General features: G+C 45.4%; 2 protein-coding genes and 2 long non-coding RNA genes across 5 annotated transcripts; 2 read left to right on the top strand and 2 right to left on the bottom strand.

Annotated features, from left to right (window-relative positions):
* Positions 1-41,315: 41,315 nt before the first annotated feature.
* TBX2 (T-box transcription factor 2) lies at positions 41,316-87,267 on the bottom strand. Of its 2 annotated transcripts, XM_033171483.1 has the most exons (8): positions 87,257-87,267; positions 73,407-73,909; positions 70,728-70,995; positions 61,488-61,634; positions 56,438-56,514; positions 55,333-55,502; positions 50,703-51,331; positions 41,316-43,035 (listed from the first exon to the last, which is right to left on the bottom strand). In XM_033171483.1, exons 2-8 carry the CDS (start codon positions 73,769-73,771, stop codon positions 42,589-42,591), a joined length of 2,103 nt encoding a protein of 700 aa, XP_033027374.1. In that variant the 5' UTR covers positions 73,772-73,909; positions 87,257-87,267; the 3' UTR covers positions 41,316-42,588. The 2 variants fall into 2 exon arrangements, with proteins under 2 accessions (XP_033027374.1, XP_033027373.1); XM_033171482.1 differs by lacking the exon at positions 87,257-87,267 and having other exon boundaries at positions 73,407-74,299.
* Positions 87,268-112,513: 25,246 nt separating this feature from the next.
* Positions 112,514-567,757, bottom strand: BCAS3 (BCAS3 microtubule associated cell migration factor). Its single transcript, XM_033171393.1, is given in 27 exon segments — positions 112,514-113,447; positions 135,146-135,313; positions 328,250-328,347; positions 330,873-331,069; positions 334,437-334,537; positions 355,558-355,658; positions 359,946-360,111; positions 362,006-362,130; positions 373,652-373,696; positions 386,171-386,321; positions 423,955-424,219; positions 444,146-444,279; positions 468,391-468,484; positions 484,982-485,152; positions 492,558-492,641; positions 494,604-494,680; positions 508,050-508,126; positions 509,929-510,036; positions 539,777-539,792; positions 539,795-539,848; positions 548,799-548,880; positions 559,140-559,246; positions 560,425-560,500; positions 562,113-562,167; positions 564,310-564,397; positions 566,428-566,531; positions 567,741-567,757. Coding segments are annotated over 27 exon segments (2,895 nt in total). The 5' UTR covers positions 567,743-567,757; the 3' UTR covers positions 112,514-113,298.
* On the top strand, positions 114,433-116,481 carry LOC117059669. Its single transcript, XR_004427940.1, has 2 exons — positions 114,433-114,621; positions 116,334-116,481. It is a non-coding gene; the product is annotated as an uncharacterized LOC117059669 (long non-coding RNA).
* LOC117059670 lies at positions 378,486-380,991 on the top strand. The gene is made up of 3 exons (XR_004427941.1): positions 378,486-378,548; positions 380,519-380,546; positions 380,747-380,991. It is a non-coding gene; the product is annotated as an uncharacterized LOC117059670 (long non-coding RNA).
* Positions 567,758-573,291: the final 5,534 nt, after the last annotated feature.

Genomic DNA, 573,291 nt, shown 5'->3' with positions numbered 1-573,291 from the left:
CAGCGCTAACTGGGAAGGGAGCCACATTGCTTATGAGCATCAGAGGGTTTTACACACACAAACACAATCACTCACTCACTCAAAAGACGCTGGGTTGTTTGGAGGTGTGTGTGCGTTTTACACAGAATACTATCTAAGTCAGCATTCAGCTGCAAGCTTCAGGTGACATTTTTCTGACAGAAAACCCAATAAAACTGGTAATGGGAAAACCAAGAATATGGCGGGTGGGGGGGAGTTGGTTTCATAAGACAAAGCCATTTAACAAATAGGCCTCTGTGTTTTATCATACACAATCCCTTAGTTTAACTCTGAACCGCTCTCTTTTCAATTTTAAGATCAGAGGATTTGTTGGATGGGCAAGAATATATGTCACAAATAATGTAATAGCCCTAAAAGAAGAGCTATTTTGCAAGCTTGTACACACACACACACACACACACACACACATATTAGCTCATCGCTGCTGACCAGGCCAGGAATCGGCTTAGTCTTAAAAATAGGTTTGTTTGTATGTAGCAATGCTTGAGGAATTCAATATTTGAAAATACAGCAATGCAAAACCAGTTTTTGCAGTTTTCAAAGTGATGCAGTTCTGTTCCTGGCCTATTTAGAGGGAAAATATGTAGGAATGTATATTATGCTTCCTTACTCATGTTAGTGAGCATAGATCAGAACACATTCCTTTGCAGCAAATAGGAAGCCGTTAATTAGCTGGTTTCAGCCTTTTAATGAAACATTCCAGGGTGCCTTGGTGCATTTGTAGATTATATTGAAGAGAAGACAGACCCACCAAGTATCCCTATTTTCCAGGGACAGTCCTGGATTTACAGAAGCTGTCCTGGTTTCTGATCTGATCCAGGGATTTTTCTCTTCTCATGAGGTGGCCAAAGTATTGGAGCCTCAACTTCAGGATCTGTCCTTCCAGTGAGCACTCAGGGCTGATTTCCTTCAGAATGGATAGGTTTGATCTTCTTGCAGTCCATGGGACTCTCAAGAGTCTCCTCCAGCACCATAATTCAAAAGCATCAATTCTTCGGCGATCAGCCATCTTTATGGTCCAGCTCTCACTTTCATACATCACTACTGGGAAAACCATAGCTTTAATTATATGGACCTTTGTCGGCAAGGTGATGTCTCTGCTTTTTAAGATTGCATAGTTACTTATCTCCTTAGTTTCCTGGGTTGTATAACTCAATACCCTCCAACATTTCTCCAATGAAAATAGGGATGTCCTAAGGGAAAGCGGGACATTTTAGAAGCAGGCGTCTTCTAATTTCGTGACTGCTGTCACCATCTGCAGTGATCATGGAACCCAAGAAAGTAAAATCTCTTACTGCCTCCATTTCTTCCCCTTCTATTTGCCAGGAGGTGATGGGACCAGTGGCCATGATCTTAGTTTTTTTATGTTGAGCTTCAGACCATATTTTGTGCTCTCCTCTTTCACCCTCATTAAAAGGTTCTTTAATTCCTCCTCACTTTCTGCCATCAAGGTTGTGTCATCAGCATATCTGAGGTTGTTGATATTTCTTCCGGCAATCTTAATTCCGGTTTGGGATTCATCCAGTCCAGCCTTTCACATGATGAATTCTGCATATAAGTTAAATAAGCAGGGAGACAATATATGGGAGTTGTAGTCCAAAACAAATAGAGGGCACCAGGTTGAGGAAAGCCTTGGTTATTAACAGTTCGGGAAACACTGATTTAGAACTTAAAAAAAAAATGCAAAGCAGCATAGGAGAGACTAGTTGACACTTTCAAGATGCCTTTAAGCTGCATTTTCAGCTCTAGCAAAGGAAACTGTTTTTCTGAGGTGGGGGTGGGGAAGGAAATGCATGAAATGTCTGTGTAGCTTGAATTTTGTATTCCTCATAATTAACATCATTCCGTCTGATTAGTTGCCAACAAGCTGCTGCTGCAGCAGCTGCTTAATTTCCCAGATCTTTATGGTGACCCTGGCAAGAACATGTGGGATCAGGTGTTCCCCCTAATTGGGAGCGATCTTTTGCTGAATTTAGTCAAACACTCTTTGACATTTCACCCTGTTGGGGTCTTGTAAAAGTAAACTCCTGTTAACTTCACTGGGAGGAGATCTGGGAGATATGGAAGAAGTTTTAGGGAAACTTTTTTGTGCTGATAAGGATGTAGAGAGAGCTGCTTTGAGGGTGGCACTCGATGTTAAGGAGAGATGTGAAGGTGGTGTCATGTGGCTAGCTTTTTCCCCCTCCTCCAAATAACGCCTCATTCAGGAGTGCAGAACCTTAGACCTGGGGACCAAGTGTGAACAGATAAAAGTGAACTTGCCTAATTTGGACTTTCTGAATACAACACGCTAACTGAAACTCGACCATCCATTGAAAAGTCCACTTCTCCAAATATGTCATAGGATCATAGGGGAGTTGGAAGAGACATATTTTTCCTGTTTCTAAAATACTAGTATGACGTGAAAGCCAAAACAAGATCCTAAAGTTGAGGCTCCAATACTTTGGCCACCTCATGAGAAGAGAAGACTCCCTGGAAAAGACCCTGATGTTGGCAAAGATGGAGGGCACAAGGAGAAGGGGACGACAAAGGATGAGATGGTTGGACAGCGTTCTCGAAGCTACCAACATGAGTCTGACCAAACTGCGGGAGGCAATGGAAGACAGGAGTGCCTGGCATGCTCTGGTCCATGAGGTCACGAAGAGTTGGACACGACTAAACGACCAAACAACAACAACACAACTCCCATAATCTCTGACCATTGGCTATGCTGGCTGGATTGAGGGGAACTGGAGTCCAACAATATCTGGAGGGAACCAATCGGGATGGCTTTTTTTTTTTGCATGTGTCTGCCCGTCTCTTATGTTCCCTTTCTGCATTGATCTGCAGATTATTAATCATAATTCCTTAGTTGTTAAGGTGAACACTCCAACACTGCACTGGCATAGAACTCCTATATTTGCTGGTTTCTTCAACCAATGCATGTCCTCTTCCTTTCGGCCTCAGCTGGTATCCCCGGTGAATGTCAGCTGCAGACACTCTTACTATGTGGCTTATTTACCTTTGGAAAGGAGGCCCAACAGCCTGATGACAGGTTCAGGAACACCTTGAAGCAGTTGTGGCAACTCCCCACCAAAGCAGGAGCTTCCCATTTCGCTTCACACGTCATGATTTCTACACCTCACCTTGTACCTTTTCAATTTAATTCCCCAAAGCCCCAGTTGTACATATTCAGCTGCCTTGTGCCAGACCCCAACATGCACACACACATGCACACACACTCCACTAAATACAGAAGAAACTCTGTCACAATTCTGTGGCATTCCCCAACATCTGTCACAGGTAGGGATGGGGGAGAAATTTGACTCAAAACCTACCAAATTCGCATTTTCCAACATAATATGCAACTCAAAACTCAGCCGTCCTTCAAAATTCACATATCTCCAAATTTCGCAATGTGCTTCTCCAATCAAGTAACGTGCACAAAAATGTATATACTAGGGCAAAGTGTGCATAAAAATGCACGTATTTGTGCAAAAACATAAATGCGTTTTATTAGGGAAAATTTCATACAAAAATGTGTTTTACAGTCGTACCTCGTGTTACGAACGCTGCGGGTTGCGTTCGTCATGGGATATGAACACGCCAAACCTGGAAGTACCGGAACGGAGTACCTCCGGGTTTGGCAGTTCGCGCATGCGCAGACGCGTCAAATGACATCACGCGCATGTGCAGAAGCGCCGAATCACGTCGCACAATTGTATCCCCAAAGTCTGCCACCAGAGAAACAGGATAGCTCACTCCACCTTGTAGTAGGGTCATCCCTGGCTAGAGATCCTATGCTAGAGCTTTTAAGTATATATATATATATATATTTATCTCAATCACACAGGGTGAGTTGTTATTTTTCCTCTATAATGTACTGCCTTCAGGTGAAAAAAAAAGTAAGGCTTATGTTTTTCCTATTAGCACACAAGTGCTTTCCCCAGCCAGTTTGTAGCCAAACCAGATGCACAGTACCTTATTTTTTAATCTTGGAGAATCCTCAGGATACAATGTAAAAGAAATCCATAATGTTCCATAAGCTGCAGGCTCGAACCTGATAAAACAACTTCAGACCCTCTCGCCCCACCCAACATTTGCTACTGGAAATCTACTGCTACAGCTGAAAACAATGCTTTAAAAATACTAGCTATTCTCTCTTCAGTTAGCAACTCAATGCAGAGCTTCTTACAAGGAGCAGAATTAATTTTGGAATGCAGGTGTTGACCATCCAAAAGGGCAAAGGTGCATGCTAGGGATGAGGCAATCTGCCAATTTAGATTTCTCATTTATAAAAGCTTAAACTCAGCTTCTCCACATTTCCATATCAGTTTGCAATTATTATTTTTAATTTAAAATCCTCAGTAAAAGTCACCAGTATTTTACTATTAAACTTTCCTAATATATGCATATTTGCATGCGATTTCTGCAAACACATGTTTTTGCAAAGCAGCTTCCCCGAATATACACTTTTTTGTATGTCATTTTCACAAACATATGCCTTGTGCACGTTACTTGGCTGGAGAATTGCATTGCAAAATTCAGATAATTACAAATTTCTAATGTTTTGGTTTGTGTGTTGCTTTGGAAAGCGTGAACTAGGTGGGTTCCCCTTTAAATGCAAACTGAATCAAATTTTGCCCCCATCCCTTATCCAAATTCAGTGTCTGGAAGAGGGACTTCCGACCATGATGCCAACTACAACTGGTTGGCACAGCTGTTTTTGGTGTGTCATGAGAAGGCACCAAATTGATAGCTATCTAATATATTATTTCTGGATTTTATTTTATTTACTGTGGAAGCATGGGAAGAGGTTGCTTGTAGGCTTTTCTGCTTCGGGCACCAAAATATTTGGGCAGACTTTGGGTCCTATGCACCTTCTCTCGTGGAAAACTCTGTCTGTGTCTGTCCTTTTGCTGCTCTGCACAAGGCACAAAAATATCTCAGGCCTTCTCTACCGCACTCTTTCTGTGCTGCAGTATAGGAAAAGCTTCGGGTGCATTAAAACATACATAAAATACAGGCACCAACTGGCTCAAAGTAAGCCAGTGAACTTCATAGCTGAGTGGAGATTTGGACCCAAGTCTTCCTGGTTCTAGTCCAAACACCTTAACCAATACGTTGTCACATAAGACAAGCCTGTTGGATCAGGTCACTGGCCCATCTGGTTCCAGTATCCTGTCCACCCTGATGTCTATGGGAAGCCAGCAAGATGGACATGGGAGCAGTAGCACTCTGTCCACTTGAAGTTCCCCGCAACTGGTATTCAGGAGCACAATACCTCTGACATTGGAGGTAGAACATAGGCATTGTGGCTAGTAGCTGTTCATAGCCTCATCCTCCATGAATGTGTCTAATCCTCTTTTAAAGCCAAGTTGGTGGCGAACACTGCCTCTTGTGGGTGCAAGTTCCATAATTTAATTGCATGTCCTAGCTACCATCTCCCAGCATAAGGTTACGGAAGTGTTGTTGGTTGCCCATAGCTGGGGCAAAGTGTGTGTGTGTGTGTGTGTGTGTGTGATAGCATTAAAAACTATTTCAGTACACATGCCTGCGTATGATATGTAGTTTTTTACTCTGGGGGAGGGGGAGGGGGAGGTCTGCAAAGTGAAATACAGTGGTGCCCCGCTAGACGAAAATAATTCGTCCCGCGAAAATTTTCGTCTAGCGGGGTTTTCGTCTTGCGGAGCGGCAATGGGAGCCGCGCTCCGCAAAAACGGAAAAAAAAAAGACGAAATTTTTTCGTCTTGCGAGGCAGCCCCATAGACTTTTTCGTCTAGCGGGGCAGCCTCCCGCTAGACGAATGCTTTCGTCTAGCGAGTTTTTCGTCTAGCGAAGCATTCGTCTAGCGGGGTACCACTGTACAGGCAGCAGCCACAAAGGACACTTACATTTATCCAGGCTGTGGAGTCATCGATGGGAATCTCTTCCACCATTTTCATCCTTCCAGTGGTAGAGCAGCTAAATTAGTAAGAAAAATAGGATTCTTTAAAAAAAAAAGTGGGTATCTTTTTATCAGTTAAAATTCTATTTAATTTTATTAATTAATTTAGAATCCTCTCAAAGGAGCCCACAATGCAGCAAACAAACCAGTAAAGTAATACAATTAAAAATAAAACAAAAACACATTTAAAAACCATTAAGAATATCTCAAGCCAAACAAGACCGTTTTAAAATAGACACACACACACCCCAGGTAATAATTTAAAAGTAGCCAGACACAGCTGGTAAGGTAAAATGCTCTTGTCAACCCCGGCCTCCATTTAAATTGTATCTGCTCTCATCTCTTTTCAGAGTATGGCCTCACCTTAGTTACTTAACTCAGCCCCTCAGAGCAGGTGAGGTTCTCTGCTTTCTATCACTTAAGTACTTTTGATGCTAAGAGCCACACACCTGTTGACATTTTGCATCTTCTGCAATTACCCACATCTACTTCACTTCATCTGGTAGGGGCCTTGCACACCTTCAGGCCATACCTTAAGGCAGGTAGGTTATAAGAAATCTTTTTTTCAGCCTGGGCAAGCTTTTTCCCAGAGGCAACTGCGGGCAAATGTGGATTTTGACTTTTTAAGGAAGGTTAGATCCTTCACACATCCTTTTCTATCCTCCATCCATGCAAGCAGGGAGAGTTATCAGAGTTCAAGGTCACATTCCAGCCAGGCAAAAACAATCAAGGAGGGTGAGGCATATGGCTGGGGAGGATGTGCAGTCTAAGGAAGAGACCCTAAGGCCACATTTCAGGCCTGCGGTCCTGCCTTAAGGACAGAGCAACACCTCCACCTGTAAAATGGCTTCAGGCCGCCTGTGCTACTGTTAAGCAGTACTGGGCTTGTTATAAAGCGGCAGCAAATTGTTAGCTGCTGAATTAAAAGTTCTGCTTGTTTGTTTTTAATTGCCAGTACAGAGGAGAGGTTCGTATCGGACATTCTGCCTCAGGTGCCAAAATAACCTCACCAGCCTGGGTCACTAGGCCTCTTAACCAATGGTATGTGCACACTGTGTTTGCTTTACTGCCTCAGGCAGCAAAATGTATTGAGATCAGCCCTGACTCGTGCGACGAACCTCCCTGCCAACTACCCCTCTGTTACCAAGTGTATTACTTCTGAGGTGTTCAGGGTCACTTTTTTCCATACAGCCCACCTCAATCCTTGAGGTCCGTCTGTGAGGATAATCCCCCTTTTATTATAACTAGGGATGACTTGGTAACGGGGTTCTCTTGTCCAGCTGTTGTGGCCTGTTTTATATGTATATATATTGCTCTGGGCTCCTGGGTTGGGAATACCTCTCAGCTCTATCAGTTCTGGGGCTCTCTCTCTCATTAGATTCCCCCCGCTGCGTCAGTCATCTAAACCCTTTTAGTAACTGTGTAGCCTTACTGAGGTTTCTGCCCTTTTGCCCCTCCTGAGGGAAACTCCAAGACACAAACTATCACCCTGCCAGTTAGTTTTGCCTTTTCCCTGAGTTCCCCTCCTCATGAGCATCCATATATCGCTGGACCAAATAAATGCCTCTTTTCTCTTGGCTCAACAGAAAAAAACAAGACTTTATTTATTTCAGAACATCGTGCTTCACGTATTTCAATATTTCATCAGCTTAGTTACATCAAAAATATCAACTCTTTTAGTATAACTGACTAATCTTCATCCTATCCTATCCTATCCTATCCTAACCACCACTCTCCTGGCCCCACACCCCTCTTCTTCCAGTCACCACTCACCCCCCCCTCTTCTCCAACTGCCAAAAGGCCGGCCCCGCCCCCAAAGGATGAACTGTCCGTCACACACGAAGGTGGCTTAACTCTTTCGGCGCTGGGCTGTCATACCTCCTCCATCTTAGGGCAATCCGTCACAACTCGTTTCATAGTTCCTCTTTTTTTTACTCTTTCCCTTAGAGACACTGGGAATTGCAGTCTGTCGAGAAATAAGGACGCTTGAAGGAAATTTATTAGACCCTCAGAAACTACAGTATTTTGACCAGGCCTTAGGCCAAGCTTCCTCAAACTTGGCCCTCCATATGTTTTTGGCTTACAACTCCCATGATCCCTAGCTAGCAGGACGAGTGGTCAGGGAGGATGGGAATTGTAGTCTCAAAACATCTGGCGGGCCGAGTTTGAGGAAGCCTGCCCTAGGCCAAGGGTAACCAATACTGTGCCTTTTGGATGTTGCGGACTACAACTCCCATAATTCCTTACCATTGGCCATGCTGGCTAAGGGTGATGGGCCTCATCCGCACCATACATTTAAAGCTGTATCATACCAGTTTGGCTTCCCCCAAAGAATCCTGGGAAGTGTAGTTTGTTAAAGGCGGGGAACCAGCTCCCCACCAAATGTTGCTGGACTACTGCTGCCATCATCTCTGACCATTAGCCATCCTTGTTGGGGTTGATGGGAGTTGTAGTCCTGAAACATTGAGAAGACCACTGGTTCTCCACCCATGGTATAACAATTTTATGACAATGTAGAGTTCAGTTTTTTATTTGTTAATCTGAGGTAACTTCCTCCCAAGCACCGGGGCTAGCAGACATAGGGACTATCTCATTTTATCCTCACAATGACCCTGTGAGGTAGAATAATAAAATTGTAGAGGTGGAAGGGACCAAGGGTCATCTAGTCCAACCCCCTGCGATGCAGGAATCTCAACTAAAACATCCATCAGATGGCCATCCAACTTCTGCTTAAAAACCTCCAATGAATGAAGGTCCACCACCTCCTGAAGGAGGTTAGGTAAGACATATATTGGCTGGCCTGAGGTCATCCACTGAGTTTCACAGAGACTTGAACCCAGGTTCCCCAAGGCCCAATACTCTAGGCGTTTTATCAGGCTGGCTCTTTTCTTTGGCCCTGAACATATTAGTGTTCAATGGCCAAGTATCTGATCCATCATAGCTGCCACTTAACAGGGAGATATTTATAGAGCTGTGCTTCAGGACATGAAATGGGAACACGTCATGCACAATGCATATGGAATAAATTTAACCAAAATCAAATTTTGATTAAATGTAATAAATATGATGGATTTGACTATGGATGCCCTTTTAGATGGCCTGTTCAAGGGGGTGGGGTGGGGGTATTTGAAGAAAGGTTGTCGTGTTGATCCAAAAACATACGTTTTGATTATCGCAGTAAATTCCAATTTCAGAGAATCCTGCAGGCAACTGGATTAATATTTTTGTACATGTCTTCAAAAGTTTCAGGGAGTGGGGTGGTGAAAGATACTCGGAGTCGAGTGTGAATTTCATGCTCTTTATTCAGCTCATAGTAGTCAGGAATGCAGTTCCCCCAAAACGTTTGCTTTATATACACTATTTACACAATGGGCCCCACGTGATTGGCTAATTCCGGGATACTCCTGTATGCCAATCAGAGTGTGGATTCACTTCCACCTGGAGCTGGATTGGGTGGCTCCTGCAGACCAATCAGACTGCTGCAATCTCAATCCTATTGTTCTGGGACCAGTCAGACTGCTGCAATCTCAATCCTATTGTTCTGGGACCAGTCAGACTGCTGCAATCTCAATCCTATTGTTCTAGGACCAATCAGACTGCTGCAGTTTGGATCCTATTCAGCTCAGTACATAACACCCCTCCCCTCTAAGTTCCAGTCCTGCCTGGGAGGTTGCATCCATAGTCCTCAAGGTACGCTGGCCGCCTACGTGTGCGTTGCGGCCTGGGCTGCTCCCTGGTCAGGGGTTCTGGTTCTGGCTCGTGTTCCGAGGCTGCTGGTTGTGATGGGGCTGTTTGGTCTGGCGCAACCAGCTCGCTCTGTCGTGGCTCTGGTTCCGGTGCCCTTTCGGCCTCACGGGTCCTCTCAGTATTTACTGATTCTGCCTCCCCTGCCGGCCGCTCCTGCTCTACAGGTCTCAATGCCTCACTGTTCCCTTGGGACTCCTCTGACCTGTCCTCCTCCTGGTTTTCTCCTGGGAATCGTCGCCGTAGCTGGTCGCAGTGGCGGCGCCAGCATTGCCCCCCCTCTGTTAGCACCTCGTATGACACGGGGCCCGTCACCCTGGTGACTGTGGCGGGTACCCATGCTGGGCCTGCCCCAAAATTCTTTGCGTACACTGGATCCTGGGCCACAAAGGTCCGGGGGTTCCTGCCTTCACCCACCACTACCTCATCCTGAGCTCTGTCGGGGTGGAGGCGGTCCAGTCTGATTGCGAGGCGCCGGCCCATTAGTAGTTCAGCGGGGCTCCGGCCAGTCGTTGAGCTGGGGGTGCTGTGCTGTGCTAGAAGGAATGTGGCAAGGCGGTACTCCCAGTCCCCTTGCGTCATGCGGCGTAGGGTGTCCTTGGTGGTCCGCACCATGCGCTCTGCTTGGCCATTGGTGGCAGGGTGGAATGGTGCTGAGCGGATGTGGCGGATGGCATTCTGCGCTGTGAAGGTCTGGAATTCTTCTGACGTAAATGCGGTTCCGTTGTCTGAGACGAGAGTGTCAGGGAGTCCATGGGTTGCAAACAGCCTGCGTAGTACCCGGATGGCTGCGGACGTAGAAGTGGATGGTACCAGTGCGACTTCCAGCCATTTGGTGTAGGAGTCCACCACTATGAAGAATGTTTTCCCCTGGAAGGGGCCAGCAAAGTCCATGTGCAGGCGTGACCATGGTGCTCGGGCGGACTCCCAGGACTGCACTGGGGACCTTGGGGGATCTGGGCGGGATTCTTGGCAGGCCTGGCAGTGTTTGACCCAGGTCTCTATCTCTCCGTCAATCCCTGGCCACCATACATAACTCCTGGCGAGGGCCTTCATTCTCACTACCCCTGGGTGTGTCTCGTGTAGGGCTGCAAGGACCCTTTTGTGAAGGGGCTCAGGAACAACGACCCTGCTTCCCCATAACAGGCACCCCTTGTGGGCCGACAGTTCATGTTTACGGGTTGTGTAGCCAGCGAATTCTGGCCCGGGGCTGCTGCTGGGCCATCCCCTCCACACCCAGTCCAGGACCCGGGAGATGACCCTATCCTTCTTGGAATGGTGTGCAACTTCTTGTACCTGAATAGGGCGGTCGGGAAGCAGCTCCAGGCTCATAACCTCTTGTGCGGGTGCTGGGTCGGGGCCTGTTTCTGGTAGTGGTAGCCTGCTGAGGGCGTCTGCGTGGCCCATCGCTTTCCCCGGGCGATGGATCAGTGCATACTGGTAGCCGGCAAGGAAAATTGACCACCTGAGGACGCGAGGAGACAGCACTTGGGGGGTCTGCTTTTCAGGGGCAAACAAACCAAGCAACGGCTTGTGATCAGTCACCACGGTAAAGGGCCGCCCGTACAAGAAATCATGGAATTTTTTTACTCCCTTCACGATTGCCAGACCTTCCTTGTCGATTTGCGAGTAGTTCCGCTCGGCTGCGGTGAGTGTCTGGGAAAAGTATGCCACTGGCACCTCTCTACCATCTGGGAGTTGGTGTCCAAGGACAGCGCCGATGCCGTAGGGTGAGGCGTCGCATGCTAGCACCACCGGCAGCCTCTCGTCGAAGTGTGCCAAGACCGAGTTTGAGACGAGCAAGTCCTTGACTGCCTGGAATGCGGCCTCCTGGCGCTGGCCCCACACCCAAGGGGCCCGCTTGTCCAGGAGTCTGTGTAGGGGCTCTGCTACTGCTGCCTTATGGGGAAGGAAGGCATGGTAAAAGTTCAATAGCCCCAAGAAGGCCTGAAGTTCAGTCTTGCCCTTGGGCGCTGGGGCATCACAAATGGCCCGTACCTTGTCCCCAGTCGGGTGGACCCCTTCTGCATCCACCATAAATCCCAGAAAGTCCACCTGAGGCACTCCTAGTAGACACTTTTCCCGCTTCACCTTGAGACCCGCCGTCTGGAAACGGTGCAGAACGGTGCGAAGGCGGTCCTCAAACTCCTCTGCTGTGGGCCCGGCAATCAACACATCATCGAAGAAAGGGGTGACGCCAGGAATCCCTTTAAGCAGCGAGTCCATTAGATTCTGGAATATGCCTGGTGCCACGCTGACACCGAATTGCAGCCGCTTTACCTTGAATGCTCCCCTGTGCGTCACAATCGTCTGTGCCTCTGCTGTGGCTTCATCTACTGGCAGCTGTTGATAGGCTTGGGCCAAGTCCAGCTTGCCAAAAAATTTTGACCCAGCCAGGGTGGCGAGGACATGGCTGACCACTGGCACTGGGTATGCATGGGCCATGAGGGCCTTGTTTATGGTACATTTGTAGTCTGCGCAGATGCGGACCGAACCATTAGGCTTGACGGGTGTGACGATCGGGGTTTCCCAGGTGGCATTAGGCACAGGCTCCAGCACTCCTTGCTCCACAAGCCGGTCCAATTCCTCGTCTATACGGGGTTTCAGGGCGAACGGGACCCGGCGGGCCTTGAGCCTGACAGGTCGTACTGCGGGGTCCAGCTGTAGGGCAATGGGGGGCCCGTATACTGTCCCAATTTCCCATCGAAAACTGCCGGAAATTCCTTGCATATGGCGTCCACATCCACTTGTAAGCTAGTGCGGTTCACCCCGGTGACGGCTAGCCCCAGTGGTCCAAACCATGCCAATCCCAGTAAGCTAACGTAGGAGCCCTTGACCACGAGCAAGTCCAGTTGCCGCGTCCGCCCTCGATATTGCACCCTGAAGGTCCCCACCCCCATTGTGGGGACCTTACGTTTCTGGAAGTCCCGGAGGGTGAATGGGGCCGGCCTGAGTTTGGGACCCCCACTAGGGCACAGTTTCCTTAAAGTCCGTGCCGAGATTATGGATAGGGTTGAACCTGTGTCCAGCTCCATGCGGCATGGGGCCCCCTCTATCTGTACCTCTACATAAATTTTCTCTATGTTGGGGTGGGGCAACTGGTATACCTGGTAGTCCGTGGTCTCCGTCGAGTTGCCTTGGTGCGTTGGGCCCCGGGACCTGGGGCTCTTGAGGTGGTCATCTGATGCCTGGCGTCGGATGGGCCGAGCCCGACACACCCGGGCGATGTGGCCTGATTTTCTGCACTGCCTGCACTTAGCATTGCGGAAACGGCAGGTCCTCCTCTCGTGATTCTCCCCGCAGCTTGCGCAGTTCCCTCCTTCTGGTCGAGGCAGCTGTGGTGTGTGCACGGCTTGAGTGCGCTGCTGTACTCTGTGCACCTCCTCCCTGTCTGATCCTGAATCGTCGATGAGGTCCTCCTGGTGGACCCTTGGTTGGGACGGCACGCTCGGCCGTGCCTCTTGCATCGACCTCTCGGCGGCTTCTGTTGCCAGGGCCTCCTCCAGAGCGACCTGGAACGTTAGGTCCTTCTTGGCATAGAGGCGTCGTTGCAGCTTCTCGTCCCTCAGGCCACCGACGAGGCGGTCACGCAGCATGTTCTCCAACTCTGAGAAGTTGCAGAACCGAGCGGCTTGGCGGAGGGAGGTCACAAACCCCGTTATGGTTTCCCCCGGGGCTTGCCGCTTTGCATAGAAGGCATTTCGACGAGCCACCACCGAGGGCTGTGGCGAGAAGTGCCCCTTCAGCTGTTCCACTATTGTTTTGTAAGGAACGGTAGCGACATCATCAGGCGCAAGGAGAGCCCGGGCGATTTCGAATGTCTCCTCTCCGCAGACGCTGAAGAATATCGCCCTCTTCTTGGCATCGTTGGTGACCCCTTTAGCTTCTAGAAGAAAGGTGAAACGGGTGGCGTATCCTTCCCAGTCTCCTGATGCTGGGTTGAACGGCGAGAAGCTGCTGTCCGTTGCCATCTTGAGTTCCTTGGGACCCGGAGCTGAAGCCTGGATACACGGTGCGAGGCAGCTGTGCGGCAGGTGGCGTTGCTGCGGTGCTGTGTGTGGCAGTCAGCTCAGCGGGATCCCATCCTCGTCGCCAGTGAAAGATACTCGGAGTCGAGTGTGAATTTCATGCTCTTTATTCAGCTCATAGTAGTCAGGAATGCAGTTCCCCCAAAACGTTTGCTTTATATACACTATTTACACAATGGGCCCCACGTGATTGGCTAATTCCGGGATACTCCTGTATGCCAATCAGAGTGTGGATTCACTTCCACCTGGAGCTGGATTGGGTGGCTCCTGCAGACCAATCAGACTGCTGCAATCTCAATCCTATTGTTCTGGGACCAGTCAGACTGCTGCAATCTCAATCCTATTGTTCTGGGACCAGTCAGACTGCTGCAATCTCAATCCTATTGTTCTAGGACCAATCAGACTGCTGCAGTTTGGATCCTATTCAGCTCAGTACATAACAGGTGGGGTGGGGTGGGGAGAGTTAACCCCTTAGCAACATTTAAGTGGCAACCTCAAGCACACTTAGTAGGAAGTAAGTCCCATTGAACACAGCGGGATTTGCTTCCAAGTAAATGTATATATTTATTTACAGCAGGGGCAGGGTACCTCAGCTTCTGGGCCAAATGCAGGCCTCCTGGCCTCTGTACCTCCCCCCACAGGACTCTCACCTAGGACATCCCCCTCGCCAGCCCTACTCTATGCCTTCCTTGAGAGCTTTTGCCTGGCTGGAATGCGTCCTAGAATCGAAATAATGTTTGTGTGTGTGTGTTTGGTTTGTGCGCCTGGAATGCTGCGTCTTGTACAAAAGCATAAGTTATAACACAGCACTTGGCCCCGCCCCCAACATCGCTGCGGATAGGCGCATTTGAACAGGGGGTTTGGTGGGAACCCCCCAACGTTCCATGGCGCCGGGAAAGCAGGCCACCTCCTGGTAAGTCTCTGCGAGCATCAGGGGTGCTGAACGCCAGGGCCGCAAATGGCGCCCACCATTGCAAAAGGGGTGGTGAGCGCTTATGACTGTGTCACGAAATGATGCATATCTAAAACGTGTTTCACCAGCATGAAAAGCTTGGAAAGCTGGTCAGCAGCGCTGCCCATACAAATGTGAATTGGGGCGCATTATCTGTTTCAGAGAATAACCATGTGGGGTTCTCCTGTTGTTTTTTTAATGGAAAAGTTATAAATTCAAAAGAAGGAAATGCTGCTTAAAAAAATAAAAACGATGGATAGTGTGGAAAGGTTGGTTAGCAAGATATACTTTGCTCCTTTTCTCAGGGTCCTTCACAAAGATCTGCTTTGGCTGTGGGTTCACAATAGGAAAAAGGAAAAAGCCTAGTGGAGAGAAAACTTTTTAAGTTGCTGCTACCTATCTGCACAAAGCCCTCACCAGTGATGTCTCTCTCTATATATGTATTACTAGTGTGCTGCCAAAGCTTCCTGCATCCATTATTGGTTGTTCTTTTGTTCTGGTTTTATGGTATAATGTGTTTATATTTCTGTTTCATGTGTGTAAGTTGCTTGGAGTCGTCCTTTGGATAACAAGCAACTCGCAAGTCTAATTAACTACCACCATTACAACAACAATTTGGAGGCAGGGTGCTTCTGAATACCAGTTGTTGGAAGCCACTGGAAGGGATCATGCTATTTTGCTCAAGTCTTGCTTGTGGTCTTCCCATCAACTGACAATTTTGTGAGAACAGGATGGATCAGATTGGCCTCTAGCATGATTCTTCAGGACTCCTCTTATGTTCATTGTTTGGCTTCACTATATGCTCACCCAAACATGTGCCCCAGAGATTATATATCCCTGTGTGTGTGTGTGTGTGTGTGTGTGTGTGTATGTGTGTGTGTGTGTGTGTGTGTGTATATATATATAATGGTTTCCAGATCTTTCTCCACTACATAGTAGCCAATGAGAAAAATAATATTTTAAAAAATATTGGCCATAAACCAAAGAAGAAGAAGAAAGAATTTATGTGCCCAATATATGGTATACTTTTAACATGGTTGCCTGTTGGTATATTTTATAAGACATTTCAGAGTTTGCCAGATATACATGTTCATTTCACAGTATGCCCTGGTGGAATTTCATTCCCACCCCCCACCCCGCAAAAAAACCCAACTTCCAACAGTGTAGGTATCTGATTTAAAAGGATGCCATAAAATGTTGTTCAAATATTTAGATGTAAAGGATATAGTTATTATTTTTAAACTTATTTCAATCATACAGATTTCAGGCTGCTTCACATTTAAAATCAGAACAAGCCCAAAATAAAATCGCAGTGACTTCCTCACTTGAAACAAAAAACCAAGCATTGATGGAGGGTGAGCAAGTGGTCACTGGTGCTAAGAGGGGCTTTTTCGTGGATGGGTATAGCAGCCATGAGAACCAATAAACTTCTGCAACCACCAGGAGATTTTTAATCATGTAGAGAATCATGTGTTAAATGATCCTAAGTTCAAAGTCTTGCTCACTGTTCCCTAGATGGAAGGTGCATGTAGCAGCTAGAAGAATGGGTGGCGGCGCTACAGTCACTCAGAGGCTTCTGCCCATGCAGATCCCCCCCATCCCCTCCAAACTGCACATGGAGCTACTTTATAGATTCAACAGTGTTAAATGGAAAACCTTTTCCTGGACTGTGCCATTCCAGGATGCAGGTGGAATGTTGTATCGTGTCTGAATGCTCCCCCATGGGGAGCACAAAATAACTCTTTTCATGAAGCAAAATCCTATGTGAAGAAGTTGAGGTTGTATGCATCCTTTAATTTTACATGCTAGTTTTCTATCTAGATTTCTCTCCTCACCCCTGCCCCCAAGATGAGTAGCCCAACATGCAAGCCTGAAATGGTTTGACCAGATGAAAACAGCAGCAGCAGCAGCAGCAGCAACAGCAATAGCAATTGTTTAGCTATAAACCAAAACAAAGATAACAGATATTCAGAAATGATCAACAAATCTGTTGCTTAATTTCCTAGCTGCCAATGCAAAAAGAGAAACATGTAAGCTGGCATAGTTTTCCTTGCCTAACAGTAAAAAACACACAAACAAATTTACTTGGTATAACAAAATTCTTCCTGTGGCTAAACTCAGAAAGATGTTCTTCACGGAGATCTGAAAGTGTGTTGCTCACTGTTCCCTAGATGGAAGGTGCTTGTAGCAGCTAGAAGAATGGGTGGTGCTACAGTCACTCAGAGGCTTTACAACTTTAGGCTGAATTGCAGCAATTGGGAATTTAGCAGTGCATACGTCTAAAGGTACATTAAAGGTAAAGGGACCCTGCCCGTTAGGTCCAGTCACAGACAACTCCGGGGTTGTGGCGCTCATCTCGCTTTACTGGCTGAGGGAGCCGGCGTTTGTCCGCAGACAGCTTCCGGGTCATGTGGCCAGCATGACTAAGCCGCTTCTGGCGAACCAGAGCACCGCACAGAAACGGAGCGGTACCTATTTATCTACTTGCACTTTGACATGCTTTCGAACCGCTAGGTTGGCAGGAGCAGGGACCGAGCAATGGGAACTCACCCCATCGTGGGGATTCGAACCACCGACCACATCACTTGATGCTGCAGCATATATACAGTGGTGGAATGTGGGGATTGTGACCAGAGGTCTCTAAGACCATAACTGTACAGGTTGTCCAGGGGGTATCTATTTAAATTACAGCCATCCTTTCTAAAATTGCATCTACAGATAAGCATACACATGCTAGGAATGCAAATCTGTATCCTCTTTGGGGTTTTTTTTTGGGGGGGGGTGATGCCTTTCCATTTTTCACAATATCCATATGGTCGCCCCAGTCAGGCCCCAATATCTATCAGTGCAATCCTAGGTATGTTGACTCCCATGATGGCAAGAGATGATTGCTCTTAGATAAAGGTTGCAGCCTTGATTTAATAAATGCTTAAATGAACTTTAGGACGGGGGCGGGGAACATGTTTTTCTTCCAGCCAGAGGGCCACATTCCTTCACAGGCAACCTTTCAGGGGCCACTTGCCAAAGTTGGGCAGGGCTAGAGACAAAAGTGATATGATGTTTACCTTTCACAGTAGGCAATATCCCAAGTGAGCAAAAGTCAGAGGTTTATACATCACATCACATCACATACACCTCTCTACATCCAGGCAAGCAAGAGGCGTTGCCACAACTGAAGGACACATACCAGCCAGGCAAAGCCACTAGAGAAAGGCACAAAGGAGCAGTGAGCGGAGTGGCCTGGGATGAGTTACAAGGGCCGGATGGAGAGGCCTGGAGGGCCACATTCATCCTGCAGGCCTGAGGTTCCTCACCAGGAACAAATGCATTTTCTCTCTACTACAGAATCGTAGCAGAGAATTTAAGATCATAAAAAAATCCTTAATCTTTTCAGCCTCATAGATATTTCATTTTGCTAAGAGTTTTCTTTCTACCTAGTTCTGACTGTATAAACACTGCAGAAGAATGTTTACAGAGATTATATACATTGTAAAGTGAGTTGAATTTATCAGAACACGGTTTGTTGAAATAATTTGGTTTAATATAGAACCCACTTTAAACTGCTCAATAAGGGGTGGAGGGCCTTTTTTAAAAAAAAACGGTCTATTTTATGACCATTATTATTATTATTATTATTATTATTATTATTTGAAGTTATATACCGCCCCATACCCAGAGGTCTCAGGGCGGTTCACAGAAGAAAATCAAAATATAAAACCACAAAATACATAAACAAATTAAAAACAACCCCATAACGCCCCCCCCCCCAAAAGCACATTTTAAAAGGGCATAGGATGTCAATCAAATCAAATGGCTTCTTATGGACAAGGTTGCAGTCTATATCAATGAACCACATTAACAGTGGATGTCTACTGAGAAGACAAACCCAGGCTACTTCCAGACTGTCACTATTTTGTGGGTGGGATCCAGCTGCAAACCTAGAAATTCAGGTTGTGCAATGAAATCTTATTTAATTATTTTCCACCCTTGAACCACAGCCCTTCTCTAACAGGATCCTTCTTTGTGACTTTCCAGTTTAGGAATGCTGATATATGCTGAAAGCACACAATCTTTTAAAGTCATTTTCCTCACCCTCCTCCTCCTCCTCCTCTTCCTCCTCCAGTTACCTGCCAAGACAGAACAGAGCCCTGTTTCCCATAGAACAAGGGATGCTGTCATCAACACCTTCAGCTGCTGAAGATTCATAGCAGCCATGTGCACTGCCAAAGGTGTTAGTGATGGCACCCACTGCTTGGAGGAAGAGGGACACACAATCCAGAACACAGGTGCTGGCAGGAACTCTTCTTCCCACCACCACCACCCGACCAATAGTTCGACTTCAGAAAGAAACACTAGCAGATTTAGTTATCAGACAGTAGCAGTAACAACAGGCAACTGGGAGATGAGTCTCCCCCAAACTACTCCAAAATTTAGATGCTTTATCCACCATCTTCCCCATTAGCTGGTCCCTCTGACCAGCATTTGGACTTCAGAAAGAAATGTTGGCAGATTCAGTTATTTTCTGGATGCACTGGAAGTTAACAGCCACAACAAACAGCTGGGAAAATGAGGCTCTACCTCATCCAACCCATCTCCAGTTTCAAATACTTCAACCACCATCTTCCCACCAGCTGCTGGGAATAACAGTCCTTTTTGTCCCCCCTGAAGAATATCTGGGCTCCAGAAATAAAAATTGGCAGATCTGATTATAACATGGATAGATCAGAAGACAAGAGGCACCTGAGGAAACAAGGCTCCATCTCCTTCAATCCACTCCCACTTTTAGATCTCTCATTTCCCATCTTTTCATCGCCTGCAACCTGATCTTTTAAAGTGGAGATGCCATGGATTGAACATGGGGCCTTCTGCTTGCAAAACACTGCCCTCTGCCTCGTAATCCATTGTCCACCTCACCCAGTAATGTCTACTCTGACTGAAGGAACGTCTGCACACCCATCATTCAGCCTGGACACTGAGGTCCAGTGCCGAGGGCCTTCTGGTGGTTCCCTCATTGTGAGAAGTGTGGTTACAGGAAACCAGTCAGAGCGCCTTCTCGGTAATGATGCCCGCCCTGTGGAAAGCCCTCCCATCAGAAGTCAAGGAAATAAACAACTATCTGACTTTTAGAAGACATATGAAGGCAGCCCTGTATAGGGAAGTTTTTAATGTTTGATGTTTTACTGTGGATTTATAATTCATTGGAATCCGCCAAGAGTGGCTGGCGCAACCCAGTCAGATGGGCAGCATACACATCATCATCATTATTGAAGCTCTCCATGATCTCAGATAAGGAAAGGATTTTTACATCAACTGCATTCTGATCCTCTTACCTAGAAATGCTAAGTACTTCTATGTTGTTGTGGTCCCAGGAGAAAACCATTTGTTGAGGAAAGTGTTGACTTCTTCCTCTTTCCCTTCTCCTTTGCACTGGTAGGACGATAGGCTGGGAGCCCAACAGCAGATGGCGCCAGAGATAATGACAGGTGACGCCAACTATTTCTAGTTCTGTCCCCAGACTCCTTCCTCCTGAGTTCTACAAGGGCAACAACGAGACTAAGGAGGAGGAAAATGACAGCCAGTGCTGCCTCCAGGACTGGTCGTTAAGTAAGAAGACAGGCAGATGAAGGCTGGCTGAGGGCAGGCTGTGCTTGGTGGGGCAGTGTGCAATTTCCCCTAATAGACCACCATCCAATGTTGAGCTGTTTTTGCAGTGAGGTTCTCACCTCAGTGTTTTTCCCCCTATATGCTTTCCGAATCTGCTGGTGCTTTTCACTTGTGCATTAAAAGTGGCAGTGAGTGGAGAGCGGATGGACACAGGAAGCTCCCTTAAGACTGAGTCAGACCATTGGTCCATCTAACTCAATATCATCTATACTAACTGGCAGCCAGATTTCAGACAGGGAGACTTTTCCCAGCCCTACCTGGTGATGCTGTTAGGGATTGAACCTGGGACCTTCTACATGCAAAGCAGATGCTCCACCACTGAGCTACGGCCCTTCACATGAAGGTCTGGAAGACAGAGAGCTCCCAGAGCTCAGGGTTTTGGTCTGAGACTGAGGATCTTGTGGACCACCTTTGACCATTCTGAGTGCAAGAAGAAAGGGGGTGGGGAGCCAGACTAGCAGGAGATGAGTGAAAGGGTGAATACTGCTCCCCCCACTCACGCCTGCATAAGCTTCTTCTGTGATTCTCTGCCAGAAGAACACAATTCTCTTGGGGAAGTAACATCCTCAAGTTCCTGCTTTTCCACATCAGATCCTGCTGTTTACGTGGTGCTTTGGTCCATGAAAAGCAACAAGACAGCAGGAGGTTTTTCCACCTGAGATGCCAGAAGTGAGGTCTGTTTCTGGACTTTTCCTACCCCCTGCCTGCCTCAAAATATCCTCTTAACATCTGTTTCCTTGATTTATTTGCATTTATTTATCAAAATATTAGCACCCAAGCTTTTCCCGTTCAGAAACCCGAGGTAGCAAACAAACTGCTAATGAAAAAATGCAAAATATTGAAACAGTAAGCATATCAGGAGTACAAACAGGCAAATAAATGTGACAATGAACGTTCATCCTGGTATGATTTCAGGTTTTCATACACCTTTCGGTTAGTCATCTGTTCATCCCACACATAAGTGGGATGCTGGATCAGGCCAGAGAGCAGCAAGAGACAGCGGGCAGAGCAATTTAAGGAAAGCAGGAAGTTTTAAGCAGCTACGGTTAATAGACACAGAGGTGAGAAGGTCACAAGTATAGTGAGAAATAAGGGCCAAAGAGTAGGGAGCTGAGAATCAGAGCCTTAAAAGGGCAGAAAACCCATGTTGGGTCTGGGAAAAGGGGTGCATGCTTGAAAACTTCACCTTGGCCAGAGGCATTCCCAGAAATCCTGCAGATAAATTGGTTGAAAATGCTGGCCAGATTTTCATGCATTTGCCGATTTAATTAATTGGAGGGGGTGGAGATGGACTCTTCCCCACATCCCCTGTTAAAAACACTGCATAAACCTTCACAAGAAGTTTCCAGAAAGAAAAAGGGGGAAAGGTTACCCAAAGCAATCAGAGCTGCGGTGCCAAGGAGTCTGCAGCCGACCCTGCGCCAAACTCACTCGCTTGCTCGAGCCTTTTGGGAAGGAGAAACAGACATATATATATGTATGTGTGTGTGTGTGTCTAATCTAGAAAGGGTTTGCAGTTGATCTGCCCCCATTTGCAGATAGCACGGGCAGAGGAGGAGGATGAGGAGGACTGCTAGGCTCCAGAGAAGCTGTGGGGAGACATTTGGTGGTGGCAGTGGCTATGGTGGATGGCAGGAAAGGTTCGGAGAATAAGGCCTCTCTCCATCTCTCTCCAAATTTTGCTGCAAAGCTTAAAGCCAGAATGCGACCATCTGCCTGCGCACTGTGGTCAGAGGAGCCAGGACTTTGTGTTTTTTATTTATTTTATTTATGATACGCATTCCTTTATTTACTTATTTAAGAGATCAGCCTCTTCAAACAAACCCCTAAGCAGCATTTCCATGAATGTAAATAAATAAAACACCACTCAAACTGTTCAAATAACACATACAAATAACCAGTGCTTTTTTCTGGGGGGGGGGGGACACACACACACAGGGGTACGCATACCCATAAACATTTTGTGAATCTATGTTTGGCCTCATTGAGGGGTAGCATTTCAATATGAGTAGGAAAATGAGAGTACCCCTAAATATTTTTTTTGGGGGGGAAGCACTACTAATAACACAATGAAAACAAATCAGAGTATTTTGGTACCTCCAGATATGGGACAGTGCTTTAATGGAAAAATTACCAAGATATACCCAAACCCTAATGCAATCCGAAAATGAAGGAAAACTTTTCTAAAGTTTGGCATCTGTTAATTGAATATCCTACAGTAAAGAAACATGATTGACAGCTGCTTCTCTTCTCATTGATTCCTTGGGGGAGGGTGAATATTATTGGCTAATATGCTTATGAAGGACAATTGCCTGCAAGTATAATGCTGCTATTGAAACAAAGCAAAAATACAAAACAAAACAAAACGCTGAGCTCTCAATGTCATCTCCATCCTTTGTTAATCCTCCTTCTTCCTTCCCACCCACCGCTTGTTTCTGTCTCGTTTTGCTGTCAACATTTGATTGTATGCTGCTAGGGGACTGTGACCTATATTTGCTTATGTTGATCCATGAAACGCCACCTAAATCAAAAATGATAATTGGAGCCTGCTGGACAATGACTTCCATCACCCCTGACCATTGCGCATTCTGGGTGAAGCTGATGGGAGTTGGAGTCTGACAACATTGGGAGTACACCCGTCCATCTTTTACCAAAATGCAGCAAGTATTCTGCAGCAGCTGCAGACCCTTAAAATTATGTACGTCCAGCTGAACTTGTACCTTCACCCCAAGGTGAGAATCTGACAAGAGCTGGCCTTACCATTAGTCTGCCTGACTCAATTGTCAGATTTCGGGGCTGCCATAAACAGACAGCAAAACTGCCCATTATTAGGATATTTTTACTGTCATAGAGGAAGACTGCTACTTTTGGATTTTCTGTCTTAGGCTGTTTCTCTACTGCCCTGCCTCGATTCTAACTTTTAAATACAGGATTTAAGCCACTCAGGATTAAAGTATGAGCCTGACAGCAAAAAAAAAACACTTGCTTTGCTAAAGCATTTTGTCGGTGGTGATGTTGGCGATGCTAATTTGCCGGACAACGGCGAGATGCTAAGGAGTGAAACTAAGAGTAACATGATGGAGATTGCGGGAGAAGGACACACTCCCCCTAGTGGTGGGATCACCAACATTCCCATCAGAAATTATATAAATATATATGGGTGATTTGCTTTTATGCAGCAGGGCAGGCGTATTTCTGCAAAGCTGAGGCTGTAAAATTCAGAGTGCTGGGTGTCAAGAGCTGGCAGGAAGGGCAAGGTCCTGGCTTGTGGGCATCTGGCTGGCCACTGTTGGCAACGGAGTCCTGGCGTAGGTGGCCCTGAGTTCAGATCCAGCCAAGGCAATCCACACTGTGGCTGCTGTAAGACTGTCACTTTATTTGAAGTGTGTTCAGTTAGATATTGGAAATTTATAATTTGTGCAGTTATAAAGTGCGTTGCCTCTCCAGTATAACAAATCAACTTCTTCTTTTTTTAAAGGAAATTGACGGGACAATGCACTAAAAAGTGTGGGATGGTGATCAATTGATGTGAAGGTGTATAACCTCTGCAAACAAATCAGGGTGAATGTTCCTTGCTGCATGCCCTCCCCTGAAATAAATCAGAACAAATGCTCAACAAAGGGCAAGCATCACTCAAGCACCATGGTAGCAAATTGGGTTAAATGCACAAATAAACAGTTTGGAGCTGCAGGGGGGGAAACCCCTAAACAAATCATACCTACAGGATGCTTTCAAAATATTGAAGGTTGGTGTAATGCATTTCTTCTGTTTATGGGATGTCCTGATTTAATATGGAAGGCAGTGTTCATAAGAAGATAAAAAATTGCTTCGCAGCATCAAACAGGAACACAGGAAGCTGTGAATAAATAATAATAATAGTAATAATAATAATAATAATAATAATAATAATAATAATAATAATAATTTCATTTATTAATTGCTTCCTAGGAAGCATTTTCAAGTGATTTACAATATTATATTTATCACTGATTTATTAATCGCTTTCTAAACCAGCATCTCGGGTAGATTTACATATAATGTTATTAGTCGTTAAAAACATGTCATATATAAAATAGTGACATCTTTATGAAAACAATTTAAAACAACTGCATGTGAAACACTTAAAAACAACATCTCTAAATATAGAAAGAAGTTCTAAACAACAGCATACTTGAACCATTTCAGATGCAGGAGAGAGTGAGAGGCAGAGAAAATAAGACAGAATAGTATTTATGGGCTTCCAGACCAGTCACAGCAGTTCTTGCACTGGATGCTTTCTTTTTTTAAAAAAAAGGAGGGTGGGGGTGGGGGAGAGACTATACTACTGCAAAAAGAAAAAAAGACTGGACTACTGCAATGTGCACTATGTGGGCCTTTTGCTTGATCTGGAGCCTACAGTTAATGCAGAATGCTGCAGCTGAATTGCTAGCAGGTGTGAGACTCTGCCAGCATACAACACCTGTACTGCGGAGACATGCTGTGGTTGCTGTTTTGCTGCCAGGCCAAGTTCAAAGTGTTTCTGTGAGTTTCTATTAACAACTTGAGACCAGGTTTACCTGTGAAACCACCTTGCCCCATATATGTCCACTCGACTGCTTCGATCTGCAGAACTATCACTGTTTCAGGTGTCACCTGTCAGGGAGGCACTTTCATGGTACTCTTTCCAGCACCTGCTAAAAGCATTTTCGTTTAGACAAGCCTGTCCAGAGATGCAGAATGTTTACATGTGTTTTAATCTCTGTTTATTGCCAATTTTTATTATTGTTTAAATGCTTTTAAGTGTTTTTTTAAACTGATAATTTTATTGCTTTACTCTTCTTGCAACCCATTTCGAGGCTTTGTTTTGTTTTGTTTTGTTTGTTTTGTGTGTTTTTTACAATAAAATGAAATAAATAAATTCACCCAGCATTCCAGCAGCACACAGTCCTACTCACAGGTAATTCCCATTGAGCTCAATTGAGCTTTGCTTATTTCCAGGAGACTGGGCATAGGATTGCAGCCTAACTGCATGGGCTATTAGGTGGTTAAAGTGCGCTCCGTGCTCCAAAAGAGCACCCTTGTTCCCTTAAGAGTTTACATAAATCCGGAGCGATACAATAGCACTGTAATTTGCTAACCTGTTTTCAACGGGAGGTTCTGTCAATCTGGATTTTGACATTGGGCGACATCTGGTGGCAGGATGCAGAATTACCTGACCATTGCTACCCTCTGTCCTTTGAGATTCCAAAAGGCACGACAGAGTTTTAAAACGCCTGCACAGAAAGGTTATTAAACAAGAAGCAAAACTCAGCCTTTGAAGACTGAAACGCCAAGCTTTAATGTTGTTAGCAAAAAAATAAATAAATCCTTTTTGCTATCAGCCATTTAAAAACAAACGGGATTGCAGAAATTAAAACTTCATTTAGAGAGCCGCCAAACACATTCTCGCTACCACACTGAGAAAGGAGCAAGTGTGTCTTTATACAGAAGGATCAGCAGCAAAGTTTGCTAAATAAAACAAAACAGAAAGTTTATAATCAGAATAATGGGATCTGGTTTTTATTTGCCTAGTTCTACTAGGAATGGGGGTGGGGTGTTGTGTAACCAAATCTTCTTTTCCCCAGCCAGGAGAGGATAGATTTGAAATTTGGGAGACCGTGACTTGGAGATCTTAGCATTTCTGTTCCTTGTCTTTCCACCACTGCCCCCATTAACCCTCTTGCACGCCTGGAAGCTTCACCCTGGTTCCCTAGGAGACATTTGACAGTACAGTGGTACCTCTGGTTACGTACCGGTACTTAATTTGTTCCGGAGGTCCGTTCTTAACCTGAAACTGTTCTTAACCTGAAGCATCACTTTAGTTAATGTGACCTCCCACTGCTGCTGCGCCGCCAGAGCACTTTTTCTGTTCTTATCCTGGAGCAAAGTTCTTAACCTGAAGCGTTATTTCTGGGTCAGCGGAATATGTAACCTGAAGCGTATGTAACCTGAAAGTACCACTGTACATCATAATAAAGCTTGAACGCAGAGGCATTTTCCTACCCACTCCATTCCACACAAAGAAGCCAACCATTCTGACAGTTGCATCTTACTTTTTCGGATCACAAAAAGCTGCTTTACGCTGACTCAGACCATCTGTCCATCTCCTTCAGTGTTGCCAACACTGATTGGCAGCTGCCCCCCGCCCCAGCTTTTGGACAGAGGACGTTCTCAAATCTGCCAGGAGATGCTGGGGGATCAAACCTGGGACCTTCTGCATGCAAAGCAACTGCTCAACCTCTGAGCTATGGCGCTATCAACACTGGCTTAAGGGATACAGGTTAGGTGGCACAGCATGCAGCTCTTCCCTCTGACACCTTGGCAGGAGAAGCCACAGACCCACATTTTTATCATTTGTTTGTTTGTTTAATTTCTATACCACCCTTCATCCGAAGAGCGCAGGGCGGTTTGCAATACAAGAACACAAAATACATAACAAACAGTAACACACATAGAGAGAGAGACACATTTAAAGGCTGTAGATTGTTTAATCAGCCAAAGGCCTGGGTGAAAAGAAATGTTTTTTGCCTGACACCAAAAAATATGCAATGAAGGCAACAGGCAAGCCGGGGGGGGGGGTAATAATTTTGAAGTAATATTACAAATAATTGTTTTAAAAGGACCCCCCTCCAAAAATTAGCCCAGCGTCAAAAATTACCCAAGTGCGCCACCTAAAGGTGGGCCTCCTCATCAGTCCTGATGTCTCCAGGGGGTGGGAACATTAGATTATTTCTAGAGCCCCAATCCTAACAAAGGCCTTATGACTCATTGTTTTCACTTTACTATTTTTGTAAGCCTGACAAAATCTAGGTTAAGAGGACTGATTGGGGTACCCTTATATTCCACCTTGACCACCAAGATCCACTGATGGGGCATTTCTGGGGGTTCCCCACACCCTGGAAGTTTGGTTGGCCTTTGGAGTGGCAAGTTCTAAAAGGGTTCCCCCAACCCCCAGTTGGCAGGATGTCTCTAAAAAAACTATTTTTTTAGACAGGCCTTTACAGTATGATTTTTTTCTCTTACGTTTCACAAAAGATTTAAAGGTATTGTATCCTTAACCTACAAGCTTTTTCTGTAAACATAATGCTAGGAGATTGTGTATGTGTGTCTGTGGGTTTCTTTAAATTTCCTTGGAAATGTCAATAAATAATGTAATGCAAAGGATTTTTTTTTTATTTAAAAAAATCTAGATGTTTCTGACCGTTTTCTGTGGTCATGCATTCATTCTATTTAGATGAATTTTACGAACAACAGATAGAAAATCAAATCAATAATCTACACTGAATTCTGAATCATTGAATCACTAGCACGGAAGACAGCAAGAAACCACTCTTCCCCCACTTTCATGACAGAGATATCATTCTTCCAGCACAATCTTCCTGGATTAAGGCTGACTTAATCCTGTGGGCTATGCCTATCCTTCAGATCACTTGTGAGTAGTCCTCATAACTATCTGCATTTTTTGGCCTGTTCACTAGGGCTACAAACGCAGTGACTATTATTGGTCTAAAGTAGGGGTAGGGGGAACACTTTTCATACTGGGGGCTGCGTACCATTATGGTCAACCTTCCAGGGGCTGCAATGCCATTGGCGGGTGGGACCACATGCAAAAGTAGGTATGGCTACATGCAAAAGTGGGTGGAGCAATGGAGAGCAGACTACCTTCCAGCCATGGAAAATTCAGATTTCAAAGCAACACCCCCATCTCTCCATCCAGGAAGCAAAGGCATTATCACAATATCACAGTTCACTGAGGAACTCCAGTTAAGCAAAAGTATTCAAGGAGGATGCAAAGCAGGGATGCTGAAGAGACATGGCCTGGAGAGGGAAGAGTCCCAACTCCAAGACCTTGGTTACAGTTTCTCCTGCTTAAACAGCATCTGTAGTCAATGCCGTCACCACTGAGAGACAACTGTGACCAAAGTGTTGTACAAATCGATGAAATAAACAAAAACTAATAAGGAACCGTCTGTCAAACTGGTATCCGGCTGTTCCAAATGTTTTCTGTACACAAGAATGAATACCCTTCTCCATATTTTGGTAAAGGGTGTTCATATATGATGCTGTGGTTTGATTATTTATATGGGGTTGCATCGAACTAAGCCATACTAAGAGTAGACCAGCTGAAATCAAGAGGCCTAGGTTAGTCAGGTCCATTCATTTCCATGGGTCTGTTCTGAGTACCGGTAGGTGTGCCACTGGATACAAGCCCAAATATTTATTGCCACTTTGGACATGGCCCACCTTGGAAAAGCAGCATACAGCTAAATTAAAAATGTGGTTAAGGCTATGTGCACACTGTACATTGAAAGTGCATGGCTTCCCCCAAAGGATGTGGGGAACTGTAGTTTGTTAAAGGTGTTGGGAATATAGTTCTGGGAAAGGTAAGCTATGATTCCTGTGATTATACGCAGCCACTAAATATGAAAAAAGAAGTGTTTTTTAAGGACAATTTTAAAAATAAAGCACGTTGCAATGGGAGAACTTTGGAGTCCTGGGGGGAAATGGTGGAGTGTGAAATAATATTATACTTCCTCAACCTTCCGTTACATCAGGAACTGTTTATAAATTAGATGAGCTCTGACAGTATCGTCAAGCAGATAAAGAAGAAACTCTCATTTCCAGAGACTCAGTTAAGATATGAATATAGTCAAATGTTCCTGACAAGAGGAAGCATTTCATGGAACAGTTTGTTGTTGTTGTTGCTGTTTAGTCGTTTAGTCGTGTCCGACTCTTCGTGACCCCATGGACCAGAGCACGCCAGGCACTCCTGTCTTCCACTGACTCCCGCAATTTGGTCAGACTCATGTTGGTAGCTTTGAGAACACTGTCCAACCAATGGAACAGTTACACACCTTATTTTTCACCTTATGAGGCCATGGAAAAGAATTACGATCTGGACATGTTCAGAAGAAGAAGAAGAAACCCCAACAAATTAATGTATGTGCTTTTTAAAGCACTTTTAAAAGCAACTTTTAAAACAACATTTGTACTGGGTCTCTTGGCTCTTCCCCACCTTACTGCCAGCATGCAGCTGTGATAATGGGGATCACTTTGCCAGCGGGTATTTTGGGTGTTGTGCAGTCACAGGAGTTAGGCACATAGGAAGCTGCCTTATACCAAGTTGGTCTGTTTGGCTCAGTATTATCTACACTGACTAGCAGCAGAATTTCAGGCAGTCCTACTTGAATTTCAGGCAGTCCTACTTGGCGTGCTCTGGTGCATGGGGTCACGAAGAGTCGGACACGACTGAACGACTGAACAACAACAACTTGAAGATAAGCAGGGACTGAACCTTCTGTGTGCAAAGCAGATGTTCTACAACTGAGCAAAGGAACAAAGGAAGTTGAGCCAGAAGGGAAGGTCTATCTTCTACCATTAGAGAAGGGGTGGGAAACCTCAGGCCCAGGGGCCCAAATACAGCTATCCAGGTGTCTTATTTTTGACCCACAGAATTCCCCTCAAGGCACACCTTTAAGTGCCTTTGCACCTTGAATGCTTTTGCACGACCAGAATATGTCTTTGAGTTATGATGGTGCTTCTAGCTCGCCTGGATGGAGAATAAAGAGGGTTTTGCAAGTGTGTGTATAAACTAGCCCAGGGACTACAACCCATCATCCCTAGCTAGCAGAACCGGTGCTCAGGGATGAAGGGAATTTCGGTCCAAAAACAGCTGGAGACCCAAGTTTGGGAAACCCTGAACTAGCCTGTTGTGCAAAAGAATAGAATGTACGTTTGTTACTCTGCCTAGTTTTCCTCTAGTCGTGCCCACTGCTAACAAGTGCTCCGTGGAAAGTTGCGCCTCAGACTGAAAAGGTCCCCAACACCTGCATTGCAGGCTCCATGCAGACACTGTGCCAAGTTGCAGCTAAAGGGGGATGTCTAAATTGCAAAGAAATGGTTTTGACTGTTGCTCAATTTGTGGAGACCACTGTGCTATAGAAACAGGAGTTGTAAGCACATGGAAGGGCAAAAGCGGGAGAATAACTCCACACCACAGTTTCCTGGTGCATTTGGAAATTCAAGCAATGCTTTGGGTTTTCAACCATGGTTAGCGCAGTCTCTTAATAGTGAGGCACCGTGTATATAAAAGGCAAAAACAAAGGCAGCTGTACTGGTCCATCAGAAAACACTCCTAAATCCACAGTGACTTGATATACAGTGGTACCTCTGGTTACGTACTTAATTTGTTCTGGAGGTCCATTCTTAACCTGAAACTGTTCTTAACCTGAAGAAAGAAAGAAAGCTGTATGTTATTTTCATAAAAATGTGCATTTCATGCACTTTCCCCTAATGTATGCATTTTTGCACAAATATTTGGTCAGGAAACAGCACTGCAAAATTCAGAGTAGTGCAAATTTCAAAGGATATCTGCATTTCAGTTTGCATATCGTTTTGGGAAATGTGAACTGGGTTCAAATTCCTATCCAACCATGAAGATTGTCAATTGGTGCTCTCCCTTGCCTAGCCTACCTCCCAGGGCTGTTGGGAAGATAAAAGTAGGGCAATCCTCACACATGCCACACTGAGCTTCTTGGAGGAAGGACACAAATGTTATTGATGGATAATAATAATAATAATAATAATAATAATAATAATAATAATAATAATAATAATAATAATTTATTTATACCCCGCCCATCTGGCCAGGTCTCCCCAGGCACTCTGGGCAGCCTCCAACAAATACTAAAATACAATGCAAAGTCACAAATTAAAAACTTCCCTAAACAGGGCTGCCTTCAGGTATTTTCTGAATGACAGGTAGTTGTTTATCTCTCTGACCCCTGATGGGAGGGCGTTCCACAGGGCGGGCGCCACTACCGAGAAGGCCCTCTGTCTGGTTCCCCTTTTGAAGGCACCCCCTTTTGTCAGCTCTTCTGAAATCAATTCCCAGTCACTTGAAGCAGCCATCAGTCACTCATCCTCTAATGAGTGCCTTTTTTAAAAAAGAAGAGCACAGCAAAAAGAGACCTTGAAGTGTCTTAACCTCCATGACCTTATTAATAACTTGTGAAGAGCTTGGTGCAACTGCTTTAATTATACAGCTGACAGCAATGGGAGGAGATGAAAAGGAAAACATACACAGGTCCTGCAAAACTAATATAGTCAATGCTTGGACCTCACAGACTAACAAGGTAATTCTAAGCAGGTTTACTCATAAGTAAGTCCAATGGGACTTACTCTGTACTAGGTATTATTATCACTATTAATATTGGTGCTTGATAGACACAACACAAGAGAAAAAGGACTAGGGAGGGAAGAGGAAAGCAAGCATCAGAGCAGTTTCTTCTTCACTGGACGATGGATGGGATCAAGTCTGATCTCCCCTTGGAGACCATGGTAGCCAGAATTATTCAGTTCATCAAAACACTTAGGATGTTTATGCATCCTAGAAAGGCTAAACGTGATAGACACATAGTCGAAGCCTGAAATGGAAGCCTCATCATAAAGGCTGGAAATAATTCAAGGGAACTCTGATGCCACCCTGAAAGCTGAGTTTTATTTATTACCCCTACTCCTTGCCTTTCCATGAAAAAAGGCCCCACAGCAATGAAATCTGCACTAGGAGCAAAGGAAGCTGCCCTGATTACACCACTGAGTCCACCTAGCTCAGTATTGTCAACACTGACTGGCAGCAGCTCTCCAGGAGGAAAGGGACTTGTGGAATTTTTTCTGCCTCAGGTACTAAAATAGCTTGGGGACAGCGCGCCTTGAATTGCAAGGAAGGAGGGGGCACCATTGCTTCGCCCCCAGCAGCAAAACATCTCAGCCAGGGTTGCTTTAAAAATATTTCTCAATAAAATTAATCAGTGCACAGATAGGCCTGTGCAGACACACACAGATACAGACATTGTCCGTCCACCCCAGATAGATGACCTCAGACAAAGGCTGGCTCTCCTTGAGTGTGCAATTGCTGTTAATTGGGAGATAACAGAAGGGGACAATGGCGCTCTAGGGCGAACTGGGGGCGGGGAGGGGGAGAAAATAAGTTAAGACAAACACAAGCAGGGCTCTTCTAATTGGGAGCCGCGCCTGATGGATCAACCCGCTTTCTCTTTGTCCAAGAGCCAGGAGGGGCCTCATATTGAGGAAGAAGGCGTCAGACACTGACTCCTGGACAAAGGACTGTCTGCTGCCAGCAAAGCCAGGCGTCCATCTCTCTCCCCACCCCCTTGCGCCCCCCCAAGCCTTTCTCACCCAAATCTCAGAAAATTATTAACCCCTTTCTGGGAGGCTGAAGGATATTCCCGGCTCATTGGGACAGGGCAGTAAAATCAGCAAGATGTTTGATGAACCAAATTTGCAAGGACGTCAGAAGAGACCTGCTGGTGGACCAGCAGGAAACCCCCGAACAAGACTTGAGAGCAACAACAACTCTCCCTTTTTAAGAAAGCCAAAACTGTTTTACCGACAACCTACATATTTGGTTCTGCTTGTGCCTTTGGACAAATAGGTTTGACAGGGTGTTGTTGTTTTCTAAAGATTTGTTTCTATTTTATTGAATTTTTAAAGTTGGTTTTTTTTTAATCCACCAAACCCGTTTATCAGACAGAAAAATAGGGTGATGTTTTCCTCTTACAATAGCTGGTTGCAACATCTGCCTAGATCATTTTCCAGCCTATGTAATTCCCAGGCAAATTGTCTTCAGGGATATTCAATGCCCTTCCTCTGTATGTTATATATATATATAAACCATCTTGCTCTCCCTCCAAGGAGCTCAAGGCGGTACACATCAATTCATTAAATGTATAGCCTGCCCTTCCTCTCAAAGGAGCCCAGGGCAGCAAACACACGGGGGAAAAAATCTATTAAAAAAAACCTGTTCCAATACAGAGGCAGACTGAGAAAGATGTCTCCTTAAAAGCTGTGTTGGAAGAGGAAGGTCTTCAGGAGGAGCCAAAAAGGCAACCGAGATGGTGCCTGACTGATATTTAACATGGTTGCCCACCTGCACTAAAATAATAATAATAATAATAATAATAATAATAATAATAATAATAATAATACCCCACCCATCTGGCTCAGTTTCCCCAGCCACTCTGGGCGGCTTCCAGCAGAATATTAAAATACAATAGTCTATTAAACATTAAAAGCTTCCCTAAATAGGGACAACCCTGTGAGGTAGATTCGGCTGAGAGTTTGTGACCGGCTCACGGTCATCCGATGAGCTTCATGGCTGAGTGGGGATTTAAGAGCCTGACCTGAGTGCAATAGCCTCTTCCCTACCTGTGATAGCCATCTTTAGATATTTGAAGGTCTGTCACATGGAAGATGGAGCAAGCTTATTTTCTCCTACTGCAGAGGGTAGGAGCCTCAAACCGATGGGCCTGATGGGAAATTGTAGGCCCATATACCAAAGGGGCCCCCTTTGCCTCTACCGGGGGACTCGTAGTAGGTCCCTCAGTTGGCCACTGGGCCTGCCTGGCTCCCCTGTGTCTTCTGGCCTGAGGGCCTGAAGTTATCCACCTCTGTATTAGACATAGATTGTTTTATACTTTTTTTTTAATATTAACACTTCGTGACTGAGTGGGGATTTGACATAAGAACAGCCCTGTTTCTGGAATTTTCTACACATTCCCTAAACGCCACCTTGACCATCATAGTGCAGGGAGGGTTCTGAGGGCAGTAAGTGAGGGACAACTTGGCTGTGTGTGTGGAGAGCCAGTGTGGTGTAGTGGTTAAGAGCAGTAGACTCGTAATCTGGGGAACCAGGTTCGTGTCTCCACTCCTCCATATGCAGCTGCTGGGTGACCTTGGGCTAGTCACACTTCTCTGAAGTCTCTCAGCCCCACTCACCTCACAAAGTGTTTGTTGTGGGGGAGGAAGGGAAAGGAGAATGTTAGCCGCTTTGAGACTCCTTCAGGTAGTGAAAAGCGGGATATCAAATCCAAACTCTTCTTCTTCTTCTCTCTCTCTGTGTGTCCTCAAAGCATATGGGGAGGAAGGATAGATATTGGGAGATCTGTTAAGCATTCAGCCCCTGTGTCATCGTCCCCCCACCCTGTGCTGTGCAGGCTGGCAGGTGTGCCTTCAGCTCTGTTGCAGCAGAAAAATCTCACACGCCCGTTTGGTTAAGCAGCTGAGATCAAGCTGTGCCGGGAGACGCCGTCCGCTTCAAGCTTCAGCTCGCATGCTTGAGTTCACATGGTTTCACCAGAATCGGTCTTGCACAGCATTTCTGCCCTGCAAGATTCCCACTGCATAGGTGAATTGCCCAAGCCTCAACAGCCACTGCCATTTCCCATTACTTCATTGCAGGGGGTCAGGCTGGATGACCCTTAGGGTCCCTCCGGACTCTACAGTTCTATGATTGATCAAGATCATGCGAAAGGCACACTCCATTCTTACAAGGAATGGGCAAGCATTAATTTCACTTCATTTCTTATTTAGTCTTTTAAGTTCCATTTGCCACATTTGTGATCTTTCTTAAAGCAACTCCTCAGGAGGATTAATCAACATTTCACTGTTGTATGTCATTTTCAGCAACGCATGCATCTTTGCACACAGTATTCGGCCACAGTATTGGATCACAAAATGCTGAGAAGTGCACATTGTTTCGGGAGGTGCGGAATACGTAGGCCCATATTAAAAGGAGAACCTTGAACTCCCAATTCTTACACCGCCAAATGGTGAACCATATTCAACCTGAGGGCCACATTCCCTTCTGGATGACCTTCTGGGGTCCACATGCCAATGGTGTGGAGAGGGCAGAACTGAATGGTTGTTATCAGAGGAACATGCAATTTCCCACCCCAGAAAGAACCAACCAAAATAAAATGGGGGCCACAGATAGCTCTCGATAGAGCATGAAATTTTTAACCTCTGGGTTCAAGTCACACGTTGGGCAAAAGATTCCAGCATTGCTGTGGGTTGGTCTAGATGACCCTCATGGTCCCTTCCAACTGTGCAGTTCTGATTCTGTGAAAAGCCAGAGGCTTCCAACCCATATTTCTCTCCATCTTCCATCTAGGCCAAGCACAAGGTATTGCCAGAGTTCAAGGGCTCATTCCAGCCAGACAAAAGCAATGGAGAAGGAGGGGCAGCGGCACCAGGGGAACTCCCTGGGACTTTCCCAAGGGCCAGATAGAACTGCTTGAGGGACAGCATTTTGCCCCTTTGACTTGGGTGGCCTCCCTCCTGATTTACAAGGGAGGTTGTGCAGATTTCAACTAGATATCGCATTGTAAGTGCTTTAACACATGAAAGCATTGTATAAATGTTAAGGACTGTTCGTTTTTATTTATTTCCCCCTTGACTGGTCTAGATTCTCACAAAGCTTTCATAGGCTGCATGCACACCATCCATTTAAAGCAAATGACTTTCTTCTAAGAATCCTGGGAACTGTAGTTGTCCCTCTCCCAAAGGCACAATTCCCAGCACCCTTAACAAACTACAGTTCCCGGGGTTTATTATTTGGGTGTGTGGGAATGTGCTTTAAAATGATGCACTTGAAATGTTCAGTGGTCTGTATGTCACCATCGTTACAACACTAATTAGGCTTTGTCAGCAGAGGGCGCCCTGTTCATAAGGAGCCAGCCCCCCTGGCTTTTTCCTCTCCTCTTTCCCAAGACAAACAATTTGACTAATAAATCTTCCAGAGAATGAGGAAAGGGTAATTGGTGAAGAAAAGGGGTTGTTTATGTCATCCTTTATTGCTTTACCATAAAGCGATGTAGCTGAACTTAAAGCAGAGAGAGAGAGAGAGAGCAAGAAGAGGCGAAAGTTCAACTCCTATCCTTTGTGGAGGGCTCAACTGCAAAGAGGAAGAAAATAGAATTTTCCGTTTCAGATGGGTTTTTTTTGTAGGGGACTGGAGGTGTGGTGGGAGCAGAGAAGGTCACATTCAGGGGTGGAAGATGGGGAGGCAAGACCCACAGTAAGGAAAAAATGATTCTGCTTCTGGGATGGAGCACTTGAGGTTTAATAGCCTCTAAAAAACAAAAGAAAAGTGGATTTTAGGAGCATCTATGGCAGCTTTGTAAGCCTAAAACACACTGGCCTCTTTATTGTTCCTTTGCAAGTGGGGCTCCCTGTCAGTGTGGATCAGCTGATTGGCACTGACAGGGAACTCCGCTGAAACTGGTTGCGCAAGGAACTCCAAACAGAGTTGATCTCCCCTCTGCAGAGGAAACAGTTTGGATTCAAACCACTTCCTCCAAAACTTATCAGCCTCTTTGGTGGCAGGTGCTCCCTGAGCCAGTCAGCTGATTGGCACTGAAAACGCATCTTTAAAGGAATCACCAATCAGCTAATTGGCAGCTACAGCAACCTCTGTTTATTGAACTGGATCGCTTGATGTCATTATGACGTCAGGGTGATTGGCGGGTGAGTGGTCCCACCCACCTGTCTGCGTTGGCCCGTGGGAGGGGCTGGGAATTAGGGATTCTCAAAATGACTGGATCTTTGGCTATGTCTGACTTATATGTATATGTGTGAAGCTCTGACAGTATGTGTTGGCTTCCAAAGACCCACAACCCAACATGGGGACCACTGACAAAACAGAATTAGGGGTCATTAGGAAGAATTGCGTCTGGGCAGTTTTGTCCAGCTGGGCAGGCAATTTTGGAAGGCAACTGAGCACACACCTCTTGGAGTGTGAGAAGAGGAGGATTCCATTAACCATATTTAATTCCAGAGTTTATTGAACAGAGTGCGTAAGGCAACTACCCTTGTGCGGTCGTGAAATTTGGAACTGCTTTTCAAACAAAGATTGGATTCCTTTTCTGATTCTGCTGATCTCTCTGTGGTTTATCTACCTCCCAAGTCTTTCCCCAGATCTTCAGGAGCCCATCGCAATGGAAAGAATAACCCTGCTGCTTGAGATTTAAAACTTCTCAGGAAGTTTCCCTTTGGTGGGAGCGCTATGGTTTGTTTTAGCAACCGAAAACTGTCCCTAGGTAAAGCCAGAAAAGCTTCGCCTGTTAAATCTCAGCCTGTTGTGCTGCCATAAAAGGCCCAGAAACAAGTCCTGTGACAGCAACAAGAAAGCAGTTTTGTTGTTCTTTAGAGCAGAATGGATTGAGTATGCTCAGTGAGCTTGGAATGGGAATGGAATGACCTCAGAGAGGACACGGAATGGAAAGGAATGGAGCAGCACTCCACATGCTGCAACATTTTGTTGCAGGCCCTACATGTTTGCCTCTGTGGCCTAATCAGGCAGAGAAGTCCTTAATCATTTCTGTGTTGATGCTCTACAGCAACCGTTACAATAAAGTGGAGGGGTAGTACTGTCCCATATTGCAGATAGAAACAGACTGCAGCTATAGTCAAAAGTGAGTTTATGGTAAGATCTGAACCAGAGACTTCTTAACTCACCACTCACACATCTGTAGCTCTGTCCTAGGCATGTTTACACTCAAGTAAGCCCCACATGCTCTGAATTGACCGGGATGGGGGGGGTGAGGAAGGGCACATAGGACTGCAGCCTTAGTCGCTGCGCAACCCCAGCTCCCATCGGCTGGGGAAATATGTACACATCTTGTTCCAGGGAGCCTGTGAGAGATAAATCCTAGAAAGTTCATCAAGCCAAAAAAACCAATAAAAAGCTTCCTTTCTGCAAGGATGGGAAGCATATTTTGCAAACATAATTAAGGCGAAAGATCATGTTCAAAGGGAAACAGTTTATGTTGGCAATCAGAATCAAAAGGAAAAGGAACAGAAGATTTTATGGATTGTGAGAGCCAAGTTGTTGTTGTTTTGTTTTGTTTAATTACAGCAAAACGGTACAATGTCGTCCCCCCCAACCTTCCCCCACCCTGTGCCTTACCCCATCTTGCCTGAGAGCATTTCTGTTGCTGTCGCTTTAAATCAATCTGCATGACCCCCCCCCCTTTTCCATTTATATCTCTGTAATGCGAAGCGGATGTCGATGTGAATTGAAGCATTTTAATCTTTCCTGATCAAAATGAAATGCAGACCTGCTGGGATTTATAACAGACTTTCTACACATTCCCTAATTGAAAATAATAACAAACATATTATTATTATTATTATTATTATTATTATTATTATTATTATGTATGGTCCTGACTGAAGCAAGAGGGAAAAAGAAACAGTAAGGGAAAGGGGGAGGGAGATTCCTAGTTTTGAAAGAAAAGAAGCAAAGTCTTTATATTTGAAAATTTATCATGGTTTCTCATCAGTTATTTAAAAAAGAAGAAGCCCAAATTGAGACCAAATGACTCAGAGTAAAAAGCTGTGTACACACCATACATTTAAAGCACTTACCCCCTGAGGAATCCTGGGAATGTTTGTTAAGGGTGCTGGGAACTGTAGCTCTTTGAGGGCGGAGGGGCATACTACAGTTCCCAAATTTCTTTGGTGGGGCAGGGTGTGTGTGTTTAAATGTGCGGCGTATTTGCTACCAAATATGCAAATTGTGGTTGAGGCGGACTGTGGGGTGTGTAAAATAGCTGAAAACAGTTTGAGAGTGGATTGGGTGGTGATACCATTAAAATTTCTCACAATGCCCTATCATAACCTATTGCAGGAGAAATGATTTGCATCGTACATTTAAAGCACTGCTATGCCACTTTAACAGCCATGGCTTCCAACATAGAATCCTGGGAATTGTGGTTTTTCAAGGGTGCTGACTGAGAGAACCCCTCTCCTCTTCACAGAGGGCAAGGCCACATGCTATAGCTAAACCACACCTGATGCACATGACTCGCCCCAAGGAATCCTGGGAACCCTCACAGAGCTACACTTTCCAAACACCCTTAACAAACCACATTTCCCAGGATTCTTTGGGAACTGTAACTGTGGGTTGTTCAGAGTGGCCTCAGCAAATGTTATATCCCGAGAGAAGAGTTCGTAGCAGCAACCCTAACTAACAAGGCACCCTGGAGCAGGGGTAGCCAAGGCAGGGCCTTCCATATGTTTTGGACTCCCACCATTCCTAACCATGCTGGCTGAAGCCAATGGGGGTGCCACGTTGGCAGCCCTGCCCCGGAACAAAGGGACTGGAATATTACGGGCGACAACATCCACAATCTCAATCATATTAGATGGCCCAGAGAGGAAAGACGGGCGCGTCCATTAAGGTGAACTAGGCAATTGCCTAGGGCGCCAAAATGGAGGGGGCGCTGGCCAGGCTTGGGCGGAGGGGCTAGCAGCAGCTTCTCTGCTGTAGCAGAGAGGTGCTGCTTGCCCCCTACACCACCCCCCGGCTCCCACTAAAGCAGGCTTTGGCGGGGGCGGGGTGGGCGAGCAGCAGCTTCTCCTCTACAGCGGAGAAACTACTGCTTGCCTCTCCATCACCCCCACCTATCGCTAAAGCAGGCTTTGGCAGGGGACAGGTGGTGGGGGGCACCAGAAAGTGGTCTGCCTAGGGCGCAAGAAACCCTAGCACCGATCCTGAAGACGGGAAAGCCTAGCCCATGGGTGGGAATCATCAGGGCCTGGGGGCCAAAAGCAGCCCACCTCTGGCCCTTGGGACTCCCCCTAGCCATACTCACCACTCAAAGGGTGTCCTTGCCTGCTTCAGATGTGCCCTTGAGCTTTGATGAGACTTTCCGGGATAGAAAGTAGCCTACCTCAGGCCTAGCAGCTCCATGGGCAGAGGATGCTTTAGATGTGGATCTGGTTGATGGCAGGGCTGGCCCTGTCATTGGACAGCAAATCCTGAGGGGCAAGGAGCGGCTGTGAATTGTTGGAGGGCAGCGTTGCGTGTGCCACACACACACAGCTTCTCCTGTACCCAGATGGGGTGGAAGGTGGTGTTCTTCTGCCGGTGTTAAGATTCAAACAGTCAGCCCATCTGGCTTCTGCACATGGAATTAGGTGGGGTGCCATCTTGACTTTTGCCTCAGGCAGGAAAATGCCTCAGGCTGACCCCAATCACAGGGGGCACTGAAATTGTGCCGTGAGAGCAGAATGCTTGACTAAATAGACCGGGGAGAGCCACCTTTCTCCTTCCTCGCTCATAATACTGGCATTCAGGGGTCATCCAATAAAATTTGATGGGCAGTTGTCCGTGGTTGTTGGTGCCCAATGAGTCTGGTGGGGCAGAAGACAGGGAGGCCCAATGGTAGGGAGCACCATTTTAGAAATATTCCACTCTGCCATTTTAGGACTGTCTTCCAAGGAGACATATACTGGCTTGCGATGCCTTTAATGTACGGAGGGTTTTTTTTGCTGCAGGTCTGGAGGTTATAAATTGAATTATAGAACATCCCAGGATGAATTTTTTTTATACCAAATAAAATAATTCTATATCGTACAAAGTGAAGGCGAAAGAAAGGCTTTCTCCACAAAAGGCAGATTTAATTTGTGGATGGTGTGATCATGAGATGTGGTTGGCCAATGGTCTAACCCCCCTGCCTCCACTTTTTTTTAAGCCAATGTCTCTCTGGGGAACCTGTTGCCCAGCAGCCGCTGCAGGACTACAACTCCTATAATTCCCCTGCCCATGGGCTGCACTTCCTGGGGCTGATGGGAGTTGGAGTCCCAAGGGCTTCCAACTCTTTCATCGAGGATAAGCCTATTGATGGCTACTAGTTGTGATGGCTGTGTGGAACCTCCAGTTTCAGAGGAAGTACCGGTATATCAATGAGTGCCAATTGCCCAGGCAGACAATGATGGGAAAGTGCTGAGGCCTTCAAGCCTAGCTTTTGCCTCCTATACCTGAAGGCACCTGGTTAGCCACCAAGAGAAATGGGACATTCTCTTGGTGGACCATTTGCCTGGTCCAGATTTTGTCTAGATTCTCTGTGTGAAGAATAAAGAGAGAAAGAGAGAGCAGAGAAATTCAGGGGAGGGGTTTGTTCTTTGAATATTTTTTATTGAAAGATGTGAGAGAACTCATCAAAAAAAATTGAACAGATATACCCGAATAACCAGCACTTTTCTAATCATGTCATTTAAAAAAAAATTAAAACAATATATAGCACACTGTCCATGTGATATTTTAAATTTTAGTATAGTTTTAAAGGTTTGTGTGTGTTTTTCCTTTTTTGTTGTTCTGGAGTGAAAAATAAAAACCTGAGGTTTATTCCTGCATTTTTTTCAATACCCCACGCTCCAAAAGAGATTCCCCCTGCCCCATTCATTCAACATTAAAATTTCATTTTCAATGGTTATATACTGGGAGGGGACGCTGTTCCCTGTAGAGTCCCTGTAAAAAGGATTTAATTCCCCCCCCCCATGTCTTCAGAGCAGTACTGATGGCACGATTGTCTTTCAACAGGCAGGGTAAGCCGTTTTGTTTTTTTTAGACACAAAAGTCAAAAAGAAAACCCAATGTTTTCTTCCATTCACAAAGAGCTAAATAGGTCTTCATTTACAATATGTATGCTCACGTAAAATGAAAAAAAACAAAACAATGAAATGTGACGAGTTAAACTCTAATTATGTACACTCCAATGTACAACTCTGAATAAATTAATACCAATTTTTGCATATTTTGGGATTCGTATAGCTTATTTACACAAATTACCATTTATTCCATAAATATTATGTTTCTTTTAATTTTTTTCTGGTACACAGGTTGAGTTCAAGAAAAAAGAAAGAAAGAAAGTCAATCACACTGACTGTACCAGTTTCTAAAGATCACTGTGGATGATTTTTGATGGCTTCCCAAGAAAGGTGGGTAGCTGGATGTCAACTTTCAAAAGTCTGCTGTCCTCTTTATGCACTGCGCCCCAAATGAATGTCCAGTGTTCAGTCGGCCAGAGTTTGTAGATTTAAGAGGAAAGGAAATCCCCCCATTGTTCCTGCTTGAAAACAATGTCCGCATTTCAGAAATTCCATCCTTATAGGTAGAAAGTAGCAAAATGCCTTTTCCAACAGTGCTGATTTTTTTATTTATTAAAAAAAAGCTATAGGAGTAGGTGGCCTGAATCATATCCTTCCATGACCATAGCTCTCTCTATATATCCTGCTGCAACAGCCAGAACCAGGAGACAAGTGTGCATTTAGGGGCAGATGTGGCTGTGGGGACTGACCTCCAGAACCCAAGTCAGCACCAAAATTCTCCCATACTTCTTACCAACGGGTGATGCTCAAATGATGTAGTGTCCCTCCTTCCTCCCCTGTTCCATCTGGGTGCCTCTGTAGTGCATCACACCTGGGCTCCCTCATCCTCATCCTCACTCTCCCTTATCTTAAATCCCCCCTCCTCCTTTTCTTAAAATAAATATTTATACTGTGCTGTACACACCTTTTTCCCCAGCATCTCCTGATCCCTTTTGGAGGGGCTGCCTCTCCTAAGGGTTAAGTCACTTGGGGGATTCCCTTCCGGGAGAGACTTCCCTCTGGGTGTCTAGACCACTGACCAGTCTCTGGATGTTCTGGAGCTCATTGATGGAATCCTTTAAGGAGCCTTTAGGGGACAACGAGGCCCGTTGGCTGCTGGGTTTGTGAACGGGTAGATCCGAGAGCGGACTGGATTCCCTGCTGCTTCCGGGCTTTGAACCTTCGGAGCTGGCATTCAAGCTGGTAGGCAGGCCAGTGGTTAGGAGGTTGGTGCTTGGTGGGATGGTGACCGGGATCTGGTAGGGGCTGAAACGCAGGCGAGGACGGGCGCTGCTCAGAAAGGGGTTCCGGGATAACGAGCTGGCAGTGGCGGCACTGGTCACTGGCATGGCAGATGCTGCGGCAGCTGCAGCCGCCATGTAAGTGTATGGGTAAGGGAAGAGTCCACCAAAAGTAGGCACCGGGATTCCCTGGGAACAAGGAAAGACAAAAAGGAGGTTATGGAATTTCACAGCTCAGCAAAACTACTGGTTACAGAGTTGAACAAGCAAAGGAATCGTGTTAAAATACAGCAAACAGATTTGGCTCCACATAGGCATGCTCACATCTTAGCATGTTATCTATTGCCCTCTTGTTGTTAAAATTCATACCCTTCCATTTTGGACTCACAGCTGTCCATGGAGGCTCAGGTCAATTCTGTGTCCAGGGCAGCGGTCTACCAGCTCTATCTGGTATGCAGGCTAAGACCCTACCTGCCCACGGACTGTCTCGCCAGAGTGGTGCAAGCTCTGGTTATCTCCTGCTTGGATTACTGTAATGCGCTCTACGTGGGGCTACCTTTGAAGGTCACCCAGAAACTACAACTAATCCAGAATGTGGCAGCTAGACTGGTGACTGGCAGCAGCCGCCGAGACCACATAACACTGGTCTTGAAAGACCTACATTGGCTCCCAGTACATTTCCAAGCACAATTCAAAGTGTTGGTGCTGACCTCTAAAGCCCTAAACAGCCTTGGCCCAGTATACCTGAAGGAGCGCCTCCACCCCCGTCGCTCAGCCCGGACACTGAGGTCCAGCTGCAAGGAGGGCCTTCTGGTGGTTCCCTCACTACGAGAAGTGAGGTTACAGGGAATCAGGAAGAGGGCCTTCTCGGTAGTGGCGCCCGCCCTGTGGAAAGCCCTCCCACCAGAGGTCAAGGAAGTAAACAACTGATTTTTAGAAGACATCTGAAGGCAGCCCTGTTCAGGGAAGTTTTTAATGTTTGAAGTTTTATTCTGTTTTTAGTGTTCTGTTGGGAGCCACCCAGAGTGGCTGGGGAAACCCAGTCAGATGGGTGGCATATAAATTATTATTATTATTATTATTATTATTATTATTATTATTATTATTAAGATGGACAAATCAGTCAATTTCTGTTTTACCTATCGCCAAGGGCTTGGAGGGCCCTGAAAAGTTCTACACAGTTTGCTGAGATTTTATCTTAGGGACAGCAAATACAGACACACAGGACTCCCTCTTCATATTGCAACATGGAAGTCCTAATTGTCTTAAGAACTTTTCCAACTTAATATTAAGTCTGTCTTGGATATACTGTGCTGTTTTTTTGTACTTCTGTTCATTGCTTATTATGTTTAATGTTCTGTTGTTTTTATATTGCCCACGCAGAGTTTGCCGCATGTTTGGCATGTCCAGCCTTATTTCTCTACTGCGGTCAACTTTTAATTTGCAAGCTCTTTGGGGCAGGGAATTGTATCTTCCTTCCTTCCTTCCTTCCTTCCTTCCTTCCTTCCTTCCTTCCTATGCTGCTCTGGATAACAAATAAAAGGGGCTATGCAACTGGTGAACAAGCACAGGCTTACAGTACAGACTAGTCCAAAGCAGCGAATGGGGCTCTGCCCCCCACCCCCAAAGCTCATTCTGTCTTCCACCAGTCTTACCCTGCCTCCCTCATTCCTTATAACCATTCCAGGAGGATGTCCTGCCTGTCACCTCCCTCCTCCTTTGTGTTGTCCTTGTAGAAGCCAGCAGGGAGAAGGATTCTGAGGAAACTAGAATTACCGTAGTTGCCTCTGGAACAGATGAACACAGCTGTTCCTGGAGTGAACATTTTGAATAATTTGAATGATTTTTATATATGCATAAATGGCAGGTAGAGAATCGGAAGCCCTTATTTCTCTCTCCTAGCTCTCTTTTTATTTTTAATGATTTCTAGCTTTTGTCTTCTTCTGCTAATTCGACCTATACTCGTGTTTTGATTTGTTTCTTGGTGTCCTCTACTGTGTGTTAATGAGGATACACACAGGAAGGTGATGGATGGAGGATGGAGGACCCCGTGTGAGGGGCAGGGAAGATCTCCCAGGGTGGGAGGCTGGGAGAAAAAAAGAGACACTCCCAGTTGAGAGCTGGGAGGGTTCACCAACGTTTGTGGGTGGCAAGGGTTAAGATGTGCCTCCAATAGAGGGTTCCCCACTTTTCTTCCTTTCTTTTTTCAACTTGTTCTTTTTGTTTTCTGTCTGTCTTCCTTTCTATTTTTCATGTTTCTAGATTCAGGTAGGTAGCTGTGTTGGTCTGACGCAGTCGAAATATATTTAAAAAATTGTCCAGTAGCACCTTAGAGACCAAATAAGTTTGTTCTTGGTATAAGCTTTCATGTGTTTGTCTTGTTCTCTCCTTTCTTTTCTATTTTCATTCAGCTCAATTTGGCTTTTATTGTATAGTATGTCGAAAAAATTCAATATTTTTTTAATTTTTTTAAAGAATTAATTGTCTCTGCCTGTGATTGGCTCTGACCTCACCTATCATTGGCTCTGGCTCCGCCTCCTGTTGGGCTCTGGGAAAGAAAGCTTGCATCAAGCTGAACAGACAAGACTAGAAACATGATGGGTCTAGCTTGGGTTCTCCGCCGCCCCACCCACCTTTGGTCTAAATGACGTTGTACCACTTCCCTTCTGCCCCATCCAGGAAAATCTCCTGCCTAGATACTAAAGGCTGCTTAAATGCACTTTGAGTTGCAGTGATTCTGTATGTAATTAAAAGCACAACTAGATCCGCCAGCAGATAAAGCAGGCTTAAAAATTTTATGCAGAAAGGATGAATAAATAAATGCCTTGATTAACCAACTAATATCGAAAAAGAGGTTTTAAAAAACAACAAGGAACTTGCTTTGGAAAGATAAAGTCAGGCCAACAGTATTGTCTACACTGGCTGGCAGCATCTCTCCAGGGTTTCAGGGAGGGAGTCTCTCCCCCTCCCCGACCTATCCAGAAATGCATGGGGATTGTACCTGGGACCTTCTGCATGCAGAACGGATGCTCTACTGCTGAGCTAAAGTTCTTTCTGTAAGTCCAGGTGAGAATGACTGAATCTGTAAAATCCAGTTCCTCTCAGTCTTCTCATTTTTTTCAGATTACCCCATTCAGAGTGCATTGAAAATCAACAACACGTCTGCATGAAGTTGTTGTGAGTGTTCCGCCTAAGAGATGCATTTCTGCTATTATTGATATATGTAGTTTCGAGAGTAATTCCCCTATTTCCATGCACTTTCCCATATATACCCCGCATGCATGCAATGCATATTTGTTTGGCTGGTAAAAAAACATTGCCAACTATCCTTAATTCGTGCTTCCTAATTGAACTGCAGCCGATCTTCAAAATCTGCCAAATTCTCTAAAGGCTTGCAACGTAGTTCAATGGCCGCAACAAAATTTCACACACCTTTTTTGTGTGAATTTCACCTAATTTGTGTGCCCAATGTGCACATTCGTGCAAGTTATTTCCTCTAATATGAATGTATTTTTGTACATTATCTTCACTAATAGAAGCATTTTGTCAGTTGGCAGTTTACAAAAAAGTAGAACAATAAAATCATCAATAAGAGGAATTAACAATAATTTAAAACTTTCCCCCCCAAAATATTGAAAATTCTCATCAGCTTTCTGCATCATTCCTGTTTTTAGTGGGTGCTGAAAACAGTGCAGTAAAGAAGCCTGCCTGATATCAGCAGGCAAGGAGTTCAACGTAAGCAGTTTATAATTTTTTTCCTATATAAATAAATACAATTTTAAGATGGGTTCTGCAAGGTTCAGTCTGTTCACAGGTTAGGAGGGAATACATCTGAGTTATCTCAGGTTGGTTCCAATCTGATTCTGTAATACAGAAATATAATGGCCCTTCTTTATAACATTTAGTGAACTCTTTTATTGATTAAATTGTTAAATGAGCTTTCAGCCAGTTGGTTTTATCTAAATAAATTTGCACACTAACCACAATAGGTCCTTTTTATCTTGGATAAAATCTACTGGCTGAAAGCTCATTTAACAATCCTTTAAATCAGTTGACGGCTCTGTTGTTGCTGTTTTTAGGATATGCATAGGGGGAATCCACACGTGCAGTTCGGAAATCAAATTCTCACAATGGGGCACCCTCCAGCATATAAACAGCAGGCATGTCAGAACAGATTGCATGTTTTCAAGTGGGACCTGCAACAAAAATGATAGTGTGGAGTGCACTTTTTCAGTGTTCTACTCAGCCAGCCATGCCCTCCTGTACCGCACTCCATTCCGCCTTCCCCCCCAGCTTTCCAGTGCCCCCACCAACACTCAGTCTGCATTCTGTGGCTGCTGACCATGCTCAGTCCTCATTGGGTTCAACCACCATTATTTCCTCCCTCCCCCCAATATTTTTGTAATTCTGCAAACCTTGAGGCTTCCCTGTGCCTGCTGGTGTGTGTTTGTGTGTGTGTGTGTGTGTTTCCACTCTGACTCTATATGCAACGGCACTCACAACCCGAACATTGGAAATAGAAGGAATAGTATCCCGGTAGCCATTCTGGATACTAAACTAGCACAAGCAAACAAGACAAAACTAAACGAAAGGAACCAATGGTCTGCCTTATACTTCCACTTCCTGTCCTCCTAAAGATGAGCACAATTGCTACCTTTTTCGGAACTGCGGTCAAAATCCCCAGTAATCTAAGCATGCCAGTGCTGTTAGACCAGAGGTGGGGGAACTGTTCCAGCCCAGGGCCCACCTTCCTTTGGGGCAGTCTTCTGAGGGCCACAGGAGTCAACAGTTTGAATTTTACCTTTGTACAGTAGGAAACTATCTGCACACGGACGCACATTCACACACCCGATCTCTCTATCCTTTGGCCCCACTAGCAAGAGGCACGATCCGAGTTCAAGGACACGTTTCAGTCAGGCAAAAACACCTCAGGGTGCAAAGCAGGGTCAGTGAGAGGGTGTGGCTTGGGGAAGGAGGAGTGGCTTAGAGAGAGAGGGTGTGGCCTAGGGAGAGTCCTGAGGGCCAGGCAGAGTAGCCTGGAGGGCTGAATTTGCTCCCCAGGCCTGAGTTTGTGCACCCTTGAGTCAGACCACCAGGTTCTGAAAAATGGGGTGTGAAGGAAGCCAAGGTGGGTCTCCTGTTTTCTTTTCTGTTTAATTATTATGTAGAGAGAGGGTGGGGCAGGGCAGATAAGAGTACGAATGGTGGCAGTGAACGGTGGCGAGAATATAAGAGGAGAATGAGAGAGAAGCGGAAATAAATACTCATATTGCAAAAATAAACTAAAAATTAACTGTGCCACGTCTAGAGGCTAAATATGGGTTCTAGATCTGAGTTGGCTGAAGATGGCAGATCGAAGACCAATAGGATCAACCTTGACCGCAGCTGAGAATGGCAAAGGCCCCAGATATGCACATCAGCCTTCAGCCCTTGCAAGCCAACAAAAGTAACATGACTAACGCGGCGCCTAGTTAGAACTCTGGCATGCGCCCCCACAAGATGCCGTGGTGACCACCAGCTTGGAGGAATTCCTGGAGGAGAAGCCTGTTGATGGCTACCAGCCATGATGGCTATGGGCTGCCTCCAATCTCAGATGCCTCTGAAGACCGGCTGCTGGGAAATCAAAGTAGGGGGAGCCACTGCGTTGCTCAGTGAGGTTCCTGGAAGAGGCATCTGGTTGGCCACTGTGAGAAAGAGATGCTTGACGGGTCCTCCTTTGGCCTGACCCAACTGCAGAGCTTATGTTCTTAGCCCTGCCTGTCTGCACGTTGCTGGGATAAGTAGTCTTTTGCGGCACATAAAAAAACCCCAACAACTCGTCATCTTCTAGTTTACAAAAGGTCCCCTGACTACAGCTAGCAGAAAAATCTATATGCCACAGGTGACCAGGTGCAGAGCAGGCAATAAGCCAGAATTATTGAATCACACCCCAGTGCTGGCAGGTTCACCTTCTGGTGAAAGCCTTATACCCTCTCGTGTTTTAACACTGCAGTGTAATATATCCAGTAGTGCAAATGGGCCACTGCTCCACCAATCGCAAGCTGACCTCAGCCCGCCCTCTCCTGCCTGTTACCAATCAGGGAGCAGGTCTTGCCTGTAATTGGCTCTGGCTTCATCTGCTGGCCATCTTCCTGCCTTCTACCCCAGCAGTCTCAACAGAGCGGCACCACCCAGTCCAGATTCAATTAAATGCATTCTGGACACACACAAAAAACCCTTCCGATTTTCAAATCAAACCCAAACGGATAGATAAAACACCTTTTAGTTAGAGACACAGGGCACTTATTTCCTAAAACGTCTGTCTTCTTCTCGTAAGCAAAGAGCATTACAAAAGCAAGTACACCCTCCCTGCCCAACACACAGCCTTGTTTTAGCTCCTGTCGGGGGGGGGGGGAAGCCATAGTTCAGTGACAGTGCTTGTGCTTTGCATGCAGAAGCTCTCAGGTTCAAGCCCTGGCAGCACCTCCAGATAGGGCTTTGAATGTCCCTTGCCTGAAACCCTGGAAAAAGGCAACGGAACCAAATGAAAATTAAATGGAATGGGGATGAACGTTAGGAAGAATTTCCTGACCCGCTGCAGTGGCTGGTGCCCATTGGAACAGGTGGGGCAGAACGCAAGGAGTCAACACAGTAGGTGGAGCCAGAGCAAATGAAGGGTGTGGCCAACTTAATTATAGTTTTGTCTCCATCCACCACCCGGCTGAGTTCTACAGGAGGCAAAAAGGAGGGAGATGTCAGGCAGGGTCACCTCCTGGTCTGGCTGTAAATAAGAAAGCACGCAAGTGGGGGCCAGTGAAAGGCAAGTTGAGGTTGGTGTGGCAGTTCCCCCTTTGCCCTAAAGGACCAGTTTCCACAGCTGACTCCAGTAAAAGCTCATGGAACAGACCGCCTTGGAATTCCTGTATCAGCATGCGGGTTGGACGAAATGACCTATTAGGTCCCTCCTGCAAGTCTAAAGCTCCTTGAAAGGCAGGTTGGGCCCAGCGATATGCAGGCACCTGGGATCCTAGGTCACACTTATGGGGCCCAACAGGCTAGTCTAAAGTCAAGTCTGAGGTTAGGATATTTCTGCAACGTGCAGGGACTTCCTCGGTAGGTCAGTTGATGTGGAAAGGGTTCTTTGAGGTGGAAAGGCAACTGAACTAGCTAAATCAAAGTGCCTGGACCAAACTCTCAAAAGCTATCATAGCACCATGTGTACAGTCCCCAGGTGCAAAATATGACAGTGTGGCAGCAAGGATGACACAGAGAAAGCTCATTTGCCTACATATACTCATTCATTCCTATGCACCTTAAGAAGAGCCCTGCTTGATCAGGCCAAAGGCCCCTCTGGTCCAGCATCCTGCCAAGGGCCTTTACAACCACTGCATACAGTCATTCATTATACCCATTTTCCAGATGCAGGAGTGAATACCGAGTCAGGAGGGCTGGCAAAGGGCCGGATTTGAACTACAGAGACTTCCCTGGTTCACAAACTGAGCCTCGGTGCAGCCTGTCCTTGTGCTTGTTTACTCAGAAGTAAACCCGTTGCTTGAGTTCAAAGGATTGCAGCCTTCACACTTAGCCATGCTGCCCAAGGAAAAGACTCCAGGAACATAGGAACCTGCCTTATAGCGGGTGGGGCTGTTTGGCCATCCAGTCCAGCACTGCCTTCTCTGACTGGCAGTGACTCTCCAGTCTTTCCCATCACCTGCTACCTGGTTGCCACAGCAGCTGACAGTGCGGAGTGAACCTGGGGCCTCCTATAGGCAAAGCACATTGATCTACTTGGGTACCCGGCTGCCCAGGTTATTACACCTCAGCACCGTTAGCCATTTCCCCCTCCCAAAACAGCTCCCTGCACCTTGCCACCTTACCTGAGAAGCCAACATGTGCTGGGAGAGGTGGAAAGGGAAGGGGGTGGCCGTGCCAGCCGCCCCTTGCGTGGCAGAAAGACCTCCGTTCTCCAGGCTCCCTCCGCCTGCCACCGACGCGAGCAAGTGCCCCATGCCCATGGCAGAGAAGGCCCCGGGAGCCATGGCAAATTGTCCTGGGTGGATGAAGAAGGGCTGGCCGGCGCTCAAGGGGTTGAAGAACTGCTGGCCGTGGAGCCCCGAGAGCGCCAAGCTTTGCAGGTGCCCGGCGCTCAGGTGTGGAGGGCTGTCCGTCTGCACCATCAGCGGGGCAAATGACTCCTTGCTGCCCCCCAGGGTGGCGCAATCTGGAGCCTCTTTCTTGGATCCTTCCTGCTGCTGCGGCTGTTGAGACGGCTGGGCTGGCTCTTTCCTGCGCCCCTCCACCTTGTCTTTCTCCAAGCCCAGGGGGCTGAAAATGCCCCCTTCGGCACTCTCTTTGGAGAGATCGCTAGCTTTGCCGGCTCTCTCTTTACTCCGCTCTTCGCCGCCTTGCAAGCGGGGGCTGCTATGGGGGCTGCAGTTCCCAGGGTCAGGGCTTGTTCTCTTCCCTTCGGGGAGCTTCTCTAGCTCTTGGTCGCTGCCCTTGTCTTCTGGAAAAGGAGAGGGGAAACAAAATTAAAGAAGAAGAAGAAGAAGAGTTTGGATTTGATACCCTGCTTTTCACTACCCGACGGAGTCTCAAAGCGGCTAACATTCTCCTTTCCCTTCCTCCCCCACAACAAACACTCTGTGAGGTGAGTGGGGCTGAGAGACTTCAGAGAAGTGTGACTAGCCCAAGGTCACCCAGCAGCTGCATGTGGAGGAACGGAGACACGAACCCGGTTCCCCAGATTATGAGTCTACCGCTCTTAACCACTACACCACACTGGCTCTTGTGTTGTTGGGTTTGTTTGTTTTTAATACTTTTGGTTGCTTCCAAGATTCAATCACATGCAGGATCAGGCCAATGGCCCACCTAGACCAGAATCCTGTTCTCACAGTGGCCACCTCCAGGAAACCACCAAGCATGACCTGTGTACATCCACGCTCTCCCCCACTGCAGTTTCCAGCAGCTGATATTATTCAGAAGCAATGCTACTTCTGACAATGGAGGCACAACATAGTCATCAGGGCTAGTAGCCAAAGAGAGTATCTACCTCTAGGAACCAGCATAATCCTTTTTTATAGCCATCCTAGTTAGTGGCCATCACTGCCTCCTGTGGGAGGGAGTTCTGTGGTTTAACTCTGCACTGCATGAAGAAGGACTTTATTTTATCTGTCCAGAATCTTCCAACATTCAGCTAAATTGGATTTCCATGATTTCAAATGTTGAGAGAGAGAAACCTTTCTCTATCCACTTTCCCCATGCCATATATAATTTTATAACTACTGTCATGTCACCTCTTGCTCGGCTTTTCTCCAAACTAAAAAAGTCCCCAGCTTTCTAACGTCAAATCTGGACGCTTGCACACTTGGAGGGTCTGACACAGTAAACCTCCTCCCCAAAAAGATCGGGCTTTTACTTTTGCAAGAAGGAAAGTGATGGGGAGGGGGAATGCACTGGAAAGTGTGTGACGAATGCAACGTTATATCTAACCTCCCTGCGAACAAATCAGAATGAACCCTCATTAAATATCAGGCATTGTCTAATTTCCCTGCAAACAAATCAATATGGGTACTCCATAAACGGGGTCATCTCGAAGTTCCCTTTGTTTATGCTTTGTCTAACAGAAGTGCACATTATCCAAATCTCTAGCAAGGGGATGTTGTTGTTGTATTCAGAGAAGTAAGAAACCGCTTACAATGGAATAAATCAGGGGTTGGGGAACTTCCACCCTGTGGGTCAAATATGGCCCCCAGACCCCCTCTTTGGTCCAACTCCACAACCTGAGTGAGACAGGGCTGCATTTGACACCCAGAGGTTCCCCATCCTTGGAGCATAGGATGACAGCCCAAGTCAGTTTAAAATGGAATGGACTGTAAGAGACAGAGACCTCACAACACATAAGGGGAAGCCATATTGAGATGGGCATTCCTATTTGTTTATTCGATTCTTTTTTAGATAGCCACTATTCTGCTATGGTCTGTGGACTGACGCAACAAACGCTCTTCCGCTCTGTAATAAAAGATCAACTAGCAGCGCAGCTGATTGACCTTCCAATTTGAGGCCGCTGCAGGAGACTGCAAAACAAAACAAAACAAAAACAAAAAAACCCTCAAAGGAGAGGAGAAATATATACTATACAGGTGAAGAGGGAAATGAAGTGTGCTTAGAGCAGCCGCCAGGGGGCGATAGAGAACAGGGTCATTCGCTCCAGCCACTGACCATTCTCGCCAGCAATGAGATGCGGAGAAGTTATATATATGTGGCCGTTTCAATCACGTCGACACCTGGAGAGATCCACTTATCGTGCAACGTGAAAAAAGGAGAGGGGAAGGGTTTCTTACTCCACTTTATTTAAAATCCATAATTCTGCACAGTTATAAACAAACAGTGAAGGGGCGCCTTCCCCTCGCCCTCTTTCCTTCCCCCAACTGGAAGCGAAATTCGATCTGTTTTGATGGGGGAAATTGCCCTTGTTGAAATGGGTAATTGGAAGAAAAATAAGATGTCAGAAGGGTCGTATCTGTTCCTGGGAGTGGAGAGTAAGATGCGCTGAAGAGGGAAAATATATAAAAACACCCTGTATCTGTTTATGGAACTGGAAATAAACCGACCCACCAGATTCAAGGGTGCTAATCCCGAACCTAAATGATGTTTACTCGGAAAGTGCGTTGATATCCGTGAAAAATACTTCTAAATATGCATGTTTCTTATGCAGGCAACACAGGAAATTACTTCTTATTCGTCGTTGAGATCAGGCTGCAAATCCGTAACAAAAAAAGATTTATCTGAATCTTGAAGTCTGAGGCAGCAAAACCCTAAATTTACTTCCCTGAACGCATGCCCCAAGTTAACTCTGCGGGAGTTACTTCTGAGTAGACACGTAAAGGATTGCGTTGTTGAGTCTCTTGCCTTTTAAATCCAGTGGGTTCTATTTTGCAAATTTGATTTACAGGTTGTAAAAAGGTGGGCGGCGGGGGCGGGATTGCAAGCTAAATCACTAAAAATGTAACGATGTTTTTCTTCTTTTCTTCCTCTCCCCTTTGAAAGCTCTCCAATTTTCTTTCTAAGCTAATATTTTTATTGGCTGGGAGTGAGGAAAGAGTTGAGTTGATGAGAAGCCCATCGAAGCAGACTCTTTCTTTCGACAGAAATAAAACCCAAAAATAAAAATAAAACCACTCTGGTTCTTAAGTTCAGCGCAGCAATCTTGATAAGAAACTCCTCACCTGAGGGTTTATATCTTAGATTAGATTGGATAGGAAGGGGCATGACAATGCCATACTCTGTTCAAACGAGGTTTACCCCCAGGGAAGTGTATTTGTGCTACCCTTTGGGTGGGTTTTCATGGAATGAATCCCCACAACATTCAGCTGGGTTTTTATTGGATCACAGACCGAACCTTAACTGCAGTTCTGGATGCAAAGATCTGATTCAATAGAAAGCACCTTCCTGTGTTCCTAAATTATTAAAGAATCATAGGATTGTAGGGTTGGAAGGGACCCCCAAGGGTCATCTAGTCCAACCCCCTGCAATGCAGGAATCTCACCAAATCCTACATAGGTTTCAAGGGTTTAGCCCCAGGGAATGTTATTTCAGGTACCTATCCCACATTGCAATTCTAAGCACACTTTCCTGAGGTGTAGTAAACCAGAGCCACTGGTTTGCATCCAGCTAAAAATGAATCCTGTCCATTCATTTCAATGGGTCTCCTCTGAGCATGGCTGACGCTAGACAAGGTAGTACCACCCATGATTTTCAAGGCCTTGACATGGCTTGGTGCTGAATGAACGCATACCCACACACGTGCTGGTTAAAATGATGCATCGCTCAGTGTGATCTGAACCCCCAGATCTGTTGCTGATTAAAAGAAAAATCATTTGATCATTTGGATCTCAAGTACAAGAAGGTAAAATAGCTGCCCTCTAACCCCGCTCAGCAATGTGGGAATGATATTCACACTGGCAAGTCTCACAAGCCTGTTGTAAAAAGATGTGTTAAGCGCTTTGAACTAGCTCCGAGTTCTTGATGAAGGGGGAAAATATTAATTTTGTTGCTAATCAATAGATACAACCGCATGGACACAAGGGCACGCCTTCCAGTCCTGCACTTGTTTACTCAGAAGTAATCTCCGTCGCATCCAACCTGGAGAAAAATGTAGTACTTTGAAAGGCCAGGAGCTCTTTATGTGGGATCATTTGGGGGAAGTGGGGAAGCCCCATTGAAGTCAGCAGGATTTACTTCTGAGAAAATCATGCCTAGGATCAGCCTGCAGAAAGCAACAACAGTCTTTTGTAGTTCCAGAAGGGGGAAAAAGCCCCGACAAAGTTCAACAGGACCACACCACACATTTAAAGCACATTGCTCCCCCCCCAAAAAGAACAATCATGGGAACTGTAGTTTTCCCCTAGCAGAGCAACAGCTCCTAGCACCCTGAGCAAACTATTGTTCCCACTCAAGTTTTTTTTTTGTTTTTTTTTTTAAGAAAGATATTCAGAAACTTCTTACCTCTGCTGTTCCGGTGGAGCCTCAGGGGACTGGGAGTTGTGCCCAAGGGGGAGTGGAGTGACTCCCGGACTGGGGCCGGTTCACACGAAGACGCATCCGATTCGCCCCCATCCCGGTCTGCTTTGCACTGATCTTCGTACATCCGCAAAGAGGGGAGAGTGAGCTGTTTCCTTTCAGTGACAAAAAGCAGGCTTTAGTCTTAAGTTTGAAACAGATGGTCAGCGAGGTAGGTGCCCAGAGCCTCCTCTGTCTCTGCCTTTTCAGTTTGGAGAGGAACAACCGGAGAAAAGGATCATTGGCTATTCACTGGTAACTGCAGATATATACAACACACACACACACCTGTAACCAAACCTAAACCCATGGAACTGAGACAGCCACATATTTCTTCCCCTGTTTAACGCTGCCTCCGCTTTCCCTGGGTCACGTTTTAGATTATTACAGAGACCTGGGCTCTGAGAAGTGCCAGGAATGCCGATGGCACTAATAGTATTACTGTAATAATATTTTTTAAACACACACACACACACACACACACACACACATTTTTGCACCATCAACGCCCCTATGTTTATTAATGGTTGTTTCTGTTAACTGGACTATCAGTATAATAATGAGCATGCTGATGGTGCAGTTTTTATTAGGGTGGTTATTAATAATATTCTGATTATTATTGTGGCTTTGATAAATTATTATTTAATAACAGTAGTAGCAACAACAACAGTAATTGACAAATGGGCACGCTGGTGGAACAACACATTAAATGCTACTGCTGCTATTAATAACTTATCATGTAAACATTTGTAGGTTAAGGTGCAGGTCACGATCCCACAGGTGTTTGCTTGGAAGCAAGTCCAGTGTGCTTAGTGGGGCTGCTTTCCAGTAAGGGCTTTTCAGTCTGCAGCTGCAAAAGGCAGGCCAACCTGTTGCCCTGCAGAAGTTGCAGCCAGTGAATGGTTTTATGGGTGTTCCAAAACATCTGCAGGTCAACACCTAAGAGGAGATTTGGAGGCATGAGGATGAGGAGGAGGAGGAGGAAAGAAAAGGGGTGGGTGGGATGCTTTTTTAAAAAAAATCCCCAGACTTGATTAATATTCATACATACCTTTTTTCTCTCCTGCCATTCCCGGTATCTCGAAATCCTTTCGCAAAGGGGTTGTTATCGATTTTCAGTTGGGTGATCTGAAAAATTAAAGGAAAACCTCTTTTAATTCAAGCATGGCACCTGATGGACACTCTTCCCTTCCCAACCAAAGCTGTGTCACTTCAGCTCCTGGAAATTCCCTGAACACCCTGCTCTCCGCGGTGCTCCGTGCTCGACACCCATTCTTAATACAGTACACTTTATATAGCACCCACCCTCTCCGTTTGGGGGAAGAAAATTTGGAAGTCGAATTTTAAAAACAATAACCAAAAGCACTCGAACGATTCCTCCAGATATTAGCAATTTAAAATCACTTGGAATAAATCGGGATGGGAGGGAGAGAGGGGAGGGGAAATGGAAAACATCACCATATCCTTTGTGCCAGAACTCCCATCTTGTTCCTTTACTAAAAAGCCCGCCCCGTAAAATTCAGTGGGGTATACTTCCAAGTAACCGCTTGCATGCCGTGGCAGCTTCATAGCGCAATGCTAGCCAAGCTCCCGCAGAAGTAAATAGGGACACTTGGAGGGTCTGAAAGTCACGCTACTCCAGAGTAGCCATGGATAGGAAAATCGGAGGGGGGGGGAGGTCCAGCTGTCCTTGGACTACAACTTCCATCATCCATAGCCAGTGGATGATGGGAGTTGTAGTCCAGCATCTGGAGGGACTCAAGTCCCTCTCCCTGATTTTGGATAATCAGTTTTTAGTTGTGTCTGCACCCCCCCCCCCAAAAAAACCAAAACCACATACACACACATTCCCCTTTTCCAATTCAACCCAGAAAGCGTTTCATCTGCTCACTTTTATAGATCAGCTCCGAATCCCCTCCGGTTTAAAACACACCGCAGGCTTTATTAAAAACGATGTTGAGGTTTTGCCTGAATTATTCATCGGGGTTTAATGATAGGAAGCTGCTCGGCTCCCCGGCCCCAGTTTCTCACGGCCCCCAAGAGGGAAGGTGGCGACGAAAACACGGCCAGGCTGTTTAAACGCTATTCTTATCTGGTCTCAGGGAAAGGAGCGCACGCCAGGAGGTTTTTTTTTTTTTATGGGCTCTGGCGACTGGCTACAGGAGACCCCTCAATTATTCATGGCTTGGTAATATGTCCCGCAGATACCGCATTTTAAAAATGGATGCGCAATTTTCTTGTATTTTCCCCTCCCGATACACACACAGACATCTCTCACTCTTTCCACCGTTTCACAGGAGAATATTGTTTACATTTTTATATATTAGCCTGCTGATTACTTTTAGATCCCTACACACACACACACATCCCAAAAATGGCCGGATCAGACACCCATGACCCATTTATTTATCCATTATTTGCTTGCTTGCTTTATTTATCCATGCATCCGTCCTCTAATTTTTATTACTATTTATTTAATTTATTAGTTACCTTTTTGCCATAGCAACTCAAAGCAACTTACAATATTTTTAGCAAAAAAAACACATCCATACAGAACACACAAACACACACACACCCCATCCCACCCGTGCCAAAGGCTGTAGATATTTAAAAGCCAAAGTCCTGGTTAAAAAGGAACATTTTACCCCCGGTAACTAAAGATATGCAATGAGGGCACCAGGGAAGCTTCCCGGGGAGAGAATTTCATAAGCAGAGAGCCACCACTGAAAAGGCCACAGAAGTATTAGTACAAAAAAAAATGTTCTCAAGTCCAGGAATGGGGAACATTTGCAGATTCTGGTGGAGTCCAGTTCCCATCAGGCCCTGCTGCCAGCATGACCAATGGTCAGGGGGTGATGGGAGCTGGAGCCCACAAACATCTGGAATGCCACTGGTTCCACATCCTGTGGGGGCACATGATATTTGAATCTAGAGTCTGGGAATTATCTCTATGCACCCCTCACTTTTCCTCAGAGGAAAGGCGCTCCAGCCCCATGTTCCATTTGCATTGATCTGTTTCTCCCCCTTTCTCCAGCCTGACTGTCTGCACTCTTCCAAAGTGCTCCTTAGATTTATATGCAAGTTACAGAGAAGGAGTCTCAGCCAGGACACCAACCAGAAATCCACCTTTCTAGGACTCAGGGAAGGTCTCAGAACATCATCCAGCAACTTTCCTCTGTCCTGAAATTAAGCCCTATCCATTTCGATTGGAATTTACTTTAAGGTTACGGACGCGGGTGGCGCTGTGGGTTAAACCACAGAGCCTAGGGCTTGCTAATCAGAAGGTTGGCGGTTCAAATCCCCGCGATGGGGTGAGCTCCCATTGCTCGGTCCATGCTCCTGCCCACCTAGCAGTTCAAAAGCACGTCAAAGTGTAAGTAGATAAATAGGTACCACTCCGGCGGGAAGGTAAACGGTGTTTCCGTGCACTGCTCTGGTTTGCCAGAAGCAGTCATGCTGGCCACGTGACCCGGAAGCTGTACACCGGCTCCCTCGGCCAATAATGTGAGATGAGCGCCGCAACCCCAGAGTTGGACACGACTGGATCTAATGGTCAGGGGTCCCTTTACCTTTACCTTACTCATGTAAAAACACCAAGCAGGCCCCACAAATAACCCAGAGATGCATTTTAAATAAAATGACACATTCTACTCATGCAAAAAGACGCTGATTCCCGGACCATCCGTGGGCCGGATTTAGAAGGCGATTGGGCCGGATCTGGCCCCCAGGCCTTAGTTTGCCTACCCATGGTTTAACCCTTAGCTGCGCATGCTAACATAACCTGACCCCTTCCCACTGTTTAAGTTTATGTGGTGGGGTTTTTTCTTTTCACGCAGACCATTGGCAGAGACATCATCCCTGCAGTGAGGTAAATGTTGTGAGGTAGGTGAGGAACTACCGGTACATGCAAACCTCAGGGTGGTTTTGAAACAGATCAATGAAGATTTCAGACTTCCAACAATTGGGAGGGGGGAACAACTACTTCCCCGCTCCCAGCCTAAATTATATCCCTAAAATGAATGGAAAGGGTTGTGGGTCAGCGGTAGGTTCATTCCTCAATGGCATCTCCAGGTAAGGCTGCGAGATGCTTCCTGCTTGAAATCCTGGAAAGCCATTGCCAGTCACTGAGCTACAGGGTCCAATGGTTTGATGATTCACTATAAGGCAGCTCCCATGTTCCTAGGTGGGAGAGAGCTGCCTGAGGAATTAACCAGGAACACATAATTGTATGGGAGGACCATTAGCTCTAGTACATAAAACAAATGTCCTTGGCTCATAATTATATAACTTCCAAGCGCTTTCCTTTCTCAACCAGGCTCTGGACGGTGGATCTCAGGGTTGTAATAAAAACGCAAAGTAGATCCCGCAAGCCTGACATCTGCTATACCTCTAAACATCAAATGCTAGGCGTTTTTTATTTCTCCGCCCCCCCCTCTCTCTCACACACACACACACACACACACACACACACACACATATACAGCTGGTCCCACCCACTGCCTTGCAGGATTAATTGACAGCCAGCGCAGAGCACCCTGGTGGGCCTGTTTGCCTCGTAAAGTTTATGGCAAAGTTCGTAATCGATTAACGATTACTCAAAAGCAGGCCCCCATCGAGGAGAGCGACCTGAGGCAAAATAACAGGCCTAGGCTCTCTCCAGCAAGGGGCTGAGCTGGGACGTTGGGGGGGGGGGAAGCAGCTGTATCTCGTGACAAGAACTGGTGTCCTTGCCTCCATTCCGAATAAAGACATCAAAACCAGTTAAGCAGAAATGGGCCCGTTTGCTTGTTCCCAGCTAGGGCCCTGGCTCAGTGATGGAGCATCTGCTTTTCATGCAGAAAGCCTCTTCCTCTGGCATCTCCAGGTAGGCCAGGACTTGCCCCCCCCCCCATCTGAAACTGTGGAGATGGTACTTAGAAAAATGAACCAGTGCTCTGACTCAGTTTAAGGGACATTCCTAAATCTAGTTTCTGCAATTCGGTTTTGGAACTGCAGTTTGAGAAGCTGACTGAGGAACTGAAGAGGCTTCAGAAGAGACTGCAGAGAGAGAGAGTCTCACCCCCCCTCCCTCCACATTAAGACACACACACCCCAACATACAAGTAGGGTAACATGCAATACTTAGCAGCAAAGCCTACACATTTTCCTGCGAGGAAACCTTGAGGAACACAATTGAAGCTTCTTCCCAAGTAAATGCAGGTGGCATCAGATTGTATACATCCACCCTGTCATCAGATCCTATGTATGTTTACTCAGGAGTATTTCCCACTGGTTGCAATGGGGCCTCCGCTTTGGATGGGTGGCGAGAAAGGTGGAATGTCACCATCAGAGTAATGTGTCGCTATGTAATTCTTTTGAATTAAAAAATGGGATCTATCAAGGAACGCATGGAAGAGATAGGGAGTTGCAACATTTCCTCCTTTGTTTTGGACCACAGTTATTCCCTCCGCCCCCACCCTGCAAAAAAAATAAAAAAAATATGCAATCCTAAAATCTTATTAGCCACTTAATGAATTAGTGCAATGTTTCAAACACAGAATCATAGAATTGTAGAGTTGGAAGGTATAAAGAAGGAAGAAATTAACTTATGGAAAGAGGGGGGATTTATCTTTATAATACATGTGAATTTGAACTGTAAGCTCCTAGAGGGCAGAGAGCTGTCTTCTTCTTCTTTTTAAGCTTGTGCATCTACTGAATAATTGAATGCATCAATGGAGTTTTAAACCTAGCCTTTTCTCTGGGGAAATGTGACTGACATATGTGATTCTTCCGTCCCTGCCCCACATGTGTTATTGTCCCTGTGTGGTAGACTTTGAGGCGGATAGAAATTGCTCCAAGTTCACTCAGCTCGCTAGCTATGAAGCTAAGAGGAAATTTAATCCATGCTCTCCAGCTTCAGATCATGAAGCAATAACTGGAGCACCATAAATTGCAAGGGTCCGAATGGAGTTTGTAAGGTGGTGCGGGGATAGGAACATATTGTGAATTATTTTGACTTTAAAAGAATGGGAGGGGGGATGAATTAATGGAAGGCAAGTCTATTCAGAATGCTAGCAAAATAAAACCTCCAGGTGTAATGGCAGTCTATCTGTGTCTCTTACCTTGTCGTTTTGATAAGCAGTCACTGCTATGAAGTCTGTTTCGGGAAACACGTAAGTTCGAAAAGTGCTGTAGGGTAACTTGAGAATGTCATTGGCCCGAACTATATGGAATCTCGGTTGATATTTATGCATCGAATTAAGGATGGTCTATATTTCAGAGAAAGGCAGGGGGGAGAGAGAGAAGAGGCGGTTAAAATCCAGGCAACAAACAAAACAAATATATTTGGCAAATTCACTCTTTTTTAAATATATATAGTAGGGTTTTTTAAAAAAATAAATCACCCTTTTCCTCTTCCCAGTTGATACATATAAATACATATATTTATATAGAAAGTCATAGTTGGAGGCAAGTTAAAAGGGTGGTGGTAATGGAGAGGGTGGGCAGGTTGCAGTCCCATAACAAAGGAGGGGGGGAAGCTGCCTTGGTCCACCTAGCTCAGTATTGTCCATACTGACAGGCAGCAGCTGTCCAGAGTTTCAGGCAGGAAACTCTCCCATCCCTATCTGGGGAGGCTGATAGTTGAACCCAAGAACTTCTACATGCAATGCATATGCTCTAGCATTTAGCCAAGGCCTTCACTCTGGAACCCCCAGCTTGAAAAATGAAACCTGCATTCTGAGCCCAGTAAGGCCTATTGAACTCAAGGCTTCCCTTCTGTGTAAACTCTCATAGGCTCAGGCAAGCAATCCCAGTGAAACAAAAAGCATGAATTAGGTTACTCAGATTTTAGCCTATACCATAATCTTATCCTGGAATTTCGTTGGTTTTTTTTCTGCAGGAGGTGGGGAGGTATAACAACAACACTGTAGCAACAACAACAACAATTCACAGAAAGGCTTAAGATTTTGACTGCTGGTGCACTTTAAAACAAAGGTGCCTAAGGTTCAGGTGAAAGAACTGATAATATTTTAAAAGACAAAGTATGTTTTGTATATGCTATTTTACACTTTGTGGGTTTATATATGCTTCATACTTTGGGAAGTTGCTATGGCCGGATGCAAGACAAAAGAGCAAAGGTGTTGAATGTAATGGGTCTTCATAAACATAAAATATATTTCTGTGCATTTGATCCAGACATAAATATTCCAGGCTTCTGCAGCATTTACACCCAAAGCGAAGGCTGCAATCCTATTCACAGTTACCTGGGAATATGCCCCTCTGAACTCAATGGGGCTTACTTCTGAGTAAACATTTATGACTGCGGTATAAAAGTGTGCTGACTCTCAAACCTGTTCAAGTTTGTATATATATGTGTGTGTGTTTTGCTAAACGTCCAGCAAAAGAGACATAATTCTCTGCAACACTATTCCACAGCTATCCATTTTTAAATAGAGTTTGATACCAGATGAAACACACACACACACAACTGTAAGGCAAATTTGTTCCCCCCCCCCAAAAAAGGCCAATTCAGTTGCTTGACAAATAGATAATATTATTGGAAGGAAATATAGGTTATTTTAGCAGGACATTCAAAGGGAGTCAGTTGGGTTTGTCTTTTGTCCACACACACAAATGTTCAGCAGTCCCACAAATAAAACAAAGGGAAAAAATAAAAAAAGAAAGTTGTTTTTCTTTCGGCACTAATAATGGTAACGATAATAAAAAAGGGCAGGCAAACTAACGAAGGAAACCCTTTGAAGCCCCATTTAATTCAATGGGAGAATTTTAAGCACAAACCTCATACTGACCCCATGAAACTCAATAATGGGACATAGAAATGTTTTGCTATCCCTGGATCGTGTCCGAAGGGAGGAGGTATTCAAAGAGCAAGTGCCAAGCATGTCCATTTTTCCTGACACCCCCAGCATCTGGGTGGTATACATATTTACTCGGAAGTAAGTCCCAGGAAACTAAACAAAATAAAATAACTTAAGAGTGTATTCCTACATACGTTTGACAACTTCAGCTCCATTGTATTCGGTGGCCTAACTCCCATGGCAGTGAGCATAGGGTGCTGTCTTTACTCCTGAGTAAACTGAGTAAATTGCCTCTCTAGTTTTAAACGAAGTTTACTTCCAGGTAAGGGTGTAACTCTTTCAGCAGTTTCAAAGGAGTAGATCCTATTTTGCTCTTTGAACAGCTAGATTGCTACTAACACAACTAATTGCTACTGTAGTTTATAATGTCCGTTAATTCCAATGGGTCTACTCTGAGAATGACTAACGTTGGCTACAACCTTTGGTTAGGAACCTACTTAACGATGACAGGTGACTAACCCCACACACCTCAAACGTATTGCCAAAGGTACTGCCATAAATATCCTCCCCTTTTCAATTCATTTAAACTCGGAAAAAGTTTGGAAATCCGACAGGAAATTCTATAATTTTCATAAACAAATTCATCTGGAATTATCTGGGCAGATTTCGTGACTGGGTTGCAGCTGAAATGAGTCGCTTCACTTGGAAATCACAAACCATTACCTTGGATTCCGAGTAATTGACTTCCCCAGGACACGTTTCTCCACTCGGTTGTGTGTGTGAAGGGGAACGGATCGAACTCTAACGATCCTTTTCGCCCATGGATTGGTTGTGGTGGTGGGGGCTGAGAAGCAAGTACGTTGACGCATTCAACAGGTACATTTACACTCTCCTACTGTATACACTCCATAAGGCACATCCCTATTCCCAGAAGATCCTGGGAATTGTAGTTCACCGCACACACAGCTACCATTCCCAGCACCCTTAACAAACTACAGCTCCCAAATTTCTTTGGCGGTGTGCCTTTAGATGTGCGGTGTGTGCGCGGCAGCATAACCGTGTGGATTTTTTCTTCTCTTTTCTTTTTCTACAAAAATACTATTTTCAACACTCTTACTTGGGAGTAAGCTCCATTTTACACATTGGGGCTTACTTCCGAATAAACCACATGGGTTGCCAAATAGCGAAGAGCCTCATAATCGAATATTTGGGGTGGACTTCAAAACTAATAGACGATATATATACTATACACACACACACACACACACACACACACAGTATATGGAAAAACCATTAAGAGAAATTCAGCCAGTCTCAAGTAATTACCGTCCAAATTACATTGACCAGGTCGCTTTATATCAATTGCTCCTTCCTCGGCGTCCATATATTAAAATATTTAACGACAAGGGGAAATAGGAATTCTTGGAAGGATTATAGACTCATCCCAATTCCTAAGCACGTTTCAGATGCCCCATTTATCCGATAAGGGAATGCGCTCCCCTTTTGGGCTTTCCAATAGGATTACACAGAAGGAAGACCCCGCTGTCGTGAGGGCAGCTTCTGCCTCCGCTAGAACGTGCTTTTACTTGGAAGTAAACGCCGTTGATTAGGCTGGACCTATTTCCAAACGATCTCTACCATCCAAGGGCCCAAGGCACATTTAATTTACATCCGCGGGACTTAATTCGGAGGATAGAATCGCGCTGTTCGAGTGTCTGAGGCTGAAGATGCCCAACTCCCCGATCCAAACAACAGCAAATCATCTCTCAAGGGGGTAGGATACTGCCGTCAATGGGACCAAAGCGCTTTGTCGGGAAGGAAGCAGCCCAGGCTAGCTCGAGGGACACGCTCCGCGCAAAAGGCGCAAGCCCACGTAGGGCATGTTTCCTCGGAAGTAAGTGTGCCCCAGGAGTCCAGCAGAAACCCTTTTGAAACCCGAGAAGACCCCAGGAGAGAGTGGGAGACCGCTTAGGGCGGTTCTATCGAATTCATTGGGGCTTGCTCCCAGGGAGCAGGCGTTAGGATAGCAGCCTACAAACTGTGTAGCGTAGCCTGTGGCTACAACCCTGGACCCACTTCCTTGGAAGTAAGCGCCGTTGGAGCTCCCACAGTGGGACTTACTCCCCAGCAGGCAGGGAACCGCACAGAGTTGCGGTTTGCCCTTGAAATTAATGGAGACTTCCTTGTCTTCGACGTTGTGTCTGGAACCCCCTAATCACACGTACACATGTTCAGGATCGGAAGGGACGGATGCCACTTCCATGTGCATCCTTACTCGGAAGTAAGCCCTGATGAATTCGTCGTGGCTTATTCCCCCACCCCCACCTCCACCCCAAAAAGTCAGGTTATACAGTACAGTAACCGTCGCCTGAAAACGGCCAGTTCACCAGCGCGGGATGGAGAAGGTTGATAATTCGGATTAAATGCTGTGCGGAACGAACTTTAAACGAACCCGTCTATTCCTTGGAGGAATGATAATGGCATGCAGCTTTCTTACATGAAGATACTCTCTCTCTCTCTCTCTCACACACACACACACGTATTTTGACTGATACAGTACTTAAAATGGGGACGCCAGTTATTCGCTTGATCTGAGCTCTCCTCATTGGAGGCGTCTCTTGCAAATGGGATTATTTTATTTTATTTTTAATTCTCTGACCCCCCCCCCACTCCCAGTCTGGAGTTCTGGCGTTGGGATTGATTTACCTGGCCTTATAATGTTCTCCAGACAGCACTTATAACCCCAGCCAAGCGCAAGACAACTCGGGAATCAATCCTGCTGAGAGAATTGGGGTTTGTTTTTTTGTTTCGTTTTTGTTTTGTTTGTTTCTGGGTAAGCGGGATGGGGATTTGGTGGAGGGTCCGAATTCCAAACAGCACAAATCCGGGGATCAAATTGGAGGTACCTGAGGGCCAATTCGACCTGATCCAGAAGCCGGTGATCCGGGAGAGTTGGGATTCCTGCGGAATCTAAGCAGCTATATCCATAAGGCTTATAGGACTTTACAGAGTTAGGCACCCTTAACTCCACTCATTCTGGGGACACTAATAGTTAGGCACCTCTAAAACCCACTGCTTTTGGGGGCACTGTTCGAGGAGTCTTTATATCTTAGCAGCTCACAGACTCCTAGGCAAGCCAGCCCCCGTGCGTTCAGTGCGTTTACTCCCAGGTAAGCGTGCACAGGACGGCGCCCTAAATAAACTGCTTACATGGTATTATATACTAAGCTATAATAAGGGGAAATCTGCCCCCTCCTTTAAGCATCCTAAACACGTTAGCCATAAATCCTAGTTGGTGTTCGTGTTTTTTTGGGAGGGTGTGTGTGTATGTCCCACCTCCTTCCACGTTAAGTGTGGGCTTGCAAACCTTACTTGGAAGTAAATCCCTCCACAACCGAAGCCGGTGGGATCGGATTCACTCCCCAGAATCAAAGCTGTTGGAAGCAAGGTGTGTGAATGTGCTGCAACGGATATAAGTAAAAACCCTTTTAAAAAAAAATTTATAGGAAGTCTCACTGTGTCTTACTCCTGAGTAAATATGCACGGCGTTGCTTCCCAAGGGGACGATGCTGGAGAGTGCGCAGCTCCCTTATTTGGGTCTGAGTCAGTTTAAATTAACCGCCCCCCCCCCGCGCCAGTAAACACCCACAGGACTGGATTGCGATCCTAGACATTATCAACTTGAAAGCGAATTCAACAAGAGGAAACTGGATTAGCGTCCGAACAAAAATAGAATCCAGGATCCATCGGTTCGTTTATTTTTTAATCGTCATCATCATTATTATTAAGAGAGGAATTATTATGCTAGTGGAACTTGTGGTCTTTCCTTTACATTTTAGAGCTGGCGTCGTGAACATTTAGGTTTCAATATTAAAAGCAGAATTGTGCTTGAAATTAAATAATTTCTAACCTCCCCCTTCCTCTTAAAAAGTAGCTGGGTGTCCGCCCCCACATTAAAACAAAGATACTTGACTGGGCTTAGTTATTTAAGATATTTCTGCCCATTCTTAGTTTCCACCAATGGACCTTTTTTTTTTTACTTAAGAAAGACCCCTCCGTGTCCTTCTCCCACCCCCCCCCCACAAAGTACCAATAATATTTGGGCACAATTCAGCCTCACAGAAGCACCTTAAAACCTGCAGTCCTACTAGGCGCAGTTGCCTGGGAGTCGTGCCCATTTTAATCAGCGGTCTTTCCTTCTGAGTAAGCCCACCTAGGCTCGGTCTGCGCACCCCATTAATTTCGCGGGGAGGGGCACGGAAAAAGAGAGGTCTTAAACATGGGCTTAAAACTTTCTCGCTGATGAAGTTAACCCCTGGGCTTTAACACATACAAACGTTTCACCTTGGTTAAATCGGGACCTTCTCTCTCTCTCTCTGGGCTGGGCAGGGCTCAAGGTCTTTTTTCTGCACTTAAAGGTGAAATTGACCACCTCTGCAAATCATTATATTTGTTACTTAAAAACAAAAACTTTCCCTTTCGTGCCTGCTAAGCGCGCCTCTCCCCCGCCCCCTTTGTTTAATGCAAAAGAGCGCAACTTCTTGGATTCCGCAATGCTGGATCGCAACGCTACACAAAACTGCAGCGCGCTATTTCAATATGCGATGGTGGGGTGGTTGCGTTTATATTTAACAGGCGTGTGCCAGCAAATCATTGAGAAACACACACACACAAACAAACAAAACTAGATCCTCAAATTCTGCTGCGGAAATGGGGTGACCTACAGGTAAGACTACTGCGAAATAAATAGAAGGCACACGATCTATCAACAACTATCATTAAATATATAAAGCACCGCGCTCATTTGGACTGTGGGTTCTGAATTGCTCCTGTAGGAACCATGGCAGCGTACTAAAATTGTGCCAAGATTATGGGGGGCGAACACAATCACATCAGTACAAGTTAAGCTCGCCTTTTTAAGACATCCTGGTGTTTAGCAAGGGATATTTAAGAAGGCGCTGAGTTCTCCAAACCTAGAAAGGCATTGAAAGTGCGTGTGTATAACGCAGAGAGAGACTAGATCCCATTGAAGGCTTGGGGGGGGGGGGGAGTGTGCGGAGGAAACTTTTTTTTTTAAGGCAGCAGAATTGTTTCTGGATCCCACACCGCACGTATACGCAACATCGTGTAGGCCTACATTATTGATTATAGCGTTTGTTTTCATTGGGGGAGAACAGCGCAGCCCCGCGTACCTCAAAGGACAAACCCGACTGCTTCCCTAAGGCTCCATTGAAGACCAGGGCAGTTACTTCCGAATAAATAGGGAAAGGAATCGAACTAGCCTGTTGATCCCCTATTTTCCGGATCCTGGAGGAGAACGAACTAGTCTGTTCATCTAAGAACACACCTGTAAAAACTAAACATGCCTCCCCCACACCACAAAAAACCCCTTCTAAGTAACCTCTTAATTTGACTTTAAAGAAAGGTCATTCATCACCCAGCAAATGACCACAAGATTTATTGAAATAATCCCTGCATTTCTTCTTTTCTGTTCCCTCCACGCACACGCCAAAGTTAAGGGATCTAAATTTTATATACAACACTCAAACACACACACACAACCATATAGATATATATTAAATTACGATTATCTCCTTTACGCTTTTTGCAAAACTATGGAGAAGTGATGAAAAGTACTATATTCTGCTCAACGGGGGGGGGGGGTAATTACTGGCGTACATTTTAGAGTAATCCAGGATCAAACCCTATTTTCCAGTTTTGAAAAGATCTGCTGGAATCCATTCACACACGCGAGCTCATACACCCCAAGCATTTTTAAGTAAAAGGGGTTTCTTCAGCCCCTTCTGCCAATTTTAAGGCAAATAAAAGAAGCGGAGTTTGAATTGCCTTTAAAAATAAATGTGATTATTTTATAGGATAAAAATATCTCCTGTTAATTCACTTTAGCTGTCTTGCAAAAAAAAAAAAAAAGACTTTATAGGTTTTAATGAATTAACAAGCAAACCAGCCCCTGAGGTGAAAAAATGATCAGAAATGTTAATGGTAGCTCATAGCATAATCCTATGCGTGCCTACTCAGAAGTAAACCCCGATGAATTAAATGAGATTTACCCCCATGAATTATTGCCTCGGCCTTCGCTGAACTGAAGGCACTAACTGACCACTCACCCTGGAAGAAATGTTGCTTATGCAAGTGATTGTTTTCTTCAGGCTTACCTGGGAGTAAGCTCCACTGAATATACCAGAATTCCTTCCCAGTAAACCGACCTACCACTGCACTGTTAGAAAGCAAGCGCAGATCTCCCCTCCCGACGTTACTCGTGTTTACTCTAAATTAAGCCCGGTTGATCTCAGTTAAGCTTACTTCCCTGGCAAATTTGGATAGGATTGCAACGTTGACGGGAGGTCCCGATGGGAAGGCGAGCGGGGAAATCAATGGGATTTCCTTCCCGAGTTAACATCTCTCTTTGCATACAAGATGCGGCTGTAAATCCGCAATGCTATGATGCGCATTTAAGTCCGCATTGCAATCGAGGAGAATTTACTTTCAAGTCAACCGTGCACAAGCGTGTAGGATACGCTCTCCAGCGAGGATTTTCCGCCCGTTATCCCACCCCACCCCTGACCCCAGAAGGAGAGAACCTCTGGCAGGGGTGTGGGTTGTTACGAATTTTAAACTCCTGATAAGGAGGTATGATTTATTAGCTATGGGTAATAGAGGCCCCCTTCATTAGCATCAGGTGTGTGTGGGGGGGGAAGCACCCTACAGATATATATCGGATAAATTTATTTAAAAGTGTACGGTCTTTCAGGTTAGAGGTTGCAAGTTCTTAAGATGGGGACCAAGAGCATACATTCACACACACACAGGAGATATTGTACGAATTATATATGGAACAACACTATTATATGTGTTATATACGGGAATATTTCTACGAAGTTTACTAAATACAGACTCCAAAAGGAGAGCTTTAACGAGGAGGTTTGCAAAAGGGAGTTGTAAACAGGAGCTCAGGCATTTCGGATTGAGGACTACTCACTTTAATGCGGATCTAAAGAGCCACAAATGTACAGCGCCTGGCGCCCCAGAAAACCCCAATCTCAAAGAGTAAGGGTAATATCTGCCTGTTGCGGGCGGGGTGAGGGGAGAAACTGTGCTGATCAACGGCAGCCCCATAGCGCCAGTTCTTGCGGTGGTATACTCAGGAGTAAAGCCCCCAACTCCACCGTTTCAACCAGGACTTGAACTCTTTAATAAATCCTGCGCTCCAGATCGCAGCTTTTCTTTCTTAAAAAAAAAGGGTACGGTATGCCTGCCTGATCTCTCTTTCTCTCTCCACTCCCCCCCACAAAAAACTCCAGTTCCCAGCGGAGAGATTATCTGAAGATAGAGACACGTGTCAACTGTGTGACAGGAGCCGGGCATCCCCGAGGCACAGAGGAGGTGGCAGGCAGGCTGGGCGGATTTTTCAAAGCCTTGGAAATTAAATGAAAGAAAAACAGCACCTCCTCACCCCCCCCACCCCCCCACCCAGCTTTTTACCCCACAGAAAGAAGGAAAGGGGGCACGGGAGGGACTTACGAAGCCGTGCTTATCCGAGATGTTGTTGGTGAGCTTGAGTTTGTGGAAGGCGACGGGCTTGGCCATCCACTGCTCGCCGGTGGCGGGGCTGTCCGGGTGGATATACATGCGTTTGGGCATCTCCGGGTCCGCTTTCCCGGCCACCATCCAGCGCGAGTTGTGGAACTTGTAGCGACAGTCGTCGGCCGCCACGATATCCATTAACAAAATGTACTTCGCTTTCTTGTCCAAGCCGCTGACGCGAACTTTGAAAGGGGGGAACATTCGCCTGAATCAACACCAGGAAATAAATAAAAAAAAAAAGGAAAAACAAGGTTTTAAAGGAAACGATCTTTCCACCCACCTCTTCGCAAAGACAAGAATTCTGCTCGGAAACATTGCAATCTATTTAAAACGCACGTGCCCGTTATTAAACATGATGGATCTCCGGTTTAAACACTGTGAAACGCTGGTTTCTATTTCAAGAGATGGCCTTATGTTTTTGTTTCGAATTGCGTCCCTTTCTTTTTTCGAAAGAGAGAAGCAGCACGGCAATCTAAGGCTTTGTTTTGAAGACAAGCTGGACTTTAAGGTACAGGGCTTCCTCGGCGGGCGATTTCCACGCATGCTTACTCAGAAGTAAGTGCCACTCTGTCCCGTGCAGCAGGTTTTCCAAAGAGGCTGCAGAGATTGCGGTCTTTTGCGCCTATGAACCCAGAGCACAGTTCAAGGGGGAAAGGTTCAGTCGCGCACCGTGGGAATGGTCTCCGAGTAAACATGCACTGGACGCGCCGCAAGTCCAACTGGACTGAAACTCTTCCTCAGACGCGGGGGGGGGCCCCTAAACGCGTTTACTCGAGAGTAAAGCCGGTTTTGTGCAAGGAAAGTCTTTACCAGGTTGCAGTTTAAAATGCAGGCCCAGGGCACATCCTTTGAAATTAGGCCACCTTTTCAGGGCCAGGGTTCTAAGAAAACAAATAAAGACACCCCCCCCCGAAAATAATTCCCCAATCCAAATTCTGCTTCTATAAAAAGGTGTGCATTTCGAGGAGGGAGGGGTTTGAAAGAAAGGAAGCTTCCCCCCCAAAAAAATACACCCCTGTCTTTCCTTCTGCATTCGAAAGCCCATCCATTACTCTGAAATTCTAAATCCCATCCATTTCGCTGGGATTTACTTCAAGGTAAGGGTGAATGGGATTTACAGAGTGCATAGGACAGACTTTTTTTATTTTAGGAGCAGATTAATAAGAAAACGATTCCTTGTTCCGGATTAAAAATCCAGGTTCAAAAGGAAGTTGAAATCCGGATTGTCAGGGGCAGGGAAGCCGAATGACCTAGTTGTGCGCCTGCACTGCACGGCAGATCTTTTCTCTCTCTCTCTTTAAAAAATGTGGTGCAAATTCTACATGTAGAATGGGGGTGAGGGGTCGTGTCGAAGCCCCTTGTTTTACCATTCCAAATTTTCCTTGGCCTAACCTGAAAAGAGACAAAACGCAAACCTCAAACTTCTCTTAATAGACCGAGGCATTGCTGGCAAAGGGAGGGGGAGAGAATAGATAAAACAACAGGAAACCCCCTCCCTGGAAGTTCGAGAAATTCGTCCGCTCATTACATTTGGGGTGGGGAGGGCAGGGGGCCCAGCGAGGATGGAGGGCTTCCCTGCAGGCAACATGAGATGGAAAATGAAAAGAAATTTAGCAGATCCAAACCGCAGTACCCAAATTTTCAGGAATCTGGGTGGAAAGAGGAGCGTTTCAAATCCATTTCCAAACCTCCAAAAATCATTCCTCCTTCATTCAGCAGCGTGTTTTGCTCGTAAGGAAGACCCTCAGTTTTGAAGCGGGGGTGGGTGGGGGGGGGCTTTCTGGCATCAGTTATGCCTCTTTGGCCTGATCCTAATGCCCGTTTTACCCTCTGAAGTCAAGTCAACCGTGTTCACTGGGGCTTACTCCTATGTAAAGCGTGCCCTACGGTTGCAATCTGCACTCCTGGGCTCCTTTAGGATATTTTAATGTAAAGTGTAACTATGCAGCTTTAAAAAATACATACATACATACATATGAACTTTAAAAATAAAATCAAAGTATTAGCTAATATCACACAACTCGGTGGTGTTTCGAGGATATTAGCCAGATACATTTAACCCGGAAACAATTTTTTTTTAAATCGTGTAAACAAATATAATATGGAATTATAGGGTTTAAATAATTAACCATGAATTGGGGAGGTGGGGGGAAGAGACCTAGTTTCAGCGTGGAAAAGACGACTTCCACACAAACGCGCGCGCACACACCGCAAGAACCCCTTACTAAAAATCAGATATATCTGCTTAGCATTTAAACACACTAACCCAACCTTGAACGCATTGGCTTGGGAATAAAACCCAATGATTGCAGGAAAACTTTACTTCCAGTTTATGTTGCTTTGGCTGGAAAGGGGTTTGGGGGTAGGAAGGCGTTTTAAGAGAGATGACAAATACATTTAAATTAAAGTCATAGGTGGGGGAGCATACCGTGAGAAACAACACCGAAGGTTGATTCCTTCCCCCACCGAGCAAAAATCAGTGCTTAACAATGCCCCTATCATGCAAAACATGAATTATTATCCTGCTATCATGCAAAAAATGTGAATTATTATCATTATCAATTATTACTTTTGCTATTCCTAATTGCAACGTGGTTGGCGCCCTCAACTGCTCACCTTCCAGATTTGGTGATCACCATCTCGGTCCCTAGTTTGTGAAACTGATCCCAGAGATCTTTTGCTTCCAGGGTCACTTTGGGGTCGTCCTCGACCTCCTCCTCGGGCTCCAGGCTTTTGAGCGACCTCAGATGGGCGGCTTGGTGGTGGTGTCCCAGCGCCGAGACGTGCAAACTGGCCTCAGCGGCTCCGGCCAGGCTAGGATCCTGCAAAGGTTTCGTCAGGGCGGCCGGAGGCAGAGCCAAAGCCGGGAAGAAGGAGGGTTGAGCGGCCGCTAGGAAGGCTGACATAGGGAAGTCGGACGGCCTGGGCGCGTGGAAAGGGTGGTAAGCCATCGCAGTCCCCGGGAAGGCTGGATCTCTCATCAGTATATCCACAAATCCGGGAGGAAAGCCCGATCCCTCCAGCAAGGGAGGGGTTGGGAGTTGATGGGGGGGGGAGAAGAAGAGGCGCCTGCTTTGCTTGTCAATTTCAATCCCCCCCACCCCGTACACACACACACACAACCAAGCACACCTCCCCCCCTGCGAGCTCAGGCAGGAGAGCTAGTAAATTTCAACCCGTTTTCTGTTCGCGGTTCTCAGAAGCGCCCCCGGGCTGGTGGATTTCAGCCCACCTCAACTCTGGCAAAACTGCCTTCGGGTTCCCGTGCAGGGGGCCAGGAACTGGGGAGAAGGGAGGAAAGCCCGAGCAGAGCTGGGGGATAGCCCACACAAACAGGCGCACACAGACTCACATACAAACACCACACTACCAAACAGTCCCGGTGATTTGAGTTCTTCTGGACGTCTCCGAGGGGCCGGTAAGTCCTTATATGTTTTTCCTCTTGCAGGCAGGAGGGAGGGCGAAACAGAGCCCCTTCTCCACGATCAATTTGGAGGGGCCCCCACACACAAAAAAGTGCGAGTCTTGACGCCTTAAAAAAAAAATCAAGTCCTTAAAATAAAAATTTTAAAGAACAGCTCAAGATGATCTTGCAAACAGGAAAGGTTTGGGGAGGGGGAGTCGGCGGAGAAGCGCGTCCCCCTCCCTCCCAGTCCTACAAGAACTCCTGACCCCCCTCCCCGAGAGAGGGAGAGAAAGCCAAGCTGGATCTGGCGGCCGTGGGGTGGGGAGGGGAGGGGGATCTTGCCGCCGGCCCCCCTTTTCTTCTCTGGCGCTCGCTCGCGCTCTCTCTTTCCCCCCTCGCAGTTTGCGAGCGGCCAGCAGCCGGGGGAGCTTCCTTCTTTCCTTCCTTCGCCTTTCCGACCCAAAGCGAAACCAACCCCCGCCCCCTCTTCTCCGGTCGCTCAAGGATCGCGAGGCTCCGGAGTTGGATCGACGCCGGAATCCGAGCCGGGAGCCAGGCGCTTCATAGCTCCGAAGGAGAGCGAGCCCCAGGGCAGACTGGCTTGCGTCTCTTCTGGATCCCTCTGTTTTAAAAAATAAAGGAGCAGAAAGCGCTGGGACGATCTCTCGCGCGCCCTTCCTTGCTCGGATTCCTCCACCTCTTCTCTCTCCTCCTCCTCCTCCTCCTCTCTCTCTCTCTTTCCTCCTCTTTCTCCCTCCCTCCCTCCTCTTCTTCCTTCCTTCCTCCCCACCCCCCTCGCTCCGCTCCGCGCGTTTCCACCTCTCGGGCCAACCCTTAATGAGCCGAGCCCCCCTTGATTGTGGATTTTACGCGGTTCAGACCAATTGTGGATGTCCATAGGCGTGGTTTTGACAGGTCCGGCCAAGATCTGGGGTGAGAGAGGGAGCTGGGAAGGGGTGGGGGTAGAGAGAAGGAGGGAATAGAAAGGGGTTTGTGATGGGCGGGTGGAGAGAAAGAGAGAAGAGGGAGGAGAAACAGAAGAAGAGAGGAAGAGAGGAACGGGGGGGGGGGGTGAAAGGTGTCGGAGGCATCACCCGAAAGAAAACATGTCAACAGAATAAAATATTAACCAATGACAGAGGCAAGGCCTCGGGAGCCCTCCCCTCTCCAGGCCCAGCTCCTAGCTGATGGGGAAGAAGGGGGAGAGGGAGTGGGGACGTTCCCCCAGCGCTGGAACTGTTGGCAGAGGCGCCCGGAGTGAGTCTGGCCAGGCAGCCAGGAGAGAAGGCGCCCCACGGAATGCGCCAGCGCGCAAGCGACCAGGGCGCAGGCCGGGCGAGGGATGGAGATCAGAGAGAGGGCGGAGGCCTGCGGAACAGGATCGGGATGGGGGGCACTACCCTGGTTCTCCAGAAAGCCCTTGAATCCACCCACAGAGAGGATCTATCACCTAGTGGAAAAGGAAGCGGCAGGAACCATTCCTAGGACCGGAGAGACGCCGGCAACGAGCCATCTTTGCTCGGACTCGGTTTTTTCCCCCTCGGGTTGTGGGGATGAGTGTTTGGCCTTGAACAGGTGCTTGGAAAGGGTCCCTCTCCCCAGAGCACACACACACCCCACTCGAACGCTAGTGCAGGTGTCTCTTTCCACACGTGTTTTTTCTCTCTCTCTCTCCCCCCCCCCCACTTTATTCTCAGGGAAAGTTTTAGAAATTTCATCCCTTCACACAGGCTTCGGGACTTTGGAGCTACTCCCGAGGAGACCCGCTGTAAGTTTATTGGGCCTTGGTGCCTAAAAGGCTTACGAGCAAAAGCCGGTGGGTGTCACATGTCTAAAGACTGGCGAATCCTCTGCACGTGAGAACTCTGTTAGCTTGTTCGGAGGCCTACCTGCGTGTTTTTTCTGCGGGTGTACATAATGGATGCTTCCCAGCACAACACCACATACGAATTAGCATTTATTATTTGTTGAAACCAGTACAGCATGGTGTGGCTTTTCTGCATAGCACAAGCGACCGACAGGTCACTGCCCCGATGAACTTACAATAAACATTTTAAGGAGCTCAAATATGCTAACCTATTCCACGTCTATTCTGCATCTATAGTGCGGCATTCTTGGGGAAAGCTTCCCCTAGAATCGCACTGTTCTGGGAGCAGTTTACTTCCGAGAAAACGCAATTCAGGTGTTAGTAAATGTCACAGCTCCGTCGCGAAAGAAACTGGCGAAGAAATTCCGCTTTAGGCTGAAATCCACTTGGATTTGGGTGTAAATCCCCTTGGATGTAAATCCCCTTGGAGTGCAACGTGTTAGTCCTACAGAGAGTAGACCAATTGCAAAACAAGGCATAAATTTTATCTGGTCTACACAGAGTATATAACCCGATAGAATTTATTTCTGAGTAGACCATGCATGGACGCGTTCTGTGGATCGGGCCACTCTCTGGGGACAATCCTGGGCTTCGGGAAGACCCAGTTTATCACGCTTACCCTGGGGTAAATCGCACTGAGCGCAAGGTGACTTACTTCTGAGTAAATATCGTTGAAGGCAGCAGGCTTACACCTTCGGTTAGCTGACTAGGTGCGAGCCTGTTTCAGATGTTCACTTCTCAAGTGGTCTAGGGCCAGAACTGTTCCCCTTTCCCGCCCGCCCCCTACAAAGAGGAATATTTTGAGGGGGGGTGAACAAGGACACCGTGAATATAATTATTCCATTTAATCCATCAAAGGGCTGCTCCTTTCCTTTTTTTCCTTTCCTGCCCCCCAAATTATAGTTTCTTATGACATCCATTACTTTTCCAAAACCCCGAGCTGGATGTTCCACTCCCCACCCCCCGATTTAATTTCAGGGAGGAAGGAGGGAGGGGGAGAGAGAGCCAGAGAGAGGGAGGGAAAGAAACCCTTTGAAGAGATTCGGGTAGGGCCCACCCAGAGAACGGAGAAAGGGCCATGCGCTCCCCCCGCTCCAGCGAATCCGGGCAGCGGCTGCCTGGACCACGAGCTGATTTCGCGGCTTCCCAATCTTTGGAGTAGGGGTGGGGCGCCCAGATAACGCGGGGGAGGCATAGGGGGGGGGGTCTGAGAAAAATGGAAGCAAGCCGGTGCGCATCGCCGCTTTAAGACTTCGCTTCCTAGCCCAGTCTCGGCCTCCGGGACCGTGCGGAGATGGAAAGATTCAGCCCGGGCAATGGAAGTAATAGCGGAGCGAATTGGATCCTCTGCAAAACGCGGCCAAAGCAGCCTCGGGTGAGTAGCGAGCAGCGGGGGCGCGCGTTCAGAGATTACCTCGGGGTAGGTTTCGAGGGAGCGCCGATCCGTAGTATTTTTTTTTTAAGCTTTTGGGGAAAGGTCGCTGAGGCGAGGAGGGTGCCAAAAGCGTGGAACACTTTTTGTGCGCGTATGAACGCAGCCGCGGTTCACACCGGATGTATTATTAATTATTAAATCATTCTTACTATTCTGCAAGTCCGATACTGTTAATACTCCCATCCCTACAACCTAAAGATTTTGAACTAGATGGTCTCCAACAGCGCATTCGTGCGATCTCTACTCAGAAGTAAGTCCGATTGGACCCCACTGGAACTTGCTCCCAGCTGCAATCCTATATTAAGCTCACCTGGAAGCAAGCCTCCTCGAGCTCAGCGGGACTTACTTCTGAGCAGACCTGTAGGATTGCGCTCTGAATGAACAGCTCCCATTTTTAGTCGGGGCCTTTATTGTTTTTAAAAATGGGTTTGTACATCCCAGACTCCCACGCTTAACTTTTTGCTGGATCGCAGCCCTGGAAATACTGTAGCGGTTCTCCCCACCTCACCTCCCCTCAATCCCCTGGGCTGACATCCACAAACCACTTGTCTATCCCTAAAAACCAATGCTACCCACACCGTCCTCAGGAACACAACTTTGCCGTCCGGTTCTCCGCATCTTTATTAGGAATAAAGTCCCACTTCGCTTGCATAGAGCTTACTACTCCCAAGTGAGCGTGCGTAAGGATCGCAGCCCTGACTTCTTGATAGCCACATCAGCTCCTCAGCATATCCCATAATACAGGCGCGGGAGGGGGTTAGATGGTCCCCCCCACCCATTTAACAGCACCCAACGAATTGTCACCGGCGCCCGCCCACTTGCATGTAATGAGTGAAGTTGGCTGGCGAACTTCCCCTCTTCAATTGCGCCCCAAAAACTGGTTCCAAATGAGAAATGGATATCAATGAAATTAGTTTTGGCTCTCTCATCTCTAGCCCCCTTGTTCCATTTTCAATTGATCGGCGTTATTTGCCCACCGCCTTTCCTGGTCTTTTTTTCCGGAGGGAGAGAATTTACTTAGGGGGTTGGAGAAAATAGAGCCGAGAGGGGGATCGCTTGCAAGGGCTACTTTGTTTGAAAATGGATTTTTTGGGGGTGGGGGGAGAGGCGCACCTCTTTCTCTCTCGCCACCTCCTCAAGATCCGCCACCCACCCACCCTGTCCCAGCCAAATCTTCCCACTCCACAGATAGTTGACAAGGAGAGCTGTCTGTCTGGCTGTGTGTCTACTTTCAGATTCCCCCCCCCCCGATTGAGCCGGGGGTGGGAGAGAGTTGGGTCAAGAGCCTCTTGGCGCCAGGAGTTTGAAGTGTCCACAATTAAAAAGCGACAAGACAAAGAAGTTTTTTTAAAAAAAACATAAATAAATAGAGAGAAGCATTTATGCCCCCCCAAATTCTGGGAAGTTATTCCCCCCTCCTTTTCTCCCTTCAAGTGGGAGAGGACCTATAAGCCCGCGATGGGAGCAGGAGCCGCGCCTTGCCCAGGCTGCGGAATCATGTGCTCGCCTGACCCCTAGATGGCCGCATCTAATCAGCTTCTGAGAGACTCAGCAAGGCCAGCTAGTCTTTCGCAGCTCCTCGGCGGCGCGGAGAGAAGGGGGAGGGGAGCGACTCCGCATAGACACGCACAGGTCCGCCAGCCCATTTCCCCAACTGGGGCAGCATCCCTACTGGGCGGGTCGAGATCTATGGAGCAACAGGCGCCTTAGGTCACCTCTCCATCATTCACGCAAAACACGCGACTTTTCTCAAAGAATCCAGAGCACGGCACAGAGCTACAGTACCCAGTACACGACTTAACAAACTACAGTTCCCAGCTCTTCTTAACAAGCGAGAGCAAAGTCCCAAGATTCTTTTGGGGGAGAGGGAGCCACGCGCCGCACGTGTGTGGCGCCGCGTGGCCTTAGCTCTCGCCCCGAGAAGCTTACAGTTAACGCTGAGCATTTTGGAGGGAATAAACTGGAGGGGTGGTGGTGGAAGGAATTAATAATAAATAGGATGCGGATAATGAATATGAACAAAAAATGAAAACGACAGCGGAAAGGGGGGGAAGTGAAAAGGCATTGGCCCCACCCACCCAGCAGACACAACCCTTAATTCACAACAGATAGATGGGGGGGGGGGAGGCGCGCTGTTTGCAGCAGCCAGGTAACCCCACCTTTTTTCTTTTTTTCTTCCCTTTTCTTTTTTGAGCGCCTAATATCCAGTTTGAGTCTGATGAGGCTACAATCCTAACCACACTTACTGGGGAGTAAGCCTCATTGAACTGAACAGGGCTTTCTCTGAAATAGACACGCATAGGATTGTTCTGTGACGAACTCTTTGCCTCCCCCCTCCCCCCCCCGCCCGCCAGTAAACATTTCCGTTTACAATGCCTTTGACTTAGTTGCTCCAGTGCAGAGGCTTCCTGAGCCCCGGGATCTGTTTGAAAAAGCCAGACTTCATCCCCACAAGATGTTGAGCACCGAGGCAGCGGGTTTCTCTGGACATGGACAGAGTGCATTTAAAGAACATATTCTATGCGTGTGTTTTTGAGATGGTCTGTCACACACATTCTCTCGTCTTCTCCGCAGCCCACAAGAAAAATCATAGGGAACCGCCTAATACCGAGTCAAACCATTGATCTATCGAGCTCCACATTGCCAACACTGACTGGCAGCAGCTCTCTAGGGCTTCGAGCAGAGGGGGCATTCCCTCTCCTATCGGGAGATGCCTGGGATCGAACCTGGGACCTCCTGCAGGCAAAGCAGCTTCTCTGTCCCTGACCTACAACCTTTCCTTTCCGGAGAGCAGAGAGAAATCTATATAGACGGGGTGAATGTAGGCCTACTAGTCAGAACAGGGTCCAGACTGTGCTTCTGCATATTTTTCATCCTCTCATTTCCCCCTTCCATATTATCCTGTCACTAATCCATAACAACCACCCTGCAAAGTAGGGCATCATTACTACCCTGTTGCTGATGGAGTGAGACAGGGAAGGGCCACCTTTTGCCAAAAGCCAAATCAGAAGCCAGATTTGACCCCTGGTGGGCTGTGGGGGGGCTGTGGGGTGGGGGCTCACTACCTCAAAGCTGATTCAGTCACTGTTTGGTAAAATTCAGATTCTGCAAGGGGCTTATGACAGCCAGGTAAAGGTGTTCGATTTAAGGCTCTGCTCCTCCAGCCCAGTTACCAAGCAAGGGTGGGCAGACGCCAAAGTGGCCGGGGCTCCTACACCTTTAGTAGCAAGCAAGCTGCAGCTGCCGAAAGTCCATTTTCTACCCAGCTATTGAAGGTGCAGGAGTCCCTGCCTCTTTGGCCTCTGCCCGCCACCCTTGCTGATATTCCTGCTCCCTCTTCCTGGATTAGACCCCATCACTCCCGACTTCCTTCTCAGCTCTCTTGCTCCCAATAGTGCAGAACAGGAGGTGGGCCTCAGCTATAAAGGAAGAAAAAAATACTCTTCCCAAAAATACCAAGCGACGGTCCATGATAGCAACAGGCAAACTGATATTATTTTTAATAATAATAATTAGTGCTATGGAATGATTTGAGGAAAGGAAGTGCAAAAAGGGAGTCGTTTTAAAACTGGGGGGCAAGGTTGATGTTGTTTTTAGTGGTAGCGATGGCACCTGCTTGGCTCAAGGTAGCCCTTGGTTCGAAAATGATAGATCCCAATATTCCCCCACCCGCGCGCATTTTAAACCCACTTGTAAACAAGCGACCGATTACGTGGCTTTTTGCAACGCGATTTCTGGCTTTGCTGTCTATGGGCGGGGAAGAGAAGGGCATTTTTGAGCGAGATGTTACGTCTTGTTATCTTTCTGTTTTGTTTTCACCAAAGAGAGGAGGAGGAGGAGTCCCTTATTAAACGTGGACAAAGTCAACCAGCTGCTAGAGAGGCATCAGATCCTGGAGGGGCCAGACACCCCTTCCAAAATACACCCCTTTCTTACAATTTTATCCCCGTTCTAGGCTGTTACGGAGAAAGTGAGAACCTACAAACCAACCCGATTCTAGCTTCGCTTCCCCGGAAATTAGCGCCACAGCACAGAGGTCAGGGGTTCCTATCCGCAAGGAAAGCGCGCTCAGGATCACAGCCTTTAAAAAGAGGGGGGGGGGACTGCTTTTGCCCATAATTCATTTTTAACTTTCAGGAAAGGGTTTGTCGGGTGCTGGTGAGAAATAAAGAAGATACAGACTCGGTACCTGTTCGTGCTCAAAGCATGTACCTGCGACACGATCCCAGCCAAACAAACAACTCTAATAAATACCTCACTGGTTTCAACAGCAGAACTGGACACGCTGACTTGCTTCTTTTGCCCGGCGAAACCCATGGGTGTTAGCGGCTATTTTGGGGCAGGATCTTGCACTTAGGATGATATCCTTCCCAGTCATTATTGGCCGGAAGTAGATCCCACCGGTCTCTTTCCCCACCCTCCACCACGCAAATGGGGCTTGCTTAACTGAGCAGAGGATCGCGGTGGGGGAGGGGGGGCGAGGGAATCCCACCAAACTCTATGGAAAGCGCAGGCGGCAGACCAACTACAGAAAATGTTCTCAGTGGGTTATGAAAGAAAAATGAAGCAATTTAGACAACAGCAGCCATATATATATAAATATACATCTCCCAAGGATGCTAAACTTGGTTTCGAAACCCAAGCAGGGAGAATCACCTGCAACCATGTCAAACATGAAAGGAACTGAATTATATAATGCATCTGCATTCTACTTCATTTCATCCTTGAACTGAAAGGGGTGGGGAGGTGGACGTAGAAGAGGAAAATTGGACCCCTGATCTGATATCATTTGCAGTTTAAGCTCACCAGTGGAAGTTTGAATCAACATCTACGCCTTTACGCTCCATGGATATAAAGGAACCCAAAAGTTCACTTTCCACGTCTTAAAATAATTTGATATTCTTCCCCCCACCCCCGATTATTTTTTTCAAATATAGAAATAAGCTGCTTTTTCTCTCTTTAGTGATTGGTATACAAAATTAAATGTTATGCTCCATGTTTTTGGAACGTTCATGCTTCCCCTGATATTACATTACACACACACACCTCTTACAAATACATAAACACATATATATACCCCCTTCGTGTTTGTGTGTGTGTGTGTGTGTGTGTGTAGATATAAACAAACGGAAATCTAACATGCCCAATCTAATCGGCCCAGGAATTGTATTCTCTTGCTGCAGGTTAAGCTTGCAATCCAATACTGTACCCACTTGCCTGAGGGTAAGCCCCATTGAACTCAGTGAGGCTTGCTTTGAGTAGACCCGTAGAGGAGTGCAATCTTCGTGCGTGTATATGCTTTGGAGCTGATTACCCCCCCTTCCCCGGACTTATTGAATTTTAAACAAGCATTTTGTTATGCGTAGAATATATACAGATTTATTTGTAGATTCCTCGTATCCCGCACGTACATCTGCGTGCGTGTGCACGACGGACACAACGCACACAATGTTTAAATACGAGGTGGGGGCTTATCTGGAAACGAAGGTAGAGAGTTTTGCTTTAAGCCTCAGGTCGATTCCGGTTATGAGGGCAGTGGGATGGAGTTTAAATGGGGGGAAGTTCTGGAGACTTGGATCTCTCCCCCCCCCCCAACATCCCCCAGCGAATATACAAAGTTCAGTTTCCAGCCATTTTCTATATTAAGCTTCCCTTAATCCCCCAACAAGCTGGAACATCCCACTCTGCCCCCCCCCCTTTTCCCAAGTGCATTTTGATCTAATAATTTCCTTGCTATTCCTTTTTCTCTCTCTCCCCTTCTGCAACCTTCTGGGACTGGTTATCTTTTAAATAACTTATCTTGTCGACTTCCTTCCCCGATCCCTCTCCACCCCCCACCCCCCGCCGCAATTCTCCTAGTGAAGACCGAAAAAGAGAAAGGGGGGTGGGGAGAAAATTGGCACAGATTTATTTCCACTTGTTTCGCTTATGCCTTTAACCCCTGTATTTTCCAGGCGGGATAAGTGCTGCGAGGGGGTGGGGGGACACTCTTCCCATCGGGAAGCTGAGATCCCAATTCCCCCCCCCCCAAAAAAAGGTTTGCAATGGATTTCTCAGTCCTCTTTCACAGTGAATAATAATTACATTCAGATAATACATCCAGGCTGAAAATCAAGGCCACTCTACATCTGTGTGAGTGAGGGAGGGAGTGAAAAACACGGTAGGAAAAGAGGGAAAGATAAATACAGTATTACAGATGGGAAATCCCGCTTGGGTTTCAAAACAAAATTTAGCATCCTTGGAGACAGGTCATAATCACACCTTTATAGCAGCCTAACATCGTTTCCGGGTTTTGTTCTGTTTTAATTGTGTAGGAATAAACAGAAGCAGCTAAGGGTGTGTAATTCAAGGGAGAAGGAGCGATCGCGGGGGGAATGGAAACACACGCCAATATTCCCTTCGCAATGAGAAGAAAATGAACGTGAAGACCCGTGTGCGTGTAATTATGAGTAGGAAAGAAATCCGCGGGAAAGAAATCCGCGGGTGGATGAATGAGGGAGAGAGGTGTTTTTTAATATATTTTTTATCATTCTTTCAAAGGAAGAGATGGGGAGCGGTGTGAAATGGGTCCCTAAAACGTTACGAAAAGAGATGCGTAACAAGCAAAACGAAGATTTATTATTATTTTCCCACAGACAATTAAAAAAGCTGCTTGAACTTTGGGAGAAAGCTGCTCTGGCTAAACATCTGCCCACCCCCCCAGCAGGTCCCTGTCCCCCCCCGTTTTCTCCCCCCTCGCCCCCACCATGCGCCCCCTTTCATCTCGACCCATCTCCTCTCTCCATCCGTCGTCTATTTTTAGCCACGCAGACTCCGGCCCTGGCGCCAGGCCGTTTAAGACCTGTCAAAGTCCTTCATATTTCCCTCATGTCACATGGCGGACCTTCCCGGGCCCCCCTCCTAGTCTGCCCCTCCTTATCCCCCCCCCCAATTTCTGCCTGCAACTACACACACACACACACACGCAGGCAGGCAGCCATTGGGGACCTTGGAGCTCTTGCAAAAGGGTTGCCGGGTCCTCAATTTGCTCTTCTCCGCGGCTCCCTCGTCTCTCTGACCTCAGCCAGCGGGACTGCTGGTATTCTGTCCGGGCCACTTAGCCAAATTGCGGGTGATTGATGAAAATAACATTTCTCACAAGAATCAATGCCCCTCCCTGCCTCCTAACCCACCCCGGCCCCCCTTCTCCAGGCACCATAGGAAATGAATGGAAAATTGTCCCCAGGAACATATCAAACGGGAAAGCAAAATATCGCCAGACCTCCAAGTTAACACAACCACAAAACTCTAGGCTGAGGGGCGGCGGGCGGGTGTAGTTCGAGGAGGATCATAGGGACCAGCGCCTTGCTGCTTAAGTTGTTCATTGGAGTTTTTGAAACGCCTTTGCATCTGGCGCAACCTTCTGCCTATCGCGATCCTCTGCATGTTTCCTCGAGGGTAAGCCTCGCTGAGTTCAGCTGGGCTTATTCCCGGGGAAAGCTGCAGCCCTAACCCCACCTGCCCAGCTGAAGATAATAGGACCGGCCTTTGGAGGAGACATTATTATTAGGATGGCGCTCCCAGCGCGCATTGGATTGTCACCGAGCCAGGCAGAGTTGCCTGCTTTTAATCAGAAATAAGTCCTACCGCGTTCAAGGCGCTTGCCCTTCCTGTTAGGGTTTCAGAATAAACAGTTAAACAAGATCTCAATGCGTTACCTTACACACTGGACCCCTTCATGGATCACTGCCTTGTCGTGGCGAAGGGGCTTGAATAACTCAGGGAAGCTATGGACAGGTCATAGTGGAGAGGAACCGGCAAGCCACTCCAGTATCCCTGCCAAGAAAACTCCATGGACAAAGACAACAGGCATATAAAAGTTATGACGCTGGAAGATGAACCCCCCTCAGACACTGGGAGAGGAGGGCGTTGCAAAACTACCCCAACCCCCTCCGGTTCCCAGTCTAGTTTGTCATAATACTTTTTTTTAAAAAAAGTTGTTTATTATATGTATATTCTCAATGCTAACGTGTGTATTTTAAGGAAAGGGTCAAATTTTGCTCTAAGGAAAAGGCAGTGTCTTGTTTCGAAAAATAAAATGTTTTTTTTTAAATGACAATTGATATTATTCTGGCTATGTGGTTTCACTCGCCCTTCGTTCCTCCCCAACAATAAAAGTCCCCCCCACGCGCGAACACAGCTCTCCACTTGACCCCACGCAAATCTGCAAAGTCCAGAAAAAGGAGCACCCTTCTGACATTAAAAGTGCGCCAGGAGCATCAGGGGAGGGGGCTGGGACATAAAGTCTACAGGAGACAGGAATCGCAAAATGTACACGCTGGTTGTTTTTTTTTGGGGGGGGGGGGTTTCTCGCGAGGAAACCCCGCTGAGTTTCCATAGGAATAATTTCCAGGTATGCTACACGAATTTAAATGGGATAAACAGAAGCACGTGGCCAGCCGTGGATTGGGTAGTGGGCAATCGCTTTCATCGATCGTCGACAGACACAAGAACACGAGCAAAAAATGAAAAATGTAACATTCAAAAAGGTGTGTTCCACCTTGGTAGAATTTGGAGAATCTGCGAGGGAGGTCTTGAGATAAGACATACACATACACACATACAAGCAGAATACACGTTCCAAGCCCAGGAACTGACACCTCCCTACAAACTGGACCGGAAAACGATGGGGGGGGGAGGAGATTCGGACATCAGTGCCCCCAATATTATAACCGAGTCGCAGTCTGTTGGTTTTAACTGCATTTTTTGTAAATATAGAAAATTAAAAAAATGCAGATTTAGATCCGGGAGGATATTCAGATCAGTTAGGAAAAGTTAGCTGTGTTCTTTTGTGTTTTTAATGTGGCGTCCCACCCACAAAACCTTGGATTTCTAATCAGCCCGCTGCATACAAGGTTATCAACGTTGAAGGCACAATCCATCACCTTATTAAGAAATGCAGGTTTTTTTGGGGGGGAGGCGGGATATTTTGGGAGAGGATTCAGAGGTCATGTACAATATTAAGAACCGCCCCCCAAAAAAGTACTGGTGATACGTTTAATTTTTTTATATACCTAAAGATCATCAGAGCAGGATGGAGGAGTAACCCTTTACTGTCTGGATGAGAAAGGTGGGTGGTCTCCCTAAATAGCACCCCTAAACCGTGCTGCTGAGTCTCCCCTTTTCCTCTCTCACTCAGTCCTACCTTAAAAGAAGAAGAAACTCTTGTCTAAATTATGCTGTCCGCAAAACAGACCAACCTAATTTCATGCCCCTTTCGGCCAGCCCCAGAACCTCCCCCTACCCCTTCCCCTTTCTCCACAGCAAGGGCTTGTTCTCACCAAATCCTGGGAGCCAGGTTCAAAATTCTGTGAAGCCTCTGAGCTTGCCTAGAGTATGTTTTTTCCCTACGTCACTGCTGAATTGTCCCCCAGGCCAGAGGCTCGGCCCCGGAGCGATTCCATCCTAAATGGATCCCTTTGTCAGGCAAATCTGAAAGTCTGCATCAAACACCATCAGCTGCTCGAACAAGTCTGGCTTCCTAATTTTTTAAAAAGGGGCGCGGGGGTTACGCGGAAACAAGGCCGATTGGTTTCAGAAAGTACACGGATTTATAAATCAGTTATGCAAGGTAATGGAATCTAATTCTTCAACGCTATCAGGCACAATTGCAACATTATACGAGTACACGCACGCAAACATTATTATCTATTACACACATGCAGACACACTAATATCAGTCATGTATATGTGCAGTAAATATTTGTGTTAATGTGCAGACACACACACACACAAATATTTCTGGTTTCAAAGGATCTGTGGGAGGAAGCAGCACAGCGTGGAGAGATTTCAAAGGATAAGGAAAATTCATAATATCTGCCTGGCGTCTGCTCTCCGCCTTTCAAGTTATACTCTGGACTCCCAATAGATAATGCATTTATCAATGAATTTTACAAGGCAATAAACAAACGGAGGGAGAAGCCACGAAAGAGCTTACATATATCTATTAGCAAAAGTATTTAAAATATAATAAACAGAGCGAGGAACAGCCAAGGCGATCTACGCCCCTTGTAAGTTTATGGTCGCTTATCGAAGTCCTTTATAAGGGAATAAGCAAAACAAGGACGGGAAAGAGTGGGGTCTCTGCCCCGATAAGCTTGCAATATCTTTTTCTCCCAGTGGGAGAGCCAATAAAGAGCGTGACCAAAGGTTATATAGGGAATGCATATTAGAGAGTGCATTCACACGTACTTTGCTCCTCTCTCAAACAAATGAAATGAAGATTAAATCCAGAGAGAGAGAGAGAAGGAGGTTGTTGGCTGCTTGGGAATAAAGATTCAAAACCAGGGAAAGACAGAATTGTTTTAAAATGGGGAGAAGGGCACTGGGTACTTTCAAGGGTTAGGATATTTCAAAGCCGCCCATCATCGCTTTACTCGATAATAATAATAATTATTATTATTTTGGAGATTCGGTTTTTTTTTTAATCCAGGTGTGCGTGTGTGCCTCACCTCAAACTGGATTTAGTTCTCTCTGGTTTCTATTTTGCAGGAGGGGAGGCGGTCGGCCCGCCGGTGCTGTAGAAGTTGCACCCCCTCATCCACCAGGGAACCGGTTTAGTCTCGTGTTCCTACCCCACCCCCACAAAGGACCTTGTTAGAGGAGTTTAACAGGAACCTCGAAATGGGTAAGGAAATCCGGATCTGTTCTGCGAATTCGATATTATTCCCTTCGGAATCGTTGCTGTTATGAAGGATGGCAGAGATTTCATGTTGTTTTGCAGGCCGATCCTAAGCACGTTTCCTCCTCCGGAGTCGATCCTAAGTATGTTTCCTCCGGAGTCGGTCTCTCCACCGAAATCAATGGGCCTTACTTTCCAGAAGGGGCGGCTGGAGAATCACAGCGCCAAGTCTGCGCTCCTGAAACGCCCCTTCCCGGGGGTTTGCCCCCCCCCCACTGAAAGTTGCTGCCTTTGCAGCACGTTAAAGAAGAGCGGAGAGATCCTTAATAGTGCAAAACGCCCAGTTTTTCAATAGCATTAGGGGAGTAAAGAGAGAGAGACTTGTTTCTCTTAGTCGTTGCAAACTCCACGTGCCCATATCCTTCTCCTGTAATTCCGCCTTCCCCGACTGGTGTGAAACTGGGGGGCGGGACGCCGTCCTAGGAGAGGTGGGGGGGGGGAAGAGGGGGGGGGAAAAAAAGACATGGATTCGAAACCACCCAAGACTCAAGAAACCCCAGAGACAGGTGAAAAGAAGTTTACACGAGATCCAGATTGGGTTTTCTCAACCCCCTCTCCAAATTTACTGCCGCAGAAAAGCGAGGAAGGTGGGAAATGCTCGTGGATTCAGAACAAGGAAGAGGGTCTTCTCATCTCCCCTCGCAAAGGAAGCGAAGGAGGAGAAGGGGCGCAGCGTGCAGCCAGGCTGTGTCTCGGATCAACAGGTGTAGGAGCGTTTCTGATCGCGGCCAGGCAAGCAAAACAGCGCGATAAAATTGACAATATGTTTGTTTTCCTAACGAAGATCAAGACTTGGGAGCGACTTCAGTCAAGTTTCGGATTATTATTTTACCGTCCCTTGTTTTGGGGGAAAGGTCCTGGGTGGGAGCTTCATTTTACCCTGGAATCTTAAACCTATTAACTCGGATATCACGTTGATTCCCGGGAGAGACATGTAGCCCCTATCCTGTACGCAAATTTATTGGAAGTAGCACCTGCCGAATTCAGTGGGACCTACTCCGGAGTAAGAATGTGTATTCAGTTCGCAGCTTTACTCTTAGGCGGCTGCGATATTCACCTGAAAGTAAATCCCATTCCCATTGAACGCAGCGGGGCTTCTTTACCGAGAAGACGTGGGTCAAATGGTTAGGCTCCAAACCCATACGCGCTTATTTACTCGAAAGTAAACCCGGTTCATCTTGTTTCCTAGTCCAAGATGCAAAAATAGGACTAGGCTGTTTGCAGAATGAATTATATCGGAGTGAGTGGGTGCGTTATATGATAATAATACTCTTGACTAGTTTTTTTAATTTAAGAGTTTCTAGTTCCTGCAGATAGTTCGAGAAATTCGAGGCTTATATTACTCTCTCAGCGGGGGAAAATTAAATATATGGAAAGGCATTGCTTTTTGAAGAAATGATTTGGGAAAATATAAAAGGGTTCAAGAATATATAAATCAGTTTGTAAACACGAAAAGGGCTTCTGTGCCTGGAAAATTTGGCATCCCTATCTCAGTGCAACCCTGAACGTGCATACTCAGAAGTAAGCCCTGCTGTGTTTTTAGGCCTCACTTAGGACTCTGGTCCGACTGAACACAGAGAGTCTTTCTAGCGGTGAAGTGCAGCGCCTATAAATGTGTCTACTCAAAAGTAAATCCTTCTGACTTTTCTGTGACTTCATCCCAGGTGTGTGCATATGAGTTTTCTAGTTTTCCTGCCAGCCAGGTAAGTGGAGTTAAGGGTTGGCAGCATCGAAGCCTCCCTCTGGGTCCATTCACACGCATAGCTGCCGCTCATCAGGTATATGAGGAACTAGTAAACTCATGTGCATCAAAGGTGCACAGACAGCAGCTTAAGACCACGGACATTTGCACGTGTGAATCTCACTCACCCTTAAGGCGTTTCAAACGTGCCTTGCAGCCTGGAAGAGAGAATAAGCATGTCAGAACAACTGTGGCTAAGGCTATTATTATTATTATTATTATTATTATTATTATTAATCATCATCATCAAATAAAATTGTAAGCGAGACACACAGAAGGACAGACCGCTCTCCCTATCTACAGCTACAGGGGATTTGTCCCGGCTCACTTAGCGAGTGGTGTTGGCAGAGAAGCGGGCTGTTGAGCCCCCGTCCGGTATCTGTAGAAATAATATGTTCACGCTTCTCAGATCTATGTGGATCGGTCGATGTGCCCTGCGGCCATCTGAGATGAACAGGTCACGTGGGGTGGGGCGCTCCCTTATGGCACCCCAGAGGCGGAAAACAGTCCCAAAGTAGTTTCTCTTGGAGCCGACTGTCTTAATTGTCAATGGGTGCCCTTGGACTAGTCACAGTCTGCCACCCTAACCTTACCTCACAAGGTTGTTGTGGAGAGGAGGAAAGTCGTGTTCGTCACCTTGAGCTCTTTGGAGGAAGAGTGGGGTAGAAATGTAGGCTTCCGTCATACACTTAAAAAAAAAAAAAGTATTTTCCAGAGTGTTTTCAGATGCATTTGTAATCCTACTGTTTTATGCTATGATGATGACGACGAGGCCCATTCAAGCAAAGTTCTCCAGGCGGATCACCTAAATAACAGGCGGAACTAAGAGCCCAAAATAAATAAATAAACAAACAATTTCCTGACTTTTAGCATATATGTTTTGCATTTTACTTTTAATGTAGACTTTAATTGTTCTGTCCTTCTTTTGTAAACAGCCCCGGGAATATGAATGAAAGGTGTGTGGTTTTTTTAAACCCTCCATACTTCTGAATAAACAAGTGAAACACGTGCATTGACGATGCTGTATAAATAAAGGATTATTGATTGCAGAACAAATAGTCTGGGCATTCCCCTCCCTTTAAAGACCCTCAAATAAACGCTGGAATTTGGGTGGGGGGAAACGGACACCAACAACTCTGAAATTATTTCAAGACATCAGGATGATGGGCACATCAGAACCACACCGACTGGGAACACCACCTTGTCTACTCAGAAGGAAGCCCACATGAATTCAATGGTGCTTACTCGCAGGTAAGTGGGGTTATCTGGGAGTCAGTCCCACTGAATTCCAGTAGGTAGGACTAAGTTCTGCATAGACAGGGGTGGGGAAAGCCTTCTCATTCTCTCCCCCCCCCCCATGTGGATGAACTCCAATTCCCATCAGCCCCAATGGCCAAGGATTATGGGAGTTGTAGTTTTGCATCATCTGGCGGGTCACAGGTTCTCGCATGCCTGGTTCCGTAGATACTTTTTGCAGGAGGTTGGACTAGGCGACCCTCGTGGTCCTTTCTAACTTTACAATTCTATGATTCTATGAAAGGAGCTGGGAAGCAGACACAGGCCCCATCTGCATGGGATATTTAAAGCGGCATGATATGCTTTGAAGCAGCCAGGGCTCCCCCAGAATGCTGCGAACTATAGTTTGTTAAGGGTGCTGAGAGTTGTTAGGAGACTCCTGTTCCTCTCAACCAGCTACAATTCCCAGAGTGCTTTATCAGTCAATCCCTCTTCTCAGCGAACTGTAGCTCTGTATCTTGGACACATGGGTCTCCTAACAACTCCCAATGGCAGGATATTGCTTTGAAGGTCTACTGCAGATGGGGTCAGAAGAGCATCTAGGCTCATTTGGGGCCACAAGTGGCAAAACACTTCGGGGTCGAGGCAAAGTAAATAAACCGCAAGATTTCAGGGTGGTCATTGCGCAAGTAAGTGGCTTGTGGACACGAATGACTAAAACAAGATGAAGAAAAGAAAGCAGACGTTTTTAGCTATGCGCACCGAGAATTATAAGCGTCAATTACATTTAATGGGAGGGGCCTGACATACTTTCTAAAAAACACAACCCCTCCCTCCACAACACACACGTAAAAATAGCCTGTAGTTATATTTACCACGTTGGGAAAATATTCCAAGAGTCAGCAGGGAGGGGGAGGGAAGAGGAAGAAGAGTTAAAATAAGGGGGGGCAGATGAAAGAGAAAGGGAGAGTTTAAACAAGAGTTCAAATAATTAAGGCTCCGATCTCGGACAGAATCGCTTGGATTTAATGGGGCTTCCGAGGAAATATGCGCATCGTTTTGCGCAAAAGGCTTGCGGCATAAAAAGCTTAATCCGACGGGCATGTGAGTTTACTTCTACGCCAGTTCGTTCTCCAGTGCGTGAAGGCTGCTCGAGCCAGCCTTTAGGGAGATTTTCTCTCCTCCTCGTTTCAATTTCCCAAGTTTCTCACTCTCTTTCCCCTCCCTCCCACCTTTTAAAGACTGTTTAGATTTCTTTTCGTCTTTAAAAGAAAAATATTTCCAGTAATCCAACTTTCTGGAAAATAACAACACGCCAAGAAAAAGAGACGGGTCCTACATCCCCCCACCAACTTCCCCTGAAGTTTATCCAGAGTTTAACAACTTTATAAACACATTTCCCCTGATTGTCAAGGGAAAATTGCATGTAAACCTCATAGGGAAACTTGGAGATAAACGTCCCCTGCCCGCGTCCTTTCCAATCTCCTTTAGCAGCCAAGTTGCTGGAGCTGTCATTCTGAGTTGGGAGGCGGCCCTGGTTGGAGACTCTATTCGGTGACCTCCTTGGGGCAGAGAGCTAATTTCGCAAGGCGGCGAGAACTTGAGCCGCGAAGAGGCCTGTGTCTCTCCCTCTTTGATGGGAGCTCGCTGCCTTTTATGAATTGGTGGCACACAGTTCTAAGGTGTGTGAAATAAATACTGATTGCATTTATTATTAATTTATTTAGGCAGGAAACAGTCATCAGCACACTTTTTACAGTCCTGTCCTATGCGCATTTACGCAGCGCCACTGACTTTAATGGCGCTTACTGCCAATCAAGTGTGCACAGGATTGTAGCTTTAGAGTTGCTTCAGACTTAAAAGTTCTGCTTACAGGAGACCCCCTTGAAATGTAATGGACGCGACGAACTTGGGATCCATTCATTCCAGTGGGTTTGCTCCCTGAGTAAAGCTTAGTTGGATAGAACCCATATATTTTAAATGAAACATGCACACACCACTCCATGAAATGTCCTACTTAGAGCAGACCCATTGAAAACAATGGGCACGATGACCTTGGACTCATTAAAACACCCACTGGAGCGGGAGGATTTACGCATGCGCGCAACATCCCATTGAAATAAACCGGATTCCAAAAGTGTTAAAAGGCGCGCGGTGGGGGGGGGGCAGGGAGTGTCGTGGCCCAAATGTGGCTGATAAAAAGCTTTTCAAGCGCTTCCATTTTTTCCACAATGATCCTCCCAAGAACCCTTTAAGGGAGGCCAGTTTGATAATCGACACAAAGGGGAGCCTGATGATGTGTGATGTATTTAAACATTTATTGCAAATTTGAATGCCTTTTTGGTCCTAGAGAAGAGGGGAGATAAACACCTTTGCCTCTCATATATTGTACAATAGAACCTCTCGCCTTCTGTTGTAAAGGTGATTGGAAGCTTCCTCGGGGCGGAAATCTTATTTCTGTTTGCTCACCTCTAGCGCAGCCCTGCTCCTCCAACCGTCAGGACTTGTAATAACGCCAAAACACATGGAGCAGATACCGTAAGGAGTATGATTTCGCTGTCTTTACAATGTATAGTATTCCTTTAACGGTTATGTACACCGCCGTACGGGACACGTGTTAAAAGGCGGCATAACACGAAGGCAAAATAATGATTTTAATAGGATAATAACCGGAGGAAGATGGGGAAAATAAAGCACTGCCTGCTCGTGGGGGTCTATTTTTTTAAAACAACAACAACAACAACAACAACAACAACCAAGAAAGCATAGGAAACGAACAGGGGGAAAGGGTGGGTCAAAGATTTATATGATTTTTGCAGTCTGTCCGCAATGAATATTGAAGCTCAGAAGGTCCTCCCAGCAACAAGATAGAAATAAATCAGTTTCTGGGCACTTTTGCGCCAGAACCTAGAATACATTTAAAGCACCCTCCGACCAAAGAATGCTGGGAACTGTAGTTTGTTATGGGCGCTGGGAATTGTAGCTGGGGGGAAACTACAGTTCCCAGGATTATTTGGCTGGCTGTAAATGTATTTTAAATGTATGTCATGTACGCAACCTGTCCCTAGAGTTGAGAAGATACCCAATCTGTGTGAATTTTTAACGCTTGTGTGTTTTAGACACCCACGTGCCTGTGAGCATTTCACACACAATCGGGAATCGTCGCCGCTTCTCTTCCTCTCTCCATCCCCTTGATCTCTGAAGTGGAGTTTACACAGAGTCGAATAAATGGCTTGATTTCCTGTTACAATTAGAATAATTCTGAAATTTAAACTTTTTTTTTTTAAATGTGACTCCTTCCTTTGGTTATCCAGGCTGGGTCTGGACTCCCCAGCTTTCAGATCGCGGAGGAGAAGAAGACACCCCCTCTTCAGTAAAGAATGCCTATCTTGGCACTTAGGAGGAGATAAATTAATTAATTCTTTAAAAAACAAAAAAGACCCCCGGCCCCAAGTATGAACTGTTCGTTCCAACTGTTTTCACGGCTCTTGGACAAGTGAAAGTATTAAAAAAAAAATACTCAGGGAGTACCATACCTTCGTTTCCACAGGCTTATCTTACAACTTGGCAAAGTCGTATCTCAGCTCAAAAATAGGAGTCCTTAATTCGAAGGAGAGCTCGACTGACTTATTTATGTTCAGCTTTTCTTCTTCTTTAAAATCAGGCTTTAGAACTGAGATTTTTAAAAGCACGAATTATATCCCTAAGTGTAAGTGACAGAACTGGGGATTCGGACTCTTGTTTTCCGCTTCCTGGTCCATGCCACGCTAGTCCTCAGTAACTTCCTATCTTAGGCTGTTTTCGATTGCTTTAGTCCCGTCTTCTCTTCCGCCCGCTACGTAAACATATTTTACTCCTCCGCCTGTCCCCGCCCCCCACCATCGTTCTTCTACGGAGTTCCCCCAATGAATGTCTCCCGCTCCTGGTTAACGACATTTACTCCCAGCCCCATTCCACCTCACCTCTTCAATTCCCTAGTAGTTCATTTCTCCTTTTCTCAAACGGTGCATTTTAGATTGGCAGCACTTTGGGGCAGGGATCTATTTTTTGAATTATTAGGGTGGCTTTCTTAGGGTACCTGTCTCAGGGCACCCACCTATAACAGCAGGACTCTCTTTCCTTTCAGGTCTTTAAGCAGAGGTTCAATATCCATCTATCATGAATTGCAGAAGGTTGGACTGGATGACCCTTAGGGGTCCCAACCAGCTCCACAATTCTATGATTCTAGGTTATATTCCAGCTGTGCAAAAGTCAGAGGTTTCTATAAACAAATATACATAGACACCTCTTCACCCTCCTTCTAGGCATCCTCTTGGTTTGACAAAAGCACTTAAGGAGGGTGTGGCTTGTGAAAGTGGCCTGGAAAGTGTTCCAAGGGCCAGACAGAGAGGCATTTGGCCCCTGGTCATTAGGGATGGGGTAGAATATTGTTCAAGTTCGCATTTAGAGGTGAAAGCACCTAATTTCCAAAACAATATGGGACCTGAAACGCAACCACCTTTTGAAATTCACAAATCTTCTGAATTTTGCAATGCAGATCTCCAGCCAAATAACGTGGACACAAATGCATATGGTAAGGGGACAGTGTTCACAAAAATGCAGATGCTGAATAAGCATTTTAAAATTGCATTATATTTGCGCTGCGAAAATGTGTATATTAGGCAAAACCGCACACAGAAATTTGCACCGAAATTCTGACTGATGAATTTTCTTTAAGGGCTTTTAAAAAGTCAAATGTGGTATGGTGGTTGCCATGCTGGGAGACCAGGGTTCAAATCCCCACTCAGCCAAAAAGCTCACTGCCTGACCTACCTTCAGAGGGTTGTTGTGGGGAGTAAATGAGGAAGTGGCATGGAAAAGTCGGGATATAAATGCGACAAATGAAAAGGTAAATAAAAATCACCACGTGTAGAGGTGAATTGAAGAGTGCCAAAAGAAGAAATGGAGATGACCCAAAATCGATGGATTTGCCTTTCCCCAGCCGGAAGGGTCAATCTGGGCCCAGAAGAGCCTCCTTCCCATTGTACTGCCCTAGTTATATTTCCAGTGCCGGCTCTCCTTGTGACAGAATTCCTTCTCCTGGTGCTTCAAAGTGTGCCACACTTTACAGGGGTGGCCCTCAAGTACACAGGGCCAAACTGAGGCCTTCTTGCCTCTTCATCCCTATCTTGGAGTCTGAAGTGGAGGCAAGTGTTGGCCGGGCCTTGTGTTGGCCTTCTGACCAGGGGTGAATTTCGCACTCCACCAAGATTCCTTGGCTGCCATCCTTCGGTGCTCTTACATGGCTGGTCAAGTATCAGAGAGGCCCCTTCATGAGGAGCCGGGGGGGGGGGAAGGGACCTGATAGCGGGGAGCCCCTTGACACTGAGAAGCTGACATCTTGAATAGTCAAGAGAATGTGGCAGAGGAGACGCAGATGAAGTGAACTTGAGAGGGAGGCCTCACAGCTAGCGCTCTGATGCCTACAAAGGGAAGAGAGATAGCCATGGTCTCCAAGAGTCAACTTTGGGTCAGAGGTCCAGAATCGCACTCAGCAGACACCCCCCACCAGAGACACTCCCCCCAGCACTAGTCTTAAGCAGCAGAGTTGGTTTATCACATTTTGAAGTAATACCAGAGGTGGATTTAAGGGAGCTTGAGGTCGCACTGGGCATGGAGCCTCGGCGTGCCTCAACTGTGATGTGGAACGGAAGGTGGGAGGTGCTGCTGAAATTTCAGAGACTCCCAAGTTCTGCCACCAGTAATACCCTTAAGCATCTGAAAAGAATCCTCTCCCCAACAAGGCCATTACATAGGAACAGAGGGAGATGGTTTCAAGTGAGTCAGACCATTTGTCGAGCTCAGCATTGTCTACACTGGCCGGCAGCAGCTATCCAGGGTTTCAGACAGGGAGCATTCCTGGTCTTACCTAGAGATGCTGGGGATTGAATTTGGACCCTTCTGCATGCAAGGCAGATGCTCGGCCACTGAGATAAGACTGGGATGGGGCCTCTAGCGCATTTGCTGCTGTTTAGCATGCAAAGTAGGGCCTCCCTTCTCCTGGGAGAAGATTGGCACCTGATGCACACAGATGGCTAAATGCAGACGAGCCAAACTTTTTGCAAAGCACGGGTGGTTACGATGAGCCGCGCTGGGCCTGTCTTGAGGCATCCAACTCCAAACTTGGCCTGCTGTATCAAAAGCGCTGAGAGGTCCGCGGGCGACTCTCCAAGCCGCTTGCAGGGGAAATGTGTTTGAAACGGAGCCTAGAAGCCAGCCGCCTTTGCTTTCCACTCTCCCTCTGCATGTGTGTGTCATCGCAGAGAAATCTTGAAGCCACCCACCAGTAGTCAAGCGAAGGAGTGGATGCCGCATCTGGACCAGGTTTGCAGGCCAAACCTAGGCATGAATCAAGGAGATCAAAGGAAGGCCCTCAGCTGCATTTACAAAAACACCAAGCTCACCCCAGAGTCCGGAAAGTACATGTGTTCACAGCCTCCAACTCCATATCTGAGTGTTCCAGGAAACACACACACACACACACACACACCAGCAAACACAAAGACATTTCAGTTCACAGAGGAGAGATCAGGTAGAATAATCAGTTTTCCCTCCCCACCCCATGCTACAGTTACATGGCATAGGTGAAGTAGGCTGCCTGGGTGGCATCTGGTTATGCATCACCCAAAAGGAGGACATTTATTTTAGTTTATTTATTTAGAGCATTTGTACCCCATTCTTCAGCCACAAAGGCTCATAGAGTCGCTCACATACAATAAATTAAAAGAAGGCAGTCCCTGCCCAGAGGCTTACAATATATATATATTTAAAAAACAACACAGCACACAAGGGAAAAGGGAAAGGGAGGGAAGAGGAAATGCATCACTAAAAAAAGAAGGCACAAATGATGTGCATGAAATGTGTGCATGCTAATCTATATGTATAGATCAGGGGTAGGGAATCTCAAGCCCGGGGATAAAATGTGATTCTCCAAACCTCTCCATCCAGCTCTCAGGACTCTCGCCACCACACCACCCCTCCTTCCCATTACCATTCCTGCTAGAAATACAGTGCAGCTCACCATAGTAAGGAAGACTGTTATGGTGTTCACACATTATGTTAAACGAGTGTACAATCTGTGTATACAGATAGATGAGCTGCACAAACTTGCAACCCTTCACATGGAATATTCAACAAATGTACAGTCAACGCTCCTGGGCACACAACAGCTGAGTCTGCACAAATCAACATGTGTGCACTCTTTCTCATAAATGCTTGTACATGTGTGGAAACAGCTTGTACTTGTGTTCAGTGTAACAGGTGAACATGCCTTATGACCTGTGTGTGCCCATGATCTTCCCCATGATACAAATGAAAAATTTAAAACTATTTAACACAGGCTTCCTCAACCTCGGCCCTCCAGATGTTTTTGGCCTACAACTCCCATGATCCCTAGCTAGCAGGACCAGTGGTCAGGGATGATGGGAACAAAACATCTGGCGGGCCGAGGTTGAGGAAGCCTGATTTAACACTACCCATTTTTATGCCAGTTAGCAGCAACAACACTACTACTAATTTACATTTAAAGGTAAAAGTAAAGGGACCCCTGACTATTAGGTCCAGTCGCGGACGACTCTGGGGTTGCGGCGCTCACCTCGCTTTATTGGCTGAGGGAGTCGGCGTACAACTTCCGGGTCATGTGGCCAGCATGACTAAGCCGGTTCTGGCGAACCAGAGCAGTGCACAGAAATGCCCTTTACCTTCCCGCCAGAGCAGTACCTATTTATCTACTTGCACTTTGACGTGCTTTTGAACTGCTAGGTTGGCAGGAGCGGGGACCGAATAACGGGAGCTCACCCCATCACGGGGATTCAAACCACCGACTTTCTGATCAGCAAGCCCTAGGCTCTGTTGTTTAACCCATAGCGCCACCCGTGTCCTAGCATTTACCTGGCAACAATCCCCTATTGACAATACTGTAACTGCCTAGGAATTAAAAAAATAACAGCTCTAACCAGAATGCTTACCATATTTTATTTTCAGTATCAATTTAAAACTGCTCACATTAAAAACCACTACTCAGCACTTACTACTAGTAGTATTAGTACTACTACTACTTAACATTAAATTTTCCACCAAATCTTTATTCAAAGTTTTCTCTAACCTCCATGCATGCAGTCTAGGAGCCCCATCCTTGACCTGCTCTCATTATGAAGAAGGCTATTATTGCGATCTTCAGGGTAGGGTGGCGGTGGAGGAGGAAGGGAGGGGCCTTAGCCCTTGCAAATCTCTTGAGTATTGGACATACATGTACGAGGAGCATTTTGTCTCCTTGATAAGCTTCTCCAGAGGAGTCTGAAGAGCCTTCCGGAGCTAGGGTTATCATGCACCTTCAGGCCAAGAGCAGGCTAATCAAAGGAGGAGGAATTGCAATCTCATGCCTTTGTAATCAGTGGACCTCTGATAGACAAGTGCGGAGCGGTGGAGGATGCTATTATCCATTGAATCATAGCTGGGGCAGGACCGATAAGGCCACTCAACAGCCCTTTGCCAATGACCCCTTTGTTCTCATCAAAGGCCACAGGGCTCTCCCTATCTTCCAGTTGCCAGAGAGCTTCATTCCCAAAGCTTCATTCCCTGTCATTCATTCATTCCCTGTCAGTCATACACTGGGCGCCAGCGCCCAGCAAGCTTGTCAGCAAATTTGGGCGCTTTCGGTGAATGTCAGGAGTGGCCAACTCTTTCTCCTTTCATAAGGTTCCTCGGGGGCCACCAACCCCCTGAAACAAAGCCAAACGGTGCAATATTAAGAGATTTCTATTCAATGATGTTGCTTAAAACGTAGAATTGCGATGATGTGGATTAGTCACAGCAGGAGTATTGTCTTGTTATGAATCTATCTTATGTTTCTTATATTTGACTTCATTTTGTTGGGATTTGTAAACGGCTCAGCTTTTTGAAGCAATGAAATACAAAGCGGTCTGCAAAACAAACCTTGCACTGGCTCCCTTGGGAACAAGCCCCTCTGTGTTATATCAGTGGGGCTTCCCAATGGGACCTCTGGACTGGATTCATATGGGCCTCATGTGGCCTGCCAGTACTCAGTGTTATGTTGCAAATACAGTGTCTATACGATTTCAGCTCTTCGTGTAATCAGCTCTGGGTAGCGATTCAGCATGCTAGCAAGGATATGTTAGGAGTCAAGTCTAACAAGAACAATCTCCTTTATCGGAGTAGGAACTTGACTGACTGGAGGGAAAGGGCGAGCTCCTTTTATACTCTCAGGAACAGGAGTTGGGGAAAGGATACATTTAGATTTTGGCGGGACCCAATCAGAGTAAGGATCCAAATTGTGCCAACAAGTTACCGTAACCAATAGCAACTGTCACTGCACCCGTTTGAATCATCCTGGAGCAGGAAAGGTAGTTACAGAACTAGCAGTGAAACTCATGTATACATATTAAACCAATACATAACACTCAGGATCATGGGTTGGGAAGCAGGTGGTTGTTTGGTTGCTCATATACACTCGCACGTTACAGCCATAGATCCATCAAATCTGCACATATAGATTAAAAGGCTATTGACTGCCCTCAGCGATGACCATGGTTGGGCTCGAGGGAGAAGCAGCAGCTCTAGAAGCCTGGTATATTTATTTCAGACCCTTGCAGCCCACCTTGAAGGTTGCAGTTTCAACCCTTAGTATCTCCAGGTAGGACTAGGAAAAGGACTGTCTTAAACCATGGAAAGAGCTGCTGCCAGTCAGGGTAGACAGTACTGAGCTAGATGGATGAGGAGCAGTTCCCAAAGGAGAAAAACGTTTTATTTCATTATTTACCCCCACAAAATTCATATAACACTTGATAGAAATTAAACCCCAAGAGAGTTTACAAAAGCAACATTATTGCTTAGACAAGCTGCTGAGGAAACTGGGGTAATTTTAGTCTGGTTTTAGTGTTTTAACTTTTAAAGTGTTTTAAAGTATGGTTGTTATTGATTTCACTGTTTTATATTTTGTAATCTACTTCAAGGTGTGTGTGTGTGTGTGTGTGTGTGTGTGTGTGTGTGTGTGTGTGTGTGAACTACTGTATCAAGTTGTGTATACAATTTTATGAAAGGAATAAATAGGCAGGAAAATGTCAAGCAAGGCCAGAGGGCCTTTGCTCTCTCATTAATCCTCTGCTGCCCTACTGTTGCCTCATGAGCAGTATCCAATCAGAGGAGCTCCTTAAGAGTTTGGGTGGCAGTTCTGTCCAGTCAGGTGCATTGTGCCTTCCATTTCATTTGCCTCGACCAATGAGAGGCTCACTTTCATTCTGTTGGGTGGTGGTGGTGGGTTTGGGGCCTACCTTTTATTTTTCAGCGGTCAAGCTCAGTAGCAGCCAGGCTTCTTCTTAGTCTTTTCAGTGAGTGGAAGTTAGAGAGAATATTATACTGCTAGGTGTTGTTTAGTATTCTGCTAAAATAAAGGGTGGGGGGTGAGGTCTGGAAGCAGAAGGTATGAAAAGTGCTAGACTTGCATTATGTCCTTCCTGGATTGTTATATAAATAGATAGATAAATAAATAAATAGATAGATCGCTAGAGATATTATATATTATTCTTTAGTCATTTACTAGCAGCCTCATACCTGGTGCTGCTTGGGAATTTAAAAAAATAATAATTCAGTGTGGTTTTGAAATTGGTGGTTAAAATCAGTGCATTTCCTATTTATTATTATTTTTTATTGAACCATATTAAATCTCAAGTACATAATGCAATTGCACCAAGTAACTAAACCCACACATGACGGAACGGCCTGTAATATGCATATGTTAATATTTTGCCACGTAGGAAAGCTATCGGTGCAGTTTCAGAGGTAGAGATTCAAAATGACACCCAATTGTATCCAAACATAGATGAAAATCTGCTCCTTGATCTCAAGAACCAACATACAGAATTTGGTTAAGACCAGCACAAAAGGTTTGTGGGGTTATTTTTTTTTTTGGGGGGGGTTGTTGAGGTTTTTTTTTTTTTAGTTTTGCCCAAAATTGTTGAGTTTTTGAGCTGTTTTTAATGAGCATCACCAAAATCTACACTACCAACATGGGCTGCCCTACGTTCAGATTTTCATGGACGTTCCAGTGATTTTCGGGAAGTTCCTGACGTATGGCAACCCTACTAGCACAATTTTGAAAGGTTCAGCCCACCATCTTGATTCCAAATAGGCTCCTGCCTCTCTGCCGCCTCAGAACAACCATTCTTGCACAGCTCATATTCCCTTCTACTATGATGTGTCCCCACCTGCAGATTTACCCCCTGTTATTGTCAGCATTTAATGTCTGAACTTTCCTCTTCAAGCAGTTGTGATGCTTGTGAACATCCTGTGCCACTGCTGCAGCTAAGGCCAATGGAGGGATTTGCGGGGAGGGGGGGAAGCAGCTTGCTTGTGGCAATGAGCTGCTTTTGAGGAGTGCCTGAGTGGGATTTTCGACCCTCTCAATAATTCTGGGCTGTGATTTTCTGCAAGGAAAAAAAATGGATTAACAAGATTTTTGCAAACAGCTTTGGCTAAAAATCTACCAGTGGAATAATAAAAATAAAAATCTCTCGCACACATTCAGGCCATGTGTGTGAGTTGTTTCCTCTCTCTCCCAAGTATAAAGTATTTTTAGCCACCGAGCCATTTGGGGACTTTCTGGATCGATGGCCTGATTTACAACTAAATCTGCCGGTTATTACGGGGATTAGTTTGCCCAGTGCGTAGATTAGTCAGAGTGTGAAATTGCACACACATTAAGCCTGTCTCAGCCTATGGGAGGTGTCAAAGGGAGTTTGATCCTTGGCTGGGTTAGTGTTTGTGTGTGTGCGTGTGAGTATCAGAGGGAGGGGGAATTTTGATGCAGTAATCGGTGTTACTGGATGAACCTCGGAAGAGAGGAAGCTGCCTTATACTGAGTCAGACAATTGGTTTATCTAGCTCTGCATTATTTAAACCAGGTGTGGGGAACACTATTTCTGCCCAAGGGCCATGTTCCCTTTTAGGCTACCTCCTGAGGGCCACATGCCAGTAGTGGGTGGGGACAGAGGCAAAAGTGGGTGGATCAATGAATGCAAATTTTAATCTTTGTATGGTAAGAACATAAGAAGAGCCTGTCGGATCAGGCCAGGGGCCCATCTAGTCCGTTATCCTGCTCTCACACTGGCCATTACTATTGTACTATTACTATTATTTATTAAATTTGTATACTGCCCTTCATTCAAAGATCTCAGGGTGGTTCACAGCATACAAATGTAAAACCATAAAGTACACAGTGAGAACAAGAACAAACCAAACCAATAACCATGCTCCCACAAACACATTTAACATACTGTTAATCAGCCAAAGGCCTGGTTAAAAAGGGAAACTTCTTTTCCTGACACCCAAGGTTGTATAATGAAGGTGCCAGATAAACCTACCTGGGGAGAGCATTCCACAAGTGGGGAGCCACTACAGAAAAGGCCCGTTCTTGTGTTGCCACCCTCCAGAAGTCTCGTGGAGGAGGTACATGAAGAAGGGCCTCCGATGATAAGTGCAACATTTGGGTTGTCTTATATTCTAAGTTGGTGATCATTACTGCCTTCTGTGGGAGCGAGTTCCAAAGTTTAACCATGCACTGTGCTTTCATTTATGTGTCCTGAATCCTCCATCATTCAGCCTCATTCAATGCCCACAAGTTCTAGTGTTATGAGAGAGGGAGAAAAACTTTGTCCACTTCTCCAGACTAATTTCTACACACACTCACACAGCCCCCTTATCCATATGTGCAAGGGACATCAGAGTTCAAGGACACATTCAGGCAAAAACATTTAGGGTGCAAAACCAAGCCAGTGAGAGGTGGCCTGAGGTGAGTTCGAAAGACGAGACAGAGAATGTGGTGTGCGAGATGCTGTGTGGTTTTTAATCGTATTCTTGTGACTTTTTCATTGTATTCTATTGTATGGCAATTTCCATGCCATAGAATTTAAATCGTAATGTGATAAAATACAATCAAAGAAATATAAGAGGCAATAAAAATAGAATTAAAACCAATATACATATTTAATGTGATAGATGCACCCTCTCCCCTGTCTTCAGTCACAAATCCACAGACCACCTGAATGAAGCTTGCAGGCCTGATCTACATGATACTGTCATTCTGTAATTCTCCAAGCAGTGTGCTAGTGGGATTTTGCATGAGCAAACAAACAAACAAACAAACAGCATTTCTCAAATAACCATTGAAATCTGAAGAAGTGTGCATGCACACGAAAGCTCATACCAGGAACAAACTCAGTTGGTCTCTAAGGTGCTACTAGAAAGAATTTTCGATTTTGCATTGAAAAAGGAGGTTGCCTGGTGTATCACTGCATCTGTATTAAGGGTTTAAAACACTTGGAGTGAGAAACACCAGTGCTGGTGATGTCATCAGTTGAGGACAGGCCCTGTCCCTTTCTCCCAGTAGGCACTGCACTTATGTGTGTGTGTGTGGGGGTGGATTTTGGGCCTACCTTAGGAGACCTTGCAAGATGAGAAGCCACTCATTGTGCAAATTAGCACCCAGGCAAGATCCTCTGCAGGGGTGGCCCACCCATAAGGCGAGGTGAAGTCATTTGCCTGAGGCAGCAGATCCAACCCCTTCGCTGCCCCCCCAGTTGCACCTCTGCCAGCCCTGCATTGGGCATCTCACCATCACCATAGTGCCATTGCCATTGCGCCCTCACTGCTGCCGTTGTGTTGTAGCTGAGGGTGCAGTTGAGCTGGTGGGGCTGGTAGCAGTGCGGGTGAAACAGCAGGAGTCAGGCGAGGGCATGGATCTGTCTGGGTGCGGCATTGTGGGGGTGGGGGCACATCTAAACGTTTTGCCTACAGCGGCAAAATGTCCTGGGCTGGCCTTGATCCTCCGGGTCCAAATGCCCCACCATTTCTTCCCCAATTCCTTCTCCTCCCTTTCACCAAATAGCAGACTGTACTATAGTTGTGGGGTGGGAGCCCCCGTCAGATTTATGTTGATAAAATAAACTGGTAAGTCAGTTCGTTTGTTTATTCATTTATATGCCACCTTTCCTCCAAGGAACTGAAGTCGGTACATGTAGTTACTTCCCTCCTGTATTAGTCACACAACAATCCTGTGAGGTGAGTTAGGTTAAGAGACATAAACAGACTCAAGGTCACCCAGATTAGTTTCATGGCTGAGTAGGGATTTGAACCCTGGTTTCCCAGGTCCTCTAACCACTGTACCACACTGTACGATACTCTAACCACTGTACCACACTGACTTAGTGTGTGCTCCCCCCCCCCAACTCAGTGCTTGATTCTGCTTTTCTGTTCTCAGGACTTGGCGCGTCTAGGGGCTTTAGATAGTTCACACATGGGAGAGACCATCTTCTTCCATATCCTGTTGGCTTCCCCCCTCGCGCTCCTAAGATATTGTAAAAATCCTCTGTTTCCGCCAGTTAAGCTCGGATCACCTCGCCCTTAATGTTTCACAGCTGCTAAGTTTGTCTTTTAAGAGGAAACATTTGGACATATACAGTCCTGATGAGGCGAGGGGAACCAATATCACCTCATGGTGAATGCAGAAAAAGGTTGTTCTTCGATCTGGCCAGAAACATGGTAGAATTTCAGCAGCTCCTGGCCTGGTTAAAAAAAAAGGAGGGCTGTGTGTGCAAAGATCCAAACTTTAGGCCTGGCTTTACCGTTAGGCAGAGTGAAGCAGTCGCCTCTGACAGCTGATCAATAACAAGCTGATTTTACGCTTGTTATTGATTGTCCCCCCCCCCCCGGTTGATTCTGGTGCTTTAATGCGTCTATAATTACTATGAAATGTAGGTGGGTGGTGACAATATCAGAAAATAATCTAACTGCTTAAACTATCAAACAAACAAATGGCAAATGTGGTTCAATGAAAGTAAGTGTAAAATGATGCACACCGGGGCAAAACAATCGTAATTTTGCAGATAAGTTTATGGAGTAAGAACTGGTGGTGACTAACCAGCAGCAGTGGATGGATTTGTTAATTTTGCTTCCCTCACTTTCTCATTTTTACACTCTTAAATTAAGTTCTCCACATTTACAAGCAATCTGCATTTAAAAAAATCTAATGAAAATTCATCAGCATTTCACTGCAAATTTCTCCTAAAGACCATCTCTCCCGTTATAAATCAATCTGGACCCTGTGATCATCATCTGAGGCCTTCTTTTGCCCCATCCCCTAGAGGTCTGGAGGGTGGCAACACAAGAATGGGCCTTTCCTGCAGTGGCTCCCTATCTGTGGAATGCTCTCCCCAGGGAGGCTCTCCTGAAGCCTTCTATTACATATGTTAAGGCATCAGGCAAAAACATTTCTCTATAAACAGGCCTTTGGCTGATTAAATGTGTTTGTGGGAGGGAAGGGTTATTGGTTATGTTGTGAACTGCCCTGTGATCTTTGGATGAAGGGCAGTATACAACTTAATTAAATAAATACAATGCTAAATAATTTTTTATATGCAGTTCTGACTAATGAGCCCATCTTTGGAAACAATTTCCCCATATATAATGCATTTTTATATGCTATATTCACTTAGATAAGAAGTTGTGTGCATACTTTCCTAAATATATACATATTTGTAGACATAGGTTGGGGATCTGAATTTGGATAATTTGAACTTGCAAAATTCGGATAAATGTGAATTTTGAAGGGTGGCTGTTCACATATTGTTTTGGAAGGTGTGTATTTGATAGATTCGGCTACCTACCCGAAAGAGGAATGTCATCCATAGGCACCGAAAACAAAACAGAGACAGCACCTGTCTAATATTCAAGGGGAAAATTCAAGACAGAGCAAATTAAGGTCCATTATGAGTGATAAGTCAGGCAATGTGCTTTGAAACTTGTAAATAAACCAATCAGGTTGTTTTGCAAGTATAAAACTTGGGCATCTCAAAGCAGGATTTCCCCCTCTGTAGTGCTTTTTAAAACTTTAATATATCTTTTTGTCTTACAGAGGGAACCATTTAAAAGTCTCTTACCTTGTGGAATTCACTTCTGAGAGATACATGGCTTGTTCCATCAATCCAGGTATTTCATAATGTTTCTAAAAACTTGCCTGTGTTACCCTGCTTTTAATGGCATTTTAACATAAGTTATGCAAAGTCATGTCTTATCAAAGAAAACTGCCTTATACTGAGTCAGACTGTTGGCCTATCTAGCTCAGTATTGTCTGCACTGAATGGCAGCAGCTCCCCAGGGTTTCAGACGGGATTCTCTCCCAGCTCTACCAGGAGATATTGGGGATTGAATCTGGGACCTTCTGCAAGCAAAGCAGATGCTCTACCTATATTTCCCCTAAAAAGCAATTATTTATGTCCTCTTGGTTCTGGATGAATGGTGGGACCACAGAAAGCTGCCTCATACTGAGCCAATCCACCTAGCTCAGGATGGCTTAACACTGACTGGCAGCGGCTCTCCAGGGTTTCAGCCAGGAGTCTCTCCCAGCCGTACCTGGAGATGCTGGGGATAGAGACAGACTTTCTGCAAGCAAAGCAGATGCTCTACCACTGAGCTACACATCTTACCTGTTGATTTAATATGGTTGGCTTTTTCTTTTGCATTTTAGCATAACGCTTTGCCCTGCCTTGGTTATCATTGTTGATTGAAGGATGGCATAAAAATATTTTAAGTAATTACTACTACAAAAGCGACCCCCCTGCCCTCCCCCTCCAATTGCCCTCTGAAGTGGTGCAGGTTGCTTGACCGCCTCATTCTACTGCAGGCATGCATCAGATCCTTTCCAGGATGTCCCACATGCCATGAATTTGAACTTCAGGTTGCCTTTGCAAAGCAACCTTTCTTTGCCACCTTCTCTCTCTCTCTCTCTCTCTCTCTCTCTCTCTCTCTCTCTCTCTCTCTCTCTCTCTCTCTCTCTCTCTCTCCCCAAGTGAATGATCCCCCTCCGTCCCCCCCAGCGCTGCCACCCAAAATGATTTAAGGGCAGTACATGGGTGTGTTTATTACAGAAACCAGGGAAAGGGTAGCAAAGCCGTATTTCACGTTCGCTCAGGAAATGTGAGCCCAGCTTTATTAGAAAGCTCCCGCTTTATCCCAAAGAATGATCTACAGCCAAGCCCAGGTTAAATGAGACAATTTAGTGTTTGAACTCCGTAGGGGGGCGGCTAGTCGCTACAACTTGGAAAAGGGTTTTTAAAAGCCTGCGTTCGCAGAAGGTCTTTCAGGGGTTTCTTGCGTGAGGCTGAACGTTCACAGTCGAGGGGATGTCTGTTTCATTGTGGGGCAGTGGTTAAAGTGCTGGGCTAGGATTGGGAAGATCCGGGTTCAAATCACCACTCATTGGGTGGCCTTGGGCCAATCACTCTTCCCCTTTGTGTTGCTCAGCCTAACCTTCCTCACACGGTTGTCGAGAACAAATATTTTTTAATTTTCATTTATATAAATTCTCACCTATTAATATTTTGCATGCACCCCTCTCTGTACTGCTTTTGAAGCCAGTGGTCAGGGACGATGGGATTTGGAGTCCAACAAAGTTTGAAGGGGCACCACTGGCTACCCACTAGGTAGGAATGTAGAAAGCGGCCTTATTATACTCAGTCCTCATGGTTCCAAATCAAGGGCTGATTTAAACAGGCACATAGAAATCATAGAATTGTAGAGTTGGAAGGGACCCGGAGGGTCATCTGGGTCTAACCCCCTGCAATGTAGGAATATGCAGTGGTCCCATACAGGGATTGAACCTGCAACATTTGCATCACCAGCACCATGTTCCAACCAATTGAGATAGAGAACACAAACATAGGAAGCTGCCTTTTACTGAGTCAGACCATTGGTGCACTTAGCCCAGTGTTGTCTTCACTGAGTGGCAGCTGCACTTCAGCTCTACCTGTGCTGCTGCCACGGATTGAACCTGGGACCTTTTGCATGCAAGGCAGGTGTCCTGCCACCCTTTGACATCTCGTCAGGAGAAGAATTTTTCCCAGCTCCACAAACTGAGATAAAAGAATCACTGTGGGGATTTATCCCAGGACCTTCTGAAGGCAGAGGGTGTGCTCTGCCGCAGTGCTATGGCCCCATGACATGCTGTGAACCTCTCCCCGACCCCAAATTGCACAGTGTTTTCTCCTCAGACAGAAGATGCTCAGGTATTGTCGTATTCTATAAATTTTCCCTTTCTGACAACAGCAAAAGTCTTGGTTCAAAGGGGCACTTAAAAAAAGAAGCGGGAATTTCCCTGTGGCTGCGTGGTGATGATTCTTTAAAACAGAGAGAGAGGGAGAGAGATTTAATGCTTGCCAGCCCTTGCATACTTTCCCCAAAGCTGCTTCTGAGAATTTAGAACAATTTAGATCGAACTGAGGGCGATGACGGGAGTTTTGCCTGCCTTGGATACAAGAACTTTGTCCCCGGAGGGTGCTGTCTGGAGCGGGAGCGGAGGAGGAGGAAGTGTCGGGTTTTGACAATCCCTCCTGTATGTGTTAATCTGGATTGTGATTGAACTTTTGGAACTGACCTTGGCATGAACTGTGTTAAAAAATCCGTGCTGGAGTGGACTGGCTTAACCTCGCTGGTCCCACTTGCTCACGAGGTCCGCGGCCTTGCTTGGTTCAATCCATTCCCTGACATATATTTGGAGGAAATGCAAGGGATTGTAAAAAAAAAAGGTAGGTAGGTCTGCTGTGTGACACACAAATGACAACATAGGGCCAAGCCCAAAGATTATTGCTTTTGGCTTGAATTACTTTTGGGGGTGTGTGAAATATCGCAGGAGTGAAAACAGGGACGAAAAATTGCCTTTCTGTCCTCCTAACCCTACCCTTTCTCTCTCTGCAGCCACCAGATGCATTACAGCAGCACCACTAAGCCTGGTGGTGACCATTTTCCCCCTTCCCCAACTATCCCCTCTGTGCCATTGGGCAGAAAGGGGAGGCAAATGAAAATTTCTTTCTCTGCATTCTCTTGTCATTCTTTGCAATTTTGGAGAGGGAAGGAACCTGGGATAGCCCTATCAGCAGGGCATGACATTCATAATCAGAATCGTGGATTCGACCCTTGCATCGGGCAAAAAAATCCTGCATTGGGGGTTGGACTAGATGGACCCCCCAGTCTCTTCCAACTCTACAGTTCTGCAGTTCTATGCTTCTAAGTCAGGGGTGGGGAACCTCAGCCATGGGTTCTGACTGTGGCCCTCTGGTTCTCTCTGGACCTCTGCCTTCTCCCCAGGTCGCACTGCTCACCAGCCTGCTTTGTATCCTCCTTGGGTGTTTTTGCCTGGCTGAAACGTCTCCTTGAATTCTGATAATGCCTCTTGCATGTCTGGATGTAGGATAGAGTAGGGTGTGTCTAGAAACTAGGTGGCATTTACATTTGTTGTGCCACTCATTTTTGCCTTTGTCCACCTCTAGCATGTGGCACTTGGGAGGTTGCCCAGAAGAAAATGTGGTCCTTGGGTTGATAATAGTTCCTCACCTGGCCTGAGTGGCTAGGCAGTAGCTGTGAGGAGGAGAAGGCCAAAGGCCTCTGGAGGAGCTCAGCAGTGTCCCCATCCTGCACTATGACTAATGATAGGGGCCCGATAATGCCAACAGTGATGCTCATATATTTATGAATCACTGGTGACGGGGACGCTTCCTGACTGGAAAGACCAGGTATTCATGCAGATATACAAGAAACCCAACATCATCTGATGGCCAAGTTAATCCTACTCCTTCTGCAGCTGTATCAGGAACAACTCATTTATCCAGCCACATGCAGAGCCAGGGCTGAATTACCCCCAGATACTCAGCAGAGGCTTTTAAAAAAAGAGGCAAAGACAGAGCAGGGCAGCATCCAGCGCGGTGGAATCCAGATCTCTCTTCTATGGGTGGTGAGTTCTTTCAGCTCTGGGGAGTCTACGCAATTCTTTTGTGTGTGTTGCATGAAGTGTTCTCTCACCACATGTTGTTTGGGAGTGGCTGTTGCCCATTTTAGTGGGAGCCATTCCTGGAGAAAATATGCAGAGATTAAAGAGACTCTGAGAATTTCCCGTTTATTTGCATGGTTGCAATTTTGAAAGAAAAAGAAAGAGATTGGGGAGACAACAATTTTTTTGGAAACCCAGTATTTTAGTGGTTTCTTGTGTAGATGCATAGACAATTCTTTTTCTCACCATCTGGGACATGCTAAGCCTACAGTGCTGAGCCAAAGAGCAAAATTTATTTATTTATTTATTTAAGTTTTCTTTTATTTTCTGCCTCATTTTTTTGGTCCATATAATTTTTGTTGTTTGCCATTCCCTTTTCCCCTAGCAACCAGGATACATCATTCCTGGGGTGGGTTCACCTGAGATGCCATAGAAGTTACTCTCTGCGGATACCACTACTGTACATAGTAAATGTGTATGGATGTTAAAGAACCCCCCCCCCCCCAAAAAAGGCAAATGAAAAACATGAAAACTTTGCAAAGAGGCTTAGGCTCAGGCACTCATTAAGAATTCACTGTATAGTTAACTTAGAGTGCAATGGTACTACTCAGAAGTAAATCTCTTTGTGTTTAATGGGGCTTACCTCCAGGTATGCGGGTACAGGTATGTGGGCACCTGGCTATTGGCCACTTGCGAACAGGTGAAGATGCCTGGGTGCCAGGATGGTGCCTGACGTCTCCACCATCTGGAGTTGCGTGCCTGGGGATCCTTGGATCTTGGCTGTTTTCACACACTAGCAAAACATCTTGTAGAATTCTATCCATTTTATTTTATCTGCACAATCAGAATGAACGATTCTGGCCCCAAAATGGCAACTAGGCATTCCTGTTTTAGTGACTGTAAACCTGGTGCCTAGCTTATATATCTGAGTTTCTAACACTGGGCAGTTGGCCGTGACCAGGGTTGCTGTACCACAGGTGGTACAGAGCTGGAAGCGGAAGGGCTGTAACTGTGGGACAGAGCATCTGCCTTGCATGTAGAAGTTCCCAGGTTCAATCCCTGGCAGCCTCTCCAGGGAGGGCTGGGAAAGGCTTCCTGCCTGAAATTCCGGCGAGCTGCTGCTAGTCAGTGTGGATAGTGTTGGGCTAGATGCACCAATGATCTGACTCTGTATAAAGCAACTTTATAGATTCTTTGTACCCCACAGCCTCCACCAACACCACCGAAATGACCTCAGCACAAAAATATAAACAAGATCCTTTCATCACAGAGATTTATTTAAGATCACATGCATTTTTGGATAAGATAGGAGTTCCAAGGAATAATGTTATAATAGTTCAATGAGAAGGATTTCCCACTGGAGTTAATCAGATGAAGTACGTTTCTAAAATACATGGAATCATCAGAGATCATCCTTCCCAAGGACAAAAGAAAAGAGAAGATACTTCCTTTGCTTGTAATACTCCTGGTATCAATTTAAAATCTTGCCGGGGAGGAGGGATGAAGAAACAAGATCAGTATTGCAAAGAAAGCAGTGTCCCCTTTGGAGCTCATCCTCCAATATGTCCCCTTCCAGTAATCAATCTGTCACTGTTTCATACATTTGCAAAGTGTTGCATGCTGACAGCCTCAATTTATATGGGCCTCATTCTTCAGAATTACGACGCCATTTCCCAAATAGGGGTAGCAGCTTTAATTGTTACAAAATGAAGGCTAGCAGTGAATTCAGGTTTAGAGACGCAAGTCTCCTTTTGCCAAGGGTAGGTAACCCTGTGGCTCTCTGGACATTGCTGGACTACAACTCCCATCATCCCTGATCACTGATTGCGCTGGCTGGGGCAGATGGAAGTCCTGCAACAGCTGCTGGGCCACAGATGTTTCCCTCATCTGAGGTTTACGGATGATGCGCGGAGTGGGGAAGCAGATTATGGTTACAAGAACATAAAAGTTGCTTAAAATACTTATTTGAAACAGCCATTTCCCTGTACTAGAAAAGCCATTAGGATTAAAAGAGGAGAGTCTCGTTTATATATTGCACGATGCAGCAAATCAGAAATTTGTTCATACAGTTCTGGAAGTGCAGAAAGCAGATGTGGTGTTGGTTAGGGTGACAAGAACCACCCAGCATCGGAGCCAGCCACTGGGGTGAACGCACATCAAGAGTTTATTCAGCGCATCATGTCGTTGGCCTTCAGGATTATTGTTATTTTGCTTCAGGAACGCCGGGAGTTGCTTACGGGAAGCCTGTTGGGAAGAGGCTCAATGGCTGGCTCTCGTTGGTCGGGAGAGGCGACCGGTATCCGTCGAAGGTGCGTGGAATGCTTCCGCTGGTGGAGCCTGAGCTATTGCTGAGCGTCTCGATGCTTCCTTCTCGCTGTAGCTCTGTAGTGGGGAGAGAAAAGGCGGCACCACTCTGGTCAGTGCTTCAGGTAAAAAAAAAAAAAAAGAGGACAGATATTAGAAGGCCATGGAGGGGCTTACGAGGGTGTGTTGGGCTTGGTTTACATTCACCTGTCTGGGGTACAAGGTAGGTTTGTGTGTGGTGTCTCCCCCCCCCCATTTTAGGAGATATGAATAACTTCAAACACTCCCCCCCAGCCACCTCTCATGGCCAGTCCAGGTTTATTTATACATCCGTTACATTTATATTCCTTCAAGGAGTTCAAGTGTGCATGGTTCTCCCTTCTCTGTTTTATTCCTACAAAAGCCGAAGAGGCCAGAAACCATCTTGGCTGTGAGTCCTAGGAGATCTGCTCCCTACCTTGCAGGCCTTTTCCACCTGGCGTGGGAGGGTGGGGCCCGGACTGACTCCAGCTACAAAAGGTGAGGTTGCTGATCAGACTCTTAGGTCGTGGTGTTTGGGTTTCTTTGTTGAGCGCTGCTGGATTTTTGTATTTTTATTTTAGATTTTGTTGTGATTTAGGTGGGAATTGTTCAGTTTGGTTTTGTATTTTTTAATGATTCATTTATCGATTTTGACTACTTTTGCTGTGTTATGTATTTGTTTCATGTTGTAAGCCGCCCTGAGCATGGTTTGAACTTTGGAAAGGCAGCACACAGATAAAATTACACATGCGTGTATGTATATCCTTATTCTCCCATGAGTTCAGGGATTGCAAAACTGCAGTGTAGCTCTGCAATGAGTAGCATATTCCACACTAATGCTGGTCTTATCCTGTCTGATTTGGCTCCTTTTATCTCCCCTTCGCGCACAGCTGGCTCTGGTTATACATCTCGCGTCACTCCACGGGTCGCCGTCAGCAGGGAGACGGAATGTGGGCAACAGCTCCGCCCAAACATTGCTTTTTTGGCTTCTGAACTCCTTACAAGGTTCCCTGTCTCTTCCTTTAAAGAAACCCCCCCCCCCAACAACCTAGTATTGATTTTCATGCCAATGTTGCATTTCTTCTTTTTTCTTTTTTAACAGAAAGAAGAAAAAAGCAGGGTTGGGAACAGGGAAGCACATGTTAATATTTGCTGAATCCTGCTTGTCTGTGAAGATGGATGAGTGACCTGCTTGCCAAAGCAGAGAGAAGCTCTTTGGGGTGAGGAAGAGGTGACCTGAGGGGCAGCAGAAGCTGGTCCATTAGGCCAAATGGGGCAGTGCCCCTTCAACCTCAGCCTGCCCTCAGCCAGCCCCTTCTTCCTGCCTTCTTTCTTACAACCAGCCCAGGGGATGGCACTGGCTGAAACTTCCCTTAGTCTTGGTTTTGCCCTTCTATGGAGGAGGATGGGGACAAAGCTATATCTAGTTGGCTCCGCCTGCCACCAGCACTTCCTTCCCCTATCTTTGGCTCCACCTACTGTTGGCCTGCCAGTCTCCTGCCTTACCAGTCCTAAAGGGCACCAGCTGCCACTGCTAAAGGGCAGAAATGTTAGGATAAATTTCAGGGTATGAAGCAGTAGCTCAGTAGCAGAGCTTCAGCCCTCTTCCTTAAGATGACGCATGGAAAGCCCCAAGTTCATCCCTGGCGTTTCCAGGTTGGGATCAGAAAGGCTCTGGTCTGAAATCACAGAGGTCATAGAATTAGATGAGGACATCTGGTCCAACCCACTCATTGCAAGAACCTTGCAATGACAGCCTGCCTGCAGGGTGGCCCTTGAACCGTTGCTTCATCCCTCCAGAGGACAGTACACCACCTCCTGAGGCAGCCTGCTTTGCTGTCAAACTGCTTTCATTGGTAGGAAGTTTCTCTTAATGCACAGGTAGCGTTGGATTATAAGTCCCATGAGTCCCAGCCAGCATAGTAATTGGAAAGGGATGATGGGAGCCGTGGTCCAAATATTTACCCAAAGACTGCTTCTCTGCCATTTCCAGTCACAACTTCTAGTTTTGCCCTCTGGGGCAAGAAAGAGCCATTTTTCTCCATCTGCTGTGTGGCAGCCCTTTGGATATTTGGAGCCTGCTGCTGTGTTTCCCCTTGTCTTTCTCTACGCCAGGCTAAATAGGTCCACCTCTTCCAACCATTTTTCTTTTTGGTTTTGAGGACCCCCCCCCCCCATTCTCCTGGTTCCTCCTCCTTTGGGCACATTCACCAGTGCACTTGTTAAACTGTGCTGCCCAGAATGGGCATGGGACTCCTGATCCACCCACCCTAGCACTGAAGGTGCCAACAGTGCCCCACCTACATGTCATGGCTGGAGCACCTGTAACCCCCCAGACATTGTTGGACATTGATTCCCACTGGCCCTAGACAGCATGGCCAATGGTCAGGCTCTCACAGGATGTTGTGATGGCCACCAACTTGGATAGCTTTGAAAAAGTAGGTTAGACATATTCATGGTGGATAAGACTATCAGTGTTTGCTAGCCATTATGGCTGTATACTACCTCCAGTGTCAGAGGCGATACCGGTTGCTGGGAATCACAAGGGGGAGGGTTGCTATTGTGTTCCGGTTCTCCTTGAGGGCTTCCCATTGGGGCACTTGGTTGGCCACTGTGAGAACAAGATGGTGGACTAGATGGGCCTTTGGCCTGATCCAGCTGCAGGCTATGTTCCAATGATAGTCCAGCAACATCTGGAGGGCAGCAGGTTCTCCGCCAGTAATCCAGGAAGCTCACAAGTTGTGATAGCCGCCATCTGCTGAGAACCCTCAGAAGCAGCTTCCCATCTTTCTGCCCTCCTTAATCCAGCATTGTGTGTCAGGCAGTCTCTTGCATTGAGGATCCCTCCACTTTTGCCCTGGCTAAGTACCCTTTGCCTTTCCTGTTCAACAGCTGGTGTGCATGCCTCTCCATCAACCTCTTTTGACCTGCTTCCTCCCACAGTTCTGTAGATGACAAGCTTAATTCCCCGCCCCCAGTAAATATTTTTGGCACAGGCAGATCAATACCAAGAGCTCTTAGTAACTGCCACGGGACACCCGACCAAAGCAAGAAAGCGTGAAAAAGAGACATTCAGAGAGAGAGAGAGAGAACAACCATCCCACCTCCACTTTCAAGGTGAGAATGATTGTGAACCGCAGCTCCAGTACAGTGGAAGCCTCATCACCCCAAGAGCAACTAGTTAAGCAGTTGGCGCAGCAGAAGTTTGACATGCTTGAAACTCAGAGTTGAACCAAATATTGGGGGGGGGGGACACAAGTGACAGTCAAGGAGGCAGGAAGTTAAATATTCTGAGCAGGAGGTTAAAGAAAGCTAAGTGCAAATATATATGGGTGAAGAGTTCCCGCAAGAAATTTTCCCCAGTCAAAATTCATTGCACCTGACTCTAAATTCTCACCAGGTGAAATCAGCTGACAAATCACAATGGACTGCCCTACCACATAATGAGATGGGAATGAGGCAGTAGAGTCCCAGGGCAGCAGACAGAAGGGTTGCTTTCCCTCCTGGGGAACATTCTGGGGGCCACTTGCGAGTAATTGGTGGGGCCTGAGGCAAAAGTGGCTGGATCCGTAACTGTGACATTTATTTTTCACAGCTGGCTACATTCCAGCCATGCTAAAGCCAGAGGTTTTACATCCTACCGTGCTGTCCTCCTTTCAAGAACAGGAGAGGCCAGTGCCAATCACCATGCGCCTATCACCTGCCTTACACTGCAGCCCTGAACATATCCCAAAAGTTGGACTACCAGAAGCCCATAGGACCCTCAGAACCAGAAAGAGACGGGGGAGGAGAGAGAGCGGTTGAAGAGATTGGGAACATCCACCTGGAGTCGTTTGGGTATAGCGGAACTTGCCTGCATCGCCTCTCTGGAAATTATTGAAGTGGATGGCGATACTTACCTTACTTTGACGGGGATCTTTTGACTTCGTGGATGGAAGAGAGCACTGGATGGGGCTGGATGTTTGCGTTTTTGTTTTAAAAAAACAGGAATTACCTTCTCAACCTTACAGGTGGTCTTGCTACTTTTGGGCTGAGGTGTTTGGGAGTGGTTGCATTTGGATGCGGCGGTGGTTGCAGTGCCTGTTCTGTGGATAAACAGAGTGCTGTGTTCATTTGGAGGGGGGGGGACCATGACATTTTTTCTAAAGAAACCCCAAAGCAGTAAAGAATCAAAACTGGATGTTTAAAGAAAGTGAAGCTTGCCGCAAGTTTGGAGATTTGGTTATTTGTCATTAAGGAGTGGGACTTGGAGTACTGAGTTTGCTCTGTGATAAATAAATATTTGCAGCCCTAATAAGAGCTGGTGTGGTATAGCGGTGTGTCAGACTAGTCCAGGGGTGACCAACCTTTTTGGATTAATGGGTGCATTTTGAATTTTGAGGAAGTGCCGAGGATGCCGCTCGCAAAATGGTTGCCACAGAGAGCATGGCATAGCACAAAATTAGAAAGACAACAATCCCTGACAACCTTATGCTTATCATGGAAGGTCAGCTATGCCTGTTGGTCCTGATTACAGAGTCGTACACACAAATGCAGTTGCCGTCAAATAACAGGGAGCATTCCTCAGTGCCAGGGAAAATGTACAAGGTATACCATTCTCATTTTACAAAAATTGCTTAACTTTTTTTTTTAAAATGAAAGCTCAGAGTCTGGGGCATCTGGGTTGGTAACCCAGCCTACAGAGACTGGTGTTCAAATTCTCACTCGACTGTTGGAGCTCCCTGGGCGACATTGGGCTAGTCACTGTCTCTCAGTTTGACCTACCTCCAAGGTTGTTGTAAGGAAAAAATGGGCAGTGTGGGAGCACCAGGTATACCAGCTTGAGTAAGCACCTTAGAAGAAAGATGGGCTATAACAGTAGCAACAACAACATTTTAGGCATTTATATACCCTTTTCAAAGCACTTCATCTAGGCTAGCGGTGGGGAAGCTTTTTCAGCTTGAGGGTCACATTCCTTTCTGGGCAGCTACCCAGAGTTCCCATGACTTGGTGGATGGGGCCAGGTGCAAAAGTGGGTGGAGCGATGAGTAAATTTTACAGCGGGTTAGTTTCTACGCATGTTCCTCTCTCTCGACCCTCCACCCAGGCAAGCAAGAGGCATTAATAGAGTTAAAATACACATCTCAGCCAGGCAAAGTAGCACAGAGAAGGTGCAGGAGGGCTAGTGAGGGATGTGGCTTGAAGAGATGGTGTGGGGTATGGGGAGAGTCTCGAGGGCCAGACAGAAAGGCTTGGAGGACCACGTTTGGTTTCTGGACCTGAAGCTCATTGGTGGTGTTGAGGGGACCAGGTTGGGAAACATTGGTAGAAAATACCTAGTTAGCTGGAAGAAGGTAGAAAATACCTAGTTAGTCTGACATGGCATAAGGCCAGGGATGAGGGACTTGTGGCTCTCCAGATGTTCCCAGACTCCATTCTCAATGGTCACGGATTATCATTATTTTTCCAATTTATATGATGACAGTTGCAGTCCAGCAAAATCCGTAGGGCCAGAAGTCCTGCATCCCTGTACTAAGCCAACCCCTGTGTCCTTACATTAGTCTTCCTGGGTAAGCAGAGAAAAAACCTTAATTTGGCAGCTGGGACAAAGTCTGAGAACAGCTGGATATAACGAATTTTCATTCGCCTTTGCTTTTAGGATCTTCTTGGAACATGGAGTTGCCATCAGTCATTATCTTTTGTATGACTGAGACCCAGAGCCATCAAAGGACTCCACAGAAATCTTAAAAGGAAAGAAGGTCCCGGCCGGCTTTGCTTAAACCTGAAACCATTTTTATATGGGACATTAATCTGGGGCCTGCTCAGAAACTCTATGTAGTCCTCCATTGCCTGGAACACTCATAAATTGTTCTGCCTCTCCCCACTTTTTCTCTCCCCCCTTTCCGTCTTTCTCTCTCTCTTTCTCTCTCAACTGTGGAATCTGCTCTCTGGTGTATTAGCCCTCCTAATGGTTTTTCCTTTCTCTCGCTTTCCCTGACAGAAGGAATTGCTGAGCAGAAGATTCAAGAAATATCCTACTTGGGAACGAAGAGGGAGGATACTGGGGGGTGGGGAGAAAGGGACTTGATCCAAAAGCTGTTCTGTCCCTCTCTGTGCCGCCCACCCTGCCAGGGTTGCACCATTCCCTGCAGAGACGCAGGGTGTACGAAATGATACAATGACAGTCGGGGCTGATGTGTTGGTGGCGGGGGAAGCAGAGTGGCGGCAGGCACAACTTTGGATCCCAGGATTCTCCTTCCTCCTCTCCACCTGTCACGATGCATTAGGCTCAAGCGTGCCCGGCTTGCCGAAGGAGTGACCCCAGACTGAATGGGAGAGCGCTGGTGGAAAGAACTAATTGTAGCCTCGTTTTCACACGTCAGTCACTTTTCACAGCGCTGGGTTTTCTGAAGCTCGACTAATGTTCCTCCCCCCTTCAAATCCCTGTGCTGGATTACGCTGAGATGCACCCTGACGATGGCGTTTCTAAAAGGAACAAGACCTCCAATGGTGGCAGGAGTGGGGACAATGGGAAGTGGCGCCTGCTGGCCTGGTGAGCTTATCCACCCGTCCACCCTGCTCTTCCTAGAAGTTCAGGCACCGTTCAGGTCATTGATTTGAGTCCTATACTGCCCTATGCACAAGCCCTAGGGTGGCTTACGACTAAATCAGATAAGATTAAAAGAATACATGTGTCAACCCCCCCCCTTAAATTAACAACACAACTCATAACAAACCACCAAACTGCAATTTACTCATCTAACTAAGCCATTTGTCCAATTGGGTTTCCTGCAAATTCCAGCTGAAAAGTGTGTCTTAACCAGCCACCTTAAACTATGAAGAGGTGGGGCCAGGCATACCTCAGTAGGGAGTGAGTTTCACAGGCAAGGAACCACCACTGGAAAGTCCCTTCCTTGGAGCCCTAAACCATGCTTGCTTCAGTGTAAGGACAGCCAAGAGGGCCCCATCTCTCAATGCACTGACAGGTTGATATGAGATTATGGGAGGAAAGGTTCAGGGGAATCTTTAAGGAAATCCATCACTCTCTGTTTTCTACCCCTCCCCTTGATTTTAGACAAATTATGTCCCTCCTATAGCCTTCTAAAACATTAACTGAGGAAGCCAAGGCACCATCTGACCTCTCTCTTACTCAGCTCAGAGTAGACTAAATTGATTCATCCTCACAGCAGCTATAAACAGAATACTTTGTTAAGCCCATCCACAAAGACTAGAAACTTTAATTTTTCTCTCCTCCTGAAACAAGAGATGAGACTCTTGCAGAACACCAAAGGCTGCACCCAATGTCAAATCCTTCATTGGTTTGTCCACGTGGGCACAATCACATAATTATGGGATGCACAAAAGCCCACATGAATACTGAAGCAAGGAGCAGGTTTGTCACCAAATTTTGGCTAACTTGTATCTCAATACAACATTTAAAAAACATTTTGCACACCACCGAGTATCAGTGCTCCGTTAAGATAAATGAGCCATGTATGGAGAGGCAAGGAAGCCATACAGTTTGACAGATATCCAAATAGACCACAACAGGGATTTCAGATGAGAGAGTTTTCCACCCAACCCCCTTCCTTTGACAAAAATAGATTTAGTTTAGGATTTATTTATTTTTTAAAGGCTTTTGTGGTTTCCCCCCCTTCTTTTTGTTAAAGAGCACTGATGATTTGGTCTGTCAAAGCTTTAGTCTTCAGCCCTTTGGAACTTCTCCAAGTTTGACTCGGCACAATTTCTGGAAGGTTAAAAGTACACTAGATAAAGGAGCAAGTGTTTTAGAGAAACAATTCCCTCCACAATAGGCACGATAATCCCATTTATGTCGCTGTGTGCTTTGGGGGAAAGGGAGTTGTTTCCTGCTTCCCGGCGTTTACATCGCACATTTCTTTGCACAACCAGCAGAACCCTTTAACTTGGGCAACATCAGACCTGGAGGAAAATGCAGCCCACTATGTGGCCCTCAAGACCCTCCCTGGACCCCATCCTGGCCCTGCTCTGTGCCCTCCTTGAGAGTTTCTGCCTGATGGCCTGAGTTCTTGGATTGGGATCAGGCCTGGTGTTTGCATGGCTGGAATGTAACCTGTACAAAGTACGACTCACACTGGTTGCTCTGGCCACTTTTGCTACTGACCTGTCCCCCCCCCCCCACCTACATGTTACCCTTGAGTCAGCCACTGGGCTGACAAAGGTTCCCCACCCCCTGCCCTGCAGACCTAAACCAAAAATGGGGGAATCTGTGGCCCTTCAACTCCCATAACCCCTAGGCAGCACATCCCATGGGTGCAGTGGCCCAACTACCTCTCAGGACCACAAGTTTGCCATCCCTGCCCATAACAGTTGGGAAGCAGGGCCTCTCGAGGACTATTTCCTCTTTTAAGATATCCAGTCTGCTTTGAGACCCTTCTTGTGATTCTGCTGCTGAAAGATGTTGGGAATAAGAAAAGATCCTTTCAATGGGAGTGTTATGGAACAGTCCCGTCCCCCCCCGGGGTGTGTGTTTCCCCCATACCTCATTGCCTGCTTTTAAGCAACTACTTATTTCAGCTTCTCTTGGCATTAAGTGATGTATATGTACGCACACATACCTGTGCCAGTATATCAATGCAAGAAATAAATAACAATGAAAAGTTAAGTAAGATTATTGTTAATAATTTATAAATTAGTTCTGGGCAAGACTTGATCACTTGTGATCCTTTGAAAACTCCACTGCTGCCAACCTAAAAAAGTGTTCTGGCAAGCAGAAGTACGTTATAGAAACATCAGATGGAGCCCCGCTGGATCCGGCCAAAGGCCTATCTAGTCCAGTATCCTGTTCTCCCCGTGGCCAATCAGATGCTTATGGAAATCTCACAAGCAGGACCTGAACACGAGCACACCCCAGCATGTGACTCCCAGCATCTGGCATTCGGAGGCATACTGCCTCCTACGGTGTCTTTACTGCTGTGTCAACCCAACTGTCTAGGGAAAACGGGAGAAAAGCTGGCTCATAAGTACAAAGTTCCTAAATCAGGCAATTACATCATGGTCTGAGCTTCATTTGACCGATATGCTGACTAAGGGATTTCAGACACACTTTAACCTCAGAATTTTAGCAACTCCTTTCATGTGTAAGACCTGGTCTTCCTCTCCTCCCACCCTTTTCCAATTTTGAGGTTATTTGTGTTTCTGGATCCTTTAACGAGCGTCTAGTTTTAGCAAGTAAGACATGGAGAGTAAGTTACCTACTGGAAAATGCTAATGGGAGCAGAAGCCCAACGATGACACCATCAGCCTGACCGAGGGGTAAACCTCCAGGACTGGACCATTTCAGGCTGTGTGTGGCAAAGAATGTCATGTTTTTATAGCATCAGGGAAGGGAACCTCAGGTCCGGGTGCTGAGAGTGACTCCCTTCCCTGGCCTCACTATCTTGCCCAGGACAAGCCAAGTGTATGAAGGAATGTGGTCCGTGGGCTGTAAAGCCTTTCCCCATTTTATAAGCTTTACCACTTAAAAAAAATCCCTTACATGTAGCATGTGCTGCCTGGATGCCTGACCATATCTCAGACTCTCATCCCACAGAGTAGAGGAGATGAGTCAGCAGCTTAGGTCCAGCTAGCTTTATGTGAGGCTCCTCGGGAGGAGGAGGAAGTGTATGGAAGCACCTGCCTGGATCAGGGCCTGGTAGACAGCCAGGAAGGGAATGGAGCCCTAAACTCCCAATATAAACTCTTTGCCCAAGCTACTTCACTGCTGAAGCAATAACTCTCTGTCCCAAGCTCCAGCCTGCCTGAAGTGGGTTGGGTTGGGGGGGGGTGACATGCTTGCCTGATGTTTCAAATATCCATCTGACACCCATCAAAAGGCCGTAGTCACTTGACGCTCTGCAACCCCTTGAGGACACTGCCAGTCAAACAGCTGAACCACAGACCGTAACATACTCGCAAGCTGTGAAAAAACTGACCTTATGAGAAGCTTTGAGGAGTTAATGAAAAACCATGAACATTCCTTTCTCCGCATCCCATGTTTGAGCAATTAGATTCATTTTGAGAGCTGCCCAGGATCACAGAGCTGAGTTAACATCAGCAACCATTAAAAACAGCCTCCTTTGCAAACAGCACCCCCCCACCCTGTAATTGATTTCCAAAGAAAAGAATGGGAACAAATTTGGATTGCCTCCCTGCGCACTGTCCAGTGTGGTGTTCTCCGACTGATATCATCTAGGAAATGTGACAGGCGAAGGGCTGTAGCTTAGAGGCGGAACATCTGCTTTGCATGCATGAAGTCCCAGGTTCAATCCCCAGCATTTCCGGGTAGGGCTGGGAATATCCCTTGTTTGAAACCCCAGAGAGGCACTGTAGACACTAGCGATCTTAAAATGAGCTGAAATGCCCTCATCCCCACACATTCAGGACTTGCAAAGGCACTCACAAAAGTCAGCAGATATCATAGAGGGCCTTCAGGTCACACAATCTGCATACCCACTAAAACCCACACAATCTGCATACTCACTAAAACCTCCCGCCCTGAATCATGGTTACATAGCTACAATTCCCAGTACCCTTACAAACTACAGTTCTCAAGATTCTTTGAGGTGGTGGAGGAACATGTGCTTTTAATGTATGCTGGGGATGCAACCAGCCAGGATGCTAGAAGGGAACGTTATCATGCCTGTTATACCAGAAGAGGCAGGAAATGCCTGACCTTACCCAGTCACAATTAAGTCCAGTGCCTCCTAGTGACTAAGCTGTAGAATGGCACCATCCACACACACTTTTGCTCAGCCCTAAGTTTGTTTGTATTGGTTGGAAGGAAGAAATGCTTCTGTAAGGCACGGAGAGGGGAATACACATACACAGAACCCAACTCTAGATGCCTCACATCTCTTGGCCTGCAAATTTTCAGTGAAGTCAAGCTATGCTGAGCCACTGCTAACTCCCCGCAGAACGAAAGTGCTTAGAAAGCCATTATATGCAATAACTGTTAAATGATGAGACACTGTTTACTCAGATCGTCAGATAAATTCTTACTTGCAGGAGGTTGGCCTGGGTGTCCCAAGAGTCATCTGGTTTTTATTTGCAATGTAAAATGTAATTAGCAGCAGTAACACAAGCAGAAGAATCCAATAAAAGGGGGCTTTGCTCTTAACAGGTCCAAGAGTGACCATTTCTTCCCATATATGTTAATGAGGAAAAGTATTATTTTTTCATATACTCTTCCACCTGCATGCAAAGGAGAGAGGACAAAAGTTTTCAAAAATGGTAACATGACCTCTTTTGACTTGAGGTAAACACACACAAACCTCCAGAGAATCCTGGTAAGAATAAAATCTCAGCAAATCTGAGGAGCCCTGGCTAAGACACCAACTATGATGTCATTTTTGTTCCAAAGCAAAAACTAAGAATGAGCCTCCCCATCCATTGGTGGGAACATAGCAGTTGGGTTTTTTTTGGTGGCGGCCCCAAAATTCACATAGGAACATTGGAAGCTGACTTATGCAGAAATAGACTCCTGGTCCACGAAGGTCAGTATTGCTTACACTGACTGGCAGCAGCTATCTTGGATTTCAGACAGAGGCACATTCCCAGTCCTACCGGGAGATGTGCGGAATTGAAGTTGGGGCATCTATATGCAAGAGAGATGCTCTGCTGCTGACACCTCCCTGGACACCTCCTTGCTACTTGCTCCAAAGCAGTCTGACCCCTGTGAAGAAAGGTTACAACATTCAGAGCCGCCAACTTGGATGGCTTCAAAAGAGCACTAGATGAATGCATGGAGGACTGAACTATCGGTGGCTATTAGGTATGATGGCTATGTTCCCCCTCCATTGCTGGAGGCAATATGCCTCTGAATAGCAGTTGCTGAAAATTGTAAGTGGGGAGAGTACAGTTGTGCTCAGGTCCTGCTCATGGGTTTCCCATTGGGGCATCTGTGAGACCAGGATGCTGGGCTAGAAGGGGTTTGGGCCTGATCCAACAGGGCTGTTATAGTCAGTGCTGGCAGTGGACAGACGGTCCCTTCATTCTGATTCAATCCAATTTCATCTCTATGCTTTCCAATCTGTTCCCTTCCTCAAAGAGGCACGGCAAATCTAGAAATGGGATTCCACTCAGCTTTTATCGTCCATATCGATCCCTCTCCCGCCTTCTGGAGAGTGCATTGCTCTTGCCTCAGGTTATGTGGGTGTGTTATGTGTGCCAGCAAGAGAAGGGTTAAGGAAATGTTTATCACAAGGCTGGCTTCAGAGTTGAAAGTAATGTGATCAGTAATGAATTTTGTGTTACATTAGGTTGTATAAATGGACAGACAAGCGCAGACACCAAGTGGCCAGGAGTCAGGGCTAATTTAATGAGGCTAAAATAGAGACAGCACCAATTAGACGCCGGGCCAGCTCAGTGCTCCTGCAGGGACTGCAAATGAATAGGTACAAATCAAATTACTGACTAATAGAAGCAGTACAAGAGAGGGCAGTCAATGCTAAATGCATTAGGGTCTTGTGACCTCTCTGCTCTGAACAACAGAATCCCAAATTTGACTTTAAAAATAAAATAAAAAGGGGGGTTGGGGAGGGTGGAGAGAGAAAGAATAATAATAATCAAAGAAACTCTTGTTTGCTTAAAAACACACACGCCAAGAGCATTGGTTGCAAAATGCTGGGAAATATTTAAACGTCCGCCATTTTGCGTAAGCAAGGAGTGTTTTCCCTGGGGAGAGAAACATTTTTAAAGACTCCATCGTAGTTGGGTGTTCCTTTCCACAATCACTGGGTAGTTCTATAGAAAGGGTGTCTGGGATTCCTGGGCACAGGAGAGTGAATGCCACAAGTTGCACTCAAGGATGTACAGGGCTTGGCTACCACAAATGCTTGGAAAATAGATTCCTGTGAATGTTGCAGAAGCAGACAGTGATGGGCTGGAAGACGCCCAGCACAGGAGAATGGGCTGCGCCAGAAAGCAACTGTGCAGGAGCAAGCTAAGGAAGGATTATGCAGCCCAACACCTTACTGTTTGTTTGTTTTTTAATGATGGCTTCAGTGGATGTGATTTGAAGTGTACCTCCCCTTAACCATGGAAGGAAAGTGGCAGAGATGGGGGAGAAATTTTTTTAGTTTACATTTTCACATGAATCCATGTAATTCCTGAAAAAAATGTACAAACCTAACGTGGCTATTCCGTGCCCAGGAGTTAGGTGGGCAACCCAGTTTTGCTGTCTGGGAACACGGGTGGATTCCAACCCGTCACCAAGGACCCAACTGGCTTCTGTAACAACGAATGTTCATGCCCACCTTAGGCTGCTATAGCTGTTCCTGGATCAGAATAGCCTGATCCCAGGGCCTTCTTAGTGGTGGTTCCCTGTTTGCAGAATGCCCTCTTTGGTGAGGCGCATCTCCCTCCCTCATTATTAACATTCACATTTCCCTTCAGGTATTGCAGTCCTGAGCCAATTCAGGTTCCATAGCTCAAAACCACCACTTTGAATTGAGCCTGTAAACTACAGCTAGTGCATCCAGGCCAGGATGGGTAATTGGCAGCTAGTGCATCCAGGCCAGGATGGGTGTCATAGGCTCAAACCGTCTTGCCCCGGCCAGCAACCTGGCTGCTGAATTCTGCACTAGCTGAAGTTTCCGAACCAGTGTTTTTCAACCTTTTTTGGGCAAAGGCACACTTGTTTCATGAAAAAAATCACGAGGCACACCACCATTAGAAAATGTTAAAAAATTTAACTCTGTGCCTATATTGACTATAATATAAAGTAATTCTCTTGAATAGGAATCAAATAAACAATTTTTCCCACGGCACACCAGGCAACATCTCACGGCACACTAGTGTGCCGCGGAACAGTGGTTGAAAAACACTGTTCCGAACCGTCTTCAGATGCAGCTCTACGTACAACGCATTGCAGCAATCTAACCACGAGTTTGTTTAAAATGTTATTGTTGTTTTTTAAATTTGTGTACTGGTTTGCCATTTTGCTATTTACTGCCCTGGGCTCCTTTGGGAAGAAGTGGCAGGAGAGAAATCTCATGAATAAATAAATGAATAGATATCCTTCCTGCATCTCTCTGAATTTTGCAAGGCGCGTCTCCAAGTTAAAAAAAAAAGTGCACGGAAAGCATATATTAATGGACAGTGCAATGCTCAACTTGTCAGCTAAGAAACAATGGGGCTTAATTACAGGTGGGTGGGTATTAGGATGGCAGCCTAAGACTATGTATGACTGTTCCTTGGAGAAGGACTGCGGTGCAGTAGTTGAGCATCTTCTGTGCATGCAGAAAGTCCCAGGTTCAATTCCTGGCATCCCCAGGTTCTGTTGAAACCCCGAAGAGTCGCTGGTAGTCAGTTTAGACAACACTGAGCTACATGGACCAATGGGCCTGAATCTGCACATGGCTGCTCTTACATTAAATCAGACCTTAATTCAGAACCATGAGAAACCATAATCCATCTACTCTCAGCAGCCAGAAACATCGTGGCCAGACACTGGAAAGACCTGTTAGGAGTAAACACGGACCAATGGTACCAAGTAGTATGGGAAACAGCCCTACTAGAAAAACTAACCAGTAACCTGAGACTGACACGGGGACAAACAGAAGAAGACACCTTCACCCCGGTATGGTTCCCCTTCATCACACCCACAGCCCAACAAGACAATGACAAAAATCTACCGACAGCATACAAATCAATATGGCTAACCTGATCCAAAACACCCACCTACCCCACTCACACAGGAAACTAAAGATCACCACAGCCAACCAAAAATGAATAATCGCACCCTACGCTAATCCCGACCTCTCTCACTGCCAAAGAAACACAAGCGAACAACAGAGAACCTACACAATCAATGCTGACACCAAACCCTGCATATATTAAGTTCTGAGCAAGATGGACCAGGGTCTGACAGTATAAGACAGCTGCCTCTGTTCCTATAGAAGTCCATTCCATCCTGATTCCAGAGTGGTCAATTAAAATTTCTGTATTTCTGTATTTCAGTATTTTAGTATTTTAGTATAGACACACTTTTTTAAAGCAAAGCAGATATTTAAATATGTATGCTATCCTAAAGCACACATTTCAAAATGTATTTTATCTGAACATCTGCATTTTCAAATGTGTTTTGGTGCACTTTTCAAGCTGAGACCTGTAGCACAAAATGCTGCGAAGTGCAAGATCAGAAGGAGAATTTTGCACCAGCAGGTGCAGATCGGGTAGGTTTGCTTCAAGATGCAGAGCCAACGAAGCTTTCCTCCATCCCTGCCTCTTAATCTATAGTTGGATCAACTTCCCCTCTGGAAATATTTTTAGCGCCACTGTTGTCGTCTCCGGGCCAAGCTTAAAATGCAGACGGGGTTCTGGCGAGGTCCAGCTCCCTTGCTCAAAAGCGTGTGCATGTTTAACCTTCGGCGGAAGTTTGGGAGAGGAAATGGCTCATTGAGCTGCCTACATTGGGAGCAAGCCGCCGTTCCTCCCCCACCAAGGAGGCTTAAAAATGGCCCGTAGCCAAGATTCCAGAGATTTGGAAGTCATTCCAGAGCAACAACAAAAACAAAAAAAGTAAAAATATTCAGTTGTTGGCAATGGTACTGTAGCGAGAAGTGACCGGTTTCCTTTCGGAAAGCTTACAGGGAGTCGTATTAAATACACGCTTCCTCACCTCGGTGCTGCAAAGGGACAAATAAAATGCGAAGCCAGTCCCTCCCCCCCTTTACTGTCTTGTATAAAAAAGCTCTCTAATGGACTTTGCAGGATGAAAATAGTTTAGAGCTGGATGGTGGCAGGTACATGCATTCCTGCACTTCCAAGACGTAAAAGCAGACATGGGGACGTGATGGAATGGGAGGGAGATGAAACATGGGGCTACGGCAACCTCCAAACGAATGCCAAAAGCCCATTCGGAGGAATAAGATGCTGACAGAGCAAAGCCAAAGTTAAAGACATTCAAAATACAGGCATCTGGACGCTGTAATTCCCAAGCTGTATGCCAGAGCACATGTGTCTGCCACAAGACATGCATCTGTAGAGTAAGAACAGCCTCTTGTCATCCATCTTAGAGAGGGTGCCTGCTGCCTCTCTGGATTTCATGCTCTCCCCGGATCAATCACTCCCCCTGTCAAGATGCCCCCCTGCATGATCCACTGCTCTGGCTCTGCACACTTCCCATCATGCTCTGCTGGGGGCAGGCAATACCAAAAGAAAAGGGAGACCCAGAGCAGAATTGTCTGCCCATTGCGTCTCTGCACAAAGTCATGGCTCCAACCAAATCAGGGACATCCGGATCTTGGAAATGCATAAATCAAATGCTGCCAGAATTAAACCGCAGATGTGCCACTGGAAACAAAGCTGTAACATGGAGCAGGAAACCATTTTGGCAAACGAAAAGGACTTTGCCTGGCACTGCAATGACATCCGAGTCAGTGCCAGGTAAGATTTTTCGGGAAGGGCATTTTGCCCTTAATGGGGAGGATGGCTGCAAAAAATCAGCAGAATCTCTAAAACTGGCAGAGGGGAGCAGTCCCAGCTCTGGGACACCCTCTATGAGCCCCCATCCATGGGTGAGTCTCCACATCTCCACCACTGTCTCCAGCTCTTCCTCCTCTTTGATGAGGACATGGGTGGTGCTGTGGTCTAAACCACTGAGCCTCTTGGGCTTGCCGAGCGGAAGGTGGGCAGTTCGAATCCCCGCAACGGAGTGAGCTCTCGTTGCTCTGTCCCAGCTCCTGCCAACGTAGCAGTTCGAAAGCACGCCAGTGCAAGTAGATAAATAGCTACTACTGCGGCGGGAAGGTAAATGGTGTTTCTGTGAGCTCTGGGACTCGTCACGGTCTTCCGTTGCATCAGAAGCGGTTTAGTCATGCTGGCCACATGACCTGGAAAGCTGTCTGTGGACAAAGGCCGGCTCCCTCAGCCTGAAAGCGAGATGAGCACCACAACCCAAGAGTCGCCTTTGACTGGACTTTACCGTCCAGGGGTCCTTTACCTTTACCTCTTTGATGCCACCTGCTTGCTTGCCCAGTGAAGAGTCAGTGAGTAAGCAGACAGTGGCATCTCCTCCTCCTCCTCCTCTGCCCCACTACTGTTGTCTTTGTCAGAGGCAGGAGAACAACCAAGTAGGTGGCAATGGGGAGGAGCAGCTGGTCCCCTGTGGGCGTGTGAGCCCCTGGCAGATGCCTAATCACATCAACCCTTGATGCCAACCCTGTGGAGAGGGAAGCTAAGAGAAGGGGCAGAGAAATCCTTCTATTTTCACCCCCTTTGAGTTTCTCACATGCTCAATCCTATGGGATTGGTCTGTCCCATTTCCACGGTAATCAACAACAACAAAATTCCCAGAAAAAAAACTGCATGAAAATTCACATTTAGATAAGTAGCCTTGATCAGATTTTCTCTGAAAATGTGCATTTCATTTTAATATCAAAACATGCATTGGAATGAACATTTTGACATGTCTGCTGAGGATAGAAGTGCGCCAGAACACCCAAGTTCCAATTCCTGCTCTATCCCTAGCTGAAAAAATCCACATTTGTAGAATGTAGGCATTCTAGGCAGCTCAATACAAAAGTATCTGCGTTTGGACTGGGTTTTCATTTCCATCTCGGAGCTGAAAAATAAACGCCACTGTCTGCACATACTTCTGTTGGGGCTGTATCTCTTGGACGACAGTTTATGAAGGACGGACTTGGATTCAGATAGACACAAAGCTGTCCGGATTGTTAGATTATGGGGCCAAAGGCCATTTCCCCGAGAACAGCCAAACTGTACGACTGGCTCTATTGCTGAAGCCGCATAGAAAATAGATTCCTCTTTTCTCTTCTTTTTCTGCTATTCTGACCAGGTTCCTTTTCCGCTTGCTGTCTGATAGCTATTTCTGTCAAGTCAGAGAAAGCTTCAAGTGGAAAAGAACCTTTTGGTCATTGAGGTAAATACCCCAGCCAGCTCTTCCTGCATGCCTTTAAGCAATTTTTAGCAGATGGCTCCAAGCTGATTTTTTTATGCTGACTAGTGTAACTATCTCTTACAGAAACCTTTGAAAAACACCCCCCCCCCATCCTATCTTTCCAAGTATAGGAAAACCCTTATTTTATTTTTAAATTGAAAGGCAGGTCTGTTCAACCAAGCAAAATCTTTTTTGCTTGATTAATTGCCAGTCTTTGAACTGTTTAATTCACCGATGACCAACTTCAAAGTAAAAACCTTTGCCAAAGGCCCATCTAGTCCAGCATCCTTTTATCACAGTGACCAGCCAGCTGCTGGTGGGAATCCTGCAAGCAGGACCTGAGTGCAAGAGCATTTGCAATTCCCAGCAGCTGCCATTCAGTGCTGGGAGAACAGAGGAACGACGGACGAAAGGGCCTGCTGATGAGGACAAGAACAGAAGAAGAAGAGCCTGATGGATTAAACCGGGGGAATGTAGTTCAGCATCCTATTCTCACAGTGGCTAACCACTGTTAACACACATCCTCTCCCCTTGTAGACACAGGGGAGAACACGCATACTTCAGAGGAGGGCTGGGGAGCCTGCGGCCCTCCAGATGTTGTTGGACTCCCGCTTCCATCTGCCCTAACATGGCATGGTCAATGGCCAGGGATGATGGGAGTTGCAGTCCACCAACATCTTCTGTTAAAGCAAATTCCCTGCTAACCCATCTTCATTTTTACGTGCCGACAGAGAAGAGAAGCCAACCAAACAGAAAGCCAGTGTGGGTTCTGTGTTGCATCTAATGTTTATCATGGTGCGGGAGGAATTGTTATTATTTAATCACACTCCTCTTTTAGTTGTTGCTCCTTTCCTTTGGAGGAGACAACAATGGAAGCATAAGAGTGCCTTGGGGGACGGGGAGGCACAGAAGCAAGCAAGTAGGCAAGGTATCTTGGCTGCGAAGCAACATCAACACCCTGCTACCCTAAACCAGCTTCTCCTGAGATAATTTTCTGTCACTTTCTGAGAAGAGTTAAAATTGAGCCATGCCGTTAGAGAGCTGTGATCCATGGTACAGTCCAAGGTGGCTTTAGGCAAAGAGCAACCTAATTGTCCATTAGTAGCTACTGTCTCCCGCCCATTGCCAATTGACCACCAAGGCTCTGTTTTTCTCACACAGCAGCACGCCTCTCGCTCAGAGTTAAAAACAGCACATTCCAGGAGTTAAAACACTTATTCCAGACAATATAAGAAAACCAGTTGTGGGGAGAAATTTATGGCGCTTCTCGACAGAGACTTCACTGCTGGTATCATTTAGTCCAGCTGACTGGGTGGAAAAGCATTAGAGAAAGTGAAGACTAAGCAAAAAATAATAATAATGTTTTTAAATAAAAGAGAGACAAATGGCTGTTTCAGCCAAACGCTTTCAACAACAGAGTAAATATTAGGGGGGTGGGGTGGGTGAGGAGAACGGGGATGGGTTTCAAAAGCAGCCAGCAATATTCTGTCTGAGATATAGCAGAAAGGGGCAGCCATTCATCTTGACCTCTGCTTGCTCTTCAGTTTATGGCTTGGCAAGGTTTTAATGAGAAGTTCAAGCGGCTGTTTTGGTCCACAGGAGCATTGTTCAGGGGTGGCCCAGAGGGCCTGAGCCCCAGGGCTCATGCACCCTGATCCCCCGCACCCCAGCAGTCTGATTCAGTGTAAGACAGCTTGCTATGGTCCTCCCTCAGTGCTAACATTGTGTGCTAGTCTTTGCTAAATCATCCCTTTGGAACCTCAGGCCCCAAACTCAGCAAAAGGCTGAGGAGCGGAGTTGCACCAGACCTAACACGTGGTGCTTTTGGGACTGCTTCAAACTTCCTTGAACAAGGAGGGCTAGAAACTTGGCTTTTCTAGAACAGCAAACAGCAAGATTCTTCAGTTTTCGTTTTCTATGCTATATTATATATCCCCACACTGTTAGGCACAGATACCTGGAACACACTCTCTGACCCGATCATTTTTCTTTCTCTGAGGCACAAGCAAGAGGGTACACAACGCAACCTTTCTCCCCTCTGAAAAACTCCCACCAGGCCCTGTTCTAATGCTGGTGTTGATATTGAGTTGTTACTCACAGTCCAAATGGGATCTTCCTTGTGGGGAAAGAGGGAATTTGCTTAACACCAATCCCAGCCGCCCAAAGCGCCTGCAATTTGCAAGCATTCCAGCCTCCCGACGGCCTCTCGAGCCGAAGCCTAATCCCTGGAAGTGCCATTCCATTTATGTTAATGGGCCCTTTAATTTATCACAATAATGGACTGTGATGAAGATGGATTAATTTGGATTATGGGAGCCAGCACTCTGTCGAAGGCAGATAATTATACACCCAGAACCTCATCTGCACATTTGCTGTTGATCAGCACAGATGCCACGCGAGAGGAAGCGAGGCACGTTCCTGTGGGGCATGGAATGGGGTGCAGTGTGTGTGTGTGTGTGGAGACTGGACGTTTTTAAGGTGGGTTGTCACAAGCCCCAAATCTGCAAATGTCCCAAGACACAAACATTTGTTTTCATGTTGCCACGGCAGACACAAACCCCAGAGGGAGGTGGGCTGCCATCATGCGACCGGGAGGGTTCAGAGGCCCCAAATAGTTTGAAGTCAGAAGGGAAGGGAGAGTCCATTTGGGTGGGGTGAAGGGGGTGGGCAGAAAGACCACCAGCAATTTTCTCAAAGGAATTCTGGGAGTGCGGCTATCCGGAGGCCCTTTTGGAAATGTTAGCAATATTGGGAATGTAATGTACACCACAATGGCTCACAATGAAAGGATCAGTTAGCTTCTGCACCATCTTTCTGAAACTTGGGTGTCCTCCAGATCCCAACTCCCGTCAGACCTTCCTCTACTGTCAGAGGCAGGACCAGTTGCTGGGGGTTGCAAATGGGGATAGCTGCTGTTGCTGTGCTCAGTTTCCCGTTGGGGCATCTGGTTGGCCACTGGATGCTGGACTAGCAGGGCCATTGGCCTGATCCAACAGGACTCTAATGCTACCAGCCCCCGCCAGCAAGACCAAGGGTCAGAGACGATGGATGCTGCAGCCCAGCTACATCTGGACGGCCACAGGTTGCCTTTCCCCTCTCTAACCTGGAGTCATTTCAGGCCACAGAGTGTGCTGGGGGAAGCAACAGGCAGCTGGGATGGGCACAGTCAAGCCAGGTGTTTGAAGCAGATCTGAAACCTCCCTTGGTCTGGAGAACCACATGGCTCAAGAGGCCTGTTATATAGTTTCAAGACCTTCTATCCTCCCTCTGTTGGAAAGGTACAATTCTGCCACTGCCAGGGCCCCATCTGCACTACACATCTAAAGCGGGATCATAACCAGTTCAAGCAGTTATGGCTTAACCCCCCAAAGAATTCTAGGAGCTAAAGTCTGTTAAGGGTGCTGAGAGTTGTTAGGAGACTTATCCATCCCTCTCCAAGCTTACAATTTCTGGAGAGGTTTAACAACCAACCCCTCTTCCTAGGGAACTCTGGCAATGGTAGCTCTGCAAGGGGAATTGGGGCCTCTTCTCAACTCCCAGCACCCTTAACAAATGACAGTTCCTAGGATTCTTTGAGGCAAGTCTTGATTGTTTAAAGTGGTGTGATACTGCTTTAAATGTATAGTGCAGATGGGCCCCGGGTTTTGTGTGTTAGATTGTCAACCTCCCCCACCCTCTACAAATGCTTCAGCTATATCTAAGTGCTACCCCAATATGTTAAGGATCTGCTTGGGGGGTGGGGTTGTCCTCGAGGGAGCAAGGCAATGGGGGGTGGATGAACATTATAAGTTAGTTAAAGAAAATCACCATTGGGTGAGAGACGAATGTGATCTCTGATCACATCTCTTCTTTGTACCTGTTCCAGATCCCACTATGTCCCGACCGGGCGACTCAGACATGGCGTCAGCCAGCCGTTCCCGGAGGCCTTCGTCGGTTTGTTCCATGGAAGACAGGTGGCGGAGGCCAAAGCTCTCGGGCCAACTCCCGCAGACTTCCAGGAGGGTCATGCTCCGGTCAAAGGCACCTTCAGGAGAAACGACGGGGCGAAAGTTAGTTTATACGTTATTTCCCCACCATTTCGCTTATAGCAGCTTCACTTCAGGAGAGCATCAGACGTCAAAAAGAAAACCCAAGGTGAGAAAATATACAACAATATAGTATTATATATATTACATTTCACAGCAGTACTGTATTATGTAACAAAAGATCAGAGGGAAAAGAATCACACTATGGGTTGTATTCACTGTTAGCCCTGCTCAGAGCAGACCCACTTAAATTAATGGATCTAAGTTTGGTGTGCCCATTAATTTCAATGGGTTGACCCCGAGTAAAACTTACATTCGATACAGCCCAGATAAATTAATGAGCACGAGTAACTTCTGTCCATTAGTTTTAATTGGCCTTATACGATTAGGTTAGATACTGGTAAGGAACAAAAGGATTAAGACATATTGACCAAAAGCTTTCTGAGAGAAGTAAGTCCTATTGAATTCAGTGAGGCTCACTCCTAGATAAGTGGACACAAAATTGCAGCCCGAAATAATATAGTATTGGGGGCTGGCAGACCTGTCCTCAGTGAAGTTGGTGCCACTTCCAATAAGGCCCTGTTCAATAAGGCCTGGTTTTCATTGGGCAACAGCACCTGGATCAGGGCCTCAAGATGTGAATTCTGGAGACCAATTGACATTTAATTTTAAAAATCATATCCAAGTTCATATCTAGAAGGTCTTTTTTCCACAAGGAACAGGATGGATATTTTATTTTTTCAAGCACGCAGAAAATGTTAACACCCGGCACTCACAGGGCATGACCAGCCCATGCATCATCCAGGCACCACACATTCTTTTAAAACAGAACTCCTAAATTCTTTCTACAACAAGCAAATAGACCGATCATCAACATCCAGGGTGTGATCCAGGTTTGAGGGGATCATCGGCAAGGAATGCAGCCATCTATATCAGTGTGCCAATGCAGCCACCATTTTAAATTTCCCACCCCAGAGTGATGATGTAGCTTCACTCTGGAGCATTCAATGGTGCCCTTCACTGCCATTTTGATTTTCTATTATACCCTGGAACAATGGTTTATCAGGCATTCTAGGGAATTGTGGGAATTTTCAAATGGTTGGCAGCTCCAGACCCAGCTACATGCCACAGGGAGGGCTGGTATCAATGGCGACCCCTCTTGAGCGGCCTGGAAATACTGGGTGCTGACACCATTCCTACCAGCATCCATCGGCTCCAAAATAACAAGTGAAAGGAACCCGAGAGATAAATGGGCACACGCAGCGAAGACGATGGAGCGAAAACCTCTACGCTCTCCAGAAAGGCAACTTAAAAATAATTCCCTTAACTTGCAGTTGTTTCCTAATTCAAAAATAGGACATGACGTTTGACTAAATGCAAAGATTAGATTGTGGACCCCCAGATCACTTCAAAGTACAAATTAAAATTATTCGAGTCTATTATATAGCAGCTCCGCCGCGAAGGCTTACTTTAAATCATTCCCCCGCTTGGAATGAGATTACTGTCTGGGGGCTTTGACGCTCGATCTGCATGCCATTTCACTCAACAATTAGGTAACTGAATATGGAACGTTTAGCGGGCCTGGCTTTTGCCAGCCTGCAGAGGTCGGGTGTGGGTGGGTGGGTGGGTGGGGGGCGCGGAGGGAAGGAGGAAAATGCCAGCGTTTCTCTCGAAGTTGAAAGTGCACAAAACACATCCCCTGGTTATCAGGCTTCTGGTGCTTCCCTTTGATCAGCCGTCAGAAACTATCTGCACTCCTGCGGCAACTGGGCAGCTTCACAGCTCACTCCCGGCCTCTGACAGGTAGTAATAGAAAGGGCGAGAGACCAGGCCCTGCGGCAGGCGTCCCTTCCTCTGATAACGTCCAAAGTACTGGGTGATAACCGGTGGTAAACACTCAGGCCGGCCAGCTAATCCGTGCATCAGCAAAGAGGAGAGATAATATGAAAAGCTAATGGCTTGGAGAAAATAAATAAATACGAAGGGTGAGGGGGGGTGAGAGTGTCTGGCGTTTTAAGGGGAACCCCAAATCTAGTCAACGTCACTTGCCATTTTGATGTCACTTCCTGGAACTTATATGCTGCTATCATTGCTTACATGGGCTTTTCGCTCTGCAAAATCCTTTTCGATTCAGCTTCATGCCACAGCTCAGCAGGAGAGAACAATGCTTTGGGTACAGGAGGTGCCAGGCTCAATCCCTGGCACCTCCTATTAAAAGGATCAGGTATCCGAAGGGTGGGAAAGAGCTCCGCTCTGTGACCTCTCCCTCGGCCAGAGGGAACAGTTCTTAGGGAAAGGGACAAGCAGTCTGGCCTGATATAAGGCAGCTTCCTGAGTTCATCTGTGATGTACAGTCCACTGGCAGATGGTGCCCGTTGGGATTGGTGGGTTGGATGGCGAGGAGGCCAATGGTAGGCAGAGCCACAGCCAATGAAAGGCGGAGCCTACTCCTCCCTGTTGAGTTCTACAAGGGGCAACGCTGAGACCAAGGAGGAGGAAGGTCACAGCCAGGGCATTTCCCTGGGCCAGTTGGAAGTAAAGCAGGAAGCTGGGTGGGGAGCAGTGGTCACTGAGGTTGCTGGGGCAGTCCCTCATTTGCCCTAGTGGAACAGCCCCCACTGGTGGAGCTGGTGTGGCACAGTGGGCGATGTGTCCAAATAGGATCTAGATTCAAATCCGCACTCAGCCACAAAGTTCACAGGGTGATCTTGGGCCAGTTGTTTTCCCTACCACAAATGTTGGCTGTTTATTGAGCATTCGTTTTCACTGGTTACACAGCATGTGCTGTGAAGTCAAATGCTCTTCCTCACTTCCCAGAACATCTTCCTGTCACTTTCCATATTGCAGAAAGTTTGCTATTTTGGGGGGGTGGGGGTGGCAGGGAGGTTTTTTTTTTTTTTTTTTTTTTTTTGCATAAGTGCACCAAATCCAATTCAATTGTGCAACTTGAATTTGCTGTTGTGTGGCTGAACCCCAGCTGGATCTGGAAGGACCCCTACCCTTTGCCTTCTTTCCTGTGTCAGCACTTTGGGGGGACCTGAAGAATGTTCTCAAATGCTTAATCAGTTGTCTTTTTCTCCAGGCTCCCAAAGATTCTGCTTCACCCTCCCCTTTTCAGGTAGACAACGACGGGAGATCAAGACTTTTTATCACATTTCAGAAAGTGGGAAACCCAAACACCCTGGTCCTCTTTTTAAGCAGGCCTATGAATAACAGTGGCAATCGCTTTTGATGCTCTGCCAAGGCGGCTGTGCAGGCACCCAAATAAATAAAAAAAAACTTCAGAGGGAGGGAGAGAGAGAGAGAGAGAGAGAGAGAGAGAGAGAGAGAGAGACTGACTCTAGTTCCATAGATGCTTGAGTGAGAGCCGAGGAGACAAGAGTAGCGCTGCCTCCCCAATCAAGCCCAGAGACCTGCCAAGAGCTCTTAGCGGGCAACTTGTGAGGTGTGAGCATTAATGTAGAATGCTGCTTTCAGGGATTAACGGTGCCAAAAAACCTCTGCTCAGGACGCTTCGTTTTGATCTTCTCCTCCCTTTTCACCCTGCAATGGCATTCCACCTACGTGTCTGGTAGTAAATCTCACGCCAGCACCATTAAGCTAGGATCGCACGTGGGCCAATAATCCCCATTTGCCAGGGAGGGCAGCCCCCGTTTTCTGATACAAGTCCTGGGTGGATACAAATTTGGGGTTGTAGCCAACTAAACTCTACTTGGAGTAAAGCCTAAGTTGGTCTTGCCCGTGAATTTCAATTTGTTGACTTGGAGCCTGACTCGCACGGGATATAATCATTTCTTTTTTTAGGGGGAGAACTGGGGAATGCCATCAAAAATTATCTCCACAGTATTAGTATTCTCAGCCTTCTTCCATACCCACTTTCTGATGCACCTTGGCTCTACTGCACAGGCACAGAAATGAGTAAGCGTGAACACTAATGACCACTTTTTCATTATTTAAGCCTAAACTGTATTTCACCGACATAGGAAAAAGTCCATCAGTGGAGGCTGTTCTGTTAGGGCAAATGGGGCACTGCCCCCACCAATCTCCATCTGGCCTCATCCAGCTCCTGCCTGCCTGCCTATCTACTTACATCCAGCCCAAGGAGTGGTGCAGCGTCTCAGCTTCCTCTTCTCCTCAGTCTCAGTGTTGCCCCTCATAGAACTCAGCAGGGAGGAGGATGGTGACAAAACCAGAATCTGTTGGCTTCACCTTTCATTGGCTCTACCTACCGTTGGGCACCAGACACCACTGGCATCTACTCGAGGGCTAAGGGCCCCCTCATGCGAGGAGAAAGTAGCAAACTATTTAGCCAAGACATAACTGTATATGTAACCCCCCCCCCCCCCGCGCTTACTGGTTTCACTGGACTCTGACAACCTTTTGCCTTGGCACTCCCTGGCGTTGGAATTGCGTTATGGATTAAGGTGATCAGCTTCACCCGGTCTCCAGACAGCCATTAATCCCTACCTGGTTTAATCTTTCATCATTCCTGACACCGAGTTACCAAGCCCAGCTAGGAGCGACACATGCCGTGTGAAGCAGACGGCAGAACTCTGAGCATCCTCCCATTAGGGATATGTGCAGACTGTCACCTCTAAATTCGGCATCAACAGTAACCCAAGTGTTGCGATGCCTACAACACTGGCTTCATCCTGCATAGCTTAGTCTGCTACTCTTGCTGTTCTGCATAGTTTATTCTGGTTTCATTCGTCAGCCGGGGTGGGTGGGGAGGAGGATAAAGTGCTATGCAGTGGGCACTAGACTGGGGCTTCTGGGTCATGGGAAATCTTACTCAATGACCCCCCTTCTCATAGCTTTTGAGACTTTGGGCACCATCCACACAAGAGTTAAGCCTTCTTTGTCAGCCACAAGGCCTAGAAACATAAGAGTTCCCTTTCCTTTTTAAAAATGGAAGCTGAGATCGTCAGGCCTGCATTTACTCTGAGGAAAGAAGGCTTCTGAAACTTCTCCACGTGCATTAAAAGCACGTGTTCGAAACTCGGGGGCCACATTCCCATCTGAGCGGCATTCTGGGAGCCACATGCCAGTGGTGGGAGGGGCCAGAGGCAAAAGTGGGTGGAGCAAATAGCAAACTGTACGCTTTGCGTAGTAGGCTAGTTTCTACACCCACCCTCTCACACACCCTTCTCTGAAGCATGTTCGGAGTTTAAGGACACATTCTAGCCACCCATAAACACTTGAGGGAAGGAATGAGGCAGGGGGTAAGCTTGGGGGAGGGAATGTGACCTGGGGAGAGTTCAAAGGGTCGGAGAGAGGGCTGAAGAGCCACATTTGGTCCCTGGGCCTGGGCCCGTTTCTTAAAGCCTTCTTTCTCAGCCACAAGGACTAGAAACTTGGGTTGTTGTTTTAAAAAATTGAAACGGGGATCCTAGTTTATTGTGAGGAGAGAAAATAGGGAGGAAAGAAGCATGTAGCTGTCACCAGAAAGCACCACCGGCTTCCTTCCCATCACCTCTCCACACCTAGAGCAGAGAAGTGAGCATACTGATGGCATGGCTGCCTTCTCCCTGAGAATGAGGCCAAGGGCCAATGGAGCAGTTTGCACTGCACTGAGCCAGCTTCGTTCTCTCCACCGCATGGCTCATATCCTTCCAGAAGGCCAGCCGTGTCAGTCAGCTTCGGCGAAAAATAACAAAGGGTCTTGCAGCACCTTTTAAAGACTAACAAACTCGTGAGGGCCTACATAGTTTCTTTCTAATTTATCTGCGATATGTGACAACCCTCAGGAACAATTCGCCCCTTTGTATGTTTTTAATAAATCAAGGCTTAAAGTGCAAAAGATAAGCTTTGGAAAACAGTGGCAGAAATATCTACCGCAGGAGTTAAGTCTATATAACTGTCAGCTTTTCTCATTCCCTGGCTAGGGTGCTCACTTTGCGGGATTGCTTGGAGCCGAACTATAAATAGCAAGATGCTCACTGGTCCTGTATGCCAACAGAGCGCTAATTGCTGTGTAACACGGTGACAGAGCAAGCAGAGGGAAGGGCAGGCTGCCATCTTTTGGAACGTCCATCGACGTTGGCTAAGACTGTGGATGAGCAGAGTGCATAGCAAGATGCCTTTCACCAGCTCAGACCACGAGGAGCACAAAGGTAGATGAAGCTGCCTTCTCCATCTAGCTAAGAATTGTCTAACACTGACTGGCAAGTGGCTCTCTGGGGTTTCGGGAAGGGGGATAGTACCAGCCTCTGATTGCCAGTTGTTGGGGGGTCACAGGTGGGGGGCAGTTGCTCCTGCGCTCAGATCCTGCTCGCATGGACTTTGGGTTGGACACGGTTGACATGGGGATGTTGGATTTGATAGGTCACTGGCCTGATCCAGCTGCTGGTCTCTTCCTTTGTGGCCACTTGAGCATCACCAAAGAAAGGGGAGAAAGAGGACAAAGACTCGCAAGGAAGCTTGCACATGCCAATCTGTATGTATAGATGCAAGTTTAGAAATAATGACCATGATCGAAAGAGAAAGGCAATTCCTCTCAGGATTATGCGGAAAGCTGGGACTCGGTGGCCTGTGTGTGCCTGCTCAACCCAGGTGCTCACTGCAGATGGGTAATTTTAACACACACACACACACACACACACACACACACACAGAGCTCTGTATTTTATCTTGGACCACCCTCTATAAAGAAGGGCACATGGATTTCAAAATGACTGGTTTTGTTCAGATGCATGGGGGGGGGGGTCAATTTAATAGACACATTCAGTACTTCTTTTTCTAAAAAAAATGTTCAGGAGAACTCTCATTTTCGGGGAAAATAAATATAGTAAATGGACAAAATGTTTAAGGGTATGTGTACCCCCAGAAAAAAAGCACTGGATGCATTGAAACCCATCCAACAATTCCGGGACTTCCGGCGGCGACGCAATCGCTGGGTGGTCGAAGGCTGCTTCGGGTCCGAAGCGCCTTGTCCATCCCGGGGGTTAGGAGCCGCGCTACCGCAGCGCGCGGCTCCGGTTGGGGTGCGGGAAGAGCGTCCCGCACCCTGGGCTCCCCGGCTGCGCCCGCGGAGGCTCCGAACCCTTCCCTTGCCCCCCCTGTAAAGGGGGAGTGGGGGTGAAGGGACAACGGAGCCGGGCTTACGGGGATATGCCCCAACCGGGATGCAAATGCGGCGGCAAAGCCCGCGGTGAGCGTCTAAGTTCTACCTGTGAAGAATGGAGCTAAAGGAACCCGGTGGTCGTGAGTAAATAATCTTGGCAGAAATCGTGTTTTTGGAACGATCCGGGGGGAAGGAGAAAGGCAGCCTGCCTCCCTCCCTTCGAGCCTAAGAAATTAACCAATTTGAGGGATTGCTGCCACAGAACTGGTTACAAAGTATTTAAAATCGATACATGAGACTGGCAAACTTTTTTCTTGGGAAGCTAACTAGCGGAAAATATCTCCATTTAAAGTTGCGGTGTTTGCGCTCCAGCTTAGGAAAATGGCGACGAACAAAGAGACAGGAGAAGAAATATGATACCCACTTCCTCCTCCTCTGCCAGTATGTTGGGTTTCGTCCTTGAACTGGTATTGAACTCTGGACTAACAGATGAACAAAGGCTCACTGCCCTGAATGTGGAACTACTTTGTAGAAAAGTCAAAGTCTTGTGTGGGGGTCTGAAATGGAACCAACTGCCCACAGAGGAGGCTTACAAAACTTTTGACACTTTGGAAGAAAGTCTTGCCAAAGAGCTGAGAGGGTGGATGGAAAGATGGAAAGAAATGAGTGAGCTACTTCGGAGAAGAAATTCGCTTTTTGGGGGTGGCAGCCCCAAGGCGATGTCAAGATTTGCTATATCCAGTCCCCGAGGTGTGAGCTCGGGGGCCAGGGACAGAGAATTAAGGTATTTACAAGAAGAAAAGGAATGTTACAAAGAACCGGAGAAGCTGAGAGAGGAAGAGATGGATACCTCGGAGCTCGTGGCAAGGAGAGTTTTGGACTGTGCCTGGATCTGTGGACGTTTGGAGAGGGAAGCTGCATGGAAGTTCAGTGCTGATGCCATCAGGAGAAGAAGAATGGACAGAGGGGGTGTGGGGTGAAGTATTAAGTAAAATCTAAAGCAATCTGTTATGGTATTTTGAAATCGGAGGGTGAACACTGTCAACAATAGTTTGTTTTATTATTTGTTTGAACATGAAAGGAGATATTTCAAGTTTTTATGTTATTAGCAGCAGTTTAAAGGATAGAAGAGATAGATTTGATGAGGATGATTTGTGAGGATTTATGAGGATGTAGTATAAATAAAGTCAATTTAAGTGGTTTAAGTTTATAGATTAAGACGATTAAGATTAAGATGAAGATTAAGATGAATGTTTTACTTTACATATATAATTAAGTTTAATTTTTTAAATGAAGAGGTTAAAAAGTAGATTATGGATATAAACTCGAAGGTGAAAAGGCAGGGGAAGTCAACTGTCAAGATTGGAAAAAGAATTTTTTTTTTTTTTTTTGAGATGTCTAATTAAGAAGAAAAATCATGGCAATTTTTGTATTAGATGTGTAATTGTATTTGTTTTGTATGTGTATAAATGTAGGTGTGGTTAAGGTTGTATGTTGTTATAAGTAAAAATGTCAATAAATTCTTATAAAAAAAAAAAAGAAACCCATCCAACAATTCCAACTTCTTTACAGGCGTGGGGGCTCTAGAATGAATGAAGCAAAAGTATTAGATACAAAAAAGGGGGGAAACCAACCCACACCCTTGCTCAGACATCTGCAAAGTTACCCCTTTACAATCACCGCCTGCTCTGTGTTAATGGCTCTCTTGATTGCCTAATTTATTTGCAGCTTTCAAACGGGAAAATACTTGTCATTTTTCTTTCCTCTGTTCTGGAAATCCTCCCTTTTTTGTACTTTTTTTTTTTTTTTTTTACAAAATAGTTTCCTGGGATGTGATATGAATAAGCAACTCTCCCGCCTCCCCCCCACCCCTCCGACGTTTCCTTAATCCCGGCCGATCTTTTGAAGTATGAAACCCCCAGTCGACGCGGACGATGTTTTCATTAATCAAAGTAGATGTTTCCAAAGCCATCAGCTTTATCACGACTGGGTTTCATATGTGAAACCCAATATACACACAGATCTGCACAGCTTGTCCTTTTGGATTATTCCTGACCTTTTATTCTCCTTTCTGGAGGATCTGCACTTCCTCAGCACGAGGCCCAGCCCACCTCACTGAAAGCCTCAGCCAAGGAGGCCCAGACAAAAAAGTCTGTTCTAGTCTGGGCAAAGGTAATAGAAGAGATATATATACAGTATATGGAAACAAAAGAATGTGCCATTGGTTGAAAAGCTGCCTTTGTTACAGCAGCTGCTCCCAGCTGTTGATAGGATTGCCAGCTACAGATTTCTAATATGGACAAGGTGGTCATCTCTGGAAAGCTGGAGAAGAACCCAGAAGCCCAGGGTGGAGCAACAGCAGAATGAAGCCATGACATGTGGAGTCAGAGATGAGCCCAGCAGATTCTGATCTACTACCTTTTCAGATCCCAGCACCAGAGAGGCCTGTCCAGCTGTGAGTTGGGCCTGAAGTTTTAGAGTCATCATCTGGGAGAAGGAGGGCCGACCCTTCAAGTGCGTCTACTTTCCAGGGACAGTCCCAGATTTATAGAAGCCATCCCGGTTTCTGACTTGATCCTGGAATGTCCCACTTTTCCTTAGGATGTCCCTATTTTCATCAGACAAGTGTTGGAGGGTATGGAGATATGTGACCCCTGAGCCAAGGAGATAAGTAACTATACAATCTTTAGAAGACATCTGAAGGCAGCCCTGTATAGGGAAGTTTTCAAAATGTTTATGCTTTTAGATATGTTGGAAGCTGCCAAGAGAATTCACCTGTCAAATGGACAGGGTGTAAATAATAAAATTATTGTAATTATTATGGAATAGGATGTCCCTATTTTTATCAGAGAAATGTTGGGAGGGTATGGGAGTATGATCTCAAGAGTGAGGGTTGAGGTGCTACATTCCTTTTATTTCATTAAAACCCCAATGCCCAGCAACCAGATCCATTTGCAAAATGATGGCTTGAGGGTGGGTGGAACCAATTACCTACCACACTCTTTGAGCCACACAGTAGGATGCAAATCGACATAAGAGTGACTATAGACCAGGCAGCCTCCTACCATTGCTTCTTCTTTTTTGAGTTTTTTTTAATTCACTACTAGTATTTTTAACAAGGAAACTGAGAGATCAGTAACTGCTACCACACTGGCTGCAGAGAGAATTTCTTTTTCTAGCAATGTTGCTTTCTATCGCCAAACTTTGGGGAGCCAGAAATGCTTGCTGGATTACTGCAAACCATGAGGAGGTCTACCTATGAATCCACATCTGTCTTGCCCAGCTCTCCTGAAACACACTGGGAATTCTCCTGTGGCAGCAGATTTCACAGGAAGATCAGCAGCGGCCGGTAGGGACAGGTGAATTCGTCAATTCTGGCTTCTCTCAGTTTCTCAGTGGTCCAATCTTACATTCAGTTTCCCACATCTCCATATAAGTTGGCAATTCCCCTCGCCCCTACAAAAAAGATTCTCATGAAAACTCACCAGTGTTTGAGTATGAATTTTCCATATACACACATTTTTGTAGACAATTTCCTCTACTAAAAACTGCTTGGAGGTTTTTTTGTTTTTGCAATCAAGTGGTATATAAATTTTATGAAATAAAATAAAGCATTTTTGCAAAGCAATTTTTCCTAATATAACACTTTTTGGTATGTTTTTTTTTTTACTAAGATGTGCATTTTTTATGCACACGCTACAACCAAATGTGCATTTTTGCACAGTTACTTGGCTGGATAACTGCACTGCAGAATCTGGAGACAGGTGAATTTCAAAGGATGGCAGAGTTTTGGTTCACGGTTTGTTTTGGAAAGTGCGAATTAGGTTTGTGAACTGAATCGAACTTTTCTCTCTCTCTGCTTCCCCTACTCCTTCTGCACCCCTCTCTCTCCTTCCTCTTCTCCCTCTTTCTGCACCCCTTTCTCCCCCTCTCTCTTTTTCCTCGAACCCTTTCCCCTTTCTCTTCTCCCTTACCTAGCAGGCTGCCAGAGCTCTGAACTGACTGCATACAGAAGGCTTCCCTCCCTCGTCCTCCCTTCTCTCCATCCATTTCAGCTCCCCACTCCTGCCCTCTTTTCCTCTCTCTGGGGTCCACTTTCACGAAGGGCTGCATGCATGCAGCTGAAGGTTCCACACCCCTAACAAAGCAGACGAATCCTTAGCAGCCTTGGGGAAAGCCACTGTTTCTCAACCCACTCTACCTCACAGGGTTGTCGCGATGCTAAAAACACTGCTCCCCCCAGCAACCCAGAAGCAGGGTGGGATACAGATGTCACAAGCACAACCAATCTGTGTATGTAACTGAATAACTGTGATCTGAACTGAAGCCTGAGCATTTGAGCCCTGGTTTTTATAACAAGTAATTTCTGACCTCACCGAAAAGTCTGGGACGCATAAGTTGTATCTTACCAACATCACACCACTAAGAATCAGGAAATGCTGATTTTTGTCAGAAGCAATTGAAAAAACACACAGCTTCGCTTCGCTTAAGAAAACAGCCGGGTTTATCGGGGACATTATCAACCCCTGTGGTGTGTTGCATGCGCACAGATGATTGTATACAAAAGGATGCATTATGCTTTTAGAAAGGAATCCGATTTACCCACAAGTAAAAGAGAAGCGGGGGGTGGGTTGGGGAGGCAATCCGACATTTCATCCTTGATGTGGGGCTTGTGTTTGTTTGGAGCAAATAATGTTTTTGATTACACTCTGAGACCCACGGATGGGTTTGCATAATTCTTGAGAGTAAGTGGTGGAGCCTTCAGCCAAGGAGTTTAACATTTCAGTTGCGCTTCTGTTGAGTTCACGAAACATCGGGGGTTCCCAGAAAAAAACACACACGCCTAAACTGCAAAAAAGGAGTTTCACTTGCAGAAAGAAGATAACACAGGTAAATATGAGGGGCTACGATGCAGTCATATTGGGAGCTGGTCAACAGGAGGTAATATGACCTTCAGGAGAATCATGTGACTGAGCCAGCTGACCTATGGATGGCTAACATGGGCAGATTTTGTGCACAGTCAGGGAGCAGGGTTAGATACAGGTGGGAAAATGATGACATTCCTATGTCAAAATTGTCCCAGGCTATAAAGGAGGCCCCAGTCCGACTGTAGGGCTTAGGGTAGCTTTGAGAGAGATGTAACCATCAGAACTCTGCTGTCTTTGCCATGCAGCTGCCTAAGAATAAAGCAAGGAAATTGGAAATCTCAGACAGGAGTGGAAGGAAAATGAGGAACCCACTGCACTGTTAGAATTGGGGACAAGATCCCAGTTCAACATTGGAGCATGACCAGTGGGTTGATTTCAATACATGAAAATCTCCATTCCTATTTTATTGCATGGTGAAGAAGAACATAAGAACAGCTTGGCTGCTGGATCAGGCCAACGACCCATCCAGTCCGGCATCTTTTCTCAAAGCGGCCGCCCAGATGCCCGTGGGAAACCAGCAAGCAGGACCCTCCTGTGGTTCCCAGCAACTGGTATTCAGAAGTATTTACTACCCCTGACTGTGGATAGTCATTGATAGTCCCCATTAATCTATTTCAGTCGTTTTCAATCTGCACCCAGAAAATGCTGGAGATTCATCCATGGAAAGGGTTCTAATGGTGGAATAAGCATGGAAGGACAGTTTACCAAACACAACCCATATCCCCCCTGAAATGCACAGCTATTGGTGGGGGGGGGGGAGACACTGCATGTGTTCAACCCACAATGAGAGCACATGGGCCTGGGCTGTACCCCATACCTTGGCTTACAGGTTCAAGGAGTCCCTGGGGGATGAATTTTCCAGGGAATCTGATGTCACTGATGTCCATACCAAGGAATCAGGTCACCAGAATGTTAAAGCTTTCAAGGCACCAGAGAGGGGAGGGCATAGTCTGAAATTGTAATCTGACCTGTCAGAGGATAAATGGAACTTGCTTTGTAAACGGAGTCAAGCATTGTTAGCCAGACACATTTGGATCTTGTTAATTATTGATTTTGGCAACAACACTAATCCTAAAATGGTCAGGCCAAACACAGAGAATACCTTGGCAGATACACTGACCTGAAGAATCCTCAAGGAACTTTGAAAACTGCTCCTGCATCTAAAACATTTGAAAGCAACAACAACTGCTTATGCTCGCATCCTGTGGCAATGAATTCCACAGGTTAATTACATACCCTGCAAAAAGCAGTTTTGTTTAGTGCGGCTGCCTTCAGATAGCTTGGGGGGAGAGACACTCTCCCTCTCTCAAGCCAGACCTACTTCAATGCTTGCAGAGAGCTTTGCAGGCCAAATGGAAGCAGGGAGGAAATGAGTTCTAAAACGTTCATTAGACAAGGGAGTTCAGGACACCACAGACGATGCAGGCACTCAAGGCGACACAGACGGAACAAAACAAGGCCAGGATATCCCTGTTAGTTCACAGAGAGACCTTCTTTTCCTATAGACTTCGGCCTAATTGAGGCAATGGCGCAGCCCGCTTGCTGGATTCAGTCAAAGGGCATAAACAAACCCCAGCTGGTCTTGAGCCAGAGGACCAGCCAGCTCCTCGGCATCTCGAAGTTTCTCCTCTGAATGCATTTGAGAGGTTTTGCCCTTGTCACTTATATTATTCATCAGCCATCTGGTGGCTGTATAAGGCAGCGTGGCATCGCAAGGTGAGATGATGGAGTGAAAAAATGATTACAGGCGGCACGTCCTGGCCTCGGGCTTTCAGTCACTTAACTCATCCCATTCTCATCTGCGGGAGAGACCGGACTCAAAAGGGCAGGAGAGTTTACCCTTCTGTGAGCCTGGTTCTTTCTTGCGTGCGCTGGGGAAATTGGGAGATCAGCAGCAAACGCAAAGGAGGAGGTGGAGAGGGAGCTTCTCACAGGCATTTAGAAGAAGACTATGGAGCATGTGTTTCTTTATACTTTCTTACACAAGTATTCTTTGGATGAATGGGAAGCTGTTTTATGCCAAGTCAGACCTTTGGTCTATCTATGTCAGGGCTCACCCACACTTCCCCCTGGAAAACTCGCAGGTTACCGCTGAATCGGAGCAAACACCAATTGGGAATGATGTTTGCTTTGATTCAGCACTAAAGAGCAGGGTTTTTTTGAGGGGTGGGGGAAGTGATGGGGCAAAGGCAAAACTGCTTAGTCATATGCTTTCTAGGCATAAGCGTGGATGAGTATTGTCTATACTAGCAGCAGCCCTCAGGTGGGGAGTTTTCTCCCATAGCCTTGCATCAAGATGCTAGGGATTGAACCAGGCAGCTTCTGCACGCAAAGCACATGTTCTGCTACTGAGCTATGGCTCTTCAAGAGGAGACGGGCAGTGATGGCACGGGCGGTGCTCTCTTGAGGGGTGCCAGCCAGGCAGCCTCCACTGTATTTGTCCACAATGCATTCTGGGAAATTGCAGTGGTGGCCTCCTGGCGCCCGGAGGGGGCCTGGGGCAGCTGTGTCAGCAAGAGGTGGTCCTTGGGAACAACACCTGCTGACGCCAGCCCAAACCTGATCTCACAATTATATGCTATGACTATGAAAGAAATCAATTGCTGAGTTGATTAAAATCTACACACAGACATGCCGTCCAGCTTTTCTCCAATGAAAATAGGGACACCCCATTCAACAACAGCAACAATTTTATTATTATTGGAAGGCAGCTTCCAACATATATAAAAACATATAAAACAGCAAACATTTAAAAGCTTCCCTATACAGGGCTGCCTTGAAATGTCTTCTAAAGCTGTATAGTTACTTATCTCCTTGGCTCAGAGGTCACATAACTCCATACCCTCCAACACTTCTCTGATGAAAATAGGGACATCCTAAGGAAAAGTGGGACATTCCAGGATCAAGTCAGAAACCAGGATGGCTTCTTTAAATCTGGAACTGACTGGAAAATAGGGACACTTGGAGGGTCTGCACAGGTACATACGAGCAAAGGCTTTTTCTCAGCCGGAACTCACTGGAACTCCTCAGGCGAGAGCCATTGCCATTATAAGAGAACAAGGGAGACATCTTTTTCTAGAAAAATAGCTCTGCATACGAGAAAAGGCGTATTTCATTTTTGTTTTTGTTAAAGATGACATATTGTTGCAGCAAGCATCATTTCAGAAGAGGCACCCCCAGCTCTGTTCAAAAGGGAAAGGGAAAGCAACTCTTTTGGGAGGGGTTCCTGGCACTGAGGGCAGCGAGGGAAAAAGAAAAAGCTGTTTAAGGGAGCAGGGGAACTATGGGCATCTGGGTCCAAGTTCCTGGAATGGCAGACAGAAATGGTGAAGGGGCAGAGTCACTTAAGAAGGCAGGAGGTTTATGGATACCTGGAACAAAATTCCTGACATATAGGGCAGTGAGGGAGAAAAGACCGAATCGCTTAAAGAAGCAGGGAATCTATGCAGGGAGGGGGTCTGTGATGAAATTCCTGGTACAGAAGGCAGGAGGAATGGGTAGAGTCACCGTAAGTGAGTAGGAGAGGGCTGAGGTCAGTATGGCTCACTGGAAGTTGATATAGTGAAACTGCTAAAATACCATTATATACATAAAGGTAAAGGTAAAGGGACCCCTGACCATCAGGTCCAGTCGTGTCCGACTCTGGGGTTGCGGCGCTCATCTCGCTCTATAGGCCGAGGGAGCCGGCGTTTGTCCGCAAACAGCTTCCGGGTCATGTGGCCAGCATGACAAAGCCGCTTCTGGCTAACCAGAGCAGCGCACGGAAACACCGTTTACCTTCCCGCTGGAGCGGTCCCTATTTATCTACTTGCACTTTGACGTGCTTTCGAACTGCTAGGTGGGCAGGAGCTAGGACCGATCAACAGGAGCTCACCCCGTCGCAGGGATTCGAACTGCCGACCTTCTGATCGGCAAGCCCTAGACTCTGTGGTTTAACCCACAGCGCCACCTGGGTCCCATTATATATATATATATATATATATATATATATATATATATATATATATATATATATATATATATATATATATATATATATAAAATATAGGGTGTGGGTAGATATTCAAATTTCAATTCACTGTTTTAACTAACCCAAGCGGGGACATTTTGTCGTGTTAGCAGATCTGGAGATAAAAATAAGAGTAAGATCCTTTTTTGGATTTAAAGGAGACGGACTATGGAGACTTAAAGGAGAAGAGAAGTACAGCACCAGGTGGGACGTCATCCAACCTCTTTGGGCCTGTAGGCACATCTGCAAAGTGGAGGAACTGTTATGGGCATCCCACCCCATGCAGCTAAGCACACAATGCAACTGACTCTATTGGCTGCAATTGGGGATGGGGAAGGGGGAGGAGAGAAATGTGCAATCATAAGGTCTAGAAACGTGTGTGTGTGTGTGTGTGTGTGTGTGTCTATATCCCCAGGAAGCTGAACTCGGTGCCCGGTCTTGGGCTTGGGATGGAGGTGCTTTCTCCCAGGGCAGTTAAAAGCTCAACCTTTGGAATGCGCCCTTTGCGCCACGCATGCTCATTAATTTTTACCCTGACTCATTTCTGCAGAAACCTGCAGCAAGTCCGGCTTGCTGTCTGTGAACAAAACCAGAGACATCTGCAAATCGGATCTGCATTTCCCCCCTCCTTTAAATGATTAAAAAACTTGAAGAAACACTTCCATATGGATGAATCCAACCCTGACAGGTCAGTGCAAAGATACTTCAAACACAATAGAAGCGGAAGTGATTTAAAAAAATAAAAAATAAAAAAATAAAAGATCAGCTCATCCAATCCCCCACCCCACCCCCACCATCCCCAAACAACTGACATAGAATCCATCTATTTATCTATCTGTCTCCCTCAGTTGCTTTACACAGTTAAGAAAACTATTCAACAGAGTAATGAGTTTTTAATCAGCTCATTTTGCTTATTATATAGCAAAGAGTTGGAGGCATCTTGGGCCTTTTGCCAAAATGACTGCAAATAAGTCCTTTTCTTTCTTCCACCAGAAGTAAACTCACTGGGAGGAAAAATGAGTTTGCTTCTTCAACTTAAAATATTTCCAAGCACAAAGTATTGCTCTTTCGCCACAAAGAAAGCCCCAACCACTCCAATCTGGGGATGGGGAAGAAATGCAATTCAGTTCGCATCTAAAAGTGAGTTTATCTAATTTGCACTTTCTGAAACAATGGTGAACCAGAACACGTTCGTTCTTCTAAATCTGCACTTCTCCAAATAATACAAGGAATCCAGCCAAGTAATGTGTATAAAAATGCATACACTGGGGGGAAAGTGTGCATAAGAATGCATATACTAGTGAAAATAACACACACCACTGAATAATAGGAGAAATTGCTTTGGGAAAATGTGTATATTTGGCAAAATAGCATCAAAAATGTATATACTGAGAGAAATCTGCACTAAAATGCTGACAAGGAAGGTTTATTATTGTTATTGCAAACTGATATGGAAATGAGAACTGATCTTAAGATTGGAAAAATGAGAAATGGTGAGAAACTGAAAGGGACAGATCTACCCATCCCTACCCCAGCTGAAATCAGTCTATTTTCTTCTTGGTGTTGGTTTTGCATGCCTTAATTTTTAAGTCTGTCCCATTCTATTTCCACTTCAGCCTGCAGTGTGTGTGTGTGTGTGTTTGCATACACATCATTCTGACATATACATTTCTGTGTGCATTTCATCCTACAATGCTCATTTCTGTACACATTTTAACCTGAAATAGGCTTTCTGTTATGTTATTTGAGTTGAGAACCATATTGAAAATTTAGCAGAGATGTGAAAAACGAAGAATTAAGCTGCTTTCTCATTCGCATATTAGGTAGTGGGCTGGGAAGTACAAATTAGATGGTCTGCTCAAAAACAAAATCCTTGAGACTCCCTCTTCCAAGCTAATACTAAACACACACAAACACACACACAAAACCCACCCTCCTCCAATCTACCCCTCTGCTGAAAATTAGAACTATTTGGAGTTCTGGCCTCTTCCATTTTGCCTGCCCCCCATGGCACTTGAACCAAAGACTCGGGGGTGGGGGGTGGGAATTGGGTAAACACCCAAGAGTCAAAGCTAAGCATTTGGGGCCTTGCTGTTGCTCCTTTATGAGGGAAACTCTGGTCTGGAGACACCGCCACAGAGATAAAGACATACACAGGTAGCACTCTCTGCCCTTAATCCTCCTGCACACAGAGCTTGGCGTCTGGTAGGACAATGGATGGAGACAGGAGAGTGTCTCAAGAAGCATTATCCGGACACTGATGGGGAGACAAGGGCATTAACGATGGCGTCATTGGTGAGACGTTTACACAGCAGACAGGTCGGTAAGCACTACTTCTTGTGGGCCAGAGAAAGGGATTCTGTAGATGGTCTCGAGAGAGATGAGCTTGCATAGTTCCAGATCCAAAAGAAGGTGATCCTGGCAGGTTTTCAGTGCTGGTCAAAAATCCACTTTTTTTGTTTTTTTGCCCCTGGGCTATGGGTTACTCGTGGAAATAGGCATGCCTGCTCCACTAGATCCACATTTTAAAGAGGTATATGCTTTGAGAACATCAGGGCATGAGACTAGATGGCTCATCTAGTGCAGCATCCTGTTCTCATAGCAGGCCAACCAGATGCCCCAATGGGAAGGGTTTCAGGCTGGCGATTTCCCCAGCCCTACCTGGAGACGCCAAGGACTGAACCTGGGACCTTTTGCATGCAAAGCGGATCTCTACCACTAAACTATGGTGCTATATCCTACATCCTCTGTTCAACCTGGGAGGAGAGCGGTGTGTGGATTAAGATACATTGCAATGACATTGCAGCTGACATGTGTGAGGAACTGACGTGCTGCTCAAACCAGGAACTGCTGGATCCCAACTCAGGAGGCCATTGATGGAAAAGCGTGAATGCCCCAGTAGTCTAAGAGCGCAAGAAGAGTCCAGATAGATCAGATCAGAGGCCTATCTAGTCTCAGCCACCCTATCTGGTCCAGGGCCCTCCCTGTTGGTCCAGCACCAAACTGCAGCCTCCCAAACGCCACCAGTCTGTGGTAGAGCCTATGCTTTTTGTGCAGAAGTGAAAATCCTTGGCCTAATCAGATTCTTGGCCTGGATCAGAGGGGAGATGATGGAGCAGACCTCTCTCTTGACAGTCTGAAGATCACAAATAGCCTGATATGAAGTAGCTTCCCATGTGTTTCCAAACAGGTGTTTACTCTGTGAGAACATCAAGCGCTTTTGAACACAGATTGAAACAACCAAATTAAAAAGAAGCAGCCCAAAGTAAATTGCAATTGATAGTACAGGAGCCGGGTGACCCAAATTCTGTACCAAAGAGAGAGCAAGAAGGATCCAGAGGCTTACATACCTTTTGAAAACACACTTATTCTTATCCTTAAATTATTCTGCAGTTTTTGCCACTCTGAAAATTTTAATCTGACATTCCCAGCCATTGAAAATCTCATTGAGCACACATGCATACACAAGCCCTGCCTTCTGAGCTTTCAGCAGATGTACAGTGGTGCCCCGCTAGACGAATGCCTCGCTAGACGAAAAACTCGCTAGACGAAAGGCATTCGCTAGCAGAAGGCTGTCTCGCAAGACAAATTTGTCAATGGGCTTACCTTGCAAGACGAAAAAATTGCCAATCCCCCCCCCCGTCAAACTGCTCTTCCCCCGTTGGTGCTTCGCAAGATGAAATTTTCGCTATACGACAGCACTCGCAGAACAAATTAATTTCGTCTTGCGAGGCACCACTGTATCTAGGAACTTCGTAGTGAAAATGAGGACCAATATGGAAGCAGGATTCAATGCCTGTTGTGCCATTCTGCGTTTTCTTTTTCTTCCTTCCCCTACGGTATATGGATGGTTTCGTCGGCATTTGCGACTTGTTCTTAGAAAAGTTGCCAGCTATAGTCAAACACCCAGGAACATGGGACCCAACTTGTTTGGAAAGTTGAGTTTCTCCAACTGGCTGCTTGTTTTGATACAGTAGAAGAAGCTGAGAGGGCTAATAACGTAGCAATTAAATGGGGAATGGAGGAGGGCTGCCTGCTTGGAGCTGAAGTACCAAGAAAGAGGTGCAGGGGGGGAAAAAGCTAAAAGAAGGAAAGCTTAATGGTATTTGCAGTGGAAATTAAAACTTTAGGAGAAACTTGGAGCGAATGGTAATGTATGCAATGACATCTGGGACTGTAATCAGGGGTGGGGGTGGGGAACTTGCTTTCAAGAACTGCCAAACCAAACAGGCAAATAGCAAATCCACTTTACAGATCATCAATCTGGTGGGGCATTTGCCAAGGTAAATAGTACAAGGCAAAAGTTTGCTTTGCAAACTAGAGAAGCCGTGAGTTTTGCAAGCAGGCCCTCTTCCAGGAGAGCCAGGCTGAGGGAGGGCCCGCCTCTATGGTCTGAACGTGCTAAACATTCAGTAGGGTGAGATTAAAAAGAAAACAAAGCACACACAGACGGGATGGGCGAATCCGTCAATTTTATTCTTTCTGTTTCTCCGCAAGTTACGTTCTTCACATTTCCCCATTGGTTTGGGTTTTTTTTTAAAGTCCTCATGAAAATTCATAAGCATGATGGTGCGAATTCCCTCGAATATAAGCATTTTTGCAAAGCGACTTCCCTTGGCTATGATGCATTTTCCCCACATTAATTCCAGTTACCCATGCACACTTTAACCTAGCAGATGCATTTTAATCCACATTGCTTGGAGAACTCCACTGCAAAATTCAGAGAAATGCAAATTTTGAAGAACGGCTGTCCTTCAGTTCACAGCTTGGTTCTCACGTACCATGAGAAAACAGCTACTTCCAAAGGGCTTGTGCTTGGAGAATGAGGCTGGCCACAGTGCATGAGACGCTACCCTCCGATTCTCACCTGAAGATGGGCTATTCTGCAGCATCTCTTCAACAGGTTTGCTTTGAGCCTTCAGTAGCTCCCCCAGTGGATAGAAACTCTGCAGAGTCATCGGCTCTTTGGGGAGTCTCGCTGTTGGATCTCTGTATGAGTCCCGCTCTGGGATCGTCTCCTATCAATCCATTGTGCCTGGATAATTTAATCGTGATGTGGGATGTGGGACAAAGTCTGGGGTGTTCTTCAACTTTGGGTCACCAGATGTTCTCAGCATGGAATCACAGACTTGTGTAGTTGGAAGGAACCACGAGGGTCATCTAGTCCGACCCCCTGCAATGCAGGAATATTTTGCCTAACGTGGGGCTCAAACCCACAACTCTGAGTTTAAGAGTCTCATGCTCTACTTGGCTAAGTTGGGTGGAGATGATGGGAGTTGTAGTCAATGCTTTTTTCGGGGGGGGGGGGAATGCAGGCCTAAACATTTTGTGAATAAGTTTGGCCTCTTTGGGGGCAGTGTTTCAATAGGAGTAGGAAAATGAGAGTACCCCTAAACATTTTTTTAAAGAAAAAAAGCACTGGTTGTAGTCCAACAACATCTGGTGACCTCCAGGTTGAAGAACACAGAAGCAGGGGATGGGGATCTCAAATCTTTGAGATCCTGGAGAGCTGCTGCCAGTCACTGCAGGCGATATTGGGCTAGCTGGCCAACAGCTCAGTTTGGTGTAAGGTGGATTATTCCTATGTTCCAATGGTGTCTGTGTGCTAGGTACAAGATGCATATTTCCCCTCCTACTTGGAGTCCTGACATGTTAAGAATGACAACATTATCCAAGTAATCACCACCACCACGTTGTTGTTGTTGTTGTTGTTGTTGTTGTTGTTGTTGTTGTTGTTATATTAAAAAAGATCCCTCAAATTTTCCCTCCAAGGCAAAAGAGGGACATTGATTTGGCTGGGGCAAGAGGCCAAAAAATGAGGAGCAACCCTGAAAAAAATAGGAACAACTGGAGCTTGGTGATGAAGCATGTCATATAAAACATGCATGTAATGTGTTTATATACACACACACTTGTATGAAACTCTCTCTCTCTCTCTCTAGTTCACACACACACACACACACACACACACACACACTATTCTTAGTGTTCATAATTCATTTTAGGTTTGCAACCCTGAAAGTGGACACTGAGACAGGCAAGCACGGATGGGCACACAAGCACACATTAACGCAAAATGTATTCCAAACCTACGCATAACATTTCATGAAGCTGTTAAACCTAGAACTCGGGTGCAGGGAGGGGCGGCGGAGGGGGAAAAAAAACCCGAGTAGGAAACAATTCCGCTTTTATTTTCCGACGAGATAAAATCTGGCTCCATCTCCCATATTTTTACATTTTAGGGAAGAGGATATAAAACATCAAACAGTCACTCCCCCCCCCCCCACTTCACTCTCTCTTTCATTACGAATGCAAGAAAAAAATATAATTTACGACGGCTGCAGAACATTTATTTGAGAACGTAGGGCCTTTGTGTTCTGCATGCGATTTATAGGGGCTGTAAAAGGAAGAAGTGAAAGAGCCGAAGCCATAACATGTGTGTTTATGAATAATAATCTTAAATGCGTTTGGTTAAAACAAATTCCGACTTCAGAGGTTCTCATTCCCCAATTGATTGGAGGAAAGGCCCTCGAACGCAACCCCAGATTGAGTTTAAATTACTCTCAGGCTTCATCTGAAGCTCAGGGGAGAAAGTGGAGGGTGCGCGAGGCAGCCCAGCTGACATGTTCCATTTATCAAGGAGCGTGCAGAATATTACTGCTATTGTTTATATCACATAATCATTATTAATTGCATTTAGCAGGCTTTTTTTTTTTAAGAACAGAGACAGGGGAATCTCAGGCCTGACTCTCCGAAATGTGGCCCTCCAGGCCTCTCGTTCTGGCCCTTGGGATTCTCCTTAGGCCACTCCCCCTTCCCAGACCATGCCTCTCACTGGCTGTGCTCCATGCCCTCCTCAAGTGCTTTTGCTTGGATGGAATGTGTCCCTGAACTGTGCTTGTGCCTTTTGAATGCCTGGATGGAGACTTGTGTGCAGAAGCCCCTATTTTTTGCATGGCTGCAATGCACCCCTTCTGCTTAAAGAAGAGTTATACCTCTATTGTTCCACCCACTTTTGCTTCTGGCCCCGCCCACCACAGGCACGCAGCCCCCAGAAGGTCTCCCACAATGTAGAACGTGGCCCTTGGGCTAAAAGGTGCTCCACCCCTACTTTGCAAACACCACATTATTTTGTTGCAGAACTTACAACAGTCTGGCAAGGTAGGCTTGTGCAATTAACGTTTGGAACAACAGGACACTAGGATTGATGGGCCGTTGGCCTGATCTGTGGCAGAGCTCTTCTGGTATTACGTAGACTCTGTTAACATTACTACGCACCATGGCTGCGTTCTACTACTACTACTACTACTACTACTACTATTATTATTATCCCATCTGACCGGGTTGCCCCAGCCACTCTGAGTGGCTTCCAGCATATAAAAAACACAATAAAACATTAAATATTTAAAACTTATACAGGGCTGCCTTCAGATGTCTTCTAAAGGTTGTATTGTTACTTATCTCCTGGCTGTCCGATGGGAAGGCGTTCCACAGGGTGGGTGCCACTACTGAGAAGGCTCTCTGCCTGGCAGAGTGCTTCTGAATACCAGTTTCTGGGAACCACAAGTATGAAGTTCTTCTTGGGGCATCTGCTGGCCATGCGAGAATAGGATGCTGGACTAGATGGGCCAGCAGCCACACACTTGCTACGTTCTCCACACTGGAGACCTGCAAGTGGAACCCCCTGTTGAAATCCATGGGGATACTGAGGTCTTGGTTAGAGTCCTGAGGAGCAAAGGTATGGACTAGATGGCACTTTGGGTCCCTTCCAATGATATGATTCGATGAGTTTGATAGAGAGGCCTCCAGAAAGCCAGAAGTGCCTCCTCCCCGCGGTTTAGAGGCATCAAAATGACAAAACATAAATACACCAGCGGAATCCAGGGAGGCTATGTTTTCCCTAAAAGCAGGGGCATAGGAAGGGTGTGGCGGGTGCAGTCCACCCCAGGTGTCATGCCTGAGGGGGTGACAAGATGGCACACCGCAGGGGTGGCACTTACCACGGGGCCTGGCATGCAGTGTGCCTGAGCCATGCGTGTCTCCTGGGAGTGACGCGTGGCTCGGGGCCCCACACTGCCTGAAATGGCAGTGTGGGGCTTGTGTCCGCCAGGCGGACTCCGTGAGCAGCTCGCCACGATGCCCCACTGAGCAGATCACCGCCGTGCCCCCCCTGGGTGGATCACCGCTGTTCCCTGTGGGCAGATCGCCACTGTGCCCCCCTGGGCGGATCGCTGCCATGCCTCCATGGGCAGATCGCCCCACCCCCGCCGCACTGGGTGCTGGAGCAGCTATCTATACCCCTACCTAAAAGTAGACCATTAGTCAAAGAAGATGTAAGCCATCCAGGCACACACATGGGATGTAGCCAATGCTAGTCCTACTCAGAGTAGGCCCACTGATGGTAATGGACATGCTTAATTTAGGTTCATTCATTTTCGTGGGTCTGCTGTATGTAGAACTGAGTTGGATTCAACCCACGGGGACAGACACTGCTTTAAACACTCTCTCTGTAAAAATAATACCGGGCTTCATTTCCCACCTCAAGCGGGGACCCCCAAAGTTAGAAGACTTGTCCAATGCTGCCACTGAGTGAGAGGCCGGCCATTCCCCCGCCTTCCAACTTCTGCGCTGCTGGACACCATCCAACAATGCTCAACCACACACACAAAAATGCCCTAACGGGGCACTTGACACCGTTACGGACCCCAGTAATTTGATCATTGTCACATTGTTCCACATTTACGAATCTCTCCCCCTTCTCCCTGGAACTCGGTTATTCGTCCTCCGACTTGGATAATCAGACCATCATGAGGCCTGGGAACAATTTAGGGCTGTATTTTACAGCGTTGTTCCCCATGGGCATTGGGGAGAGAGAGAGGAAAAAACACCTATATCGTGTGTGTGTGTGAGGGTTGGGGGGAGAACCTTTCTGTGCAAAGAATTTTTAAAATAAGTCTGTGGCTGAAGAATTCAACTAATTGAGGGTCAACCTCCATCTGGGAAGAGATATCTTGCCTGTTTAAAACATGTGATTAGTTTCAACGGAATATGGTATTCATCACTAAAACCGATTGGGACCCACGCTGGAGAAGACTTTGGCTGCAAAGATGCCCAGAATAATCTATGTGTGAGAACTGCGGATTCTGGGAAAGCTTCATTTGTGTACCCATGCTAATTTCTTTTTGGGAAGAAAAACTGGTTGCAATTCTATGCATGCTTACTGGGAAGGAACAGAATCCAACGGGGGGAATGAACATAAGAAGCAGCCTTATATACCGAGTCAAAACATGGGTTCAACCAGATCAGTGGCGCTGGTCGTGATTGGCAGGAATCCTCTAGGGTTTCAAAGCTTCCTTCACCTCTACCTGGAAATTCCGAGGGTTGAACCTGAGACCCGTTTGCAAAGAGGGATGGAGCTGCTCTTGTCAATTTTGCTTTTTCCAGTTTTCCGTTTTTCCAATCTTAACTTCAGTTTTCCGCATTTCTGAAGCAATTTATTTTTTCTTTTTGAAAACCATTGTGAAAGTTCAATAGCATTTTAAGGTCAATTTCTGCTGATAAATACATTATTGTATGCAGCTTTGACTCCTGCCAACTTAGCAGTTCAAAAGCACGTCAAAGTGCAAGTAGATAAATAGGTACCGCTGTGGCGGGAAGGTAAATGGTGTTTCCGTGCGCTGCTCTGGTTTGCCAGAAGCAACTTAGTCATGCTGGCCACATGACCCGGAAGCTGTACACCGGCTCCCTCGGCCAATAAAGTGAGATGAGTGCCGCAACCCCAAAGTCGTCCGCAACTGGACCTAATGGTCAGGGGTCCCTTTACCCTCTACCATGCAGCTTTGAGTAACGTACACACTCCTGTAAGCAATTGCCCCTACACAAAAAGCCTTTATGTATGATACTTCAGCTAAAGTATTAATTTTTCAGGCACACTTTCCCCCTGATATACACATTTCTGTAAAATTGTTGGAGAACTGCATTGCACAGTTCGAAGATGTGAAAATTCTGAAGGACAGCTTATTTTGGCTCTTTCACTTTGATTCTGATTTGATTTTAGGATGTATTTTAATTGATTGCTTGATTTTATGGTAATATTTTATATATTTGATGTTAGCCGCCCTGAGCCCGGTTTTGGCCAGGGAGGGTGAGGTATAAATAAAAATTGTTGTTGTTGTTGTTGTTGTTATTTTGTTCTGAAAAGTACAATTAGGTAGGTTTGTCTTTAAATGTGAACCAAATCAGATTTGTCCCCATCTCTATATGCAACCCACACCCCTGTGCTCTACAAATGGGCTCTGAGTCTTTTCTGGCAGAGAATCAAATCTCCACACACAACAGCCCCAGTCCTGAGTACCACTTCTCTCCCCAGCCATTACTTCTAAAAAAAGTAAAGATGATAATGAAATGAAGAATTAGTATCATTTTATTTTTTTTGGAGCATGCCTCCCATTTCCATTCAGTTTTTTTTTTTAATGCATCCAACAAAGTTCTAGTTAGAGTAGACTCACTGGCTAACATTCACGGAGGAAAGGGATACTGAAGGCTACCAGCGATGATAGCTATTTTCTGCAGGCTCTTTGTATGTTCTCATGTTCATACGTTCACTGAAGGCAAGCCATGGTTCCTCTGCTTTCAACTTTGGCTTGGTAGGGTCATTTCGCATTGTAATATGAAAAGAAGTAACTCCATGGCTTGGCGTGATCAAGGAACTGCTGTTGGCCAAATAAGACAAAAAAAGGGAAGTGCAAGACCCCTTGGCGAGTTGTTGTCCTTCTGACTGGAGGGTCAGGACATGCCACCAACTCCAGTCTCACACGTTTTAGTGAATTACCACAAACACATGGTCAAAATGGCCTTGATGAGATCAAACAACAGAGTCCCATTAACGGCACATGTAGGAACAGAATCCGGGTGTAGTTTTCAAAAAATAAAAAATAAAAAAGGAAGAGAAAAAAGAGTCCATGCATTCAATTAGCAAGATACAGAACTTTTGTTCTTCATTGTTGTTGTTTAAAAAATCGCATACACAGAAAACAGCAAAATAAGAATCAGCCGCTGTCCCCTTTTGGACCTCCAGATGTGTTTCATTTCAAGCTTTGTGCCTGGATACGCCAACCTTCTTGAAGTTGAAAGAGCAGAATTGGCTGAAGACAATTACCTAAGAAATGCCTTCTAAACAAATACAGGCAACCAATCTGCTTGCTGCAGTATGGTGGCCACAACCCTCCGAGCCACTCCGAGCCCCCTTATTAGTTGGCAAGGTGTCCAATTAACAAATCACCCCCAAAGAGGAAGCATTTTGCTAAAAAGAGTGAGAGGGCAAAAGAAAATGTGGATTTGCACGGAATTTGCATGTGCTTACTTATTTGTATATATGCACATTTAGAAATATTGGGTTGTATCCAACTAAATGGGACACAGAGTAAACCAACTGGGCCTTAGTTAGCCATGCCCATTAATGTCCAAGGGTCTGCTCCGAGTATAGATTGCACTGGCCATAATTTAAATATAAGAGCAATATATCTCACGCTAGTGGAAGAAGACAGTGATCAGGAGATGAGCTTGAATGGCTTGAGAAGAGGATTAGACAAATTCATGGGAGCGACAGCTATCAGTGGCTACTAGCCAGGATGTCTATGTCCCTCCACTGTTGGAGGCAGTAGAGTCGTACCTGGGAAGTCGAACGGAATCCGTTCTGGAAGTCGGTTCGACTTCCAAAACGTTTGGAAACCAAAGCATGGCTTCTGATTGGCTGCAGGAGCTCCTGCAGCCAATTGGAAGTTGCGGAAGCCCCGTCGGACGTTTGGGTTCCAAAGAACGTTCGCAAAGCAGAACACTCACTTCTGGATTTGTGGCGTTCGGGAGCCAAAACGTCCAAGTACCAAGGCGTTTGGGATCCAAGGTATGACTGTATGTCTCTGAATGCCAGTTGCTGGAAAATGCAGGAGAGAGAGTGCATCACAGATAACTCAGTTCTGCCTCCCCTAACATAAAGCCTGCCCCCTCAAAAATAAATCCTAGCTACGCTCATGGGCCACACTGTAGCAGGGGTCCCTTCCATAAGAGAGTCGAAGCAATCTAGTTCAGGTTTTCAAAACACATCTGTTTTTCTGTATCTACTCAATGCTTCTTATATTGCCTGAGGTTCTACTGTTTTTATTTTTCTCTACTATAGTTTGGTCCTTAAAAGCATCCAATAAATAACAGGAATGAATGATGGCTGCGTTAGAAGGCACATGATTTGCATGTGGAAGGTCCAAGGTGCAACTATGTTTAAAAAATAATAATCAAATAGTAGGTGACAGTAAAGAAACTTCTCTGTCTGAAACCCTGGAGATCCAGCACTAATCAAAGTCAACCAGAGGTTAGCAGGTATCAGAGACAGTCACTAACTTGAATGGCTTTAAGGAGATCTAGGTAGATATTGCTGAACTCCCATGAGCCCCAGTCTGCAGGGCCAAGGACCATTGCTGGGAGCTGTAGTTCACTAACATCAGGAGGGACACAGGTCCTCCCCATCCTTGCTATATGGGGAAATGAACAGTAGGCAGGTGTCCTCAGCTTGGAAAAAGCCAGGCACATAGGTGGCTCCTACTACTGGCAATGCAAGACATTCTGATGTGACTATTCTCACATTACAAAGAATAAGCCTTTTTTTAAAAAGTGAATGATTGCTTCCTGTAATTCATTCATCCCAGGCACCTTTGTAATTAGCAAAAGGATCAAGCTTTGTGATTAGCAAAAGCGACAGTGGGGAGTACTCTTAAGCAAAGATCATATACTGGGCAGGGCTTCTGCTTTCCTGTCCACGCCCCGGGGCTTCCTGTGGGCACCCAGTTGGCCACTGTGAGAAGAGGATGCCGGACTAGATGGACCTTTGGCATGATGTGTCAGGGCTTCTTACGCTCCTGCGAGTCCTCCCAGCTCTTCTCACTCTTGGGTGATCTCTGCCCCGCCATGCAGATGACGGGAGGCCGTCCAATCATGCAGCCGACCTCCCCAGCTGCTCCCCTCTGCGATGCCTTTCGCCCAGGCTGCCAAGCGAGAACACCGCTTGCTGCCAAGTGTAACGTGGACACCTGCCCACACAGGATTCGTCAGAAACCACCAAATCCCTTCCAACAGGCCACCAAAGAGCTGTCAGATGGTAACATCCTTTGGCGTTGGTTTTGGGCTGGATGCAAACCAATGACCTCAAGGGGTGAACGCGTTCCCTCCTTCTCTCTCCATCTCTCATGCATGCTCTACTTTGTGCTCCCTTCAGCCATATGTGCTACATCAAGTAGCTTCTTTTATCTTGGCAAAAAACAGATGAAGAGACGGTTCGGATTGCTAAATAAATACATTAATATTTGCCTACCCCCCACCCGACATTGTCAGCTTTCATATCCAAGCTCCGCTCTGCTCCCTGGTGTGGCCAAGACAGAGCGGCTTCCCTTTGCCTCGCAGCCCAGTTGGCTTGATGTGAGCCTGTTCAGGCAGCAACCACGAGATACCCAAAGGGATGTCGTGTGCTGCTTGTATTAAGAGTGTAGAATATTCAGCGCAGGGATTTGCTGTCCAAAGAGTGGACAATTTTTATAGACAGTTGCTTCTGCAATTGGCTTCCATCCTAGCAACTGCATTCCTCGTGTGCTCCTTGGCCGCATTGCTCAGTTGTTCCAAAAATAAAACAGAAACTTCCTCTATCCCATCCAAAGTTCTGGCGGAATGAGGATTAAAGGACTAACACACCGGTCTTAAGCGGCTCAAGAGAACAAAGGGGTTGAGGCCAGATAAAAGAGTTTGTGCCAAACAACTCTTTCAAGGTAGCAACAGGACACTTGGAGGCGGGGACATACAATGCAACAGTCAGCATGGACCATGTATTTGCCTGGGGAAAGGGACATAGGTCAGTGGAAGAGCATTTGCATTGCACGCAGAAGGTCTCAGGTTCAATCATTGGCATCTCCAGATAGGGATGAGAACATCTCCTCCCTGAAATCTTGAAAAGTCACTGCCAGTCAGCATAGACAATTCTAAGTTGGATGGACCAACAGTCTGAATCGGTCACCCAGGTTGAATTCCAACACACTATGTGGGGTGATTTCCCATCTCAAGCTGAAAAAGCTTGGAGGCTGCCTTTCCTCAGAAGACCTTCTGAGGTCCACATGCAGGTGATGTCCAGAGGGGAAAACTGGGTGGAGCCTGAAGCGAAAGTGGGTGGAGTTAGGAATGTGGGTCTCACCTCTTTATAGAAGTCTACATTTCAGCCACACAAGAGCCAGAGGTTTCTACACACACACGTGTGTGTGTGTGCGCCCGCACGCACACAAACACACAGCTCTCTATCTCCATCTTCCAAGCAAGCAAGTAGCATTATCAAAATTCAAGAACCTATTCGAACCAGACAAAAGAAATCAAGGAGGGTGTGACCTGGGGATAGTTCTGAGGGCCTGTCAGGGAGGCCTGGAGGGGGCCAGGGATTTCCCTCCCTATCTCCATCTTTTTTACACAGTCCTTTAGACTGGAAAAGCCCTCCCAAGATGATTCTAGGTGCATAAAGTGAAATGTCTGTGCGACTGCGTTTTCACATTCCTCTCCATTATCATCCTCAGCATATGTGTCCCCAGTTCTCTCCCACCTTCTTTTAAAAATTAAACGTTCCCTGATAATTATCCTTCTTGATTGCATCCTGTGAGATCCTTCCATGTTCCAGTAATTAACAGCAAGTGTTTCCTACGCGTTTTTCAAAGTCCTTGCAAAGCAGCTCTTCAGCTGTTAGTGCTAGGCAAATGAGCTAACTGAATAAAGAGATTACAAGTCATCATTTAACAAAGCTCACATCAGGGACTTGTACCCTTTTAAAGGTGTCAGAGGAGTAACAACCTCCTCCAGCGTGGATGAAACATTAGCCTTCTTTCCCTCCCTGCTTCCCCTCTCTAGAACAGGTAAAGCCTGGAAAGGAGAGCTGGATGCTTTGCAACCCTGTCCAATCAATGGCACCTGGTGCCATTTATTTACTAGTAGCCTTGTGCCCCAAATTGCTCTGGAACACCAAGAATATGGGACAAAATCAGTGCAGTTTTGAAATCAGTGGTTAAGATCAGTGAAACTTTGATATAGTACCCAACTGCATCTATGCACAGGTGGAAGCCTGCTCCTTGGTTTCAGGAACCAACATGCAAAGCTGGTTTAGGATCTCTTAAGATATGCACAACAAACACACAACTTCCCAAAATGTACATTTAGAATTATTATAACCCACTTTTATGTCCTAGTGACCTCTAAGCATAAAAGTGCACATCGATAACAATTAAATCAACACAATATCATTAAAATACTATCGGACCATAAATTGGAACCTATAGCAATTTCATTCCCTTTTACAACAAGGCCCAGTGGGAGAAACAACAGCACCGAATCAGGCACCGAAGGCTTTTGAGAACAGATGAGTCTCTTCAGAAACCAGCAAAAACCCATTACCGTTCTGGCTATTCATGCATCCAAGGGGGATGAAGTCCATCATGGGGGTGCCGCCACAAAAGAGGCCCTCACCGCAGAAGCAACACTCATTAAGCAGCAACCAGCAGTGCCCCCTTTGCCAATCTCAGAGTCAGGGAAAGCAGGGAAAGAAGGCAGAGATGAAGCTTGAAGGCCATTTCTTAAGACTATATAGAGAGAAAGGAAGTTGAAAGACTGGTTTGTTAACTTTTATCAATGGCTACTAGCCATAACACCCTTGTTCTCCTTCTATCATCAGAGGGCTACTGCTGGAAGGGAGAGCACTATTGCACTTAGTTCCTCCTTGCAGACTTTCTTGGGGGGTATCCGGCTGGCCAATGCGAGAACAGGATGCTGGACTAGCAGGGCTCTTCTTATGTACTCATTTAGGTATTACAGTTATAGGTAAAGGTAAAGGACCCCTGGAAGTTAAGTCCAGTCAAATGCGACTATGGAGTTGCAGCGCTCATCTCGCTTTCAGGTTAAGGGAGCCGGTGTTTGTCCACAGACAGCATTCTGGGTCATGTGGCCAGCATGACTAAACCCCTTCTGGTGTAATGGAACACTGTGACAGAAACCAGAGTGCACAGACACACCGTTTACCTCCCTGCCACAGCAGTACCTATTTATCTACTTGCACTGGCGTGCTTTCGAACTGCTAGGTTGGCGGGAGCTGGGACAGAGCAACGGGAGCTCACTCCATTACAGGGATTCGAACTGCCGATCTTCTGCTCGGCAAGCCCAAGAGGCTCAGTGGCTCAGACCACAGCACCACCCGTGTCCAGTTATTACAGTTATATACCATCTTGAAAAAAAGTTACAGTGATGTAGATTGTTCTCCTTCTCCCCATTTTATCCTCATAATAACTCTCTGAGTTAGGTTAGGCTGAGTGGCGGTGACTGGCTCAAGGTCACTCAGTGAGAGCTTTGTGGATGAGCGGTGATTTGAATCCTGGCTTGCCAGGTCTTAGTCCAACACTCTATACCCACTGCACCACCCTGACTCTCTACACCTTCTCTGGCCCGATGAGAAGCCTGTGCTCCTGAAGGAATCAAGGAGCAGATGCCCTACGTTCTGAACATTTCAGGATCCTGGAAACTGCCAAACAGAGCCAGGCTGCACAAACTCTCTCTCACTGCCTCTTGCCTACTTGAGTGTGCCAGGCCAAGCAAAACTAAACCAAACCCAATAACAACCAGTGGCTGTGTTGGGGCAGTGAGCCCTTTGCCAGTCTCGAGCTTTGGAAACGTGCCAATCCTCTAGATTTGGCCACAGCCAGTACTGCAACACTGGCATGCTCTCTTGAGCAAAACAGATTCTGCACATAATGGGCCATCTTGTTGCTTGTTGGGATGGCTCCCCCCCCATGTCATTGATTTCCCAATAAATCTGTTTCCCCTGCCTGCCTGCGGATTCCTATTGCCTTGGGCTCATCTTGGGATCTTCCTGCTGGGTCCTGGCATGCTCTAGAAGGGATAGGATAGACAGAGAAGGCGTAGCACCTTTGTCCAGAAACCGCATGTCAGAGCTGGCTCCTGTACAGCTGAGGGTAGAGATTTCTTTCTTTGGAGGGGGGGGGGGGAATCAGATTCAGTTCACATTTAAAGGCGGACCTTCACACTTTTCTCAGGGGAAACAATACGGAAATAGAAACGAAGTCATCCTTCAAAGTGTTCACTTCTCTAAATTTTCCAGCTCAGTCCTCCAGCTGGAGAGACTGGAGAAGCGCTGCAAAAATGTGTAACACTGGGGAAAATTGCATGCCAAGAAGTGTATACTAGGATATATTTGCACTAAAACACTAATGGATTTTCATAAAGACAAAAGGCAATAATCCACAAACTGCTGTGAGAATGCGGAGAACGTAAGACTTGAGAAAATGAGAAGCTGTGAGAAAGCAAAATGGGCAGACTTGCCTGTCTGGAGCTGAGTGAGCGGGTGGAAAGGGCTGAAGCAAAGGCGGAGGGCAAATAAAGCAAAGGGAGTTTGGTGGCCAAGGAGAGGAAGCCTGCTGCCAGCAATCCTTCCGAAATGGAGCAGGAGAGCTGTGTCTTTAAGAGCCGTAATCATTTATCAACTACTTAAAAAAAAAAAGCAGTGACTTTTCAGCCTGCTGCTCAAATTTGTTCAATTAGACACGGCCCCACAGGGTGTTATCAAGTGTGAAATGCGTCTGCCAAGGCCTTGGAATTAAGCAGCACAGGCAGGCTGTTTCTTTTTCAGGCCTACAGGTTACTAGGCAAATAAATAAATTAATATAATAAATAAATTAAAATTAAACCTGCCTTCTTTCCCAGGATGAGAAGAGGAGGAAATGGAGAATTCCCAGTTTTAAAACCCTGTATCAGTCTTTTAAAGCACAGCTGGGTTCAACTGGATGGAAAGTGTTAAAGCCTTTTTATTTATTTTTTTGATGCCTGTGAGTTACAAGGCAACAAAATAAAATAAAAATAAAACCCTTCTTCTTCCCAAGGAAGAGAAATAAACCAGGAGAATTTGAACGAATCCTGACTTAAAACCCTTTTAAAGGATTGCTAGCTTCAACTAGGTAAAGGGTGCTAGGTGGGGGTCCCCCCCCCCCAGGCCTACAAATTACTAGGGAATATAAAAAATCTGCCTCCTTTCCCACAACAAGAAGTACAGTATGATGAAGGGCAGAAATTCTGATTTAAAACCCGGGATCAGCCTTTTAATGGCTTGCCAGTTTCACCTTAGTAGTAAAAGGGCATTAGCCCTCTTTAAAATGTTTTTAAGCCTAAGGGGTTACGAGGCAAACCAAACAAATAAAAATAAAATAAAACCCGCACTCTGACAAGAAGTAGAGCAAGAGGAAGAGGAGGAATCCTGATTTAAAACCCCGGATCAGCCTTTTAAAGGATTGCCGGTTTCAGCGAGGTAAAGGGTGTTAGCCGGCGCTGCACTTCGCACCTTGAGTTGTCCTGTCTCACACCACTGACCCTTTTGTGGCGCCATAATTCTCAAGAAGAAGCTTGGATGATCCGTCTAAGAGCTTTACGTATGCCATCTGAGGTCAGGTGCCAAATGCAATGTAAATTAGGAGCTAAGAGCCTTGGTTGCTAAACAGCTGCTAGGCGCCTCAATTAGAAAGACAAGTCAGATTAGGAGTAATTAAGGGACCCACATACAAAACACACACAACAAAAATTGCTCGGGGTGGGCAGGGAGTTAATACCCAAAGGGCGGCCAGCTCATCTTGTTTCTGTCCAGCAGAACACCCCTGCGGCACGTCGAAGAGAGCAACAAACGTCCCTGGAAAATTCCAGAGGAGTGGGTGTTGGGGTTCTGTAGCAGGAAGACGTCTGAAAGATCCAGTGTAATGCAGACTGAGTACTGACTGAACTAGAACGAGGATTCAGAGCCTTTGGTATTGTATTGGATGTTTTATTGGAGGAAACAAGGGCAACAGGAACAAAGGAAGCTGCCTACTTCCAAAGTCAGGCCATCGATCCGTCTCTAGCTCAATGCTTCCAACACTGAACGGCAGCAGCACTCCGAGGTTTCAGGAAAGGGACATTCTCAGTCCAACCCAAAGTTTGGAGATGCCGGGGATTGAAGCTGGGATCTGCTGCACACAAAGCAGATGTCCTGTCACTGAGTTACAGCCTTTTCCCTACGCATCAACTGTTGTTACGAACAATATTTAAGTTGTCAAGGTATAGAAGCAGAAAGCTGACCAGAAATCCAGGAGTTCCTGTGTGCCACAATCACATGTAGTTTGGAAGATGGGCTGTGTGTGTGTGTGTGTGTGTGTGTGTGTGTGTCCCACATGCACAACAGAACTGCTGTTTTTAGTATGTAAGATACAACAGAGATATGGCAGGCATCCTTGCTTTGATTTGAGTTGACTTAATATTTCCGCAAAGGTTGGGCTCAAAGCGTCTCACAATAATCACAAAAGCATTTTTAAAAAGCAACAAACCTTACAAGCACTATCCTATCAAACACAATAACGTACAAATAAAGCAAACAACAAAACATTCATCAGAATGATTTTGACTTTTAGGTATCTCCCAAACGCTGGTTAGGCCTACGCAGTTATGTAAAATGTCCCTTAAGCAGCTGGTCATTTTAGCGATGGCTTCGTATTGCTTATACATCTTTCTATGTTCTTGTGCACTGCCCCAATGTTTCTCAAGATGGTAGTTTATAAATACTTCTATAAAAAAATAAGTAAGATCGTCCCCTTCTCTCCCTTTAACTATTACTGGTTTTAAAGTGGACCAAGCCTTCTGCTCAACAAACCTGCTTCTTCCCAAAATCAGACTTTTTTTTTTTTTTTTTTTACAAACAAATGGATTCTCAGTAAATAGCTAACTGCCCTTCCTTCCTTCCTTCCTTCCTTCCTTCCTTCCTTCCTTCCTTCCTTCCTTCCTTCCTTCCTTCCCCCTCTGCCCCTGTTGCTTGTGCAAAATCTCCTCTTTCTGTTTCTCTAATTCTCCTCTCCTTTTGAACTGTTCATAGTTCTTTTTGCTTTTGCTTTTTTGACTGCATGTCTGTCTCAACTTGTGGGTTTGATTGGGGTTTGGGGTACATTTTGAGCACACATTACATGCTTCTATAAATAAAAATACTGACCATCATGCCAGTAACAGGTATCCCTAGGTTCAGGTTTGTGGCAAAATGTGCTACTGTCCACTGTAGCTTTCCTTCAAAACTCCTGAGAAGATCCCACAGCTTCTCTGGACAGCTAATTTGACTGCTGCCCAACTGCACAAAACAGCCTTCTCAGACATTTAAAAAGGAAAAAAAAACACTACGGGGAGATCTGAAGTTCCTTATTCAAGGATAACTGTTCCCTGCATCCTCGTCCATCGAAATATTGTTGCCGGTGATGGAAAACACCTACCCTCACAGCGGTTTGGTGACCTTCCCATCAGAAACCAAGCTGGATGTCTAGGAACATCTACCAGATGGAGACATAAATCATCTCTAACTATCTTTGGGTCCCCTCCCTTCCCCTCTGCTTCCCCCATCCCCATTCTGGCAGGAAAAGGAAATTCATTCCCCAAGAGCAAGGAGGGAGGGAATCCCAGGATGTTTACACTTTGACACCACTGCTCATTCCAAGAGTTGACAGTTTTACCAATCATGAGAAGCAGGTTTGGGGCAGTTGACTAAGTGATCCCGAGTGAGGCGGCTGATGTTAATTGTAGCCTCACACTGTCCCGCAAAAACAAGGCTCCCTTGGCAATTGCTGCTAATAGTCCTAATTGGAGACAGTGCCTTGCGCTCTCCAATGTGGCGGTAGCACACAGAGGACAAACACACTTTCTTTTGCAATTTAGGTCACGAGCTACATTCAGCAGGCCTCCTTATGACAAACAAACCTGTTTCGCCCAGCGTGATGAGCCGGAGCACAGTACAATGGACAATGGATGCCAAGCGTCAAACTCAACAAGGATATATTGTACATAATAATGCATTAATATTTTTGCCATTCTTTTGTCTTATTTTTTTTTATAAAAAAAATAAAAAAAAATCCAGAAGCTGCAGCAGATAGTTATGGAATAGCCGGCCACGTTATCCTATGCAGTAAATCCACCTTGATCTGCAGATGATGTCTTAGAGGGTGAAAAAGATTAATAAGGAATCACTCTAGTGGCTTTGGAAGAGCTAAGGATCTTAACCCATTTAACCTCCCCTAAAACACACAATCAGCTCACAAGTTGTTGGAGGAAACTCATTTCCAAGACTCCGAGCGACACTTTTTAGGTCAGATTCGCAAAGCACATTAGGGACAAAGATCTGTTACTTTAGATTTTGAGACTAAGACGTCCCCAAGGCCCGGAGGGGAAAACCCTCTTGGCCCATTTAAGCAAAAGCAAAGCGTGCAATATAGAGAGAGCTATATGGATACTTATTTATTTAAAAAAAGAAATTTAATCTTAATGCATGCATTCTGCCACCAAATCTGAATGAAATCTTCATAGCTTATGTTCTTATTGAAAAGAGAGATGGGAGGGGAGGGAAATACTCAAAGCAAATGTCCATTTAGACCCACCCTAAAAAACAAAAAACAAAATGTGTTTATAGCAGCCTGGGCACAATAAGCAGCAATGTGATCCTTTGCACAATAGACCTGATTGGGATGGGGGGGGAGGGAAGTGACACACAGCTGGGCATATGGAGACATCAATTCCCTGCTCCACCCGCAAAAAAACATTGGCAGGTTTATAACAGTGGCAGATTTCTCCACATGCAGAGGAGGGTGTCTACAGACAAGGTCTAGTGCTTGGATACTTATGTTAATATATAAAAAACTACACCACCTGCTAAGTGAGCGAGTGTTTATAAGGTCGAAACAAAATAGAAAATTCTTTCCAGTAGCACCTTAGAGACCAACTGAGTTTGTTCTTGGTATGAGCTTTTGTGTGCATGCACACGAAAGCTCATACCAAGAACAAACACAGTTGGTCTCTAAGGTGCTACTGAAAAGAATTTTCTATTTTGTTTCGACTATGGCAGACCCACCCACCTGTAACTGTTACCCACCTGTAACTGTTTATAAGATCTCACTCAAGGCTGGCTCCAGCTTTGAGGGGAAACTGCCTCTTGTAGGCTCCCCTTACACACCAGGGGCGCCTTCCTATGTGGACACTGGAGGTTGCTCCATGAGCGCAAATGGAGCCCCACCAATGTGGACTACCCTCAGCCCCCCAATGCTTCCTTTGTTGTTGTTGTTGTTCAGTCGTTCAGTTGTGTCCGACTCTTCGTGACCCCATGGACCAGAGCATGCCAGGCACGCCTATCCTTCACTGCCTCTTGCAGTTTGGCCAAACTCATGTTAGTAGCTTCGAGAACACTGTCCAACCATCTCATCCTCTGTCGTCCCCTTCTCCTTGTGCCCTCCATCTTTCCCAGCATCAGGGTCTTTCTTACATCCAGTCTAAAGGATGTAAACCTCCTCCTCCTCCTCCTCCTCCTCCTCCTCCTCCTCCTCCTCCTCCTCCTCCGTCTCAGTGCTGCCCCTTGTAGAACTCTGCAGGGCCGAGGATGGGGCAAAACTAGAGTTATGCCACATTCACACAATACATTTGAAGCCCTGAGATACCACCTTAAACAGTCATGGCTACTACCTCCCTCCCAAAAATTCCATTTGTTAAAGGTGGTTTGTTAAAGGTGCTGAGAGTTGTTAGCAGAGCTCATTCCCCCCCCCCCCCCCGAGCTACAATTCCCACCTCTGTAGAAACGGCTGCACACAGTTTTTGCAACCACAACATACACCCTTAACATGCAGATTTCGGATTAAGAGGTTGCCTGGATCAGGACCAAAGAACTTGTGGTTCTCCAGATATCAGTGTACTGCAACAACTCCCATCGTCCAGCATCACTGACTGTGTTGGCTGGGGGGAACATCTGGTGGGCATCATATTCACCATCCCTGTTTTAAAACCTGAACTAAATACAGACTCGTCCATTTTGGCTTTTTTTTTTTTTTTGTCAAAAAGGATGTTTCAGCTCATGGTGTGTGGGAGGACCAAAAAAAGGAGAGAGAGAAAGAGATTGCTTTACTCAATGTCAAAAAATGACAAGTCATCAAAATTTGTGGCTGATTAGAGGGAAGAACCGTCTCAGGCCACAAGATAAATGCCACAAGACAGATGGTGTGCCATTTTTTATACTTTTTAAGAAAAGTAACAAATCGCATGTTACCTTCTAATAACAAAAGGCCCCTGTGATATATCACACAAATTTAGAACCGTATGATCAATACTCCTGACATGTTATTTGATTATGATTCTCAGTCGCAGAGACAATATGAAAAAGTGGTGTCAATGCTCTGGCCTTGGAATACATAAATAGATTTAATTATTCTTTATACTGATCCCAGAAGAACGGTAATGTATCCTCCACGCACACATGCACACACAAATACAGGAAAGTGGGCCGCAATTGTAAGGTTGCCATAACAAGGGGAGGGTCACATATCTAATTTTTGTTATCCCCTAGGAAGGCCAAGTTCAAATGGTCAGGACATGCCTTTGATCTCTTCTGTGCTCGTTGCGGGAGCAGGTGCCAAAACGACGAGAATGAAAAATACCTCCGGAGGGGCAGGGGAGCAATGCGGTCCTTTAGAGTTGACAAGACCCATAACCCTTTTGCAAGATGGCTGACTAAGGAGGCTGGGATGTGGACAACATGTAAGACAAAAGCAAGGATTTCTTCACAGGGCACGCAGCTAACGTATGGAATTCACCCCCAGCAAGGTGTAGTGATGGGCACCAGTTTGGATGCCTTTAAAACAGAATTAGAAAAATTCAAGGAGCGGAAGGCTATAAATGGCTATTAGCCATGATAAATATGATCTGCCTCTGGTGTTGGAAACAATAGGTCTCTGAATAGGGAGAGCCATGTTGGCCTCAGATTCTGCTTATGGACTTCCTGTAGGCATCTGTTTGGCCACTGTGAGAACAGGATGCTGGATTAGGCGGGCCCATGGTCTAATCCTGCAGCCAGGCTCTTCCGATGTTCTTAAAGGAACATACTAGTTGTGACTATTTGTCCATCTGTTCTGGGAGTGGCTCTTCAGGGTCTTTCTATCAACTGCTACCTCAGATGTGGGGAACCTTTGGGCCTCCAGATATTGCTGAGCTACAACTCCCATCATCTCTGGCCATTGGCCATGCTTGCTGGGGCCAATGGGAGTTGTAGTTCAGCAACATCTGGAGGGCCTGGGGGTACTTGATTCATTGAACTGGAGATGCTGGGGACTGAATCTAGCTGTGTACAGTAGGTTACTTTCTATGCACAGTCACAAGTCCCTTTCTATCCTCTGCCATCCAGACAAGCAAAAGGCATGATCAGGGCTCAGGTACATATTCCAGCCAGACAAAAGTAAAATAAAAATAAAAAGAAATTTGTGGAATGAATCAGAGCCAGCGAGGTGTGTGGCCTGGCAAGAGTCACAATGGCCGGACAGATAGGCCCAGAGGGTCACATTTGTCCCCTGGACCTGAGCTTGCCCACCCTGGGTGTAAAGTGCAGTCTGGGTCTCTGCAGCATTTGCAACATAACCCGAATTCCTCATCTATTTAAAATGTTGCACCTGGAATACACATTTCTGCTGTTTTAAGTGTTCCGGACGACGTTATTAACGACAGAAACCCTTTGGTGCTGCAGGCCGGGTCGTAGAACGGGGCTGGCCCACGGACAGCCGTTATTATCATGCAGACAGGAAAGAATGCACAGCCTGCTTTGCGGGCCAAAAGAAACTGCAGTTAACATTTAACATCAGGGAACCGACTTCAAAAGAAAGAAAAAAAACAGCTGGATTCAAATTATGGCAAGGCGAAAACTGCTAACATTAGCACAAGACTTGCAGGTGGTCGTGCTCGGCTAGAAACCGCACACCCACTATCCCGGGCTCTGTTCTTACGGCAGCGCCTGATGTTCAGTGGCCGTTCCATGGAACGCTTGCGGCAGACTCCATGAGCCTGGTGGATGCACACGCTAGTGCCTGGAGAGAGACCTGTCAGCCAATGATTGTGTAAAGTAGGATACTACAGCACCCAGCATAGGAGCCAGTGAGAAAGCTGTAGTAACTCATGTTAGGCTAAACCTTCTCATTCAATTTTGTGGGTGGGGGTACATGGAACAGAGGGTGTGGAATGGTTCCCCCTCTTTAATGTTTTGGGGGAGCTGGAGGTCAGTTTTGAATTCCAAAAGGGTGGGTGAGGATATATGACAAAACTCAGTGGTGCTTTCCAGTTAAGGCCCATCATACCGAAGGCCAGCCAAGTTATTTTGGCAACAGAGGCGGGGGGGGGGGGACCCCACAAGCAGGGATTTGTTCAATCCTTCATTGGCTGTAAAAACACAGTAATAATAAATTAAAACAACTAACTGCCTGCTCCCCTTTCATGGACCACAATCAGATGCCTGAGGCAGCTACCTCATTCTGCCTAATGGAAGAGCCAGGCCCTGAGTTCCAGGAACTCTGTATTTCTTCCTTATCTTTTAATACTCAGGACATCGTAAAGATGGAGTGGGGAAATGTTCCTTGTTTTAAGGAGTGGCCTGATGTGTGTTTGGGTATAATAAATTGACTGGATGCTAAGGGAAGAGAAGGGTCCTATACAATTTTGTTATTTGTATTGCAATACCCCTTCCAAATTAAGGAAGACATATAGACCAGCCAATTCTCCTTGTTGGCCCTGTGGTGACATGAATTCCAACTTTAAGGATGTCTGGAGGATCAATCCTCAATTTTTTATATATTTTTTAAAATTTGGATGGGTGGGAAAATTATTAAAGTTCATATTTCAGTTCATACATTTAAATTATTATTATACCCTTTAACAGACATGGCTTCCTGCAAAAAAACCTAGGAAGTGTTGTTTGTTAAGGGTGCTGAGAGTTGTTAGGCAATCACTCACAGAGCTATAATTCCAGAATATTTTGAACAAGCAGGCAGATTACGGCATAGTCCAATTGCCAGATAACGCCAGCTTGGAGATGGTTTGATTCATGTAAAGTGCTTCAAGAGGCTTGTCATCTGAGGCCCTTCTCTATGTCCCCCCTCCCAGAGAAGTTCAGAGGGTGGCAACAAGAGAACGGGCTTTTTCTGTGGTGGCTCCTCGATTGTGGAACGCTCTCCCCAGAGAGACTTACCTGGCACCATCATTACATGCCCTTAGACACCAAGCAAAAACATTCCTCTATGTTTATCAAAACATTAAGTAATCTATGGCCTGTAAAAGTGTGGGGGAGAGGCCTGTTATTATTATGACTGTTTTATTATTAGGCTGTCTTGTCAAGAATGCTTTTTACTATGTTTTCATTACATTTTTATCATTGATGTTTTGTGTTTCTAATGTTGCACACCATCCTGAGATCTTTTGAAAAAGGGCGGTATATAAATTGAACAATTGGAATAATAATAATAATAATAATAATAATAATAATAATAATAATAATAATAATAGATCAATGAATTCAAGGACAACATTACGTTCAATAATAAGAGGCTGCTTGCTTCCCCTTGATGGGAAGGCCCCTGGCCAGTCAAGGCAATTTTGCAATCTGCCATCCCAAAGCAAGTTACCTGAGCTTCCCACCACCTGCCCTGTAAGCATACAACTAGCCATAATCCAACAGCTGGCACCCGATTAGAGAACGGCAACCTTTCGACACACAGCCCAGGAGGTCACCGAGATGCAAACACCCAACAGGCATGTGTCAAGTATCGCTGCCTGGCCTCATCAGTTTCTCTCCCCCCCCCACCCCACTACTTGCACAAATGCCCTCCTGCTGCCTCGAGGAAAACGGCCGAGTCCCATCCATCAGAGTCCACTTAAGGGGCTCACTGTTAAATGCGTAAAACTATTAAAGGCATGAAAATCCGCTGTGCCAAATGACAAAATATAAGGGACCGTTTAAACTGTTAATTGAATAAACCTCTTAAAGCCGAGCAAACGTTCCACGTACCGCGGGGAAACACAAGGGCGTTTTAACACATTGCCACCATCTGAGCGGGTGTTTCCATTACAACCAATCGGAACGATACGGCCAGTTCCGAAGGGTTCGGCAAGGCCAGGATTGTCTTTCTGACCTGGAGATGTTAAGCAACAAATTGGCTTCTCTGACGCAACACTGGGATTATTCTAATGTCTTTGCCTTCAAATGCCTTTAACACACAACCACTGCATTCTCAGTGTATGTGGGAAGGGAGCTTGTCTCCATGGTGGTGCTTAGGGGTGCTGAGGAGACTTGCTCTTCACTGGTGGGTGGAAATAAGAACATGGTTCTTTTGGGAAAATCCAGCTTAGAGCAAGCAGATCTGGGTCCACAGGGCCAGGCTGAGGGTTCAGCCCCAGAGAAGCAAGTGAGGTGCCAGGAGTTGGTTGGTGCTGCTACTTACTGCAGCAAGTTTCTTAAGCTGGTATGGTTTTATATACCTATGTGAGCTGGGATAGGGCTGGCTAAGTCGGTTGACAGGATTGCCTGTTGAAGTCAGGTGACAATTTCTGCCACCTAAGTGCAGCTAGGTCTGAAAGGTGGTGCAGAGTGCTGGGGGCCCTGGAGGTCTGGGGGCTCAAGTTCCAGACAGCCCACTGGATGCTTTTAGGGGTCCAATCTGGCCCCCCAAAGTATTTTCCTCTGGTACCACCCTACTGCATGATAACCAAGGATAACAAACAAATAAATCTGCATAGTGATGCCCCGAGGTTTGTTTCCTGGTCACAGTGAAGTGTGGGATGAAGTGTGAACCAAGAATGTAATGGAACGAGGAAGGTAGGATCCCAAACACTGAATGAAACATTATCAAGCCCCCCGTCTATTTCTGTGTATGTGCGGGGGGAGAGAGAGAAATAAAGGTAGGGGCTCTTAGCCCCTCTCCCAGTCGTGGTTGATGCTGTCTGGGCCCAGTGGGGTAGAAGGCAGCGAAACGAACAGTAGATGAAACCAGAGCCAATGAGAGATGAAGCTAACAAACATTCATTTTGTCCCCATTCCTGCTGAGTTCTACAAAGGTAATGTTGAGATGAAGGAGGAAGCTGGTAGGAAGCGCTACCCTCTGGCTGTCAAGTAAGAAGGCAGATGGTGGCAGGGGGAGGGGATGACTGGCTGAGGGCAGAATGAGTTTGGTGGGGCAGTGCCCCATATGCCCAATGGACTAGCCTCCACTGTGCCTGATTCATAGGGGGGTGCACAATTTCGGGGCACAGGGGAGGGAACAGCTCCAGCCGACTGGCGTGAAAGAGTACTTGAAAAGCATTTGCCTTCGCCCAAAAATGCAAGAGACGGGAGATGGCTTTGCTCTGACCCCCAACAAGTGTGATCCAAGCTTTCAACAGTTCGGAGGTTTGGCCCAGCCTTAGTGAAAACACCAGGAGAAAATGTTCCCTTGGGATACCAAAATTGGACAACATGAATGTCAATCTCAAGAAAGCATTGACTGAAGAAAACATGCATCCATTTGACATTCAAAGGAATCTACAGATGTATGCCAACAGGCCAGGACACAAAGTATATTAATTTGCCCCCCACCCCCTGAAATTTCAAACATCTAGTAACTCGCAATCCCCTAATGTTTTCCCTTGGCCTAGACTGGCTCTCCACCAAGATTACAAGCTATTCTTTCGGTCTCGCGGCTTATCCTTGTGCAAAACCCAGACTAAACAAAAAAACAGTTGCTCCGGGTACAATTATCCCCAAACGGTGGAGCAAAAGTAGAGATGATTGATGAAAAACAACTGTGATTTTTTGCCACTGAGAGACCTTCTCTGCTGCACCACAGGGTTCCAAATACGTCTAACCTGCATGTTTTTGTTTTTTTTAATTACCCCCATCCCTGCCAAACCTGGAATCTGACTTCCAAGCAGAAGAAGGAGACAGTTCAAAGCAGCTGAGTCTTGTAACAGAGAAATGGATGTTTCTGTTTGATAAAAAGTGGAAGACCTTTTCAAAATAAAAAAATTACGACTGCTACAAATGTATTTGCAAAATGCCTGTTGCTCTGGCTGCTTCTAGGCTGCTGCTATTTTGTGGGTGTGAGTCACCCATATATCAACAAATCCAGGTAGCACAATTAAAAGTGAATTTGTGCCGCGGTGCAATAAACTCAATTTCCAAAGCAGGGGGAAGACATTTTTGTGGTACGAAGCATGATGGGGAAATTGCACAGGAAAGTATGGGGCAACAGCAGCATTGGATGGCGACATACAACTTTCACGCAAGCAAATCAGAACAGATGCTCAGTAAACAGTAACATTGTATAACCTCGGTGCAAATTTTGTGAAAGCAAATCGTAGCGGACGCTCAATACACATGTCATCTGCAAGAGCCTTGTAGAAGTTAGAGAGTTGCAGGAACACTTTGGACGGTATGAACATTGCACTGATAAATGCATTGCACTTTATCTCACCCTTCCTCTGTGGAGCTCAGGGGTGTCACGCATTGCAACCCCTTCATTTTATCCTCACAGACAGCCTGCGAGGTGGGTTTGCACTGAGAGATGGGGGCATGGCCCACAACCAGCCAGTGAACATCATGGCTGCTGGGACCCAAAGTGGAGCTTGTGCACCAACTGCTGCTTGTGGTGAACCAGCAGAGCAAGGATTTGTAGCCCCTTTCTGCGCAGGGACCTTTCCCCTGGCCTTTAGCCCATAGTCAGGAGGGTTTCTGATATATTTGTGGCCTCCTTCTTGCTTTCCTTTTAGCCAGTTGTGTTGTGTTAGACTTGCCTCCACAATGGCGTTCGTATTATTTTGCATAAGTTATTTGGACCACTTCAGGTGAACAAAGACACTGAAAATGTAGTAACAACAAAAAGGAGGGGAACTAGTGAGGGGCAGTGTTTCGGAAGGAGTGTGGTCTGAGGAAAAGGGACATGGGCTGGGAAGGGTCCTGAGGGCCAGACATGGACCCGAGGTTCCTCACCCCTGGTAGGTGTTGTAAGAAACCTACAGCTTTTGAATGCTGCTCAGTAACGCAATTGTTTTTTTGTTTTTGTTTTACCTCCCCTAACCCAAGGAGCGGTCAAATCCACAGGGCAGGGCAGGTTTGCCTGTGTCATGCCAAGCTGCAGCTCCTGAGATGCTACAGGCCAATTCCACCCACGAGGTGGGGGCAGATAGGTTAATTGCCAGCTTTCCCAGCGTCTGATCTCTGCACCGGTCTTTCTATGTAGTATTTTACTGTCGGGGTCACTCCTGGGCTGAGTGCAATTGCAAACCTTGTGGGCAGTGCTGCCAAATGTCTTTCCTGGGCGCTGAAGGTTTATTGGGGGGGCTGTCAAGGAGGTGAAACAAAAAAGTGGGGTGGTGGAGGAAGGCAGGACGGACATGCGGCAACCAAGAGGGGTTAGAGGTGTCAATTAGCAGTCCCCTGCACTGTGTGGAAGGTCACAGGACTTTACATCATTTTCTGTGTCCACGCGAACAAGCAGACTGCACAGCAACAAGTCAAATGCTTTCCTTCAAATTCAGTGGGGAAGGAAAGTACCCGTGTTCCGAAAATTCAGGTCCAGAGGATGAGCAAAGCCAGGGGAAGTGGGTGTGGGTGCTGAATTGCTAAGACTGCAAGATGTGATCCTTTAAGAGTTCACATTTCGGTGGGGTCACCTCTGCTCCCCTGCTCTGACCATGAGCCCCAAACAGGGCTTGCAAAAAGGACGAAACATTCTCACATTTTCACAACATTTTGAAATTTGGGTAACATAATCTGGAAGATTATATATATAGAGGTCTAAAGGTGCTCTTGCTTCAGCAATGAAACCAGCCTGGGAGCTTAGATAGGAGCTGGCCAGCTAATTATAGGTGGTTCTTACGGCAATGTCAGTAAGGTTTCCACTCTGGGAACCTTCCACTCTCTTAAGAAGAGGAAATGTTAACAGGAGATGGTCTGCCAGTGTGCCGTAGAGGTTAGAGTGCTAGACTACGACTGCGAGACCAGAGTTCAAATCCCTGGGTAACCTTGTCTCCAAGCCTAATCTATTTTGCCAGGTTGTTGTGAAGATAAAATGGAGAGCAGAGAGAACTATGTACACTACCTTAAGCTCCTTCAAGTAAAGGTGGGGTATAAATGTAGCAAACAAATAAATATTAGATAGCCAGAGTGGGAACACCACTGATGCTACCACGGAGGCCACCATCACTGAAGGGATGGTGACCCCTTCCATGGCAATGTCGACACCAGGGGATGTTATTCACTGCAATGCCAGTGCTGTTTCCATTCAGGGGAGTCTGGCCAGCTTGTTGGGTAAGAGGAACCGGGGAAGCCATGTGGATTTCCCCGAGCAATTCCTTCATTCGCAGTGAGAATGCATGTTACTGGGCCCACTGACAGTTCGGGATGAGCATGGTTTTCTACAATGTCACGAAGACAGCAGTTGCTCAATACAAAGAGAGCCTCTTGGCGCCCTTGGCTCCGGCTTCTGCCAGCCCTGACTCCTCCATGCCACTCTGTGCTGTCAGTTTCGATCCACGCCCTGGCAGAAGTGAGCTGGGTGGGGAGGTCAGTCTGGGTTTTCCCCAAAACTTGTGACAGTTTGGGCATGAATCAAGAGGGAGGACTGGCTGCAAAAGTTCTCTCTCTCTCTCTCTCTCTCTCTCTCTCTCTCTCTCTCTCTCTCTCACACACACACACACACACACACTCTGCTATGCAAAGATACCCTGTTTGGAGCGGGCAGGACTTCTGTTCTGACCTGTGGTCCTCTTGTGACCTCTCCTATTTTTCAAGATCTTATGTCCAGTTTGGCTCTCCCAACCCCAGCATCCCATGTCAGCAAACAGTGGTTACTGCTAGGATATCATGGCCATCCATCAAATTACCTGATATGGAACTGCTGATGCCTGTTGTCAGTTCAAAAGTACTAACATATATTGCCACACTGGGGCAACGCCCACCTAGATCAGGTCACAACCCCAGTTTAATGCCATGAAAATGGCTGGACGAATCTCTCTGCCTCTCTGCACACACCACACACAAACAGATCTGTTCCAACAGCAACCCAATTTCACAATGTCAATCAACTCAGGGATAGAGGAAGCTATCTTATGCCAAGCCAGACCATTGGTCTACCTAACTCTATATTGTCAACACCGACTGGCGGTGGCTGTGCAGAGTTTCAGACAGGAGTCTCTCTGCCTGGAGATGCCGGGAATTGAACTTGGGGACCTTCTGCATGCACATCAATTGCTACTAATAAAGATGGCAATGTTCAATGTGCTGGAGTGCCCATGGGTTCCACAGTTCTAGGCTCTGCCTGTAAATGCATCAGGCCTTACCCCTTAAAACAAAGTGTCTCAGCATCTGAGCCTCCAGGGATTCAGCTGCTCTGCCTATGACAAGTGAAGTCCAGTTGATTAGGTGAATGGGACACTGCCCCACCAAGCTCAACCAGCTCCCACTTGCCTGCTATCTTACTTACAACCAGTCCTGGGATGTGTGTGTGGCACTGCCTGTCAACTTCCTTCTCTTCAATCTCAGTGTTGCCCTTGTAAACTCTCTTCAGCAGGGGAGCAAAGCAAAAGTTGATTGGCTCAGCCAATCATGGACTCTGGCTCCACCCACTTTGGGGCTCCCTTCCTTCTCCCCTGACAAGTCTCGATGGGGCCAACCAGCCACCATTGTCTAGTGATCCTCACCCCACACTGAAGCTCACCCTAGGGAGGTGTAACCAAAACAAACATCTATTCTTCCTTCGCCTCCATCTTTCTCCCTTTGTTCCACTGCCTCTTCTCGGTCAAATTTTGAGACTGCGTGTTCTTCAGGGCAGGACCTACCTCTTGGTTTGCTTTGCACTGAACACGTATCCTCCTGAAAATGGATTATTTCAGAGACGGCCCTAGTTCTGCTCGATGTGAAACGCAGAGCACACACAAGCCATGTTTGCAATATCAAACCCAGCTTTCAGCTTTACTCCTTCAAAGCTTCCCCTGCCTTTCTTTCACTTTTCAAAGCGAAAGGCAGAGGTGGCCATCACTGACAAACCTGGCTCTATGTTCGAAGCTGGGAACACTTGCAATTCACTGCTGGAGTTCTCCCCTCAAACCCCAGCCCTGACCCTTTTTGCCTTTTTCTTTTTTGGAATGCTTGAATTTCTTAATTACATGTTTCCAATTTATCATCATCTGAAAGGCAAAGAATGGGCGTTTCGAAAGCTGACACATGTAACGCAAGCAGCATATTTCAAGGAAACTTCTTGACTTCTCCAACTCCCCCTCCCAACACCACACACCCCCAGCGTACCTCTCACACTTCTGAGTAATAGGCGGCCGAGAATGAATGGCTGGGAGACACATCATGAGCAGGGCCGAATCCACATGCGTAGAAGGTTTCAGTTTATAACCATTTAGTTGCCGACTCATCAGCTCAGCCATTCATCACAACCAAAAGGAAGTAAAATAAAATAAAAAATCTTAGTAGCTTCAACGACCAAGCTTGCAAAATACTTGCACGGAGCCGATGTTCCTTGTTGTCCCCATTTTCCAGGGACAGGAGCCATGTTACATTTCCTGACCTTATTTTGCCACCGAAGGAAACAAGCCTAGAGAATATGTTCTCTGACCAATCAAACAGATGCAAAACACTAAATGAAGTCATGGTACTAAATGAACGTCATGCGTTTTTGAAAGGCTTAAAAGCTTTACAAAGAGCAAGTCTATGGCCTACAGAGTTTAACCAATGTTCTTTTGTGAATTGGCAACCCTGAAAAATAGAAACCGAAGAGTAAACACTCTCTATAATATCACATGAATGTATTCAAAAATATCCAGCTGTGCTGACTTGGTATCTCGGAGATATCATTAAACAGTCTTCATCTCCAAGACGCCAAGGTTTTTGGCAATCGTTGCTATGGTGTAGTCAGCATTTGAAAGATGTATCCAGTTAGCACAGCTCAATATTTTACAATAACTTTATTATTTCATTTTATTTTATCTATTTATTGCATTTAGATTCCACCTTTTCCTCTGAGGAGCTCTAGGTGGTCTACCTGGTTTCCGCTTTCCTCATTTAACCTCCACAACCACCCCATGAGGTAAGTTAGCCATGAGGGCAGCGACTGGCCCAAGGACACCCTGCGAGCTGTGTGGCGATTTGAATCCTGGTCTCCCACATCCTAACCACTATACCACACTGTCTCATTCATGTGGATATTATACACAGTAGCTGCTTTTCAGTGTTGTGAGGTCACAAGAAGTGACTGACTTTGTAGCTGGAAGACACTGCTCCATCAGGAGTTCACAAGCATTTGCTGGATCCTGCCAGTAGATTTCTTGCATCAGAAAGGAGTTGGGGAAGATGGCCTTTGATGTCCTTCCCAACTCTTACAATCTCTGATTAAGCCCACCTAGCATTCTGACAGCTGAGCAAGATTTGAAGTGGGAAGTTTTTAAAGATCACACTTCACACTCTCAGCCTTGACTTCACATCAGCTCAGACTCCTAGAGAGAGACCTGCAACTTGGGTTGATGGTTTTGTCAGTCTTATTGAGAGGCACAAGGCAGATTTATGGTTGCTTGAGGCTGATAAGCCTCGCCAAGAACTGGCACGGCCTGAATCGCGTGCTGATGCTTGTTAGAGTTTCCATCCGGACCACAAATGCTCCATTGTGACTCATTTGCCTTAAGACAGAGAGTGACAAGGAAAGGAAGGAAGGAAGGAAGGAAGGAAGGAAGGAAGGAAGGAAAGAAAGAAAGAAGGGCCCTTTGAAAGACAAATTTACTCCCTGGACAGCAAATGAGGATATTTTGAGCTTTTAGATTGATAATGTGACAGGAAGAAAAAGCATGTAAAAATTTCCTGGGGAAGAAAAAAGTTGCCTGACCTAGAACTGGAAGTTAACAAGGCTTGGAGACCCAAGACCACGATGGAACACATATTTCAAAGGGACCCTTGTGGATTAAATCCTTTTATTTTGGACTAATAATGGATTTAATTTACGGCACATTTGTGTAAAAGATGACCTGAGACTGATCAACAGAAAGGGCAGTGTTATCCACTGGCTAATGTCAAGAACTTGTCCACTAACCACCAACAGAAACCCTGTGGTCAGTGATGGCATTAAGTGATGGCAGAAGCAGCTACATCCATGACCTTTTGGCTGTGGTTCCTTGGTACACTGGTGGAGATCTATCTCAAGAGATTGTTGTGAAGAAATAAGTGCTGTCAGCACTCTTTACACTGAGACCTACTGCTGAAGATCTGGTTGGTCAAAATATATTATGAGGGAATTTGTCTCTCTTGACTCTTTACCTTATGCCTTCTCTTAACATGCAGCTCCTGCTACAGCTAGGTTCTATGTGAGGCCCTTCCAATAATCTTCCCACTTGTTTCCCCATCATCTCAGCTCTCTGCCTCCTGGACTGTTTCCCTTAAAGGACATGATAGAAGTGTATACAATTATGGATGGTATAGAGAAAGTGGACAGTGAAAAGATTTTCTACCTCTCTTTTAATGGAACGATTTCTATTCCTGATTCAGATTTCTAGCTCAGATTTCTAGCTCATTCTTACCCAGAGGCACAGATGAACTATAATATTCATTTTATTTATTTATTTCTCAATAAACCGTGCAACATTATATAACTCACCCTGTGCCTCTGGGTCCAGATGGGCTGGAAATCTAAATGATGCCAACAGAAATCATTTTATTTACCCATATTCTTGTCTGAGCTGCTGTGACATCACAGCAGTGTCCATGGCCCGCCTTAATTGATGAAGAGTATAAGCCAGTGGTGCAATTAGATTGTGGGAAGATGGAAAGGAATGGTTTCAGCAAGTAGAGGACTGGAGAACAAGGGGTTGCTGAGGGGAGAGAGATAAGGACACAGAAAGGCACCTGCTGGATCGGGCCAAAGGCCTGTCTAGGCCAGCACTCTGTTCTCATGGAGGCCAGCCAGATGCCTATGGGAAGTCCGCAAGTAAGACCTGAGCAGAACAGCACTCTCTCTCTACTTGTGATTCTCAGCAACTAAAATTCAGTGGCATACTGCCTTGAATAGTGGAAGTAAAACATAGTTGTCGCAGCTAGTAAGCGTAGCCTCCATGAATTGGTCTAATCCTCTTCTGAAGCCACCCAAGTTGATGCCCATCACTACCTCTTATGGTAGCAAATTATGTAGTTCAACCATGTGCTGTGTGAATATGTACTTTCTTTTGTCTCTCCGGGACATGCACCTTCATAGGATGGCTCCGAATTTCAGCAACCCCTCCCCCATATTACTTTGACCTCCTGAAGTTAGTGCTATGTTGAAATGCCGCCCTTTCCTTTCATTGTCCCATTAATAGGTGGTGAAATGAAAGGAAGGGAGAGGCATTCTGGCAATTTGTGGAGAGGATACAATTGAGGGGTTGGTGGGTGCAAAATTTACTGACACCACCCGAAGTGCCTCCAGGTAGCCATTCCCTCCCCCCAAAGCCCCTTGGAACGATGCTATGTTGTTACACCATGTTGTTCCCAGGAGGTTTTGGAAAAGAAAAATGGTGGCCACAAGCTAGCAATCATTGGAAGACTGGTGGCAGTTGGTTTATGCACTTCGACTCCACTCCAATCCCCGGCCCTGCCATTTTTCGGGGGGGGTGTGTGTGGCTTCCCAAAGCCCCAGAAATCTTAGCCAAGTTAAGCTTTATCTGGAATGAACTTCTGTCCTGCAGATGCAGTGAAACGGTAGATGGGAACGGCACATTAAATCACTTTCCTCAGTTCCCCAATATAGGAGACTTTTTAGAAAGTTCATAAAAAGCACAATAAATAGAACACGTCGTTTTTTTCCTGAAGGTAGCAGGAAAAACACCCCTACACCCATATACCACAGAATTGTAAATAATGCACTATAATAAAGAAGGTTACAGGTTTTGTTATTAAAGTTGTTCATTGTATAAATCTGTTTAATAAGCATAGCAGAAATCACTGATCGAAAACAGACCGCTGACGGCGTTATACATCAGTGCACTGGGCACATTCCTCTCCTGCCAAATAATACGTCTCAGGAATAACAGTTCAGAAACTGAGTGCTGTTTCATCATTCAAAGGGCAGCCAACAGCCTGAAGAGGCGGGGGGAGAACACCTTTGAAGATGACACGACTTCAGCAGGCTGTGACGGCACAAGAAATCTCGCCTGGATGAACCTTCCTCAAGGTTGCTTCATTGGAAGCAGTCTCAGTAATTACTCCCATCCCTCCCTGAGTCACCACCAGACTTGATGAGTGTCCACGTAACACTCTTGATTTAGAAGCCTGATTTCCCAATTCCATGTTGGTAGTTTTTGGAACATTCCGCTGCCTGTTTCCTCTTTGGATATTCATGCGCAAAGTATGCTGGAACTCCGCTGCGCCACAATGACCACGCAAAGTTAGGAAACAGCCTTGAGGTCAGTGCAATGTGTGTGCTGCAGGTTGCTCTTCCGATGCTGTGGTTTCGGCAGGGCATTCGCGGAGTGTTCCATAGTCAAGCAAAGAAGTGACCAGAGTAGAAGGGAGGGAAGACCTCTCCTCCAGTCTCCATACAGAAGCCAATGGGACAAGCAACATAATCTTAAAGGTAAAGATAAAGGTACCCCTGACTGTTAGGTCCAGTCGCAGATGACTCTGAGGTTGCGGCGCTCATCTCGCTCTATAGGCCGAGGGAGCCGGTGTTTGCCCGCAGACAGCTTCCGGGTCATGTGGCCAGCATGATTAAGCCACTTCTGGCAAACCAGAGCAGCGCACAGAAACGTCATTTACCTTCCCGCTGGAGCAGTACCTATTTATCTAATTGCACTTTGACATGCTTTCAAACTGCTAGGTTGGCAGGACCTGGGACTGAGCAACGGGAGCTCACCCCGTTGCGGGGATTCGAACCGCCGACCATCTGATCGGCAAGCCCTAGGCTGTGTGGTTTACACCACAGCGCCACCCACGTCCCACAGAATCTTAGGTGGTCTATAGAACACAGTGTTGGCAACCTTTTTGGCCCAAGGGCCACATTTCCTCATCTAGTCCAACTGCTTGCAATGCAAGAATCACAGCTAAATAATTTCTGACAGATGGCCGCCCAACCACTGTCAAAAAAACCTCCAATGAAGGAGAGCCCACCACCTTCTGAGGCTGCATTAATTTCAACTGTTTTGCTCTGAGTAGAACTTTGTTGGATACCACCCAATAAGTCGTTGTTTTATGTGTACTGATTTGACAGTTTCGATTTTGATATTAAAAAAACAAAATTTTGTATGTTTTGAAACTTAATTGTAAGTCTCTTAAAGAGTGCCTTTTGTTAGGTGATTAACACAAACAAATGACTGATTAATTTATTAGATCCCCATCACCATCACACAAAAGGCTCTCAAAGGCGGACTGATGACATGAGGTCCAAATGTCGGGTGAAGCCTTCTGCCTTTCAAAAGGTCGGTAATAGAGTAAGCGTGCATTCTTTTGTTATCAGCTGAAAATAAGTATCAGCCAAGAGGTTTACTGCCCTGTGCGCCAGACGAACGTGCACTTTCCAAAGTGCCCCATCAAGTGGCTGACCCCCTTTCCAAGGAATGCTGTCCGAAGGCAAGTGGAGCCCACCGTACTTGACTCAACAGCCTGCAGAAAGAACCTTGACTCAAAGCAGCCCTCCCCTGGTGGGACGTGGAGAGCACGGCGGCAGTAGCAGCGAGCAACAAGCGCACCGGCTGTAAGTAAACACAAAGAGCTGCCGACGTGTCAGATATATGAGTGTTTTCTTTATCAGCCGGTGTTTGCCTACAAGGGAGCCGCCGCCACAACCCTCCCCACCTGGTCCAAGCTTCATCTTATGGCTCCTGACGATGCATATCTGGCCTGATTTGATTATGTAAATGCAATGGATTCCCCCACCCCACCCACTGCTACCCAAATGGAGTCACTGATCCGTCTTGCCTGGAAAACCGTGGTGTGAAAAGAGTTGACATCAAAGAGACGGGGAGGCAGGAAGAAAATGGGAGGATTTGAAAAATAAAAACACACAAACTCCCACTGGTAAAAATTAAGGCGGTATCAAGGGCCTGTTAGTGGGGACACATGGGTGAGAAATAGGATCGTGTGCACCCTAGGCGAGAGAGAGGGGTGGCTTGAGTGATAGTTTTTTGTTTCCTGCTGCAGGATTGATTGGCGTTCCTAACATAAATAATTACAAGAAGATGAACATCAGAAGAGTATGGCTCCTGGATCAGGCCAAAGGCCCATCTAGTCCAGCATCCTGTTCTCACAATAGCCAACCAGATGCCCCAATGGGAAACTGGCAAGCAGGAATTGCACAAAACGCCCACTCTCCCCGCCTGTGGTTTCCAGTGAAGCATACCTGCCTCCCCTTTACGTAACAAGGGAGAAAGGTACAGAATGAATGGAATCCTTCTCCCTCCCATTCTGAGCATGTGAGAAAGTTACAGAAAGGTTTTTGGCTAACCCCTTCCCACCCACCCGAAAGATCAGATTGTGCCAATTTGGCCGTGCTGCAACTGTCATGCAAAACACACATCTAATCATTTGATAGTAGCAGGTTGTTATGAGAATTGTGTCTGTGGGGAAAGGATCTATTTTATTAAATTTATTATTCTGTTACCACAAATTACTGGTATCCCTGAGAAGAAGAAGAGGAGGAGGAGGAGGAGGAGTAGCTTGGATTTGATATCCTGCTTTATCACTACCCGAAGGAGTCTCAAAGCGGCTAACATTCTCCTTTCCCTTCCTCCCCCACAACAAACACTCTGTGAGGTGAGTGGGGCTGAGAGACTTCAGAGAAGTGTGATTAGCCCAAGGTCACCCAGCAGCTGCATGTGGAGGAGCGGAGAGGCGAACCCAGTTCACCAGATTACAAGTCTACCACTCTTAACCACCACACCACACTTGCTCTCTAGGAGGTAGCCCTTCTAGGAGAAGGAAAACTGATCCTAAACCTCCACTGCCTTGCAGGATCACTTTAGAAGAAGATAAGGATAAGAAGTAAACCTTACACAGACCCAGAGTAGAGTCCCTAAGGTGGCTGGATGGCACCTTGTATGCCTCCTTCTGGCAACTCCTGCAGCCAAGCTGGTGCCAAATGTATTGGTCTGCTTTCCTTTGGGCCACATTAGTGAGGCCAAGATCATCATCTAGGCATCCCAGAACTTCCACATACATTGCCCAGTCTTGCACTATTCAGAGGTCACTTTGGTGCTGCTAAAACAATGTGCGAGGCAGTAGTTATGAGTTACCAGTCTCTGCAGCTGCAGCAGGCACTGTGATTCTCCAGCGTTTTGACTTCACCCTCAGAGGTGCACTCCATTGTCTCTTGAGACAGATGGATGCCAACAATAATCTCAACGCCATGTTATACTTGCAACAACCCTGCCAGGTAGATTAGACTACTGCCTACTTCAAGGTTACTTGGTGGCTGCGCAGGGATTTGAATCTGGATCTCCTTGTCCTAATCTGACATTCAAGAACTACAAACATCAGGCTGGCTTTCTGTAATAATCAGTGTAATACCGCCAGGCTGAATGACACAATTTTTGCCACCGCACCTGGTATAGTGAATAATTTACCCTTCATGCTGCAAACAGCTCTGCTTCCGAAGCCTCGACTTCACACCAAAGCTGACAAGGACAGCTAGAGGCAAACATCAAACTCGACTAGAGCACAAACAACACACGTAAGTTGCAGGTTAGACTTCAGAATGAGGGCATTTCACCACACACACCCCTTCCATTTTATGGGATTTCTGCACTCGATCAAGGTCAAAACTCTATTAAAAATACCCTGTAGGTCCTCAATCTTGTAAAATGAACTGGTAATACATTTGTCAAGTTAATCTGTGGATTGCCTTCTCACATAAGAACCAGCTGTTGTGTTCCGGAAGACAGGCGGCGTTTACCTCTAGGGACGAGAACGCCAAGATCAGTGGGAAAGAAGGAGGGCAAGGTGCGGTCCTGCTGCCTGCACATTCTGCCAAATCATTTGCTCCCATCTAGCCCACACAACAGTTCAGGTGGTGAAATTGTTCCTGGAAAAGGAGGGGGGGGGAGGCCTGCGCTGCTGATGAAGCGACACTAGCTTCACTCCGCAGGTGGGAAGCAGGCAGAGGCTGGGCAGAGGGACACCAAAATAACCCCTAAGACTGGCATAAGGGTGTTACGGATTGTTCTGACAATATAGTTTTGAAAGCTGCCTTGCAAATTCCCTCTAACAGTGAAGTCAGTTGATTAGTGCCAATCTGGGGTGGATCCATCTGTCAATATTATGCAAACAATAATAATTTTGCTTTTTCTCTGTTTCTCCTTTTTTGTCGGCCTTAAATCCAGTTGCCCTTATTACTGCTTCAGTTCACGGTGGTTGTTTTTAAAAGACCTCATGAAAATATACCATCGTATGTGCACACACATATTTTTGCATGTTGTTTTCACTAAAACACACATATTTGGAAGAGGCTCCCCCCAATATAATGCATTTGTGTGTGGTTTTCACTAATAACTGTATTTTTACACACACTTCCCCGCAATATACACACTTTTGCACACATGATTTGGATGGAGAAGGGCACTGCAAGATTCAGAGATGCACAAGCTATGACGGGCAGCTGTGTCCCAGTTCACACATTGAACCGGGAAGGGTGAATTAGGCAGGTTCATACCAAAATGCAAACTGAATTGAATTTCTTCCCATTCCTAGTGGTGAGAGCTATGCAGCCGAAAAAGAAGCTGCTGAGAAACAACAGGGGGCATCAGGCTCCTTGGGGGCACCCCCCAAAAAATTTGAGGAGAGAGTACAAAATATCCCCCAAACTACCCAATGAGGATGGAGCAATACCAAGTGTGTGTTTAAGTGGGGGCAGAAAACCAGGATGGCAAGTGTGTGGAAATGGAACCTGGCAAAAAAGCATGTCTAGTTGGCTAGGATCCTGAACAGAAGTGCCCCATTTAATACATGCATTATCAAATAAATTTCTGACATGTGGCCCCTTTTAGAGAAACAGCTATGACCTAAGAGGCAAGTGTCTGCAGAGCTGACTTTGAGTTGTGGCCAGGCTTGGGAAAGGCTGGTTACTACTCTGTGCAGGCTCCCAAATCTCATCAGAAATAATGTTTGTTTTAATCTCAGTTTGTAGTGAGTTCCTACAAAAGTAGCTGAAGATGATATACTTCTCAGGGCAACATTTTGTTGTGGTGGTTGCCTGTTAAATGCCTTCACCAAACAAGCAAACAAATAACGGGATCCTTTCCCACAGGGTTGCCATTTGGAATAGTAAGGAAGCAGGAGAAAAGAAGCAAGCGGAAGTTTCATAATCAGACCGATCGCCGTAAGTTTATTTAAAAAGAGAGAGAGAGAGAGAGAGAGGAAGAAAGGAGGTGCCAAAGAGTGACTGGGGGTAAGGATTTGAGTTGCCTTGTAGGTTAAAGAGCTTGAACATGTTGGGAGAAAGAGACAGGGAGAAAACACTTTGCCAGCGGTGTGTTAAGAGTGATAAGTGGAGAGGGCAGAGGTTGCAGTAATTAAGGGGAACAATGGCCTAGGAAAGCATTTCAGCGCATAGCAAGCAGCGTGTCAGTCCATAAAAAGAAACCATTTCTATGCTCCATGCGCACTATACAAACTCCAAGGCACATCGTCAAGGCAGGGCAGGAACGTCAATTGTTTGTAAATTTGCATCTGTACAAATAAATTAGTGCAGACAAATGCTATGCAAAGAAATGGCTTCCTTTGACCTTTTTTGGTGACATCTAAGTGGCTGCCCTTCTTAACTTGTGGGTGGAATCATAATGGAAGCTAGTGTAGCAGCTGCAAAGCTGTCTGAACTAAGACATCATCATAAATTTGGACATCGTGATGAACTATGGCTTATTGTGATGGGAATGAACCAAGCCTCCTAGGCACGTCCCTCTCCTGTCCTCTTCTCAGGCATGGCCATGTAGAGGAGTCTGGAAACTTTTGCTTCTGGTTTCAAGTAACCACAGTTTAGCATTACGTCTCAATCTGAATTGCAGTTAAAGGTAACTATGGTTTGTCAAAACAAACCAGCTTCATGAACCATGATGAGAAGCTGACTTATTTCAAGCAAACCATAGTTTGTCAGGTTCAAATGACATGACAAACTATCATTAGTGAAAGCTTCCAAGCTTCTCTTTTCAGCTTTGCGAGAGGAGGTGAAAATAACTCAGTTCGGAAGGAGGCTAAGCTCATCCATGTCTTCTGCCATGACCCTGGGATTGGAGTCTCTTCTTCATGGAATGAGACTGAGTCAGAGGGGAGAATGCACACAGGGCTGTATCCATAGACATGACCACAAGATGAGCCAATGGTGCCTGTGCCCCTCCAGACCAAGGATGTCACATTGCCATCCTCTGACTCAGAAGACTTCATTGTGGAAGCCCCAGTCTACCTTGCCCTGTTAAAGAAAAAGATTGCTAGATGGGGCTGGGCCACTTTAACTGAAGAAGTACCAGTACGTTGCATTGAAGGCAGAATCTTTTCTGTGGTTGCTCCCTATTTGTGAAATGTTCTAACCAGGGATACTCACCTGGAGCCCTTGTTACACATCTTTAGGTGCCAGGCAAAAACATCCCTCTTCTCCCAAGACCTTTGGCTAATGAAATACTTTTTGGCCTTTTAAACTCTGTGCATGTGAGGGATATTGGATTTGTTTTGTTTTATTCCTATGGTATGCATTTTTGTGTTTTTACATTGTAGACAGCTCTGTGATGTTCAAATGAAGAGCAGTATAGAAATTTAATAAACAATAATACGAAATGTATACCTTTTGTGCTTTCTGCAATTTCCATTTATAATAATAATAATTGGGACAGACCTGCTGCTCCTATATAAGGCTCATTTCTAAGGCTGAATGATGCTGAAGCAACCAGAGGTTTGCCCTCTTACTGTGTGGACGGAGCCCTGCAGGTATCAGCACTTGCCATGTAGCATCTTCCTGATGCCTCACTGCAGCCTTAGAATGTTTCCAGTCCCTACAATTCATAACTACGTGCCATTCACCTGCCACTATCAATCTTTTCTCAAGGAGCCCCATGCCCCTTCCAAGATTTTCTAGCTGCACTGAAAACGACCAAATCATGCCAGGAGCTCCACTTTAGAGAAAGCCAGATGCTATCATGGCCTGGTCTAACAGAATGACGAGGCCCTAAAGAAAACCCACCATGATCCCAACAGTATGATCAGGCTAGTAATCCCAACAAGATAATCACAGATGTTGTGACCTACTTAAAAATGAGTTCATTTTCCAGATATCCTGTTTCAGCCAGCTTATTAGGATATTACCCATTGGAAGGTTTAAAGGCAAATCAAGGTTCCGGCTTACTCCTCCAGGATGTAGGTTTCCCTTTGCCACGGCAGTCATGCCTATATTGTGTGAAATTGGTATATAATCCTTAAAAGCATCTTGTTTGGGGGGATGACAGACACTGCCCTTGTGTTCCAGCACGTCCCTCTTCCCGCTTGAAATCCAACAAATGGCAAACAATGAGAAAGTAGCATTCCGTACCACACAACAGAGGATAACAAAAGCTTTAAAAAGAAAATGGGAAATAAAAATGTGGATTTCATTGAAAGAAGAGAGTCCTACATGGTCTGTCGTGAACTGAAGAGGGCAAACTAAAAACAAGCCTAGGCAAACAGAGGGTAGAAGGACACAGAAGATGTTCAGTGCTCTAATAATGCCATCCATCTTTATATTATTATTATTATTATTATTATTATTATTAGCAGCAGCAGTTGTAGTAGTACTATTAGTTTGCATCCAATGTTAGTGCTGCAGACATAAGTTCATTACTTTTAAAGGGTTTATTGAGTAGGACTTTTTTTTGGAAACAACATATTAGTAATATTCAATAACGATTGAATATTTAATTATTATTGATTATTATTGATTATTATTAATGATAAGATTTCTTTGCTACTAAATTTACAAAACTGTACACGACTTGGATGCACAATGAAAAAACAGCCATCATGAAGGAGAGAAACAACAACATGGAAAGGGAGGTGGGAAGTTGACAAAAAATAAGATAAAAGACGAAATTGCGTTTTGACTGTATACGTTCAAAATGTTGAAACTTAATAAAATATAACTTGGGAGGAGCAGCTGTCATGTTTAACAACAAAACAAGAAAAACTCAGGGGATTTCAGCTATGGTTCTTGGTGGCAGTGCCAACTCCAATTTCTGGAAGGCCAGTGCCTTGATACCCACTGCGGATGCATTCTCAAAGTGGGTCCTTCCTGTTCCTCACTTCTGTTCCTGCTGCTCACGCCTCTGAGACAAATCTGTACCATCGCCCAGGGTGCAAGTGTGAGACAAGGCTCTCCTCATCCTGGTCAGGGAACAGCAAGGTGGAGCAGCAGAATCAAGAGCCACAGGAATGGACAGAGGGCCCTCGGAAGAGTTGGCCTTGGCAGCTGCCCATGGATCCCTATCCCTGATGCTGGGCCCTGCAGAGAGGATGTGTCTATTGTTGGTCTAATCATGTTGGTGATATGGAACCTCCATGTACAAAGACCTCCGAATGCCAGTTGCAGGAGAGGGTTGTTGCCTCCATGACCCATTTTTGAACTTCCCAGAGGCATCTGACTGATCAACATAGGAAATGGGAAGCTAGACTAGATAGGCCTTTCCACATGATGCAGCAGAACCTTCTCATATCCTCCACTCTGACAGTACTGGATCAGTCCAAAAGAGACCCATCTAGTTCAGGATCCTGCTTCCCATAGTAGCCAGTCAAATGCAACACTCTTTTCCTGTCCTGATGAGCTGGCTGCTAATGGAATGGGATGCCAGCCCTCTTTTTAAACTCCCCCCCAACCTGCCCTTTTCTTCCAAACCACAGCCCAGCTCGGAAACGCATCCGGCCCTGTTTTTCAAATTCAGCACAGTCCTTTCGCTCCGATGACTATTTTAGGGAGTTTATTCCAGAACAGCACACCTCCGACCATCAAAAACATTCCTCTGCTCTCTGGTCTAAATGTAGAAATTAGATTGAGAAGATAGCAAACATGCATCCCTGCCAAGTCGTCCCCCGCCTTCCATTTTGATGGGAGACATGTGCGTTACCAAACCTTTGCTCTGTTTCCACGCCCCCCCAAAAGGCAGGATATTCCCCGGATTGCAAAAAAGTAGAAATGGCTGGTGCCAAAGGGTCAGCATTTTCCAAAATGAGTTGACACCAGCTGCAGCGTATTACTTGGGGGGAACTTTTCCGCTTGGATCTTAAATGGGTTTTGAAGCCCGGCTGTCAACTGCCTCCGTATCACCCTGTTCTAATATGATTGAACCGCCTGTTCCTTTTATGGACTTGTTCTCTCCTAATAAAACAGTAACGGCAGGTCTCAGAGGCTGTTTCAGGACCACTGGCTATAATCTTACGATAACCTTCTGCCTCCCTTCTCTCCCCTTCCCCAAACCGCTCCCCCCCCACCCCCGAGCTGACATACATGTGAAACGTTAATCACTCCATATTTAATCTTAAAACACTTGCGCAGGCAAGCTTCAGAACAGTTGCCCTAATTTCCACCCCTCACCCAAGAGTCTCATTTCACCTCCCAGTTATTTTAAGAGTTCAGAAACTTTCAAAATGGCCCGTTTTCTTGAACGGACACACACACAAATAAAACCAGGCAAACACCCACAGAGGGTGATGCCTCCAAGCTGTTCCTCAGACCCCAAATAAGCAGAAAAGCTGTTCCTACTCAGATTTTGGATGCACTCCACGATGGGGGGGGGGGGGGAAACACCCCAAACCCAACGATGTCCATCTTTTCCCTTGGTAAAGGAGCCAATGCCCACATTTTTTTAGGTGTGAACTATTTCCAAGCTTCAGAACACACATGAAATGCGGGGCTTGAACTGGGGCTGGGAACTGAGGGGGAAACACAGAGCTTCAAGAAAGACAAAGGAAAGGTCTTTTTTCACAGGCATAAGAAATCTGAAATAATGTGAGTTTATCATTAAAAGTCCTTTGGGGCCAAAGCTATGTTCACCTTTCTCTCCTGCAAACATTTGAACAGAGTCCATCAAGGGAAGACGATAAAATCCTGGATTTTTCATTAGGTTACATTTTTAAAGTCTTGAAGAAGAAGAAGAAAATACACCGCTGAAGGGAAAGTCCAACCTGAATCTTAACAGCACTTGTTCTTAGGATTTGGTGCAGGGGTTTTTTGTTTCCTTTTTTTGTTTTTGCTGATATAATTTTTATTAAATCTCCAGAAATATTCCAAAACATTTATTGGAGTTTTTTTTTTAAAAAAAATTAAAAATAGGCAACCTTACAACGAAATCCCACTGCTTAAAATGGTCACACAACACTTGAGTATTAAACCAAAAACCACATGAAGATGAAGACAGCAGTGGCTGGTGCCCAATGGAACTGGGGGGTTGGCACTTATGTGGTGGGCATGCAAAATAGTTAGAGAGTATTGGGAAATGATATACAATGAGATAAAAAAATGTTTTAAAAAACTCCCCCCCCCCAAAAAAAAACCCCAGAGGCATTCCTTTTGGGAATGGTACAGGCAGAAGTACCCAGATTTTTGAATGCCACTATTGCAGTCGGATTTTGATGTCGCAGAAGTGGAGGTCCCTAACAAGGAAGATTGGCAACTAAAAATGATAGAATATGCAGAACTAGCAGGTTTAACTAGCAGAATTAGAGAACAAGAGGATCAAGTATATAAAGAGATACGGAAAAATTTTGTGGAGTATTTGGAAAATAACTGTAAATATGGGGAAACGTTAGACGGATTAAGGTAAATTCAACAGTATAACATATAAAATAAAGGCATAATAAAAGGAAAAGAGAATTAAATGGATATATAAGGACATGCAGAAATGATGGGGAACTCAAAAGATAAACAAGGAAGGGGAAGAAGGGAAGTCGTAAATGATTGTTTTATTAGAAAGTAAGATATGAATGAGGGAAATGTTGATTTCAATGTGAATGTGGTTCTGGAAACTGTAATAATGAAAAATACAAATAAAATTTATATTAAAAAAATAAAATTAAAAAGGAACTGGGAGGCCAGAAGGCAGAGACCAAAAGTAGGTGGAGCCAGCGTCAATGGTGGGTGGGGCCCTACCCTCCTCCTCGCAGCTGATTTCTACAAGGGCAACACCGACACCGATGCCACCGTCATAATTTTTCCTGGATCAGTGCTAGAAGCATAAACTGAGCCGCAAATGAGATGATTCCCCCCACCCCTCAAAAGGCAATAGTGGGTTAGAAAGAGGGATCATGGCATATGTTCCCAGCCCACTTTCATCACTGATCAAACAGGTCCAGCAAGTTTTGTATAATTTCAAAAACCTGCAAACACTATTTAACCATTGCCAACAGCAGGACAAAAGAATATGTGTGCACGTTAAGGGGGGGGGGGCATTCCCAAGCTAAAAAAAAATCAGCCTGCATGGGATGATTGGAAAAAACGAAATAAAACCAAACCTTTACAATCCGTATATTTGGTTTGTTTTCCGAAATGGCGCAAAAAATGTTACCTACTCCCCGAACGGTTATTAGTCTCCGTAATGTAACCTAAGAGATACTTTCTAAATCCTTTTAGGCCTCCTCCCCATTTACTGGAAAGATCATCATTTTCTTTTCTGTTCTTCTTTTTTTTTGTATTCTCATTCCCCCACCCCAAGTGGATTTAATAAAGAAAAGGAGTGCTGTTAAAGTAATACGTGAGGCTTTGACGTTAAGCAGTACAGGCCTGCCGACTTGGAGGAACAGGGACTCTAATCTCCAGTGATTTATGGAGGGCTCTTCCTTCATCTAGGCACTCGGGGAGGGCCAGAAAGTTTAGAGACAGGCTGGCGTCCCCCTTTACTCCAAAGCACCAACTCCTGCTGGCCGCTTCGCGTGCTAACATTTTTGTTAACTACTTCGTCGCTGGCTTGGCTGTTTGGAAAAGCTGCGCCTGCCCTTTTCGAGATGTGCGGCTCTTAGCTCCGGAGCGATGTCTGTGGGAGGAAATAGTTGCCCCGGCCATTGGAAAATGTACACACAGGGGAGAAGGTAGTGACAGGGAGAAAAGAAAGGCCCAAAAGAGGAGGGACAGGAGAAGAGTTATGTTTGTGTGTGTGTGTAAGTTCAGGAGCAGTGCAAAAGGGTTCACATACTGCTCAGGTTTCTAATCAAAAGAGGCATTTTCATAAGGCACTTCCATTCAGACACACATTTGAAGTTAAGGAGAGCTTGGCTGCGGGATCAGGCCAAAGTCTCAACTAGCCCAGCAGCCTGTTCTTACAGTGGCCAACAGCACACTCCCCACTTGGGGTTCCCAGCAGCAAACCTTCAGAGGCATGTTGTTGTTGTTGTTGTTGTTGTTGTTGTTGTTGTTGTTGTTGTTGTTGTTGTTGTTGTTGTTGTTGTTGTTGTTGTTATTCATTAAAATTCTATACTGCCCTTCATCCGAGGACCACATTTAACAATATAAAAACACAAAAATACATACCATACTAACAAACAACACCCCTCCCCCCAATTTAAAAGGCCAAATATGGTTTAATTAGCCAAAGGCCTGGGAGAAGATTTTGCCTGGCGCCTGAAGTTATGTAACAAAGGCGACAGGGCGAAGCTTCCTGGGGAGAGCATTCCACAAACAGGGAGCCACTGCAGAAAAGGCCCATTCTCGTGTTGACACCCTCTGGACCTCTCATGGCACACAAAGAAGGACCTCAAGTGACGGTCATAGGGTCTGGGTCGATTCATATGAGGAGAGGCAGTCCTTGAGGTATTGTGGTCCTGAGCCATTTGAGGTTTTATAGGTCAGAACCAGCACTTTGAATTGGGCTCGGAAACTAATTGACACCCAGTGCATTTGGGCCAGGGTTGGGGAAATATGCTCAGGCTGTCTTGCCTCGGTGACCAAGCTGGCTGCCAAATTCTGCACCAGTTGGAGATTCCAAACTGTCTTCAGAGGCAGCCCCATGTATAACATGTTGCAGTAATCTAACCTAGAGGTTACCATAGCATAGATGACAGAAGTTAGGCTATCCCTGTCCAGACAGGGGTGCAGCTGGGCCACCAGCCGAAGCTGATGGAAGGCACTCTGTGCCACCGAGGTCACCTGAGCCTCAAGTGACAGCAATGGATCCAGAAGTACCTCCAAGCTGTGTGTCTGCTCCTTCAGAGGGAGTGTAACCCCATCCAGAACTAGGGACTAGGGAACCACCAACTAACATTGCTTCAGTCTTACCTGGATTGAGCTTCAGTTTATTGGCTCTCATCCAGTCCATTGCTGGGGCAAGACACTGGTCCAGCACATCCACTGCCACACAGGCAGAGGTAAAGGAGAAGCAGTTGTGTGTCCTCAGCAGAATGCTAAAAACACACTCCAGAACTCCAGATGGCCCCCAAAATAGTGGTTTTATGTACATGCTAAACAGCATGAGGGATAAAATCGAACTCTGAGGAACATGCACTGAAGGTGCCAAAGAGCACTCGCCAAGCATCACTCTCTGCAAACAACCATCCAAGTAGGACCGGAACCACCACAACGAACCCACCCCTAACTCAGACAACCACTCCAGAAGGATACCATGGTTGATGGTATTGAAAGCTGCTGAGAGCTCAAAGGGAATTAACAATTCCCCCGTCTCTAAAATCAACTGACAGGTTGCCATCAGAAACCATGCTGTTGCTGAAGAGAATTTGGGCACGGAATGAATGGCACCTTTGTGGGGGCATCTCTGCTCTCAAAACGTGCTACGTTTCACCAAACAGTGCCTGAAATTTGCCACTTTGGATGTGATCTTCAGGCCAACCAGTGCTGGCTCCTGGATTTTGGGTGGTGTTGTGCATACTCACTCCAAATCTGGAAGAGGCATAGCATTCTGTCTTCTGGGCAATGGTGGCTGGTGCCCATTGGAAATGCTCAGGCAGAAGGCAGGGAGGTCAACAGTAGGTGGAGCGAGAACTAATGACCCGCAGAGCCAACTCATTCTAGTTTTGTCCCCATCCTCCTTCCTACTGAGTTCTCCAAGGGCGAAACTGAGACTAAGGAGGAGGAAGCCAATAGGCACTGCCACTCCTTAGACTGGTTGTAATTAAGAGGACAGACAAGGGAGGACTGAGGTCGGTGAGGTAGTGCGTCACCAGTCCCAATGGAGTGACGTCCACTTCTTCTAGACTCCCCTGTGCAAAGTGGGAAATGGGAGCACTTTGCAGTGGGTCCTCTGCTGGTCTCGGGGGCTCTGGCAAATGCCCAACTGTGCTGTGCTCTGCAATCCCACTCACAAATGAGCCAGTCTAGGGAAGCATCCTGCAATGACCACGAGAAAGCAGCTGTCATCCCCATTAGTGGTGAGATGTGATGTGGGAGCCAATCAAAGGCTTAGAATGCCCTGTATGTGTGGACTGGAAGGATCGGAAGTGCTGAAACAGCACACCCGACCTCCTAAATTACAGCTGTTTATACTACCCGAAGTTTGAGCCTTGCTATTATCTTGTGGGCAAAGCAACCATCAATCCGGCGTCCAGCGTCCCCCCCAACCACTTCACTTTCCCTCCTCCTCCTTTGAACCAGGCATATAAACCTTCATGGGGGAGAAATCCAAGTTGCATTTTGACAACCACATGCAAAGCCGGCCAGCCACCCAACGCACCATGAATCCGCTTGGATTTCAGCAGCAAGATTTTCAAAGTTGAAGATAAAAGAGATTAAGATCTCGGGAAGGAAAGGGGAAGGAGGGGGGGGGGAAATAGAGCGTTTCCCTTGCCAGCATCCACATTGGCCAAGCAAACCAATATTTATACTTGGTGGGAGAGTGTCAAAAGGGAAGTGAGGAAGTGTAGTGTATGCTCAATTCTCATCTAGTCGCTCTGGAGAAAGAGACGGCCAAACCCACGGCTCGTGGTTACCTGCCATGCTCGGTTGTTACACAACAGGGATGGAGGGATAGGCCTGAACGTCTCCTAGCCATTGTGGCACCAGGGCCTCAGTGTACAATTAGGAACATATTTTGCAATCCAGACCACAATAAATGTGCCGTCCGCCTCTACACAAACATACCCCGGGGGTGGAGAGTAAACATTTACACACAAGCATCTGACACGCGGGCAAGACACTTGGCAACATGTGTGTCGCAATTTGCAAAGTGTCACTCTTCAAAGCCTGCGGTGATCGGAAACATACGGGGCCTTTTGCTAGGGCTTTGCCCGAGGCTCCCCACGGTGGTCAAAAACAGAATCCGTGGCACGACCAACCAATCACTTTCAACCTTTGTTATGACAGCGGATGGAGAGACTGGATCCCTCACAGATGCCTCTCTTTCCCCCAAATGCCAAAACACAATCAGCTTTGCAGATAAAATGTAAAAGCTGCTTCCTAGCATTCTGTCATACTCTAGTGTGACCAAGAGCAGAACTCATAAAGGTGTGTGTGTGTGTGTGATGTGGGACAGCTATGCAGAGTGGAATGGGCTTGCTCACTACTCTCATACGCAAGTAGTGCCGTTCACTGCTATGGGGGGAAATGTCAAAGTTTGGCTGAATGTTTTCAGTGAAGAAGGGGTGCAGCTCAGTGACAGAGCATCTGCCTTTGCCAAATTTCCATCGAGGTGAGGTTGAAAAGATTGGCCCACAGTTCCCTTTGTAAGGAAAAGAAAACATTTTGTCAAGGTGTAAGAAGACGAGGAGCTCCGTACATTAAAGCTACACCTCTTGCTTAGCGATTTTACAGGGAAACTGTCTGCAACAGAGAAGCAGACCTACAATACTCTCCCTGATCTCGTGTTTCCCGTGACGGCAAAGCCCTTACTGCTCAAGGAGAGCTAGCTTTATCACTGCCCCTGAAAACTCAAGTTTGTAAATCAAATTGCATCTCAGCCCCCCCCCCCAAACTGCCTGGAGAACAGAACGGGCACCACGTGAATGCCCCTCCCTGATGGCGAGCAGCAGAACTGAGTTGTGTGACCCCCCCCCCCAGTCTGGTCAGGCCGACTCGGCCCATCAGCCCCCTTACATTGTGAAAGGAACGCATGGGGTGAAGTTGCTTCGCCCTGCCAATTACCTGGTGATCCTCTAAAGGATGTGGCAGGGCCAAGCATCTTTGTCCCGGTGTGTCCTTTTGAGGATCGCCATAGAATTTTGAGGCCCCCGGCTCCCTTCTTGAAAATATGGGGGGCTGGCCCCCACAGCCCCTCACAGATGGTACCAGTGATGTTGGAGCACATGACCTTCCAGAGACTGACCACTTGCTGTTGGGTACAGGCAAATTTGAACCATTTCATTTCCCCTAATTTCCCACTGTTTCCTCCACAGTTCCACATCTGCCTGTGAATTTTTTTAAAAAAGTCCTAATGAAAATCCATCAGCATTTCAGTGTGAAATTCTCCTAAAATACTCTTTTTCTGCAAGGCAACCCCCCCCCCCCCAATATAGTGTATTTTTGTCAGGTTATTTTCACTATATATGCTCTTTTGTGAATGCTTTATCCCAGTATGTGCATTTTTGTACACATTGTTTGTCTGGAGAACTGCCCTGCAAAATTTGGAGAAGTGCAAATTACACCATCTTGATTTGCATGTTGTTCCACAAAGTGCAAATGAGTAAAGTTCACCTTTAAATGCTGAATCAAATTACTCTGCCACCTTTGCTAGCTGCCTTGGGAAGGCGAAGAAACCCCTCCACATGTTGCTTTTAAAAGAAGTGGGTACGGCTAGTCCTCATGAGATATAGCTGCCTCCCCCAAGCTGGTGCCATCCTGACGTTTTGGGGTACACCCCCCACAAGGGATGGCTGGGATACAGGATCGCAATCCGGAAAGCAGCCCATAAAAGCTAAATGCCTACCAGAAAGTCTCTGACTCACCATTGGGAACGGGAAGAATAATACATATTTCTGCAGAAGGAATAGTGTGCCAAAACTACGGGAAAAGTTATTTTTCTTCACCTCCGTAAAATATATTTCCTCATGTTATATTTAGCGAGTCAAGTTCCCTCCAGGGATTAAAGGCCCCCTGTGCCTAAGAAAACTTAGCCATGAAGTTTCCTAGGAAAATGTTGTTTTAGCACAGCACATCTGATAGCTGATCACGCCATTAAATTGGAACATAATGTTGTGTTTATTGATTCAATTAATCTCCCCACAACCCACAGGGCTGCCTAAGAAACCCAATGGTGGAGAAGAGGGAAGCCTAAGGTTGGGTGAGGCGGAGACAGACAGGAAGATTCACGTCTCGTTGATGCAGCTCAATACTTCAAGGAGGTAGCTGTATTGGCACTTGGGCACCCTCCCGAAGACCTCATGCGAGGGGTGGGTGGGGTCAGAGGCCACATTTGGCCCCCATGCCTGACACTACCCATTTCTCCCACAGGGACTGCATTGGAGAACAGCAGCAATTTCCCCACCTGAGCTAGCTATCTCTGCCTTTGGGACACCAACAGTTACGACACCAATCACCACCAACACCTCAGACCTTTCTACATGCCCCCAAACTGACTTATCCTAAGAAAGAAGCACTTTTGAAGATGGAAGAGGAGGGTCATGAATGAATATGAAGATGCAGAGCAGGGAGCAACCATTACAGCTACCCAGTGAAGGAGGGACCATTGCTCAGTGGGTGGAGTATATGCTTTGCCTGCAGAAGGTCCCAGGTTTGATCCCGGTCAGCATCTCCAGGAAGGACTGGGAATGTCCCCTGCTGGAAACGCTGGAGAGATGCTTCCAGTCAGAGTAGATGGACCAGTGGCCTGAAACAGCATAAGGCAGCTCTGTATTCTTATCTCAGACATGGACTAAAGTCTGAGGGAGGGTTGTAACTCAGTGGCAGAGCATCGGCTTCGCATGCAGAAGGTTCCAGGTTCAATGCCTGGCATCTCTAGTTAAAAAAGGATTGGGAGGCGTCGATGGGAAAGGTGCTTTTCTGCCTGAGGGCCTGAAGAGCTGCTGCCAGTCAGAGCAGACATCACTGGTCTTGATGGAAAATGAATCTGGCACGTTATGCAGCAGCTTCCCATGTTCCTGCATGGCGGACATTTTAATGCATGTTCATAAAATGGAGGGATTAAAAACGAATTTGCGGAATAGAGCAAAGTCCAGTTTCCCGTCTTTTCTTAAATGAAAGTAATAACAGAAGAGTAATGAGGCTGGGGAGCAGATGTGAATGAGAAAAAGCAAATGAGCAAAAGAAGCTGACACAATCTGGACTTGGAATGACCAGATATTTTTGTGTGTGTGTGTGTGTGTGTGTGTGTGTGTGTGTAAAATTATTTACAAGCTGTTTTGAGTTCTGAGTTGACCACAAAAGGGGGGGAGTTGACTTATATAGGGGCAGGCCCAGAGTCTTGCTGCAGATACTAACCAGAACACTTTGCTCCTTCTTATAGTGTCCGCACACCCTCTCCCCCACTGTAAGAACACCCAATTTGATGCATCGTGGAATGCATCCTTGCAAGATGCTCTTCCTCGCTTTCATTTCAGGGGTTGCAGAGGACCCATTTCTTTCTTTCTTTTTAACGTCTTCACTCCTGTTTTCCTTTCTTCCGTCATCTCTCATTTTGGGGGGGGGGTGATGGGGGAAGAAAATGGCCTAAATTCTACCCCTCCTCCAGAAGAGTCCAGATGGGCTTGGTTTGTATAGCGAAAGGACTACGGCCAAAAGCTTAGTCCTTCAGGGGTGGAGGACCCCTTTAAGACCAAGGGCCACATTCCTCTCTGGGCAACATTCTGGGGGCTGTCTGTCAATGGTGGGAGAGGCCCGAGGAAAAAGTGGGTGGAGCAATGAAGGTCAAGTTTCCCTTTGCACAGAAGCCTGGCATTACACAAACACCCCTCTCCCCTCCTTTCAGGCGAGAGCAAGATGTATTATCAGAGTTCAAGGACACATTCCAGCCAGGCAAAAACACTGGTGTGGAAAGGGGAGAGTCTAGAGGCCTGGGGGGCTAGATTCAGCCTAAGTTCCCCCACCTATATTGTACATGGTGTAAGGAAAGGCACACCACTAGGCTGGCAACTGTCTTCAACCTAGCTGGTCCTACTGAGGTTTACTTACACGGTTCTCCCATGACCAGCCCATTCTATCCTCACACCTGCTCTGTGAGGTAGAAGCTACAATATCTGGACTGGTTTAACTCTCAATTCCTCTTCACTGGGAACTCTGGGAATCATGGCTCCACGAAGGGAATAGGGTCCTTCTAACAACTCCCACAACCCTTAAGAACATACGAAGAGCCTGCTGGATCAGGCCAATGGCCCACCTAGTCCAGCATCCTGTTCTCACAGTGGCCAGCCAGATGCCTCAATGGGAAATCCACAAGCAGGATTTGAGCAGAAGAGCAGCATTCCCCTCTTGTGGTTTCCAGCAACCCCTAAGAAACTACCACTCCCAGAATTCTTTTATGACTGCTTAAAGTGGTATGGTGTGAATGTGGCCTTGTTTTAGTGCCCTGAGAGGAGGTGAAACCTGTTGAGAGGTATAAGGCAGGTGGTGACAGCAGAAATTATTTTTAATGGCTGGTGGCTGCCATGTTCTCCACCTCCCAGAAGCCTCCTGTGAGCAAGGTTACATTAGGGGGCAGTGTATGACACCCCTTGCTGGCAGCCCAGCACATCTCTGGCCTAATCTCCACAACACACCACGGGGGCCCCTTGTAAATTCAGATGTATGGGAAGGATACGGCCGTCGTTTAAATGACTAAAGTGTTGGGGCAATCCAGGTTACTGGCTTCCCAAAATGGGTCCTGTGAGAAAAATTGACTGGGCGGCAAAGTCGCCATACAAATTGCCTCTGAAGCGGCTTTCGGAATGAACCCCTCAGAGTTCAGCCAACATCTAATTTTAACCGTGAGTTCCAGGAGGGAGAAAAGAAGGGGTGGGGGAGAAGAAAGCTGGTGGGAAGATTGCAGAGTTCCTTGAAGCTCTGACCTACAACAGGAAAAGAGCTGTCAGCCTCCTTGTCTCTCGCCGGGAGTCCCGGGGGAGGGAACAAGGGCAGAATGTTTTGTAACACGTTCCCACTGTATTTGTGTGTGTGTGTGTATGTATATTTGCGGGTGGGTGGGGGTATGGCAAAAATGTGATGCTTACTCATACATCTGCTGAGACCACTCGGGTCTGTCCGAAACCAAAGGCCACAGCAAAGCAAAGCTGAGGTCTACCTAAAATTTCTCCCAGGCGCCTTCTCTTCCGCCTGCACCGATGTAGAAATATGTGTGGGTCTGACCGGGCACATTCCCATAATTGGTGTGGTGCAGTCCAGGGGGATCTCTGGGGGAGCGGGTGGGCAGGCTCTTGATGCAAATCTGCACATCATTTTGTATAAGCTAATTTATACAGATTGGTGTCTCTAGGAAATAAAGAAGTTTTGCAGTGTATCCAGCTGGCCTGTAAATGAGGTTTGTTTTGAAAAGGAGGAATGGGGTGGCAAATCCGGGACTTCTGTTTGAGCCTCTTGAGCCATCCACCCTAACAATGTGTCTGATGTAGCAGGCAGAAGGGTTGAACTTGAGACTCGGGTTCAAATCCCCATTCAAGCTGCAAGCTTCCTGGGTGACTTGCAACCAGTTGTTCTCTCTTTTTTCCTAGGCCCAACCTACAAAAAGTTGTTGGAAATTGTGTGTGTGTGTGTAAGGAGGAGGAATACAAGATTTCACTGAATATTCTGTCATTTTAAGATTCACTTTGGCACTTGCACATTTGACACAGTTTAAGAGATACCTGGTGGGGTGATGGTGGAGGATACTCACTGTGCCAAATATTCATGTTGTTTTGATGCTGCTTGGGGTCCTCTTTCTCCTGTCCCCCAGTCCTGAGCCTCATCCACCTGCACTGCTGTTATATCTGCTTGGTGGTGTCAACCTATATGGTTTTGCTTGTGAGTGTCCATGATGTAAGATCATTGGCTCCCAGTATGTTTCCGAGCACAATTCAAAGTGCTGGTGCTGAGCTTTAAAGCCCTAAACAGCCCTGGCCCAGTATACCTGAAGAAGCGTCTCCACCCCCATCATTCAGCCCGGACACTGAGGTCCAGCTCCAAGGAGGGCCTTCTGGCGGTTCCCTCACTGTGAGAAGTGAGGTTACAGGGAACCAGGCAGAGGGCCTTCTCGGTGGTGGCGCCTGGCCTGTGGAAAGCCCTCCCATCAGATGTCAAGGAAATAAACAACTATCTGACTTTTAGAAGACATCTGAAGGCAGCTCTGTTTAGGGAAGTTTTTAATGTTTGAAGTTTTATTCTGTTTTTAATATTCTGTTGGGAGCCGCCCAGAGTGGCTGAGGAAACCAGATGGGCAGGGTATGAATGAATGAATGAATGAATGAATAAATAAATAAAACTAGATGGGATGGTCACACAGCCAATAGGACTAAAGATCAGTGTGGACATATGAGGTAATGGGCTGAGAAAGCAAGGATGAATGAAGAAGGAAGAAGACCGTCTAAACAACAAGAGCCAACAACCCCAGCTACTCCTTCTCCCTGGAATAGTCACATGGGCAGTGACACCCAATAAGAGAATAGACTGAATTAGCTTAGCAAGAGTGATGACATTACTAATGGCACGTGAAGGTCACTGAGTGAGAGCAAGTAAGGGCAATCAAACAATAAGCAAGGAGTGTGGAAGTATTTTTTTAAAAAGAGGGTATTTTCCCCCAACACTGTTGAAAATGTTTACAAAATCCAACTAACTCAGAGCAATTTTGGGCGGGGTGTTTTGAGCTGATAGGAGCTGGAGTCCAACACCTAGAGGGTTGACCGGTCGCACCAACTCATAATTGTATTGCTAAACTTATTTATGCTAAGCATGTAAGCAATTCTAACTGGTGCACATGCTTGCTGGAGATCCTGGGCTGTACAGGCTCAGTATACGAGCATCTGTTTTGCATACAAAAGGTGACAGGTTCAATCTCCAGCATCTCCAGGTAGATTTGGGAGAGACTCCTGTCTGAAATCCTAGCGAGCTGCTGCCAGTTAGTGTAGGCAATACTGAGCTAGATGGAGCAATGGTCTGACTCCGTATAAGGCAGCTTCCTATGTTCCCAAGAGTTATTATTTCACTCTGGGGAACGACCACAACACAGATGGTTACATGTTCTCAAACTTTCAACTCTCTCCATCCCGTCCCTCACAACATCCCTTTTAGCAACGAATGAAAAAATCAAGAAAATAAATCCTCAAAGGATCCTTCTAAGACAGACGTAAAACTGTTTTTAAGACCCTGAGAGTTTTCAAGTACCCTATCTTCACTCCCACAGATCCTAAAGTGCGACATTTGTGAGCAATGAATGTTGAGGAATCTGGTGTTTGTGAACAATTAAGCGTTTCTGGGCTAAGACCAGAAACTCAGCTTTTAATCAAAGTCTCGATTTTTCGGGGGTGGGGAATGTCTCAAGGAGCTAAAATCTGGTCAGCAACATCTGCTAGTTTAGCGTAGAAATAATAATAACCAAGATGTATATAGTCTAGGGAGAGGAGAATGTGCTAACACTGCAACAACACTTGGCTGGATTTTCAAAGCTTTCAAAAGGTTTAATGAGTTACTGTCTGAAGGCAGGAAACAACTTAAGACCCTTGTTCATCTGTTATCTCTCTTTCTCTCTTACACACACACACACACACGTTGAAACCAGACACTCTAGCAATTTAATTTAAGCATTTCTAAATTCCAAATCAGGAAGTCCCCAGCTCGATTGCTTCTGTAATGAAGTACCTAGACAGCTAGCCTCTACCCTCACAACTGCAACATGTGAATAATATTCGTCAAGCTCAGAGGGCTGTGGTAAATATTGCAAAGTATTCCATGTGAAACACTTGAAACACACTGGTTATCAGGGATGGGGGAGAATTTCAATTCAGGTAGCATTTAAAGATGAGCCTACCTAATTTCGCACTTTCTGAAGGAATTCTCAAACCGAAACACAGCCACTCATATTCATGGGCACTTCTCTGAATTTTGCAATGCAGTTCTCCAGTCAAGTAATGTGTACAAAAAGCATATATTAGGGGCAAGTGTGCACGAAAATGCATATATTTGTTAAACCAGCAGGCAAAAATGCTAAGTTGTGGAGTTCCCTCCCCACGGAGGCACATCTGGCTTCTTCGCTATCCAGCTTTTGGTGAATGCTGAAGATGCACCTCTTTGTCATGGCCTTTGACCCCTGAGACGTGCATTTTTAGGATCCACCCTATTCCTTTGAATGTAATCGGTTTTAACTGTTTTTAATTCCGAATTCTGAAATCATTGTAACCTGCCCTGAGTTCTGGTGGTGAAGGGCTGGTAATACTGCTACTGCTACTAGCTGCTTTGCAGAGATTCATACATTAGGCAAAACTGCATACAAAAATGTGTATTTAGGAAAATTTCACACTAAAAGGAGGGCTCAGCATGCTCAGTAGATGTGGGCTGACTGGGTGGGATGGGAAATGGCAGAAAACAGGGGCAAGGACGAGAAATTGAATAGAATTATCCTGGAAGTGGGTCTGGTTGGATGAGTGGAACCCTGAAAAAAGCAGTGAAGGTCTCTCAGCGGACCTTTATTCCAGTGAAGGTCCCTCATTTGTCATTTGTATTTTGATGCAAGAGGTCACTGGATAATGGATACCCCCACCATTTCTTGGTAGAAAGCATTTTAGTTAAAAGTAAAAAAAAGAGAGCACCCCTTAATATTGTAACTACTAATTGATGGGAATAAATAAAATGCATAAATATCAATTTGAGCAGGCGCTCAATCAAATGTCACCAAGCAAACAAATGAAACCGAGTCTGGGCATAGCAGCCTTTTTTGAAATTATCAATAATGTCTGTTATTGATACGGATCATCATTCACATGGTGCAATGTGGTTTATATATTATGATTAAATAGGCCGGCAAACTCATCTTTTATTGTTAAAAACACAAAATTATTTAAGTGGATGAGGTCATGGGGGTTGACTCAAACTAGGCTGTTCTATGCAGGCGATGAAAAACAAGCCTGGGGCCTGAATGCATCCCTCCGGGACTCTCTGTGTAGCTTTTGGTACTCCCCTCAAGCCACTCCCATTCCCCAGGCCACACCCCTCTCCTCAAGCCACACCCATCACCAGCCCTTTTCTATGCCATCCTCATGTGCTTTTGCCTGGCTGGAATCTGCCTTTGAACTCTGATAATGGCTTTTGCATGCCTGGACGGAGGACTGGTGTGTGTGTGTGTGTGTGTGTGAAACTCTCACCTTTGTGTGGCTGGAATGTATGAAGGTAAGAGTCACACCAATTGCTACATCCACGTTTGTCTCAGACTCTTCCCACATTGGCATGTGACCTCTCCTGAAAAGTCACTAGCAGTTCCATGCGAATTTCATTTAATGAATATGCATTTTTGATTAGTGTACACATTTTTACAAGCAACCGCCCCGAAGACATTTTTGCATGCCATTTTCACTATTTTATTCATTTTTAGGAACAATTTTTCCTAACAGTAGGGCTGCCATACGTCTGGGTTTCCCCGGACACATCCACAAAATGTCTGGGGAAACCCAGACGTATGGCAAGTAGGGAGATTTTTTTTTTTTAAATGCTTTAAAAAGCACCCAAAGCCCCAAAACTTTGAAAAAGAAAGATTTCAACAACTTTGTCAGGATTTTCATTTTTGGGAAGATGGCAACCCTACCTAACAGATGCATTTTTGTAAATATTGTTTGTTTGGAGAACTGTACCGCAAAATTCAGGTATGTGCGAATTCTGAAGGTCAGATCTCATATTGTTTCGAAAAAATTTAAACTGGATGGATTGGCTTTTAAATGTGGACTGAATCAAATTACTCACACCCACCCACCTTCCCAGTGCTGGCCAAACTGAACCCCCCCCCCACACACTCACAAAGGCAACCCTAGAAAAATCTTGCTTTACCATTCAGAGAACAAGTCACATCTTCATCCATTGCCTGCCCTCTCCCACACCATGGTGCCACCAGAAGTTCATCACCTCACACTGCAAATTCTGTCCTGGGTGTCATTGTGTAACTTATGGGGAGACAATAGGAAACTGGCTCCAACCTGAACCTCCATTTTGTTCTTGGCTCCTCCCGCTCACCCCACTATTTTGCACCTGGGTCCCGGCTGCTGGACCTCAGGGTTTCTAAGTACGCAAAGCAGACCTCAGAAGTCTTCCCACCTGCTCTGTACCATGGATCCCTTTGTGTTTCCTGAAAATGGCTCTGTTCCGGTCTGCAGGGTGGTGGTGGGAAGTTGCTGCTCAACGTGCCCTAAAAGACTAAACTAATGTTTCATTCCCAGGCCATTCCTCCTGCTTCTTTATAAATCTATTTATTCATTTCTGGTACTTCTTTTTCTTTTTCTTTAAATGTTCCCTCTGCTCTGGAATGCTTTCTTTCTTTTCTCTCCCTCTCTGGCGCTCCGGGTTATGTGAAAAAATCTATGCCAAGCTGGTCCGTAGGCGTGGCAGAGCCGATCTGGTTTGCGCGTGACATGTTCTTTGACGTACTGTGTGGTCAAGGAGCTGGGGGCTGAGGGGGGGGGTTGGTAATCTGAACGTCGGCCAAGCCTTGCACTTCAGTTTCCTGACCTGGCAAGCATTCAGAGAGACCCCACTAAGTGCTATTTCCTAAATACACTCTCTTTTCATAACAATCTTACCACATTTTGCTTTACTTTTTATTTTATTTTTTACAAGCACTCTTTTTTTAAAAGAGAGAGAAAGAGAAACCGGACTCCTTCGAGGCAGCCTCGCATTTGGAAGTCATCAGAAACCCCGGACTCTAAACAAAAAACATTATTAATGCGTTGTAATCTGCCCTCGACGTTCCAGATGAAAAGGAGAAGGGGAAAGAAATGGTTTATAGTTCTGGAGTTATAAGGTTTTAATTGCCTTTTTAAGAGCGCAGAAACTTTTGAGTGCTCCCTGTTATAAAAGAGCAGTATCTGTTTCTTGATAACTGGCAAATGATCTCAACTATTTTTATGAGGTTCTCTCCACCACCACCCATCCCCAGTTTGGCCTTCCTGGTCCTCCCCCCGCCAACCCCTCCCTTAACTCACTGGCTTTTTCATCCCCTCTTTCCTTCAAGTGTCACCCCCATAAAGGCACCGTTCAGATCATTTCTGATATAAAACTGGAAGGGAGCTTTGGCTGAAGAGAAACTTCATTACAAACAACTCCTTTACAATCTCCACCTCGCTATAAAACACTTGATTCCAGAAAATGAGTTCTATAAATAAGGGCAGCGGTTGGGGCGGGGGGAGTAGGGAATGACAGCTTCTTGCAAGAGGATCATATACATCTGGCTAAAATAACTGTGCTCCTTTAAGTAACCGGATTTCTAAATATTATTCCTTTGTGTCTACTGCGTTTCAGCGATGGGAAGGGCTTCCCCTAGCCACACCCCTCTGAAAACAAAACAGAAATCCTTTCATAACTTAATCAGGAGTAAGAAAGTAAATTTGGATTGCAGGTAAAGTTGATTTTAAGGCACACTCATTGCCTGAAAAGATTTTAAAAGAAACCAAAGTGTAATGAAATCTGCCTCCATCTCTTTCTCCTCCTAAGCCTGAAATAGAGTTGGAAGACCTAGTCTGAATAAAGTTTATTTGCCTAAACCAGGGGTCTCCAACATAGTGCCTTCAGCACTCCCCTGGGTGCCCACTAAGCCCCCTTCCCCCTTTAAATTCAGGGGGATTTGGCTTTGTGGGGGAGGATTGCTAATTGGGGAGCGCTGTGTTTTATGTTGGTATGTTGATAGTGGCTATCTTTTTGAAGCATCACCCTTCTAGTCCCCCATGAAATGGGCATTATGTGAACCCCACAGGAGTTTCAGATTTCCAAATGTGCCCCCAGCTGAAAAAAAAAAAGAGTTTTGGTGAACCCAGACCTAAACTGATCCAGTCAAAATGAAGAGAGGGGTAGTTGCTTTTTTGTGCTTTAATCAACAATCATATAAAATGGGGTGGAGGGAGGGATCTCAGGTCTGGGGGCCAATTGCAGCCTGCCAGGCTCCTTTATTTGCCCCACTCAAATAGCCGCTCAGCTCTGACAGTACGGAGCAGCAGAGATGCACCGCCATCCAATCCGTTTCACAACCCCATCTTGTGGGAAGAGGAGTAGGGGTACCATTTCTGCAATTTTCTGGATGTGGTGGTAGTGCTGAACTTACGTCGTGGTAAAAAGGTAGAGGTAGCAACAGGAAGAGCAATCCTTGCAGACGCTGCCACGAGGATTGTAACTACCTCCCCCCTTCTTGTGATTTGAATTTGTTTTGTTTTTAATGTTGTATTTTAAATTGTTTAAAACTTTGGGATCTTAGGATAAAGAGTGGGTAATTAATAGTAATAATAGCAACGATGCAGCTGCCAGAAAGAAAACATTAAAGGTAATTCTGCACCCCCTTTAAGCCCTGAAACCGTATTTGGTTTGGGATGAGAGCTCAATATCCCAAGTGGTTTGCACAACTTTAGACCATACTGGACCTTTGTGGGTTTGTGCACCAGGTCTTCTAAGTAGCTAACAGCACCCCTGTCCACAACTGACAAGTGTTTGATTGGTGGAAATAAAAGGGCCTTTTCAGTTTTAAAATCTGGATTGTGGAAGAACCTCCTGAGGGAGTTGTATTTGTCCCGTCCCATTCTTGAGACCCCTCTGCTTGACCTTGCTGCCAGTGACAGAGTCGTGGAAACTGTTGTGCTCCTCCTGTCTTTCGAAGGAGGCCCATGCCACACAGCGAGAGCCCCCATTTCAGATTCCCTGGCTGTCAGGCAGAAGAGGTGATGGAAAGGTAACTGGGATGCATCCCGCAACTCTTTCTGTTTACACAGCCATTCTATAAAATATGTAGAAATGCTAATTTATTTAACCACCCAGAGATTTTGCACCAAAAGCAGAAGATATCTCGGCGTATTAAAGACTCTGTACGTGTGAATGTGTACGTATTCTCCTTTTACGAATCCAAGGATGTGCTCGTGACCCCATTTTTCACCGAAGGGGATCCATTCTGGTTTTTTGCAGGGAATGGAGCTTTCCACTCCTCTACACCCTCACAACAATCGGGGAAGGGCAGTAGCTCAGTGGCAGAGCATCTGCTTTGCATGCAGAAGGCTTCAATCCCCTCTTCCACCACCTCTACCTCCAGGTAACTGGAAAGGGTGACATTATACCCACAAAAGAGGACTGGATAGATAAGCTATATGAATTTACAGAACTGGCCAAATTAACAGAAGTCATAAGACACCAGTCAAATCAGAAATTAAGGATGGAGTGGCAATGCTTTGAGGGTTATATGAAAAAACACTGTTCCAAAGAAAATCTGTTGATATGTTTAGACTAAGTACGTAAAGTTGGTGCAGATTATGTAAAATTAATAATAGGGAACGTTTAAAAAACCAAAAACACAATGTAAACAAAAATACAGAGTACGAAAAGATGATGATTTGAGGTGGAGGGAAGTCACAGCGGTGAAATGTTTGCTTTATGCTATTGTAAAGAATGATTTATTGACTGTATACTTTTTTTGGAGTTTAAATAAAAGAAAAAAGAAAAGAAAAAAAAGAGATGGGAGAGAACCTTGCATGAAATCCTGGAGTCAGTCAGTGCAGACAATACTGAGCTAGATGGTCTGATTCAGTTTAAGGCAGATTCCTTTGTTCCTGTGGGACAGGGGAGGCTGAAAACAAACCACTTCACTAAGGTAACCCAAGTGAGCAACACGTGTGAAAATAATAAAACAACAATTGCTCACGCTAAAGCAAACTCAGGTGCTGAGTGCCAAAAGTAATAGAGCCATAACACGACAAGTGAAATCCAAAGGGGACATCTTGGTATGTTTGTAGGAACCCTGAAGTTCGCAGAAGTACTTAAAAACAACAACTACCTTAAGATCTTCCCCTCCCCGAAGAAAAGCCCCGTCTACTAAGATTGAGCATGCTCAGTAACAGCAAAATTCTAAGTGTCAAGTGTTATATTTTTAAGTCTCCTGAAGGAGGGTTTGGTGGGCTGCCAAGAACCCTGCTGAGGATATCCTGCAACATTTTGATGCAGGTCCCACTTACACTAATACAGTTGGTTTAAGAACAGCTTAGTTTATGAACAACTTGGATTAAGAATGCTGCAAACCCGGACACGGGTGGCGCTGTGGGTTAAACCACAGAGCCTAGGGCTTGCTGATCAGAAGGTCGGCAGTTTGAATCCCCGCGATGGGGTGACCTCCCGTTGCTCGGTCCCAGCTCCTGCCCACCTAGCAGTTCAAAAGCACGTCAAAAGTGCAAGTAGATAAATAGGTAGCGCTCCAGCGGGAAGGTAAACGGCGTTTCTGTGCGCTGCTCTGGTTCGCCAGAAGCGGCTTTGTCATGCTGGCCACATGACCCGGAAGCTGTACACCGGCTCCCTCGGCCAGTAACATGAGATGAGCGCCGCAACCCCAGAGTCGGACAACTGGACCTAATGGTCAGGGGTCCCTTTACCTTTAAACCCAGAAGTAGGTGGTTTAGTTTGTGAACTTTGCCTTGGAAGCAGAACATGTTCCGCTTCCTGTTGAGTGTGTTCCATACGTAAATTGAGTCCCCCGCTGCTATGGGAAAGCAAGCCTTGTTTTAAGAATGCTTTGGTTTAAGAATTGACTTCCGGAACGGATTAAGTTCGTAAACAAAGGTACCACTGTACTACAAAAGAAAGAACCTGGGCTGAGAGACACATACATCAGCACAGTGATCTTTACATCAACCCTGTAAGGTAGGCTTCTGTTAATTATTACCATATTGCAGATGGAGAGGAAACAAGACCTAGAAAATAGCAGCCTGCCTAGCAGTATGCTGTGTTTGTGACTGAAGCACTTCCGCTTGGATTCCCACCTAGGCTTTGACAGCTTCAGGAAAAAGCTGCCTGGCCCTTGAGACTCTCCCCAGGACACACCCCTTCCATGACCGCTCCCCTCACTAGCCCTGCTTCATGCACCGTCCTTGAGTACTTTTCCCTCGCTGGGATGTGTCCTTGATCGTGTTTCTTGCTTGCCTGGATGGAGGACAGAGACAGGCATGTGGGGGTAGAAAGTAGCCTACTGGACAAAGATAAAATTGACAATCCTTGCTTCTGGCCCCGCCTATCACAGAAGGTTGCCCAGAAAGGAAATCAAGTTGAAAAGGTCTTCTTTAGCTCTTCCTGGCCATGCTGGGTGGGCCTGAGAACCCATCACTGAACTGGAAGATTTTGTGGCTCACCACAGACATGGTCAACCCTCCACAGAGTTGAGGTTTCCTGGTTTAAGTCCTCGACTGAAACTCCAAACTTTTGGAATGCCCCATGCAAAATAAAAATGGTGGTGCTGTTTGGGTGGCACATCAGTTGTAGGTCTTGGGGAAGCCTAGAAAAGATCAAATTTTGGAACTCTCCTCATCCTCAAAACCACTGGAGGCAAGTCCATTATGGCAAACCGGGTACTGCCCCATCAATCTACCTGCCTTCTTACACACGTCCAGTTCAGGAGGTTTGTGCACTGCTGGTTGGCTTGGTCCTCCTTAGTCTCAGTTTTGCCCCTGCAGATGGGGCAGAGCTAGAAATGGTTGACTCCGCCTATCATTGGCTTTGGGCTCCACCTACTGTGAGCCTCCTTGCCTTCCATCCTACATGTCCCAATGGGCACTTGGCACCACTACTCCAAAGCTGGCTCTCACTCTGGATGAGGAACAGACACAAAGAAAGGGGAGTGGACAGGAAGGAGAGGGAGAAAACCAGAGACCAATCCTCATAATGGGGTGTCAGCCTTGTAATTCAACATGGCTCCAGCCCTGCCTCGCCGGCCGAGGACAACATGTCGCTTTTGACGGCGAGCTGCTCAATAAACTTTTACGGTCTTGCCTTAAAGGAGAAACAGCTGCCGAAGTCAAAAGCAGCTGCGGTCAGCAATAAAGCAGAGTTGGCCCACGATCAGCTCCACTCTCACCAGTAGGTGGTATTGTGGTCAGCAACTCAGCAGTAATTACTACAGAGAATTCCCCAAGAGAGAAGGGCAACGGGAGAGGCACAAAGAACTCACTGTTGCTTTATTTCAGAAGAAGAAGAAGAAGAAGAAGAAGAAGAAGAAGAAGAAGAAGAAGAAGAAGAAGAAGAAGAAACAGTGCTACCAATTTGGATCATCCAACCACTTGGACAGCACCATGACACACACACGGATTCTACTGCACAAGTGACATTTTACACAGGGAATCGTTAAGCATTATCTGTGTAAAAATGTGTGTTGTAGACAAAGCCAGCCTCTCAGAAAGGCACCTAAGAAGCTTTCCCAACTGAGCACCTTCCAGATGTTTTGGACCAGTCCATTTTGGCTAAGGGGACATTACCCCACCAATCTCAGTCTGCCCTATCACTTGCCTCTACACAGTGGTGGAACTACATCTTTGGGACTGAAATGCAACTAACTTTTCCTTTAGTCCCATCATACTTCCACACCCTTGCATCAGCAACATGGGTGGGGTGGTTATTTAATTAACGGCTACTTTTAAAAAAATGTACATGCATCAAACATAAACACCAGTAAACAACAACAACAAAATCTGAGGACGAAGAAAAGTCTTGATCACTTATAATGGCATGACAGCTGGAGTAATATGATATCAGTTCTCGTTATAGAAAAAGACTACCCCAGTTATCATATTCGTCAGACAGAGGGATTTAAGGCATAATAAACAACTGATGATAATGCCCCAGACGCTCAAATCATTCATTCTTTTTCCAAACTGTAGCCTACAGGGCTGGAAGTGCACTTTTTCACCAGTCTTATTTGTATGAGAAAATAAAACTATGCGATTCTACACACACAAAGGTCATCCTGTTTTACCTCTCCACTGATGGGGATTTGATGTGTAAAGGTGACCAGGTTTACTGTACCAGAGACCAGATAATTCCTATTGCTCTTCCGTTGTTGGGTTATCTCAGGCCTGGTACTGGCTAACACGAATCTAGTCAAGTCCTTTCATGGGAATGGCCAATGTTGGGAAGAAGTGGGATTTATGAAGTAGCAGTGATGACTGTGAATCAAAGATGATCATCAACCAGCCCTCCACAAAGTCAGAATCTCCTTTAAGACAAACAGAACCACCCAGTCACTCAAATGAAACCCCCACCATCAACAGTCATCTAACCAGATTATTAATTCAGATTCAATCCAGATCCGCTGAGCCTCAAAAAATATTGCAGCACCTGGAGTTACCAGACTGTTTACAAGGGGCACCTCCAATTCATTTGTGAGCCCTTGCAACTTATGCAGGAAAAAACTTTTGGCTGATTTATTGGAAACCTTCTTTAAAATATTTCATAGACTCATAGAATGATAGAGTTGGAAGGGACCCCAAGATTTGAATGACTGCTGGGGATCTCGGAATGATCCAGTCTTCAGCCATCTAATTTCTTGCAGTGTCCATTCAGCACACCTGAGGCCTGCAAACAGAAAATGTGGATAGTATCCATCCCTAAGGGAAGGATACCCAAATAAATAACATGCCTTTTCCCTTATTTCTTATTTATAATGAGCTGAGGGGATTCTTACATTCCTGTACTTCCTGTGGGCTTCAACAGTGTGTGCAATACCGCTTCATTCAATGTGCCACTGGTATCCAGGCTTGGCCTTTTAAAACCAAATTAAGTCTGAAAATCAGGAGGAAGGAAATTCTGCATTGGGTGCTCCCGTCAAGAAGACAAGAGCAATGACTTCCTGCCATATTGAGGAATTTTCATTCCACTTCCTCTCTCCCACTCCCTTGGTAAACTTGAGATAGATCTACCAAACAAAAGGGGTGAAGAAGATTAATTGGATAAGACAAGGGATGAGCAAATGGGTTTGCAGTTTACAGTCAGCTGAAGTGTTGGGGGGAAACATCCTCAAAAAGGGAAATCTCCTGGACTGAAAACCTCACAGTGAAAATAAAGCCCTTTCACTTATACTGAAACCACATTTTGCTTACTCCCTGTCGGCGACCAAAATGATTTTCAGAACATCTGAAGGGAGGAGGTTGTAAAATTTTAGATTCCTTCTGTCAACAGCTTGGCCATAGTCTCACGTTAAATACTCAATTTGATGTGGCTAACCTTTTCTGCGTTTTATTGCCATCGGTATGCCTCCTGATGGGTAAACCAGGTACAACCGACCGAGATTTGAATTAAGGTCATAAACCAAGGCCTCTTAAATTGCCAGAATGCTGTTTCAATCATCTCACTGTGGAGCAAGGCAGCTTGATTCAACCAAAATACACTCACTAGAAGCACAGGTAATAACTAAAAAAGGTTCCTTTTGACATAAAAATGGGAAAGAGTACTATTTTTTATCAAATTTAATTGCAGGTCCTGCAGAGCTGATTCACACAGGACATTTTTCCTCCATGTGAGCAGTTCCTGATCATCCTTAAGTATATACTTGTATGCACAAATTTAATGACTGAACAGAAATGTACACAAATGTACTAAGTACATTTACACAAATGTAATGTTAGAACGCAAGGAATTATGAACATGGCTGGCAGCACTTCTCATGTTTTTCGGCAGCCACCATGGTGGTAGGAGTTTCTGCAGACTTCAGCAAGTCTACTGTAGGCTATCATAAACTACAAGACCCATGGTGCTGTGTGGCTGTGTTCTGAGTATGCACGAGCAGAAACCTCCTGCACCAGTGTAATACAAAAGACAGCAAATATGCTGGTTCAATCCAGATGGAGTTTCCGCAGAAGTCCATTACTCTAGTCAAGGTAAAGGGAGCAATTCCTTTATTTAGTCAAGGTTAGGGCTAATTCGTGATGCGGGTGACGCTGTGGGTTAAACCACAGAGCCTAGGGCTTGCTGATCAGAAGGTCAGCGGTTTGAATTCCCGCAACGGGGTGAGCTCCCATTGCTCGGCCCCAGCTCCTGCCCACCTAGCAGTTCAAAAGCATGTCAAAGAAGTGCAAGTAGATAAATAGGTACCACTCCGGCAGGAAGGTAAACGGCGTTTCCATGCGCTGCTCTAGTTCGCCAGAAGCGGCTTTGTCATGCTGGCCACATGACCCGGAAGCTGTACGCCGGCTCCCTCAGCCATTAACGCGAGATGAGCGCCGCAAACCCAGTTGGACACGACTGGACCTAATGGTCAGGGGTCCCTTTACCTTTAAGGCTAATTCAGGGGTAGGCAACCCAAGGCCCGTGGGCCGGATGCGGCCCATTCGCCTTCTCAATCCGGCCCACAGACGGTCTGGGAATCAGCATGTTTTTAAATGAGTAGAATGTGTCCTTTTATTTAAAATGCATCTCTGGGTTATTTGTGGGGCATAGGAATTTGTTCATCCCCCCCCCAAAATATATAGTCCGGCCCCCCACAAGGTCTGAGGGACAGTGGACTGGCCCATGGCTGAAAAAGGTTGCTGACCCTTGGGGTAATTCATTTGTGTGCATTTATATACAAAAGACCTCGGTATTTGAGCTTGTCATTAGAGGAAGTGCTATCTTTGTATATTCTTATCAGCCTACAACATGGTTGGGCAAATGCTAGGGTCCATGAGCCTTGAAGGTCCCAATGCAGGTGATACTAGCACCCCTTGGTAAAAATGTATTTTTAAAGGACCCATCCTTGTAAAGAGATGCACCTGCTCTAGCTGCTGCCATCTTCATTTCCCACGTGTCCTGTGAGCCCCAGTTTACTTTGAGGGCAGGGCCCTGTGTGTATATAATACTCTAGAGGACTCTGCTGAGTAAATCATACCAGTGTACCGAAGTGGAAGATTTGGATGGAGATTTTTCTTTTGGTGCCCCAAGCTCGACCATAAAGAACTCAGGCTAAGTACTTCTTGCAAAAAGTCAGAGCCAGTGTGGTGTAGTGGTTAAGAGCGGTAGACTCGTAATCTGGGGAACCATGTTCGCGTCTCCACTCCTCCACATGCAGCTGCTGGGTGACCTTGGGCTAGTCACACTTCTTTGAAGTCTCTCAGCCCCACTCACCTCACAGAGTGTTGGTTGTGGGGGAGGAAAGGAAAGGAGAATGTTAGCTGCTTTGAGACTCCTTTGGGTAGTGATAAAGCGGGATATCAAATCCAAATTCTTCTTCTAGGCACCTCATGGCGATCCCTTGGAGGACTGGAAGATGAAAGTTGGCTTAAAATCCCCCCAGGCATCTGTGGTGTCACAGGTTAGCAGGAAATGTGGTATGCAACAACTTGGGGTAGGGGCAACTGTGTTGTTTAGATCAGTGTTTTTCAACCTTTTTTGGGCAAAGGCACACTTGTTTCATGAAAAAAATCACGAGGCACACCACCATTAGAAAATGTTACAAAATTTAACTCTGTGCCTATATTGACTATATATAAAGTAATTCTCTTGAATTTTTCAATTTTTCCCACGGCACACCAGGCAACATCTCGCGGCACACTAGTGTGCCGCGGAACAGTGGTTGAAAAACACTGGTTTAGATGAGGAGGAAATTGGCTTCCTCCTGTTTAAAACCAAGAAGGGTTTCTTCTTTGAAAAAAAGATTTTCAATCAAGATAAACCTATAGGTTCTTCAGATGTGATTTACTTTGGGCCAAACAACGATACCCACTTTTGAAACAGGGGAGAAACCTAAGAAGAAATGGGGAGTTAATGTTTAATCAAAGGGTGGAGGACTTGACCTTTTTCAGGCTAAGCTTAACATCCCCAAGCAAGTCCCATTGGTACAACGATCAGTGTGCTGAAAGACCACATCCTGCCATAAAAGGGACTACTCCAGGTGGAACATAAGAAAAGTCCTGCTGGATCAGGCCAATGGCTCATCCTGTCCAGCACCCTCTTTTCCCAGTGGTCAACAAGATGCCTGTGGGAAACCCACAAACAGGATCCGAGCAGCACAAGAGCACTCTCCCCACCCGAGGTTTCCAGCAACTGGTATTCAGAAGCATTGCTGCTGTGCTCCACAAGGCCTGCATCTCATTTTGAAACAAGGCGAACCAAGAGAATAAGAAATAAATTTTCCATTTCTACTTTAAGGGGGGATTTTTTACATAGTTGTCTAGCAGAGAGATGTAAGGCTGCAACTCTGCACTCGCGTCCCTTGGAGCAAGTTCTGTTGGACTCAATGGCCTGACTTCTGAATAGGCATATTGTTTCTTTATTTACTGCATTTATATCCCACTTCTTCCTCCAGGGAGGTTCTCATTTACCAACTCTGAGAAGTAGGTTAAGTTGAGAGGCAGTGACTGGACCAAGGTCACCCAGCGAGCTTTGAATCCTGGGCTCCAGGTCTGAGACTCGAACCACTGCACTGCCACCGGTGGGTTGGGAGTTGTATAAATCTGCTGCCATTCCGCCCTGTCATATTAGACCTCCTTCTTGCTAAAATTTATTTATTTATTTTTTTAAAAAAACCAAACACCTTCTTAGCTTACAGTCCTATACCCACTGACCTTCAAGTAAAGCCCATCAAACACTTCTGATTTTGTAAACCTCCTTCACCATCAAGAACTCATCTGCAAAATGGTTAGGTTTTGGACTGTCATTTAAAGTAGGCCGCCTGTTACAGCCCAAATTCTTGTTTGGATAATCGGCCTTTGTTTAGAACAAGAGAAAGAATGAGAGGGGGGGCGGGCGAGAAGGGGTGGCGAAAGACAAAATAACCAACAGCCCATCACCATAGGCCAGCATTCGCTGTTAGGGATGTCATGTGAGTTTATTATGCCGGAGGTTGCAGTAGCGAAAACCTTGTGTACAAGGGAAGGATTATTTTCCTAGTATTACTGTTACGGTAACATATAATCAGGCCTCTCCTCCCCACCCCCACCCCGGTCAATGCTCCCCCCCCCCACAACTTTACAATTCACAAGTCTTCTTTCCAAGTTCAAGCAAAGTTTAAAGGTGAAAAGGTTACGAGGTTTCATAGCGGGCTGTTGAAAGGAAGATAGAAAATTAAGAAGAGGGGGCGAGGGTGGTCTTCGACGAAGGGCTCTGAAACAAATTTGATGTTCCCCCCACCCCACCCGCAAGTTTTGAAGCATGTGACCCCTTCCACTCTCTTGCTTTATTCAGACACCTAACCGGTTAAAAATGAAGGAAGACCCGAGATGTAATCTTGCAAAGTATTTGCAATTTGATCCAACAATTCAGGTACAGATTGAAAAGTATATTTAAAATACTTATTTTTGATGTTGTGGAGGATCACATTCCCTTGGGGGCAATGTGTTGGGGGACCTGAGGCAAAGATGTGTGGGGCCACTCCTTTTCTCTCTCTTTCTTCCAATCCTCTTCTCTCCCCCTCTTTCTCTTGACCCTTTTCTTTCTATTTCTGACACCCCTTCTTCCTCTCCCCATTTCTTCCTGGCTACCCACATGAAATCAGCCCAGAGGAGAGCATGAAATGATGCTGAGGGCCACATGCGCATCTAAGGCCACAGCTTGCCCATCCCTGGGCTATGCTGTCCACCACCAGATCTCATCTTATCAGATCCTCCAAGCGTCCCTATTTTCCAGGGATATCTCTGATTTAGAGAAGCCATCTTGGTTTCTGATTTGATTTGGGAATGTCCCACTTTTCCTTGTTGTTGTTTAGTTTTTTAGTCGTGTCTGACTCTTCGTGACCCCATGGATCAGAGCACGCCAGGCACCCCTATCCTTCACTGCCTCCTGCAGTTTGGCCAAACTCATGCTAGTCACTTCGTGAACACTGTCCAACCATCTCGTCCTCTGTCGTCCCCTTCTCCTTGTGCCCTCCATCTTTCCCAACATCAGGGTCTTTTCTAGGGAGTCTTCTCTTCTCATGAGGTGGCCAAAGTACTGGAGCCTCAACTTCAGGATCTGTCCTTCCAGTGAGCACTCAGGGCTGATTTCTTTAAGCATGGATAAGTTTGATCTTCTTGCAGTCCATGGGACTCTCAAGAGTCTCCTCCAGCACCATAATTCAAAAGCATCAATTCTTTGGCGATCAGTCTTCTTTATGGTCCAGCTCTCACTTCCATACATTACTACTGGGAAAACCATAGCTTTAACTATATGGACCTTTGTCGGCAAGGTGATGTCTCTGCTTTTTAAGATGCTGTCTAGGTTTGTCATTGCTTTTCTCCCAAGAAGCAGCCATCTTCTAATTTCATGACTGCTGTCACCATCTGCAGTGATCATGGAACCCAAGAAAGTAAAATCTCTCACTGCCTCCATTTCTTCCCCTTCTATTTGCCAGGAGGTGATGGGACCAGTGGCCATGATCTTAGTTTTTTTGATGTTGAGCTTCAGACCATATTTTGCGCTCTCCTCTTTCACCCTCATTCAAATGTTCTTTAATTCCTCCCTATTTTCATTGGAGAAATGTTGGAGGGTATGTTTTATGTGTGTCACCCGGAGAACAATGTCATTGGGCAGCCTTATCTAAACATATAATAAATAAAAATAATTTAGAAGTTCCTGGTTTCAGAAGCTTCCACTAGTTTTATCTGACAGAACACAGCTTTACTATTCAAATTAGTATACAATTAATTGTTTGACCCTTCCCCCCCCCCACTGCACCAACTTTCCCTCCTTTGCCCATACCAGTTATCCTGAAGGACTAGAATGCCATTATGGTTATGACAAGGAGCTGTGGACTAGCAGATCCTGAGTGCAAATCAGGAAACCTGAGGCAAGCGACTGTTGCCTTAGCCTCCGCCCCTCCACCTTCAGCAATGGGGATAATAATACCAGCCTACAGTGCAGGGGATCTTGCAGTGATTACTTTTTCATGGAAAGCGGTTTGAACATTTGAAATGCGCTGTATAGAATGCTTGTTATTGTTCAAATAGTTATTGCCATTGTTAGCAGCAGCAGCAGCAGCAGCAGCAGCAGCAGCAGCAGCAGCAGCGATTTATTTATTTATTTGTTGTCACAGGGGTCCTGGAAGGAGCAGCTCTCCGAGTTCCAAAGCAATGAAACAAGTCTGCAAATCTGCTAATGGACGTTGAGACTATAAAATTTCTTCTGCAAAGCTCATTAGTCATTTAAAGTTCTAGTGGAGTTCATTTTTTATTGTTCGTTTTTTTTTAAAAGACCTATAAAACATGTTTTGTTTTGTTTTTTTAAAAAACCAGGATATCATTTCTCTACCGGGATGCAGAAGTGTGAAAGTCTCCACACGATACTCGGTTGTACGTTTGAACCCCCCTGACCTTCCCAAATGACTGTACTGTCAGCCTGGTTGCACAACATTTTCGCATACAGTACTATACTGGAAGCATACAAAGCAACAGCGCCCCATGACTCAAAAGAAAAGTCTGAAACTATGAGAGATTTGTGGAGAAATTTGTATTACGTGTGGACAGGGAGGCTGGACAGTGGAAAGGGAACATAGCCATTGGAACTAGGATGCTGGGAGCTGCCATGTTAATTTAGCACAATGCTTTTTGTCCAATGCAGCATCATTCTGGGATTTTGCAGTGTGTGTGTGTGTGTGTGTGTGTGTGTGTGTTTAGGCTGAGAGGGAGCACGAATGGCCCAAATTCGCCTTGTGAACTTTGTGGCTGAGTGTGGATTCGAACCCTGGTCTCTCAGATCCTAGTCCATCAACGTAACCCAGGGGGTGGTCAAAGGGGTGCCCCCTAGATGTGGCAGACTACAACTCCCATCATATCTGGCCAGGGGCTGGCAGGAGTTGTAGCTGGCAACAATCTAGAGAGCACCAGATTGGCTAGCTATGCTCTAACCATGACACCACATTGATGTGCTGAGCTGGGGTAGCAGGCCCGCCCACAAGGCTGGTGGCACCCACAGCCAGCATCCCACAAAGGATGGCACCCCCATCGGCCACCTAGCTTTGCTGCTTGGTCCTCTAGGGGCAGAGAGGACAGCTGGCAAACCTCTGTGGAAAGCCTGTGGGAAGAAGGGAGGTGTTTTGCCATCCAGTTTTGCCACTGGCTGGAGAGGGGAGATCCCCCCCGGCCTGACGGTGTGGTGGGGCTTTGCACCAGCTTCTCCTGAGCCAATGCAAAGCCCCACTGGTGAATTGGTGTAGTGATCCTGAAAGGATCTCCTCCCCACCCATTGGGACTCCAGAGTTTGCAAACCCATCATGGGGGAGGCATTTTGCCTCAGGTGCTGAAATACCTTGGGCCACCCTCGACTGAGGACTTAGCAGTTCACGATATTAGCCGCTACCCAACATTAGGTCTCTCATTAATCTTTGTAATGACCTTGTAAGCAGGAGTATCTGAGGCCCGGGGCAGGCATCTTGTTCTTGGCATGACAGCATAACTCCCGGGGTGCCAGCTTAGTCCTCCGAGGCCGGGGGTAGGTGTATCTGGATGCCAGCCCCCTCTGCATGGGCTTGCTTGTAAGGTAGTTGAGGACAATTAGCCCCATCTTACAGAAGTGGAGACTGAGGCTGGAAAATGGTAGCTTGTCACCCAAGGAGAGGAGGGCAGATTGTGCATCCCAGGGCTCTGTACCCATTTGCCAGCTCTTCATCTCCTGAGCATAATAAGCCAACGTTGTCTCACAGAGGACACCAATCGTGCATGACCCACATTACGCAAAAGGTGAGATGTCAAAATGTAAGCTCCAAATTTATTACGCCTTGGAAATTTATGCAGCTGTGGCCTTCTAAAATACGTCTTAGATTAATGGGCCAAAAAGTATGGCAAAGCTACTTTAAGGTGCATATTTCAAATCAAACAGGACAGTCCTTGAGCTCCCCTTGTTTTAAATTATATGTCAGGCTTTCAAAGTTACATAATTTTTGAATAAAGACCCATGTCACGGCTTCGCTGAAGAGGCAGGTCATGACATGCAAGGTTGGAATAAAAAAGGGTATGTGACGTACCCCAGATTTTGCTTCCAACCTCAATTGTCCTAAGATTTAACCTGCCAAACTGGGCTTGTACATTATTTCCCTGTCTTTTTAATTACATAATTTATGGAGCTGCTGGTTTATTTGTGTGTGTGTGTGTTTCAAAAAAGAATTGTTTGCATTCCTGTTTCCCGCTTTAAAGGTTACCTCTGTGTCTAATCCCACTAGATCAGGGTAAGGTTAAATACGAGCCAATTTTGTGTCACTTCTACTCTACAGATGCAATCATTGTTTATGGGTTCAATAAGCCTGGGTTGACAGTGTGGTGTAGCAGTTAGGGTGTCAGGCTAGGCATTGAGAGACCGGGGTAAAAATCCCTCACTCAGCCATGAAGCTCACTGGTTGCCCTTGGACCAGTCATTGTCTCTTAAGTCTAACCTATCTCGCAGGGTTGTTGCGGGGAAAGAATGGAGAGTTGATGGGTGTGGGAGTGCTATGTGTGCTGCCTTAAGCTCCTTGAAGGAAAAGCAGAATATAAATGTAGGAATAAAAGCTTAAAAAAACCCCAAAGCAGAGGGTGGAGGCTGTTTCCCTGCCAGAGGGCAAGGCACAATGGCACAGCATGAGGGTTCAGAGGGGAAGGTGCCTCCAATGATGTCTCCCAGGGAGAGGAGGCGCATCAAAATAAATGGGAGATTCATTCCCCTAGGAGGAGCGTCTGCCTTTAGGCCAGGAATTCCCACAGGGACAGAGGTTCTTGCAAGTAGCTGGGCATTCTCCACCTTTGCTCAAAAGCTTGGCAGATAGGCGCGGAAACTCATTGGACCAACTTCACCGCTCCCCTGCGGTCCTGGAACCCTTGTGACTGACCCTGGGTACCTGAACTCTGGCCCTGATCCTGGACCAGACTTATTCTTGCCAGCCATTTCCCTTGCAAGAGCACCTGGACTATACCCTGCTCTTTCCATGATGCCGAGTTGGTACCATTAGTCTGCTATACTAAACGCTCGCTTCTTTACTTGTAAGAAAGTGCCTGTTGGTTTTTTTGGGCGGTGGAAGCACCTGTTGGTTTTTTTGGGCGGTGGAAGCCAGAATATTTCCACCTGAGGTGGCTCCCTCACTCTGCCTCATGGCAGTAAATGCTTCATTTGCTGTAGTGCCTCTTCTACGCAACTCCTTCCTACGATGAGCCAAGACAGTCCCCCCCCCCATTTTGCACACACTCCCCGATTTGTAGGGGGCATTTCCACTGATTCATTTAAGAGGGGAAATTCAGCAATGTACTCATTACCCTCTGCTGCAACACCTTCCAGCGCCTGCCATTTTTCCATCTCCCAAAATTGTCTAGAATGATACCACATGAAGGCCCCAGTCAGCATAATCAATGGTCAAGGAAGATGGGAGTTGGAGTCCAAAAACATCTGGAGGATCCTTCTATATATGTTGCGATTTAGATTTTTAAAAACATTGCCATTTTAAAGACAATTCATAGAGGGAGCACATAACCAAAAGTCCTAACACAACTGAGGTGTGTGTCACACATTGCTAAAATCAGTAAAAGACAGAACAGCACCTATTGGGTGTCTTTCTTTTTTAAAAATATTGCTGCAAAGGCAACATTTAAGTTGAGAAAGGGCGCATAAGCCAAACTGAAACCGTGAGATCCAAATGGAGGCAAATGGTTAGCCCCATTGGCAGGCCGCTTCGCCGTAATGTTCTGCATTTAGGGTAGAAAGGAAATCGTTATGTCAGTAATAAGATGCTCTTTAAACCTTTCAGCGTCTTAAGCTCCTCTGCTTTTTACATTGTCATTTCCAAAGCTGACGATCTTAAGGATAAGAAGAAAACGGGGCCTTTAAAGTGAAGCATTAGATCACACCGACAGAAAGCTAAGCATTTTTTTTCTGTTAAAGATGAAATGAGAAACTGAAAATAAACTGATTATACATGCATCAAGGAGTACCAGTTGCTAAGCGTTTTTGGATTGGAAGGATAAGATACCCTCTCTTTGCTTATTACGGACTCCTTGATCCAAAGAGATTTAAGCAACTGGTTCCAATTAGATGTTTTTAAGCTAGTCAAACAACATCCATAAAGACATATTTATAGAACAACTTAAAACTGGAGGAATTAAAACGAGGAGGAGGCTGATGAATCCTCTGACCCCCCTTCCCATCTCAAGTCATTTACTGACCATTAGCGGGGGGTGGGGGGGGGTTGTTCTGCAATTTTAAGCATTAACCTACCACTGCAAAATTAAACCAGATAACTCTAGTAGTTGGACTAATGACAAATGGTTGGCTTTGTCCGTTTAAGTGTGACAGAAGGGTTTAAGGATTGCATTCACTAATGTGTCTCCATGGGGGTGGGGTGAGTGTTACCTTGAAAGAGGCAGGATATGCAAACTGAGAATGTATTTATTTATTGCTTATTAAAATTATTCATTCCTGGGTTTCCAGCACTCAAAGTGGTGCATAGTGGCAAACAAAGCAATTCCAGTTGCTGGGAAACACAGCAGAGGGAGTTGCTGTTGCATGCAAGTCCTGCTTGGGGGCTTTGCATTGAGGTATCTGGTAGACCCTTGCGAGGAGAAGGTGAAGGGCTAGGTGGGCCTCTGGCCTGGTCTGGCATGGCTTTTCTCAGCTATTACCCAACATTAAAAAGGTAAAGCTAAAGGACCCCTGACAGTTAAGTCCAGTCGCAGACGACTCTGGGGTTGTGGCGCTCATCTCGCTTTACAGGCCAAGGGAACCAACGTTTGTCCTTAGAAGGTTTTCCGGGTCATGTGACTAGCATGACTAAGCCACTCCTGGTGCAACAGAACACCAAAACCAGAGCAGTGCATGGAAACGCCATTTACCTTCCCACCGGAGCGGTACCTATTTATCTACTTGCACTTTTTGGCGTGCTTTCACGGGGATTCAAACTGCCGACCTTCTGATCGGCAAGCCCTAGGCTCAGTGGTTTAGACCACAGCGCCACCCACGTCCCATTAGGTCTCTCATTAATCTCTGTAATGACCTTGTAAACAGGCATATCTGAGGCCCAGGGCAGGAGTCTTGTTCTTGGCATGACAGCCTAAGTCCAGGGGTGGGGGCGCCAGCTTAGTCCTCTAAGGCCGGGTGCAAGTGTACCTGGTTGCCAGCCCCCTCTGTATGGGCTTGCTTGTAAGGTTGTTGAGGACGATTAGTCCCATCTTACAGCAACAAAACAGATACTATAAGGACTAACGGAACAAGACAACAGAGCCAAAGGTGGGAGGGATGAGAAACATTTTGACACCCCACCTCCGAATGCCACGTGAGAAGGGGCAAGTGTGGGTCTCGGGATGGAGGGGAGTTCATTCCATAGCTTGGGGGCAATATCAAGGCCTGGCTCCTAACAGAGACACATTCCACACTAGGATTCGGAGAAGGGAGTGAGGAACATTGGAGCTGACGCGTGTCTGACTGTAAATAGCAGCATATGGAGAGGGATGAGGTTTACGAGATTTGTGAAGTTGAGGTACCAGCATCCTGCAGCGGTGGCACAAAAGTACCAATGTTATGAGAGAGGGGGGAACCCCCTTTCTCCCATCCACTTTATCCATGCCACACATGATTCCGCAAACTTCCCTGTTACGTCTGCTCTTACTTGCCTTTTCTCTAAATTATAAAGTCCCAAATGCTGCAGTGTTTCTTCACAGGGGAGTCACTCCATAGTATCTTCCATGCTGTGGCACTGTGCTATCGTATTCAGAATGGCTACCCCACCCCATACCTATGTGAACTGCTCTGAATACAGATGTATTTGCAGAAAATGTGGTATGTAACTAAATCAGCTATAACTATGAACTGGTGCAAGCCAGACAGGGACCCAAGAGCCTGTTCCCGTTGGTACAGGCATGGACATAAAAGGCAACGGCAAATGCTATCAGCCACACTAGAATGGAATGGAGTCTGCCACCGAGCGGCACGCAGAGGCCGCCAAGTTGTCGTGTGGGGTGTGGGTTGAATTATTCCGTTCCTCCACCGAACTCTGAGGCTTTCAAAAGCTCAAGGAAGAGGCCACTGGGAAGCAACGAAATAAAAAATAAAAATGAAATGGAGATGACCCTCATTTCCTCCAGATTTCCAGAACACAGGAGGGCCATCTGCATCGGGGGATATATGTATGTGTGCGTCGGGGGGGGGGGAAGCCGCCTTCTTCTCTGTGGCGCATGATTGCTTGTATCCTCATTAATGTGTGATGAGATTTGAGGGAAAAGGGGAAAATGAGTGTGACTGACTGGGACTCATCCGGCAGGAGCTTAATAGAATTTGTCTGAAAAATATGCGGGGCGGGGGTGGAGTGGGGATAAATAATCTGCAGCATGTGACAGTGGAGGTTTGTGTGAAGAGAGGCTTTCCATCACTACCCAAACCACCACTGCTGTGTCCTGGTGGGTTTTATAGTTGGACATCTACCCTGTCCTATCCTGGAGTCACCCAGGAGAGCCAGCTAATTCACGATGAAGATGATAACAACTTTTTCATTTCACAAAATGAGGCTGGGGCAACCCAGCCAGATAGGCGGAGTACAAATATAAAATAATAATGACTGCAACTACTACTACTACTAACTTCCCATAGGGGCATCTGGTTGGCCACTGTGGCAACAGGATGCTGTACTAGATGGGCCCCCTTTTGACTGATCCTGCTTCAGGGCTCTTATCAAAACAAAATCGAAAATTCTTTCTAGTAGCACCTTAGAGACCAACTGAGTTTGTTCCTGGTATGAGCTTTCGTGTGCATGCACACGAAAGCTCATACCAGGAACAAACTCAGTTGGTCTCTAAGGTGCTACTAGAAAGAATTTTCGATTTTGTTTTGACTATGGCAGACCAACACGGCTACCCACCTGTAATCAGGGCTCTTATGTTCTGCAACTTCGAACATCCATATTGACGAAAGCATAGGAAGTTGCCTAATACCAGGTCCAGCTCGCCCAGTACTGTATCCTCTGTGTGGCAGCAGTGCTTTGGGGTCGTCGTCCCCCACTCATCATCCCCTAGCTTGTCCTTTTTAAGTGGAGATGCCAAGGATTGCATCAACGCAGGTGCTCTGACACTGAGCAACAGGACTTGGGCTTCTTCCCCTTGCATGGGATGGCCACTGGAGCTTCCAGGTCACAGCCTCGGCCAGAATTAAGCACTGAGCTCGTCTGCTCATGCTTAAGCGCCTGTCAGTGGTGGGGGGCCTTCTTTCCTGATTCTCAAACCTTTAGGCCACTCAGGATCGCAACAACAAGAAGGGCATCAGTGGATGCAACGATGCCGCTGGCTAAATTGGAATTTGGCAACCCTACAGTTTGAGAGACATCAGCGCTGCAACAGCGTCCAAAGATGTACCCTGATCAATGGGGAAAGATACAACTCACCATATTATCATTCCTTAGGAAGACCAACAGAAGTATGCTCAAAAGAAGTTGCAGTTGCTGGGAGAAACTGAGGACAACAGCCTAACTGGAAACCTTATAATTTTTTAATTACTTTATTTATTTTTTGGTCTGGGGACCTGCTGTGCTTAGTTTGTACAAGATATACAGATATAAAAATCTAGTTCTAGTTCTCCTCTCTTCTCCACTCCCTGTCTAATTATCGTACCTTGATTCTCACCCCCCCTTTTTTCTTCTTCCTTGGCTGGGATTACTTAACTTGAAGTGTGAAGGGGGCAGTTGCATTAACACTCAAAACAGTAGGAAGCTGGAAGCTTATGCATATCTCAGATGCAAAGTGAAGTGCAATGAAACCTGGGGGGGGGGGGTGCGTTCCAAGGAGAGGAGGGCAGCCAACTTATCAGAAACTGGCCACATCCAATTTGTAAATAGCTTAAAAGAAAATACTTCCTCACGTAGCACAGTTAAACTATGGAACTTGAGGTAGTGATGGCCGTCAAACTAGATGGCTTTAAAAGAAGACTAGACATATTCACAGAGGAGAGGGCTATCAATGGCTACCAGACATGATGGCAATGTTCTGCCTCCACAGTTGGTGGCAGCAATGGTTCTGAATACCAGTTGCTGGAAACCACAGGTGGGAATGGTGCTCTTGTGATAAAATCCTGCTTGCGGGCTTCCCACAAGGGCATCTGGTGAGAACAGGATGCTGGACTAGAGGGACCACAGGCCTGATCCAGCAGGATCTTCTCGTGTTCTTTATTAGCACCTGGCTCGTGAGGTCAGTTTTGCTTTGCTAAGACAGGGGGCGGTTGGGGGGGGGGGCTGCTTGCAGTGAGACCAAGCATTGGGCAATACTTGCTGGGATCAGGTTCCAGGAAGGAAAGGTATCTAAGAAGGCTTGAGGGCCCCCCAAATGCCATGCCAAGGTGCTTAGAAGACACTGTAAGTTTAGGGAGGATGAGGATTAAGAAATAGGGCCTCTGATGGACGACAGGCAAGGTATGAATGCTGAGAGGTCCATGGAAGCTGGGCCTGAAGGGGTCTTCAGCAGTGTCTACTCTGGTGGGCCTATGTCAGTAGCTCCCTCTGACATGAGTGAGTCCCGGCAGGCTCACCTAGATGCAATGATGGGCAGCAGCAGCAATGTACTGATCAGTGCTGGGTGGGAAGCTGCCATCAGCCACAATGTGGCATCACTCCAGGGCATTGTGAGAAATTGAAATAGCTCTTGCTGGACTCAGCCGTCAGCGGTGAGAAAATAAAATTCAGTGGGAGAGTTGGCCAGGGTTATTATCAGTGGTGGGTCCAGGTGTGGGGCTGGGCCACGGCAGTTGCCTGATGATGCCCCAAGTGCAGGAGCCAGACTTGAGGGGAGTTCAGAAAGAAGTGCAAAAAATGGGAAAATTCAGATTCTTGAGATTTGAACCCAACTGGTCTCATCTTACGACAGCACGTCATCTCCGTGCACTTGGTGGCAGAAATCCCGCCCTGGCACATCTGCCCAGGAGAGGTATGTCTTACAACTTGCAGTCACGCAATCACTTCGTTTCATGATGCCAGAGGAACTCCATTGTTCAGCCATAGGCTCAAAGGTTGGATCCAGATCGTGACTGGGAAGTGGGGTGTAAGGAGAGCAGGGGGGAGGGACACGTTAAGGAGCGCTTGGGAATGTCACCAGCCACCTTCAAGTGTGACTATGGCAGCTTCTGTATATTAAATTATTGATTGAAATCATTCACCCTTCCTCCACCTGCAGGGGGGAAAGCTGAGGAAGGAGAATCCTTAAGAGTTTTCTCCAACGCACCAGAGCTTGGCATTTCCGGAGTTATTTCCCCCATCAATTTCAAAGCCTAGTTGTCTTTTTGTGTGTGTTTTGTTATAAATTCTTCAGAGACGACTCTCTAAGAGACACGGAACCATGTTTCTTGCCTATGGGGGTCTCTTGGCGGCGCCTATAGCCCCCGCCCGTTGTCACCCACGCTGCAGCCACCTCAGCAAGCGGCATCTGGATGAGGAAAAGGAGGCCACGTCAAAAGCTCATCGCGGCCGATTGGAGTTGCTTCCCTCCTTTCTAAGCCCCCCTCCTCCTTTTCACGGGAGCTATTTGCAGCTCTCTAAGGAGCCACAGAGTCTGCCCATTAAAACCCTGTTAAAACACTTCTGATGTTGTCAGCAGTGGAAGAGCCGAAAGAGCCCAGCCATTGCCGAGATGCTCTCCGCCTGAAGCAGTTCAGTGGTACTGTCAATACTATGAGCACGGCGGTACAAGATGAGCAACAACCTAATTCCTGCATCAAAATTTCATAAACCTCCCCGAGCTGTGAAGAAACCAGAGATGTGGGCAAGCTGCAGGCCAGCTGTCACGTCACTCGTTCGAGGTACTGACCTTTTGGCCTGGGTTTCTTCTAGGGAAAGTTGGGGAAACCCCACAGAAACTCCCCGATGCCACACAAGTACATTGACGGAATAGCCGCAAAATGCCTGGATGTCTGCTTGGTCAGCAATGCGCCATGGAAAACACTTTTTTGGGGGGGGGGTGCTTCCCTCAATTCCTCCACTCAAAGGCTAACCAATCAGGGACTCCCAGTCTCGAACAGGAACTGCATCATGCCTGAGGCTGGGGCCTTGCCTTGCAAACTATCATGGGCCGTGTGTGTTTAAGCCTCAGAGCCCTCTTCAGGCACAGAAGGAAACAGAGACATGCAGTATCAGTTCTCTCACTGGCAGATGGCATAGAATCATAGAATTGTAGAGTTGGAAGGGACCCAGAGAGTCATCTAGTCCAATCCCCTACAATACAGGAATTATAGCTATTACATCATCACAAAAATAGCATAATAAATGTGGAAAAATATCTACAACATATGTTTCATTATTAGTGGTCAATGTATGAGTTCTTGGTTTATGAATTGTTTTAAACAATTAGGAAGAGGAGGAGGAGGAGGAGGAGGAAGAGGAGGAGGAGGAAGAAGAAGAAGAAGAAGAAGAAGAAGAAGAAGAAGAAGAAGAAGAAGAGGAGGGGGAGTGGTGGGTCACTGACACAATGTTAACTTCAGTCTTGATTGTTTAGGACACACACTATGCATTTAGATTCAGGTACGGCCCTCTGACAGGCCCTTTATGAATCATTGGCAAAGAGGCCAAAGCACTGGAGTGTGTGTGTGTGTGTGTGTGTGTGTGTGACGTGAGAGGCAGACCTGGCAATAGACCACTCCTTGATGAATTTGCCTGGATAGGGTTGGATTCTGGTGGCAGCAGGGGGACACTAGTTGTGGTCTCACGTTAGCACCAATAACCGAATACTGAGGGTTGCTGGGTCTTGGGCTTCCTCCTGAAATGCCAGAGTTCTAGACTGCTTCTCTAGGTCCCTGAAGGAAAGAATAAAATCTCAGGGGAAGCTGCCCCACTTACATTTGAAAGCCTGTGATATTTGCTGTCCCCACCACTCATGTCCATCAGGTTCCATTTTTGAGATACCAGGCAGAGTCAGGCTCATACTTTAACTTACCAAGTGTCATTGTTTCCCCCCAGCCAGGAACCCAAAGGCTCCACCCCATCCCATAATACTCCGCACCCTGATTTGACAGGCTCCAATCCCTGTGTCTCTGACCTCAGAAGGCCCAGAAACCACATTAATGTACTTATTTACTGATGCAACAGTGCATAAGGTCAGACCAGGGTATATTTTTCTTCAAGTCATAATGTATGTACCTTTCTTTCTTTCATTTAAAAAAGGGGAATGCCCAATGGTGTGACACTGCTCACAAAAATGAATGCCACGGCAATAAATTCATATTTTTTGAAGCACATGTTTTCATCGGAGTCTTGTAAAGCTGTAAATAATCCGTCTGATTCCTGGAGCCCTGTGACATGACATTTGCTCAGACAATGGAGTCAACGAGAGGGCTTGTCACCTCAGCAGATTCATTGCCTGTTGCCCAAGAATCACCTTGCGTGTTTAGATTTTTAGCCTGCCCCTCCCTGGGTACATTATGCATGGAAAATAACGATTTTTCAAAAAAATAAAAATAAAACAGTGTGTTTTTTATGTTTTATGTATGTTCTCCTTTGCCAGCAATTGCTGTTTTAACTTGTCACATGAAGACTGGCTGCTGAATGGGCTTCCATTAAAAAAATACAGGGGCTAAGCATTATTGAGTTCTGGAAGCAATCACTGCTACACCCTCTGCTGCAAGATGTGTTTTCAAGTTTAGCATGGGAATTACTGCAGGAAAGATACCTGTGAGAAGTCATTGGCAACAGCTGTGGTCCTTTCCTTCTAAACTGCTTTATACCACGTTCATCTATTGACTGACCCGTCTAACCAAGAACTCAGAATGGAACTAATTCTCCAGGGTTTCAGACAAGAGACCTTTCCCATTAATATTCTAGGTGCTTCTTTTAATGCTGATTGAATTTGGGACCGCCAGAACCCATGGCATGTGCTTCACCGCTGAGCTAGTTCCTCCCCATCAATCGCTATTGTCCCACAATTTTTCCAGGAAACTTAAGAGCAGACTACAAGGCTAACTACCAGGGGGAATCAAAACAGTGCCCTCCAGATGTATATGCATATAATACGTGCATAAGCTCAACCTTAACATTTTCACCAAATTCCATCCCCACTGGAATCAACAGGGGTGCCAACTTGTATAAAATATTGTAGGGGGGGCAGATAAACCCTGTCCAATAATTGATCACGTGATGTGTTGCATGCACACCATTTGAGGGGAGGGAGCAGCTCCCTCAAATATTTTACTCAGGGGACCAAAGGGACCTCGGCCCCTAGAAGTTGGCACCTATAGGAACCAAGTTCTATGAGCAACTGTTGACTGAGAAGACAACATTAAGTTAAGAGTGTAAGAGTTGAGAGCTGCCTGAGAGTGGAAGGAGGAGGTGATGTTGGTCTCTCTCCTTTGCTGGAAGTATTTAAGAAAGGATGCTGCAGCTGAATCCTGAATTGAAGATCCTGCAAGGAGCTAAGAGGATGGATCAAATGATTCCCAAAGGCCCTTTCAAGACTAAAATTCTATTCCAGGGGACAACAACCTTTTTGGGCCCCTGGCACATTTGCAAACTGGATAAACTGCCTGGGGCACCACACACGCCTATTATTGTTTAACTGCAATAGAATACTTATTTTCAAGCCTAATTTCAACCAGGGGGTACCCTGAGGATGCCAGGGAAAGCCTCTGTGAACTCATTTGCGCCCTGGGGGCACCTGCTATTCTGCGATCTCATATTGTGCCCAAACTTCCTCATCACCCTGCCCATCCCAGCTAACTCTCCTGAGTTCTTCACTACTGGAGAAAACAGTGAGACCGTGCAAGCAAATCCTTGCTCTCCATGTCCTTGTGGTCTCTGCAGGCATAACGCTCTACCGCCCTCCATATTCTCACATGAAGGCTTCGCAGATTCAACATCCCCTTTACGCCGAGATTTGGAGGGTCTAAAGGGCCTATTTTCACCTGAATGTGCAAAGATTTCTACATGAGATGATACTCGGCAGCCCTTCTATGGGGAATTGTCGCTTGTTCCCATTATTTCGGAGCCATTGCGCTGGCCCTTGGTGCACCTTTCATGGCACGCTTTTATTCTCCTGTCCAAGGGGAAAGGGTCAGGATGCCACGAGTTGAAAACCTAGAAGCCAACCCACATTGCTTGGTTTTTATTTATTTCTTTACTTACTTACTGCTCTCTCATGACCCTGTCAGTTAAATACCAATCTTCATCTACTTGACTGGCTTCAGTGAATAAAGAGAGTGACACTATATACCAGTGGCGTGAATCCGTGGGGGCAAAACTTTTACAGAAGTAGAAACCTTTCAACACTCTGGGCCACTGTTGCGACTGTAGTAGATAGTCTCCCTGATGGAGAGTGGACCAGGGGAGAAATGTATATAATAAATAGCTTCAGGTTGCTGTATTTCAGAGTGCAGAGCTGCAATTTTACTGACAGCGCGATTTGTGTGATTTCTACACAGCTTTGGGTAATCCCCCCCCCCCGAAAAGCAGAATCATAATGAATAGGAATAATTTTGCCACAAAGTCAGTGTTGTCAGATTTTATTACAAAATAAAGAAGCAGTTAAGAAACAAAATTCTGAGTTTTCTTTTTTCCTTCTCTCCCCCAACCCCTTTTCTGTTTATGTGTTCTCCTTAGGTTTTTGGGCAGGGGCTGCCTTAGCACTGACATTTGTAAGCTACTCTAGGATAAAAATCCTTCAAACAAATAAATAAAATTGGCACCAACTCACAGTAACAGCTTTCACAGCAAGGTTGTCTGTAATCTGTAACTTTATGGGATCCAGAACCCCTCCCCCCCCCCACAGAAGGTGGTTATGGGTGCATAATTCAACTTGTGTTTCTCTTCTTTCTTTCTTAAAATAAAAAGACATACCAAATTTCTAGACCTCATGGTGGGTTTTCAATGAACAAATCCTAGGTAGTTTTTGACAAGAAAGGACACAGCTTGGTATGTGAGGGTGGACCCTACCAGCTTGGTGGTGTACATTAAATAACTTCCCTATACAGGGCTGCCTTCAGATGTCTTCTAAAGGTTGTATAGTTACTTATCTCCTTGGCTCAGGGGTCACATAACTCCATACCCTCCAACACTTCTCTGATGAAAGTAGGGACGTCCTAAGGAAAAGTGGGACATTCTGTAATAAAATCAGAAACCAGGATGGCTTCTGTAAATCTGGGACTGTCCCTGGAAAATAGGGACACTTGGAAGGATCTGTTAACAGGGTAGCAGTCCCCTTAGTGTAGAGCCTTGCTCTCCATTGCATAGGAGCATCTTATGCGCACAAACCTAATCTGGTTAAACTCTGCTTCCTATTATGCGTGTGTGCGCATACACACCCAGTTTCGAAGGAAGAACTGCACAGACTGGGTCTCTATGCATGAGGGAGCCAGCACATACATTTGGATAGTGATCATAGTTTAGTGACAGAGCACAGGTTTTGTGTGCAAGAGGTTCTAGGCTGAATTCCCATCACCCCCCGTTAGCAGGTGTTGGGAAGGACTTGCTTATGACCCCAGAGACCATATTGTGGTGTAGACAACCTTGGATTAGGTGGAGAAAAGTCTGAACTGGCCTAATACAGCATTTTGAGATCTCTGTTCAAAGGGGCTCACCTCTTCCTCCTCCATACAAAAGAGCTCTGCAGGCCCCAGTAAGCCTATGAATTCAGCCCAATACTCGGGGGGGGGGGGATGAAAAAAAGTTGCAGAAAATGGTGGGCAACGAAAAACTGTCCGTTTCCCACAGGAGAAGGAAAACCAAGCTCAGAAATTAGTGTGTTCTTCAGCGGAACTCTTCCTGAATTATGATATCCGGTGCATAGTCAATAGTTGATGAATGATCTCATATAAACTTTACTATTAACTTTTAAAAAATAAACTGCTACTTAAAAAACAAGAAAACAAAACCAATATCCTTTAAATTCCCACTCAAGTCACAAAACGTGACAGCGTTTGGTGAGTTCCAAAAGACTGCTGTCTTTAAAGGTAGCAAATGGCAGTGTGGATACAGGGTCAGGGGTTCTGTGTCTTGGGTGCAATTGTAACACTAGAACATTTCAGATACAGAGATTTGGCTGAATTATCTGCCCTCAGAGTAGGTTGCTCATCAAGTCACCACACAAGCGGCTCTTCTAGGACTGCCAGTTAGGAGGCATGCCCAAAACAGTGATTCATGCAGCACTACAATGGGTGGGGCTTCTTGAAGAGCAGGCTATTCTTCGTTTCTCACATTTATCCAGCCAGAAAAGTGAATAGATTTGTAAATGAGAATTCCAACATTTTCAAGCCAGAAAGAAGGAAAGAAGTATTCCAAATCAACAGCAATTCAAGATTGGTAGAATGGAAACGCAATTTTCAAAGGCAATACATCTTTGAATGTTACTTGTTGCAGACAAACAATGGAGTCCGCCTGTGCGTTCTGGGGAACAGAAGATCTGCTAGATTGGGCCAGTGGCCCATCTAATCCAGCATCCTGTTCTTACTATGGCCTACCAGATGCCTCAATGGAAAGCCCACAAGCAGGACCAGAGCAATACTCTCCCCTCCTGTGGCTCCCAAACACTGGTGTTCAGAGCCAGACCTGCCTCCAACAGTGGAGAGAGAACACAGCCACCAGGGTTAGTAGCCATTTATAGCAGGGCGCTGCTGAAATTTGATGGGCCACTGGTCTGATCCAGCAAAGGCTCTTCCAAAGGTTTTATTTATTATGATTATTATGATTATTTATTGAATTTATATACCGCCCTATACCCGGAGGTCTCAGGGCGGTTCACATAAAAGATCAATATATGTAATCAAAATAAACACAACAACCTAATAAACCACACTCCCCACCAAAAAAAGACTCACATTTTAAAAGGGTATAGGACGTCAATCTGGTCAACCAAAGGCCTGGTTAAAAAGGAACGTTTTCGCCTGGTCCCTAAGGGTGTATAATGAAGGCACCAGACGAACTTCCCTGGGGAGAGGATTCCACAGACGGGGAGCCACTGCAGAGAAGGCCCCGTTCTCGCGTTGCCACCCTCCGGACCACTCAAGGAGGAGGCACACGAAGAAGGGCCTCAGTCAGAAGATGATCTTAGGTGACCCCATGTTCTAGTATTATGAGGGGGGCAAATGTTTTAATGGGTGTCCCTTTTTGGACAGTTGCAGGACATTTGTTTTGAAAATAAATGAATTCGGAAGGGAAGGGAAAGGAAACTCTTTTGAATGTGCCTTTTCAATACGCATGGAAGATGGTCTTCTGACACTGACCCAAGGCCATCCGCAATGGGAAAAGGCTTGGTTCATGAAACCTCTAGTCTGTACCACCTTAAATCCATCCCTGGACCTATGAGGATCTGTCCTGGAAACCTGGGCAATCCCACAATGCACTTGGGCAGAGCATTCTGCCTGCTGGGATAAGGTTTATTCACAGGAAACATGAAGGGGAAATTTATGCTCCAACGCCTAACTAGAACTGACATGCACTCTCCAGAGAGGGAGAAACCTAGGATAGCAGGCAGGTTAGCAGAGGGCAAACAGACAGTCAATAAAATATTCAGCAAAATGCTCTGATATCATAGAACTAATACTGGAGGGGAGTATTTAGAAACCCTCCTCTGATTTTGGAGTGGGTGGGGGTCATGAAAAGAAGCTTAAAATAGGTTGTCGAAACAGTCTAGACTAAAATTCCCTATTGGAATTTGTGAACCGCAAGAGGACCATTGAGTTTTAGATTTCTTTTTTAAAAAGGAATTTTAGGGTTGCAATATTTTGAAGACTAAAACATTTGCCAATTTCTACTTTGAACTATAGATCGCTATGACAACTCTCATTTTACAGACCCATACAAAAGGATGCATCCTGGAAAAAGAGGACATATGGCAATCCGAAATAACCAGGGCCAGAATCCACAGCTGGGTAAATCCAGGCAAAGTGGCTGACAAAGGAAACCAAACTGTTCCGAAAGGGTGGAAGGCGGATGACCACCATTAACTTTTCATATATAAGTTTTTACCCTCGTTCTTTCCAATTGCTTTATTGTTGTGACATACACCAAAAGGGAAAATGAATGACAATACTGTAGTCTTAACACTAGTTTTAAATTCAGAGCAATGAAAACTAAGCCATCCTAGAGGACCCTGCAGCGCAGTTAGCATTAAATGTTCTTTTTTAAAAAGTCCTGTCTGTATTTAATTTTGCACGCTGCTTTTTTATGATTTCTTTCAGAATGCAATATAACTTGCTTGCCATCACCACTGTTTCAATAGCCCTTCAAACAGCTGTTTTCAAAGGAAGGTCTCACATTTGAGCTTAAAAAATCAACAGGTTTGGTGAAATAGGAAGTCTTTGAGAATCACTGAAAGGGTCATGCTCCATTTCCAGTGAGATGAAGAGCCACAGCTCACTGGTGCAGTGTCTGTTTTACATGCAGAAGGTCCCTCATTCCATCCCTGGTAGCATCTCCAGGGAAGGCTGAGAAAGGCTTCTTGCCTGAAACCCTGGAGAGCTGCTGCCAATCAGTGTAGACAATACTGAACTAGACGGATCAACAGCCTGCATTGGTATAAGGCAGCTTCCTATGTCCCTACCTTTCTAAGTGGACCTAATGGGTGGGTTTAAACCAGAGATTGGGAACCTGGATTCCTCCAGATGTTATTGGACTCCAACTCCAGTTGGAGCCAGTATAGCCAATGGTCAGGGATGGTGGAAGCTGTAGTCCAACAACCTCTGGAAGGCACCACGTTGGCTATCATGATGTAAACCTAAGCTGATCAACCAGTTGTTATGAGAGGACATTTTACAATTGTTTTCGTCAAATTCCCATAAACCTTAGCATCAGTATCAACAACAAGACTGAATGCTGGCACAAGCAAGAATTTGATTAAGACTGAATGACATTGTGATGGATGTTGCAGTACAGGCATATGTGCTTGTGTGTTAGATTCAGCCAATTATTTCAGGAATAAGCATGTGCTCAATAGCATGAGACTCTGAAAACTCTTCCTTTGAGAATGCTGCCAAATGAATACTAGCTCTCCCTCCTTCCCTCCCTCTCTCTCTCTCTCTCTCTCTCTCTCTCTCTCTCTCTCTCTCACACACACACACACACAAATACCTCCCTACCCCGAAGTAACTCTTTCTCACACTGTAGTGTGACCAGGATTCGGATTTGCAGACGAAGTCTTTTAAAATGCTCTCTTAATTCATTTGCTCAGCAAAATCAGGAGCCTTTTTCTAACAGGGACAACCACAACATTATGACTGACCAAAGGTTCTTAAAGGCGGGCTGCCTTCATCATTAGGATGCCTCAGGCCCAGATCTCTCATTTTTCACGACACTTGTTTAAAGAATTGCCAACGACGGCTTTTTTTAATCTCTTCCCCCCTTCCCAAACTCAGTGGATTTAAAGGAAGAAAACACCAAGGGGGATAAAGGAAGTAATAACCCATATGTACCGAATCCCTGAAATAATTCTGAATCAAGCTGAACCTCAGCCTCTACATAAAGGGAAAATTAAATCAAGCGCTGGAGTGGATTAGGAAGGAACGTACCAGGAGACGTGTACAGTTAATCAGGTTTAGTTAGGGGTAGGGATTAAGTACTTAGACTAGCGCACAGGAACCTTCAGACTTCGAAGTTTGATCTGGATAGTGCTAGTTGGTTTGAGGCCAAAGGACCATGAGTGTGATGACAGACATCCTAAGGACCTTGGCCATTTATTGCAGGGTGCAGACCAGGACTAACCAAGCACTGGGCTCATTGTTGGATGTGGTCCGATCATCAAGGTGTGAAGGGAACACACACACACAAACCTCCGCCTAGATCACACTTTCATTTGTAAAGAACAAGGTCCAGAAAGTCTCCTCTAAACCAATGAGCTTAATGTGTACTCTGACTGCCAACGGTTCTCTGGGGCACCAGGTTGAGAAAGATACACAAGAGAAGAGGCCTTATACTGAGTCAGACCACTGATTCATCCAGTTCAGTATTGGCTACATTGATTGGCAGTAGGTCTCTTAGGCCTTGGGCCTCATTCCCAGTCTTATGTGAAGATGCTGGGGATGGAACCTGGGACCTACTGCTTGCAAGACGGACGTTCCACCATTGAGCTATGATCCTTCCCATCACCAGCTAGCAGACCCCAGAGTCTTTGGCATGAGATCTGCCCCTGAGCTACAATCCTGCCTTAATACTCTCAAACGATGGGATGTTGCTTAGAGTAAGAAGTGGCTCTGTACTCCTTTCCGTTTCCTTTTTTAAAAGGGGCTATAGAGCACAGTTCAAGAAAGGAAAGTTCAGCAGCAGATAAGCATCATTTCTACTGCGTTGATTCATTTCTCTAAAAGGGAATTTCAACCCCTCCCCCCGTTCTGTTTTAACTTCAGACCTTTGTAGCTTGACATGCTGAAAACAACGCGCACGCCCCCCGTCCCAGACGCCCCGTGAAAAAGTTGGCAGCATCTGAATCAGGCTGTGCTGACCAAACTATACTGTTCCCTGACGAAGGAGCAAAAGACTATTTAGGATACAAATCTGTCAAGTTTGGAATATTCCCCCCCCCCCCTCCATTTCTCTCCATAGAGTTCTGTAAAACGATTGGCGACAATGGCACTTCAGTATTTTCCCCAAGAATGGCCCACTTGTTCTCTATCTTGGAGCCACAGAGAAGCATATGTGCAATTATTCACTTCCTTAAACAATATTCAGATTCTTCAATGAAAAGAGTTTCCCACATCAGTGTGATGCCCACACAACTATATTTGAGAGTGAATGAAAAGACGGGCTATCAAACCCAGAATATGTTAACCTCTCCCTGGGCTCAGTCGGCTTTTTATTTTGAATCTGTGCGGGGGAAAGAAAACAGGGAACACTAGTGTGTGTGTGTGTGTGTGTGTTTTGTTCTTGGAAGGCAAACATGATGTAGCCATATGCTTGCCGAAAAAAACAAGTTAGCAAAATTCTACTGTTGGACCGGACGAAGAAATAAGATGAGGGCTTCTCACGTCTTGGAAAGGTATTTTGGCTGATCAAAATTTTATTATTTTAGTTATTTAAATGTTCTAAAGGAATCTACAATGTTTGCTTCCTACCTCAACTATTGGAGGCAGTATGCCTCTGAATGCCAGTTGCTGGGAATAGCAGGTGGGGAGAATTGCTCTTGCACTCAGCTTCTGCTTTTGGCCTTCCCACCGAGGCATTTGGTTGGCCACTGTGGCAACAGGATATTGGACTAGATGGGCATTGGCCTGATCCAATATTTTAATGTTCTGGGTTTAATAATAATAATGAGATGGAGAAATACTTTGGGAGCAATAGCTCAAAGACAGTACAAATTTTTTTACATAAGAATATAAGAGCCTGCTGGATCAAGCCAATGGCCCATCTAGTCCAGCATCCTGTTCAGCAGAAAATGAACACAAGAGTACTCTCCTCTTCCAGGATTTCCAGCAACTGGTATTCAGAAGCATTAATTTCTACAACCGTGGAGGTAGAGCATAATCATGGCTAGTAGCCATTGATAGCCCTCAGCTCCATGAATTTGTCTAATCCTCCTTTAAAGCCATCCAAGTTGGTGGCCATCACTGCCTCCTGGGGGAACAAGTTGCATAGTTCAACTATGCACTGCATGAAGAAGTACTTTCTTTTATTTGTCCTAAATCTTCCAACATTCAGCTTCATTGGATAACCATGAGTTCTAGTCAAAACAAAATAAAATAAAAAATTCCTTCCAGTAGCACCTTAGAGACCAACTAAGTTTGTTCTTGGTATGAGCTTTCGTGTGCATGCACACTTCTAGTGTTATGAGAGAGGGAGAAAAGTTTTTCGCTATATACTTTCTCCATGCCATGTATAATTTTAATAGGATTAACAGAATTCTAATAGGTTTGTGAGAAAGGACTTTCCCTTGCAGAAGCCATGCTGGCTCTGCTTCAGCAGGGCTTGTTCTCCTATGTGCATGGTTATTTTACCTTTAACAATACTTTCTACCAATTCTTCAGGGACAAACATTAAGCTAAGCAGCCTGTCATTTCCAGGTTCCCCGTGGATTCCTTTTTTAAAAGCTGATGTTACATTGGCTACTTTCCAGTCCTTGGGTGCGGAGGCTGATTCAAGGGACAAGTTACAAATTTTCATTAGAAGATCAGCAATTTCATATTCGAGTTCCTTGAGAACTCTCAGGTGGATGCCACCTGGACACAGCAATTTGTCGGCTTTTATTTTGTTTATTAGGCCTAGAACGTCATCTCTCATCACCGCTATATGTCTTAGTTCTTCAGACTTGCCTCCTGCATAGACTAGAGAGTGGCCGTTTCCATGAATGATCTCCACATCAGAATTGTGCGGGACTTAGGAAGCTGTGTATGAAGAAGTCACTCTTCTCTTTTGCTTTGCTTTTGAAACCCAAAGGCTCCCTGGGAAGAAGGCGAGAGGGGGAGAGAGAGAACAGGGAAAACACACTGTTGCTGTCAGCATGGTTGCAGTGTAACTCCATGATGTAAGTAGTGATATGGGGCAGATTTGTTGCTATGGGGGAAATGCTAAAAAAAGGCTCTCCCGTGTGCTCTTGTAGAGCTCTGATCCTCTGGGTATTTTACATACACTTTCCTGCCGAGGACATTCAGAATTATACCTCTGATTCTAAATTGCTTCAACTTTGAAACATATGGTCTAGGGTTCGCTTCACTCAGAAGCAACCGTCTGCAACCGAGCCGTGCCAAATTCTCGCTATGTTTATTATTTTTCTTTTTTAAAAAAGGGGGGGGAGGTTAGGGAAGGAGCAGGAATTCAGCACATTATATCAGAAGCCGCATGGAAGAAATGTAGTGGGAAACAAAACCACAAAATAGAGGGGAATAACAGCTAATTCAGGACAGTTCACTCTATAAACGACAGGTACAGGTGAGAGCTTGGAGGCAAGCACATGCTTAGCACAAAAGCCCAAGGTTCAACCCCTGACATTTCCACTTTTAAAAGAATGAGGTGTCAGGCTTTGGAACCCCTGGGGAGATCATCGTCAGCCAGAGTCAATGCCAGACCTTGATGGCTATGCTTCACCTCCAGGGGTCGGAGGCAGGGTGCCTATGAGTGCCGGCTGCTGAGAATCTCAAGTGGGGAGTGTGCTGCTGTGCTCAGGTCCTGCCTGGGGCCTTCTCTTTGAGATATCTGGTTGGTCACCAGGACAACAGGATGCTAGGCTAGGTGTCCAGGCTCACAAAGTTGCCTTCATCCTGACAGCAATTGTTTTAATAAAACATTAATGATCTTTGTATCTGTCTGTCTATCTATCTATCTATCTATCTATCTATCTATCTATCTATCTACAGTGGTACCTCGCTAGACGAATGCCTCGCTAGATGAAAGGCATTCGCTAGCGGAAGGCTGTCTCGCAAGACGAATTTTTCAATGGGCTTGCCTCGCAAGATGAAAAAATTTCCGATTTTTTTTTTTGGTCAAACCGCTATTCTCCCGTTGGTGCTTCGCAAGACGAAAAATTCGCTATACGACAGCACTCGCAGAACGAATTAATTTCGTCTTGCGAGGCACCACTGTATCTATCTATCTATCTATCTATCTATCTGTCTATCATCTATCTATCTATACTCCTCTTCTTTACAAAGAGGAGTCAGAATGTCAAAGGATCAAGTTGACTAGAGACTTGGGAGCTGGGGGGGGCACGGGGCGGCAGCAGTGGAAGACACAACACCCTGTGGCAAAAGGGCAGATGGGATTTCCACACACCAGGTTCTTCTTTATTCCAAATGTCAAGGGCGGTGCAAAATGTATTTTTAAAATGTGTTTTTGTACCGTTTCCTCTCCCCGTTCCTGCTCCCCCACTCCTCTTTTGGGCCGGGCTTCGTATCCAGAGGGGCCCATTGTCTCTCAAAAGACTTTCAGGGGCTTCCTTTGTGCAACGTGACAAAAAGGGAGAGGAGAGAGTACTGGACCTCCATTGTTCCTGCGTGAGCTGCAAAATTTGATCTGGAATTAGGTCCTCGGGGCAGGGGCTCTTCAATAGCCAGTTTTTATTTAGTGCCAGCATCTTAATCACTTCTCGGGCTCACAGCAAGCGACCGACATAATGTGGCCTCTATGCTCGCCAGAGCTTCTCGCGTATCCCAAAGGCCAGCAAACTTGAATTCAAGGATATGTCATCTGCCCAACATTAGTCTTCTCTGCTTCCTGTCTGCTCGCAAAGATGGATCGCTGGAACAACCATCAAAAGAAAAGGCCGAACCTCTGAATTTCCTCATTGTGGCAACTGCTCCCATTAAAACCCTCCCCAAGATTATCGAGTGGAATGGTGCCATATTTCAAGCAGGCTCACGATTCAAGCAGCAGCTGCAGCAACAGCCAGCAGCAGAGGGTATAGGAAGCGTCACATTTTATAAGCGCCACAGTTCATTTTGCACTTAGCAAGGAATCCACCCTTCCGTGTGGCGCTAGCAGCTACTCTTTGGAACTCCTTGCCTATTTATATTAGGCAGGGCCCTTTGCTGCATTGTTTTCAGGGCCTGCTCAAAAAAGAAACTGGTCAGGTAAGCCTACCCAGACATGTAATTTTAACCTATAATTTTATTTTATTACTGCTTATATTTTGAAATGTTTTTTGGCTGACTTGATTTTAATGTTCGGTTTCATCAGTATTTTTAACGGATATTTTCTATAGCTTTAGGTAAGCAGCTTAGAGGTTTGTGCCTATTAAAGGTATATAAGTCCTGTTAAATTAAAAAAGGGGTGTGTGTAACATTAAAAAACCATTATCTCAAGCAGCAGTTATTTATGCCAGCCTTAAAAAGTGAGTAGTGAAAGACTTCATCCCAGCAGAGGATGCAGAAGCGTGTAAGTGAACTGGAGTTAAGTTTACTTCCCTTGCACTGAAAGTGCTGAAGAGAAGCACTTTACTGTCTGAAATTATACTGGAGTAAAGCTACAGCTGTTGGGAGTGGGTAGGTGCAAACATGTCCTTTGAGAACCACAGAAGCATAGCAGAAGGAACAGTAGGATCCCGGAGAGGAGACTGTGGCCTTCTTGGTCCTGCTACTGCTATGAGCTGAGCCATGGTTTTGCTTAGCATGTCAGCCAAACCCAAGCTCATGGATTGTCTTCCTCTAAACTACAACCCACACTTAGCCACTGACAGCTTACCCCGGACTGTGATTTGATCCTGCCATCAAGTATATAATGCTCAAACAGACCTGCTGACCTTGTTGAATCACAACTCACACAAGTACTGGGAACTGATTTAGAAATTTATTTGCAGGACTGGTTTGACAGGCACCAACCAGAAAATCCAACCCTGGTTGACTTCTATAAGTTGTCTGTATTGCCTGTACAAAGTCCCGAATAGCTCCAAGATGCCACATGCTGGACCTTGGCATACATTTTCATAAAAGTCTTCTAAACAAATATTTTAGAAGAAAATCACACACACTGGGGCAAAAGGAGGCTGTTATTTTTAACATTGATATATGTGATTCCTTGAACGGCTCCTTCCTGTTTTTTCAGCCCTTTAACTTCCATGTTCTATTCTAGAGACACCAATGTGGGAATTAAATGTTAAGAAAAAACCCAGGCCCAGGATATTATGGAAAAAATCAACCAGCAAACATAAAGGTCCTTTAAAAGTCCATGTGTCTTGATGTTTCTGAGCTGGTTCACACGACCCTGGTGTTATTTTTAGAAAAGGAGCTGTTTCCACTTGGATCCTCAGTGATACCTTGTACCCAAATGGCTCGTTTGCACAAATAATCCAACAAGAAGTGTTGACCTAAAAAATAGAGCACCGGAAGAGGAGAAAGCTTCTCCTTTGTAAAAAAAAGAAAAAAAGTTTCCGGAAAAGCCGTAAACAAAGGCTGGTTTGGCTTTGGACAGGAGCCTCTGCCGAGATGTTGAGGCCGGAAAATATATCAAGCCACACAGAGTGAGGAAATGTTTGTGAAACAGTTAGTAAATCACAGGCAACAAGGTCACCATGTTTAACAGCAGGAGCAACACTTTGCCAAAACTCCCGCTGCGAAAGGGCATAAATATGCATTGCGACTTGGGGTGTTCCATCTTTCCCCTCCCAACTTACGCTTATGAATGTTGCCTTCCTAAAGTATGTGAAATTCAACCAGGTTTAACTGACAGGTAAACTCAACACAGATCCCAAGGCAACATCTAGGTAGCTTCTCACCGCGCCAACAATAGAACGCAGAAGTTAAAGCAACTGAGTGAAGTATCTGCCAGGAGAGCAGAGACACCAAATACAGAATGACCTTCTCAATGATGGTGACATAGAGATTTATACTCACAGCAGGAAAGTTCTGAATTGTTAAAAAAAAAAGTTTGCACAAGTTAGGTTCACTGTGTCGCAAAGGACTTACAAATCTAGGGAAGTCCAAAAAACACGAGGAGGAGCCTGCTGGATTGGGCCAAAGGCCCCTTTTGTCCAGCATCCCGTTCTTACTGTGGCTAATCAGATGTCACAGATTTGAGTGCAACAGATGGTCTCCTATCCTGCAATTCCCAGCTACTGGAATTCAGAATTGGAGGCACATTGCCTTTGACAGTAACTGCAGCATCCCACCTCACGAACACATACAAAAATGAAGCCATCTTCCCATGGAGCTTGACATTATTTTGCTAGAGAGTTTATTCCTGCAGTGGCTCCAGCAAAAACAAAACAAAACAAAAAAAGACTTCTGTACTGTCCAGGCTGCCAGCTCAGTAGGAAGAAAACCAGGAGCGGGTCACCAGATGGGAAGGAGCCACAGCTATAGCCTTCCAGCAGCAGCATTAAGTGAGGCAGTGGTGAGGTTGGGGCTATGTAGATGCACTGAACTGACTCAGCTGCTACACAGTGGAGGGTGGTCCATTAGGGCAAATGGGTCACTGCCCCCACCAACTTCAGTCTGTCCTTATCCTGCCCCTACTTGCATCCAGTTCAGGGTGTGGCATTGCTTGTCAGCTTCCTCCTCTCCTTAATTATTGAATTGGAAGCCCAGGGCAGCAAACATATCCTCAACAGAACAATTATTTCTTTTAGAGGATTCTAAAAACATTTAGAACATTCTAAAACAGTCACAAACTGCGGGAAGCAGTGCAAGACAGGAGTGCCTGGCGTGCTCTGGTCCATGGGGTCACAAAGAGTCGGACACGACTAAACAACAACAACAAAAATTGCCACAGTTGGCATATTCTAAAAACTGTTAAAAAACCTTCTCTCACCCAGTGATTTCGGGGTACCAGGAATAGTGTCCTTCAGCCATCTAATGTTCGGGCAAACGGCAATGTTTTCAAATTCGTCCTGAAAGTCAATAATGATGGAGACAGATGCACCTCACTGAGGAGTGCGTTCCACAAATGGGGAGCCACCACTGAGAAGGCCCTGTCATGGATCAACACTGAGCAGGCAGCCTCCAGTGGCATGTCCACCAATCAGGCCTCACAAGCTGATCATAGGGTCCATGATTTCAGGGAAGGCACTCTTTCCATAGGTAATTTTAGCATTGCCATTGTATAACTCAGTAGCAGGGAGGAGGAGGGGAACACAACCTGGATTATTTGGCTCTGCCTGTCACCAGCTCTTGCTCTGCCCAGTGTTAGCACCTCTACCTTCTGCCCTACAAACCCCAGGGGGCACCAACCACCACTGCCAGTTCATTTGTACAGCCCCAACCTAACCACTGCTTCTCACCCTCCTGGAAAGCAGCAGTGATCCACCGCTGGGAGGCTATTGCAGCAGCTCCACCCCACTAGGTGAGCAACTCCTGGAGAAAGCTAAATGGGCAGGCTAGGGATCCCAGAAGCAAATTACATTGCGGCTGCTGTTTGAAAGCAGCCCTCCAAGCCTCTGCCTCCACACTAAAACGCACCAACGAAAAATTGCAGTCAAATATCAAAGCCTGCTATTTTCTGTCCTTGAAATTTTTAAAGCAAGAGGCTGTGTTCTTGTAAAAGCCAAGAAAGGCCTGATCGGGTGAAGAGATTGCGGCCTCCAGACAGGCCTGCCACGGTGTTTCCAATTTCCTTCTACAACAAGGCCCTAATGTTGAGGAGGAAGTAGGCAGATAGCAAGGAATCAAGGAGGATAAAAAAGCACTAGACCTGTAACCTCCAGGGTCAAAGGGTTACAACTGCAGGGCCCAAGTGGAAGGTGGAAGGACGCCCTGCAGGTAGTTTTAAATTACTTCATCTGGCTGAACTCTGCCAAGAGGAATTGAGCAGGAAAGAAGAACATGCGCTGCCCATTAATGCACAACAGCCCAATCCTAGGCAAATCACCCTGGGAGTAATTCTTACGGAGCTCTGTGGGTATGTACCCAGGTCCACGTGCATCAGTTAGGCAGGTGACTTCAATGGATTGTTTTTGGCACCTGCTAAAACATATTTTTTAATGTTTAGGCACACCCACCCAGAGATGTCATTTCATCAGGTACATTTGTTTTTAAGCTGCAACATTGACACGCAATTTGATTATGTATACCTGCTTTTGAAACTGCTGGTTTTTAACATACAACAGTTTGATTTGGTATATTCATTTTTAAAACTACTAGTTCTATTTATGTTTCGATACATTTTAATGCCATTTTGATTCTATGTTGCTTTGCGTAACTCACAGAGATCGTGGGTTTGTGTTGTTTTGGTGGATTAGGTGGCATATAAATCTTGTCCAATAAATAAGATATATATCTGCAGTCTTGAGGCACATTCCAGAGGGGCTGCCATGTCTGTTGCAACTTATGCATTTTGCTAATGACTCTAAATAATTTTAGAGTAATTTTAAGTAATGCCAACAAATAATTACTATAAAAAACTAGAAAGAGTAGGTATGGCTAGTGCAAGGAGTTGTTTCTGTGTAAACCGAGTTTCTCTCTCTCTCTCTCTCTCTCTCTTCTCATTGGGTGCCCCTCACAATCTGCTCTGGAGGGTTAGGGTAAGACCCAGAACAGATGGGGAAGGGCAGAGAGAGGTGAGGGACTGCTTGTGCTAATGGGACAACTTCATTTGATACAACCCCCCCCCAATAATCTATTATGGGGGTGGGAGATAGATAATGACTTTTGATCCATTGTGTCCCAACACAGGCATTTCTGGGATGCTCCATTAAGCATTCTGTTAGGCATGCTCCCAAATTGGGGGGGAGGGGGAGGGCAGAAATTTAATTTGAGAAACAACACCATAAATTTCCATTAGAATAAATCAAGTTTATTGGAGCAGCGTCTTGCATTCAACTGAGGTGGGTGCCGTAAGTCTAGAGGTTTCCTCTCAACGAGGCTCACTCTACCCAGCCATCATGTAGTCAGATGATAAGGCAGCTAGTAAAGTCAGTGATTATTGGAACAACCAAAGGTAAGGACCAGGCTTATGATGTCGTCAGTGGCAAAGTGATAAACATCTCAAGTTCAATTGCTTCTAAGGAAGGAATCGGCATTCCGTCGGGTGAACCCTCATCCTTGCAGGGAGGACTCAACTCAGCAGAGATATATGTATCAGCATGTTTGTAGATAATGGCTTGTCCATCAGAGAATATATTTGTGATGGGTTAAGCTCTGGAATCCAGAAAGAGAAGCTACATAAATGGAAACAGTTGAAAATAATTTATTGGCAGCACTGAGGCTAGTTTTCGACTGGGGGCGGGTAGGGAGGAAACTTTTTTGTGTGACCACAGAACAAATCTATCTAGGAAAGTGTTCAGTTTACTCCAACACTCCTGCACGGCCTTGCATGAATGTAACACAATAGTTTCCAAGTTGTGTTCCAGGAAAACTCGGGAGTTTATTGGAAGGTGGTGCCTCTATGACAGGTGTGAGAAACATCTGACTGTTCAGAAGCTGCTGAACTACAACTCCCTTCATCCCTGGCAATTGCCCATGCCTGCTAGACTTGATAGAAGTTGTAGTTTAGCAACCTCCAGAGGGCCAAAAGCTGCCTGCATCAGTTCTTATAAGATCAGCAATGGCAGACTGGTACATTCCCAGCACTAAAGGGAGATGCTGGGGATTGAGAAAGTCAACAGAAGAGAACACCTCCTTTTGAAAGGCTTCCCCCCGTGGAAAACAGTTTTCAAAACCATGGCTCTCTTTTACTTCCCATGATGCCTGGCCTTAAAGTGACCCCAGGGTAAACGCTAACATTTAACCTGGTCTGGGTCTCTATAAGAAGTGACCCAGCTTCATAATTTGCAATAGCAGAGAAAACGACTAAAACGGATCAAGTCTCCTGGTCTTCCAAATTCTAAAGCAAGGGAAACCGTGGCAATTATTTGTGGATGCTTCTGGAGATTCTGCCCGCTGCAGACGCCAACATGGACTCTCATGTGGGTTCACTGAGACGGCCATGGGATTTGCCCAGGAACGACGTCTACGCGGCGCCTGGGCTTCCCCTTTGAAAGGGGCGGAGAGCACGGCAGACTCCGCGATAAGCACCCAAAAAGCCCCCTGAGCGTGAATACCAAATAAATGCAAGCCTTCCGCCTCGGAAACTTTTTGCTTATTTGATTAAGTTAGGTGAAAAACAGTGCAAACACCCTTGCAGCTCGACTTCCTCTTGCCTCTCCTGCTCTCTTTTCATTTCTAATGCAAATCGGAAGTCTACGTGGAGCAGCCTGGCTAGCCTCAGTCTAACCTCCCCATCTGGAAGGGAACTAACCAGCCTTCAGGCTACTCTCAACCCTTCCCAGCTGTTGGGTTAGGGTTTTTTTTTTAAAAAAAAAATTGTGGGCTCGAGAAAACATATTTATATAAATGATTGCCATATCCTTTGCCAGCTGTTGACCCAGCTTGTATCCCGACTGGGGCATGTTTTTCATTTTTCGCAGCCCCAGACTGGAACTGACCCGGACAGAGTTAGCACGCTAGGCAAACAGTCACCGGCGTTACAGCCATGACAAGTTAAGACAATGGGCGCACAGTGTGATCGAAGGGACCGGTGTTTCCCTTTGGGCTAATGTCACGAAATCCAGAGATGGAAGGATCAGTTTAAAAACATAAATAAAGAGACTTTGTGGTCCCCTCTTGGGCAGGTTCCCTTCAGTTTTGGGCACTTTCAAACTATTGCCTTGTGTTACCGGAACAATAATGGCAACCCTTATGCAATAGGTACCAGTTCAAATTAATACAAAAGAGATCTCGAAATAATATATTGCAGTCGAGGAAGGGGGAGAAATCCAGTTCGGTTTGCACTTCCCAAAATGTTGCACGAACTGAAATAAAGTCATTTCCTGAAGTTTGCACTTCTCTGGATGTTGCTATGCAGTTCTCCAGCTAAGTAACAGATTAAAAAGAAAATACATATACTAAAGTGTGCATGAATATGTTTGCATTAGTGAAAGCAAGATACAAAAATGCATTACATGAGGGAATATTGCTTTGCAAATAGGCATATATTAGAAAAAGTTGCATAAAAATACATATATTAGTTGAAATTCACACTAAAATCCCAATGGATTTTCATGAGCACTCTTAAAAAAAAAAAGAAATTGGCAAACTGATTTGGAAATGTGGAGAACTGAACTTAAGATTGGAAAAATAAGACACTGAAACAAACAGAAATTGACAGATTCGTCCCTAAATGTATGCTGTCATCGTTTTTAATATTAAGTATTTTCTAGCTGCAACATTGCTTATTGCTACTAAGCCTGGACCATCAGAGTAGCCGTGTGTTGACCAGGAAGCAAATCTCACTAAATTCAATGGGTTGTATTACTAAGTTAAGTGTGCCGAGGACTGCAGGTTTAAATTGGTTTGATTTGTAGATTAGTTGGGTCAATTGGTGGGACTAAATTTTAATTGACTGAACCAAATTTTTATTGTCGAGGCTGACTGAAGGTCACTTTTTAATTTTTAAACCCACTCTGGTTCAGCTATAGGCTATCACTAACCAAGAGGGAAAATGAGAAATGGCAGCATTTTCTTCTAACAATCACCACCACCACCACCACAACTGATTTACGAATCGCCTTCACAACCACCATCTCAAGGCGATTTACACAGAATTAAAAACAGCTAAGACACAAAAACAAATACTTTTTAAAAAAGATTAAAACCCTAACAAGCAGACCTTGTTCCACGTAAGCGGCAACTTAGCTGAATCCCGCCCAGTATTTCTAAAGAAGCACCTACAAACTAACATATACAAATGTCATGTAAATTTATATCCTTTGGGGCGGGGCGTGGGGGCTACCCTCTCGGAAGCAAGCGGCTACCCTCTTGCACCCTCTCTCTTCTGAATCTTTCAAAAGGCTGTGAAAACACTGGATTTTTCTGAATCCTGTGCTGAGCTTGATTTATAATGATTTATTGACTGGAACCCGCCTCCAGGGGCATTTGTGTCGCAAAAAAGGGAGTGGCACATAAAAGTGTCAAAATAAAAAGGGTGATATTTAAGACAGAGTAGACCCATAGAAATCAATGTACAATGTACAAAGTTATATACATTTTAGTTATAGCAAACTAAATTAGAGGAAACGTACTGAAATTGATTATACTAAATTAATCCTGCCCATTAATTTCAACGGGCCTGCTCTGAGAATGGCTAACACCACAACCCTCACCCTGTGTTTGGCATTGGAGGCACCTCTCCATGTGCCGCCTCTGAGAAAGGTGGCAACAGGAGAACGGGCCTTTTATGTGGTGGCTCCCTGCTTACGGAATGCTTTCACCAAGGAGACCTGCCTGGCGCCATCACTATCTGCATTTAGGCACCAGGCAAAAATGCTTCTCTTTGGCTGTAATCTGGAGGGTTTTGTATATCTGTGGCCTCTTTCAGTGGGGACAATGCGTTAGAGCTGTTTTTTTTTAAATATGTACAAATGTGCTTTTAGGTTTTTATACTGTTTTGTTTGATCCTGGTTTTAATCTGTAGTATTCTGTAAGTCACTTTGGGCTAGCCTTTTAAAAGAAAAGTGCAATAAATAATAACAAGAGCTACAATTCATAGATTTCGATGGGCCTACTCGGACTTAATTGGATAGCACCCTGAGTAAGTAAATTGTGAAAAGCCAGTCCTAGAATATGAAACCTCTTGCAGAAACACTGCCAATCAAGAAGACTTAATCTAATATGGATACTCACCAAAGGACAATAGCATTTCCTTAATGGTGAGTTACAGAAACAATGAACTGGAGCTCTTCACAGCTTTCAGAAGCTTTAAGGGGCTTCTTGATCATAACCCACCAAGGCACTTGCGTTCTGCTTGGGCTGCAGGAGATCGTCCTCTAATTCTCAATGCACAGAATTAATTAAAAATAAATTTACTGTTAAAGCTTAGAAGTTGTGCAAAGGATGATCCAAAGGGAAAGGGTTTTAAGCCCATTAATAATTGATCCAGTGAAGGAAAGGCCACGGATGACGACGGCGGCGATTTAGTGGGGCCATTCTGCAAAAGGTGAAAAGAGCAACGGGAGCAAGAAGATGGCAAACGACCCTCCTTGCTGCTGGTCTCATCCTACTTAACTAAATGTGGATTCTAGCAATTTATTAATAGAAATAATAATAGCAATAGTCCTGTTCTCACAGTGGCCAACCTGAAGCCCGAATGCAGGAGCCGAGTGCCATGTCGCTCTCCCCACATGTGATTCCCAGCAACAGGCACCCAGAGGGATACTGCCTCCATCCGTGGAGTCCTTCCTGAGGTCCAGATCCTGTTTATCCCCCCTCTAATTTCCACAAACTCAAACCAGCCCTAATTTGAATTAACAGCAACATGTGAACACTGGGGGTTGTGAATCCAAAGCGATACAGGTCAACGGAACAAGCATTACACCTGGGGAAAAAGTGTCTTACGTCTGGATTGAGAGATGACTTTTTCCCCTCCCTCTTTAGTAACCAGCTTCACAGCTTGGATTGGAATCCAGCTTTAGCACAACACGCTGGGAATTTCCACAAGTGCTGAGCGACTTAACTGATGGAATCTTTGAAGCCTCTCTAGTGCAGATTAACTAATGAAAAAATCTGTGAAATCGCTATTCAATCTTCTTTTTCCCCGCCCCCCCGCTCTGGCTGGATGTGTTTGCGATGGTTGGGATGAAGCCTTCTTGCCAAGCCATCTGGCTCATCCACGAGAACCTGAGCCGAGAAATTAACAGCCCACACCATTTGTGTGTCACAATCCAGGAATCGGATTTGTCACGCAATTAAAGGAAGGGATTTTGCAAGTTGCTGCCCAGTCCTCCCCATCTCCTGAGCTGAAGTGCAAAGAGAGATTTGACCTCTAAGGTGTAATGTATATTTATGTCAACATGCTGCCTGTAGCCACAACATGCATACATTATCACTACAGATTTAGCCCATTAAAACACCTGGCAGGGATGGGCAAATATCACAATTTCAGATTTTCTCAGTTCGTCAAAAACTCCACATTCCTACATTGTGTTTGTGTGTGTGTGTGTGTGTGTTTCTAATACCTCATGAAAATTATTTACCTTAGTATACACATTTATTTATTTTTGCACACATTACTTGGATGGAGAACTGCATTGCAAAATCCAGGAAGTGCAGATTTCAAAGGATGGCTGGATTTCCATTCTTGTATGGTTTCAGAAAATGCAAATTGGTTAGGCTTGCCTTAAAATGTGAACTGCAAATATTAACTACACTACTAAAAAATGTTTTAAAAAACAAGGTACGGGCAGGTCAAAAGAATAGGGGAGGTTTTGAATATATATGCCGTATATCTCAAATGTCCAAATTCAGAGTAAAGCCTTCAGAATATAGTAAGAACGATGCAATGAAGGTGGCAGGTAATCCTCCGTGGGGAGAGAATTCCACAGAGAATGCCCACTCCCAGCCCCCCAGAGTAGCTGGGGCAACCCAGTCAGATGGGCAGCATATAGATAGGAAATCATTATTACTATCTCTCAGTCCATCACCCCCTCCTGAACTTTTGAAGGCAGTGGAACTACCACGAGGGCACCTCTTTAGCACTGCACTGTGGAGCATTCTAACTGCACAGTGAAAATATGTTTTATCCAATCTGTAAAGTTTATCTTGAATCCCGATTCTATCTTCAGCGGCATCGGCTACCCCTCCCAGTTTGGCGCCATCTGCAAATGTGACGAGCATCCCCTCAACACCTTCATCCAAGTGGTTTATAAAGATGTTGAACAACAACTGGGCCGGGACAGATCCCTGTGGCACCCCGCTTGTCACTTTCCCCCAGGATGACAAGGAACCATTAGTGAACACTCTTTGGGTTTGCTTGGTCAGCCTTCTGCATGCAAGGCAGATACATTACCACTGAGCTACTGCCCTTTCCCATTTGAAAAAAAACCACACACAACTAAGCTGGATTCAGCTGAACGGTTTCACTAGGAGGAGTCCCACTTATGCAACAGGGCTCCCCCCCACCCCAAATCAGCTCTGGGAGGTTGGGAGAACACCCAGAACAGCGTGCAGGGGAGGGGAAGGGAAATTGTTCCAGCTAGCACAGCTTCTTAAGAGGACAACATTGAACTCAACTCATTATATCTGTACGATGAATACAACCTTCAATTTATCTCCTATGGATTTCCGATGTAGCTTTAATGTAAGCATAGTTTGTTATTTCCTGTGTTGCTATGCATATTTTGCAAATGTGCATTTTGACACATTTTGGGGCAGGCTGCTTTTATGTGTTTGTGGGCTACCAAGCTAATTGGTCCCACGTGCGTGTTTTTCCCTTCCGATTTCAGTCATGTCAGTGTAGGGTCACCAAGCCAAATTTCCAAAATAAGGAAAGAAAGGGAACAAATCAAAGCTCTCTTCCCTGGAGCTGCTGACGCCTCTATGAAAGGGTGCCCATTTTGAACTTACAAATACCACGATGCTCTTGAAAGAGAAATCCTTGGAAATAGAAGTCACTGTTGGAATGAAGTATTTTCCAATGTTGCTATTCCTCTTTGCACAGGAAACAAAAAGTCCACATGGGATAAAAAAACGAAGACTGCAAGAGTTCTGGCTACTGTTGTCCTGACACGTCTGTTGTGTAATCCTATGCATGCTTACTGAAGATGTAAGTCTCACTGAGTTCCATGGGGCTTCCATACAGTAGCTTCTCTGTCTCCCCTCCCATGGAAGGTGCAGAGTGTGGCCACGTGAGAAACAGGGCTTTTCAGTGGTGGTCCCTGTTTGTGGAAGGTGTGTCACGTTTAGACCTTTCAGTTTACTCAGGCCTTCCATTAATTCATGTTTCCCCTACGGTGGTGCTCATATTTCAGTGAGGTGGGGAGGATTTAGAATCACAGAGTTGTAGAGTTGGAAGAAACCCCCAAAGGAATCAAGTCTAGCTCCCTGGCCTGTATTACTATGTAGCTGGGATTAATATTTTGTGTTCTCTCTCTCTTTGTTTTTATTATTATTATTATATATTAATTTATATGCTGCTTATATGCCAAAACAATTTTCTTTGAAAATTGTTTTAATGTGTTGTATTTTATTAGTTTTTTCAAGTTGTTAAAGGGACATTTTCTTGTTAGAAAACAACTGATGAATGAAATAAATCAATAAGGACAAAAAGAACCTGCCCTGACAACTGACAGGCAATATGAAAAACAAAATAGAAAATATGAAGTCCCTGCATTAGCCAGGTTAAGTATAAAGGCGAGGAGCCTGGCTTTCTCCTTGTCCACAGAGGAGAATCTGCTGTGCCCCAGGGGCTCTAACCCCAGGCCCAGTTCCAAGTTGGATTGTAAGGTTACAGCATGACCAGCCGTGCTCTCTCGCAGCTCCACTCAGTTAGGGGGCAGATGAGGACCTGGTGCCCATGATTAAGGCCTCCATTTTGTCAAATATGGATGATTGCAATGTGCATTACATAGGGCTTTTAGGTCCAGCTTATCCAACAGGCCACGTGTACACCTATGTTCCACAAGTGCTACTTGTGCACATGTCATGCTTGTAGGCATCTGTTTAATCATTATCACTGTGATAGCAGAATGCTGGAGGAAATGGTACTTAAGTCTGATCCGACATTGCTTTTCTTATTTTTCACATCATCCTTTGGGGTGCATGGGGAGGGGTAGCATCTCTGGTGGGGAACATCAGATAAATCATGTTCTAGGTATGTATCAAAATGAACTGTAAAGTAAGTTGCACCTCTTACAGATAAAAAAGGAAGGAAGGAAGGAAAACTCCACTGGGGAATTTTTCTGGCCCTATAGACATTGCTGAACTACAACTTCCACCAGCCCCAGCAAGCATGGCAAATGGTCATGGATGATGGGAGTTGTACTTCAGCTATGCCTGGAGGCCTACAGGTACATCACAGCTGTGAGCTCAGTGTGTAGTGGAAAAAAGTCCTATTTCAGGTGCACAGGAGTTCACACCATAGCCCTATGTCTTTGAGAAAGGAATTTCCCACAAAGGCTCATGGTAGATGCCATTTTATAGCACTACGGAGTTTCTTCCCTCCTCTTTTTTTAGCCTCCATGTATGTTTGGCGCTGTGGGTTAAACCACAGAGCCTAGGGCTTGCCAATCAGAAGGTCGGCGGTTCGAATCCTTGCGATGGGGTGAGCTCCCGTTGCTCAGTCCCTGCTCCTGCCCACCTAGCAGTTCGAAAGCACGTCAAAGTGCAAGTAGATAAATAGGTACCACTCCGGCGGGAAGGTAAACGGCATTTCCATGCGCTGCTCTGGTTTGCCAGAAGCGGCTTAGTCATGCTGGCCACATGACCTGGAAGCTGTACGCCGGCTCCCTCGGCCAGTAAAGCGAGATGAGCGCTGCAACCCCAGAGTCGTCCGCGACTGGACCTAACGTTCAGGGGTCCCTTTACCTTTTTATGTATGGGCACAAATCTCCCCTCTCTGATTTTGATCCTGACAACCAAGCAGAATGCAGAAGAGAATACTCCTGCTGTCTCAAGATTCTCCACCTAGGCGAGCACAATCTCTCCCCCCCCCTTTTTTTTAAGGCTGAGTGGTTGGAATCCACTCTACTGCCTTCCCTTCATTTTATGTAGCTGCCACCAGGATTCAATGAGACGCAAAATATGTGGACATGTTTTGAGAAATGTACCAGTTATAAAATAATAAAAAATAAAAGAGAGGACCACCGTTGATTTAACAGCCACACAAATCCTGACAGCATTTTTCCTCCCAAAGCAGAAACTGGAGGGGAGTGGTGGAAATCAAATTAAGAGTAGCTGAAAAATCTAATTTATTATCCTCCAATTTAAATTTCCACTTTTATTAAACATTCTCAGTCGGAAAGTTGTGTGTGTGTAAAAGGTGCTCTGACATGCCTCTAATTGATTCGTTTTACACCATTTGAGGAAGGATAACAGTGATTTGTTGAGCATTTTCTCCCTCCTTGGCCTGCATACATCCCTCATTTGCCCATCTTAATTCAATTAAAGGGAGTAAGGACGGTTTGACCGGTGAATGAACCATATTTTAAACGAAGGACGTTTCTATTTAAATTAGAATATATCAACCACTGTAATTCTCAGCCAGTTGCTTCCGATCGGCAACTTTTATTCTGGAAGGTCATAGAGTGGTCACAGAGCAACCAACCAACACCCCCACCCCACCCCAAGCCCCATCTCTCCCAGCATATTAACCATGGACAAAACCACACATCCAAATTTGGAAACAACTCTCTGGGTTGTGCTCACAGTCTCTGCATTACACCAGGTCACTGTGAGGCCCAGTTTTGAACCCCTCAACGTAAGTCGGGCAAGATGGGCCATTGCAGAAGCATGATGAAGGGTGTCAAAAGACAAGTCTTGCTAGGAAAGGCTTAAAGGTATCTAAACCTTGAAATGCATTTTGTGGAGTCCTCAAAAATTCATCCTCAAAACTGCTGCAATATGAAATTTGGGAGATTAGGAGGGGTGGAATTAGAAAGAACCTCCTGATGCTGCCCTGTCTAGGCTGGTCCATGTGGGTGAATGGGGCATTGTCCCACCAACCTCAATCTGCCCTTCAGCCAGCCCACACCTGCTTGCCTTCCTACTTGCAACCAGTTAAAAGGGTGGCTCTGCTTGCCAGCTTCCTTCTTCTTAGTATCAGTGTTACCTTTGTAGAACTCAGCAGGGAGGAGGATGAATTGGCTCTTCTTGCCATTGGCTCTGGCTCCGCCTAGTGTTGGGCCTCCTCTCCTTCCTTCTCCTTCTCTGCAGGAGCCAGGCCCATTGACTGGCTGCCCCTGTGCTGTGCAGAGGCCCCCTTCACACAGTCTGCCTGGCACCCCAGGGTGACCACTGTGGGTGGCAATGCTAACGCCACCCCCAGACCGAAACTCACACTTTGCTTTCCCCAGATCTGTCAGAATTAATCTGAGTCTTGAAAACCACACAGCACTGAAAGAGGAAGTCGGAATGAGCACCACTCTTCAAATTCCTCCTTTAGCTCTATATATTTTTCAAGGGAAAGAAAAGTAGGCGCAGTCATGACCAAGACCGTGGGGGGGGGGACTCTGAGATTTGCTGGGTGCCAGGGGAAGACCTCAAAGGTACCATGGGGCCACATTGGTGACCCCTATGCATTTGAGTGTGGATCCCTAGGTGGATAGGATATCACATGGGAAAGCCAGATTGCCAGGCCAGGGTGCATCTCGCACTGTGTGGCCTTCACCAGAGGGCAGAAATGGCAGCACAGGAAGTCCAAACATCCAGATGTTATGTGAAAGGCATGACTAGACACTGATGGGGAAGCAGAGACCACACTGCCATGGTGAGATCCACAAATCTATCCATCTAATGGGCAGTAGGGAATGGAAAGAGGCATAGCCAGGAGAGTTTAGTGGTGTCATGGAATTTCCCCCTGCAATCTCACAGCCAGGGACTGCCCCCTTTCCCTGCTTCCTACCCTGAGCACTGAAAATACATAAGAAGCCACCTTAAACTGAGTCAGGCCATTGGTCTATCTAGCTCAGCATTGTCAACACTGACTGACTCCAGGGTTTCAGTTACAGGTGGGTAGCCGTGTTGGTCTGCCATAGTCAAAACAAAATAAAAAATTCTTTCCAGTAGCACCTTGTTCAAACTTAGTTGGTCTCTAAGGTGCTACTGGAAAGAATTTTTTATTTTGTTTTGTCCAGGGTTTCAGGCAGAGGGTCTCTCCCATCCCTGTCTGAGGATGCTGGAGACTGAACCTGGGACCTTCTGCAAAGGAGACACTCTTCTCACTGAGCTACTGCTCTGCCATTGCCGCTGTGCAGATGACAAAGCCCCATCCGTCTCCTTTTCCCGAATGATTTCCCTTTAAGTCCAAGCTGGGCACAATGCCACAAAAGCTGCTGTGGAGCCCCCTCCCTCCCGCACCTCCTGCCACCCCCTGCTGCGTCAGGCGACTGAAGGTTAGGAGGTAATCAAGCTTACAGATTAAGGCTCGCTAAAGCTACAAGATCAGCACAGCTTGGGTGTGTTTATTAACTCTTGAAAGGAAGGGGTTTACATTCAGTCGCAGGATGGATGGGTGAATGGAAACATATTTATTTCAGGCATATGTGTATGGAAATACATATCTAGACACACATACAGTATATGTAGAGGTAGAGGGAGAGAGTAGAGGGGAGAGGGTCGGTGATAAAAACCTACACACTATTTTTCCAACTTGGTATATGTGTGAGGTTTCTACTGGAAAGAAACCTTCACTCAGGAGAGCAATAAACATCCATGTGTCCCGTCCCCCCCCCCCCCGGCCTCTCAGGGTTCCTAGTCTGACTCCCCAACCACTATGCCACACTGGCTCTCGGGTTGCAATCAGCTTTAAGACTCTAACACAGCAGGGGATACACTCTCAAACAAGTAAATAAATAGCACCACTTCATGAAATGGGTAGAATCTGACCTCACTTGAAGGCTTCCAGCAAATCACTCAGCAACGAACCTCGGACCTCTGTTGGTAAGCTACAGCCCTTCCCTGCAAAGCATGCTTCCAGGGTTTATCCCGTTTCCCCCCCCCCCCAAAATAAGCCTGTGCTGTTCAGTAGGCTGAGGGAAGGTGACACCACAGATAATGGATCTGAACCACTGTCTCTCTCGGTCAGGGAAGTCCATGCCCTACAATCCATTGTCTCCCCTGAGAATCACATTAACAACTGTCTCTGAATTCTGTATTTGTAACGTCAGTTAAATCTGCTTGACACTCCCCCCCCCCCCGCCCTAATACTTGGAGAAACTGGAGTGCGTATCTGGAAATAAATATTACATTTTACGGTAGGAGCAGGGCCATTCTGTGGGTTGTGACAGAAGAGAGAGAGAAAGAACGATGGAAAGAAATGAAAAGCAGACAGACCCCTCCACAGATGCTTGACGAACACACAACAGCTGTTTACAGCAGTGCATTTTCCGCTAATTCATTAGAGCGCCTTTTGAAACACACACACACACACACACACACACAACAAAGAGAAATGCCGTTTTAGACACATCTTCATTTGCACAAGGCAGAACCTACAATTGCAACAGCCCCGGCCTTTCGGATGCTCCACGTTCGCTTGACTATCATGCAAGGTCACGTGGCACAAATGCAAATTAACCAAAGCATTTGCTCGAGGGCTGAAGGACCCTATATATACATATTAAAACAACCCTCAAAATAATTAATGGCATGGCTTAAATACCAGCCTGATACGCCTTGTTCCTCCTCCCTTTCCCTATAATCTAACAGCATGTTTTGTCTTTAATTTCTTACAACTGAGACATTTTCATTTGCAAGCGTTGGACTCAACAAAGAGCTAAGCTGCTCAACACATCTGTCCAGCTACATAGTGTGGTCTTGATTTTTCTCTGGCTCCCTCCCCCTCCCCAGATAACATTTGCTTCTTCACGCCCAGTGCTTATTTAATTCACCAAGTTTATGGCTTGTTTGCACATTTCTCCAAAACACAAAATAAATAGATCAGCATTCCAACGATCAGATGCAGATCATAATTATGGTCCTATTAAAGGAACTGCATCACGGGTTGTTTGGGCCCAATCGCTGGTAGCAATCTGATCAAAGCGCACCATTTAATGCTGTCCCCATGGGAGTTGAACCCTGTGAAAGGAGTTCCAGGTTCCTGATCTGGGACCCTCTGGGCCAGTGGCTCATGGAGCCTTCCCCACCCCGGTATGCTCCACGTTTTGGAGAGATGCTGTCTTTTTAAGCTTAAAATTTTGTATTACTGTTTTCTTTATGTTTCACTGTTTTAAGTTTTTAAGCTGCTTTGAGTGGGCACTTGCCTGAAAAAGAAAAAAAAGAAGAAAAAGAGGAAAAGGAAAAAGGAAAAAAAGCAATGTAAACATTAAATAAATAAATAAATAAATAAATAAATAGTTAGTTAGTGCTGGACTCCAACTTCCACCATCCCTGATCATCAGCTGTGCTGCATGGGGCTGATGGGAGTTCAACATCATCTTCAGTTACTTGGGATCATTTGGGATCACAGCCCTCTTCAGGCATAGAAGGGAATAACATTGTGCAACATCAGCCTTTATGATTAGCAGGCAGTATCAAGACTCTTGACTGGCCAAGCCTGGTACATATACCTGGTACATACAGGAGAACCTTTTGTCACTGGGCTATGGATGCAACTTCCTGCTTCTCCATACCTTCCAGTAGGGCCGTCTTTAGCATATGTGGCATCTGGGTGCAAAGATCCGCCCAGTGCCCCCCATTTTTGGGGGGGGGGCAGCTCAAAGTTGCTTAGCTTTTTTCAGAGGGGCAGCTCAAAGTTGTTGAGCTTTTAAGGAGGGGAACAGCGAAAACCGCTAACATGAAAAAATAAAAAGCTGCAGTGGTAGCTCCATCTTTCTGTTTTTGCAACCATGTGGAAATGGAAGACACTACTAGGGGGCACCGCCAGATACGCTGATTCTGCAGCTCCCATCAACCGCAATCACCCGGGGATTGCGGTTAAGAGCTTAGGCGGCTTCAGCAGTGGGCGCCCCCCAGAATTTGGCGCCCGGTGCACCGCACCCCTTGCACCCCTGGGTAAAGACAGCCCTGCCTTCCAGCCTAGACAGCAATTGTCAGCAGGCAGTGAGACATAAGGAGTAGGTAGCAGATCTCACAAGAGCCAGTGTGGTGAGGCCACTGCAAGACCTAGGATTGTACTCAAAGAAGTTAAACTATGAAATAGAGAAGCTTCTCGCTACTGTCAAGGCACCTGCACCTTCACCTTCACCTTCTGTAGGAGCTTCCTGGGGAGATTCCCATCTATGCCAGGAAGATTATTCCCAGCCTCCTCCAATGATCCTGGCTGAATATCGTTTTCAGAGGTCTCTGTCTATCCAAGGTGGGTTAAGGTAGGGGGAATCTGCACCCCGGTCTACTTTCATGGGGTGCGTAACTAATTTAAAAGGCCACCTGCAAGACTAAAATTGTGAGCCATCTCTTGGCATCTAGCTGGTTGGGGGAAGAGAAAGAGAGAGAAGGGGCAGCAGAGAGAAAGAGAAGGGGTGGGCCCTCACACTTTTAGCTTTGCCTGCTCCACTCCCAGCAGCTTACTCCCAAGGGAATGTGGTCCACAACAAACAAAAAAGTTGGCCAGCCCTGATTGAAGGGGGTCACACCTCCTGTCAGTTAAAGAAGTTCCAGAAAGCAACATCAAGGAGCCTGGAGGCAGTGCTAAGCATTGCCCCGTCTGCAGCCTCCAGTGAACTTGAGTGCCAGGAGATGGATGACGACCCATCTACACAAGGGTCTTATTCATCTGCATGTCAAAACTTTCCCCATGGAGGCGACATGGTAAAAGGCTGGTGGTGCTGTTTCATTGGTTCCATCGCACGGGGCTTGCTTGGTACTCATCCAATCTCTCTCTAACTGCGTTTCCACTGAAACCTTCACTGGTGAGCAATTTCACTACATCTAAGGCTTAGATGCCAAAGCCAATCTGAAGGATCTCACCCCATGCATTTGGGAAATCACAACGATGCCTGGCCTTTCTATGGAAGGAAGGTACACATTCGCTTTCCATGAGCACATAATATGCTTCCCATGTCCTGTATTCTAGAAGCACCAACACCTAGGAGCACCTGAAGACCCCTGCAGCTGGATCAGGCCAAAGGCCACCTAGTTTGGCATCCTGGTCTCAAAGTGTCTAACTAGATGTCCCAATGGGAAGCCTGCACATGAGACGTGAGGGCAATAGCATTCACCCCACCTGTGATTCCCAGCAACTGGAATTCAAAGACATACGGCCTCTGACAGGGGAGGCAGAACATAGCCATTGTGCCTAGTAGCCACGGATCGTCTTATTCTCACACCCTTGAGTAAGGGATGCATCTTAACAGAGAGAGTAGCCATGCTAATCGGGAGCAGAAAGGAGACAAGTCATATCCAGAAAGCAGTAGAGAAAGCCAACCCCATAAGCAAATGAAAAAACCCACTGAATACAAAGATGATGTTCACATCTCTCTTGCACATCTCCTGCCCATTTGCCATCTCGGCAACTCCGCTATCTGCTCGTCAGATGGCCCCGAACATCTGTGCAACAAATGAAAACGCAGAGCGGTCGGTTTGGGCTGTGCGTTCTTTTCTTAGGGCTTGGTGTTGATAATCTCCACCACAGCAGAAGCTCCGGTCCTTTAAATTAAACATAAGAATCTTGTCTCACAGTACAGCTAGGTTATCCATGTGTAAGCGCCCTCGCCAAGTAATTACACATCCGCTCAAAGGATTAGACACATAAGATTTCTCTAAATTTTTAATAAAACTGCACAGCTGTTGTAAGGAAAAACTCTTTTGTTCTAGATTTTTGAAAAAAACAAAACAAAAAACACACACATTCACCTCAAAGCGATTTGCAGCTTCACTTCAAGGGCGGGGGGAAAGGACTTAAGAAAGTCTTCCTGGAAGACACTTCTTGGTAGGAGAAGGGGCTTGACACCAGCTTAACTTCATGTCAAGGAACTGGGGCCTATGAAAAAAAGCGACAGGAGCAAAGAGGTTTGAATGGGACTTTCTGACGTGGGGACGGGGCTGCAATGGCTGCAAATGAGAGAATGAGCTACTGGGCAAAGGGTGAAGCATATTGGGAGGGTGGGTTGATTAAGGCTGAGAGGGCTGGAGTCATGTGACATGGGCCATGTGACAAATCTCTCCATTTTGGCTTCTCTCAGTTTCTCATTGTTCCAGTCTTGAATTCCATTCTTCTCACTTCTGCATGAGTTTGCTTTTTTATTATTTAAAGAAATCTTCGTGAAAATTAGCCAGCACGTCAGCGCAAATTTCTCCTAATATACACAATTTGTATGTAATTCTGTCTAAGATACATTTTTGCAAGGTTTTTTTGGCCCTAATAGAATGCTCTTTTAATAAGCTACTTTCAGAAATATATGCAATTTTAGGCATGCTTTCCCCCAAACATTCACATCGTCATACATATTATTTGGTTGGAGAACCACAACGCAAAATCTGGAGAAGTATATGTTGAAGGAGAGCTATGGTTTTGTTCACCCATGGCTTTTGAAATTGCAAATAAGGTAGATTCACATTAAACTCCTGATGGTACCAAATTACTCCCCTATCCCTATAAGGGACCTCTTTTTTCTAAAGGTTTTTTTTTTGGGGGGGGGGTACTTTTTCAAGGCCTGAGATTTCCCTAAGCCTGCTGCCACTTCCCTCTTGATTGTGGATGGTGCCCTTTTGGGCTAGATTCTAAGGTGGTCTCATGTCCTACTTTAGAAAGGACTGTCCTCTATTTCAGGGATGACTACACCTGCAGCCCTCCAGATGCTGCTGGACTCTATCACCCCAGACTTTATAGGTCACGCTGGCTGGGGCTGATGGGAGTTGGAAGTCCAAAAACCTACTGAGAGCCACAGGTTAGCCTCCTCTGCTTTAGTCGAAGGACAGACAGGTCCAAGTCCATTTTAAAGATAAGAAGCAGAAAAAGGAAGAGCAGTGAAAGTGTTGACATTCCCTCATCAACACTTAGCACCTTGACTGGAGACTGAGTAGGCACACAGGTTAGCTGCTCACGGTCTTCCCCGCTAAGGGAATTAAAGCAATTCTTTTAAAAAAATGGGCTTATACACGTAAATTAGCACATGCACATTTTAGGCACATCATGGTTCGCTTTTGCAATGATGCTGTGGCCAACCTAATGAGGGCCATCACTTAAGAGAACAGAATTCACTCTTGGTGTACATGATTATTTGATTTGACCCATTGGAGATAATCTTACTGGGAAGTTCTCCTGAGTGAGCCCCATTGATATGAACAGGAGCCGGGCAAGAGCAGCACAAAAGAATCTGAAGAACTGCCCCATGGAAGATTTATCCACTTCATATCCAATCAGAGTACGATATACCCAAAGTAGGCAGAGGTGTGCTGCTAGGACAAGAGATCCTGATGATTCAATATATATACGGGGCAGTCCTACCATTAGTCAGAGTGAGGCAGAGGGGTTGAACAATGACAGCGAGATGTTGAAGCTGTGTGTCCCTCTTTGCTTCCCCTTCACCCTCTTAGCCTAGATTGATGCCCCTAAATGCACAGCATCCAATCACTAGTGCGCAACTAAGATTCAGCTACCAGTCTGGAATGGAGTGGGTGCCATCCCGTCCTCTGCCTCAGGTGGCAAATATATTGGGCCAGCCCATCCCTGGGAAAACACAAATGCCTTTTTAAGATATTCAGCACAGAAGAGTTTGATTTCTAGGTTTTAAGGAGTGCTTCCTCTCTCCCATCTCCAACCAGCTACAAAGAAGGCTCACTGGTATATCTCAACCGTGATATTCAGGGGCAAAGGCAAACCACCAGGGTGCTATTTATAATGAACTGGGGTCCCAGAATATGTTAACAAACCAGAGCTGACCTTGATCACTCATTCAGAGCCAAAGGCATAGGGCTGCCTCCCCTTCTCTCTTCCCACACAGCCCACCTTTGCTCTGACATTTATCAATTTGCTTTCTTGATCTCTCAAGCAAGTCACGGCCTCTAATCAGCTGCAAGATCTCCAAGTCGCCATCCTAATTAAATTACTGAACGAAGAGACAGTGGAATGCAGGGGCTCACACAGAAGAACCCGAGAGCATAATGGAAAGATTAATATGTACCAAGGTATTACTAGCATTGGTTTCCCTTCACCACCCCCACCAATACTTCTCTAGATGTGTGCAAGAGATAAGCCTTCTAAGTCATAGGAAATCGCTTGCAAGTCGGTCCTCTGCCTTAAGTGACTTGATTACTGCAATGTATTGTGCATGGGGCTGCCCTTGAAAACTATTTAGCAACTTCAACTGCAGGGGTGGTGAACCTCAGGCTCATGGGACAAAAAGACCCTCCATCCCTGTTCAATTGGTTCAAACGATGGAAGTTACTTCAATCTTTGCTCAAACATGTTAAAAGATCTTCACCAGCTTCCAATGTGGTTCTGGTTGCAATTCAAGGCACATACTTGGATCTAATCCTGGTGCTGATTCGGAGCACGGCATCTCAAATCCCAGCCATGAAGCTCCACATCAACTGGCTCAATGACTGAAATGCCCTCCAGGCACCTCCTATTATAGCAGGAGTGTGGAATCTTTGGCCCTTCAGATGTTGTTGGACTATAACTCCCATGAGCCATGCTGGTTGGGGTTGATGGGAGATGTAGTCCAGCAACATTTGGAGGGCCTACGTTTCCCTGCCCCTGTATTAAAGGGTACATTGATAAAGCTTGGGAACTGCTTCTAATCTAGGCAAATTTGGGCAGCTCTGCACCCAAATTTCAAGGATGACTTCCATCCTTAAAGCAAAAAGGTGGGCGGGCTGGGCCATCCTTGTTGAGCTCCATCTGAAAGACACTGGAAATGTATTGTGGCTCAACATGGCATCAGGAAGGTCCTCTCCACTTCTCCTGACAAAAGCAGGGTATCTCCCTGGTGCTGCCCTTGCCAGATTAAAAGATCTGTTTGCCATTGGTGTGTCGGCAAGCACATTTGTAGGCCCTTGCCATGTGCTACCCTCTGCCCCATCAGGCTCCACCCCAAACCTGCAAGGTGTTACCTCTGAGTCCCTTCGCAGCTCAGAGCCTGAGGAAACCTGGCAGCCCCCATGCCAATTACAGGGGCTGATGTGGAACCTTCTCTTCCCTCCTGTGCCAAAAGAAGGTTCTGTAGCCGGACCACAGATAATCTAGGTAGCATTCTGGGCCAGATTCCTGACCCCAAGGCTCCTGGTTCAAGTCCCAGAGCCCTCCAAGACAATGCTGTCTCTTTACACAACAAAAGACTCTGTCAACGGAAACCCAGCTATATAATGCTTAACACATCTCCATTGATTGTGCACATAACATATTCATGAGAATTTGAAGGGTCTGACTGGGCAGCGGTCCCAAAATATGCCATGCCACCTTGGAGACAACCCTTTGCCTTGCTCACAGTGGCCCAAATGGGACTTTGGATTTGAGCTTTATTAAGACACAATATTTCCTGTTAGGTCTTAAAAGCATTTAAACACCAGATCTCTAAGATTCATTACTTGAGAGGCCACCAGGGAGAAGGGGAAAGGAGAAATTGTGCTGGTGGTGGAGAGGGGAAGAGGTCCGTGTTAGTTTATCAAACTCAGTGGAAATACAATGTATTAATTATGCTAAATGAAGAAATATGGGCATCATATTACTTTTGCAGGTCAGAAGATTTGAATTTGTCCCTTTCAGCCAGCTGGCCCTCTCTCGGTTTATTAGCCTTGCTCAGCTGCCAGAGCACATCAAAACTGAAGCAAGTGCAGGGAGCAGGGACTGACAAAGACCCATGTTTTGGGGGATAAAGGTCACCATTTTCAGCAGAGGACCCCTCATAATGTCAATCTTCTTTAGTTTTAAAAAATTGGATCGGGAGGAGTTAAGTTTATAGATTTCCTTCTCACCCATCCAAACTTAATGCTTCATTTCAAAAATCTCCATTTCCAAATGAGGGCCTCCTTCCACTGCTCTATTCCTGGGGAATTCTTTAGTTCCTGGTACCCATTTGCGTTTCTGTGCGCAGCTCTGGATCGCCAGAAGCAGCTTAGTCATGCTGGCCACGTGACCTGGAAGCTGTCTGTGGACAAGCGCCGGCTCCCTTGGCCAATAAAGTGAGATGAGCGCCACAACCACAGAGTCATCCGTGACTGGACTTAACGGTCAGGGGTCTCTTTACCTTTACCTATTTGCTCTTGCCACCAATGTATTTAAACCCCTGACAAAAATCCAGCTCATCATTCTGGCTTTCTCATACAGCTCTTTCTCCACTCCTCGTCCCTCGTGATGATCCTGATTTCTTGAATAATGGGTGGGGAAGCTTTTTCAACCTGAGGGCCACGTTCCCTTCTGGGCAACTTTTTTTTTGGGGGGGGGGCAACCTGCCAGTGGTGAGCATGGCTACAGGAGAAAGGGGGCATAGCCATGAATGCAATTTTTACCTTTGTATGGTAGGCTAGTTTCAATGCATGCCTCTCTCTATCTTCCTTACAGGAAAGCAAGAGGCATTATTATAGTTCCAGGACAAATTCCAGCCAAGCAAAAACATTCAAGGAGGGTGTGCAGCAGGGCCAGTGATGGGTGTGGCCTAAGGAGAGTGGGTGTGGCCTGGGGAAGAGTCTTGAGGGCCAGACAGAGGCCTTAAGATTCTCCACCCTGTCTTACATTGAAAGCAGGGTTTCTGTGTGTTATCTCAGCCTATGCTGAGGGCTCTACAAATACTCATACATTTAAGCTGGGTGCATTTTGGTGCGAACACATTGCAATGCTGCTGCGCTGCTGCGCGCCTTGTGAAGTTTCATCAAAGCCCACCAATAAATTGAGTGAGGTTTACCACAAGCGCATGTGCATTTGTAACTTGAAGTGGTGCTACACACTCATAAGCCACCTAGTAAAATCTAATACAGTAAAAATAAAAATAAAAATTCAGCACGCAGCCTTTCTGAATTAATTCCAGTCTTTAAGCGGGTAATCCAACAGTGCAGCAGGGAAACGGGCGGGAGTCATTAATGAGTGGGCTCCTCTTTTTAAAAAAGCATGGGTGGTTTGCATCTTTCTTGTTCTCGATATGTGGCAAACATCACATTTACTTAGGGGCATCTTGTACCATTCCAATTTTTGCAGGTGTGTTGTTCCAGCTCCAATAACACAAAAGCACAAGAGAAGGACTTGAATGGATTCTGCCTCCTTTCTAGAACAGAATTTTGCATGCACCAAATTGTGTAGAGATCAGCATCCCCATCTGGGCAATCCTCTAGGAGCCACATGCCAGGGGTGGGTGGGGCCAGTGGCAAAAGCAGGTGGAACAATGAATGTACACTTTACCTTTCTGAACATGCACACATACACACACACACCACTCTATCTTCCATCCAGGATCAGTGTATGAAGACACACTCCAGGTAGGCAAAAACCCTCTAGGAGGGTGTGAAATACAGCTGGTGTGGCCTGAGGAGAGGAGGTGTATCCTGGGGAGAGCCTGAGGGCCAGAGAGGGAGGGCTGGAGGGTCACATTTGAGACCATCCCAAGCCTGAGGTTTTCCACCCCTCTTATAGAGCAGTACCATAGCAATCTCCCGAGATCTAAAGCAAAAGCTCCCCCTGCACAAATGTACAGTTAAATTAGTTACTCCTAATATGCAAAAATATACAGAATTTGTATGCAATACTGTGCAGTACACACGTTTTTGTAAGGAATCTTCCCTTAATTTTTTGTTTGCTGTTTTTACTAACCTATGCATTTTATGCACACTCTCCCCCTAATACGCATATCCTCTAATATGCACAATATATTTTAATGACACTTTCAGAAATGGAGAGAGGGTGCAACGGCTGAATGAGCTACGGGGCTGGGCAAAGCTTATTGGGAGGGCGAGATGATTATGATGGCTGGCGGGGAAGGCTGACAGGCCATGTGACAAATCTCTCAACATCAGTTTCACATTGTTCCAGCCATAAATTCAGTTCTCCACATTTCCACACTGGTTTGCAAATATATATATTTTTAAGTCCTCCTGAAAATTCACCAGCATTTTAGAACACATTTATCCTAATATGCACTATTTTCTATGCAATTTTGCCCAACGTAATATTTTTGCAAGCAATTCCCACTCACGTGTATTTTTAATGCTATTTTCACGAATGTATGTATTCTTCTGACCACTCTCCCCTAATTCACACATCTGAGGGGGGGAATTGGAGGAGTGTACATAAAATCGAAAGGAGTCTGAATGTCAGAAGATGGGTGTGCTTCAAGTTGAGTCGTGTTTGCATTAGAATGTGAACTGGAACACATTTTCTCTTCCACAAAATCTAATTCCCATTAGCTCCAGTCAACATGACCAATAGTCAGGGGTGATGGGGAGTTGCACGTAGATCTGCACACTGAAAGCACATGACTTCCCCCAAAGAATCCCGGGAACTGTGGTTTGCACCCCCACAGAGCTGCAGGTTCCCAGTAATCTTAACAGACTATAATTCCCATGATTCCTCTGACCTGGATCAAAGTATTTTGTGCACAACTCTGAACAGCTTCTATACCTAAGTTGTTTAAAGTCTCCACTTGGTCGTATTTCAAAATGAGCAAAAGTTTTGAAGGCTTCTCCAGCATACAGCCCCTCAACTCCCCCCCGCATCTCTGCCAGTCCCATTTGTGCTTAAGAAATGCACCAGACTCCACAAAACATCCATGATTAAATAAAACTTCCTGTGATTGAATCTGACTGCTATTTTACAATATTAATGCTAATGGACGATCACAGTCTTGTTTGCATGTTTTAACTTCAGTTGCCATACAAAGTTGCTGTACACAGGATCAGATGATGAAAGGATTTAGGGTGGAGCGGGGGTGGGGGGAGAGTTTGGAGAAACCCCTCAACAACCCACCATGTGTCAAAAGAAAAAGAGTGTAATTGGGGAGGAGGAAATTGAGGAGCAGATTGGAATATCTACAAGTCCAGCGATATAATTAGCTCCTAATGTTAGGTTAGGAAATAAGGAAACTAAAAGAAAGAAGGGGTGGGCACGGCAATGCAGAGGGGAAAGGAGATGCTTCAGAGTAGCAACAAGGGGAGAAATGCTTTTAAGAAAACAGCAGAATTAAAACAGGAGTAAGATATGTAAAATAGATGAACGACGGCAGCATCCTCCTGCACCGAGGGAGCTGTTTCAGGAGAAACACTGTCTGTTTGTGGCCAGTGAGAATACTTTCCATTCAATAGCGTTTGCAGCTTGCTGATTCATATGATTGCCGGCCGGCGCCCTGCTGGCGAGCCCCCTCCATTGAAATTAAATCCACTCTCTTCAGTTATAAATTATAATGCTCTATAAACAACACTCCCAGTGGGAACGGGGGTGGGGGTGGGTGGGAGAGATGCACAGAGAGAGCGAGAGCTCTTCATAGTCTTCTTGCTGTTCCTTATGCCGTGCTCTTTGGTCACAAATAAGACCCACTTGGCTGTCACAGAGAGGATTTCTGGCTGTAATTTATATACTGTTTGATGTTTGGAGCCTTTGGAAGGGAACAGAAAGGTTGGATCACAATGCAAACCCTAGCGGGGTGGGTGGGTGGAAGGCAGAGTGAGGGGGGTGGACTTGGACATGAGTGCTCAAGGAAACAGAAAGAAAGAATATGTTTCATTCACATATTTTTGAAACAGATCATCAGGCATATCTTTTGGGGCCTGCCTTTGGGACTACCTGTCGTCCCCCCCCCCCAAAATCTGGAATCACAATTACACAACAGGATCCCCCAAGCACACGTTTACTGGGAAGTCAATGGAAGCAGAGTGAAGGGAACCTCACTTCCACATGAGTGTGGTGATTAGAGTGTGTTGGGATAAGACTGGGGAGGGTTTGGGTGAAAGTCCCCGACTCAGCCACAAAGCTTGTTGGGTGGACTATGGGCCAGCCATTCTCTCTAAGCCTGACCTCCCCTTCACAAAAAGATTGTTGTGCTGCCTTATACCAAGTAGGCCCATTGATCCATCTAACTCAGTACTGTCTACACTGATTGGAAGCATCTCACTGAGGAGTGAACATGGGACCTTCTGCATGCAAAGCAGATGCTTCACCATGGAGCTACGGTCCTTCTCCAAACCCCCAAATTCCATCGGACCATAGGTTGGGCTCCAGTCTGGACACACCAGGGTATTTTATTTTGTTTTCCATATTAGCATTTACACAACTCCAGGTGGCTTACATACATTCCCCATAATCTTTGCAAGAGCTCCATTCAGGACAAGATGCCATTACTCTCTCTGTTATAGATGGATCAGCCCAATATTGTTGGGCAGGACAAAAAGGAATACCTTCTTTTGCAGAATTAGTCCATCACCCTGCGGAATGCACCCCCTCAAGATAACCCAGGCCACTTCCAGCCCATTAGTATTTTGTGGAAGGGATTCAATCACATAACAGAAATTTAAGTTTGCTCAAATGGGCTATGGTTCAATCCTGCAATGAAGTTCTTTGAAATTCTGTACCGGTTTGTAGCAGGAAAAGGTCAGGGGCCTTAACATTTCAGACGAATGCAACGAACACATATGTAAAATTTCAAGTCATTTGAAGCTGCCCTTCAGAAGGGAGAAGAGGGAAAGAAAGAAAGAAAGAAAGAAAGAAAGAAAGAAAGATTCAGAGAGGACACACACTTGCCATTGTAATAAAATTTAACATGTAACTTAAAAATAAATTAAATAAAGGGAACATTAAAAGATAAATGGAACAGGATGCTCTATGGCTGTGGTAATTTGAGTGGAAAGGAAAAGGGAATGGAGGAGAAAGGGAAGGAGTGGGTTTACATTAATAAATGATTAAAGGCCTTAACAAGGGGCTATCGGGTTGAACAGTGGAGCACACACGCCTCTCCACCTTTTCCCCTTCGGAGCAGCTTTTTCGCATTAGTTCACAAGGCCGATCAATATGGTTTTCATTTGCCGATTTCCATAACGCCATCTGGGATCGGCTCACCCGACCTAATGAAAGCAGGAGGCGAGCCGGAGTCATCGAAACGTTTGCGCGCGCTCGTCTGTCGCCAGCAAATAAATTCTGACGGGCGAGGCTGCAGTTTCCTCGTGCGCAGGGAGCAATTCCCCCCCCCCCGCCTCCAAAAAGCAAATGCACAGACAAAGCGAGACTTACCTGTGCATCCTGCCCCTGAAGAAAGCAGGGAGGCTAGAAGCAGAAAAGCTGCTGCTCTTTTCAGGAAGCAATTCTCAGAAGAGGTTTGTTCAGATGCCAAGGAGTAGCTGGGGGTATTTGCAGTGGGTGGACATGTACACTGCAATCACCACGGAGGGTTTCTCATCAGTGAGGACCAAGCCATCCCTCTCAGGGATGGAGGCGAGTGTTGGGCAGATCTGTCAATTTTGGTTTCTCTCAGTTTCTCATTTTACAAGCCTTAAGTTCACTTCTCCACATTTCCAAATCAGATTGTGATTATTATTATTATTTTCTTTTTTTTAAGTCCTGATGATTATTCATTAGCATCTTAGTGCAAACTTCTAATATACACATTTTTGTATGCAATCTTGCCTAGTGAACACAGTTTTGCAAAAGGATTTCCTCAATGTAATGCTTTTTGCGTTATTTTAACCAATATATGCATTCACACGTACACTTTACCCTCGTATATGCATTTTTTTGCACACATTACTTGGCTGGATAACTGCATTGCAAAATTCAGAGAAGTGTGAATTTCATAGGACAGCTGTTCTGGTTCATGTATTGTTTCAGAAACTGAATCACATGGCTTGGGCAAGGATAGAGAGGCCTTTGAGAGCTGGTGCAGTAGAGTGCCCAGTGTATTAGACTAGGGCAGGGAGGTCCACATTCAAATCCCAGCTGAGTCCCAAAGCTTCTTGACTGACCCTGTGCCAGCAGTCACTCTCTCTCATCTAGAGGGCTGGCATGAGAGCAAAATGGTAGCAGGGGTGGTTGGAACAGAGAACTATGTATGCCAACCTATGCTCTTCAGAGGAAAGTTGGGATGTAAATCTATTAATTTATAATTATTTCCCCCCAACAACCTTTACTTACTTGATAGACTGCCTTGTCCCATATATGGTTGCCCAACCGAAAAGCACTATTAAAGGTGCCATCGGATACTTGCCTTGCTTCTATGAAACTGAGGGCATTTAGTGAGCCTGTGCCAAGGCTGTGGAACTCCTTGCAGATTACTCTTAAGCAAGCACTGCTTACTTAAGACACCTGTTTAGAACTCTTATGATTACACAGACCTTTTTTTTAAATATAAATAGCTTAACCTTCAGTTAGGGTGGTAACACTGCCCCAACATGGTTTGTGTAGTGTTACCTACCAAAATACTAGGTTTGTGTGGAATATAAGTCTATAAAACAAACAAGTAAGAGATCCTGATCCCAAAACTGGCTCAAGCTTTAAAAGTACTAACCAGGACCCATAAGCAATCTTCAGCTCATAAGGTGAGCGAGTAGTCAGTGGAACTGGAGTGATAACTGAGTCACATGTCCTTTCTGTCTATATAGGTCAAGGTCAGAAGCAGGGAGGCTGTGGCCCTTCAGATCAGTGTTCTTCAACCTTGGATCCCCAGATGGTGTTGAACTACAATCCCACCACCCCCAGACAGCTTAGCCAAAGGTCTGGGGTGATGGGGGTCACAGACAAGCAACGTCTGGGGATCTGATATTGAAAAACACTGCTCTAGATGTTGCTGGACAACCTATGAGCTCCACCCAGCATGACCAACGTTCAGGGATGAAGAGGAGCTGTAGTCCAACTACATGTTGTTCAGTCCTGGTATAGATATATTCCCTATTGATATTGGCTACACTCTTTAATTGGCTCAAGACCTTTGGAAAATGCAGGATCTGCAAAATTGTCATGGAGATGTGAAGACTCTGCCTGAGTAACCTTGGGCTGCTTTTAGTCTGGGTGGTGCTCCCTGTCACACAGAGGCACAAGTGTGAAGGGATATACATCTATTTCTCCCTCTTCTATATGAATCTATGAGCAAGTGGGTGTGAGCTAGATTCTAGCATTCTGCTTATAGATGTTGCCTGAAAAGTCTGCCAGCAAGTGAAGGTTAGTTCTGACTAGGGATGTGAAGCAGTCTGTCCTGACCTGCATTTGTTGCAATCAGCTCTGTTTCTGTTCTGCTGCAGTTCGGCTTCCACTAAAAACCACATTGTTCATCTCACTATCCACTACAGTCAAAACTAATGTAATTAATTTCAATGCATTTCAATGGAAGGGAAGCATCAAAAACAATGCAGGAACCAACACAATTATTTACATGATGCTTGTGGACTAACCCCCCCCCCCCCAGCAATAGTAAATATTGCTCATATTCACTTGCATGATTTCTGCTCCTGGCTTCCAACAAACATGTGAATTGCAGCAATTTCTGCTGCCATTTCAGTTTCTGATGGAATTCTTTGACATTCCTAGTTCCTACAAAAACGTATGTGCATTTGACTCTGATTGAACCCTTTTCAAAGGTAGTAAGAGGAAAGAGGGCTTAGCTCCCCAGTGGTGAAGTGAATGAGCCCAGTCCACATTCACGGCACTCCAGCCAAGAGAGTCACAGACTCCCACCCCACCCGCATATGAATTCAGGAGAATTCTTCCCTTCCTGCAGGCCACATCAGCAGAGAATGAATTCTGGAGATTTTCCATGAATTCCTTCTGCTTCAGTTGCCTCCTGGTGTTGCAAGAAACTCATATAAAAAGCCTTTACAATTTAATGAATGGTTGGTCTCCCAGGGCAGGTGTGGAGAATAAAAAGACGGGTCACACAAGGTACCTCCGAATGCTGTTCAAAACAAAAACAAAACAAAACACCTCCACATGCCCACTTTTGATTGGCTTGGAATTAGCCTCAAGGGCTATAAAGGTGATGATGATTTTATTTGCATTAGGTAAGAATGGGGGAGATGGGACACCAGCTATGAATGAAAAGGAGCTACTTGTTAGATATTAGTTATCAGCTATTACAAAATGATCAAGAGGCATGGTGCTTTAGTAGAGTAGGAATAGGGAACCTGTGGCTCTCCGGATCTTATTGGACTCCATCTCCCAGCACCCCTAACCACTGGCCATAGCTAGTTGGGGCTGATGGGAGTTGGAGTTCAGAGGGCTACAGGTTCCCCATCCTTGGACAAGAGTGTTGGGCTACCACTGGCAAGACTCAGGCTCAAATCCCCACTCATATAACCGCTAAGCCAGGGGAGGAGGAACTCCGAATGTGCCCCTCCAGGTCTCTCTATCTAGCTCTCAAGACTCTCTCCAGGCCACATTACCACCCCAGCCACAGCGCCTTTTGTGGTTTAAGTGGTATATAAACCTTGCAAAATAAATAAATAAATAGATCAGTAGTGTCATACACTGGGAGAAAGTAGAAAATTCAGTTATACTTGTCCATTTAAGGGGGCTGAATAGGCTTGTGGATGTGCTGAGATGCAAAATAAAGGGAATGCCTAGTTCATACACATGGCCATGATACTAGGCTAGTTTTCTTCCCCCGCCACCCAATGAAAAACATAGAACAGGCCTCTTTTTTTTTTTGAAGTCCAAGTCAACTTCAACAAAAAGCTTTTTCCTTTTTTAAAAAAACAAAACAAAAACCTCAGCTGACAAATCCTGATTATGTTCAGGAGGATAACAGAGGAGACACAACGCTGGACTGCCGTCTGGCTGGGCCCCACCTGACTATAAGCATCAGTATTTCTTAGACAGCTTGGATTTTCAAATTATTTCAAAAATTTGGCTGAACTCAGCCAATATATAATAGGCGACTCATCAAGTCTGCAGCGCGGAGACCTCGCCAGTAAGCTTGAAGCAGAGTGATAGTCCATGTTTATTAGGCTTCTGAGCAAGACGTCTTCCTGTAACAAGGGAAGATTCGGGCTTAAGCGAAAAAACAGGCTGCACTCCCCACCCCCTCCCTAAGTCTTGGGAATTGTGTGAAGGACACATTTACAAGGGAATTTAGGGAACAGTAGAGCTTTGTGGGTATTGCAGAGCACAAAATGGGGGAGGCTGAAAAGCCCCAAGCCGGTGCCTTCTGAAAAGAGGCAAATGCCACGCTCTTTGGAAGAAGATATTAAAAATTATTTCTCTTTCAATTACCGCTTGGAAACCAAAGTCACTTAAATCTGTTAAATGGACATAAATAATGCCAATTCCCCCCCCCCCTTCTAACAGCATGGAAGGAACTGTGGTTTAGAAGGAGGGACCAGGAAAAGGATTGCAGTTAAGTGCTGCGGTGGCAAAGTATCAGTAAAAGCTGTTTCGGGCTGGCTAACAGAAATATTGTATGAAAGAGATGGGGGGGGGGAGTGTAGCGCTGAAAAGTTTCTCAGGTTCTCTTTGGCCTCAGCTAGGGGCCTGGTGGAAGCTGTGCTTGAAAAAACAGCAGAGGAGTCCCTTCAGGCTGTTGCCCTGAAGCGCATGCTTTTGCGCAGTTAAACGTGACTAAAGTGCCTCGCCATCCTATCACAACAAACCGAGGACCAGCAGGGAGAATATTTTCTGCCTAGTTTGAAAGCTTCTCCTCGTAGCTCCACACCTATGACAATCAGGTTGAGGTATCAGGCACGGGCATGCAGTTTCTCCTGCCTCACCGGATGCCACCCCCCAACCCCCTTGAAGCGCCGTTAGGCTCCACCCTGACTAGCCAACCTTAGCTCCCAAGATCTCCTTCCCGAGCCTCGTGAGACCTGGCAGCAGCCCTGCATCTCCAGGCTTGCTGACTGCGGGGCGTTGGCAATGTTCCTTTGCGCTTCCCACCCAATCAGAAAGCAGATAAAGGTGTTCTGCACTGGCCCTTTGGCCATGGGCACAGATTCCGTGCCAGGATTGCACCTAAGAAAGGCACACACCTATGGGATTCGTTTCTTCTAGCAGCTCCAAAACGGATCCCCTGATCTGGACAAACTTCTTCATCCAGTCTGGTCAAGAGCAATTTACTTGCCTATACCCTCTGTGGCAAATAAGAGTCAGCTACATGTCAGCAAGGTAAGGTTTTGCTTTGAGGTGGAGTTTTGTTTTTGTTTTTTTGTATTGGTGCGCACAGGCATGTCAGCTAGCTTGTAGGCGAGTAATTTCAGCGAACTTATTTAGAAGCAGTGAAACAGAACGTTCTGAGAGAGGGCGGGGTGGAGGTGGAGGTAACCCAACTGCCAGTGGCAAAGATGCAGGAAGTGCCACTGAGCTTTAAACTCCTGTTTGGGGGCTGCATTTATTTACTCAGATTCATAAATCAGAGCTGGGGAAGTTGGAAGAACAGACGGGAGAGGGAGAGAGGCTCCAGTAATTGCCTTTTCTTCTGTAGTAGTAGCAGCATACAGCCAAACAGAAAAAAAATTAAAAATTAAAACACAGAAGTAGTAAGCAATCATTTGGGCCAATCAATTGGTTCCTATGAACTTCGTGACCAATTACAGGATGATTGGCTAAGCAAACAAAGAATTATTGGCTGCTTATTTGGGCTTCCCTCCCCCCCCACCCCGCCGCTGCCCCAGGCCAGCCCTGCCCCTGTTTCTCATTCTGCGACGGGGTCTGGAGCAAGGGGGTGGTGGTTGGCCCTCTTTCTCCCATTAAAAAATATGCAAACACCTGATATTGATCTGAGCGGCTGCAAGCTGTACAGTCTTGTTAAATTGCTACCACCTTTTCCACAAGCACTTTTGGCAATTAACCTCATGGCCAGCCACTTCAAAGGGAAACAACTGTTGAGTTTAACCTCCTCGAGCTAACCAGAGATTCCTTTCGGATTTTCCATCAAGCACTTTTATCCTTCTTATATATGAATATGAGAGAGAGAGAGACAGAGAAAATGCAGGCTGATAAAAAGAATTGTGGTTATATTTTTGCGTGAATTCACCAGGAAGACAAATACCCCAGGAACTGCTCCTGCTGCTTCCGCTCCCCTTCCCCCCGGCCCTTGGAACGAGAAGTGGGATGGGACAAACACAAAATGGCGGTGCTGTCTTTCATTTTCTACTCCTTGAACATGTGTTCTCGTCAACTTGTCCAGAAATCCCTGTGTTTGCTGGAATCCAACCATTTGATACATCTGAACCAGCCTTGCCCCCACTCCCTTTTGCAAATCTCTCATATGGTTCTCCAAATCATCTAAAGGCTCTGGATAAATAAATAAAAATCATGTAAAATTAAGGCAAACAAGTAGAAGGCCAGAGAGAGGGAGAGAGAAACCCACCAATTCCCACTGCAAACTTTTTAGAGATGACACAGACTTTGCACCCAGCAGTGAAACAACAGGAACAACCAATCCACATTGAGAGTGATATTTGGTTGGAAGCTGAACGTTGGAAGACCCAGGGCAGATAAAATAGAATGGTTCTTCACGGGAGTGAAGTTAAACTATGGAACTCGCCCCCACGGGAGGCAGTGGTGGTCACCAACGCGGATGGCTTTAAAAGGGGATTGGACAAATTCATGGAAGAGAAGGTGACCAATGGCTACTAGCCACAATGACTATGCTCGGCCTCCATGGTCAGAGGCAGCAATGCATTTGAATACTAGCTGCTGGAAAGGAGGGGAAAATGTGCTTATGCCCGAGGCCTCCTTGCAGGCTTCCCATAGGGATCTGGGTGACTAGGTGGGCCACTGGCCTGATCCAGCAGGACTCTTCTGGACTCTATCATTTCTTCTTTCTTTCCCCAAAACCCCTTGGCCATTTCTCCTGAGCAGCAACCCCCAACATTTGGTTGACCATTTCAGTTTAGGTGAAATCTGACAGCAAACTCTAGTCTTGTCTGGTCTGGGGGTTTGGTGCAGGGTTTAAGTCCACACATGCATCCAGATTGTGTGTAAAGCTTATATGCACGTACAGCTGGTTCTGCATAGGCTATTCTTCCTGAGACTCTGTAAAATGCATGGGCATCTGGGGGTAGGGCTAGAGGGCATGTGGACCAGCCCTGTTTCCTCTGCCACACATAACCAATGCACATGGAGGGCAGATGTGGAAATAGCACACATTTCTACTTCAGACGCGTATCTGATCATGGCAGCTGTGCTGTAGGGGAGGCTGCAACTTCCACCTTACGTAAAAATGGAAGGCCTCCACAGCATGCCACTCCCCAGTTGTGTATGGTGGCCTGCAAAGGACAAATTTCCCTTTCGGTCTGCCTATTTCTGATGGTATCAAAGAAACATGGAATTGTAGGCTTGGAAGGGACCCAGAGGGTCATCTAGTCCAAACGCCTGCAATTCAGGAATCTCAAACAAGATAGTAGAACAACAAGATGGTAGAAGCAGAGGGGGCAGTGAAGGCAATGTGAAGCATCTGGCAGGTGACGGTCCACAGCCAGGATGCTCCCTGGTCTGAGCCGGGCCTGAAGTTGATGCCGGCATTAGGAAAGTCATTTTCTGACTTGCAAAGTGTGACGTGGCCAAGAGCTAAGCTGGAGAGCCACAAATTAGAGCAAACTGAGGGAGAGAACTATGTGTGTGAAAGAGAGAGAGATGGGGAAGGCCTACTTTCTTAAAAATGATGTTTTTATTTATTTTTCATGGTACAGTAGATACATTTTGAGGAAACAATTGTTACAAAAAACAAACGACTTGTCCTGATAAAATTACAAACTTTTGTCATGCTGTATAACAAGGTTTCACTTGATTACTCTAAAAGATTACACCACATTTCCCTCTTATATGGAGGTATCTATGATACTGTTATGAGGCTTTTAAGGAGGGGGAGGGGTCAGCCTGGATGGAACATTGGGTTCCCTTCCAGAACCTGCAGTCCTATATCTGTGAAGGTAGAATGCATACACGGAAGCTTGCTAAACCAGTTCTTCTGCCAAGGTAATGGCTTTGGCTGGCTAGTCAATGGTCATGATTTAGCATAACCAAGATCGGTGGCTCTGTGCCTTCCTCAAACCTCCCTGGTGTAATGGTTAAGAGCGGTAGTCTCGTAATCTGGTGAACCGGGTTCGCGTCTCCGCTCCTCCACATGCAGCTGTTGGGGGATCTTGGGCTAGTCACACTTCTCTGAAGTCTCTCAGCCTCACTCACCTCACAGAGTGTTTGTTGTGGGGCAGGAAGGGAAAGGAGAATGTTAGCCGCTTTGAGACTCCTTAGGGTAGTGGTAAAGAGGGATATCAAATCCAAACTCCTCCTCCTCCTCCTCCTCCTCCTCCTCCTCCTCCTCCTCCTCCTCCTCCTCCTCCTCACCTAGCTGCTATGTAGGAGGACAATAGGCCAGAGCTGGAATCTGGAGACAGAGACGTGCCTTGCTTCTCGCTGGATCTAAAGTTATGACTAAGGAGTCCCTCCATCTAGGCTCCATCCCTCCACCACGCTCAGGTTGTATATATGTGTAAATATAACCACATATACTAAATAATAATAATAATAATAATAATAATAATAATAATAATAATAATAATAATAACAATTATTTGTACCCTGTCACAGTCTCTGCTGACTTTCATTCCAAGGAAACTGAACCCTGGGCAAAGTGCAGGAATCCCAGAAATCTTTCACCACTTCAAAACTGGGTGCGTAGCAATACATTTGGTTAAGCACCAGCGAGTCTTTCTAAATTTGCACCTATATCTGTACATTAGCACAAGCAAAATTTATGCCAATTGATGCCCCCCCTTTCATCCTCTTTTTTCCATTATGTGTTTCCTCTTCTTTTGGCAATGCTTAAGCGGCTTCTCCATTCACAGTCTGGCAAAACAGTTGCAGATTTAAGACAAATAGGCAACAAAAAGAGTAATTGACGACGATGGCAGAAGAGTGGGGATGGGGTGGATGGACCCGAAATTAGCACGTCCAAGCGGCAAAAGGGTCTGGTGGTAAGCTGTACAGTTCAATGAACCGCTGCTTACATCAGCAAGATGGCTTGAAATGTCCTTCCCCTTCTGTTTTTCATCTACAAAGATTGTGTACTCAGTAGAGTGTTAAGAGAGGCTCCTTTCTCCTCTGAACAGTCTCTTGCTACTTCTCCCCCCCCCCCCCCCCCCTACACAGACGCACCCCCGCAACAGCCCCTGCAGCAGAAAACAGGAACTAGAGCAAATGCTTTTGTGAATTAAGAGATCTCGCAAGCGTAAATTTGGTCAGGCTGCTCCTTTCTGCAGGCCAGAGGCGCTGCTGCCGCCCCAGGAAGTGAACTGTCAGTTTGCATAGCTGGTGACGAGCTACAGAGCCGTCAGTTAAAAAGGTGAAGACTGCAGAAGCAAGGAGGAATCAAGACTGGTGGAAATCGTTTTTCACAAGGAAAATTTCAGCCATCAGAAAAAAAGGAGAGGATGCTTTTGAAAAACAACAACAACAACAAAAACAACAGCGGCAGCAACAGCAGCATCAACAAAACTGCTGCCATTTCCGAGTCAGGATGAAGGAAAAATTAAATTACTGCCGGTGAAGAGAGCCAAAGTTACATCTTACCCTGGGGAGGGTTACGATAATGGTAAACATTTGACAGCTGGCCTGGAGTTGTTATCTTGGCCTAACAGTTGTTAGGCCGAGAGTGAACATTTCTGATAAGACAGACTTTTGATTTCTCGCTCTCTATAGTTTTGGTCTGCACAGCCCAAAGCTAAACAGGTTTTAAGCAGCCAGGACATCAGCATGTGTGGATGTGAACAGGGGGGAGGGCTTGGAGACAGCAGGAAAGGCCACCTTATTCTCCGCGACTTGCTCTAAAAGCAATTTCTTGCGTCACGCTCTTAGGGGCCGAGCCAAAAATGAGCTGAACCTGATTTGCATCGTTTCCCATGAGTGTTGAAGAGCGGCTCCTGTTTTCAGCTATTTGTCAACATCGTTACCTTTGCACGCTAGACGAGTTTCTGCATACACTCGTGGACGCCCCTCTCTGTCCTCCATCCAGGCAAGCACAAAGCATTAACAGAGTGCAAGGCCTCACTCCAGCCAAGCAAGAACACTCAAGGAGGGGGCCTGTCAGGGTCACAGAGGTGTGTGGCCTAGAAAGACAGTGCCAAGGGCCACACCAAGAGGCCTGGAGGGCAGCATTCAGCCTCCAGGCCTCAGGTTCCCACCCATGAACTGGACAAGGCTGGCCTTGATGGTTACAATGGCTTAATTCAGCTTGCGATGGCGGGGCCCATCACTGTTTGGAGGGAAATCTCTGTTGTCTCTTTTCACCCATCCACGTGGCGCAAAAAAAAAGATTTTCCAAGGGTCACTGATCCACATTCAACAATTCTGAGGTCCCTCAAAAACTGCTCACCCCACATGTTCCTGAAATTATTAAAGAGGTCTTGATAATAAGAAGACAGCCACTGTTTTTCTGTGGGTCAAAAGTGTTTCATTAATACACTCCCTGCCTTCTAACTTTCTGTCTCTTTCCTCCCCCGACTCCAGTTATCTGACCTGCTTTAATACCAAAAAAAGAAAAGTGTATAAATTGATATTAAAGTATGGCATTTTGAGAATGTTTCAACCCAAGGTCAAACTTGTATTAAAAACTCAACTCGTCTAGGCTAAAACAACAGAGCAACCAAAAGGACTTCGGTGCATCTGGGCCCAATTACCAGTTACATCCTCGACCAGAAGAGAACAAGGCAGGCGAGGCAGAAAGTTCATGAATAATGTCATCACTGGGTTACCCATGGAGAGAAAGGAGGCAGACCGTCCAAAACTCAATGGGTAGATTGGAAGCAAGAGACTGTGATTCCTTCACCACTAGAAAACCCAAGGAAGAGCTCCATGTTTTATGAGAGATACATTTCTCCTCCTAACCTGCACAACAGGCAGTAAAGCTCCCCCCCCCCATTTGTCACATTTAGAGCATCCCATTCCCACGTTCAGAACATACGTGGACCAGAGCAAAGGCTCACTTCACCCAGCATCCTGTTCTCACTGCAGCCAACCAGATGCCTCTTAGGAAGCTGGCAAGCAGGACACAAGCACAACAGCAATAATTATGCATTTCCCAAGATGCAGTAAGAGCAAGAGGTGGCATGGTAGACGTTTATAAAATTATGCACAGCATGGAGGAAGTGGATGAGAGAAAAGTTTTTCTCCTCTCGTAACACTAGAACTCATGGGCTTCCAATGAAGCTGAACGTTGAAAGCTTCAGGACAGAAAAAAGAAAAGCGCTTCTTGATGCACTACATAGTTAAACTGTGGGACTCGTTTCCCCAGGAGGCAGTGATGGCAACCAACTTGGATGGCTTTAAAAGGATATTAGACATATTCACGGAGGACAAGGCTATAAGGCATGATGCCTATGCTCTGCCTCAATGGTCAGAGGCAGCAATGCTCGCAATACCAGTTGCTGGAAACTACAGAGGTAGAGAGTGCTCTTTTGCTCAAGTTCTGCTTGTGGGTTCCCAACAAGCATCTGGTTGGCCACTGGGAGAATAGGATGCTAGACTAGATGGTTCATTGGCCTGATCCAGAAGATTCGTATTATGTCCTTATGTTATATCATTATTTATACTACCAACTACAACCAACAGGGCCCCTTTTCATGCATGTAGCCTTTCCATGTGATCAGGAATCCCAGTTGCACGGGCTTCTTAATGGGGAGAAGCATCTACCTTTATACAGATGCTGGGGGGGGGGAGCTTTTATGTATTCAACTCAACCAGCATGGCCTAGTGGTTACCGTGTCAGAACAGGACATAGGAGACCAAGGTTCAAGTCTCCACTCAGCCACTGACCTTGGGCCAGTCACTGTCTCTCAGCCTAACCTACCTATCAAGGTTGTTGTGGGGATAAAATGTGGAGGGGGAGAAGTGTGCATGCCACCTTGAGCTCCTTGGAGGAAAGGAGGGATATAAATGTAAAAAGAAATCAAGCTGATATATAAACATGCAGATTTTGGAGTCTGCAACTAGAGAGGTATGTCAGCTTTGAGTCATGGCTAGCCAGCATGGTCCCACTAAATGGTGCCACCTGTTTAGTTGCAAACTAATATATGAATGGTGACAGAAATCAGACAGCATATGCACACATGCAAGAACACGAATCAAGACCCTTGACTTGCAGACTACAATTAGGGCCACCCAAAACACAGAACTAAGCCCAAGGGCATAATATTCTTCTCCCACCACCATACTGCATGGCAAACCTTTTAAATAAATGATGATGATGATGATGATGATGATGATGAAGGGAGTTTAACAACCAGTGTGTGGCAAGGTCAACTGTTCAATAAAAAAGCCAAAGGTCCCACTGGACCTTATGTGTGCCTAAGCAGCTCTTTCAGTTCTGGCTCCTGAGACTCCTTGCCTATGGCCAGATGGGCCAGGTTTCTATGGATAGGCTGGGTTTATACCTGGTGTTTAAAGTGCCACCTTTCCCTTGGTCTTGGGACCTGTCTGAGCTCCATAGTAGAAACTGAATTCAGTTCCTCCTTCCCCTTAGCCCCAGTTGGAGCCTGGTCCAGGGCTTGGTGAGCCTGTAGCCGCCTGGGTACTGCTAGACTACAACTCTCATCATTCTTGACCACTGTGCACACTGGCTGAGGCTGATGGGAACTGAATTCCAATAATATCTGAAGAGTTAGAGGTCCCACAAAGGCTTTTAACACATTTGTTTGTAGTTCAGATAAGATTTCAGTTTAAACAAGGTTATTTTGGACAAGAGGCATTTAACTGAGCTACATTTTCAATCCTCTGCTTGACTCAGGCCCTGATTCCAGGGTCTCGAGCTCAGCCTTATCACTTCTTTCAGAGTGATGGTACCATATTTAGGATCTTGACCTAAGTGACCACCATAGGCAAAAAGCAGGGGAATCATGCAGCAAGTTATTTTCTGTGCTCTTTGCTCCGAGAACTTCTCCGCGAATGATCAAAGTTTAGCAGTAAACTGCTGTGATAAAGCACCATCCATTTTGCATGAGAAAGAGCTATTTTATGCCGTATTATCTCATTTTCCGTCTGCCTCTTGTTTGCAGCAAATGGATAATACATCTTCAAAGTGACCGATCGGATTAAATTTAGAGGAGGGGGAGAGGAGGTACCTTTTGCTCGGTCAGCGTTTGTCAGAACGCTTCTCCCATATTAGAGCATAATGGGGGTTTTAAATCATGCACTACCCAGCAGCCATCTTAGACTTCTATTTATTATAAATTCATATCACTATAATGTATAAGGCCATTTCTTATAGAAAAGCAGAAGTATAAAACTTTCATGCCAGAACAGGATGGTTGTTTACTAATTTACAAACACAGATGAGTTCAATGCTGATTGTTGTAAGGACATATGCATTGCATTGCCGAATCCCAGGGACAGGCTCAGGCTGGCTTCTTTCTTTTGGTCTCGCTTACGTTTTCCCAGAAGCCACTCACAAAACTGTTTCCTTGTACAGTATCCCGTTGGCCCCACACCCGTTTTCTCTACATGGGACAGCATAGCCTTGGCAAGCTAGCCTGATCCGCTGGCTGCTTTCTGAGCCTGCTGGTTTATTTGGCTATTTCCTTATCATGCCGTAGATCCAGGCAGCATTTAAGAATGAGCACTTTTAAACTCAGCCCCTCAGGGCAGACCTACATCCAACATTTCGGCCTCCCCCTAGCGGACCACAGAAGAGTATCATGGGCTGGCGGGGAGCCACTCACAATGTGATGGATTGTCGGTAGCTTAGTGACAGTGTGGAAGATGGCTGCCTGGAGAGCAGCAGTGCATCTAGCTGGGTGCATGTAGGGGGAAGGTGCTAGGTGCCATTTAACAGAGGGCATCATGAGGGGGCAGAGGAGGCAAGGAGGCTGCTAGGGCAGCGCTGTAGGGGCAACGCGGCCACTGAGAAGCTAGCAGCAATTAAAGCAAGTTGCTGGTATCATGGCCTGCACTGAAGTTGGATGGGCTCTGCACGGCACAGTGTGAGCCACCAACATGCTTCCCTTGCCGCCCTGCTATACCCTCTGCAGGCTGCTGGGTGCTCCACATGCAATGGGGCTCAAGGGCAGACAGAGAACAACTTTATGGGTGGCTGCTGACTTTAAAAACTGGCAGAATATGGTGGGTCCTGCACGGATCTGGAATTTACTGTCTTTTCAGACCTTGGCATTTGGTCTTCTGACAGTTTTACTAGGTTAAGAACATAAGAAGAGCCTGCAGGATCAGACCAGTGGCCCATCTAGTCCAGCATTTTGTTCTCTCAGTGGCCAGCCAGATGCTTGTGGGAAACCTGCAAGCAGGACATGAGTACAAGAGCACTTTCTCCCCTGTGGCTCCCAACAACTGGCATCCAGAAGCATTATCACCTCCGACCGTGGTGTCAGGGCACTGCCATCGTGGCTGGTAGCCATTGACAGCCTTCTCCTCCAAGTTAGGTCTGTAAAGTATCAGCTGTTGGGCCAGTCAGCATTTAGGTCTTTTACTCTTACTCGGCTACGGGTGATCGCAGAAGAAGAAGAAGAAGAAGAAGAAGAAGAAGAAGAAGAAGAAGAAGAAGAAGAAGAAGTCTTTTATATTAGGTGCTGTTACATATCAGAGAATTGTACAGCTTTGAGTCTTCAAATGCTGTCGCCCACCCCAACAAAAAAGGAGAAAGAACCAAACACACCATCTCTTAGCTAGTTTCTCTCCAAACACTAATATGCTTGTGCATAAATAAAGCCTGTAGCTTACTTGGCGAGACTCTCACTGTGATGTGCCTATGGTGCTAACTCAGAGCAGAAAACACTCTTATTCCAGGCCACTGCAGTGAAGTGACATTTACCTAATGCAGCTATAAATTTCCTGATAATTAGTGGGTGGCTGACAATAATGCATTCTGACGAGTGCAACAGCGCCGGCCTGAAAACGAGCTCTCCCCAACACCCACAAGAACTTCCGCAGAGCCGCCAAAACCAGCATCGGCACGACACCCAGCAAAGGAAGAGCTGGCCTTTCCAGGGGTCCACTCCCTTCCGGCTCCTGAACCCAAAAGCACCCTGCAAACCTTCCTACTTCTACAGTGATGCCTTGATTTAGTTTTGTTAAAGCTGAGAAGAAACAGCCGCATGTCCATTTGCAACCCCATTCTTGGGTGGTAAAAATGTTTTTTTGTACGGAGCAGCAAAATTCTTCTTCAAGGTTACCATTCCCCCACCCAAAGTCCTCCTTGAACAACGCTACACCCATTTTTCTAACTACTGTAGAAGGGTATGGTCTGAAAGCACACCACCTTGTTGAAGCTAAGTAAGTCAGAGTCTAGGCAGCAGCTGGATGGGTGACTGCCTGGGAACCACATCTCTGTAGCCTAGCATTCCATGACTGGACCCTGGAATTGTCCTGAGAAGGACTCAGGTTCAAACAAATCACAGAGCCTCAGTGTCCCCTTTCTATAACTTCCCAGGCTGAGGACCTGGCTCTTTTCTCAGCCTCTGTGGATTAATCCCCCTGTAGCTTCTCCTGTTCTACAGCCACACAGAAGCAGTCTATACTTTTTGTTCACAGCTCTCCTAGAAATTGTGTGTGTGTGAAGATTCACGGACCCTGCCAGCCTTCTTAAACCTTCAGATGATGCTGATTCTTTGCTGAAATAACATTTTCCACAGCTCAGAAAGCAGGGCTTATCTGAAGCTGCCCATGGACCTGCCTTGCCTGGATCTGACCATTTCTGGATTCCATTCCCCATGAAGACTCCAGAAGAAGAGGCTATCAGGAAGATTAAGAGGACAGAAATAATTATGGTCAAACAAAGGTCAGACCCCAAAATGTCTGAGGAATTTTGCTTGCCTCTCCAAATTGGGAACCCCTTTTCACCCACCCCCCACAAATTTCACGCTGAACATACACCTCAGATAACTTTTGTCTCCTCCTAAACACACAAAAAAGAGAAAACTGAGTCTTAAGTTATGGAACTTTTTTTTTTCATATGGAGATTTACCGAGTCTGGAACAGAGATATTTTCCTTCCATTCTGGCAGGCTATCGGCAAACTAATACCTACAATAGCCAGCTGTAGCACAGAGTAGGAAGCAGAAGATCCAAGACACTCTCCATTAGGGAAGAACAAATCAGCCTATTTCCATTTCATATTGGTTCAGCTTGTGTTCAATCATGTCCGTTTCATCCTGTTTCTGTGGATTTTTAAAGTACAAAAACTCCACTTTTAAATTATATTCATCCCCCCCCCACTTGCCCTAACATTTTGTGCACATTTCCCTGCTAAAATACATATTTTCATATGCTTTTGTATGCAGTTCCTCCTAAAATATGCACTTTGGTACATATTTCTTCATAAAACACCCATTTTTACAAACATTTAAAAAACAAACAAACCAGCATTGCAAAATTCAAAGAAGTTAGCTGTGTTCTGATCTGTGAAGACGTCCACAAAATGTGAATTAGATCAGTTCACTTTAAAATGCAGACAAAACAGAATTCTCACCGATCCCTAATAATATCTATACCAACACAAGCACACATACTTCATATTTTTGTGTGTGTTCTTTTATTAACTTTTCTTTAAAGTCCAAGAATGTGGGGGGAATAGTTATCAAAATGCCAAGGCTGGTGTGAACAGACCGTGGAAAAATAAAGTCCCATTTAACGACGTGAGAACTCCGACAAAGCCATCAAGTTAAAAGAATTTCAAAATAGTTGAGCAGGGTTGAAGCATTAAAAAAAAAAAACACACACACCACTTTTCTATGTAAAGAGCAGAGAGAAAGGGGGGACAGGGGGAAGCGTCTGCCAAGGGTTAATTGCAACCCTGCATGAACAGCAGTTAACAAGTGAGAGTTAGAACACCCAGGAGGAAAAGGAAAATTTTTCCAATGCCATGAGAAATAAACAACAAGAAAGTAGGGGGTGGACAGGAGAGATATTTCCTTTGGCCACTCCATTACCAGCACTCCAAAAGCATAGAGGAGAGAGTTCTGGGAACGCCAAGGCCCGGCGTGCTCTCCACTCCCTCTGAAACATTTGTCTTCATTACCACTCTTTTTAATCAGGGTTCTTTCATGAGTGTTTCTGCCCGGCCCCCAAGGGGTGGCTCTCGGCCACGATAAATCAGCTTCTCCCACCGCAAGTCACTAATCAGCACTCTCCGGGAAAGAACAACAGCGAAAAGTGTAGACCACGGAAAGCTGGGAGGAAACCCAGAGGCTTCACGGGGCCCCAAGGAAGGCCTTCTTCGATGGGTAGAAGGAACCGCTTGACCGTCACTGTCTTCTGGGCTCACAGACTCAGAAATTATTTAAAAGCAGCTCACGCTTTGCAGCGCAGCAGGGGGGAGATGCCGTGAGGCAGTTGGTAGAGTACGGCACTTCCATCAGAGAAGTTTGCATTTGGGTTTCTGTTAAGCTGCAAACGTGGCAGGGTTTCCAGTTGGCTTCCGGGCACAATTCAAGGCGCCTGTGTTAGTGTTTAAAGTCCTAAATGACTCAGACCCCCAATATCTGAAAGACTGCCCTCCTTCCCTGCAGACCCTCCCAGGTTGGCAGTCGGAGCCGTTGGAGCTTCCATCACACTCAGAAGCTCAGGGGTAGTGGCAGCCTGAGACAAGGCATTCTCTGAGGCAGCCCCTAAACTGTGGAATTCCCTCCCCACAGAGGTGTGCCTGGCAACTTCACTATACAGTGGTACCTCAGGTTACATATGCTTCAGGTTACATACGCTTCAGGTTACATACTCCGCTAACCCAGAAATAACGCTTCAGGTTAAGAACTTTGCTTCAGGATAAGAACAGAAATTGTGCTCTGGCGGTGCAGCAGCAGCAGGAGGCCCCATTAGCTAAAGTGGTGCTTCAGGTTAGGAACAGTTTCAGGTTAAGAACGGACCTTCAGAACGAATTAAGTTCTTAACCCGAGGTACCACTGTACAGCATTTTGGCAAATGCTGAAGGTCCATCTCTTTACCCTGGTTTTTGACGCCTCTGGTGTCTATTTTTAGGACCCACTCCTTTTCGGTGATTACAAGTTTTTTTGAATGTTGTATTTTAAATTGCTGTAAGCAATTTAAGCCCTTAGGGGGAAGGGCAGGTAATAAACCAAAATAGTAACATTTAACTGGGACCAACCCACTAAAACCATGGCCTATCAGGAACAAGGAGAGGGGTCTGAAAAGCCAGCCAACTCCTCATCCTGCCAGTCTTCGGCCCAATACATTCTGGGGGCTTCCCCCATGCAGCACACCAGCTTATATTCTAGCTAAGCCCCTGACCCGCTCCATTCCACCTTGGTCCTGCCCATGATTTGCCACATTCCACCCTGGTCCTAATCCCACTTTCCAATTCCCACTGAGCTGCCAGATCGCTGGCTGCAAAGTCTTGTTACTAAAATATAAAGCCCTGAACAACTGGGGACCAGGTTACCTGAAAGACCGCCTACCCCTGTACAGACCTGTAAGATCACTTAGTCCTTCTGAAGAAAATTTATTCATGGTACCACACCCTACAAAATATTGCAGTAGTGACTCCCCCACCCCAATGAACATTTTGCACTATGGGCCCCACACTATGGAATGCCCTCCCTTTTGCCATACAGTTGCTTCAGATAACTTGTAAATACATATCTTTTTTGCCCAAGCTTTCCCCGACCATAAGACCCTGTTATTAATGAATTCCACCATTATACTGTTTTATATGTTAGACATTCTTATTCTGTTTCCCCTTTACGTGTTGGTTCTTTGTTAAATTGCTTTTCTCTTTGGGGATTTTTTTTGGGGGGGCAGGGTGGTGGGTGGTGGTATCATGTCCTTAAATGCATGGGGTGGTATTCAACTAAGTATTACACAGAGTAGACCCATCGAACTTAATGAACATGACTAAGTTAGGCCCATTCATTTCAACAGACCTACTCTGAGTAAGCCTCATCTAAATGCCACCCAATGTCTAGTTTGGCCCTCAGTTAACCATTATTTATCATATGCCCCCTCCTCACTTTAAAAGCACATGATTGACTCTTCCTCATTTCAAGTGTGTGCACTTAAGCAGGGAACATTAGATTTAAAATGACCAGCCCCATAAATATACAGTATCTGTGACAGTTTGCTTGGGCTGTAGCACGTATGTTCCACAACGAGAGGATTTTATGCAGAAGAGGGTTTATAAAAAGCTGCCGGAGCAGGTGGTTTTGTAATCAAGGTGGAATGCAAGAAAAAGAGGACGAAAAACTCCAACAGCCTCTAAACTCTGTGACAATTATGTGCCTTCACTTCAAAGAAGCCCGTATTTTGCAACATTCCTTTACGCAGAGATGGGAAAGAGAAAAAATGGCCGCATAACCATTTGTCTGGTCCTGCTCCACTTAAATGATCCTTTAATTTCCTTTCCTCCTTCCTATGCCCTCCGGTGGCTTGTCCGGCGCTATCTGGCCTCGGATGCATGAAAAGTTCACAGCTCGAGGCCTGAGCTGCCGATCCCCTGTCCAAACAGCCCTTCCTGAAGCGCTTCCTGACTTGCTCAGCCTTGCGTGAGCCGCTCCTCAGATGCGTCGGCTGCCAGACTTCAAAATCCTTTTCATGGAAATTCAGACCGGCTCCATCCCCCTTTCCCCTCCCCTCCTCCTTCCCCCCTTTCCACCTTAGGCTTGATATCCGGAACTGACTTCGGAAGTACTCTAATGGTTACCAAATTTTTGGGAACCGCTTCAGATTTTCTGAGCTAAACATATGTTTAGCAAAAGCACAGGCCGTATCAGCCATCAACACTTGACCTTCTGACAGCCCCAGAAGTTGCTGGGTGTTTCCCCCTCCCCATTCTCCTGGCTCATCCCCGCCCCCCCCCCACAACTTTCCTAGGCTCTGTTTCTCCCCCCACCAAAGAGAAAACTTTTACCAGATAGTGGCATGATGTAAATGCAAAATCATGTCGAGAAACGGTTAGCAAACACGCCGATTTCCAGATGTTTGACGAGACGGTAAAAGAAACAGCATAAAGGAGGTCAACGGTTTCCACCAGAGACTCTGTTGGGTTCCATGTTAAAGGGGAAGGGGGGAAAGAGAGAAAGAAAGAATGAAAAGAAAAAGAAAAGAAACCCAAACCAATTACCAGTTACTCATAAGGTCTGGGGGATTTTACACAGCTGTCAAACTATTTAGAAGAGAGGAATCAAACGGAAAAGTTTTCCCGGTTCTCTGCCAAATTCCAATCCATCATGAGCCGGTTAAAGGATCTTGAACAGTCAAGGGTCTGAGAAGGACTGAAGGTTGTCATTACCACTAGGGATGCGGGAGAAATTCAGTCCGGTTTGCATCTGAAGGTGGACCTACCTAATTCACACTGCTTGGAACAATACATGGACCGAAACACAGTTGCCCGATGAATTTTGCAGCGCAGTTCCCCAGCCAAGTCACGTGTGCAAAACTGCATATACTAAGGTAAAGCATGCCTAGAAATGCACCTATCTGTGAAAATAACATACAAAAATGCATTACATTAGTGGAAACTTCTTTGGGGGGGGGGAACTGACACAAGGAAAAACTGCATCCCAAAAATGTGTATATTAGGAAATATCTGGGGCAAAATGCTTTTTAATCACAAACTGATGTGGAAATGTGGAGAGCTGAACTTAAAGTGTGGAAAGATGAGAAACTGAGAGAAACCAAGATTGACAATCTGATTTTCTTCAGCAAAATGCTGCTAGGTGTATGTGAGACAAAGCACCTGGTGTGGGGCACCTTGCTGCCCTGCAGGTAAACTCAGAAGGGAGGTTCCACTGCATGGTCTGGCAACACATTTGGATCTGGCCAGGTACTCCTTCTAGGGGTCAGAGATAGAACGAAGAACCTGTGGATCTGTGTGCACCTGCCCCATGTGGTGAGCAGCATTTTTGCAGGATGCAGCACCTGCCTGTCTCGCAAAGCAACTGCCCTGTCCATCCAAGCAATCTACTCTTTGAGATGCACACCCAAGCATTTTTTTGAGTTGAAATGTTTAATTATATCCCACCGATCAACTACTAGTGCACTGTTGTTTTTAATGTATTACACTTGGTGTATATTAAGAATGAAAGAAGGCCAATGGCCCATTTGGCTGAGCATCCTGTTCTCATAGTGGCCAGCCAGATGCCCTTATCATACATTTTATACTCTCTGTTTTTCCTGTACACTACTCTGGTATATTATAATGTGAATGGTGCATAAATCTTTAAGAATAAATAAAAATAAATGCGATGGGAAACGCCTTACAGCATAAAGATTATGGAAACATCCTCCCAGCCCCGCTTCTGTCCATGTTTTAGGACAACTTTTAACTGATTGCATTCTAATGGCAATGTGGCATCTATAAATGTGTTCCAAGTTGGCCTTCCCCTTCCATGAGGTCTGGGAAGCAGAGGACCAGTGCCCTTGGTCCTCTGCCCAATGGCAAAGACCAGAGCACAATTCTCTTCACCTCTGCAGCTGCAAGGCTACTAAGTATAGCTACATTCCCATGTACTTGGGGCAACAACTGGCCTTGCCAGTGTATCAAGCACACTGTCTAGGAGCTCTAGAGCACGTCCCAGAAATATTTCAAGAGAAAAGGGAAGGCTGGAAAAAGAAGACATATGCTTGGTACCAAATAAAAAGTGGGCCCAATGTCACAGAACGGGTTAACTACAAGGTAAAGTGAACTGGTCCAGAGGAGGGGTGGAGAACCTCAGGCCTGGGGGCCAAATGAAGCCCACTGGGTCTCTCTGCCTTACTGTCATCCCTCCCCAGCTCTGCTCTACAGCCTTGAGTGTTCCCCCTGTACTATTGCCCCTCACTTGCTTTGGTGGAGGATCAAAATATGTGCTTGTGTGCACGCAGACACTTGTAAGTTTTGTGAGGCTGAGATTTCGCCTACTGTGCAAAGTCCCAGCTGTTGCTCTGCCCATCTTTGCCTCTGGCCACACCCACCATGGGGATGTGGCCCCCAGAAGGCTCCCAATGAAGAAATGCGGCCCCTGGGTTGGAAAATGTTCCCCATCCCTGGTCTAGAGGATGTGGAAAGGTCTGTGCCTGCTGCTCCTCATACTTGGGGACTTCTACAGAGCTGAGTTTAGTCTACTGTTATCACAGTAAGATTTCTACTTCCAAGAAGCAAGTTAACAGGAAGGGTCTGGAGCAGATAAGCAGAACGGAAATGCTATATTCAAAGAAAAATAAAGAAATGGAAAAGCCCATTTTTCACTAGCTGTGTTTCCCTCCCTAAGTAAACAGCTAAATGCCCAGGCTGGGAAAGAGTTAACGAGGGGACAAAATTATACACAGTGCGTGTTAAAGGTTAGAAGAATAATCAGTCATTTGGAAAAAGAAAAAAAAAGACTACATAAACATTTTTCCGGATGTAATTTTCAGTCCAAGGATACATTTCCCAGTAGAAATCAGCAGCTAAAAAGGAAATCATTTAGTCTCCATAAGTGCCAAATTGTATGCTGATTTTTTCCTGGTCTGGCTCAGCTTTCCAAACTAGTGGTTCGGCTTCTGCAATCTTTCACCCAAGGACTATATAAACACATCTTTAGAAGACAGACATAATCCTTGGGTGGGCCAATTTATGTTGGATTATGAAAATACTTAAAATACAAAATCGTATAATCACTGTTGTCTTTTGGGTTTGCTTTAAAGGAGAAGAAAATTGAAGAGAGAGAGAGAGAGAGAGAGAGAGAGAGAGAGAGAGGTATAGCCCACACTGCCCTAAAAAATGAATGAACCATAGAGAGGATGATCAGCAACTCCCGAACATTTTAAAATAATTTTATTTTGACACCACTGAGCAGCTGGCTCGGGCCTGTAGGGTCTCAAGACACTACCCGTGAAACAGTGCTATTTATTGATTACACTGATTCTCTGTTACCTGGCCAAACCTGATCCTGGGGCGGGGCTTACTACCCATCCTCTCTTGTGAAATATGTTAGCAAAATGCAACTAAAAGCCTTACATCAAAAGCCAAAGCAAAGAAAACAAGAGGTTTGAAAAGGTTGCAAATACCACCAGTTTAATAGGCCACACTGCTAGTGGTGGTCAAACCAAGATGGAAAGTTCTTCGAGTCAAAACCAGATGATGATGCCAGAATTTCTGCATCTTTCTAAAAGGGAATGCTTAAAAGCTGTTTTGTTGAAGTGAATAACAGCGGTAGGGTCAGGGAGCTCAGGCCGGGGGCAGGAGGCACCCTCCTGACACCAAAGTCACTGCAGCTTACTGGCATTATGTAGGGGTCAGGGTAGCAGCGAGGTTGAGGCTATGAGGGCACAACAGTGGGAGCGCCAGACTGGCACTGCTGGTGCCCCACGCCGTCCCAACCTCACAACCCTGCTCCACCCCAATGCTATCCAGGTAAGCTGCAGTAGTGCTGGTTCTTGGGGGGGGGGTGGCTCCACAGCATTGCCCCACCACTCGAGTCACACTTGATAATGGGGGCTAGGGACAGCAATGGTGGGAGTAAAGTTGGACCTGTATATCAATACCCCCCAACACCCTCCAATACAAAGTGGCCCCAAACTGGAACACCATCTTCCAGGGCAGCACCTCCGCAAGAGTAACGTAACCTGCTTGTCGCCCACGTACCCCCCCCCAAGTGCTTTTCCTGGGCATGGCTCCCAAAAGCACATGCTTGTGGGTGCTGTACAAGATTGCTGCCGTGGAAAAAGCACTTTTTCATGGCAAGAGTGTGGCCTGAAATCACACAAGATTGTGGGCCACCCAAAAGTGGTTTTTTGGGGGGATGGGCCCCCCAAATGTGTATTTTATGGCGCTGCACCAGATTGCTGCACCATAAATTACCTTTTTCGAAGTGAGAGTGTGGCTCCAAATGATGCAATATTGTGGCAGCTATTCTGACTACCGTCCTCTTCTGCAAAAAACAACAACCCAGTATTGTCCCATTTGGGGGGGGGGATAATTTGTGGACATGCTCCCCCCCACCCTGTATGTTATTTAGTGCTTTTTGTTTTGTTTTTTAAAATGTTACTGTGATCATTTCCTGAACAAGGGAAGGACACTGGCTAGCTGGAATTTCTAGGCAGAGAGTTCCATTGGAAGGCCCAGAATCTGGTGGCCACTTGCAACACTGCTGGGTAGGAGCAGGCCATGCCCATGGGTGTACAACACTCACCAGCAATACAATAAAATACTTCTCATATATAGCATGTAATGAAAAATTCAAAATTATTGCATTTTAATGCCTACGTTTCCACATTTACAGACACAGAACTGGCAGCGCAGAATGGATTAAGCAGGGCTCTCCCCACTCTTCCTCTTACCCCACCATGTTCCCAATTCTTGGCAAATATGAAATTTGCTAATGTTTCATTTGGCTAACATTTCCAAAGTCATGGTGATCACTTGCTAGAAGCAGATTTAGAACTAAGGTGGGAACAGAAGTTTTGGAGTGCAGAAGGAAGGTTGGGTGTGCTTTGCTGGTCAGGCAAAACAAGACAGCCTGGCTTCCAGAGCTGGTCAATCCAGAGGCCCCAAAGTACCTACCAATCACAGGGTCTGATGCTGTACACCCATGTTTCCCAGGTCCTTATACTGAAGACATATAGCTCCTGGTACTTTATTAGGCTTAGACCCAACACTAGGCAATCATTCAGATGTCCTGACAGTGGCTTCCACACCAAGAGGCCTGATTCTCTATGGGTGGCGACAGTCCATAACTCAGTGGTAGAACATCTCCTCTGCATGCAATCCATATTCAATCCCTGACATCCCCAGCTAGATTTGGGAAAGACCCCTTGCCTGAAATCCTGGAGAGTCACTGCCAGTCACTGCAGACAGTACTGAGCTAGGTGGACCAATCATCCGACTCGGTGTCAGACAGCTTCCCATGAGCTGCTTCAAGACATGATTGTGAGACCACTGGGCGGTTGTGCCTGAGTGCAGACAGCCAGACACTCTGAGAAAGGCGCCCCAAAGCAGGCCTGTGATCTTAACTAAACATTTCAGGAGCACCCAATCCCACAATCTGACTCTCACTTCAGCTATTTTTAACCAAAGACATGGGGGCAAACCCTCCTGCCTTATGCGAGTTTTAAAAGCCTCCTTGGCACAGTCTCTTTACGACCACTAGAACATGAGGCTTTCAACCCTGCGCCACACAGTTGGACCAAGCAGAAGTCAGGAGGTTTCGCCAGAGGAACTATTCACGCCTGCGGAAGTATTTTGGCTACCCTTGGTTTGGCTAAGGGGTTAGATAAACACAAGATAGAACAATCTCCAGTATAAAGCAAACAAATGGATTTTGGATATACTGCTATCTATGAAACACAGCATATGTTGCCTCTCCTCTGGAAGCTTTAGCTATCGCGCATACATGCATTTGGAGACAAGACGAACTTTCACGGTTTTCCGCCCTCCCTGCGGAAAGATAAATTATGTTTTTTCGATTGCTTCCTGAGACGCTAGAGTTTTTATAGGCAACTAGAAAAGCCAGCAGGCTAAAGCCAACAGTGTTCCACCTCCATCACATATCCTGCAACACACGAAAGAGAAAGCCTCCAATGTATAAAGTTATGTGAAAGGAGGCAGAGCGAGGGAGGTTCCTCCCCCTGCAAACACACTTTGTCTTCAGGGAGCAAAGGAATAAATTATAGTGATAAGATCTGGAAAAGTTTGGTTGGAAGTCAAAGAGGGTCTCACATCTGTGGCTACACATCCAAGCCTTGGGAATAATGTGTCTCATGCTCCGTTCGCAGGAAAATGTGAGAAAATGTTCCCTTCTTCAGCATAACGGAGACAATAATTCTGTTCATGTCAATGCCTGGTTTTCTGGTTGATCGCCGGAGATTAAACTAGTAACATACATGGCTTTTTCAGCCACACTATGTGTCAAGGATGGGCAGTGCAATGACTTCCAATGCACACTTTATGTTCACTACCAGGAGAGTGCCATAATTTTATGGTACATGGGCTACATCAAGGAAAGATAGTATGTAACGCAACTGATCCAGATCCCTTGTGTTAAGAGGTGGGACCAGATTGGGCTTTATAACGACCCTCCCGGTGGTGGCCATGTCACGGGACACAAGGTCATCATGGATCCTGAGCCAGGACGTGGAAAGTGTCCACTTGTCAGCACCACCAAGTTCCAACCAAAAAGAGGGAGCTGGAGGGAAACTGGCTGGACCAGCAAGAGTGCCTCCTGACAATAATATCTGGAGTGGGTCTCATCCACACCCAGCAATATCCAGAGTGGGACTCCTATAGAAAGGTCCTTGGCCAACAAGGAGACTTCGCTGCTGCTTCCTGCGGTAGACAGTCTCTTGATGGGTGCTTGGTCTCAGGAAAGTCACTGTTGCATACCTGCTGGAGGATAAGGCTACCAATGGCTACTACCCTCGATGGCTATGTGCTGCCTCCACAGTGGGAGGTAGTATGCTTGTGAGTAACCGTTGCTGGAAACTGCATGAGAGCAGAGTGCTCTTGCACTCAGGTCCTGATGGTGGACTTCCCACTGGGGCATCTGGTGGGCTGCAGGATGCTGGACTAGATGGGCCTCTGGCCTGATCAAGCAAAGCCCTTCTCAATTTCATTGCCTTTACTAGTGTAATGTCAAAGGCATACCAGCATTTCTAAGGGAACAGCTCTAATAGGAGAGTTATTTGCACCCAGCACAACATGAGCCCACAAATGCACACTTTTTATTTAACGTGTTCTGTGCTTCTCATGGGCAAGGAAGCATAAACGTCTAAGGTATTTCCCAAGGAAAGACACGCACGGCTTCCATGTAGAATCCAAGGTTTCCATCCCCAATAAAAAGTATTTATGTCACGGACGCTGTAAAAACAAGAACCCCAAGTGTCATAAAACAAGAACACGAGTATATTTATGTTTCTCTCTCTCTCTGACACACGCACACTGGGGATCATTAACCATGAGCATATTATTATTTTTAATGTACTTTGTCAAAACTTCTATACGTCTCTATTTCAAATAATGGCAAGAGTTGGTGGAAAGGATGGAAAGGAGAGGGGCAATTAAATATGCTAACCGTATAAAAAACAAATGGTAACGGCCCGAGCTTCAATTAAATTTGCCTGACCCCAGGATGATGTTTAAAGTGGGGGAAACTTTTTTGGTGTTGTTGACATATTTTGCGTGCCATCCTGATTTTAAAAGCTCTGCTATGAAAGGGGGCCATTATTTACAAGTGAAGAAAGAGAAGGGAATTTGCCCTCCCCTCCCCTCCCCGAAGTCCTCTGTTCCCCATTGTCCTCTGTATCAATTTCCAGGAAACCATATTCATTAGGGTTAATCTGCCTCCTAAATGAATAAACAAAGGGTCTCTCTGTCACCACCAGAGCCAGGTGAGCAGATATAATCTCCCAAGGCAGAGAGTCCTCCCTAAGAAACATGGCCGCAGGAAATTACCTGCTGCAACCCCACACCTGGAATGGCTCGGGGAGCAGCCTGGAGATGCCGAGTAGGTGATCAAAACTAAAATTTGTTTTATTTGCTTTTTTTAGGGAGAGAGAGAGAAGGAATGAACAAACAAACACCGTGGATCATCTGATTTTGTGACTTCCAAACCCAGATGCACCTGTATTGTCTTTTAATCTGACGTTATGGCCTTCAAAATGATCATACTCAATGATAGGACTATAACCTGATGCCATATGTCGGCATAGTACAGACCAAGCTAGATACTGCAGTGGTCAAAGTGTCAGGGACTTGGGGATTTGAACCAGGGACCTCTTGATCTCGGACTTAGCCTAGAGAGCTCCCTGGGACTAGGGATGTGGGACATATTTGATACTGTTCACATTTAAAGGCAAACCTACCCAAGTCACACTTTCCACAATAATACGAGAACTGAAATACAGCCATCCGTCAAAGACTGCACTTGTCCGAATTTTGCAATGCAGTCCACCAGCCAAATAAAGTCTACAAAAATGCATAAGCATCAGTAAAGTGTGTATGTAAATGAATCTATGGGTGAAAATAACATATAAAGTGCATTGTATCAGGGGAAACTTACATATAAACTTGCATTCGTATTATTAGGAGAAAACTGTACTAAAACGCTGGTGAGGACATGTGAGATTGTAAAGAATGGAGCTTAAGGAGAAAAAAGGAGAAAATGAAGGGCACCAAACTGACATTATCTGTTCACCCCTAAAGATGACATGGCTCTTTTATAGCATTTGTTGTTGGCAATTCCTGCTCTAGGAGGCATTTGGGGGAGCAGAGGTGGTTGGCAACTGATTGGCACTGTGAGCACTCAGCTGGGTTTTGTTTCCTTCGCAAATTGCATGCCCTGCCCTCTGGAAATAGCCCAAATGGTTCCCTGATTTCATGACCTGCAAACGGAAACAGAAACTTGCATGGGGGATGGATGCTTTGGCCTAGCCCTAATTGTTGCAAAGGATAATGGTCAGGGATACCCAGGCTTCACACACACCCCTAAGCCACAAAATTCACTGGTTATCTTTGGGCCAGCCACACCCTGCAGTGGCTGGTGCCCAGGTGACTTCTGGGGCAGAAGGCATGGAGGCCAACAGTAGGTGGCGCTGAGCCTATGACAGGCAGAGACAACTAATTCTAGCTTTGTCCCCACCCTCCTTCCTGCTGAGTTCTACAGGGACTGACGCTTACAGCCACTGCTACCTGCTGCACTGGATGGAAAGATAGAAAGAAGGCAGGTAGGAGGGCGTTCACTAGCCTCTGTTGGTCACACACCACCTCACAAGGCTGCTGGGAGAAGAAGAGACGGTATCATCTGATCTCCTTGGAATAATTTTTTTTGGGGGGGAGTGAATTTAACAAATCAATAAACACGGTAGTGGGTTGCAGAGGGGATGGTGAAGAGAGGGGAAGAAAACATCTACAGGTCTTCGCAAAGAAAGCGAAGCAAGCTGATTTGCCCTTCATGTAATTTTCATAGGCCCACCACGGTGCCACGGCTGATTATTTAATGCCTCCAATAGGTGTTAAAAAGTTTCTCCGCTGCCACCCGGGGAATGTATTATGAAACAGGAAGAGGCAAGTGGCTGCAGTTAGAAGCACAAAGGTGAGATAATGGCCTTCCACATCGCCGAGCTGCCAGCTCTGCTTAGCTTAGAGCCTGGCAGCTAGAGATTTCGAAACCCTACAGCCCTCTTGAAATATGGATGGAATGTTAAAGCAAATGACAAACACAGGAGTTGTCACCTTTTTGGGGGGAGCTGTAAATTCCTCTGCCGCAAAGCCACCTCAAAGGCATATATACGTGGCAGCAACTGGTTTATTTGCAGTACTGGGCAGTATTCGGCTGACTACAGGGTCAGGTTTGAGATCCTTCTGCATCACCAAGGAGCAAAGATTTACTTGGGACGTGCCATTTCAGGGGTGGAATCACATCCAGGGGTGGATTCTCTCAATATTAAAACGAAACAAGGCAGATCCCAGTACGAGGATGCTCTTCTCTCTGATATATGTGAAGCAGCAATGATCAGCTGCTTCAGGCGCCTTGTGAAGACTTCTCGTTGCCCTCCTGTGGTTTCCATCAACTGGTATTCAGAAGTATCTTAGCCTCCCATGGTGGAGGCACAGGACAGCAGCCATTGACAGCCCCCTCCTCTATGAAACTGAAATGATCAGACAAAGAATGATGGGGAAATGAGCCTGGGTCCCAGCTCCTGCCTACCTAGCAGTTTGAAAGCACACCATTGCAAGTAGATAAATAGATACTGCTGTGGTGGGAAGGTAAACAGCATTTCCGTGTGCTCTGGTTTCCATCACGGTCTCCCGTTGCACCAGAAGCAGTTTAGTCATGCTGGCCACATGACCTGGAAAGCTGTCTGTGGACAAATGCTGGCTCCTTCGGTCTGAAAGCGAGATGAGTGCCGCAACCCCATAGTCTCCTTTGACTGGACTTAACCGTCCAGGGGTCCTTTACCTTATACCTATTGTAAACTTCCAATACCTGTTGAGGAATGATTATGTATTTGTTGCGTTTTTGAAACTGTAAAATAAAGTGACCATTTTTAATTTTTTATTGGCATGGCTGGAATGCCAGACCAGCAAGCTTCTGTACATGGAATTGGCAATGGCAGGGGGCATCCCTCTTTATCAGGCAGCAAAATGTCTTGTGCCTGCCCTGGCGACATGGATGGGAAATCAACACATTTGGAGGAGACTCTTGAGAGTCCCATGGACTGCAAAAAGATCAAACTTATCCATCCTTAAAGAAATCAGCCCTGAGTGCTCACTGGAAGGACAGATCCTGAAGTTGAGGCTCCAGTACTTTGGCCACCTCATGAGAAAAGAAGACTCCCTGGAAAAGACCCTGATGTTGGGAAAGATGGAGGGCACAAGGAGAAGGGGACGACAGAGGATGAGATGGCTGGACAGTGTTCTCGAAGTGACTAGCATGTGTTTGGCCAAACTGCGGGAGGCAGTGAAAGATAGGCGTGCCTGGCGTGCTCTGGTCCATGGGGTCACGAAGAGTCGGACACGACTGAACGACTGAAATAAAGAAAAGAGAACCTGCTCTTACATCTTCAGCAGGCTCTGTATCCAGCTCGCAGCACTGCGATGTGCACCAGTCAAGTTTCAGTAGCATTTCCCAGGCCAAAACTTTGCAATAAAAAAAATCTTTAAACTGGGAAGAGCATCGCTTCCGATTTAGCTCACCTTATTGTGCATCAAACTTTAAAAACAGTGCTTTCAAGTGCCTCTTTTCTGGGCCTGCAAAGAGGCTGCTGTTCGCTACAACTCGGGTTTAAAAATAACGGAAATCAAAAAGGCGAAATGTAAATGATTTAAATGAGTGCATATGTTCTTTTGTAAAATGCAACATAGCAGCTGCAACGTGCTTCCCCCGCCCCTGCTTTTACCCATGTTTTAGATTCAAATCAAAGGGGAAACGGCTCACTTAGAATATGGTGAATTTTTTATCTGTGTTTTTAAGGGGAAAATGTACTTATCTGTGTTTTACAATATGCTATATTTGAAAACAAAAAGGAAATGGATAAAAAATAGAACAGTGGCACGAAAGGACCGTTTCCTTTTTTCCCTCCTTCCCCCATTCAAGTTATCCGATATTAAGTTTCACTTGAATTTTAAGGAGAATACCTACCTAGGGCTCTGTTTCAACCACCCATCACATTTGAGGGTCACAACTAACCCGCCCCAGGGGGTACAAAAATAAAGCAACCTTTTGCCCCACCCCAGTTTATATTCCATGGGTCCTCCTCACAATAAGGGGGTCACAGCTCTGTAGCACTTCAGCCCCTCTTGTGAGCTTCTTCTAGCACTTTTGTGAAGTGGAAGGACAGCACTGGACTTGATGATCCAGCAGGGCTGAATTGTAAAAGGTTATAGGGGTCCCTACTTAATGTGTGTTCAAGCTCTAATTATCACTAGCTGTGATTTTTGCGCCTTATTGTCACATAACTCCCACCTGACCTTTTTCTCCTTCGTATACCTGCCAACTAAGATTTCACGTTGAGGAAAAGATGATGTGGGCTTAAATGCACAAAAGATTATGTCCTGATAAATCTGGAAACTGCTTAAGCTGCCACAAAGTATACCCTTCCCTACAACAGAGTCACACAGCTACCCCTCTCCACCGGTGAAATGTAAGAGAACAGTGCTTTTGACCATACGCCGAGCACCTTTCCTTTCCAATGGAACAACTGCAGCCCATCTCCATCCTCCTGGGACTAGGCCCTCTGTTGAGATAGGTAAAGGACCCCTGACCATTAGGTCCAGTCGTGTCCGACTCTGGGGTTGCGGCGCTCATCTCGCTCTATAGGCCAAGGGAGCCGGCGTTTACTGAGCAAAAAAGAAAAAGAAAACATCAACAGAGTCTCCAGATGGCATTACAAAGATTTTTATATCCACAATGCAAAAAAACCTAAGGTGGAGATGGCAGGATGCAGGGGATCCCTTGGAAGCCATTGCAAACTCTTTTTATCTTCACCACAATTAATATTTCTTCAGGAGTCCTTCTGAGGACCCCCAGCTTCTGTGATTATCCACAAAGGAAGATCGGGGCATCACATCTAATTAGAATCAAAACTACCCACCTCTCTTAACCTCAAACCTTATCTACGCCAAGCAGTTAACAATGGCTACGATCAAACAAAAAGTGAGCAGGCAGGTGTCAAAAGCTAGACGAACTTTCTTCACTTCTTCTCTGGACAAGAAAATATCTCCATTCTGTATTATTTATTACTCACAATCAAACAAGCACCATTTGTGACCTCAGAGATTTGTTGTTATCGCCACTATCATCACCGCACCCCGAAAAGCTGGCAGGACTAGCTTTGTGAACTGACAGAGAACCTGGAGATAAATTCACAGTACCGCATCTTCCAGGGTTTTGTACTAAATGTTTGTTAGTCTTGTTTAAATGCTTCCAACAGCAAGGTGGCCAGAGCAGCAGGGATGTGGGTTTCATATCAGTCTGTGGCATGGGATTGGCCTTCCTTGCGTCACATGACTTGCCAAACCAGGGTACCCCAGACTAACAACTGTAGTTCCTTGCTCCACCAGGCAGTGCCCCCTTGTGGTGCAGGCAGCAGGGAATCAGCAACCTGATCTGCAAGGTTCCCAGTTCAATTCCCCACAACGCTTGGCACATGGAAGTGATTTGATATAGCAAATTCAGCCCTCGCAAGCGCTAAAAAGACTACCCCCTTTGGCAAATAGGGATCTCCTTAAGATGGGACTGGTTTCAAAGAGCCATTGCAATGTAAAAAAGTGCACAAGAATGCACTGAAGTTCGGATTTGGTAGGCTTCCAGTTCAACTGGATCATTGCCTGGGGAGATGGTCTGATCTCTGCTGTAAAGATCCATAGCAGATTGGGCTTACCCCAATGCATTTCTAATAAAATGTGTAGCATCGCTAATATAGAAGGCTCACGGCAGAATTATCGTGCAAGCTTCTGCCTTCTTTCCTATCCGTCAAGCTAAACCACGGATACCCACAAAGGCAACATGACACTGTGAAAGGAAAACACACATATACACCCAACCACAAAAGGACAAGGTTATTTGCGGTTCCAGTTTATGCACCGTGAAACAGACTTTCAAATATCTGTAAGAGCAAATCTTTGTAAGAAATGCAGAGCAAGTGAGATAATACCTTCTGGGGCCTAGACGAGGGTTTTGTAGTCCATGCTTCTTCACGAAGCTTACGTGATGAGAGCAAAGGTTTCAACATGAAGGAAAGAAAGAAGACGCATCTGCAGGCAGGCAGCGGTGCCGCTTTTTACGGAGACACATCACATCGTCCATTTAGCCCTTTAATGTCTACTCTGACTGGCAGGAATTCTCCAGGCAGAGCTGGGGGAGAGGCATGTGTTCTACTTTCTAAGGGACAGTCCTCTTATTGAAGGAGTTTTCTATTTAAAGTGATATGTACCACCCAAGCCAGGGGTCAGCAAACTTTTTCAGCAGGGTGCCAGTCCACTGCCCCTCAGACCTTGTAGGGGGCCGGACTATATTTTTTTGGGGGAAATGAACGAATTCCTATGCCCCACAAATAACCCAGAGATGCATTTTAAATAAAAGGACACATTCTACTCGTGTAAAAGCATGCTGATTCCCGGGCTGCCCGTGGGCCGGATTTAGAAGGCGATTGGGCCAGATCCGACCCCCGGGCCTTAGTTTGCCCACCCATGGTCCAAGTCCTTGTGCAAGAATCACTGAATAGACGCATACAGCTCACCTGGTCACAGCCTTGTTCCACACTAAGGTGAGATGTATTGCATTTCTATTTAAATTATAGCCTTTATTTCTAATTTGGTTGGTGAAACTGGCCACCACTGGGGGCACAGACAACCCCCCCCCAAAAAAAATCCATGCTGCTGCTTGGTGCCCCTGGGAGGCATGTCCTGTGGCCACTAATTCCACAGGTAACCGTCAAGGGAGGTGGCCTGAGGGTGACGGGAGAGCCAAGGGGGTGATGGCACTGCTGCCACCCAGGCACCTCTCTGGTTCATGCCACCCCAGGGCTCTCCCAACTTTCAGTGTAACATCTCACAACCTGCTATAGGCTCATTGCTGTGGCCTAGTTAAGTTGTCAGTGCTGTTGAGAATTTGCCCCGTTGAACCCGGAGAGAGTTGCTTTACCCACTAAGTATGGATAGGGATTGGTTGCTAAGGAGTTAAAGTGCATTTCTAGCCGTGCCTACTCAGAAGTAAATGAATTTAATGGGGCTAGGATGGCAGCCTTGGTGCTATCGAACGGATTGTGCCCATGTAAACATTACAAGTTTGATTGCTTGCAAAGAAGGCGGCAACCATGTACCTGCTTATTGGGGCAGATTGGCTGTGAGGTGTTAAGAAAGAGTCTAAGCTCAGGGCAGTTCTCTGCTGCCTTTCCTCCTGTGCCTTCGGCACCCTGGTTCAGCAAACCAGGCAGATGAGAGACAGTGGATCAAGGATACCCTCTAGGCTGCGTTTCTAGCCTGAATTCAGCCACAGAACCCCATGCTGGGACACACCAGCCCCCAACAAACCTTCACATCCACATGGAGCATTTACTCAATGGAATTAAAGCATGCACAACTAAACCAAAACTAACCAATTTCACTTTAGCAGTAATTTTTAGACAAATAATGGGGCTCTTGTGGTAACATGATTGGGGGGGGGGGGAAGGGAGAGAGGGGAACGCAGTTCCTTGCCAAGGGCACAAGGGACCCTAGATACACCTCTGCCACCACCTCATACATAGCCAACAGAGGTAATCTACTTTTTTAAAAAAGAAAGAAAGCGAAAGGAGGAAGTGAAATTAGAAAAAAACACCAAAGTGAAAAAGAAGGAGGCCTGAGCGTGCATCCAAAAGGCAGTGAATGCCTTGGGGTCATGCCTCATGTTACTGCTTTGGAGTGACCCCTTGATTAGAGGTTCTGTTTCCAAAGGATTTCCTTTGGTTAAGGAACAGGGGGAGGGAGAACGATAACCTTCCATTAAGAGTTAAGATATTTTTCAAAACACAGCTCACTCAGGTTTTCATCTGACACCAACAGAGGCAGAGCTTGGCCTCCTTTGGAACAATGGGAACCATGGATCCAACAGCGCCATAAAAAGGATGTATTCACTTAGAGGCATGCCATCCTGAATGTGGTGATGATGATGATGATGATTAGCTGCTCTTCATCACCAGGTCCCAGGGCAGCTAACAGCAATTTAAAATCCAGATTTTAACACAGTGAAAACAAACCACAGCCATAGGAATAGGGTGAGTCCCAAAACAACACATCTCATTTGGCAAAGCTCAGCGTCAAGAGCTGTGTCTTCAGCATTTGATACGCTGTGGGTTAAACCACAGAGCCTAGGGCTTGCTGATCAGAAGGTCGGCAGTTTGAATCCCCGCGACGGGGTGAGCTCCCGTTGCTAGGTCCCTGCTCCTGCCAACCTAGCAGTTCGAAAGCACGTCAAAGTGCAAGTAGATAAATAGGGACCGCTCCAGCGGGAAGGTAAACGGTATTTCTGTGTGCTGCTCTGGTTCACCAGAAGCGGCTTAGTCATGCCGGCCACATGACCTGGAAGCTGTACGCCGGCTCCCTCGGCCAGTAAAGCAAGATGAGCGCCGCAACCCCAGAGTCGTCCGCGACTGGACCTAATGATCAGGGGTCCCTTTACCTTTACCTTTAGACAGTGAAGAAGCCAGACACACCTCTTTGGGAAGGTCATTCCTCAACTTAGGGGCTGCCACAGATAATGCCTTCACCCTGGCAACCTCCACCTCCATATTTCTGAACTACCAAGAGGGTCCCTCCCCTCTGCTGATCTTAACACTTGGGGAGGGTTGATAGGCAGTCTTTCAGACAGTAGTATTTGGTTGCACTGACAACGCACATTGCATTTCAGATGAACAGGCCTATGCCCCCAAGCATCAGGTAAATGAGCAAGGGCTCCTTAGCCTCAGCCTAGGCTCACATGATGAATCTGCTTTCCTGGGAACTGGAACTTGCCTCTTCTGGACCAATGTTCTGTTTATACCCTGTGGGCTGACAGCCATGCTCTACCTCCACTGTCAGAGGCAGTATGTGTCTGAATGCCAGTTGCTGGGAAATGCAAATGGGGAAAATGCTGTTGCACTCAGGTCCTACTTTCAGGCTTCCCAGAGGAATCTGGTTGGCCACTGAAAACAGGATGTTGGACTCAATGGGCCTCTGGTCTGATCCAGAGTATTTTATGTTCTCATTTTCTTGTGTTCTTAGTGCTGAACTACAACTCCCATCAGCCCAAGCAAGCATGTCCAATGGCCAGAGATGATGGGAGCTGCAGTTCAGAAACATCCGAAGGGCCAAAGGTTCCTCACACCTTTCTTAGCCTGCTCCTCTCTTGGCACCCAATATCCTGGTGCAAAACTCTGCCAAGATCAGACAGTTAGTCTTATCTAAACACTCTCCCCCTCACACTTTGGCTTCCCTTGAAATTTCTTGGGATGTTTTGTCCAAACTGGAGCTTTAAAAATTGTCTCTCATCAACTTCCTGCCACTCCTGGATGAGAACAACGACATTTTCTTGTGCAGCACACCTTCTTATGATGCTTATGTGAATAATGATAATAATAATAATATACCCAATCTGGGGCTCCCTGTGCCATTAACTTCTGAGCCCCATTAACTGGTCAAAACATCAATCACAGAGACAGCGACGTCAGGGCTGGCGGCAAGTGGGGAGACACTGAGGACCGGCGCAACTAGGCCCTGTTTGCTGCACAACCCTAAATGTTTGCATGTGTTGCTCGCTTTCTTCCAATTTCAAGATGATTTAAAGCCTGCAGAATATTGATTTCCTCGCCTCTTGTAATTGGAGAGATAAAGCAAGCTAAGCAAAGACAGAAGTGGTGTTCCTGCTGAGCGCCCCACTTTCTCCTAACCTAAATAGGTGGAGACTTGCAAGAAAGCAAGTCAGAGAATTCCAATGAAAAGAGAAAAGGAAGTGGGCACTGCTGCAGTTTGCAAGTTTGTTTGTGGTCAGGAATGGAAGTCAGTCAAGCGAGTGGTTGGTATTGGTTAAAGCTGCTGCTGTTTTCTAAGTCTGCAAATGAAGCTTAACTAAGGTTTTAAAAATTAAAGGCAACACCTTAAATTGGATTTGGGGAGATATGCTGGCAAACCAGTGGAGCTGATATCAGCAATGCTGACCACCTAAACCCCATCAAGAAACTGGCAGCCATATTTTCGACCAGCTGACATTTCCAAAAGCCGTTCTCAGGCTGAAGTCTTCCCTAGCAATGCAACTTTGAGCTGGAGATAATAGAGATGGAACCTGGGAACTCCTGCATGCGAAGAAGGTGCTTTGCTGCTCAGCGATGGACCTACCTTGTGAATGAATGCTGCAAAGATGGCCCAGGAATGTCAATGCTGACGGGCAGCAGCCTTGAGAACCTTAACTCAGGGGTGGTAAGCCCCAGGCCCGAGGGTAACATGCAGACCCCAAGACTTTCTGCCTGGGCCTTGGGACTCTCCCCACACCACATCCCTCCCCAGGCCACACCCCTCACTGACAGTGTTCGTGCCTGGCTGGAATGTGTCCTTGAACTCTGGCCATGCCTTTTACTTGCCTGGGTGGGTGGAGGAGAGTGAGGGATGCAGGAATATGTGTAGGAAATGAGCCCACCGTACAAAGACAAACCCCACTTTGGCCTCTGACACTGCCCATCGCTAGTATATGGCCCTCACAAGCTTGCCCAGAAGGGAATGTGGCCCTCAGTTTGCAAAAGGTTTCCCACTCCTGCTTTAACTAGACTGAAAACCAGGCCTGCTGCATTTTGACCCTCTTTAGTTCCCTCCAGACACTCAAACAAATTCAAGAATTTCCATTATTGTGAACAGCCGAGGGGCGCGCGATGGGGAATGGGTCAGATCCCCTCCCTCCCCCGGTCACTGTTTCTTAGATTAGCTCCATGTCGCCTGAATGAAGCCACTGTCTGCAACAACCACCCTCCTTGATACCATCCAGGTAATTACTGGTTCAGGTGAAGGATTTCAGGGCATCTTAATTACACATCCCTGCAGCCAACCAGGACCCTGCGGGCAGCGGCTCTTACGAGCGCAGCCTACTTATTCGCGACGGCAGGCCTCCCCTGGCCCTCTCAACGCCAGTAATAGGAAACCGGTGGCCGTTCGGGCCTGTCAAGCAGTTGCCGGCGGCGATAAGGGCCGCGCGGGAATTCCCCAACGCTGCCAGCTCCCATCGGCTGGCTGCATTCACACATCTCTGCTACCTGAGTAGAGCTGCGCTCTGCGGCTCCTGGGCAGCACTTCAAGTGACTCTACAACGTTTGGGGATAAATATTTGATGGTGCCTGAGAGGGAAAGGGAAGCTGAATGCGCTGATGCAGGCAAGAGGTGTTCGTGAAACTGAGAGACAGCGACAGAGAGAGATAGATGGACCCAGAAAGCAGTGCAGCCTCCAGTCTGGCCCATAGGGCTGTGTCCATTGGCCACTGATAGGCCTGAATCACAGACCTTTGGGGAGCTGGGCCAAAAACGTGCAGCGAGTTCTGTCTCTTTGCAGGTGCATCACTGTGTTATGATGTCAGCTTTTGCTCCACAGCTCCCCCTGCGATTGGTGCCTGCCTTTTCCTGTCCCCTACATACATCTTCCACTTCCTGTCCAGTGGAACCAACCCCTTCCCTTCCCTTAATCCACACACCCTCCAAGTGTCCCCATTTTCAAGGGACGGTCCTGGATTTATAGAAGCTGTCCTGGTTTCTAATTTGATCCCAGAATGTCCTACTCTTCCTTAGGACGTCCCTATTTTCATCAGAGAAATAGGGTATGGAGGGTATGGAGATATGTGACCCCTGAGCCAAGGAGATAAGTAACTATACAGCCTTCAGAAGGCATCCCTGCATATGGAAGTTTTTTATGTTTAATGTTTTATTATGTTTTTATATAGGTTGGAAGCCGCTCAGAGTACCTGGGGCAACCCAGTCATATGGGTGGGGTATGATGATGATGTAGGATGTCCCTATTTTCATCAGAGAAATGCTGGTGGGTATGTATCTGTGTAACACCCTCTGCCTGTCTGCCATCTTTGGCCTGGTCCACACACGCCAGAGAATTTAGGTGGGGAACAGGTGGGCTGAGACTTGAGGTGGCAAACTGGGACCAGACTGAAAATGCTAGAATCATCTCCCCCACCACATGCTGTGCCACAAAAGAGAGAGGCTTTTGTTGCAAAAGGAAAAACAGCACAGCAAGGGACAGGCAGGAATCCACATCCCTTTTGTTATTCATAGTTATGGTATTTGAAAATGACATCTCCCACCCCTGTGTTTGAAATGGTACAAACCACTCCACCACCTCATTCTGCTGAACATACAGATCAGACCTCAGTCTGTGCATGAAAGCACCGAACAAAGCTCACAGGCTTTGTTCCTCACTCTGCCCCTGCCTCTCCCTGCTACACTCTCTTGACTCTGCAAGCTTTCCCCTTGTTCTCCAGCCTGGTCAGTCTTTGCTTCCTGCTCCTTTCTCACCTTACCCACCTGGGCTGCCTTTCTGGAAACTGATATTGGCCTGCTGCTTTCCCCAATGATTTTGCCTTGCCTTTTGGCTACATATGCCTCAGCCTGACCTTACATAGAATTCCTCTAGTGCAGCTTTCTCCAAGCTGGCACTGTCCTGATGCTGTTGGACTCCAACTCCCATCAGCCCCAGCCAGTGTGGCCAACAGTCAGGGATGATGAGAGGAGTCCATAATGTCTGGAGGGCTGTGCTAATGTATGACTCGTTGATTCTCTGTTCATTTTTCCATTCCAGATTTGATCCCAAAGGAGTTCAAAACTTGCAACGAGAATAAAGTGTGCAAATCGAGCTCATTATCATATCCACTTCCATAATGTGAGTGGCCATGGCAGCTGTTTGCCTCTGCGCGTGCCCACAATCCCATGCACACAGCATAGGAATTTACAGTCATACCTCATGTCGTGTCCACTTTAGGTTGTGTGTTTTTGTGTTGTGTCCCGCGGCAACCCGGAAGTACCGGAACGGGTTACTTCCAGGTTTCGCCGCTCACACTAAATCATGCTTCATGCATGCGCAGAAGCGCTAAATTACGCCACGCACATGCGCAGACACGGCGCTTCGGCTTGCGTCAGTTCCGTGTTACGGACGGGCCTCCGGAACAGATTCCATCCGTAACACGAGGTTCCACTGTACTAGGCAGCTGCAGGCAAACTATTATCTCAGCCTTCAGCAACGTGGTGCCCTCCAGATGTTCTGGACTACAACTCCCATCAGCTCCAGCCACTGCATCCAATCCTAAAAGCTGTATAACAATCCCCAGGGAGGTTCGTCTGACGCCTAAGCCAAGCGAAAATGTTCCCCTTCAACTTCTCTTAAAAGTGTTTGTGGGAGGGGGGTGTTATTGGTTTGTTTTTGTTCTAACTATTTATTTGTGCTTTTATTCTATATTTTCATCTTGAGAACCGCCCTGAGATCTTTGGGTGAAGGGTGATATATAACTTTAATGAATACAATAAATAAATTTTGGAAACATCATTTTTTATCAGAGCAACTGATGAAGGCGGAAGAAGAAATGTTTTGCTATAATAATTTGACATTTCTCTTTTGTTAGTCAACCTCACCAGCTGATGTGGAAATGTGGGGGACTGAACTGAAGAGTAGGAAAATGCAAGAAAATGAGATTGCCAGATTCTCCTACTCCTAACATCCTCAGTGGCTCCCTCAATGTGCGCAGGTCAGCAAGGTAGGAGGAATGTCAGTGAAAGACAGTTTGCCCTCTATTACTGACTTCCTCCTGCAAGAAGAGAGTCCTGGGCTGGTTGTAGGGCAGACCCATGCAGAACAGCTCAACAGGGTGGCTCAGCCGGCTAGCCAACCACCCTCTGTGATTGGAGTGTGCACCCTGGGACACTTCCCAAAGCCCTTTGCAGCACAGAGCTGTGAAACAAAGGCAGAATAATTCCTCAGCCATAGATCAGTGTGGAAAGGATTCCCTGGAGCCACTGCTTTAAAGCATTATAGAAACATTTAGATCAACAACAACAACAAAATTACTGTGAACTTAACAGAACACACATACAACTGCAGTGACTCCCATGACCTCCTCTCTCTCTCTCTCTCTCTCTCTCTCTCTCTTTTAGTAAAATCCTAAATTTGGAAACCTGGCATTTTGTCTTTGTCAATCTGGAACAGCATCTGGAATTTCCGTGCCTCTCCTTCCTCCGGGGGATATACTTCCCCTAGTGTACATTAATCTTCCATTTAAAGCTGAATCCCCCCCCCCTCAAAAGGCCACCATCCCTCCCTGATTTAATGCAGGCAACCTCCCCTCCAACAACAGCTCACATTTACCTCCTTAAGGATACAGAAATGCCCCGCATAATCTTTGCGCGCATTTCCATTACCCATGCACGGTTTGGGGTTGCTTTGCGATCACCACATTAAGTGGCAGAATTTAATTTATTGTCCTGAAGCACCCAAATGCATCAGAACACTCTGCTTCCCCCAGTACCAATTTTCTTGCTTTGTGATCACCTCCAAGGGCTATTTCCTTCACCCACCCCTTGCCCCCCCAACGGTGGCGTTTCCTTAACAAGATTTTACTAGTGTACATTTTTGATGCTATCGCTTCTGTCACTTATCCAGGGCCATAACAACATTTCGAGCCAAGCAGGGGACAGCCGTGGCGCCGAGCTGCTGACTCTTGATTCTGCCGTCCACAAATTGAGCCCTGCCTCATGACCCTAGGAAATCCAAGGCTCCTCCTACGCATACACACAACTTCAGAGCTGCCACTGTGTTTCAGGAGGACAAAATCCTAAGAAGCCTTTTGTCCCCTCCACTCATATCTTGGACCATCATTTTGGCCAACTATATCTTCTCTCTCTCTCTCTCTCTCTCTCCCTCTCCCTCTCTCTCTCTCTCTCTCTCTCTGTGTGTGTGTGTGTGATAGAGAGTGACAGAGAATTAATCTATATGAATATTTTGGTGTTATTCAGAATAGAAGGATTTCTTCTCATGATGCACAAAGTATGGAATTTCTTCCTACGAGAGGCAGTGAAGGCCACCAACTTGGATGACTTAAAAAAAGGATTGGACAAATTCATGAAGGATAAGGTTATCAATAGCTAGCATCCATGGTGCAGATGTTCTTCCTCCACTCTTGGAGGCTGTATGTCTCTGAATACCAGTTGCTGGAAACAATATAGGCCAGTTGCCTGATCCAGCAGGGCTTTTCTTACCTTCTTACTAGCTTCTCAGCTGTGTTCTAGGGTACCCTGTGGCTCCTTGGGAGTTTCCCAGTAAGAACAGTCAAGCTGGCCTGAAAGACAGGCTGTCTGAATAGTACCAACTGTCCCTTGGGATGAGCAGAGTGTTGGGTCTGCACAGACTCCCTGTGAGGCACACCCAAGTGGGTCCCCTTACACTTCCCAGAATCCTCTGCCACCCAGCTGCACAAACCCTGCTACTGCCCAGGACCTGGCAGACGTTGCTAGACTACAATTCCCATCACCCCTGACCTTTGGCCATGCTGGAAGGGGCTGATGGGAGTTGGAGTCCCAACATCTGGAGGGCAATGGGTTTGCAACCCTTGCTCTCTAGACACCACGCAAAAACCTTTAGGAGTCTCTTGCTGTAGCCTCGGTCTCCAGAGGCAGTTAAACCGTCCGCATGTTCTGAATCACCAATGTGGGCCAAACAGGTTGATGTCACTAGCTTATACATTTTGCAAGAGCCATTCTTCCTCTCACCACCACCGCCACCTGCCCCAACTCCAGCTGCAATGTCAATATTATCATAATGCAAAACTGCAGTGCCTGGCAGCTCCCATCATTTCTGAAATTCTGCCCGTGAGGCTAGGCCTTTAAATAGCAAGATGTCGAATGCCGAGCCCTTTGAAGGCTGTCACCAGTCCGCCAGTTGAGTGCTTTTACTAGCGCAGTGTTTGTTTATACAGACTTGACAGACGGGACTGTTTGCACAGCTAGATTTCACAATGCAACAAGGCAGGTGACACGTGGCACACCCCTTCAAAGACATGTTATGTGTGTGTGCATAGCCCACCTTGTGTTCTATCTAATGGTGGAATCCATGCATGAGAACATAAGAAGGCCCACCCAGTCCAAAGTCCTGTTCTCACATTGGCCACCTGGATGCCTGTGGGAAGCCCACAAGCAGGACGTTTCCCTTTCCTGTGGTTTCCAGCAACTGGCATTCATAAATCTGAGCATCTAAGATTCAAGGCTGAGTTAACCTTGAAATTACTATGAGGTACTGATGTGTGTGCTTGTATTTTGAACCAGGGTCTCCAGCATCTTACCCCGCTGTGCTATTGGCACTTTGGTCCCTCAGCAAACCAGACTAGGGTTTGTGGCTAAAGGGCACAGGAAGCAGGGTCAGACCGTTGGTCCCTCTAGTAGAATCAGTGTCTACATGGTCTCAGACAGGAGAAACCTGACCTGCAGAGCCTAGGAACTGAACCTGGGACCTTTTGTGTGCAAAACAAGAGATCAAAAACCAATCGAGGAATGACAGGTTTCTAGACAAACTTTCCAGCCAAGCCAGTTCTTCAGGCTGAGTGACTTCTCACATGGAGGAGCCAAGCAGACTTTGTGGCTGTGCCTTGCCTTGCCCTGCCTGATCCCATATATGACACCCAGCCTATCTGTGGTCACTTCTCCTTGTCTCAGGCCCATTTGGCCATCTCCTCCCTATGTTGGAGTCAGACCCTGTGGCAAAGCTAGGCACCAGGCTTGACAGCTACAATCAATACAGGTATTTGTCAGCTTAGAAGAGCCCTTCTGGATAAGGCCAAAAGGGGCCCAGCAAGTCCAGCATCCTATTTTCAGATTGGCCAACCAGTTGCCTATGGGAAGCCCACAAGCAACACTTGAGAGCAACAACCTCTCTCCACCTCCAAGAGGAGGCGTGGCTGGGAAGGGTACATGGAGGGTGCCCTGAGGGCCAGATAGAGACACTTGGAGGGCTGCATTCACCCCCTGTGGCCGAGGTTCCCCCACCCATGCACTACTTCATTTCTTGCTCTGCTTCTGCTTGTTTCAAGCCACACCTGCCCAGCTGCTGGGGCAACAGAGTTCCATTCAACAAGGTTTGATGCACAGTAGACCCGCTGAATTTAATGAGCATGGATAAGTTAGGTCCATTAACTTCAACAGGCCAACTCTGAGTGAAACCTAGTTGGGTAGCGCTGCCGGTATTTGCCCTGGTTCCCCTCTCCTTTTTTTAAAGAAAGCGGCAGGCTCTAGAAGCCACAATGTTAATTTTCCCTAATACCCTCTATGTAGTGTGTCACTGTAAGGCAGAGCTTCCCTAACTTTTCATGGTGGTGACACACGTTTTAGACAAGCATCATTTCATGACACAGTCATTCAGTTTTACTGGCAAACCAGAGGTTAATCTAACCCCTTTCCAGTCCCGGGAGTAGTGCAGGGAGCGTTCGCGCGACGCACCTACACTGCAGCCAACACACTAATGTGTCGCAGCACAGAGTTTGGAAAGCTCTGCTGTAAGGCATCATAGGAAATTTAAATGGCAGCTCCAGGATCCAGCTGTCCACTCCTGCCCACAATTGGGAAAGCGAGAGTCAAGTCCTCGACATAACTGGGGTGGGGCTGATAAGTCCATTTCAGACCTGGAACCTGCTCAGAACAGTGACCCTCTGGGAAAGGGGTTCCTCTGCAGGCGGGTTGTCTTTCATCTTACATACTTTGAAAATAAACCTTTTAAAGGGTTGGGGCCAGGATGCAAGAGCGCTGCCAGATGTTCGTGAAGCATTGCCTTGGCTCATTTGTCCAATTCCCCTTCAGTGTTCCAGTGCAGGGTCTGCTCTACATGCATATCCATATTCATAATTCAGCAGCTACTTTATTATTATTATTATTATTATTATTATTATTATTTTAAAAAAACCTCTTAGCTACCCCCCTAGAATCAGTTATGCCACCATCACATCTCACACAAAGGAAAGAACTGTCCTCCATGCTGGTGGGGGGGGGGGAGGGAAAAGCGAGGGCTATAAAATGTGCTGTAAGATCAATTAAAGATGAAAAACACACACTTGCAACTTTCTGATGGGAAGACCAAGCGATGGGCCTTGATAAGGGAAGGCGCCACTGGAGCCGTATCTCCAAGCAACAGGCAATCAAAGAGCCAGATAAGCATCTTTAGAAGAGCGCAAGAGACTCAGGACGCAACGGGCCATAAGAGAAGAATCACTTCCTGGTTTGGGATGGGTAGTAAAAATTTATGACCTATTAACCCTCCACAAACCTTTACAAATAGAATAAAGAAGTGTGTGTGGCGGGGACACAACACATTTTCCAATAAATTGGTCATTGCAAAGAACACAGTGCCATTTTTGGAGGTCCGTTTGGCAATCTCAGCAGGAAGCTGGAATATTTACAGTAGAACACGATGTTACACAGTGGAGGAATGCCATTTGCAATCAAGAAGCTTCTATTCAAAGCTCTGCTTAACCAATTGCTGCCTTTAGTAAGCATCAAGGGTTTGGGGGGGGGGGAACCACAGGAAGCTGCCTTATACTGAGTCAGGCCCTATTGACTGGCAGCGACTCTTCAGGGTTTCAAGCACGCGTCCTGAAGATGTGGGGATTGAAACTGGGACATTCTGCAAGCAAAGCAGATGTTCTACTACTGAGCCACGGTGCTTTGGGTGAGTGAATGATCATCTGCAACAGAGAGGATGAGGAAGAACTCCTCTCCCATGGGATCTTGGCCACTCCCCCCCCCCCCAAAGCCCTAGACATGACATTGAACCGAGGAAGGGGGAATGCAGGCAGTGGTAAACAGAGGCATATCATGCAATTATTTCAGTATATTCAAAAAGCTGGGGAATGTGTGGCCTTCCGGACATGGCTGGAATCCAGCTTCCACCATCCCTGAGCACTGGTCATGCTGGCTTGGGCTGGAGGACCGCAGGTTTTGAACCCTCTGCTCCAAAAGACATTGTCCTAACTCAGAGGGAACTGCCTCTTCTAAATAGAGGTATTCCGCCATCTCTCCCACACAGAAGGGAATGTTATTTCTTGGAGCACTGGCCCTCCAGATGTCATTGGATTCCAACTCCCATCATCCATGACCACTGGCAATGCTGGCTGGGGGTCAGAGTCCAACCATATCCAGAAGGCCACCGGTGCCCCAGCCCTGAATCAGGAGACTATACCAAAGGGTTCTTGGCAGGGACATACCTAGGAGTCAGCCCAGTTGGCACCTGCCAAGGACACAGACCGAGGGGGGGGGGGCAAAAATTGTGAAGAAAGGCGGAGGGAGCTGGTGACTGCTAAGGGTGCAAGAGATGTTGTCAATACAGCTCCTGCCAAGGGCGTAAGAGAGCCTAGGTACGCCTCTGGTTCGTGGTGAGTTTTCCCTTCTTTCTGTTGCATGTGCAGATCCAGCTTTGTAGCATGGGTCTTGGATGTCAAATTTCATCCTACGCTGCTTTTTTTTTAAAGGGGTGGGGAATTCAGGCACCTTAAAATGAAGCATATTCCAACAATAAGGGAAGCCAGCTAGGCTTGAAAGTGGTGCAAGAGATCCTCAAGGGAATAGTGGCATTTCTGCACATAAATCATTTGAAAATTGCAACTGGCAGTGGCGGTAAAGGACTGAATGCCAGTTGCAAGAAACCACAGTCGCAGAGCTCGGGTTCTGCTTGTGGGCTTCCCATGGGGCCATGGGGTTGGTACTGTGAGGACAGGATGCTGGGCTAGATGGGCCCCCTTTGGCCTGATCCAGCTGCAGAGCTCTTCTAATGTTCTGACTGAAGAAGGTTGTCAAGAAGGGGCAGTGAAAAGTGTGGCCTGGAGGGAGCCTTGGGGGCCAAATCCTGGGAGGCTGCATTCAGACTCTGGGCCTGATGTCCCTCCTCCCTGAACTATAACAACACCAATGCCCATTGTGTAACTCGCACCTTATCCCATGAGCTGCTGGCTTAGAGCAGCTGCCCAGACGGTTAGGCCATTCATGATTCAAAACACTAGACTAAAAAGTAATTATTAAAACATTTCAATAAATACACTTGGCAGCTTGTGTGATGCCTGGATTAAAACTTTGCTTCTATAGAAAGGAGAGAGAGAGAGAGAGAGGAGGGGGGATTGGGAGCCCCCCCCTCCACTCCCCTTTAAACAACTTTCACAAATCAATTTTCTCTATGTGTTTCAGTTTCCTTTGACAGTTTAAACCTCAATCCAATCAGCAGTCTCCAGGGATTTCCGAATCACTAAAGATTAAAATCCTCCTCAAGCCCCAAGTGTTTTTGCTAATGCTGTGTGTTTAATAACTCCACTTGTGAGAGATTTTGCTGGAGAAAATCCGGCGGTGCTGAACCCTTCGAAAGCTATACAGCTGAATTAAAATGTAAGGCTGTGCTGTCCTTCTCTCTGGATGAATATGGTAAAGGTGCTGCCACAAATAACGGAAGCTAACCTATCCCACAAGCTCTCTCATGCACCGAACCTGGGCAGAGTGGGACCAAATTCAGGCAGAGAGCATCTTGCTTATAACACTATGGAAGACATGAAGAGCAAGCACAGCACTGAGCCACAGAAGAGTTGCTAGGACCAGGTTAAGAAATTAAAAAGGGGAGGGAACAGAACACAACATTTACTATGGGAGGAGGTCAACAGCTCGGTTTTAAATACATATTATAATTTCTCTGCTTCACACAACTACAGGCATTGTGCTCAAATTGTTAACAACTGGTTTCTGGCTAAGGGCCCCTCCAGACTGGTGGTTTATTTGGGGGTGTAGTCTGCAGCATGCCATTAAGACATTAATAGTACATGAGCAGTGGATTTATCCTGGACCATCCACACATCACTCTGCTTTATTTGTTCCGCAATGCTTCCTCAATGTTATTGTCCTATTGCAACAAAAGCGGGACACCCCAGAAACAACAACACCCCCCCCAAAGCATTTGCAGTATAAAAAGTTGCAGGATTTCAGCAGGAAGTGACAGGTAATGCACTGATTGGAAACAAAACAGGATGTCGTTTGCAAACAACACTGAAGGTGAGACAGCATATAACCAACCCTGAAACTGTCACAAGCACAAATCATCATGAATGCACAATAGGAAAGGATGGCTGGAGAGACCCTGTCTCAGAATGATAGGGGGAAACACACACACAAGAAGTAGAGGCAAAGATGTTGTCTATTCCATCTGTTCTCCATATCTTGTAGAAGTAACTTTATAGCACGGGTGCATAATGTGTAGCCCTCCAGGTGCTGCTGAACTACAACACCCATCAAGCCCAGCCAGCATGGCCAATGTTCAGGGACAATGGGAGCAGCAGTCTAACAACATCAGATCAGCCACCTCTGCTTTAGAGATCAAATGAAATAAGACTTAAGGAGACGACATTGTTCTTTTCCAACCAAGCTCTATATTTAAGTCGGTCAGGTATTGGCTGATCACAACCAACCCCGCTTTCATTCTGCTTCCAAAAGTTGACAACTACTCCTGAAGGGGAAAACAGACCGAGCTAATTCTGCCCTGATAAGTTGTGGTGGCGGCCACAGCTCCTGCATTCCATCAAGACATCCCAGGGAGTCTTGCCCACTCCAGTCACATGGTCACAAACATGGCTCCTAGCATCTGCCTCAGTCTCACCTTCATCCCTGCACTACCATACACCTTCATTCATCAGTGAAAGCAAAGCTTCTTCTCTTTCACACGGGGGTGGGTGGGCAGGAAACAACTCTTCCAAGTTCACTCTACACCCACAAAAGATTGAGGAGCAGTAAGTCAGCACACAACTGATAACAGGCACCCTTGAGAAGACCATGCATGTCCATTCATAGGAACGTTCCCTACCTGAGGTAGCATCGGCCGCTGTAGAAATTCCTCGGCGATCAGAAGTTGGACGTGACGACCCCGGCATGCTAACGGGTTCAGAGCGAACAGGCTGGATCCTGCAATGCAAAGTGCAACAGGTGGCTAGATTTAAAATGTCGGTTCGTTGAGGGAAAAAAAGGATAGCAATGCAGAAAGGGTAGCAAGTCAGAAAAGTGCAGCAAGTCAGAAAGAGAGAAGTGCTGGTTTTCTGTGGTTGCACCCAGTACCAGAAAGAGCTGGACTGTGTAACCCCAGATGCACAGAGGAGGGCTGTGGTGTCTCAGCAGAGCTTGGCTCATACACAGAGGCACTTCTTCCTCTGAAAGCCTGTTTGTACAATCTGGGAAGGCTTGAGATGCTTTCATGCTTAGGATGGAAACACCTTATGGAGAGCCATTGTGGTGCTGTGGTTAGAGCAGGGGTGGGGAACCTGTGGCCCTCCAAAAGTGGTTGGAATATAGCCCTTGTAATCACTGACTCTAGGCCATGCTGGCTGGAGCTGAAGTGAACTGGAGTTCAACAACTTTGGGAGGGCACCAGATTCCTCAGCCCTTGAGGAATTAGGACCGGGTGTGTGTGTGTGTGTGTCACAAAGCTAATTGGATGAGCCTGAACATCATTCATTCATTCATTCATTCTCTGTCTGTCTCTGTCTCTCATCTTCAGCTACCTCACAGGGTTGTTGTGAGTAGAAAGGGGAGGGCTTGAAAGGGGAGGGAAAGTGGGGTATGAATGTAACAAAGAAAGAAATATGGCACCATTCATAGACTAATTATCCCGTGGAACAATCCATTAGGAAGTCCTTCTGTACAGGCCTTTCCAAAATGCATTGAAACTGCCTGGCTTCTATTCTGGTGTAGTTCCCATTCTCTGGAATATAAAAATGTAAGAAGCATCTGCAGGATCAGGCCAGTGGCCATTCTAATCCAGCAGCCTGTTCTCATAGAGGCCAACCAGATACCTTAATGGGAAGCCTGAACATAGGACCTGAGTACAACGACACTCTCCCTGCTTGTGATTCCTGGCCACTGGCATTCAGAGGCATACTGTCTGACAGTGGTGGCAGAACATAGCCATCATGGCTGGTAGCCATTGATAGCCTTGTCCTCAATAAATTAATCTACTTCTATTTTAAGATCATCCACATTGGTAGCCATCACTGCCTCTTAATGGGAACTAAGTGAAAAGGGGCTGGCTTCTGTCTGTCCTGATCCCACCCAGCTTCCTTGGGTGCACCTGAGTCCTAGTATTATGAGAGGGGGGGGGGGCTTTCTCTGTTTTTTGCAGGTGTTCCCACTGGATTGTGCTAGTGGCTCAGTTGAACTGCCTGCCTCCCGCTCCTGCCCAAGTCTGCCTTCAGCACACTCTCAACAGATCCGTCTCCCCTGCTTTTACCATTTTATATATCCATATCAATCCAAATGCATTAGAATGGGGAAAACCAGAGAGTACACGTAAGGTTAAATAAGTGATGTTCTTCTCCACTCAGGTTATGAGTCACTCTAAGAAAGAACAGAAGCTGTGAACCAGCATTCACTTCTGCTTTGTTATCCCGGGATGTTATCGCTGCTGGCAAAGGAGCATGTTTCTACCATAAGATTTAGCTGTGCCCGGTAATAGCAAAATAATGAAAAACTATGTGTTTTATACACAAGAAGGTTATTCAAGGCATTCCTCAGTTCAGCTTGAGTACCAGAGCAGCGGAGGCTGGTCCATTGGGGGAAATGGCGCAGGGCCCCACCAAGCACAGTCTGCCCTCAGCCAGCCGCCATCTGCCTGTCCCCTTACTTAGAACCAGTCAAGCAGGTGGCACTGACTGTCAGTTTCCCCACTCTCAGTGTTGCCCCTTGTAGAACTAAGCAGGAAAGATCATGGGGTAAAACTAGAATTAGTTGCCTCTTCCTGTCATTGGCTCTGGCTCAGCCAATCATTGGCTCTGGCTCCACTGTTTGGCTCCCTGCATTCCACCTAACCAGTATACCTGAAGGAGCATCTCTGCCCTCATTGTTCAGCTGAGGTCCAGCTATGAGCACCTTCTGCCGGTTCCCTCCTTGTGAGAAGTGAAGTTACTGGGAACCAGGCAGAGGGCTGTCTTGGCCATGGCACCGACCCTGTGGAACACCCTCCCATCATATGTCAAACAGATAAACAATTATATGACTTTTAGAAGATACGAGAAGGCAATCCTGCACAGGGAAGTTTTTAATGGTTGATGTTCTATAGTGTTTTTAACATTTTGTTGGGAGCCGCCCAGAGTGGCTGGGGCAACCCAGTCAGATGGGCGGCATATAAATAAAAGTATTGTTTTGATTTTGATTATGGTTATTATGGAACATGAGCCACCACTGTATGGAAGTGACTGAGCAACTGTGCTCAGCTGCTGTGCCCAGATGGAGGGGACTTTGCCCCTCACTCGGCAATTGGGGCCAGTTACAAGACCCATTGCTAACACAGCCCTCAGCAGACTGGCTTGATGGGATTCGGCCCGCATTTGTATGCGAGAGAATCACTTTTGTCAGTCAGCAGCTGGTTGTGTATGGCCAGAGGGATAACAACCAAGGAAATGCAAAATGAATAGTGTTTTTGTCTGTGTCTCTCTAACCTGAGACTGTTGAGATCCAGGTCATCCGTATCAAAGTCCAGGAGAGGCTGTGGGGTATCGTTAGGGCCGTGTGACTGGAGCACTGAAGAGCTGGATGAGATGACTGTGGTTTGGCCTGAGGGGTGGATGGTCTTGAACTGGAACTGCGGGCCCATCCACAGGCGCCGGTGAGGTCCGGTGTGAGTCACAATTTCAACCTAGAAGGGGAGCATCCAAACAGGGTTAAAGCAGTGCTTAATGGCTGTGATGCAACTAAGACCTGTAACCTCTACCAGGAGGTTCTGTTTATAACCCCCACCTGCTCCATGTAATAACTGAATTGTTGGGTTCGGAGTGCCCTAAAGATCTCAGGAAAGAATTGCAATAAAATGGCAGCTCTGTGTTGAGTGCTCCTGCAGGGCAGATTTCTTAACAGCCTGACATAGTCTTGTGATGCAACAGCCAAAGGAGTTCAGTGGATCCTCTATGTACTCAGGGAGAACAGGGGGGTGCAGTTTTCAGCAGCAGCCTTGTGTCGTGACATACCATCTAGTTCCATCATCTGCTTTCATCTAAAAAGGAAAACACCCCACTCCCCTCAATAGTGTAGTGGCAAATTCAGAAGTGCAGGGACACTTCAAGAGAGTCACAGCCATGCCCCTCACAACAGCGTCCCCTTCTAAGATTATACAACCTTCTCAGATCATACAGTAATCTTAGAGTCATATAATAATAATTATTAGGGATACACTGCACCGATCAGTGAAGATCGCTGTGGGCAATGCCCAATCAGAAGTTTGGGGAGGCTGCCCTAAAGGGATTACTTGCTCTCCTATGAACTTGACCACATATAGCAAGTCATCTGCCCAAACTCTTTCCAGCATGCCCCTGCCCAGGGAGGGGGGCATTTTATGCTGATCCACCCCAACTGTGGAAGTCCTTCCTTAGGGAAACCTGCCTGGAGACAATTTTGTTATACAGGCAACTCCTCAATTACGTGTGCTCAAGGAACGCACAACCGCGACTGCACACATCGCTGTGAACCCAGAAGTGGCACAAAGAGGGGCAAAAGCGGCCCTAAAAGAATGCAAAACAGCAAAAATGGTGTGAAAATTGCCTCTGCCAATCCCAGGAGCCTTTGCAAGTGCAATCCCAGGAGCCCTTGCACGAACCTTCGAGGCCTGTGGAGAGCTGGAGTTTGAGCAAGGAGGTTTAGAGGGTGTTTGCAGGCTTTTTCAATTGTGTTCCCAATATCCATGATTTCACTTAAACGCACGGTGCATCAGAAGGTAACCTCCACATAAATGGGGAATTGCCTTTACTTCAGAGGCCAGGTGAAGCTTGCTGGCTTGCTGGATTTATTTATTTATTTATTTATTTATTTATTTATTTATTTATTTATTTATTTATTTATTTATCCATCCATCCATCCATCCATCCATCCATCCATCCATCCATGTCTTTTAAAGGTATTTCTAAGCACTTGCATGCACTAATATTTTCTACTGCTTTATTACTTTACTGTTTTTGAGCTTTACAGTGTCAACAGTATTTTATTACATTCTGGGCTGTTGGAAACAAACTGCCACAGAATCGATGACGAAGGGCAGCATTAAAAACAGAGAAATTGTTCAATAAAGAAATAAATTATAATAAAATAAAATAAATTATAAAGTGAAGTTAAATAATGCCACTGCCACACCAACCCCCCCCCCCAAACGACTGAAAAGCAGCGACATCATATTCAGAGACCAAAGTGAAGTGCAGAGCAAAAAAAGGGGGGTCGGGTTTAACAATCTTGCATGCAAGAAAGTAAAAGGAGTCTTCTAAAGACTACAGGTTCCAACATCATAGAAGAATAAAGCTGCTTTGCTTGGGGGAGTCAGAAAGACAAGGCCCCCAAATCTAAATCGACACAGAATGTGGCCTTCCAAAGTCATTTTCATTCCCCACAACGTTGGCTTCGTATTTGTAGAGATACAATTCCTGGGCTGCTGCATTGTCTCTACTGATGTTCAAATTTCAGTGCTCCAGGTGACTTGTGATTGTTATAACAAGTATTTCTCTCTCCCCCCCCCCCCGCCACTTTATCACAGTCTTGCTGTTGGGCGATTCTTTCCCAGCCTAGGAAGACGAGCACACAGGCCGCTCGTTCTCAGTCCGCATTTCCCCTTCTCGTGGGGGCAGCTCAGGCTGTCTGCCTGATGCAGGCAGCTCGTTTGCGCCGCTATGTAAATTAGGCCACGACTAAAGCATTCTGTATATTTTAAGCTCGAAACCATCAGCGCCGCAGAGCCCGAGAGGTAAACAGATGCCTCTGCAATTTCACCAAGGGTACAAGCCAGATGTTCCCATTCACTCCCCCGCCGAGCGCAGGACAAACATATTGTATGTACTTCCCAATGACAGCACGCATTACCCACTCTTCTAATTGAGAAGTGGAAGCGCAGGGCAGGGTTTCTTCACTGCATGCTGTTACTGCGAATGGCAACACTTTCGTCTGGAAAAGGACACACACACGGCGGGGCTTCTAATCTAAAGTGGCTGGCTCAGGGATCGTGCGCGCCTTTTGTGTTCCGAGATCGCTCTTAACAAAAATAACCAAAGTACTCCTGATTACCCCTTGAGCAGCCCCAAAAGACTTCTGCTGGTTGTTTTTTTGTTTTTGTTTTTTTTGCTTTACAATATAAGTCATGTTCCAGTGGGTGTCCGGAATTTGTTGGCCATCAGCACTCGCATGCGTGCTTGAGGAATTCGGTGAATGTCTGAAAAGTGGCAAACACTGGCAGTCACTAGAAAGCAACGAACAGGACCCACTGGAGTACAATGTGGGCACCGTTTTGCTGTTTTGAATCTTTGCTTGGGGATTTCCACTCTGTTGCTATTAGCTCCTAGGTGTTGGATACCTGCAGCTAAATCAACACAGCCTAGGGATGGGCAAACCTGTCAATTTCTGATTTTTCCAGTCTTCAGTTCCTCACATTTGCACATTAGTTTGAGATTATATATATGTAATCTCAAATATAATAATGAGAATTCATTTGCATGAATTTATTCTAATATACACAGGATTGCATGGAAGCTGGGCCAATATGCACTTTTTTTGCAAAGAAATGCCTCTTAAAACAGTGCCATTTTAAACGTTATTTTCAGAAATAAATGCATTATTATGCACACTTTCCTGCAGGATACACACTACTTGTGGTTCTAGTCCAAATCCCCTAGAGCTTCACCCAAAGATCCTGATCCACCAGCTCTGCAATGCAGAGGGTGTTCTGTGATTGTGTGGCAAAAGGCAACATGGTGGGTGTTCCTCCACTGAGCACCCATCTGATATTGAACTTCATAGAGGATTGGATAGGTCCCTTCTGGGCTCAATTTTAATTACACAAACATCCCAGCCAACCTAAAGGAAGAGTGGGAAACCTATGGCCCTCCTGAGGTTGCTGGACTCCAACTCCCATCACCTCTCACTATTGCCTATGTGGCTGGGGTGGATGGGAAATGAAATCTGACAGCGACTGGAGGGTCACAGGTCCCTTGCCCTTGACCTGTGACCATGCACACCATCTGCAACATCTATACCTGAGAAAGCCACTCTTCATCTTCTTGCCCACTGTGGTCGGATGCTAAGCTGTCGTAAGATTCGTGCCGTGTGATTGGTCCTGGACTTCCCAGAGGAACCACTGTGTAAAAAAGAGAAAGGGGGAAGGAATGAGAGAGGGTCAAAATAATGTTCAGAAGACGCATGGCATAGTTCTGTAGCTCAGGCTGAGCCTAGGTGCGAGACATCTTGGGAACGGTGTGTAAGAAACCATAAGGAAAGCCTGCTGGATCAGACCAATGGCCCACCTAGTCCAGCATCGTGTTTTCACAGCGGTGAACCAGATGCCTTTGAGAAACCCACAAGCAAGACCCAAGCACAAGAGCACTCTTCCCTCCTGCGGTTTCCAGCAACTGGTATTCAGAAGTGTTCCTGCCTCTGACCGTGGAAGCAGAGCGTTGCCATCTTGGCTAGTGCCCACTGGTTGTCTTACCCTCCATGAAAATACAAGCAGCGCCTGCTGTATCAGAACTATGGACCATCTCATGCAGGATCCTGCTTCCAACTTTGGCCAAGCAGATTACTGTGAAAAGCCCACAAGCAGGACATGAAAGCAACAGATCTCCACCACTGCAAGTGCTTAGCATCTGGTGTCCAAAGATATATTGCTACTCATCCCTGCAGTTCAGTATAGGTACCAATGGTTAAAGGGAGCTGACAACTTTGAGTGTTACAGAGATGCCACGCACCTAAGCAGATAAGAGGCTTTCCCATCACCTGCTACCTGATCCTTTTAATGGGAGATGCTGGCTAAACAGACTAATTTACAGGTTAAGTGTAAAGCCCAGCACTTTTAACACTTAGAAATTAACCAATACTTAGATTTGGTTTGGACATCACAAGCAAACAAAGAGGGAGAGGACTGCGGCTCGGTGGTAGAGCACCTGTTCCGCATGCAGAAGGTCCCAGGTTCAATCTATGGCCTCAGGGATTGGGAGAGATCCCTGTCTGAAGCCCTGGGAGAGACTTCTTGTCTGAAACCCCGGAGAACCACTGTCAATCAGGATAGGCATTGCAGTACTGAGCTTTACCAGCTGCACTGGCTCCCGGTGGAGTACAGGATCAGGTTTAAGGTGCTGGTTTTGACCTTTAAAGCCCTATGCGGTTTGGGACCCTCGTATTTAAGGGACCGCCTCTCCTGGTATGTCCCATGTAGGACCTTAAGGTCCTCAAGTGATAATCTTTTGGAGGTCCCGAGCAACAAAGACGTTAGGTTGGCCTCAACTAGGGCCAGGGCCTTCTCAATATTGGCCCCGACTTGGTGGAACAGCCTATCACGGGAGACCAGGGCCCTGCGGGATTTGGCATCTTTCCGCAGGGCCTGCAAGACGGAGCTGTTCCACCTGGCCTTTGGGTTGGTTTCTGTTTAATATTTATGCTTCATCTTTTATTGGTGGGTTATTTTGAAATTGAGACCTGCAGTTTTAATTGAATTTTAAATTTGTATTTTAATCTGTTATTTTAAATTGATCGTTTTTATGTTTTTTGTTGTGATTTTAATTGATGTTAGCCGCCCTGAGCCCGGTTCTCTGGCTGGGAAGGGCGGGGTATAAATAAAATTATTATTATTATTAGGTGGACAAAATGTGTCTGTTAACTTTTCAAATATAATATAATTAACTTTAAGAATAGCATGAACCAATACAAACAACAAATATTAGGTCCTGGTCACCAGGTACAAAGTAAAATTGCACAGAAATTGCACAAGAATTGTATTAGCAAAAAACTGGAAGACAGAAGAAATACCAACGATAGAAGAATGGCAGATGAAAATGATGGACTATATGGAGCTTGCTGAACTGACCGGGAAACTCCGAGACCAGAGGGACGACGCGGTGGAGAAAGATTGGAAGAAATTTAAAGTATATCTAAAGAACTATGTTAAGATTAGTATTTTAAAAAGAAGCAGGAAGATTAACTAGGCAGCAGATATAGAAGTTAGATAAGGTGTAAAAATAGAGGAAGTAATGTTAAGGTTATTTGATAAGAAAAGATGATTGTTGTATTAACATGAGAATATAAAGATGTGAAGAAATTACTAAAGATGATTTTTAAGGAATGCAGATGGAGAGGACGTGGGGAAGTCAAATTACAATGATATAAAACAAGGACAGATTTAAATAAGTGTTTTTTATTATTTTTCTGTTTGTATTTTGCTGTAATGTTTTTATTGTTTGTATTGTTTGTTTACGTATTGTTAAAAATTAATAAAAAAATTTTTGGGGAAAAGTAAAATTGCATTTGTGATGTGCATAAGGCAGAAAATAATTGCAGCATGTTAAGTTAAATAACTAAGCCAAAAAGATGTATGAGTTACAGGGAGTCTAGGTTCCTCCGGGTGACAGTTAATAAAAGCAATAAATATAAACCAATCAGCATCAAAAGTATATATTTTTCTTGTTTCTCCACACACCACTCTACAATGCAATGTGTCTGTAACTTTGCTTACAGTTTTCTCTGTTCACTTTAGGGGAAGAGCCGTTGCTCAGTGGAAGAGCATCTACTTTGCAGGAGTGGATCTGCTCTGAAACTAATGGCACTTAAGTTTCAGGGCCCCTCATTCCAGAGGGGCCCAAAAAGCAACTTTATGTCACGTTGCTTAATTTTTTTGGAGTCTAGTAGTCCCAATTTGAGTCATACGGCTCAAATAGATTATTTTGTTGTTGTATATAATATATATATATATTTATACATACCCCGCCCATCTGGCTGGGTTTCCCCAGCCACTCTGGGCGGCTTCCAACAAAATATTAAAATACAGTAATTCATCAAACATTAAAAGTTTCCCTAAACAGGGCTGCCTTCAGATGCTGTCTTTTAACTTACTTTGTTTTCAGAAATCTGCTTGGTGAGTTTCTCTTCATATATTTCAACAATCCCAAAGTCAGTAGCACATGTGTTTTAAAGGTGTGGTGATTTGTCATGGAACAACCCCATTGAAGAAGATAACAGCTCATACCCAGAAATCATTTCCTGTTGTGAAGGGCCCCCTACGACAGATCAAGCTACAGAGCCCCCCAAAATGTAGGTCTACCACTGCTGCTTTGCATGCAGAACGTCTCTGGTTCAATCCCTGGCATCTTCAGGTACAGCTGGGAACATCCTCTGACTGAATAATCTTAGGGAGCTGCTGCCAGTCAGAGTAGACAATGCTGCCCTAGATGGACCAAGGTGTCTGGATGGGGTACACGGCAGCTTCCTCTGCTCCCATGCAAACTAGCTGCTTGTGTCTTCCAGCTGGCAGTGACAAAGGAGCATGGCGAAACAGCTTCAAGTAAACCTGACAGCTCCAGAGCCGTCTCGCCCCTTGACAAGTGCCACCGTCAACGATACAGCGCCCGCCGCAAAGTTTTCAGAAACTGTCCACTTTAGGAGACGCAGGAGCCAAGCTAAGCCGCAGTGACAAACCGCCTCCTCAGGCAGTGCTGGGCAGGCCGCCCTCGAAAGCACAGCGCTTCTCCCCTGGCCTAGGGAGTCGTAACCATCAAGCCGCCTTGACGTTAATGCAACTTATTTGAAGCTGCCTTGACAATTAAGTTGGCCGAGATCTTTTTGGCAGGTGGGAGCAGATGATTTACATCTCGGCAGCAGCTGTTTTGCCAAACAGCCATATTTTATCACCGTTAAGTGAAATCTATAACCGAAAGAATACAGCCGCAAGGAGCCTTCCCCACCCTGCCTCTAATCAGGACACCTCGGGGGACAGGGGATTTGTCCGCCGTCAGGGGACGTCCGGGATTCAGGGCGACGTAATGTGTGTGGGAATACCGGGGGACATGAATGGGTTGCCAGAACGAGGAAAGATCGGGATTAGAGAATGACGGGGCTGTGGGAAAAGAGGGAAGTTTTAATGTTGGCTCCCAGCCGATCTCCCTGGGTCATTAAAATGAGTGTCAAGTGAGCTTACGGTACGGTCAGTGCCTGTCCTGTTGAGGAAAGAGTAGAGGCTTCAAAATCTGTCTTCTTACTGGGGGTGGGGGGAGAGGGATGGGCTGTAAACCTCGAGTCCCTTTTGACATTGCTTCTTAAGGAACACAGATCTTCTAAGATAAAAAAAAAAATGCTGTAGCTCAGGGGCTGAGCACCTGCTTGGCATGCAGAACTTCTTAGGTTCGATGCCCAGCATGTCAAGGAAGAGCTCTTTGCCTGAAAGCCTTGGGAGAGCTGCTGTCCATCAGGGTAAACAGTACTGAGCTAAACGGGCCAATGGCCTCACGTGGTATAACTAATTTAACCATGGTGCTGTTTTAATGGGAGTGTTTATTATGTATTTCAATTACGGGTGTTTTAATGGAGCTGTTTTGCTATGCATTTTGATTACAGGTAGTTGGGTTTTTGTAACTGGTTTTATTCCTGTTATTCTGTTGTCATCTGTGAACAAGACGTTGCATCCGCTGGAAAAGAAAGACAGGGAGACATGGGGATTGGGGGTGTTGTTGTGAGGTGGCAAATAGGCAGAAGATTTACACGATCTGAAGAGAAGCCAGAGGTGGCACATAGGGACCCTCAAAGCTTACAGTATCTCAGAGGAAGGCCCTTGTCAGGGGATGTGAAAATACTGCAACGTTTTGCTGAAGTGCAGGTCCCGCTTGTGTCAATTAGAACTAAAAAGCACAAAGAACTTATAAATGAACCAGCTTTAGAGTCTGCATATTGTGAAGAAAAGGGGGGGGAGGGAAAAGCGGGGAAAGAACGAGGGAAATGTTGCTTCAGGGGTAACTTTGACGTGTGAAGTTTCTGCCCACTCCTATTTTTTATAACGGTGCTGTAAACTAGTTAATAATAGGAAAGAGACACATATAGGACCGTAAATAGATGTTGGCGCCTCTATAAATCCATACACTACGTGCGTTGTTGTTGTTAATTACTTGCAAATCTTAATGTTAGCCACAACTGGTTCTAGGCTCTCCGCATCAGCTGGTCTCCTCTGTTTTAACACTGATAGACCAAGAGCCCAGAGCCAAACTGACTTGAAAGTAACTCCCATTGATTTCAAGTAAGTGTGCTTACAACCACAGCCAAAATAACACCTCATCCTTCCTCTCTCTCCTTTTGATTGCTGCTGTACTGCCTTGTCTCCAAATCCAAATCCAACAGCCTCTCCGCCATAGCAAAAAAAAAAAAAGGGGGGGGGGACTGCAGATAACACTACTGATTCTTGTGGTTCCAGTTTCAAACAAAAAGTGGAGACCCAGCAACAAGATGTCACAGTGTGGCACACTCCCGTTTCTCTGTTCCAGCCAGTCATCCAACCACACACCCACTTTCGGGATACTCCATTCCATCTCATTCTCCCTGTTTTCCATTAACCCCCCCCCCCCCAACTCAGCATTCTGTGGTTACTAAGTATGCTTAGTATAAACTGGGGTTTTTTGTGTGATGGGTGGTTTACCTGTTAGGTTTTGCCCACACTTAAATATATATTTTTTCTACTCCTGCAAACAGTTGGGTTCCCTCAAACATGCTGCTATTCTCCCTTTTGTGTCCCTGAAGCATCATTTTGGCCATGCAAAGCTGCTAATAACTCAGTGCCTGAGTAGTTGGAATGTACATTGTGAAGCTGCTTTGCATTATCTATATCTATCTATCTATCTATCTATCTATCTATCTATCATATTTCTATCTATCTATCTATCCACACACACAAGCTATGGCAGCTTTGGCTACACATAGCCAAGGAATGGGTGGGGCTATTCAAAGGAGGTGGGGCTACGGAGGTTTTACCATGCTCAAAACACCTGTGCCATCACAGGGGATGCCAGGGCAGAAACAAAAATTGGTGCGCACACCATAGACAATGGCAATTCTATTATGAGAGATCACTGAGAGGCTGCTTTTTCTATATGCAGATCCTTTTCTGCTCATGGGGTAGCATCCAAACCACCCTGCCAGCAATGAACTTTTGCCACCTCATCTGCTATTTGCTTGAGCTAGGCCAACAACCAGGAGGGTGAATAGTTTAGTTCAGAGAGTTGAAGATGACAGGGCAGGGCCGTCACTAGCATTCAGTCCAGGAACGGCTTTAATGTCACATCTGCTGTTTGTGTGAATGAGGCCTTTGTTTTTCCTGCTGGCTCATGGCTGACCTGGAGAAATGCATACTTTTTAACAACTCAGGCGCTTGGAGGCAAGCTTGATATTCAACACCATTTTTTTTAATTGGGGGGGAGGGGGCCAAACAGAATTCACTTTGTCAAAGTCACCAGGACTGGGGCACGAGTGGCTTGTGCAGGCTGCTCTTCCTACTCTATGGAGGAACAGTCCTGTCGTGGAAGGGCTACCCAGCCCAAGTCCAGTTTTAAAATAAAGAACCAAAAGGAGGCAGAGCAGCAGGAGGGGCCCTGAAGCATCAACAGCACCTGGAGAGCAGAACGAGCAGGCACAGGGATCCCCTGAACATAGCCTTCCCCACTATGCTGTGATGCATTGCATGGCTATTTAAATTTTTGGAGATTTGCATTTAGAGCAGGCATAGGCAAACTCAGCCCTCCAGATGTTTTGGGACTACACCTCCCATGATCCCTAGCTAACAGGACCAATGGTCAGGGATGATGGGAGTTGTAGTGTCAAAACATATGGAGGGCCGAGTTTGCCTACGCCTGATTTAGAGATCTGGCGAAGGGTCATAGTTTGGTGGTAGATCATCAGCCAGCATGCAGAAGGTCCCAGGTTCAATAGGTAGGTCTGGGAGTGTCCTCTGCCGCCACCAGTCAACACTAAGCTAGAAGGACCAGTGGCCTGACTCAGCATAAGTCAGTTTCCTACATCCCTATCAGTACTTACGAATCAGGATATGCAAATTCTATGCAAAATCTGTCCCCTCTGCTCTCTTTTTTAAGCAATGCAATTCCTCCTCTTTCTGCAATGCATTAGAGGCTGCTGGATCCTGGATTAGATTATGCGATCTAGCGAGGCTCTTCTGATGCTCTTATCTTTGGGATCTTTTTTTGGTGTATTTTTTTATTTATCTGGATTTATGAAAAGACAGCACAAAAACCTCATCAGTGGTACATAAAGCAGCTAAAAGGGTGCTGAACAATTGCAGCCTGATCCCTGCAGGAGCAGAACCACACGGCACTGCAGCGATTAAAAATGGCAAAGCAGCCCAAATCCCTAAAAGCAGCACATCTTGCTCGTGTGATCCACTGCAGCTCTTCCTTGCCCTCCGACACAAGGGGACAATAGATGCTCAATTATTAATCTTTTCAGGTTTTCTATCAGCAGCTCAATGCAGAGATCTGGTTTCCTTTTCCTCTCATTACATTCCTCCCAGGAGAACAGTCACAGACAGGGTATAATTACGAAACAGACATCTCTGTGTGCTGCAGAGAGATCTTTGACATGGTGGGTTCTCGACGACTGCAGGTGTGTTGCTTCCCCCCACAGAAGAAACTCAGTGTTGTGGAACCATGCTGAACTTAAATAGATAGAGACAGAGATAGATAGATAGATATATAGATATCTAGTAAGCTGTCGTTGCAATAGGGCTGCTGACTCAACTTTGCCAGAATCCAGGATATATGTGTATGAATGCATGTGTTCACTGACATTCACATTGGATGATGACTGGGAAGACTGAAATGAAATCAGGCAAAGCACACCCTCATCAAACAGCCACAGGGGCTAAAGGACAAATTGGCACCACCCCACTCTGTACCAGAGGGGCAGCTGAACGTTGCTTCCACATTGGTGATGGAATAGTATCCTCCACCACACCTGAGGGCAGCAAGCTAGCTTGGGCAAGGCAAGGCAAGCTACTCAGGGCACAGGAAAACTGCCTTATATTGAGGGTCGGGCAATTGGTCCATCTAGCTCACTATTATCTACAGAGACTGGTAAACCCAGGAGACAGTCTGGAACAGTGTTTTTCAACCACTGTTCCGCGGCACACTAGTGTGCCGCGAGATGTTGCCTGGTGTGCCGTGGGAAAAATTGAAAAATTCAAGAGAATTACTTTATATATAGTCAATATAGGCACAGAGTTAATTTTTTTAACATTTTCTAATGGTGGTGTGCTTCGTGATTTTTTTTCATGAAACAAGTGTGCCTTTGCCCAAAAAAGGTTGAAAAAAACTGGTCTGGAAGATGTTTCGGATCACACATGGTCTTAGTCCAAAGAGGAAGTCTCATATAGCCCTTCCTGTCCAGGAGAGTCCATTGGCTAGCTTGAATGAGCCTGATTCACTGTCCAAGATGATGACGATCCGAAATGCAGTTCTGCTCACTTGCCATACTGAGAAGGCGCCCACAAAACGGAAACTTCCCATTTCTAGCCCCAAGAGCTCCTTGTGCTTGCAGCGTCCCCGACAACATTGTTCGTCAGGAGAAGGAAAGACACTGGCCTCTGCCCACGGGACTGGAGGGCCTGATGCACACATACATTTTGACCAATCTCATTATTTAAGTCGACACTGAACGTCAGAGCTTCCCTGGGCTGTCTCTAGACACCTCAGGCGGAGAAGGAGGAGGGGGAGGCATGAGGCAGAGGCAACGGCAGCAGCAGGGGTGCCATCTTCTGTTTTGCCTCAAGCGGCAAAACGTCTTAAGTTGGCCCTGGTGGCCCTGGATCAATAATCACCTTCACCACACATGACTATCAACTGTCAGTGTTCCCAGGAAGCAGATTTTGGCAAGGGGAAGATCAGCTTGGCCACATCCACCGGCCAGCAAAGGAGCGACTGCAGGGAGCCTGCTTCTGCTCTCGGTGTCAGAAAGAACACCCAGCGCTAACTGCTCGGTGCTCGATGACTGAAGAGCAGAAGGAAGGCACTTGCTGTCCTCAACCATCCGCCAAGGGACCCGGGGCTATTAGGAAGCTGCTCCTTCTGCTTCCCAGGGTTATCATCTTAGTGAGGGGAAGACCTGCTCGGTTCCATCCATCGCCCAGTGAAGAAGCAGCTGCAAAAAAGCTTGCTTTGCCACTCCCTACTCTGAAAAAGAACACACTGTAAGATCTTTTAAATCTATGAAATAATGCTCAAAGTTGGCTTTCCACCCTCCTACCTCCCACTCCCCTTTCCTTTTGTGTTGTGTCCTTCAGATTGTAAGTCTGTGGGCAGGGGACGGTCTCATTTTTTTAAAAAAAATTGTTATAAACTTGCCTGCAGTGCATTTAATGCACATGGCTGGGGAGTTACAAGATGTGCAGGCCTAACCACGTTCTGCAAGTCACTTTTTTTTTTAAAGCATTTGTGAGGTCAGGACCAAATTTAGTACAAAAAGGCATACAGACGGCATCCCTTGTGAAAAGCACCCCTGTTAAGATTGGGGCTGTGCGAGCAACAAGCAACTGAGTAGCGTCGGGTTTTTTTAAGCACAGAGAGCCTGCAGCCAAAGATCCAAACAGCGGCAACAAATACATTCTTCTCTTGTGTTGGAGAATAAACTCAGGGGCGAGGGCCTACTGTGAAATCAGCCTGATGGGGCCATCTTTAAAGAGTTACGGAAGAGGTAACTTCTTTCTATAATTCACCGACTTCAAAAGTATGTTTGACATTATTGTCGGGAAAATTATGTTAACCATGGATTACTGTTACAATCAAAGTATGTAGTGAGAAGTCAAGAGGCTTAGTAGTAAATTTTCAAAGCGGAGCGCGGGGATTTAGCCGTTTGACTCCCATTAGCGTCAGGAGGGCTCACACAGCTAAACCCTCGCACGCCGCTTTGAAAACTGACCTCTCCGCATTGATGGAAACCCCCCTCCCCAAACGCTCTCCAACCACCACCATCTTTTTTAAGAAGTTCCAGATGACCAAGCGAGAGCAGCAAAAGAAGAACCATTTCAGCATGTTATTGTTGTTTGTAGGCATCTGAAAGTTATTTTAATCCCCCCCTCCTGCCCTCAGAACTACTCTCAGCGTTTGAAAGCCACACAGGGGACAGACCAGTGTTTACTACCGAGATACAACGAACATGGACACACCCAGAGCCACAAAGGGATGTAAAGATCGCAGCAAATTTCTCACATCTGCATAAACAGTCCCAAGTTGATGACTACATCTTGGTTGGGTCTGTTTATGAAACGGCTGCACAGAGCAAGGGGGAGCAGCGCTTTCTGAGCCCCCAGAGAGGCTCCACCTGTCCGAGATAGTTCGGCTCGATGGAAGAACGGAAGCCTGCCCTGTTTCTACTCATTTTGCTCTGTCATACACTCGGCAAAAGGAATTATTTGTACTTCCTTTCACCACTTAACCTCTCTGTCTTCAGGAAAAGGGCAACACAGTCAGGTCTTAAGGAGAAGGAGGGGGAACCCTCCTTTTTGTTTCCCCATGGGCCGTGGACGCTGACGTTTCCACTTACAAACGCCTTTCAAGTAAATGAGAGGTAATGCAGGCTGGCTCGCGAAAGGTTGTGTTAAGACACGGAAGTGCTTATCGCAATGACCTTACCACTTAATATGAGGAGTCCTGGGCAGCGACATGGGGCCAGGTTTCCGCTCCTTGAAATCACCGAACATTCGGTTTCACAGAAAGTGTTTGGGGCGGGGAAATGATTGATTGAGACAACCGCCTTTGATTTCACCAGAGTGAAACACAGGGACTTGCACTTATACTGAGTCGAACTATCAATCCACCTAGCTTAGTATGGTCTGCACTGACTGGCAGCAGCTCTCCAGCATTTCAGGAAGGGGGCTCTCTCCCTGTCGTACCAGGAGGTGCTGGGGTTTGACCCCGGTTCTGCAGGCTGTGTACCTTCTGTAGCGGGCCATGGAAGTGGGCTTGGCAACTGCAAGTTCTTTGTCAGGTGAAGGTTTCCAACAGGGCTGAGCCAAAGTGACTTCCTTCATTTCATGTCAGCTTTCCTGAGCACCAAAAAGTGCTTCCCTTTCCTGAATACATATTTGGGTCACCCTGGTGCTGTTCTCCTTGACACCCCATCTTCCTTCCTGGCTACGGAGCCCTGTTAGCTCTGGGGACTCCATGCCAATGTTGTTCCCATTGCCAAGTCTAAAACAACAACATCATGGCTGCTCCATCAAAAAAGACAGCAGGATCTAAGATTAGGTGTGGTTAAAAGAAGCAGTGATGAACTCAACTGTTTCAGTAGCTCCTTCAACTGCAGCAAATGCGCTCATACTGAAGGCAAACGCTGATATCAGAGGACATTTGGCACAACACTGTCGTTGTTGTTTAGTCGTTTAGTCATGTCCGACTCTTCATGACCCCATGGGCCAGAGCACGCCAGGCACTCCTGTCTTCCACTGCCTCCCACAGTTTGGTCAGACTCATGTTGGTAGCTTCGAAAACACTGTCCAACTATCTTGTCCTCTGTCGTCCCCTTCTCCTTGTGCCCTCCATCTTTCCTAACATCAGGGTCTTTTACAGGGAGTCTTCTCTTCTCATGAGGTGGCCAAAGTACTGGAGCCTCAGCTTCAGGATCTGTACTTCCAGTGAGCATTCAGGCCTGATTTCCTTAAGAATGGATAGGATTGATCTTCTTGCAGTCCATGGGACTCTCAAGAGTCTCCTCCAGCATCATAATTCAAAAGCATCAATTCTTCGGCAATCAGCCTTCTTTATGGTCCAGCTCTCACTTCCATACATCACTACTGGGAAAACCATAGCTTTAACTATACAGACCTTTGTCAGCAAGGTGAAGTCTCTGCTTTTTAAGATGCTGTCTAGGTTTGTCATTGCTTTCCTCCCAAGAAGCAGGCGTCTTTTAATTTCGTGACTGCTGTCACCATCTGCAGTTATCATGGAACCCTTCTTTGGGATTGGGGTATAGACTGATCTTCTCCAATCCTCTGGCCACTGCTGCGTTTTCCAAACTTGCTGGCATTTTGAGTGTAGCACCTTAACAGCATCATCTTTTAAAATTTTAAATAGTTCAGCTATTTAAAAATTTTCAGTTTTTGCTCAGAACTACTGTTGCGCCTATTTAGTGTTTATTTAAACACTAAATAGGCGCAACAGTAGTTCTGAGCAAAAACTGAAAATTGAAGAGGCTACATCAGAGGATAACCAGTGTGGTGCCCTCCAGGTGTCATTGTACTACACCTCCCATCATCCTTGACTGTTGGTCATGCGGACTGGGCATGATGGGAATCAAAGTCCAACAATATCCAATGCTGGATATTGCTGTGCTGCATGCCTAGGTGAATGGTAATCTAAAGAATACAAGTTGTGAGCAGTCAGAATGGTGTCAAAGCTTAAGTCACCAGTGGATCCCCAACATTTTCCTCAGGAGAACTGCCACATATAGGTGGACGCAGGTGTAAAACGCCCTGAAATTCGTGGTCAGGAAGACTTCGCCCTTGGAGAGCCAGCTTTCCATTCCATCTCGTAACTGCAACGTGTTCTTGAAAATCTGGTGCAATCAAAGGGACACAAGTCAAAGGTGCCAATGTTCACTGACTCACCAGTTCAGATCACCACATATTTCCAAGCGTGAAATTAGAGCAACCGACTCTGGGTGCTAGTCCTGCTTAGAGTAGCCCCAGTGAAAATAATGGACAAGGCTGACTTGGGTCCATGTGTCTACTCTTAACTCCTCTGCTTCTAAGTTTGTGTTGAGCAAATAAACCCTATAGTTTTCTAAGGATTCTAAGGTCTTTATATGCAGGAGAACTAAAATCTAGTCCAGAAAGTAACAAGTCAGGCTTTCAATTAGCTCATGTTGACTGCTAAGTCATCTTGACAATGATGATGCTTGGCTTAATTACTGTATCTAAACCAAGTCTAATTCTGGGAAGCAAAAGCAACACTCACTAGAGGTAACATTTCATAGCAAGCTTTAAAAAACGACATCGAAGGGAAGAACTGAGACAATATGAATATTTAACTTTCTGCTTGGACAACACAAGGCAATGTATATTCATCGTTCTGTTGTTTGCAAGAAGTTGCAAAATGCTGAAATGTGGATAAAGCGCTATCAGTTTCTTATTGTAAAAGCACAGCTACTATTTAGGCCAGAAGAGGCAGACAGTGGGATTGGTTCTAATAGGGATAGTCTTCAAATAACGCCATAGAGATTCAGGGCAAAACTGAACATTGCCACCAGTACAGCATGTGTTCCTCCATACTCCTTCCACATTACTGCGTGGCTTAAACTTCAAGCAGGTCTAGCCAATGTGGTGCCTTCCATATGCAAAATGTATGGAATGTGCTCTCTTTTGTCCTTTTCTGGCAATGTGCAAGTGACCACCCTAGCTGGGATTAAAGTCAACTGGCCATTCATAACCTAGAGAGCCAAGGTTTGCTGAGAGATCAGAGGACAGGTGGCGCAAGGGAAAAAGAGGTCCCCCTTACCTCTTCCTCAGTGCAAAGGAGGTTATGGTTACCTGAAATATACATTGCTCACGATGGCAGAATATTCTTCACAATACATAGCTGTGAGAGAATGCTGGTTGTCAGCTATGGGACGCTCTCAGTTCACACTGGGCAAAAAGGAGGTTCAATACAAGAAGCTGGGATGGCTCAGTCGGTAGAGCATGAGACTCTTAATCTCAGGCTCGAGCCCCATGTTGGGCAAAAGATTCCTGCATTGCAGGGGGTGGGACTAGATCAGTGTTTTTCAACCACTGTTCCGCGGCACACTAGTGTGCCGCGAGATGTTGCCTGGTGTGCCGTGGGAAAAATTGAAAAATTCAATTTTATATATAGTCAATATAGGCACAGAGTTAATTTTTTTAACATTTTCTAATGGTGGTGTGCCTCGTGATTTTTTTCATGAAACAAGTGTGCCTTTGCCCAAAAAAGGTTGAAAAACACTGGACTAGATGACCCTTGTGGTCCCTTCCAACACTACAATTCTATTATAATAGGCTTGACCAACACTTCCATGTTAACTCACTGAACCTTAGAACCTTAGTTCTTTAATCTGTGGCTTCCAGGTGTTGCTTGACTACAACTCCCATGATGCCCAGCCAGCTTAGCCAATGGATGGTGGAAGTTGTAAACCACCAACATCTGAGGGTCCAAGTTGAAGAGCACCACCATGGACTATGCTCCACCCTTCAAATCATCATGTCTCATGGTAGACAAGTCAACATGGAAAGAGATCCTTGTAGAAAGCTTGAACCCAACCATGTTGTGGCATGTGATGTCACATCTTAACACAACAAAAAGGCTCCCACCCAGCACACACGTTTCAAGATCAATTGCTCACTGCAATACCTCCCAGCAGAGATTTAAGAGTGAAGATATGCCGTGTAAGCTTACCAGCAAACTCTACAGCAAAAGTCAGGGGGTGATAGGGGTTAGTTTTTTGTTTGTTTGTTTGTTTTAACAAAATCTATATTTATATCATTACATTTCCTACGGTCGAGGGCAGCTGTAATTAATGGATTTCTCTCCTTCCTTTAATGCACTCATTTGTCAATTCAAAAAACACACAGCGGCCAATCAATTTTGATGTATTTAGTAAGCAGTTTGTCAAAGAATGTTGCAGACCAGTTAATATATTAATTCTTGCCATCAGCCTCCTCCTAATTTCTGTAGGCCTTTTTCCATAAATTTTATATATCTGACCAAGAAGAATGCCCGTAAACAGAAGGTGCCCTTTCCATATGGCATGATTATGGGAAATGGAGTGGGGGGGGGGAGAACCCAACGCATGATCTAAAGTTTGTTTCTCTTTTACTTGTATAATGGGGTTAGGGGAAGTAAGTTACTGTGTGTCTGGGCACACTTCAAGGTGCTGGTATGGTTGGAAAAACCCATTAACTGTGGGGGAAAGAATCTGTCACCCTCCAGAAAATGTTGGACTCCCTTCAGTCCCAGTTAGCACGGCCAATGGTGATGGGAGTTGGAGTCCAACAACATCTGATCCAGGGTTGAAGAACACTGTTGTTGGACTACAACTCCCATCACCCCTAGTCAGCACAGGCAATGGTTAAGGATGATGAGAGCTGGAGTCCAACATTATCAGTAGGACCACAGGTTCCACTTTCACATCCTTCACCCACTATACCAGGGGTAGTCAACATGGCTGGACTCCAACTCCCATCAGCCCAAGATGTTGATGAACTCCAACTCCCATCAGCCCAAGCCAGAGTGTCCAATGGTCAAGGATGATGAGACTTGCAGTCTAACAGCGTCTGAAGAGCACCACATTCACTACCCCTGCACAAGGTTGTTGCTTTAGATCAGGGATAGAGCACATACTTGGTATACAAAAGGATCCAGGTCCAGTCCCCCACATCTCCAGTTTGTTAGTTAGTTTTTGTAAGTAAGAAAGAATGATCATGTAACAATAGATGAGCTAGACCCTTCTGTGCCTGAGATCCTTGAGAACTGCGGCTGCTAGCCTGTGTAGACCATACCAGGCTTGATGGGCAAAAACTCTGAACTGATATAAAAAGAAGTTTCCTTTGTTCTTATGGTATGTCAAAATTCAGATTGTATTGTACACAGTATAGGTAACTAGCCAAGACAGTCAGCTCAGGGGTAGTGCATCAGCTTTGCATGCAGAAGGCCCCAGTTTCAATCCCTGGCACATCCCATTAGAGGTGGGAACATCCCCTCTCAAAACCCTGGAAAGCTGCTGCCAATCAGTGCAGACAATACTGAGTTAGATGGAGAAAAGGTCTGACAGAATAGCCTTGAGCAGGGGTGTGTGTGTGTGTGTGTTAAAAAATTACTCTTTATTATCCCCAGGTAGGTTACAATATGAGAATTCTGCCTTCAAGTTTCTGCAGCAGATGTCACCAATCATTTTCCCCACCCCGAAATCACACAGGTCTGTGAGCCCGATTACAAGCCCACTTCACCCCACCCCCCAGAACCACTTTTGGACACTTGCTCCATCCAGACAACACTGTCCTTGTTCCAGCTGTTCGAAGCTGCTGTTGCAATTTATTAATTTTAAAATCCAAATAAATAAATAAATAAATAAAACCATTCGCTAGTATCAGTGTTAAGGTCACACGTAGCTAAATTCAAGCAGCGTACGTGTAGTTTAAAATAAAATGTACAAATACATTCTCTCTCTCTCGAGGAGCTGAGACCTTCCCCTGGCTGCCCATGAATTGTCCAAAAAAGATTAAAGGGATGGGAGAGGAGGCTTTGGCATCAAGCTGTATATTTATAAACCTTTCGCCTCCCCCGCTGCCCCAAAAGTATACCCTGTGCGACCAGACTATCAGACGGTTCATTGTTGCGTCTGTCGGCTGATCGAGGGGTACCTTCTGTTAGCAAAGCACACAGAGTATTTCTTCAATGACCTCGGGGGGCAAAGGTCACTTATTATAAATGGATAATGAGACCTAATGCAGTGTTCCGAGCTCTGGACAAAGAAAGGGCTTATCCGTAGCCCCTTGCGGCTCGGACCATTCAAGCTTTTATTCCTCTCCTCCCCCCAACACACCCGCCTCCCTGCTCCACCGCTGCACACTTAATGGAGCCAAACAATTGGCAGAAATGCTATACAGAGGGTCTGAAACCAAGAGAAAACGGCCTGCATTCTGAGCTCTGATAGACAGATACAAATCGCGACCCTGAAATGGCGCCAGAATCCCTTTTACCGCTCACATGGCAGACAGCCGCGGCCATTCACCCCCCAACTTCCCATTTAGCCATTTGCTGGCAATTAAACATACTGACGGAAGCGATAGCGCATCAAACCGCAGGCCGCCACGGCTAATGTGAGACCATTACATTTGCTCCTGCAGGTAAGCAGAGCATTTGTGTCTTAACAGATATTTCCCTAAGGGGGGAAGAGTAGAAGCAAGCTCAGGTAGGGTTCCTGCTCTCGGCTTATGCCATCTTCTTGTATTTAATGGGATCTAATAGCCCAGGAAGTTCATAACGTGGCATAACTGATTCCTATGGCCATATATCAAGGGTGTATTTTCCACGTGGGGTTTTCACTGCTTCTTTTCAAGAGCAAAACTGAAGGATTACTATGGTTTTATTTTATTTTTTTACATTCAGGGCTATTTTGGAACAACAATGTTCTAAAATCAAAGCACAGACTTCTGTGCCAAGCACCACCCGACCTGGTGTCTGAGACAATGGCATTGCAGAACTAAGATGAGGCAAGGGGATTCAGAATCATGTAAGGGTAGAGTTTGAAGGGACCCCAAAGGTCACTTAGTTCAACCCCCTGCAATGCAAGGATCTCAACTAAAGCATCCAGATGGCCATTCAGTCTCTGCACAAAATCCTCCAATGGAGGAGAGTCCACAACGTAGGCATAGGCAAACTTGGCCCTCCAGATGTTTTGGGACTACAACTCCCATCATCCCTAGCTAACAGGACCAGTGGTCAGGCATGATGGGAGTTGTAGTCCTAAAACACATGGAGGGCTGAGTTTGCCTACGCCTGGTCCACAACCTCCCAACTCCATCCCACTGTCAAACAGCTCTTACTGTCAAATAGTTCTTCCTGATGTTTAGTTGTAATTTTGAGCGGAGCTCCATCATATGCATTGGAACGCCTACGAGCCAGAGATTAAGAGCCTCATGCTCTACCAACTGAGCTATCCCTGTTGGAAGGATCACCGAGACAGCCAGTGTGCATTGCTTTGCACATTCGAAAATAATGACTAGGAATGCTGAAGAAGTGTGCATGCACACGAAAGCTCATACCAGGAACAAACTCAGTTGGTCTCTAAGGTGCTACTAGAAAGAATTTTCGATTTTGTTTTGATTATTACTATTAAACAACTTTGGCCCTGATGGAGTTTCCTTGGAAGACTCAGAAGAAAGCTGGTTAGGAGCTAAGGAATTATTTTGGTTTGAAAGATGGAAAGCATTAGGCAAAATAAGCACAGCCACAGGCAGCAATTTAGCAAAGCCTTGTTTCGGCACATCGATCCCTCTATGAGATGGTGGGGTTTGGTCACCTTTCTTTGGGAGGTCCCCATCCCTCATGAAAGGCGCCATTCATGGAGGTCCGTTGTGGGAACATACATTCTTTTGACAAATGACTACTGTGCGGTGGGGCAGCGGCAGGGAAGGGGAAGGAAAATAAACGATGGAGGAAGGAGTTGAAAATGGCACACATGAAGCCAGTGCGGGTGTTGCCTCTTTTCTCAAATGTTGCCTCTTTTCTCAAATGTTGCCTCTTTTCTCACACTGCTGGGCATCCAGGCAGGGTCTTGACAAAACAGGGGTGTCAATCACGACGACAAGAAGCTTCCGCTCGAAATTGGAAGCTGGTCCTTTGAAACTTAGAAGGTGGTGGTGGGTGTTTTATGCCAACCCTAACAGCTGACTCTAAAAACCTTAGGTGCCATAATTTACCATGAAATTGTTACAGTAAGTTGCCAGGCGACTCGGGGCAGCCCTGAACAGATTCTGGTTTGACAATAGCTGCATTCACCACCTGTGGAGGTACTAAAGGCTATGGCAAGCTGTCTCCATAGCTGGTTTGGGGGCCACCCCTGGTTCTGGTGCAGGTCAAATAAATGCACCCTACCTCCCTTGTTCTCTTACATTCAGGCAGATGGCTAGGGCAGCTTGGAAGCTTGAGCAATTGCATGTATGTGCAATGGTATAGGCCTTGCTGGAAAGCTTAAAGCCTGCTGCTGCTACATGGGAGATGGATTGAAAAAAAGGAAATATGAATTGACCCCATAGCTTGACCAATTGGGGCTAGGTGTGGCTAGGAGCTAGGTGGAGTCGTAGATCTTAAAAAAAAAATGTAGACTTGCACACACTGGCCAGCTTCTGTTTTGACTTGAAATTTTTGTTTTGGGCTTCTCAGAAATATGTAAAGGCAAGAGACCTGGGGGTGGGGCCCACCTGAGAGGTGCCAGAACTGTGCTCCAGTGCGCTCTGAGTGAAATAAGCATTGCTTCTACAAGAGGCAGCCCAGAGACTAAGAAGCAGGAGAAAGCTACTCAGAGTAGACTCACTGAAATTAATGAGCCTAACTTAGTCTGAGTAGGACTATATATTGCATCTATGCATATTTTATGCAAAACCTCACTGCTCTTTTCCCACCTTAAAGGGTGAGAGGATGCTTGCAATTCCTAAGAACACGGCCAAGATGCATCCTTCCGGCCTTCGGTCTTTTCTTCTCCTCCATAGAAACATTTCAGCTTCTTTATGATGATTGCTTTCCTTCTCCCTTTAAGAGCAAGATTAATTTACAAGCCTAGCCCGCCTCCCCATAGCAACCTGCGCCAGATAGGGCCAAGACGTCTACCCGATACCATAGAATATTACGGCGGGAGGCTTGCCATCAACCAAGCCGATTGGATTAAGCGCTTCCACTTTGCTGCCTGGGATGTAGAAATATTAAATTAGAGTCTCCACTTTTTCAGTTTTCACGCACAAATTAGCGTCTGAGAGAGCAAGATGAAATTTGCACATCTCAAGCCAAGAGTTCCCAAGAGAGTGAAAGAACACACAACAACATGAAAACTCAGTCATCTGAAGGGCAGGATGGGGTTTTTAAAGGGGACTTCATTGGCAAAATGGTTAAGGTTGACAGTAAACAGAAAGGCACTATTAAAAGTGTGCAAAAATAGGCTGTGGCTTTGGTGTAAGCTGCTGCTAAAATGTCTACGCAATCAGCTTGCAAGGTCTCAGCAGTTCTAGTTCCTAGAGGGAGCATGTCTTCCCATATGACCACCAGGCCCCTTGGAAGGTTAAGATCACCAACAAGCAAAACACAGTAACATAACTCAGTGCATCCATTCGCATTCCATAATGTCTCAAGCAAATTGTAGCCTTTTCTAAACCTCCTTGAGATCTAGAACCTGTGGAACTAGCTAACTCAATGTGGAGGCTCCCTTTCTTACTGGAATTGACCCACGCCTTCAGTTACTTTTCTGTGTTCTTTTTGTGAGGAAGGGGGGACTACAGGCTATTGAGCCTCTTCGTTTTTATCTTTAAAAAACCTAAAACTTCTCAAAATGTTCTTGCTATTGTTATAGAATTGGAAGCCAGAAATTCTTGCTGATCCACCAGAGATCTACCAGTGGATAGGTATGTAAGAAGGCTCCTGCAGCTGTATCAAACCGAGCACCGAGCAAGTCCCATCTATATATAAAATCAGATGTCAAAGGGCAGGATAAAGAGGCATATTTTCAGCATACGGTGGAAAATGCATAATGATGGTGCTAGGTCCACCTTTGCGGGGAGGGAATTCAACCATTTAGGGGCTGGCTCAGAGAAAGCCCCTTCCCGGCTCCCACTCCCTGCCCTTCTGACGGCCCCCGCTGCTGATCTCGGCACCCGAGAGGTGACCCGAGCTATATAAACACAGGGTCCCCTGTTCCCAAGCATACAATCTGAACAGACATGACACAAAAGGAAAATGGATTGGGAGGAAGGAGGAAATAAGCAAACTCAGGTACAAACTCCTAGTCGTAGGTTTTTCTAGTGATCCGCTAGGATGGAAAAGAGTTCGGGGAGAGGCAGAGCCAAAGGTTGCACCAACGAAATGGCCTGCTCTCCTCTCCTCTGCTGCTGCTGCCAGGTAAGAATTGGTGCAGGGTGGGACAAGCACTATTTCACACACAATCATTGTAAATGGGGTCTAACCCTCTCTCCCTGAAGTAACACAGAACAATCAACCCCTTTATTGTAGGATGAGGAGTGGGGAATTCCAAGCTTTGGAGCTGAAGGTGACCCACCAGACCTCTGTGTCTGGCCCTCAGGAATCTCCCCTATCACCCCTCAAAAACCCTGCTCCAGACACTCCTCGCATGCTCCTGCCTAGCCAGAAGGGCGTCCTTAAACTGTGAGTGATGCCTCTTGCTTGCCTGGATGAGGGATGGAGGGGTGTGTTGGGGCGTAGAAGCCTCTTACTATTGCGTTGCTGGAATGCACCCTACTATATGAAGGTAAGTAGCACATCTGTTGCACCACCCACTTCTCTCTCTGGCCCCTTCCTCCCCAGGCACCCAACACCTAGAATGTCACCCACAAGGAAATGGGGGCCCTGTGGTGAGAAAGGTTTCCCCATTCCTGTTGTCAGAGAGTACGTGGGAGTATGAAGTGGCACCAGTGAGGGAATAAGCATGCATATAATTTGAATCCTTTGTGGGGGTGCAGAACACCCTGAAAGTGCCGCAAGGGTTATCGACGCCAGAGAGAGGAGCTGTTGCAACTACAAAGGTTTCAGTTCCCAAGGATTTGTTTCTGCTTTCCCAAACAAAGAGCCACACGGTCAGCTTCCAGAGGGGAGAGTTTTCCAAGTTACTTACAGCCGACGAGCAGATACTGGTAGCACTGCACGGAATCTGCGGCCAGGAGCAGCGGATGATTCAAGTTAAAGGGCGGCTGCAGTTCAGTCCACTGGGGAGTTCTGTGGAAGCAACACGAATGAGTATTAATATTTAAGCTGGAAGAAAAATCAGCATCTGTGTCATCGCATCCGATTATTTATGCAAGAGAGTGCAGTGTTTATAATTATTTAAAGCCGTTTCGTACAAGCACGGAATATTCCACACACACACACAAACACACACAGATGGGAAAGGGGTGAGGAGTGGCCCAACCTGAAGAGAAGTTGTGAAAACATGCATGCTTCGTACATTACTCTTTCTGACACAGAGATCAATTTAGGAACAGGGGGAGCTGACTTCCACCAGGTCAGATTATTTGTCTATCTAACGTAGGTATGAAACTGGCTTGGGGGCTCACAGCTAACAGGCAGCAGGTGATGGAAAAGATCTCATGCCACCTGAAAACCAGGAGGACTACTGAGCTACAGAACTAGGGATAGCTGAATCTGTCCATTTCGATTTTTCTGTTTCTCATTTCCCCCCTCTTAACTGCATTTGTCCGTACTTTCACATTAGTTCGGTGAATTTCTTTTTTAAAGAAACAAGTCCTCATGATTTGAGTGTGGATTTCTCCTACTACACACAACTTTACACGCAATTTTGCATAATATACAAATTTGCAATTTCCCTTGTGTAATCTGTTTTTGTATGCTATTTTCAGTAATGTATGTGCTTATATACAAACTTTGCCTTGAGTACACTGGGTCAGGACCCAGCAGTGGGCTGCAGCCTGATACAAGGTGGGTCGCAGCAGGAGCACAACCACCATGCAAATATATGGTGAAAGATTCATATAGGGGTCCTAAATGTATGTTTGGCTTGAAAGTCCCGGGTCTGAAAAGTTTGAAGATACCTGCTCTAGTATATGTATTTTTGGTACACATTATCTGGCTGGAGAACAGCACAGCAGAATTTGGAGAAGTGTGGATTTCTAAGTATGGCAGCCATTTCAGTTTGCATTTTGTTTTGAAAAGTGGAGAGATGCTGCTAGTCTGAGGAGACAACCCCTGTGTAGATGAACCAGTGGTCTAGTTAAGGGTATAGAAGAAATCCAATTCGGTCCTTATTTACAGAAAAACCCATCATTTTTGCACTTTCTGAAACAATATGCAAACACAGCCATCCTTCAAAATTCACACTTCTCTTAATTTTGTAGTTCAGTTCTCCACTCAAGTAATGTGTAAAAAAAAACCCTCACATACTCTAGGGCTAAGTGTGCCTAAAGATGCATATATCTGAGAAAAGAACATGCAAAAAAATCCATTATGTTGTGGAATCTTGTTTTGCAAAAATGGATACAATGGGCAAAATTGCATACAGAAATGTGGACATTGAAACTCAAACTAAAATGCTGATGAATTAAGACTTTTTAAAATGAAATGCTTACTTGGACAAATGTGTGACATGAAGTCACTGAATTAACATATTTTTCTACTTTCCCCTTCATTGGCCGCCACAGAAACCCAGCAAGAGTTTTTTAAAAGCATGTTTCTGGGGCGTGTGGGTTTGCCACTTCCGTGCAACTTCTCATAACTCATTGCTTAGGCCTGACCTGATCCTAACCCAGGGCATTGGTGTATCATATGACACAGCAAGAATTAAGGATCTGTGAAAAAGAAGTTGTGCAAAGTTACAGAATATTGATCCGGCTAGAATTCACAATGCCATTACAAGTTGCTTGTTTTGACAATAATGGCCCTGGGAAAGAAAGAAAGAAAGACAGTGTTGTCATTTTAATCAGGGCTGGCCTCTCTTCAATTGCTTGGCAAATCATGTATTGATTAGTCTAAGCCAGGAATAAGCCAGCACTGAAGAAGATTGGAGCCTACCAAACAGGAAAAAAAGAAAAGAAAATCAATTGAAAAATATTTTAAAATGTCAAAAGCACTGACTATATTTTCTCAGCAATCCTCCTTTGGTTTTATTCGGTAAGTCATGGCTAATTTCTTTAAATAGCCTTCAGAACACACCCGCTTGGAAGACCTGCATAAGACAATTGGTCTAGTCGCTTGCTGCAGGCTGCGGAGGGCTGAGTTGGCAGGTCCTGGGCATGATCAGGCCCATGGGACCTTTCTGTGGGGCCAATCTGTCTGCCTCCTTCCACTCTATTTTCCCAGTTAGGCTGGAACAGGGCAGAAGATGTCATCGCTTTGCACAGATTTCAGGTGAACTTGATGCAGAAAAATTGACTATCATTATTATAGTTAAGCTCAGAGTACACACAAACATGAGTAGACTCCAGATCCCCATACAGAATCAAAGTATTTGTTGTTGTTCAGTCGTTCAGTCGTGTCCGACTCTTCGTGACCCCATGGACCAGAGCACGCCAGGCACGCCTATCCTTCACCGCCTCCCGCAGTTTGGCCAAACTCATGTTAGTAGCTTCGAGAATACTGTCCAACCATCTCATCCTTTGTCGTCCCCTTCTCCTTGTGCCCTCCATCTTTCCCAACATCAGGGTCTTTTCCAGGGAGTCTTCTCTTCTCATGAGGTGGCCAAAGTACTGGAGCCTCAACTTCAGGATCTGTCCTTCAAGTGAGCACTCAGGGCCGATTTCCTTGAGAATGGATAGGTTTGATCTTCTTGCAGTCCATGGGACTCTCAAGAGTCTCCTCCAGCACCATAATTCAAAAGCATCAATTCTTCGGCGATCAGCCTTCTTGATGGTCCAGCTCTCACTTCCGTACATTACTACTGGGAAAACCATAGCTTTAACTATACGGACCTTTGTTGGCAAGGTGATGTCTTTGCTTTTTAAGATGCTGTCTAGGTTTGTCATTGCTTTTCTCCCAAGAAGCAGGCGTCTTCTAATTTCGTGACTGCTGTCACCATCTGCAGTGATCATGGAACCCAAGAAAGTGAAATCTCTCACTGCCTCCATTTCTTCCCCTTCTATTTGCCAGGAGGTGATGGGACCAGTGGCCATGATCTTAGTTTTTTTGATGTTGAGCTTCAGACCATATTTTTGGTCAAAGTATAGTAGTATAGTAGAGTTGAAATGGACCACGAGGATCATCTAGTCCCGTGGTTCCGAACGTGGGGCACACACCCCACAGAGGGGCAATTTGATTTTGGGGGGGGCCAATTTGAGAATGAGTTAGACCAAGTTAATGGCCTTTTAGGCTTCCTCCACGTGGATAGGAGTTCACTTTTTGGATAATAAGACTTATATGTCACCGGGGGGAGGGCATCAGGATTTTAGAGATGCTTAGGTGGGGCATGGCCAAAAAAAGGTTGGGAACCACTGATCTAGTCCAATCCTCTGCAATGCAGGAATCTTTTGTCCAACATGGGCCTCGAACCCACAACCTTTGTGTTTAAGAGCCTCATGCTCTACCGACTAAGCTATTCCAACAGCAGCAATATATATGTTGTAATTAGGAACATAAAAACATAGGAAGTTGCCTTATATTGAGTCAGACCATTGGGTCTGTCTAGTTCAGCACTGTCTACACTCTCTGGCAGCAACACTCCAGGTTTTCGGATGGGACATTTCCTAATGTACCTGGAGATGCTGGGGACTGAACCTGGGGCCTTCTGCATGCAGAACAGATGTTCTACCACTGAACTCTTAGCACTGAGCCCAATGCACAATTCTGTGGGAACACCAGGGAAGTACACAATGTGGAGCTGTGTGTGGAATGCCACTTTCTAGAATTCGTTGATGTTCATTTAAAATCATATATATAAATAAGAGAAGCTGGTTTCTACTCCTTATGGCATGAAAAAAGCGTTTGAAAACATGGCAAGGCATGTTGAAATCTCAGAAAGAGAGAGGTGTTCAAATGAGAATTCAAGGGGGGGTGTTGCCCCTCCCCGTGATTTATTCATTCATTTATTTGATATTTTTTTTTGGTTAGCTGCCTTCACCCAAGGTCTCTGGGTTAACTACACACACACACGCACACACACACACACAATCATATATATATATGCCTAAAAGTACAATAAATATTTCAGTAAAAGCAGCAGCAAATCTATAAAGCAGAGGAGGTGCAAAATGAACCATGCTCACTAATTAACATTGCAGAATGCAAAATAAGAAAAATAATACCAACAGCGGGCCCAATTTGCATAATTTACCCTGATTGCAAAAATCAGCTTTTTCCTTGTGGAATGTGCATTGCATGAAAAGGGAATTCCAACATACATTTCGCTCTGACACCTCCACCTGTGGTTAAAACTGTGGAACGCCCTGAGACTGGATCCCCTGGAGGCTGGAAGTTCTGAATCAGACCCAAGAAAAATAACCTCTAACTGCAAGCGCAAAATGAAGCAGGAGCAGAAGTTAGGAAAGGGAAGGCTACCTGACGAGCGTCCAGCTGGCCCTTGGACAAGTCACCATTTCCAGTGGGGTGTCGTCGCTTATCTTTGGGGCAGTGCTGAGGGGCCGCGGTTCCAGCACATGCTCCACCAAAGTACCGTAGCAGCTGATGATGTAGAGAGACTCCACGACAAACTGTTTGGACTGATCTGTTGGGGAAGAAGAAGAAGATTGAGAAGATACTGGGATTTCTTCTATTCATTAGCAAATGCTCAACAACCACCTTCATCCTTTAATGTAGTGGAGGGTGGAAAGGACCACAGCCCCACCAATCGCAGCCTGCCCTCGCTCAGGCCCCACCTGCCTGCCTTCCCACATCTATTACGTGTCTTGTATACTTAACAGCAACAGAAGTAATTAGATTATAACATTGCAGTTATGATTTGATAGAAGATACAGAGAAGAAGGTGAGAAACAACAAAAAAGGGATGGGAAGTCGAGAAAAATAAGAGAAAAGATGAAATTGTGTTTTGACTGTATATGTTCAAAACGTTGAAACTTAATAAAATATAATTGGGAAAAATATTTTGCATTCTTATTTTGTATTTTTCTGCTGTGAACCACCCTGGAATCTTTTGGTGAAAGGGGGTATACTACGACGACAACGACGACTGCTGCTGCTACTACTACTACTGCTGCTACTACTACTACTAATAATAATATGTATTGGATTGCACTCAGTGATCCAGCTCACGTTAATATTGCCTCTCCCACCACCCTTTTTGTCTCGACCCTCTGCCAAAGTCTGACTGCAAGACTCTCAGGGCAGGGACCTGACTTTTTTCCCCTTTTTCTGAGGATATTTTGCAAAGATAAATAAATGCTGAAATAAATGCTGCAAAGACTAGATTGTGAACAGTTTGCATTATCTACTTTGTAAAGTTTTCCCAAAAAAGACAAGCACAAAGTTCAAAGTGTGCTAGCACTGGGCTCCTTACAAGATTCTTTTGGACCCAGGAATTCCCACGGTGAAGGGCCATGGGAGAACATCTCTTCTGCATGCAGAAGGTCCCAAGGTCAACCCTTGACACTTCTAAGCAGTGCTGGGAATATCTCCTTGCCCGAAACCCTGCAGAGCCACTGCCAGTCAGAGCCGATAATCTTGAGCTATATGGATCAAAGGCAGCTTCCAATGGATTTCAGGTATTTTCCTTCCCTTGCTTGCACACTGTTGTGAGCGCTGCTTTGCTTTTCCTTCCTTCTGCCACCACGATTGGCACTCCTCCTCTAGAGCCAGAATTATGGCAGCATCCACAAGCATTGCTGAGCATTGTTTGCAGTGACTGGCAGCAGCTCTATGAAGCTTTGGATAGGGGAAGCTCCCCAGTTGTGTTGCCAGTGACTCAACCTGGGATTTTTTATTTTCTTATTTTTTGCATGCAATGCAGATGCTCAACAAATGAGCCAGGGCCCTTCCCTGAGTTAGTGTGACATAGTGGTGCTCCAGATGTTGTTGAGCTCCAACTCCCATCAGTCTCAGCCAGTGATGATGGGAGACATCGTCCAGCCACATCTGGAGGACCAAAGGTTCTAGAGCTATGCATTGGAATGTGGGACTCAGAGTGAAAGGGTTCAAGCCCCACACATTGTGTGAGGCCTTAGGCCAGCCACTCTTTCTCTGTCCTAGCCTAACCTACGTCAGAGTGATTAGGAGGATAAAAAGGCAGAACACCCAAATTGGGAACATAAGGAGCTTATATGGCGTCAAACAACTGGTCTACTTCAGGGTTTCCCAAACTTGGGTCTCCAGCTATTTTTGAACTACTGTTCCCATCATCCCTGACCACTGGTCCTCCACTTTCTCTTTGGAAAGAAGCTGCTTTACATGCAGAACATCCCAGCTCAACCCCCTGAACCTCCAACTAAAAGTATCAGGTAGTGAATAATGGGACTTCCTTCTGGGTGCCTGAGCACCTGCGCTGCTACTTCCAGTCAGAGAAGACAACACTACGCTAGATGGACCAATGGGACAAGCCAATATGAAACAGCTTTTGCACTATATAGTACATATTTGTTTATGCATTGTTTTCTGAGCACACAAACCTTTCTCCCTTTTCAGACCTGGATTGCTTGCAAACCACGACCTCGACGACCCAAAGACGGCAGCCACACAGAATTCTCCTCCCACTGATTTGCTGGGTGAAATTTGCGGAGCTGGCTTGCTTTTGCTATGGAAAATAGAAGGTGGGAGGGAAGGGGGAAGAAAAAAGATCAAAGTCTAATTATTATCAAGTAGTCCACCAGCACGAGTTTTGCTTGAGAGGCAATACAAAGCTATAGGGGACCTGTTTTCTCAGAACTATGGAGAATCAATAAATCCTACAGACAGAACAGTGGCTGTTCAGCATTTCAGAAATGCAAAATTAACGCGAACCTTTCATAAAGCAGAAATAGCTTGGCTATTTGATTGACTGCTTGCTCAGTGGGTATGGCAGAGATCGGCGACTAACGGCCTTGAGGCTATCTCTTCTCCTTCCCACCCCAGCCCTGGCAGCCGAGCTAGAGGCAGCAGCAGCAAGGAGGAAGCAATAGCTTTGATGTTAGCACTTGCAAGAATTAGCACCTGGCAAAATTAGCTCCAGAAATAATTGTATGGGCCAGGTTTGGGAAGCAGGGTAGAAAGGCACTGTGTTCTGAAGGCACCATGCTACAGTTCCACTGCCATGTCTACAAGCTACACCAAGATTTTTTTGGGGGGGGGATAAGAATGAAGCATGTGGATTCAAACAGTTACTTTCCCCCGAGTCACTTTGGGGATTTTACATTACTGCTAATCCAGCAGGTTGTCCAGGGAGGTTCTTAAGAACAGAGTCCAAACTTCAGAGGGATTTGGGCTCAGGTTCGTAATGGGATCAGATACTTCCGAACTGGGGAAATTTGCTTCCGAACGTCCAGCTTCCAGACTTCGGCATCTTTCTTGCTTGCAGGTGACTCCAATCCCCCAACCTACATACTTACAAAATCTTTAAATACCCAACAGCAAACCATCAACTTTTATACTAAGAGAACACAAGCCAAGGTGGAGAAACATGCAGAAGTTACAAGGAATGGAGACAAAATCCACAACGACAAATGAGAAGCAAGCATGCCACAGACAATGACACCTAGAAGCACTCCCTGGTGCCAGGGCAGCAGAGGGCACATGCCACATCCTTGCCTGTTCACATTTTAAAAATAAATAAATAAAACACTCCTTTGTCTGTCTTGTCCGGGAACTGAAAACTTGCCATCTGGACTCTTAGTTTGGTGCTAGGGTTGGAAGACTATTCTGTTTGGTCTGCATTTTGATGTGAAACTGATCTAATGGCACAACTCCTGTGGCTAATACGTGGATTAGAATGGAATTAACCTTTGGGTTTCATCCTGCCCTGAATTTTGCAATTCAGTTCTCTGCCCAAAAAAATGAAGTGCCAAAATGTGTTTTTAAACGATGTACTTTTTAAAAGGATAAAGTATGTTTGAGAAGGGTTGCATCCAACGTAGCGTTAAGTTAAAGTCGCTTAGTAGTAAACTATTTTCCGCTGGTTAAATGTTCTATGCCAGTAGAACGTTGTGGCACAAGAGAATGCATAAGCAGGTTGCTGGGAACTTGGCTGAAGAATATATTGTGCAATCTGTTGCTTGACAAGTTTCTACTAGTGAAACTACTGCCTTGGATTCTTCTGTTGTTTAACATTAAAACTCACCCATCTCGTAGCAGCTAGTGCAATAGCCCCTGCACTAGCAGACAGAATGCTGGGTACTGTGTACACTGTGTGTACAAGATAAAATACATATTGAAATAGGTATTTTGTTGTAGCAGCATAGCTAGAAATTGCCAGGAACAGGAGAACAGCAGAACACCTCTCCCTTAAAGCTTGGTACAACAGAGTTTAGCAACTAGAGAAGGAGATATGGCCGGGAGGGGGGATCAAAACTTATGGTGATTTGGTATCCTGCTGTTCTATTAGTTAATAAAAGTAATTCAACTGAAAGACACCCACCCTGCCTTCTCTCTCTTTGGTACAAATTTCTGCTCTCCTCTGATGTCTCAGCAGCACTACAGATATCCTAAGCTTTTTTGTTTCGTTTCTTCTGCTATTGTAAAGAATGATACTGTTGCTATAAACTGACGTTTCTGTTATTTGAAAATGACAAATGCATGGAATACATATTCGAGTACACATTTGAATTTGAGTCTTCATACATTTGCATTTAAATATGGATTATTATTATTTTTTAAAAACACCAGATTAATATGGAAACAGGCAGAACAGATGTATGGGGGCGGGGGAGATGGAAAACTGTAACAGACTGATCCCTCCATCCCCATGATGCACAAGCTGAAGGCAACATTGAAGTGTTCAGTTGAGCGATAGCTGTTTCCTTTAAAAGTGTTGCTAATGGGAGGTTGTGACTATGTGGTGTTGGAAAAGGTGTTGAGCACCGGGGGAAAGAACACCATGATTGGGATGAAAGTATTATGGACGGGAGCAGCTGGAACCAAGCCTCTGGCTCACTGAACAAGAGGTGGTGTGGAGTGCTCCTTGAATGACTGAAAGTAATATAATTGCACCAAGCTGAGAAACTGTGCATTTTGACATGTATCATGCAGGAGAATTTCACACCATGGACTGGCCAGTGCTCATATAATAGGAGAGGGGAGAGGAATTCTTTTAAGCCTGAGGAATGCATTTCTTCTTGGGGAACCTGCATGGTAGCAGTGTGTAGGGCTGAAGGGAAACGTGAGCAGAGCACTAAAGGGGAGTGTTGTGTTTGTACAACAGGCTAGTACACACACACACACACACACACACACACACACACCCTCTCTATCCAGGCAGGTAAAACGGCATTATCAGAGTTCAAGATCTACAAGTAAGGCAAGACAGGCAAAACCTTTGCAGAATGAGGGCCAAATTCCTTGTCGAAAACTGTCTGAGACTCCACAATCCAGTGGTGTGGACCAAAGGGAAGAGTGGGTGGAGCGATGGATGCGATTTCTATCTTGCAGGGCAGACTGCAAGGCTTCCTGCACACTCCACACACATTTCTCCATCCAGACAAATAAAAGCATTATCACAGTTCTAGGACACATTCCAGCCTAGCAAGAATCACTTGAGGGCATGGAGTAGGGCCAGTGACAAGCATAGTCTGAGATGGTGGCAAAGTCCTGAGGCCAGGCAGAGGGGCCTGGGGGACACCAATTTGCCCTTTGTTTGGCCCCATCTCCACTGTTACAGGGGTAGAGGTAGAGAAGAGGCCCTTAATGAAAGTCACAAGCAACACTTGCTGCTTCTGGTTTTAGCCAAGTCGTGCCCACCTTTGTCGGCCTTCCTTCCTCTCTGGACCCCACCCACTCTCCCAATAATTTCGGGACTAGGACCAAACCTATCATCCACTTTGATCCTTGGAACAAGCAAACAAAAAATCCTCCATGTTGGTAGAGCATGAGGTTCTTAATCTCAGGGTCATGGGTTCGAACCCCACATTGGGCAAAAGGTTGGACTTGATGACCCTCGGGGTCCCTTCCAACTCTACAATTCTACAATTATATGTTTCTATGTCTCATGGCAGAGCTCCAAAAGGTGAGTTTGTGTCTGCTGGCAATTCATGACATTTATCTTTAAACAAAACTTTCGATTCAAGTTGTTGGCTGAATTTAATTTATTGATTGTTAGCTTCGGCTCGATGCGTTCTGGTTCTCAGAGGCTGCTTTTAGTCTGGCAATTGTGTTTTAATGATGGATTGTTGTTGTTGTTGTTTTTTAAGTCTGCTTTTTAATATTTTGTAAGCTGCCTTAAGTGACTTCTCTTTGGGAGGTGGGTGAAAGAAAGGTATTTCATAGAATCATAAATTGTAGCATTGGAAGGGACCTTGGGGGTCATTTCCACCCCAAAGTTGACATTCCCATGAAGGCTACCTTCTGTGGACCACATGCTAGTAGTAGTGGGTGGGTCCAGAGACAAAAGTGGTGGAGCAATAGATGCAAGCCCGACCATTGTACGACAGGCTGCATTCCAGCCATGTGTAAGTCAGAGGTTTCTAGGCAGCACTGCTCCGCATCTCGCCATCCAGGCAAGCAAGAGGCATTGCAACAGTTCAAGGGCACATTCCAGACCGGCAGAAACACTCAAGGAGGATGCAAAGCAGGGCCTGCTGAGGGGTACTGCTTGCAGAGAGTCCTGAGGGCCAGACAGAGAGGCCTAGGGGCCACATTCAGACCTTGAGCCCAAGGTTTCCCATCTATATCTATAGATCTGGAAACATGGACCATTCTCAGCTCCCTCATACTCAGCAGGGAGATGGAGAGAAATACCGGTAGGCATCTTTTAATCTACCCCACCAAAATGTTAATTAAAGCAGCACAGATCTTTTTTTCCCCGGGGCAGCAGAGCACAGTCCGTGTGTCCTGTAACAGAGGCAGATGCACTCGCACCTTAACAGTGTATAAAAACAGAAATTGCCTAAACTTCCACATGGGATTTTCTTTGCACGCCCTGCATTTCACCGGGAGCCAGCAGTAAGCAGAAAGGTCGCCCCTGGCGAGACTCTTCCCAAGCCCTTGATGCCCCCAAACACTTACAATTTTTCACAACGCAAGTATAAACAGTTTCAAAAGGAAATGGAATAAAGTATGTTCTATTTACACCACGTCTTTAAAACAAACGTCCTCTCTGGCTCACACTGAAGCCCCGGCTTCCAGTGCCAAAACATTTTCAGTTTAAGAATGATGTTTTGTAGACAGAGAAAAGGCAGCCTTGTAAAACATGATTACTCTTGCGGTTAAACTTGAGTGAGAAGCAGGAGAGGGGAGAAAGCGGGCATATAGCAGTTTTGCTTTAAACATACTTCACTGAAGTGGGGAGGGCAGGGTGTGCCTGGGGTTACCTTGAACCCATGGCTTCAAATCCTTGCTAGATTTTCCCCCTAAATGAATCTTTAATATTCCACATAGGCAGGCTTGCCACACACACCTCGGTTACCCAGCCTTGTTAGGTAACTTGTATCGTACATGGTTTGGTTATGGGGGGTCCCCACATATATGCAAAAACACATAAAGTCAGGTACCCCCCGGAACTGCCCCCCCCAAATGGAGGACTGCCTACTCAACTTTCGGAAGATGGTGTTAGGGCATTCAAAGCCCTCCCACCACCTTCCCAAAGCCAGAAAAGTTCGCAATACCAGCTTTACAGAAGTGTGTGTACGTAATAAATAAATGGAGTGTGTTTCTTCCGCTTTCCATCTGTTTGTTTGTTTGTTTGCTTACCTCCCACCCACACAAAGCTGTGATCATGTGAGTAAAATAAGTGTAAGATGCAAGTTACATGTACAGTGATACCTCTGGTTACTGATTTAATTCGTTTCGGGGTGCCGTGTGCACCCCCAAAAAAATCCATAACTAGAGGCGCCGCTTCTGCACTCGTGCGCGGTGCAATAAAGCATTTCTGCACATGTGTGAGCAGTGAAACCTGGAAGTACACACTTCCGGGTTTGTCGCGGCTGTAACCCGAAGATTCCATAACCTGGAGGTTACGCAACACGAGGTACCACTGTATTCATTATCCATTCCTGTTCAAATTACCCCTCTCCTACTTAAGGGGGGGGGGGGATCAAATTGTTTTTCCAGCTGATGGAAACTAGACATGACAGATGTGCGAAAGATATTGAAGTGATTTCATGTAAACAAATTTGCAAATAGGATGCACATGAAGGTCCAATTCAGGACCCCCATGTTTATGCAGTTCCACTGAGACTTCTCTCCTGGTGCAAACAGGAGTTTTTTTTGGGGGGGGGCAACTTTGATCAGAACTATGGTGGTGAAAGGGTTAAGCTCCACCTCCCCACCTAGGAGCCTTGGTGCTTCCTGCTCCCCTGTCCCCCAACTCCTATGGCTGCAATTCACAATACAAAACCTGGGCAAGTTAAGATTACATTGGAGTTAGGTTCAATTTTTACTTCACTTCTCACAAAAAGCCTGATGCTATTTATGGCAAAATGTAAAAAATAAGTAATAAAAAGATTGCACAGACACTATTAAAAAGAGATTTATCATTGGTGCCTGTCCAAACACCTGGGAAAACAAAAAATGCCTTTGCCTAGCATCAAAATGATAGCAAGGTTGGTGTCAGGCAGGCCTCCCTGGGAAGAGCATTCCAAAAAAGGAAGGTTACAAGAGAGGAGGTCCGTCAATTGCATTCATGCCAACAGTGTTGCATCTACTTTGAGAGCTTCACTTTCCTGGAACTATGAGTGCTGAATGCCAGTTTATGAACAGGCCTCTTGTGATGCCCACAGAGCGCCTTGGAACCAAATGATTCTGGTGTGCACCTCAGCCTAGAAATCTTGCATTGTTTTTGCTTTTGTATTTTTTACAGATTTTTTTTGGGGGGGAAGCCATCTATCTACCCGACCTACTGCTCAGCAGCAATTTAGGACTTCATCCACTGACCAACTTGGCAAATATTTCCATCTCTGTGTGTTCCCATGCAGAGAACCTACGACAGGAGCGGGGAACTTGTAGCCCTCCCGATGTATTTGGGACTACACCTCCCAACATTTCACGCACCGTGGCTTCCGCACCCCTGCTATATTTAAACCAAGCCTCCTCCAGCCACACAAAAAAATGCAATAAAAAGGGGGGAATCTATTCAAGGTCTATGGGACAGCAAGGATGCCAAAAGGCAGGTGATGGGCAAATTTATTCTGTTCCGAAGGTCCTCTCTATGCACAGTAGTGCATGTGCATGCATGAGTGAGTCACTTCTTGGCGCCTTGTAAACTATGGCAGGCAGAGAAGCTAAAAAGAAAAGGAAAGTTTGGACTTTTTAAAATGCACTACCAATGAGAACTAAAAGTTGCAGCAGATTAAGCCACATATTTTCTTCTTCTTTTCTTTTAAAAGTGATCTACAGAGAGAAGTGTAATCATCATCATCATCATCAGAAATCATAGTTCAACCACCATCCATAAAGTGAAATCGGAGCAATTCACAATCGTGGCAAGCAAGCTGCTTTAATTACACAGGTCTACAATACACATGTTACCATTGCAGCGATCTGGCTTATGCAATACAATTGATGTGGTTTTCAGGGCTGAATACATTGCACCTACCCGATAATAAACCAATAATTTATTCAGATCTCAGAGCTCAGCACACATTGCTAAGAGTAGTATGTAGATGTTTCTTTTCATCCGGGCTGCACAGTGCAAAGTCATTACTGATTGGAACAAGACTTTTTTGAAGAACGGGCACTGCTGTTATCAAGTTCCTTTGGGTTGTGCTTTGGGTGGCTAATTAATCTTGAATAGGGGGGAGGGGGGAGAGTTTGGCTCCCTGTAATTTATTTCAGTTTTCTGATTAAGTCTAAAGATTAAAGCTTCTGAAAGCTTATTTTTTCCGGGGGGTGGGGGATGTGGGACGCAAAAGGCAGAAGTGTTCTCCACAATCAACAGAATCTGAAGAATGTGCATCCACAAACCAAAATTCAAATTCATTCCTTTTACCATCTCACTCAGGAAAAATAAGCATAGCCACAGATAGATGTAATACAGGGTTTCGTTACTTTCAGTACATGAAATAAACTGTCCATTAAGCCAAAATGGTACAGACTACTCGTCTGTGACTTTGTTTTTTTTTTTAAAAAATGTAAGGGGCAAAAATCCAGATGTGTCTCAGTGGGATTTATTTAAACATTTTCTATTACTCTCTTCGTACACAAAGGGAACTTGAAGTGACTAAACACACAGAGCTACAACCAACCAAGGCAGCATGATAAAATACTACAACAAGAGAATCACCAAACAGAAGACGTTATCAGTTCAGCTTCTCTCCAAAAGGCTTATAAAAAAGAGATTAGTATTCACCAAGCAACAGGAGCTATATAGTGACATAGCTGTATGGGCAACTCTTATGCAGGGGATTTGAAAACATCAACACCACCACCTAAAAGGCCCCATTCCCCATGGAACCCAGATCCTTTCTGCTTCACAGAAACAAAACTAGGTTTGCCTCCAAACGTACATTCAAAACAGAGTTAATTGCCAATCCTTGTTCCTTGGTTCTCTGCGCCTACATGCACGAATTCCCAAAGATTTGTTCATAGCACACACAACTTACATCTTTCATGTGTACACATGAAAAGAAAAATCTCAGGTGTGTGTATAAGCAACATAATGTGGAAAGAGGCTCTTAACCTGCCTGAGCTAACCTCACTTGCAATGTCAACTTCTAGGACAGGACTGCTGGCACCTGGGATGGGGAACATGTGGCCCTCCAGATGTTGTTGGACTAGAGCTCCCATCAGTCCCAGCCAACACGGCCAGTTGCCAGAGATAATGGGAGTTGTAGTCCAATGACATCCAGAGGGCCACAGGGTCCCTATCCTTGGTCTACACTGATTGAGGGTGGCTTTACCAGGGGCTCAGCTCTCCGGGAATTTGTGAACCCTCCTAGGAGAGGTCAAGGATTGGACCTGGGACTTCCTGCATGCAAAACATGTGCCCAGCCACATGAGCTATGGCCCTTCCAGAAATGGATGTAAGCTGCTCAACAGCACACTGCAGCACATTACTTGGCAATACAAAATTCAGAGAAGTTTCCACTTTGAAGGACAGGTGTGTTTTGGTTCAGGCATTGTCCCCAAATTGCAAATTAGGCAGGATCACCTTTAAATGAGAACTGAATTTAAACTGCCCCCCCACCCCAGTCCCGACATTTGAATTGGGGCATTTATCTATCTTGCCCAAATACACACACATTTGTCCCATGACAAACATGTATTTGGCAGATCACAAATTAGCATTTCCCAAATAACACACATTCCAAGTTCCCCCTCAATGAGTTTTTTGGGTTTTGTTTTTAAAATCAACCACTAACAATAATTACAGCCCCCCCCTTTCTTCTTCTTCTTTAACTCAGCACAAGCAAACAGAGCTGGCAAATCTATGTTCAATTATGCTGACATCATTAAGACCTTAATGAAAACAGCATGCAGACTTTTTTCTTTTTCTTTTTACAAGAAATGGTTCCTCTCCCAATAATTATTTTTAAAAGATGAACCATCCCAATTGCTGTGTAAGCAAACAGAGGTTCATTTTCTTGAGCGCGCTACAACCGCGGCATCAAACAGACCACAAGAGACTCTTGTGAGCGCAAATACAATGATTTAAGGTCTATTCTATTACATTCTATATATTCCTCACTTTAATCTAGAGCTTTTAATCTTGGCTCAGGCCAGCACCATCCCTGGTTGACAAGGAATGGCAATTACTCTGACAGACGCTACGGACATCCACTTATTCCCCCCACTGCGAGCCACTGAAGGGTATTTGACAGAGAATCCACTCTTCGGCCGTTATTCTTTTATTTTTTCTTAATGAAATGAAGTCAGGAGAAAGAGCTAACTGGGGGGGGGGACTTTCTGAAAGACAACATGGAGCTGATGTGGGGAGAATGGCCCACTTCATACACTTTTTTGTGGTTTAAGTAGGGCAGCAGTGGACTTCTTAGCTAAAGTCTAGGGCCCTGCAGCCTGGGATAAACAACCACACCCAGAATAGCAGACAACAGAGAGAGTAGCAAACAGTCTCAGTGTGGCCATGACAGAGCTCACTGGGGGTGATACTAGTCACTGTGGCATCGTTACTTTTCTAATACTTTTAAAGGCATTTTATAGTTGGGGCTGACAGACTGGTTACAGATGCCCATGTTTTTATTTTTACTCCAATGCTGGTCTTACACAGAGTAGGTCCATTGAAATTAATGGACACAACTAACTTAGGCCTATCAATTTAAGTGGGTTGTCTCTGAGTAAAACATAGTTGGGTCCAACACAAATGCATTATTCTATTCTACAGCAAAACGATGCTTATTCCTGAGTAAACTACTCAGGGCAGCAGGAGCAAACTCCATTTATTCCTCCATGGGTTGGTGCTGAAATTTAAGGGAGTTTTGTAATGTTGAACTGCAGACAGTCAAGAGTATTTATTCTAAAAACAACTGGGGTTGGAAAACTGCTTTTTGCTGTAGCATATAATGAATGCTGAAGAAGCCCATAGCTCAGTGGTACAGAACATCTGCTTTGCATGCAGAAGTTCCCAGATTCTGGGAATGTTCCCTGCCTGAAACCCTAAAGAGCCACTGCCAATCAATGTAGACAGTACTGAGCTAGGTAAACCAGTGGTCTGACTTGGTATAAGGCAGCTACTGTTGTTAAGAAAATGGGGTGTGTGTGGAAAAGGCCTGTGATAGCCTCTGCTGAATACAGGCTATTAGAATATCTCCTCTGGGTTTGGCCCAGCCAAAGTTCACTGGGGCAGAAAGTAGGGGAGTACCATGGGCAATGAGGGCTCTAGCATGCTGTCTTCAAGTCTTAGAAAAGCTATCTGAGCACAAACAGGCTGGCCACAAATGCACAAAACGCCCACTGCAGATACATCTATGTAGAGCAGGGGTGGGGAACCCTGTGACCCTCTAGATCAGGGGTCAGCAAAGTTTTTCAGCAGAGGGCCGGTCCACTGTCCCTCAGACCTTGTGGGGGGCCGGACTATATATTTTTTTTGGGGGGGGAAATGCCCCACAAATAACCCAGAGATGCATTTTAAATAAAAGCACACATTCTACTCATTTAAAAACACCAGGCAGGCCCCACAAATAACTCAGAAATGAATTTTAAATAAAAGGACACATTCTACTCATGTTAAAAACACACTGATTCCCGGACCGTCTGCGGGCCCGGATTTAGAAGGCAATTGGGCTGGATCTGGCCCCCGGGCCTTAGTTTGCCTACCCATGCTCTAGATGATGCTGTTGGACTACAGTTCCTGTCACCCTTGACCATTGGCCATGGGAACTGGAGTCCAACAATGTCTGTGAGGCCGTAGTCCCCCCCCCACTTGATGTAGAGGGTAACAGAGGATGCTGGCTTGACAATTACAAGAGTGGAGCCAAACATGAGTGTGAACATGTGATTGCTGTCAAAAATTGAGAACCTCAGGTCGAGTTCCTCCACTTCTCCCAGTAACACGGAGCTACAGAAACAGGTGGTATGACATTGTTACAATTGGAATTGCCCCAACTTGGGCCACATATCGTTGGCTGGTGGGGAGAAGCCAAACCAAATGTGACCAGAAGAGATGCTCAGGAAACTACCAGCCCCGCAGGACCTGCTGCCGGTGCCAGCCTTAAGACACCCCCCACTTAAAAAATAATAATCCCATATATTCAGCACCAGTTGGTTGCTATTTTAACTTGCAACCATGCCCCCAGTGTAGTGTCACTGGGGCATTGTGGGAAGTGTAAATGCTTGGTCAGCACTGATCACTGAGGTGCCAGTGGTGCCCCTGGATGAGCCCACCCAGGGGGAGGGATTGGCCTAAGAAGAGACCTTCCCAGAGTATACTATGCCTGGAGTCCCCTCGTGATTGGAGCTGGCACCAGGAGACGTGGGGAAACGAACAACACAGTAACAAGACATTCTGTTTGCCAGTACTGGGAGGGGAAAGGGAAATTCGACCGGGGGCAGCTGTTAACAGCAGCAACTCACATTGGGCATCTTAGTTCTGCCCCTTAATCACATATCACTTCCACGTACGGAATAATAAGCTCATGCAGGAGGAGGAGGAGGAGGAGGAGAAAAGCAATGTATGGTACTTTCCAGTGAGTACAGCAAATTAATTAGAAGGCATGCTGGGATTGAACTGAACTCACCACGGAGCTTTTATGGAAAAACATCCTGCTCCAAACAGGTAGGGTCTTCGTGGAAAGGGGGAGAAATGCACAGAAATTAGATGGCAGAGGTCATCGTCAACAAGCAACACTCAAAATCATGCCATTTCAAAAAGAAAGAAAGCTTTTCTTTTTCTAATGGTCACCCGTTTTCTAAATGGAAAAAAGTAATTCCCATCCAAAAGAGGGGGCTGAAAACCCCATTGCAAGAAACATGGGGATGTTACTGAAAACAACAGCCCCGTGCTGAGATCTCCCCTTCCTGCTCCGTAACGTGTAGTTCTGACATTACCAGGGACTAGTCTTCACGGAGGCAGTAAACCAGTGTGTTCTGGACTGTACCATGTCAGGTTGCAGGTGGGTGAACACATGACTAAATGCTCTTCCACACAAGACGGACCTTGTCTGATCCAGCAAATCATTTTGTATTTTTAATGCTAATCTCGAGGACCATGCAATAGCCGTCCCTTCATCTTCTAGGCCATAGGTAGGCAACCTGCAGCTCTTCACATGTTCCTGGGCTCCAGATCCCATCACCCTGGCCACTGGCCATGCTGGGCGAGGCTGATGGAAGCTAAGAGTGCTGCAATATCGGGAGGGTCACAGCTTCCCAATCTTTGTCCTATGGGAAGGGAGAGCTTCACACATTCACATGCTCAGAATCCAAGGTGTGCATGCACATCAGTTTTCCATCAACATCTATGGAAAGGCAACAGAAAGGGGGCATGTATACACTGCAGAGGTATGCACACAAGGTGCACATGCAGGATGTTCCCCTCTGCAACACTAATTGCAAGAACCAGACTGGATGTCTGGAAGGGACATGGCTTAGTAGCACACATGCTTTGCACGTAGAAGGTCCTATGTTCAATCCTGGCATCTCCAGGTTGGGCTGGGAATGTCACCTGTCTGAAATCCTGGAGAGTCTCTGTCACTCAGGGTAGGCAACAGTGAGCTGCTTGGACCAAGGTTTTGACTTGGTGTAAGGCAGCTTCACATGTTCCTAAAATGTGTGCCAGCAGCAGGGCCAGTTCATCCACTAGGAAAAGGGACATTTGTGTCTCCGCTGATGCGGGCCCTGCCAGGGGTCAGGAATGTGGCTAAATATCAACAGAAACAATGCTGGAGTTTAACAAAACAAAACAAAATACAAAGTGTTCAATGGAAGACAACGAAACCTCAGGGATCAAATGAAAAAACAAAATATGGAAAGCAGTAAATGAGAGAGGTTGTGACTTAGTAGTACCATGGAGGCCTAAATTCAACCACCCCTCAAAGTGTTTTGTGGCTGAAACAGGCTAACCCCTATGCATGTGCATAAGTGATGCCTGGGAAAAGTGTAACTTTCAAGAACATGGGGTTGAAATCCACTTTGTTCATTGTAGAATTTACACAGGAGTAGACCTACAACATGCTTCTAATGCATTGTCACCCACACAGTAGTGAACAATATCCCCTTATCTGAGACACCTGCCATTTATGATTTTCATGCAGTAAACAAAAAAGAATCTGCTGCCAAATCATCTACAGTGGTACCTCTGGTTAAGAACTTAATTCGTTCTGGAGGTCTGTTCTTAACCTGAAACTGTTCTTAACCTGAGGTACCACTTTAGCTAATAGGGCCTCCTGCTGCCGCAGCTGCACGGCCGCACAATTTCTGTTCTCATCCTGAAGTAAAGTTCTTAACCCAAGGTACTACTTTCGGGTTAGTGGAGTCTGTAACCTGAAGCATTTGTAACCCGAAGCATTTGCAACCCGAGGTACCACGGTACTGGTTTTTGCATTCAGGTGCAACACATGCACACAGTGCCGAACCCACAAGTGACCCGGAAACATCATAAAGTTGTCACTGGAACGTCACTAAAAGGGCAGGGGTGGGACTGGGTGTTTGCAGGCTTTTTCAATGGGTTTCTGTTTTCACACAATTTCACGCAATGACCCGGAATGCCACCTCCGCGTGAATGAGGGGTCACCTGTATTTAGAAATAACTATAATTTAAATAGAAAACTACTACATCTCACTGTATTTGGTGACAACTTGCAAAAAACACACAACAACAGCCGTTATGGACATTTGGCAACTTTAATGTATGTAACACGGGCTCTGGAACTTTTTATCCCTTGAAGTCATGATGTGCCTTGTATATTGCACTGGTTCTTTTGTTGTATTTCCCCTCTTTTTTCTGTATTCTAATATCTAATATTTATTTTGTGTGTGTGTGTGTGTGAGAGAGAGAGAGAGCGAGAGAGAGAGAGAGAGAGAGAGAGAGAGAGAGAGAGAGAGAGACTGAGACTTGGTGGAGGTGCTAACTGATGATAGGGGCACCTTCAAGACTTTGGCTTTCAGGGCCAGCCCTTCTGTTAGGCAGAGTGAGGAAGTTTCGATGGGCAACTTCAAGGACAGCCCCCGCCCATCACTTCTTTATCAACTGGACAGCCCTTGCAACAGATTAGGCTTTCCATGACAGGACTGCATCAGATAGCCTTTGAAATGAAGGGCTGTCTCTTTAAAGTAGGACACATGGACAACCTATTAAATGTGGAGTGAAGCACAACACTGTTGAGTGGGAAATCAAGATACAGGAGCTCTGTGGATCTTTTCTCTTTCAAAAAAGCTTCTTGACCAACATCTGCAAAGGTGAGGGAATGGGCTGATTTATGTCCACCCCCCACCCCCCACTTGAGCTATCAGAGGCAGAAGAAAAGTGGGAGGGAAAGCAAAATGTTTGCAAAAGGTTGACCGGAATATGGCCAGAAAGAGTCCTGCTATCAAAACTGATGTCTGGGATCACCCGTCTGACAAGGATCTGAGCATGTTTTCTGAGCAGCTTCCAACGCAGAATGGCTCTGTGTGCATTAATAAAAAAGGACAATGTACAAAATTTACAAGAGAAACCATCCTCGAATCGACAGCACCAGATGGCTGAGTTGGGTGACAAGAACACAGCAATGTCAAGCCAAAGAAACCATCGGGCCTGTCCGACAGCTACTAGGTTCACTGCATTCTTTAAACAGATGATTGCTATTTTCACCCCAGGAGAATCCCTTGGGTTTTCTAAAAAATGGATTTATGTAAACGTTTTTTGAAACTGTAGAGACAATAAAACAAAACAAAATATATGGGTTAAAGAATACTGCTATTACAACTAATAATAATAATAATAATAATAATAATAATAATAATAATAATAATAAGGGTAGCAGCCTTTAGCTCAGCCTTCCCCAATCTGGTGCCCTCTGGATGTTTTAGACTCTGAATTTCTTTGACTGTCAGCAATGCTGGTTGAAACTGATAAAGTCCAAAACCTCTGCTGAGTACCAGGTTGGGGAAGGCTACTTTACTTGATCAGTAGGTAAGATCAATTGATTAAAAAACAAAAGCAGCGCCTTTAGTTTAGTTGGAACCCTTCTCTCTCACTTCTGCTATTGTTCATAGTTTGGGTTACAAGCCGTGAAAATTAGGACTCGTAACGTGGTAGAAGCATCCATTATGATTTGCTGCTGATTAATCTATGGGTAACACAGCACATTCCCTCCCATTAAATATTAGACAGGCACTATCTCCGGAATTTTGGAACCTACTGAAGACCTTCCTCTTCCAACAAGCCTGCATGTAAATTGAATTTTTTTAAAATAAGTTTTATGGTGTTTGATGCCCTTGGGCTCCTTTGGGAGGAAGGGTGGAATATCTCTATACTGCCAACATCACTACCATCACCATAATCAATATAAACAACAGCTATGGTTTGTTATATAACCCTACGGTATATTTGCTTTTAAAATCATCTCTCTACAATGTATCACAGAATTGTAGAGCTGGGGGGTTACCTCCATCCCCTGCAATGCAGGATTCACAGCTAGAGACAGGTGGCCACCCAACCTCCACTGAAAGAGAGTCCACCACCTCCCAAGGTACCGGTAGTCTGTTCTTAGTCAAACAGCATGTGCTCTGCCATGCAGCTATTGTCCCCTCCTTAGTATTTTTCTCCTTGGAAGAGGCAACGCAAGGCTCCATTCCTCAGAATCACATCAAGAATACGGGGTTACTGGGAAGCATTTTGTCAAGTGATTATGTTTCCCAACTATTTTTTTTTCATATCCACCCCTCAGTTCACTGTTTTACATTCTGGGGGTTAAGGAAAGTGAACTGGGTATTTCTAAATTTGATATCATACCACTACCCAACTAGAGCCCCAGGAATAAACTATGGTACAAATCTGAACCCGCAGATCTAACCCACTCTTCCAAAACATTATGACTTGTGAATTTAATTTCCATAAATGTGTTGCCTTCTGGTTTTATTTTGTGTGTTTGAAATCTAGGGATTTAATTCAGATTTTTGTCGTCCTTTAAGAGTTTGGTTTTGGTTTTCTTTTGTTATTTCCTATTCAGCTGGTATTGCTCCTCTTACCAAAAAGAAAAGGGGGGGGGCGGAGGGAGAGAAAAAAAGAAGTCTGAACCACTAATAGGTCCTGGAAAGGATTAAAGTCTCCAGAGTTCAAAAGAGATCAAACGGATATCAGTGATTTTATGAACAAATCGTACACGAGATGGGAAACGTTAAAAGATGATAACATCTCAGCCAGATCCCACATCAAAAAAATGTGTTATCTACATTTTTCTTCCCGAACTGCAAAAACAAACGCAACTGACTGAGCTCCACCATGCTGAAGGGAGTTCCTTGCTAGCTAAACTTTTGCTAAACTGGGCAAAGGTTAGATCTGTAAAGTTGTGCATCTATTCATTTCCCTGGGCTGGGATCCAAAAATTCTGAGCTCTGGATGGGCATCAGGGTTGGGTTATTTCTTGACCAGCTCATCTCCCATTGTCATCTGGCAGCCAGACCACTCTTATAAACAGAAGGGGCTTTCAAAGGATGGTAAGTGGGCCTTTTTTTTTTAAAGCCCACTATTTAATATTATTACCTAAATTAGGGCGGCTCAACTTTTCATACCAAGAAAGCCACAATAGTACTTTGGCACAGAAGCCACAGGCCACACTCTGTTTTGTCGTGTGGTGGGGGAAAGCAAGTCCAAAATTTGAGCCCCCCCCCCCCCCCCCGGCACCTTACGCTGCCTTCCCAAAGTTGGCTATGCAAGGTGCAGGGTTTTGGGAAGGAAGCATGGAGCTCTGGCAGGGTCCTAGAGCCCTCCCACCTCCTTCCCAAAGCTATGAATGTGCTAACTAGGCTTTGGGAGGGAGATGGGAGGACTCTAGGACCCTGTCAGAGCCTCAAGCCCTAAAGCCTAGCACCTCACTTACCTGTCTGGGGAGGTGTCAAATGTTGCTGGGGGCTGCCCTAAAGGTCTTGAGGGCTGTATGGGAGTGAGAGAAGGCACTGGAAAGTAATATGGAAGGTCTGGGTCTCCTATGTGCAGGTCCCCTAACGTGCAGGTCTATTGTGGTGTATTGTGGTGCACGCACAACACCTCAGATTTGACTGAGCCCCTGGCTGACCCCTCCACATGCAGGCAGAGGGAATCATGCACACAGGGCTGTATCCAACATGATTCATACTCGAGACTAGACCCACTGCAATTAATGGACATAGCTAATATAGGTCAATGAATTTCAATGGGTCTACCCTGAGCAGAAGTCGGCTGACCATAACACCCTCCTCCCCAAAACAAGCTACTTTGATGATAGAGAGGCCACTTATGCATTGCCAAAGAACAAAAGAGGACATAGACTTACATAAAAATTGCACATGTTAATTCGTATCTCTGGAAGTCCGTTTAGAAAGAATGATTGAAACCTTCTCACCATAGAAAGGAAGGCACAGCCTTTTCCTAGTTACGATGTCCTTATCTTTAAAAGGGACTTAAACTGTACAGCCCATGCCACCCTTAAAATGGTTAAGTGTCTTCTGTACAATGGGACACTGAGCCACCGTACTACCTGATCTATAAGGTTATAGGGAAGAAAATCATTGTGAACTATTTCAAAAATAGGAGGATGTTGGCATGTGTGTGTGTGTGTGTGTGTGTGTGTGTAATATATCAAATAACCTTGGGTAAAAATGATTGCCATTCCAGAATTATCTGGTATTGTCCCAGAATCGCTTTTTTTAAACTAGCATTGCCTGGGTAGCCTAGTGACGGATCTGAGACTGTGAAGACGAATTGAGGGGAGAGGGAAATGCCAATCTTCCCCCCTCCCTCTTTGCACAGGAGACAGTTGCAAAATCCGGTGGGTTCCAGGCACTTCTCCTCCTGACTAAAGCACAATCGCCAAGGTTAGGCAGCTGCTGCCAGAACGAGAGAGGGAGAGAAGGAGGGAGGGGGGGCCTTGTTCCCTCGGAGCGGCGCTTAAAGGTGTTGCCCACGTAGGTGTAAATACATCTGTCTTCTGCCATTTGTGGTAATACACTCGCCCTACACTTCTCAGAGCCAGGCAGATGGTCCCTGCCCTGTCTTCCTATTACAGCCTTGCGTCGCTCCGTGCTCCGAGAAATAGGAGGGCAGATGTTAAATATGTTAAACACACGCTTTGCCCCCTGGAGGTTTAAGTTAAGGCTGCTGTCTCAATTTGGCCATTTTAGGCCTTGCCAAGCTTCAGGGAACATCGGCGTTCCGCTTCATTCTCTCCTCCACAAAAGGGGCTTCCCGTCCACTCCCCCTCCCCAACCCTTGCATTCAGATGGTGGGCCCGATCCACTATGAACATCTCTGCAAACCTCTAGCCTCGCGTAAGCAACTGCAGAGCCCCCCTATTTCTATCCAACAATGTGTGTGTGTGTGTGTGTGTGTGTGTGTCCCCGCTAAATTTTGGATGCACAAGAAATGGAATTGGTTTGGAATCTGAATGGGCTTCAAATTATTTCTGTCTGTGGCTGTTCTTCGGTTTCAGTTTCCTGCTGTTTTGCCAGGAGGGGACGGTGAGCCAACTTTTCTTTTTCTTTTTTTTGGAGGGGGGAGAGTTTCATAATTGTTTGTAAATGTTAAATATATCTTTATCTATCTAACCAATCTATCTATAGCACATGTTCTAGCCAAGCATAAGCAATTTTAAGTCCTATTGATTTCAACGGGACACAGGAGCACAGAAAGTTGCCTTATACTGAGTTGCCTTATCCAGCTCTACACTGACTGGCAGTGGCTCTGCAGAATTACAGACAGAGGATAGTCTCAGCCCTGCCTGAAGACGCCATTGGGGATTGAACCTGGAACCTTCTGCATGCAAAGCAGCCACTCTACCACTGAGCTATGGTCCTCCCTAAACACACAAACAGAAGCACAAGGTCAGTTAAGTAACAACCATATGTAGCTGCCGTATTCTGAGTCAGACTCTTGGGTGCATCCAGCTCAATACTGTCTACACTGACAGGCAGCAGCAGACCAGGGTTTTAGGCAGGATACATCCCCAGCCCTACCAAGGAATGAACTTGATGCCTTCCGCATTCAAAGCGGATTCCCTTCCACTGAGCAGCTGATGTAGATCTCCCAGTGAAAACAACAGGGCTTGGAAAACACTACAAATCTGGCTGGGTTGTGGCAGCCTCAACATGCAGCTACCAACCCCTAGACAACATCCGGTCTGTGTAAGGCGCTCCTGGGACTGGGGCAATCCCTTTCTTATAATTTATAAGCATAATTTCAGTATGTTGTGCTTATTTACTCATATAGCAGCCCTAGAAAGGTGCTGAACGGGGAGGCAGTGATACTCCCAGGGCCATTTAGTTAGCTTCCCCGACTAAAAGATGTGAACCTGGGTCCCCTGTCCCAACAGTCTGTGTGCTGCTTTCACACTATGCCGTTGCCTTCTGGAGTCCACAATGACCCTATTACACAGGAAGCTGCCACAGAGTGATGCACAACAATTTACATTAAAACCAATTAAGAGCATCCAATAAAAATCTGGGTGTTTTCCCATTCTAATCTAAAAACACAGACAAAACAGATCAGGACTTACTGATTCAACTCCAATAAAATAGACCACAATGCTACAACTTCCAATTAAGGGCCAAAATCCCAGGCCAAAAAGAGAGAGAAAAGATAGTCAGTGCCAGGAATACCTCCTTGGGGACAGCATTCCACAAGGTGGGGGCCACCACTGAAAAGCCATGCTTTCATGTTGCCCCCTTCCAGACCTCTCATGGGGGTACATGAAGAAGTCAAACCCATCTAGCTCAGTATTGCCTATACTGTATGAAAGCAGCTCCCCAGGATTTCAAAAAGGGGTCTCCCCACCCCTGCTTGGAGGTGCCAGCACTGAGTTACAGCCTCTCCACTCTTCTGAATTATAATTTGCTCTATCCCTCCGTCAAAATGAATATGCAACCTTCACTCACTTGAGACACAAGGCCAAAAAACCCCCGCAGGGCTCTGATACATACCTGGATACATAATTTTATTTGTATGCTGCCTTTCCACAGTTCAAACCATGCTTGAGACGGCTTACAACGTGAAACAAATACATAACTAAAAGAAAAGTAGCCATAAACATTAAAAAAATACACAACCAAACTGAACCGTTTCCACATAAATCACAAGATCCAAAATAAAAATACAAAAAAACAACAACAGTGACAGCCCCTGCCCCAAACAAAAACCCCAAACAACACCCCAGCTGAAATTTTTCAGTAGAGCAAAAAAAAAAATTGTAGCTGGAGTCAGCCAGGGCCCTGCCTTCCCAGGCCAGGTAGAAAAAGGCCTGCAAGGCAAGGACCAGGTCCTCCAGGAGCCACAGCCCAGATATACACCTAAAGCTCCACATTCACAGGGGCTCCCTTTTATAGGCAAGGGGACATTCATGTGAAGATCCCTTGTGTGTATCAAGAGTCTCCGTGCACACAGAGGACCTGCTGGATCAGAGCCTGCTTTGATGTACCATCAGAGGATAAGAGGAGGCTCAAAAACCATCCCGGATGTTTCTTTTAGTCTCAGGGATGTTGAAGGATAGCAATTCAAGCATTGGAAATGCTGAAAGATCTTCAAAAGATTATGGAGTAAGCCGCTCAGTATTTAACTAGCCTATCTCAAACGGCAAGAGGGCTAAATCAACCATGATCAAATGTAAGAGTTGCAGCCTGGAGAAACAGAGGGCATTTCAGCCCCGCAGCATCATGAGCAAACACCAGACATTGTGAGACACGCAGAGAGAAAGGCCTACCCCCCCCTCCAATCCCCACCTTGCTTTCCCCCTCTTGGAGAAGCTACTAAATGGAAGGAATGGCAGAGTAATGCAGCCCAGACAAAATCCTCTCTAGAACCCTACCCAAGGATCAGTATCCATGCATGGGTTAAAGGAAATGGGTTATCTAAAATGGGGGTGGCGTACAAGGTAGTCTCCAGATCCTGTTGGACTGCAACTGCCATCATCCATGACCACTGACTGTGCTGGTTGGGGCTGATGGAAGCTGGAGTCCAACAACATCTGATGGGCTCTACATGGGTTTTCCTTGCTCCAGTAGGACAGGAGACGTGCCCTGGAGTTAGAAAATGATTATGGGGTGTCCTCTCTGGCTTAGCTAAGCCACTTCACATTTTTTCTGGGTTTCTTTTACTGGCCTGGTCTACACATTCAGTAGTGCAACCCTGAAAGAGGCAAGTTTCCCATTCTGGATGGGGTTGCACTCCTTCTGAAGGAAAAGGTGCACAGCTTGAGAGTTGTTGTTGTTGTAGTTGTTGTTGTTACCTTGCCCATCTGACTGGCTTGCCCCAGCCACTCTGAGTGGCCTCCAACAAAGTATAAACCTACAGCAAAACCTGAAACATTAAAAACTTCCCTATACCAGGCTGCCTTCAGGTGTCTTCTAAAAGTCAGATAGTTGTTTATTTCCTTGACATCTGACAGGGACGGGGTGCACATTCCACAGGGCGCCACTGCCGAGAAGGCCCTCTTCCGGGTTCCCTGTAACTTCACATCTCGCAGTGAGGGAACCACCAGAAGGCTGAACACTGGGGGTGGATACGCTCCTTCAGTTAGATAGGGCCAAGGCCGTTTAGGGCTTTAAAGGTCAGCACCAACACTCTGAATTGTGCTTGGAAACATACTGGGAGCTAATGTAGATAGTTTAGATCTGGTGTTATATGATCCCGGTGGCCACTCCCAGTCACCAGTCTGGCTGCTGCATTCTGGATTAGTTGTAGTTTCTGACTCCTCTTCAAAGGTAGCCCCATGCAGAGCACATTGCAGTAGTCCAAGCAGGAGATAACCAGAGCATGCACCACCCTGGTGAGACATATCTGTCTCTGGGACCCCAAGTGTCCTCTGTGGCTAGGAGTTCCTTTTACCACATCTGTTTGGTTCACCAGCTATGCATGTTCCTGGACAGGGATAGCCTGACCACTGAAGTCAATGCATTAGTAACCCCAAGTCCGGATTGCTGCAACGTGTTCTATGCAGGGCTGCCCTTGGGCCTGCTTTGGAAGCTCCAACTGGTGCAGAACGCAGCAGCCAAATTGTTGATAGGGGCACACGGCTGACAAGGTGTAGCACCATTATTAAAACATCTGCACTGGCTGCTCATCTGCTAGCAAGCCAGGTTCAAGTTCTTTGTATTAATTTACAATGCCTTGAACGAGTTAGGTTCAAGGTACCTTAGGGACCGCTTGAACCCTTGTATCCCAGCCCCATCACCAGGCGAGCAGCTGGTCATTCCCCAAGTTGGAGAGGCTCATCTGACAGTGACACAAAAATGAGCTTTTAATGTCAGTGGACCAGTCCTGTGAAATGTTCTGCCAACAGAGATTTAGCAGGCACTTTCTGTTTTAACCTTTAAATGCCTGCTGAAAACCTTTCTATGCTACTAAGCTTACGTAGGCAATTAAGGGGGGAAAAACTTTCGGTAACAGTTGATGATCTCTGACTTTAAAATTTTATGTGGTTTTTATTCTCTCTCTGTGTGTGTATAGGATGTAAACGACTTTGATTTTAAAAAAATGAATAGCGGTATACAAATATTTTTATAAATAAGTGATAGAGTGAAATGTTTTGTTTGTTTGTTTATTACATTTCTATCCCACCTTCCTCCAAGGAGCTCAAGGTGGCGTACTAGGTCCTTGTCCGAAACTCTAAACACTATACCACACTGGCTGTCTAATGTACCACTTCTATAAGTGCAGGGTGACATTTTTTTATTGCTTTCCATCCTATGTAATAATATATTTAAAAAAAAATACCTAACACATGAAGGACAAAGCAACTATCCCTGACTGATCCCCAGCTGTTCTAGTGTTCTTCCTGCAGATTTTAAGGAAAAATTTTAAAAATGTGGCACCCTCACATTTGATGTAAAGTGAGCCAGTCCATTCTATTAGCACAGCACTAACTTAGGTCCATCAATTTCAATGGGACTCCCCTTCAGTAAATCTTAGTTGGATGCTGCCCACCGAAATGAATGGAAACGACTAACATAGCTCCATTAACTTCAATGAGTCTACCCTGAGTAGGATTTAGCTTGATATGGCTCAATGAGTCTCCTCTGTGTAGGACTAACCTTGGACATCACCCAAGAACACTATTCATTGAGCTTGAAAATTTTAAGATGGAATAGTGCTTGAAAATGTATCAGATCAGATAAAACCTTCCCCAAACTGCTGCCCTCCAGATGGGTTTGGACTACAACTCCCATCAGTCCAAACCCATCTGGAGAGCACCAAGGTGAGGAAGGCCACAGTAGATTGATAAAACAAATACTCCTGCTTCTCTGCGGGTGGAGAGAGACGCAAACTCTTAAGGAGGGCAAATGTTTGGCAGTATTTTGTTCTGCTATCAAAACACACGCATATGTTCCCTGCTCGGTTCTCCCTCTCCCCCCCTCTCTCCCCCCCTCTCTTCCTAAGGTAAGCTCTATAAAAGCTCGATATTTCTGCTCGCTTTCACTGTGTTTGGCTGAGTATACTGACTTTGAGCCTGGATTGAAGTATAGCAATTGCAGGAACTTTACTCTGAACGTCTCCCAAACTTCTTTTTAAACTATAACATATATCACATTATGAACCGGGAGACTAGGGGTGAAAATAATAAAAATAAACTAAAATGAAATAGAGTAAGATGTGAATAATATTTTTTTTAAAAAAAAAAAAAAAACCAAAACAAAACAGCGCTGTTGATAGCTTTAGCAGGGGCCGGGAAATCCTCTGTTTAAGTTACTAATTACCTCTGATGTCAAGCAGAAAGCAAATCCCTCAGATGATTTGGAGAAAATGAGCCATCGAAGTACAAAATAAGAAAAAAAGAAACGAGTTTGGAAATTTTGGACAAATATTTACAGACCCGGTTTGAGATGCCCTGGAGTTGTTCCCTTATTCTACATGTGGCACAAACCAGAGTGAATGTGCAGGGCAATCCTATGCACATTTACTCAGAATCAAGTCCTACTGTGATCAAGGGGACTTACTTGCAAGAAACTGTGCACAGGACTGCAACCTTTAAATACAGAACAGAGGTGTTGCTGCTAAGCACAACTCTCCGCCTCCCCCCAAATAAAAATACTATATGCGGGGGGAGGGGGGTTTAATGCATTAAGGAACTGCTATTTTAAAACACTTTACTTACCCTGTGCGTTTGGTGATGGTTCCTAAAGTCATGGGCTGCTTGATTTGAGCAAGAGGAACTACCACAGTCAGGCTGGGAAGTGGAGAAAGGCGAGGGTTCCCAGGGTTATTGTTGGTGAAATTGTTGTAAGTGTCTTGACTATTCAATTTACCTTAACAGGAGAGAGAGAGAAAAAAAAATAATAATAATTGGAGGGAGGGGGGAAGCAGCATTATTAATTTATTTTAAACATTTCAATCCCACCTCTCCAAGATTCAGCGTTTTTATTATTAAGTTTACCATACCCCCCCTCCTCCAGTGATGCATGAATTGGTCAAAGTACGTTTCTCTCCATTTCTCATTTTTTCCCAATCTTAAATTCAGTGTGCTGGATTTCTGTAACGGTTTGTGATTTATTTATTTATCAAAAGCCCTCACACGAAAATTTGTCAGCTTTTGTAGTGCACATTTGCACTTTGAGGTTTGTTGATTTTTTTATAAAAAAAACCATCAAGTGGTATATAAAACTTTATGAAATAAATGCATTTCCCCTAAGCTACACATTTCCGTATGAGATTTTGGCAAGCGGTTTTCCCAAAATAGCATGAATTTCTGTGTACACCGTTATTTGGTTGGGAAGCTGCGCTGCAAGTGTGAATTTCAAAGGATAGCTGTTTTAAGCTTGTGTGTTGTTTTGAGAGGCGCGTATTAGGTAGATGCACAAGAACTGAATTTATTCCTCAGCCCTATTCTCTGCCCGGCTCCTCTCCGCATCTACATGTTTTCAGATCAACAGCTTTCTTTGTGGGGATTAAGGCGGATGTACCATCCAGGAAGCAAAAATAGAATTAACACCAACATGAAGAAAAAATGGTGGCATTTAAAAAAAAAAAAAAGCCCCCCCCCGCAAAGTCAAGGTGTACAAGTGTATATGCTGGCCCCAATCCAGCACGAGAGAGTCATGTATAGGAGAAGCTTTCCTCTCACATAGCTAATGCAGATACTTGCCCAGGCCAAACTGAACATGGTGGATTTGTCTTTTATTTATTTTAAATATGTATTTTCCACCTTTCAACTGCAGGAAGCCTTGAGGTGGCTGACAGAAACATCACTGTAGATGCAATTAAGCCATAAGACCTGTTAACAAGCCCACTACAGTAATGCAGAGAAAATACTATTGAAAGCTAAAGGGTGGGGGGAGCTGTGTGTTTGGTTGTTTCCTAAAAACAAATCAGGGAGAGAGCCCAACAGAGGGCTGTTACAGTGATAAGGCACCGTGAACAAAAAAGGCCATCTTTTATCGCCACCCACTTTGCCTCAGAAAGAGTGAGGATCTTTCTGAGAATGTGGGGGGGGGGCACACACATCCTTATTTATGTATTATTACATATATAGGCACAGCCTCCCTTTCCCCCAAGGAATACATGGTTCTTCCCCCTCTCCGTTATTCTCCTCACGACGTCCCAGGAAGCCAACTTTGGCTGAGAGATAGCGACTACCCAGTGAGCTACATGGCCAGGTGGGGATTCGAACCCTGGTCTCCCAGGGTTGTACCTAAGGGTTATAAACCTGGTCCTTTAACTCTCTGCCAGTAAAGCCAAAGACTCTCAAAGATCTTGGGTGCTGAAGGCTCCCTAGTTCACAGCAGCGACTGGGACAACACTGTCTGCAGCTGTTACCTAAAGAGTTTGGGGTAGGAAAGACTTTCTTTAGTATGGGAATTAGATAAACAGAGATGGATGTCTCTTCCACCCCAAAGGTTCCTGTATGAGGTGTTTTGTTTTGTTTTGAATGCAAATCTTTTCTGTAATTTGGGATCTATTCCTAGCAGTGGTTGCAGAGATGTTCACTGGAGGCACTGCCATCCGTAAGCCTCGGTGTTCCTGGGTGCCATAGAGAGCCACTGCCATAAAAACAGAAGGGACTCTGCATGGCTGCGGCCTACAAGCTCAGTGTGTGCATTTCAGAGCTGAACTCCAAGGAAGTTTAACTCAGAAACATAAAACCCACAAAGCACATTTACTTTCACCCAAAAGCCAAGGGCATAGAGGACTGCAGCTTTTTTCCCTTTCTTTTTGCTTTAGGCATTAGCAGTGTCCGTCCAAACAAAAGCGTGAGGCGCTGGGGCATCGGTGTGCCTGCATTTGCTGTAACCAACAACAAAAAGCCTTCCAATAATTGTTTATTAGACACAAGGGGAGAGAGGGGAGAGAGCAAAAAAGTAACTGAGCACCAGGCTGTGCTGAATTAACCACCCCATTTAAATAAATAGGATTTCAGCATGCTTAACAAGAAATGTACCAACTTCTGCCTGTTTCTGTTTCACAGGATTTTTGCTCATAATTCTATTCCATTCCGTTTCTGCATTTATCTTCATTTTTAAAAATAAGCAAATGTGAATTTGCCTCCCAATATACATATATAAATGTGCTGAATTTTAATGCATTTGAATCACCAAGAGATTGTGTGGAAACTTTGAGAGAAATGTGAAATCTGGCGAACAGCCAGATGCTTTGAGTAAATCAAAATGTTAAATCGTGGCTGATTTGTTTATTTTAGAATTTTGCATACTCCACCCCCCTCCCGAAAATAAAGGTGTACACTTATCTTGTTTGCAATAATGATTTAAGCCCCCCCCCCCTACTGCTTAACTTGGAAACAAAAATGTAATAAAATAAAGCTGTATACTGATGTTGTGTAGAACAGTAATTTCTTCCACATACACTGGAAAGAAAACAGTGTTAAAACTATGTAAATTTAAAAGGCTCTAAGTAATACTCAAGAGTAGACCTGCTGAAATTAATGCATATAGATTTCAATGCATATATTTTGAGTATGACTAACACTGGTTTTAATAAATAAATGTTTGAAACTGAATTTCTGAATTGCAAATTCATTGATTAAAAGGAAAGAACAGGATCAGATGAAAAAAAGCAGAAAACTGAGGAAGATTCCCCCAACACCCACCCACAATCAAGTTCTTTTTGAATGCAGTAACAAGAAGAAGGATTTGAGCAATCACAATGTAGATAGTAAGGAACTCTATCCTGTGAATCTAACTGGAACAAAAAAAGAGAGAGAAGAATTTGCTGTTATGAAACAAAAACTTCAAATTACATCTCAAAACAAACTGCTCTTTTAAAGACTTGTGATCTTTCATAATACAGGGCAAAAGTTTTTTTTTAAAAAAAAAAAAAGAGGAAAGGGCTGGGACAGTAACAAGCGTCTCTCGATTAAACTGACGGGAGTGTAATCGATATGAGCAGTTTTGATACCAAGAAGAACATTAAGTCAGTTGCTATTTTGAACTCATCTGAGACTCCTGGCCTTCTTAGGTACTGTACGTTTGTTGGGAGGGAAATGCAAAATTATACTAAAAAAAAACTCTTGCGTGTATGTTTAATCTGTAGATTGGCTCCTGATGACTTCGCCTTTCCTCCTCCTCTGCTTGGTTTGAAGCTGGCAAAAGGTCTCCACCCTCTTTAATGTGCTGTATGTAGTTGCGTCAAAGCCTTCCTCTCACTCTTCTTCTTCTTCTTCTTCTTCTTCTTCTTCTTCCCTATTTCCTTCTCCAACCTGTATCTCTAGCTCGCCCCCTGTATATCTCACAGCGTGCCCCCATCGCACTTGACCGACCTCTGATTCACCCTTTGCATCAAGGCCTCGTCGCTCTACAATCTTATCCATGATTTTATTATTAACTTAAGTGCATTTGCTCCCTCTTGCTCCTTCTTATCTTTCCTCTTTGATTTCATATTATTGTCCTCCTCAATTGCTCCCTTCCTTGGCTTCATTCTTCCTTTTCAAACCACGGATTTCCACTTCTCCGTCTCAATTGCCTGCTTTTTCCCTGGTTGCGCCTTGCGTTCTGAATGCTTTGCCAGCCGAGATCTGGGCCGCTCACTTCCTCCTATTCAGACGCTTGAAACTCATTTGTGTCAATAAAAAGTATTACCAACCATTACTTTTGGGTTCATTCTAAACAGACGGGGACAATTGCCCGCATAGTCTGTTTTCAGGAGAACTGAATGTTCTAATATAATCATTTCCTCCCACCATTTTACATTTCTCCTTCTCTCTTTTTTATGTTTTCTCTTTGGAAAATTTAGGCTGTAGTCCTATCTATCTATCTATCACCCAGCTGTAAGCCACATTGAACTCAATGGGACCTACTTCTGAGTCAACATGCATAGCACTGTCAGACGGTCAGTTTTGGAGCAAAGTGTGATTTCTTTTAAATCTTTTTAAAGAGCCTCACTGTGGTGTAATGATTTTGTTATTTCATACTTATTTATAAAAGTCTAGCAGACTCTGGAGGAAGGTCAGAGAGCATTATTTAACAAATTAAGGTTGCCTACATGGACAGGTCAGCTCAATCGACTGGTCTTCCTTCTTAGAATGTTGTGACCCCCCCCCCCAAATGCTGCTTCCCTTGGGACTGATGCGCTGCACTTCGCATAGTGTACAGAGTTATTAGCTGCTACTCCCAATCACCACACACAGAAAGAAGTAAAAGGGAAAGTTTGTAGCAATGTGCCTCAAAGCAGATGTTCCTTTGGGGGCTGCCCCGAGGATTTGCTTTTGCATGTTGGCAAATTCTGAATATGCATCTGTCACTCAGTTGAGGACTTACCAGAATGCTCCCCATATGCAGATATTAAAGCTAACATTGGTTGTCTCCTGCATAACACAGCAACGTATTGGTCTCTAGTGATAAAGTTATATTGTTTGTTGTCTGACTGTGTTCCTAAACCTGTGTTAAAATATTGTCCTGACCACCCCCCTCCTCTAACATTACATTAGAATTAGAGACCATCTATTAACGTTAGCATATATCGTGTGCTCAGGCTACAGCAAACAAATTAAATACAACTGGATCCAGCCAAAATTAAGCACTTTGAACCCAAGGATGGATTAATCTGTCAGATTCTGTTTCTCTTATTAATTTATTAAATTTGTTGTTATTATTATTTTTTATAAATTTTTATACCGCCCTATACCCGTAGATCTCAGGGCGCTTCACTATATCTTGCCCAAGGCAGCCCCAAGCAACTTACAGCCATTAATTTCTCATTTGTACACCCTTAAATTCAGTTCTCCCCATTTCTACACAATTTGTGATTATTATTTTTAAAGCCTCTTGAAAATTTGTCAGCGTTTTCATGCAAACTTCTGCTAGTGAACACATTTTTGCATGCAGTCCTGGCCAATATACATATTTTTGAAAGCAATTTCCCCAAATGTAATGCATGTCTGTATGAAACTTTCACCAATATACAGTGGTGCCCCGCTAGACGAATGCCTCACTAGACGAAAAACTCGCTAGACGAAAGGCATTCGCTAGCGGAAGGCTGCCCCGCAAGACGAATTTGTCAATGGAGCTGCCTCGCAAGACGAAATTTTTTTTTCCCGTCAAACCGCTATTTTCCCGTTGGTGCTTCGCAAGACGAAAAATTCGCTATACGACAGCACTCGCAGAACAAATTATTTTCGTCTTGCGAGGCACCACTGTATGAATTTTTATACATGCCATTCAAAGGAGAACTGCATCGTAAAATTCAGAGAAGTGCAAATTTTTAAAGGATAGCTGTGTTTCAGTTCACATATTGCTTCGGAAAGTGAAAATTAGGTAATTCCTCATTAAAATTAGACAAGATCAAATTTATCTTCCATCCCTAATTAATATATACTGCTGATTTCAAGAGGATTAAAAGATGCTTAAATCTCTTGAATGGAAACCAATGGCGCTTAATAAATTAATTCTGGCTTGATCAAACCCATAATCTATACTGTACTGGAGGGAGGTTCAAGTTCTTTGCCAATAGAAATAAAATAAAACCGGAATTCAGCTAACATCAGTGGAAAGATAGGAGTAAATTTATGCAATTTTACTGCCCAGCCCTATGCATGCTGACTCAGAAGCAAGTCCCAATGAGACTCACTCCCAAATCAGTGTAGACTCACATTGCAACCTTAACTCCTCCACCACTATGATTTTGTATTATGAAGTTTGAGTGCTGTTTTTAAAAAGAACATTACTTTTGAAAATAGACTATCAACTAAACTACAGTTGTCTCTCACTTCTAAGGCTACTACTACTACTACTAATATTGTATTGAGCACCTAAATCATTAGCCACCATATAATAGGTTTAAAGAAAATCTAATCCGGAAGGCATCCTAAGAAAATTAAGTTGTACGCCTAACTTTGACATAATTTTCCTCAATTGTTTATCAGTATTCAGTCAATAATCTTTCACCCTCTCATTCTCTTTTTTCCAGGGGGGGGGATGACACAGAATAAATGCCACATTTCATGGCCAGCTGAGAAAAGGGGTGGGGTGTGTGTGCAAGGGAAAGCAGAAGAAAGCAGGGGCCTCGCCTGTTTACAAGAGCCTGAAAAGCACTCAAACATAGAAAAGCTTCCCTGAATTAAAAGGTTTAGATCATTAACTTGTTTTTCTGCGTCCGGCCAATACTGTGAAATGGTGGCTTTTCTCTTGAGGAGGAGGAAGAGGAAAGGAGAGGAGAGGAGGGAGGGAGGGGGGATACTTAAAAGGGAGCTGTGTTTGAATTAGGTTCCTAAACAGCAGCTTGCGCTTTGGAGAGATATTATCCAAGTCCCACGGCAGAAGCGTCCAAAACTCAGAGCTAAAGTGCAACTGCCCCCCCCCCTTTTTCCAAGCAAGAATAACAAGGCGGGAGAAAAGGGTTCCTCACAGGAAGCCGTCTGAGAAGCTATAATGGTGCTTCAGATGGATTGAAGATAGGAAAAGGAAGGCAAAGGAGGGGGGGTTCTTAGTGAAGGCCTCATCTTCCTAAAGACACTCAAGGCTTCCTTTAACCCCCCCCCCCATCTCTTTTTCGGTCATTTAATACGGCACATAACCATTACCTTGGATTTCCTCCCCCTGCCCCCACTTTTAATGCTGGTTTTCCTATTTAACGCCCCAGGATTCCTGAATTGCAGCCCATGACAAACTGGGAAAAGTTTTGGTATGAGAGTGAATTAAAAAAAAGAGGGGGGGCCCCAAAATGAAACAGCATTCATCTAGGCTGTTGTGAAATTCTAATCCGGTGAATGACAAAAGGAGTTTGAACCGATGCTTATTTAATTTCATGCATTGTTTGAAAAAGGAAAGAAACTAAAAATTATTATTAGCTTTATTTATGAATTACTTCCCATGAGGCATCCTGAAGCGAATTACAATATAATAAAAACATACACAGAACTTTTTTTGAAAGGTTTGTGTGTATATATTTTAGAATAGCATTGAAGCTAATATATTCATTCCTCGACTATACTACCCTGAAATCATAGAACAGATTTTTAATTATCTCCTTTTTCATTCTCGGTTCATAAAAAATACATCCGCATGTTGTGGTTTAATTAGTCATATTTTGTCAAGAGAAGGTCTGCTACCCTTTGCAATGAAGGGTCAATTCCACTATCTGTAAAGTTGCTGTATCTAAAAGAAGGCAAGATACAGATACCTGGAATGGTTTCCTGATGGCACTAAAATAAAATAAAATAAAATAGACTGAATTTCAAAGATCCAACTGCAAAGGTGGCTTAATACGCCTTATCCATGAAACATACACTTCAATTGTTATGTTTCTGTGGATGCAGTGAATGGTTTAAATGATCGAGGAATGATCGAGATAATGATAATTTTGGACAGTATACATCAAATGATGATCTTGGATATGTTCTATGGATCAAACATATACATTATCTATCTATTTCACCTCCTGGCCCCGAATACAAACAGAAAAAGAAAAAGACTCTGAGCAACTACAAATAGGAAAATTCTTTTTTAAAAAAAATGCTTCTGCCCATCTCCTCCTCCCTTTATCCCCCTTTACAAATTCACCCAGTTTGCTCAAACTCAAATGACATATATCTGTCAAGGTCCAGCAACCTGTTGCAGGAATAATCTGCAGGGATGCATCTCAAATTAAAACACAGCTCCAGCTATGTGTTGGTTTTATCTATTTGTGAGCTGGCATTCTGGAAAGCAAAAGCTTTCACTGTGTATTGCCCTCCTCTTCTTGCAGGAGCTAACGAAAAGGGACCTTTCCGCAGTATAATTTGCACACAGATCATAGCTCCAAAGAGCTAGACTAGGTGTGCAAATTGGGAGGCTGCACATTACGACAGAGCAATGTCCACGCACGGGGTGAGGAAGCCCTTCCTTCCGCAGGTGCCTTATCAGAGGTGAGCTATGTAATGATAAGAGAAAGGGCCTTTGGGGGCATCAATGCCCTGTTTATGTAACACTCTGCCTTTAGAGGCTGGCCAAGCAACCATGTCACAATCCTTTATCTCAGCCAATTATTTTTTTAGTATTTTAAAACTATGTGTCTACCTAGCGTGGCAAAGTGGTTTTGAGTGCTGGACTAGGGTCAGGGAGACCCAAGTTCAACTCCCCATTCAAGCATGAGGCTCATTGGGGTTGATCTTGTGCCAGTCACTGTCTCATTCCCTAACCTACCTTTTGTGGGGATAAAAGGGGGAGGGAGAGAAGCCTGATAGTCAGATAGATAAGACTACTAATAGATAAATAGATACACAGATGGACAGACAGACATTTGGATCCCTTCCAGTCGGGATTCAGACCTCATCATGGGACTGAAACTGCCTTGGTCACACTGGTCGATGATCTCCGGCGGGCTAGGGACAAAGTTGAGAGCTGTTTCCTAGTTCTGCTGGATCTCTCAGCGGCTTTTGACACCATTGACCATAACATCCTTCTGGACCGTCTAGAGGGGTTGGCAGCTGGGGGCACTGTTATACAGTGGTTCCGCTCCTTCCTCCTGGGCTGTGTTCAGAAAGTGGTGGGGGGGATGAGTGTTCAGACCCCCGGGCTCTCGCTTGTGGGGTACCTCAGGGTTCTGTCCTCTCCCCCATGCTTTTCAACATCTACATGCAGCCGCTGGGAGAGAACATCAGGGGGTTTCGGAGGGGTGTTCATCAGTATGCGGATGATACCCAGCTCTACCTCTCTTTCAAATCAGAACCAGTGAAGGCGGTGAAGGTGTGTGAGTGTCTGGAGGTGGTTGGAGGATGGATGGCGGCTAACAGATTGAGGTTGAATCCTGACAAGACAGAAGTACTGTTTTTGGGGGACAGGAGGCGGGCAGGTGTGGAGGACTCCCTGGTCCTGAATGGGGTAACTGTGCCCCTGAAGGACCAGGTGCGCAGCCTGGGAGTCATTTTGGACTCACAGCTGTCCAAGGAGGCACAGGCTAATTCTGTATCCAGGGCAGCAGTCTACCAGCTCCACCTGGTACGCAGGCTAAGACCCTACCTGCCCGCGGACTGTCTCGCCAGAGTGGTGCATGCACTAGTTATCTCTCGCTTGGATAACTGCAATGTGCTCTATGTGGGGCTACCTTTAAAGGTGACCCAGAAACTACAACTAATCCAGAATGTGGAAGCTAGACTGGTGACTGGGAGCGGCCGCCAAGACCACATAACACCGGTCTTGAAAGACCTACATTGGCTCCCAGTACGTTTCCGAGCACAATTCAAAGTGTTGGTGCTGACCTTTAAAGCCCTAAACAGCCTCGGTCCAGTATACCTGAAGGAGCGTCTCCACCCCAATCGTTCTGCCTGGACACTGAGGTCCAGCGCCGAGGGCCTTCTGGCAGTTCCCTCACTACGAGAAGCCAAGTTACAGGGAACCAGGCAGAGGGCCTTCTCGGTAGTGGCACCCACCCTATGGAATGCCCTCCCACCAGATGTCAAAGAGAAAAACTACTAGACTTTTAGAAGACATCTGAAGGCAGCCCTGTTTAGGGAGGCTTTTAATGTTTAATAGATTATTGCATTTCAATGTTCTGTTGGAAGCCGTCCAGAGTGGCTGGGGAAACCCAGCCAGCTGGGCAGGGTATTAATAATAATAATAATAATAATAATAATAATAATAATAATAATAATAATAATAATAATTGTTGTTATTGTTATTGTTATTATTATTATCTGTTGCCGGATGTTGAAAAGCAACCAATATGTGAATGATATGTGAATAAAACAAAACAAATAAATTAAAACTAGGGTATTAATCAGTTCCAAACAATAATTATAAAAAATAAATAAATTCTTGAACTGTTCCTAAAATTCAGAGATCCCCTTTGAAGCATTGACTGGACTAAGGAACTGAGTACTACAAGATCAGGAACTACTTAGAGAATAATACGATGAGTGAAATCCAATGGTGTCCATCTGCCAAAAGAGCACATGTTGTTGCCCGAAAGGATTCTCCCTCCTCCCTGCAGCCCCCACCCCTAGCTGGCATGCTCCCAAAACCTGCTCCAGAGGGTTTAGGGAGACTGCTGGTACCTACCTCTTGTGCACTGATGGCTGTTTTGGCAACAAGGATCCACACTAACTTCTGAACTTTGGAAATCGAGGGGATGGTCGTATTTATTTGTTTTAAATGAAACTTGCCCAAATCCATATAGTTAATCAATTAGACTAACCAGTTAATTGCCTTAACAGCTGCAACCCTCATGTGGATATATTATATACATATTATAGGCATGCAATAAGAAAGGTGCATAAAACAGCCAAGCGGCACTTCATCCAACAAGACAAGGATGCAATAAATCACAGAAATTTAAAAGGAAAGGCCTGCTTGCCAATGTGTCATACCTCCCAACTGTTTCTGGTAAACACATCCACACCTCTTTTGTCTCTCTTGTGTCCTTGGGTGAGATATGTGGAGATACATTTAAAAACATGTGCTAAGAGTGCAGTGCTTACATGTGCTGGCCCCCCCTTTTTAGTGTTGCCTCCCTCCCTCACATGCCTAAAATTGCAATTTCCTGTTATTGCTGTTCTATAAGCACAACAAGATCCTCTGTGACATTAAGTATTTTTCATGACTTCATTTGTGTGTATTTGTGTGTGTGTGTGTGTTTGTGTGTGTGTGTGTGTGTGTGTTTTTTTTCCCTCCCAAATTGGAATCCCACCATGCTCAAAACTTCCAAAGGGGCAAGTTACGTTTGTCTGTTGAAGCAGAACACAAGAGTTGTGTGGCACTTTAAAGACAAGACAATTTATTACAGCAGAAGTGTTTGTGGACTAGAGCAGGGGCGGAGCAAGGTGGGTGCGGTCTGCCCCAGGTGCCACCCCCGAGGGGGGTGACAAAATGCTGTGCGGCAGTCAACGTCTGTGAGAGACGCTGTGGGTTTGGCGTGTGCAGGCTTCCCGCTGTCAAAATGGTCCATCCGCCGGCTCCCCCTCAGCTATAGGGCGGCAGGCAGCCTCCTCATTGCAAGGCTCCCCAAAAACGCACAACAACTGTGGCTCTGCCAAAAAAGCTCAACAACCTTGCCTCCCCCCCAAAAAAAATATGAAATAAAGTCAAACAATTTTTGCAGGCAAAAAAAATAAAAAAAAATAAAAATCAATGTGGGGGATGGGCAAGAAATTTTCCGCACCGGGTAGCACCTGACCTTGCTTTGCCACTGGACTAGAGTCCACTTCATCAAGTGTACAAAGAGCTAAAGTAGAATGAATCGGGAAGTTTGTCTCTATTGGTTTGGGCACGAATAGAGGCCAGAGCTTCTTGTCCCGCTGCAGGGGTTAATTTATCTGTGTTCTCACCAACTGTTGCTGCTGTGTAAAATTGCTGTCCTTCTCTTGGTATATATTAAAGCCTTAACTGAACTGTCACAAGCTGTAGCGTTTGGTTTTCATTACCATTTTGCCCAATGCTCACACTTCTCTCTCACACACATAACACCCCCCAAGTGCACACGCCCACTGCAAATAACATTTCATGCATCTGCTGAAGCGTATGATGTGACACATTTGTTAGCCTTTAAGGTGCTTCAAGACTTGTCATTGCTATGTTCAGTTTACTAACACAGCCTGCTTCAGTATACCACACAGGACAGGTAAACGTTGCAGGATAAATGATCACATCACGCAACTGGTAGCACAGATCCTTCCACGGCATGTTGCGGCTCAGTGGCAGAGTGCATGCTTTGTGTGAAAAGGATTCCATGTTCAACCCCCAGCATCTCTGGGTATGGCTGGGAAGGACTCCAGCTTGAGACCACAGAAGCATCACTCCCAGGCAGAAGAGACAACACTGAGCAAGATGTTGCACTGAGACTCAGTGCAAGGCAGCTTTCGATATGCCTAAGGATGTTGGCAGGTGGGGGCAATGGCACTGATCTGAGTGAAACACTGGGAGGGGATACAAGACACATATAGCAATAAAAAAGTTGTCTCCCACTGAGGTCAACAGGGTTTGCGTCCTATCAACTGTGTTTAAGGATTGCAGCCTAACAGCACCATCCTACGCATGCCTACTCAAAAGGAAGTCCTACTGAGATCCATGAGGCATACTCTTAAGTAAGTGTGCAGAACACAACCATTGTAAACCTTTCTCCCTCACAGTCAAATTTGGGGAGGATCTGTACAAAAATAAAAGTAGAAAAAAGGGAAAGGTAATAAGGGGGAAACAGGAAATCTTTCATTCCTACAAACAGCTCTTGTGAGCTGAAGATAGAGAGCTGAGGGAGAAATTTGACCTTAAAAAAACAAAAACTACTGAATTCGCACTTCTTGGACCAATATGTAAACTGAAACCGCATTATCCTTCAAAATTCACACTTCTCCAAATTTTGTGATCCAAGTCTCCAACCAAACACTCTGTGGAAAAATGCAAGGATTTGTGAAAATAATACATAAATGGTATTAGGGGAAATGGCTTGCAAAAAAATGTTAAAACTGCATTAAAAGGTATATATTATGAGAAATACACAATCAAAGGCAAACAAATGTTCATTCGACGTTTTACAAAATTGCAAAAAAACTGCAAATTGCTGTGAAAATGTGAAGAACTGTATTTAGGTTTGGAATAAGGAGAAACCAAGAGAAACTGAAATTTCACATATGTGTTCAGACCCTATTCAGGGTTGTTGCTGTATTTTTTTTTTAAAAAAAAGCTTTCTTATTTTAAACATGAGAGTACAGTTTACAAAGCCATAGTAACCACTTCTGAATCATAATCTGATTCTATTCATAGACATTTATTCCAAAATATGCCATCTTTACTTGCAAAGCTGAACACAGCTTGCAGAGATGAAAAGATACTCATTCTCAGGTGTTTTCTTTTTGTTTTTGTTTTTTTGATAACCCTCAGATTTATTCCAAAAAAATAATTGTATCCAATTGCTTTTAAGGCTCTTTCTTTAACCCTGTTCTGTTGTGCTGAATCACCAAGCTTGTTCATTTTGTTAGCTTTTTGAGTAAGATGACTGCTTTAGTAGCTATTTTAGAAGACTTGTTTTCCTGATATTTCTAATTTAACCAGCACTTACAGTAAATTCTAAGGCCCGCACAGCAACTGCAATTGCAATGCTAAACACAAATTTCTAAGAGTGTGCCCTAGTAAACACAGTGGGACTTGCTTCTGAGTAAATATACGCTAAATATGAATTTAAAGGCAAACCTCCCTAAGTCACACCTTCTGAATCAATACAAGAAACGAAACACAGCCACTGGTGTGGAAATGTGGAGAACTTAAGGTTGGAAACATGAGAAACTGAGAGAAACAGAAACTGAAAGATTCGCCTTTCTCCAGCTGCAAGGACCCAATCCTAAACGCTGACTCAGAAGTAAATCCTGAGGAGTGGGACTTACTCCACAGAAAGTGCATTTCATACTGCAGCCTGTTCGGTTTCTCAGACCTAACAAAACAGATCCAGTCATGCCTGTCTCTGCCTCTCATGAAAACGAACTTCTGAATTATTATGACTTTATGGCACTAACCTCAAGCAATGTACAGGGTCCTATTTAGAGCTTCCACATTTCTAATCTTCATCCTTTCTTTTACAAGAACGAAAACACTTCGGACATGAAGATGGGCTTTCTCTGTTCTTCTATAGGAGTGGATTCCCTGGGATATACTCTGCCTGGGCTGTTTCATCACAGCAAGTGAAGGCTTGTCTGTTCTCGGGTTATTCTTTTATTTCTGATGCATCAGCTTTATGATTTTTAGATGCCCTTTTCCTCCTCTTTTTCCATATTTGTAATTTTTAACTACCAAATGCTTATTTTTAAAATAATGTGCTGGGGGGGGGGATATTCATTTAAGAAGCAGTAACATTATGGCTGAACAACACGCAACGTGCAAAATCCACAAAATATTTTTTATTTTCATTTAAAAGACCGGATCTTGCAGTGTCTTCTTCTTTTATTGAAAACAGTGCCATAACTTTCAGGACACTTTTGATCAGGGAATCTAACCTGATTCACTTTAATCTTGGAGGAGGGGTACTGAAGCACTAATCCCCACCCTGTAGTAAAAATTGAAATGGTACCCCTGTTTGCAAAACTAAATTGCTAGGTAAATGTTTCTGGATTTCTTTTATTAATATATTTTGCTGATCAAAACCATTCATAAACCTCAGATGGATCAAAGGTTAAAGCAAACAGCGAAAATTATTTAAGTTATACACACACACACACACACACACACACACATACGTGTCATTCTGGTCTTGCTACTGATGTGGAGGAGCAATAGGAAAACTGAATTCCATTTATAAGGCAATAGGCAGGCATTGCCCATACACTCTCAGGCATATCTTCCACATTCATAAGCAGTTTTAAACAGAAAAGCTCCAATTCCCAAAAGCTGGATTCTGGGCCCAAGGGCAGATTCTGAACTCGTGCAAAAGAAACCCTGCTCTCCAAGCCTGCAGTACGCCCCCCCTTTGAAGTGTGCACCAATCTAGATTGAGACACAGTGTTAAATTGTTTAAAAACAACTGATCCTACCCAGGAGGAAGTGACTGAATGATTAAGATCCTCGATAAAAGCCGCCATCCTGAGGTTAGCAAGAGAGGACCTTTCCATGTGGCATGAGCACCACAGAAAATCTTCAGTATTTACAGATACAGGCCTTTGTATTTAAGCTGTGGGGACGGGACGGGATGGGACAGTCAAACCCTCAGGTATCTGAAGAAGTGTGCATGCACACGAAAGCTCATACCAAGAACAAACTCAGTTGGTCTCTAAGGTGCTACTGGAAAGAATTTCCTATTTTGTTTCGACCTCAGGTGACAATACAAGATAACTGAAGGAAAAGGAGGAAAGAAAACCACTTATTTTGCCAGTGTTGTACTTACTAGGGAATTTCGCTTTATGAGAAACAAAGGACAAGCTGGAATGAGTTATAAGTAGGGATCCTTGAGGGTTCTGTGCAAATTCTATCACCAACTGACCTCTAATTTGCACATCCTGGACTAACGTAGCAATTAGAACTTAGCTTTTCGCATTTTCTCAATGTTCCAAAATACATTTTAGAACATATGTAAATATGTGTATGGTATTTTGAGATAAAATACGTTGGGGAAATGCATATTTTGAAATTGCATTTTAACATGTGCAATGCAATATGCATTCGGAATGCAAATATCCGTGCCTTTTTAAAGACCATTATAATCATTGCATTCCGCATTAATGTGGAAACAGGACGGGACGCATTCTGCTTCTGTCTGCAATCCTGTTTGTTGCATTGGGAATTGCTGGGTAAACACAGGAAAATTCATAAGGAATGAAAGCGGACTAAGCTACCCATCTCTTAAGGTTTAACATGATTTTAACCCAAAGCTAATTTGATCGATTTGATTTAACTTGGTGGGCCTTCCACAAACTACCATCTTTTCAGATATGGAGGCCATCTCTCTCTCCCTCTCTCTCTTTCTCTGATGCACTCACACCCCTGTACTATGGGGATAACAATACTGACTTTTCTTAAATGGCTGCTGTAACAATTACTAAGATAATTTACACCTCTCTCTGTTTCCCCCACTATAAAATGCTAGATTGTAAGCTTGCAGGGACAGGTTCCCCTGGCCCCTTTGTGCTTATGAAACTCTGTAAAATGTGCACAGATGTTACAATATAATAAATGATAATGTATGTGAAGTGCTTTGAGAAGTTAGGAGACGCACTAAGTATCATTTGCCATTGCTATGATAATAGTGCCTATTTAATGGGAAATTTGCCCTGTGCGAAGTCACCTATAGATTATTTCCTCTTGGAATATGCTGGACAGAAAATGAAGCTGTTCACTTAGTAATGTGGGTTAGTTACTAAGCAGCCCCACAGACAGCACTGCTCTTCAGTTCTTAATGTCAGGTTAGATTCTGAAGAAATATCAACTTTGGGGGGGGGGCAGGCAACAGAAAGGTTAAGCTTCTAGTCCTCATGGATCAAAGTCAGCAAGTGGCAACATCTATATCTATACCTGTAAACAGAGAGGCTTGCACATTATGATTAATGACACCCCCTTGCCCAGAGGCAGTATATCTCTGGGAACCAGATTCTGGGAAGGGGAAGCCGTCACCTTCATGCCTTTTTGTGGGTTTCCCAGAGGGATCCATCTGCAGGGAAACAGAAGGTTGGACGAAATGGAGGTTTGAGACTCCTCTGATGCAGTAGTTATTTGTTTTGGGGACGCACAGCAGTAGGATAACACTAGTCAATCGCTAACTGATAAACAGCATCAGTTGCATTTTCCAAGATGGACTGAAGCTTTGGCTTTGCTTCCAGCTGACCATTTGTCTTCTCCAAACAGCTCCACAAAGTGCCAGTGAATAAGGTTAGGAAAACGGTAATGTTGTTAGTGTTTACTTCCAGCATCTTACACTTAGGTCCTTTGTAACTGTGGAAGATTGAGCAGATGCACAACACACACACACACACACACACACACACGCACACACACGGAAATGTTGTTGTGGCCGGCACCATCAAGCTGCAACCTTAACTTCTTAATTGCATGGCCGTAGGGAGCAAGCAAAATGCGCTCCAGTGGCTCTTTTATCTTGTATTCAAGAAGAGCTGCATTGTGCACCCACTACCAGGATGAAGTGGCGTTCCACAGATTATATTTAACAGGTCAATTTCTTTCTTTATTTTTTAAAAAAAGAGCGGGGAGGGGGAATTATGGCATGCTATTGTATCTGGGCCTGAGAAAACACTCAATGATAAAGGAGTGGCGGGGAGTGGGGAGAAACCCTATTACACTTCACCCCCCTTCAGGCTCTGAACAAGCAAGCTATTCCCAATGCAACCTTGGGAACATTGCAAACAGAAGCAGCCCTTTCCAGTACAGGCCCAAAGTCCAGAAGCGTGCACTCAAGCATCAGCTGTCTTTCCACCTTTTCAAGCAAGCCGACGATTCTCTGTCAAAGGACGAGGAAGCAAACATGCCAGAGGCGAAGTCCTCCAGTGTGATGATGGAAAAGCATTCTGTGTGCGTGTGTCCTGGTGGGGTGGAGGGACCAAGCTGGCAATATGCTGCGGGAATTAGCCCGCGTTATCCCAACAGTTTGTGAATGCCACACACAACAGAAGTTATGAGGAACTTTCCCCAGCATCTATTGCAAATCTATTTTCACTAACATATTCACGCTCATCCCGCCCTCCCCATATATGCATGGTCTGTACAAAATGTTTTGTTGAAGAACTGCATCCTACAACTCAGGAGTGTGAATTTCAAAGGATAGCTGTGGGTTTTTTGCAAATCAGTTTCCCCATGTATTTTCATGTGTTGTCTTCCCTAATATTATTTATGTATTTATTTACTGCCAGGCGGTTTACAATTTTAAAAGCCTACAACAAATGCATTTCATAAAACAAAGACTGACAAGAGTCCTCTCATGCCAGCTGGGAGCTTGATGGGATGCACACTTTACCCTAGGAGTGTTTTTGTATACATTACTTCTCTGGAGAACTTGCACAGCAAAGTGGGGGTTTTGTGTTCCAATTCACACATGGTTTCTGAAAGTGAGGGTTACCTGGGTTTGCCATTAAATTCGAACTGGCTGAACCCGACCCCTTGCCCCTTACAGAAGGTAACTCCGCCCTCCTGTTTCCTGCTCCACTCAGCTGCCAGGAAAAGCTATCACTGTTTTTGACCGCCACTTTCTTTCCCTTGTTCAGAACACTTAGGTAACCTTAGCGAAATGTCTGACTGGGCTGTGAATACCAAGGAAAATGGGAATGCACAGTTTGATGAACGGGTCTTTGCAGGCACTGAACTGTGGGACTTTCTGCCCTCGGTGCCAGAGTTCAATCACCCTTCCAAACAAATCACATGCCACTCTTGGTTAACCATTTGACCAACAGTAAATCCCCCCACCTTCTTCGCCCCCCCAGCGGTGCCACTTTGCTGTACAAGGAGGGTCTCTTTACACCACCTGCTCCGCACTATTTCATTTGAGAATGGTTTAATGCATGTCAGCACCTTTTCATGAACTGCTACGATCTCTTGGATACTGCTGGACTTGAGACATTGGTTCCAATCTTTCTTTCTTTCTTTAAAAAAACAACAATATTCTGTTCCCTTCACAGCGTTCATTACATGGCCAGAATCTATACAAAACAGACACAGCAGGAAAACTGCATTGAGCACTGAAACATACATAATGTGCTAACTTACACTAGTTGTCGAAGTTCTAATACCAGAACCAACCAAACATGTCTCACTTTACTTAAAAGTTGGCAGTAACTTTGTTGGCTTTGTCAGATCTTAAAACTTGACACAATTTGGATTTACAGTATGCAATATCCCAGCCCTTCTTTTTTGGAAACTGCTTTGAGGGTTTGTTTTTAGTTTTGTTTTCTTTTTTTGCAATCAAGCGGTGTATAAATGCTATGAAATAAAAATAAATACAATTATTTACCTGCCACTGGAAATAGGAAGTTTTGTCCTTGGTCCCCCTAGCTCACTATTGCTGTCTCCCAGCCCTCCCTGGAGATGCCAAGGACTGAACTTGGGTCCTTCTGCATGCTAAACATGTGCTCTACCGCTGAGCTACTGGCTCCAAAATGCTTGCCGCACTTCAGACATTCATTGGGCAGCAACCCTCTCTTCGCTTGGAGACAGGAGAGTGCAGAGGCCCCTCCTCTCCGCAATACTGGCACTCCCCCCCCCCCAGAGCACAGTGTACATGACTGCTCCACTGATGGGAGTCTGTCCCTTCCCCTTTTCTTTTTCTCCCAAGGAGAGGAACTGCACACAAATCAGGCAGCCGTACATGCAGGCCTCTGGGTGGAGTGGTCAGGGCCAGCCGAAGTTGTTTTGCTGCCTGAGGCAAAAGGACAAGATGGCACCATCACCTGGAAATTCCATGGGCAGAAGCTGACCAGACTGACAGCTGAATCTTACTTCAACTACATGCGCTGCACCTCAGGGCATGAGGCGAGCTTAGGGAGTGCAGGACAAGCTGTTTGGCACACGTAGCTCAGCCTTCCAGCACCCTGACACAACCCTTTGTTATCCCAGCATCTCCCTTCTATGCCTCACTCTAACCTAATGGCAGGGCCATCCTGAGGTGCGGCCATGTGACTCTACTGATGGTAGAAGGCACATACCCTGCCCCTCTACCACAAGAAGCCCCTGTTGCTGGTTGCTGAGCATTTCTTGAACCAGGGCCATGCCACTGACTGATCATGGCTCCAGCCAGGTCCAAAACTTCACTTAGTTTTGAGCACACTGGATGGGACCTCCATATAATTGCCCCTTTGCCGTTTTGCACTCCTGAGACATCATGAGGCACTGCCCCTCAAGTCTCAAGTTTGGGGGTTTCTGGAGGTCTAGAAAGTCTAGACTTCAAACACCTTCCATTTTTCCTTCTTTACTGCAAGGCTCTACTTTTAAACAGGGATGGGCTAATATGTAATTTCTATTTCTCTCTGTTTCTCATTTTTCCATTGTTTAGTTCTCCACATTTCCATATCACTTTGCAATTTTTTTTTAAAAAGTCCTCACGAAAAATTATCAGTATTTTAGTAGGAATGTTTCCTAATATGCATATTGATTGTATATCAATTTTTGCAAGGTGATTCTGCCCTAATATAATGCACACTTGTATATTGTTTTCACTAATATATGAACACTTTACCCTAGTATATGCATTTTTGTACACATTACTTGTCTGGAGAACTGCACTGCAAAATTCAGGTAAGTGTGAATTTCAAAGGATTGTGGTGGCTTTGGTTTGTGTGTTGCTTCAGAAACTGCAAAGTAGGTAGCTTCACCTTTAAACATGGACTGAATAAAAAAAAAATCCCTCATCCCTAATACTGTGGGAAGTATGGAAAGTTTGGCTTTTCAAAGCACATTCTAACAATAATGTACGCTTCTTTGAAAAGCAGAACATTTCCCCCAATAAACAAACTTACAAGTAAAACATGGAAAACTCAGCCCATAATTTTAATTTTTTATTTTGCATGCTTAGCATTGAAGGACGGAGGAGAGGAGAGGAGAGGAGAAGAGAGGGGTGGGGTGGGGAGAGAGCCAAACTCATCCTGTCACCCCTTCAACATTTGGAATCCATATTTTTCCAGACACTTTTTCTATTAGAAGTGCACATCGGCAAAATGGATTAAGCTGAGGATTCAAAGGCGAAGAGGAGACAGAGTGGGGGGAACCAACAATCACCTTTGTGGCTTGCGCAGGGGATAGCTGCCTGTCATAGTTGCTTTGTGGATGAGAGAGTCCCAAGTCAGTCATAACTTAACATGCTCGCTTCCACTCAGAAGTCTTTTCCTTTGTTTGTTCTTATTTAATGGAAGGGGGGAGGCCCGAATATGCCGGACAAAAGAAATCCCAACAGACAAAGCAAAAACAAATTAAAAGTGCTGTTATAAAACACAGATGCTGCAAGAAAAATAAACTTTGCAAGATTTACGGGGTTTTGACAAAGTTGGGCGTTTGTGCAAAAGCCATCAGGAGCAACTCCCGGGTAATGCCATTTGCAAAGTATCCGTCCACTCTATTTTATCTTCCTCTGTCTAACGTGCACACGCACACCCTCCCTCTCAGGGAAATCTGGGTGGCTGATATGCTTGCTTCTGGAATGGAGTGATCTGAAGACAGTTGGCCAAAGCAGGTGGTGCGTATGTAGCCGTTTCATGGGCACAGAGACCATGGTATATGCTGCACGCCCTCTAGTTCAGAGTTAGCCAATGTGGGTGCCCTACAGATGGCATTGGACTGCAACTCCCACAATCCCTGGCCGTTGGCCATGTCGGCTACATTTTATGGGAGTTGTACTCCCCCCCTCCCAAAAAAAAATAAACAACCTGGGAGGGCAGGATGTTGGCTAATCCTGTACTATATTATACTGGCAATTAAAGCATTTGAAATAGCACTGGAAACCTTACGAAAGATGCTGCCTGTCAGAGTAGGCAAGATATGGTAAAGAGAAACACAGGAAGCTGCTTTATACTGAGTCAGGCCATAGGTCCCTCTAGCTCAGTATTGACTGATTGGCGGCAGTTCTCCAGGGTTTCAGGCAGGGGACATTCCCTCCCCAACCTGGAGACACCTGGTGTGTGTGTGTGTGGGGGGGGAGGTTAAACCCAGGTCCTTCTGCATGCAAAGCAGATGCTTCAGCTCCTCCTCAAAATATCAGCCAATGTTTGACATGGGAACAGGAAAAGAAACGACTGATTTTAACACTTAGGAATGTATGGAGTTGCCTTATGATGAGCCAGAAAAATGGTCCATCTAGCTCAGCATTTTCCATGGAAAGAGCATAGGAACCTAGGAAGCTGCCTTATACTGAGTCAGAACGTTGGTCTATCAAGTTTAGTATTGTCTACACTGACTGGCAGCAGGCTCTCCAGAGTTCCAGACAGGGAACCTTTTCCAGCCCTAACTGGAGATGTTGGGAACCTTTCGCCTGCAAGACATGTGCTCTACTCCTGAGCTATGGTCTTTTCACCAGAGAACCGGTGGTATGATTTGGTGCAGAGCAGTTTCAAAGGTACATTTGGGTTGTTGTTTTTTTTAAAGAGAGGCTATTAAATTAATGGCAGGGGGGAAAGCAGCACTATTGTGGCCATGGGGGCGGGGGGCGGGAAGCAGACATTAAGCGACTGTTTCTTAGACATTTAAGAAAGAATGCAAAATGTGCAGAAATCTGGATACACTGAACAACTGCAGTGTGATGGAAACACGAGAGAATTTAAGTAATAATTAAAAAAGAAAAAGAAGAAAACACACAAGCATGCAGGTCCATTGCTTAATCACTTGATAGTCACAAGCCTAAGGCAGTGTTGATGGCCTCTGGGCTGCCAGCAGCTGTTTTTGCTAGCAAAGATGTCACATTTGGTAAGAAGGGGCAAAGTCTGTGCAATCATCAAAAACACCTTTGCGGTATAAAGTTTCCACTGATCTGGCAAAGAGGAAGAAACTGGTCTGAACCTGACCAGGACATGGGAGAAGCCCTCCTGGATCACAGCAGGGATCCATCTTACTGAACAGATCACTGAACTTTCACAGAGTTTGGGGCAACTAAAGTACCAGCAACATGCTCCGTCTTGACAGCGCCTTGGGGGTGCGAATGGGCTGGTGGTCACACCCACATCTAGGCTTGGAGTGAGCATTCTCCATGCAACATCCCTGGAAGTCAATACCTAGAGCCAGGGACTGGAACAGACCAGGCAAATGCCAGGCTCTTAGCATTTAGACCAGACCTGACCAAGGCTTCCTCCCATTCATGCTTCCTCCTATTCACAGTTTCACAGATAGGCTGCAGTCACTTTCAGCCACAGTTGAATCTAGGCCGAGAGAGTGTGTTCTCTAGGCACCCTGAAAGCAGTTGCCAATCATGTTGCCTGAAGTGAAGTTGGACAAACCAAGGTCCTGCTCCAAACATAATTACTTGGCCCAGGCAAACTGCAGGCTTTGTAAGTGCCAGGGACTAGCTGGATGGTGAGGAGTGGTGGGAAGTGCCAGCCGGGGAACCCCCAAGGGAGATCTCAGAGGAGAAAGGCTCAGAGCCTGGGGATTGGTGGACAATGAGGAGACGTCAGAGGGGGAAGCTGGGGAAGAGATGCTGGATATTGAAGGGACAACGGGGTTTAGTGAACAGGAGGAACCTGTGACAGGGAGCAGTTCAGACTCTGTGGCGGAAGCGGTGTGTGTGTGTGTGTGTGTGTGTGTAGACTGTAGAAGCATCCCCAGGAGTCTCTCTCTCTCTGGCTGTGACAAGCTCCCCTCCCAGTCTTCAAGAACACGCAGGATAATGAGGGCAGAACAGAGACAAGACGCGCACAGACGTACCGGTAGTTTGAGACTGGTAGGAAACATTTGGAAAACATTTGGAAGAGGAGGAGCCTTAGGAAGGGTTGAAGGCAGGGCCCTTTAGTCCTGGCAATTGCTCTATAGGAGCAAGATCTACTAGGAAGTGTTGCTGAGTTGCATGCATTTTCTTTGAAAATTTGGTAAATTCACCTTTAAATGCAAACTGGACAGAATTACTCCCCCATCCCTAGTGGTGGCTCATTGCTTAAATAAATGCTTTCTGCACATGCTCAAATATATATCCCTGTTACATAAAACGTCACAGTAATATTTTAGGAATATGCCTGACTCTTTAAGACCCGTTTGTGAGTTGGGAAGAGAGGTTTTCTTTTACTTTTGCGTTCTATAAAGATTCTCAGTCAGAGTCACTTTTTTTTTAAGGCAAGCAACAAAAAAATGGGGGGGGGAATCATATTTCTAAATATATATTTCAGGATGTTGTTCTAGTGGGGGAGGGAAGAATATGCATGGGACACTGGGCAGTTTATTTTCTTTCCTTTTTTTGTTTTCATTCAATACGGGGGGGGGGGGGAGTTACGATCAGGATAAAAAAAAAAAACCTTCCCAGATACAGTTCCAGGACTTTCACCCTCCTCTCTTGACCTTTTCTCAGACCTGTTACAGTACTATCAGCAAATCTGCGAGAGTCGGAAGAGGAAACAGTGGCGTCCTGGAGAGAAACAACAGGCCTGGGATCTGAACCGGGGGGGGGGGGGGGCTGGATTTCTGCAGAAGCAATGCTGGCTCGCCGAAATAGTTTGGGAAAATGCATAACCCACAGCTGGGACAATTGCAACACTTAGCAAAACACACACACACATCGTTGCCACCAGTTCATTTTTCTTACATACAATCCCCCCATCCTTCCGTTGATATTGTCTCTCTTATTCTCAAGACTTGGTCTGAGTCACAGCTTGCCAAAAGGCTTGGGACTAGCCCTGTAGCTGTGATCCCACAGACCAGAACGTGTCTGAAGAACTCAGCAGGGAGGAGGAGGAAGGTGGGTGGGTAGGTGGGAACTAGAATCAGCTGGTTTTGCCTGTCACTGGCTCTGACTCCACTTGCTTTTGGGGCTCCATGTATTCCACCCCACCAGCTCCAATGGTAACCAGCCACCATTGCTGGGGGGGGGGGCAAAAAGCCAAAATCTCTGACTCAAGTCCTGAACTGGGGCTCCAGAAACCCTACAGGCATTGCAAGATTGGAACCCCAGGCCAGTTTCTGTATCGGAGATGGCAGAACCACAGCACTGGGGCAGGGGTGTATAAAAGGCTGGCACAAGTTGCAGAGGAGGCAGAGTTGGTTGCTTGAAGGAAGAGGAAGTTGGACAGAAAATTCAGACCAGTTGCGCTAAGCAGAAATGAGTAGTCTGGCTAGAAGAACAGACCAAGGCTAGGATATGAGAGACACAGGGATGTAGGAAGCTGCCTTATACTGAGTCAGACTTTTGCTCCATCAAGCTTAGTAATGTCTACACTGACTGACAGTGGCTCTCCAGGGGACATTTTGAGCCCTACCTGGAGACGCCACTGGGAATTGAACCTGGGACCTTCTGCATGCAAAGCATTTGCTCTACCACCAAGCTGGGGGGGGGGGTGGCTTCTTCATTATCAGCCTCTGCCAACTTGGTAGGCTCCAGAGGTTTGGGGCTACATCTCCCACCTGCATGAGTTGGCAAAGTCGGCAATAAATAAATGAAACCTACTTTTCACACCTCTGGCTGTGAATGTGGCCATGGTAATAGAAAGCCATTAATGTCTGTGAAGCGACAACCCCCCCCCTTTCCCAGGTGTTCATCCTTTGATGTCATCACGGCATCCCCTTTAAGTATCATGAAACATCTCGCCCCCAAAGGAGGACAAAGGTTCAGGGCCTGAGGAGAGGTGGATCCTGCTGTTGAGCGCAATGCAGGCTGCTGTGCCAGCCAGTTAAGCAAGTACATTTGGAAGATAAGCTCCAGCGCCAGGGACAAATGGAGTTCACACCCCGATACACACTGGGAGAAGAGAGGCCGTGTGCCTCATAAACCAGTGGCACATCCAGATCAGGGTGAACTTCACACACCATTTTCTTAACCACTCATGCGCTGTTATGAGATCCTGCTGCAAGGGGTCTATTTACACCCTAGTGAGCGTCAGCGGCAGGTCAAGGACACCAGACAGAGGGCCTTCTTGGTAGTGGCGCCCGCCCTGTGGAACGCCCTCCCATCAGGGGTCAGAGAGATAAACAACTACCTGTCATTTAGAAAATACCTGAAGGCAGCCCTGTTTAGGGAAGTTTTTAATTTGTGACTTTGTATTGTATTTTGGTATTTGTTGGAGGCTGCCCAGAGTGGCTGGGGAGACCCGGCCAGATGGGCGGGGTATAAATAATAAATTATTATTATTATTATTATTATTATTATTATTATTATTATTTACCCAGGGCCCTAAAAAAAAGGCTCAACAAGTCCCGGCACCTCTTTTTCTAGAAAGAAAACCCTGAATAATATACCTCACAGGGTTAGACAACCATCCAGTGAACATAAGTAAAGATCTGCTGGATCAGGCCAATGGCCCACCTAGTCCAGCAGCCTGTTCTCACAGTGGCCAAACCAATGCCCCAGTAAGAAACCCACAAGCAGGATCCAAGTGTGAGAGCACCCTCCAGTCTCGTGGCTTCCAGCAACTGGTATTCAGAAGCATTACTGTCCTCAACCATGGGGTTGGAACACAATCATTGTATTCATCTGTCCAATCCTCTTTCAAAGCCCCCCATCACCACCACACCCTGGAGATCACACCAACAGCACAGGCCTCTGTGAGAGGGGAAGCAGGGAGACACAGCGGCTATGTGAGTGAACTCTGGCCAGACCAGGCCTGGTGAGGAGAGAGATCTATTTTGATATTTCACCCCGGGTGCCAAGGTGCCTGAGGCCATCCCTTCCTTTCCACTTTTCTCTCAGCAGCTTCTGCTTTTACATTTAAGGATATTTCTCTGGCTCCATGTCAGAAAATATACTGAGTCAGGTCATGAGAAGTGTCAAAGATGCATTTCCTTTGGATGGGAAAAGGGACCCGTTTCACGAGCCCACAAATGCAGAACCAAGGAACTTTTTTAAAAAGAAAAAAAGACAAGCCCTCACCGCCCATCAACATCTTTCAATACTAAAGAAAAAAACTGTGCCTGTGTCTTGAGATGGGCACATTTTAATCTCCTGACACTTTTAAAGTCCCTCTTAGGTTACATTTTTTAGGTTTCAAAAGCCAACCACTCTCCCCTTCCTTATTTATAAATCAGGACACACACACAAAAATCAATTATTATATGGCAATGTAGGGAAGCAAACTGTTGACCTTCCCTGCATCGAGGGAAAAATAACCCTCCAAGGGAAGGGTATCAATCATGCTCTTAGGCCTCAAGGCTCCTGGAGGGGAAAGCCTCAGTGGCTGCCGTGGTCTCAGAAGTTGACTGGCCTGGACTCCTGGTCATCAGTGCAGGGGGGGCAGGATTCTGTTCAGCTCACTGCATGGGCCAAAGGAGATATTGTGGTGGCAGATCTGTGCACATGATAGGGCTTGCTGGGGACTTGCCACAGGCTTCATATAAAGTGGAGAGTGTGGAGTGAGCATTTTTAGCATAGCATGCACAAGAACAAATTTGGGGCTGACCCCCTTTCCTACTCAAGCCTACTTTTTCTACCCCCTTGCAACTGCTTTAGAAGAACGTAAGGAGACCTGCTGGATCAGGTGACTAGCTCATCTAGTTGAGCATTGTGTTCTCACAGTGACCAACCAGATGCCTCAATGGGGTGCCTTGAAAGCATGAGATAGCACCAGAGCACAATAGCACAACTCTCCTCACTTCTTGTATTCAGAGGCATATTGCCTCCGACAGCGGTGGCAGAACATAACCATCATGGCTAGTAGACACTGACAGCTTTATCCCCCATGTCTAATACGCTTTTGAAGTCATCCAAGTTGGCTGCCACCGCAGATTTGTCCATCCTCACCCACAAACAAAGCCACCACTCCTGGGCCCTCCCATCCCCACCAGCGCCTAATTTAGGACAGTGCAGGCGGTTCTCCACACAGAGCATTGAGCAGAGGAGGTGGTGAAGAAGAAGAAGAAGAAGAAGAAGAAGAAGAAGAAGAAGAAGAAGAAGAAGAAGAAGAAGAAGACCTTCAAGAAAAGAAAAGGTTAAGGAGTACACCCTATACAAAACTGGAGTGGAGTCCCTAAGACAGTTGGATGGTGCCTTGTCTGCCTCCTCGCAGCAACTCCTGCAGCAGAGCTGGTGCCAAACATATTGCTCTGCTTTTCTTTGGACAACATCAGCAAAACTGAGAGGGGGTCTTGATGTCTGGAAAGTTCATGACCTACATTACACTTTGCCCAGGCTTACACCTTGAGGGTGCTGCTAATGCAGCAGTTTGACTACACCCCCGGAGGCACACTCCACCGTCTCTCGACACCAACACCACCAACACCTATATACAGGTACCTACTGAGAACACCCCCGTCCCCCCCCCAAAAAAAAACTGTACTGAAAGGAATTGCTATGAAAATAAGAAATATTCCGTGGTGTATGTGCCAAATTTTATCCCTGCTCAGGGCACCATATTGCCAATCTCATTTCTAGTGACTTTTCTCTCACTTATTGCAGAGGATGCCACAGAACGAATTAAGTGACAGTAAACCTGTGTGTTCAAGTTTAACTCAGAATTAATTCAATTGCTGCAATACATGAGCTCCGTCACTGAAGAACGCAGTGTCAGATCTTGGTCCATCTAGCTTAGTATTGCCTACACTGACTTGCGGGATTCTCTCCTAGCCCTGTGTGGAGATGTCAGGGATTAAACCTGGGAACTTCTACATGCAAGGCAGGTGTGCTACCACAGAAAAAGCTCCGTGCAGTTACTAGGTTAGTAGCAAGCTTCCCATTGGGGCATCTTGTTAGAAGAGAATGTTGGCCATTGGCCCGATTCAGAAGGGCTCTTATTATGTTCTTACAGTGGAGGGAATGTGTGTATGCTAAACCTCTCTCTCTGATACTCATTTCCCCCCTTTTTTCAATGTGAAGGAGCATTAACAAAATGTGACACTCACACACAGATCCTGCACTGTGAAATGGTGCAGCGCATAATTCTACTGACTTGTCCTGCGTAATACTGTACGTGAATCGGCTCCCAGCGAAAAGGTCTCTCTCACACATACACACAAGGACGGTTTGAAATTTTGCTGGACAATCAAGAGCAATTCTTCCCGCCTTTCCCCCCCCCCCACAAAAAAATATGTCATTTGGAATTTGAAAAGGAGAAATAGCTGAGGCAAATTCTTTCCGAGGGGAACGTATAAACAACAGCTCCGAGAACATTTCAAACAAGAAGTCAACAAGCGGCTGTGACGGCCTTCCCATATCGTGGAACAGCAAGATAAAACAATATTGCTACCTCATACATCATAAATCGGCCATTGGCCTAACACAGACATACAGTGCGAGGAGAGGAGAGGGGGCTCTCTGAGGCACCCGCAGCAAAAGCTGAGAAAACACCACCCTCTAGAGGACATTCGCTTAAGCATCCCAACGTTAATGCTCAAAATGAAGATTGTGGTGTCATTGTTTTGCATACATCTAAGGCCCCAAATAGATGTGATGGTCCTGGCTGGCTCCTTCTGTTTAAAGGTGGAACTTTGCCTCTGTCACGCAGAAAGGGAAACTAGTTGGTGGTCTCGTATTTAAGGCAAGAAAGGTCCATGCGAACAGGTCCTGGGGAAAAGTCACAGGAGGCCACCACCTTGCCAAAGCTAAGCAGGTCTGGGTATGGTCAGTGCCTGGATGGAAAATCCTGTGTGTGTGTGTGCCACTGTGGGTTCCACAGTGGAAGAAGAGTGAAATAATATTAAGTGTATTAAGGCAAGAAAGGTCCATCCACTCATACCAGATCAAATTATTTGTCCATCTAACCTAGCACTATCTCCTCCCCAGACTCTCAGGCAAAGAGACAGGGGTCTTTTACCATCACTTGCTACACAATCTGTTTAACTGAAGATGCTAGGGATTGAACCCAGGGCCTTCAGAAAGCAAAGCAAGGAAGGGCTCTGCTCCTGGGCTATGGCCTTGTTACATTCCTCCAGTTGTATTCCCCACTGTTGATTTTAGGTTTTGAGCCTCTTGTTGGTACATGCCCATCTAAGCTTTGCTTTAAAAATCCAGTGTACGTGAATACTGAGGGTGGCCCTGGCAAAACACAGTCTGGTTCGCATTTAAAGGCAAGCCTACTTAATTCGCAAGGACGCAGGTGGCGCTATGGTCTAAACCACAGAGCCTAGGACTTGCCGATCAGAAGGTCGGCAGTTTGAATCCCTCCGATGGGGTGAGCTCCCGTTGTTCGGTCCCAGCTCCTGCCCACCTAGCAGTTTTAAAGCACGTCAAGTGCAAGTAGATAAATAGGTACCGCTCGGGTGGGAAGGTAAACGGTGTTTCTGTGCGCTGCTCCGGTTCGCCAGAAGCGGCTTAGTCATGCTGGCCACATGACCCGGAAGCTGTCTGTGGACAAACGCCGGCTCCCTTGGCCTATAGAGTGAGATAAACGCACAACCCCAGAGTCGTCCGCAATTGGACCAAATGGTCAGGGGTACCTTTACCTTTACCTTACTTAATTCACAGTTCCAAAAACAATTTGCAAACTAAAATGCAGCCATCCTTCAAAATTTGCACATCTCCTAATTTTGCAACGCAGCTCTCCTGCCAAGAAACGTGGACAGAAATGTATATTCTAGGACGGGGGGCGGTATGCAAACACTGGTGAAAATAACATACAAAAATGCAGCACATTAACAGAAATTGCTTGGAGAAATGTGCACATTAGGCATAATTATGTACAGAAATGAGTTTAAAAGGAGAAATTCACACTAAATTTTCATGAGGACTTCTTAAAAACAAAGAAAACCACAAACTGATGTGGAAATGTGGGCAACTGACCTTAAGATTAGAAAAACTGAGAGAAGCTGAAATTGACCGATTTGCTAATCCCTAGGACAGATGACAATGTTTGTTGTTGTTCAGTCGTTCAGTCGTGTCCGACTCTTCGTGACCCTATGGACTAGAGCACGCCAGGCACACCTATCTTTCACTGCCTCCCGCAGTTTGGTCAAACTCATACTAGTTGCTTTGAGAACACTGTCCAGTGTCCAACCATCTCATCCTCTGTCGTCCCCTTCTCCTTCTGCCCTCCATCTTTCCCAACATCAGGGTCTTTTCTAGGGAGTCTTCTCTTCTCATGAGGTGGCCAAAGTACTGGAGCTTCAACTTCAGGATCTGTCCTTCCAGTGAGCACTCAGGGCTGATTTCTTTAAGCATGGATAGGTTTGATCTTCTTGCAGTCCATGGGACTCTCAAGAGTCTCCTCCAGCACCATAATTCAAAAGCATCAATTCTTCAGCGATCAGTCTTCTTTATGGTCCAGTTCTCACTTCCATACATTACTACTGGTAAAACCATAGCTTTAACTATACGGACCTTTGTCGGCAAGGTGATGTCTCTGCTTTCTAAGATGCTGTCTAGGTTTGTCATTGCTTTCCTCCCAAGAAGCAGGCGTCTTAATTCCGTGACTGCTGTCACCATCTGCAGTGATCATGGAGCCCAAGAAAGTAAAATCTCTCACTGCCTCCATTTCTTCCCCTTCTATTTGCCAGGAGGTGATGGGACCAGTGGCCATGATCTTAGTTTTTTTGATGTTGAGCTTCAGACCATATTTGTCCATGGACAAAGATGACAATGTATATTGCAATAAATGGTTATTATAATGCCAATCGTCATACAAATAGGCTTCGGTTGACCTGCTTGGATTGCAGCTTGATCCCACCCCCTACCCCCAAAAAATCCACTCTTCTGGTACATAGCAAACTTCTTCTGAAACTCAAAAGAAAGCATAGAATGTGAGTTTTTGCAATACAGTAACTGAGGGAAAGGAGGTGTCATGACAGGGGTACCCCAGTGTTGGCCCAAGGAAGGCTCAGACTCTGTCAACACACATGTCACACTACCCGGAGTGGGAAGGAGCCCTTGGCACCCTCTTCTACATTATCATCCAACCCAAAGGATGCAGATCTCTCATCATTTTTGGATGATGGGTAAAAGCATATGGGGGGGGGGACATCCTTACAGCAGCTCTGATCAAAGCTGGACTGCGGTTGCCGTCAGATGAAGCAAAACCTATTTGAATGTTTTAAGACCTGCATCTAGAACCACCAGTCAACACGGCAGGAGATAAAATGAAAGAGAAAAGGGGGTGGACTGGAGACAGAGGCACGCAGACAGCTCGGCCGACAGGCTCTCTTGTTTACAGGCTCGGATATTAAATGTAATTTGGACGGGAACTGCCCTCCAGTGCTTCATGTTATGCTCCAGCTCATTTTCGCAAGGACTATTTTAGGTCCGCCGTGCTCTAAAAGGTGGTTTCTTAAGTGAGTGTTACTTAAAGGAAGCCAATCTGTTTCTCAGGAAGGGGGAACGGGAGCCGTCACGTCTTTCAAGTCTGCTTTCCCATAAGAACCCTGCTAGGAGAGGAGAGGAAATCGGGCACAGTGACAGGGACACATTGCAGGCATTCTGAGATGTGTATATTTATCAAACCTCTGGATTCTGTCCTCATTTTCTCCCTTGCAATGCAACTCGTACACACAGACAGTAAAAGGCTGTGGATGAAAATGCTTGGTCTCTCTCACTCCCACCCCCGATTTTAAGGGAAACTTCACAATGTGACATATGTTATTCTGCAGCCCCGCAGGAGGCTCAAGTCGGAGTTTCTTAAGAGTCAAACAACACATTATTGATGGGGGAAGGGAGTACACTTCAACTGGCTACTTTATTTTGATGGGGGGGACTCACTGTGGAGTCTAGCACATTCTGTATGGTCACAAGGCTGTAGCTCAGTGGTGAAGCGTCTGCTTTGCATGCAGAAGGGCCAAGATCCAAACCCCAGCATCTCCAGGCAGGTATGGGAATGTCCCTAGCCTGAAACCCTGGAGAGCTGCTACCAGCTGGAGTAGACAATACTGGGCTAGAGCTCATTTCTCTGCTGCCCAATTCCGCCCCCCTTGTGACATCCACTGCCCCTGACTGAAAGGGCAGGGACTCAGGTAGAGACACAATGGGCAAGCTTATCTGCTGGCGGATTTTTTTCCTGCATCTGGGGTAGATTGAATGAACCTGTCACAGCTGATGCAGAGACGTGGCAAAGTTGCCCTCCCCAAGCAGAAGCTGAAGGAGGCACAGGAAAGCAGGTTGGTTCACCTAAGTCAGTATCATCTACAACGGCTGGAAGAGGCTCTCCAGAGCTCAGGCCAGGGACTTTCCCAGCCCTACCTAGAGGTGCTGGGGACAGAAACTGGGGCCTTCAGTGTGCAAACATGTGCTCTGCCCTCTCCCTGGATGAACAGTGACTCATTCAGAGATGCAGTGGGCAGCCTCCTCTGTGAGTAGCATGCACCGTGGACTCACAAGAACCTTCAGTTACTTAATTATTTCCTTTATCGGGACCATGAATTGTGAATAGCTGGTTTAAAAGTCCAATAAACTGGTCCTAATCCTGCCACAAACCTTAAATGAAAGTGATTTATTATAGACAAGACTCAGTCAGCAAAGCATGAGACTCTTAATCTCAGGGCTGTGGGTTCGAGCCCTACATTGGGCAAAAGAGTTCTACACTGCAGGGGGCTGGACCAGATGGCCCTCGTCGTATTCCCTCCCAACTCTACGGTTCTATGATTCGAAGGCATAATGTAGAAAACCAACTTATTAAGGCCTAGCCAACCTTCTTCTAGGTTTTGAAAAACAAAAACATTTCAGCTGGGGTTGGGGACACATTTCCCTGCCTCTCTGCACTGGGAGCGATTGAACAGAGACAACAAAGAGCAGCCTCATCCACTGTAGAGAGCAAAGGCCGCAGCTCAGTGGCAGAGCATCTGCTTTGCATGCAGAAGGTCTCTGGTTCAACCCCTGGCAGCGTCCCCTGGTAGGCCTGGTAGGCCTGGGGGAGGCTCCCTGCTTGAACCTTGGAGAGTAGTTATTTATCAGTGTAGATAATACTGAGCAAGCTGGACCAGTGGCCTGAGTCAGAGCAAGGTAATTTGCTATGATTCTATGATTATGGAGAAAGAAAGAAAGAAAGAAAGAAAGAAAGAAAGAAAGAAAGAAAGAAAGAAAGATTTCATTTTAGATCGCATATATCCCACCCTCCATTTTAAAGGTTGTAGGACAACAAAACAAAAAATGGGAAAATAAAATTGCAACCAATTATTCATCATGTCTGCATTTTGGGAGTGATAATGGTATGTCATTCTCTCATCAATTTTCCAAGGGGGCAAAACATCAAACCCCATAAAAAAAAATGCCTGTTTGTCATGCCAGTTCACTGTCACCTCACTGCTTAAAAACTGAAACTGAAAATGAAAGATCATTGCTAAAGCTGGGAATTTAGGCAATGGCAAACTAAAATTGTTCTCCCCCTGATGTAACTCGGTGGCACCACGTCATTCCTGGAAACAGCGAAACCCCACAGAAGGATGCTCAACTCGGGATTGAGGTCACTGGTGAAACAAGCTTGGCAGCTCTACCGAAGGACCAAAAATATACAACAGGGTGGGGCTGGCAGATAAAATGACCTAAGCAAGAAAAGAGAAACTGCATAACAGGTGCAAAGGAAATTATCCCCTTGTCTGATGCTTCTTAACCATTTCCCTTCCTGCCTTCCTGCTCAAAGACAGCAAACCTGGCAGGAGCCAAGAGTGAGTCATTCCCTGTGAGGACGGCTCCCCACTCTGATAAAAAGGTTTACATTGCACAAGTAAACAATTTGGGACCAGAATAAACCATAAATAGATTTTCTTCTCTGCTGCGCCAAATGCATTTGAAAGATAAAAGTCAGAAGGAAGGATAAAAGAAACCATTTGGGGTGGCACGTTTCTTCTGTGTCCTAGAGCAAGGGTGGGGAATATCAGGGCCAAGGGCTAAATGAGCCCTCCCTGGGAACTCTCCCAGGCTACACCCCTTGCAAGGTCAATTTGTGCCATCCTTGAGTGCTGTTGCCTACCTGGAATGCATCCTTGGACTCACTTGCCTAGATGGAGGATGGAGAAAGGGTGCACAGCAACAAACCTATTGTACAAAGGTACAATCCACATTTGTCAGTCCACCCATTCCCCCAGCCACCACTAGTATGTGGCCCACCGGGAATATGGCCTTTCGTCTGAAAAACCTTCCCCACCCTTCTGCTTGAAGCAGAGGAACCAGTCAGGTGCCTTCCAGGTGTTGCTGGACTCCCAACTCTCAGCAGTCCCAGCCAGCATCTGAAGGAAACCACATGGGCTGCTTCTGCCCTATGCATGAGGTTCACAGGTCTTGAAGGGTGGCAGTGGAAGAGTGGCAAGATACATGCTAGGGGAGACGTTAAGTGCTGAAAGAGACCCAATGCAACCGGGACATTTGCAGTAGCTGCAGCTCATAAAATAATCCCGGCCAAAGTCCCATCAAGCCCAAGCATCCTGTTTCCCACCATGACCAGCCAGATGGCTCCAGGAAGCCCATGAGCAGGGCAGGAAGACGGTGGTCTGTGCTCCATCCCCCGGGGGCTGGTAGTCAAAGGTAGACAGCATCAGAACAAGGAGATTTGATTCCTAATGATCATGAGTAATAAGTACATGGGGATTTCCTTGCTGGATCAGAGCAAAGTCTGGGCCCACTTAGTCCAGCATCCTGTTTCTAAAAACAGCTAGGTAGGAAGGCCAGGACCATTGCTTGTCCCTGGTATCTCATATCCTTTGAACCCAGGGGTTTTCCGATCTTGCCTAAATGGACCCTTCTCATCTCACTCAGTTTCTCTTTCTCCCAATCATGGGGAAAGAGAAGAGGTCCTCTTATAGATCAGTAACTGATAACAGAGCAGGAAGCAGTGAGTAGGAACAAATGGACAGTTCTCACAGTGGTCAACCAGATGTCCTAATGCCCTAACTTTCCTCCCATCCAGAGACAACTTGAAACTTGCTGAGGTTCCCGACAGACCATCTCGTGTTTTTTTTTCTGTTGCAGTAATTGTAATTGTGCTAGATGCTGCACGTTTTTAAAGTGTATTTTTACATCACAGACCACCTGGATGAAGCTGGTCTGCGGGCCAGTTTGGGAACCCTTGCTCCAATGGTAAGCTCACAAGCAGGACCTCATGCAACAGCACTCTCCTCACTCATGAATCCCAGCAGTTGGCATTTCGGAGGCAGGCTTGCTCCCACAGGGGAGGTAGAACACAGCCACAAGGATATGCACCATCAAATGGCATGAACTGGAGGTGGGTGGAGGTGATGAGGACTCACGGCTTTAATAAATAAGGTATTCCCTCAGCTATGATGAACTGCAATACCCTCCAAAAATCAAGTTGTTTCATTTTGACTTGTCACTTAAAAAAAAAACCCCACATTTAAAAAAATAATAATCCTTCAAAGCTTCCACTAAGTTTGGGGAAAGAACAAAAACCCATCCGCCGACTCCTGAAATTTTTGGTCGTGCTGCTAATCAAAACCAAACGAAACCTCTCAGATGCTTCTTGAGCATCAAACACTCCTTTCTATTTACAAAGAAAGAGCTTCAAACGTGTTTGGAAAACCTATAAAGGCGACAACTTACTGTAGTTTCCTCCTTGACAAAAAGCAGACACCAATGGATGAAAGCTGCAGACGTTGATCGCTCCTTCCTGTTCTCTATATGATGTCAGTAGTTAAAAATGATTGGATGTGTTATAATAATGGTTTACAGCAATCTGGTGTCTGTTCCAAGCATGCCACACTCGACCGCTGCATTGTAATGCAAGGAGCAAAGTAATGTTCCATCTCAGGAGACGCTGGGTGGCACAGACCTCACTGGCCACCTTGCCAAGATGAGGAAGCAATCAGAAAAATGGATGCCTTAGCATGGCCACTGACTCAACTCTTAATCACACAAGAAAGAACCTAGGAAGCTGCCTTATATGAAGTCAGATTGCAGGTCCACCTAGCTCAGCTTTGCCTACACTGATAGGCAGTGGCTCTCCAGGGTGGGTTTCAGAGCAGGGAGTGTTTCCCAGCTATATGTGGAGATACTGAGGATTGAACTTTTTCACTGGAACATCCCTCCCTTGACATAACAGGCAGGCGCCGTCTCTATTGCCTTTTTGGCATCTCTCGAAACCTTTCCTCTTCCAAAAAGCATTCTAAGTGGAGATCCTTATCCCATTTGGTATCGCATTGAATTTGAAACCGTTTTTATATATGCAATGGTTTTATATATGTGTTTACTGTACTGTGAAATTGCTTCAATATGCTTCATAAATAGTAGAGCATTAAGGTAAACCAACTAGACCTCCTGAGAACATCAGAAGAGACATTCTGGATCAGACCAGTGGTCCATCTCATCCAGCATCCTGTTCTCACAGAGACTGTTGGACTATATGAATAGCAGCTTCCAGAGGTCCACAGGCTTCCTGCCCTAGAGTTGAGCTGCATTAGGCAAAGGCTCTGAGGAAACAACTTTCCTCTTGGAACAACTGCTCTCCAACTACACTACTGTGAAAGAGATCAGCGACAATGACAACAAACCCAACTTTTCATTTCAGCTCATCTTTCATCTTGAGCTGGCTTTCACATTTCCTCACAAAACAATAAATATTTGTCTTCAGAATGTCCAGATGTTGCTCTCCGCCTACCCTTGACCAACCAACAATATGATTTCCAGGTTAAAAAACACCAATTGAAACACCGAGCAGAGCACCTTGGGAGGTCTATGAAATAAAACATGAGATGATCAAGCTCTAAAACCTTTTAAATGATTTTTAACCTGAATATGAAAAGCACCCATCTTTCCTGATCTATCTTCTGCATACCTTGCTGTAGCACAGGGGGTGGAAGCTTGTGGCTACCTCAACTCCCATCAGCCCTGACCAGCATGGTAAATGGTCAGAGATGATGAAAGTTGGGGTCTAACAACATCTGGAAGGTACTCAGTTCTCTTTCCAACGTTAGAACATAAGCAGAGCCATGCTATAGCAGGCCAATGGTCCACCTGGTCCAGCATCCTGTTTTCACAATGGCCAGCCAGATGTCTGTGAGAAACCTGCCCCAAGCACAAGAACACTCTCCCCTCCTGTGGTCTCCAGCAACTGGTACTTCTTCACACATTGCATAGTTAAACTATGGAACTTGTTCCCACTGGAGGCAGTGATGGCCACCGGACATGTTGGCTAGACTCTGCCTCCTTGAATGCCAGTTGCTGGAAACCACAGGAGGGGAGAGTGTTTTTCTGCACAATCTTTCAGCTTCATTGGGCACCCCCAAATTCTAGTATTATGAGAGAGGGAGAAAAACTCTTCTCTACGCACTTTCTCCATGCCATGTACAATTTTATGACCTTCTATCATGTTATCCCTTACTTACCTTTTATCTGAATTAAAAATGCTTCAACCTCCCCTAATGAGGGAGAAACTCCACCCCCTGGATACTTTTGGTTGCCCTTTTCTGAACCTCTTCCAACTATACGATATCCTTCTCGAGGTGAGGCAACCAAGAACTGTACACAGCATTCCAAATGTGGACCCACCACAGATTTGTAAAAGGGCAGTTTTGTTTTCAATTCCTGCTAGACAATTGAAAAGGAAAAGGCAACACTTACCGTGAAGAGGGGAGCCAGACGGGCTGCTGGATAGCCCCGGGACGGGACTACAGCGACCTCCTTGTTTGGTCGTCAGCTCCTGCTCAATCTCCTCCAGCCCAGCGCTCTTCTGGAAGCGGCTCATTCGGTTGACAACCCTTGGTGACATGTGTGTGCGGACACAAGGCTGCCCTCCATATGGGTTGATGGGGAAGACATGGGACGTGCCCCGAAGAGTGCTGACCACCACCCAGCGGCAGTCGTGGCTGAAGGAAATGTCCTGCACCTGGAGTGGAGGGTGGGAGAAATCAAGGGGTACCATTTGAGGAGCTGTAATCGGTGTCAAGAAATCAGCCTGACTTCCAGAATGGAAAGGATCAGGCAAATGCATGGAGGTTAACTCTGGTTATTCACTTGATAGCCTTGCCCAGTTCTAAAGGCTAAGGGCAAACTGCAATATTTTAATATTTCCTTTAGGGATGGACAACTCTGTCAATGTTGGTTTCTCAGTTTGCCCCACTTCCACATCAGTTTGCATTAAAAAAAACAACCATAGAAATTTTGTATGTACATTTTTATATATGAATTTTATATGCAATTTTCCCCAGTGTTGTAGTATTAGTAGTATTTTTTTTTTTTATTATTATTATTATTATTATTATTATTATTATTATTATTATTATTATTATTTTATACCCCGCCCATCTGGCTGGGTTTCCCCAGTGTATGCAATTTAACAAGCAATGTCCTCTAATACAATGCATTTTGGGTTGGAGAGAGGCATCACAAACTTTGGACAATGCAAATTTCCAAGGATGGCCCACCTAGTCCAGCATCCTAGTTTCAACTGTGGTCAACCAGATGCCTATAGGAAGCCTGCTAGCAGGACCCAAGCACATCTGCACTCTCCTTACCTGTGATTCCTAGCAACCGGTATTCAGAGGCATACTGCCTCTAACAGAACATAGCCATCCGAGTTGGTAGCCGCTGAAGCCTTATCTTCTATGAATTTGTCTAAAAACCTAATCTAACCCCTGTGTTTAGAAGGAGTGCTAAGGTTTTAAACTGTTGCCCTGAGGATGTTATTTGTTATTAACTTCCATCAGTCCAGTCAGCAAGACTAGTGGAAAACGTGCTTGGAAGTGCATAAGAAATGACTGCTAACATGCTAAACATCAGAGGAGAGATATGCAAGGCTGGAAGGACAGGAAGACTTGAGTTCTGCACACAGTGTACTTCCCCCTCCAAAATATGAGCAAAAGCGGAATAAATTTTGTGAAATATAATAAAAGCATTATTAATAAGGAGCAGTGGGCTCAGGAGGAGGTCAAGAGTTAGAGTTCAAATTCTGGGGTCAAAAGTTTGATTTTCCTGTTAATGCAAACCCAGGAATTTTTGCTAGGAATTTAATATTACATCAAGGAACTCAATACCTTGATCATTTCTCAAAATGTTTCCCAGCTAAATCAAGATCCCAGTTCAATAAAGCAAAATTGTTGTGCCAGGGGGCTGGGGTGGTGGTGGTGGTGAGGAATTGCTTTAAAAAAAAAAAAAACCAAAACCACAGGAGTCTGGTGTAATTTTTTAATTGAATTTGGCCCTGAGAGCTGAGCTGTTGCTGTTTTTACAGGAGGCAAGATACACATTAGTTGCTTGCTCATTTTTCATTCTGGGGAAACATGAAAAATGAGAGGTAAATAATCGCCAGCAAAAAATGACAGATCCGTGCCAAAGTTTTGGATGTGGTTTGTGTTTGTGTTTGAAAGTTTAAAGACAAGGCCTTTAAGGAGGAGGAACTCTGAAATTTTCTTCTAAATTTGAGTGTGTAAAAGTTGCCAATAATCCAAAGCCAACAGTTTGAAAATGAAAGCTGATTGTTACTCAGGGTATACCATGTGAAATCATAACCTGTTCTGGAAAATTTGGAACACATGATTACTCTACGGGTGACTTTCCCACCACTTTGGGCTGTGTATCTATCTCAGTTAAACCACTGTTTTTAGTAGATATAGTTACCCAAAGGCATGACAACAAGAACCACCACTGACATTGGCTGTCAATGAATTTGTGCTTGAGGTTTGCTTTTACCTCCTCTCACCCATTCCTTTTTCCTCGTTTCATACCTTTTCAGATTATGAGCCTGAGTGCAGGGACTGCTTGAGAAATGATTATTGCTGCTAAAGGGTGTGGTATAAACACCTTAAATTGGGGGTGGGAAAACCTGCGTCTCCCCAGGTGTTGCTAGACTACCGCCCCAGTCAGCACAGCCAATGGTCAAGAATGATGGGAGTTGTAGTCGAGCAACATCTGGAGGAAGGGAGACCCCCCAAACCTGCTTTAAATAAATAATAAAAATGAGATGCACTCAGAATTTTTTGCTGGATTGTTTTCTGCTTCGTACATAGCTTATATGGTCTTTTGAATAAAAACAGGTTAAGGCGTTTTCCAGACAAAAAAACTGGAGAAGGATTGTGGGCAGAGCCACACTACAGATCTGAAAAAAATTCAGAGCGTATTTAAAGCATGTGACTCTTTCCCACCAAAAATGCTGGGAACTGTGGTTTGTTAAGGGTGCTGGGAACTGTAGCTCTCTGAGGAGGGAACTTGGGATCCCATAATTCTTTGTGGGAAGTTAAATGTCCATCAGATGTGCAGAGTGCAGATCTGCCCAACAGCTCAGCGAGAGAGAGCATGTGCTCTGCATGCAAAAAGCCCCAAGTTCAAACCCCAGTTATCTCCAGGTAGGACTAGGAAAAAGACTCCATTCCTGAAACCTGGAGAGTTGCTGTGATTCAGTGTCAGTAGTGGTGAGCAAGGTAGTTCTGTGTGTGAAATGATCAACCTCCCCTCATCATTGCTGGCCCCCTGGCCCCCTGCAGGAGGATGCAGCAGTCAGACACCCAACTCAGTTTCTGTCAAAGGCTTGAATGCATAGGTCAGTGTGATATGTAAGTCAGGAGGCAAACATTCAGGTTAAGAGGAAGCACAAGTTAAATTCATGGCCAGGTGTGAGCTGAGACTTTGTCACAAGACCTGAGATTCTCCCCCCCCCCCCAAATCTTTTGAAGAGAAGGGTGGGCGCAGATATTTGCATAGTTGGAGATCCAAGCCATGGGACTGGGCAAGCAAATGGGAGCTCCTCGGAATAGGGTGGGTTTGCTGAATAAGTTTGTGCCGGCACAGTCATCCCTATGCAGGGCCGTCTTAAGCATATCCGGTGCCATGGTGCAAAGATCCCTCTGCCAGCGTGCCCCCCCCCTTTCCCAGAGTTGTCAACCTTTCCCCAAGCCTCTGCGGGGATCGCTCTCCTCCCGTGGAGGCTTGGGAGGCAAGCTGCACGCCCACCAGCCATATGATTGACGGGGCACAGCTGACAGGCATGCAGGGAAAGGGGAGGCCGCTGGGAAAGCAGCACAGCTCCCCCACTCGCTGGGGCGCCCCGAGAGGCCAGCGCCCTGGTGCAATGTGCCAGTAAGCCCAATAGGAAAGACGGCTCTGTCCCTATGTCCTTGGTAACAGAGGCAGAGTCAACAGGGTCAGTCTGCTGTGATGCAGAGCTCAGAATGCCAGATGGCACCAAGGAAGCTGTATCTCCAACAATCCGCTTGACCCCTCCACTGGATCCCGATTTATGCCTAGTATCCAATTCCTCCAAATCCACATTCTCATCCCATTCCTCCCAATTCCACCAAGAAGTCTCCCCAGGACTCGTGGTAGCTGGCCAGATAGTTCCCATCTGTATCCCCCTCTGCTGATGCATGGATCACAAAGCTCACTCATTTACAAGCTCACTAGTAAATCAACCATCTTCGATTAAAAAAAAGGTTCACCTAGGATTAGGATACTAAAGGGAACAGCAAGGAAGAGGCTTTCTAGACTACTAGAACAGAAATGAAGAAAATGAACAACAACAACAAATGGGGGCGTTGAAAGAAAACAAAATCATCTTAACATTTGACAATCTCACACATTAAACAAACTTAACACACATGCCCCAGCGTACTGGAAAGCTACTTGGATTTCAAACAGCAGAGATCTTTCCAAAGAAGAAGGGTCTCAAATTGAGTTCTGTGAAATAACTGTGCCATGCTGGAGGATGTGGTCATACAGATATGTCTTAAGATTCCTGCAGCTAAATTGCCCCGTTTCTCATAGAGAAAACCCAACCTGGTAGCAGACAATGAGGACAACCTTAGCAACATTGCCAGCATTTTCTGGTTTTTCAGCAGAGGGTTATTTAGGGGGAAACAGCCTCCAGCCCCTGAGAGAGGCAAACAGGGACACCCCTCTTTATGATTGGCGAGCCCAAAATTATTTGGCCAAGCTAAAGAAGTGAGTCAATTCTATGGGCTCTGAAGCCATGCCACACCACCAAAGACATTATGAAACTTTTCTATTAAAAAAGAAAATGCAGACATTTTCTTCCTTAAACTCACAAGACATACTTTAAATGTATGGCAGCTAAATGAGAAACATATTGTGGAGTCACTGCTTGGCAACGAGAGCCCAGGGTTTGCAAGGACTGGGGCCTGGTTAAGCCATCTGCCTCTTGGGTAGGAGTATAAATTGAGGCTACAACCCTGAACAACCTTACCTAAGAAATAAGCAACACTGAAAAAGTGGCCTAGGGTTACGATGTGACTTGTTAAAGGCCCCTAAAAAAAAGGAAAAAAAAAGCCCACTCATACAGGAGAGTGGCTGCCGTGCCTCTGCACAACTGGGGGTTCATCCATACTTACCATTTGGCCTGTGCTTTCGGGTTTTTCTTGGCTGCCGTTTGCTCTGATTCAAAGAGAGGGTTTCTGCGGGGAACACGCCAGGGCAAAAAAAGGGAAAGTGCTCGGACATGGAGCTTTAAAGCATGGACTTGTGCGGATGAGCCCTGGGTTAGCTTTGCCTCCCCCTAAGTAGCTTCCTGCCAATGGACTGGCTACTTCTACTAATAGCAATTATCATAATTATAATAGCAGAATGTTGTTTATCCTCCCATCTTAGCAAAAGTGCTTCTTTGCATGATTTCTGTGCTTTCTTCTAGGCTCCTATACATTCTGTGTATTTTGATGTTTTCTTAGTCTTCTTTAGTATATTTTATACTTCAGCAGAGCACCTTGTAAAATTCTGAAGACTTGGGCGGAGGGCGTTGTCATAGGCATGAATGGACCGCATGAATGAATTGTGAATTGAACTGAAATGGCATTCGTTCCTTTTTGGAGAGGGTGAATTGGAACTGGAACTAATTCCTTTTAGAAATGAACTTTCCTCTCTCCCTCTTGTTTTTCAGCGGCCCTTCTTTGGGCCCCATGTCTGTCATCAGTCACCAACTGATCTTGCTGATAGAGGGGAAGACTGTTTATCGCTGCTGCTGCTGCTGCCACCACCTGTTATTAGCTTCTTACCAGAAGCTCTGTCACAGCACATAGCTTGGGAATAAGTGAATCGAGGAATCCAGCTGAGAACTCAAGACCCTGCCAATCAGGGTCAACATTAATGGGTGAGAACCACCAGTGGACCAACTCATTGAATTGTGAAACTAGCTTAGCTTCTTCATCAAAGCCAAGAGTCCCTCGCTTCTATAATGACCTCTTATGCGGATCCTGAAGCAAAAGCTAGGAGAGGATTTAGTTCTCTCCCCCCACCCCCCACCCCTTTCCCCTCCAATGTCTGCTTTACACAACAGCAAGGTAGAAATCACATTCCTCCTCTTTTTTCTCCAGGACAAAATCACTTCAAGTAGCCTGGCCTCAAGTGATGTAACCAAAAGAAAAGTCCTAAGAAGCAACAACTGAATGAAAATATTTGCAGATAAACCCATCGTAGGTGAATGGGGTCCAGTGCAACAAATGGAAACGCACAGGATGGCGGGGATTAGCTTTCATTATGTTATTAAAAAGCACAGGGTTTAAATCAACCTCAGGAGAGTTTGGCTCTCACAATGCGGTGGGCACTCAACGATGGAACAGGCCAGCCATCAAATCTTGACAAAAGTATTCCAGAAATGCACTTCAGAATATTCCGGACAAAAGCAGCGAGGATTCACTTCCCTGTAAGTACCCGTATATCTAAAGCCTTCGCATTAAAAAGGGGATTAAAAAACAAAACCACATGACTTGGAAGATGTTTTCCTGAAAGGCAAAGAGGTTTGCTCACGGAAGTACTTCACCGGAGGGACAATGTCACACACACACACAATGCTGCCCCAGCTTTACACCCAAACTCAGACACAACCCTGTCCTTTTCAGATTCATTGCCACAGCCAAACAAGCCACTGATGACATTGTTAAAGAGTGGTCAGTTTTAACCCCTTTTGGAGGCTTTGGAATGATCATCGTAGAAACCTTATTGTCGGACCTAATATTCTGGATTGTTCTACAGAGGCCTTTGTCTTGACTGCAGGCTCAAAGTGGATTGGAGGCCCATGAGAAGAGAATGAAGATTTGTTTTGGTTTTTTTGGAAGGGGGGGGGGCTCAACAATTAGGGAAATGGAGAAGAACAAGAGTACAATTATTAAATCTAATTCTTGCCTTTTTCCTTTAAGGGAAGGACCATAGCTCAGTGGCAGAGCAACTGCTTTGCATGCAGAAGGTCCTAAATTCAATCCCTGGCATCTCCAGGTAGGGCTGGGAGAGAGACCCCTGCCTAAAACCCTAGAGAGTTGCTGCCAGTCAGTGTAGACAATACTGAATGGTCTGACTCAGTGTAAGGCAGCTTCCTATGTTTCTTGAGTCACTTCCAGACGGCCTGTGTAAGAAGCATTCATCCTGGTTTGCACGAAGTTTGCACGTGGTGGCTGCTAGGATCTGTAGTACAAAACTTTTGGATGGCACCAGGATGGGAAATATGGCTTAAATGAACTCTCCAGGAGCATCACAGTACAAATACAAGATGAAAAGAGCCAACGGGGGCAGGGTGGTACAATGGCTAATAATAATCTTAGCAGGCTTTTCCAGAGATGGGCCTCTGGGTGGCTGGTTGGTTGTGGGTTTTGTTTTGGTTTATTTGAAGCTCAAAAGGTCAAGCCAATGTTGTGTGGCAGCTACCCCTCTGCTCCCCTCTCCTCTGAGTGAAGGAGTGGTGGCCCACATTCCAGTAGAGAGGGAGTGTGTAGGGTCCATAGTAGAAGAAAGATCAAGAGACTGTCCTTTTCATCAGTAAGCAAGTTTACTGGGAACCAATAAGGAGCCATGGATAACCTGTTGGACTTGTGCCTGGCAGACCTGGGTTCAAATCCTTGCTCTGCTATGCGGATGGCCATGGACCAGTTCTTTGTGAAATTCAGTGGTGACCTTTGACCTGACAGCCTTCACCCATTGCTCAGGAGAACATACACTTTGCATTTGCTGAAGGTTCCGTGTTCAATTTCTGAAATTTCTAGTTTCGTTTTTGCCTTTAAAAAAGGGGGGGGGGAGACTGGTTCTGGGAAGGACTCAATTTCCCAAGTATTTGTAGAGCTGCTCTTTGCTGTAATGTACTGGGCTAGATGAACCAGTGTTCTGCTTCAGTACAGGGCAGCCTCATGTGCCCATCTCTCTTGGCAGAACCGACCTAGCAGAGCTGTCATGAAGATAAAACATGGTGACGGAGGATGTATGTGACCCTGAGCGCTTTGGAGGAATGGCAAGGTAATAGTTAATAACAAAGAAGCAAGCATTGACACACAGTGCTATTCCTTCCCCTATTAGTCCATACATTCATACTTTTATCTCAGATGAGAACTCAAGTAGCCCAGCAGATAAACTGAATTCGAACTCAGGAGCTGCATTCCGGATGCTCCAGATTTGTTGGGTGGTGGTAGAGGAACTCTTGTTTGCTTGTACAACAAGGAACTCTTCAGACTCAAAACAGCATCCCTGGTGAGACCAATCTGGTATTTCTTTTGGAAGCGTTCCTTGAAGCTCAGCCACTGTTCCGCATCTGGTAGCAGTTGAAGCAAAAGGAACTTTTCCAGAGCCAAACCAATATTTTTTCAACCCAAAAAGGTGTTTGTAAAGAACTGTGGAAGGTGGTGCTGTTGGCTGTAAACCTCTTGGAAGGATCAGATTACTGCCTGGTTTTCACTGCTCTCGAACTCTTCTCGGTATTTGTTTAACAGTCTCCGTTACTCTGTTCAAGTACGGAGTGTCCCACTAGTCCGAACACTCCTCGGTCACTGGGTTTATGACGGATCCTGTGCTTATTTCAGCATGGAATCCTTCCCATGTCTTCAGCCAAGTAACACTCACTCAGACCTTGGGATGCTGAAAGCTGGCTCCCTCGCAGCTTTCTGCTCCAGTTAGAACACTACAGTAACCTTCAGGCTCTGCTGAACATTCACCCATCTTGATTTTCAGGTATAAAATAATGCTTTTGCAGGTCGGAAATTAGTTCCCGAAATTGTGCAAATGGCCGCTATTTTCTGATGCTGTTTCTTTTCATTGCTTCCCCTCTCTCCTGATGCTTCACACCATTTTGTATTATAGTTAGGGGTCCTTCCCCTCACCAACCTCCTACCGTCGTCGTCCCCCCCAAAAAAGTCTTCCTACAGTGATCCCAGCCATTCAGAGATTCCAGAGAGCCCAATGGTGTCACAATGGTATGCACCCAATCAGATTTGCCTACATGTTGACACCAATCAAAACAGAAGGGCAACACTTCCTGGAATGATCGCAGGATACCAGCCAAACAGGGATAACATAGTTTGGTAACCTCAGTTGACTTGGAGTGCTTTTTACCAGCTACGGCTAATAGGCCAAGTTCCAGCTGTTCCTGGACAGGGATAGCCTGGCCTCAGTGATTCTTGCACTGGTAACCTCAAGACTTTATTATTGCAATGCACTCTCTATGGAGCTACCCTGGGACTTGGTCTGGAAGCTTCAGCTGGCACAAAATGCTGTAGCTAGATTGTTGGTAGGGACTGACTAATGCCATCACTCCATTGTTTCAAACTCCATTGTTAGCCCATATGCTAACTTCAAGGTTCTTGTATTAACTTACATTAACAATTTGGGTCCGGGACACCTTCAGAACAGTTGATTCCTTATATCCCTGCCCGATAACGGAGATCCTTAAGGGAGTCTCTGTCTGTGGGCCCCCGCTGTGGCTCAGGTGCACAACTCATTTCCACAATGTACCGTGCATTCAACTGGGTGTGCGTTTTAACGTGATCCTACCTAATTTGCACTTTCACAACAATATGTGAACAGAAATGCAGCTATCCTTTGAAATTCACACTTCTTGGAACTTGAAGTTCTCCCAGCAAAAAAATTAATTAAATGCTTATTTTATGGTTCCGGCCCAGGCAACCTGAAAGATCATATCCCTCTATATGAACTTGCCTGGGTGCTAAGAGCCTCAGGTGAGCACCTTCTCTCAGCCTCATCAACACCAGAAGCATGATGGGTAGAGACAAGAGATGGATCCTTCTCTGTGGCTGCTTCCATATTGTGGAAGTCCCTCCTCCCAAGAGAGGTGAGACTGGCTCCCTCTTTGTTACCCTTCCACCAACAGGCGAAGACCTTCCTGTTCAGACAGGCCTTTGAATACTAAAGTGTGGAACATTCTGATCACAGGGCTGCTGTCAGGGCAAGCTGCATTTGAACTGCTGGATTTAAATGCGATGTACAGTATTTGTATTCTTGGTTTTTAACTAGTTGGTTTTCATTACCCTGAGGTCCAAAATTGATGTTTTTAAAATGTTGTAAGTTGCCTTGGATCCCAATGTAGGAAAAAAGTGGGATATAAATATATTAAATTATACTAATAATAGTAACAGAAGTGTGTGTGTGTTAAAATGTGCATATTTGTGGAAACAATATATAGAAATGCAATATATTATGCAAAATTGCATACAAACATATGTACATTGGAATAAATGCACCCTAAAATGCTGATCAATTAAAGGACTTTGGGAACATGAGAAACCAAAAGAAATCCAAATGGACAGATTTGTTCATCCCTAGCAGGCACCACTCTGCCTCTCTCTGCTTGTTCCCTCCACGCCACTTCTTAAAAATTCAGCCTATCTCCAATTTCGCCAAGTATTTTTGCATCTAAAGGTGCCACAAACCCGCCCACGCTGAAATGGAAAGAGAGGGTCCCATTTTCAGAAACAAACCCGAGGAGCAGTAGCACAAAAAGCACCTGGCATGGAATTTCATCCCCTTCTCTGATTTGTTAATCACTCTGGGGACATCAGCTTCCGATAACACAGCGATCAAAGGGTCAGTTTACCCAGCGATAGCTCTACAAGCCCAGGCACAGCTCAGGATCTGGGGCGGCAAAACTGTTGTCCGTAAACACACCCCTTGGGTTTTTATTCAGTGGCACAGAACCAGAGCACATGGCCCAACCCTTGAGTATTGTTGCTGTTGCTGGGTTTTTTTTTGGGGGGGGGGGCGTTTAGAGCATAGCTTCTAAAATGTATGCACCAGATACATTTATATAAGTGTCACACTTTGTGCAGGAACACAGAGTCACCTTATACCAACTCAAACCACTGGATCATTTAGCTCAGTACTGTCCACACTGACTGGCAGCAGCTCTCCAGGGTTTCAGGCCAGGTCTTTGGTAGAGACATGGATTTTAACCTGAGACCTTCTGCATGCAAAGCATGTACTCTGCCATCAAGATAAGGCCAAATGTATCCCCATCATTATACATGCATAAGGATAAAATAAAAAATAAAAAGGTCTCTATAGCCTGAAAGAATTTACAAGCTTAGATAGTAAACAAATAGACTGTGATGAAACTTGCTCTGTTCATAGCAAGCCTTGTTATTTTATTGGGGGGGGGGGAGCAAGTAGTCAGGGTGATTTTTGCCTTCTGAGTATTTGCTGAATTCCAGTCATGAGATAATTTAACAAAGTGTATTAAGCAAACTTACTCCCATGCCTTCAATATCCCTAAAAGACACCCTATACTGAGGTTTTGCTGATGGGAAAATGTATGTAGCAAATCTAGACTAGAGGGACCATTGGCCTGATCCAGCAAGCTCTTCTTATGAGCACCAAGGAGAGCAGGAACCTTCACCAGATCTCCACACTTACTAATGATCCTAAGGAGCCAAAGATCAGGACATTCCTGCCCCAGAACCACACCACCTGCCTAGATTCCTGGCTGGGTCTCAAATCTCCCCCAGGGCCAGATGCATTGTATTACCATCAAGAATATTGTTTGCAACTTATTTCCAATTTCCAATTCGATCCCACCCCCCTCCAACTTATTTCCAACTTATTGGAAATAAGTTGTAATAAGATGTAATGATTTGGTAATTAATGTGATGCATATTTTTTTTTTTTGTTATGATAAATCTTTGTTTGCCTGTGGTTTGTGTAAAATTTGAAAGAAATAAAGTTTATAACTCTTAAAAAAAAAAAAAAGAATATTGTTTGCAAAGGCTTGTCGTCATTTATTTATTATTTATAACAGTATTTCAATACCACCATATCATAAAATGTCAGGGCACTGTACACTGTTAAAACATAAAACACCATTGGAAAAAGTAAAAGAAATCCAACACATGGAGGTCATAAAGAGGTCTTCAAGAGACGCCTGAAAGTCAAAAGCAAGAATACTTGTCAAATCTCTGCTGGGATTGGTGACACTAAATGCCCGACTTCTAGTCCAAGTCAGGCCTCTGTAGTAACATGGGAGCGAAGTAAGTGCTCCTCACGGTGATTTTAGTGATCAAGCTGGGATAGAAGGATATCCAGGAACCAAGCTGTTCAGGGCTTTATATCAACACAACAGCCTTTGCAGAGATCAATGCATGCGCTACCTACATTCACGATTTCAAAAATATTATTTTGTGGGACATTGTGAATGGGCTACAGTTTTCTGGAAGTTGGTTATATGTTGCACTGGGGTACTGACAGCATAAAACATGAGGCTGGAGCTCATATAGTATTAATTCCTAAAGTAACTTCCTGCTCTGTAGATTTAGGAAAATACCTAGATAAGCAAAACGTAGATCATGATCTACTGGGAGATTTCTAGGCAATTTGCAGTAGACCAGCAAGGCTTTCTGACTTCCCACCGTTTATTGTTAGAAAGCCCATGCTCCTTTATTTCCTCTCTCCTAAAAAAATTAGGTGGCTGAGATGAAGAAAGCTAAGGGGGAAAACCAGGAGCGGATTTTTGTGTATGATAGGTCTGTGAATTTAATTCTGGAACTGGAAACAAATTCCTGAACCGCATATGGGTTCCTTAATTCTAGGCGCTATTTTACACTTGGTGCAGGTTAGTGGATATCAATATTCTAGTAAAAATAAGTTTAAAAATAAATAAATAAATATAAGTACCCCAAGAACCAGAGGTCTGCCCATACCAACCCTGAAGACTACCGGGTGAAGCTCCTGGATTGTGGCAGTGCTTATTTGCTGCTGGATATATGTAGGAGATTCCTTCCTCAGTAGGTCTTCCTGGTACTCCTCTTTGGGGTCCCTGAACAGTGGGCCTCCAAAGTGTGGTGCTAGGACCTTGCCTCCCAGCCTCTTAAAATGTAATCCAAGTTGTTTCAAGATGAAAACTAGGCCCTCGTTTTGTTGGTGTATGGTATCAGAATGGTTTCTGTGGCTGCAGATGGCATTAGGCACAATTGGGTTTACATGGAAAGTGATGCTATCAGCCGATGACCTCAGCCTGGGTGAAACACTCCATAGATGTTCAGCCCATTCCTCCCCCCCCCCCGGTAGGATTTTTCAGGTGCAAGCACTTCCCGTTTTCATTCAGAACAATAGCATCTGTGTCAATGATCAGAAGTTTGGGGGAAATGCTGGCTCAGATATTTGAGGCCCTCTCTCAGCTACGAGTCAGGCAGGTGTGTGTCTGGGACCAGCCTGCCCTGCCTATTTCACAATCACCTTTTCCGTTAAAGATCAGTGAAAACATACACTCGGTAATCACAGACCGATTGAGTAATGCAACACTGAGTACATTTAGACACCGCTGTTTAAAGTTTTATTCCCATGTCAATTACAAGAAAGGAGATACCACAGGGGAAGAAGAGATGGTCTGAGGGCTGCAGGATCGGGCCGGGGTTGGGGAGACTGAGCTAATGGCTATTATGCAGGTGCTCCATCACTGGAGAAGTTGCCAAGACACAGTTGCTGCCTTGCCAAAGGCATTAAGGATGGGGCGAGAGATTGGGGGGGGGGGGGTGCTGCAAAATCACAACATCACCAGGAAACTGGCAGCTCGAGAGGCTTGATCCGACTTCATGGGATTCCCATTTGCCCCACCCCAGCATAACTTTCTGTCCTTGAAGACGCAGCACAGCCAATCAGACAACATGAATTCAGTGCCATGGGCCCACACTCACGGAGCAACCTCCCAACCCAGACAAGAAAGGGACCGGCGTCGCTTCAGGAGAACAACAAAGACTTTCTTAGTGCAACAGGCATTTTAAGGTAGCGTTCGGGTTTGGGTTTGCCATGAATTTTTAAATTGCTTTATTCTCTGTGTGGTTTATGTACACCACTTAGAAATGAGAGTGTTTAAGTGGTAATATAAATGCCTCAAATAAAATAATAAAAATCAACAGCAAAAGGGTTCTTGAACCAGGGTTCCACGTTTCCACAAGTGTCTTAGGAATGTACAGTGTCATATCATCTGTCAGTCCAGCTCAGTATTGTCCACACTGACTGGCAGCAGTTTTCCCAGAGTTTCAGACAGGGAGCTTCTCCCCAGCCCTATTTCCTGAGTGGAATGTGTGTTTGAACTCTGATAATGCCTCTTGTTTCTCTGGATGGATGATAGAGAGTGGTGTGTGAGTGTTTGTTGTTGTTGTTGTTGTTCAGTCGTTCAGTCGTGTCCGACTCTTTGTGACCCCATGGACCAGAGCACGCCAGGCACGCCTATCCTTCACTGCCGTGTGAGTGTTAGCCTAGTGCATTAAGGTAAATTTTTGCTCCACCAACTTCTGCCTCTGGCCCTGCCCACCTCTGCCATGTGGCCTTCAAAGGTTGCCTGGAAGGGAATGTGGCCCTCAGGTTGAAACATGTTCCCCCCACTCCTGGAATAACAGGAGAAAACCTTGAAGGCCACTTCTGTTGGTTGCACTGGGGAGGACACAACTATGAGTGTGGATACTCAACATGTTCATAGGCAGAACAGGTGCAACTGGATGGGCAGAGTGGGTGAAATTGATCTTGCTCCTCCATTTAAAAACAATGAAAAGGATGCATTAAACTGAAAGCAGCCATTGTCCATTATACCCTTTGGAGGTTACAGAAGTGTCGTTCCATCCCTGCCTCTCTATGGTGAAAGCACACGAGAACGGGGCCTTCTCTGCAGTGGCTCCCCATCTGCGGAATGCTCACCCCAGGGAAGTTCACCTGGCACCTTCATTATACACCTTTAGGCGCCAGGCAAAAACCTTCCTTTTTAACAAGGCCTTTGGTTGACCTGATCAACATCCCATATCCTATTAAAATGTGGCTCTTTTGGGGGGGTATTATTGGGTTATTGCTTTTATTTTTATTTTACATACTGTGGTTTATTTATTTATTTATTTATTTATTATTCAATGAATAAATAATAATAAATATCTATGTTGCACTGGCAGACAAGCTCAGCGGAATATGGAAATGCCAAGGAGGACTGAGCGGGGATTTGTTCCCCAACCACACTTCCAGCACACCCTCCATGTGTAATGCACACCTCTAAAGCAGCCCATAATTTAAATAACAATTATTATTTTTAAAAGGGGGGGAAGAGAGAAGCCACCCCGGAGTGGTGCATGAAGCTTAACCTTAAACATACTTTTGTCAAAGTTTGCATTAGGGAAAACAAACCTCGCACAGCCCGGAAAAGTAGCGCCAACATGATTACATGGTCCTCTGTGTTTTAACGAGGCTCCGGCGAGCTCGCTTGTGACAACAGCCTAAGAGTCAGAATAAGCAACGGCCGGACAGCCAAAAAGATTACACAGTGGTTTTTCTGGCCACCAGCCCGCCTCGCTATCGCTGCGTTTATTTGCTTGGGATCGAGATAAGGTGACTCGCGGGCCTTTTGGTGTATGTGTGTGTGTGTGTGTGTGTGTGTGTTTATGCACAAAGATCAAAGAGACAACTGCAGCCGGGCCCAAACCCAGACCTTTATCTGTTTACAAAGGAAGACGGCGTACCTCCAGAACACGGTGTTCCTCTGTCGCCGAACAACAATATCTAGCGTTTAAACAGTGCCCTTCAAAGGATCAAAGCACTCTGATACGAGGTGGGTGGGGTCTGAGGGCGGAACTCATCATTCAGTGGTTGAGGCATGTCAAGACACCCTAGCTACTGTGCAAATTGGGAGGGGGATCCCTATCGCCCTTCAGATGTTGCTGAACTACAGCTCCCGTTATCCCGAGCCACTGGCCATGCCACCTTGGACTGACGGCAACTGGAGTTCAGAAGCATCTGGAGTTACCCTGGCTCAGCAGCAAATTATTTTATTCGAAATATTTATAAGTTGTACTTTCACAGAAGACATAACGAGGCAGTGTGCAACTTAAAAACATGATGCTGAGATAACAAATGAAAAACCATCAATAGCATCCTGGTGGAAACGGAAGGAAGGAAGGAAGGAAGGAAGGAAGGAGAAAAAGAAAAAGAAGAAGTACGTCTTCATGGCCTCGGTCCTGTATACCTGAAGGAGCGTCTCCACCCCCATCATTCAGCCCGGACACTGAGATCCAGTGCCGAGGGCCTTCTGGCGGTTCCCTCACTGCGAGAAGCAAAACTACAGGGAACCAGGCAGAGGGCCTTCTCGGTAGTGGCGCCCGCCCTGTGGAACGCCCTCCCGTCAGAAGTCAAGGGAATAAACAACTACCTGACATTCAGAAAACACCTAAAGGCAGCCCTGTTTAGGGAAGTTTTTAATTTGTGACTCTGTATTGTATTTTGATATTTGTTGGAGGCCGCCCAGAGTGGCTGGGGAGACCCGGCCAGATGGGCGGGGTATAAATAATAAATTATTATTATTATTATTATGCAGTTCATTGTTGAACTATGGAACTTGGTCCCACAAGAGACAGTGATGGCCACCAACTTGGATGGCTTTAAAAGAGGATTGGTTAAATTCGTAGAGCTAAAACCTATCAATGGCTATGCTCTGCCTCCATGATCAGAAGGGGTAATGCTTCTGAATACCAACCATCTGGAATCCACAGGAGGGGAGAGTGGCTGTTGTGCTCAGGTCCTGTTTGCGGGTTTCCCACTAGCATCTGGCTGGCTACTGTGAGAACAGGATGCTGGAATAGATGGACCATTGGCATGATCCAGCAGGCTGTTCTTATGTTTTTAAAAGTATCACTAAGCGGGAGGAAGGAGGGATTTTCAGAGAAGTGGCAGGCAGGCAGGGAACCACAGCTCGGTGGTTATAGCAAATGCTGGGCACAAACAAGGTCCATAGCTGTCAACCTTCCCTTTTTTTTGCAGTGGGAAACGGTGCTGAAATAAGGGAATTTCCTGCAAAAAAAGGGGAAAGTTGACAGCTATGACAAGGTCCCATGTTCAATCCTCACTGGTAGGACTGGAAAAGAATGCAAGCAATATCACAAATGCAAGCAAAACTAAATCTCTTCCCCAACCCTGGTCATGACACATTTACATGGGGTGCTGTGTTCAAAACTGCAAAAGGAAAGCTGCTGATGGCAACCAAGCTTTTTTATTCACCTTGGCCACCTTCTGTTTAAAGGCAAGCCACTCTTGCCACTTATAATTTGTCCTCCCCTATGAAAGTCACCAAACATACAGGGAGAGAGTTTTGCAAGGGAATGAATGATCTGCAAAACACAGAAGTAGGGAGGATAATCATTACAGCCTTGTTAGTTCAGAGGGGAATAAATAAATGGATAAATGTCCATGTCCCACATCAGCTCAGCATACAGCTGTAGTCTGCATTAAGCACCTCTGCCCATATCTGTATGCGCGCGTGTGTGTGTACACACACACACACACACACACACACACACACACACACACACACACTGACACACTGTATTGGGCAGAATATAAGCTGCTGGCGAATATAGGCTACACCCCTAACATGAGATCTTACTGAAAACGAAAAAAATACTGTAGGTCTCCCATGATCTCTTGCTTTTTCCCATCTAAAATATTGGGCAACCTCTAGATTAGCCTCACAAAGAACAGCTCACTGGCCAGCCGGTGCCCCCTGGTAAGAAGGGCAGGCGATCCTCATCTTAAATCATGGCTTCTCAGCCTATGAAAGAGCAGTCATAAGCCACACACAGGTTTTATGCAAGCCAGATTTGTGCAGCTACATTTAGGCCAATATAATAGATGTATCATAAAACACTTCCACAAGAAAATAAAGCAAACTTTCTGAACCATGAGATGCCCAGCGCTGAGAATTAGGCAGCTGCACATTGAATGAGCACCCTCAAAGCTCCCCGTACATCACAGTGCAATGCACACTAGTGGTTTTGCCGAGCAAGGCATTATCGAGACACCACGTTACTCCCCCTGCAGCACCCCAGGTCGCTGAAGTGGATATACTTTGTTACACACAAAGGCTAAAAACATATACGTGCAATTACATAAACGTTCCAAATGATAGGATATCCTTGGCAATCTCAACCACCAATTTGGCATCGTTGCCAGACATCTTCCAAGAGGTTAGAGGGGGGCCCCTGTAAAACCCAGCACAACGCCTCTTGCCAACTAGGGTGCCAACTTGGCTGGTGAAAAAGTGGCTCAGCTGTCCTTTCCTTCCTTGTTGGCCTTTTGATGGCTATAAAGTTCACTCTCTGCCCTGGTATCTGAGCCAACTTTAAATTGCATATATTTAAATATATTACAGCCAAGCCAAAACTATCCACAGCTTTTTGTGAACACTGTCGAATACACTTCCTTTTCCTTGATGGTTTTTCAACACCCCTTATGAAAATATTCACCCATTCACTTACATTGCCTTCTTTTCCTCGCACTCACCATCAATTCATCTTGCCTGCCTGTGTGACATCAGGCTATTCATTCACTTACACTGCCTTCTTTTAAAAAGATAAGAATGCAACAAGAGCCCGCTGGATCAGGCCAGTGGCCCATCTATTCCAGCATCCTGCTCTCACAGTGGCCAACCAGATGTCCCTGGGGAAACCAGCAAGCAGGATTTCAGGACAAGAGCCCTCTCCCCTCCTGTGATTTCCAACAACTAGTATTGAGAAGCACTGCTGCCTCCAAATGTAGCAGAAGGGCATAGCCATAATGCCTAGTAGCCTTTGATAGCTCTCTCCTCCATTAATTTTGCTTGTCTTCATCCTCAGTTGACTTTTTTTTTTTTTTTTTTGCCTTACTGACATCATGTCAACCTAACCATTATGAGATAACTGGCCAGGATTAATTCTGGGAGAAAGTTAACATGGTTCCCTCATTTCAACGGTATATTTAAAAGTTATTAATTTTAGTTGGGATGCAACCAATGTTTTCCAGAAAATATCTGGGGTTTTGTGCACAGGAACCACCGGTATGTGTGTGACACATAGCTCCACCCCCTGGCTTCATTTGGCAATCCAGAGGGGTGATAAAAAAAAACTATTAAAGAGGTGGTTGGAAGCAGTTTTAGGATGGTTGAACAAGCTGAAACTTAACCCAGATAAGACAATGTTTTTGGTTGGTTGCTTGGAAAACCACAGACCTAGTTTGCGATTGGCAATTGGTTAGGGATGCCCACTGGACGTTCACCTGGCCCTGGCACTATCTCTGAAGATGCAGGTGACATACTGTACCTATTGTTCCAATAATTCCCATGACTGAATAAGGTTGAACTATGTCATAAGCTTTATTCCAATACTGAATAAAGAAACACCATTTCCCAATAAATAGGTGGTTGTGGTGCTTCCCCTCTCTATCGCCGATCAAATTCAGTTTGAGTAGGCCAGATATTGGACTACAACTCCCATCATCCCTGATCATTGGCCATGCTGCGTGGAGCTGATGGAAGCTATAGTCCAGCTAAACATATGGAGGTACCACACTGGCAACCCCTGGTCTATTCAAAATTATTAACTGGGGGGCACCACATTGGCTACCCATGATGTAATAGGATTTCAACCTACAATAGTAACAATAAGCCAAAAACAAGATTAAGATTAGTTGTGAGAAAGAAGATTTGAATATGTTACAAAGTTACTAAAGAAGATTAAAAATGAACGCATAAGAGAGGACGTGAGGAAGTCCCAAAATAATGATTATAAAGAGGATAAGGATTGATAAGTGTGTGTATATTTTTGTAGTGTTTTGTATTTTTTACTTTTTTGTAGTTTTTGTATTTTGTATGTTTTTATGGTTAAAATCTAATAAATTCTTATTAAAAAAAAGCCAAAAACAATTTCAAAACCCCTCATTGGTTTCTCTGGAGAATTTTAAAAGGGCGCTCTTTGCAAAGGTGGCAATAATCCGTTCCCCAAAGGGTATGTACCATTCCAGAAGTGCCAAGGCAATCATTGCATCATTGGACAAGCATTCTGAGATCAGGCCAGCTCAGAAAACAGGCACCAAAACACCAGCATCTTCTACACTAACCTGTTGCCATTACAGTTTGCTTGTTTGACATTCTAGTCATATGACAGTAAGAATGGACAATTCTGGCTTCTGTTTTTCATTTTTTTTCAATCTTAAATTCAGTTCTCCACATTTCCACATCAGTTAGCGAATTTTTGAAAAAAATGAAAATTCATCAGTATTTTAGTGCAGACTTCTCCTAACATACACATTTCTGCATAGCAATTTCCCCTAATATAATGGACTTTTGTATGCTATTTACACTAATATATACATTTAAATGCAACCTCTACCCTAGTACATGGTGTGTGTTTTTTGCATGTATTACTTAACTGGTGAACTGCATTGCAAAATTCGGAGAAGAGTATATTTCAAAGGATGACAGTGGTTTGGCTTGCATATTGTTTCAGAAAGTGTGAATGAGGTAGGTTCACCTTTAAATGCAAGCTGAATCTAATTTCCCTCCCGTTCTTAATACTGACCCACCAAACCCAATGCTCATACTTTGCAAACTGTTGGTTTGTGGGACTTGAGAGTGCAAATGCAGCCGCATTTTATCATCTTGTTAAACACACACACACTCACAAATCTGTTAGAAAAACACACAAATCCATCTTAAATGGCCTTCCTCTGACTTGACTGCAAGACAAGCAATTTCCAAGGACACCCACATTGATTCCTCCAATTGCCAAGTCAGATAAAAAGCCTCGTGGTTTCTTATGCAACTTACTTTGGCTTCGGTCTCCCCGCGGTGTAACGTGTACAAGTGATGGATGGCACTTTGCGAAGATGACCAGGGGTGGGTCAGGATTTGGAAAACATGGAAATCGTGGCCCAGCGTGTCTGTCGTAACCAGTAGCATACCTGGAAGAAAGGAAACAAGGGGAGTCAGAGACACTCAAAACAGAGGGTTAATTGTTTATGACCTGTGGTCAAAACAAATAAATACTTTTGGATCTGATCTGAACTGACACCAAGAAAGAAGTTCATAGCCTGCATTCTGTGCAAATGAAACACATTGAAATAAATTGCTTATGTTACTTACACACACACACACACACACACACACGATGGGAGAATCTGCCATTGTCAGTTTCTCTCCATTTCTCATTCGCCCCCATCTTGAATTTAGGTCTCCACATTTCCACATCAGTTTGCATATTTTTTTAAATGAAAAATGATCGGCATTTTAATCATGCACATTTCTCCTAATACCAACATTTTTGTGTGCAATTTTGCCCAACATACACTTTATTCCCCAAAGCAATTCCCCCCCCCCCAATACAATGCATTTTTGTACACATTACTTGGCTGGAGAACCACGCGCTGAAATTTGAGAAGTATGAATTTTGAAGCACAACTTTGTTTCATTTCAGGTAGTTTCAGAAAGTGCAATTTTTATTATTATTGTCAGAAACTGCAAATTAGGTTGACTTTAAATGTGAAGTGAGTTAACCCCCCCCCCCATCCCTACCCCCTCCTACCTACCCTATCATCTCACTTCCATTTTACATACAGCAGTCAGAGTAATATAGAGAGGCCAGGACTAAAAAAAAGTTTTTCATCGGTGCAATGATGGGGGGGGGGATAGGCTGATTTAACAATGCAATGCTATGCACATTTGCTTGGAAGCAAGTCCCATTATGTTCAATGCAGTTTACTCCCAAGTAAGAGTGCATAAGATTACAGCCTGTCATCATCATCATCATAATCATCATCATCATCATTATTTATAATAATACACCCCCTTCATCCGTAGATCTCAGGGTAGTTGAAACTGATTCGTAGCACAAGCCTCTAACCATGTCTACTGAGACATAAGCCCTATTGAACTGAATGGGGGTTACTCTCCAGTAAGAGGCATTAGGCCTGAAGCCTTAGAGCCTGAAGGTCTAACTTGTGCTTTTCTCTTTCTTCTTTTCAATGGAGTCGTGGGGTCACAAGATGCACATTTCCAAGCTTCGCTTAAAGTGAGGGGTGAGAAAGGGTACTGTATTTTTGCTCCATAAGACTCACCCGACCATAAGACGCACCTAGTTTTTAGAGGAGGAAAGTGGGAAAGCCCCATTTTGGGGGGGGGGGGACAGCTCAAAGTTGTGCAGCTTCTTTTGCAAAGGAGAAAAGCCCTTGTTTTTTGAGCATCAGCTCAAAGTTGTGCAGCTTATTTTGCAAAAGAGAAAAGCCCTGTTTTTTGAGCATCAGCTCAAAGTTGTGCAGCTTCTTTTGCAAAGGGGGAAAGCCCCCCTTTTGAGGATCAAATCAAAGTTGTTGAGCTTACTTTGCAAAGGGAAAAAATCCTGTTTTATGGGGTTCAACTCACAGTTCTGCAGCTTCTTTTGCAAAGGAAAGGGAGCTATTTCTACAGTTTCCAGACAGATAATCTAATCAGCCAGTCACATGTCGCTGGGGAAACAAACAGCCTCCTTCTGCAGAACATTCAACAATGGAGGCCTGGGCAAGGGGGCGGGGCTGGGAAGGGAGCCAGCAACCCTTATGTCTCTCCCGATCGCTTGCTGATCAGCTGCTTCCTTCCAACACCCCCTTCTCTCTTTGCACCATCTGCTTTTGGCCCCTGGGCAATTCGGCTCCAGGGACCATGTATTTGCTCCATAAGACACACAGACATTTCCCCTTTTTGAGTAGGAAAAAAGTGTGTCTTGTGGAGCGAAAAATACGGTATGTGCTGTGCAAAGTTCTAGTGTGAGACTCTCTTCCGTTAGGGATTTGGGACATTCCATGGCAAAAAGTGAAAGCTGCAGAAAGCGTTATGGATGATGTGATTTATTTGCCCAAGTTGTGTTAAGCTTCATGCCACAGCCAGGCCTGCAATTAAGTATTTGCTTTCTTTCTTTTTGCGACTGCGTTTAGTCTCCTCCAAATGCTACATAATTACTGGGCAGAGGGTAAGTGAGTTGTCAGTGACTTTTGCAACACACAAAATTGCTGAAGAAAACCATTCTTACTGTTTCAATTTGGCCTCCAATTTTTTATTTTATTTTTGGCCCTCTTTTCTTCACAGTTCTGAAGAGTCCTGATTTCCTCCCCTCTCCTCTTGCAAAAACAGACGCAAACACGCACACTCTCTCACGTGCAAGTGTGTGGCAGCCAACCCCAGGAGTCGTGGGACCGTTTAACTTTCCGCTGTCCTAGTCTGATCTACTATGTTGAAAGCAACCTGTCCCGGGAAGCCTAGATTTCAGCAGAGTCTGACTTCATGTGCCATAAGCACCGGTCTTTCAAGAAAAACAGAGACTGTAGTGGAACACAGGTAGAGCAAAATGGGTTCCACATTTAAATAAAGGAAATTAACATTCTGCAACCAGAAAACTTGAGGTTCACATATATTATACATATATCTCCCTAAATTATCTAACCCTGGCATAAATTATTCAGTAAATTTGCCCAACTTAATTTATTCTGCACAATGTAGTCTGTCATGAGGAAGAGACTATGCAGAGAAATAAAGGGCCACAGCTCAGTGGTAGGGCATTTGCTTTGCGTGAGTAAGATCCAAGGTTCAATCTCTGGCATCTCATGGTTGGGACGGGAGAGACGCCTGCTATAAACCCTAAAGAGCTGCTGCCAGTCAGTGTAAACAATACAGAGATGGATGAACCATTGATTGGTGTTCCTAAGCTCTCAAGAAGGACAGCACCACCACCATTGGAATAATTCTGTCAACCTTCTCGCTTTTATTTCAAGGCATTGCCCACACACTTTCAAAATCTCTCTGCAGCCATGAGGGCCAGAAGCTTTAAAAAAGGACAGCTGATGTGGTGTCCCTAGTGTCAAATTCTTTCCTGTGCTCCTGTAGCATTTCCAAAGACCCAGACAGAAGGAAACATGGTGGTCTGAGGTGGTCTCTCTTATATATTAAGCTCAAGCGACTTCAGCCTTTCCTAGTCAAGACCACCATGCCGACTCCACATTAATTGTTTCTTGGTTGTCAAAAGACAAAGTACATCCAACCAGATGTTTGAGAGGCTTCCATCCAGATGTACCATCTGGGAAGTCTGAGTTTCCTTGGCTAATTATTCAGATTCAAGGATGCTCTCAGATATACAGCCTCAGATATACAACCTGACCCTGTGGGTGCCGGGAAAAGCCTCTCTGGGCACACCTGAGGGTCCATGCTGGCAACTCTTGCGTAGAACTATGGTTACCAAAGTGTGCTCTGAGGAGCCCTTTGCCATTTCCCCCTCCACGAGAAGATCAACGATGGAGGACAATTTTTTTGGAAAGACGGGTTGTCCACACACTGCTGACCTTCCTCAGACACTAAGTACTGTTGGGTGTTAAGTGTTGCATTGTTGACTCACAGAAAGTAAGAGCAAAGTCTGAACTAGGGGTTCCCAAACTACGGCTTCATTCAGTATGGATTTGTGACTGAAGAAGGGAGACAGCAGATCCATTGCGTCGAATATTCATATTTATTTTTAATTGCATTGTCATTGTTTCTTTTATTTCTTGAATTGCATTTATTCCATTTACTGCAGCCGAGTTATAATACAGTACAATAAAGTGCAGTATATCAGAAATAAAAGAAGCAAGTATAAAATATGATTTAAAAATCATACAGCATCTAGTAGAGCACATTACAATTCCTGGAACAGGCCGAAAAATCATTAATTGGTCTGCCAAAGTCCCTCAGCAATTTTCAAGTGGTCCATGGTGGGAAATACTTCTCTAAACAGGACGGAGGCATGCCCCAGAATGCTTCCCAAGTGAGACAGAGGATTCTTCTATGGAAGGTAAGTCAATGAAGAATGAAGACCTCAAGGGAGAAATCTTAAAACACCCAGCCCTACGATATTTTATTAATGAACCTGGCACAGGCATAGGCACACATGTCCTCCCTGAACTTCATGCAGGATTTTCCTTCTCAACTGCCAGGATTTGGTGGATCTGCCAATCTGGGCTTCTGCTCTCTCTCCCCCCCCCCTTTCTTTTCTTTTTGGTAAGCCACAGGAAGTTTGTCAGAGCATCTCTTTCCATTTGCAAAGAGCTTCACGCTGATTTTGGCAAAGCAGACTTAAAACACTGCACCCTTTCCGCTAAGTTACCATGTCAGAAAGCCACCCATGTTGGAAAAGGCACACCGGGAGGTTCTTTCGGTTTTATAGATCACATCCATATGGCACAACCTTAACTCTGACCTGAGCAAGATTCATGAAAAGTAAGCCAAGAGGCATTCCTCACAAGTTTTACTGCCCACCCATCAAAAAACAAAAAAACACACAACTTCACAGCCAGAAGAGTTTGGAACCCTCTGACTGCCCAATCAGGAGGGACGCAAGGAGAAATTATTGTTAAGAGGTTAACACTGGCTGCCATGATGCCTTTAACTGTTGATAGTTGATTTACAGAAGTATTTTTGTTGCCCTAATTACTATCAGAAGGAGGATTCAGAGCACAGTGATGCAACTAGGGAATTTTAGATTTTGGACAATAGTCCAATGGGGACACCCAGGGTGGGTTTTTGTTTTTTGTTTTAAATTGCATCTATATCCTGCCTTTTTCTCCAAGGAGCTCAAAGTGGTATGAATGGTTCTTGCCCTACTGCTCACAACAACCCTGTGAGGTAGGTTAGATTGGAAGGCAGTGACTGGTCACCCAGTGAGTTTTGTAGCCAAAGGGGGATTTGAACTCTGGTCTCCTAGACCTGGCACTTTAACCACTGCATCACACTGTCTCTGATAAGTAAACTACAGCTTAGGTCCTCAGATTGTCAGGGGCCTCTAAATAGTCCCCCCTTTAATACTAAATTTAAAGTTTTACATAATTAGTTAAAAATAATAATAGCTTTTAGATATAGTTTATATAATATATAATAGTTTATAATAATAAACACACAATTCTTGAGTAATGCTATGGAACCTCTTAAACTTGACATAGCAAAGGGTCTCAGCATAACCTAATACACTCCCATTTTCCAAAGCTGGTAATGTGTGTTCATTTACTTCAAAATGCGGTAAACCAATCCTACTGCATTTTTCCACCTCCTACTGATTTTGCCCTGGACTTCTGCTGTAAAGTCCTTGTTGGGGCTTTTGGTTTTAACTGGAAAAGCCTCAAAACCAGTATCGCTAATGGTACCACTGCCAGAGCATGGCTATGCAGATGAAGGAGAGAGGATATTGGAGATAGGGGATGGTTTAATTCACACTGGCTCCCACTGTGTCCAATGGGATAGAAGGAACGGGCTGCAATCTAGGAGAATGGTTGGTATGGGGACAAAACTGGCTTCTTATCCCAAACACAGGGGTGGGAATGAGGTTCAGGAAATAACACTACATTACTACCCCCCAAAATATGATAATGTGATGTCAGATGATGTGTGTATGGCTAACAAACACACTTGCAAAACTGCTGAAGTCAGTTATGTCCTCTGCGCGATATATACTCAAGCTTGCAGTGGAGTCTGTTCAGGGACACACATACACTCCAATATGCTTTCCTGGAATCAAACGTGGGCAACCTTCAAATAACATATATCCAAACCATTAAACTTAGGAAAACTGTAGGCATCCGATTGGGGCCACCCACGTTAAAAAGCTGGCGTTCTTTAGGGTCCCCCGTGCCACATGGTGATTCAACCAAGGTGGGGTGGGGCAAAGAGAGGGGTGGATTGCCATGGAAAATGGGCCCACTTCACCCATAAAGCTAAGCCTTAATACAAGAATGCAAAGGACTCTCGGTGAAACTGTAAAAAGGCATCACCACACTGCCAAGAGAGGAATTCACTGAACAAGCACGTCCATCAACATTAAAAACCCGTGCCTGGGATTCACAGATTCAATGGCTGTAGCTCAGTGGTATCCAAACTTTTTTCAAAGAGGGCCAGGTTTGATGAAGTGAAGGGCCGTGGGGGCCAACCAAAGTTGTTGAACTTTTTTTAGGATTGAAGTTGTTGAGGGTTGGTTTTTTTTTTAAGGATTTTACCCCAGGAAATAAACTGCCAGAGGCCAGATTTAACCGACAGGTGGACCGGATTACGCCCCCGAAACAGTCTTTGGACATGCCTGCTGTAGCTGATTGAGTAGCACAAATACGTTGCTTGCACAGAGTCCCAGGTTCAAACCCTGGCATCTTCAGCTAGGACTGGGAAAAGCTGACTAAAACTCAGGAGAACTGCTGCCAGCCATTGTCAAAAATACTGAGCTAGATGAGCCAAGGGTCTGACTCAGCATAAGGCAGCTTTTTTTTTTACTTCCCAGCAGCTGCCTCTTTGAGCTTTCTTGGACCACCTGGAAGGGGGGGAGCCTCCAGGGGCAACCAAAGGACTTTTCCCACACAGGTTATCAATTGAATCCTGTGCAGCCAACAACCAAACAAGGAATGTGCCATAGCCAGAACTTTTAACTCGGTGCTTTCCAAGCAACTGAGTCCATTTGGACCTTCAACTGTCAGTCCTCAAACTACCACACAGCAGGTAGTTGGAACTTGCTCCCACAGGTGGCAGTGATGTCCACTAACTTCAATGAATTTTTAAAGAAGGATTAGACGAATTCATGGAGAAGGCCCTAGATGGCTAGTAGCCATGGTAGCTGCGCTTCCCCTCCCGTCAAGAGACAGTAATGCTTTTGAATACTAGCTGCTGGAAACCGCAGGAGGGGAGAGGGCTCTCGTTCTTGGGTCCTGCTTGCAGGCTCCCATAGGAGCATCTGGCTGGCTACTGTGAGAACAGGTTGCTGGACTAGATGAGTCCCTGGACTGATCTAGTGGGCTCTTCTTATGGTCCCTTGCAGAAGAGAACTGTAACTGTAATTTAATGAATGGTTCCCAACATGTTCTGAACACCTTCAACAACCAGAGGGAATCCTTCATGTGTGTGAAGAAAGAGGCACAGCTGCATCTCCTATCTTGAATTCCGTGAATGGAGCAGGGACTGGTGAGTTTTCAGTCATGCTCAGATATGTGGCTCCACCAGCTGTGGAATGCAAAAAGGAGCTGCTGCTGTCCCTCTTCTGAACTTTTGGAAACACTTTCCCCAGATGAAAATATTTGAAATGAATTGGGAGACTCTTGGATAAATTACCATTGTGCCATATGGGTTCTGCCTGCTGCCTTTTCCCTGCTGTTGCTGAGAAGAAACCCCTCCCAGAGGTGCAGTTCCCAGCATCCTTAACATATGACAGTTACCAGGATACTTAGGAGGAAGACATGGACTGTTAAAGTGGTATAAAAGTTGCTTTAACTGCATTGTGTGCGTGTGACCATAGTATTCCAAATCATCTCCCCATCCCTCCAAGAAACACACGCACACAAAAAAAAAAAATTAAACAGCATTCTGTGGTCTATACATATCATGCAGAGTTGCAGATCCATAAACTAAATTGACACAAGTAAATGAGCCACATGGGGTGGCATCCTTAGCAACAATCCAGCAGGCTACGCAATGTCTGAGTGCCACTCTTACAAAACGTGGGGTGTGCCTCCCTGACGCGAGGGAGCCGAATGTGCTCAGCTACCTGTGACTTTAACTTGGTCCATATGGCGTACCCGAGATGCAAGTTCCGAAGAAGGATGTCTCTTCTCCTTGCCTTTTTAATGGTTTTAACAGTAATCATTTGGCTTGTTGAAAGAGTAAAGAGATGGATGGTGATACGGCAGCTGCGGGAGGAAAAGGGAGTCCTCTTTCCAAGAGAGAGATGGATGGCATCCGATCTGGCCCTTCGCCTGCCTAACAGAGGAGTCTGCTGTGTGTCACCATGTTCAAATAAGAGGCTTTCATCAAGTGAGGACCTATGTTAACTTTGGCTGCCATCCAGCGCCCTGTAAGAGTGCATAAGGACCACTTCCCAGGCTAAGGTTCCAAAACACTGCTAGGATCAGTGCAGATTCAAACCAGGAGCTTCTTTTCTGAACACTGATGATCCTTGTGGAGAGTTGCCAGGTCCCAGTAGGGTTGCCAGGTCCCACGAGGCTCAGATCCTAAGAGGATGGGGACGAACCTGGAAACCAGGGAGTGCTACTTCAAAGGTCAGGTGGAGATTAGTGAGGACAGAGGAGTGCACTACCTGAGCCAGGAGCCTTATAGAAGAACCTCATGAACAAGAGGGCAGCTAATGGCAAAGTACTGTTGCTTTCCTCCCAAAGAGACTAAATCCTAAAAATTCAAGTTACAGGTAGGTAGCCATGTTGGTCTGCCATAGTCAAAACAAAATTAAAATTAAAGTTTGTTCTTGGTATGAGCTTTCGTGTGCATGGTATCTGAAGAAGTGTGCATGCACACAAAAGCTCATACCAAGAACAAACTTAGTTGGTCTCTAAGGTGCTACTGGGAGGAATTATTTGTTTATTTTATTTTGTTTTGACTAAAAATTCAAATCCTTCTTTTATAACACTAGCGCTAGTGGAGATCCATGTTGGTAGATTTAGAAAGTACGGTACTTCTTCACACAGTTAAACCGTGGAATGCACTTCCACAAGAAGTAGAAATGGCCACCAGTTTGGATGGCTTTAGAAGAGGATTAGACAAAACCATGAAGGATAAGGCTATCAATGGCTGCTAAGCACTTCAGCTAAGTTCTGTCTCCAGTGCTGGAGGCCTTTGAATACCAGTTGCTGGGAACCACTAGTAGGGAGAGTTCCTGTTATGCTCAAGTCCTGCTTGGGGGCAGGAGGATTCCTGTAAGCATCTGATTGGCCACTATGGGAACAAAATGCAGACTAGATGGGCCATTAGCATGATCCAGCAGAACTCGTCTTATGTTCACCTTACCCTTTACCTTCAGCCCACATGGTGAGTCTTTCATTTAAGAGCACACAGTACAGCTGCATCAGAGTGCAGAATGCATCGAGTTTTGATTCAAAATGGCGATAAGGCAGGAAAGTGTGGTGGTCCACCAAGGCAGAGCTAACTCAAACAGCCAGCGAAAGAACCACTCTTGGCAATCAGTCAGGTCGGCGCAGACTCAGCCACCTGCAGGATTGCAGCTCTCCGCCACAAGAGCTGTTGATTCAAGGAGGTGAAGAGAGATATTTCTTGTAAATCCTTGCCGCATTTGATCTACGACTCTCGCCTTGCTTCAAGAATTTGCAGTGCGCCCAAGTACATTCTTAGAAGATGATTAGCATCTTTAACCGTGTGTGTGTGTGTGTGAGAGAGAGAGAGAGAGAGAGAGAGAGCTTAATTCCATATTGTTAGTCAAAATAATAAATTGCTGAGGTTTTGGAACCTTTACCTCCTTTCGCACACATGTGTGTATATATTTCTCCTTTTATGTGCTATTTTCCATCTCTCATTACTTCTCACTGAGGAGTTTTGGTTTCCAGCTTTTGTGGCTCAACATTGAAGTTTCTCACTTTGGCTCCCAAACAGCTGAAGTACTTTGTGCAATTCCTGAATGCCTCTTTTGAAGTTCTGAATATGCATGGGCAGAGGAACGTAGAACCTAACAATGTGGATTTAGCTTTCAAATAATGGGGAGTCTTTAGGGTCAGGCAAACTATTTGGCTGCTATCCAACTAAGCCATTCTCAAAGGAGACCCAGAGAAATAGACTGCAGTTAGTTGTGCCCATTGATGGGAGAGCTGGGAGGTCAACAATATCTGGTAGTCACCATACGTATGGCTCCACTGATACTAGAAGGAAGGGAGCGGCCAGGTCAGGTGCACTGTTGCCATTTTTGACATCATGTTTCGCATCATGTTGATCTAGTCTGGGCTTAGTCTACCCCTGGCCTGAGTACCAGATCTTAGAATATCCCCTGCCTGAATCCCTGGAGAGTTGCAGCTGCCCATTATGATGGCTACCGGTAATTCTGAGCTAGATGAAACAATGGTCTGACACAGTGTAAATAAGTTTCCTACTCCTATGTTCTTGAAGCTCTGGCAGTAGGGACTTGGCAGAACATCTGTCAAAGAGATGTGGTATCCTAGGATAGAAAAAAAATGTAAGAAAAGCCCTGTTGGAAAGCCAAAAAGGTCAAAAGCCAAAGGCCCATGTTCTTGCAGTGGCCAACTTCACGCCTCATCTGGGAAGCCTGCAGGCTGGATGGTGCAACAGTACTCTTCCCATTTGCAATACCCAGAAAATAGTATTTAGAGGCATACTGCTTCCAGCTGTGAGGGTAGAACATAGCCATCATGGCTAGTAACCATTGACAATGTCGTCCTCCATGAATTTTGCAATCCTCTTTGAAAACTATCCAAACTGATGGCCTCACTACCTCTTGTGGGAGTGAATTCAAGAGTTTAGTTATGACCTATGTGAATATAGCTCTCATTATCCTTTTACCCACCTCCCAATCTTCTCTTAACCCAGTGCTATGTTTGAAAGATACTGTTGCATGTCACCCCAATCTCCAAGGGGTGAGATTCCAGGGTTTCCATGAGCTTACCGAGGGCTCCTTTTGAACAGTAAGGCACAGTGGAAACTATGGTGTCATTACGATTTATGGTTTATTTACACATATATACAACTTGAGCCTATGATGGAGGAGTTCACAGTGTCAACACCCCAAGAGGATCTTGCTTCTCCTATAGCCACAGGCCTAGATTTAAACAGACACCCAATGTCAGGCTCTGCCTTTCAGACATTATCAGCTTGCTGCCTTTCTTCTCAGTGACATCACACACACACTGTTCAACTCTAAACTCTAGCTTTTGTCTTTCTCAGTATCTGCAAGGTGGAGGAGGGGCCCCACACATTTGCCATCTGCCACAGAGCCCCTCTCTTTTGCTCTCTTAATGGCTCATCACCTTTCTTTTGTTTTCTTAATGGCTCTTCACCCAGGTGATCACCTCATGAGGAAACTAGCCTGGTTTATATTTTAATACTTGCTAGGATTATAGGAATTAGAAATCTGGCACCCACAACTCATAACAATACTATACCTGTATTCACAACACACACTTCCACCATGCCTCCATCTGAAACACAAACACTCCCCAACATATTTTGGGAGGGAATCATCACCACCCTGCCAGTGGGGGGGGGGGGGAATAATCATAATCAAAAAATTTCCAGGCCTTCCTGCTTGTTTTTTTTTTTAACTGACATTTGTCCCATTTAGCAGATAACATCTGAAATGAGTTCAAATTCTTGTGTACATGTAATAACTTGGCAAGAATTTATGAGCCGAGCAGATATTGCCATGTGGACATTTCAAAGCCATTTGTAAAAGGGGGTGGGGTTTGCAAGTGAAGTTCAATTAACGATGGTTTCCCTCCTCCCTCTGAAATCCACAGAAAAGATGGAAAAATCCCATTCAGGAGGAATTAACTATCCTTCCATGCATGCAAAAGATACAAAGACCTCACACACTTGCACAACAACCAAAATTTGTTAGTGAGCACTTCCATTTGCTTCAATTTACAGATTCCTATTTGCAACACATGCTATCTGGTGAAGGATGAAATAAGGTGCATTTACATCATGAAAATAAAGGCTGGTTGGGGGTGGAGGAGGAGAAATGCAGAGGGGATGTACATAAAGGGGGAGTCGGCGAAGGGGGCACAGATGTAGATTGTGGCTTAAGAGCTATTTCTGCAGTATCAGAAGACTAAACCAGACTCCGGGCTGGCCATAAACTAAAACCCACGCCCTGAAGCGAGGTGCCAAGCCACAAAAAGAATTTGCGTCAACTGGGAATACAAGGAAGAAGAAGAACTTCTAATTATAGGGCCTGGAAGCGGAAGCCGTGAGTGATTAGGAGTTTAGGCACTGCTGTGTGTTTACTTGGGAGCTTCCTCTCCTCGTTGCCCCCTTGATAGATGAGGTTGGCCTAAAGGGTGGGATTGAAAGTTTGCTGATGAGATGCAGAAAAAGGCTCCAGGACCCGAGCGGGGATGGCGACGGGATAACCGACGGCTTCTGCGGCCGTGTAGCAACATAAGTCTTTTCAACTAGGCGTCAGTTGGTTAGCCCAAGAAGACAAAATTAAAGGGTAGGGAATCTCAGCTGGGTACTTGCAGTTAAAGAAGAGGAAGAGACAGAGAGAGACAGAGAGAGAGAAAAGTAAAAAACATATATATAGGAAACCAGCACAGCTCAGATTTCTTAGATACATCCCTATTTATAACACCTCTCTAATTGCTGTGCTGTTGATGAAACCCAGTTAGATGCACATAGTTTTGCCACTGGTTGAGCTTCCAAGAGTAGTTTTTTTTTTTTAAGTTTCCTTTGAGTGTTGCCATCTTGGAAAGAAAACACAATCTTTCTTGCACCTCTAAGGCCAGTTGCTTCATTTCAACTGGGTCTACTCTAAGTAGAACCAATGGTACATACAACCTATTTTAACCTTAACCTCTGTAAGGTTCAAATGTACCAGTCTCATGATTCTGTCACCAACACAGCTGAATCTTTACACCGGTGACCTTAAATTAGCTGAATTGTATTCCATGCTAGTCATACTCAGAGAAGACCTACTAAAAGTCGAACAGGTACATTATTCCAATGGGTTTACTCTAAGTACAACTTATTTGGATCCAATCCATTGCTTCCACACTGTGTACTGAGACACATGCTAGCAAGCCAAGAGAGAATTGCTCACATGCTAATGAGAAATTAATTACCTGAGTAATTAAAGTCTACCAAAAGCTCAAACTCATGTCTGCATGATTTATTGTTCTGGCCTTGCTCCTCTTCCAATTAGCAGTATTTTGCCACATATTTGCTATAAGGTGTGCCTGGGTCATTCAAATCACTCCTGGTGCAGAATTACTCTCCTCAAAGGATGTATGTCAAGAACAGTGAATCAAAACAGGGTGGGGCTACTTTGAAAGAGGACCGTTTTTTACACAACATGTAATTTATAGAACGCACCACCTCAAAATGTGGTGATGACCACTAGCTTAGATCAGGATAGGCAGAAAGTAGATTGCAATCTACCAAGCAGATCTCTGGGTGAGTCACAGTAAATCTGCACAGGTGTCTGGCTCCAAATTGTTTAACAATAAAGACAATACTTTTTATCACCTGCTGAAATGAAGAAAGCTTGGGAGGAAAACCAGGAGTGGACTTTTGTATGTGGGAGGACTGTGAGCTCTGTTTGGGTACTGAACATGAAAAGGGCTAGCGCCTCACTCACACAATACAGAGTTATCTTGTGATATCAAAGCCATCGTCTAAGACTGCAATCAAACCTACTTTGATCTCAACATTGATCTCAACAGGACTTACTTTTGAGCAGACATGGTTAGGATTGCACTTTAACTCTACACAGCATAAATGAGGTAACAGCCCTCTCCTGCTATTGCTCCACAGGTGATGAGAATTTTTCTGTTTCTGAACCTGCAAGTTCCATAAGCTTCTGTTGAACTGCAGGGTGGTGTCTCTAATCTACGCATGAAGCCCAGTCAAAAATGAAAACACTAGCAGAAAGATGAGCGATGGCTGGTGAGTCAGCCAATGGGATGAAGAAAGGTTAGCTCAAGAAGCAGCTGTTCAGTGACAAAAACATTTTAATGGAGAGCAGGAAGAAGATATAGGAGCTACTGAATCCAACAATGACACTGGGTTGGCCTTCTGAGATAATCTGACTCTCCAGGGCTATGGCATGACAGCCCAGTCTCAAACTGCATGCAAGCTTGGTGATCACTGTCAAATTTGGGCAGAGGAGGATTCCTCTTCAATCACCACAGTTCTGATACCCTCACTTGACATAAAGACCATGGAGGCGGACCCCTTCCTTACAAGAGACATAGCCTAGTGTAGAACTACTGCTTTGCACCCAGAAGGTCCTAGGTTCAAACCTTGGGCATCTCCAGGAAGGGCTGGGAAAATCTACCTTGCCTGAAAGCCTGGGGCGCTGCTGCCAGTCTGTGTAGAAAATACTGAGCATGATGGACCAAGGGAGCTCCCTATATTCATAAATGCACATGCACACAAACCCTTTGGGGATCATGGCACTTGGCTCCAACTGTGAAGTCCATGTGGAAATAAGAAACAGGACTAATTTGCAATGGGGTTTCAATACCGCAAGCCTGATACATTTTGGGCAAAAACCAAGCTATCCCAAAACCATGGTTCAAACAAGCCTGAACCATGCTAGTCTTTATTTTTCACAAATAGCTATGCTGTTGCCAACCTTGTGCCCCCAAATACATAAAAATGAATTTGATAAGTCACTCAAGAGAACTGGCTGAATCTGTGGGGCGTTATTGAGGCTTCTCAACAATCTAACAACCCTCCCCCCCCCCACTTACTTTGATAAATGGGAAAACACTTCTGCGGAGAAAATTCCAATTTAAACTTCTTTAACTATTAACCCAAGACCACCATCGTATTTCAATATACCACATTTAACTAACCAGAGGAATTTCTGCTCTGTTAGAGGTGCAGTCAGGCATCCACAGGGGTACACAGTTTAATCTGTTTTACTGCAGGCCTAACATTAATTTTCCCTGTTATTAATGGGTGGAAAAGCTCTCTCTGAGCCAAAGAGGGGGCTGCTGCTTAAAAATTAGACGTGTTGCCTTTCACAGCTCTTGGCCTGCAGGAGTGACGCCTGTGGAAGGGAAGATCAATTATTTACTACATTACAATGGAAAAACACGTATTTACTGGACACTAGGTTTTTGAAAGTGAACCAGATCTTCCAAGTGCATTTTAATGTCTCAGGTGCTGGACATGTCTCTGGCTGCAAAGGAAATCTAGAGGTCTAGAGGTAGGAGGCAGTGATGGTCACCAACCTAGATGGCTTTAACAAAGGATTAGACAAATTCATGGAGGAGAGAATTATTGAAGGCTACTAGCCACAATAACTATGTTCTGCCTCCATAGTCAGAGGCAGTAATGCTTCTGAGCATCATTTGCTGGAAACCGCAGCAGGGGGAAAGTGCTCTTGTGCTCGCATCCTGCTTGCAGGTTTGGCAAAGGCTGGGTTGAGAGGCATCACTTGTGTGCCTAATGATGAACCAACACAATGCCCATCACCATTCCTCTATCCGTCTTCGCAGCTTAAAGTTCTAAGATAAAGCCTGCTTCAGCAGGACTCTCTCCTCTCCTGCAACAAGGCTGTTATGCCACCAGCTGCCTTGTGGGAAGGATATCAGTCAAGATGAAGCAGCAGGGAAGAACCTAAGAAGAGCCTGCTGGATCCAGTCAATGGTCTATCTAGTCCAGCATCCTGTTCTCAAAGTGGCCAAGCAGATGCATGTGGGAAACTGTCCCCCCACCACTGTGGTTTCCAGAAACTGGTATTCAGAAGCATTTCAGTCTTTGACTGTGGAAGCAGAAGCAGAGTCATTGTGGCTAGTAGCCACTGATAGTCTTATCTTCCATGGTGCCAGTAGGGTACCCAGCCTCCACAGGAACGATCTGATACCAACTACCCCAAAGTACCATGGTGCCTTTTAATAATTTGACTTTGCACTCTCTCTCTCTCTCTCTCTCTCTCTCTCTCTGTGTGTGTGTGTGTTAATGTAGCTTAATGTTTAGTTGTATTCTGAAAGGCGGGATATAAATAATTGTAATAATAAATAAATAAAATAATATCTTTCCCATTAGTGTTGATCCTTACTCAGCCTGTGGTATTTCCTGTCTCCCTTCCTCTCCCTCTGTCTCCATATTAAGGACTTGGCTTTCAGCCTTTATTCATTCATGCGGTCAGTACACAGTTGGAATGACATCCTAACTTCCTAGTCAGGCCATGGAATCTTCTTCCTTCTTCCCATTCACACAGAACTCTTGGCCATCTCCCTGCCTCTGCCCCCAAATAATGACATCCCCACGCTTGCTCCTCTTTCAGTTGCTTGCCCATTGTCATTATCTGTCCATCAGTGACTATATCTCAGACAATAAGGCAAAAGGGCTGAGTTAAATATGCAGCTTCATGTTGGAGCCCAACTGACTCAGTTTTTTGCAAAGATTTTCATCTGCTCTGAAAGATACCTGCCCCATCTTGGTGATTTCCCAATGCTCTTTGCTAAACGCATTTTGTTTTTCATTTCCTCTGCTCTCATTTGCCTGTGGTGACATCATGATGTAATCAAATATGGTTCGCTATTGACCCTTAGGGTCCCTTCCAGATTCTAGGCTGCACTGTGACATCGTTCCATTTGCTGTGTGGTCCCTGGTTGGGAATCATAACCTGTATGATTATTTCTGGAATGAGGAAGCAACAGCAGCCAAAGGAAATGAGGTGGGGAGGTGATTGTCTGAATGATCAGTGCAAATAAGAAGTGTGGGAAATGTTTCTGCACCTTCAAAATTGCTAACTTCTACCTGGAAAACTGAACCTGGAGAATAGTCACTATGAGATTTAATTCATTGTGAAGCTGCTAAGCGAGGGAAACCACAAGAGCAGTGCTAGTGGCAACATAGAATGTATGTTTATCTACCACTGCACTAATGTTTAACTCAAATCGTAACATTTATAGCTCTGGGTTAAGCTTCGGCATTAAAAATTGAAAGCTGAAATATTGCTTCTGCCACTGGAAGTAATAATCATTCTACTACAACAGCTACTTCTACAGCAGACGTGCCAAAAAAATTACAAGAAAACTCTCCATTATACCGTCAACATTTGTTCTGGGGTAGATGCTGACTGCATTCACACTAGTCCTTAAGTTCCCTTGGGGGTTCCCCAGCTGGTGCCTCCCACCTCTCCTTTGCATCCAGCCAGTCCATAAATGTTACTGTGGACTCAAAGCCATGCTAGCATATACTGTTTGCATTCACTTGCAGGATTTCCATGCCGCATCTCGGAGAAACATATGAATTGTGACGATTTCTGCTAATGTTTCCATTTCTAGTGGAATGCTCCAACATCCCTTTCAGCTACTGAGCTATGCTCTCTCCATGACAGGGAACTACAGCACATGCCAGAGCTGGAGCACTGATCTCACTGCAGTGGTGGCTGTCACTTGATGATGCAAGAGGACAGCAAGGCTGTCTGCCAAAACAGCAGTCTATGCATTGACCTTAACAGTTAGCCTAGGAAAAAAAAATGTGTTACCAGTCTATTTACCTACTCTGTAAGTCAGTGCAGCATGATCAGCGTCTGAAGTAAAAAGTAACTCCCTTCCAGATTGCAAAAACCACCCTGCCTGATCACTTGCCTTACTTGCAAACAGGTAACCAACAAGACAGCTGGGGAAAGTCCTGCTGAGTGTAAGCTATGTAAGGTGCCATCACGAGGGAAAGCTGAAATGTTTGCAGATAGGAAGGGACAAAGGTTTACAAATCCTTAGATTTGTGTTTGTGCTGACAGCCACAGCTGGGCGCATGTTACAGGTGGGCTTCTCAAGTGCTGCCAGCTTGTGGAAAGAAAGTGGCTCAATCGGTCACATTTTTGGTTACGGCAAATAAAAGACTGGACTTCTGGTGACTCAGTGGAAGTAGTGCGTTGTGCCAGAAAATCTGGGCTATTCCAAAGTTGACTCAGGATGGAAGATTTACTTTGGACACCGAGCTGTCATCTTAACACTCCGCTTGCAAGACCATGCCATGGGTCTGGCTGCCAGAAAATGAAGTGGCTGCGTTCCACTTGTTAGGAAAACTACATCCCTTTCCAGGACTCAACACCTTATTTGCCACATCTGATCAACCCTGGCTAAGGGATTCTGTTACACACACACACACACACACACACACACACACACACACACACACACATTTTGCATTAGTTATTGGCTAAAGGGTAAACAAGCTTTTGGGGCCCATGGACACATTTTGATTTCTGAGTACCCTCTGGTCTCCTCTCTCCCCGGAATCAGCCCCCAGCCCCACATCAGAGAGTGAAAAAGAGGAGAGAGATAGCATACACTTTGCTTTCCCAATGGAGCCATGCAATTAACGGAGGTTGATGCTATCAGTAGCTCCTAGTTATAATGACTATATGCTACCTTCAGTGGAACAGTGGCAGGAGAAGGCTATTGCCCTCACATCCTGTTTGGGGGCTTCCCAGAGGCATCTGATTGGCTACTGGGAGCATAGGATGCTGGACTAAATGGGTCTTTGATCTGATCCAGAAGTATCTTCTTATGTAGCACCATGACAGCACAGGAGAACATCTACCTGAGCCCTCAAGTACCTTCCATTCAACTTCAGTTGCAATCATCTTACAAAGCCTGTGAATCTTAGATTATCTGTCAAAGCAAACCACGGGAATGTGTAGGGTTGGTAGGAAAAAATGTGTACATGTACATTTATTTTTCCCCTCCTGGGGCCCCCTGAAACAAAATTTAAGCATAGCCAGTTCCTCTGGACTGAAAAGTCCAGATTGTGCGATTCTTATCAGATATGTGATTTACTGGCAATGTACAGCACGGGGGGGGGGGGAGTTTGAGAGGGAGAAGTGGGGGAGGTTTCTCCAGTTGCGACAACGTTTAAAGTCTGGAGGGGCATGTCATGCGCCACCCATACGGCTCACCACCACCACTCCAGATCACAGCGCCGAGCCAGGGGGTGCCCACTGCCAACGTTGTAAATGCTGCCATTAAAATGTTTGTTTTAATTCTGACCTCAGAGTCACAGCTAATAAACAAGAAAGGCAGTGGGAAATTGAAAAACAAACTCAATGCAGCTGTCGGACTGGCTGGTTCACAACAGCATTTTAACGGCGTCCTTTAATTTCAGCTTCTATGAATAGATCCCATACACAGCACGTTGCATACTGAGCAGCCAAGGAAGCCTTGTGTCCGCCCCCCCCCCCAACTCACTGGTATGCTGTATGTGTCCCGTTTACAGCATTTAAAATAAATAAATAGATAGATAGATCCCTCAATATTGTCCCCTTGTTTCCAGAAGGGCTGAACTAGCTCACGTTTGAGGAAGCCTTTAGCAAAGTGTCCTATAGCCAACCTGAACTGATTTACCTAACGATGCAGCCCTGAGATTCTTTTTTGTGGGAACCACTATGTAGCCCTGCATAGGGAAGTTTTTAACATGTGATGTCCTACTGTGGTTTTATAGTTTGCTGGAAGCCACCCAGAGTGGCTGGGGCAACCCAGTCAGATGGGCAGCAAATAAATAATAATTATTGTTAATATTGTTGTTATTATTATGACTATTTTAACTTTGCACAGTGCCCTAGACATGGCGTCACCCCAGGGCATTGTGGGGAGTTAAAATGACAATTCCTGGACCCAGCCACCTGTTCAAATATGACCCCAGCAGGCATCAGTAGTGAGCACTAACTGTACTCTCCAACATTTCACAGAGCAAAATAAGGACAGGGAATAGGCATAGCCATTCTCATATCAAATGTAACAACATAAGGTGGGGAGGCTGTTGTAAAAAAATAAAAAAATCACACTATAGGATTTTAAGCATACCCCATAATACCTAGGACATTGGAGGGCGTTCTATACACTGCTCAGCAGTCTTCACAACAAACCTTTAAAGTAGGCCAGTGCTAATTATCCCCAGATTGTACTTAAGAAGGCTGAGGGGACAGCAGTTTACCTAAAAGCCACTTAGTCTACAGAAGAGGTTAGACCTGGCAGCTCATGCCCCCCGACGCCCTTCCTTTCCACTCCATCTCTGCATTATCAGGCATGAAAAGTTCTCCTTATATCGATGTTTTATGGACTTCTCCAAAATTCACTAGAATACCTTTTTAACAAGTAGCGCCGCTGCTTTTAAGAGCCCTATTATACAGCCTATGAAAATAGCTTTGCAGGGCCTGTATAATTGCTAACAGTTAAGTGCTAATGGCATTATATAAACAGGCTTCGAAGCGGTCTGTTCATAAATGCTACTCAGGGCAATATAAACCCTACATGAGCCAAGGAATCGGGACACCAAAGACTTAAAAAAAAACACCACAGGTCATGAAGAAAACGACATGGAGGGGGTGATAATCTCTACTGCATGGGTTTCATGAGTCAGGGCCATATCACATGCTACGATTTCCTGCATAGAAACAAACTTTGAAATGCTGCAATACACAGTAGCAACCTTTGTGATGATGTGTGTTGCTGGAACCTATGACATTTCCACTGGGAAGCCAGTTCCCCATTCTCTGCCCAATGACCCCAACTCCCTGGAAGCAGCAGTAAGGTTTGGCACCTCCAGATGCTGCTGAACTCCAACTCCCATCAGCATGGCCAAGGATTATAGCAGCTGTAGTTCAGCAACAACTGGAGGGCCAGAGGCTCCCCACATACGGCTAAGCTCTCTCTGTGTGCAGGGCTGAGAGTCGGTGTGACACAGGGGTGTAGCGTGGAGGGGTACCAGGGAGGCCATGGCCCCGGGCACACAATTTTTGAGGAGGTACGAACCAGGTACCCCAGTGTGGCCCACCCCAGTGCTCCTCTGCAGACTCCAAGGGCCATGTTGGCTGGCTGTGGCCCCAGTTTGCTTCAGTGGAAGTGGGGTCACTCCAGCAGCATCAGTGGCAAGGGCTGGGCTGGAGGCCTGGCACATGTGCCCGCCTGGGCTGGGCTCAGGCAACCGACACTACGTCGCTGCTGTGACATCAGTAGCCAAGACGCCCATCGCCATTGTGTATTCTTCGGTTGGAATATTCCAAGTGCAACGTGGCAGTCTGCGCTGTAGATGTCAAATATTCTTCACCATTTGGGGGACATCTTGCTCCCGCTACTACTCCACAGCATATGTACAGCATCAGAATCATCAAGGTTGCTTGACATATGTAATCTCAATAAAACTTGAAGACAACTGCCTGGTAAGCCAACTGCATTGTCCCCATAGAGCAAACTGAAGGCAGCAAGATAGGGCGACAGATGTTCCCCACCCTTGGATTAGGTGATGAACCCTAGCCTTTGCAGCAGGTCCTAATTGATGCCACCGTGGGAAAACCCTTCGCTTACTCAGGAACCTGTGGACCTGTAGGAAAATTCCTAAACAGCTCAGGCCCAGCAGACCACATAAAACTGATGTCCTATTAAACCGCTTGTGGTGGAAACAGACAGGACAGACACAATTACTTCAATAACTTTTGCCGTTATTAGCTCAGCAGCTTGCTCAATTCCAACCTAAATTACAAGATGTCTTTTAATAATGTACGCTCAATAATACAGGAGTCGTTTGCCCAGATCCTGGAGACCGGAGGCTAGACAAATCGCCCGTTTAGTCTAGCCTGGCCTAAGATGGAGCAATTGATTCTACTGGATAACAATTTAATCCTTTCCCCTCCTCCTCTTGTTATCAAGATTACACACACTTAGAATTCCTGGCAGAGCGTCATGTACAACATTAAGAGCTTGGAGGCCAATTCATAAACATCTTAATCAACCAGCCTCCTATGGTGTAGGTTCCTCCCGTCTGTGACGACCTCCCAAACTGTAGTCTGAGGCGCCTTTGGTCGAGGAGAACTTGTGGATTTACATTTACAGGTCAGATGTGTTTTTATCAGGGTCACTGTAAGCATCCGTGATGTTTGTAAACTGTTTGGACCTCTTTAAATAAGGGAGATGATTCAAGGCTTAATTCCGCCTAATGAAACTTTTAATAGGGAAAAAAAACCCTGTGGTGTTTGGCTGTGGATCTCACATACCAGGGTGCAAACGCACCTTTAGACTCACTGGGTGGCCTCTGGCAAAGTAAATGTCAGCGGGCGGCAGGATCTGGACCAGCATGGGTTGGAATTGTTGCCGCATTCAAACTGCTGCTGAAACTCCCCAGGTGACCCTGGGCCAGGAGTTCTTTCAGCCTAGCTTACATTACAGGGCTATTGGTTTGAATTGCTGCTGCATTTGAATTGCTGCTGAAACTCCCCGGATGACCTTGGACCAGGAGCTCTTTCAGCCTTGCTTACCTCGCAGGGTCATTCTAAGGACACCGGCATTATTGCTCCAATGTATTTGTAAATTGCAAGGATGGAAGACCTGCAGCTCTCCGAATTATGTTCTCCAGATGTTGCTGGACTCCCAATTCCCATCAGCCCTAGCCAGCACAGCCAATGGTCAGGAATAGTGTAATTTTTTTTTAAAGTGGTGAATTATTTTGTGGTGATTACTTTTTTGTAAACCATCTTGTGCTCTAGAATTGGAGTGGAAGGTCGGGCACAAAATCACCCCAATGAATTAATTAAACGGGGTCTCCCTGTGTGTGCTGGTGTGAGCTCTTGCAGGAAAGGGTAGAGAAAAATAAATTGTTGATCATCTGTTTTCTAAAAGTTTGTTTTTAATCCAACACAGCAAAAACAATGCTGGAGGCAGAAGTTATGAGTTATCAGTCTCTGCAGCCACAGCAGGTGCTGTGATTCTTCAGTGGTTTGACTTCACCACTGGAGGTGCACTCCATTGTCTCTTGAGGCAGATGGGTGCCAACAACGTTTCAGATTGCAAGCCTGAGGGCAGGGAAGATCTCATCACAGATATATGTAAGGGGAGCCTTTTTCAACTGAAGAGCAGGATAAAAATGCTTTGAATAAATGAATGAATGAATGAAAGTGTCGACAAACAAACATGCTAACAAATGGGAGGGTGTTGATTTTTAACTTCTTTTGCAAAGATGGTTTACACCTCGTTAGCAAGTCTGCATCCCAGTTTGAAAACTGTGGCAGGCAGAGGCAGGTGCTGGAAATGGGGCACACGAGTGCAGAAGCCCTACACAGAAATACATGGCAAGAGCTACAGATGCTATGATTAAAACACAGCTTCCCCTTTCCCCACCACTATCTCCTGTCACAAGCAGTAAGAGCAACAGAACTCTGAGCCACACACAGTTATTAAGGAGTTCTGACATAACAGATGGGCTGTCAAGCGTAAGTCCAACTAGCCACTGTAAGCAAGGGAAAGAGGACATCCATTCCGTTTTTGTTCTCTGAAATGTGATTTCATCCCAAACCTCTTCGAGGCATTTTAATTCACTTTAAAACTCATTAATTTAGGCAAGCGGAAGCTCTTGATCTTCCACGGACCCTGTTTCGCTGACCGCCATGCAGTCAATCAAAAAGTTATTACTCTTGTCGTAGGAAGGATAATAAACAAGTTATGCTGTCGGCTGGACGAGATTACATGGACAGGATGCATTCTACCTGCCCACAAGCCTTATTCAGCTGAAAGTAGGAAGGAGAGGGGCAAAGGTGCTTTCTTTGAGGCTTTAAATATCATTTTCAGATCACTTCTCTCCCCACCCATCACCGGAGAGGGGGGCACTAAGACTAAGAAAGAAGTTCAAGTTACATCTCCAGGTTAAGCATTAAGTACAAAAGGATAAGTGGTGTCAAATCTATGAGAATATTTGCACAAACCTCAAGAAATAAAATAAAAAAAATCTCTCTGTGTGTGAAGTCTGTTCCAACTGGAAATATATCGGATGAGGAAACCTTTCATTTACCTAACTTTTCAGATACATTAATGCCCATTTCCTACAGATATTGGATGTAATTTCTTGACCCAGTGCAGATATAATGCTTCCAATATCTCAGTGTGGTAAGAAGATGGACAGCAGGCTACAAAGTCATGTCTTCCTTTCCCAGCGGCAGATATGGGGAACCTGTGGCACTCCATATACTGTAGGACTTCAGCTTCTATCAATCCCAGCCAGTCAGGGGCCATGGAAGCTGGAGTCAGTAACATCTGGAGGGCTGCTGGTCCCCCATCCCTTACCCATGAACATAGGGAGCTGCCTTACGCAATGGGTTCATCTAGCTCAGGCATAGGCAAACTCGGCCCTCCAGATGTTTTGGGACTACAATTCCCATCATCCCTAGCTACCAGGACCAGTGGTCAGGGATGATGGGAACTGTAGTCTCAAAACATCTGGAGGGCCAAGTTTGCCTATGCCTGACCTAGCTCAATGTTGTCCTCACTGACTGGCAGTGATTCTTCTGGGTTTTAGACAGGGGATATTCACAGCCCTACCTGGAGGTTCCACCAACTGAACCTGGGGGCTTCAGCATGCAAAGCAGGAGCTCCTCGAGGATTATGTCTGCAACCCCACACCATGCCCATGTCTTCGGCTACTGAAAAATGGAAACAGCACCCGACTATCTTGGACTGGGATTTCCAGCAAGACTGCACCGAGAGCCACTGTAACAGAAGGCTACACCCTCGCCCCCGTGTTTGTAGCAAGCAGAATATGATGAGATGAAGAGCAAACAAGTCGCTTACCACTAGGGTTGAAAGACATGCAGCAGATGGGCTTCTCATGTGCTGGGAAGTGAGCCACAATGCCATCGCTGTCCGAGTCCTCGCTTACCAGCACCTGTGAAGTAACGGAAAGAACAGAAGAAGAGTGACGTACCTGCATTTTATTCTCTTTACATTCACAGTCCAAGGGTTATGGCAAAGTTACGTACGTGTGTGTGTGTGTGTGTGTGTGTGTGTGTGATGCATTTATTTGCATTTCTGATATATTTCAATACAGGCAAGGTATAAACAAAAATAATATGAGAAGAAAATAATCTCTGGAATAAAACAAAACAATAGAAATTTAGAAATAACAGAAAAACAGAACACATTCCTTGACTGACTTCCCACCCTCTCCTTCCATGGTTCTTTTTATCTCCTCCTTTTCTCATGTTTTCTTGGTTCACCCTATTGCAACTCCTTATTTTAACTCTAATTATTTCTTACACTGCTGAGAATCTTACCATCCTGCTAGGTTGATCATCTGCTTATAATACTTTTTCTTATACTCAATAAAAAAACCCAGAACTCCTTATATCTTTTATCATTTTGATTTCTTATTCTAATGGTCATCCCCCCCCCCCCAACTCCACATATTCTAACAATTTGATATGCCATTCTTCTTTTGTTGGTACCTTATCTGTTTTCCATTTTTTGCGCTAATAACACACGGGCGGCTGTTGTTGCATACAGGAACAAATTTCTCCCGTTTTTTTGGTAACTTCTGTTGTTATTAAACCCAACAAAAATGCTTCTGGATTTTTAGGAAATGATTTTTTAAACATTTTAAAAATTTCATTACAGATCATTTCCCAATAGTTTTTAATTATGCTACACGACCACCACATGTGGTAAAAGGATCCCTCTGCCATCTTACATTTCCAACAGTTACCCTTTGTTGGTTTTGACATTTTTGCTAGTTTGTTTGGCATCAAATACCACCTGTGCATCATCTTCATGAGTTTTCAGTGTGTAGCATGCCGTAAATGTTAAATTTAATTTCCACGGTTGTTCCCATAATGCAAAATCAATGTTTCGTCCCACGTCTCTGGCCCAACTTATCGGTGATTTCACCATTTTGTCCTTTGTGTCCCACTCAAGTAATAAATTATACATTTCAGATAATATTTTAACCCTGGAGCCTAATAACTCTCTCTCAAGCTGCGAGTTTTGTTCTGCAAATCCACATTTTTTATCTAACTTAAATGATGTAACTTAACAAATCTGCCACCTGATCCTTTATCTCTCCATACGCTTTCCATTTACATTCCTCCCCGGTGACTGTTAGCAAGTCTCTATATGTACTCCAATTTGTGTACAAATTTATTTCCTTGCAAGGGCTTCTGTTGGTGACAACCACATAGGTGTTTTCCTTTCTAATAAGTTTTTGTATTTCCCCCATACCCTATACAGTTTTTTTTCCTAATTATGTGATTTGAGAAACTCTTACATATCTTTCCTTTCCTGTACCACAAGACAAAGTTACACAGAAAGTAAAGACAGAAAAAATGGCACGTTCTACACCAGGTGCAGGGAACCTGAAGCCCCGTAAATATTACTGGGTTACAAGTCCAATCTTCTTTGGCTAGTGGTCATCCTGGCTAGCTGGAGCTGATGGGAGATGGAGTCTAGCAACATCTAGCGGGCTGCAGGCTTTGACCTTTCTAGCAAAAGGAATCACTTCCAACCAACCCAAACATCTTCCACTGGAGGCTGAACCACGGCACCAGTTTCCTCTACCCTTTCTCCCTAGCATGTAGTTATGAAACCAATAACGCTGGAGAGAAGTGGGGGAAACATACAACATGGGCACATTGTGTGTTCGCATGACTCCATGTTTACAGGGAGAAAAGATAGGAGTCAATATGGTGTTGTTGCTGCTGGATAGTGACAGCCCTGCATTGCCTGTTCCTGCTCAAGGACAGCATCTTCAAGCCCACCCAACCCTTGGCACCACTGTGCTCATCCATTTCCCTCTTCCAAACACTTGTACAACACTACAAACGTGAACATGCAACATCCTCTGCCTGTGCCTGTGCCAACCATCTAAGGAAGACTAAGTAGCACAGAAATCTTTCCTAAGGCAAATGTTTCAGAATAAAACTGGTAGCTCATCCATGGCCATTTGGTGGATAAACTCAACCAGAGATGACGTACCTTGTTACTGTTGTGTACTGCAATGCAGCCAGGTAAGAGCCACTTGTGGCGCAAAGCAAGGCAAGGTGGGCACGCCTCAGGCGATACACAAAACACAAGGAAAGTTCAGGCTGGATGCAAAGTCCAGGTTGTGTCCTGGGAAACAGAGCTCTGAAGTTGCTCCAAAAAGGAGAAAGCTAAACCTGAGGCCTTCTGTAGGAGTAAGATCAGGTGCAGTCTGATTGTTAGCCCTACCTGTGCTGCAAGATGCTATTCTACTTAAAGAAGTCCAGCCCTCTCTGCTGATCTGCTGCTGTGACAGAGCAGAAGAGCCTTGGGTCTTACTGGTACTTCTGCAGTGGAGCCTCCGAGTCAGAGGCAGGCAATCTAGGATCGGTGCTGGCCCTGCAGGTTCATCTGACAGCAGCACATCTGGGACTGGCCCTGCATGCCCTTGGCTCTTCTGCTTCAGAGTCCTCACCCTCGTCCCCTGACGATGAGGAATCAAACCCCTGGGCTGTGATTCTATCGTGACTTCGGAGCGCATAATGGCGTTTTCACTTGGGATGCTGCACAAAAGGAGGAAGGTAAGTAATAAGGCTGGCCCAAGCCATTTGCTCCCAGATACGAAGGACAAGATGGCACCCTCTCCTCGCTTCCCTGCACAGGGACCAGTGAGACTGGCAGCTGAATTTTACTTCCAACACTGGTGACATGGCGTTGCAGCTGGGGCAGCAGACTACTTTAGGGAGCTTAGGACTGACTGTGCGGCTGTGTCCACCAACCGAAATGGCTGGAGGAAATGGCTGCCCCTCAGCAACTGCCACCTGAGGCGATTGTCTTATTCTGCCTAATAGTAAGGCCAGCCTAGGTAGACAGACAGACAGACAGACAGACAGACAGATGTTTCAAGGTATAGCAGCAACTTGATCACAACAAACCAATAGGGGCTATTTAGAGCTTGGCAACCCTACAACCCCAACAACAACAACAACAACAACTTATTATTTATACCCCGCCCATCTGGCTGGGTATAAATAATACTCCACCCCTTTTCTGTTTTCTCATGAAGGATGCATTCCACCCCCCTCCGAAAACCCATGATCCCTTCTCTATGAAAAATGACATTTAATTAATATTATTTATTAGAACAGTGTTCTCGAACAGTGTTCTCAAAGCAACTAGCATGAGTTTGGCCAAATTGTAGGAGGCAGTGAAAGATAGGCGTGCCTGGCGTGCTCTGGTCCATGGGGTCATGAAGTGTCGGACATGTGTGAACAACATTAGAACATCCCTGTTATGCTCTGGACATGAAGGAAATCTATTTGAGAGTGCATCAAGAGAGAAAATGCCAGAACACCAGGGGTTGGACCAGATGACCCTTGGGGTGCCTTCCAACTCTAAGGTTCTATGGTATCTTCAAGCTTCCATGAACTGTTGGCATAACTGTATCTTTTTGTTTAATTCCAACATTAACAGACAGGAAAATATTTGGGGCCTGGATTGAATTAGAGAGGAGAATTCCTTTATTTAATAGACAGCAGCGGGGGCTTTTTAAAGGAAAAAAAAATACATACTCTGTCATCAGTGGCACAGATTTGCTGGGAAGTGTTTAGTCATGAGCAGATGGGATGAGTTCCCCCCCCCCTATGTTTTCACAGGAGAGATAGTAGATACCTTGGCTCTGAAGTCCAGACAAGTTCCTGACTTTTCATCAGATTTTTGCAACTGTCCATAATGGTCAGTCACAATGACAGACTTGCTTGGGGAGAGGAAAGGCCATTAAACAGGGTACCGGTAATCAAACCCCAAAAAAGAAGACGCAGTGGGCATGACAATATCAGAGAAACATCCAATGAAGCTAAATGCTCAAAGATTCAGGAAATATGAATGAAAGCGCACAGTTCAGCTATGGAACATGCTCCTGCAGGAGGCAGTGACTCCCACCAAATCAGATGGCTTTAAAAGGTGACTGGACAAATTCATGGGGGGATCAGGCTATCAATGGCTTCTAGCCATAATGGCTGAGCTCTCCCTCCATAGTCAGAGGCAGTATTGCTTCTGAATACCAGCTGCCATAGTAGAGGAGCGTTGCTTTTCTGCACAAATCCTGCTTGCAGGTTTCCCACAGGCATCTGGTTGGCCACTGTGAGAACAGGATGCTGGACTAGATGGGCCATTGGCTATTGGTTAACATGACCAAGCCATGTTCAAATTCAAAGTGACTGTGCAGCAGGAGATAATCCATATCTAGGTCGCTGGCCTGATTAGACCCAACGCGCTTAGACAGGACAGTCCTCAAACAGAGACCTTCAAATGTTCTTTGTATTGCATGGACACACAAGCCATGGGTGAAGGACCTTTGGCCCTCCAGATATTGCTGAAGTACCACTCCCATCAGCCCTAGGAAGCATAGACAATGGGTAGGGATGATGGGAGTTGTAGTTTGGCAACATCTAGATGACAAAGGATTCTCTACACCTGTTCTAGGCTTCACTGTACATTACTTGAACAAATACATTTCTGAGAACAAAATGGCTTCTAGAAGCTCCAAGTAAGCCCCATAACCATTTCAGGTTCTGTACATTTCCCTCAAGCTCAGATACCAGGCTGTAAAACAACACACACACTCTAGATCCAGAGCACTCTCTCTTAACAAGCCAGCCTTGTAGATGTCAGAAAAGGCAAGTAAATAAGATGATCCTCTGTGGTACAGAGAAGCCGCACTTGGGCTTCTGGAGAGATCAAGCCCTTAACATCCTTCCTTCCCCCACGGCAGCACCACCTTCTTCCGACCCCAAAGCCTTGGCCTGTCGCCGCCATCCCTGAAAGCGCATTAGAAAAACTCTCTCAGAGGCAAGGTTCATAAATCTGACCATTATCCTGCATAACGCACAGGAACACAATATTTCCTCAGTTATATCTCCTCCGATCAAGAAAGGAAAAGCAAGTAGGCGCTCAAGAAATCAACATTAAGTCTCCCTTCTGTCAAGACCCCGAAAATCACCACTCGTCTTGACAGCTGCTCGACCTCACTTCCCCAAAGAGAGCTGACGATTTTCAAAAGGGAATAGATTCGACCTCAAGGGCTTAAGTGAATACACTCGGCTCCGTCAACTGACTGGATTAAAGTTCAACAGAGAGACTGACATTGCTAGACAATGGAGGGCACAGGTGGAACGTCCCTTTAAAGCAGGAGGACAAATGATTATAAAAGACTAACGTGACCTTCAGGTGTCCTGAGAAAAACCCCAAAGAATTGAACTTGCTTGCAATAAAGGAGACAGATTTAGAACTGTGGTACAGACACACACATTGCAAAGGCATCCTGGTTTTATTCTGTGTGATTTTTGGCCTGCCTTGTGCCACAATTAATTTACCTCACATTTTCTACTTCTTGACCATTCCCATGTATGTATTTATTTAAGAATTTCTGTGCCACCTTTCAAAACATGAAAGAGTTTTCTCAAGGGGTCTTACTATACACACACACACACACACACACACATATGAGAGAACACAGGTAATTAAAATACCAAGAGGTAAAAGATCAGCAAAAATCACCTTGGATCTGCAAACCAATACATACAATCAAATATATTATAATAATAAAATGCAAATATATATGAGCAGTATTATTTTAATATCCTGACCACCTCTTCACACAAAGACAGATTGAAAAAGGAAAGTCCAAGGCTCACTTTAAAAAATGAAGGAGTCAAACATGCCTTTTGAGGGAGGGCGTTCCCAGAGATATGAGGCCAACACTAAAAAGGCCCTATTCTTTAAGCAGGGTCATGATCTGGCTCAGCTCCTAACTCTGAACAAGATGTTTCTAGTGTGGCGGTGCTGCCCATGGACTATGAGACTGTTTCCTGGTTTTTTCTGTATCCCCCTGATTGCCTATTGAATGGTACCAATGGACTGGGATTTTCTGATAGACTGGGCCCTAAGTCACATGACTGAGATAAAAACAGTTTGGAATAGGTGGAAGTCTGTACTTGCTTCATCTGCCATGCCTCTGGAACACCCCTTTTTGGAGATCTGCACTGGGGTATCTCAAGCTTAGCCAGGGTCAGGGACTGGTGTAACCCTGGCTCAGGTTATGAAAAAGCAAACCCGCCAGATCCAAACTCTCTCACCCCGGGTTTGGATTGCGCTGCAAGTGGGTGTACCATCCTCCCACTGCCCCCCAGACACCCGGCGCCACTTCATCAGCCTCAGTAGATTCTGCAATCCTGAAGTCTACCCACGTTTGTTTGCAGCACGGAACATATTTAATTGGGCATTGAAGTAAAGTAGATGCCTTTCTCCTTCATTTCTGACCTGCCTGAGTGCATTGGATTGCAAAGCCTCATTTGATCTGTGTTTGATCTTTTCTTACTGTATGCTGGAGCGGCTCGCATTGTATGTGTGCCCCCCCCCCCAATGCTTAAATAAAGAACAACAGAAGGAAGACTAAACAATTTAGGAACCTAACCCAGGAATTCAAATATCACATGAACCATTGTAACCACAGCAGCACGTTCAACCATATCCATCCATCCAGACGGTTCGGCATTTGAAATTTCCTACTGCTGAGTTGTGGCCCTTACACATTTGCTATGTTTTGAGTTCCCATTTACGTTGTTGGCATTGTGTTGCACACATACTTCTGAAGAGGGAAATGTGTATGTGGATCAACTGAACGAAGCTGAAATAATAGACAAGACAGAGAGCCATTCCCCTGGCTTTAATGGTGCCCTTTAAACCAATCTTTAAATACATCTCTAGACTGGTAGCCAGAAGCGACAAGAAATTCCACGCAGGTGAATGACAAGGCTGGGGGAGAAAGGGAGAGGGGACTCCTTAAAAGAAGGCCTGGACTGAAAAACTGCCTTCCGTACAGACCCTCTTGGGTGCTGAGAGCGGCAGAGGGGGCCCTCTTGCTGGTTCCTCCGCCCTCAGAAGGTCAGGGCCTTCTCTGTGGCAGCCCCTAAGCTGTGGAGCTCCCTCCTCATAGAGCTGTGTCTGGCACTTTCACTGTACAGCTTCCGGAGAAGGTCAAAGATGCACCACTTTACCCTGGATTTTTGACACTTGAGCTGTATATATATATATTTAGGACCCATCTCATTTTTATGATTGTAAATTGTTTTGAATTGTTTTTAATGTTGTGCTTTAATTTTGCAACCCATCCAGGGACCTTAGGATGAAGGGTGGGCAATAGATAGATAAAAAGTAAGTATCCTTCTGCTTTTTTTGGCAGCACCAAATTGTTGTTGTTTTTTTAATTGCGAAGCCCTCATCTGTCCAATCTGACAGAGCCAATATAATGTCAGCTTCCAATTTTTTAAGATGTTCAGCAGCAATAATGGGTGGAGAAAAAAGAACCCTGAAAGAAAAACAATGAGCACCTCAAAACATTTATAGCTGAGGTCAAACATCAGTAGGGAGAAGAAGGAGGGGGAGCTAAATGTGATAAATCTGCAATGTTAACAGCTGCTTCCCTTTTAATAGAATCCAGCGTAAACTCAGAGCAGCCTTTGGCTTGGCTCGAGCCATTAATCTGCGACAAAAATGTCTTCTTGAGAAAAAGCAGAGCCCCTTTAATAAAAGTTAAGGCAGACAGTATTGGGTTCAGAGGGAATCCTGTTGCTTTTTATATATAAAGAGAATTATTCAATAATAAGTGCAGATAGAAAGCACACACAGAGAAAAAAAATGCAGGGGAAGTCAACACCGAGGGTAGCAGACTGCGCTATCTGCGAAAAGAGAGTTTTGCTGTAAATAAACACTGGCGACAACATGGGCCAATGAAAGTCTACATGGTAGGTTTAAGTTTTATTGTTGGGAGGTCATTTATTTGTTAAGTTCTTGGCCTGGGGCCCATGGATGGGTTTTCTCATAGAGTCTTGATACTTGATAAGCATCTTTCATTGTCCATGTTTTTTTTTTTCTTTTTAAAAAATCAATCCTTAAACTGAATGAAAATTAACTTTGCATGTTGCTGCTATTGGCCATGCCTCTCTTCCCTCACCAAATTTTATTGTCTTCTGTATCACAATACATTAATAAAGGGTTTTGTGGGGCGGTGGAGGGGGGGGGAGTTGCACAGAAAAGTGCCAAGACCCTGGATCCAGAAAAGCCCATTTATGTGTATGGCTTTTTCAACAGCATATTCTTTGCATACAGTTAGAAGCTCTGCTTTCACGCGAAAAGCAAAACTTGGCAGGATTTGAAATAAAGAGGAACCTTCAATGTTTGCTTCTCTGCTTATTAAATCTATCTAGCGCCCTTTCTCCTCAAAGGGTGCCCAAGGCAGTTAGCAACATTAAATTTGATAGGGCCATACTCAAAACAATAATGAAAATGATTCTTTAAATCTACAGTGCCCCGAATGTTCCTATCCCCTTCCAGGTGCCTGGACAAATAAATATGTATTTGGATTTTGCCTGGAGGATAAGTTTATCAATGGCTATGAGACATCATGGCGATGGTTTACCTCCACTGTTAGAAGCAATATGCCTCTGGATGCCAGTTGTTGGGAATCTCAGGGGGAGAGGGTTGCTGTTACACTCAGGTCCTGGTTGTGGGCTTCCCATTGGGGCACCTGGCTGGCCATTGTGAGAACAGGATGCTGTACGAAATGGACCACTGGCCTGATCCAGCAGGGCTCTTACTGCATTATTAACATGGGCAGGGAAGGGGACTGGCAGATCTTCCCCCACAGGAGGGAGTTTGCCCCCCAAAAGGACATCTATTACTAGGCAACAGTTGTCAAACACACTTCTGGAAGGGGGGGGGCTGGATTTTTAATGTCACTTTAAAGCACCACGCAGGGCTCTTTGCAAGGACTTTGTGACTTCAAAGCACCCAAACACCGAACACCTCACTGCGACATCAGGTGATTTGACAGCTGGGTGGCCACAGAGGCCAGAACTGAATAAGGATCTAGCCTGTGGAGCCAAAAAGAGTATCCCAGCCTTAGTCTTTGCAGATTGACAGCAATGCAAATTGGTCTGTTTTAGCTATTGGTGTGTGTGTGGGGGGGTGAGTTTTGTCAGTATGCTAGTTGAAATGTCTGCTGGCTGAATTGTCTCCGTTTTATGCCAAGTTGGATTTGATAGCTGGATTTTAAATCAATGAACTATTGCCGGTTCAGCTTTATTGTTTTACTATTGAATCGTTGGTATGCTATGTTCTTACATTTTATTCCGCTTGCTGTGGCATGTCACCTAGAGGATTTTCTTTTTATTAGGCAGCTCAAAATTGGAAATGAATGCATACATAAAAAGAGCTCAAGGTTCAAACTAGGAATCTCAAAGCCCAATGACCTGGCCTAGTGAGTCACTTGTGCGGGCTCAGAATTCGCTGCCGCCTTCAAGCACACAGGAAGCTGCCTTGTACAGAGTGCTACCTTACACCAAGCTTCTAGCCCTCATGGCAGCACAGAGATAGATTCTGAAAAAGTGTGGGAAATGCCTTTTGAAACAAAAACCAGAGGGCTAACAGAGTAAGAATTCCAGTGTTGGTTATGGGGTCCTTCATAAGAAGCTAGAAAGCAGTCTTATGCTGAATCAGACCATTGGCCTATCTAGCTCAATACTGTCTACACAGACTGGCAGCAGCTCCGCAAGGTTTCAGGCAGGGGTCTTTCCCAGTCCTACCTAAGCACACCAGGGTTTGAACAGGGGCCCTGTTGGAAGTTTGAGAGCAACTCAGCTTGTAAAAGATGGGTTTGTGTGGAGTTAAGACAGATATGGAACCTCCCGATTCCCAGGCTATCCCTGTACCTTTATCTCTTTGCTGACTTCTCTATCTCTTTGTTATTTAGAATGATACACTAAGTTTGCATCCTGTTTATAACTTCCTGCTCCTCACACCTATCTCTCAGACCGCAAGATAAAAAGTCATCTTTGAACTACCCTCCAAGAGAACAAAGGAGCAAGCATGGCTGCATTGTTCTTCTCTAGACTAGTTAAACTAAAACGAGGAACTTTTTTTACCGACTTCATTATGTTGGGGTGAGTGTGTGTGTGTGTGTGTGTGTGTGAGAGAGAGAGAGAGAGAGAGAGAGAGAGAGAGAGATTCCAACAGGTCAAGTCTACTTCCTAACCAAAATTCACAAGACAGGCACTCTTAACTCTTCAAAAGTTATCCCAATAGGCCCTTTTGTATTCACTGAGATACAACCCTTCCGCATTGGACCCTGTGATTGGCAAGCAGTGATTCACACAACATGGTAAGCCAAAGGGACTGTGCAAATTTGAAGACACCCGGAGAGAAGCTCGCAGCTGCTTTGCCGCTCCTTGGTTTTTCTGCTCCCATGGTGTGCAGCGCATTGTCCAAGCCCAGGCTCGAGGTTAAGCTCTTTCTCCTTGCTAACCACAAGCTGTAGCCAAGGTTTGCTCTTTGTGGAGCAGAAAAGCAGTCGCAAGCTCTTCAACAGGACTCCACGTGCTCCACATCAACCATAGATTGGCTCACCATGGCATGTGAACAAGGTTCATTACGAAGCTTCTGAACTGGCCACATGAATACCAGGACCTTGGCCTTCTGGTCAACAGGACAGCATCATCCACTCACTGCACATTGATTTCTGCGCTCTCCTCTGCACTGAGTTACAGCCTTGAATTTCAGCCAGTGACGGGTGGCAGAGGGGATGGCTTGGAGAATACACCCTCCAGGCCTGGGTTTGAGTACCTAGCCTTAGCAAATGTACGTCTATGCAAGCTTTGACTTACTGGGTTAAGGCAGACTTTCCCAACTTGGTGCTCTCCAGAAGTTTTCGTCTATTAGCTCCCATCAACCCTGAAGACCCTGTTGGCTGGGACTTATGGGAGTCGTAGTCCAAAACATGTGGAGAGCACTAAGTTGGGGGAGGGCAACTATTGCAATAAAAAAATATTGCTCCTTTTTCTTTCTGTTACCATGCATTCTCCATCAGCTATACAAGACATTTAGCAGGTTTAAAGTGAGGCCCAAAACTGCAAGGCTTTTGAGAAAGGTCATTATTTCAGACCAACTCTGGGTGGTCCCACCCAATGAATTAATTAAGTCAAAAATCAAAAGGTCAAAAGAAAACATCAGTCCAGCCACTAAAAGTTTATGCGTTTAATTTCAATTAGGGGAAGGGGGGCAGAAAAAGAGGAAATCTGTATATCTTTGTTTTCACTCATTTCAACTAATTGATGGCTCCAAAGAAACGACCATTACATCTAACTGAAAAGTTTGCTAACACTTCATTAAAAGGAAGTTTAAACAAGCTCACAAACCTTGTTAATGTATTTGGGTTGACCACAAAGTTGTTTGGGCTTCTTGGTAATTATTTTTATTCAGCTTTCAAATATAAACACAACAGCCAAGTCCAATAATTCAACTATATATATATATATATATATATATATATATAACCTGATGCTACAGTTCTGTTTCAAAAACTACCACTGTTGGGGGTTGACTACGTAAACTGCTACCACAAGCAATTTTTCACAAAAAGGTGTCTGTGCTGAGAAAAGTTCACTAAAATATTTTCCGTCCAACAGGTTCCAGAGCCTGAAGAGCAAAAGCAAACCTTTATACTCCCATATACTGTATGGTCTCTAAGTAAGCTTTTCAGGGTACACAAGTCACAAGACCTGGGTTCAAATATCAGATATGCAGGGGCATTTTCCAAGTAACCTAAATCTCTCTGAACTTGCTCTTCCAGAATTGTTGTGAGAACAAGAAGGGGTAGTCCACGACTGTGTGTACCGCACCACACATTTAAAGCACATGACTTCCCCCAAATAATCATGGGAACTGCAGTTTGTTATGTGTGCTGGGAACTGAAGCTCTGTGGGCGGGTAAACTGCAGCTCCCAGGATTCTCTGGGGAAAGCTGTGTGCTGTAGAACGTATGGCGTGCATGCAGCCACTCTCCTGGTAACCAGAGGTGAGAAGGAATTGCATGCAGATTCCCTCCAGTACTGGGGGCAGTAACCCTCTGAATGCCAGTTGCTGAGAATTACAAGTTGCACTCAAGCCCTGCTTATGGGCTTTCCATTGATGCATCTGGCTGGCCATTGTGAGAACAGGATGCTAGACTAGATGGGCCTTTGGCCTGATCCAGCAGTCAGGCTCCTTTTAGGTTCCTATGGACTCTATTATTGGCCCGTCATAAGCCTCTGGCCACACTGGGGACATGACAACAGGCTGATGTGAGACCTGAGGGACCGAGAAAGCAGAACTGCAGGCAGAATACCTTTTCCTTTTATGAAGATCATGCTGCAAAACACTGAGGCCCACCCCTCACCACTGGAAAACTACTAAATTGTTAATTCCAGCGGTGTTTCAAGATCCCCAGGCTCAAAAGAACAAGGGCTGGCATGTTATTCCTGGCTTGGAATGGTACAAGTGCAGAGTCTGTAGTTATTCTGTGATACTTGAGGGGCGTCAGACAAAAAAAAAACACCCGGAACCCTCAACTTATCAATAATGCCTTACTTATATTTCACCATGTACTTGAATAACTCAAGCGCTTTTCTTTTTACACCTATACACAACACTCACACACTACAAAACTCCCCAAAGTTTTTCACCAAATCCATTAAGCAGGCTGCCTCACGATTGCTATAAAGATCAGAGGCCAAGTTCATTACAGACAAAAATCCTCTAAATCATATATAAGGCAACTTAAAAACCTAAGATAAATCATTTTATTACTAAAGCTATTGCTGGAGGAGTCTGGGAGCAGACACTGAACGTCAGAAATAATGACTGCATTAAAAAAGGCTTCATGAGAAATTTATGAAGTAGAATTTCTTTCTGCCTTCTCCGCTCCCCCACCCCACCCCTGGCCCATTCTCCTGGCACTGTAGGAAAAGCCAAGAAAATATTTTCCAGGAAAGCATAATAAACTCTGAATGGATCAACAACCTTATACTGAGATAATTGAACCTTATAAAAACTTAAAATGAAATATTTGGGGTTTCCCCCACCACCTTTTGGGTTTCGTGTTATTTTGCATTTAAGTAAGTCCTTGGAGGTCAAACGAAGAAAGTATTTCTTTGAACCAGTCTCTCAAGGAACAGGCTCCAAGCAACATGTTTGAAGCTGGAAAAACAATTGTTATTTTAGAAAAAATTAGGGGGTGGGGAAAAGAGAAGGACTATCGGCATAGTGGGTCACACACAATATGGTTTAAACTGAAGTGCAGGAGACCCAGATTTGTTCTGCACACCAGTGTGGTTAAGCAGAGTAGCACTCCCCCAACACCGTTCCTTTTCGTTGTTGCTTGATCACAATTGCCATCATCCTTGGCCATGAGGCTGATGGAAGTTGGAGTCCGATCAGCATCTGGTGGGCACCAGGTTGGGGTAAAATGGGTTAGAGTATTTACCTAGACCAAGGAGACCCAAGTTGAAATTCTCACCCAGCCATGAAGCTCACTTGGTAACCTTGAGTCAGTCCCTACCTCTGCCTATTCACAGGATGGTTGAGAGAATAAAATTGAAGGCGGAAACAGTAAACCATGTATTCCTCCTGAAACCCTTGTTGGGAGAGCAATGTCCTGGCTCAAAATACAGAGGCAGAGCCTCTTACTTGGAAGAAAGAAACATTTACTTAGGCAAGTAACAATACAGGCTTGGTGACAGGCACAGCGCTCAAGAGTCATGATCTGGGAGTTTAGGAGCAAGGCAAGAAGTTCAGAACTGGATGGAAGCAATGGAGATGTCCCAACAAGTTTCCCCATCCCTCATTTGAAGGCGAAGTGTGTGGCATGCTCCCTTGCAGGAATGTCAAGTTTGCAAGCGTGTGCTCCGTCGGGGTGGGTTAGGTCTCCCCCATCTGCAAAGACATTGCCTGGTTCTAGGTGACGAAGCCTGCATCCTCCTGCTCAGTCTCCTGTTCAGCCTCCTCCTTCAGATGAATAAATCCCTCCCCAACCTCCACTGAGGCTCTCTACTCTGCAGGAAGGTCAGAGGATAGAGCAGACACCGTTGTTCCCCATTCCAAAGTGTCTGCCTTCAACCCAGGTTCCCACCATTATTCCTGCTCCTCCTCCCACAGTAATGCGGGGCTCATGACAGGTAAGATATAAATGCTATAAACAATAATTAATAAATCTGGTGCAGCTTCTAGGAGAGATTACTGCAATGCATGGTATTTGGAGCTGCCTGTGAAGACTGTTCAGAAACTTCGGATAGTTAAACTGTGAAGCTGTTAACTGGTACAGAGGCTCATGCCCCGCATACTATTTCCACATGCTACAGGCGGTGAGGCTCATTCCAAACAGTTAAATCTGCTATCTTACGATGGGATGACTTCCTTTTTCTAGTTCATCTTTCACCCCACCCAAAAATAAAAATAAAATCTCTTTTCCAATGCAGAGAAAATAGAATGTTGCATCCACTAGGCAATGTATAGGAATGGCAGGTGGGGAGGAGAGGGGTGTTCTCAATTATATTTGGCAAATTAACAGAACACAAGAAGATCAGGTCAGCTGCCCATCTGCTCTCACAGTGCCCAACCAGATGTCTTAGTGGGAAGACAGCAAACAGGACCTGAGTGCAACAGTGCTCTCCACTCCTGCAACTTATAACAAACTGGTTTTGAGTGGCATGCTGTCTAAGAGCTGGAGGCAGAACATAGCCATCAAGGTTAGTAGCCATGGATAGGTGTATCCTCCATGAATTTGACTAATCCTCTTTTAAAGCTATCTAAGTTGACTATCAGTGCCTCTTGTGGGAGGAAATTCCATAGTTTGACTATGTGCTATGTGAAGGACTTTCTTTTGTTGGTTCTGAATCTTCCACCATTCAGTATTGGATGGTTCCAATACCAATGGACTTTATCTATAGATACTTGCTAGAAAAAGCTAATTGCGGCCAGTCAGATGCCAATGAGAAGTCAGCAAGCAGGGCCTGAGTGCAACAGTGCTCTCGCTGCCTGCAGTTTCCAGCAACTGGTATTCAGAGGCCTACTGGTCTTGAACGATGGAGGGAGACCATAGCCATTGTGGCTAGAAGCCATTGATAGAAGCACTGCCAGCAGAGTGCTGTTTACCTACTATCAACTGGAAAATGTTGGAGGTTAGTGCAACCATTCAGGATCACTGGCAAGTTACTCCTTATGACCCTTCTTACTCAGTATTGGAACAGTTAAAGCCTGCCAATGAGGCCCTCTTAGAAGCAACACAATCTCAATCTCTTTCTTTCTTTCTTTCTTTCTTTCTTTCTTTCTTAGCAGTTGCTTTGGGCCCTCGGGTGGTCCCACTCCATTACGGATTCATCATTGCAATCAGGCCGTACCCACATCACACAAGTGGTCACCCCCAATCAACATCAGTGTCGGGCAATTACAAGAAAGATGCGGAGCGACACTTCACACTTGGCACTGTCAAAAATGTCACTTAGCTGAGTCCTCTTCAGCTGCACGCGAGCTGGCTTTCATTCATTCCCAATTAGCAGTTCCCGTTCAATAAATCCATTCCACCCACAAATAATCTTAGCCCCTGTGGGGGTGGGGTAGGATGGAAAAGGGGGGGGGGGCTCAAAACAAAACAGGGCTATATTTTGCATCAGTTGGTACAAAAATCGTAAAATAAGCTGAGGGTTAAGGGTGGAACCAGACACAACAGTAAACACAGGGCTGCCACATCAAACAGCCATCTCATGTCAAGTCTTCCACTGTTCCTCCATCATGACTTGCCAGTGTAGTGGCTTTGTCCTGCTGGCAGCAGTCAACAATGTGGTGAGAAGGAACCAGCACAACTTGATGACATCACAACCGTCATAACAAAGGTGCACCTACCTAAGCATTCCAGGAAACTCAACTTGCAGCTGCTGTTTTTCAGCGACAGCCCCATATTGCCGGTGATGAGGACTGATTTATTACATTTATACCCCACCCTTCCTACAAAGAAGCCCAGGGCACCAAACGCACAAACAATAACATCTAAAAACCATTCCAACACAGAGGTAGGCTGGGAAAGCTCTCTACTTACAAGGCACATTGTTGGAAGGGGAAGGTGTTCAAGGAGGTGTCAGAAAGACGGGAAAGAGCTCTGAAGAGTAGGCGCCACCATGCTAGAGGCCTGCTAAAAATATCGTGCAGAACGGGCCTCCTGGTAAGATGGTAGTTGCAGGAGGGCATCACCTACAGAATGCAGTGATCAGCTGGAGCACTTAGCAACAACTCCATCTTGTCCAGTCTTCTGTGTGCAGCGGTTTTCAGGCTGTGCTCTGGGAAAGCCTGGGAGGTGAAACAGAGGGGAGATGCTCCCAGAGGCTCCTCAGCCTTCCCTTTAGCCACACCTTTGCTTTAGGTGGCAGATTGGGAAGGGCAGTGAACCTCTGCACTGAAAAAGGCACCAGACTAGCTACCCATGTGCTAAAGATGAAAGGTTCCAACAGTGAAAGTTGTTAGACTCATGCTTTTATTTTATTTTTTTGCTCATCTGAATATGTTCTTACCTGGCCTTCTCCAACCGCCTCAGTATCGATAACCGTGACGATCCCGGGAACCAAGGGACTGCGTCGGGTATTGCTGTGAGCTAAGATTTCTTCTTCTGTCGCTCCTGATGGCAGAGTGCCTGTCAGCTGGGTCACGACTTTCCCAACCATGGTGAGCCCGGTTTTTATGGTCTGTTTAAAATGAAATAAAAAGAACAGTTGATGCAAAACTCATTTTAACTGCAGCACTTGTTTTGCCCCTTGTAGGCAAGTTGCACAGCAACAGCTACTTGAGAATGAAGCTGAAACCCTTCATACACTGCGTTTCCTTTAAAAAGCTGCACCAAAGAAGGAATCACAACACTAGAAAATTTATACATATCCACAGAACCATTTATTTATACATACATACATACATACATACATACGCCATCTTTTCCCCTGATGGGACAGAACTGCAGTTCCTCCCTGGCTGGGCTGCTGCAACACACTCTACACAGGGTTTCCTTTGAAGATAGCCTGTATAATTTTACTGTGATTTTATTACCGAGACTGAAGAGCAGATTATAAATAAGCAGCGGCGTCAACGTAATTGAAAAGCCAGTCTGTAAGCTGTAGCTGCTGCAGAATGCATACCTGGGAGTGGGAAGAACTGAATTCAATAGGACTCATTTCTGAGTTGGAGCGCTATTGTAAAATGTGGAATTTGCACCCACAAGATGTTGTGATGGCGGGGAAGGCTATCCATGGACACTTGCCACAATGGCTATGTTCTCTGTCCACTGTCACAGGCGGCAGGCCTCTGAACACCAGCTGCTGGGAATCACAAGTGGGGAGGTCTGCTGCTGCACTCACGTTCTGCATTTGGGATTCCCCCCTAGGCATCTTGTTGGCCACTGCTGAGAACAGGACACTGGACTAGATGGGCCTTTAGCCTGATCCAGAAGGGCTCTTCTGCTGTCCTTCTATCTCAGCGTATCACATCTGTTCGACTGGTGTACTCCTAAGCTCCTGCTACCAAGGGCCTTTGGCCTGATCCCGCAGCCTCCTCTTACAGTCTTCTTATGTTAAGTTCTTATAAGCTAAAGGGCCTCTGGGAGATGCAGAAATGAGACCAGAGAAAAGGAAAAACTCATATGCGAAATGAGAAAATGAAGCTCCTCATTCAAATTCCAAGAGGTTGTGGCGTGCAGGGACGGGGGGAGTACTGAGGGGGGAATCAGTTCAGATGACGGACTGGAGGACAAGCCACAAATCAATTGCAACTGCTTTGTTTAGTGCTAAAAACTCAAACTGCAGTGATTAGAAAACACATTAGTGTTCATCAATTAGTAGCCGAGCATTTGGCTTGAATTATTCATGGGGAAATGACTTACACACAAGACTCTGTTAGTGTGTTGTCAGGAAAACCTCTGAAGGGGCCAACAGAACCAGGCGCCACTGTGTATCGACGGCACCGATCCAGCCAGGAAGCCCGATTAACCTCTGAGATGCCTCAGTTGATGTACTTACCCTATTAATGCTAATGGAGATGCTACCACTTTTTTAAAAAAAGAAGAAGAAGAAAAAGTCGGAGCCAGCCAGGCTTCATCAAGGGAAAAGTCTTTAGGTTTTTAAAGTCTTTTAGCAATAGACATATCCTGTCATTTGTGTGTCTTGGTGTCTTATCCCTCACCCCCACCTCCAACCTTTTAAAGCCCCCCCAACAAATGGGAAGGAATAAAATCCTTAAACAACTGGCATGCCAACAATTTCTTGGAAAACACACACACACACACACACACACACACACACACTCCAAGCAACCAGATGCAATATGCAATGCCTCAGTAGGCCTATTGACGCGATCAGCTGTCTAAGGGTAGCAACCCTAGAAATCCCCGCAGCCTCTGGTAGCATGGTGTTAGAACCAAGCTGCTTTTGTTCAAGGCCTGGACTGAGAATTCATACAAGTTGCTGGGAATCGCAGGTGAGGAGAGCGATGCTGCGCTCAAGTGCTACACGCAGCCTTCTCATGGGGGCACCTGGTTGGCCACTGTGAGAACAGGGCGCTGGACTAGATGGAATTTTTGCTTGATCCATCAGTCTGGATCTTCTTGCTGAGGCTTCACACTATCACTCAGCTGCCCTTCGTTGCCTAAGACACGAGTACCATCTCTGGAGGGAAGGGTATTTTCACAACACCCAGTCCCATAATAAGCTGAACCCATAGGATAAAGGGGGCTCTATTATCTCAAACAGAGCAGGGGAACCTGTGGCCCTCCAGAAGTTGGAGTTCTCATTAGCTCCAGTCAGCATGGCCAACGGCCAGGGATGATGGGAGATGCAGTCTGGAAACATGTGGAGGACAAGAGCTCCCACCCACTCCTAGTCTGCCCATTCACCTCTTGTGCCCAATTATTTCCTCCATTCCCTCTAAGGTAAATACATAAATAAAAGCATTGGACTGAGAGAGAAGAACCAGTTTATTGGCTCCACCCTTTTAGCTCCCAGATTTAACCATTTAATTCGGACGTGGGAAACCTGTAACTCTCCAGGTGTTGCTGGACTCCAACTCCTATCAGCTTGAGTAGGAACAGCCAGTGTTCAGAGATGATGGGAAATGTAGTTCAACGCGATCTGGAGGGGCCACAGGTTCCCCAGCCCTGATCTCTGATAAAAGGGGCCTAAAAAAGAAACACTTGAATTCTTCAAGGTTCTTCTAGGGAAGGGGGGGGGGAGATCCCTTTCCTACACACACACATACACTACCGTTTTCGACAAGACATTAATCACTACCGTTTTATAATCCACAAGCGATTAAACAAACGTCTGTAATTACGAGCAGATGCAATACTCCAGGCAGCAGGAAAGGAACTGCATTATAAACGCACAGTAAATTTTACATAGAGAGAGAGAGAGATGATATAATCAAAGAGCAGGTTAGAGAGAGAGCTTCATTTAATTTATTTATGCAGACGTAAGATGCCTTGTTACTGGAGGCATACAAGCACATCGCAGGGCGTACAAGAACATTACAACTCAATCCTCCCCCCCCCACCCAAGTTTCAAATGCATTCAGTACAACCATAGACTGGAATTAAAAGGAAGCTTTTTTTGGCCAAGAACAGCAGCTTCGTGCCTTCTTTTCTTATCTTCCTCCAGTAACATCTAGTAACACATGTGACACAGCACCATAATGCAAAGAGATTCGCCACCATGCTTCACAAGGTGTTGTTTGCAGAGGGCAAGGAAACATGGAGTGTGGTGGCATTGGATCATATGCTTTGTTTCGATAGGCATTACTAGAGGAAGCAACAAAAGGCTACCCCTTGCACTGGCAGAGGCCAGGTCAAGAGCTGCTGTCTGTTCCCACATCTGGCAAACAGGGTCACTGTGGCTTCTCAGGGGAGACTCAAGAACTAGCAACGACGCCCCGATCTGGCAGGCAAGGTCACTACAGCTCAGGAATGTGTCAAGCACAGCTGAACGCTCCCCTATACACACAGGGGAGAAAGGTGATTCAACGCGAGTTTAAAGGAGAACCTACAAAATCTGCACCTTCCAAAACATTATGAAAGCAGAAGAAAGGCATCCTTCTAAACCTGCTCTACTCCAAATTCTGCAATGCAGTTCTAAGGACTTTTCTATGCTCACAGGCCTCTTCAGTTGTTCAGTTTTCTTTTTTAGATGAGCCACTCATTCCTGTAGTTATTTGGTATTGCTCTGCAATATCTTACACTGCCAACTGCCTTGACATTGTATGTGAGTGGACAGTATGTAAATACTTCAATAAATGAATAAATAAACCAGGGTTCCCCAAACTTGGGTCTCAAGCTGTTTTTGGACTACAACTCCCATCATCCCTCACTAGCAAGACCAGTGTTCGGGGATGATGGGAATTGTAGTCCAAAAACAACTGGATACCCAACTTCAGGAAATCCTGAAATAAACAAATAAATGAAGCAATAGCTTCAAAAGGGGATAACCCAAACTCACGGAGAACAAGGCTATCCATGACTATTAGTCCTACTGGCTATATTCCACTTCAGGTACTGGAGGCGGAATGCCTCTGAAAACCTGCTGCTCAGAATCGCAAGTGGGGAGAGTTGCTGCTACTGCCTCCAGGCTCCCCATAGGCATCAGGTTGGCCACTGTGAGAACAGGCTGCTGTGTTAGATGGGCCAGTGTCTTGACCCAGCATGCACTTCTTTTGTTCACACATGATCACACAGTTAGCCTTTCAGTGGGGTTGCATCAGAGTGCAGAAGTGCTAAGTTTTGATCCAGACAAAATGGGTACAAATAGGGAAGGCACTGTCCCCCTTTGGTCCCCCTTGTGGGCTTCACACAGGAATCATTTGGCCACTATGAGAACAGGTTGGTGGATTAGATGGGCCCTTGGCTCGATCCAGAACAGCTTTTCTTATGTTCCTATGTGGCCAACAGGCTGGCAAAAGCTAACTTGCATTGGATGTCACCCATGTATTTTATGAATTGTAATATTTTAACGCATTGTGATATTTTGAACTTGTTGCAGGAGTAAGTGCATAGGCTCTAGCAGGGACGGCTGATTCCCCACCCCCCTGGTAATCTTTAACCTTTCCCATGCCATATCAGCTGTCCTCCTGATCCATTAGTGCTAATGGCCAGGCTCTCACATAAGCTGTTAGTATTCATTAAGGAGTTATCAAGTAACGAGAGAAAGCAGATGCCCGGGTGTTTTTGTTGGGGGGGGGAGTGTTTGAGGATGGGGAGTGTCAAATCATTTCTGCCAGCTTGGGATTTAAAAGACACAAAGAGAGAAGTGACTACAGATGTTATTGAGTGACACGGAAACCTGGGTGTGTAGATTTGCTGTTTGACATTCAGAAGAACATCCTTCTTTTAGCCTGTCACGTCGTCAATGGAAATAAACGCAAAAGGACTTCTGTTAAAAGTGCTGATAACATAACACCACTGTCTGCATTAAAAAAATAATATATATATATATATATATATATATATATATATATATATATATATATATATATATATATATATATATGTCTGGTTTCCCCTTAATGTGGTGCCATGTTGTGGCATTATGGTGTGAGAGCTGGCTTTGAGAAGTGGCTAACACTAAGTTCCTGGTTTCAATCTCCCCTCCACCATGAGCCACCAGAATTGGCAGTTGGGGTGGCTGAACCTGTAGATTTCATTTTTTTCATTCTTTTCAAATATTATGTTCAGTTCTCCACACTTCCAAATCAGTTTGCATTAAAAAAAACAAGTGTGCATGAAAATTCATCAACACCTTTGTGCAAATTTCTCCTAACAGCACTTTTGTAGGCAATTTTTCCTAATGTACACATTTCTGCAAAGCAATTTCCCCTAACGTAATGCATTTTGGTATGCTGATTTCACTAATGTATGCATTTGTATATCACCCCGGTATTTGCATTTTTTGGACACATTGTTTGGCTGCGGGATGGCATTGCAAAATTCACAGAAGTGCCAATTTCAAAAGATGGCTGTGGTTCGTTTCATGTATGGTTTCGGTAAGTGCTAATTAGGTGAACTTTGCCTTTAAATGCGAACTGAATTGAATTTCTCCTCCATCCCTAGTCAGAAGTAGTGAGTAATCACTTAAACTGCTCCTGGCTTTCCCCAGAAACTGGGACAAAATGAGAATACGTTTTCACAATTCCTATTCTGCTGGAACTCAGGGAAGGGTAAAGCGTAACAGCCTCTGGAAGCACTTCTGAGTGCCTCCCAGCCTAGAAGCTGAAGCCTCCCCTCCCCTGAATACTCTTGTCATAGGGCATGGAGGAAAGGAAGAGGAATGGGAAAATAAAGCTTGGCTACCAAAATCAGGGGTGGGGTGTGTGAGCTCAGTGCTAGAGCATCTGTTCTGCAGAAGGTCCCAGGTTCAATCATCAGCATCTGCAGGTAGGACTGGGAGCTGCCCCTTGTCTGAAACCCTGGAGGGCTGCTGCTGCCAGTCAGTGTGGGCAATGCTGAGCTACATGGTCCAAAGGTGTGATTCAGAATAAGGCAGCTTCCTATCTTCCTAATACCCAGCTGATCCATCTGTTCCTGCTTCACTGGATGGTAGCTAAGGGACCCTAATTTAAACATGCAGGTGGCAATCTAAAAATGAATAGCTTTGTTGTTGTTTTAAAGAATAGCCAAGTGTATATATGACAGTGTGATGCTGCTGATAAAATTAAGAAAGGGAAACAAAGATTCTGCTTTTCCTTCCCAGCAATAGTGAAGAACTTGACAGACTACACAAGTTCAACACAATATCCCCACCCACAACTCATAGGAACGGAGGTCCGCATTTGCCCTGAGCAATACAAAACCTGTGATTTTTCTCCCCATTTATCCGTGGCTCCATTGGCATTGGCAGTCATCATTATGGGACACACATTTCTTTTCCTTTTAAAGGTTTTATTTGTTTTTCCTAAGGAAATTGCATGACCTCTGCCTCCCTTTGTGGGTTTCTCTGGAGTTGTTGTTTTGTTGAGGTCAGCCAGGCCTCTCCAATTGAAAACTCCCTTTCTGATCCCTCTTCTTCGAAACCACCATGTTTTCTCTCGCAAAGTGAGAAGCTGGCAAGTTATAATCAGTAGAGCCTGCGAGAGCCAAGCATTTGCTGACCAACACTGCAATTTTGTTTTTGTTGTTAGTGAAAACAGAATGTACATAGGAATGCACATATTTCACAGCACTAGGGTGCAGCAATCGGTGTAGACAGATTTCGTGTTCTTTAAACCAGGCACGTCCAACAGGTAGATCGTGATCTACCTGTAGATCACAGGACGTCTGTGGTAGATTACTGGTAGATCACTGGCTCCTCCCAAAGCAGCTCAACAAGTTTGGCTAAGAAAAAGTGGCTTTCCTCCTCCCTAGAAAAAGCTCAACTTTGACCTGAACCCCAAAAAACTGCCAGTTTTTAACTCTGTGAGTAGATCGCAGTCTCTTGGGAGTTGGCCACCCCTGCAGTTTAAACCAAGTTGCTAGTCCTTATGGCACTAAAAATTATTACGTTCTCTGTCAACATTTACACTTATTTGTTTACACTTGTTCATTACTATATCCCACAACTTCCTCCAAGCAGCTCAGAGTGGCTTACATGACTCCCTCTCCCCATTTCATCCCCACAAGAACCCCATGTGATAACAGGCTGAGAGCCGCTTCACCCAGTGAACTTCATGGTTGAGCAGGTTGGCAGGTAGGGGATGACCTCGTGTTATCCCCCAAACAAGCCTTTGAGATAAGGTATTATCAGAGTTCAAGGACACACTCCAGCCAGGCAAAAACACTCAAGGAGGGTGTGAAGAAGGATCAGTGAGGGGTATGTCCCAGAGACACTTCCAAGGTCCTGGGGGCCACTTTTGGCCTCTGGGCCTGATGTTCCTCACTCCTGGGCTACAGCAAGTTTCAGTATTTTTAAAAGAAGTTCCAGAATTTGTTTTCGGGGTGGGGCAGACTGTTGCTCTAGTATACTTGTTTTATCCTATGCACCATTCTGAAAACCTGATCTGCGCTTAAAAAAAAAAAGCTTCAAATCCATCAATTAAAATGAAAAACGACGACACGAGCCCAACCCTAGTGGCTGCTGACATACTCACTTTGGCTGCACTGATGACTGTGGCAGTGTACGACTGGATGTTGTCTCCGCAGGCCCCACCCCGAGACTGATGGCACCGGATCAGCTGAGAAGAAAGAGGGACAGCGCCAGTGTCACTCCTAGTCAACTCCACAGTCAATTCTGACACATTTAGATGCCTCTTGCGGGCGTAGGATCCTTCCCTGGGCTCCTCTTTTCATACAGATTGCACAAAAACAAACAGCCCCCATACCTCAAGAAACTGTTAACGTTTTTCCTCCTCTCTCACCCTTTTAAAGTAATCTTTTGGGTGCCACCCAGACTGTCATGTACTCTGCCTTTTATATAAGTGTGTATTGTGTGTACACACACACACACACACTAACTTTAGAATGGGGAAATTGGTGAGAGGGAGAAGATACAAAGCTGGCAGCCCTCCCACAACAAAAATCTGAATGGCTATAAGTAAGACTCAGATCCATGGCAACTTGAAGCCGTCGGCATGCCAAGGACAGAAGGGTGCCGCGTATTCTGAAATATATAGATATTTTTTAGGTTTAGAAAGGGTAAGCTTGTGAAAAAGCACCAGGGCTCAATAATATATTTAGACACAGAGCCATCTTTAGCATATGCGCCGCCGGGGTGCAAAGATCTGCCCAGCACCCGTGAGCTTTGTTGGGGAGGGGGAAAGCCAAAGTTGTTGACTTTTATTTCAGGGGGGGTGAACTCAAAGTTTTTTTTTGGGGGGGGGGGGGTCGCTCACCTGAAACAACAATGCAGCAAAAAAAAACCCACTTGCTTTTGTTTCCTGACTCGTCGGGAATATTTGACGCTGCGGAGTAACAGAGCGACAGAGGAAGGGGACGGGGAATTTCGCTCCATTGCTTTTCATTGCCGCCGATCAAGAGGGACCGGTATACTACAGTACGTATACACTTGGCGCCCACCAGAATTCGGCGCCCGGGTGCACCGCACCACTGGGTAAAGACAGCCCTGTTTAGACATATAGCTAAAAAGATATTTTGATTTAACAGGGGATTGGGCAGAAGCAGCAAGTTGGGTTGAAGCATTGGCTCATTTGCACTGAGTTCGCGCAGGTCCTTACATAGCCAAAATGGCTCCGTCCGCATACAAGAGGAAAGTACCAGCAGGAATCCCAAGGAAATACTGGCGGAAGAGGGAAGAAATCCTTCTAAAACAGCCCAATGAGGACTGAGAGTGCACAGCAGCCATGGAGTCATGACTGATTGTTGGAGGAGGGCTAGAATGGAAAGGGGGAGGAGAGAATGGAATGAAACAGCTGGAAACCTGAACAGGAGCACCCTGCCACGCTGCAGCATTTTGTTGCAGATCCCACTTTTATCTCCTCTTTGTATAACCTAATTATAAAGAGCTTCCTTACAACCATGAACAGACATGCCTGTATAATTATTTGTCACTAGCAAAATGCCTATTATTTTATGACAGGCAAGGGGTGGGTGGGTTTGTCCGTGCGCATTCTCCTCGCATTTATTCCGTGAAGGCTAGGGTTGCCACATTTTAAAAAGTGAAAAGTGAGCTTTTTAAAACTTTACCTAAAGTTGTTGAGCTTCAAAATTGCAAAAAAAATAATAATGACATTTTTAAAAAAAATTCTAAGGAAAATTGGCAAAAACGACACTGCCAACATGGGTTGCCATACATCCGGATTTTCCCAGACGTTTTGCAGATTTCCACCTGGACACTGCTTCCTGCTGCATGTCCTACAGTATAACCAGGAAATTCCGGATGTATGGCAACCCAAGAAGGCATTTGGCACCATATCCAACTGAAACAAAAGCACACGCGTCTTCATCCTGTTACCTTTCCCTCTCTCTCCCCATCTTTCTATCGCTTGACTTCCTTGCCGTGGAAATGTTGACTGTAAGCTCCTTAGGTCACAAAGCACCGCGCACGCTGACAGCGTAATAAATCATAATCATGATAGCAAGGGAACCACTGGGAGGCTTAACATCCTTGCCAACGTTCCTGCAACTACAGAACTTTAGTAAATGTACCTATACGTACCTTTAAGCATTTGCGCTCTTACCTTATTTTCTGCATAAGCCAGCCACCGGCTTCCTAGAGCTATGGGGTTCATGTTTGGCCCTGGACAAGGATAGCAGCCTGCGGGGGGGGGGGGGGGAGAGAAACACTGAGAATACTAGAACAGACTTTCTTATGAACAACAAAATACAGGGGGAACCAGAAGCTGCATGGATGTTCATCTCAGTTTCTTTTTTCCACTGAAAACTTGAGCTTAAACGAATTTATAGCCACAAAGTTTCCCATTATAAAGGATGCTGCATTAGTTCAAGAATGAGGAACCTGTGCCTGCACCCTAGCTACTGCTGGACTCCAGCTCCCATCAGCCCCAGCTAGGGCTTCTGTTTCTGGCCCTGCCCAATCCTGGCATGCAGCCCCCGGAAGGTTACCCAGAAGGGAATGCGGCCTTCAGGCAGGGGGAAAAAGTTTTCCATTCTTGCTGTAGCTAAACATGGCAGTCAATGGACTCCAGGATTTGGTATAATTCATGCAACGTGATCAATACGAATTATGTTATTCTGTCCCATGAACGGAATAGCGCAAGATGATGGGCTGCATCCAACTAAGTTGTACTCAGAGGAGACCCAGCTGAAATTAATTTGCCTAAGTTAGTCAGTCATGTCCATTGCTTCCAATGGGTCTACTCTGAGTATGACTAATATTGGACACAGCCTTCTCTTTTTCCATGTACGACCCCTACCCAGTATTCAAGCTTTCATAACTTCAAGTCTTGTCAAGGCCTTGGGGTCAGTTCTGCTCCAGACCCTCTGGAGTAGCTTTGAGTAACTTTCCTTCAGGCTTCCCAGTAGGCTATCACGGCTGTTTTTAAAAAAGGGTGGGTCATTTAGCCTTCTTTACTTGCTCAGAGGAATAGCAGTCCTCATCATAAAGCGTTTCAGATTTGTACATTTGGGGAGGTGGGGAGAGCATTGATTTGCTTCAAGGAGGTCTGAAGCCACAGACTGTCTCCAGTTTGGACTGTCCTATATATCATTACATTGGCCCCGCATAAGCTTAAAGGGACATTTGACCCATCCTCTCAATAAGCAAGGTAAGCTGATACACTGTTAAAGTGACTTATACCCCCTTTACCCCAAACAGAACAAGGGGAAGAGGGGGAGAGAGACTTTTATACAATTCCCTTCTTGCCATATCCATTTTATATGGCTTTTAAAATATATGCCAATGACATCTATCATTCTCTTCATCTTGTCCCACTTAGATTGGTTTTGGGTTTCTTGAAAAAGCCTTTTCAGTAGACGGTTCTCTTCCATTCCTTCTAATGAACATGTCAGTGGGTTGGTTTCTTTTTTTCAAAAGAAATAAAAATAATTGTCTGCCTCTTCCCAGCCCAGTAGATACTCAACACTGCTTGATCTCCCAACCATGGTCAAGAGAGCAAGAGCACCCAGAAGACTTGTAACCTCCTCTCCTATCACAAAGGAATCACCATTCGTAGCAAACCATGGTTAGCATTATGTGTACATCTGGGGGGTGGGGGGGAGTGGGTTGGAAACCATAGCGAGCTCCAGATCACAGTTTCCAAACCCATTTCTTGTTGTGTAATAGCTGTGTAAGTCACCATTGCTAGGTTTTTTTAATAATTGAAAAATGCTGGTGCAAACCCAACAGTAGCCATTGTTGAGTCTGAAAATGGAAGGGGGGATTCTTGAGTGAGATAATGTAGCTGCATAGCCCAGTCCTAACCATGAAGAGTTCAGACAACTGGTTGAGCCAGAGCATTTAGGTATTTCAGAGCTCATTTCCAGGAGTGGCCAACATGGTGCCCTTCAAATGTTGTTGGACTCCATCAGCCCTAGCTATCATAGCCAATAATCAGCGACAAAGAACGTAGAACTGCAATAACACCTACATTGCCTACCTCTGTGTTAATCCAAGAATAATTTGGGTATGAGAGAGCTAACTTCAACATCTGAGAATTGGGTGTTTGAAGGCATGAATTTAAGGAACATGACTAGCTTGGGTCCATTAATTTCAATAGGTCTACTCTGAGTAACACTTGGTTGATACAATCTGTGGATAACGTATCACTATATGGTTATAGTCATGAAATTGCAAGGGACGTGTGTGTGCAGAGGCAGGCCTACACCAACTGCTGGAGGCACAAGCAACAGCAGAAGGCACACACCTGACTTGAAAGCTCCCAGTGGCATCTGGCTGGTTTGCTGCTGAAGACCGAATGCTGGACTAGTTGCTGAACTATCTCCTAGCCATAATGGCCAGGTTCTGCCTCCACGGGAGTATGTATGTCTCTGAATACTGGTTCTGTCCCCAACATAATGCCTGCCCTCCTAAATAAATCTTGGCTACACCAATGCAGCAGGGCTATTCTGATGCCATACTCATGCTCTTAGGATCGGCCTTGTGCTGAGCTCAGGTGCTCTGGACTATTCAGCCCAGCATTCTGTGGTCTCAGGGAGACGTCATTCCTAATGGTGCTAATTTGAGATCCTTTTCACTGGAGGCTGAAATGAGACCTGTGCCCACCACCAAGCTGCAGGAGCTTCTATGAACTGTCTGGCTGCAAAGCTTGTGCTCTGCCACCGAGCTGCGGCCCCTTAAGATGTCTGGTGCACCCACAGAACTGATAAACTCCACCAAACTACTACAGTTAATCAAATCGCATGAACATGAAAGAAAGAAGAAAAGTAAGAAGAAGAAAGAAAAGAAAGAAAGAAAAAGAAAGAAAGAAAGAAAGAAAAGAAAGAAAGAAAGAAAGAAGAAAGAAAGAAAAGAAAGAAAAAAGAAAGAAAGAAGGAAAAAAAAAAGAAGAAGAAAAGAAAGAACTATGCACACAGAAGCACACAACATGTTCAAGATCAAAGGTCTTTATTCTCTCCCATAAGACGCCACCACCCTGCATCAGCCAGATAATCCAACCAAAATGGGAACAGATCAAGACAAACAGAGGTGTAGAACGGGAACAGGGTAAATAAAGGATAGGAGGGGACGCTTTTGTTGCATGACACTGTTTATTCCCAGGAGACAGAAAAAAACAAATTGCCGAATCCTTTCAACTAATATTTTGTTTGTTCCTCCAAAAAGAAAGGATAAATTAAACTTGTTTATAAAGACTATGAAGCTAATATAGCTTGCAAATGGTTTTACAGAATCCCTTGGAGATGAAAAGCTGTATAGAAATGCCACCACTCTCCCAGAGCCGTCGCATCTTCCATTGTTCTGAAGACTTCTTGTTTAGATCTGCCCTTGACCTCCTCCAAGGCCTCCAACCTGGACCCTGCCACAAGGGGACCTTAATTCCTGGTGCAGTTTTGGCAAGGGCATTATGAGAACCAGCTGAAGCCAAAGTCTAAGAGACTTCATCCAAACATTCTCCTGAACACCCAGGCACCCCTCATCTAGCCCCAAGATATCTACTTGGTTATCAGGGTTCAGACAGACAGAAGTCTTCCTCTGCCCTGCAACTGGGATCCTTGGGGCTGGAGACACCGGGACTATGGCCAGGGACTTCTTTGCCTTAGACCGCCACTACCCTAGTAGCATTCTCGCCCCGCCCGCCCTGCCCCCCATAACATTATCTTTGGGGGTGGTACATTAGAGCAAGCCCTGTCTTCTTCCTTTCAACCTCTTATAACTCTTCTTCTCCCTAAGCAGGGGCGGGGAACCCTTTTTCAGCCAGAGGGCCACTTCCCCCTGTGGGTAAGTTCCCTGGGGCCGCATGCCAGTGGTGGGCAGCACCAGAGGCGGAATGGGCAATGGCTGCAACTCTTATTGTAGCAAGCTAATGTGCAGCAAGGCCAGATGGCTGTGGCCTAGAAGGGCGATGGTGTAGGGGGAGTCTTGGGGTACAGACAAAGAGGCTCGGAACACCACAATCAGCTCCCAAGTCTGAGAGTCCTCACCGGGGTGCCAACTTTAGTAAAATATTAGGAGCCCAGGTGAGCCCCACCCTGCACAATCACATGTGGCATGCACACACACATACACACACCATTTGAATGAAAATTCCGCTCAACTTTGGGGGCTGGCCCCCTCAAATTTTTATTAGAGAGCCAAGGCAACCTTGGCCCCTAGGGGTCGGCTCCTACGGTCCTCACCACTTACCTAAGAGGCTAGACACATCATAAAGGAAGCGGAGCAGAGAGAGATCTGTTTGAGAATCCCCTTCAGGGGAGCCCTGAAGTCTGCAACAGTACTTAAAAAATAAAAATAAAGTCTAAGGCGGCAAACAACAGCAAAATGGCTCAAAGAGGACTGAGCACATGCAACAGCTATGGAACTCTCAGGAAGGAGAGGACCAGGGTGGTGTAACCTGGAGAAGGGCATCACTGAAAGCAACCCCGAACAGGAAGACTCCTGCTATGATGTAAGGATGCACTGCAACTTTTTATTACAGGTCCACTGGTCAGACACCATACATTTAAGGCATATTTACACCTACCTCCCAAAGAATCCTGGGAGTTTACCTACAGAGCTACACTTCGAAGCACCCTTAACAAACTACAGTTCCCATGTTTCCTTGAGGTGTATGGGGTAGGAGATAATGCACTTTAAATGTATGTTATGGATGCGACCAAATGGTTATTCCTGAGTTGCAGGGTGTTGGATCCCTTGGGATCCCTTTCAATTCTAGGATCATGCTGGAGTCAGGCCTGGTCTTGCTGTGCTTCAGGCAGGAGCTCTGGCCTCAAGTAAGCGCCACGGGCTTTGGTCTGATGACCAGCCAAAGGCAAACCCTGAGATACATGTGTGTGTGTGTGTGTGTGTGTGTGTGTGTGTGTTGTACTACCCTGGTGACAGCCAATTCTTACTCTCATGCTTTCTAGAAGCAAACCTTTCCAGGTGCAGGAGCACCTCCAACCTTAATTCAGGGGGGAAAGTGTATTGTGTGTATTTTTTATTTTGCCAAGGAGTGTTTCCATGTCTAGAAAACCGTGTTAGAAGCAGACAGGGCGCGCTCAGCGTGTAGACCTCCTCCAACCGCCTGGCAGCCTGTGACAAAGCCTTTCAAAACTCAAAACGAACAGGGCAAGTGGAGTTTAAAGTGGTTTCCTAATCAAAGACAGCTGCATCGGGAAGCTGCAACAACATTCACCCCTGCAAGACGGGCCAAACTTTAAAAGGCAAACTATTCTGTCTCTGGTAAGGTTTTTAATTCCGAGCAGGCCAGCCAGCAGAAGCGCTCTGTCTTCCTTTCAGGGAGGCATCCAGAAAAACAGTGTTCACATGCTCAGCTACTGAAGGATGCTGTCTACATAAAAGAGCATGCTCTACCTGAGCCTTGGGGGTTTACAGAGAAGGGTTGTAGCTCAGTGGCAGAGCATCTGCTTTCCTCGTACAAGGTCTCAGGTTCAATCCCCAGCATCTCATGGTAGGGCATCTGCTTTGCACGCTCAAGTCCCAGGTTCAATCCCTGGCCTCTTCAGGTAGAGCTAGGAATGCCCCCTGGGAGACCTGCTGCCAGTCAGAGGAGGCAATACTGAGCTAGTTAGGCATAAGACAGCTCCCTGTGCTTCTATGGTGGCAACAGGCACAATTCAAGGTAAGGCGTTGAATTCAAAACAGTGGTTCTCAGTGTGAGCAGCATGAATTCTTGAGACATCTTTGGTGTAGGACATTTGAGGGGGGGGGACTCACAGTGGGGTCTTGCTAGCGCCCACACAAAAAAGTCTGGCACCAGTCCTGCATTAATAAACCATGGAACTGCACAATCTTGACATATCAAGAGCAGAATCATCGTGTGTTTTTTTTAAAAAATATAGAACACAGTAAGCATACTGACTAAATTCTCTAAGAAAAGAGCCTCTTTGGGGACTCAGATGTATCGCGTCAATAGAAACTTGGTGCCAGATAATGGCTTCGTCCATCGTCTTCCTCCCTGGAGAATAAGAGCACATCATCAACGTGAGGTTGACAAGAGTCGGGGGGAAGTGGGGCCGGCACTGGCTGTTGGACACAGAGCCACTGCTGCCGTATCACCACGTCCAAATCGCCTGGTCTCTTCCAAGGGGAGAGGAGCCACCCTCCCCCCACCCTCCAGCATCTTCTAGGATGAGTAGTTGGCAGAAGCGCCGGCGCTGTCATAGCAGGAAACTGATGCACCAAACAGCCGTTTATTTACTTTTGATAAATGTGTCCCTGTGCCTCTTCCCCACTTCCTCCAGCCATCCCAATCACCGCGGGGGAAATGGGATGTTCTTCAGAGGACCATTAAGCGGCAGAGGAAGGGTAGGCAAAGAGCACCATAAATTAACAACAGGCAGTCAGAGAGGGTTAAGGAAATTGACTTCTTGCCTTAAAGCCATGGGATCAAGTCTCATCAGGTGGCCACCCCATCTAGTAACACACACCCTTAAGGGCAGAACATATGCTTTGCATGCAGAAGGTCCCACATTCGATATCTAGCATCTCCTGGTAGGGCTGGGAATGTCCCCTGCTTGAAACCCCAGAGTCCTGTGTTAGGTGGACCAATAGTCTGACTCTGTGTTCCTCTTTTATGTTATCCTTTATTCAGCTGCCTATGTCCCTCTTTTAATTAATCATTCATTCAGAACCATGAGGACTTGAAGTTTTTGAGAAGAAAGGCCAGAGCTCAGTGGCAGATGGAATACTTTGCATGGAAAATATTCAGTTCCTGACTTCTCCAGGTAGGGACATCTCCAGCAAAGGAATGTACAAAGCTGCCTTATACCAAGTCAGACCACTGGTCCATCTAGCTCAGTGTTGTCTACACTGACTGGCAGTGGCTCTCCAGGGTTTCAGACAAGAAATCTCTCTGCCACCTCCACTGGAAGATGCCAAGGATTGAACCAGGGGCTTTCTGCACACAAAGCAGCTGCTCTAGCACTGAGTTAGTGTTGCTTGATGTGGCACCACAGCCTTGTCAATGTTTGGATGTGTGCCAAGACTGCAGCTCAGCATCTCATACGGATAGAGCCCCTTCTATTCTCCACTCCACCCCAATAGTGGAAATCCAAAGCTAAAGCAAGTGGGAGACTTCAGAAATCCGCTCTTTGGGTCAAACAACAGCAATTCTTGGTGACTGCACCACGTCGCCACCACATCAAACTGACCGCATCTATCGACCCCCTTGAACACAGACTACAAAAATCAAATGAGCTCTCAGTTGTGTTTTGTTTTGTTTTTTAAAAAAAGGCTTAAGAATTCCCGATTCAACTACATTAAAGAAAGTTTTTTTGGGGGGAGCGACTCCAGCTCAGACCATAAGCATATATATCATTTATAAAAGTTTTTAAAACCTGGAAGTTTAATGCTAAAATCTGAAACTTTTGAAGGAGAGTTGGTCACAAACTGGTTATAATTTGATGCACCCATGTCCAAGTTTGGTACAGTTACCCTCCACCCTAGGGTTTTCCTTTCTAAAAGTTCAGGAAGTTCTACTTGCACGCACACACACACACACACACGCACACACACACACGGTCTGTAGCTCATTGGTAGAGCATCTGCCTTGCATGCAGATGGTCCCAGGTTCCATCCCCGGCATCTCCAGGTAGGGCTGCAAGGGAGACCCTTGCCTGAAACCCTGCAGAGCTGCTACCAGTCAGTGTAGACAACACTGGGCTAGATTATGGGGAAGAGTGCATACACTGGCATCTACTGTTGAAGATAACATTTTATAAAAGGAATTACATTAGGGATGTTGCTTAGCAGATGTCTGCATGTGAGGCAAATCTGCAAACAGAAAATTGGTATACAGTCATACCTTGGAAGTTGAATGGAATCCGTTCCTGAAGTCCGTTCGACTTCCAAAACATTCGGAAACCAAAGCACAGCTTCTGATTGGCAGCAGGAAACTCCTGCCATCAATCAGAAGCCACGGAACCCACCATCGGATGTTCAGGTTCCAAAATAAATGTCCAAAACCCGAAACACTCACTTCCGGGTTTCGATCATTCGGGAGCCGAAATGTACAAGTACCAAGGCGTTCAATAACCAAAGTACGACTGTATTTGGAGAAGTGAGTAGTTAAAATGCTGGTGGGTTTTCATGAGAAAACAATAGAATCATAGTTGGAAGGGGCCATGAGGATCGCCTAGTGACTAGTCCAACCCCTGCAATGCAGGAATCTTTCGCCCAACGTGGGGCTCGAATCCATGGCCCTGAGGTTAAGAGTCTCCTGCTCTTTGCCGACTGAGCTATACTACAACCTGATGCCAAAAATATGGCAAGCTGAAGTTAAGATTGGGGAAATGGGGAGGGGGCCAGAAACTTGAGAAAAACCAAATTTGACAGATCAACACATCCGCACCCTCGTTTGCAATCCCCACAACTGGAATTCAACAGCACACTGCCTCCAAAACTGGATGTAAAATATAGCCATCGTGTTGCCAGGGGGCAGGGGTGTGAGTTAGTAAATGGGTGGGTGGGCCTCCATGCCTAAAGGCTAGATAGATGGCCTTTCAAACTCTAGGCTGTTCAGAAGTTTTTAGAGATCTGATTATATACAACTTACTTTGGGGCAGGGGGTGGGGGAGAAGACTAAGAAAGTAAGGCAATAAAATCAGGAAGGGATTTTATTTCCCCCACCAAATCCAAGGGGGCAGGAAAGGAAGTACCCCATACAGATCTGATTTCACACTTTAATTCAGAAAAGGTTATTAGCAGCCATGGAAGAACCATGTAATGCCTTGAAATCAAGGCTAGTTTCCCTGCTGCATTGGGTTCAGCAAACGGGAAAGCGGATCCCTCGGTTATCTCAAGGCCATGATGTGGGGAGAAACTGACACCTATTGGTAACTTTCAGATTACTCCACGAATGCCGTTTCCCCCCTCTTTGAAGAAAGGGAAGCTGCTTTAAGCTTTAAACACACACAAAGAGCAAAACGATGTAATGCAAAGACTAAGTAAATTCAAGGCATTTCCCCCCCCACACACACCCTGCCATTAAATTCTAAGCTTATTTAGCTATATTTTTTCCTTTTAAGGACAACCAAACCTACTTCTAAAGTAAGCTTGGGTTCCAGCATGCAGGGAGGGGACCACGATAAGCAAACAAATATACATTAAGGCTAGCCTAGTTCATCTTCTTCAAAAGGTCAGAAAAGTTTACATTTAACATCTGGGACAAAAGACAGTTTTCTGCTTACACAAACTGAAGTTGGGACTTCTGTCAGTGTGGACCTCAGTTGCTCTCCTTCTTCAGATGCCCTGTTGTCTCCCCACGGAAAGAGACAGGGACATGCAAATGTGGGCGCTAATTCATGCACGGATTTATTTATTTACAAACATGTAGCCTACTTTTCCAGTGGTGTCCTCGAGGAGGCTCAAAGCATAAATAAAAGAAGCAGTGCACCCTCCTCAAACTTGGTGCACAGTCGTTCTTTTCCGCATTAAGAACTGGAGGTACACGCTTCAGTCTAGTTGATGCAGAACCAGCTAGGGAAGGCAACTCTGTCAATTCCAATTTATCGTTTTTCCAATCATCAGTTCTGCACATTTCAACATGAGGTGTTTTTTTAAGTCCTCGTGAAAACCCATCAACATTTTCCCCTAATATAATGCATTTTTGTATGTTATTTCCCCTAATACATGCATCTCTACTCACACTTTCCCCTGGTGTATTTATTTTTGAACTCATTACTTGGCGTGAGAACAGCACAACAAAATTCAGAGAAGTGTGGACTTCAAAGTATGGTTGTCGCTTCGCTTTGTGCATTGCTTCAGAAACTGCGAATCCGGTAACCTCGCCTATAAATGCCAGCTGAATCTAACTTCTCCCCCATCACTAGAACCAACTCATGTGAACACCATAGGCGACACAGAATTCCAGGCAGGCAAGTGAGCAGGGCTGATTTCTGTCTCCCCAACCAGTCCGCTTGATTTCTGTGCTGTCTAGAAATGCAGCAAGCTGGCTAAGGGTGAACAGAGCTAGGCCCAGCCCAAGACATTTTGGCACCTGAAGCGAACCCACAAAATGTTGCCTCTCACTGGCAAGTAAAGAAGCGCGGAGTGAAGTTCTACACTGGGAACACAGGTGTGGAATCAAGTCAACCTTACCCAACGGTTGAAGGTGGTTGCAGAACTCAGGAGACCCCAAAGCGCAGCCCTTGCCATTTTCTCCTTAGGGGTGGGAGGAGACCAGCAGTGCCTCCTATTTGTCTAGAGGCAGCATTGAGGGGGAGCTGCCAAGGAGGAAGCAGATATGGCCTCTAAAGGAGAGTGTTGCAGCAGACAATACATTCCTTGGATACATGGATCGGCTGCTCCTGTGGATCCTGCCACCCAAGGCAGACACCTCACCTAGCCTCATGGGTGGGCCGACCCTGGACACAGCAATCCATCCGTCCTTCTGACAGCCCCCTTGGCAGAATACAAATTATTTTACTAGTCTGCTTAGAGACTAATTACTTGCATTTCTATGCTGACTGCAGAAGAGGGGCCTTATCCTATTCCACGGCCAGCTCAGAGTTGTAGGTCACTAACCCCTTAACAGGCTAGTAAAGAATCTACAAGCTTAGAACATGTGTAGGCTTGTTTACAAGGCAGCTACAGTCTTCACTAAAATAAATAGGGGGGGGGGTCAACCATCAGTTGTGGTGTGGGCAGCATCAAAGAATCCCAATGTGTCATTGTTTTCTGCTTCAGGATGATGTCACTGCAGCTGGGGGGTAGAGGTGGTGGGGAAATCAGCACTGCAGATTCCTGCTGATGGATTTAGAAGCAGCAAGGGACGCTGCAGCCCCTCTGCTGACACAATAGTTCTCAACCACCTGACACCTGTGCAGTGGAGTCCACCACGGTTTCATCTTATTCCCCATGCTCTTTAATATCCACTGGGTGAGGTCATCCAGGGATTTGGAGCATGCTGTCATCAATGTGTGGGTGACAACCAGCTCTATTTCTCCTTGTCAGCAGAATCAGGGAAGGTCGTGCTGCTGCTGCTGGACTGGAGGCAGTAATGGGCTGGATTAGAGTCAACCAACTAAGATGGAATCCTGAGGAGGTGCAGTTCACGTGCCCAGGATGCAGGAAGATGATCTTCTCCTAACAGGGATGCCCTATCCTTAAAGAAGCAGGTTTGTAGTTGGGGAGGGGGAACTACTAGATCAGGCGTAGGCAAACTTGGCCCTCCAGATGTTTTGGGACTAAACTCCCATCATCCCTGACCACTGGACCTGTTAGCTAGGGATGATGGGAGTTGTAGTCCCAAAACATCTGGAGGGCTGAGTTTGCCTATGCCTGCACTAGATCCAGTACATGTGGCATCTGTGATATGAAGTACTTTTTTCTCCAGCTATGGTTTGCCAGCTATAGCCATTCCTGGACCGAGGTGGTCTGGCCAGAATAACTCATTCTCTAATAACCTTCTATTTTTATTGCTGTAATAAGCTGGGGGCGGGGGACTATCCTTGAAGACAGTTCAAGAAAGTCAAAACAAAATCGAAAGTTCTTTCTAGTAGCACCTTAGAGACCAACTGAGTTTGTTCCTGGTATGAGCTTTCGTGTGCATGCACACTTCTTCAGATACACTGAAACAGAAGTCACCAGATCCTTAAATATAGTGGGGGAGTGGGGAGGGGTATTACTCAGAAGGGTGGTGGGAATGGGTGATAGGCTGATAAGTGTGGAATACCCCTCCCCACTCCCCCACTATATTTAAGGATCTGGTGACTTCTGTTTCAGTGTATCTGAAGAAGTGTGCATGCACACGAAAGCTCATACCAGGAACAAACTCAGTTGGTCTCTAAGGTGCTACTAGAAAGAACTTTCGATTTTGTTTTGACTATGGCAGACCAACACGGCTACCCACCTGTAACCAGTTCAAGAAAGCTGACACATACTTTTTGCAACCATATAATGTCAGTTTTACAAGAGTTGCACTTGTCATATCCATGGGACTGAGCTCTAGTCAGGCTGTTGTTATATAAAAAACCTGAACAACTTTGCACCTAAGTACTCAAAGAAGTGCCTCTCCCTATATCAACCTGGCTGGGCCCTAAGATCTGCAAAAGAGACCCTTCTAGGGGTCCTGCCAGCATTTCTGGGGTGCATTGGGCATTGACTGTTGGCCTTTCCTGTGGTGGCACACCAGGGTATAGAATTCCCTCCCATTAGAAATACGACAGGTGTCTACATTGTATGTCTTTCTCCACCAGTTGAAAACATCTTTCTTCCCCAAGGCACTTGAAGGTAGTTGATGAATGCTGGTCAAATATAACTGCTTTCTGCTGTTGCTTGGTATGGATTTTAGTACTGGTCTTCATTTGCTCTATAGCCCACGCAGGGGAACCTTTTGCCCTCCAGATGCTGCTGAACTACAACTCCCATCAGCACCAGCAAGCATGGTCAATGGCCAGAAATGATGGAAGTTGTAGTTTGGCCACATCTGGTGGGCCAAAGGTTCCCCACAACTGTTATATCGTGTTTTATCATTTTAATAATACATTTTATATGTGTAAACTGCCCTGGGGTTATTTATGAAGAAGAGTGGAACAGAAATTTATTGAACTGATAAATAAAATTTTAATAAACAGTGTGCCCTGGCAGAACCTTTTTGCCTTGCAGTAGAAAATGCTTTTAAAAACAAGAATAGACCAATAATGCCAAGTCAGTAGAAAACAGGAAACAATCTGAAATAGCAACTCTTAACCATCTACAACACAGGCAAGTTATCAGAAGTGCCAACTAAGTAACGCTGGTGTATTTCTGATCAGAGCAGTTCAAAGGGTCATCACCAGTAAGTTCCTGCTGTTGGGGGTAACCAAGCTTATCTGTAAAAAGGTGTCATTTCTGTATCGTCAAACACAGCAATTATATGGAAGTAAACATCCTCTAAACATCCATGTTTTACAAACCTTGAAAAAGTTATCTCTAACCCGATATGAGTTTGCTTGAGGAATATCATATGTGGTCTGAAATACTAGGGGAGCAACTGTGCACTTCCTCAGTGGCATCCCTTTTGCACATGTCCCATTGAATAAGCAACTATTATCCCATTAGAAACCCAGTTTAAACCAGAAGGAATCTGGGAGCAACACTTTAAACACACGTTTTAACTCCTACAGCAGCAGGATGAAGACTGTCAACAGGTTTGGAGCCAGAAAAAGCAAACGGGAACAATCCAATGGGGATGGATGGGCACTGTATAAGAGCACACCTCTCTCTCGCAAAACTCTCCTACCAGGAATGATGAACCTGTGGCCCTTCATGCTACCTGAGGCTGATGGGAATTTGAGTCCAGCATCATGGGGGGGGGTCACCTCCATTCTATACCTTTCAAAGGGGCCTGTGCAGGACAAATCCCCATGACATGCCCCTTGGTTTTAAAAGTACTGGGTTGCCAACAGATCAACAATAGCTCCCAGATTTGGCCACCATGCAAACAGTAATCTATTTTTAAGGAGGTCACCTAAGCCAGGTAACAAATCTGATCAAGTTGGGTTTCATTCAACCACAACCGTTCAGGAAGAAGAGGAGGGGAAACAGAGCTCAACAGGATGCTTACTTGTGACAAAGAACTTTTTGGTGAAGGTGCAGCTGTCAAAGGCAGCAATTTTCTCCTGTAAGACGACAACAAGGATCCTGGGGGCGAAAAACAAAACAACAATGGAGAATACTTGAAATGTCAAGATACTAAAAACTGAAATGGTGGGATTCAGACATTCTCGTTTCTATAGGGCATAATAATAATAATAATAATAATAATAATAATAATAATAATAATAATACACACAGGTCCTGCTTTACAAATGCTCACTATGCAAAAATTCACTGATCCGAACACAAAGAATCATTATCCAAACTTCAATATATACACACCACAGATTCAAATATCTGAACAGAAAGCACCTTTTACTTCCTTGTTTGCCTTTTGCTGATTGGTTGAGGGAGGAAGATGGAGTGATTGGACAAACCAGAGAGCATTTTCTCTGGGTTTTCCCATCTCCCCTCCCCCCATGTTGGCGTCAAAATTCCATGGCTGGAAAAATTAGAAAATTTCACATAGGAATCAATGGAAATCATTGACTTATTACATGAATACTCGCCTAATGAGCCATTTCCAGGGAAACGCACTGTGTCTGTAAAGCAGGATCTGTGTGTCATTATAATTATTATAATCATGATTATTGAAAGTTGTCTGTTCTCAATGCACCTGGACCCCTCTTAAGACACCATAACCAAATTTTGTACGATGGTTCCTGAGATCAAGGAGCAAGTTTTTTTTTCTATATTTGGACATTTTGCTTCAAGATGGCAGACTGAACCTTTCAAAACTGCACTTACTTGAAGCAATGACTTCAAAACTACTTTGATTTTTGTTTGTTTGTTTGTTTCTTAGAATTCCTGAGCAATGCTGGGTATGAGGCTGCTAACATATTTTAGGGAGCAGGCACTGCAGGCACAGAAGCTGAATTCTGTGGCCAATACCAGATTGAGTTATTTGGGATGGGTGTGTGTGTGTGTGTGTGAAACCTCAGGCAGCAATCCTGGGTGTGAGAGTGCAGGAACTGCAAATGTAATGTGTGCCTCCATTTCCACCTGTGAGATGCCAGAGAGAACACAAGAGGGTTTGTACCTCTTTAACAAAACCAATGTTATGCCTCCTGCAATTTACATTTATTTTTTTAAAGCATCCTTTCTCCCCGGTGACTCAAAATGAAAATCCATCACTACCACACGGCATATTAATCTAAAAAGTGTTTCATCCTCAAAATAATCACATTGCTGGTTTTTATTGCAAATCTGCCGGGCGTAACAGCCGTGCCTTATTTGTTGAAAGTGTTTTGTGTGTCCCCCGTTCCCCTCCCCACACCCTCCATACAATGGAATTAAGAGGAGGGGGGTGGGATAGGGTTTATGTAATGAATCACTTAAAATGATTATCAGGACATGAAGCACAAGGACGATGACAACAAAACAAAAATTTCAAGGGGACAGCAGCTGGGAAGCCATTTTAGATCTCTGCAGTAGACACCACACGTGGAATCAGCTCCAGCTGGTGCTAAATCCTGCAGTGAGGCTATTGGCTGTAGCAGTACATAACTCAGGTGATTAAAAGCTTGCAGTGGCTGCCCATACGTTACTGGGCCAAGTTTAAGGATCTTGTATTGATTTACAAGCCCTTAACAACTTGGGTCCAGGATACCTTAAGGACTGCCTGATCCCTTATAACCCTGCCTGATCACTGAGATCTTTGGGGGAGTCTTTGTTGGCCTGCCTCCCCCCCCCCCCGGCTCAGGTATGCAGCTTATAACTACTTAAAAGCCTGCATTTGGTCCAAGCTGCTCCCATGGAAGGCAATGATGGACAACAACATGAAATATAAATGGCAAAGTGGGTTGGGGTCTGGATGGAGCAAAGTATCCAAAGATAAAAGGGCTTACCTTTTGTTGCAGTGCAGGTCATAGATGGGCGTTTTGAACTGTATGGATTTTACCATTTCACCAGTTCGCAAAGAATGGAGGTCTACGCAACAGTAAGGAGGGCTGGTGCTGAAAGACATCAGAAAAACACAGGGTTGGCTAGCATATTCAGCCCAGCTAGCAAATTCAAGGAGTTACAATTAGGATACAAAGCCCACAGCAGCTTCTGAGCAGTTTATCTGAAGGATCGCTTGGTCCATGTGTGGCTGCTCAGCAGCTTCAATCTGCAGAACTAGCACTTTGACAAGCACCATGTTGTACTGTTCTTTCCACATTTGCGAGAAATGGATCGTTTAGTGTGGCAGCGCCTATACTCTAGAACTCCCTCTAGAATTGATATTGGGTAGGCCCCTTCTCTATATCATTTCTGACACTTGCTTAAAACATTTTTGCTTAGACAAGGCTACCAAAACATGTCATTTTATTATGTACATTTGTTTTGGTTTTTTAACTGTTGGTCTTATCTACATTTTGATAATTTATTATGTTTACTGTTTCCAAGTCTGCTTTTATTGTTATTCTTAAATGAGCATTTCATGCTGTTTTATGTAAACCACTTACAAGATTTATTTATTGATTAAGCAGTATATAAATCTGGGAAAATAAAATAAACAAACAAAATGTATTTGAATATATAACAGTCAGAATGATATGATTCCCCAGAAGAGCAGAGCAATCTGCAGAATGCTAATAATAATACAGTGGTACCTCTGGTTACGTACTTAATTCATTCCGGAGGTCCGTTCTTAACCTGAAACTGTTCTTAACCTGAAGCACCACTTTAGCTAATGGGACCTCCTGCTGCTGCCAGAGCACAATTTCTGTTCTTATCCTGAAGCAAAGTTCTTAACCTGAAGTGTTATTTCTGGGTTAGCAGAGTATGTAACCTGAAGCGTATGTAACCCGAGGTACCACTGTGATAATACTAATAATAATAATAATAATAATAATAATAATAATAATAATAAGGCACATATAGTGGCTCAGATGCCAGATTTGGGGGAAGGGAGAGATCAGATTTGCAGCCCAACAGCAGTTCAGTGCTTCCACATAGATTCCTGCAGCTCCCCATACTAAAAAAGCTTGCATCAATTGCATTTTTTTAAAGAAAGGATTCAAAATGCAGACTAAATTAAGCAAAGGAAGAGAAACTATAGCTATTCAAGCTGCATAGTTTTATGTGTTTTGAAAAATATGGTACTATCATTATGACGTTAACAAAAACAATGCAGCAAACATGGTAAGACATGTGCATATAAGAAACCAACATGACACCAAGACATGGCTTCTGGAGATTTGGGTTGAAGCTGCACATTATGAACTACGGGGCCTGCATCAGGGTGGGGGCTTAGGGGCAGAGTTCAAGGGCCCTGCAGTGCTTGGCAGCGTGAGCAGGAGTGGGCCCACATGCAAGAGGTGCAGTTGATCACATTTTGAAGCAAATACACATTACCAGCCAATGAATGCACTTGACCAGCAAAAGGGCTCTCATTACAGAAGACCATTCAGTCCAGGGTCTAAAGTTACCTAACCGCACCACTGATTATGATGGTCGCAAGGTGGCCCTGACGTCAGTGGCCCAGTGAGTCTTCCGCCTCTCCTATCAGGTAAGCTAAAAATGCACAGTGTGATGTCATCCTGCTGCGTGAACGTCCCCGCCCATGCCAACAAAAGCAGCCAATGAAGCGGAGGGGGGAGGCTTACAACGGGATGACATCATCTGCTTTAAAGTTACTGGGGAAGGGAGAAGAGGAGACCTGGGAGAGGAGAGAACTACTAATTTTGGCAGCATTTCTCTCCCCGCCCCAATCCAAGCGATCTCTGTAATGTCTAGCTTTCAGCCCCCGTGTTTTAACACATAGACAACTCAGGAGGATACTGGGTGGCCAAGAACCTTGAGATTTCACAGCGAAACACACACGTCGCCGGAATGAGTCTTACGGACAAGCAGCTGAACTGCACAGCTGCCGATGTCAACCCCAGTACAAAGAGCCCATGGTCGTTTCAACAGGCTCCTTGTTTGCTTTAACAACAACAACAAAAAATCCATATGCGGCACGTGCCTCTTTTATCATTTTAATATAAATAAGGCTCTCCAGCTGTTCATTCAAAAGAGAAGCAGCCGCCGCCAGCTTTCTTTCAACAGAAAAGGGGTAGGCCAGGATGCAAGAGGAGAAAGGGAGAGTGGCAGGCGCCATCTTGCAGGCCAAGAAGCGGCTTTGATCTGGCAGTTTCACTCCCGCGACACCTTTTCCTTCCTCTCCCCCCTTCTCCTCCCCGCCTCCTCAAGAGAGTGCACTGAAAGGTTGGTTGTTTCTATGAAGCTGCGCAAAAGGGTCAGCTGTGTAGCACACACAAGCAGGAGTACACAGATTTTAAAATAGAGGGAGGAAAAATTAAGAAAAAGGTGTTTGCTACTGCTTACGGGTGCACCCAAAAGGGATATGAGGCTGATTGCATGGGTGGTAATACTTCAACCTCCCTCCCACAGGAGGCAGTGATGGCCATCCTTATTGTTGTTGTTGTTCAGTCGTTCAGTCGTGTCCGACTCTTCGTGACCCCATGGACCAGAGCACGCCAGGCACGCCTATCCTTCACTGCCTCTCGCAGTTTGGCCAAACTCATGTTAGTAGCTTCGAGAACACTGTCCAACCATCTCATCCTCTGTCGTCCCCTTCTCCTTGTGCCCTCCATCTTTCCCAACATCAGGGTCTTTTCTAGGGATTCTTCTCTTCTCATGAGGTGACCAAAGTACTGGAGCCTCAACTTCAGTATCTGTCCTTCTAGTGAATACACAGGAGGCAGTGATGGCCATCCTTATGGCTAGCTTTAAAAGAGGATTGGACGTATTCATGGAGGAAGAGAGGGTGACTGGTTGCTAGTAGCCATGATGGCTGTGTTTCTGCCTCGAAGGTTGGAGGCAGTAATGCTTCTGAACAACAACTGCTGGAAACCGCAAGAGGGAAGAATGCTCTTGAGGCTGGGTCCTGCTTGCCGGTTTCCCACAGACATCTGGTTGGCCGTTATGGGAACAGGAGGCTGGGCTAGATGGGCCATTGGCCTGATTCAGCAGGCTCTCCTTATGTTCTTCTGTTAACCTGCAGGAGTATGTATGGGGGCTCATGACTGAGCTCCCATACATTAAAGCAGGCTTCCTCAACCTCAGCCCTCCAGATGTTTTGAGACTACAATTCCCATCATCCCTGACCAATGGTCCTGCTAGCTAGGGATCATGGGAGTTGTAGGCCAAAAAAATCTGGAGGGCCGAGGTTGAGGAAGCCTGCATTAAAGTCTTTAAACAAACAAAATCCTATACTTATATTAAAGTCATTAAACAAACAAACAAACAACTCCCTGCACATTGCAAACCTTTGGGAGAAGAGCTGACAGGCTAGGTATCCCTGTGATAGATATGTTTTCCATGTGTGTACAGGAACAAAGGATTGTAACAACACAGCTTTACTTAGAGTAGACCCCTGAAATTAATGAAGACACATTAGTCATGCCCATTTTCTTTCAACTGGATACCCATAGGGAGCTGCCTTATACTAATCTTTTTTAATAAGCTAAATGGCCAATCCATCACATCATCTTGTGGCTGCGAGTTCCACAAATAAATTGTGTGGAATTTGCCCCCATAATGGACTGTGATTGCCACTAACTTTAACTGCTGGGGGGTTTTTTAAGCCAGCTGGGGGCTAACAAAAATGGCTGTAGGTCAGGGAAAAACCATTCTGAGGAAATACTGTGTTCCACAAATCCCTCCTTTGAATTAAGGAACATAGGAAGCAGTCAGTCCATTGATCCATCTAGCTTAGTACTGTCTACACTGAGTGGCAGTCTCTCTCTTTTTTGTTTTTGTTTCAGATGGGAGTTTCTCCCAGCCCTACATGGAGATGTCAAGGATTAGACCTGGAACCTTTTGCATGCAAAGCAGATGCTCAACAACACAAGATACCTTTCATAATATTTATCGGATTTGTCCAGAAAAACACACCAAGGTATTTATTTTTTAAGTGACATTTCCCCAAAGTGTGTGCATATATCACTGAGACACAAAACAGCAGAACTCTTTTAAACCTACCACAAATTGCAGGAGGTATGGAAACACTTATTTTCAAAATCAGAAAAAGGTGCCCAATCTTAAGACATGTGCTACTAAACCTAATCCTTTCACTTGGAGGAGGAAGCAACAGTAATTTGGAAAAGACATGGTAATTCTTTGCCCCAGATTGCCTAACAGCAGGCCTCGGGAATGAAATTTAAAATGCACCTTACTCTGAAGGGGATACAACCAAATGAAATGCGCTTACATTTCCCTGCTTCTTTCCAGGCAGAGCCCCACTTTACAAAGAACACAAGACTGCCTCTGAAACTGGTAGCACTGCACTGGGTTTCCCCCCGTCCCCTACATTAATTTATCCCAGAGGCAGGCAACATGGTGCCTTCCAAATGTTGCTGGACTACAACCTCCAACAGCCCCAGCCAGCATGGCCAATGGTCAGGGATGATGGGAGCTGGAGTCCAACATTCATCTAAAGGGCATTATGTTGGCTACAGCTGATTGGCTCCTTTGTCCTGATGTCATTACTATTTGCTTCCCACCCCGCCCTGTTTCAACAGTCAATGAACCAGGTGTTTTAAAGCCATAGGTTACAACAGAAGAGAAAGAATCCTGATTGCAAAAAGTAACATTCATGATAAAATCTTATTTATATCACTTTATGAGCAAGTAAAAATTTGGCTCGAGCTTCCAAAAAGCAAACCTTGCCACGGCTAAAAGAGTTGCTCTAAGTCAGTTCATTGCAACTCTAATCAGCTGGTAATTCAGATCAAGAGGTAAGTCCAGAGATTTACTTCACATCACAAAGAAGACTGGCAATATAATAAACAATGTGGTACATTCTCCACAGAGCCTCAACTCATAAGATTGTTTTTTTAGAAGACCGTATAGAGCTGCAGTTTGCATTAGCTGCAAACCATGGTAGGCAGTGGCTTGAGCTGGGTGCTGGAGACTGCACATCTTGGCGATGGCAAGTATCAGCTGACCCAGACTCCACCTTCCCCAGCCCAATGCCCTCTGCGTTTTGCTGGACTACAACTCCCATCATCCTTCACCATAGGCCATGCTGGTAATGACTCTTAGGAGCTGGACTCCAACAACATCAAGAGGGCACCGTGTGGACAAAAGCTGATCCTGACATTGCAAGCAGGAGGGATTTGACACAGGATTTCCACTGTCAGCACCAGCCCAGTGTTCTTTGTCATTGCACTTCTCTCCTCAGCTGAGGACAGAGTCCTGGGCTCTCCTTGCAAGTCACCCGGCTTGGGGTCGAGGTGAAGGGAAGACCAGAGGGCAGTTGACTCAGCCAAAGAGTCTAAGCAGGTGTAAGGCTCAGTGCTAGAGCATCTACTATACATGCACATGGTCCCAGGTTCAATCCCTAGCATCTCTAGGGGGTGCTGGGAGAGAGCCCAGTCTGAAATCCTGGAGAGCCGAGATACCAAGCTAGTAGAAAGAGCGGCGAAAAAGATGAAAGAATATTTCAAATCAATTGGAACTCAGATGTGGAGAAAAGGATTGCCTGGGATGCAAGTAAGGCGGTAATGAGAGGATTCCTCATTAGTGAAAAGGCAAAAAAGAAGAAACAACAAAGTGTAGAGATGGAGAGACTGTTGAAATTAATCAAAGAAAAGGAAAAAGAACTAAGAGGACATCCTAGTGTGTTAAAATTCAAAAAGAAATCAAATACTTGCAATCCCAATACGCTAATATTATGAATCAAGATATCGAATGGAAAGTGAAAATGATGAAACAAAGAACATTTGAATCTGCAAATAAATGTGGAAAACTACTAGCTTGGCAATTAAAGAAAAGACAAAAGGCAAATGTCATCAGTAAATTGGTAGTAAATGGAAAAAATGTAGAGAAACCGGAGGAAATCAGATGGTGTTTCCAGAGATTCTATAAACAACTGTACAAGGAGGAGAAGATAGATGACGCAGAGATAGACCGATTCCTGGAGAAGAATGGACTGCAAAAGGTCCCAGAAGAAAAACTAATAACTCTCAACCACCCAATAACGACACAAGAAATAGAAGATGCAATAAACAACATGCAACTGGGGAAGGCTCCAGGACCGGATGGATTAACAGCAAAATATTACAAGATATTGAAAGACTGGCTATCACAGCCGTTAAGAGAAACTTGCAATAGAATACTAGAAGGAGATAGGGCACCAGAGACGTGGAAAGAAGCCTTTATCACACTGATTTTAAAACCAGATACTGACAAGACTCTAATGAAAAACTATCGTCCAATATCCCTTTTGAATGTGGATTATAAAATCTTTGCAAATGTTTTGGCTACAAGGTTGAAAAGAGTGTTGAAAGATTATATACATAGAGACCAAGCAGGTTTCTTGCCAGGAAGGCAAATAAGTAATAATACGAGGATCATTGTGGACATTTTAGAAAAACTGGAGAGAGACATAAACACAGATGCAGCACTATTGTTTGTTGATGCAGAGAAAGCTTTTGATAAAGTATCCTGGACATTCATGAAAAAGAATTTGGAAAAGATGGGAGTTGGAGAAAAATTTTTAAATGGCATAAAGGCCATTTATACAGAACAAAGAGCAAAAGTTATTGTAAACAGTGTGATATCGGAGGAGATCGAAGTAGAGAAAGGAACAAGACAAGGGTGCCCTATCTCCCCTTTACTCTTTATTACGGTCCTGGAAGTCCTTCTGAATATGATTCGGAAAGATAAACAGACAAAAGGAATTAAAGTGGGAGAGAAGGAATACAAATTACGTGCCTTCGCGGACGATTTGATGCTATCCCTGCAAGAACCAGAAGGCAGTGTCCCCAGAGCCTTGGAATTAATTGAACAATTCGGACTTGTAGCTGGCTTTAAACTAAATAAGCAGAAAACCAAAGTTTTAGGTAAAAATATGAGTGCAGAACAGATCCAAAGAATTCAAGAAGCCACAGGCCTCAATTTTGTTAAATCCGTAAAATATCTAGGTATCAATCTCACAAGTAAGAACTTGAACCTGTATAAGGACAATTATGAAAAACTGTGGATGGAGATAAAAAAAGACATGGAGATTTGGACAAGACTCAAACTGTCGTTAATGGGAAGAATAGCAGTGGTTAAAATGAATGTCCTACCAAGGATGCTGTTTTTATTCCAAGCCATACCAATTTTGGACAAATTAGACTGTTTCAAAAAATGGCAAAAGGACCTATCGAAATTTATATGGCAGGGCAAAAAGCCAAGAATAAAATTTAAGATTTTAACAGACTCTAAAGACAGAGGAGGCTTTGCCCTGCCGGACTTAAGGCTTTATTTTGAAGCTGCGGCCTTTTGCTGGTTAAAGGATTGGTTTAAACTAGAGAACGTGGATGTGTTGGACTTGGAGGGACACGATAATATGTCTGGTTGGCATGCATACCTTTGGTATGACAAGGCTAAAATCCACAGAACTTTTAAGTCTCATATTGTGAGAAAATCCCTATATCAGGTTTGGACTAGATACAAAGACTTGTTTGAGAGAAAGACTCCTAGATGGATCTCTCCAGTGGAGGCCAAGGCATATAAGAGACCGAATATGTCTGCAAACTGGTTAAGATATATGGACATATTGCAGCAGGAAGGGGACTCCTTTAAGCTAAAAAGCTATGATCAAGTAAAAAGTCAGGTCCCCGACTGGCTGCACTACTATCAGGTTTATGAAACATTTAAAATGGACAAAAAAATTGGTTTTCAAGTAGAAAAATCAAAACTGGAAACAGAACTGATAGAATCGAACTTTAAAAACCTTTCCAAAATGTATAATCTTTTGCTAGAGTGGCATACAAAAGATGAACTGGTTAAATCTTCAATGATAGATTGGGCAAAAGATGTCGGACATAATATTATGATGGATGACTGGGAGAGATTGTGGCAAAAAGGTATCAAATTTACTGCTTGTCATGGTTTAAGAGAGATATAATGAAAATGGTTTATAGATGGTACTTGACACCAGTTAAGATTGCTAAGATGAACACCAAAATGTCAGATGTATGTTGGAAGTGTAAACATGCGAAAGGTACCTTTTTTCATATGTGGTGGTTGTGCCCAGTGGTAAGTGCCTTCTGGGACAAGATTTATAATGAGCTTAAGAAGGTAATGAAAGTTACCTTTTGTAAGAAACCAGAGGCATTTCTCCTGAGCATAACCAATGAAGAGATACCCAGTCAGGATAGAGTTTTTTATGTATGCCACAACAGCAGCTAGAATTTTATTGGCAAGAACATGGAAAGGTGAAGAGATACCAACGGTGGAGGAATGGCAGATGAAGATGATGGAATATATGGAACTCGCTGAACTGACCGTCAGAATCCGAGACCAGAGGGAGGGGAAGGCGTCGCAGGAGTGGAAAAAATTCAAAGACTATTTGGTTAAATCAGTTAAACTGAATATTTGAGCAGAATTAAACAGAACACCGGCTTTGATAGATATGTGTTAGATATGAATGGTAAGGGGAATTGTTGTTATGTGAAAGATGTATATGTCAAAATATGTTAAGATAGGCTGTTAAGATAAGATACATAGTGACTGAGATATTTGACTAAGTGAAAGTTAAGTATATTAAAATTTGGGTAAAAGTGAATTGAATAATATAAAGCTACCTTGAAGAAGTATATGTTTTCTGAAGACAGTGGAGGGAACGGGGGAAGTCCCCAAACAGAGAAGTTAGAAACAGAAATATTCAAAGAAAGATATTGGTTAAGGTTTGTATATGTCATTTTTATGTTTTTATTGTTGTTATTGTTTTCAATGTTGATTATGTTTATTGTTTATTGCTGATTATGTTCAATGTTTATGGTGTTTTTATTGATGTTTATGCTATGTGTTGTTGTTATATTTTGTTCTCTTTTTTCTATTGGAAAATAATAAAATCTTATAAAAAAAAAAAAATGAAATCCTGGAGAGCCACTGGCTGACAGTGAAAACAATCCTGAGCTTGAAGGACCAATGGTCTGTCTCAATGTAAGACAACTTCCTATGTTCCTACACTGAGTAAGGCCTGGCATTTGCTCTGGAGTACATACAGTCCAAATTAAGAAGAGGTTTTTTTGGAAAAGCTCGACATGTTGTGCAGGAAGACCGAACGACGTCTTAATCACACAGCAAGCCCACTGCATATTTTATTCAATCAACCGTAATATTTGAACCTGGCTGGTCTCCACCAGCCAGACAGCAAATCATATGGCTACACAGCAATCTGGGACTCTGAGACAGCTGCCCATCTCTGCCCCCACCGTGACGTCAGGAAAGCATGGATCCAAGATGTGCTTGGAAATGCTCAGGGTAGTAATGATACTAATAATGGGAGATCAGTTGGTACAGGACTGGCAGGGCCTCAGCATCTGGCACTAAAGCCCACAGACCCTTCTTATTCTCCAAGGGTGATTTTTTTAAAGCGTGAAAGTATCCTAGAAGTACTGCTGACAGACAGAAGGCTTGATTATTAGTAATCTAAAATGTCCTGTGAGAGAAATTTACCGGTAGATTTTCTCCACTAGTCACTAAGAATTCTTCCTCAGTATTGCCACCTGAGAGCCATATGTCATTAGTATTATGTAGCTGCTTCCCCTGACTGCATACAGAGTGAAGAGTTTGGGTTTTTAAAAGAAAAAGAAAAAAGAAATAGCGTACATGGGCGGGGGGGGGGGAGAGATGCTATATCAATAGTTAGTTCTATGTTGAAGTTTCTCTAGGGCCTCTAGGTCATTGATCTTCAGTTTGGGTTGCAAGAACAGGACTATTGCCATACAAATATCTGGCCTTTGTCATCTGAGAGATATGTCCACACACCCCTTCTTCTGATTGTAAATCATTCTAACCAATTCTATATTGTTGTAACCTACCCCATAACCTTAAGGCGAAGAAGGATAGGTAAGAAATATGAATCATCCTCACCAACTTAAAAAAAAAGTTAAAAATTGGTGCCCAGTTGCAAGTTTGGGCTAAAGGTGGGCCCCAGGTCTGAAAACATTGAAGATGACTGTTCTAGATGATTGGACTTTAGATGTTGGTCATGACCTACCAAAACAAAACAGACTCACAGATGCTTTTGGGTCAGATCGGGTCTGTATCCCCAGAGGTATACATAGTGGGACTCTCCACTATGGGTGTACTTTATGCTCCACAACAAAAGCACTATCCCCAAGGGAGGTATCCAGAGTCTGCCAGCACCACAATGGAACCTTTCATTTACTGCATGCACATACAACCCGAAAGTCTAGTGGAAACTCCAAACTCCGGCATTGCAGGGTGTAGGACTAGATGACTCTCATGGTTCCTCCCAACTCTACAATTCTATGATTGTACTCCAACATGCAAGAGAAGAAAAATACACATCCTGAGATGTAAGAAGTTTGTGAGCCCTAGCTGGTGAGCTCTGCAGCAAGTTTGGTTATTCAAATAAGCACAAACCACAGTTCTGTTTGGCTAACACCCCACATCTTTCGTCCTTTGAGTGAAAAACAACCTCAGAAGATAGAAAAATTAGCAACATCAAAAGACATATATCAAAGCCTTTCACAAGCCCCCAGCCTGCTTTTAATTTTAAAAGAAACAAACCAAGGTACAGCTAAACTAGACTTTTAACTTGCTCCATATAAAAGCAGTTGTGGGCTCAAACAATTAGTACTGCTTTTTTGTTATTTTCAGTGGAATCCATAGACACAAGCTTATGATATTAAGAGATGACAGCTGAGCTTAGGGAAGGAAGAGGAAGGTTGAATCACAGCCTCGTGGGAATGAAGGAGCGTGCTCTGAAGAGAGAGGGTCAAATGGGCACATAGAATCATAGATTCATAGAGTTGGAAGGGACCCCAAGGGTAATCTAGTCCAACCCCCTGCAATGCAGGAAGCACCCAACCCAGGTTCTAAGAAAAACAAGTCATGGAGAACCAATACTGCCCTCAAAGTAGGAGCTTTCCTGGTTTTCAAAGAGAGCCCCCTACAAAGCAACAAAAGATAGTGCCTTCTTCCAAACTTTTGCTCGATAGCTTTGTAGCTCCACACAAGAGAGTGAAAAGGGAGGAGGGAATGATTGTAAAACAGATGTGGAGGAAGTGGAGCTGTCTGCAAATAGCAGCTGTATAAACCCAAGAGATGCTTCCTTCGAGGGCAGCAACTGAAGATGATGGTGGTGATGGGACAACAGCAGGAAAGAGCTTGATGGGGCCTTTGCAGAAATCACAGGAGCAAAATGATAAGCACCCAAATAGGGGTGAAAAGGCAACGTTTTCCATTCCACTCTGTATTTTTCCAGGCAGCGCTGTTGCCTTTCCTACATTATTCCACTCGCTGTCCACTGTGGCAAAATGCAATTAATTACGTAAATTACACCATTCCACCTTATTCATTTCAGTGCAAAGGAAACACAATGCGAATGGTGGGGAGGGCATATGCCCATTATGCATTATTTGTAGACTGATAGTAACAATAGTGAATGCCATTGATATTTGCTGGATTTAATTCCATTCTGGACATATGACAAATGCATGAAAATCAGCAATTTCTGTTTCCACTGCCACTGGAATTCTCTGACATCCCTACAGCCAACAGGGAGCAATGCCTGATGGCTTCTGGTTAATATGAGTGTGATTCCTATGAACCAATCACAGCCTTCTAGCTTATTCAGTAATTCTTCAACATTTTTTGGGGGGGGGAATAACCAGTTAACATGGTTTTATTTTATTATATTGTGTATTTTTTATTGTCATGTATGCAGCTTGGAGCAATTGGTTTGAGGGAAGCAATTTGTAAGTAAAATAGCTTGACACTGCAACTCTCTCCACCCCACAATTATATTTCCGTGCTAGTTATTGGGTTCCAGACTGCTTCCTAATACATCATTCTCTCAGTTACTTACTCAAATTTAAGATTATTCCAAAACACATGTTTTCTCTTCTAATCCATATATGCAACTGATGTCTTTACTTCATTTATGAATCATTCTCATGAAATATCCCAAAGCAATATAACAATGAAAATATTGTAAAAGACCAATAAAATCGTGATATGAAGAAAAATGCAGGAATTGTTGTGTTGTTGTTCACATCTTGGTGCGAAACTAGTTTTATTTTGGAACAAAGAGTCAAACTACTTAGTTTAATCCAGTTCAAGTTTGACCGAAGTTTTGTTTTGTTTTTTAACTTAGATTTTTATACCACCCTTCATCCAAAGATTGCTGGGCATCTTAAAATAATTACCGGTAAAATAGCAAAATAATATCAAGCAGCTGCTGCATTTTAAAGAGACCGTGGCTACAATCCTATGGCACCTGGCAGCAAGCCTCACTGAACTCAATAAGACTTACTTTTGAGTAGACATGTATAGGATTATACTGTAAAAAAAAAAAAATCACTACCACAGGCTAGAGAGAAGTTTAGGAGATATATATATTCTTGCACAACTCAACACCAAAGGATTTTTCAACTTTTAAGCCTCAGGTTTGGGTGTGGATGGGTGTTTCTGAATAAAGAGTTTGGTTCATATGGCAAATGTACCATAAATACAGTTCGTTCAGAGTCAGAACCATAAATCCAACATCATCCATAATATCGAAATTGCAGGGTAGGAAGCTTTGACATTTGGGACACATGTAATCCAAAGACATCCTGTACTTGAAATGTATGAAACATGATACGCCCAAAAACGGTTACAGAATACTTCCATACCAGCTAGGAAGCTGAAATATGGAAAACACACACACACACACACACACACACTGCCCAAGAGCTACTACAAGAGTCTGAGAAGCTGTTTTTTTCATGTAATAGTCAAAAACTGTGAAGGGTAACGTTGACTCACAACTCACAATAAGGGTCACTGATATGGAATAGCCATCACTAGCCTAGCACAGTACAAGACAATCCACATGTGAGAGTATTGGATGGTGTATGGAGTGTTCCCCCATCACACATTTGAATCTGCTTTGGATTAAGGGAGCAGGTATTTCGTTCTGCCGCTCTCAGCTGAGGATGAGCAGCTGCAGTGCAAGATGTCTGTGGAGAAGATGCTGGTGGAGCACGAGATGGGGAGAGGGGACATGTGGATTGACTGTAGGGCCAAGCAGTGTGTAGGGAGGGGGAGGCTGCTTTCAGACAGATTCCAGGTGAAGACAGCACTTGGTTTTGCTCCTGCTCTTCCAAAGTATTTGACAGCCCTTGGAAACATCTGAACAACTTATTTAACTAGCCACAATGACAACAGAGAGACTCCGACTTCAGAGGCAATATACGTCTCAGTACTAGATGCTGGGGAGAAAAATGGAAGAAGGCTCAAGCTTTCATACTGCATTTCTGGGCTGCCCAGAGTCATCTACTGGGCCACTGTGGGAAATGGGATGCATCTAATCTAACTGCAAGAAGCATTCAGAAAACTGGATCCATGCATTCAGAACACAGACTATATTTACTAGGACAGGGTTTTCCAGCCTCAGGTCCCCATGTTTTGCTGCAATACAACTTCCAACATCCCTGATCACTGACTAAGATGGGTTGTAGTTCAACAACTCCTGGGGACCCAAGATTGAAGAACCATGTCATGGTGAAAAGGGTGCTGGAACAAGTGGGCCTTTGGCCTGATCCACCTGCAGCGCTCTTCTTCAGCTCTTAAAAAGAAATATCTGCCCTCAAGTAGATGGGATTACTCTAGGTTGGAGCAGGGCAACTTTGGCTATAAACACACACTCACATGTACAACTGCTGCTTTCTGTGACCTGTGGCATCATCTCTCACAGCAGAAGCTGGCATTTTAAACAAGGCCTGCCTCACCTGAAAAAAATTAGTGTGAGCCTCGTTTTCCACTATAGTGAGACAAGTCACGTGTCACCGGACACTGCTGTAATAATCCCATCACATTTTTGCATTACTTAATATATTTGGATAAATGAGTCTGTTTTAATATGGACTAAAGGATTCCACCCGACCAAAAAAGCCCCCAAAAAACCTTTATTGGTTTTATGAATTTCTATATCCTGCAGAAAGCTTCATCCTAAATCCATGATATCCCACTCACTCCAACCCCATTTCAAAGGCTGAATTTTGCATCCTGAGCCCTAAATTAGCTTAAAGGGTATTTGAAATTACAACATTATACAGATGGTCCGTTGGGAGCAGGCAATGCTTAATCTAGCAAATAAGGCTGAGCACCCCCCTCCACACACACACACTACTACACATACACACAACAGCACAATTTTCATTATGCCAGACTTTTCAAATGAAAAAGAAAATGTGGCGACACCAGGTCTCCCTTTCAATATCTTTGGCACCTGCAAAGGTTTTTGAGCAGGCATATTGCTTCGTTTCCAGTCCATGCATGTCACATAACTTCCTGCTGAAATCCTGCAACGCTGCATGCAACAAATGTTCAGGCTTACTTTGTCCTGCTTTTGTTGTGTTGCAGCATTAAGAGTGATCCTTCAAAGAGCAATAATGCAGTAACAGCGGGGAAGCATCTCAGAACAACTAACCAAGTGGAATGATGTGAGGACGGTCCAAAACGAATCTGCCAATAATGCACTATTATTGAGTCAGTAACATATTGCAGAACACAACCTCCCCACCACCACACAAAAAAGCACCTAGGGGGGCCTAGGTTCTGGCTCCCCAGCATGAATGCAGAAGGAGCAGGCATGCACTTCAAGAGGGCCATTGAGCCGGCTGGGGGAGGTGAGCTCACATCTCCTGGGAATGATCAATGTTGGGCTTGTGGCTGAGCATGGGATGGGACACCCAGATGAGTCCCACTACAAAGACCCCCTAAGGGACAAAAAAAGCAAAAATAAATAAAACCCCAGCACAATGTAACCTACAACCAGCCAATCAGATAAAGGATTACAAGTCATCCTGTAAACAAAAGCTCACTGCCATAACAGAAAAGAGACTTTAAATCTAGACAGGATCAAAACAACAAGCCCCAAACAAACAAGACTGCAATCTGCACATCAAGAGCGGCAACTGCACGCCACACAGTTTAACAGAAAGCTGTGGGGTTGCTTCAAAGTTTGCAGCCACTAAAAGCTGGCTCCAGCTCATCCCGAAAGACTTCCATTGGCAGCCAAACTTTTACCCAGCAAACGCAAGAGGCGAAACGCAGCAATTCTGCAGCACCACTTAAAATACGTTAAGAGACCCAGCTGGCCCAGCTCTTGTATAGGCTGCCAAGACCCGAGAACTATAAATCAGTTTTTTAAATGTTTCTTCTGCTGGACTTCAGCATATATTAAATACCATCATTTCTGGTCAGGAACATTGGAGAAACATATGCAGGAGACCAGGAAGGTTAATATAAATTCTTGCTGAGCGACAGCAATACAAAGATGTGTGTGTGTGTGTTTCAGCCAAGATAAGAAAATGGCAGTTAAAATACTAATATTTACTTTTAACTTGTGGCAAGAATAAGAAAAAATAAGTGTCTCAACACCTTAAATCAGAGGTGTTAAAACTTTCTGCCTCTAGGGAATCTTTTCCACACTGACTTGCTTGCAGAGGAATCTTGTGTATTTGTAGAAGTTCCTGATGCGAAGGCTTTGTTTCCACATGGGGTTCTGACCAGGCATGTATCAAAACTACACACCCTACAAAGCCATAGTGCTATAAATTTCAAAGGAAGATGGGCAGTGGTGAGCTAGCAGTTTTTCAGAGAATCATAGAATTGTAGAGTTGGAAGGGACCCTGAGGGTCATGAAGTCCAACCCCTGCAATTCAGGGAGATTGTCCACCATGACTGATCTGCTCTTCGGAGGATCCCCAGCTAAGCTTCCAAGGAAATCTACAGTGTCCTGGAACCCCCTGTTTGAAAACTACTGCCTTAGAGGACGAAAAGAGCTATTGCGGGAACTTGCTTTTGTGGCAAGGAATGTGATATGGGGGATTGAAAGAGATTCATTTAGGTGTCGGTTTGGCCTCCAGAACCTCTGAAAGCAACTATTTAACACACAAGCTAAGCTCTTCTGCCCACATGACCCCCACAGTCGCAGAACACACCATACCCAATGTATGAAGGGGGTAATCCCTGCAGGTGTCTATAAGGAGGAGGATGAAGCCCCCAAACCAACCAACCCCCCAAATTTGACATTTGCAATTCAGGTGAAATATTTTAATTGATCCTTATTTCACATTAAAAGCTCTCTTATTCTGATATACAGTGGTACCTCGACTTACGAATTACTTGACATACGAATTTTTCAACTTATGAATGAAAAAAGTGCCCGCACGCCTACGAATTTTTCGACATCCGAAGGGTGGTTTTAGATGGGGTTTACTCGACTTACGAATTTTTCGTTTCCAATGCATTCCTATGGGGAAATCGCTTTTTTCGACTTACGAATTTTTCGACCTATGAATGTGCATTCGGAACTGATTAAATTCATAAGTCGAGGTACCACTGTATATAAACAACTTCTATTACCTTTGCATCTCCTCCAAAGTATGCAGGGCAGCACCTGCTAGCTTAAACCCTTAACTTTATCCCTTAAGTAAAGATGTAGCCAACATGGGTGCTCCAAATGTTGTTGGGACTCGAGCTCCCATCAGCTCCAGCATGGAGCCAATGTTCAGGGATGGTGGAAGTTGTAGCCCAACAACATCTGGAGGGCCACAGGATGTTCCACCCTGAGCTAGAACGTTGGAGGAGGACAGGAGAAGCCGCAGGTTCAAATCCCCACTTTGCTATGAAGCTCCATAGGTAACCTTGGGCAAATTCCAATCTCTCGGCGCAACCAAAGGATGGGAAATCTCAGGCCTGGGGGCCAAATGTGACCTTCTGGGCCCGTCTATCTTGCCCCAGAACGCTCCACAGGCCACACCCCTCGCTGGTTCTGATCCATACCCCAAGTGTTTTTGCCTGGCTGGAAGGCATCCTTGAATCTGGAAATGCCTCTTGCTTGCCCGGCTGGAAGATAGAGAGGGGGGCACAGAAACAAGCCCACTGTACAAAGCTGGCATTTACATTTGCTCCTCCACCCACTCTTGCTTCTGGCCCCGCTCACCACCAGCATGTGGCCCTTGGAAGGCAGCTTAGAAGGGAACGTGGCCCTTGAGTCTGTACTCCCTGGTCTAGCCTACCCCACAGCTGTTTGTGAAGACAGCATGGTATGGACCATGGTGAGAGGAGACAAGCATGTGTGGCTCCTAGAGTTCTGTGGAGAACAGGCAGAATAAACATGGAATCAATAAATAAATCCATTCATCCATTTCAGAAACTTTTATCAACCCTTCCAATGCATTTAACAGTTGCCTTATCAAGCTGCCCCAACCTTTTGGGGAGAGAGCAGGAAAGGAAAGCGAAACATTCAAGGCAATGATCTGCACCTTTCATGCTGCTTGCAGGGGCGAGGGAGGGGTTTTATTTTTACTCCCTTCCTTTTTTTTTCCTTGCAAGGTGTTTTGTTGTTTCTTAACCTTGTGCAACAGATAGAAACTCAAGGAAGAGACAGCACCAATTAGAAAAGCAAGGAGGAAGGCGCACGCTCGACTCTCTGTCACATTGATTTATAGCAGCTATTCAGAAGGCAGACAAAAACACACAGATGCAAACAATTACACTATTTTTGTAGGCAACAAGTGAGGTGGGTGGTAACTGAGAAAATTCTGAAGGGGAAGAAGAAGCAGGGGGGGAGCACCCCGTCACTATATTCCAGTGCATTTTTTTATTTTTATTTTTTTACTTCTGTTCTTCATCCCCTCTTCCCCCTTAAGTAACCCTCATCACACAACAAACGCTGGCCACATCAGAGACTTTCCAAGGCCTGAAGGGATGCTTTGATTCCAGACTGCTCCGGGCATTAGCAAGGACGTAATTAGGGTAAAAAGTTCAACCACAGTTCCATGTCTACAGGGCTGCCAGAAATAAGATTTCCTCTCGTTCCCTGGTTTGTACTGTACCCTCCCCGCACACACACCCCACCGCCAGCCCCGTCCTGAAGAAAGCCCATATTGAAAACACATTTATTTTGGTGGAATTTGTTCCTCTTCTAATTAACTTGATAGCGGTTACATTATTTAATAATTTTAAGTGGTTTTGTTTTCTTTAAAGAGTAGTCCTTGGGCCGGCTTGATTGCCCTTCTGATGGTGTTCAGGATTAGCAGAGTCTCCCCCACTCCAGTGGCCAGGACAGCTGCCCTTTGTGAAAAAGCAACTGAACGCGGCAGATGGGCTCATCTGGCCAATTGCTAAAGCTCTCAAGACGGATGTTTTGCTTTAGTCCTCCAATGCAGATGGAGGACAACGCAGCACAGGGCAGCAGCAGGAGGATGGGATGGGACATGAGTTCGAACGTTATGCCTAATTTGCACACGTTGCAGTGGAAACTTCTGGAAGCTCCAGAAAATTCTGCCTTGCATCATCTCAGGTCTTTAAAGTGCCATTGTCATGACTTTATTTTTAATTCAGGCAGGCCTACCCGGAGAGATGCTCAAATCTTTATTGTCTTCCCTCCTGCCCCAGCCTCAGAACTGAGAAATACTTGACCCTGGAGCTTGTAGGACACAGCAAGGCAAATGAGAGAGGCAGGACAGCTCTGGTGTTATTGACAAGTTATAAATGCCTAACTGTCAGAAGCTGGTGGGTGTAGAACCAGGAAAAGGGTTACATCTTCGTTCCATGCAGAAGGTCCCAGGTTCAAAGAAATGGGGCTGGGAATTAAATCCTGGAGAGCTGCTGCCAGTCTGAGTTCACTGACCCTTCGATGAGCTGATAAAGTTGTCATCGAACCCAACCCAAATAATTCCTAGTAATTCAATGAAGCCAAGTCAAGAAATAGCAACATAGATAATCAGCACTTATTAATCATTGTCATAAAATCATAAAATGTAATTTAAAAATGCCCACTTAGTCCCACATCCTGTTCTCACTTTGTATTGTGGAATCACCTTATGAAGTACAATAAGCCCTCAACTTACACAGGGTGTTTCATCCCAGGGATTGAAACTAAAGCCAAAATCGCACAGAGTCAAAAAACATTGGGTGCAATGGCAGGTGGGATTGCCAGTCTTTTCCCCCCAGATGCCCACCTCCTTTCCGCCCCCTTTCCAATTTTTTCAATTTTTTTGCCAAAAGCGTAAAACTGAACGTGCACAAGTTAAATGTGCATAAGTTGTAGGCTTGCTGCACAGAAGTCCCACATTGGCAAGAGAGGCGCACTCTATACATACGAGGTTCATAGTTCCCAAACCATTTTTTTCACACTATCATACACCAGAAACTTCTTTTGCACCCCACGGCCTCTTCAAGCCCCCAATCTTTATTCTTTTCCTTCGCAGTCACATAGACCAATGTAAGGCAGCTTCTAATGTCCTTGGGATAGCTCAGTCAGTAGAGCATGAGACTCTTAATCTCAGGTTCGTAGGTTCAAGCCCCACGTTGAGCAAAAGATTCCTGCATTGCTGGGGGCTGGACTGATGACCCTTGTGACCCCTTCCAACTCTACAATTCTATGATTCTATCTTTCAGCTCTATGTACAGTTGCCAAGCTGCTGGAAATGCAGGTTAGAGACTCAATCTAACAATGAAGTACTCTCGGGAACTTGACTGAGCCCATCCTCAGACTTGCCACTGGGCCCTGCTAGATAGAGAAGGTCTACCAAAAGCTTCCTGGAGGTAGAACACATCTGTAATAGACAATAATGTTAATTTAGTCGACATAAGAGCAGGCTTGCTGAATCAGGCCAGCGCCAGCATCTTGTTCTCACAGTAGCCAACCAGATGTTTCATGGGGAAGCCTGCAAGCAACACTGACTCTCCACATGTGTGATCCCCAGCAACTGGCATTCAGAGGCAAACAGTGGAGGCAGAGCATAGTCATCGTGGTTAGTAGCCAATGGTATTTAATAGATTTTAATATTGTATTAAATACTGTATTTTATGTCCTTGTCGCTCCCCCTGGGACCTTATGGTGAAGGATGGGTGAGAAATCTAATGAAGATGGTGAAAGTGAAGAACATCCATATTGCTCCTAACTATTCCTGTGCCTTTTCACACACAAATCACACTGCCAGCATTCCTCCAGCTTGCAAACCAAGCTCTCTGTAACGCCCTTCCTCTCGGGAGGTGGGGGATAAAGGCACCACTTTTGAAAACCCTGCCTTAGAAGGCACACATATCTCAGTTTATAGCTGGGGAAAGGTGATGAAGAAATTAGCATCCCAGAACTTCCTATTTAGATTTGCGGCTCCCTCCTTGTCCCCCAGGGCTTAAGGCTGCTGCCACATCTCTTAATACACACCCTCTCAAGATTTCAGCTGTAGACATTTTGCTAAATCTATGCATTCAAAATGGTTTTAAAAGTCTTCTCCCCCGGCTGAAAGGTTTGGCCATACCTAAGCCACATATGAAACGTCTGAAAGCAAATGGAACCTGTGGTTTCAGCCGGCTGTTGCTTAATGTTTTAACTGGGTGGGTTCCAGTGCCCCTACCGAGACAGCATACACACACACACACACACACACACACACACACAAATTCAGTTTCCCTATAGGTCCCAACAGAGTGCTTAATTTTGGGGGAAAGCGAGCAAGTTTTAATTTAAACCTATTTTTAGACATCATAACAGAAGCTGTGGGGGAAAGAACGATGAAAGTTCTTGAGATGGAGAAGAATCGCACACCAGTTCATGAGAAAAGTTCTGCACATGTTTCACCAAACCTATTGGAGAGAGGGGGTTTGGGGAGCAGGGAACTGGGCGACTCTTTGTTTTTGAAGCAATTTCTCACAAATTTCTGGGAAATTCAACAGAACAGAGATCGTTTGGGGAACCAAGACCTGAAGGGTTGGGGTTTTTTTTCACAGACACACACAAATTCATGACAACATTTTGAATTGATACAGGTGTTTGTCCACAATGCATTCTAACGCTGTGGCCAAAATGCATGTTGTGTATGCACCCAAAGCAAAAGGAATAGGGATCTTATTTTGGAAAGGGGCTGGCGGGCAACCAGAAGATGCTTTCTGGGCTGGATGTAGCCTGAGGGTTCCCTGCCCAGTGCCCACGGACTAAGATATATGTATTTGTAAGAAGTGCACAAATCTCATTTTATTTTAAGGAAGTGGTCTTTGCTGTAAGTCCTGGCACTTTGCTGGAGCTAAAATCTTATTTCAACCAGCGTCTGGCCCTGCCTTCCTCATGGGCTTGCAAAGAGGATAAAATAAGCAAAGACCTACATATGCTCCCCACCCCCCCCAAGCTACTTTGAGGAAGGATGAAATCCAAATGCAACAAGGCAGGATACCAACCACCCTTTCTAGGTGCCTTGACTGCAATGCCAGAGTGCTCCCTCCTCATATTCAAACTCCCAAACCAGCCTCCGATTTCACTGGGTAACTGTTTGGCATCGAGAGGAGCCTTTACACAGACATTCCAGTTTTTAAATTACGGGGCAGTGGCAGAGTTACTCAGATCCGACACTGGAGAACTGTGAACAAAAAGCTTATTCATCGTGGTTAATTCCCTTCTCCTGGGTGATCCACCCAAAGTGGGTGGGGAAGAACAGCCCCCCCCCCAATTTGCCACTTCAAGGCATTTCACAACTAGACACTTCTTTAAAAACATTATGAACCACAGCTCCTTCATGGCTGAACACTGGAGTCTCCCATCAAGAACTACCACAGATGGATGGCTTGTAACGCAATGGCAGTGGGCTTCTATTAATTACACAAACACACACACACAAAATTAAAGGTAGTAATAAAGTTCGGCTTTAAACACCAGGTTTTTTTTATTATAAACAAACCCAATATTTTCCTGTTGAAATGGCTTCTTTGCCAAACATTAGCACGTCCATAAATGCCCTGCAGTTGAAACAGGCTGTTAATGTTAACAGCTTCCAAGGTACTTTATTAATAAACTGACTCCGGAAAACATTCCAAGTGCGATTTTCACAAAAGCTCACTTCAAACAAAAAATTGAACCTCCATACGTTTAACTGCAGTTGCATTATCTTCTTTCCAGACTCCTTGGATGGGGACCTTGTGTCCCTCCAGATGTTGGACTGCAGTTCCCAGAATCTGCAATCTGTTGGCCATACTAGATGCTGGGAACTGTAGTTCATTAGCATCTGTGCAGGTTAGCAGCACATATTCCCCATCTCTGCTGTACATGTTGGAACAGAAAAAACTGCCCTACACCCAGTCAGGTCATTGGTCCATCTAGTCCACCCTGTTCTTTCGCTGCAAGTGTGTATGTGACTGTGCAGAAGATCAGTGTGCAAGAAAAGCTCAAATGAAGACAGGCATTGTTTTAGGCAGGTGAAGGCAAAATCTACCCATTTTTGATGAGTTCTGTGGCATACATTGTTTTGTTATAGTTCAATTACTTTTTAACTATTATCTGTTATGTGTTTTTAGCTTTTTGTATTTTATCTGCCTTGTTTTAATTTGTGGAAGCTGCCTTGAGTCTGGGAAAAGGTGGGATATAAATACAGGTGGCCGTGATACCAGTGTAAGACAAGGGGCAGTGGCTTTAATGGGTTATGTTGTTGTTGTTGTTGTTGTTGTTGTTGTTGTTGTTGTTGTTGTTGAAATTTAAATCCTGCCTTCCTCTCAAAGGAGTCTAGGGTAACAAGCACACCAAACAACTGTAAAACAATGAAAACAGCTAAAGACAATTGCCGATATATCCAATGTTAGTCACACTCGGAGAAGATCCATTGAAATTAACGGACTTGACTAATTTAGGCCCGTCGATTTCGATAGGCCTACTCTCGTGGACTGCAAGAAGATCAAACCTATCCATTCTTAAGGAAATCAGCCCTGAGTGCTCACTGGAAGGACAGATCCTGAAGCTGAGGCTCCAATACTTTGGCCACATCATGTGAAGACTCCTTGGAAAAGACCCTGATGTTGGGAAAGATTGAGGGCACAAGAAGGACGACAGAGGATGAGATGGTTGGACAGTGTTCTTGAAGCGACTGGCATGAGTTTGGCCAAACTGTGGGAGGCAGTGGAGGATAGGGGTGCCTGGCGTGCTCTGGTCCATGGGGTCACGAAGAGTCGGACATGACTAAACGACTAAACAACAACTCTGAGTAGAACATCAATGGATACAACCCTCACCATTTATCTCTCTCGTCCAAATTAAGGTTTTTGCAGACTTGTCATGCAGTAAGACAGCTGCAATGAACAGCCTGTTGGTGCCTCTTCTCTCTCAGTGTGTTATCTCACGCCACAGCGATGTTCCCATCAATCCCAACTCCAGTTTAAATGCTCCCTAGAGAGCCTCCTTCTATGCCCATGACCCTGACAGGCTTATCTGATAGTGGTGACAGCTGAATAGGCTGGGTGCAGGGAGGTGATGTTTCAAATTTCCCAGAATGCCCCTGAGTGTCATCATGGGAAAATAAAATGGCAGCTCCCAGACCCAGTTTCCTAGTGCTGATTGGACAGTTAAAAAGGACAAGTTTCAAGAGGCAGGCTTCATGGCTAGGCCTCTCCAAGGTGCTGGAACCCCAACAGTTTCAAAACGTGACGTCTGCTGACTCCAGGGCCTAGAAATAATTATGTGTATAATCCAACTAAGTTCTACTAAATGTAGACCCATTGAAATTACTGGGCCTGTGTTAGTCACAGGCATTCCCTTCTGAGAATGACTGTTTGCTACAACACCATAGCTTTAGAAGCCTGAATAAAAGTACCTATTAATTGAAACAGTCTGGATGACATATTATTCGGGGCCTTGCTCAGGATTATCAGGGATTCCCAGCATTAACATTTCTTTTACAGCAAGATTCCAAAATATATCCCTATGCAGACAAGCAAACACCACCATGAGGAAGGCTCAGCTAGTTTTCCTGCTCCTTAAACATCCCAATTGCTACTGCACATAAACATCACTAAATACTTCTTGAATTTCTGAGAAAGCAATTAGTTTTAGGGTTTTTGGGGGGGGGCACATTTTAAATCACTCAAGTTTGATTTTATGTATTTTTAATCTCTTATATTCCACTGCTCAACATATTTTCAAGCTGTTCAATGAGTTTTCTTCATGATCTGCCCCCCCCGCCTCCTCTTCTTGATGTTGCTTCTCCAAGCTTGTGCTAAAAAGCAGAGTTTCTGCAGATGTTCCTTCATTTAGGGTTGGGGTTTGGGGGGGGGGGGAGGGTTTTCCTTCAATTTGCAAATCTTGTAATCTAAGGCCCCAAAGTTAGCTGAAGCAGCAATGAATCCAGCATCACAAAGTCTGCCAGGAGACACAATCTGTTTCCCATTTGTGCATCAAGGCTGCATCCTTTTCGGTGGTTGGAATAGGAGGGGGCGATGCCAGCAGGAGCACGTGATGCAGGGGAACCGAGCAAGCTCCATTAGACTCTTTTCAGAGGTGGGGGGGGGCTGTGTGGAAAAACTGTCAAAGCGAGGATCAAGCCGGAGTGTGATGTGGAGCGCTTTTATGACTCCATGGAGTACTGGAACTGGCCCTTGAGCCCACTGGAGGGGGTAGGCTGTAGGAACCTTTGCAATCTCCGAAAAGGGGGTGCCAACAAGCCACTCAAGAACCCTGGGAACATGCAATATCCTTGACAGGGGTGGGGAAACGTCTTCAGCCCAAGGGCCAGATTCCTTCCTAGAAAACCTTCCAGGGGCCACATGCCAGTCGTGAGCGGGGCCAGAGGCAAAAGTAGACAGAGTAACAAATGCAAATTTCACTTTTGCGCCCATAGGCTAGTTTCTGCACATTCACGCATCTTTCTCTGTTCTCCATCCAGGCAAGCAATTATCAGAGTTCAAGGACACATTCAGGCTAGGCAAAAACACTCAAGGAGGGTTCAAAGCAGGGCTGGTGAGGGGTGTGGCCGGAGGAGAGTCCCAAGGTCCTGACTGAGATGCCTGGAGAGCCACACTGGACCCAAGGAACTGAGGTGTCCCATCCCTGTCCTAGGTTGAACTCCAACCACATAGGGGTGGAGAGCACATACTAAACATGTCATATATGAAGCAAAAAAAATAAAAAAAATTGCTGCATTGACCCATAAGAAAAAACCCAACACCTAAATGAAGGCAATGCCTTGATTAAGCTGACCTTGTTGCACAGGGGACAAGCTGCTGAAAGCTAGGAACTGGGGAGACATATGATTCAGTGTGCAGTATCTGCACTTTACAAAACAACATGAGAACTGAAACACAGACATCCTTTGAAGTAAGCACTTTTCTGAATTTTGCAATGTGATCCTCCAGCCAAGTAATATATGGGAAAAATGTCTATAAAGTGTAACATGTCCATACAAATGCAAATGTTAGTTAAAATAACACAAAGCCGCATTAATTTAGGATGGGGCTGCTTTGCAAAAATGTATATACACATACAAACGAGTTAATATTAGGAGAAAATTGCACTAAAATGCTGGTGGATTTCACGAGCGGAAATGGGGAGAAGGGCATCAGATTGGCTACTGTGAGAAGAGGATGCTGGACTTGATGTGCTTTGGTATATGAGCAATGCCATTGTAGTCTATGGTAACAAAGCTCTGGCTGTTCTCTTTCACCACTGGCTCCTGCCACCATTGGCGTGCGGCCCCCGGAAGGTGGCTCCTGGGGAATGCGGCCCCCGTGCCTCGCATAGGCCCTTCACTAGGGGCCCAATCATCCTTAAGAGGAGCTCGCCCTCCTCAAGAGTCCCACCAAAAGGCACGTGATGGAACAAAAAAGCAGCTGTTCCAGGAACTGTGAGAGACAGTTAAACAGTATATTAACATGTTTGTAAATAATCCCTTCTCGTGCAGTAGATCGGAATGTGTGCAGAATTCTCATCGTTTAAACCAGAAACTCTCTTCCCCCCCACCACCCACCCATCGAGAGAAGCCTGCCATGGTCGCATGTCTCACAGTATATGCCGCTTCCACCCCCGTTAATGTAGCACACACACGAAAAAGACAACCATGTATAGGCCTGAGAGTTGACTATGAGTCACCTTTAATACAGCCTGGCTCCTTGCCTTACACCCACGCAACTCACAGCTTGGAGCCTGGATTTACAAGGACAAAAAGGAAGGGAACTCCATTTTAAAAAATGCCATGAAATGCTGGCTGAGGAACTTACTAATATCCAAGGATCAACGTTGCTACTTACTATTTTAATTTGTTCAGTGCTAAAAAAAAAAAATGGAAGTGAGCTCTGATCCACAAAAAGTTTTTTAAAAAGGTAAAGGACGCCTGACAGTTAAGTCCAGTCGCGAACGACTCTGGGGTTGCGGCGCTCATCTCGCTTTACTGGCCGAGGGAGCCGCCGTTTGTCCGCAGACAGTTATTTCCGGGTCATGTGGCCAGCATGACTAAGCCGCTTCTGGTGAAACCAGAGCAGCACATGGAAACACCATTTACCTTCCCGCCAGAGCGGTACCTATTTTTCTACTTGTACTTTGATGTGTTTCCGAACTGCTAGGTTGGCAGGAGCAGGGACCGAACAACGGGAGCTCACCCCATCGCAGGGATTCGAACCACCGACATTCTGATCGGCAAGCCCTAGGCTCAGTGGTTGAGACCACAGCGCCACCCGCATTCCTACATACTAAATTTGCCCTTACTATACTCCATATGCAAAAGTCCACCCAACTGGCGGCACATGAACCTTACTTCAGTCCTGGGGATGGAATATGGCCCAGCATGGCAGTTAAGAGCAGCACTCTAGCAAGGCAGATTGTGCGGCCCACGCAGCCCTGTTCACTCCCAACCCTTTGGGTTCTGCTGCCTGAAGAAGCTGTCTTACTCGCTGCCTAACACTAGGGCCGGCTTGACAGGGAATAACAAAACCTCTTTTTCCACATGCAAGGGCTTCTTCGGATTGAGAATGGTAATTTAATATTGGGGGTGGGCGGAAAAGAGAACATGCAGCATATAAATTGCAAGGACACAACAGCTCACTTGGAACACATACAAAATGGCAAGGAACACTTAATCTGCAGGTTACCAAATGGGGCCTCTGTGTGAAGGCATTTTACGAGGAACAGAAGAGACTGGAGGACCTTTGTTTGTTTTCTTGCTTGAGAAATGTAGCACACGTACAGACTCAGTAATCTCAGGTCAGCACAAAACTAACCACTGCTGGTGCAAGGGCCATTTGCAATCCTCCTCTCACGCAACTGGGTTACACTAGGTCAGTTCTGCAGGCTGAAGCAGAGGCCCTTGAGCAAAAGGTGGAAGAAATGTTGTGTGCTGCCCTCTTTTGCTTTCCTCCCTCCAAATCGGTGGAGCTTTCAGATCTCTGATCTTCAGAATATTAGCTGGGGCAGCTCAATGAGATGATCAGCGAGCTTTCCTGAGAGACAGCTTGACAGACACCCACAGCAACTACTCTTCACCTGCAGCAGGGATGGGGAACCTGTGACCCTCCAGAAGTTGCTGGACTACAACTCCCATTGTCCTGGGTGTTGCCATGCAGACTGGTGCTGATGGGAGTTAGAATCCAACAATGTCTGGAGAGCCATCTCTGCCTGGAGCATACAGCCACAGGGCTCAACTCTATTTTCATGCAGATAATGGCCAACAAATCTAGCCAGAGCACCATGCAAACCAAACATGCCCTAGATCCTTTGCAACACACTGAGTTTCGATAGCAAGTGTTGCTTAGCTGTTCAGTTGACAGGAAAAGAATGTTAAGAAGAGCCTGCTTGATCACACCAATGTCCTATCAAGTCCAGCATTCTGTTCTCACAGTGGTCAACTAGATTCCTCCAATGGGAAGCCTGCAAGCAGGAACTGAGTTCATCAGTGCTCTTCCCACTTGTGACTCCTAGTAACTAGTATTCAGAGCTATGCTGTCTCCAACAGTGGAGGCGCAACACAGCCAGCATGGCTAGAAGCCATGGATAGCCTTATGCTCCATTAATTTTCCTCCTTTTTAGGCCTTCCAAGTTGGTGGCCATCATTACCTCTTATGGGAGCAAATTCCGCAGTATAACTATGTGGTGTGTGAAAAAAGCATTTCCTTTTATCTGTCCTGAATTTTCCAACATCCAACTTCATTTTATGTCCCCAAGTTCTAGCAATATAGGAGCAGGAGAAAAATGTCTCCCTGTCCATTTTCTCCATGCCATGCATAATTCTACACATGTCTGTCATGCCCCATCTTAACTCTCCTATTATAAGCAGAAAAGGGCAACCAAAATGATCAATGGGTTGGAGCACCTCCCCCATGAGAAAAGGTTGCAACAAGGCCCCCAAAACCCAGTCAATGGGCTAGAATTTCAGCATTCTCTCAACTTTTTTTTAAAAACCCCACATTCTAGTCCTCTTGACGTGGCTCCAAGAAGGACTTGAAAGGATGTGGGCAATACATAATTATGCAATGCTTACCAAAGCTAGAGGAGGCTGTAAAGAGGACTTTACGGTCAGATGCAACCTAGTTCCTTGCTCTACCCCATTGCAGAAGAAGAAGAAACCAAATAATAAAGGCGGAGCACATAATTAGGAATGACTGCAGCTCAACTACCCTTGACGCATAATCTTCCCCTGCCTTGCCCCCACTAAGCACAAAATATACAGGCTCAACTATGGTCTTGACATCCCCATTTGCCCCTGGGCTGACTTCCAAACGCTTCTTGGGTTACCTTGGAGGATGGGACTGGATGTAAGTTATGGAGAGAAGTCCCTGCAGACAACCGCAAAGCGGCATTCGTGGCCCCCTAAGTACGTGCAGACCTTTGGACCAAAAAGGCTGCTTGTGGGATTATAAACATCCTGACAAGCGTATAATCTCCAGTGTAAACAGTGTTGTGAGTTGTAAACATATCCTAAAGGACGATCAGTTAACAGCCTCCCCCCCCCCCCCCAAAGCAGCTAAAACACAATAGGCGCCATCCACCAGGCACATCTGAAGAGCAAGCCTGGTGGGAGTGGAATGAGAGATTTGGAAGATTTGCAACTCCGTGTCTCATTGGTTAAGCTGTGTGCATGCTGCAATTCCACAGAATAGGAAGGAAAAATGCAGAATTGTGGTACTGGGCACAGAATCCAGCTTTTTCTCTCCTTTATTGTTTGTTAAAATGAAGGAGGGGGGAATCCACCCATTGCTACAATTGGCTATTAATCTGTTCTTTGTTTTATAGTCTTAGAACAACATAGCAAGGATTGCTATACACTTTGGATTGGGATCCAGATAAATTAGTCATGACTTAAAGCCATTGATTTCAGTGGGAACAAGTTCAACTACAGTAGTGGACTTGCCAAAACTTCTGCTTGTCCTGTGCCTTGAAAGCACAAGTCCGAGAGGCTTTCTGCTTGACCCGCACTTTCTAGACATAGGTCCCCTTGCCCTGCTCCTTCCCGGGGAAAACCTGCTCTTTAGCTCAAACACACAGCAATTCACAGAAACCTCAATTGCTGTTTGTTCCAATTGAGCACTAAAGAGCAGTTTTCCCTGGGGGAAAGCAGCAGGGACAAGAGGAAGCATGAATAAACCCCAAATTAGTCAAGATTGAAGCCATTAAACACAAATATACTGGCCTGTATCTAACGTTAGTCCTCTCAGATAACTTAGGTCCATTAATTTCAAGCAAGGGGTATTGCGGGGGGGGGGGTAGAGACACCTGCTATCCTTTGAAGATGTTACTATTGATGAATCATCGAGAAAACTAATATCCAAGAATCAACTAAGAAATTAACAGGAGATGGAGGAAGGTGAAGAATGGGCTCTGGCCCACAAAAGGTTATTGCACAGCAAATGCAGTTGGCTCTTTAAAGTGTCACACAGCTCTGTTCTGTTTTGTTTGCAACCAGCGCTAACACGCTACCCATCTGGAACCAGTCAACTTACCCAGAAGATCCAATGCTTTACACACAGCAAGGAGAGGCCTCTTCTCAGCAAAGTTATCACTCTTCTGAGGACCTGAATAGAGTAGAACAAAAACAAAATAAATATCCAAAATGAGTTCTTCGTTAGAATATATTTTGGTTGGGGTGGGAATGCCAGTGCTTGAAATAGAGACCTGTCCTCTGCAAATTATGCTGCGCCCGTCACAATACCTGCATACACAACAGTAGGTACCTCCAGACAGTCACTTTTGTTGTGGGAGAGATTGAAGGGCATACCGGAATTTTATGTTTGCACATTTAAAGTGGATTAAATGGTTCTTGTCATACCAATGAAAACATTTTTTGTGGTTTGGAAAGCGACGAGCAAACGCTTCAAAAAGTGTGGAAGTAACAAATTGGTTAGTGGGAAGAGTGCGGATGCAGGCCGAATGCTCGTTTTCATATTTCTAAACAAATCTGAACTAATGTTCAAGGAAGGACCCTCCAGTGCCCTCTTCATTGTGCGTTCCTGATTATTTGTGCTCCTGGTAGCTTCAGGGCAGTTATATACGATCCTGCTTTCAATACCATTTGCAGATGCAAAAGTTTCAGGATGGACATACTGCTATCCATTCCATCATGTGCGTGTCCTGTAGCTTCCTGCTGACAACCTGTAACTTTTCATAGCACAAATGTCCCGGGCGATGGGTGCTGTCTGTTCCTCTTTTTGTTACACTTTAGCACAATAAAGTCTCTCCAGACACCAATAATACAGTAACACTGAGGAAGTGTAACAGAACAACTAATAAGGCGAAATTACGTGGGGATGGCCCAGTGCAGAGCCGACCATTAATGCACTATTATTGTGCCAATGATGTGCTGCAGAACACACCAACCCAAAAAAAAATCAGCCTGGAAGGTACATATCTAACCATCCTGTAAACAAATCAGGATAAATGCTGTAATAAACTTGTTGCCTGGAGAACTCAGTGTCCATCACAACGCAAGAGCAACACAACTATGAAGCAGAGAGGAAGGCACCCGCAAAGACAGTCTGCAAATTTGCGAAGATCCAACAATGGCCACTTAAAGAAACTCAATTGACTACAGTGCAGAATGTCTGGTTCCCTATTCAGAAAATTAAATAACCGAGGAGCAACAAAATGAACAACCCTGTTCTGAAAAGTGAACCGCGGGGCCCTTTAACAGTTGGTTTTGCCTCTCATTAGAATCCGGTTATTTGATCAACAGAAAGTATTGTTGAAAAGCCATTCCATCAAAGCTTAATTCACAGTTTAACTGTGTACTTCTAAATGCATTAATCTGAAATAAGCTGAAAGAGAAAACCATTAACACAGTCAAACACGATTTTTCACTCAACAGTCCTCAAGAAGATTAAAGAGAATGGTAACGAATTTAGTGCATAAAAGGTTTACCAATCATCTATGGAACTCCCCCTTCCTAATTATGTCTTGTTTATTCAGCGTTTAATGACTCACAGACAGTTTCACCATCAACAGAGCCTTCTGCGAGTCACTTTGCATTATTTCAACCAACCTGTTGATAAACATTTAAAGCCCTTTTAAAAAAATAAAATAAAAAAAACCAGTCACTTGCAACAGACCAGTTGCTTCAAATATGGAAGAAATGTTAACATGGCTACAACAGACTTCTAATTAGAACTCTTCCAATAGGAAGCTTGACAGTAAGATTTCAGGGCCTCTGAAACCAGCTTGCTTGGGTATCTGGACTGGCAGAGCTTTGAAGGGCATGGGGCAGAGGCCAGGGGGGCGGGGGGCGGACCCAGGAGAGGGAGCCAGATATTTATGGGGTTCTTGTGATACCCTCGAGGCAGGAGCCAGGGCTGGAGGAAGGGGAAGAGTCCGAGCAGTCAGCGACAGAGGAGGGGGAACAGGACATGTCAGACAGGCTGTTGAGGTGAGGGGGTGGGCCTGCCGAAACCCTGACTTCCCTTGCCCCACTGTCTCCTTGAACTAAAAGGGGCTTGAAGAGGCAAGCACAGTGGCAATTTCCATATAGGAGAAGTCAGGCTGTGTAGCACACTCCATCAGACTAGGGTACATGAGCCCAGGATGTGTGTGGCCCCATCGTTGCTTCAACTGCTCTCCTAGGCACCAACCTGAAAAGGTAATGCCGGCAACACAGTCGCAAGAAGCGTGTGCGTGTGTGTATATTCTGTGCACCTTAGCAGCTGCTGTAAATGCATGCTTTTGTCAATAAAGAATTAAACTGCTGACCGTTGTCCTTGGATGAGTGGGCGCAGGACATCGGGCAAACCCCAAGATTTGCAAAAGAACAACCCAAGAATTGAGCATGCTCTGTGGACATCAAGAGCCACGTAAGGTTAACTCCAAGTTGCAGCGCGCGGGGGGGGGGAGTAAAACCAAAGAGGGGAAGAGGGAATCAAGGCCTCCTGAAAACATTTCTAATTCACCAAGTGTTTTTAGAAAATTAATCTGATTCAGCACTGGTCATTTGTTTTTTATATTATTAGTTCATTCATTTATGATGCTTTAACTATTTTCTTGTTCACCATCCTGATTACATTATATATGTGTGTGTGTGTGTGTGTGGTTTATAAATACTCTCATAAATAAATATAACTGAATCATGGAGCATAAATGTTTGAATTTTGAGGAATGAAAAGGCACCAGCAACCAAATGGTAAATCCATTTTAAAACAGACACACACACCCCCAAATAAAACCCACATTTTAGGTGGCATGTGAGACTGAACTCTCACATTTTAGAGACAGTAAAATTAACCAAAAACCACATATTCAGCTTCAACAATAGATTTCAACAAATGTAGGTTTTTATTACTACAGGCGTCCCCCCAATTATGCGGGGGTTACAGAACCTACTTAATTACATCACAGCAAACAGAAAGGTGAATAATGTAGGTCTGGGCAGAATATGAACTGTAGCAGAAATGAAACAGTGCTGCATGAGCAAATGAAGGGCAAAATGAAAGCGAATCCTTCTTACATTCCTCGGTGGGATTTAATTCTTCTCAGTTATGGGTGGATTACATGGTTTGCTTCCTTGCGCGCGTGTGTGTGTGTGTGTGTGTGTGTGTGTTTGCTTCATAGGTGCAACTTGCCATGATACACCTGCCCTGTGCAACATGTTTAACAAAATGGCAAAAGACAATCGGGGGGGGGGGGGTCCTCTCTCTCTCTCTCTTAAGCCCACAGCTTGCCAAATCCATCAAATCAAAAACTACCGAAATCCCGCTGCAAAGGCCTCTCTCTTAAACTCCTTTATTTCAAATCCTTTTAATTCTGTCATAACACTGTTGCATTTCATAGAATTTAACCCTCAACCCCCTGCCCCACACCCCCACACACAAAAAAGCAAAAGCAAAAGCTGAAGATCCCGATAAACCACACAATTAAAGTAATGAAATCTGTCTCCCCTGCCAATGAGGCGCCATCTCCTCCGCAATCCTGTTTAGAGGAATTTCGGTTTTTTTATATAAAAAGAAAGAAAATGGGAAAAGGGGGGGGAGTCTGTCATCATCCAGCCTATCTCAAACAAAGAAAAAACATAATGAAAGTTTCCATTAAGCAGAGGGAATTTCGCAAGCTGTGTCAGACTGAGCCATTGTCAATTAAAAAGAAAAAGGCATGCATACAAAAGACAACCCAACGCTCAAAGCCTTGCCAAGAGTAGTGAAAAGGCATTTTCACACAGTTGGTTTGGCTTGATACTTGCCTGGTCTACACATACAGTAACATGGAGGTGGGAACTGAGTCAACAGGGGACTTTGCCAATTTGAATCACTCGTGCAAGATAATATACAACCTGGCATCCTCTATATACATATTTTGGACTACAATGCCAATTGTGCTGGCTGGGGGTCGATGGGTGTTGTAGTCCAAAACAGCCGGACGGCACCAGGCCAGCAAAGGCTGCTATACCACTTTTCTCCCAGGTGGGGATATAACAGGGCATCATTTTCCCTTCTGCTCTGGTTTTGCTGCATGCAGTGCTGTTTCCGTTCCATTGCTGTTTGTCTTCCACCAAAAATGGCATTAATTGTCTCACTGTCCACAGTCACAAAATTACAAAACATAGAAAGTTGATTACATAAATTTTGCAAGTTACGTGGTCCTTACATTATTTCACCCCATTCATTTCATTGCAAAAGAATCTCAATGTAAGTGTATTTGTGTGTGTAATCAATTACATTTTGTTTGGACTAACAGCAACAACAGTGAATAACAATTATTATTATTATTATTATTATTATTATTATTATTATTATTAATTGTACCCTGCCCATCTGGCTGGGTTTTCCTAGCCACTCTGGGAGGCTTCCAACAAATATTAAAATACATTAAAATGTCACAGATTAAAAACTTCCCTAAACAGGGCTGCCTTCAGGTATTTTCTAAATGTCAGGTAGTTGTCTATCTCTTTGACCTCTGATGGGAGGGCATTCCACAGGGTGCGCACCACTACTGAGAAGGCCCTCTGCCTGGTTCCCTGTAGCTTTGCTTCTCGCAGTGAGGGAACCGCCAGAAGGCCCTCGGCGCTGGATCTCAGTGTCCGGGCTGAATGATGGGGGTGGAGACGCTCCTTCAGGTATATAGGACCAAGGCCATTTAGGGCTTTAAAGGTCAGCACCAACACTTTGAATTGTGCTCGGAAACGTACTGGGAGCCAATGAAGCCAATACTGATTATGTGATTTCTGAACCATGGCATCAACCATTTTTGCTCCTGCTTCTGAATTCTCTGACATCCTTTCTCCCACCTCTACTTGCTTGTAGGACAGATGCACCTCCACTGTTGCCTACTGCTGAGACCAGCACATGTTGCTGTTCGCTGTTTTATGGAAAGAGTGGCTCTTAACTTGATTCTTAACCCTTATCCTAATAAATAGCTTCAGAGAACTTATAAAAACTACATTATTGATATCTGTTGCTGAAGCCGAATGTGTGATCTATCACCAAACAATTTCACAGAGTGGGTCTCCAATTCTAGTGTTGTGAGGGAAATAAAGGGGTGTGTGTGTGGAGTGACCCTTCCCTTACATTGAAAGACAAGAAGAGGGGAACCAATCTCAGGATACTGAAGGAAGAGTAATGCACTTTTTACTACTGTAATACCCAACATATTTCAGACATGATAAAAAGTGCATTCCTCTTTCTTCAGCCTCTTGAGGTTGGTCCTTCCTTTTTTGCCCTTTCCACTGGACCCATCCTGTGTGTCTCTGTGTGTGTGCATGTGTGTGTACACACACACACACACTTTCCTTCCATCAGGCATGCCAGTTATTCCTTAATAGTAGCAAGAGAAATTTGCTCCAGTCCCTAAGTTCTTAACTTAGTATTAAAAGAAGGTGAAGTTTGGTGGTTACAACTGAGTAAAGCAAGACTGCATTTAACCATCTTTAAAGACTGGCACCTGAGGGGTCCAACCCAGCTAACAAAGGCCTTCATAAATCATGGAACCCATTAGAACTTTTGTCCAGATTTTAATATGTAGCTCTAAAAAGGTTTCAAGACCTGAGAGTTATGCTCTGTAATTTCTCTTCAATGTCTACACAGAACAGCTTTCATTCTACCACCATCAAACCAGAAACATGTCACTATAATAACCCAAGATCTGCCTCGCCCCATCTGTAGGCTGCTTAAAAGCTGCTACCATTTTTGGGTCACCTTCTAAGTTAAGCTTTGCATAGTACGCCTGCTAAAGAATCACTTTTGTATTAAGAGACTGGCAAGCCGAACAGCCACCCAAGACGCTTGACCACATACAAGTGTTTTAAACATCTGCCTTCCTTTACAGAGCAACCTAAATAATTATTATTACTTTATTTAACACAGACAAACACACTAAGTCAGCCCTTTAGGTTGCCTTATTTTCTTTTCTTTTCTTTTTTAAAGCAAAGGCACAGATGTGAGCAATGCATAATTCTGTGTAATTTGGAATAAAATCCAAGGCCAGGCAAGATGTTTCACTTCACACCATTATTCAGAGTTGGAAGAGCAACTACAAGGTTCATTCCTGCCTCCCATTTTCATGTGCTTTCTTTCAGTGGCAACGTGTTTGCAGGATACGATAGGGTAATTTGCAATTGGGAGTCAAGTAGCAGTACCTTTCATGTACCCTGTTTCTCCTAAAATAAGACATAGCCATAAAATAAGCCATAGCAGGATTTCTATGCATTTGCGAAATATAAGCCGTTCCCCAAAAATAAGCCATACCCTGAAAATAAGCCACAGTGACGCGGCACCTCCCATTAAAACAGCCTGGGGAGGCGTGGCTATGCAGCGTATCGATGCGACACGGTTAAAATAAGACATCCCCTGAAAATAAGCCATACTGTGTTTTTTTGAGCAAAAAAAAATATAAGACGGTGTCTTATTTTAGGTAGCAAAAGTTGCAATGAGCTGAATTATTGATATTTTAGGGCTGCTCCCTGAATAAAAACATATTGGTCAGGTCGTCCTTTTATCTGTGTTGTAGTTATTACTGCTAATTTATCTATGTTGTAAATATTACTGCTAATTTTTGTGATACACAAATGCTGCAAGAAAACTTGGTCTATTTATTTGAATAATTTATTATTATTATGAAACTTGTTATTAAACCCAATTAAAAAGTTATTTTAAAAGAGTCCACTGACCAGCGGTTGCAGTTAGGAAATTTTAGGCTCTGTTCTTAATGGCCTTATGCAGGTCTTACGCTTTTTAAATGACAATGTGCATTACTTAACTTGCTTGAAAACAGGTTAAGCCAGCCCTGTTGCATTTGCAGTGCTCTATCTCAACCTTGCAAGTGAGGCCCTGGAGCCCTGCCCCAAAGTCCCGACCTGACGCCACCGCTGTCCTCCACTACTAGATAACTTTGAAAGCCATGGGACTGGACTATCAGACTTCAAGGGGGTCGTCCTTAGTTTCAAATCCAGGGAAACACAAGCGCACACAAACACAGGCACACGTTGCTATAGAACCTGCTCGATCAGATACACCCAGGTATCTTTCCCAAACCGAAGGCACAGAATAATTCGCCCAAACAACAGCGGCTTTATGCTCCTAAGAGCACGGCGCAGCTAAGGAACCCGACATCAAAAGGATTACGGAGCTTTAGCAACACAGCTGACAAACTATTAAGCTACAATGTTGAAACAGCCACAGAGTTAAAAGCCTGAGCTTTCCCTTTCACACCTGGGAACCAAGTGGCCTATCTCAGGGTACGATCTCTTTCAAGGGACACGCCAAGTCTATCCACCAGCAGCCCCTACTACATCCAGCCACCTTAAAAAAGAAAAAAAAAAAGCTCCCCAGTAAAATGGTGTTTCAGCACTGCTGATGGCTATCACTCCTTCTTTACAAAAATCTCTTTTATTCCTCTCCCAATTCTGGTTCATACATTGGCTATCCTGGGCCTCCTATTACAGGCTTTACTTTCATCTAATTCCAGATACGGGTCAATAATGCATCTGGTTGCTTTTAATCAAGCACTGTGCTCTCTAACTAAGCTATGTAAAAAGAAACCAAAATATGTTTCAATAATTAATCTAAATGATTATGAACTGATCTGAATTGTTCTCTTATATTATAGAAAAGAGTACAGCAGAATAGCAAGCCACGCAGAGAAAGATGCCGGCCACCACCAAGCGAAAACGGATTTGCCAGCTTTTCATTGTTACAATACAGGCTAGAAACCTGATTTTGAATCAAAGCTCAAAGCAGAGGTTCTTGGGGTGCTGAGGTCAGTACTCAACAGCAGATTCACAATTTGCGGAGCACATGGTATTGTCTCTAAGCAAACGAAAAATGGCAATTCTGTCCCGGATTCAGGTTGTTAGCTCACAGCCCCAGCCTGTCACTGAAGCACCTGCCTGATGGCCAAAGTAGATGCAGCAGCCACCGCCATGTTTGTGTAATCACATGCTTGTTCTGCTGACACACAGCGTGGTACCCTCCAGATGCTGCTCAACTCCATCGTCACTGGCCATTGATCACATATGCTAGGCTAGTTGGAGTCCAACAACCTTGGGAGGACTCTACGTTAGCTACTGTTGAATTAGGCCAGTGGTTTTCAACCAGTGTGCCATGGCACCCTGGGGTGTCTTGAATGATGGTCAGGGGTGCCGCGGGCAACACTGGCCTCTGTCCCTCTTTTCTTCCCTCCCTCCTCTGATGCCCTCTCGCCTCTTTGCCTCCCAAAGGCTCGCACAGATGTTTGTTGCAGCAGCCCTGGCTACAAGGTCCGCAGGCAAATTGTGCCACTAGGGCTGTCTACAGGGTACTGGTTGCCAGGAGCTGATATGGCCTCAGAGTAAGCAAGCAAGCAGGTGAGGGAGCCCAGCCAGCGCTTGCTGTTGAGAATGGACAGACAAGTCACATGCCCCATGGGGCAGTGTGAGGAGGCACCTCCCTTTGGGGCTGGGGGGGCAGCTCAGAGATCAGAGTGGGGAGGGGAGAAGGCTGAGGGAATACTCCACAAGGGAGGGTGTTCGAAAAAAGGTGAGAGGTTGCCAGCTCTGCAGGCAAGGGGTGACATAACTGGGCTCCTGAGCCCCACAGGGGTGCCGCTGAAAGAATGTAGTTGGTCAAGGGAGCCATGGACTCAAAAAGGTTGAAAACTTTGGCTACTTGGCAGAACATGGTGTTAACTGGTTGCATTGTTGGTTACCTTGGTGGGAGGAGGAAGGAGATCTGAGTTTAGCACCCAAATTTAACCCTTCCCGCTCCCTCCGTTCCCACCCCACAGTCAGTTGCCCCAACTCTTTTGCCCATCCCAGACACTAGAAATAGGCTAGACCGAGAGAAAAGCAGAGGAATGAATCACAGGGACTGAAAGTCAGGGAAGGTGGAGGGTTCAGCTCACCCTGCATCAAAAACCGCAGGTGTCACGCTTCCATGAATGGGTCGGGTGCATGGCAAAACAAAAATGGATGCTCACATTCCATTGACAGAATGTGTGAACATTTGGACGACAAGCAACTAGGATGATTAGAAGAGATCAAGGTGGGAGGGTTAATACACAGGATTTTGTACTTACTAATCTGTGGTGATGGCAGAACCCGGGCAGCTCGGACAGGGCCGTGTCGGATGGAGTAAAGTTCCTGAGCCTCACCGCTGATCTGTGTAACAGAATAAATAAGCACAGACACCTTAGCAAAGACTTCTGCCGTCCTTTGCTTAGCATTCTAAAGCAACTTCAATGGTTTGTGTCAATAGTGTTTGCTTGTTTGTTTGTTTTTTTTTAAAAGAAATCTCCAGAAAATTAAAATAATAGTTCTGATTCTCTTGTAATTAGAGGGGAGAGAATTATTTATTTCTTCTATCATTTCCCCTGATGAAAAGCTCTTTCCACAACAACAGACACTGCAACAACTGCAAAATCTGAGAGTCCAATACTGGCTTATGTGGGGCTACAGGTTTGTTTTTGTTCTTGTTTTATGATGTATTTTATGCTGTGAACCACCCTGACATCTACAGGTGATAAATTTAATAAATAATAAATAACAACAATCAGCCATTATTTTTGGTTTGCATGAAAAACTACTAGATTATGATGGCTACGTGTTTGCTCTGGGATTAGAGGTATTATGGCATGTATATAGCCAAGTTACTATACTCGAGGCATTTTTTTAAAAAAAGTTATTATACTCAGAGTAGACCCACTGAAATTAACGGATGTAAGTTGGGCATGTCCAATGATTTCAACAGGTCTGAATATGATTAACACTGGATACACACTGGATACAACTCAACACCTCTGAATACCAGCGAGTGGAGGTCATGAGCAGGAGAACCTCCTGCCTGTGCTCATGACCTGCTGAGGGAGCTTCCCATAAGCATCTGGTGCACCACGGTAGGAAACAGAATGGTGGACTACAGGCCTTTGGCGTGATCAAACAGGACTCTCCTTATGAGAAAGCTGGTGTCTCTTTCCCAGGCTCCATCGGCACTATATATTTAAAGCGGGTGGCGCTGTGGTCTAAACCACTGAGCCTCTTGGGCTTGCTGATCAGAAGGTTGGCAGTTCGAATCCCTGCAATGGGGTGAGCTGCCGTTGCTCTGTCCCAGCTCCTGCCAACCTAGCAGTTTGAAAGCATGCCAGTGCAAGTAGATAAATAGGTACCGCTGCAGCGGGAAGGTAAACGGTATTTTCATGCAGTCTGGTTTCTGTCACGGTGTTCTGTTGCGCCAGAAGCGGTTTAGTCATGCTGGCCACATGACCTGGAAAGCTGTCTGTGGACAAATGCTGGCTCCCTTGGCCTGAAAGCGAGATGAGCGCCGCAATCCCATAGTCACCTTTGAATGCACTAAACCATCCAGGAGTCCTTTGCCTTTACCTTTACCTTATATTTAAAGCAGATGTATTCCCCTCACAAAGCTCCAATTCCAGTATTCTTAGCAAACTACAGTTCCCAGGATCCTTTGGGATGTTTAAAGTGCTATGATACTGTTTTACATATACAGTGCCATTGTCTGGAGAACGTAAGGAGCAGCAGGAGCCTCTCCCACTGCTCAGATGAGGCCGAGGCTGTTTTGTTTTTCCTTCTCTAAACCGCAGGATAAAAGAGCATTCCAAAAAAATAATAAAAATGGAACTGCCAAGGGCGCTCACACCTAATAAGCAGATCTGCGGACCCCTGCTTTAATTAATTTGGTCATTAATGGAATCCTAGAAGAGATCAGTTCAGGGTTAGTCGAGGAATAATTCTTCCAGACTTCCTGTAAGCGGCTCATCAGAACTGTTTGGTAATGGATCCGATACGGAATGTCAAACATTCTGGTAAAACGGCAAACATTACGAAGCAATGTGCCAAATCGAAAAGAACTTAAAACAGATGTAATGAGGCTAAACCTCTTAAAGCCAACAACATGCTGACATAGAGAGAACCCCAGAATAAATTCGGCAAAGCAAGCAGCATACAATGTCAGGAACCAGGTGGAGGCTGAGCGAAAGGGGTTACAAATCCAGAAATACTAAGCTGCGAGTCCACACAAACTTCTAAAAATGTTTCTAAAAACTCGTGGAGGATACAACGATCAAGGGATACTAGCCATGACAGCAATGTTCTACCTTCACTGTCAGAAGAAGTATGAGAAGGTCTCTTCTCATGTTCTTAATAAATACATATGCACCAACCTTAAGCAGAGTTAACCTTAACCCAGGTTCCTTCTTGATGACAGTTTTCAGAGGAAACAATTCATATGCAAGCCAGGGAACTCTTTGCCCTGGCTTCTGACACTTGAGGTGTATATTTTAAAGACCCACTTTACTTTAGTGGCTGTAAGTCATTTTAGACTGTTTTTAATATTATGTTTTAATGTTGCAACCTGCCACTAACCTAAGGAGCTCCAGACATTCATGGAGGAAAGGGGGGGGGGAATGGCTACTGGATCCCCAGTTCCCAAACTTGCCAACTCTTCAGAGACTCCCAGATGGAGTTTGCAAAGAAACGTAATTAGAAGAACAGATGAGGGAAGGGGGGGCACTTTAAATTGTTCAAAAAGCACCTGTGGCAAAACAGAAACCTGCTCATCATGGCTACCATTTTGGACACATTCCACCTAAGTGGCGAATCCCCAGTGGAAACTCCTTTATAAGCATCTACTCCTTAGGAAACACTCCTTTGCCTTTCAAAAAGCCAAGGACATTCTGAGACAGGTTTTAAGAATGAGATATGAGGGCTTAAAAGCAGCCTCAGGTGTTCCTTGCCACAAAAGGGCAAGCTGACAGCCATCACTGCAGGCAGGGGACTTGCCAGCTCCGGCTACATGAGGAACAAAGTCACTGGTCCATTGACTTTAAAAACACAAGAGGCCTGAATCCGAGGCGCAAGGAGCCCGTTTGTCAAACCTAAGTGCAGCATCACACCCACCCCATCTGCAAGAGAGAGAGAAAGCGACAGAGGGAGCTGAAGTTGTGCCTTCTGTCCCTTTCCCAGTTGCAGCCGGTATTTTAAGGAGGAGGAAAAGAAGACGATGAAGAAGAAAAATGAAACACCTCATTTGAATCAATGTCTTAATTCCTGATGACAGGCTTTGTTGTCTGGAAGCATACCAGTTTGAATCCATAACAAACAAACACAAAATGGGATATTATTCCCCTTACTGTGCGAACAAATATTTTCCGACCATAGAAAATAACTTACATATGGGGGGAAGGAGGGAAGAGAAAGAGAAATATAAATAAATAAAAGATGAAGAAGAAAGGCGTGACAACCCAGAAGAGAAATCAAAACTGGGAATTCAAGCGCTGGTACAGAAACAGGCAAAACACGATTTTGCTTGCACCGGGGGAAATGTTGGTTTCTGAATCCTCCAGGATAATGTCAAGTTTTTTTCCCCTGACTGACAGTCGAATAAAAGAATGTATGTATGCATGTATGTATGTATGTCAAGTATGCTCTAAAATATTAAAGCACATTTCTCCCCTACCCCCAAAACAGAACTGTGGGAACTAAAGTTTACCCCACACAGAGCTACACTTCCCAGCAACCTTAGGAAACTACAGTTCCAAATATTCAGCTTCTCCTGCCTCAGGTTGGTGCTATAGGGGCCCATTTCAACATTACAGCTTCAACACAGAGGATGTCAAGATGCGCTTCCTTTGGGATAAGCCCCACTCAGCAGTCAGAATGTTTTATCATTCTTGGGGCTTCCTATCACAGTCACCATATCCAACCTCCTGTCTCCAGCGGCAGCAATTCCTAAAAGCAATCATTCATTCATTTGCCTGCATTATTGACAGGCAGCCTTCTAGGGAGAGCCTTCGCAAGGCAATGGGCAATGCAAATATAAAGTCAATAGGATTTAAAAGATAGAAGAAGAAGAAGAAGAAGAAGAAGAAGAAGAAGAAGAAGAAGAAGAAAACAGACACAAAATACAGAACGGAGCCAGCAACAGATTGACCGAAGTCCTGTAAAATCAAATGGCTTGACAACAAAACCCCTTGGGTTGGCCCAAGACATTTTGCTGTGCAGTGAAAGGACAAATCTTACATCAACAGCAGTGATGACAAGGCATCCTCCCCTCCACCAGAGGGCAGCATGCTAGCTTGGGAGGTGCAAGACATACACAGCTCTGTCTATTCCTTGCCCCTCAGCACCTGCCTCATGCTGCCTAACAGTAGGGCCAGTCCTGTCTGTCCAACTAAGGGGTGGCTGGGTAAAGAGCAGGAAAGATGCTTTAATTTTTTTCAATCAAAGAGCCATCCTCATTATTTTGGCAGGCAGGGTTTTTAAGGCGCCACCAAAAATTGTCGGAGCCTCTGTGATGTCTTCAAAATGTTGGCAACCCTAATAATCCGAGTTGACAAGCGGCCATTGTTTCTGTCCTTTTTTGCGCAACTGGTGAAGTTCTGAGCCAGCTCCACAATTTTAATATTCTTTGATTTTACTAATGCAAGACAACGGGAAGGCGTTTGTTGTCTTAAAACTGAAGACTTTCTCCAGACATGTTGAAAAGAATGAAGCCTTTGGCTAAGTATGTGAACAGCACAGCTTCAATGACCTGCTGCAGATGCAACACTGAGCCTGAGGGACTGTTGAACTCCTCCTACCTGGCGCGCCTAAGAGTGAATCTCCTGTACCCCCCCCCGGGGGGGGGGAGACACAACACCACTGACATTAACCACTAATGACATGCTCTGCCTTCCTGGTTCAAATCTGCCCCCAGTTCAAATTCCACCCTCTCTTCACAGTAATCATATTAACCTACCTTACAGAGTTGTGGTAAGAACTGCCAAAATAATGTACTGGTACATCAGGTACAGGGGATCTGTGGCCCTCCAGATGTCACTGGACTGCAACTCCCATAATCCCCGACTACTGGCCTTGCTGGCTGCTGGGAGTCCAGTGACATCTGGAGAGCCACAGGTTCCCCTTCCCCAATGTGCATTTAGAAATCTGAACTCTCAGAGGAGCTCCAGAAAAGGTGCGGAGAACTGCACCTTCCCCGTTTATTTCACCACTCTCTCCCTGGGAAGAGCAAAGCAGCAGCAGCAAAGGGCACTATGTGAGGGTGCAAGCACCATGTGCACATTTTGCACTATGCTTTGGTTTACTGATGCTAGGCAACAGTAGGGTATTTGTTCCCTTAAAAATAGAGACTTTAGTGTGGAGTTGGGGGCGGTAGTGGTTAGCTTTAACCACAGCTAACATCGGTGTCAGCGGATTCCTTAACCCCAGTTAAGTTGGAGATGGAGCAAAGTGAGTCCTGATGTTACACATGCGCTGGCTCAATATACAAAGACTTGGGGGGGGGGGTTGCTTAATATTTAAACAGAAGTATAGGATCCCAACAACTTTTATCGAAAACATTTTACCATGTTACTCTGGTGGTCTTATTTGTGTGCTCTATGAAACATCAACATTGCTAGAATGACATCTGGCTGTCTGCAGCTGAGAGATCTGCCATCTTGCAAGGCTTTTGGAGGACCAGAAACTCAAAGAGTGCGGCCTTTAAGACATAATATACCTGTATGCTCCTGTGCTTGATTTCAGCTAAATCCATTCAACAGGTTTCCACTATTTTCCACAAGTATAAAACCAAATAATAATGCCCACTTTTACCCCAAAATTGGCATGCACTTGGCACTGGACAGGGTAGTTTTGGGTTGCAAAGGAAATAATAAATGCCCTCTGCCAGATTCAGGACCCTCAATACAACTTCTACATTCACTGAGGCCTGAGCACACACATAAAGGCCACTGCTGAAGCCCATATTACAATACAGTATATTAAGGAAGACATGGGAAACCTGTGGCCCTTAGATGTTTTGAACTACAACTCCTATCATCCTTGACCACTGTCCATGCTAGCTGATGGGACTGATGGGAGGTGGAGTCCAACAACATCTGGAGAGCTGCAGGTACCCCATCTCTGAATTAGGTTATTGTATTACTATTAAGGCTAGCCCAGCTTTATTTGTTTTTTAATGTTGTTTGTTTTTTAACATCTCTGTTCCGTTTCATGACTTCTTTGGTAACAGTGCAATACTTCCATAAGAGACATCCACTTTGAACAGAAGCCCATTTGAAGGAGAAACCAGTTCCACATGTTTTGCTGGTGCTGCTATGGCAGGGTGGCAAGGGAAACACCACCAAAAACTAAGTTCTACTCAGAGTCGACCCATTGAAATTAATGAAATGTAGTTAGTCATGTCCATTACTCCCAACTGGCTTACTCTGAGTAGGATTGCGACTGGATAAAAACTTGAACAACAGTGCGATCCCACATTTCACAATTCATAAGCCATACCCTTCACCACTTGGAGTTATTTCATCCCATTTCCCTTCTTCAAAAATGTACCATTTTCTTTCTTTTTTATTTAAAGATGACTTTAAACCTCTCCAACCACCTTTTCCCCTGTGGGTGGGGAGGGGGAAATGAAGGGAAAGTTGTTGAAATAAACAGCTTCCTCCTCCCCCTTTTTTGTGCATCATAGATTAACACACCACACTTCAAAAATATATATATATAAAATCTCCCGGGCTGTTTGCCGTGCCCAACCGTTACCAGAGTCCTTTGAAGCAAATCTAAATGGGATATTCCATTTGCAAGTAACACTTCGGTAGTCAAAAGATCTTACTCTGAGGGGGATTTAATGCAAAACCACTCAGACTAGAGAGAGACACACCATCAAAAAGGAAGGGCCAAGAAGTGTTTCCAAGCCCATGTAACACCATTATGGAGGGTGTCGGCTTAGGAACTGTCATAAACACTTCATAATCACTCAGACACAAACCGGGTTGCCTGGAGCACATTAGTTTATTAAGTGCTGAATAGGTGTCCAGCAGAACAGAGAACTAAAGCACAATTCTATAGATAAAAGGGGGGAGTTTGCACGCACTGTTAAGAGGCTTGGGGCATTGGGGTTTTTTTGGGGTGAGTGGGAGGGTTTCTAAATATAGAAATCTAAAAGGGAAGCACCTCTGTACAGCTACCAAGAACAGATAATAAGACAAAACTCCCCATCTATAGATAGATACCTAAAGTGTATCTTATCACGGGAAGGGGGCATGGATTACTTTGGTGGCTTTTAAATACTGTTCAGGGGAACCCCCAAGGCTTATTATCTGTAGGAGTGATGCTGTCACGTTGGGCTTTGGGACAGAGGTCTGAGGTCCCTAACAATAGATGAGCAAGAGGGCTGGCAAATCACAGCAAGGCTTTTTAAATTAAGTGAAATAATGTGCACGACCAGCTAAAGCTGGGCCCCCCAATAAGGCCATTTAAGTCCAGAGTCCAAAACTGCCTAACTGCACCACCAGTCGCAATAGACTGGCATTCCTGAAATGGTTTCTACACCACTACTGACCTTCCTCCACAGCTGCGGAATTATGTCCGACTCCCAAATCATGAGGCTTGATAGTGAAGACCAGAGAGGCTGGGCTATGTAAATCAATTGGGGGACGGGACCTGTCTTCCTCCAGGTGTTGTTGGACTCTCAGTTCCCATCAACCAGCATGGCCAATGGTCAGGGATGATGTGAGTCCAACATCTGGAGGGCCACAGGTTCCCTACCTTTGAAGTAAACTGACCCTAAATCCTAAAACACACTCTGTCACGTGCAAGGGGTTTCCAAACGGACATGGGAAAGGTTGTTCTGAAGATGGAACCTTTGCAGCCCATCAACTGGGAGAAACAGATCCTGAACAAGGGAGCTCTGGGATGGCTCGGAACTTATCAGGAGCTCCAAGGGAAGACTGAGCACAAACTGAAAAAATAGTCCTGAAAAAGACAACGTGACTGCCAGCTTCTCCTGCCAACACATAGCCATAAGGGAACGCATAGTGTATTCTGAGGCACACTCAGTGTGCACAGGGCAACTATCTGCCCTGGGTCTAGTAGGAAAAAAGGAACACAGAAACCCCAGCAACGTGCAGAGCTTATTTTGCAGACAATGTGAAAAGGGTTTTATTGCTGGACTGTAAGGATGGGGAAGAAATCTGATTCAGTTTGCACTTAATGGTTAATCTACTTACAGTAAATTTCCACTTCCTGAAACTGAAATGTAGTCAACCTTTGAAGTTCTAACTTGTCTGAGTTTTGCAATGCAGCTCTCCAGCTAAATAACATGCACAAATTAGTTTGCAAATCTGCAAAGCTTAAGACTACAAAAATAAGAAACCAAGAGAAACAGAAATTGACAGATTCTGCCACCCTCCTGCAAAAGAAGCATCTCCTCGAGTGCCAGCACATGACACAGAATCTGTTCAACATCATCCCTGCCTTCCCCTGTCTCTTCCAAAGTTTGCCGCAACCAAAGCTGCTGATGCAGCTCTCTGCAGCTCTCCTGTTCTTAGCTCGGTATCATAGCGACACCTAATGTTCATTCCCAAAAACAACACTCTTTGTGACGGCACAGCACTCAAAAGACACACTCATTCTTGTTTGACACACCTGACAAAATATTATGAAAAGCAGCAATTGATTGAAGAACATTAAAATAAAATAATAAAAAACCTCTGCTGGGTTAATCCAGAGGCTTATATTTTTCTTTTTCCTTTTACAAGCTTTTTATTGATTTTTATACAAATGCAAATGCAAGAACCATTAAACACTTACCCAGCAGTACATATAACAGTGTTTGTTCTATGAATTGAATTTAGCCATTAGCTTACTCATTCAATGTTCACACATATTACTTAACGTAACCTCTCCACTGAGAAGATTGAAAGGTTGGTGTAAAAAGGTCTTGATTGTGATCATTAACTTATGCTAAGTCACAAACGAACAACCACACCCTAGACCAAACCCAACCTCTCTCACCACCAAAGGAACACAAGCGAATAGCAAAGAGAACCTGCACAAGCAATGCTGACACAAAACCCCACACATACATGAAGCAAAATATAAACATCGCCACCCGACCCCATCCCCACTCACTATTCCCGCCTCCACCTCTTTCCCCCTTTTCTTCCTAATGTAACACTAATGTGTCAACAAATGAAACTGATCTGCAGAAAATGTAACTTGAAAAAGAGACACTGCACATACCTTTGTAAACCAAGAAAACTTTCATTAAAAATACTTTTTTAAAAAAAACTTGTGCTAAGGAAAGGGGTCCATGTTTCTTGGGAGGTATCTCTTTTTATTCTGCCTTTAATCCCACTCCTGTGTCTGGTGAGATTCTCAGAAATTGCTGAATATCCAAGATATAGCCAAGATATGTTCAGGGGTATTTCAGACTAGTTGTTCCATTGTTGAGCTATTGCTAATTTTGCTGCATTCAGTAAGAAGCCTACTAAGTTATCTGTGGTGCAAGCTGGAGCCCAAGTCTATGTCGAAAGATGGTAGGACTAAGGCAAGATTTGGAGAAAGAGGTTGGCTTGTAATTGCGGATTTAATGGAGAATACTTCATTCCAAAAGTTTTTAACATTCAGAGAACCTCCTTTAGTGCTTCTGCTTGGCTGGAGTGTGTTTCAGCTATGAACATGCCTCTTTGGTGTAGTGGTTAAGAGCGGCAGACTCGTAATCTGGGGAACCGGGTTCGTGTCTGCACTCCTCCACATGCAGCTGCTGGGTGACCTTGGGCTAGTCACACTTCTTTGAAGTCTCTCAGCCCCACTCACCTCACAGAGTGTTTGTTGTGGGGGAGGAAGGGAAAGGAGAATGTTAGCCGCTTTGAGACTCCTTCGGGTAGTGAAAAGCGGGATATCAAATCCAAACTCTTCTACTCTTCTTCTTCTTCTTTGATTGCCTAGACAGTGAGGTGTGTATGTGTGTACAGAAATCCCACGGCTCAGATGCAAAGCCTGTATCAGTTTTGTGGACCCAAATACATTATTATTATTATTATTATTATTATTATTATTATTATTATTATTATTACAGCAGGAATTTTACCTCATTCCTGATTTTATCATTCTACCTTGAATTTTATTTTCATTGTAGTAAGTTTCTTGTACACAACTTAGAGCCAACTGTGAATAAGCAGGGTATAGTTTGTCAACGTAAAGAAAGAAGAATGTAGACAAGAAGAAGAAGAAGAAGAAGAGTTTGGATTTGATATCCCGCTTTTCACTCCCCAAAGGAGTCTCAAAGCGGCTAACATTCTCCTTTCCCTTCTTCCTCCCCCACAACAAACACTCTGTGAGGTGAGTGGGGCTGAGAGACTTCAAAGAAGTGTGACTAGCCCAAGGTCACCCAGCAGCTGCATGTGGAAGAGTGGAGACACGAACCTGGTTCCCCAGATTACGAGTCTACTGCTCTTAACCACTGCACCACACTGACAAGAGTTAAGAACGTAAGAAGAGCCCTGCCGGATCAGGCCAATGGCCCATCTAGTCCAGCATCCTGTTCTCACAGTGACCAACCAGGTGCGGAACCTGCAAGCAATCAGGGCATGAGTGCAACAGCGTATCAATGAGGTACTTACAGGTATGCTCCATATCTGTATCCCATCGCTGTAGCCAATCATGAGCAGCAAAGGAGGCTCATTGCCAGTGCTGTGCATCTCGTGCAATTCTACATTCCTTGAGGTATCTAAAAGGTACAGAAGGAAACCAAGAAGTCACAGCAAGTGCAGCATCAAAGCAAGGTGACTCTTACACACACACACGGTTTAAACATTCTGAGCAGTTAACAACAGACGGAGCTTGTATTCTTTATGGTGGTATTGTTTTGTATATGTTTGTGTTTGTTGATTGTCGTTTTTATAAAATTTAATAAATATAATTAAAAAAAATAAAAAATAAACATTCTGAGCAGTTAACAACAGGCGGAGCTTGGCAAATGCTGACATTTACCCAGAATTCTGGTAGGACAGGTGCTTTGCATGCACAAGGTCACAGGTTCAATCCCTGGTTGTGCTGGAAAAGTCTCCCACCCCATCTAAAAACCCTGGAGAGCTACTGCCAGGGAGTGTCGACCAGGGACAGCTGAAGTGGTGCCCTCCATTTGTTGCTGTACTACAGCTTCCTGACCATGGGCAGCATGAACCGTGACGGTTGAAGACTCATTGGGATTTTGACAAGCGAGTCCAGAAGAGTTATTCTCTCAAGATGTCAACATCTGAGGAGGGAATTACCTTGCAGACTATACACCAACCTTAAATATAAGTAAGTAAATAAATAAATGTGATAGAGAAGTCTGCTGCAATGCTCCTTTACCAAAATTTAAGTATTAGCCTTGTGCAAGACTTGTATATATATTAAAAAAACAAACAAATGAAAGTTAATGTTTCCCCCACCAACCTCCCCAAAACAGAAGGCTCCATTGTGCCCATTGCAAAACTTGGGGTCCTTTTTATTGTGCATTCACGATGGTATCAGGACACAGTTATACATGATCCCACTTTCAATGATGTTTGCGTTTGCAAAAGGCCTTATGTTGAATACAAATGACTGCTATTAAACATCAGCAAAAATGTAAAAACTGGGTTGTGTAAGTGATACTAATCTGAAAGTGCCAGGTCTTAGCAAACCACTGGAAGTATGGAATTGGGGCCTGCTCCTAGTGGATGCCTGCTAAACATCATATGGGGAAAAGGCCGCAGATGCTGAAAAAGCAGGCACTGGGACATATATAGAAGAAGGTAACCCCATAATATATCCAAGCCCCCAAGCTGTTTAGAACTGTGAATGGTCAAAGCCAACACCCTGAATGACTGGCAACCCAAGAACAAATATAGAAAACAGGACAGTGGGTGGGGAGAGACGTACCATTCAAGTCAGAATTTTCAAATCTGACCCATACAATTTTCTCTTTTTCTTCTGTAGGAGTTGTACCACTGTAGGCCTATAAGGAAAAGGGGGAGAGGGAGAGAAAATTGTCAAAATATTATTATTGCGTACCCATGATGATAATGCACAAAACAAGCTATATCAATCTACTAATCAAGGGGTCAGCAAACTTTTTCAGCAGGGAGCCAGTCCACTGTCCCTCAGACCTTGTGGGGGGCCGGACTATATTTTTTTTGGGGGGGGGGGAATTGAACGAATTCCTATGCCCCACAAATAACCCAGAGATGCGTTTTAAATAAAAGCACACATTCTACTCATGTAAAAACACGCTGATTCCCGGACCATCCATGGGCCGGACTGAGAAGGCAATTGGGCCACATCCAGCCCCCGGGCCTTAGTTTGGGGAGCCCTCTACTAATCCAACCTGTTGGGCTTACAACAAAACGTTGCAGTGTATCCTCCTAAAGAAACACAGACAGCTACTGTATTTTTTGCTCCATAAGACGCACTTTTTTCCTCCTAAAAAGTAAGGGGAAATGCCTGTGCGTCTTATGGAGCGAATGGTGGTCCCTGGAGCTGAATTGCCCAGGGGCCAAAAGAGGATCATGCTTTTTATTTTACAAAGAGAAAAGGGAGTGTTGAAAGGACCCCGCTCAGCAGCTGATCAGCAAGAGATCGGGAGAGAGATAAGAGTCCTGGCTCCCTTTCAGCCCCGCCCTCCTTTGTTGAATGTGCTGCAGAGGGAGGTTGTTTGTTTCCCCAGCTACATGTGACTGGCTGATTAGATTATCTGTCTGGAAACTGTAGAAATGGCTCCCTTTCCTTAAGATTTTTCAGAAATGTGAGTTAAACCTCATAAAAATGGGGCTTTTCCTCTTTGCTTTTCCCCCTTTGCAAAAAAAGCTGCAAAACCTAGCTGATCCTCGGGGGAAAAAACCCAGGGCTTTTCCCTTTGCAAAAAAAGCTGCAAAACTTTTAGCTGATCCTAAAAAAAGCCTTTTGCCTTTGCAAAAACAGCTGCAAAACTTTTAGCTGATCCTCAAAAAAAAAAAAACCACCACAAAAAAGGGCTTTTAGAGGAGGAAAACTAGAAAAATATTTTTTTTCCTTGTTTCCTCCTCTAAAAATGAGGTGCGCCCTATGGTCCGGTGCGTTCTATGGCGCGAAAAATACGGTATTTCCTTCAGGCAGGGCAGGCCACTCCACATGCCATTTTTCTTTTCCAACAGACTCTCAGTATAATAGAAGTACTAAGTGTCCTTAGTCCTCTTTGTTCTGTGAGGCTTTCATGGGCAAAGGGGGCTGTCCATTTAGACTGATTTTAATTTTAGATGTATTTCTGCAATATTGGAGTTCAACTCAAGGAGGCCAGTACCTTCTCCTTGTCTTGCAGTGGCCCTGTTTTGCCTAAAATCCTACCAACACTCACCATGTTAAGTTTGATATTAGGAGGAGTTTTTAAAATACAACACAATCAAGCCATTAGTCATGGGTCTACTCTGCCCAGAATTTAATTGACTAAACTGTCAGAACTTGACAGCCTTAAAAGCTGTATTCTGCATGTTTAACTGCAATCAGTTTTAAGTAACCTACTTTGCTCTACTGTTAAAGTAGAAAAGTAAGGGGGGGGAATACACCAGCCAGTATTACAAAATACCTGTGCTTACCTGTGGTACGACATCTTGCAGAAAGGTAACAACACTTTCCATATACGACTGTTCTCTGTATGCCGAGAAAAAAAGAGAAGAAAAATGAAAATCCAAAAATACTTCATTTTACTTATGACATTCTATGCCACCTTTGAAGGACTCAAAGTGCTCCCCTGTTTCATCTTCACAACAGCCCTGCGAGGTAAGAGAGGCTGAGGGATAGTGTGGCTGTAAGACAGGGAGTGAGCCTTTTCTAGGGGAGGCTAAGATTTCTACAGTTATGAGCTTTACTCAAAATTGCCACGTGGGAGGAGAGACGTGCAAGATTATTGTTGTGTTTAACCTTAACTCTAAAAGTCAACCAAGTAGTTAAGGAAGCGAGCATGAAAACTCAAATAAAATGTTTTGATATGGACTAAAATATGAAAGCCAGACAAAACTACCTAGCAGCAGATCTCAATATTATCTATATACTCAAACAATAAAATATATTCATGACAGCAAGTTAATAAGAAATTAGATAAAAGAACCCAGTGTGTTTCAACCTAGCAGATCTTCCTCAGCAGCATAATGACCAATGCATTTCTACAGCATAACCAACCAAAACGTCTGGGGAGCAATATGGCGAGGGGGGCGGATATGCTCACTGTAATAAATATACAATTTCAGCAGTGGCAGGACCTGAAAAATATGTTGAAAAGTATTGCAAAACCTGCTGAACATGAACCTACTAAGTATTTTTGTCCAGGTTATTTTTTTATTCACGTATTATCTCTTGGCCACCTCATGAGAAGAGAAGAATCCCTAGAAAAGACCCTGATGTTGGGAAAGATGAAGGGCACAAGGAGAAGGGGACGACAGAGGATGAGATGGTTGGACAGTGTTCTTGAAGCTACTAACATGAGTTTGGCCAAACTGCGAGAGGCAGTGAAGGATAGGCGTGCCTGGCGTACTCTGGTCCATGGGGTCACGAAGAGTCGGACACGACTGAACGACTGAACAACAACAACAACAATTTATTTTTCACCTCAGCCAAAACAAAACAGTTCCTAAACAACTCACAGGAAAGAAAGGGGGGTGGGAGCAAAATTTTATTATCTAATTTAGATGGTCCCTGTTTTGTTTTGATTTATTATATTTCTATGCCGCTTTTCATTCAAATGAATCCAAAACCATCTTACAAACAATAAATAACAGTAACGTGATACCACATAATAGAACGTGTTTTCTCCTGAGGTACTCCACAGAAGCAAACTCAACTGGTTCAACACCAGGTATGCAAAGAGGATGGACAGAAAGGGACAGAAGGCCTTCTACAGGAGAGGAAAGAGATCAGTAGATTGATTTTGTAGTCATCCCAGAATACAAAGAACCAACTTGGGTGGCTCTAGAAGAAGATTAGACATATTTTTGGAGGAGAAGGATATCAATGGCTACTAGCCATTTTTGGAGCAATATGCCTCTGAAAACTAGTTGCTGGGAGCCACAGATGGGGAGAATGGCTGTTGTGCTCAGGTCCTGTTTACGAGCTTCCCATAGGGGCATCTTGTTTGCCACTGTGAGAAAAGGGTGCTGGAACAGGTGGGCCTTTGGCCTGATCCACCTGCAGCACTCTTCTTCGGCTCTTAAAATGGAATATCTGTTCTCAAGTAGATGGGTCCGCTTACGGATCCGCAAACCCTGCGGATCCATAAGTGGACTGATGTTTCTTGGCATCAGTCGCTGTGATGTTCAGGCTGAAGAAAGCTTTTGAAGCTCCCGAACGATCAACCAGGAGGGAGGGAACATGCCAGTCGGGCATGTGTCTCTGCCATGGTCCTACTCGTGTGTAGGAAATCCTAACATACTCTAGGTTGGGGCGGTGCACCTTTGGTTCTCCAGGTGTTGCTGCTTCCTGCTTTGCAGCAGGTTGGACTAAACAACCCTTGGAGTTACAGTACTTCCAACATTACAATTCTGTGAACTACAACTCCCATCAGCCCCAGCAAGCCTGACTAATGGTCAAGGATGGTGGGAGTTGTAGTTCAACATCATCTGAAGGGTCCCAGGTTCTTGGCCCCCGCATTAAGAGGTAAGGCATATCAGAAAGGTGTTCAACACCTTTCAATAGCCTCTGCAATGGAGATGCACTCCTTTAAGCTTCATCTTCCATTTGTAACTCCAGGTGCACCACACAAGATTCCTCATTGTACAAAGCAGCGCTTCAGACACTTACGTGACAGCCTGTGGACGAACCACCGCTCCTCCAGTACATCGGCTTGGGCGACGGGGAGACTCAGCAGCCATTGCTGATCGGTAGATTCCTGCATGCAGAAGAGGTTTGATTTTTTTAAAAGATATTTTTACAGAATGTCTCACAAGTTTTCTGCCATTGAGAGAACCAGTCTTCCACACTCATCACCAGTGATATTTAAGCAAGTAGCTGCTGCGTCACAAGAGGTCAACGGCAGTATCATCCTGCAGCAGACCAGAAGAGGAAGGTTATGATGAAAATATGATGCAACCCAGATACATGATAGCACAGGCATAGATGCTTTATGGCCTGGGCACAACTTTGCTCATTCTTAAACTTGACCAAAAAAAGAGGGAAGAACCTCAGGATCTAAACAAAGCACAATTCTTTATTGAAGTTCTAAGTGTTTGTGAGTTAAGAACCCCTTTTTCAGGAGCTGTGGAAAGAAACAATGGCAACAACATGAGTACCACAGGTCTTAAAAATGTAATGCATCATGTATTACATACATGCTAGAGAAAGTTAACCAATCTAAAAATCTTTAAAGCACATGGTCAAAAGTGCACCTATTCAAAAAAAAAAGCTTTGAAAAGTCTGATATGGGTGTAAGTGTTCAGGACAGATATATTTTTCATCATGGGCTTGAAATATTTTGGGGCCATGTAAACTTGCTATAGTATGAAACTTACATTATATTATATAATGCTGCCATTACGGTATTTCCATTTGTAGCTCCTGAAAAAGGAGTCCTTAACTCCCAACAGTGCAGCTACAATAATTTTTCTTCATTGAGCACCTGAGCTTGCTCCCTCTTTATGTGCCCTGTATTTTGAGGTGCTCTTCCTGTCCACTGACAGCATTTTAAATTTTAAAATGTCCAGCTCACTATGCACACGGAGTATGCACTTGCATGAACACACACACACACAGGTTCACACCTTTTATAAAGTATATTTGACTTGTAAGTAGCCCCCGTGTCTAGTTCAGGTGTGGACTACTGAAATATACTCTACACAGGGCTACCCATGAAGATGGCTAAGAAACCTCAGCTAGTAAAGAATGTCGCAGGGAGACTTCTGTAAATGGTCCTGAGATGGATTCATAAACATTCCTTAAGGAACTGGCATAGGCTGCCTGCACAGGGCCCAGTTTATGGTACTGAGATTGCTGTATAAATCCTGAACCACTCAAGACCCAAATACTTGAAGAAATACCTCTCCCAATATGTGCTGGCCCATGCCTTAAGATCAGCAGGGGAGGTTCTGCTTGTGATTGTGATTATAGGTGAGGAGTTGACAGTGTGTTTATCTGCAGTGACACCTTGCCTGTTGAACTCTCTCCCTTTGAAGGGGAGAATGCTTGGAAACAACTGCAATACTCTAAAGCAGCTAAACCAGAAGAAGGAGTGAATCTGGTGAAGTACAGAGAGATGTAGGCAGCAACAAGCAGGCAAATTTAAAGAGGAAAATGTTTTGGTATCGGCGCAGTAAACTGGAAACCACAGGAGAGGTTTCCCACAGGCATCTGCTTGGCCACTGTGAGAACAGGATGTTAGACTAAATGGGCATTTGGCTTGATCCAGCAGGCTTGTCTTCTGTCCTTAACTGCCCTGGGATAACAGCTGATATGGGGTTGTTTAGAAGCTGAGTAAATGAGTAAGAAAAGGATGGGGGGGTGCTTCTGTTTTAAACCAAATAACTAAAAGCCAGCACAACATCACCAGCTAACACTCAGAGAGCCAGTGTGGTGAAGCGGCTAGTGTGTCATACCAGGCCAGCTCAGCTATGAAGTTCATTGAGGAACCTTTTGCCATTTGCTGTCTATTAGCCCAGCCTAGCTCACAGGCTTGTTGTGAGGGTGAAATGGGAGAGGGAGGAGACACCATTGGAGGAAGGGCTGGATAAAAGCAGACAAAATACATCCAGTGTGCAATGAATGATATCTGCCATAGTCAAGAGCCACTCTTTTTCTAAACCTCATCTTTTTTGGGTGGGATTTTCCTTTTGGAACACCCTTCCCATCTTCACAAATCAGGTTCTGAGATATTTATCGCTTGCTGGTGTCTGACCAGACAACAGAAAAACAGACTTTGAAACTGACCTTCCAACTGGAAGAGAACTGCTGGTGCAGAGAAGATCAGTACCTGATCCTGAGTAGATGATCCTGAATTATGAACACTTGCTGAACACTGCAGTTGTTTGCCCCTTATGAATGAGATGAAAGGAGCAATCAGTGCACAGACAAAATCCCTGAGATTCATTTGGTTTCTCCTGGAAAGTGGTCAACTCAATCTGCTCTCCTGGAGCAGCTGGGTGAGGGGGTAGCAGTACAGTAAGCCCACAACGTATGTAGGGGTTACATTCCAGGGACCACGCCTAAACTCAAAATTATGTACAGTCAAAACCCATTGGGTACCATGGAAGGTGAGACTGCCAAAGTCATTTTTCCTGGAACCCTGCCCCCTTTGTTTGTTTGTTGCCATGCATGTAAAGCTGAATGTGCACAAGTTAATGAGTATAAGTTGTATAAAAGATAGCCAATTAGCACACATCCCAAATATCTTTCTCCAAAGAAAATTCTACATTACTGAAAAAACAGTACTGACTTGCTCTACTGTCACTTTCCTTGCCTGCCTTGAAGATAGATGCCCCCTAAGGGAAGCAACATGACAGTTCCCTCCACTCCCCAAGACTAGGCTTGGTTCAATTTTAAATGTCATACTTTAAATATTTTAGCCATTTAAAGCAGAGTCAATAGTGTGGTCAAAACAAACCTTCTCCCCTCACTCAGGCATATACAATGCACTGGCCAGCAGGGGGCTGCAGCACACACTAATGACCCGAAAATCCAAGGTTGGCAGAACTCTGTTACCACTGCTTAGGAACAAAAGCACAAAACCTGATGGTAGTTGCTACCTCCTGCTAGGACACAAAGCAGTTGGTATATCCCACTCCAACCCACTTCTCCATCTGTTTGCACACTCAAAGAATAGCAAGGGATGGAAGTGGTGAGCTGTCAAAGGTTTGTTCCACATGGAGTGTAAAAGCATTCATCCTAGGGAAAGGGCCACAGTTCAGCGATAAGAGCATCTTCTGTGCCTACAGAAAATCCAAGGTTCAATCCCTGGCATCTCGAAGCAGGGCAAGGAAAACTATCTGCATGAAACCCTGGAAAGCAGTTGCCAGTCAATGTAGGCTATACTGAGCTAGATGGACCAATAGTCTGACTCAGGAGAAGGCAGGTGCCAATGTTCCTATAGCCCCACCACCACTTTCAGCTGAATTATGACTCTAGTCTCCATCTCTCCAGCTAAAGTTTTCCCACCTCTCCTACTGCCATATGTTTCCACCCCCTTCTCAAGCATTTCCCATCCACTCATACGAGCATACCTACATATACACACAAATACATACATATAATACACATAGAGGATGTACTAGCCTTAAGATTTTTAAAAAAAAAAAACTGTTCCTGCCTTTTAGCAGGCTTTCTGTGGTTTTTAATTGCTCTGTAGTTTCATTCTTGTGGGCCTTGGCCTACATTGCTTTTTATGTTGAAGATGGCAAGCTGCCTGAATGTTTATTACAAAGGTAGGGGATAAAAGCTGAAAAACAAGAAACAATGAGTGTGTTTGATCCCATTTACACATTATATGTACTTGCATGTATGACAAATACAAAAATAAATGTCATATCTGTTAACCTCTTTCACACAAACGTGTGATTACACATACCGTATTTTCTGGCATATAAGATGACTGGGCGTATAAGACGACCCCCAACTTTTCCAGTTAAAATATAGAGTTTGAGATGTACTCGACTGCAGATTCTCCACCTGGCGTATAAGACGACCCCCGACTTTTGAGAAGATTTTCCTGGATTAAAAAGTAGTCTTATACACCAGAATATACAGTACATCTCTGCCCCAACCCCAGGAAGGCTTGCCCAGAGCCTTTGTTAAATATCTTTAGGCACCAGACAAAAACATTCCTCTTCTTCCAGGTCTTTGTTTAATTAAACAATCTGTGGCCTTTTAAACTTTGATAGGGTCACTGTTTGTTGCTTTTGTTATTTTGGTCTGTATTTTTTTGTTTTTATATTGTAAACCTCTCTGTGATTCTCAGTATAAAAATATAAAAATCAAACAAGCAAATCTGCAGCTCATTACTGTATTATTGGGTTGCCCCAGCACTCTAGGCAGCTTCCAACACATATCAAAACATAATAAAATATTAAACATTTAAGAAAACTTCCCTATACAGGATTGCCTTCAGACGGCTTGGGGGTTGGATAATTCCATACCCTCCAACATTTCTCCAATGAAAATAGAAACATCCTAAGGAAAAGCGGGACATTCCGGGGGGGGGGGAAGAAACTGGGACGGCTTCTCTAAATCTGGGACGGCTTCTCTAAATCTGGGACGTCCCTGGAAAATAGGGACTTGCGAGGGTCTGCATTAGGGCAATACATTTAGTAGGCAGACTGAAATGTCACAAAATATAGCGTGCACAAGTTTTCAAGTTCTCCAAAACCCCACCAGCCTAGATGGTAAATAAAGCAGGGAGTGGGAGGAGAAGAAAAGTGGCCAGTGTTGCTGCAAAGGAGTCTGGATTTAGTCCGTCTTACTGTGTGTGTGTGTTTGTATGTTTTGTGTGTGCGTGCATCTCAGATACAAACACATTTGCTTTTATGCGAACCACTTCGACAATGCCTGTGTTTGTAGAAAATGCAGTCCATATCTAAATCAGCTATGACTATATACGCACCCAGGTGTGTAATAATAATAATAATAACTATTACTCCACCACTTATGAATTGCTTCCTATGAAGTGCCTCAAAGTGATTTCGCAATAGCAGGCCGTGGCCAAAGCTAGTCAGAGCCAGAGACAAAATTGAAAGGAATAGAAATGCCTGCTTCAGGTCCATAACTCCCAACGGCTCTACTCTTGAGTAGAGCTCTGTCGTGGACTTGAAGCTGCCTTTGATATATGCAGTCGCTTTCTACACAGGTTGCACCCAGCAGGTGCCAAATTTATATAGCACTCCCTCCCACAAAATGCCCACCTTCCACTCCTTTCCCCTTCCTCACTTACCTGCGTCTCCCTCCTCCTCCTCCATTCGCCCCCCATATCCCCCTTCTTCACCCACCCCACAGCTGCCAACCAGGTCCTCCCCTCCCCCAAGGCATGTCATTGTCTCCCTCACTCCCCTTGGCCCTCGTATGTATGCAGTTACCTTAGACATGTCTCCCCCTCCCTACACATTCCCCCTTCCCACTTTCTCTCCCCTCAATAGGGAGCTGCCACCCCCCCCAAAGTAATGCCCCCCCTCTCCGCTGCCCCTCCCCCCACCCCTTGGCACTCCTGTCAGCGTCAGCCCTCCCCCCCCCACCTCGCTCCAACTAGCCCCGCCCGCCCGCTCTTACCTGCTGCTGCCGCCCCCGATGCGTCCCGCTTCCTTCCCTCACTGACAGAGTGTTTGGGACCCTCTCGCCGGCCACCACACCGACAGCCAATGGTCTGCCAGAGAAGGCGGGACTTGTTCGGCCGGCTCCTCCAATGGCTCCGGGGGACCCGGGGAGCGACGTCACGGGCACTGCGGGTGGTTGCACTTCAAGAGCTCTGCCCCGCTGCCGAGAGGCTCCTTCTTCCCGGTCGTCTCCAGCAGGATAGGCTGAGAGAGTTTAGCCTCCCCTCAAAAAAAAAAAAAAAAAAAGTGGTGAGAGGTGGCGGGGGGGGGGGGAGATACGCTTTGGGCACGCCTACCTGAAGGAGGTTGCGGAGGGAGGCTTTGTTTACATCCGGGGATCAGATAGAGGCGGGCGCTTCAGCCGCAGGCGAAGATAGGTCACGGCCGGTCGGAGCTGAGTCAGCGCGACCAATGGGCTTCGAGGGCGTCAGAGCGGGTTTAGCCACGCCAGACGCTGGTGACTCGCGCGGTTGTTTACCTCTTTCTACTTGGCGAGGTGAGGAAGGAGGGGCGGAGGAAAGAGACCGGGGCGCGTGACGACAGCGCGCGGCCAACGGCGCGACGTAACAAGCAGGAAGCCGGCAGGAACCATAGAGAGGGAAAATATAGAGTGGCAAAATAATCTCTAGGTGATTTCCGGTCTTAACAAAATTGATTTGTGTGTATATAATTTATTTATATATACTTGCGAAATAATTGCGCGAGTCTCTGTGTTAAAGGGTGTATTTTTTATGCTTCGAGCTGTGTCCCCATTAGGGGTTTGCGCCATTGAGATGCCAAGGGATAGAGCGGCCTTTGCAGTGTGGAGATTCAACAGGTGCAGCGCAGTCTTGGAAATGTGGCTGTGTTGAAGAGGGAATGTCAGCTGACTAATCCTCTTTAGCCACCCCGCATCATGCCAGCCTTCCAGGGCCATTGTCCAACACGTATGTTGAGGAAGCACCTTTTAAATACTGTACTTAGAAACACACGTGTACCATTATGGGTTAACTATTTGGGGGCATAGTGGTTAAGATTGTTGGCCCAGGTCCTGGGAGACCAGAGTTCGAATCCTCACTCGGTCACAAAGCTCAGTGGGTGACCTTGTTGTTGTTGTTCAGTCGTTCAGTCGTGTCCGACTCTTCGTGACCCCATGGACCAGAGCACGCCAGGCACGCCTATCTTTCACTGCCTCCCGCAGTTTGGCTAGTCGCTTCGAGAACACTGTCCAACCATCTCATCCTCTGTCTTCCCCTTCTCCTTGTGCCCCCCATCTTTCCCAACATCAGGGTCTTTTCCAGAGAGTCTTCTCTTCTCATGAGGTGGCCAAAGTATTGGAGCCTCAGCTTCAGGATCTGTCCTTCCAGTGAGCACTCAGGCCTGAATTCCTTCAGAATGGAGAGGTTTGATCTTTTTGCAGTCCATGGGACTCTCAAGAGTCTCCTCCAGCACCATAATTCAAAAGCATCAATTCTTCAGCGTTCAGCCTTCTTTATGGTCCAGCTCTCACTTCCATACATTACTACTGGGAAAACCATAGCTTTAACTATATGGACCTTTGTCGGCAAGGTGATGTCTCTGTTTTTTAAGATGCTGTCTAGGTTTCTCATTGCTTTTCTCCCAAGAAGCAGGCGTCTTTTAATTCCGTGACTGCTGTCACCATCTGCAGTGATCATGGAACCCAAGAAAGTAAAATCTTTCACTGCCTCAATTTCTTCCCCTTCTATTTGCCAGGAGATGATGGGACCAGTGGCCATGATCTTAGTTTTTTTTTTTTTTATGTTGCGCTTCAGACCATATTTTGCGCTCTCCTCTTTCACCCTCATTAAAAGGTTCTTTAATTCCTCCTCACTTTCTGCATATAAGTTAAATAAGCAGGGAGACAATATACAGCCTTGTACTCTTTTCCCAATTTTGAACCAATCAGTCGGTGACATTGGGCCACGTCAAAGTGCAAGTAGATAAATAGGTACCACTCCTGCGGGAAGGTAAACGGGGTTTCCGTGCAGTGCTCTGGTTCGCCAAAAGCGCCTTAGTCATGCTGGCCACATGACCCGGAAGCTGTCTGTGGACAAACGCCAGCTCCCTCAGCCAGTAAAGCGAGATGAGTGCCGTAACCCAAGTCGTCCACGACTGGACCTAACAGTCAGGGGTCCCTTTACCTTTACCCCCACAGGATTGTTGTGAGAGTAAAATGGGTAGGCGGTGGAAACCATGTATGCTGCCACCTTGAGCTCCTTGGAGGAAAGGTAGGGTAGGAATGGAAATAAAGTGAGCAGATGGTACAGGTAGCTCCCCCACCCCAGTAACTGAGCATACCTGGGCAATGTGAACTTTGTAACCATCTTTTAAATTGATCGTTTTTAGTTGTGATTTTAATTGATGTTAGCCGCCCTGAGCCCGGTTCTCTGGCTGGGAAGGGCGGGGTATAAATAAAATTATTATTATTATTATCCAAGTCTGTCAGCCTGGCATCCTCCAGCTGTTTCGTGGACAACAGCTCTCATCAGCCCTAGCCAGGATGCGCAGCAATTAGATTAGTGGCTGGGTGGCTAAACCAGGTGGGGATAGCCAATGGGTCTCAAACCCTCAGTGAGTTAGGGGCTTCCCCTGTTTGTGAATTGAGCAGACGAGACCAATAGCAGGTCCAGTGGTCAAGAATGGAGCTTCTGCGCATGTTGTAGAGGAGGGAAGTGAGGGGCAGATGGGGCTCGTCAACCTTGGAAGATAGCCCATCTAGCAGAAGGAAAACTGATCTCATAAATTTCTGCTGCATTCTCTTTGAGAGAAGCAAAGGTTTAGGAGCAAACCCTACACAAACCCAGAGTGGAGTCCCCAAGATGGTTGGATGGCGCCTTGTACACCTTTCGGCGACTTCTGTATCCAAGCAAGTGCTAAACATATTGCTCTGCTTTCCTTTGGACCACATCAGTGAGGCTGGGCAGCCCAGGACCTGCTCCAAACACACTGCCCATGTTTGCACCCCAGGGAGGTTACTTTGGTGCTCCTAACTCTGGCTGGACTTTAGCCTTGGAGGCGCACTCCATGGTCTCTTTAGACAGATGCCAACATGCTACAAGTGATAATTCAGGCTGGGGCTGGAAAGGGGTGGGGGTGGGAAACTATTCCTGTGAATTTGTACAAAAATATTTGCGAACTGCTCTGCCTGGGTTCTGAGGAAAGGGAGCTTTCTTCATAGTGTGCAGCTGACTTGTGAAATGCACCAATGGAAAAACAGCCTTCAACAAAAAGCTAAAACTGCCATGTTGCAAAAGTGACTTGGGTTGCGTATATGAGAGGAAGCCAGAAATACATGCTTGTTCCTAAATGGTGTTTGGGTGTATCCAGAATCTTGCAGGGTTGGGGTGCAAGGAGGCCTCCTGTTTCCTGCTTTTGTTATCAGATGCTGCTGCCCTGGGACCTTTTGGGAAGGAGCGTTGGTTATAAATGTAATAAACATGCAATATGGAAAGTCTTGGGGGATTATACAAAAGAGGTAGGACCCAATCACAGCAAC

Source organism: Lacerta agilis, chromosome 15, assembly GCF_009819535.1.
Source record: "Lacerta agilis isolate rLacAgi1 chromosome 15, rLacAgi1.pri, whole genome shotgun sequence".
NCBI classification, from domain to species: Eukaryota; Metazoa; Chordata; class Lepidosauria; order Squamata; family Lacertidae; genus Lacerta; species Lacerta agilis.
Note: the sequence above shows the minus strand (reverse complement) of the source record. Positions and strands in the feature narration are given on the sequence as shown.

Excerpts from the sequence above, each read along its gene's own strand:
- TBX2 (XM_033171483.1), bottom strand. The coding sequence starts at position 73,771 with ATGAGAGATCCAGCCTTCCCGGGGACTGCGATGGCTTACCACCCTTTC. Across the intron at positions 70,996-73,406 it reads GTGATCACCAAATCTGGAAG|GCGAATGTTCCCCCCTTTCA; the intron begins GTGAGCAGTTGA and ends GTGTTGATTCAG. Across the intron at positions 51,332-55,332 it reads GCTCCACCGGAACAGCAGAG|AAGACAAGGGCAGCGACCAA; the intron begins GTAAGAAGTTTC and ends CTCCTTTTCCAG.